Source organism: Ceratotherium simum, chromosome 10, assembly GCF_057802395.1.
Source record: "Ceratotherium simum simum isolate JZ-2026a chromosome 10, ASM5780239v1, whole genome shotgun sequence".
Lineage (NCBI taxonomy): Eukaryota > Metazoa > Chordata > Mammalia > Perissodactyla > Rhinocerotidae > Ceratotherium > Ceratotherium simum.
Genome location: NC_141909.1, coordinates 64606629 through 65183344, shown reverse-complemented (window position 1 = coordinate 65183344; position 576716 = coordinate 64606629). Strand labels below are relative to the sequence as shown.

The following is a 576716-nucleotide window of genomic DNA, read 5'->3' as shown; positions in this document are numbered from 1 at the left end:
GCTTCATATATAATCAAGAGAGGGTTATTTTTTGGAATACATAATAAATTCGTGATAATCAATAAGAAAAAAAGAGAAATGAGCAAATATATGAGCAAGAATTTCACAGAAACATAAAAAGCTTATAAATATGAAAAGATTCTTAATGTTATATATAATCAAGAATATGGAAATTAAAAAAATTAGATGTAATTTTGTGTTCACCAAATTAAGAAAAATTAAAGTTTGATGAGAACAAGTCTTTATAAGGATGTAAATACAAAGATTTCTTTCTTTCTTTCTTTCTTTTTTTTTTTTTTGTGAAGAAGATCAGCCCTGAACTAACATCCGTGCCAATCCTCCTCTTTTTGCCGAGGAAGACTGGCCCTGGACTAACATCTGTGGCCGTCTTCCTCTGCTTTATGTGGGACACTGCTACAGCATGGGCTGACAAGCGGTGCGTTGGTGCGTGCCCGGATCCGAACCCGGGCCGCCAGCAGTGGAGCGCGCGCACTTAACAGCTACGCCTCGGGGCCAGCCCCAAAGATTTGTTGTATGATCCTGGTAGTAATATCAATGGAAGTAAATCTTTTGGAAAACAGTTTGATGTTGGTTAGTAAAGTTTAACAAATATATATACTCTAGGCTAGACATTTTATTCCTAGGACTATAACACAAAGCAACTCTTGCATATGGGGACAAGACCTAGTAAGTGCACAGTGACATTGTTCGTGATGTAAATTGGAAACATTCAAATGTTAGTCAATAGTAGGAGAGAGAAACACTTCTCGTTTATATTTGAGTAATGAAAAGCTTTATATTAGTGAAACATCAGTGAACTGCAGCTATTCTTAACATCAGGCATGGCCTTCAAAAGCATGATATTGAATAAAAGAACTAATCCCGGAAGAAAACCTACCACATATTCCATTTATATAAAGTTCAAAAACTCAGCAATATATTATTAAAGGATAATCAAAGGGGTTAAAACACAGAGAATAATAACACAATAGTTAACTGAAATTCAGACTAGTGACTGTATGGGGAGGGAGAGGGAAGGAATTTATGAGAGCCAGAAAACTAGCATCCAAAGTACTGGTTATCTTTTATTTCTTAAGTTGGCTAGAGATTACGTGGATGTTTATTTTACTGTTACTCTTTAATATATACATAAGTTTATTCACTGTTTGGAATGTATCCTAAATTTTACAACTTAAAAGTTAAATGTTACTTAGATGGTGGCAATGGTGGTGGTATTCGAAAGGATGACTGTATTTTTGAGCTATGTGGTAGCCCCTCCTTTTGTGTCCCACAGGGTGTATTTGTAGATGCCCTCCTGGAGTTGCATTGTTGGGGACAGCTTCTCACACGCCTTACCCTAAGTGAACACCAGTGACCCTCGTGAGGGTTTAGCAGCTATTTCTTGATGGGGTTGGGGGAGGGGGTGAGTAGTAGGCCCAAGTAGAGAGGATACGGGTTTTGTGCTCCTGGCCCAGTTCCTATTTTTCTTGTAGCACAACTACAAAGTTTACTGTCTAGGCTTTTTGCCAAGAGTCCTATGTGGATGCTCCCCAGACCTCCTGCCTGCTCCCCCCATGGACCTCTCTCATTCCTTGCTCTCTGCTTTCCTCATCTCGTAAAGCACTCTTCCTTTAACCTTTTCTCCCCCCTGTGTCCCCCTCCTCTTTAACCAGGGTCTCCCTGATTCAATAGTCTCTTCTGTATTTAACAAACTTTGCCACCCCGGGGGTTGGATTTCAGTCATATTTTCCCTCCATCAATTACTGCTGCTGCATAAAGAGGTGTGGGTGGTTTCTGGCTGGACGTGCCTTCCTGGCCCTGGGAAAAACAGTAAAATGAGTTTTAGTCTTACAGAGGGCAGGAGGCCCAGGGGCTGCAAAGGGAAGGCTTTCACTCTGGCTGCAGCTACGGCTCTCCTACTGTATCCAAAGCCAAACGCATCTCATCACAGTGCAGATTGATTTCCTCCCCAAAACCTCACCTAGTGTGTGTAAAAATGCATATTCAGCTTACGATGTAACTTTGACCCCACCATTTTTTTTTGCCAATCGATACTGAATACTCAAGACGTATTATACTTAAAGATATGTTTGCCCGATTTTTGCCCCAAGTTGTACTACAAAACACTCTCTGCTAACTGACACTGGGTGGTAAGAACCAGGCCAGCTAAGGGGGTGATTGTGCTGCTTTTAGAATTAGATTGGGGTTGAATGCCATCTTCCCCCTTTCACAGCTGGCTAACCTTGGACAAGCGACCTATCCACCCTGGATCAACTTTCTCCACCCCATGGAAATAGCAACAGTCCTACCCCCATCAGTTAAGTGAAATAGTCTATGTAAAGTACCTGGCACGGGGCCAAGGTTCAATGTTAGTTATTATTATGTCATGCGCAAACCACATCTGTCTAATGATAGGGTTTTCCCTTGTGAATGGTGAGGTGTGTGGGTGGGGGTAGGGTACAGGAAGGCAGAGGAGAGGAGAGTCTTCGCGTTAATGTTGGATGTTTTTATCCTCAGTGGTATGGACTTCGGAAACACAGCATTCATTTCTCTGGTGGGACAGGTCGGTAGATGTAAAAACAGCGCACGACAATGACCAGGATGAAAATAAGAATATTTCTTGCACCTAAGTGGATCACTTTTAAAAAAATAATCAAACTTCTTACTTGCTTTTTAAAAATTTATGCCAGAAAGCCATTTGGACAGGTCTGCATTTAGGAACAGGCTTATAAATATGTCTTCATTCTAAATTTTCCTCTGAAGAGGAGAAACAGGGCAAATGAGTAGGAATAGTTGAGGGTTTCTTATTCTTTTTTTTTCTGTCAAGAAGACAAGACTGGCACTTGTTAAATTTCAAATTGGATTTGGAACACAGATTTTGGAAGAATTGAACTTTGGATTCTGTCAGATCTCAAAAGTTGAAGAGAACACTGGGAAGCAAATATGAATCAGATGGGGGGCATGCCAGTGCTGGCAGGGCCTGCCAACGGCTGCAGCTTTGATTTTCCTCTGCCTGCCAACATTTGGGGAGAAGGAACGGGCTGCTCCTTTAAACAGAAATAAACAATAGAAGCGGACAGGAAGCTTAGGGAAGGCAAAACCTCTGTGTATAATGGGGGTGCAGTGGATTATAACCATTCTAGAATTAGGAGGCTAGACCGCTCAGAGTCTTTTAGAACTTCAAATCTTAAAAAGATAGTTTAATACGTTGTTTGGAAAACACATCTCAAGCCAGTGCTTGTATTTTATATCTCCCTACTGATTCTACTAGTAGATTGTAATCTGAGAATTGTGGGGTAGTTTTAGGCTTGTTTTATTTAGCTTTTTAACTTCTTCCCTGAGGTAGTGCTTTGCAGTCTAAGGTGATAGTGAGATTGTTCTGGAAATCCATTTCCCTATCCCCATCCTATGGACATCTAGAAGTGTATGTGCACAGAAGACCCTGGCATACATTGTAAAAGGCATCCAGACAAAAGAAAGTCTTCCTCTGTCCGCTTTCAGAGGGTGTGCTGGCAAGGTGCCGGTCACTCTGAGATTGAGAGAAGTCACAGTGTCATCCTAACTTTGGGACACAAGATCAGGGTTGGTAAAAGACATCTGTGAATATAGCATAAAGCTCTGTTATCCTGAAGAACTTTCTGGCTGGAAATTGGATCTAAGTTTCTAAGCCTGAAAGAAATAAACTACCTTTCAGGGAAGCCAAGACATCAAACCCACACTTAAAAAGATCCTGCAATCGAGGACATAGCTTTCCTACACAATATTAAGAAAATGGGCCTCTGATTCTCAGAGAGAAGGAGGAGACTGTGATACATGTGGCATGGAGGTGGGAGTGGGGTGTGTTAGCAAAGCAACCATTGGTGGACCCACGCTGAGACCTCCAATAAAACAAGTTAGGGGTTCCAGCTAAACCTGTCTCTGATTATGACCAAGACCCTTGACTTCTGTGGCCAGTAGGGTCTGGAAGACATAGAAATATATAGGAATATATAGGAATATGTTGATCAGCATAACGTATGATCTCAGAGTCAACTCTGGGAATATTGTAAGCCAGAAACATCTTGGATTTAGAAAAGTATAAAAGGAATATTTAGTACTTAATATACCTGAGATAAAATCATTGAGATTTGCTCAGGAATACTAGGAATTAAAGAACAGATTCCATGTGTTTTCTCCATCTCTTCTATAGATTTGATGACATGTAAGTGGTTATTATGCAAACATACTATTCACTTATTTCTCCAAATCTTATTACCAGCATTCTGTACATTTTGCCTGTTTAGCCTGGCCCATTGCCTCTCCTCTTCCTGGGAATATGTCTTCATGAATAAAGTGGTACAAGTCCATTTTCACACCCTAAACCAAACTCACATACGCATTTACACGTGCAACCTGCAGGCACACATGAATACCCACTTATGCCCATCCCGACCCATGGTTATTTTGGAGGACAAAGGCTGGAAAGCAAGGAAAATGGATTCTGGTAGTGGCTTTCTCATAGTAAGTTGGAAGACTTAACCTGTTTGTGATTCAGTTTCTTCATAGTACGATGAGCAGAGTTGGAGTACCCAAAATTTTGTGTTTTTTCTTCCAAGAGCTTGTAGACAAAGAAAGTAGAGTGGGAGATTAGCGAATGAGTAAGCATTTAAGGCATTTCTAAGCAATAGAGTAAATGGAAATATAGACTACCCTTGGGAAACTTACACATAAAGACCCATACAGTAATTTTAGGTTGAATTACAGGCATACCTTGGAGATATTGGGAGTTCTGTTCTAGACCACTGCAATAAAGAGAAGATCACAACAAAGCGAGTCACATGAAATTTTTGGTTTCTCAGTGCATATAAAAGTTACGTTTACACTATATTGTAGTCTATTAAGTGAGCAATAGCATTCTGTCTAAAAAAACAATGTATATACCTTAATCAAGAAATACTTTATTGGTTAAGTGCGTGTGCTCCGTTTCGGCAGCCCAGGATTCGCAGGTTCGGATCCCGGGTGCGCACCGACGCACTGCTTGTGAAGCCATGCTGTGGCGGCGTCCCATATAAAGTGGAGGAAGATGGGCACGGATGTTAGCCCAGGGCCAATCTTTCTCAGCAAAAAGAGGAGGACTGGCATCACATGTTAGCTCAGAGCTAGTCTTCCTCACAAAAAAAAAACAACAAAAAACTTTGTTGCCAAAACATGCTAACCAGCATCTGAACCTTCAGTGAGTCGTAATCTTTTTGATGGTGGAGGGTCTTTCCTCAGTGTTGATGGCTGTGGACTGATCGGGGTGGTAGATGCTGAACGTTGAGAGGCTGTGGCAATTTGTTAAAATAAGACAACAATGAAGTTTGCTGCTTCGATTGACTTTTCCTGTCACAAACAATTTCCCTGAAGCATGTGGTGCTGTTTGATGTGAGAGAAGCAGGACTGGGCAGAGGGGGAATTTGAATGGTGATGCTGTTTTAACAGAGTCAGCCAGTTCTATAGGGAGTTCTTGAGCTCGGATGGTCCTTCAGAGTTGTCCCAAATTGTGACAAGGAGGCCAGGCCTTTGTACCCTGCAGCGACCATTCATCAGATGGGGACTGCCCTGGGAGGGAGTATAAACTTGGCTAGGGTGCTCTCTTTGTTGGAGAGCAACACCTAGGGAGGGATCCAGCTATGAAGCATTCAGTCAACACTCCTGGCAGCTGGACAAACTATTGCGTTGGTCTGAAGGGGGCAATCTGGGCAATGCACTGCAGTATCTACCCTTTGCACCGTTTGCTTCTTCAGTAAGTCCACCCCCATCTGGGACCAGCTTCTTTACGATTCTGATTGGTCTCATTTCCTGGGTAAACCCACAAGAGGAAGTTTAGTTGAATGAGCTACAGGCTCTACCACTCTAACTGGTTTTAAGATCACAGCTGATTCTCAGCATCTCTTTTTTTTTTTACTACCCATTCAATATTCTTTTCACCCTGGCTAGTAGCTCTGTTGGTCTGGGTGGCTTTCCTTATGGTGTGATACTTACCCTCATCCCTGAGGGGTTTGAACTCCCAGTCACCATCCCCTTTCCAAGCCATGACTGCTGAACTTGTCCGTTTACTGTTAAAATTGGACGAGTGTTCCAAGACACGCCCCTGAGAGCAAACCTATTCTTCCCTGATCCACTGGCGGGGGGGGTTGGAAGCACAAAGTCCCAAAGCAGGCATGTCGGTAAGCAAGCCCACTCCTACTTCCAACTTCCGTGGATCCTAGGCCCATATATTCTACCTGTTGAAGACACAGAACCATATACAGTCGTGCACTGCATAATGGCATTTCAGTCAACGACGGACCACATATATGACTATGGTCCCATAAGATTGGTATCATATGGCCTAGGTGTGTAGTAGCCTGTATCATCTAGGTTTGTGTCTGAAGGGGGCACTTTATAATGTTTGCACAACAATGAAATTGCCGAACGACACCGAACAACACATTTCTTAGACTGTATCCCTATTGTTAAGAGACACATGACTGTAATGGTTTTTTAACTTGATGTACATTCATCTTCCTGAAGACTGGCACCCTATTCTTGCCTGGTATCATCTTCAAATTGGTGCCTTAGCTCTATCTATAAAAGACCATTCCGTCATTCTTATCCACTTGACAGATTCTGGTGGTGTGGTATGTGATAGGATCAGTGGACCCTAGGTGCCTGCAGCTGCACCTCTTTTAGTGGAAAGTAGGTCTCTTGGTCTAAAGTGATGTTATGTATTATCCCATGTCAGAGGATCCAACTCTCTGTGAGATTTCAGGTGCTGGTGCTGACTGGGGCCCTGAGAGCAGGAAAGGCAGACTCATACATTGAGTATATCACTATTCCAGTCAAAATGAATCACTGCCCCTTCTAGGATAGAAGAGGTTCAGTGTAGTCAATTTGCCAAATGGTTGGTTTGTTCCTTCTAGGGAGAGTTCCTCCTAGGGAGAGGCTATCAGGGGTTCAGTATTGGTCTATATTTCTGGCAGTTTGGACGTTCAGAGTGGCAGAAACTTAGATCAACTTTATGTGTGTGAGCTCATGTTATTGGAACCATATAGAGCCTTCTTCTCTGACATCATGGTTATATTGTTGTGCCAAAACTGGGATGGCTGATGTCAGGGACTGGCTGACACCAACCAACTGAGCCATTCTGTCTACTTGGTTGTTTAGTGCCTCTTCCATGGTGAATGTGCTCAGGTGAGTGTTAACCTGTGATGCACAGGTCTTCACGCTTTGTGCACACTCCCATAGGTGCATCCACATGCCTCTTCCCAGATCTCTTTCTACCTGTCCTCCTTCTAGGTTCCTGACCAACAAGCCAAGCCATTCACCACAGCCTGTGAGTCTGTATATATTTAGAGCAGAGCATTTCTCTTTCCTCACAAAGTGAGTGACCAGGGATACTCCACCTATCTCTGGTAATTAGAAGGATTTCCACTTTCAACACCACCTGGGAATGGAGATATATGAGAGCAAAAGTTTATTTTTGGCTTGCACCTACCTACCAAGCCACCTCATTTTTACACCAAACTTGGCCTTTTTTCCTCCTCTGTCAGCCGAGGACCCACATATGCAGCAATAGACACGAGTTGAAAGAGAGGCAGTGATGTAATAGTAATGGATGACATAGAGGCCAGGGCCCCCTGACTTATACCCTCTGGCCCTGGCTCAGGTCCAGAAACTGGGTAAGGAATCATAGCTTTTTATTGACGCAGCTGCCTCAGCAATCTGAACTTTCTCCTTGATTTCTTTTGATTTTATAGCTTGAGCAGTACACTTTGTTGTCCATCTATCTTGTCCTTAGGGATTTCGTGTACTATTAACCATCTCCGTGGCTCTCTGTGGGTCAGGCTCCCCAGTTGCCACTTGACTCTGGCACTTTTATGACAATTTCATTCACTTGATTTTGGTTGTTAAGTACCACCAACTAGCCTCCGTAATTCCAATATCCTATCATCCTCATTGCTCTCAGGGACACAGTTCTGTAACAGCATCTCCTATCATCAGCCTGGCCTATAGAAAACAGACATCACTGAGCTTCTCAGTGAGGCTAGTTTCCTCTAAGCCCTTCCATGGTACATAGTCAGTTTTTGGGTTTTCCCTTCACATGTTGTATATTCTGTCTAGCATGCCCACTTCTCTGAGACTTTTGATTCCTTCCACTGCTATTTGCCAAAGCTGTTCTGGCATTTCTACTTCACTGAGTGGGGACCATCATTTTCCCAGGCTGTCAAGAGCCATCCTACTAGCATATTAGCATTGTCTCATGAGGTCTTTGCCAGGGTGTTACATTCTGTGTCCGGGGAGAGTACACCCACGTTGATAAACTCTCTCTTAGATGATTTGATATTCTGCCCTCCTTGATCCAGCACTCTCTGGATCCAGCCCCACAACAGTCTTCCAGCTCCTATGGTCTACATCCACTAGGTCCTAGAGCTTCTTCAGGGGATAGTCTCTTTCCTCTTATGAGGGTCAGCACTTATCTTGCTGGGTCAGTACTGCAAGGCAGATGCCTCTGTATCTCTGCATTGTCTTTAAAGGGTTAGGGGGTGTGCTACCCTTAAAAGGAAGGAGTGGGTCACTTCTGCAGGCCCAGATAGTTCAGGATCACCTGGGGTTTCAAGGTTCTTGAGTGCATTGACCCAGATGTCCCCATCCCAAATCTCAGCCTTCTCATCTTTCCTAATTAAGTACCTGGCCTTGGCATAGCAGACTTGCTGGGGTTGAGAATTTAGTAATCTCTGGAGTCCTGAGACTAACTCTCAGTTTTTTCTGTCCTCTAGCTGTAGAAGAGATGAGAGTCTTTTTGTACGCAATAAATGAGGCCCTCTGACTTTTACAAGTCACCTTATATTAGTGATTAATCACTCTGGTGGTTTTAAACATATCAGCAAATTTTGACATATTCACCAGCCTTTGTGACTCACTTCTAACAGATAGAATGCAGTGGAATTGATACTGCACGACCTCCGAGGCCAAGCCATAAAAAGCAATACAGCTCCCACCTGACTGTCTTTCCCCTCTTGGTACTTGTGCCTTGGGAACCCAGCTCCCATGCTGTGAGAAGGCCAAGCAGCTGTGGGGAAGAGCCACACGTAGGTGTTCCAGCTGAGAGTGAGCATCAACCACCAGATATATGATCAAACAAGCCTTCGGATGATTCCAGCCTCTAGCATTTCAGCCACTCCATCTGATGTGGAGAGGAAGAGAGATGAGCTCTCTTCTCTGGGCCCTGCCCAATCGTAGATTTGTGAACAAAATAAATGTCATTGTTTCCATTAAGTTTTGAGTGGGTTTGTTACAGAGCAATAGATAACCAGGACAATCACTCTCAACCTTCCATTGTCTTTCTGCAGTGCATAAGTAGCACTTAGTAACTGCTATCCAGTTTTGTAGTCTTTATAATTACTGCTTCCTTCATATCTTTCAAACACTTGAGATATTGTACTGGCTGGCATCTTTTCCGCTGGTATCCCTTCCCAGTGCTCCGTTGGTGAAAGCCTTAACAAATTGCACAGCCATAGCATACAGCATGCCAAGGTCTATGAGGGTTCCACCTACCACCAGTGAAGGGGTCCTCATTGTCATCTGGCCGGGATGAGGCAGCTCCAAAATCTCACTTTATTATTATTATTTTTTTGTGTGTGTGAGGAGATCAGCCCTGTGCTAACATCTGCCAATCCTCTTTTTTTGCTGATGAAGACTGGCCCTGGGCTAACATCCATGCCCGTCTTCCTCCACTTTATATGGGACGCTGCCACAGCACGGCTTGCCAAGCAGTGCGTCGGTGCACGCCCGGGGTCTGAACCAGCGAACCCCAGGCCGCCGCAGTGGAGCGCGCGCACTTAACCGCTTGCGCCACCGTGCGGCCCCGACCAAAATCTCACTTTAAATTCTGCTCTCTAGGATCATTCCACCAGTTTTTGTCACAAGTTCCTGGAGATGGGCTTTGTCTGAGAAGAAAATTTGTGTACAGGAAGTTTATTGGGGATTGCACTCAGATATAGCACCTGTAAAGAAATGATGGAGGGGGCCGGCCCTGTGGCATAGCGGTTAAGTGCGCACGCTCCATTGCTGGTGTCCCGGGTTCGGATCCCGGTGCACACTGATGCACCGCTTGTCAGGCCACGATGTGGCGGCGTCCCATATAAAGTGGAGGAAGATGGGCATGGATGTTAGCCCAGGGCCAGTCTTCCTCAGCAAAAAGAGGAGGATTGGCATGGATGTTAGCTCAGGGCCAATCTTCCTCACAAAAAAAAAAGAAAGAAATGATGGAATAAACATTGGGTAGAGGTAGAAGTTGAACCATGATATAGATTCAAATTAGACCTTGGCAAATATTATGTGGTAGACTGCAGCTGGAGGGCCATTTATAATTGTCCCAAACTCAGGATGGGAAGCGAGGCCTTTGACTCTTGCATCAATGCAAGCAGAGGACATAACTTTGAGTGAAGCATCTCCAAGAGGGCAACCCCCAGAAAGGGATGCAGGGGTAGCCCTCAGAAACCAGCACTCCTGGAAGCTGAGTGAATGAATCCCAGAATGACTCCTCTAGAGAGGATCTGGGTGATGTACAACAATTTCTGTTACAGAGTCTGGATGGCTCCGTGTTGAAGAAGGTGATGGGGTTGAAATTGTGACAATGAGAAGCTAAGGAATTTTCTGGGGAGGGTGAGAGGAGACAGTGAGTGGTTATGCATTCTTTATATGATCAGGTCATCCCAGATCATGGAACCCCGTGTGGCTAAATCAGAGATCAGAGATATGTGCTTCATTTTCTGCCAGCCAATGAACGCTCACGCACATGTATATGTAATCATTGCTTTAAATTATTCAGTCTTGTGCCCTGGTAATGCTCAGTTGCTCTCTGAGTATGTAAGCTCAAGAGTCGTTTCTCTCATCACAACTTGAGAATCAACTCTTTGAGGACATTTCCTTTAATATCTTTACTGACTTTCTTTTGGTTCAGCAACAGTCCATTAATTCCTTTTTCTCCTACCCCAAATGTCCCAAATATTTTCATATTGCCTTAAAATATTTATCTTGGACCAGTTTCCAATCTTGTTTGATTCATCTCATCTTGCTTCAGGGAGAAATTTCCTTTAATGTTAATAGTAAACTGCTTCCTTGAAAGGCTATATGTGGTTACTAAGAAGATAAAAAAGAAACTTGATCAGATCACTCAGCCAGGCTGTCAAGTTTTTTATTCTTTTAAACTGACCTCCAGTGAGTTCCTTTAGACTCTCTAACCTGTATGGATATGTTTTTCAATTTAGGGAGAGGGCAGTTTTTGGCTTTTCTGCCTCTTAAAAAAATTTTTTTTTCTTATCATGGAATGGTACTATGGTCCCAAATATCTGCATTAAAAATATTTATCCTAGGGCCGGCCCCGTGGCTTAGCGGTTAAGTTCACGAGCTCCGCTGCTGGCGGGCCGGGTTCGGATCCCGGGCGCGCACCAACGCACCGCTTCTCCGGCCATGCTGAGGCCGAGTCCCACATACAGCAACTAGAAGGAGGTGCAGCTATGACACACAGCTATCTACTGGGGCTTTGGGGGAATAAATAAATAAATAAAATTATAAAAAAAAAAAAAAAAAAAATTTATCCTAGGAGAATCTTCTTCCACGTCGCTTCCAATTCAGTGAAAAAGTAAGTGGTAGATTATGACTTTTGGCTATATTTGGATTTTTTTTTTTTTTTTTTTTTTTTTGTGAGGAGATCAGCTCTGTGCTAACATCTGCCAATCCTCCTCTTTTTTTGCTGAGGAAGCTGGCCCTGGGCTAACATCCGTGCCCATCTTCCTCCATTTTATATGGGACGCCACCACAGCATGGCTTGCCAAGCAGTGTGTTGGTGCGCACCCGGGATCCCAACCGGTGAACCCCAGGCCGCTGCACCGGAGCGCGCACACCCAACTGCCTGTGCCACCCGGCGGGCCCCTTGAAATATTTTTTATCTTTTTTTATTTTTAACAAATTTCTACTCATGCTTCAATACCTTTCGCAAATATCACTTTCTCTGGTAAAACCTTTCACTATTTCTCCAGGCAGAGTTAGTCACACTTTCTTCCGGACACCTACAGTAGTTCATTCACTCACTCATTTACTCATTCTGCAATCACTTACTGAAGTCTACTATATGTCAGGCACCGTACTAAATTCTGAAAATAGATATAAGAAAATCCTCTGCTTTCTTAGACCAGTGGAAGAGAGAAAAAACAGTGATTATAATATAGTACCATAACTTCTATGACAGAGGAGGCAGAGGACACTGTGGAAGCAGAATGGGGGTGTTCAATTTAGACTGAGTCTTAAAGGATGACTGAGGGTTTCCCAGTTGGAGGTGGGGCAGGGTGGACATTCTTTGGTAGGGAGGAAGCAGTCTGAGTAGAGGCAGGCCTCTTAGGAGAATTGCTGGCGGTTAGGAAAGACGAAATCACCACACACGTAGAGGGAACGACTATGTCGAGGATTGGAAAGGAAGACAAAGCCGTGCTGAGTCACTTGGGAAACCACTGAAGGTTTATCCCTAAGGGAGTACATGATCACATTTGCCTGTTATTTTATGATGAAGAATTAAATATAAAATAAAGTAATAATAAATTACCTAAAGGAAAAGAAAAAAATATTGAATAGGCAAGTAAAAACTGAGTAATATTTATAACAAATAAAATACATGGATTTGATTAATATATAAGTAGTTCCTAAAATCCGTTGAGAAAAGTGCTAGCATTTCAATAGTGGGCAAAGGACACACATTAACAATTCACAAAAGGAAACATTAACCATGGTTTTCTCTATATGGTGTAATTAATGGGTTATTTTTAATTTCTTTCTGTATCTATTTCTGTATTTTCCAAATTATCTAAAATGATTATATATTACTTTTAAAGTTTTTGGTTAATGGTAAAGGGAATAATTTAAAAGCTCCTCTGGTGATAATGTGGATGAATTTGAGAAGAGTCAGATGAAGGAGAATCATTTCGGGCTGCTATAACAGAATACCATAGACCAGGTGGATTAAACAACAGAAATTTATTTCCCACAGCTCTTGAGGCTGGAAGTCTGAGATCAGGGTGCCAGCATGGCTGGGTTGTTGGTAAGGGTGCCCTTCCTGGTTTGTAGATGGACGCCTTCTTGCTGTATCCTCACTTGGCTGAGAGAGATCATCTCTCTCTTGTCTCTTCATATAAGGCCACTATTCCCACGCATGAGGGCTCCACCCTCACGACCTAATTACCTCCCAAACGCCCCACCTCCTAACACCATCACATTGGGGATTAGGGCTTCAACATCTGAATTTGGGGGGACACAGACCTTTGGTCCATAGCAAGGAGTGAGTCATATTGTGAAGTCATGAGAGTCTAAAAAGAGGCAGTCACTAGAGGATGAAGAAGGAAAACCGAACTCAAGAAATATTTGGGAAGGAAATAGATAAAGCATGGTGATTAATAATATTCTGAAGTTGGATATATGGATTTGGAGTTTGGGAGAAAGATTAGGGATTTATCAGGACTGTTCTTTCCTAAATTATCTTACGATGATCTATCTGTATAGGAGACTCATCAAAATTCCAGAATATCATTCAGAGAACTCTGACTGGGAATCAAGTGATCACAGAAACTCACAACACTTGTCATTACTTCAGTGTTTCCTAAGAGGTGTTAATCAATGTTACAAGATGAAGGAGTTTGCTGGACAGGAAGTTTGGGAAACACTAGGTTATATAGGTTTATTTATGGGATAGAGTTTCTCAGAGCTTTTACTATGCTAAAGTGCACTATGAGTCACTAAGAGTGGCATATAGTGTGCAACATTTCCCAAACCTGTTTGACAATGGGCCACTTTTTTCAGAGTATCTCTGGGACAAATGTCCTGTGATACCAACTGGAAACCACAGATTAAACATTTGCAAAAGTATTTTAAATACAAAATGCACATTAGGACTAAAAAGCAAAAATAAATACATAAATAAAGATAGAAAGAAGTGAGTAACATCTACTCAGTGTACACGGCAGTTACAACTGTAAAGAAGATTTATATCAAGAGGAGCAGGATGGTCAGCAATAAAGCATAGAAAAATGGATAAAAGAAGATAATCTATAATAATTCTATCAGAGCAAAGAATGGGGTGGCCTCCCCCAAGTACTTGTCCTGTCTAATCTCTGGAAGGAATTTCTCTGCTGTGGGGATGGATGCATCCTCAGGCTAATCCCATTACTTACACTTTGGAGTCAGTGTGGAGGAATATTCCTCTTTATAAATGAATAAATTAGCATTCTGCTTATACTGCAGCATGAAGGATCCTGCATGATTAAGTCCACTTGAGCCTGATGAACTCCGGAGGATTAAAAATGGAGTTTCTTGGTTTACAAAACTGAGGGTCAAACAATAAAGCATGGTCAATATTCCAAGGTAATTCGACTCACTTTCCACTGCCAGCACCCTCTACTTCCCCACAGACTTTCTTTCAAACTGCAACACCTTTTGGGGTCAAGCTTTTTCATTTTGATATCACCACTTTGTAGAAAAGTGACAGACACGCAATTGGTATCAGAAGAACACAGCACTTCATTTTTCACGGAAAGGTGCAGCAAGAATAATGGCAGTTTTTTATTTTTGAGCCCTGTGATAAAGAGCCGAGTGACAGAGAGATCAAACTGTGAAGTATATAATTCCACGATTCCTTCCACCCACAGTATTTCTTGCCTAGCTCTACGAAGGCTCCTATTCCTGGGTCACACTTGAGTCACAGTATGGGTTCCAAGCAAACAATGAGGCTGTTCTTTGATGTTGAATTTGTCTTTGATTCACCTTCTAATATTTGTCGCTTTGTCCACAGATATATGCATCCAACCGCAGGAAGAAGGAAGTTACATTGGCAGTGCTCCCAGCCCTCGGTGTAGCCATTTTCTCAAGAAGGGATAATGAATGTGTCATTTTCTGTTCTTGTTGTAATCTTTGAAATAAGAGGTGATTTATGTTTTCTAGTTTGCATTCTTCTTGATTTCTCTGTCAGGAGAAATGGTGATTTGTTCTTTTCAAAATAAAACATGAATGGCTATATGCTTGTGAAGGGCTTATAAACAGGTGTATTCCACTTGGTAAATTTTCCTGCTTTGAGTGACTGTACATTCCATCTCATCCTCATTCAAGTAGCATGAGGAATGGGGGAAGCTAGGTGGGTTGGGAATGGACAGTGCATCAAATATTAAAAAGCAGAGGTCAAAGCATTACAGTTTATTACCATCATGTTTCAAAGAATATATGAGCCATTAAAATTCCAATACTCTACCATATTATTGTGATAAAGGTTGTAATGGGAACAAGGAATGACACCACATGAATCTGTTCTATTAGCACCGGTGATAACACAGTAAGAAAAGGCACAAACACAGCCCATTCCTTTTATAACATTAAAATGAGAATCTGATGCTCCTGCCCTGAAACCCAAGACTAGCATACATCAAAGTGAGCAAAAATAACATCAGAATGATTAATAATGTCGTATTTTAGCGGACAACTTGCAGGGAGGTAATTAATCATTCTTAATCCTACAACATGATAACCATTTTTAATCTGTTTTTGCTCGGTTTTAAATGTGCTTCTTCCTTTGCTTGTCTTCATGATGCAACAATAGTGAGAATGCACGCTGGCTGTACTAGAGCTGCTAAGAGCGCAGCCAGACGTTGGTGTCAGAAGGCCAGTTCTGCATTCATTAGCGGTACGATCCTTGTATTACTTACCTTTTCTGCATCTCATTTTTCTCATCTGTGAAACAAGAGAAAGAATATGCTTACCTCACAGGGTTGCTGCGAGATTAAATATAGAGCAGAGAGCATAGCACTCAAAAAACCAGCAGTTACTATTGTTAATAGTAGTCATAGTGTTATGGGGGATGGTTTCGCCACTTTCCCAGTTCAGTAGGCAATTTCAAGACAGTTTTATACAGATACACCTCGCTCAAAGGCAAGGTTTATCCTTCATGCCAACACAATCCAGTGTGGTGTCCTGATCTCCCACCCTCATTTGTGGAGTTTATAAGTATCTTGGCATGTCTGATGGGGATTGTCCATATGGGATGGACAGATGGGGTGCTGGACAAGCTTTCAGAGCTCAGTTAAGGATAATTCCAAAAGACGTGATGAACAGGCAATGTGGTGACCTCTGGAGCTTGGTGGTCTTAAGTGGGCAACAAGATCACCGTTCTGTTCCAGCTAGCACCTGCCCCTGTAATGCTGCTGGTGAGGGGAACTTACATCCCCAGCCAGGGCTCCTGGCCCCCTTGCTTGCTCTCCTGAGCAAGCCTCTCCCTCTTTTACAGTCCTTTCTGTCCTTTCACAGCCACTGTGAAGGTCATTTAGCTTCTTGGTGTGGAAAAACATCCCTACTAACGTATACAACCATGTATTTCTTTCCTTTAGGTCAGAAAGTGGTTTGTGGGTTTGGTTTGGTTTTTAAATGTTTTCTTCTGTTTGAAGCTTATCTTCTGGTTCTTCTCTGGATGACTTGAACAGACTGGGAGGAATGAAAATTTTTTAGCGAGCTCAGAGATGTGGAAAAAATATCTATATTAATATTTAAAATATGATCCCACCATAGTAGGGACTAAAGATTTATACCTTCAATCCAAATCGAAAAACAAGTAGTATTATCCTCTTCAAGAAATATTTGGTATTTCAAAATACTGACAGCTCCTTGTAACAGGATTTTAAAAGCACTTTTCCTCCCTAATTAGAAGAGTAGATAATAACAACAATAAACAAACACATAGGGACAGAGATTGGATTGGTGGTTACCAGAGGGGAAGGGAGGAGGGAGGAGGGTGAAAGGGATAATTTGGTACATGTGTGTGGTGATGGGTTGTAATTAGTATTTGGGTGGTGAACATGATGTAATCTATGCAGAAATAGAAGTACAATGATGTACACCTGAAATTTTTACAATGTTATAAACCAATGTTACTGCAATAAACAAAAAATTAAAAAAAAAAAATGATTGTAGCAAAAAAAATAAAAAAATAAAAAAGAAGAGTAATACATGTTCATTGTTTTCTCAATTTGAACCCCCCAAAAGCTGACCCTGATGCAAGGGTTGCGATGCAAGTTGTCACTTTGGGAAGTGATCCTAGGAAGTGGGAGTGATCCTGCAGGAGGGGGGGGAAGTAAGCCAGGGAAGTGGGGAAAGCCAAAAAAGAGTGTGTTGATCAAGCTGAAACTTCTCTAGGTATTTTACACAGAAAGAGTTTTAAAATAGGTGCTTACAAAATTATTGGAAGCGGGCAAAAAGTACACGCCGGGCTGGGCCTCCGGGAATAATTTCTAGGAAATCACCCATAGGTGGAGCTGCAACTTCTGCCTCAATCAAGAAAATGGGAAATTTGGAAGGCACCGCTGGAAGTTGAGAAATAAAGCTCGCTAGCAGCAATCCAGGGATTGTCTGTGAGTGGCAGCGCAACACGGTACCATCTGTACAGGGGAATCTGGCATATTTCACAACAATTAAGTATGCACTTCATTGACTCAGCAATTTTGCTTCCAGGAATCTATTCTACAAATGCACAGGTATGAAAAGACATATGTACAAGAATTTGCACCATGATGTTGTTTGATAACTGCATGTCCAGCAAAAGGACTAGTTTAATGAACAATCCATAGAATGAAAAATAATGCACCAGTTAAAAAAAATGAGGACATTTTCAATACACTTATTTGGGAAATCTCCAGAATACATTTTAAAAGAAAGAAGCATGACATTTAGGCAAAGTGTGTCTGGTGAGTCTGGAAAATCTAGTTGTGCCTGAAAGCACGACACCACTCAAAAACTAATGGAAACAGGTGAAATGGATATAGGATCAGGCCAACTTTGAAGCATCAAAGTTTGAGCATCAAAAAGGATAATGACGGTAATGGATTGTAACACATGTGGTTAAAAAATCCATGAGACAAAAATCATACTAAATTGAAAAGTGTATATGTAAGAGGAAGCTCTTCTTACTGAGAATTTCAGCTAATAAATGTATAAGGAATGATAGAAGTAGAAAACTACCATTTAGAATTCCCAATGCAATAACTGATCAGATAAGGACTATCAATGGATAGTAAGAATTATTGGGTAAAGAGTTACGGGCAACAGGATGTTCACAGGGCCTCAAGGGAAAAGTTTCCTTTACAATGGAGAAATTTGGTGAACAAACTTCAACCAAGTAATCAAACGTAGCACCATCAATAAAGGAAAAAAACTGAAATTCAGTGCCTTCTGATGTGATGCAGTGGGAAGGAACCAGCATTGCCTATATAGTCTTAAGAGAAAGGTTTGTCCTAAACGTACAAGAACACAAGCAGACAAATTCAGAGCGTGAGATAGGGTAAGGGCTGGGAGAATCAGGGGTGGGGAGGCGCAGGAGGAAAAGATTACAAAGGGGCATGAGGGACCTTGGGGGGCGATGGATATGTTTGTTATTTTGACTGGTGGCGGTTTCATGGGTATGTACACATGTCAAAATTCATCAAATTTAACACTTTAAATATTTGCAGGTTGTTTTATTTCAATTGTACTGCAATAAAGCTATTAAAAATAAAAATAAATTTTAAAAAATTACTGAACAAACCAACAATAAAAAAATCCCACTGTCCAAAATTCAGTGTTAAAAAGGATTTTTAAAATGCCTAAATTTATTTAGTTTGTATAAGGACCATGCAGAAGCCTCTGGGCATTTCTGATTACGTACTGACCGGTTAACATAGCTGGTTAAGCCTATTACTCAAGAGCTCATTGTCATGGAGTGTAAGGCTTGATAAAATGTTCGTAGCCAAGTGCTCTTGGGCTGGAGTGAAGTGGGCCTGAGTTTAGATCCTGACTTGCATTAACTGGGTGTGTGGCCTTGGTCGAGTCGCTCAACTGCTCTAAGTGTCAGCTTGCCTAGCTGTCACAGGTAAAATAATAACTCATGAGATTATTAAGAGCATAAATGAGAGAAAAAGCACCTGTTAGTACTATGCTATTGTTGTCAGAACTCTGTTGTTACACAGGAGTGAATCACCCCAAGGATAGTCAACAGAAACCACAACTCCCAACCATTCATACCCACTCAGATGCTGATGCATTCATTCAGCGGCACCCATCGCTTACGGAAATGTGTGTAGATGTGAAAGAAGGAACTGGGCCCAGGCACCTTCAAGTTCCATTTGCTCAAGGAGTTTTGCTCAGTGGAAGTTCTGCTCTCTTCCCATCCCCTGTTTGTTTAACTTCTAGAATTCCCTCAAGATGGCACTGAGCTTTCGGACTGGACTGGCTCGCCACATGTCTTTGGACAGCTGATCCAAAAATGCTTTGTGATCCCAAGAGGACCCACCATCCTTGCTCTCCCCCTGGGTTAGTCATCATATTCACCTGTAGTCCCTTCCACAGATGGTTAATTTAGCTCCAGAACCTGCCATCTTCAGTAACTCACAGTCACTCACAAACACGGCTGTGCACGGTAAGGCCATTGAAACGCACAGGACTGAGATTTTTTTCACTACAACACTAAACTCATCAAATATTTATTTTAATGTAGGTAATGTTTTTTTATTGATGTTTTAGTAGTTTATAACTGTGAAATTTGGGGTTGTACATTTTTATTTGTCCATCACCATATATATGTCTAGGACTGAGTTTTTTTTAAATTCACTATGGTGATAAGAGAAAATGCAGGGCAAACCCCCACTACTACAGGAAAACTAGTGCCAGTGGATTAATGTTAGTGGATAAACACCACCATAATCATATTCCAGCTACTTCTGGGAATACATCCTCCCCTCTCAAGGCCTGCCTCCTTTTCTTATTTTCCCGGTCTTAAGATCATTTAGTTCAGGGGTTGGCAAACTTTTTCTCTAACAGGCCAAGTAGTAAATATTTTAGCCTTTGCAGGCCAAGAGGCAAAATCAAAGATATTATGAAGGTACTTACGTAACCATTTTAAATGAAACCATTTAAAAATGTAAAAGATGCTCTTCGATCATGGACCATTAAAAACAAAAACAAAAACAAAAACAGGCAGGCAGGGGCTGAAATCAGCCCACTGGCAATAGTTGGCTCAGCCCTGATTCAGCCACATGTGATTTAGCTTCAGTAATTTAACATTCATTGAATCCAGTTTTTTGTGTGTGTGTGAGGAAGATTGGCCCTGAGCTAACATCTGTTGCCAATCTTCCTCTTTTTTTTCCCTCCCCAAAGCTGCAGTACACGGTTGTATATCATAGTTGTAGGTCCTTCTAGTTCTTCTATGTGGGACGCCGCCTCAGCATGGCTTGATGAGGGGTAAGTAGGTCTGCACCCAGGATCTGAACCCGCGAACCCTGGGCCTCTGAAGCGAGGCATGCAAACTTAACGGCTGCGCCACTGGGCCAGTCCCTGAATCCAGTTTTAAAGAGTCCTTTTTCTAAATTAATTAGAATATGATGGCCTTTTGTTATATCCTGGAGACTTATTTTAGGACGTGAGGGGGTTAAACCTCACACAAGTGTTCCCAAACTTATTCCAATGGAATTACTTGGAATTTGGACTCCCTCCACTGTTTCTCTTTGAATGTTTACCACTTCAATATTTTTGGGTTTCTTTCATAACCTGTTTAACAGAAAACACATTTTCATCAGTGCCTTTAGTATTTTCCATACTGGCATCCTTTGGATCTTGAAAAAGAACGACAGGCTAATTAATCAATATGCAGGCAGTCAGAAATCAGCATTCTTTTTTGTCATTACTATTGGTGGATGTTGGCCTAAATTATTAGAATTCTTTTAACATATTAATATTTCTTAGATGAGTAAATATTTCCTTGGAGAAATGCATTTCTGGAATCCAAACTTTTCTTGGGAGATAAACTTTCACAGAGCAACATATGCTTTTTATCTCTAAATATTTAAAGTGAGTGAGATTCCACTTGAGATCGTTTTATGTCCAGTCTTTTTCCACATTTGGATCTCAGCTCCAGCAGAAATGTCAACAGCCATGTAGAAGTCTCAGTCTGCCTGGGATTTGCCCCAAGAAATATGGCACATTTTCCCCACCCTCTCTAAGTCTACACCCCACCTCCGCATTCCTCATTCCTGGTAGATGACCTCCTTCGTTTTGAAGAGAACATATATCGGGGTCTTAGCATTTGTGCGTCTCCAACTCAAAATTTATTGGCGTCTTTGCTTGTCTTTTCTTGCTTTGTTCTTATTTCTGAGGAGAGCATGGTTTTTCTCCTTAACACACCCAAGTTCTCAGCTCCTTCCTGATCTCATAGACTGCTTCTCATTCCAGGATACTACTCAATTCATGAACTATTCATTGCCTTTTCCTTTCCACCATTCTTCTCTTTGGCCATAAGTATACTCATACATTTCCTATTGTTAAAAATAATAGCTCTTCCAGCCCCAATACTGCCTCAGCCACCACGCTTCTTCGCCTTCCTTTCACTGCTCTGTTTTAAACCAAGTAATCTGTTCTCACTCCCTCCACTTCCTTACTGTCCACTTGTTCCTTGCAATTTATCGTCTTGCTTTTTCTGTTCTGATGAAACGATTCTCTTGAAGGCCACATGTAATTTACAAACAAAAATCCAATGACTTTTTTCTTTTCTCCACACACATATATATACATTTTTTTCAATTTCTGCTAACTAAAGATATCTTCCTAAAAGTCTATTCTTAACCTAGAAATTTTCAGTGAGTCTCCACTGACTACTGGATTAAGCCCAACTTGAGATGTCTAGTATTTAAGGACTTCCACCTCATCACAAATAGCTTCTCTAACACTGCAGGTGCTTCACGTTCCAAACAATTTGGTCTGTTCACTATTGTTTCTTGAACACATTCAATTTTTTCCTATATTAGCGTCTCTTAAGCATTCTGGCTAATGGTTTTATCTAGAATAGCCACACCCACTAGTCATTAAATCTTCTATGATCTCAATGGAATGGCACTTTAATGCAATTAAATTTTTTTTTTATTTTGAAGGAGTTGAAAAAACACATAAAAATACTCAGTTAATGAGAATAATCCCAAGTATCCACCACAGAGAATTAACCAATTTATTTGTTTTCATTTTTAATTCAAATTTTAAGCTAAAAAGACTAAAACATTACAATAGGATTAAAGTCTTTGTTCTCTTACCCAGCTCTGCCTCTCCAGAGGCAGCCACAATCACAAATTTGGTAAATGTTCTCCCCATCCATGCATTTAAACCTCTAAAGCACATTTCTATATCCAGGAAACTGTAGCGTTATTTCTTGCTTTTAATTTACTATCTTGTAAAAAAATACACTTTATAATTTTAAAACTTGTTTTGTGCCTGTCATTTTAAGATCTATTTGTTTTGAGACAAATAAGTTTATGTGCTGTATAGATATATCATAGGTATATACCAAAGACCTAGATACACTTGGGTCTTTTTCTGGGCTCACTATTCTATCCTAATCATTTGTTTGTTTATTGCTACATAATGGTACATTGTCTTAAGTATGACACACACAGACACATACATATGTTCACGTATACATTAATATATAATATATCATATATTGATAATTCAAATATATTATTATTTTTTTTATTATATATTAATAAATCTTTGACATCTGTTAGGAGGCATCTCTATTTTTCATTTAAACAATTGTCTTGGCTATCATTGTTACTGCACCAGGTCCATTTTTGCCCACCTCCCAGAAAGCCAAACACTGAGATGATGAGATTGCAGCAGAGAAAGGGTTTAATCACAAGACAGCCAAGTGTGGAAACAGGAGAATGAATCTCGAATCCACTTCCCCAAAAATAATGACTCAGGGATATTTATGGGGAAGGGGGCAAGGTGGTCTGAAATGATTGGAGGTGAGGAGAGATGAGGTAATCCATGATCTTTGCAAGTGTAGTCAGGCTTTATGCCTCTTCATAGGACATATGTTCACAGAATGGCAGCATTAGCATGACCTGAGGGTTGAGTTCCAACCTCTTGCCACCAAAAGGTCACTTATGTGACACATGTCTGTGTGGCCCAGTTGATGGGGTGGTGGTCTCAATCTGGCCTGAAGTGGACAAGGGGTTCAGTTCCTGAAACAAATAGCTCCAATACCCATTACCATGGTGAACCCAGCTCCAGGGGAATGTTACCTATAGGAACCCAGTGGGAGTCAGATAGCATATTGCCTAAACAGCACAGTTAACAATGGGTAAGTTTATCATGCAGATTTATGTCCTTGCCTTCTGTTCTGATAAGTTTCTGGGTAAGGCCATCCCCTACTTCTTCCTGGTACAGGGAAGAAGATACCTTTACAGATGGAGATTTTCTTTACAAGTGTAAATGTCTCCTATAAAGGGTAACCAGAACTAAGAATGGGTTTAGCAGGGACTCACCCAGATACCGGAGATGTCTGTGGTAATGGCCTGTTCTGGGGGCAGGCCTCCCATCCCAAACTCTTTTGGTTAGTTAGTGGGGGTGGGGGCCAATTCTGATCCCCCTAGTTACTAGCTGCTTAATCATCAATGGCTAACTGTTTGCTGGTTTCATCATTGGGCTTTTATTCTTCCATGTGAATCTTAGAATATTTATTCAATTCCATGGAAAATCTATGTGGAGTTTTTATTGTAATGGCACTTATTTTGTCAATTAAGTTGGGGAGAATTATCTGTGTGATATCGAATCTTATTCATGAACGTGGAGCATTTTTCTACTTATTTAGGTTCACTTTATGCCCTTCAGTAATGTCTTGTAATTTTCTCCATAAAGTTTGTATATCTAGTGTTAAATTTATTCTTAGATATGTTTTTGTAACTATTTCCTATTACATTTTCTTATTGTTTATTGTTAGTGTATAGGGCTGTTAATTTTTAAGTTGACCATATATAAACTGGTTTTGATGAATCTTTCACTAGTTTTAATAGTTTGTAAATTCTCTTGGGTCTTCTATGTGCACAGATTGTTAGAAAAAATGTCAATTCGTCTTCCTCTTTCAAGTCTTACATAGCTTCTGTTTTTCCTGGAATTATCGAACTGGCTAGACCCTCGGACACAATGTTGAATAGCAGGGATGACAGTGGACATCCTTGTCTCATTCCTCATTTTAGTGAGCACTCACTTATTGTTTCATCATTAAGAATTATGTGTACTGTATATTTGGGTGAAATATACTTTATTAGGTAAATGAAGTTTCCTTTAATTCCAGATTACTGGAAGTTTTTAATAATAAAGGAATTTGGGATATCTTTGAAGTTTTTTCTACATCTAATGAAATGAACACGTTTTTCTCTGTTAATTTGTTACGTAGTTAATTAAAATAATAAATTTTCTGAACAACCATTGCTTAGCCTGGGATAAGCCCCAGGTGGTCCTTTTTGTCAGTTGTTTGGTTGGTTGATCAGTAAACAGCAGGAATTGCTGTGCCAGTTCATCAAGCCATTAAACTGGAAGTTCTGGCTGAGACTCTAAAATGACAGTTATCAGACACAGCCATGAACTTGCAACAGACTACCCAGTAGAATCGGAAAAGAGGTGACCAAAAGCTTGTTACATGATTATTAAACCTATCACCCATATCAAGGGTATAAGAGATTCTGGAGTCAGAGTTTTGGAAAGGGATTTAGAAGAGCATTTTTTCTGTCAAGAGTTATGATATGAGCCCTCCACCCACTATAATCCGAAGGGGTGGTGCTGGGACAGGGTCTTTGCATAAGTTTGTGCTTGTTGTCCAATGCATAAGGATGCATGGCAGAGGGAACATATAGGGCCCCAAATCCCTTGTGCACTGCTCACCAAGCGATTTGCCTATGTGTGCGGAAGCAGGAGGATCTTCATCTGGAGAAAGGATTGTGTTTTTCTAAAGCACACCAAGAAACTCTTTGGAATGAGTCTGCTCCTTTCCTTAAAACTGGTGGAAGGAGGTTCAACAGGACTGCTCTGCTATGTGTCATCTGAACCCAGAGGAATGAAGCAGACTGATGTCTGACTCCCACCTAAAAATTACAGAGGTTGAAGATGTGCTGGCTTGCTGCTGACAGCTGAGGCATTTGGGATCAGCCTCCCTCCCAGAGTTTGTCAGGGCAAAACGTGTCATATGCAAGAGTGAGTTGATGTAGACTTTAGGTCCTGCAAACTAGGACCAGCTGGAGGGGCACATGGATGTCAGCAGAAAAAAGCCATGGGTATCATGCGATTCTTAAAAGCTACTAAAGGAATAAGTGAGAAGCTGCAATGGAGATGTGTCTGTCTGTATCAAGAGATCACAAGCAAGAGGTCTCTAGCAATGAGTAGGGAAGGAAAAAAAAATACATGAAAAAAACTCCCAAGACAGAGCATTAGTTTTAAACATCTGTTAGGCCCAGGAAGCACAAGGCCAGATTACAACAGTGTTATGCGTGGAAGGAACTTTTCATCTCTGTTGACCTCTCTTTTCCTCCCTCCTTTCTCCTCATTCCCAGCCTCAGCGGGGCTGTCAGCAGCACTTAAGTAGGAAAGGAAGTGAGCAAGAAAAATGCAGCCAACTCTGTTCCCCTTCCACACACTGGGTTCCCACTAAATCTAGCTGTAGCCGGGGAGGAAAGATTTACTCTTAAATCAAGTTTTAAGTTTTGATATAGGACTTAACATTTGAATTTCTGAATTGAGATTGGGTTTGCCTTAGGATTTTTAATTACCTGGGAATAATCAGAAAAATCATGTGATTGCCTGAGTTTTCCTTCAAGAAAGGAGAAGTAGTCCATCTCTCCAAACACATTTTAAGGGAACACTGGGAAATAAAATGAAGGATAGGATGTTTCATAATTACATCCTATGACTCTTGCTTATTCACTGTACTGGTTATACTGGTACTGTATTTAGGATTTTTACATTTCTAGTCATTGACAATATTGATCTTCAGTTTTCCTTTCTGATACTATCTTTCTCTGATTTCTTATCAAAATTATAATAACCTTATAAGAGGAGTTGAGCAGCTTTTAATCTTTTATAAATGCTTTTTATTATATAAATAAGGCATTATCTGTTTCTTGAAGATTTATTAACATTTATTACTACAACCTTCGAGCATGGCATTTGTGGGGAGGAGGAGATTCTTGACTACTGATTCAGTTTTTCTAATAGTTTTGGTTATATTTAGGTCCTCTATTTCTTCTTGAGTCAGTTAGTTTTTCTTGAAAATTTTCCATTTCATATAAATATTTAAATGTATTATCACAAAGTTATTGATAATTTGAGTAGACATTACTAATACTTGTCTATATTTCTCATTTTCTTCTTCTCAGGAAGCACTCAGGGGGATTACATTTCCCCACTCCTTTGATGTCTGGCCTGGCCATCTGACTTGGTTTGTCCAGTGCAATGTGAGAAGAAGTGATATGTGTCACCTCCAGGTGCCAGTGTGTAGTTAATAGCTAGTGTAGGGTGATCATGGAAGCAAATATCAGAAGATCAAAGCAACCTGGAATGCTGAGCCACCTCCAGAAGGACCTTGGAGACTCACCTGGATATACTGAGGACCTTTGTGAGCATATATCAGCTTTTATTTTGTTACGCCACTGAATCTTTGTATTGGTTTTTACTGCAGCACAAACTAGTCTGGCCGGACAAATAAAGTATTTCATCTTTTTGCATTTAGTTTCTTTACAGTCCTAGTAGTGTGTTCTTCCTCTTTTTCTTTATACCTGTTTTTAGAGATTTACTCACTTTTTAATTGGTCTTTTCAAAGAATCAGCTTTTGTATGTTGGTTATGTTTAAATATTCTTTTTCATTATTTTCTAGTCCAATCTTTATTATTTCCTTTCTTTTCCTTTGTATTTCCTCTGCTTTTTTCTGCTCTAGCTTCTAGAGTTGGATATTTACCTTGTTTATATTTAATCTTTCTTGTTTTTTTATTACCTACCTTTATATTTATAAATTTTCTCTACTGTTCACCTATATCCTACCAGTTTTTAAAACTTTCTTTGGAAATTATTTTTAAGAAATTCATAATTTCCACTGTGATTTATTCATGAGCATCTTTCATTGCTGATGTTGAAGCTAATGGTGTTGTGGTCAGGAACATGGTTATAGGTTACCACCTGTATGGAAACTTATGGCCTAGAAAATGGTCAATTTTCACAACTGTTCCATCTGGAAAGGATGTATGTTCTGTATTACTAGTTCAGGATTTTATAGGCAGCTATTAGATCAACTTTGGGACTTATATATATATATATATATATTTTGTGAGGAAGATCAGCCCTGAGCTAACATCCATTCTAATCCTCCTCTTTTTGCTGAGGAAGACCAGCTCTGAGCTAACATCTATTGCCAAACCTCCTCCTTTTTTTCCCCAAAGCCCCAGTAGGTAGTTGTATGTCATAGTTGCACATCCTTCTAGTTGCTATATGTGGGACGCAGCCTCAGCATGGCCGGAGAAGTGGTGCGTCAGTGCTCACCCGGGATCCGAACCTGGGCTGCCAGTAGCAGAGCCGTGCGCACGTAACTGGTAAGCCACGGGGACGGCCCCGGGACTTGTATATTTCAAATCTCCAGTGTCCTGACTAAATTTCCCTTTTTGATCTCAATTCTCAGAGATATGTGTTTAAAGTTTCCCATATGACTATGGATTTATCAATTTCCAATTTGTTTGATTTTGCTTTATGCATCCAAGTTCATGATAATTAAATATTTTGGTGGATTGTTCCTTTCATCATTAGTAGTGTATTTCTTTATCTCTAGTAATAATTTTGCCTTCAATGGATTATTTTCTGATACTAGTGTATATAGGTTCCTTTAGCTACTTTCCTGATATATCTTTTATATAGCTATATTATCACTTTTATGTCTTATTTTTCCTTAAGTTTGATTCTTATAAAGTAGCATGAGCTGGATTTTAAAAATATCATCTGATAAGAATATTCCCTTTCCTATAGGATTGCTATTATGAAGTTTTTCTAACAAAAGTAGTGTAAAAAATCCCATAAACCCATCACCCAAATTCAACACTTATAGACATGCTTTCCATATTGTTTCAGCTATCCATTCCAGGTATCATTTTCTTCCTTGTTTTTCTTTTTCTCCTTCTTCTTCCTCTTCCTCCTCCTTCTTTTATAAAAATATTTTAAAGTAAATCCCCCAGCTAACTAAATGAGGATTTTTCCCCCCTCAAACATAACCACTATGCCATCATAAAATCTGAAAAAAAACAGTAACCTCTTAACAATATTTAATTATCAGTCTATGTTAAAAATTCCCTAATTGTCACGAAATGTCTTTTTGCAGTTGGTTTGTTCAAATCAGAATCCAAAGAAGATTCATTTGTTGCATTTTGTTGCCTTTTACAATCTCTTCTATTATACAACCATTTTCCCTGCTCTTCTCTTTTAATTCTGTCACTGATTTGTTGAATAAACCAGATTATTTTTCCTGTAGAATATCCCACGTTCTGAATCTGGCTGTTTGCTTCTCCACGGTGACATTTAACTTGTTTCTCTATCCCCTCTAATCCCTATAAACTGGTCATTCGATTTAGAGATTTAGTTAGATTCAGGTTTAATTTAATTTGGCAAGAATCATTCATAGGCGGTGCTGTACTTCCTCTTGCACCATATTATTAGGCACATAATGTCTTGTAGTCCCACTTCTTTTTATTCCTATGTTTTCTTCTAAGTTTTTTATAGATTTTATAGATTTAGCTGCTACATATAGATCTTTGAACCATTCTGAGTTAATTTTGTTTATGGTATGAAGCCAGGGTCCAACTTCATTCTATTCTATGTGGCCGTCCACTTGTTCCAGAACCGTTTGTTAAAATGATGATTCTTTCTCCATTGAATGGTGCTGTCATCCTTGTTAAAAATCAGTTGACCATAAATGCATGCTTTTGTTTTGGGGTTTTTCTATTCCATTGATCTATATGTCTATCCTGTGTCAGTACCACATTGTTCTGATTACTGTGGCTTTGTAGTATGTTTTGAAATCAGGAAGTTAAAATCCTCCTACTTTATTCTTCTTTTTGAGTATTGGTTCAGCTATTCTGAATTTGGAAAATTCTATATGAATTTTAAGATCAGCCTATCAGTTTCTACAAAGAAATCAGCTAGAACTATGATAGGGATTGTGTTGAATCTGTAAATCGATTTGGGGAATATTATCATCTTAACAATGTTAAGTCTTCTGATTCATGAAAATTGGAAATTTTTCTTTTTATGTAGATCTTCTTAATTCCTTTTAATAATATTTGATAATTTTCAGAGTTTAAAATTGCACTTTTTGTTAAATTTATTCCTAAATATTTTACTTTTTGATGTTATTGTAAACAGAATTTTCTTAATTTCATTTTCAGATTATTCATCTTAAGAATATAGAAATACAATTGAGTTTTTTTATATTGACCTTGTATCCTGAAATTTGCTGAAGTTAAGTAGTTCTAATAGTTTTTATTGGAGTTCTTAGAACTTTTCTAAATACAAGATCACATGAGTCGTGAATAGGGATAATTTTAGTTCTTCCTTTCTGGTTTGAATGCCTTTTGTTTCTTTTTATTACCTAATTGCCCTGGCTGGAACTTTAGTACAATGTTGAATAGAAGTAATGAGAGGAGACATCGTTGTCTTGTTCTTGATCTCACTTATATACAGTCCCACTTCTAATGGTGTTCCACTTGTTTCCTCCATTACAAAGTTTTCCATCAATATTTTATGTAATGATTTTAGCATCTGTTGATGATTTTTCCTAGACCTATTATTTTATTATGGCTCTGAATTGGTGGTTTTCTAATTCTATCATTTCTTCTGCATTTATTAGCTGTAATTTTACAAAGAAGAACTTTCCTATTAACTATTTGGTTACATAGCATTTCAGTTTGTTCTAGAACGGCAGAATAAAGGCTGTATTCTTCCTTTATATTTATCAATTTTCAAAGTAATGATTTTGTTCCCTAGAACCCTGTAATTGAGGTCAGTGAGGTTTCTTTTTTTCAGAATCACTATGATCTCGTGGATATTATATATTTGATATGATAATCTCTTAATAAACTGATGACTTTTGTTTAAATTTTTATGATTTCTTATGTTTTTGACTTATTTCTGCCACATTTCTTTATATTTTTCTATTTGTTATGTTTTTCTTTGCTCTCCCCTTTCTTCTTATTTATTAGATACACAGATTCTTCTTTTTTTTTTCCCTCTATTGATTTCTGGTTAGCTTTAATACTTTAACACATAAACACAATTTGACAAAGTATAAAGTTCCTCATTATTTAAAGTTCTTCATTATTCTTGCAAACGATACAAGGATCTTAGAACTTTTAACTGTGTTCTTACATTTCAAACTTCCATATTTTTGTTTCTTGTTTTAATTTTGCTTTTTAAAAATCCATATAAAATTTTTTTTTTTTTTTTTGTGAGGAAGATCAACCCTGAGCTAACATCTGATGCCAATCCTCCTCTTTTTTCTGAGGAAGACTGGCCCTGAGCTAACATCTGTGCCCATCTTCCTCTACATTATACGGGACGCTGCCACAGCATGGCTCAACAAGCAGTGCATTGGTGGGCCCCCAGGATCCGAACCCTCGAACCCCGGGCCACTGCAGAGGAGTGCGCGCACTTAACCACTTGCGCCACCGGGCCAGCCCCTAAAATTCTTATTTTTATTGTTTTATGTTTACAGCCAATACTTTCCATCTACCAGTGCATTTAAAGTGTTCTTAGCTTATTATTGCTTACTGCATTCCATTACTTTCTAGGTTTTCAATTGCCCTCTTCCTGAACCACATCCATTAGTAGTTACTTTGGTGAAAGCCTATGAAAAGGAATTTCTCTGGATATTGGTTTGTTTAAACACGTCTTTGTTTCACACTCACTCTTGAGTGATAGTAGCACTGGTTATATAAATCTGGGTTAATTATTTTCCTTCAACACTATTGAGATATTACTTCACTTCTTGGGGGTATCTATTGTTGCTGATGAGAAGATTTCTGTCAGCTGAGTTGTCATTCTTTATAGGTAAATATCTTTAGGAAATAAAAGGTTGAAGGATTGGAAAATAAAAAAAAAAGAATGATAACAATTGTCTAATATAAAAGCCAATATAATCTACAGCATAACTATTTGAAATAATATTTAAGAATATTTATTAATATTAAGAGAAGATTATTTTATGAAAATTAACAGTATTTATATGCATCAGCTATAACCAATTTCTTTGGCAAAGAGAACAGCATGTATGAAGGAAGAGAACTAAGAGAAAATGAAGTTCATCATGGCTAGAGTTCATGGAACGTGGTAGAGAGGGGTAGCTGACTGGGTTGGAGAGAAAGATAGGTGATAGACTGTAAAAGAACCATCTGTCATACCAAGGAGTGTAAATGTAGTACTAAAAACAATCAGATTCATTGAAGGGTATTAAGGAAAAGCAAATAATCGTATTTATCATTTTAGAAAAGTCCACTAGGTTGAGAGAGAGAGAAAAGATTAGAGGGGGCAAGACTAAAGATAAGGAGAGTTATGCAAAGTTAGGTGAGAAATGATGTGGTCTTAAAGTGGATTGTGGGAGTGAGGCCAAAGAGGAGGGGACGTATTGGTAAATTGTGTAGGAGGTAGAATTGATTGGATACAGAGTGAAGTAAGGGAGGAATCACAAGCAAGGACCAGGTATCTGACACAGGCAACGGAGCGAATGATGGTGAGAAAGATCAGAATCCAGTTTGGCATACATTGAATTAGAGCACCTTATAGGACTTCTATTGGGAAGTGCTATAGAAAATGCTATGAAAATGCTAGAAATTGGGAAATGCTAGAGAAAAGCTTGCCATATAGACTGAAAGCTCAGAAGAGAGATGTGGGTCCCCAAACCATACTGGAAATAACTGTACAGATGGTAATTGAAGTCATGGAAGTGAATGAGATCACCATAGTAGACAGAAAAGGGGCCTGGGAGAGACTAAGAAATAGTTTCAAGAAATGGACATTTGCAAGATGGGCATTGAAAGAGCTGTCAGTAAAAGACATAAAAAATGGGAACTCACATTCTACTGGATCTATATCTATATCTGTCTATCTATCTATCTATCTATCTATCTATCTACACACAATGGAATATTATTCAGCCATAAAAAGAAAGGAAATTCTGCCATTTGCAACAACATGGATGGACCTTGAGGGCATTATACTAAGTGAAATAAGTCAGACAGAGAACGATAAACACTGTCTCAATTATATGTGCAATCTAAAAAAGCTGAGCTCATAGAAACGGAGAGTAAAATGGTAGTTTCTAGGGGCTGGGAGGTGGAGGAAATTGGCAGATGTTGGTAAAAGGGTACAAACTTCCATTTATAAGATGAGTAACTTCTGGGGATCTAGTATTCAGCATGGCAATTGTAGTTAACAATACTGTATGATTATATTTGATTATATACTTGAAAGTTGCTAAGAGAGTAAATCTTAAATGTTTTCGCACCCCGCCCCTGCAAAAAGGTTATTATGAGAGGTGATGGAGATGTTAACTAACTTTATTATGGTAATTATTTAGCAATACATATGTGCATCAAATCATCATACTGTATACCTTACACTTAAATTTACACAATGTTACATGTCAATTATATCCCAACAAAGCTGGGGGGTAAAAACTTTGTTTTCTCCAATACTGTATCCTCAGCACATAAAACCATGCTTGTCACTTAGTAGGTGAGCAAGATATACTTGTTGAATAAATGAATCGAGAAAGGACTCATTAATATTTTTGGAGGCTTCTTAGAGGCCAAGTAAGATAAGGACTAAGAAATGTACATTGAATTCTCTAGTAAGAATGTAGTTGGTGACTTTGGTAAGAATCAGTCCTGTGGAAGGATGGGTGTGGAAACCAGAGCTGCAGTCTGTTGAGGGATAGTGAATAGGGCCGTGGTGAAGATGAAAAGTCTAGAAAACTCTTTCAGTGGCAGAAAAGATGAGAAGAGCAATACCTGGAAGATATTGCATGGTCAAAGCTTTCTTGATTTGTTTTTTAAGATCTGAGAGACTTGACTATTTTTAAGTGCTGGTGGGAAAGATCTTGTGAGCTCAGAATGCCAAGGACCTAGAGGATGAAGCTCGAAGATACAGGGACGAGAAGGGTAGTCCTTCAACAGGGTAGTCCTAAGATGATTGGGGGTATGGAGTCCAGAGCACAAGGGGAGGATCAGCCTTAGACAACGGAGGGGCACTTGATCCCCTCCAGGTAGATGCAAGGCAGTGTGCAGATATGGTGCAAGGAAGCCAAGGAAATTTCTATTTGATGATACCTAATTTTTCTGTAAAGGAGAGAACAAGAGCATTTGCTGGGAATTAGGGAAAATAATTAATTTCCTAGGCTGCCTGGAAGTTCTTAATTTATATTTCTATGGAACATATGTCATACCCTTAGGACCTCCCCAGGAACTGTTAGTAATTAAGGCTTTTTAATAGGCCAACTGTAAGTGCTGATTTTCATCATTTATTTCCTAATTTATGCTGTTCTACAGCAAGAAAATTGTCATGTTATTTGGTAAAGCTAAACGTCCATCCCTCTCCTCACAATCATTGACTATGAGGTTCCTAAATTCTTTACCATCAGGAATTCCTTTCATAACATTTTCCCACTAGCCCTTATGTATTTGAAAGACACTGTCTGGCAATCAAACTGCATTTGTAAAGTAATAAATAGATTTCTATTTTTTATTAATTTGATGTAACATTTGCTCTTAGCCAAAGAAAATTAACTGGTCAGCATGAGTACCAAAGAAAATTAACTGGTCAGCATGAGTAATCATGTTTGATTAATCTAATTCCAATCAAAATCAAAGGAATATGACATTTTAGTTATCCTGTGCAGTCTTACTGAGGATAAATGTATGATGCTTTTTGGGTTTTTTTAAATATTGAAAACAATTTTTGGACTCCCGTTATTTCTTAGTAGACTCTTAGGGGAAACACAAGTGGTATATTGTGACCACTTGAGCCTTGATTTTCACTGTGGTTTAACTTTTAATCTTGGGTACCCAATATTAAAGTGTTTTCTTTCCCAAACCAAAGAAGTGAACCCCAATTGCCCTCCAAGTACGTTAGCCTTTTAGTGGAAATTTTAAGAGGCATCAACCCTGGAAGTAAATAGGTGACTCAGTACCTCTTTGGAAACCAGACCATTATTTACCAAATTACTTTGTTCTTGAAAGAGATATTTCAACAATCCTAATACCCTGAAGTAATTGAGAGTTTTTCAGTTTCTCTTTGAGAATAATGGTGAGGGATAACTTTATAGTAAAGCTATCAAGGATGATTTTATCTATTTCGATTCTGAAGTTTTAAAATATGTTATTAAGATTATGTAGAAAAAAAATCTATTCATTCAACAACTATATCTTGAGCTCCCTCTTATAGCTAAATAACATTCTGGGATACAGATGTGGCTATAACAGACACACACCCTGTTCTTGCGTATATGACGAAACAAACAATAATACAAATAACTGTAGTATTATAAATTGCTATAATATGTAGGAAAACGATAACAAATTGAAACATGAAGAGAAAATATAGTGTGCAATAAGGGATTCTAACAAGACAGCCTGCTTTAAATAGAGATTGGAAGGCTTCTCCAAGGAAGTGCCATTTAAGCAGAAGCTTTAAGTGTGAGTAGGTTTTAGCTGGAGATGGGCAGGGGTGGGAGGGATTTCCAGGCAGAAGAAATAGAACCTTTGAGTGCTGTGTGGTGGAAACAAGCTATCTTTACCCCTCAGTGCCCTAACCTAGGGCACAAGAGCCAGATGGGCACTTATAGGTGCTCAGGGGGTATGAAACAATTACAATGAATATATTTCTGTTGGGGTTGTATTTATGGACTGTGAGTTCATTTGACAAAATGATTTCAGCAAAGAGTGACTCATTTACAGTAAACATTTTCCTTTTGACAGTATCTTAAATTAAGTTCTGAAGAAGAAGGTGACAAAGAAGACTGAGTGACCTGCTTGGCCACAGAGAATGCTCCAAATCCTTAGTGCATACTGTGTTACAAAAACGTAATCCATTAGCTTCAGGAAAAACCGACATGATAAGAAAATTAAAACAGTAATATTTCTACCCCATAAATATTACTGGTGAGCCACACAGGTGATCACTTTCAAATCTTCACAACCAGAAAGAGCTAATGATTCATTTGTGTGTTCATTCCCTTTCCTCACCTTGACTAAGGAAATGAGATGACAACCTTTGGTTGTCAACTTCGTTCTATCTAATCACTGCCCAGGGGGAACTTTGGTGATGGCATAGTTTCTTCAGCAGCACTTAATAAAGAGGAAGGACATGACCCTAATTATAAATGTCATGTCTTCAACTTAAAGGTTAAATTATAGAGATCTGTGCTTTATTTGTAAAAGAAAAGCAGCACAAAGTTAATGCATGTAATATTTCCAGTATATGGTATTTAAAAGACCTTTCCCTATCCCTAGAAACCTTAACAGACTTTATTGCTCTATACTTGAGCCAGTCACAGGGCACTGTTCACCTTCTAAAGGATGAGTAAATCTTATAAACCACAGAGACATCTCCTGGTTAATAAATGGTTTACTAAAGAGACCTTTCTGAAAGGTGTATTTGTTCTCTAATAGGATTCAGCCTTATCAGCTCTCATCATTTCGTTTTGGACAGTTACTCTACCTCGTTTTAGACAAATATGTTGCCAGATACATTTAACGCTGGGATCCTAAGACCTTATAAGGTACACAAAAACCCACTAGGCTAGTACTTCTCAACCATTGCTACACAGCCCCTGGGGAGTGCATAAGGTAATTGCAAAGAATCTACAAATATAATATGTACAAAGCATACATTTCACACACAGACATGTACTATTATTTTTCAAATATGTGTAGGCCACTGTGATAAATTGCATTGCCATTTTAGAGCACTAATGAATTCATTTTTGTTCATTATATTTTTTCAATCAATAAGTAGAAGAAAAATTATCATTATAAAATTAAAAATATATTATGAGGTGCCAAAAATTTAGGAACTACTACTACATGTTGAGTTGATTAATTAAAGCAGCAGTTTTTCAACTACTTTTTTTTTTTTTGGTGAGGAAGATTTGCTCCACGTTAACATCTGTTGCCAATCTTCCTCTTTTTGCTGAGGAAGATTTGCCCTGAGCTAACGTCTGTGCCAACGTTCCTCTAATTGTTTGTGGGTCACAGCCACAGCATGGCTGACGAGTGGTGTAGGTCTGTGCCTGGGATCCAAACCCGTGAACCCAGGTTGCCAAAGGGGAGCATGTTGAACTTAACCACTAAGCCACGGGGCTGGCCCTGGTTTTTCAACTTTTGACTACATATCACTATAAGTTAAAAAAAATATTGAATTCACACATTCCAATTAATGTTTATTTATTTATAAGCAGTATGCATGTACTGCTATGCTAATACGTTTATATACTTTATACAAGTCTGTAAAAGAAAATTTAAAACAATCACCAAAAAATAAATACGTATTAAAAATTTCTTCCAGCACCCCTGGAATCTGGTATCCCCATTTTGGAAGACCACTGACTAGAAAAAGGGAAAGATATTAAGGATTGTTTGTAGAAATAATAAGAATTAAGTTAGTTTATTTGGGGGGAAACTGTACAGGTCAGTTAGACCTTGTGGAGAGAACTTCTGGGTACTGCTGACTTATTGAATTTTCTACTGACTCTGACCGGCAGTATAGCAATAAATCACAAAGGCACATATCCACATTGTCTCACCTGTTTTACATGTCAGAACTGCTGTTTGGAAAGAATTATATGCTAGAAAAGGCAAAAACTCCCTGCCCTGGTGCCCCATATAAACTGACCTTTATTTGGAGCAATCTTGACAGCCTGCTGTGTCCTTTGATTGCTGTCCACATTTTACCATAACCCAGAGGGCTGGGTCTGTTAACAACGTGGCAGAGTGACCAGTGTGTTTGAACTGGTCTCTATGGGGACTCACTGGGGCCTGGCATGATCTCATAGAATGAAATTTCTTACAAGGATGCTGAATCCAGGTGAGTATACATTTGATTTATATATTTCCAAGTTTGGAAGTGGGGGAGCTATTTCACATCCTTCAAAAAAACTTGGTTGTGGTGGGAGGAGATGGTCCTGTTTGTGGAACCCAAGGAGCTCTCACTAAACAAGCAGAAAAGGCTGAAAAATAAGGGAACCAGAACAAGGGAAGCCTGCTACAGAGGACAGCCACAGAGTCAGCCAGGAAGATGAAAGTTTTTAAAGTTGGATCACCAGGACAAGGGAACTCTTCTGAAGAGTTCCACCACCCAGCGGTGGCCTAGAGGAGGAAAAAGACTTAGGAGTAGGAGTCTTGGGATAAGAGGGTTCTTCCATTTGCTTTTGCCGTAGTAAAAGTCAAAATAGTCGGGGAATGAGAACGGATACACAAGTGAGATCTCTAGCTAGTCTCTTCTGAGTGAGAGGAAAACACAGTGGCCAACCAAGCTCGGTTGGTCAACCAAGCTTATGCCAGGCTTGCAAAGAAGCTTGGGAGGACAGGAAGTGGAAAGGCATTCTCATCTCTGTCTAACACAGAATGGGGATGGTAACTGCTAATGTTATGGGAATTGCAATAACTGGGGGAGAGGATGGGAAATACCTCCTCATTTGAGGGTCACAACCACTTCCACGTGCAACCGGCCTCAGATTCAGGGGTGATAAACTGGGTTTGTCAAGAGAGGCCAAGAGCATCTCTGCCAGAAAGATAATTTACATGCCTGCAGATTAGGATTTCTGAGAGATTACCTGGGTTCTGTTTCATTTTCTGGGCACTCTTCCTTGACTTCAAAGGTCAAAGAGAAAGATGAGATTAAGGAAGATAGAAGGACTTATTTGGAAATGGCCTCGCACTTCAGAAAGGATTCTTCCCTCAACGAGAAGTGAGAAAATCTCTCTGCGTAGACAGAAATGTAGGGACCACCCAACGGGGGAGAAATGACAATGTTTAGGACAATAAAACAACACATATCAAGACAAAACTGGCAGTCAAATAATAGTCTAAATACTTCCAAATTAAGCAGACGTGGATTTTTTTAAAAATCACTGGTTTTCATAAATCAGGGTTTAGTCTCAGTTAATAAACAGAAAGGGATTTAATTGAAGGAATTAGATGCTTAAAAAACTGTTGCAAGCTGAGTCTGAAGGATTAACTCCAAGAATAATACCATAAAACCAGCCCACCAAGATAACTGCTACCTCTACCGTCATAAGGAAGAGGGAGAATTAGCAAGTTACAAGAACGACTGATGACTGCAGGGCCACACAGTATCTTAGCCACAATCCAGGGGTCAGAGACCTAACACCAAAGGTGTTGGCTCCAGAGCCACTCTGAGCCTGCTAGGTCTGTACCAGAAAAATGGATGCCTTGCGTGCCTCTTTCTCCTCCTTTGACTTAATTTGAGTCCTGAACATGTACATCTGAATGGGGGAAGTTAAATCATTCTGGTAACTTCAGTGTTATAGCCTCTGCAGTATAGGAAGTCACATTAGAAAGACATAGAAATAGACGGTGACTTAGCCAATCTACCAAAACCTTGGAAAAAACAAAGTAGAGCATTTAATATTTTGCCTACTTTAGTAGGGAAAATTATATAATAACAGTATCATTATTCTTCTGGTAGTGTTATATTGAAGAGATAGAGTTTTATATTAAAGAGATAGAAGCAGAGTGTGCAGGAATGTTGAGTGAGAAGTATCGAGTAGGGGGATGATCTATTTTATTTATTTATTTATTTATTTATTTATTTATTTATTTATTTATTTATTTATTTATTTATTTTTGTGAGGAAGATTGGCCCTGAGCTAACATCTGCCAAGCCTCCTCTTTTTTAGCTGAGGAAGACTGGCTCTGGGCTAACACCCGTGCCCATCTTCCTCTACTTTATATGGGACGCCGCCACAGCATGGCTGGACAAGCGGTGCGTGGGTGCGTGCTGGCATCCCAACCGGCGAACCCCAGGGCCGCCGCAGCGGGAGCACGAGCACTTAACCGCTTGCGCCACCGGGCCAGCCTGGGGATGATCTATTTTATAGGAGGGAAAGTTTAACTAGTGCCAAGAGAGGATTTAAGTTAAAAAATGCAAGAGAAGCAGTACCAGTTGGTTCGCATTGTGAAGGGGATGTCTGGGTCTCGCTAACAGGTTTCCTCTCCCACTGACCCAGGGCAAAGCACTGTAGGCGACAGGTTCTGTGGTCACATATTTGTGTCCTCTCTCCTGCTTCATTCATCAGATTGCAGGCCGAAAGGAAGCACAGAATGGAAAGAGGCAAAAACCCGCCCTGCTGGTGTTGTATATCTTTATATTCTATCCCTCAGTTTAAAGCCCCAGGCAGTACAAGAGTTTTGGGTATGCCCAGAAGGGGAATAAAATAAACTCAATAAGGAATGCTTGCCATGTGTAGAGGATGCTAGGATACGCCCCCAAATCCTCCCTTCTGGATCAAGACGCTCATTTCTCCAGTGGCTAGGAGTATTGACTAGTGAATCTCTCGTGGGCAATTGTCCTCCAATGAAGGCAGCGGCCTTGCCCAAGGTTATGCCCTTCTTGGAGTGGGGTGGGGGAATGATTGGCAGCCCACATAGAATTCAGGACTACAAAGACCCGGGCTCCTTACCTCAATTCTGGACCAGTCTGAAGGGCCATCCCAGCTCCAGAGCTCCCCATGGGATTGGCTATAGTCCCTGTTGCACCCATATTGCAGTTCAACTTTTCCCCTTGCTTCCCTCACAATTTTGCTTTCTCACTTCCTCACAAATATTCCCAAGATCTCTCCCCAGTATCTACTGGCACTCCAATCTTTGCCTCAGACTATGTTTCCCTGAGAATCTCATAAAGACATTAGTAGTGCCAAGGCTTCAAATGGGCAAAACAGGAATCCCAGCACATGGTTCTAAGTAGTGTGTCTTTATTCAATTGAGAATGTCTGATCATATCTGAAGGGCTGGCAGGGTTGTCCTGCCAGGGTATGTTTGCACAAGAAACTCAGAGTTTAGGGGAAAGGAATATGACTGAACACCTAGAGGTTGAATGCTAGCCTCAGGTTAAGAGACCACAATTGTTAAAAAACAAGAACTATCCTCCCATTCATTTTCATTTTTCTATGCCCCTTTCCGCTGTTCTGAGCTCTACCAGATGGAGAAGGGACTTACCCAGATGGAAGAGAGACCCAGGGTACATGAAATTGGTCAAGGTGACAACATGTGATTCCAGCAGAGAATCTGCTAGAAGCATCACCTGGAGGCTAGATTCTGACAGAGGAACAGCCTGGTTCATCAGGGCTAATGTCAGAAGCCTAAATGAGGGGGAGAATAATTGAAAGTAGTTAAATAAAAGCTCTACTACCCATTAAAGTTTTTCTGGGAAACTCAGAGAATGAGGAAGCTTGTGACTTAACCCAGAGATTAGTTCTAGTATTTTTCACCTTTGATGTTGCTTCTGAAATTGTTGTAATGGACAGAAGCTACTAGGAAAAAGTGACTCCTACCTTAGTGCCACTGGCAGTAACAGCAATGCTTCCCCTCCATTGGGAGCATCAGCACCAGTGGACACCAAGAATATTAGGAGTAGATTAGTTTCACCACAGGATCCAGAGCCCTGGATGGATTTATATGGGCCTGGGGTTCCAGTCATCTAGCTAGTTGATGTGAAACAGGAAGAAACTGATGAGTGCTTATGTTTTATTCTATTGCATCATTAAACTCTGGGACTGTCTGGTGACACCATTTTATACCTGATAAGAGAATCTTAGAGGCTCATCTCTAACTCTCCTGCCTGACCCACCCCCAAACTTTTAGAGGCTTAATTAGTGTGGACGTGAGACAAAGAAAGATGATTGCTCACAGGCCCAAGTTTCCTCTAACGCTATTATCAACATGACAGTTTACTCCACCCCCAAAATTCCAACTGCTCAAGTGGTGATTCAGAGGCTGAAGCTAGAATTAAATTTATGGATTATATATTGTTGCTGGATGGCTACACTCTGGATGGATAACATCAATAAGTAAACAAATAAAACAATACATTAAAATAATAATAAAAAAGACCAGCCAGTTTTTACAATCCTGAAGAACAGTGGAAATGAACCAAAAAATAAGAAAGTCTTATAAATAACATTTTTGTTACTTAAAAAAATAAATGATCAAATTCCAAACTCATAGGCGATGAGTTACAGAAGCCCTGTCGAATTAGACGTTTGGTGTCACAGTCTCTGGGACTATTACAGAACTTCATTATTGTGAATACATCCACCTGATTGCACCCTGCTTTCTAGAGCATACAGACACAGCTTCCTGGAAGAGAAGAATAAACACTTGTTACTGCGCAAAGGGCACGATCTGCTCACCACAAGACAAAAGCCAATCCATCAAGAGGCGAGATGTTGATAGAGGAAGGACCTTTATTAAGGAATGAGCTAGTTAATCGGAAGATGGTGGACTAGCATCCTAAAGAACCATACATACAGAATCTTAAAGCAGCTATATAGGGCTGGTGGCCTGTGGAGGAGGGGTCAGGAATGTGGACCATCTGGCACTGTAGACTGGGAGTCGCCATACCAGACCTTTCAGCTGTCATCGAGGATGGATACCAGTATAGAATCTCTGTCCAGGGATTGTTAGATTCCTAAGGAACTCAAAAGAACCAAGTTATCGTCTTATGGCAGCTGGGAAGTAGATACATAAGCAGGGGTCATAGAATCGTGATGCATGCAGTTTTCTTTGTGTTCCAGTTATTTATTATCTAGCCTACGTGCAAGCCAGAGTGTGTCCAGCTGGGTTAGTCACTTGGAGGTTACCCACAGTTACAATATGGCTTCCTTTCTACAGTATGGCTTCCCATATTTCAAACTTGTGTCAAGCTGGTATCACACTCACAAACGAAAGGAGGGCAGAAACAGAACCAAGAGGAAACATGAAGCCTCCTGAGAAGGACAGGAGCCCACCTACCTGTCTGGGTGCCACTGCTACTCTCCCCGGCATCCTTCCTGGGATGAACTGAGTGGGACTGATCTCACTCCTTCCCCGTGGGCCTGGTTAACACACCAAAGATGACACATTGCTCCCTAATTCCTCTGACCTTCTTACCGCCCATTTCTTCATGTCTTCTGGGTGCTTTCCTGGAGCGCTCAGGATGTCTCATTAGAGTTTTACTCTGGGCTTGTGGTTGTCAGTCCCCCGCTGACAGTGACCCACCTAGGTCTGGTAGTGTAGGCCACAGTTTGCCAGCTCCTGGTGCCACAGGTTGAGAGTAAAACAAGAAGTGTTGTACGGAAGTGAGAGATGGGCACTGTTTTAACAGGAGAAACTGCTAATAGTTTGCCTCTGCCACTAATTAGCTGGGCAGCTCAAACAGCACCCTCTAACCTCTCTGAGCCTCAATTTCCTCCTATATAAGATGAAAAGGGGGATCTTTTAGGAGGCTCTTTAATGCTAACATTCTATGACCGAAGGCTGCTTTTAAACAAAATCTGAGATGTCAGATGAAGACCAAAAATAACCGAAGGGAGACATGCAGAAGCATATCAAAGAGAATGAGAAACCTGAGGCGCATTGTCTGTTCCCAGGAACGGTTAAGCCAATGATGGTGGAGAGATGAAGCCCAACAACACGCAGGCTTAAACAGCTTGAGGTGTAGACGGTCCACCCCCCTCCCCTTCTTCATTGCTTGTGGGTGCCGTCCTTTACTGATTCAGTGATCCACTTCCACCCTCATTTTAAAAAGTGCTCAGTACAAAGCAGCCCCATGACCTGCCACTTTCCTGAGGAAGCCTATTTCTGTCTCCTAAAACAGATAGCTGTGGGTTCCAATTACTACCCAGCACTCCTGTCCCCGCCAGAGGAGAGCGAGCCCCTGCAGTGTGCTGAAAGCTTGGGCCTGATTGTCTCCTCTTCCTCAGGTCCTGCTTTAACTCTTCGAAGCAGATGGACAAGCGCCCACAGGAACCACAAACCATTTTGATAGTGAGGAATTGAACCATGCTTCCCTAGAACAAGCCCAGATGATGTCTTTGCATATATTAATCGTTGTCTGCAGCCCACACCTGAAGAAACACCCATCCTAGTCACATCTCCACCATAGTTCATTCTCTCTTACTTCCTTTCTGTCCTCTCACAATCTCCTTACCCACTAATCAGTCAAAAAGAATTACATCAAAAAGATATCTTTTCAAAGAACTTTTCTCTCTCTCTCTCCCTCTTCAGGCTACCCTGCAAACTGGAAGCTTTCGTCAATACTTAATAAAGTAATTTATATTGAGCCTTCAACCAAAGCACTCAAAGGACTTTGTGAGCACTAGACCATAAATCTTTACCCAAGAATATTATTGTGGTATCAAAGATGGAAAAACTAAGACACAAACTTGTTAAAAATGTCTCAAGGTCCTATGGTGAAAGACACACCAAAATGCTTGAGTACGCTCTGCACCCTTAAGCCATTAAAGCAAAGGAGAGAGTGTCTGGTATTGTCCCATTAAATGTGACCTGATGCTGGCCTGTCTCTCACCACTCAGAGCCAGCATCTCTGGGGAAAATAAGGCCTCCCTGGGAAACTGCTCGCTCGTTGGAATTCCCTATCGACAGATAATGGTATCCCCAATCACACTGGGAGTTTCCTCAACCTCTCTCTTCTCTCTTCCTCTATGTCACCTACTCATATTAATCCTACCTCAAAAATCTCTCTCAAAATCCCTTCCCCTTCAACTGTTACTGACTATAGTAAATCCCTTATTATCTTTCATGTGGACTTTTCCATAAATCTTGCAAGTGATTTTCTGCTATTGCTCCCCTCTCTGAGGCATCTTTTTTTTGTGTGTGAGGAAGATCAGCCCTGAGCTAACATCCATTGCCAATCCTCCTCCTTTTTTCCCTCTTCTCCCCAAAGCCCCAGTAGATAGTTGTATGCCATAGTTGCACATCCTTCTAGTTGCTGTATGTGGGACGCTGCCACTGAGGCATCTTTTATTCTACCTCTTAGAGTGACACTTCTAAAATGTAAATCTGAGCTTGTCACTCCCCCTCTCATAAAAAGATATAATCTACCTGTAACCATAGCAATCCATTGAATTATTGAAGTTGCATCAAAAATATGCACCCAAATTTTATAAGCTTAAAAAGCTCCTTCCTCTTCTCATTTTTCAGAGTCTCTGGGGTGTTACATTATACGCATGTGTCTTGTGGTTCACTTCTTGTGCTACTGCCTACAGCACCAGTCTTCTTCACAACCATCCCTACCTCTGCCTCAGCCCCACCTGTGCCCAGGCCACTGTCTGGGCACTGTTCCATCATTATGCTTGTCCACTTGCTGCCATCACTTGCTCAGGATAACTTGTGCATTTTTTTTGGATGCTATGAACTGGGAAATGAATTCCCATGATGTATGTTCGGCTCTTTCATAGTGCCTATAGTAGGTTGCTTGTTTTCTGATTCCTTAGCATTCTTGTGGCTTTTCATGAATATTCTCTCTCCTCCATCTCTCACCTCTAGAGGGCATGTACACCCCTTTACAGTGTCCAGATCAGGTACACATTTTACAATGTACCTGGAACCTTTTCTCTCTCAGTGTCTCATTCTATGGTCAGTTGGACTCAGAGAACCAAATTCTCTCTTCCCTTGGGGTAAATTCTCTCTCAGGTGACCCTGTTATATTATTCAGATCCCTATTATGTTTTGATTTCCCTAAAATATCTGCAGGATAAAATGTAAACTTCTTGGCATAACATACAGTCCTTTAAAATACAGCTTCTCCTATCATTCCAGTTTTGTCTCATCATTCATCACCATTGTTCTGACTCCCCAGCAACCTGAACCTCTGAGTGTTTCTCCACTAGCTCTGGCCCCTCCTGGATGCAGAGCCTCTGTTTGTGTTCTTCTTCTACCTGGAGTGACTTTTCCAAAACCCCTATCCATCAAACTCTCACTCCAGCTTCAAGACCCAACTCAAATGTTACCTCCTTGTGAAGGCTTCCCAGACTCCTCCAGGAGGAGATCGTTGCTTTTCCCTCTGTGTCCCCATAGACTAATGTGTATCCTAATAGGGTGTCAGTATAACCCTGCCATATGTCTCGCCCAGCAACTGCGAGCTCCTTGAGCACAGAGAAAGAATTCACTTCTGAGATTCCGACTCTTAGCTCAGTGCCTGCCAAGTGATCATTTTGAAAAAATAAATGAGTGAATGATAAAAGTTAAGCAGTTTAGACACACAGCAGATTCTCAACTCATAGGCGAAGATTTTGCTAACGTAGTATATGGAATGGAAAGAAGGCTCTTCAGACCCATGGATCTTAGTTGATGTCTGCACAAGCCAAGGAAGGAGTATTTCAGTTAACCTAAGCCAATAGTATTTTCTCCACCATGTGTTCATAAGCTAGAAAAGACAACCTAAATGATATAGAAAACATGCTGCATTCGGGCATGTTTTCATGTCTGTGCATAGTTGAGTATTTTGTTCATTAAGATTTTCTTCATAAATGTTAAGAAAATCATATTTAACCTTAGAAGTAATCACATTTCCAGAATGTGCTGGGATTCATCATGTCATAGTTTGTTTTTAATTAGATTTGCAAATAAATTAATTCATATAGAAAGGCTACTATGGCACGATGACTCTGTAATATGGGCGTTTATCCTTCCCCTTGGGTCCAGTTTTCTGGCACTGGGTGATCAGGTAGGTGACAGTGCCACCAACTGAGGTGTTGAAAAGAGAAGAAAAATAGATTTGGGGAAAATATTCAAATTTAGTTTTGAATATTGTGATAGTCATTCATGCTATTTTCTAAATATATTCAATTTTCCAGGCACAAAGAGGGATTGTATTCACTTATGGTTGAATGGGGCCAGGTGACTAGTTCTGGCTAATAAGTTGTAAAAAAACTGTGTCGCTTAACTGCCAGGTTAGGATCCTCAGAGCTCTCTCTCCCTCTGCCTTGACAACTGGTAATTCTCTAGACAGTAGTGCTTTGTCAGCTTAGTTCGCTGAGTGAGACCAGTGTGGAGCAGAACCCCCAGCCAACCCATGACGAACGTGTAGCATGGGAGAGAATTATAGCTCTTTTTAAGACATTGAGCATAACTTAGGTTAACCTGAGTGATACAGAAATGTCAAATGCCCGTGGAATATTCAAGTAGAGCAGTCCAATAGGCAGGTGGATATATAAGTCTAAAATGGAGGCTACAAAAATAGAGTGCCAGTTGTTAGTGTATATGCAGAAGTTCAAACTACCAGAATGTATGAACTTATCCAATGAGCATGAGATGGCTGTTGTCCTGTCTTAAATGAGCTAATGCATGGCCCACAGGAAACGCTCAATAATGTCAGTTGCTGTGGGCCACGGATCAAACCCTGGGAAACATCAGCATTTACAGAAAATTGAGAAAGAATAGTCAGAGAAATAATAGGGGAACCACAGAAATTCACCACCTAAGTCCTTTGTGGAACAAGGCAGGTATAAGGAAATGAAATATGTCCTATAAAGGTGCTTTGAAAAACATTAAAAGCAGGTTTGAGAATCAGCTGCAATTTCTTTTAGCACTATTAGTAAAAAGATCAATTTTACATAGATGCAAGTAATGGATTAGCAAACAACAGCAAAAAGCCCATTGGTGATGGAATATAACATCTTCAGGATGGAAGGAAACTGTCCGTGATGATAATTTCTCTCTAAAGACAAATCACATGGAGCAGTCATTTCTCTCCTTGCACACAGACACAGGATTAGAACAGTTAAGTAATTACACTGCCTTCATCTTCAAACTGAGAAAACCCACTACTACCCAAGGATTCTTGGCGATTCCGCAATAGAATAACAGAAAAAGGGCTGGTGGGGCTGCCTTGAGACCTCAGTGTGAGAGACCATCCCCAGAAAAACCAAGAAAGATTTTGTGGGAGGTGGGGAACGACTTGTTTTACTCAAAGCCAGAGAAAGTTTCTGGCCAGATTAAGTAGAGCTTTTCAAAGTGAAAGAAAAAGGAGAAAGGTGTGAATCGTTTTATATCTTAATCTAAAATTTTTCATCCCCCTAAATAGTGATGTCACTTCTAATTTATTGCTATGCTGTGCTATGCTCTAAAAAGTCCTATTTTGTATGAATGGGAAAGCGTGTTTTGCCAGTGCTTGGTTATTTGCTTCTCTGTGAAAACCACCACTGAACCATAAGGCCAACAGCCCAGGAGTCACCAGGATCTGTTGGAAACGTCACATCTCAGGCACAAGGCTTAGAAGTGATTGTAAGAATGTACTACTTCTGTGTCCAGTCCTGGTGAACCCAAAGATCTCTACTCTGTAAATTCTTTTTACTCTCTAAAAGCCAAGCCTAAGCAATCAGCTTTATGTTTACTCCTTTCCCCTGAAACCTCAGTCCTCCAAGAGCATGGTCATCTTCCAAACAGAAAGCAAACGCAACCCAGTTTTACATCCCAGCCTAGAGACAAAAGAGATCCTAACGGAATAGAAAAACTTGAGTCCTCAGCTCCTCTCTTAAAAACTCTCTCCCTAGACGAATGGCCCTACATGTCTCCTTTATGCCTCTATTTGGCCCTTAATTATCCCCAGGGTTGGATAGCACTAATGGTGGTGGTGGCCCTAGTGGTGATAGATAACCACTTGTTAAGACCCAATTATGTGCCAGGTATTATGTTAGGCATTTCACCAACAATATCTCTAATCCTTGAACAGCACTGCAAAGTAGATTTCATTATCTCTACTTAATATAACCCAGTTCTCTGTACTTTGTATATACATATTGTCTCCATTAAATTCTCACAACAATTGAGGCTAGGCATTGCTATTTTTATTTTATAGGTAAAAATAATTGAGTTTCATTGAAGAGAAATACTCACCTTGGCTCATTTAGGTATTAAGGAGCAAAACTGGAATTCACACTTAGGTCTCTCTAATTAAGTTTTTGATGATCTGTTCCTAAAAACTCAAATCTATAAAGAGTGACCTCATCACTGTATATCTGAATATATGTCCTTATCCTTCCTTCTAAATTCTGAAACCCTTCAATATAATTGGAAATAGATAAGACTGAGTTAGGAATATTTTTGTTGATGAATGAATTCTAATAGTGGCAAAACAATCAATTGTCACTATGGCTATGTCTAATTATCAAAGCTGTTAATTAATTCTGAGTTAGTTAATAGTAAAAATATTAAAAGATCAATATTAAGTACAAGAAAAGATATCATTCAACATTTTTATAATTTAGACAAAAATAACAGATATCTTGTTATTTTTGTTATTCTACACTGCAGATGTCTGATGTGCCAGGCTGTCTCACCCCTCACTGTGTCCCTGCTTAGTCTTTTCTGTGCTTGAATGTCTTTATCCACTGCCAACACACGGAGCTTGGACTGTGAGTGGGAATAGCTCCTGTCTGATTTTATACCTGTGTTTAGCTTCAAGCTTTACCTGTTTCTCATGTGTCTTGCTTGGCTTCTGTCTCCAGTCTTCCCTGGTTTGGTTCAGGGCCACTAATAACTTAGTTCCTCATTTCGTCATCAGCAGATGTAGAAATTTTCTATGACTGCTGTAGCAAATTCCCAGGAACTTAGTTGCTTAAGCAATACAAATTTATTACCTTTCAGTACTGGAGGTCAGAAATCCAAAATGAGTTTCATTAGGCTAAAATTAAGGTATAAAAAAGTCTGTGTTCCTTTTTTGGATGCTCTAGGAGAGTGTATTAGTAAGGATTCTGCAGAGAAACAGAACCAATAGTATATTAGAGAGAGAGAGAGAGAGAGAGACCTGCTCTCTATATAAAGACAGAGAGAGAGAGAAAGAGAAATTTGTTATGAGGATTATTGTGGATTACACAATTATGGAGGCTGAGAAGTCTCACAGGAGACCCAGGAAATCTGTTGGTGTAATTCAGTCCCAATCTGAAGACCTGAGCATCAGGGGAGCCAAGGGTGTCAAAGAAGTCCACCCACATTGAGGAGAACCATCTACTTTACTCAGCCCATGGATTCAAATGCTAATCTCATCTGGAAACACCTTCATAGACACACCCAGAAATAATGTTTAATCTGGGCACTCCTTGGCCCAGTCAAGTTGACTCATAAAATTATCCTTCACAGAAAGAATACATTTCCTTGCCTTTTCCAGTTTCTCAAGGCTGCCTGAATTCCTTGGCTTGTGACCTCTCACTCTTTCTTCAAAGCCAGCAATAGCCAGTTGAGTCTTTCTCACATCAAATCACTCTGAGCTGCTTCTTCATCACATTTCCTTCTCTGACTCTGATTACTCTTCTGCCTCCTTCTTCCTTGTGATCACGTTAGACCCACCCTGATAACCCAGGATAACCTCCCTATCTCAAGGTCAGCTGAATAGCAGCCTTATTTCCATCTGCAACCTTAATTCCCCTTTGCCACATAATATATTGTATTCTGGGAGTTTGAATGTGGACATCTTTGGACATCCATTATTCTTCCTACCATAGCAGGGCACGAACATGGTCCTGTAGATGGACAAAGTCACAGTGGTAGCGGGATAAGAATGGAGAGTACAGCATCTTGACTGAGCATGTGGCCCCTGCACTCTGGCAGAACTGAGTTCAGATCTCAGCCTCAGCACTTGCAGCCACACGACATTCAGCAGGTCACTTCACATCCATGAGCTCAGCCCCATCATCTGTAAAGTGTGGATTAAAGTACCTTAAAAAACTACCTTAGCACAGAGCCTGAAACATAAGAATAACAATTATAATATCTACTATTTTTGAGCTCTTACTACAGGCTCAATAAAATTGCAGCTATGATGATGATGATGATAATGATGGAGCTGAGAGCCTGAGCTGAAGTCTGGTGAGTCAACAGCCTAACAACAGGGGCTGAAATCAAAAGATCAATATAGCGAAGCTCTGGAGGCTGTGGTGATCTTAGTAATAATCATTCCAAAATGGCCAGAGGACATTTGCTCCAGTTAAAGCCCAGGAAAATTTGCCCACTCTGCTAAATTATCTGCTGCCTCTCGCCCTACTCTCCCTGCCCCTTAGGACTTCAAAGGCCATGGTTAACATCTTACCCGACTCTTCAAGGTCACTGTCCCCTGGCAGCATCTCAAGATGCATAAAGAAGTTCAAAAGCAAATCCAAATTATCAGGCCTTAGGACCTGTGTCTCAGATGTCTCCTTGTCACCTACATGGTTGGGTAGAGGCCACAGCCTTGAAGTGCTTAAAAAGAATATCCCATGTAAAATACGCCCTCTTCATCTTAGGAAGAACATCCTTGTGAAACAGTTCAGCTAATGGCACATTAACTGACACAAGCAATTTAGCAACTGTCATCATATAACAAAATAATGACATCCTGGGTTTCAGGGAGAGGCTGACTTACTAGGGGAGAAAATCTCAAAACTACTTAGACAAAGCGACAACTATATACTTAAATCAGGTGACAATTAAATATGAATATCATTAAATAGCTAAAAACACTTGCATATATTTCCTATTTTGTTTTTGATAACATTAAATCGATTTCTTATTTTAAAATTTGTCCTGTGGGCTAAACTATTTGCTGTGTTTCACCCTAGTATCCCTGCCTCCTAGGCTGTTTAAAATATTTCAGCATGATTATAAAATCTAAGTATCTAAAGCAGAGATGATCACAGTTGGCACTCATGCTGTCCCTCTGCTCCTCACGCCCCCTAACCCTATAACAAGCAGCACGGAGGCATCAGCAGAAGAATCTCGGTCAATTCTGCTCTACAGGGAGACACTACCAATCTTGTGGAATGGCCAACAAGAGGAAACCAAGCAGACCTCCCTAAGCTACCGCATTTCAGTTACATGCGTGGAAGGTTGCTGAACTCTGCAGTTATTCCCACCAATGAACAAAGAGCTGCTACATCTCATGGAAGCAAAACCGGCAGCCGAGGTCATACAATGAAGTAGAATATTCATTTTAAAAATCAATTTTTTAATTAGTTAAGTACATAGGTAGTTAAAATATTTTGCAAAAGGTTAAAAATCTCTTTAGCCACAACTGTAATCTCAGTAGCTTCTTATTTTTCTGGATCTTTTTCTGTGTATCTAAATACATACATTTATACACAAAGAAATATACATTATGATGATGCATTACTTGGAGTCCTAAAAATCAGATTGTAACTCTGAAAGGTTAATGAAAGAAGCATATGAACATAAGTCATAAACTAAGAAATACCAATGACCAATAAACGTATGAAAAATATCCTACTTTTTAAAGACAAAGAAATGTAAATTAAAATGAGTTACTGGTTTTGGCATCAGATTGTCACAAGTCTGTGATACCTGTATTGGCAGGGGTACAGTGAGGTGGGCATTCCCATAGCACTGAGGGACTAGCAAGTGGGTCTAACTTTTCTAAAAGGCATGCTACAATACACACCAAGGAACTGAACAAATATTTAAATCTCAGATGTAGTAATTTTATTGTAAATATTTATTAGATGCAGTTTAAAATATAGGTACATAAATATTCATCTCATTGCTTTTAATAATAAAGAATTATACATCATATATACAGTATTTATAATGGACTCTTTATATAAGTAATGTGATTGTTATGGGACATGTAATCATGAAAAAAAGAGGCCTTTGAAGAATTTTAAGTAATATGGGTAAAAAAAAGAAAGAGTATCATACAAGTATATATACACTGTGATCTCCATTATGTAAAACATACACATACGTGAAGAAAACTAAAACTAAAATGATATAAAATAATAATAGCGATTATCTTCTGGAGGTGAGATTGCTGTTGATTTTTATTTTCTTCTTTGTGCTTTACTAAATTTTGCACATTTTCTCCAGTGGATAGGTCTTGCTTTTATAACACAAAATATTTATAAAACTAGTTAAGAGACCTCACCACATTTGGAGTAAGCAAAGATTTCTTAAACAGGACACAAAACACACTAAACATAATATAAAAAATATTGATACAATGGAAAACATTAAAACTAAGCTAAGAACTTGTGTTTATAAAAATGTAATAATGAAGAGACAATAAAAACTACAGAGTGGGAAAAGTAAGAAAAAGTCAAAGAATAAAATCTTAAAATGGTAAAAGGCTTGAACAGACAACTCACACAAAAGGATATCCAAATGATCAATAAATATAGCCAAAGATACTCACAATCTTTGGCTCCAGAAATATGTAAATAAAATGTGCGTGGGTGCCGCAATACACCCACCAGCATAGTTAAAATGAAAAAATCAAAAATGTCAAAACTGTGTGTGGAGTAACTGGAACCCTCATACACTGCTGGTAGGATTATAAATCAGCACAGTGACTTTGCAAAGGTATTTGGCAGTTTCTGTTAAAGATGAATGTATACACATCCTATGACCTGGCAAGTCTACCATTAGATGTGTTGTCTACAGAAATGCATATGTGCCTTCACTGAATGAGAAGTATTAGAATGCTCCTCCCAGTACTGCCCCAACATCCATCAACCATAGAATAGATAAATTAATTGTGGAATATTAATGCAGAGGAATTCAGGCAATGAGAATAAAAAATCACCCACACCAAGGATGAATCTCACAAACATAATGTTGATTGAAAGAAACCAGTCTCAAAAATATATTGTATGATTCTATTTACGTAAAGTACAAAAACAGGCAAAAGAAATCTATGGTGGGGTAGTGATTGGAAAAGGACCTGGGAGGTTTCTGTGCTGCTGGTGACGTTATTTCATGAGCTGAGTGAAGATAGACGGGTCTTTTCAGACTAGGAAAGTTTATGGAGCCCGTGTTTGCCTCGTGGCTCCAAATCTGGAAAGGGGATTAGTCTTGTTGTTCACATTAGCTATTCTCAAGCAACTCACAGAGGCTTTTCACTCCCACTGAGACATATCACTCGATTCCATTTTACATTTGTTTCTTAAGATATGTGCAGGTATTTTCTGTCTTAATATAAAGCCCTTTGAATTTACAGGATTCTAAGATGTAAATTTATTTTCTATATGCTGATAACTTTGAACATGATGAAATTTTACATTTTCTTATACATTTTTAGGGCCATACAACTCTTCCATCTTTAAAAGATTCAACAACTGAATTTAGATAGCTCCAACATTTTGCACAACTGTGGTGACAACTTATGGTGTCATTCTACTGCATGAGACCAAACCTGTGCCAGAAGTAATTTTGTTTAAGGTAAGTTTTATTAGCCAAAAAAAATGCAATGCAAAATATTTTTAAATTAAATTATTTTGATTTTTTTAGAATAATATATAGTAGTTGAGGCTCAAGCTTAAATACAGACATAGATTCAGATCCAAGGTCTACTATTCTATAGCTTTTCTCTTTCTTAACTTGCAGCAAGATTCATCTGTTAAATTGGAATAATAATATCATTTTATTTTATATAACTGTCTTGAGGATTAAATGAATAGTGTGATATTGGCCCATTATGAAATTTTAATAAATTTTAGCTGTTATCATTATGATATTCTCATTATAAAAGACTGATAAAGAAAAAAAATCACCTATAGTTCCATGACCATAGGTCAGCACAGATACAGCTTCATGATCCTTTGTCCAAGATGACAGAGACCATTTTCAAGACCCATCCATGAGTTTTGCTCTCCTTCTTTGTACCCTTGGCTGTATTGCTTCTCCTCCATCTCATAGCTGCAGCCTCCAATGTGCTGTTGAGAGGTGACTTCAGGATGGAAACCCTGGTCCGGAAGCCCAAGGTACTTCAGCTAAGAACAAGTCTAAAGTTAACCAAGTCATTCATAGTCTTGGAATCTCTTCCAGTTCTGACATTCTGTTATTCTATCTCCTCATTCATCAATAACTTGGCAGTAAAAATATCAACTTATGTTCTGTCACGTTGGTTCCTTGGCATCTGCAGATTAAACATGCCCTTGATGGATGGACTCTCTCTGCATGATACGAGACACCTGGCTACAAGCACTTCACATCTATTTGTTTTGGCTTCCTGTATGCACTGCCTGGATTAGTCACTTTTTAAATCTTTTGTTGAGGCATTATAAAGGGATATATCTGAATGACTAAAAAGACAAGGGTTTTTAGATCTTTATCTCTTATTTTCAACAAAATGTTTAGCACTTTGGCCTGTTTTTCTGGAGATTGGGACTCTTAGATATTAAACATAGTAATAAATAACTATACCTTAATTTATGTTCTGTAAGGAAATGTTCCTTTTCATTCCTTTATGCAGCTATCCTCTTGTTACATACTCTTTTGGTAACCTGAATATCTGCTTCCTAACACTTCATTAGTTTAAGTAATTTCTTGTGTAAAATTTTGGAATTTGGTCTTGTCACTAAACTCTGGTTCCAGGAGAATGGTAACTGTGTCTGTCTTTTCATTTTGTTATCTTCAGAGCATACTATAGTACCTGGCACATAGTACAGAGCCAATAAATATTGCCCTTTCAATAATATTTATAGTCCCCTGTGGGAGACTCACACATTCTCACTCATACAAAGATGAATAAGAAACAGTACCTGCCCTCGAGGAACTCAGAGTATAGTGGAGAAAACTGAGAAGTGTGTTGATAGACACATCCACAGAGTACTACAGGAACATGGAGGCGGGGCACCGGAGGCCGACAGGTGGAGGCTTAAAGAGATGCCAGGAATGGCTTCACGGAGGCAGTGAAATCTGAGTTAACTGTTGCAAATTGAACTAAATCACTTTAGTCATGCACAACTCGTAGGTTCTTTTTGGTAGACTAATATAGCTGCCCAAAAAGTCTGAGATGGTGAGGGTCAGCCACTCCCTCACAACCTTGCTAACAGGCTATAAAGAAAGAAAGCCTCAGACCAAATTCAACCGCATTCATTAAACAAAGCACTCATTAGCAAAGCAGATACGAAGTATTCATCCAAATGTTCTGTAAGGTCAGTGAAGTTCTGAAAGTTTTGTTTCGGAAAGACAGGACAACCGTCTGAAGCAGGGTTCTCTGCCTTTTTGTCTGCGCCGTGCAGTCAAACCCCATCCTAAACTAATGGCGGAGTAGAGGACCATTAAGGAGTGGGTCTAGGGCACCACAATTAGGAGGATAGGTTAGAAACTTAGCTGCATCCTTATAGGCTCTGCAGACTGGAGCAGAGAGTGGCTCTAAACCCTTTTAGCAAATCTACTTATCGTCAATACTTTTAATTTCAGCAATGAGAGCTCTAACAGTCATCGTCATAATAGGTCACTAGTTCGTCCTGACACTGAGTGTGCTAAAGCAGTGTCATAGAGATGGAGATACAGTTAGCAGAGAGTGTGTAGTAGCTTCCCTGGAGGAGAGTGCTGCAGACCACCTTCCCCAGACTGGGTGTTCTTGAAGGCACGTTCGTGCACCAGTCCCCAGGTAAGCAGAAACTGACAGGCATGTACATAATATCACTTTGATAAAATGAAGCGTTTTAAAGTGAACTAGTGATACTGCAACAATCTGTCAATGCTAGTGTTAAAAAAAAAAAAAGGAGGCGCTCCCTGCGCTGGGTGCAGGAAGTGTCTTCTAGGAAGAGCCAACAGTTTGCAGCACCTCAGATCCTCCAAACCTGTTCCCGCCTCAGAGCCTTTGCAATTACCCTCCCTCTGCTTGGAAGCTTTTCCTTCCATGTTCTCATGGATCCCTCTCTCATCTCACTCAGCTTTCTGCTCAAAAGAAAAGGCTCCCACAGAGAAACTTTTTCTGACCAATGAATCTAAAATTTCTCCTATCATCACTCTCTATTCTCTTAGCAATTTTCATTTTTCTTCACAGCATTTTTTCTATCTGAATATTTTTAGGATTTGCCTTGTTTTGTTTTTTTGCTAGCTCCCTTTTCAGAACAAGCTCTATGAAGGGAAGGATTTTGTCTTGATCCTCTGTATCCTCAGGGCTTAGAACAGTTCCTAACTGTTCCTAACAGGGCACACAGTAAGTGCTCAAGAGGAAGAAACAATACATCGATCTTTCCCTCTGAGTATGTGCAGAGAGGTGTCTGGTATGGTGTTCGTCTACTGTTAACGCTTATTTTGGAACCGGAGCATTTAGAGTGAGTTTTTCCTTTCTTTTTTTTTAAATAAAATCTCTCTTTATTGGTTAAATCCTTTAAAAGAATCATTGATCATTTTCACACACAAAAAATCATTAATTAAAAAAATAATCCCTACTGGTACGTGCAGTGTCGGAGAATGGTATCAACATTGGGCAGAGAAGCAGCCGACCTGGGTTCACTTCCCAACTGGCCACTTACTTAGGTAAGTTGCTTGACTTCTTCAAGCCCAGTTTCTTCATTTTTAAGTGGAAATGTTAGCACTAGCTCAGTGGAGTAGCTGTGAGGTGTTATTAAAATTTAATACATGTAAATGTGTGCCCCAGCATTGAATGCACACAAAATAGTTTTTTACGGTCAGATTTAGTTAGATATTTACCATTAATAAAATTCACCGTTTTCAAGTTCAATGAGTATAGCCATCACCACAATCAAGATCTAAAATATTTTTATCACTCTTAAAGTTTCTTCATACCTCTTGTCAGCCAATCTTCTCTCCCTATACCCAGCCCCTGGAAACCGTTGATTTGGAATTTTGTCTCTAATTTCCAAAATGTCATTTAAACTCAGTACGTAGCCTTTTGAAATAGTCTGGCCTCTTTCACCAAGCATAATGCTTTTGAGATTCATACATGTTGTTGGGAAAATTAGTAGTTTGTTCCTTTTTATTGCTGAGAAGTGTCCCATTGTATTGATTAATCATAATTAGTTTATTCACTCACCATCTGATTGGTTGTTTCTGGTTTTGGACCATTACAAACAAAGCTTCTATGATCATTTATGTGCAAGTCTTCATGTGGACGTGAATTTTCATTTCTACTGGCTAATGCTTAAGAATGGGATTGTTGGGTTGTGAATACTTTTTGTAATCTGGAAAAACTTTATTTTGAAAGTTTTGAGTGGTCTGTATTTCCTAAGTGGTGAATTTATAATTTATGAATTTATAAACTCTCCATTTGTTCCAAGGGAAAAAAATTAAGTGCCTACTTATTATTCTAGAGAATGTCCTAAATGCAGGAAAGTTAACAATGGTGAATCTTCAAGCTGAGATGTTAGGAACTATTTTTAGTGATATAAACTAGGTATATGTTTTTGCAGAACTAAATAATTTCCTTAAATGTGGAATTAGAATTCCTTAGATTCTTTAGAGTTCGGTGTATTCTCCAATGAGCATCCATTTGCAAGAATATAAATACACAATAGAGGGAACAGAATAAAGACATGTTGACTTTTTCTTGATGTTGTGCTGGAGAAAAAGACTGAACTCGCTCAAAATGGACTATTGACTCAGTTTTTTTAAAGATTAAATAACATAGACTTTGGAAAAGTACGTATGTAGGACTTTTATAAAGTTCAAAGAACTAAACCACATACCTGGGTGGGGTTTATTCTAAAATAATTTTAAAAATCTGAATATATCTGCAAATAAATATATCTGAAAATAACAACAAAAAAGGTATTCCTACTGCCTCTATTGTAAAGAGCAGGCTTTACATGAGGGTGGGGAAAAACCATGAGCTCTTCTCTCCAGAGCCATGGGGGAGAGATTTGCTGTAGACTCTGAGACATAGGGATGCTTCAACCAGTGATGAGACGAGGCTGGGCAGAAAGTGGGGAGCAGGTGGGAATAGAGCCCTGCCTCGTGAAGGCAGGCTGGAAGACATCCTGAAGTCAATTCGGGTCTGTGGGATCTAAGAGAAGACACTTTCAGTAGCAGTTGGAAATTGCCTTTTTTTGCCCCCCATTGGTAGAGTCCCTTTCTTTATCTGAGCACCTACCAAGTAAAGTTTAACTAAAAGATATAACTGTGTTTCAGCTGTGCTGTGGGGAATTAGGAACGGGTTCACCTCATGTTTTGGACACTATGGCAAAAGAGAGGTCCCCTTCCTCCCAAGGCCAAGGGTTTTAACAGTGTTCTCGCTGGCTGATGACAGCTGTGTCAGAAGAAACATGATATCTTGAGCATCATGGTGGTCAAAGCAAGCGTGATGGGCTTGACCAAGAGGACAGAGAAGATGAGGATGCAGGATTTGATCCTGATCACCCTCAAAACAGCTGCCTAGGAATGCTCAGAAATGGTGAGGGGAAAATTTGAGGGAAGATCATTTCTGGCTATGATAATTTGGGCATTGAAAAGAACAGTGACTTTATAATGTTCTCATGGGGTATTGAGGTTTGGAATATTTATGGTGTGCTTATCCTAAAGCCTGCATATTAGATATCATTAAATCACCAAATGTCCCAAAAATAGAAATTCAAGGGGCCAGCCCAGTGATGTAGTGGTTAAGTTCAGCGTGTTCCACTTCGGTGGCCCAGGTTTGCAGGTTCGGATCCAGGTGTGGACCTACACCACTCATCAGCCACGCTGTGGCAGTCACCCACATATAAAGTAGTGGAAGATTGGCACAGGTGTTAGCTCAGGGCTAATCTTCCTCAGCAAATAAATAAATAAATAAATAGAAATTCAAATCTTGATTTCACTTCTGCAGAACAAAGCTTGACTCTTGAGAAATTAAATACACTCCTTCACCACTCCTACTTCCAAATCTTAGAGGTGTATGTTGTGTGAGATCTTGACCTGGATGTTTAGGAATGTTAAGACATATTTAGCAATTTATATGGGAGAATGGGTGTGACTTCTTAAATCAGTTCAAAGTTTAAATATAATATACTATTTAATGGGTTCTTACTATGTGCCACTGTAACCCCTCCACTATGACCACATACATGGGGTCTAGGAATTCAATCACATAAAACACAGAGATTAGTGGATTAGATTAGAGTTATCAAGAGGTTAGTGAGATGACCATCTCAACACACTGGTCCCAGGGATCCAGATGCAGGTTCCAAATCCACCCAGTCCTGCTGCAGCTTGGGGCTCCGGGTGGTTTTACACACAGGCTTCAATACAGATGAGGATTTTCTAGGTTCTGAAATGGCTGGGATTCTAGGATAGCAGCCATGATTCCAGGAATTTTTGGTTGGTTGACACCCATTTCATTGGCCCTCTCCTGGGATACTGGGCATGGAAAGCCCTGGAGATGCAGGGACATACCCTTCTCTTCCTCACCTCCTAAGATGGGGTTGCTTGCCATTTCTCCTTCCCACCTCACACTCCCTTTCTCCCTGGAGCCCTCGCCAGACCTCTCACAGGGAGGTGGGTGGAAGACAAGAGCCAAACTCGTTTTAAGCAAGATTGACTTCAAAGTTTTAGTTCATTATTTTATTTAATATATTTAAATATAATATAGTACATTGTTGAATGTAGTATATTTTAAAATGTCTATTTAGTCCCTTTTGTGGCTTTAAATTGCTATAAAATATGTTACTTTTCTGAGAGTGATATCTGAAGGCTAGGAAGTCACATACATTTTTATTATTTTAATGATATTTCTCATTCAACCATGTGGCTGTGCCTTGTCATTAATTAGACATTAACCAAAGAACTCATCACTTTCAAGCAAGAGCTATACTTAGCAAAAATCAATATTCTAAATCCTAGCCTCCAGCTCTTCAAATAGAAAGGTCTTGAAATGGAAGCTGCCTCATACTAGAAGGAAAATGAAAAAAAAAGCAGAACAGATCAGCTATGAAATTGTTGTTGCTACTCGTCAAAAGCTTTAACTTGATAATGATTCACTAAGCTGTCTCTACAATGTAGACCTCTAGGAAACTTGTAATATCGAACATAGACCCAGGTGGGCCTAGCTTAGAAACTCAGTAAGTTATTGTTGAATCAATGAAAGAAAAATGAATAAACTAATACATATAGTCCAGTCCAGTAAAATGAGTACATTTTATGGATAACAGAGACTAGGCTCAGAGATATCAAGTGCCTACCCAAAGTCACATAGCCAGAGAGTGACTAAAATGGTACTAGAATATGTATTATTTAGTTACCAATCAAAATTATTTCCTCCATCCTACAAACACTTTGGACTTGAATTTTAAAACCTCCAATTCAATTTTAAAATTCTAATTTAGTTTTTTTCCTAGAGATATTTTGCTTCTGTGATAGTTAATTATGTGTGTCAAATTTACTAGGCCATGGTGCCCAGTTGTTTGGTCAAACATCAGTCTAGATGTTGCTATGAAGGTATTTTTTTGATATGATTAAAATTTAAATCAGTAGACTTTGAGTAAAGATTATCCTCCATAATGTGAATGGGTCTCATCCAGTCAGTTGAAAGACTTAAGAGAAAAGACCGAGGAACCTCAAGCAGGAAGGAATTCTGCCTCCAGACTGCCTCTGGACTCAAGGCTGCAGCATGAGAAGTGAAATAAGTCAGACAGAAAAAGACAAATACTGTATGATATCACTTATTTGTGGAATCTAAAAAAAGTCAAGCTTAGAGAAACAGAGTAGAGTGATCGTTACCAAGAATTGGGGTGGGTAGGGGGGAATGGGGAGATGTTGGTCAAAGGGTACAAATTTCCAGTTATAAGATTAACAAATTCTGGGAATCTAATGTACAGCATGGTGATTATAGCTAACAATACTGTATCATATACTTGAATGTTGCTAAGAGAGTAGATCTTTTTTTTTTTTTTTTTTTTAAAGATTTTATTTATTCAGTTTTTTCCCCCCAAAGCCCCAGCAGATAGTTGTATGTCATAGGTTCACATCCTTCTAGTTGCTGTACGTGGGACTCGGCCTCACGTTGGAGGGAGAAGTGGTGCCTCGGGGCGCTCCCGGGATCCGAACCCGGGCCGCCAGCATCAGAGCGCGCACACTTAACCGCTAAGCCACGGAGCCGGCCCAAGAGAGTAGATCTTAAATGTTCTCACCACAAAAAAGGAAACGGTAACTATGTGACGGGATGGAGGTGTTAGCTAACGCTATAGTGATAATCATTTTGAAAGATATAAATGTATCAAATTAACACTTTGTACACCTTAAACTTACACAATGTTATGTGTCAATTATATCTCAATAAAACTAGGGGCAGAAAAAAGACTGCAGCATCAGCCCTTGCTGGAATTTCTAGCCTGCCAGCCTGCCCTACAAATTTAGGACTTGCTAGCCCACAATTGCATGAGCCAATTCCTTAAAATCTACCTACCTACCTACCTACCTGTCTCCTATTGGTTCTGTTTCTCTGGAGGACCCTGACTAATACAGCTCCCAATATAGGTAACAGATAAACAGAATTAAAAAGCTGTGTGTTGCTTAACAGGTGAAGCAGCATTCTGGGCTCTGGACAGCACGAAGACTGTAAGAGTCACCTTAAAGAGTTCTGAGGTGGAAAATGGACCATGAAGTTGCCTCATCTTGGGGTGGATTGCTCTGCATTTTATATGCTCAACTACCATGGTCCTGAAGAATGAAATAATCCATCCGGTTGCCTGGACTGGCAACCCCAGCTCTCAGACCTTCTGTCCTTGTCGAGGGTTCTGTAATCCTCATCTCTCACTAGACCTTCTTCACTCATCTTCTCAGGACTCTAGGCTCCCTCTTTCTTGATAGAAAATTTTCTATAATTTTCTCTAGGAACCATCTCAGCTGGAAATTATACCTAAAGATTTTCACTGAAATCCTTCCCTATCATTATATTAGGCAGTTTACACAGGTGAACTTAAGCTGCATGTATTCATTTTGATTAATACAAATAAATTCCTATTTAAATATTTTCATGAGTAACAATCCATACTGAATGAACTATGTTTTCACAGCACTCTAAAGCAAAGGTAAAAAAAAAAAAATGCAAGCAAAGCAAAAGAAGGGGCTCTGAAGAGTGAGGAGTTTTCTCTCAAATCCTCATTATTATGATATAGCAACAGTTCAACAAAAGGAAAAACTATTGAAAACCAGCCCATTGGCATAAGCTAAGACTTTCCCTATTCAGCTGGGTTTTCAGGTAGACAAAGGCTCTGTGAGTTCTGCCAACTCCCTCGCAAAACTAGCATTCCCCAAGCCTTAGATTTGATTCTCCCTAAGACTGTCACCGATCTCAAAGGCTCTCTGTTGTGAATTTTTGAAGCAAGTCCACTATAGTTCTCCATGCAGCGATCTTCCATTAGCATCCCTTTCCCAGAAGACCACCTATGCAAGTGCCCTGTTAGCCCAAATCAGCAAGCTTGGGCTGGGGATGCAGGAAGAAAAGGACAGAGAAATGATTTCCCTAAGAGAGGTAGCTTTCTCTCCTCATTACTCTAAGGATGTGGAAGTGACTAACAGCTGCTAAATCCTAGTCAGCAAGTAAACTTATATTGTTAAAGAGAAAACCACAGGCCCCAAATGTTGTCACTTGTAAAGCCCATGATACCAAACCTAGACTTAATACCTAGTCTAACTGCAGTTTTGATCTTCCCCAGAAATGCAGTCTTAATCAACCAGTCTGGAGTTTTCTGGTCAGTACCAATGAGGTAATCGGTCACGTGGGCCCTCTCCACCCCACAGAGGAAGAAGAGGCAATCTGCATAAAACCCTTGCCAGGTCCCTTCCCCACAAAAGGAAGATGTCCTGGCCCGAAGTAGCCTTTTCTTTTCTTTTGCTAATAACTTCCTAGCCTCACCCTCCTTCCTATAAAAACCTTCCATTTTGTATAACTCCTCGGAGTGTCTCTCTGCTCGCTAGATGAGATGCTGCCTGATTCATGAATTGCTTAATAAAGCCAATTAGATCTTGAAATTTACTCAGTTGAATTTTGTTTTTTAACGATCTCGAATCTTGAGGCTGCCACAGCTTGGATCATGGGGTTTACCTCCAGAGAGTAATTTTATTCCTTGATCACACTTCTGCTGCGATCTACAGACCCTCCACGCTCACAAAGATCCTCACTGTGATACCTCACGCTCCACCAGCAAGAGAGAAAAGGCTGCACTCCGGCACAGAAGAAAGATGAGGCTGAAGCAAGAGCTCACCGTTCTCGCTGGTCTCCGGTCCTGGGTCCTGTCCTGCATGCACTCCGCTAATCCTGCGCCTGTGCTCACTCACAGCGCGTGCACTGGCCTAGGGGTTTAGACACAGATATTTTTCCCCTAGATGTCAACTTCCAACACTGATGGCAGATGATTTGACTTCCAGTTTATTTTGTGCCTTTTTTGACATTGGTTCTTTAAAAATCTGTGTGGACGTTTTCTTCTGGAACAAGCCATTATTTATTCACAATGGGTATTAGGTGTTGTATGTGCTGCTCAGCAGGAGAGATATAATATAATATAATATAATATAATATAATATAATATAATATAATATAATATAATATAATGGACTGGAGAGCTCACCCGTTACACTGCAGAAAGCCCAGACAGGTTACGCTCTTGTACACACTCATGTAAGGGCCATTTGTCACACAGGGTTTAAAATTGAAGTTTTATTATTCTGGTTCATAAAACAAGGTTACTATTACTGAAAAATGGCCAATAGGTTGTCACCAAATAACTGCCTGACCTCTGGTATCAGTCAGGGTTCAACCAGAGAAGCAGAACCGTTAGGAGATATATATTAAGAGATTTACTACAAGACTTGTGCGGTTATGGGGTCCGGGAGGCAAGTCTGCAATCTAGGGCAGGCTGTCAGCAAGGGCAGGATGGAGGTCTCAGGCCTGGGGGCATGGCGGAAGCTGCTGTCCACAGGCATAATTTCATCTTCCTCAGGGAAGCCTCAACTTTGTTCCTAAAGCCTTTCAACTGATTGAATCAGGCCCACCTAGACTATCTAGGATAATCTCCTATCTCAAGGTCGCATGATTAGCAACCTTAATTCCGTCTGCAACCTTAACTCTCCCTTGACATGTAACATAACATATTGACAGATTGTGGGCATCTTTGGGGGCTATTATCCTGCCTACCACACCTCTCTAGTAATTTTCTTTTTTTGAGAGAATCTCACATCCAGGTCAACAAATACTACCTTCTGCCCCTAGCACCATTTCTCAAATGGTCCCTAATAATGTATCTAAACATGTTTTCTTTTCAAGGTCCTTACTGGGGTCTCACAAAGAACTCGCTGTCTCGGTGGCTAATGGTACTTGAATATGAGAAAATTTGTCAGAATTTTCTCTGCCCATACTCCCCATGTACAAGTTATTACTTCTAATCTCCCAAGGAAGTATTTTAAATTGCCATTCAATTTTGAAAGAAGACAACATTTTTTAAAAAATGGAGTGGATGTTGGTACAGGGTTGAGAAATCTACGTTGAGGTGGGAAGATATTAGTGACATTTGTTTATTTCAACAAGTGTGGGTTGTAGATCTTTCCATTCAAACTTCAAAATAATAATCTACCAAAGATGACGATTAAAGATTACTTATATAATGTGCATGAAAACACTTTTAAAAAGTTAAAAAACTATCACTACTTCATAAAAAAAGGATAGAATCCTGGAGCTTAAAAATAAATAGTGATCATCTAATTTAATTAAAGATATATTGGATTTGTTTTCTTACTCCTCAATACTTTTTTTAATGTAAAAATACATTGATCCTTCTCTCTGAATATGTGCAGAGAGGCGTCTGGAATTGTGTTCATCTAATTTTTTTTCTTTTTGTGAGGAAGACTGGCTCTGAGCTAACATCCATTACCAATCCTCCTCTTTTTTGCTGAGGAAGACTAGCCCTGAGCTAACATCTGTGCCCATCTTCCTCCATTTTGCATGTGGAATGCCGCCACAGCATGGCTTGATAAGTGGTGTGTAGGTCCACACTGGGGAATGTAAATTGGTGCAGCCACTATGGTAAACAGTAGGGAGATTCTTCAAAAAATTAAAAATAGAACTACTATATGATCCAGCTATTTGACTTCTGGGTATTTATCCAAAGAATACAAAAACACTAATTCAAACAGGTATATACACTCCTATGTTCATTGCAGCACTATTTACAATAGCCAAGACATGGAAACAACCTAAGTGCCCATCAACAGATGAATGGGTAAAGAAGATGTGGTGTATATATATATATACACACTGAGTATAAAATGGAATATATGCTCAGCCATAAAAAAAGACAAAATCTTTCCATTTGTGACAATGTGGATGGACCTTGAGGGTATTATGCTAAGTGAAACAGGTCAGACGGAGAAAGCCAAATACCATATGATTTCACTCATATTTGGAAGATAAACAAACACATAGATAAGGAGAACAGATTGGTAGTTACCAGAGGGGAAGGCAGATAGGGGACGGCAAAAGAGGTAACGGGAGACATTTGTATGGTGATGGATGGACTCTAGACTTTTGGTGGTGAACGCGATGTAGTGTATACAGAAGTCGAAATATTATGATGCACACCTGAAACTTGTATGTTATAAACCAATGTTACCTCAATAAAAAAAATGAAATAAATAAAATCCTTTGTGACTCCCATTTCCCTCAACTTAAATCTCAAACTCCTTAGGCAGCCCTGCAAAGTCTCACATGCTCTGGCTTCTGCTAACCACTCCATTGTTATCTTTTACATCCATTCATCACCCCAACACTACCCTATGCTACAGCCCCACAGTCCTACGGCCAAACCTCATTCTGTCCTGTTTCTTGGCTTTTGCACATCAAACCTCAATGCCTAGACTAGCCTTGCCCACCCTTTGATCACTTTCAATAATTGCCACCCCTCTTTAAAATGTCAGCTTAAATGTCTCCTCTTCCAAGAAGCATTCCCTGACCACTTTCAAGTAGGGTCAGCTTCATCTCCAGTGTGATCCCACAGCATTGTGCTCATGCCTTATCCAGCCCTTACCACAGTGTATGGACATTTCTTGTTTCCTTCTTTGTCTTCTCCAGGAAGACTGTCTGTCTTTCCATCTCCAGTACCCAGCTCAGTGCCTGGCAAATAGGAGGCCCTCAGTATGTATTGTTGAATATATGAATGAGTGAGGAGTTGAAAGAAGGAACCATGTGGCCTATCACTCACTCAGGCCCTGGACACAGTGTCCACTAAGTTGTCACTCCTTCACCTACCTCTCTTCTCCCTCTGAGGAATGTCTTGTTATCCTGGGGTCTTTGCAGATGTTCATTATCCAAGAACAGTGCTTCCAGAGGCCTGGAATTTGTGTGCACCTGTAGTTTGCAGGTGACTGTGCCTTAGAACTTTTGATATTAACTGTGACTCATAAGAAATGCTGAGACTATGACATGTAGAGTTAGACTCCAAGACACCTGGAAGCCTTATCGTAGCCTGGGAAGCAGGCAGAACACGAGTTTTAATTGTCACCATCTATAAAGCCCTGTGAGAAATCAACTTACATAAGGCTTTTTAATAAGCTTATACTGGGAGAGGAGAAAATCAGAATTCAGGTCATTATTTGAGAAAATCTTCTATAGCATCTTAGACGTATCTTCTTTTAAGCAAGCTATTGGCAAGAATTGCCATTATCTGACATAGAATTGCAGTGTTGAATAGCATTGCCCTGAAAACAGTCTTTTTATTGTCTTCCAAACCAGTGCCGGTCCTTGGTACTCTTTCCTTGTTAATCACATTCAGCCTCTTTGGTGGTGTGTCTAGCCAGGCTCATGGGAAAGACATTCTTCCTTTCCTTTCTTTTCATTCTTCCCTCTTGGGGTAGAAGAGAAGAAAATGTAGGAGGAGGAAATAGATTTGTTTTAGTTACTAATGTAAGAGAAAAATCACTCTCTCCCTAGCCTAATCTGACAGTTGACTTTTTTCATCCGTGACACTGATTCCTGTGGTAAACAAACATAATTGTTTACAGCTTTTGTTCTTGATTTTGGCATGCAGGCAACAGGAGAGTCCAAATAACAAATCCCAGAAAGGGAACTGGCTCTTTTAAGATTACAAAAGTTCAGTTGGTTACTATTTGACAAATATAAATCAGAAAATTTAATCTTCCTGTTTCCTTCCTTTCATTCTTCATATATCTGTTTGTGGAGGGGCCTTTAATGCATTCATGTTTTTAAAAACTGTTTACTGAGTGCCTGCTATATGTCTGACTCTGTGCTGGGTGCTGGTGATGCAACATCTTCACGGTTACCGCATGTATACTGTAGTGGTGGAAAGATACTTGAGTCACATAACAACCCAAATAAATGTAAAATTACAGCTGTTGCAAATACTACAAAGGAGAAATATTCTATCAGTAATTTCTGATAGCAAATAATGAAAAGCATCTCAGCACCAACGACCAATAACCATTTCTTTAGTTCTGTAGCTCAGCTAGGATTGGCTGATCTAAGATGGGCTTTATTGAGGCAGCTCTGTTTACATCCTCCTTTTGGACCCAGCGGGCAGCCTGCAAGTGTTCTGCTCATGGCAAGGACAGAGGCACAAGAAGATAAAACTAATTGTGCAAGCACTTTTCAAAATCCTTCTGTGTTATAGCTACTTTAATGCCATTGGCCAAACAGAGTCAATACCAAGCCCAGTATCAATGGGCAGGGAACTAGACTCCTCTGTTGGGAATGGGGAAGGGTATACTTCTGAACAAAAATTCACCCTACTGCAACGGTTCATGAAGAGTATGTTGTGGATGATTTGAGTAGGAATGAACCAAGTGAGGCAGAAAAGGAATAACTTCACTAAAAGCTCTGTGATGAGAAGGATCATGGTGGGTTTGAGACTCTGAGAGAAGGGCAGTGAGGTTGGAGCTCAGAGAGTAGGCAGCAACATGGAGCAAGCTGAGTCCAGAGAGAGAGAGAGAGACCACAGCACAGGGTGACCCACAGGCTGTGTTAGGACTCGACTCTTTATCCCAAAGATTCAACACTCAATCTTGGAAAGGTATTCTGTATGTCACGCTGTTCTCTTCTCTTCCTATACATTTGGAACAAAAAGGAAAACATATTTTTATGATTAAAATGAAAATATAAAAAGTAAATAATATGGATATGGTTTTCAACATATACTTTTCAAAAGTAATAATAAGACCTTTTGTCTTTTTTTTCCATTTTGGATTGTTTGTTCTACTTTATACTCCTTCATAAAGGTTAATTCTAATAAACTTATAATACACATGATTAAATTTAGCCAGAAAAATGATGTTAAAATGGTTCCCTTGAAATGGCCTGTCAATTGTATCTGAAATTGCATCACACATTATATTACTATTGAATATTTGTGCACTTTGCTAAGAAAATAAAGACTTTACCTGCTAGTACACCTAGTGAATATGGATACTCTGCCTTCAACTGTCATATTTCAACTATCCATATTTGCCAAGTGGACTGAAATCAAAGGTCTGGATTAAGCTTTCTCCTGCCTCATTTTCTCCTTATGGAATATTCTAATTTCCACTCAAAGGTATATTTTTTTAATTTCTTGGCAAAGAGCATTTTCCTAATGTGAAATATATCTAGTGTGGCCATATAATTTACTATCCAACCCAGGGTAATTATGAGAGTGAAATGAGGAACCATTAAGAATAATGTGTAAACCAGACTGTCCCGGGAAAACTGGACATCAGCTCACCCTAAGTATATGCAGGTAGAATTAAGCCCATTAAGACAAAATGTGGGGGCCGACCCGGTGACATAGCGGTTAAGTGCGCACGCTCTGCTACTGGTGGCCCGGGTTCGGATCCTGGGCACGCACTGACGCACCGCTTCTCCGGCCATGCTGAGGCCGCGTCCCACATCCAGCAACTAGAAGGATGTGCAACTGTGACATACAACTATCTACTGGGGCTTTGGGGGAAAAAAAAAAGGAGGAGGACTGGCAACAGTTGTTAGCTCAGAGCTGGTCTTCCTCAGTAAAAAAAGAGGAGGACTGGCATGGATGTTAGCTCAGGAAAGATCTTCCTCACACACACACACAAAAAGACAAAATGTGGTTCTTCTTCCCTGAATAGGCAGGAAGATGATAACCAATACAGGATCTTGTGCATGATACCTGGAGGTGTTTTCTAATGTGAGAATTCCAAAAGCTGACAAAAGATTGGTTGCTAATGACTGGAAAAATGAAGCATGTCTTCTGTGGAGAATTGTATGTTTCTAACAATGGAGGGGGCTGTGGCGTGCACAGAAGTGTACAGTCTCTGGTGTTAGATAGACCTGTGTGTGCAGTTCATTGTGTACTGTGGACACATCGTGCTACCATCCTATTCCTCAGTTTCCTCTTCGGCAACTCATAGGCTTGTGAGAATCTGGTGAAATAATACCGAATACATAGTAAACACTCAACAAAGGTTACTATATGCAGTAAACTAAAAAGGATATATAACGGATTACAGAACCAATGTCCACTTCCTCATTACTAAGAAACTGGTGATAACTCCTAAGTAAAGTGACCAAGAGACAATAGTCTTTAGTATGGTCCCCTGGGTGCCCCATTTTCCTTGTCCCCTGAGCCATCTGTTTTGGGACTTCTGCTTCTTGCTTCAGAGGCCTTATTATTCACTCCAGAAAGTGCCTTTTCTTTGTATTGCAATGTTATGAGTAGACACTGTTCATTGAATCTTCACGAATCGCCATCTCGAGAGGGCTTTTCTTCCCTCCCTCATGCTCTATGGAAGGCTGGCTCTCCATGCCACCCATGGATGGACACAGCTGTTCTCTCTGTTGAGGTCAGAATTTGATACAAGGTAGAAATGCAAAGAAGTTTTCAAATCTATTTGGGAGGAAAGAGATTTTAAGCTTAGAGTAACAGCTGAAAGTGGGTCCCCTTGTACGACTCCATGACACTTCCTGATAGCACATTAAATGTGCTCTAGTGACAATATGCTCAGAGATCATGCTGTTTAATCACTTTCTGCTTCTATCTTTAGGGCTAGATTATACCAACACCTAGAATTGTTATCTAGTCAGTCTCAAGGTGCTATCAGATACACCCACCGGGATTTTGGCTGGATTTCCATTGTTTTCTCTCTTTAGCAAAATTTCAAACTCATTTAAGAGGACACTTTCACAATGTGCCCACTTTCAAGGTCCGACGGGACTGGGAAATGCTGGGAACTCTGTCTCCTTCTTAGAGATTCATAATTCATTAGTGTATTAAAGACTGATATGTCCTACAGTAAAGAAATTGGTTTAACTTGGTTTGACTCAGCACAACACAAAAGTATTTGACCACAGTACCCTTAGGTCATTAACAACCGGGGCACTAGTATTTCAGGGATCATCCGTGGAAAATGCTGCTTTATAGGAAATAGTTCTATTTCTGTTCATTTCAGATATTCTTTTTAAAAACATCTGCTTTTGAAGGCACCATGCAGAGGTGACCTGCTTTATTCCTCTTGGAATGCATATGAGATCAATAAATTTAGCTCCTAGGTGGTCTACATGATTACATGATAAATCTGAAGCACATGCAAATTACCCTGGAGTCTGTATAGTATTAGACCTAACGTAAAAGAAATCAAGCTGTGGGTGAGCAATTAAGTAGTTTAATAAAATTTTGAAAATAAAATGGATAGCACAAGGCTACCACTCAGTATTTGATTCATCCATTATGCCCTCATTTCTATGCAACCGATACACATGGAGTAAATCTGGGGTTAAAAATATACGTCAGCCCTGTTACCACTGCAAGGATTTATAATTTAGAGATTGAAACTCTGAGGAGTCTGGGTTGGCAAACAGGTGAAGTTACGGTGGACTTTGCTCAAATTCTCAACTTTGCATGTTCAGAAACCTTGTTGTTGTTAGTGCTACTGAGTGGATTCTAACTCCTAGCGACCCTGTGTACAGCGGAGGGAACCCTGCCTGGTCTTTTCACCTTCCTGCGCTGTATCAGACAGTCCTCTGCTGCTATTCACAGGGTTTTTATGGCCAATAATTTTGGAAGTGAGCGGCCCGGTCCTTCTTCCTAGTCTCTCTGGAAGCTCCACTGAAACGTGTCCACCATGGGTGGCCTTACTGATATTTGAAATACCGGTGGCACAGCTTTCAGCATCACGGCAACACGCAGCCACCACAGTGTGACAACCAAGAGAGAGCTGTGTGGTTCCCCCACCAGGAAATGAACCCAGGCTGTGGCAGCGAGTCTTAACCACTAGAACACCAGGGCTGGCATTCAGAAACTTAACTTTATGAATTTCTCTAGGTGTAATTAAATTCTATGGGATTGATCCAAATTCATAAGTCTTAGAGTCATAAATATAAATCTAAATTCATTCATTCATAATTGGGGCTGTTACTTTTAAAGATAGGAAGTATTTTTTCTGTTATTAAGGTAAAATTTATATAGAGTGAAGGACACAGATCTTCAGTGTACTGTTTGATGAGTTTTGATAAATATATTCAGAACTAAGCCTAGATTGAGGCTTCCTCTCCTTTTCTTCCACCTCTTTCTTCCTGCTCCCATTCCTATCCTATCTGCCACATTTAGCTCTTCTCCAAGTCTACTATCAAGGAACAACCCCAAATAGTTTAGCATCCAAGGGGGGAAGAGTAAAGAGAACCTGTATTCTTTTTTTTTTTTTTTTAAAGATTTTATTTATGTATTTATTTTCCCCCCAAAGCCCCAGTAGATAGTTGTATGTCATAGCTGCACATCCTTCCAGTTGCTGTATGTGGGACGTGGCCTCAACATGGCCGCAGAAGCGGTGCGTGCCCGGGATCCGAACCCGAGCCACCAGCAGTGGAGCGCACACGCTTAACCGCTAAGCCACGAGGCCGGCCCGAGAACCTGTATTCTTATGAAATATTTTACCTTAACTATTGTAGAACCCAAGAAAATATCCCTTATCCACCTTTTTAATGACCAAAATGCTCTAATCTTCCAGATGCTATATGCACCTGTCTCTTAGTTGGAGCTGGAAAAATGTTAAAACTGCCTTCCTATGGCATTTTATTTTTCTAGACTCCATGCCAATAAACATCAGCCCCACCCCGTCCAACACGTTCTGTTGTTGCAATTTATGATTTAAGAAACACCCACTTTCATCAACGTTACACTTATGAATCATTTCAGAGGAAATGAAATGATTTTATTTCATTTTTTAAATTATTTTATTTCAAAAAATAAACCTTTCATTTATTTCTTTAATTGATTATTTTATCCTTTACACTGGCATCCAGCTCTCAGGATATATCCTGTTTAGGGCTTTAAGATCCTTACGCAGTGATTATATTAATATCTCTTTTATTAGTTAGAATATTCTCTTGCCAATAATGGATCCTAAATCAGTTAGGAATCTTAGTTTTGTTCAGATCATCTGATGTCTCTTTAGAAGAACTAAACATTTTTAAAAAATAATGGTTTGTTAGGAGATTCACTGGGACTGGAGGAATCTAAGTGGCTTGTTGAAAACCTAACTTCTTCTCAGTTCTTTGAAGAATCCAACACTCTGATATTATCTTTATTAAAAGAACAGATACCAGGGGGCCGGCCCGGTGGCGCAAGCGGTTAAGTGCGCGCGCTCCGCTGCGGCGGCCCAGGGTTCGCTGGTTCGGATCCCGGGCGCGCACCGACGCACTGCTTGGCAAGCCATGCTGTGGCGGCGTCCCATATAAAGTGGAGGAAGATGGGCACAGATGTTAGCCCAGGGCCGTCTTCCTCAGCAAAAAAAAAAAAAAAAAAAGAACAGATACCAGAAGTCAAGATGGTGGCATAGGTGGACTCTGAACTCACCTCCTCCCACAGACACAGCCAATTTACAACTACTCGTGGAAAAATTACCCCTGAGATAGAACTGAAAACAGGATGAGAGGAACTCCTGCAACAAAGGACAATCCTAATTGAGGTGGAAGAGGCAGAAACTCCCTTCTGGAGAGGAAAAACGCCGCCTTGACAAGCAGCAGCTCCTCACGGCCGCCCGGGAGCAGCCCAGAGGTCAGCAGCCCTCCCTGGAGGAGCGGGGCCCTGAGGCGGGGAGCGCCCCCATTTTGGGCATTTTGTGGGCCCAGCACAATCAAGACGAGTGGCATAGTATTTGACTTTGCCTGCTACTAAAACATTGGGGAGTACACCCAGAAAAGCTGGTTCACAAAGAAATTAAATCCGGCTCTTGAAGGTCCCACACGCAAACTCACCCGTTTCAGAAAGCAACCTAAAATCACCAGAAAGAAAGGTGCACAGTCCTTTGGTGAAAAGACACTCAACTAATAGGCTCTGAGTGCATCTTGGTGAGAGGTGAGACCTCTCCAAGGACTGGGACATTGGCGACGGCCATTGTTGTGGCCTGGTGTGGGCATGCTGACATAGATGTTGGCAGATGCCATTGGAGTTCTCCCTGGCATGCTAGCCCAGGGTCTGCCCCACTGATTAGAGAACCAATTTAATCCAGCTCAGCCAGGGTGGCCAGCCCACCCTAGGGACCGGTCCCACCCAATAACAAGCCCTTGGGCAACTTGTGGGCCTGCATAGATTGGTGACTGGATTCTCTGCAGCCTGGTGACTGGGTCCACCACTGTGTAGCAGGTCATGCGCAACGAGTGGGTGGAGAGCATTGGGCAGTGGTGGAGTGTGTGGGGCTCCGGCCTTGGAGTGACTGGGTCCACTTCAGGAGGTCGGGGCATGCACACAGGGCAGGACTATGTTGACTGTGTGTGTGGACCAGTGGGCGGTGGGGCTTGTCAGCTGCAGAAGGCTTGTGCTTCTCAAAGATCCACATGGGGATCAGCCCCAACTTCCAAAGCCTTAAACAATTGGGTGCTCCCATGCCTGAGGCCAGCTTCACCCAACTGCAATCCTCAGAGAGCTGACAAGAGACCTAAAGGCTGGAGGCTTATAGCAATTGTAAGCCCCTGAGCCTAACAACCTGCCGCGCTAGGGGCCTACTCACTTAATAGAAATATTGCAACAGGAATGTGCTATTAGAACTTGCAGCCAACTGTGCTAGGGCTCCCCAAACCCAATAAAGAGACTGAAGGGCCCACAACAACTACAAGCAGCTGAGCATTACAACAGCTGGCCAGGGGCATAGCTCAGCCTCCCTGGGCACCTACGGGAAGAGCAACCACGCCACAACAGAAGGACACAAGTAGCCCACATAGGGGTCACTCCTGGAACATTCAGAACTGAGGGAAGCACACTGCTTGGCCTCATAAGGCATCACTTATATAAGGTCACCTCTCCAAGAGCAGGAGATGTAACTGACCTACCTAATACACACACATAAGCACAGGGAAAGAAGCAAAATGAGGAGGCAAAGGAATACGTTCCAAGTAAGGGAACAGGACAAAACCCAAGAAAAGGAACTAAGTGAAATAGAAATGAGCAACCTACCCAACAGAGAGTTCACACAAAGAGTGTTAAAGATGCTCACTGATCTTGGGAAAAGAATGGATGAATTCAGTGAGAACGTCAACAAAGAAATGGAAGATATAAAAAAGAACCAATCAGAAATGAAGAATACAATACTGAAAATGAAAAATTCTCCTGAGGGACTCAAAAGGAGAGTAGAGGATATAGAAGAACAGATCTGCGAGCTGGATGAAAGACTAGAATAAATCACCCAAGCTGAACAGGTAAAAGAAAAAAGAATTAAAAAGAGTGAGGACAGTGTAAGGGACCTCTGGGACAACATCAAGTGCACTAACATCCATGTTATAGGTGTCCCAGAAGGAGAAGAGTGAGACAAAGGGGCAGAGAATTTACTTGAAGAAATAATAGATGAAAACTTCCCTAACCTAAGGAAGGAAACAGACATCCAGGTACAGGAAGCACAGAGAGCACCAAACGAGATAAGCCCACAGAGGCCCACACCAAGACACATCATAATTAAAATGTCCAGAATTAAAGATAAAGAGAGAATGCTAAAAGCCGCAAGAGAAAGACAACAAGTTACATACAAAGGAAACCCCATATGGCTATCAGCTGACTTCTCAGCAGAAACCTTACAGGCTAGAAGAGAGTGGCACGATATATTTAAAGTGTTAAAAGGAAAAAACCTACAGCCAAGAATACTGTATCTGGCAAGCTTATCGTTCAAAATGGAAGGAGAGATAAAAAGTTTTCCAGAAAGGCAAAAATTAAAGGAGTTTGTCACCCAGAAACCAGTACTACAAGAAATGCTAAAGGGACTTATTTAAGGGGAGAAGAGAAGAAGACAAATAGGAAAAATTATCTACTTCTACGATAAGAGGGTAATTATGATATCAAAAACATAAAATGTGGGAGGAGGGGAGTTAAAGAGTAGAGCTTTCAGACAGAGGTCAAACCAAAAAGACCATCAACTTAATATAGTTTGCTATATACATAGGTTACTGTATATGAATCCCATGGTAATCACAAACCAGAAAACTATAATAAATACACAAAAAACTAAGAGAAAGGAACCCAAACATAATATTAAAGAAAGCCAACAAACCACAATGGAAGAGAGCAAGAGAAGAAAGGAACAGAGAAGAACTACTAAAACACTGAGAAAAAAAAAGTTAAAAAATGGCAGTAAGTACATACTTATTAATAGCTACTTTAAACATCAATGGACTAAATGCTCCAATTAAAAGGCATAGGGTGACTGATTGACTAAAACAACAAGACCCATATATATGCTGCATACAAGAGACACACTTCAGAGCTAAAGACACTCACAAACTGAAAGTGAAGGGATGGAAAAAGATACTCCACGCAAATGGCAATGAAAAGAAAGCTGGGGTAGCAATACTCATATCAGACAAAATAGACTTTAAAACAAAAATTGTAAAAAGAGACAGAGAAGGGCACTGCATAATGATCAAGGGAACAATCTGACAAGAGGATATAACACGTGTAAATATCTATGCACCCAATGTAGGTGCACCTAAATATATAAAGCAATTATTAACAGACATAAAAAGAGAAATAGACAGTAACACAATACTAGTAGGGGACTTATACACTCCACTTACACCAATGGATAGATCATCCAAACAGAAGGTCAATAAGGAAACACTGGCCTTAAATGACACACTAGAACAGATGGACCTAGTAGATATATACAAAACATTCCATCCAGAAACTGAAGAATACATATTCTTTTCAAATGCACATGGAACATTCTCCAGGATTGATCACATATTAGGCCACAAAACAAGTCTCCATAAATTTAAGAAGATTGAAATAATACTAAGCATCTTTTCTAACCACAACAGTATGAAACTAGAAATCAACTATAGGAGGAAAACCAGGAAAGCCACAAACATGTGGAGATTAAATAAAATGCTACTGAACAACGACTGGGTCAACAAAGAAATCAAAGGAGAAATCAAAAAATACCTGGAGACAAATGAAAATGGAAATATGACATGCCAGAATTTATGGGATACAGCAAAAGCGGTTCTAAGAGGGAAGTTTATAGCAATACAGGTCTATCTCAACAAACAAGAAAAATCTCAAATAAACAATCTAACAATGCACCTAAAGGAAGTGGAAAAAGAAGAACAAAGCCCAAAATCAGTAGAAGAAGGGAAATAATAAAAATCAGAGCAGAAATAAATGAAATAGAGACTAAAAAAAAATAGAAAAAATTAATAAAACCAAGAGTTGGTTCTTTGAAAAGGTAAACAAAATTGACAAACCTTGAGCTAGACTCACCAAAAAAAAAGAGAGAAGGCTCAAATAAGTAAAATCAGAAATGAAAGAGGAGAAATTACAACAGACACCTCAGAAATACAAAAGATTATCAAAGAATACTATGAAAAGCTATATGCCAACAAAGTGGAGAATCTGGAAGAAATGGATAAATTCTTAGAATCATACAACCTTCCAAAACTGGATCAAGAAGAAATAGAGAATTTGAATAGACCAATCACCAGTAAGGAGATCAAAACAGTGATCAAAAACCTCCCCAAAAATAAAAATCCAGGACCAGACGGCTTCCCTGGTGAATTCTACCAAACATTCAAAGAAGACTTAATACCTATCCTTCTCAAACTCTTCGAAAAAATTGAGGAGAGGGAGAAGCTCCCTGACTCATTCTACAAGCCAACATTACCCTGATACCAAAACCAGACAAGGACAACACAAAAAAAGAAAATTACAAGCCAATATCACTGATGAGCATTGATGCAAAAATCCTCAACAAAATACTAGCAAATCGCATGCAACAATACATTAAAAAGATTATACACCAGGATCAGGTGAGATTTATTCCAGGGATGCAGGAATGGTTCAACATTCGCAAATCAATCAATGTGAAACACCATGTTAATAAAATGAAGAATAAGAATCACATGATCATCTCAATAGATGCAGAGAAAACATTTGACAAGATACAGCATCCATTCATGATAAAAACTCTGAATAAAATGGCTATAGAAGGAAAGTACCTCAACATAATAAAGGTCATATATGACAAACCCACAGCTGATATCACCCTCAATGGCGAAAAACTGAAAGCTATCCCTCTAAGAACAGGAACCAGACAAGGATGCCCACTCTCATCGCTCCTATTTAACATAGTATTGGAAGTCCTAGCCAGAGCAATCAGGCAAGAAAATGAAATAAAAGGGATCCAAATTGGAAAGGAAGAAGTGAAACTGTCACCCTTTGCAGATGACATGATTTTATACATAGAAAACCCTAAAGAATCCACCAAAAAACTTTTAGAAGTAATAAACGAATATGGTAAAGTTGCAGGATACAAAATCAACATACAAAAATCAGTTGCATTTCTATACACTAACAATGAAGTAGCAGAAAGAGAAATTAAGAATACAATCCCATTTACCATTGCAAGGAAAAGAATAAAATATGTAGGAATAAACTTAACCAAAGAGGTGAAACATCTGCACACTGAAAACTATAAAACATTGCTGAAAGAAATTGAAGAAGACACAAAGAAATGGAAAGATATTCCATGCTCTTGGATTGGAAGAATTAACATAGTTAAGATGTCCATACTTCCTAAAGCCATCTATAGATTCAATGCAATCCCTATCAAAGTTCCAACAACATTTTTCACAGAAATAGAACAAAGAATCCTAAAATTTATATGGAACAACAAAAGACCCCGAATAGCTAAAGGAATCCTGAGAAAAAAGAACAAAGCTGGAGGTATCATACTCCCTGATTTCAAAATACACTACAAAGCCATAGTAATCAAAACAGCATGGTACTGGCACAAAAACAGACACAGAGATCAATGGAATAGAATCAAACTCCAGAAATAAACCCACACATCTATGGACAGCTGATCTTTGACAAAGGAGCCAAGAACATACAATGGAGAAAGGAAAGTCTCTTCAACAAATGGTGTTGGGAAAACTGGACAGCCACATGCAAAAGAATGAAAGTAGACCATTACCTTACACCATACACAAAAATTAACTCAAAATGGATTAAAGACTTGAATGTAAGACCTGAAACAATGAACTTCTAGAAGAAAACATAGGCAGTATGCTTTTCCACATCGGTCTTAGCAACATATTTTCAAGCACCATGTCTGACTGGGCAAGAGAAACAGAAGAAAAAATAAACAAGTGGGACTACATCAAACTAAAAAGCTTCTGCACAGCAAAGGAAACCATCAACTAAACGAAAAGACAACCTAACAATTGGGAGAAGATATTTGCGAACCATACATCTGATAAGGGCTTAATCTCCAAAATATATAAAGAACTCATGCATCTTAACAACAAAAACACTAACAACCCAACTAAAAAAATGGGAAAAAGACCTGAACAGATATTTCTCCAAAGAAGATATACAGATGGCCAACAGGCACATGAAAAGATGTTCAACATCATTAACTATCAGGGAAATGCAAATCAAAACTACAATGAGATATCACCTCACACCCGTCAGAATGGCTATAATTAACAAGACAGGAAACAACAAGTGTTGGAGAGGATGTGGAGACAAGGGAACTCTCATACACTGCTGGTGGGAGTGCAAACTGGTGCAGCCACTATGGAAAACACTATGGAGATTCCTCAAAAAATCAAGGATAGAACTACCATATGATCCAGCTATTCCACTGCTGGGTATTTATCCAAAGAACTTGAAAACACCAATGCGTAAAGATATGTGCACCCCTGTGTTTATTGCAGCGTTATTCACAATAGCCAAGACTTAGAAGCAACCAACGGCCCATCAAGGGATGAATGGATAAAGAAGATGTGGTATTTATACACAATGGAATACTACTCAGCCATAAGAAACGATGAAATCCAGCCATTTGTGACAATGTGGATGGACATTGAGAGTATTATGCAAAGTGAAGTAAGTCAGAGGGAAAAGGTCAAGTACCATATGATCTCACTCACTAAGTAGTAGATAATAACAACAACAAACAAATACATAGAGACAAAGATTGGATTGGTGGTTACCAGAGGGGAACGAGGGAAGAGAGCGGGGCAAGAGGGATAGTTAGGCACATGTGTGTGGTGATGGATTGTAATTAGTATTTGGGTGGTGAACACGAAAACATGATGTAATCCATGCAGAAATAGAAGTATAATGTTGTATATCTGAAATTTATACAATGTTATAAACCAATGTTACCGCAACAAACAAAAAAATAAATTTAAATTTTAAAATTCTATTAAAAATGAAAAAAAAAGAACAGATACCATATTTCAACAATTAGCATCACAGACTTTAAATTCAATGACTAATATCGCAAAATTTAAGTAGAATTAATAACCAAGTGGTGATAGGAATTCATATGTGAAACAAGCAGAATTTTAAAACACTAGTAAATTTTAGGCATTAATTGGTTAATTAGTCTGAATTCTTTTATATGTGAAGAAGATTCTAAAGGCCTGCCATTAATGTAATTTATGTTATTTCTGGAAGTGAAATCATTTCAGGTCCCAATTTTGTTTAATGATTTGACAAAGGTTGACAGGGGATTTTTCCCAGTAAAATTTAAGGAGCACAGGGTTAACAAATAATCTTGACCCTGTGTTATTGATACTTGGCCCAAGGTTAAGAAATAACAGCTGTTTGCTCAGAAAAATTTTAGAAGTAAACATAGGAGTTGGGCAATCTCTAGCTTGCATTTGTTTATAATGTTACAGCTGTGTATTAGAACAAGAAATCCTCTGGTGGGAAGTTAGTTAAGGCTTTTCCAGAGGTAGTAATGACATTCGTCAAAATGAGAGAAAAGTTTCCCTTATTCTTTCGAGACGTATGAGAAGATAATTGCTGGAATCATGAGACAGAAAATGGCTTTACTTCATTAAAGTCTCTCTCAGTTCTCTATGGAACATTTAAAGGACATAACAGCTACCATCTCCGCCCTAAGTGGAAGGACACACAAAAAATAAAGTACCTGAGTCCAAAGAACATACTTAGCACTCTTAAAACCAAAACAGACAACAAAGCACTTTCACTGTGTACTGTTTTTAAAAACACATGAGTGGATTGCAGTTGGGAAGGCTCAAGCCATCAGCCCAAGCAAACCAGAACTTCTCCATCGGGAACCTAAACCCTCACACTGCGAGCGCATGTCTGAATTGAGGAGACATTCGAATTTCCTTTCCCAGAGCACAGGGATGAAGAGGTTTGGAGAAGCCAACTCAGGATAGGCTGCCTGACTTTGTTGTTTTATGATTTGTATTGACTATTGGGGTTAAACACAGGTGACCTGTTGAATCTGTCGAACCGGTTTAATTATTTCTGTCAAAAAGATTTCATTAAGTCCATAGACAGCATTTTTCTCTTCTTAATTGGCATGTCAGGGTAAGCAGGATCACACAACGATTCCTTAAACGTATGGAGTACTTTAAAGTCTAAGTGCGTTCACACTCTCATTCCTTTCCAATGGGTCAAAATATCCAGTAGCAGACACCAGCAGGAGAGTAATAATCAATTCTCGGCCCGATGTCATATTTTAGGCTTATAACGATCTGGCCTCTGCCCATCTTCCTAACTCCATCTCCATCTGCTCTTTGGCAGTGCCTGTGTTCCAGCGCTGCTATATCACATGTGGTTTCTTCTATGGGCCATGTTCTCTGTAATTTTCCTTCTGTGCCTCCCTGATCATAAGTATGGCATTAGTCTGGTTTACCATTATATCCCAATCCCTCGCACAGGGTCTTGCACGCAATAGGAGCCAGACAAGTATTTGTTGAAGAATTCAGTGAATAATTGCTTAGAATATACTTCCTCTCCTGGTCCTTCATTACTCAGCTGAGATATCAGCTCCTCTAAGACGTCTTTCCCGAATCTCCTTCACGTCTAAACAAGTACCCTGCTCTATGCATATATCTAGCATAACACTCAGGACACTGTGATGTCATTCCTGATTTATTTCTCTCTCTTTATCTCTAGACTGTGATCGCCTTGAGGGCAAATATTCTATCTCATTCACATTGAGTCTCCAGCTCTAAAGAGTGCCTGTTGAATAGATGCCTCCTGAACACAGGCTTTGAAAGGAATATGTGTCCCAACAAGTGGTCTCTGGTTTGTAACCCTCAACCAGTGAAATCACTGAAACTTCAGTCTCCTAAGTCCCCCAGTCTTTTCAGGGGTCCCAGAATGAGTCACAGGTGCCACTGGATGAATATTACTATTCTCCTCATCTCCTTTCAATGTCACTCGTTTCCCCTTTGCCCTGACATGCCCCATGGCCAAGCACTTCGTAACGTGCATCTTCTAACCCTGGCTCTGCTCCCAACAATTTTTCATGATATCACTGGTGCTTATTTTGTTTTAACCAGCTCTTTCCCATATTTCATTGCACAGACTTTGAAGCCCTCCTAATCTCACCAGTGTTACAAACAGCTTCCTTAGATCTCAATAATGGGGTTGCCGCCAAGGTAGAGTTCCTTCAGTTGTCTTGCTCTCAGCTTATTCCAACCTGTTCTCTCCAGGAACTTGGTGAACTTCCCGTGGGTGCTGGACTCCATGCATTACTTACTAAAATCCATGTGCCCACTCATATCCTGGTTCCCTAAACGTAGTGAGGGCAACTGCCTCTGGCTCCCCTGAGAGTACATTTCTTTTCCATAAAAGTTTGCTGCCCAAGAAGTTCAGTGGTAGCCCCTGTGCTCTTCTTGCTTGGGAATCTTAGCCCCGTGGACAATCCATGGATGAATCCAATCACTGCCTCTCCCATGAGACTCATCTGTCCTCAGGTAAATGGAGCCCCTGTCAATCTTCCGGCTGGTTGGCACAGACCTGCCTATACATCCCTGATTTCACAGCACATAGGCAGCTTAACTCCTCACACAAGGACCCTGAGTAAAAAAGCATGGAGATTTATATCCATGAATACTCAGCTAGTTATGATCATTAATTATGGCATTGATAAAATTTGGAAAAGCACTTGGAGGTTCTGGGACAATAGCTGTCATATATAGTTTTTTCCCCAGAAGTAATTATTTTACAGATATTCAAGTGGGTGATTGTCAGTTTTCAATATACATGCATAATAGCATGTGTGACATAGCTTTGAAATTAAGTTTTGTGTTCTCCTAGTGTGCTGCAGAATATAAGATGAATTAAGCCACTTACACCTGTCTTCATTTACAGCTTTCATCTTCTGAGTCTTTTCATCTTATTCTTCTCTCTTCCTTCCACTCTGTGTACTTTGAATATAAAATTATGTGTTTCCAAAGAAGTTCCTAACGTAACTGTGTGACTATGTGATAGTAAAAAAGCAAATATAAGTACATTTCCTAATGCAAGACATTACCAAAAGCATGCAAATAACAACACGATGTTAATGGGCAAGTCCTTTGGTGCAAACGTGGAGCTCACACGTATCAGTCTCTGTGTGAAGGTTAAATATTGCTTATTCCCATCTTTCCAGAAAGCACATTAGGCATCCTCATGCAGGTGTCTTTGTGAAGAGCAGCAAAGAACAGGACAGCAGAGTGCTGAAATGAGCCTCTAGGTCAGCCCCATACCAAGCCAGGCTCCCGGCTTCCCACTTCCCTTTTGAAATGGAGAAGACCTTGAGTCTCCCTTTCACCCCTAGCAACCACTACTACCTGTGCCACTAGATCTGATCAGCCAGTTGGGGTCAATGACCACAGTGTTATTTGCTCTGTAAACTTGCTAATAGTTCAGGCATAATTTGGAGAGGTAAGCAGAATCAGCAGCTGGATATAGTGCACAGAGTGCTGGTCAGGAAATCTGGAAACCCAAGTATTCTTATATTTTCAGTCAGTCATAATTATTGACTACCCTTTCCCTGATAGATTGGGGTTAGGAATAAACAAAAAAGAAAACACAGACCTTACCTATGAGGTTTTTCTAATAAAGTGCATTGATTGTCTGGAAAGATGTTAGGAGTCCTTCTAATCACTAAGTATGCTGTTCTCATAATGGAGGAATTGAGGTTAAGTTTCCGGAACGTACAAAGTATTCAATTGCTGTGATTGCAATAGAGGTATTTTATAAAAAGGAATTGCTTATTTTTGATATTCTTTTCCTGGGGGGAGAGGGACTGCTGTTGACATTTCATATCCAAAGGAACATTCGTTCATTGGCACTTTTTTCTGTTACATTCTATACACTTTACACACATTTATTTTTTAGTTAACATGTTTCCCCAAGGTAGAAACGAGAGGATATTGCAACTCATTTGACAGATACATCAATTTAGGCCCAGATATAGTAGGTGATGAACAAAATAGTCATTTGGTAGAAAACTTCACAGGTAGCTTGACAATACCAATTGCTGGCAAGGTTATGCAGCAATAGGAACTCTTGCTCATCATTGGTGGGGATACAAATAGTACAGCCACTTTGGAAGACAGTTGACAATTTATTATGAAGCTAAACGTAGTCTTACCATATGATCCAGCAATCACATTCCTAGGCGTTTATCCAATTGATTTGAAAATGTATGTCCATACAAAAATCTGCCTGCAAATGTTTATAGCAGCTGTATTTATAATTGCTAAAACATGGAAGCAACAAAAAAGTCCTTCAACACATGAACAGATAAATAAATTATGGTATATTCATACAATGTGATATTATTCAGTGATAAAAAACATAAACCATCAAGCCATAAAAAGATATGGATGTATGTTAAATTCATATTGCTAAGTGAAAGAAGCCCACTTGAAAAGGCTGCATACTGTATGATTTCAAACATATGACATTCTGGAAAAGGCAAAACTAGAGACAGTATAAAAGTCAGTGATTGCCAGAGGTTTGGGGAGAGGGAAGGAGGACTGAATGTGTGAAGCACAGAATATTTTTAGAGTGGTGAAATTATACTATATGAGAGTCTATATGATACTGTAGTGGTGGACATATATGACAGTATGCACTTATCAAAACCCAAAGAACTTCACAGCAAAAGAGTGAGTGAATTAATGTATAAAAAATTTTTAAAAATCATTTAGGAGGTCAGGGATTTCAGGAGAGAAAACAGAAAGTGCCAAAATAATCTAACTACATTGCAAATGTTTGAAACAACCTCACTGAAAGAGGTGGACGAAAACGATTCTGACCTAAGTATCTTTGACAAGGAGTGGAGACTGTAAGACTAAAGACAAAAGAACTATACGTAAGCACTGTACTCTAGTTGATAAAGTTGTTTCCCACAGGAGTCTGGTATAACAATTGTGATATACTATACATGTGTATTTAAAATGAACAATTAAGTAAATAGATGGCAGATGGTGGGAGCCAGTTTTCTAACTGTTGGAGTGGGAGGTTACAGAAACAAAAAGGGAAAGGCCTAGATTGATCCATGTAGTAATGGATTAGAGTTGCAGATATTAGTATGAACTCATGTTTAGCTTAATATAGATACAGATTGTTACATATAGAAATATTCACAGATACGTATATACACACACAGGTTAGTACACACAGGGCTGGTTGACACCCCAGTAGCAACCAGCACACCTGGCACACAGACCTTGGTTTCTAATGCCGTTCTCCAATGAAAGGAACCAGTGTTCGTTGGAGAAATGACTGATTCTAAGACCTGGGCAGGAGATATATAAGATGAGCCTGGAGCATCTTATAATGACAGAAAAGATAAAACAACAACCACAACAACAATAATGGGAGTGTGTCAAAAGGACACAAGAACCAACTGAAAGAGGTTCCAAAAGCCAAAGCAGGAATAATTTAAGTAACAAAAATAAATAAAATAGCATTAGATTAAAACTTAAAATATAAAATAAATATCCATGAGTCCATATTGATAAAATAAATGGGAAAGAAAAGACACATCTCCCAGGCAGAACAATCTCAAATAATGTATGTAGATATTCTGCCCTCGAGGAGGTGGAGCATGACTCCCCACTCCTTAAGTGTGGACAGCACATAGTGACTTCTCTCCAAAGAGTACAGTTTGGAAAGGAGAATAAAAAATCATCTTCACGGTTGAGCAACCTGACAAACACTACCTCGTCTGGTAATTAAGGTCAACATCAACAGTGATAAGTCATGTTGATGGTATGTACCTTGACATGATGTGATGAGAATGGCACTTGACCTCTGTTGTCTTCCTCCCCAAAACCCATAACCCCAGTCTAATCATGAGGAAAACATCAGAAAAATTCCAGTTGAGAGGCATTCTACAAAATATCTGACCAGTACTCCTGGAAACTGTCAAAATCATCAAAAACAATGAAAGTCTGACAAACTGGCACAGCCAAGAGGAGCCTAAGGAGACATGACAACTAAATGCAATGTGGCCTCCTAGGCAAGATCTTGGAAAAGAAAAAAAATTACATAAAAACTAAAGAAATCTGCGTAAAGTATGGACTTTGGTTAATAATAATGTAACAATATTAGTTCATTAATTGCGGGAAATGTATCATACTAATGAAAGACACTAATAGGGGAAGCTGGGTTAGTGGGGTATATGGGAACTCTCAGTACTATTGTCATAATTTTTCTGTAAATCTAAAGCTGTTCGAAATAAAAAGTTTATTTATGGCCAACAGGTACATGAAAAGATGCCCTACGTCATTAATCATCAGCGATTCAAATCAAAACCACAATGAGATATCATCTCACACCTATTAGAATAGCTATTATCAAAAAGACTAGAAATTGGGGGCTGGCCCAGTGGCACAAGTGGTGAAGTGTGTGCGCTCCTCTGTGGCAGCCCGGGTTTCGCGGGTTCGGATCCCGGGCGCACACCTGACGCACCATTTGTCAAGCCATGCTGTGGCAGCGTCCCATATAAAGTAGAGGAAGATGGGCACGGATGTTAGCCCAGGGCCAGTCTTCCTCAGCAAAAAAAAAAAAAAAAGGAGGATTGGCAGATGTTAGCTCAGGGCTGATCTTCCTCAAAAAAAAAAAGACTAGAAATTACAAGTGTTGGTGAGGATATAGAGAAAAAAAGAACACTTGTGCACTGTTGGTGTGAATATAAATTGGTGCAGCCCCTATGGAAACAGTATGGAGTTTCCTCAAAAAATTAAAAATAGAACTATCATATGACCCAGCAATTCCACTTCTGGGTATTCATCCAAAGAATATGAAAACACTAGTTCAAAAAGATATACACACCCCCCTGTTTATTGTAGCATTATTTACAATAGCCAAGATATGGAAACAACCTAAGTATTCATTGACAGGTGAATGGATAAAGAAGATGTGGTATATATATACACAATGGAATATTATTCAGCCATAAAAAAGAATAAAATCTTGCCATTTATGACAACACGGATGGTCCTTGGGGGCATTATGCTAAGTGAAATAAGTGAGACAGAGAAAGACAAATACCATATGATCTCTCTTATATGTGGAATCTAAATATATATACATACTAAGCTTATAGATACAGAGAACAGATTAGTGGTGGCCAGAGGCAGGAGGTGGGGAGGGGGGAGAAATGGGTGAGTTGTTTTTGTTTTTTCTTTAGCTTAAATAAATTGAATTTTTTAAAAAAGGAAAAAAATATATGTAGATTGCTTCTGGTGCCGTATGCAGTGTCAGAAAAAAATCACCAGTTCCTTGGATTTTTTTTTTTTAATGGGAAATCGAAAAGGGAGGTGCTTGTTTCATAATGAACATGAGTAGAAATTATAGAAATAGTCTCATGGCTGGCAAGAGGAACGATATGTACTAAGCGAAACATGCACACACACAGGCTTGGAAACCAAATTCAAGCATCGTATGCAATAAAGTAACGTAGCAGAGGGAAGTGAAGCGAATCTCCTCAAGTCCCCCAGTGCATGGCGTCTACGGCTGCTCCATGGGCTCCCGGACCTCGCCTGCATTGCCAGGGCAGCAAATGACAGATAATTTCAATTACCATGGAGCACTTTGGCAACATTCAAAGGGCCCAGAATTGCACTTTTTTAAAGTTAAGTTTTCCACTCAAATTCTTCTCATTAATCTCAGAGAAAAACTTGGATAATATTAATGCTTTCATAAAAATTAGACAGGATATTCAATTCTGATCAGCAGAGATTTGATGAATCTCCGCTTTCCTCATTTCTGTAACTTTAAGAGAAAAAAAAACAGAAAAACCACAGTGCCTTAGATGGCTTTAAAAATTACAACCCTAATTAGAGCAGAAATGTGTTACTGCATGAATGTATGTTGTATTATTAATGCCCACCTCTTTCCAGTGCTACTTTCAGGCCAAGATAGTGATGAGCTATCAGTGCAAATAACATCACGATGCTGTCCTGCTCCCTGCGGCTCACCCTTAGGCACACTGTTTCTCAAAGCTGGAATCCCAATCAGGGCATTCAAGCTAAATTTAAATAAGTTTGGGAGAACACTGTTTAACCCCACAAGCTCATTACTAAATATCTGTTATGCAATAGTAAAGACTGATCCACCCATGAATTCAGTTCAGCTTAGCAAACAGAAATGGGAGAGTCTTTCAAGGTCTTTTCCTAAGGCGTCTTGGTAAGTCCCTGAGCACTACTTCAACCCAAGCTGTACTGTCAACGTTTCATGCAACATCATCTGTCATATGCTGGAGAGACAGTAAAAACCCTGAGATGGGGTACCAGAAATCCTGAGGTCTGGCCCTGGCTCTGCCACTAACTCAGCTTATTTGGACCTCAGAATCTTCAACTGTAAAATAAGGGGTTTGTTCTAGATGGACTATCATTGCTCACAACTTCACCACCTAACAGGAACTCAACATTTATTCCCGGGGTCCTGGAACTTATTGTCAAAGGGACCCCTCAGAAAGTGGATAAAGTCTTTGTACATTTATTCCCGGGGTCCTGGAACTTATTGTCAAAGGGACCCCTCAGAAAGTGGATAAAGTCTTTGAATTCTTAGGTTTCATCTGAATATTTCATGTACCATATATGCTCTTCATAGTATGTATCCATATTTTTAATATAGAACGTTTTAAATTAATTACTATTAAATTACCATCATTAAATTACTTGCTGTTTTCCTTCTACATGACAGAATAAAATGATGCTCGTGGAAGATCCATGCCGTGCATATTCTGTGGCTCCTCAGACTCTCATGGTATTCCTACTCCAGTTTATGAATCAGATAGACCAAGGTCTCCTCTAGCTCATAATTCCCTATAAATTCTATAAGAAATTTCAGTGCTTTATTACATTAGGAAACCATAGCATATTCAGACTTGCACATTACACTGTACCAAAGGACAGACTAAGACGTCTCATATCCACCATCAGAGGAAGCGAGTCTCATAGCCTCTAAGCCCCTCCCCCGCTCTGAACACAATGGAACTTTTAATAGACCAGCGGTCAGAAGCATTACCAGTTTGATGGTTTAAATGGAGTTGACCAATTTATTTGAATCAGGTACAAGTTTGAATATTTTATGGTTATTGAAGGATTGGAGAGCTAAAGAGCCCAATTTATGCAGTAAAATATCTCATACAGGGCTGGCCCCGTGGCTTAGCCGTTAAGTGCGCGCGCTCCGCTGCTGGCGGCCCTGGTTCGGATCCCCGGTGCGCACCGACGCACTGCTTCTCCGGCCATGCTGAGGCCGCGTCCCACAAATAGCAACTAGAAGGATGTGCAGCTATGATATACAACTATCTGCTGGGGCTTTGGGGGAAAAATAAATAAATAAAATTTAAAAAAATATCTCATACAGTCCTATTTAGATAGGACATTAAATTTCAGAATTTATTATTCCTATTTTAAAAATAATAGTAAAAGGATGTCAATAAATAAGTGTTCAAAAGTTGTGAGGGTGCTTCCCACACAGATACTAGACTATTGTGCTCACATCCCCTGGTTCTTTGACTGGTAGTAATGATGAAACAATAATAACTATTCGTAAAAATTTAAAAGTATTGTTTAGAAGCTTTGTCTCCTCTAAACCTCACAATAGCCATAGATTGCAACATAAATTGCGTTGTCTTTTTTTTTCTTATTGTTTTGTAAAAGGTCTTTATATATTTGGGATGAGTCCTTTGAGGGATATATGTATTGCAAGTATGTTCTCCCAGTTATAGCTTGCCTATCCATTGTCTTAGTGGACTCATTCTCTTAATGTTCTCTTGATGATAGTTCATAATGTCAAGAAAGTCTAATATACCTATTTTTCTTTTATAATTAGTGCCTTTTTTGTGTTCTAAGAAATCGTTGTGTATCCCAAATTCATAAGGATGTTCTTCTATTTCTAGCTTTATCTTCTAGAAGCTTGATTGTTTTAACTTTTACATTTATGTCTATGACTCACGTTGAAGTTTTGGGTATGGTGTGAGATGGTGTCAATATTCATTTCTTTCCATATGGACATCCAGTTGATCCAGCACCCTTTATTGAAAATACTCTCTTTTCCCCATTGAATTACAATGAAGTTTTAGTAATTAATCAGTATATGTGTGTGTGTGTGTGTGTGTGTGTGTGTGTGTATAGACTCTTCCTTCTGTTCTGCTAGTCTATTTATCTATCCTTATGCCAATACCACAGGTCTTAGAGTAGATAATATGGTATATAATTTATAGCACATAGATTTTTAGTAATTCTTGATATCTGAAGTTTTCTCTTTTTTTTCCTTCAGTATTGCATTTCCTATTCTGGGTCCCTTTTTTTCTATAAAAATTTGAGAATTAGCTTGTCAATTTTTAGAAAAGAACCTATTGGGATTGTCACTGGGATTGCATTAAATCTATAAATCAAATTGTGAAGAATTGACACCTTAGCATTATGGAGACTTTCAATCACTGATTATGGTTATTTTCTGCATTTATTTATACTTTCCTGAATTTCTCTCGGTAGTAGTTTGTAGTTTTCCATATAGTGGTCTTTCACATCTTTAGTTAGATTTATTCTAGGCATTTGATATTTTCTGATGCTGGATGCATAGATTTTTAATTTCTCTTCCATAATTTGTTTTACCACTTCCATTATTATAACGCATTCAACCTGTTTCAAAATTTCCATTTTGTGGAGCTGGCCCAGTGGTGTAGTGGTTAAGTTTGCATGCTCCACTTCGGCACCCCAGTGTACACAGGTTCGAATCCCAGGCTCGGACCTATGGACCACTTTTCAAGCCATGCTGTGGCAGGTGTCCCACATATAAAGTAGAGGAAGATGGGCACAGATGTTAGCCCAGGGCTGATCTTCCTCAGCAAAAAGAGGAGGATTGGCAATGGATGTTAGCTCAGGGCTAATCTTCCTCACCAAAAAAATAAATAAATAAATAACTTTCATTTTGTGATTAATGCTATGGTGAACACTTTATAGTTGTGAAGTTGTAGAGAAAATATTTTTATGTTTCTGCACAGATGGAGGTTTCTGGACAAATTTTACTAAAACTTGGGACCTCAGCTAAAAGCAAGCCTTGGGGGGAATTTATGATTAATTAAATAGGGGAGAACTCTAGAAATATTTACCTTCCTGAGGAATGTGTGTGCATTTCGAGAGAGAGTGAGACCCGGAACTATGGAGACATCCCTGGATTCTGGCTTATCTTTTCCTGGAGAAATTTATTTTCATCCCACAAAATTAGAGTAAGAACTCAGGATCCTTCCTATTGTTTTTCCAAGGAGATTCTCTCAGAAGGGGAGTAGGGACAGCTGTCTCTCTTATTTCAACACCTAGATTATTTTTTTCAGGGCTCCTCACCTACAGCCCCCATCTGGTCCTCATCTCATCACTCCAGTGGTAAGAGTTGAGGCACAGGCGAACCCTGTAGTTGTCATTTCCTGTAAGTAAATAATGGTAATCTACTCAGCTCCAGAAAACCTAGTTTGTGCATTTAGGATAATATTTATAACTATGGATATTAAAAACAACAATAGTGTTTTTTCCCATAAGAACAAAGTATTTGTCTAGTTTTGACTGCCATGGTGTATTCCCTGGCATCTAGAACTGTCCCTAGCACATAGTATGAGCTTCATAAATGTTGCTGTGAACAAAGTACCCCCAAATTTAGGATATTAAAACAACAAACACCTATTATCTCATAGTTTCTATGGGTCAGAAATCCAGGAGCAGCTTAACTGGATGGTTCTGGCTCAGGGTCTCTCATGAAGCCCCTGTGTCTTCTGGGGGTCTAGATGTCTGAGGGTTGAAAGCTCTCTTTTTTCAGGCTCCTAGGAGTAGAGGGTAGAATTTGTCTTCCATTTCTTATTAGAATCCAACAATTCTGCATATAACAACAGCTTCCACAGTGTGTATAAGGTGACTTCCACTTTTCATAAATACCATATACCCAGTTCATGTCTTCAGTACCTCTTGCGAGTCATTCAATATTTTAAATACTAAGGCAATGCCATCAACAATTTGTTAAGTTCACACGCTCTGCTTTGGCAGCCAGGGGTTCACAAGTTCAGATCACTGGCGCAGATCTATGCACTGCTTATCAAGCCATGCTGTGGCAGCACCCCATATACAAAATAGAAGGAGATGGGCACAGATGTTAGCTCAGGGCTAATCTTCCTCAGCAAAAAGAGGAAGATTAGCAACAGCTGTTAGCTCAGGGTTGATCTTCCTCACCAAAAAAAAAAAAAAAAAAAGCAAGTTTCATTTACTACTACTGAATCACAACTCTGACGACCCTATTCTTGAATGGTGAACACTTGCAAAGGCTAAAAGGAATCCAAGCATTTTTTAAAGGGAAAAGAGAAATGGAAAAAACTTGGTAGAACTGTGCCGACATAGAGTAAACTCCAGGGTTGGACCACAATACTTACTAAGTGTCTGCTATGTGCTGGGCATTGTGCTGGATGCATAGAAAAAACAGTGTGCAAGACAGACATGATGTCTTCCCTCAAGGAAAGTAAAGTCTAGTAGGGGAAGATAGCCATCAATGAAATAATCTCACATATAGACACAGATCGTCAAATAACCACAAAGGGTACAAAGACAAAGTGCTCTCATAAGAATACAGAACTCTGCACGTTACTGCAGCCTCTCAAAATACGTGGAAATGATGTGTGTCTGTGTAGGCATGTGTGAGCACACACACCCATTTCAAGTAGTGTTGGGGCCAAGAGTGAGAGTAGAGACAAACATAATCCAAGGATTCTCTAAGAGATAAAACACTGGGGTCAGGTTCATCCCTAGGTTACTTCTTTAGTTGCTTCTCAGTGGTGTGAATAGAAATGCTGGGACCAGAAGCTAATTCAGCATATCCTTGCTTGGGCCTGGCGTGAGCTTGGAATGAAGGAAGTTTATAGTAAAATTACTTTTCAAAACAGGTATATTTGCTAAAAGTCTTGCCATTGAACCAATTTTTTTGAGCTCAATTACATTGTATTGAGTCAGGTGCTGCATGCAAGGCCCTGTTCTGAACACTGTGAGCAAATGCAGAGCTTTATAATATGCTCTCTGTCCTAAAGAAGCAATGATTTGAGACAGAACTGGCATCAGAGCGAATTACTATAAAGAAAAATTCACTCCTGCCAGTTTGTTTCAATAAATGTGTTTATCAAGTTTTTAATGGGGCCAAATGAAAAAGGATTGCATTACGTAGCATTGTGACATAATGGAAAATACAATTTCATAATGAGTTAATAATAAATGTGTATGGCTAAGCAAAAGCATAGTTAGTTTTTAAGACTAATTAAATGGAAGATTTGACTGTGCCTTTAAATTCAATGTGCACACACTCTTCCAAAATGAAATGGAGGTGAAAGCCTGTGATTTCATTGTTGGATCTACTCTTCTTGGGAAAGGTGCATAGAGTGTAACACTTGTGTCACTTTATTGCTTTACTCTTTGGAGAGTATTAAATTATTATTTTTAATATTTTTTTATCAAACAGAAACTTGGATTTAGGACAGAGTGATACTGGAAATGCTCCAGAGACTAGTTTATACATAAGCATATATGGCTGTCTCCAGGGTAGGGCAACTTAGGTTGTCACCATGGGCTCCATGCTCAGGATACAGGAGCCTCAAGGGACTATAACTTATGATTTAAATTTACAAAGTATATATTTTGCAAATTTTAATTATACAAATTAAATTTTACACATTTTTACCCAAACACACACATACTATTTTAGTTGTTCCAAGACCACACCTTTACAGGGACAGCACTGTGCATGTATACACTTGCAATTTTGAAACGAGTGAGAATTGCAAGGATACAAACTAACACAGAGGGTCACTGTTGCAGGTTGGGCTCTCTGGGAAGCAGAAAGTTTGGTGAGCGGAGTTGTTCATTAGGGAGTGCCCCTGGTATCCACACCTGTGGAAGGGAAGGGAAGGAGGCAGGTTGGGCAGAGGGAGAAGCTGAGCTGCAACGCAGTGCAAATGGGCCTCAGAGACCCCACGGGAACTCTGCTGGTAGAACAGCCCAGCAGAGTTTTGAGTTAGGCTGGAATGGCCAAGCCTTTATACTCCCATCTTGATTAGTCATTGAATGTGGGCCACCTGGAGAAAGAGTTTGACCTTGGGCGAGGGGGCTGTCTGCAGCCAGCTAAGACAATCCGTGAAGAGCCTTCAAGAGGAGACTGTCAGCTGGCAGCACTGCCAACAGGTGGGGGAGCTGGGCGAGGGTCAGAGCATCTGTCCACTGGAGACCCGCAGCAGATACTGCTACATAGCAAGCAATCTCCTGAGGACTTTCTCACAGATTTAGCAGGTTGATCCCAGCACTTGCGGCTGGCAATACAAACTCCAAAAATGGGGTCTCACATTCAAGGCCTTTTCTCATCTCTTAAGGAACAAAGTGCAACCTTGTAAAACTTCAAACATGTGCAACAAACAAAATTCAGCGCAGTGCCATGGAATTGGTAAATCTGAGGCAAATATGGTGTAACTCCTATGTTGTCCAAGCAATGATTCATGCATTGAGATCAAAACAGAAATTTCTTTTTCTCTCCCCTAGTCCTTTAAATGGTATTAGATAACCTTCCTGTGCCCCAACCTGAAAGCGCTGGCAGGCCTATCACTTGTCTGCAGCCTCAAATAAAATATAGTCATTTTTCATCACAAGTATCACCTTACTTTAGTAACTGAAATATCCAGTCCTGAGATTTACTTAGCTTAAAGTCTTCTCCCCTCAACTGGTTCTAGCCTGCTTCCTTCTAGAAGCCTGAACTGACAGAGTCATAGGCTAGCTCTGTGCTCCCTGGTCATGGCAGAGGTTTAAAGATCAGCCCTCATCTCCTAGTGATCCTTCTAGTGTTCCCTGATAGGCCTCTCTCGAAGTTTCCTGGATCTGTCAGTTTCTGGACGCTTTCTGTCTCTTTGTCTGAGGTCTCCTTATAACTCCAGGAACAAGGTCTACATCGACCCCACATTGTCTTTTTACTGCATGGTTCTCAAACTGGGAGGGCAGCCTGCTCCCAAGGGAGCAACTTCCCCAGGTCTACCACCTAAGCAGTCAGAGCTCTCTCACCCTCTAGGGGCCCTAGGTGACAGGCACTAAACCTTGGCCTCCAGTCAGCTTTAGTTTTCTCAGGCAAGAATCAGGCCTCAGGCCTCCGAGGTGGCTACCAGGGAGAACACATTTCAAAGCTCTCCAAGTGGATTTCCTAAAGCTCTCCTCACTAGGTTTGGGGCTGGACACAGTACCTGGTGTACAGAACAGCAAGGCCTCAGTTTTCTCCAAGGAATTCTCTTTATCAGTCTCCTCTCAGAATCCTCTCTCAGACCCTTCTTGTATCTCTGGTCTGGCCGAGACAGTCAAGAGTTGTGGAAAGGGGTCTTGAAACCATTTTCTTTGTGTATCTGAATATGCAGGAGGCCCATCTTAATCTGACTTTGGTATCCTGGTATCTGCCTTACGATGCCTTGGTGTCTCCTGAAGTAGGCAGAGCTGCCAGTAACATCCTTGTCTACACCACAGTGGGCAAAGCTGCCAACAGAGCCTGGTGGTCAGGGACTGGCTACCGCATGGGCTGAGAGCACACACGGGGATCCAGCCACACATGCAGAGTTGCTCCTCTACAGTCTCCTTTCTGAGTGTGTAAGTTCTTGGCTTCCATGAAAGCCAAATATCTTCTAAAGAATAATCCAACCAAATTATAAGAAATTGTCAGAGAAACTCATTGATTTTTTTAAAAAAATAGAATTATTATTTTTTAGAAGATTTGTTAGGCCATCTAACTATAGATCTTTTCTTTGTCAATGAGGACACTGGCCTCCTAAGAGAGTTTTAGATAGTCGTTCATTCATTCAACAATATCTATTTGATGTCTACTCTTTGCCAGGTATTACCAAAATCCTTGTGTTACAACAGTTAATAAGGCAACTTCATGGAATTTATTTTCTAGTGAGGGTGACAGTCACACAAATAGGCTGTTACAATACATTGCCATCAGAAAGTTCTTGTCTGAACCCAGCATAAGAGCCTGGATTCCTTACTAATGCAGAGTCTTCCTCCAGTCAACTTGCTGCAATGACTAGGAAGGCATTTTTTTTTCTGCTAGGAAGGATTCGCCCTGAGCTAACATCTGTTGCCAATCTTCCTCTTCCTCTCTTTTTTTTTTCCCTCCCCAGAGCCCCAGTACATAGTTGTATATTCTAGTTGTAAGTCCTTCTAGTTCTTCTACGTGAGCTGCTGCCACAGCATGGCTACTGACAGACAAGTGGTGTCGTTCTGTGCCCGGGAACCGCACCCTGGCTGCCGAAGAGGAGTGTGCTGAACTTTAACCACTAGGCCATCAGGGCTGGCTCTAGGAAGGCATTTTTGAATAGACTCTTTATTAGGTAAGGCCTTTGAAACTCAGGGCTTACTATTCATGAAGAGCGAATTCATCTCAACTGCAATCTCTTTGTCAATTGCTTTTTTTTTTTTTTTGAGGAAGATTGGCCCTGTGCTAACATCTGTTGCCAATCTTCCTCCTTTTCTTTTTTCTCCCCAAAGCCCCCGTACATAGTTGTGTATCATAGTTGTAGAGTTGTAGCTCTTCTATGTGGGAAGCTGCTTCAGCATGGCTTGATGAGCAGTGAGTAAGTCTGCATTCGGGATCCGAACTGGTGAACGCAGGGCTGCCAAAGCAAAACACATGAACTTAACCACTACACCACCGGGCCAGCCCTGTCAATTGCCTTTTAAATGTGAGTTACGTGAAAGAGTCATAACTTTTACCGAGTGATTTACAACTATTGAGAACTACTGTAATTTTACTTTAAACTTAAAGCACTTTTTGATAAACTTCTGTTTAGATCATAACAGGGTGTATCAGCTAGAAAAATTCCTGATTCCTTTTGACTTTTAGAAATACCTACAGCAGGATGCTGAATTTACAGACTAATAGCCACATTCCCCTTGACAAATAAAAACAGCTATGTAAATGCTAAGAGGAAATCATTTCTGAAAACTGGGCACTTTGCAAAAACTGTACATGCAAAAAGAGGTTACCTCTTGGTAATTTTGAAGAGAGGTCCCAAAATGTGGAGGCTAATCAATTATCTCCAAGCTAGAAATTTTGATAACTCTCAGCTTCAAGCCAGCAATTCCTTTTATTTGTTGAAAATTTCCAATTGAGAAAAATTCACCTTCAGTCTAGGACATAAAATCATTCTCAGCTGAATGCCACATTCCAGCCAGCACCAGAGAGAAAACTCTAAAACTCCTATAATATTGAAAAAACTACTAGTGGTATCAGAATCTCAGTGGTTACCTGAGATTCGCAAAATATTTTCTATTTAAGATACATTTTGAAATTTTTGGAAAAGACAAATCACCAGATTTCTACAAAATGCTGTTATTTACAAAGGCATCTGGGAGGGACTTTGTTAAAGTCTCCTGTTTCCCTCAGTGTTGTTAATATGAATTGAAACTCATTTCAGTAAAGTGCCAGTCATGATTATGTGTGAGACAAGCACGTACAAATAACACTTTATAAATAAACTTTGAAAATGTGATATTTTCCAGAGGCAGTAATGTCTCATTAAATCTATTTTTTCCTTCCTGAATATGTGGGTAACAAAATTTTCAATCTTTAAAACACAAATTTACAACTTCAGCAGATTTATTAGAGATGGAAATCTCAGGATGTTAGGTGAAAATAAAAAGAGGCAAATAATAATGGAAGCATCTTTGATTAACCGTCTCTCTTTGGGAAGGCTGTCTCATGACATCACTTACTGTTTTCTATACCACTGTTGCCATTTCTAATGCCTTTGTGCCCTCTTTGTTTCCACCTTAACTGTACCCTGCTTTAACAGAAAATGTAGCGGAATTAGGTAAAAGGAGGTTGAACCAAGATTAGATATAGTGTGAAACCACGGGTCAATTTTGTATTGAAGGGTGTAAGATGAATATTAAAATGCAATGGAGGTCCGCTGTTGTGTAGATAGGGTAATTACAATGTACCTAGTGGTGTTATCAGAGCCGCTGCACTGCGCAGATGATTATCATCCGCAGGAGACTGAGCGGAGCCCACGCGCCAAGGGCCCCCAGGCATGAAAAGCGTGCCCCCGCCGGGCGGAGAGCGTGGATCTCAGTCTCCCACACTTCACACATCACCTGTGTCTGCGGAGTCGGCAGTTCTAAGACACAGAAATTTCAACTTGCCTCTGCTGATCTTAGCACTAAAAATCCTCACTTATTTATAAGTCCACTTTGCACTTCTGTTTTCATCTGAGGATTCCAAATAGCTTTCTGGGGAAAGAGGCACGATTAATGCCACTTTACATGATTGGGTCAAGGTCTTACCAGAAGCCATGCGCATTTCCAAGTTAAATTTTTCTATACAGGGAGAGACACGTCAGAAAGAATTTTTCTTTACCGAGAATGCTGAGAATGAGCACCCAGAATCTCTTCCCTGCTTTTTCCCTGGTGAAGTTGCATTCATTCAATAGGACAAGTATAAATACCATACATTTTTGTGAACTGAACTCTGTCTGAAGTGCACTTTTTCGTTTATTCCCTGCATTGGTTGTTTAATACGTAAAATAGAGTATTCTGTGCTGGTTCTACACAATGCGTACTGAATTCATGAAATTGGGTGGCACTTCCTCTTTCTTTTTCAAAAGAGACTTATTTCAGCTGGCCAGAAGGGGAAAACTAAATGTATATATGCAAAATAGTCCACGTTTGCTCTTTTAAACAGATTACCTCAACGACTCTGACAGTCTGAAAGCAGACCCCTGTATTTGGAGATGCGCTCCAGAATGCGTGACTGGTTACCTTCCCTGCTTTGATGGGAGGACCTGATGCAAAAAGAATGGTCTAGGTCTGCACAAGCCCACTGACAGGCACTGGGGGGCGGAGTGTGTGTGTGTGTGAAGTGTGGGGGCTTCAGTAGAAGCTTCTTGACAATGACAAGAATAGAAAAGAGGATTTAGAGCCACCAAAATGTCTGGCCTCCTCTATTAAAAGTAAAAGATGATTACCACAGACAATAATATTTAGTGATATTTTAGTAAAAAATATCTATTTAAAACCTATTTAATTATTCATAAAATAGCTGACAAATGTGATTAAAATATACTGGGATAATATATTATTTTAATATATTTTATTAATAATAAAATATGAAAATGGATGAATATGTCATCTTAAATAAAGATGTGTCCATTGCTGGCAGAGGTTTCTTTATTCAACTTTGTGTGATTCAAAGTTTAAAAATAGAAGGCTGTGGGGCCGGCTCCGTGGCTTAGCGGTTAAGTGCGTGCGCTCTGATGCTGGCGGCCCGGGTTCGGATCCCGGGAGCGCCCCGAGGCACCACCTCTCCGTCCAACGCGAGGCCGAGTCCCACGTACAGCAACTAGAAGGATGTGAACCTATGACATACAACTATCTACTGGGGCTTTGGGGGGAAAAAACTGAATAAATAAAAAAAAAATCTTTAAAAATAGAAGGCTGTGGAAACAAAGAGAACAGAAGACTTTTATCACCAACTAAATTTAAGACTTTGGATGATAAGGGCTCTATGTGTCACAACACAATGCAATTTCACCTACCAAGTGGTAAAGTTAAATCGCCATTTATTTGAGGTCTTTGAGATAGCGTGTTTCATTTTCATTTTGTTTTATTTGATCTGTTTCCTCGGAGCAGGCTTGGTCCTACAGGGGGAAATATGAAAGCTGCCTCCATACTCTGATATGAAAACTGTGAACAGCCTTGCCTGGGAAAACTGACACTATTCACCAAGTTTATTGGGCAAGCATCTGTACCATTGCCTTAACTATGGCTAAACAAGAAAGCTCCAGCTTCAAGTCGGTTGATATTATCTGATGAAGAACTTTGGACCTTCTCCCCCTAGCACCTTAGGAGAAATTATCTTCCAGAGTTAAGATGTTGGTTTCTTGATGGGGGGACGGGAACAAGAAGAAAGATGAAGTCCAGTAGGAGGCAACGGCCCCCCAGTGAAGAAAAACCACTGAGGCCAACCAGATTTCTGTTAATATTGGCTAGGGCCAGGCCTGCAGGGAAGAAATTGGGTTTTAAAATTTTCTCTGCTGATCCAGATCCATCTCAGTTGCAGCAGACAAAACATGAAGGTGGGTAAAGAGGGACGGGGGAGTGGAAAATTCAAAGGCAAACCATGAATGCTGAACCTTCAAGATGCTACAAATCAGAAATTGTGTGAGGAGCTTCTGGAAGCTGCAGTTTCCTCTCCTATTTGGAGGAGAGAAGAAGAAAGCTTAGGAGAGATCAGAGTATTTTCTCATTTAAAACTGATATAGCACTTGCCAACTCTAAGATACTGCTGAGAAAATAATTTGCCTCAGAACCAGCCAAAGTGAGGTGGAATATTCCAACAGTAAGATCCCACACTGCTAACAAGTGTTGGGGAGGATGTGGAGACAAGGGAACCCTTGTGCACTGTTGATAGAAATGTAAATTGGTGCAGCCACTATAGAAAACAGTAATGGACATTCCTCCAAAAATTAAAAATAAGACTACCATATGATCCATCAGTTCTGTTTTTGGGTATTTATCGGAAGAAAATGCAAACACTAACTCATAAAGATATATGCAAACTCATGTTCATTGCAGCATTATTTACAATAACCAAGATGTGGAAACAACCCCAGTGTCCATAGATGGATGAATGGATATAGAAGATGTGGTATAAATATACAATGGAATATTATCCAGCCACAGAAAAGAACGAAATCTTGCCATTTACGACAACACAGATGGAACTCAAGCACAGTATGTTAAGTGAAATAAGTCATACACAGAAAGACAAATACCATATGATCTCTCTCATGTATGGAATCTAAAAAAAAAAACACCAAAAAACAAGCTTATAGATACAGAGAACAGATTGGTGGTTGCCAGAGGTGGGGAGTGGAGTGGGTGGGGAGTGGGAGAAATGGATGAAGGGGGTCAAAAGGTAAAAAGAAAGAAAAAGAAAGATCCCACACGGGTTTAGGTATATTACAGTTCCTACATTCTTTGAAATTTTATTTCACACAGTTTAAGCACCAATGCAATTGAACATATTGTTGTCTATTTAGAGAGCTCACTATTTTTCTGACTCCTCTTAAAACAGCAGAGTTAATGAATTTTTGCAAAGTAACTGCATTAAATAGCAGGAAGATCCTTGAACTTAGAACCAGAGGAGTTAGGCTTGGGTGATTGCTGCTAATTAGCTCTGTAACTTTTTGTAACTCATATAAACTGGCTGAGTCACTCATAATATGGAGAAAATTCATATATATGAAAGTATTTTATAAACTGTAAAGTACTAAACAATTTTTTATCCACATCAAAGTTTTTTTAATTAACATTAAATTGCACCTGGCATTGAGCTGAACATTTAATAAGTTAAGTATATGTATAAAAGTTGGGTGCTCCCTAGTTACAATGTAGCCTACAATAGGAAGAGGTAAGTCAGTCACTGATTCTGCCTTTAATCTACACTCCTTCTTAGAGTGTGGGACGACACTGGGAACATTGCTAATCCAGCCAGTTGTTTTAGAATAATAGCAGTGCTCATTTTCAAAAAACTAACTCTTTAGAATGGAAAATTTCAACACATAGAATCATTTGTTGGTGTCTTTGAGGTGGCATTTTCCCTCCACATCCTGTTCTGAAGAAATGAGTAATAAAAGGTAAGGCAGATGAAAATCAAAATATTACCTTTATAACTGAAATGAAGTTGGGAGAACATAATTTAGTTGGAGAGCCTAATATGTCTGCTAGCAGAATCCCAGAATTAGAAACACTTACCCACCCTGTCAAAAGAGTATTTCACTGGGCAGTCCTTGTATATATACCCAGCTTAATTCTTCACGCTTTACCAATAGAACAAATCACTACACCACTGCCATCTTGGGGTGAATTAAGTAAAAGGCAGAAAGAGGCCAGGAGTTACACTCAATTGTGTTCTCTTCACAGGAAGGAAACATCAAGAGTAGTGAAAAAACATTCCTCATAACATTTCCCATTTTAATCTCTTAACCCTTTGGGCTTAATATTCACTCTCCAGTGGAGAGGGGACCAGCAGTCTTTCGGGACATTTCTGTTCCCATCTTTTGGCCATTTTCCCAATAACAACAACTGCTCCTCCAATAATAAAATTTATAGGCATGAGTCAGTAATAAAATCTAACAACATTGATGTACTAGTTTGCTAGGGCTGCCATTACAAAGTATCACAGATTTTAAGCAACAAAAATGTATTTTCTCACAACTGTAGAGGCTAGAAGTCTGACATCAAAGTGTTATCAGGATTGGTTTCTTCTGAGATCTCTCTCCTTGACTTGCAAATGGCTCTCTTCTCCCATCTTCACGTGGCTTTCCCTCTGTACCTGTCTGTGTCCTAATCTCTTCTTCTTATAAGGACTCTAGTCGGATTGGATTAGGGCCCACCCTAATGACATCATCAACTTAATTACTTCTTTAAAGCCCCTATCTCCAAATACAGTCACATTCTGAGGTACTGGGAGTTAGGGCTTCATCATGTGAATTTTGAGAAGGACACAACTCAACCCATGACAATTGAGATACCCCAGATTTTAATAATTTCAATTTCAAATTTCCAAAGAGAATTGAATGTTAAATCCCATTGCAGGTTGAGGTCCAAAGACTTTACAGTCTAAAATTAAATTATCTTGCCCTGTGGACTTAGATATTTAAAGCCAAAAGTTCTTGTTAAATTAAAACCAAGGACTGTCCTCTTTCATGTCTTATTCTGCTTAGTCCCAGCCTATAGAGTTCTCAGCGCTTCAGTCAAGTTGGGGCTTATTCAGCGGCTGCTGAATCTTGGGCTTTCTCCAACTGGAATGTGTGCAATTTCTTCAGAGCCTTGGAAATTATAACATCAAGATAACATCTCATATCCTTTATTTTTTATAGAGTCCAAAGAGTTAATAAGACATGCAATTTTATCAGGTCCCAAATCTACCAAATTTAGAAAACAAAACAAACCACAGCCTCTAAAAGCAGGAAACAATTATGTATCCAGAGCCTAGAACTTAGCATTGTCTAAGGCCGTAGCAGACACTCAAGGGTCCTTGAGAGATAGAGAAAAAACAAATACATCCTCATTTTCAGCTTTGTCGGGATGCCAGTCAATGCCAGTTTTGCAGAATCCACAACCTGTAAGGCAAACGAATTGGGGAAAGTCTCCCAACAAGGAGTTGAACTTGGCCTTATGAATACAACCTCCACAATGTCCGTGGCTCAGTCCACCTGCAGGCTCGTACCTACGTGCCTTTGCTGAGGCTCAGAGCCCTTGTTTAAGGCCCAGTGAGTATCATCTCGAGAGAAAGTTCTACTTGCCTGTGGACAAAATCACCACAAGCTGCGGTTACGTGACAAATCCAAAATACTGTGAGGCCTAAACTTAAGCCTTTTGTGGATGAAGAAGTTAAACGCCAGCCCAATAAAAACCACCACACGCTCCCAACGTCTGAACTCTCTGCCCACACACTACAGTCTAAAAGCCCAAAGCCACCAGTTCTGGCACCACCAAAACCTCACCATGTGATACTTTTTGCCACAGACTTCCTCGAAAAATAAACTCACTCAACATATCTATCTGTATCATTGCCTAATATTTCAGTAACTTTTTATTTCAAACTTACAGAAAAGTTACAGGAATAGTACAAGGAACTCTCATTAAGTGTGTGTCTATTAAATATGAGATATATGCTATTGATATATGTATCTATATTATTGATATCATGTTTATACATACACCATACACACACTCACATACACACACACACATACATATCACAGATTCACCAGTTGTATTCATTTTACCCCATTTGTTCTACAGTTCTCTGTGTATGTGTCTGTGTGTGTTTTTATTCTTTTTTATTATTTATTTATAACTATTTATTGAGGTATAATTGACGTGTCACATTATATTAGTTTCAGATGTGCAACATAACGATTCGATATTTGTATATATTGTGAAATGATCACCCCAATAAGTCTAGTTACCATCTGTCACCATACATAGTTACAAAAATCTTTTTTCTTTTCTTTTTTTCCTGTGATGAGGACTTTTAAGATTTAATCTCTTAGCAACTTTCAAGTATGCAATACAGTATTATTAACTATGGTCACCATGATGTACTTTATATCTCCGTGACTTATTTATTTTATAACTGGAATTTTGTACCTTTTGACCCCCTTCACCCATTTCACTCACCCCCTACCACCCTCTCCTCTGGCGACCACTAATCTGTTCTCTGTATCTATGAGCTTGGTTTTTTGTTTGTTTGTTGTATATATTTATTCTTATCTGAACCAATTTAGAATAAGTGGAAACATTATGTCCTTTTACCCATAAGCACAGTGTTATTTAAGTCAAGAAATCTAAGCTTGATAAAATTCTATTATCTAGTTCAAATCCATATTCAACTTTTATCACCTGTACCTTTATATTTTTTATTCCCCTTGGTTCAGAATCAAATTCAAGGTCATAAATGTCTCTAATATCTCTTAATCTGAAAGGATTCCTCAGCTTTTCTTTGTCTTTTTTGCTTTTGATATTTTTGAAGAGTATAAACCAGTTATTTTCAGAATGTGTCTCAATTTTGGTTGTCTGATATTTCCTTATGATTAGATCTAGGTTATCACTTTTGACAGAAACACCCCTAAAATGATGTCTTGTCCTTTTTAGAGCATTTTATTAGAGAGTACATGATCATGACATTGGAGGTTGGTTTCTCCCAACATCAGTGATATTAAGCTCAATAACTTGATTAAGATAATATTCAACAGCTTTATCTTGTAAAATTACTATTTTCCTCTTTGTAATCAATAAGTAATTTGTGGGAGAGATATTTTATGACTATGTAAGTATCATGTAATTGTGAAACTTTTACTCACTACTTTTGTTATCCACTGAAGATTTTCTAACTCCCTTTTTCATTCTATTTTTATTAGTTGGACTTGATTATAAGGAAGAGTATTTTCTTTCTCCACATTTACTTATTTGTATCTAGATGGACTCATGAATACTTATTTTATTAAATGGGTTTTAATTCATTCCTCTCATTATTTATTTTGATCCTCAAATTGTCCCAGATTGGGCTGGTGGGAACCCCTTCAAACTGGTATCTGTGTCCTTTTGACATGAGTCTCTGAACACTTCTTTACTTGTAATGCAATAAGTTGTTCATTTTACACTTAACCTGCCCCATCTCTGGAATCAGCCATTTTTCCAAGAAGATCAGGTCACTTTTAATAGAAAATGGTATTTAGAAACCAAGATCTGAGCACTAAGTGTGCTCATTCCTATTGATGTGTCATTGCATGTAGCACTTTAAGCTGACAGACCTAGGCGATATGTTATATAAAACATATGTTTTATTTTTATATATGATCACACATATATAATACACACACATATCTATCTTTACTTTGCTATCTATCTATCTTAAAAAATCATTAGTTCATACTGATATCGCTAATTTCAATCTGACAACACAGGCTGTTTCCATATTTATAACTCCCCAAAGTGAGAAACCTGGCTCCCATTATCGGCAACATATTTACTCATTTGTTCAAGCCCAGAATACCCAGAAGGCAGTTTCAGAATTGCAAACCCATGCAAAGTGAAAAGCAAAACTGCTAACCAGAGTTCATATTTGTTTACATTGTTTTTAGATAAAGTCCACATCATTAAAATGCACAAATAACTCTTTTGTTTTTATATTCTAAATTGTCATAACCCAAATTAAAACTGTTATTTTTAAAAAGATATCAACTAATGGTATCCCTCTTTTCTGCTCCAATTCTGAGTAAATTGAGAAATAAAGCAAAGAGTAAGGCAGATGAGAGATCAAAATGAGAAAGCAGCTTAGTGATTGAGTCAAATGGGCTTGCCACCTGAAGCCCATTTGCCACCTGAAGTTGGGCAGTTCCTCCCCCAACCAGTGCCCTGCTGTAGCAGTCTTGATATCTCTTCTCCAACCTTGCAGGAGAGAATCTGCCCTGGGACAAGTAGAGGAGAATGCCTGCTCCCTGATAGCATTTTATCCCCAGGGAAGAAGAGCTGAATTGCGCTATGCTTGCAGACTAGTCTCCCCAAGTCTACCAGTCGGTAAATCTCTCAGCTCCACTCTGCACCTTGCCTTGAGGTGAGCAAATGGACAGAGAGAAACTAGAAATTGTATTATATGAGCTTCCCTCACAGAAAGAAAACATCAAACACTAGGGGAAAAAGTGTTCCCTCCCTCAACATTTTAATATTGTATTTATTTTGGAATTTTAAGTACCTGATTTTTTTTCAAATTACGATGGGAATTCATGCTTTTTTGAATTCAGTAAGTGAAAGAATATGATACAACATTTTACAAAGGCAAAGGTAATCAACGCCACTCCCTTACACCATTACAACCCTCCCTCGGATGACCAAACTCAATAGCCTTCCAATATGTATCCAATTGTTCTGATTTTCCTTTTTCTAAAATACTTTCCTTATTTTGTAAATAATGTTTCTCCCATCCCTAGGCAACAAATGTAGGCTCCTTATTTTCTTGCAAGAAATAACAACATTTATTATCTTACAGTTTCTGTAGGTCAGGAATCCAGGCACAGTTGAACTGAGTCCCCAGCTTCAGGAATTCTCACAGCTACAATCAAGGTGTTGGTCTGGGCTGCTGCCATCTCAAGGCTCAAGTACGGAAGGATCCACTTTCCAGTTCACTCAAGTAGTTGTTTGTAACAGTCAGATCTTTTTGAGTTGTTTGTTCTTCACTGGTTGTTGGCTAGAAGCCTCCCTCTGTTCCTTGCTGTGTGGGCCTCTCTGCAGGGTGGCTTCACACATGGCAGCTTACTTCATCAGAGGAAGCAAGGGAGAAGAGCCAGAGAGAGGAAGAGAGTGCTAGCAAGAGCCACCATCTTTTGTAACCTAATCTTGAAAGTGACAGCCCATCATCTTTGCCACATTCTATTCATTCAACTGAGTCTCTAGGGCCAGCCTACACTTAAGAGGAGGGAATTGCACAAGGGCATGAATTCCACGAGGCAGGGATCACGGGAGGCCATTTTAGAAGTCTGCCTACCATCCATCTCTAAAACATTGTTGCTTTATAGTGGTAATAATAGCAGGCATCCTTAACTGGCTCCTGATTTTAGTGTTTGGCCATTCAGAGTAATATTTGTTGTTTGTCTTTCATAAACAGTGTTTATCTATTCCCATATAACTTAGAGTTTTTTAATTAAGAATACCTGCTTCATTTCATTAAATAAATTTTCAGCATCTATTCATCTAATTATGTCTTCTCTTTTCATTTTAATGAATTGAATTAGGTGGACAGATTTCCTGATGTAAAAATAAGCCTTACATTCTTGGAATATACTCCACGTGGTCAAAGTGTATTAGTCTTTAGATACACTGTTGGATTTTATTTGCCAATATTTTATTTATAATTTTTTCACCTATATTTATTACAGATGCCTGTTTATAGCTTTCTTTTATGTACTATCATTATAAAATTTTGATATTAAACTTAAGCTGGATTTATCAAAGGAACCACTGAGTTTTCCATCTTTTTCTGGGGTTGAAAATAGTTTAACAAATGATAGAATCATCTGTTTTTTTAATGGTTAGATAAAATTCAGCTGTGAGCCCATCTGGTTCCAGCACCTTTTTAATGGAAGTTCTTTAATCACCTTTTCAATCTCTTCTATGGTAATTGGTCTAATCATGTTTTTTATGTCTCAATTTAATCTGGGTATTTTATATTTTTTCAGGAAATCCTTTATTTCTTCCACATTTTTCAAATTTGTTGCCTTGGAGTTTCAAGGTGTTGTTTTATAATTCTTATCCTTTCAAATTATCACATTCCTACCTGCTTTTCCATTCTTCCTATTACAATCATATTAGATGCTTAAATCTTTTGGGGAATAAAGTAGGAGATAAATATACACACACATACATAGATGTGTAAGTGCATTAATGAATCAACTGCAACACCCTGGTCCACGGCATCTAATTCCTAGCACTTGGGGGCAGCTGGTAATTATTGAATGAATAAATCACCTCATACCTGCTATATTGGTCAACTCAGGCTACAATAACAAAATACCGTAGATTGAGTGGCTTAAACAACAGGAATTTATTTCTCACAGTTCTGGAGGCTGGGGAGTCCAAGATCAAGGTGCTGGCCAGTTCAGTTCTCTGATGAGAGTTCTCTTCCCAGCTTGCAGGTGGCTGCCTTCTTGCTGTGTCCTCACATGGCAGAGAGAGAGAGGGCAAGCTCTCTGGTGTCTCTTCTTATAAGAGCACTGATCCCATCATGAAGTCCCCATGCTCATGACCTCATCTAAATCTAATTACTTCTCAAAGGACCCATCTCCAAACACCATTGCATTTAGGGTTAGGGCTTCAACATATGAATTTTGAGGGAACACAGTTCAGTCCATAGCACCTGCTATGGTAGTACCAAACACTCATGTTGTGGGTTTAAGTGTGTCCCCCAAATAGATGCATTCAAACTCTAACACCTGTGAATGTGACCTTATTCCGAAGTAGGCTATTTACAGATATAATCAAGTTAAGATGAGGTCATAGTAGACCAAGGTGGGCTCTAACCCAATGACTGGTGACTTTATCAGAAGAGGGAAATTTGGATACAGACACAGATGGGGAGAGAACACCATGTGGCCACAGAGGCAGAGATTGGAGTAATGTGTCCACAAGTCTAAGAATGCCAAGGATGGCCGGGAACTGCCAGAGCTAGGAGAGAAGAGAGAAGCATGGAACTGATTCTCCCTCAGAGCCTCCAGAAGGAAGCAGCTCTGCCAACACCTTGATTTTGGACTTCTAACCTCCAGAACTGTGAGATAATAAATTTGTGTTGTTTTAAACCATATAGTTTGTGGTACTTTGTTATGGCAGTCCTAGGAAAGTAATACACCTCATGTCTGTTGTCCTTAATTCTGGTTGTTTTATCCTTGACACATTCAGTTTAATTCTGACAGAAAAACCCTCCTTAAATATCACTCACATCATGTCACATCTTTGTTCAAAAAAAAATGACTGATAATACTCTACTTCCTCCAGTTATCACTAAAGGCTTGTTTATCTTGTTTTCAAGATCCCAAACAATCATATATTTTTTGGTCATGTTTTTCTCTTTCTAATCAGGTTGAACTCTTTACAGTCCGTAAACACTCCACGTTCTCTTTTGCTTTCCTGGTTTTTTCCCTTCATGCATTCTCTCTATCATCCTTCTACAGGAATCTCACATTTTCTTTAATGTCAAAACCAAAATGAAAATTAAGCTTTTCATTCATTAAACCAGCGTTTCTTATCTCCCTCTCCTCTGAATTTATAGAAAAGTTGGAATCCACATCACAGAATTTTGCTTCTTATTATGTATCAGCTGTTTTATCTGTGCTTATCTCGGCAGCGAGGACTCTTTGTGGTGAACACCATTTCACACTTCTGAGCCTCCCTCAGGCCTAGAGTGGTGATAAGATATGCAAGAAAGACTTTATAATTAATTTGTAACCACCACATGCATACTAATTGTGCCCACCACATGCATAATAAATACTGCATTTAAACATACATGCATAAATCCTGACCAAAGATGACACTGTTCTGACCTACTCCATTAATAGTGCCTCTGACACAAATTTTTCCCCACTTTAAGATAACTAAGAGGATAAGAGGCTTCATTTAGTCTAAATGCCAAATAAGATCTGGGGCAGGAGGATGATCCGGTGGGTCACTTTGCAAGTGCTCTGGTTTGAGGAAACATAGTGCTTTTTTCATAATTCAACACAATAATCCACTATAGTTGGAGAGCATGACAAGGAAACAGAATTTCTCTTCTGTCATTCATAGGAGTCATTTAGTGGTCACTTTGTCCTGAGAGCTACCTCATGGGAGATTTGAACTATATGCCTGTCCCAGTCTCTGCCTTTGACAATAGTGACTCATTATCTTGAGGAGTAATTCAGTATCTAGGCTTTTGCTTTCCCTCTCCCCATTGACAGTCCAATTACTGGCTGTCTCAAGTGAACTCCATGTGCCTGCCTATCTTAGTCCATTTGGGTTGCTGGAACAGAAATACCATAGACTGGGTGGCTTAAACAACAGAAATTTATTTCTCACGTTTCTAGAGGCTGGGAAGTCCAAGATAAGGTGCCGGCAGATTCAATTCTTGGTGTGGATCCTCTTTCTGGTTTACAGGTGGACGTCTTCTCACTGTATTCTCACATCATGAAGAGAGAGATCACCCCTCTCATGTCTCTTCTTCTAGGGACACCAATCCTATCATGAGGGCTGCACTTTCAGGACCTATTTACCTCCCAGAGGCCCCACCTCCAAATACTGTCCCATTGGGGTTAGGGCTTCAGTACATGAATCTGGGGGGACACAAGCATTCAGTCCAGAGCACTGCTCTCATTTAAGTTCACTGCATATACTACCACCACCTTCTTTCTGATTTTTCTCCCCAGATTCTCCCCTTGGCTCACACTGCTCTGGCCACGTGGCCAGCTTGCTGTTCCTCAAACGAGCCCAAGAACACAGGCAGTTCTCTCTGCGTGGAATGTTCTTTCTCCAGATATCCTCATGTGTCACTCCTTACTTCACCCAGGTCTCTCCTCAGATGTCACTCTCTCTGTTTTAAAATAAAGTATATTGATAGAAAATTTGAGCTATAGTGAGGCCAACAGATCATGAAACAATTGCCATTGAAAAGATAGTTTGCTGCTCACAGTTGCCAAGAGGGGGCATGCCACACCACGTTGGGCCACACGAGGAAACACTGGGGTCAGTCGGGAGGTGAGGGAGGGTACTGTGGGCAAGAGCCTATATTGTGGTTACCATGGGAAAGAACAGCAAGACAGGATAAGCAGGTTTAGGATTAGCTAGTTTGAATAATTTCAGTGCTCTGCCTAGCATAGAGGCTGTCCCTCAGTGTCTGGTATCTGGCCCTGGGGTGATCAGGGCAGGTAGATTGTGGCCCAGAGTGTGAAAGCCCAATAACGGAGATTGTTGAGGTGTGGGCTCTGGATTGGTTGGTTTAAATCTGAAACACGTCCTAATGAGAGAGCGGTTTCCTATCTCTAAGAGTTGGCTAACCCCAGAACCAGTAAGTCCCTACAGGGTCAGGAAGGCCCCAGATGTCAAAGCTTCAGAATACACAAAATAAAATAAATGGTTAACACAATCCTCAAAGAGGCCTTCTCTGACATCCAAAGGAAGCATCTCACTCTCCATCATCAGTCTCCACCCTCTTCCGCTTTATTTGTCTTCATAGAACTTCACAGAACACACCTGATAGATATTTGTGGCGTGTCTTCCCCCACTAGAATATAAACTCCATCAGAACGTATGTGCCGTAAGGTTACTGCTGTATCTCCAGCACATGAAAGGACTTAGATCTGTTCCCAGCCCACAGTACATGCTCGAGAAATACTTGCTGAATAAGTGCATAACTATTATAAGTACGTATAACTTGGGATACAATTTTCAGTGATAGTATCATATGTGGATTCTGTATCACCAAAAATTACATGGATGTAAAGAGCATATACTCTAGAAAAATGTGTTTGATGATTGAATGGCTCTAGTAACAACATAGATTGATATAAAAAGTATATGTAAAGCGTTTGAATACATTTTTTCAGGAAATATGAGAATGAAAAAGCAATATTTCTAAATTAAACAACGTATGACATACGTTATACAATTCTCTATGTGTTTATAATGCATATTAATTAAACTTATTTAATACATAATTGATATGTGTGTAACTAAATTAACACATTAAATATCATAAATTGAAATTTGACAATTTCATCTACATCTCTAAAAATGTGTATGTTCGAGTTGGCCAAAACATTATCCTTGGGAAAATTATCTTATATTTGGGGTTGCTTTATATCTAGGCATTAAAATATTCTTTGAGTCTACTTAATTCAGGATTATGTTAATGTCAAGGCATTGTTTTAAAGAATATTTGCTAGAGAGCATTAAAGGTAAGGAGAGAGGGCCGGCCCCGTGGCTTGGTGGTTGAGTGAGCGCGCTCCACTGCTGGCGACCCGGGTTCGGATCCCGGGCTCGCACCGACGCGCTGCTTCTCCGGCCATGCTGGGGCCGCGTCCCACATGCAGCAACTAGAGGGATGTGCAGCTATGACACACAACTATCTACTGGGGCTTTGGGGGGAAAAATAAATAAATAAAATCTTTAAAAAAAAAAAAAAAGGTAAGGAGAGAAAAATTACTTTTCGGAGTAAATTAATGTCAGTCATGGAAACATAACAGGTAAGTAACCAAAGCAATATCTCCTTTTCTGTTCTCACCCTGGAAGAAGAAAAGACCAATTCTCTTCATACAAAGAAGCTATAATGGAGGGCAGCCGAAGCACAGATCTGTCAGAGAATGAACTGAAGCTGCTAAGAAGAGAATTAACTTCCCTTCAGTAACACCTATGCGAGTGATTAAAGGCTCCTCCTTGAAAGCCCCAGAGGAAAAAAAAGGAGACCCTAAAATTTTGAGTCTCAGTGAAGCCTGAAAGAATGATGGCACCATCATTCTGAGAAAAGGAGAAAGGTTTGGGAGGTGGGGTGTCTGATAACTGGCTCATATATTTTGAGTTTGAAGTGACTGCAGAATATCCAAGAGGTCCTGAGAAAGAAATGAGTTGAGCTAGATTTAAGATTCTCAGATACGAAAGCACATTAGAATCATCTGCAGAACATTTAGTGGTAGCAATCTGTCCCTCCTCCCCAGAAATTCTAATTCAAGTGGTCTCGAGTGAGGCCAGGGCATTTTTTTAAGCGGTTGGGCTTAGAGTTGCAAATCTCCGAGATAGAGATAGAGGTCAGGTTCAGGATATTTTGGTGGAGTAATCATTCCCAGCTTAAGGCAGTGTGGTTGATTGAAAAGGCAATGAGAGAGGATCAGACTCAGGTTTACATCCCTGCTCTGCCACTTCCTGAGTCCTGGGACCTTCAACAAGGTCATTAACCTTTCTGAGATTCGCTTCCCTTTTTTGTATAATATAGATAATATCATCTCCCTATAAGACTGATATGAGAAGATGGAAGTCTGCTGATTTAGAGTATGTCCTCAAATGATTCTATTCTCCCTTCCTTCTTTTTTATATTGAAGTCTTGAAAATGGTTATTTTTTAAGCCATTCGGCTAGTTATTGATTTATAGTATGTGCTTTGCTTTAAAAAAAACTTATTGACCAAGTGTGTTCTTCTGTGCTGATCAAGTTGCATATTCTATTTACTGGGGGCGAAAGGGGCAGTGATAGCCTTAGTGCTGATTAATAGAGCCTTGTGTCAGATGGTATAAACTTCTAAGACAGACAGTAAATTGCTTGCACAAAACTCAAAAATACGCGTAAAAATCCGGATGGACCATGGAACTTACTTTTAAACATGCATGTATAACATACACTTGTATTAAACATGCAGACACATAATACTTCTGTGGCCTTCATCTCTATCTATGAAGACCCATGTGTCCTTCATTTCCTTAACAAATCTTCATTTCCTTTTATACATGATGGAACTCAAAACTCTACATCTTCCAACTCATACAGACTCTTTTGACAGGAGGGTAATAATGTCCAAACCAAAAAATAGAGTCTATGAGCCCTAGTGAGTAAGAAAAAAAAAAAAAAAGACCCAATGAATTGAACTGGAAAGAAAAATCTAGGGAGGCCTTTAAGGTAATTTGTGCTAATGATGCAGTTTGCAAAGTTAGCTGAATTAAACATTTAATCTGCATGTTCCCATTTGGAAATGTTTCCATTGACATTGCTTGCTTGGCAAACACTCATTTTCTCTCAATAGTTAGAATTTATCAACTACAGTGCCAGGAAAGAGAGCCAAACACATGTGGTCTTCAAAAATGCCGTCTCACTGTTATTCGACTTTAAATAATAATCAACAAAATTATATGATAGCATTCAGTAATTGCTATGGTCTGAATGTTTGTGTCCCCTCAAAATTCATATGTTGAAATCCTAATGCTCAATGTGATGGTATTAGGAGGTGAGCCTTTGGGAGGTGCTTAGGGCATGAGAGTGGAGCCCTCATGAATGGGATTAGTGCTCCCTAGCCCTTTCCACCATGTGAGGACACAGCAAGAAGACGGCTGTTTATGAACTGGGAAGCAGGCCCTCACCAGCCAGAGATCTGACCATGTGAGCACGCTGACTTTGGATTTTCAGCTTCCAGAACTGTGAGAAATACATTTCTGCTGTTTATAAGCTACTCAGTTGGTGGTATTTTGTCATAGCACTGCAAATAGACTGAGACAGTAATAGTCATAATCATTATGATTGTGGTTTTCAAACCTGACCTCCAGCTTTTCATTTTTTATTTTCAATGTCTTAAGTTTCAAAGAAAAAGAGCTAGAGACAAAGATTCATATAAAATTGGTTTACTAAGAGAATGCTTATTGGGAGGTACTTCTTTCTGGGTCTTTTATATTTCTGTATGTCTTATGAGCACAGGCACTGGTTGTCTTTGTTCTGAACTATCTTTTCAAGGTAATTTATGTAACAAAGAGCCTTGAGAGCTAGAGATAGTGTCTTCTTCCACAAGAAAAGATCAGTTGGTTTATGTCTAGTATAATAAAGATAACATTTCCTTCCAGGACAAAGTTCAGACAAGTTTGCTTACTGCCCAACATAAAAGATTGAGGTTCGCTAAGCTCAAAGTTTCTCTCCTGTAATGCAACCTACTGTGTGTACAAGTGTCACCTGGCTCTCTTCACATCACCCTGTGGGAATTGGCGTTTGAGGAACCAGTGCCAAAATGATGATACTCTGGCTACTCCTATTGCTATGTGTAATAAATTGTCTGTTATCTCTGACACAGAAGTCTCCTATCTTCTCCCAGCATCCATGAAGCACAAGTAGGATCCCAAATCTCAGACCCCTCACAGTTCTTGACAGTTTTAAAAATAAGGATGGGGTGCTGATAGGGACATGAGTTTTGAAAGAGGAAGAACAAGGATTTCTTGGGTCAATTAACAGGACTTGAAGGAAGTCCATGGGAACCTGTAGTGAATATCTTGACCAAATTGTATGCTCAACTAGGTGGTCCTCAATTTTATTGCCTATTAATGAGGATGAATTGGGAAGGTGGTTGCAGGCCAACTATTGGGAAGTAGGTTCCAACATAGCTGTGAGAATGGTGTCTCGATTGTTGCTAACTCTCCTCTGGGTGGAAGGCATGCCTTACCAATCTGGAGATCAGCCCCGCATCCACCCTATTGTAACAACCAGTGTGAAGGTGGGTGGCAGAAGTTTCTGACACTCTACAGAAAACAGTTACAAAGACACACACCTACATTGAGTGTGAATGGAGAAAAATTTGCAATCGCTAAGGGCAGAAACCAGGTGGATTCTTAGAACTTTGGCTACTTAACTTGACACACAAGTGGAACACATAACATTTGCTAAGGAAGAACAGGAACAGCCGGGCCATTGCGGCTCAGCCGTTTCTGCTGTTTATTATCCCACCGTTAGAGCTAGTCAGAGATGAGAAGTAAGAAGTCTCAGAGTTTTTTGCCATGCGTCTTGGCTGCCATAAAGGAACACTGACCCTCTTGGGGAGATTTCTCTGATAAAGGCAAACTCTCATGGAAAACTAAGGAAGAGGCATCGTCTAGCAATTGGGCTCCTACTGCTCAGGAATGGGTTTAGACTGCTGATGAAGGTAAACCACTGGCATATGAGAAAGCAACCTAAAGAATTCTAGATAACTTTTTGTGATCAGTCCTCATACCAGGAAAACTTCCTTGGCCTTATGTCAAAAGCTGGTGAAAAATTCAGAGATGTTTCAGAGGCAATGGCCAGCAAATATCTCGAATTAAGGTTGAGCCCTTTAAAAAGTTGCTGCTGGGTGAGTCAGGCCCAAGTCATCCAAAGGGTGCAAAGAGAGTGAACTCCGCAGCCCCAACCGGAAAACAACATGGCTGCGGCTGGTTATATCAATGGGCCCCCATAGCTGAAGTAGATGGCATCAGTGATAATGAACTTGTGGACTGATACAGGGCTTTAGTGGACCGAAAACATTGGAGGTTCATTTGGTTGAGCCTTGTGCATCCCATGTTGGCTGAAACCAAAGTAAACTCACCTTGCGTACTGGTGCAGAGCCACTCTCTCCTTTCACACTCTGTCCCATCCTTCCCTTTATCCCAACCTTAGCTGCTCAAAGGATGCCTTAAGGGTGACCAAAGGCCATATGTACATGTGTGAGTATATAGGGAAATTCAGGGAGGGGAAGGTCTGAAAATTTTGTGGCTCTGTTGGATACAGGCACCCAAATCACCATCCTACCCAATCTCTTGGTGAGGGGAGGACTTTCGGATTCAGCGAATGAATGGGCTTTGGGCAGGGTTCACAGTGGGAAGCCTTGTGGGAGGAGTCCTTTGGGCTGATTCAATGTACAGTTGTTGTGGCTGAATGTATACTTGGTACTAATGTTCTTCATGCTTGTACTATGAATGCTTGTAAGTGCCAGAGCAGACTCTCCTGATAGAGAAGAACCTGATAGAGGTAACATTCTATTGCCTTTGGGACTCACAACTTTAATGACTCCTCTGAGATACAAATCTTTGCAACTCGTGATTTTGATAATTTGAGTCTCTGGCAAAGGAAGGTGGTCTCCACCTGGAGATGCCCTTTAGGGTTTTGGACTTGTTGCCTCCCTGACATAGCTGCTATGTGGACCTTTTTTTTTTTTTTTTTTTTTTTTAATTTTTATTTATTTATTTTTCCCCCAAACCCCCAGTCGATAGTTGTATGTCATAGCTGCACATCCTTCTAGTTGCTGTATGTGGGACGCGGCCTCAGCATGACGGGATAAGCGGTGCGTCGGTGCACGCCCAGGATCCGAACCTGGGCCGCCTGTAGCGGAGCGCCCGCACTTAACCGCTAAGCCACGGGGCCGGCCCTATGTGGACCTTTTTCGAACAGCTAGGGAGTCTCCTCTCTTCTTCTCTCTTCTCTCAAGTCTCCTCTCTTCTTCTCTCTTCTCTCAAGTCTCCTCTCTTCTTCCAACATCCATAAAATTGTGGTAGGCTACCTTGTTGACTAGAGCAAGTCTCCAGCCCTCCACAGTTCTATACAGCGCTCTCAGGAGAAAGCTGCCGGGGAGTGAGGGAAGCCAAAAGGGGAAGGGGAGTAGTTAAGCACTGCAGTGGCTTCAGACGAAGTCTATGCTTACCTGCAACTAATGAGGGAACACCGGAGTTTAAAAGTTTAAATTAAACCTGAGTCTATCCCACTAGAGGTGAGAGTGGGTGTTTTGTATCCCCCCACCCCCACCCTAGTCAGCCATCGGCTCTGGGCACCCTGCCCTGATAATGGGGGAGGACATCTCACCCAGGCACCTCCTAACAAGGAAGCTCCGAACACACAAGGGCAATCCTCCAGAGCCCGCTGAAGTCTGGATTAGCAGCCACTCCCACTGCAGCCTGTGAATGGGACCCCTGGGACACCACTTGCGTATGCTACAGAGACATTAATTAAATGCCTCCAATATGGGTAGCAGCGTTCTAAGGTGTACTTCAAACCAAGGTTGCGCCATGAAAGGACGCAATTTTGGGTTAGTATGATGGCCTGAGACAAGTGCAACTTGATGGAGAAGCAGCGACCTAGTGGCTCCGGAAGCTGGGCAGCAGCCCACACAAAGACAGTCATATTGGCACAATGGCAAAACTAGAGAAATTTGAGGATCTGTCTTCCTGTCTATGCTTTCTTATCTTCCTTCTCTCTCCCTTTAGAGCTTAGTCCTTGCAAACCATCAAGGGGAAAATGTGGCCTCTCCAGACATTTGGAAGAGAGCCAAGAAATAACTTTGAAAAGAAATTTTTTTTAACTACATCAAATACTAATAAATTGCTAGAGGAGTGAACTGTAGGGTCACTTGTGCAGTGCTGTTTTGTTTGTAGAAGTTTAAAAATAAAAAGAAAGACATAAAGATAGAAAGGAATAAGTAGACATTCAGAGAGCTAGTTTTTTTTATAGCATCAGAGCTATTCTGGGCTAGCACTGCCCTAAATTGATAAATCAGCACCCCAAAATTAAAAAACATCATTGGATTACAGCAGCCACACATACCCAGTACTACATACCTTTGTCCAAAGAACTTTTGTCGAGCAAGAGGCTGCCCTTAGATCACACTGGTACCTAGTCACTCAAGTTAAGCAGCTACATGAGATAAAAATGAAAATGTCAATTGCAGATGGCTCTACTGCGGGCGCTTTCACAGTTGACCAGCTTGATAACACTGAGAGCCACTCCAGACTTTGGATCTGTTTGATGCAGCCCTGTGATCTTTGTCCATATTGGTCCAGCAAAATACAATCTAGAAGAGACTAGCCACTGTGGTAGAAATGAGCGAAGAGTGTGAACAGTTATAGCAACATCCAGAAAACTCTTCTTTCGTCTTATAAATCCTAAAGTAGATTGGATGGACATAACTGAGGGAGGTCTAGAGATATCTCCTCATTGACTTGCTTGCACTTAATAGGACCAACCTGAGTTGCAGAACGTTAGGCGACACTCTGAGCAATGACAAAGCTGATTTAGTCTTATTTATTGACTTAACTTCTTACAAAATTGCTTGGATAAAGCAATGAGTAAAGTTCTTGGCAAAATTTTGAGTGAATGAGATAAATTTTCAGAAATATCAAACATATTGATATGGCTGATAAATGGTGATAAGTGTGTTACCAATAGAGATCCCAGAATTGGAGTGGCTGATACAAAATAGCCTGCCAGATGCTATGTGCTTTGAATGGATCAAAAATATTTGCCTGCTCTCCTATTTGGCTCAAGAGTATATTTTATTTGAGTGTTTTATTGGCTTTACAGTGTTTTAAGCAGTTATTAAAGATATTTGCCATAAAAACGTGTCCATATTGTTTATAATAGGCCCTCTTTACTCATTTGTGTTATTTCCTGGACTCTGAGAGCAATTTGAGTTTCTCGTCCTTGCTTTTCAGTTTTTTTCAATATCAGAATCCGATAAACAGATCCTAATCAATCATCTCATCTGAGTAATGTCCAAATGTGCTGAACACTCTATGACCAAGATAGTGTGATAATTGACCTCAGTAATAAAAACATGATTTTGCAACAAAAATAATTATTATGGAAAAATAACTCATGTAATAATACATAAATTCTTCAGCAAGTCTTTTAGCATTTCCTTGCTTTGAAATATTGCATATAGGTGGAAAAGTACATATATCATACATTTTTAGCTTCACAAATATGCATAAAATAAAAATCCATGAAAACCCACTGAGGTCGTGAGAAAGAACATTGGCACTACCCCCTAAAGCTAAGCCCCTGCACCCCTTCAAATCCCAGTCACTACCTGCCCCACCCCCATGCATAATCACTCTTCTGAAGTTAGTGATAATGTCCTTACCTTCCTTTATAATTTACCATCTATATATGGCATTCGTAATATAATAGCTTAGTTTTGCATGTTTCTGAACCTTGTATGAGGGAAATCATACTGCACGTACACTTTCATGTCTTGTTTCTTTAATTTAGCATCATGTTTTTAGAATTCATCCATGTTTGTAGGGATAGCTCACTCATTTACATTGCTATAATCATTTTATGGCTACATCACAATTTATATATGCATATGTTGGTAGACACCTGTGTGGTTTTCAGTTTGGAAAGAATGCTACAGGTATTCCAGTGCATATTCATATGAGATTCTTCTGAATGGATTTGCTAGATCATAGCATGATTCTTCAAATTAGTTAATACCAAACTGTTTTCCAACACAGTTGTACAAATTGACATTCCCATCAGCAGTGAATGAGAATTTTTGTTCTACTTCTTCACGAGTACTGAGTTATGTCAGTCTTTTAAAGTTTTTTAATCGAAAAAAGCATATATATATACAAAAAAGTACAAATCATAAGTTTATAGCTCATGAATTATCAAAAGTAAACACAACTATGTAACTACCACAGAGGTCAAGAAATAGAACATTACCAGAACACCAGAGGCCCCCTCCCCGTCCCCCTCCCCAAACACTAGCCCTTTCTTCCTTCTTCTCAAGGGTATTCACTATCGGGACTTCTGACACTATAGGTTTGCCAGATTTTGGACTTCATATAAATGGAGTCCTCTAGTATGTCTGTGTTGTCTCTGGCTTTATTCACTCAATAGTATGTCTATCAGATTCTTCCTTGTTGCTGTATGTAACACTTGTTTAGTCTATTCTATTCTACAGTATTCCATTATTTGAATAAACCACAATCTATTTATCCAATCTGCTTTTGATTGATATTTGGATTATTTTCCACTTTTGTCTATTACAAAACATGCTGCAATAAACATTCTTGTGCATGTATTTGGGTGTATATTTTCATGTGTTTCTGTTGGGCACATACATACATAGTAGGTAGAAATGCTGGGCCCTAGGATATGTGTATGTTTAAACTCAATGGATAATTCCATAGAGGTTTTCAAAGTAGTTGTACCAACGTACATTCTCATCAGCAGAGAATGAGCGTTCCTGTTGCTTAACAGCTCATGTCTTATAGTCAGTCTTTTAATTATGGCCCTTCTGGTAGATATGCAGTACTGACTATTTATGCCTTTAATTTTCACTTCCATGATTGCAATTGTTTCAAAACTTTTCATAAATTTATTAGCCATTTAAATATTCCTTTGTGAAATATCTGTTCAGTTTTCTTGCCCATTTTTCTATCGGATTGTCTGTCTCTTTCTTACAGATCTCTAAAAGTTTTTATGTGTTCAGGACATGAACCCCTTTTATATATGGCTAACTTCATTTTGCTAATATTTTATTTAGGATTGTTTTATCTATGTTAATAAAGTTAGCCTGTAATTTTTCTTTCTTTTATAGTTCTTTCCAAGTTTTAGTATCAAAATTATGCTGGTCTCATAAAATAAGTTGGGATGTATTCCTTCTCCTTCCTCTCTCTGGAAAACTTTGTATAAAATTGGTGGTATTTCTTCTTTACATATTTGGAAGAATTCACATATGAAGCCAAATGTGCCTAGAGTGTTCTTTGTGGGAAGTTCTAAATTATGGATTCAACTTTTTTAATAGGTACAGGACTATACAGATTTTCTATTAATTCCTGTGTTCACTTTAATAAGCTGTATTTTCTAGGAATTTACATTTTATCTAAATTCCCAACTTTTGGGATACACTTGTTTATAATAAACTGTTTAAAATTTTTGGTGTCTGAAAAAGTCTGAAAAGATACTTTTTGCATTCCTGATTTTGGTTATTTGTGCCTTTTCTCATTTTTATTGAAAAACCTCAGTTGAAGTTTATCATTTTTATTATTTGTGTCATAACAAAATATGTTGATCCTCTCTATTCTATTCCTGTTTTTCTTTCCTCCTACTTTCTTTCGATTTAATTTTTCTTCCTTTACTAACTCCTTTATTTGTTTGCTTAGGTCATTTGACTTTCAGACTTTCTTTTTTTCTAATATATGCATTTAAGGTTATAAATTTCCTTCTGAATGCAGCAGTAATTATATCCTAGAAGAGTTGGGTTGATAAGTATTTTTCACTATAATTTAGATAAAATTATTTTCCACTTTTCATTCTTCCTTGGCCCATGGGCTCTTTAGAACTATATATCCTAATTTCTAAACATATGGGAATATTCTAATTAGCTTTATGTTATTAGCTGTTATCTTAATTGCACTATGGTCAGAGAACAGATAACACATTGTATTATTAAACTCTTTTTTCAAATTTGGTATGATTACCTTAATGGCTCATCATATTTTTATAAATGTTGTACATGTGTCTGAAAAGAATGTTTACTCTGAAGTTCTGGGTGCACTGTTTTATATCTGTCTATTTGGTCAAGTTTGTCAGTTGTCTTGTTTGTATCTTCTATATTCCTATCAAAATTTTAGGACTCCCTGTTTATTAGTTACTGAGACAGTTTTGTTAAATTCTCTCATTATGACATTAGATTTATCTATTTCTTCCCTTAGTTTGTTGAATTTTTGCTTTATATATTTTGAGGTTATGTATTAAATGGATATAGACTTAGAATTTTTATATCTTCCTGGTGAATTGACCATCATAAAATACCTTCTTTTATGTATAGGAATGACTCCCCGTACTTTGTTTGATGTTAATACACTTGCTGTTTTCAGTTAGTGTTGGCATGGGATATCTTTTTTCATACTTTTACTACCAAACTTTCTATATCTTTATATTTTAAATGTCAGATTGTGAGCAGGAAATAATGGGATTTTGTTTTTTAATCCACATGGCCATCTTTGTCTTTTAGTAGGAAGCTTTATCAATTTAAATTTAATGTAATTACTGATCTATTTGGGTTTAAAGATAGCTCCTTACTATCATTGAATTTAGTATCCTTACCATTCCCTCTACATTGGCAGTTGATAATGCTCTTCAAACCTTATTTGGATTTGATCTGTGGGCTGTGGGAGAAGAATCATCAGTAGGAAATGCAGAGCAGGAATTGAAGCCTAAGACTAGCAAAAAACAGTCTGATCTGGACAAATTCTGTCTCAGAATACTGAGATTATTTTTAAAAAGATACATAAAATGTTGTCAATGTTTTTTGAAGAACTATGGGGAAGGGAAGAAGTGCTAAAAGCACATGACCACATATGGTTTTGATTTTTCAAAAGAAGAAAGTAGATTATTTTGCCCTTGACAGCAGTCTTGAGGAAAATTCTAAAATTAATATCTTAGAAAGAGTGGTTTGTAAGGCAATCTTCAGAAGAAGAAATGGTGATTACCAAGCAAGAATGTGTTAATTTAAAGTGTCATATAAAATTATCTACGTTTTCTTTTTCTGAAAGGATTACTAGACCAGCAGAACAGAAAGTGATAGATATAATGGCTCTGGAATTCAACAAGCCATTTGACATAATATCCAGTGGACATGCTGGGGAAATTTGGGCTGGATATGATTACAACTGAGTACTTTCAAAACCAATTAATCAGTGGTTGCTAAATGTACTGATTGATTTCCTTGGCCCCATCTGGCTCATCATTTTAAACAATGGGATGCTTATAAAATTGGCGGGTGACATGAAGCTGTGAGAGGTGAAATATGTGTTGAATGACAGAATATAGTTCAAAAGGGTCCCTTAGGCCACACTTCATACTTAGAGTGGATTAATGTAAGGTCAGGAACTTGAATCCAAATATGAAATTGATGAGACCAGGCTTAACAGTAGCGTGTGTGAAAAGGGTTTTATAGCCCTTTTCAAAGTTGAGAATAAGTTCAACATGAGGCACCAGTGAAGTGGAGCTTCTAGAAAGTCTATTTGGCTGTTATCATAAAAGTATTATATTTCAAAGAGAAAATGGCACTGGTCAGATATACTTGGAATATCAAGTTTATCTCACCCTCCAGTAATTTCATAACACCCACTGAAATGTGGTATCTCATCAGAAATTCTAGGAACCAGAGTCTTTACAAGGCAATGGAAAATTGCAAAGGCAACAGAAATTCCAAAGCAAAGGAATGTAACTTGACAGTTTCCTTGATGAATGATGATGGTTTGGGTATCTGGAATACCATCATCAAACACCAGTTGTTGATATGCTTGGGCAAGATCAAATTTTACAAAGACCTCCCCGCTCCCCCCAGTGAAATCCACAGAAAGTTGCTGACCATAAGCAGTGGAAGGGGTAGGTATTGTGTAAGCGCTTCATGGACAGAGCACTTGAACTCCGTATGACTTCCTTTTGCATTAGGCACTATTGGCACATACGCACAAGGCTCAAGAGCATAGTTATATGTTTAATCCTTTGCAAAGTTTTCCTTTATTGTCTTCCCCACATCCCCCAGAGCAGTTTTTCTCAGAATGAGATCCATAGATCATTTGTTCCTCAAGAACCATGAAAATAGTGATCTGTGGTCAAATAAATGGGCACACTTAGTTAATAGCATTTTTTTTTTAATTTTTAAATTGAAGTTTTATTTGTTATCAAGTAACACAAGAATACAATTTTTAAAAGTCAGATGCTTCTATAGGCTTAAATAAAAATAGTGGTACCTCGTCCATTCTTCCTCATAGCCAATCTCCTTTATGTGATACCAAGTTTTTATTATTTTTTAACCTCTCTAGAAGCTTTTTTGTTTCCTGAATTTTGACACCGTGTTGCTGTGCTATAGTATGTTTTTTTCTCAACTAATATGCATTCTGCTTTACAGCTTCCAAAATTTTGATGCCATCTCTTGTCTGCTCTGTACTTCTTTCCTATTTACTATTTTCTTTGTCCTTGTGGCTTTCTTTTTTTTTTTTTTAATCCCCTTAACTGACATTTTTACAGCAGTTAATGAAGGAGCAGATATAAGTGTGTGTGTGTTTAATCTACTAGGTTATCCAAACGTTTTCTTCACTATAGGACTTCTCAGAACCTAAAGTATGCTCAAATTCTTTGTGAACATCTGAGAAGGGGTATATTGTGCAGTATTTTTATATTAGTTAACTTTCCTGCAGTAACAAACAACTACTCAATTTTCAGCAGCTTACAACACAAAAGTCTGTTTCTTATAATATGTATCACTAGCTGCAGGTCATCTCGGCTCTGATCTACATCTACTCATTCCAGGACTCAGGCTGAAAGAATAGCCTTGACCTAGAACATGCTAGTCTTGTAGCAGATATGAGAGCAAGAGGCTAGCAGAAACTTCCAAGACATCTTAGAGCTTCTGCTTAGATGTTCACATTCCATTGGCCAAAGCATGTCACGTACCGGGCCTAAAGGCTATGGGGAAAGGGATATCTATCTCTCCCACAGAAGGCACTGTGCATCACACAGAGATGGGCAGGGATGCATGATTCTCTTATAAGGAAGGAGAAAGTAGATAATTGAGAACAAGAGTACCATTGGTAATTGAGAACAAGAGTATCTACTAACATATCACAAACTTGTTTGACCATGGAACCCCCTTTTTAAATAATAGTTGCTAACATTTCATAGAATTCATGTTTCAGGGAACATGATTTTGGAAAATGTTTTCTATGAGCATGAAGTATATTGATAAGTAAGTAGAGTGATGTCAAGGGAGAACCCTCAGAGCTTGAAAGCCAATCTTTGTTTCAAATAATGGTTCTATCGCTTGCTTAATTACGTGGCTTTCAGAAAGTTAATCTCTCGGAGGCTCTTTTCCCATTTGCAAAATGGACATCATAATACATACTCTTCAGCTTTGATGAGATGATTAGATATAATCTATGTAAACGGTCTAGTATGTCCTAGTATGCCATTAATAAATACTTATTGAATGAACAGATGAATGAATTAATGACTGAATAAAAGATTTTAAGTAAAGTGGTATAGTGGCTGAGTTCCATTGAATTTCGGTTGGCTCTTGCATGTTAAGCTCCTGATATCTTGAGGAATTATCTGGGTAACCTGTTGATGAATCATAGTGACAGACTGTTTTAATGGTGTGAATGCTTTTAACACAATCTCTTTCCAAGAAACCTTTGCATTGTTCTTCTTGACAAATTTATATCTTAAGCTTGAATCCGCAAGCAGAGTATAAGTATGAACTGTTCCCTACATGATCAGAAGGAGATAGGTCTAAACTGATCCAAAGATACTGGGAGTCAGGAATTTGCTGTGTACCCATGTTGCACTGTTACCAAGTCTTCTCAGCTATATGCTATGGACACTTAGAAGCTGTTTCTTCAATTTTGAGCCATGTTGTGAAATAATTTTGCTAATTTTGGTTCATTTTATTGGACAGTTGTAAATAATAAATTTTCTCCATCAAGAAATAGCTTTGGAGAAATTCACCATGAACTCCAAATACAAAGATATATCTCATATTATATCAGCTAAAAAGTATTTTTACCTCAACAAAAAAATTGAGTGAGAAAGACAATCATGTAAATAATTAAATGAAATACAAATCAGGATGGAATGAGAACCAAAACAAAACAAAACAAACAAACAAAAAGTTACCAAAATGCCAATATGGAAACAGATTGTTTGGCTGCATAATGTAATTAGAACTGCCTTTATGAAATTGTTGATTCTTCTTATCGGATGTTTGATTCTGAATAGTTACCAATCAAGTTGGTGAGAAATGACCCTTTAATTACTTCAGAAGTCTTTCAAATGCCTGAGTTTTAGATGACAGACCAATGGTGAGACAGTGTGTTGTAGGAAAACTTTGTACTTCTCAAATCATCGCCAACACAGTGCATCTAGTTGAGAACCCTCTATTCTGTTTTCTTGCAGACAGAATGAGAGCCTTTGCTCTACATGGCTTATAGGAAGCTGACTAACTAACTCCACTTTCATCTGGATGCCCCATATGGTTATGTACGATACAAAGTCTGCTACGGTTCTCTGAAAGAAATCATATTAATTTACTTACTAGTAGTCTTTTTTTTCCTCAAAAAAATCTCATTCTGATTATGAGTTAAGATTTTCTTGGGTGAGAGGGAGGGGAAGATGGTCAGAGACAATAAGCGCTCAGTAAAAAAATTTCTTTGTTGTGGCATAATTATTCTGGCCTAACTTCACAAATCATTGAGGCATGCCACCCAGAAACTCAAAAGGACTGAGAAATGCCAATGTTAAATCACACATTTCTTAGTATATGTACATAATAGGTCCCTCCACCTTAAATGATTTGAAACAAAAAAAAAAATCTGAATGGAGTTTGCATTGATGAAAGAATTTTGAAGCACTCCTTATCACTTCATAGGGAAAAAAATTACCAGTGAAATGAAAATACTCCCAGAATCCAACACCAAGGTATCTGTTGTCTCATGGACTGCCTCTGAAAGCTCTTCTGTAATGGAAGAAAATGATGCAGAGTGATCCACTAAATTAATAGGTGGCAGAACTGGCTTTTTAAAAAAAAAAAAAATGTGAGGGAGACTTCACAGACTTTAAGGATACAGAGAGGTATTTTTCAGGGCAAGCTATCTGAAATTCTAAAATGGATGTTTCACTGGTAAATCAGCCATAAATGGAGCAATTTTCAAAGCTCTAAGGGGACAATCAATTGAATTCATTAGAATATTCCTTGGTATCCATTTGGAGATTCCACCCGCCTCTCATCAGCTGCCTAGCTCATCCTTCATTGCACGTTTTCATCAAATGGAGAAAATAATCTGGGATTACATCAAAGCCACGGGGCTGGAAGGACCTAAGTGGGAAATAATGATTTGTAGCCTCTCTTGCATCAGAGAACCTCAAATGCTTTTTATACATGATCTTTTTTTTTCATCTTTTCCCAAGTTCTCGCCTGGGTTAAGATAATAAGTACCTAATAGTTATGGAACTAGTGGTCCATGCTTGACCTAATTATCTGATGACTAGGAAACAGTTAACACACAGTGGAACAAATGTAGAATTATAATGTCATATGTAAGAGTAGAAACAGCCTTTGTTTTATGATAAACTTTTTTCCATTACTGTACAGGCATACCACGTTTTATTGCACTTCACTTTATTGCTCTTCGCAGATATTGTATTTTTTACAAATTGAAGATTTGTGGCAACTGCATCGAGCAAGTCTAACAGCGTCATTTTTCCAACAGCATTTGCGCACTTCGTGTCTCTGTGTCACATTTTGGTAAATCTTACAATATTTCAAACTTTTTCACTATCATTATATTTGTTATGGTGATCTGTGATCAGTGATCTTTGACATTACTATTGTAATTGTTTAGGGGTGCCACAAACTGTACCTATGTAACACAGTGAACTTAATCGATAAATGTTGTGTGTGTTCTGACTGCTCCACCAACCGGCTGTTCCCTCGGTCTCTTTCCCTCTCCTCAAGCCTCCCGATTCTGTGAGACACAACAATATTGAAATTAGGCCAGTTAACAACCCTACAATGGCCTCTAAGTGTTCAAGTGAAAGGAAGGGTCCCATGTCTCTCACTTTAAATCAAAAGCTAGAAATGATTAAGCTTAGTGAGGAAGGCATGTTGAAAGCTGAGATAGACTAAAAGCTAGGCCTCTTGTGCAGAATAGTTAGCCAAGTTGTGAATGCAAAGGAAAAGTTCTTGAAGGAAATTAAAAGTGCTCCTCCAGCGAACACATGAATGATAAGAAAGTGAAACAGCCTTATTGCTGATATGGAGAAAGTTTCAGTGGTCTGGATAGAAGATCAAACCAGCCACAATATTCCCTTAAGCCAAAGCCTAATTCAGAGGAAGGCCCTAACTCTCTTCAATTCTGTGAAGGCTGAGAGAGGTAAGGAAGCTGCAGAAGAAAAGTTTGAAGCTAGCTTGTTCATGAGGTTTAAGGAAAGAAGCTGTCTCCATAACATAAAAATGCAAGGTGAAGCAGCAAGTGCTGATATAGAAGCTGCAGCAAGTTCTCTAGAAGATCTAGCTAAGAAAATTAATGAAGGTGGCTACACTAAACAACAGATTTTCGATGTGGATGAAACAGCTTTATATTGGAAGCAGATGCCTTCTAGGACTTTCATAGCTAGAGAAAGGATGTCAATGCCTCGCTTCAAAGCTTCAAAGTACAAGCTGACTCTCTTGTTAGGGGCTAATGCAGCTGGTGACTTTAAGTTGAAGCCGATGCTCATTTACCATCCTTAAAATCCTAGGGTCCTTAAGAATTATGCTAAATCTACTCTGCCTGTGCTCTGTAAATGCAACACCAAAGCCTGGATGACAGCACATCTGTTTACAACATGGTTTACTGAATATTTTAAGCCCACTGTTGAGACCTACTGTTCAGAAAAAAAGATTCCTTTCAAAATATTACTGCTCATTGACAATGCACTTGGTCACCCGAGAGCTCTGATGGAGATGTACAATGAGATTAATGTTGTTTTCTTGCCTGCTAACACAACATCCTTTCTGCAGCGCGTGGATTAAGGAGTCATTTTGACTTTCAAGTCTTATTATTTAAGAAATATGTTTTGTAAGGTTGTAGCTGCCATGGATAGTGATTCCTCTGATGGATCTGGCAAAGCAAATTGAAAACCTGCCAGAAAAGATTCACCATTCTAGATGCTGTTAAGAACATTTGTGACTCATGGGAGGAGGTCAAAATATCAGTATTAGCAGGAGTTTGGAAAAAGTTGATTCCAACCCTCATGGATGACTTTGAAGTTCAGACTACAGTGGATGAAGTAACTGCAGATGTGGTGGAAATAGCAAGAGAGATAGAATTAGAAGTGGAGCCTGAAGATGTGACTGAATTGCTGCAACCTCATGACAAAATTTTAACAGATGAGGAGTTGCTTCTTATGGATGAGCAAAGAAAGTGATTTCTTGAGATGGAATCTACTCCTCGTGAAGATGCTGTGAAGATTGCTGAAATGACATCAAAGGATTTAGAATATTCCACAAAGTTAGTTGATACAGCAGCAGCAGGGTTTGAGAGGACTGACTTCGAATTTTGAAAGAAGTTCCACTGTGGGTAAAATGCTGTCAAACAGCATCACATGCTACCGAGAAATCATTCATGAAAGGAAGAGTCAATTGATGCAGTCAACTTCATTGTTGTCTTATTTTAAGAAATTCCCACACCACCTCAACTTTCAGCAACCACCACCCTGATCAGTCAGCAACCATCAAGATCAAGGCAAGACCCTCCACCAGCAAAAAGATTGCAATCACTGAAGGCTCAGATGATGGTTAGCATTTTTTAGCAATAAACTGTTTTTTAATTAAGGTATGTTCATTGTTTTTTAGACATAATGCTATTGCACACTTAATAAACTACAGTACAGTGTAAACATAACTTTTATACACACTGGGAAACCAAAAAATTCATGTGGCTCGCTTTTTTGCGATATTTGCTTTATTACGGTGGTTGGGAACTGAACCTGCAGTATCTCCGAGGTATGCCTGTACTTGATCTCCCTCTACTTTCATGAAAGTGATTTTTATAAGGGCTAAATATTGCAAGTGTACATGTTCAGTGTCCATCTCAGAGGATCCTCAGTGCTCATTTATGTTTAGAGTCTTTAAGAGAAATTGTTGTATGCTTATTTAGATGCCCATCTAAATGTTTCAGAGAAAATTATATGAAAATTGTAAATTTTAAATCTGTCTCCTATTAAAAAAACTCTTTGGGTCAGAGGTGATTACCCAAAATTTAGGCTTATGTAAAATTTGTTTTTAATGTATATATCTTAAGCTTCACATCTTTTTTTAGGCCCCATGTCCAAAACCTTAATAAAGGAATATTCTTTGGAAGTATATTTTGGACTTGTGCTTACGGGAACATACTCTCAAAAGCAGAGATACATTTGAGAAACTGAATATACAAATGGACAATGACTGGACCACATGTGAAAACAGAACTCTGACCCACAACCTGCAGAGACCTGCCCAGGAAACCAACCCCTTTATCTACAATAAATGGCCCAGGAAGCCAGCATGCTATATGTAAGACTTACAGAAAGCCAGAATGCCATCTCTAGTAATAATCCAGGAAGCTAAAGAATAACTTCTGTAACATTTGGCCCCAAATGGCCAGGACCTAATTAATACTTGACGGTTTCTCTAATTTTTGTCCCTGCTTCCAACTTAGGACCAACCAGAGAAAGCCAACAGGCACCCCTAATCAATCACATAGGGCGTCCCACATCTCGTTAGCCCAGCTCCAGCTTCCCCAGGCCCATAGCCTCCAACCAATCAAGGCACCCCTGGAGCCTTCCCTTTAGTCCACTCTAAAGCTTCCTCACTCCTCTGCCTGCTCTGAGTCTCTGCCAAATGCACGTGACAGAGGCTGACGACCTTGCTATAGCAAGCTCTGAATAAACAGCCTCTGCTTTTCTCATTTGGTTGATCTTCATTTATTTCTACACTTCTGACTTCTAAGAGGAGTATGACAACTTGTTTAAGATCTCTGGGGCTAATGAATGTGGTGAGAATGAAAAAGTCAAGGCAATATTGAAGCGTTCTGTTGCAAAAATTATCAAATATTTAGAGCTGATATTGCAAAAAATAACACTAACAACAAAAAAACTGACATTGCCTTTTCAAATGATTTGCTTTTCATCAACAAGTTTGATTGAATCAGGTCAAGGTAACACGGCATTGTCCAGAAGAGACGAGGTTGTGAGGATTTAAAACAGCAACACATGCATGCCATGGGAGACAGGCAACTGTGGCTTACTGTTTCCTCCAGGAATGTACAATTAAAAAAAAATCTATTGCTAGAACAAAACAGCTGGAATATGAACACAAGAGTTTTATATTTCGTGCTTAGGTCTATACTATTAGTAAATCAGGAAAGGGACAGGCGTACTCTGTATTACAGAGTACAGAGTCTCCATCTGTACATTTTACGTTGAATTGCCCGAACAAGGATTAAAGGACTGAGGTTACAATAATAAAAAGATGAGACAAATGAAAACCAAAAGATGTTTAAAATAATGACTATAAGTCTAATAATCTGAATGTATTTCTCTCATCAAGAGTCTGCTATTAGCTGTTGTATTTTAGGATGAGAGGTCACAGGGGAACTAGAAAGGCTATTATTATACAATAATTCAGGGAAGAAGATCATGAGACTATTTTACTTTGGGTCAAAATAATCATATTCTCCAGTTATTAATGAGGATGAATTAATTAGTGGAATCCATTTGTTCATAGCCAATCATAAAGGCCCACTATGTGCCAGCAATGTGGTGGGAGCTGGAGATGGAAACGAGCATGAGAACAAATACTTACAGATATAACGTGACATGTACAAGTGTCAGTGAGACAACGATTGTCAGCTCTCAATATATATTTGCTAAATGATTGAACAGCTGGAGAATAGAGGGAGTAAAGTCATGCCTGAAAGGATAAGAGAAGACTACTCAATTGTCCTGGGTCAAGGAGTCATTGTCAGTGAAGTGCCATAAGCCTACGTTTATACTGCTGCCTTTTAATCAAAATGGCCCCAACCCACTTTTTGGGGGTGGGCATATGCTGCCTTGATTTCTAATCCCTACTTTGTAAGTGAAATAAACCCCAATAGCCCATCAACAACTGATTGCACGAGGTACGTGTGCATGAGCTGAAGCATCCATATGTGAGTTGGGTACCAGATAAACAAACTACCTCTGAGAAGGCCTCTGTACTCATCTGCTATTGCTGCCATAATAAATTACCACAGCTTAAAACAATACCCACTTATTATCTCACAGCTTCTGAGGCAGAAGTCCCAGAACAGCGGGGCTAAGCTGGCTTTCTGCATAGGTCTCAGCGCTGAAATTGAGGTATGAGCAAGGCTGCATCCCACGTCCCTGTTTCTTTATTGGCTGTGGGCTGGAGTGTTCCCAGTGTGTAGGGCTGCTTACATTCCAAAGCTCATGGTCCCCTTCCTCCATCGTCAAAGCCAGCAAACATAGGTCAAGTCCTTCCCCTGCCTCCATATAGTTTCTGCTTTCTCTTCCTCCAGTGCATCTCTGATTGCCCTTCTGCCTCCCTCTTCCACTTTTAAGGGCCCATGTGATTACACTGGACCCAGCTGATAACCTAGGATGATCATTTTAAGATCTATAACCTTCATCTCATCTGCAAAGTCCCTTTTGCCATGCAAGGTAATGTATTTGAAGGTTCCAGGGATTGGTGTGTGGACATCTTTGGAGAGCTATTATTCTGTCTACCACAGCCCGCCTTGAAACCTCCACAATGTAGGTGTTCCGTGCCTACATAGAGTGGCAGAAAGCTACCGCCACTGAACCCTTTCTTTTAGGTGAACCAAGGTAAAGCACGTTCTTGGAGCTCTGACAGTTGTCCCTGAAAACACGGAGCTATTTTTCCAGTTCACCGTGAAGCTTCCTATATACGTTCCAGTCGGGGAAGAAATCAAACCCTGGGTGACTTTGCCTTCTATTCACATTCCCATATGTCTTTGCAAAAAATCTCCAATAATTCTGAGCATATCTGTGATCTGAGCCTATATCGATTTCTAGCAGGCCCAATGGACTGACTGATACAATGTAAAAGGTTACATTTGAGCTGGGTCTTAAAAAGAAAAATAAGAAGTTTGTGTGTGGGGGGATAACGTTATTGAGGCCCCTTCTATTTTATGAACAGTGCTGGTTGCCTCACATAAGTGATTTCACTTATTCCTCATAACAACCTGGTCAAGTAGGTACTGTGTGTCCATTTTACTAATGAGAAAAATGAGGCTGAGAGAGACCATGTTACAACTAATAAGTGGCGGCACCGAGATGCGAACTCTGACTCTAAAGCCAGCGCCCTTCTCATTTCACGTTGGAAGAAGACGGGGAAAAGAGGAGAAATAATTATTCCAGGAAGATAGCACAGGTTGTATAAAAACATGAAACTGATCAGGTTTATTTTACTTTTAGTCAAGGAAGGATACAGAAAAGATGGACCCTGGAGAGCTGGGCTTGACAACTGCAGAAGTGATAGAAATGGGAAAACCAGCAGTAGTTCTAAGTCTAGGTGCAGTGTGTGTGTGTGTCTGAGAATTTTAAATAAGTACAGGACTCAGAAAGGCCAAGTAAAAGATTTCTTGCGAAACTTATAAAGCTCCCAGAGTTGCAGAAATTCCACAGGCCCAGATCATCACATGTTTTTCCTTGTATTTCTTCTTTCATTCTCAGCATAAGCTGGAATGTCTGGAGTTTGGGAGGGGATCTCCTCCTCCTATTGGCCCTGTCTCCCTCTAACCACCAAAAGTAAATCTAACATCTCAGAACTTGTTCTAAAAGTAGTAAAATAATGTAGAAAATCCTTACTTGTTCCTGTCACAATTTGACAGAAGGGTAATATATTAGTTATGTTTTTCCAGAGAAACAGTATGTAGATGGATGATTGATAGATAGATAGAGAGAGAGAGAGAGAGGGAGAGGGAGAGGGGGAGAGAGAGAGAGATTTGTTTTAAGGAATTGGTTCATATGATTATGGGGGCCAGCAAGTCCAAAATCTGCAGGGTGGGCCAACAGGCTGGAGACCCAGGGAAAAACCGATGTCACAGTTCATATCTGAAAGCAGTCTGCTGGCAAAATTCCTCCTTGCTCGGGTGGGGATGGGGATGAGGAGTGAAGACCAGTCTTTTGTTCTATTCCGGCTTTCAACTGATTACTTGAAACCCATCCACGTTATGGAGGGCAATCTGCTTTACTCAAAGTCCACTGATTTAAATGTAAATCTCATCCAAAAACACTCATGGAAACGTCCAGAATACTGTTTGACCACATATCTGGGTACCACAGCCCAGCAAAGTTGACGCATAAAATTAACCATCACAGGCAAGTTAGCAACTATTCAGGTTTCATCAACTTCAAGGGCCACATCATATTTGTCTTTTTGCGATCTTTTTTTGATGGGTATTTGGTGAAGTGGGTGGAACTCACAATCGCCAATTAAACTTCTTGAAACGCCTTGTAGAGGAGAAATATTATGGCCTCTTTCCAATTGGCTGATTCAGTATGTCAGAGAATTCTGTAACCCTGGGGCACAATTAGGAAGCTCTGGAGCCTGTATGATTCAATTTTTACTTAGTCATAGTCAATGAACCTGCTACAAAGAATAGAGGATGAGATATAGGCGGCAAAAAGCTGAGAAAATTCATGTTTTCTGAGGCCAGAAAGGAATGTAGAGGAAAAAATATTAAATTACCTGAACACATTTAAATATTTTCTTATATACATTTCCTGTGCACACACACAAAATCACCCAAAATTTTTCAAACATTTCCTTAAATATATATTTATTTAAATACAGAAATGTTTCCAGGTGAGATATATATGGTATATATGTGTGTATACACATACACACATATTTATATATATATGTAATATGTATATTTATCTAAGTCTATACATTGAAATAGTTCCTTATTATATATTTCAAGTAAAAGCTGGCCTCATACTTAATGCTAAATAAGCTAGAAGCATTCTCATTGAGGTTAGAAGTAAGCTAAGGATGTCTACTATCTATTAACACTGTTACTTAACTTTTTTTTATTTTATGGGGGTAATAGACAAGGGAAGAGAAAAAAATTAAGAGAGAAAACATTTTAATAAATGAGTACAAAATTATCTTTCAGATGATATAATTGTACATCTAAAGAACTCAAGCAAATCAACTGAAAAATTATTTATAAACAATAAGAGATTTCTGTAAGGTGGCTGGGTTCAAAATGAATATATAAAAATCAATAGCCTTACTATATATAAAATGACTACCAACTAGAAAAAACAAAATGGAAGAAAAGAACCTATTTACAAGAGCAACCACAAACAAACAAACAAATAAAACCAATTAGGAATAAAACTAACAAGTAAGGAGTTAGATCCATAAGAAAAAATTTAAACACTTTAAAGAAGATGAATATAAGGCAAGGTATACTCTGTTCTTTGATAAGAAGACAATAATATAAGAATATCAATTCTTTCTAAATTAATCTATAAGTTGTATTTCATCCCACTATAAAATACAAATAGAAAAATTTTAAACTTATTTAATTCTAAAGTTCATGCGAAAAAATAAACTTCCAAGTATAGCTAGAACAATCCTAGAAAAGAAAAATAAGAAAACTAGATGTTAAAACATTTTAAAGCAAAAATAATTTAAATAATGTGGTACATAGAAAAAGATAGTTTAAAGAAAGAAAATACAGATATCAGAGATATACAAAACACTCATACATGAATTTACAATATGATAAAGGAAGCATTGCAGGTAGGTGGGGAGAAGAATTGTTCAATAAATAGAGTTTTGACAACTTGATAGCATTCTGGAAAAAAGAAGTCCACTTTTTACTCCAAAATTTCCAGGTAAATATAACATTAAAGTAAAAAAACAAGAAATTATAGAAGTACTAGAAGAAACCATGGGTGAATTGTTTTATACAATATTATACAATATTTCCAAAGCCCAAAAGGATTGACATCTTTGATTATATTAAAAAAGAAAAGACAAAATTGAGAATTTTCAATATGTATGTCTAGCAAAAGTCTAATTTCCTTAATATCCAAAGAACTATAAATCAAGAAGATAAACAGTCAATAATTACATAGAAAATTGGGCAAAAATCTTGACCAGTCCTCAGTAAACTAAGAAAACTACAACTTAAAACTCTAAGGAGAGAACATTTTTCACTTATCAAATTAACAAAAATCAAAATTTGATGAGACGTTGTATGTGGAGGGAATGGGAAACAGAATGAATGCTTTGCTGCTCTGAGTGCATATTATTACAACTTTACGGAGGTCAATTTGAAAACATCTAATAAAATGCAAGATTCATACTGCTTTGACTCAGCAATTCTGTTTCTTGGAAGTTATCCTACACACAGTCTCTCACATGTGCCCAAAACATATGTTGAAGGATATTTATTACAGCACTGCTTGCAAGAGCAAAATGTTTAAAAAGAACACAAACATACATCAATAAATATTTGTTAAGTCAACTACAGTCCACCCATACAATAAAATACCAGCAGATATTTTTTAAAGTCATCTTTATATGTACTAAAATAGGATCATTTCTAAAATACAATAACGAATGAAAAAAGTAAGATATGGAAAAGTGTGTACAGTATTCTACTGTGTGTGTAAATTAAAGGGGATGATAGGATAAATGATTGTCTGGTACAGGTGCAGCATGTCTATAGAAGGATGCTCAAAAAACTGGGTATAGCAATGAGAAACCAAGAACTGTGAGGTAAGATGGGAGGAAACAACTTTTCACTACTGTATATTATTTCATACCTTTAAAAATTGTGCACTATGTGTTTACATTACTTCTTCTAAATGAATAAATAAATTCAAAGTGATTGGAAACTTGGGGATAGCTAATTCACAAAATCAAATTGCAAAAAAAATGTTATTATAGCAATAGGAGGAAGCAATGATCATATTACATATTCTATTCATAGCATTCTTGGATAGTTAAAGACTGGATATAAGAAATCTTCATATGCATATATGTGTGTATATATTTGATATAAGAAAACGTGAGGAAAAAGGGTCAAGCAAAACATTGCAATTGCTGGACAAAGAAGTGTGGAAATGATTTATGATGCATTCATTCAAAAATGATTGAGCACAATTATATGCCAAGTAATAGAATGATAACATAAAGAAGAAAAAACTTGTTTCTTGCACTCAAGCTGCTTAAAACTTAATAGACTAAATGAGTCCAAAATAATAAGAAAGACAAAAAAATTAATGAGCAGCACAGGTTAAAATGAGTTGGGGTGGCTCAACTAACACTAAAAGATTATTGTAGAGAAGTCTTTCAGAAGGAAACAGATAATTAAAATCTTGACCCTCTCCGACTTTCAAGACCTTAATAACTCCCTTATAAAGAGCAAAATCTTCCAATTCCAAGAGCCGTTCTCATCTACCACCAATAAGTCTCTGCTACCCATGATTGCCCACATAGTTTCAGTTCGCTGGAAATATTCTGTTCTAACCTAGCACATAACATAGATGAGCGGCTGTCAAACAGCCAGCAACTCAGCCACAGGGGCCAAGAGATCTTGTCAGGCTGTTGTAGGGGGAATGAATTCTATAAATAGTGTACCAAATGCTTCATCAATTATTGGGTAATGCTTATCAAGAAAATCTCTTTACAACTCCAAATGATTAAAAAAAGTAACAATTGACAAAAGATATTCTGATGTGTAATGAAATTGTGGAGAAAAACTCCACTTTAGTTTATCTGTATGTGTAATCCACCTTCTTCTAGGATCTGTAACTTAGTAGATCAAAAAGAACCTCTAAAATAATGTTTCCAAACGTACATTTTTTTTGCTTCTTCTTACATTAATTTACACATTCCATTGACTTACACGTATTCTGTTGAGGCTTGACAATGAATAAAACTTTCAATTTCGGTTTAAAACTTGGATTATAAGGAAGTGCTACCAACAATTCATTTAAAATTTGAGTTCTTTCCCAAAAACTCAAAAAGATTCAAATACCATCACCTCAGCTATGTAGATCAAGAGGCAGCAAACTATGGCCTGTGAGCCCAATCTAGCCCACTGCCTGATTTTGTAGATGAAAAATTTTGGAACACAGCCACCATCATTTGCTTACATATTGCCTGTAAAAGTAATAAAAGAAATTGGAGTCAGGAAGGACTGTGCAGGGAGCTCTCACGCCCTAGCATATCTCATCAATTATCACTCCAAACATTTTGTGGTTAAGGGATGCAGGCAGGGCTCAGCTGAGTGAGTCTATTGTTCCATACGGTATTGAATGGATAGGCTCGTCTAGAGGTTTCAGATAGCTTCACTGCTGCGTGATATTGGGTGGCCAAAAAGATTGGGCTCAACTGGAGCACCCACATGTGGCCTCTCAAGTCTGGCAGTCCCGGGTTAGGTGGACTAATTAGAGGACAGCTCAGGGCTCCAGAGAGTGTTCCAGAGACAAAAGCAGAAGCAGCAAGACTTCTTATGACCTAGCCTTGGGAGTCACACAGTGTCACTTCCACCACACACAAGCAGGTCTCTGAGGCCAGACTTTACCTCTCACTAGAAGTCACTGAGAAGTTTTAGCCATCGTTAATCTACCAGGCCCTAGTTTACATACATAAAACAATTTCACTAAAATCAACCACCAAACCAATAAGATTTGAATTCAGACAAAGAATTGTGGGATTTAGGATTACATGAAGCTGGTTTACATTAATTTTCCACTTTTTTTCAAATTGTTGTGGCGGCATTTAAACACAATTTGTCCATTCTAATAACCAGAGGCTGGAATTCTCAATACCTCCATTTTCATTTAATAGAATTTATCAGATTAGCTGAGCCACCATTCCTATCACACCTATAAAATGAGCAAAAGAAAGCCGTTTTCCTCTTCCAAGGGAAACAGGTAACATGTACCTGAAAATATGAAGGATTTTAGCCACATTTGGGAAGTATTTTGAGCAATTTGGAATGGAAAGTGGTAGCCATCTATTATCTTTTTTCTTTCCTCAAGTGTGGAAATGTAATTTATATTTACATTTCAAATGCATTTTTATTCTAGATGTGTTGAGGGGGGAAAATCCCCATGCTGGTGAAGAATTCAGTAATATGTCATTGAGAAGATCCAAGTGGATGGTTCTACCAAGAAATGCAGTGAAACTAAATTGGAAAAGTGAAGTGGGATCAGTCCTCAGGTGCTGAACAGATGTTAGATCGGAAATACACATAAGGGCCCCAGGGCTTAGCTGAGGCAAAAGCTCTGTGGAACAAGCTAATGGCTTCACTTTCAGTGTCTTGCAAACAGTGAAAACTTCCAAATTGGGATGAAAGGAAAGATCTGAACTTTATGTATGAGAAAGAATATCATTCTCCAAATGAGAAAAACAACTGAAATTTATTTTGAAAATTCCTTTTGTGCAAATTTATTGAAACTGTCTTTGCAAAATTATGTTTTCCTTTTTTAAATGTCACTCTGATATACAAAATAAAGAGTTTTTTAATAGTGTTTATTGTATTTATGTCACTTTAATGGGCATAGCTGGGTGGCTGATGGGAGAATGGCCAGCAGAGTCTTGTGGTACACTAGGCCTAGACTCATGCTCAGTTATTTTAACACTAGTGTTTCGCTTGATGAGAAAATCAGGTCATCAATGGATACTTTAAGATTAGCAGCATTGTTTTCATTTCAAAACAGTGCTTTCTAAAAGAACATCCATAAATCAGATCAGCAGTTAATGCTTTTTCAGTTTAAATAAAACAAGTTCTTAGTTCCATTTTTTTTTCTTTAGGAATGCGACCCACTTGAGAATACACACACACTAAAGTCACTAAAACCTTAACAATTAATTACTTAATATTGTTAACATTTTAAACTGTAAAAATTGTTGAATTTATCATTTAAGATATAAAATAAACCCGAAATCAAATTCTGCTTCTTTGAATATAGGCTATTTAAGTAGAAATGTTTGGGTTCTGAGGTTGGTTCTCAGGGGAAGATCTAAACTGGGCACACAACATGTATCCTTACACTGAAGAATGCCATTCACAAAAGCCTAAACATCCAGGCAAAATGTCGTGACTTCTTAGAAGGGAATTGTTGTCCAGGAATCCCATCCATTGATAATGACCCATATTTATAGTACACAGGAGTTTACAAAATGCTTTTGCATCAATTGCCTCCTTTGAGCCTCACAAGCCTGTGAGTTACGTTTTACTAGGCACATTCTATAGTTAAAGAAACTGAGGATCTGAAAAGATAAGGGTTTTTTCTTTTTCCCCCCAATCTCTGACCCATCCTGAGCTAAGGCAGGACTCTGAATTGTATGCTTTCCATGACCACGTCCTCCCATCCTCCACACTGCTCACCCACATTGTCTATTCTGGTCACGCTGATTTTCTTCCTGTCTCCCATATAACGCATTCTCTCTCACCTCTGTTTGCTTGTTTGTTTTGTGCTGTTTGCTTAAATGCTGCTTCCTTTGCACTAATATCTTTAACCCGGAAAGACTTCCCTAAGCATGTCAGCCCACATCTCCCTCACCTTTTTACAATACCCCACACCTCTGAATATCTGAAATGCACCATGGTGTTTGATTGTGTTACTTCCCCTCTTCTCTGATATCTGCAAGGCTTAGGCATCCAAATGGCACATAAAGACCTTGAGTGCAGGGGCTGTGTCGCCTGTTTACTCCTCGTCCCCCAAGTGCCAAGCACAGTTCAGTGAACAGAGTAGGAGAGCACTTATTCAAAGGGACAATCTGAAAATCTCTGTTCTTGGGCCAGGTGCCTGGGTTTCATCCTCTGCCTGAAATGCCCTCTCTGCTTCCACCTTTCCAACTCCAATTATCCTGAAGACCCAGCTCACGTCACCTCCTTTGTGAACCTGTCCTGAATCATCACGGAAACTTGAGTCACTGTCTCCCAGCATTTGTCACACTCTATGGTGATTATTTACACGTCTGTCTCTCCCACCAAACAACTTAGAAAATACACGCAACAATCAATACCAGCCACGGTTTCAAATACCTCCCATAAACGTCTCTAATTGTTAATAGAAGGAATTCTTAACCCCAACTAGATCATAAACTCCTTTAGAGTAGAGGCTATGTCTTGATAGATATTTGTGGCGTGAAAGCAGTCTTTGGAAAAAGATCAGCTCTAAACCAGCGAAATCATCTCCAGTGAAATGCATTCATCCCTAAAGAGGAATAAACGAACTCCACAAAGCCTTTTTGAAAAGCACCCAAACACTTTTCAGAGGAAGTCAGTATATTTATCTGACTTTTTTTGTCATAAACAAATCATATTCACAACACACCTGGTACAATCCTATTGGAAGAAAACTGACGGTAAGCAAAGAAAGCTGTCAAAAAAGAATCGTTTTTTACAAAGAAAACGTCTGACGCAAATATTTCTCACAACTCTAGGATGAGCATATTTATGTGCTCCATAAAGATTTCATCTAATTTCTAAAATATATGGAATTTGGCTCTCGATGGCATATTTTACATTCAGGATAATGAAAAGTAATGAACTGAATATAGACTATTATATCAAAGTGAAGAGGATGAACATTATTCATCCTGAACATTAGAATCTGTTTTCATTACATCTTAGTGAATTTTGTGGCATGAACATGTATTTAGAGTTCTTGATCTGGAATGGCAATACCGCGTATACAAGACTGGCCTTATTTAGGAATGAACATAGAAACCAGAGCTCAAACTGCAGTTTCAGGATCATCTGGGAAACTTGTTAAACACACAGATGCCCTGGCTTCAGCCACAAAGATCTGAATCAGCCCCTGCACTTTTAATAACAGCGATAGTGATTCACACCAAATTTTGGGAGCAGCTGGACTAGGGGGATAAACTCAGTGGCATGCTGAAGCCGGCTCCTACTGGCTTTCAAGAGCTGATTGTGCCCATCTCTTCCCAATTCTGCGTTCAGCGATGACACGTTGCTAACTAAGTCAGCCATGGTGGCAGTATTTACACCACGGAAATTGGCAACTACTATGTTGTTCAACGTTTACCAGCACTCCACTGGATTAGAAATCAGAGCTTTTGTTTCTGTAAGAGAATTTTTTGGATAAACTTTGGTCCTGCTGAGACTCTCTCATAAACATTCTGTTACGGATTAGGAAGGAGCATAGTAGAAACTCAACGTTCCCAAGTGGTCAGATTTAGCACTTTCCCTTAATGAAGTGGAAATTAGAAGACTCAAGGAAGTCAGTTAACAGTCATTTAAAAAGCGAGGAAGACTAAAATTTCTTATGATGGTGAAATTTTTAAGGATTTATGGCCCAGATTTTACTCTGGATAAAGTGATTCAGGGGAAGATGTAGGGTGGGGTAACCTACAGATCTGCTTTGCCAACTTTTCATATTTAATCAGGTCCAACTGCCCTGCTGTTTTCCAAGTCCAAGCCAACACTGACTCAAATATGGGGACCTTATAGGGGATATTCAATAGCATACACTCTCCCACTCCTCCTGGACGGGTGGTAGGCATTTATGCTCACTTGTTCACCTAAAAACAAACCAGAACTAGATAGGGATGGTGCTAATTTAATATTTGATCAGATAACACAGGAAACTCAGAGACTTGGCTTGAGATTTGTAGTCTTGTTCCACTCCGGCATTACATGTGAATTTTGGAATGACAGAGTCAGCAACGAGTCCCATGACTCTGAGACATATTCATACTCTAGAGGCTTGTGTGCAATGTCTCAGGGTGAGAAAGCTACAGTTTTGAAGGAGAAAAAAAAATTTCTTGCAGCTTCACTCATTGAGTGAAGTGAATTGAATGATAAAAGCCTTCTTTAAAAATAACTGAGACAGAGTGGACTAGGTCTTGATTCACAAGAGAATTATACAGGATTGAATCCTTTAAAAGAGTAAAGAAATATACCAAAAATATTCTTAGGTATGATTCTGCAATCTAAACACCATGTGAGATCACATATACTGACCCTTTATGCCAGCTTTCCTGGTACAGTTATGATTTTATAAAATTCTCTTTTCTCCAATAAAAGATTTCCATTACTAATTAAATGAGATTAATGTATAGCTCATAAAGATTTAGTAACTTCACAAATCAGAAAAAAAATCCTTTAGCCAGATGATGTGTCCCAATTTGACATTTGGAGAATATGATCACTATGTTTATAGAATTTATGATAGATTCCTTATAGCTAGACTATTTGTCCAAAAGTAGACTCTGTGTTTTAAAATTTAGAGCATGTACATGGACACTGCCAGCATCTTAGTGTAAGTGTGAGGCTTATTTCTCAGCCCCTGCCCTCCCCTGAATCAGACCCTCTGCTTCTCTAAGGAGGAAAGTCTGTTGAACTGGACAAAGGCCAGCAGCCTCAAATGTCACAAGGAAGATTAATCGATGCTTCTGGGGCTAGCGGTTGATCTGTGGAACTAAATGAAAAAAGGAAAAGAAAGGTGTAAATAACAAAAGCGTTGTCGGAGAACTAGAGTGTTTTCCTAAATGCTCAACTTACTGCCATTCTCCCAGTCCCTCCTAAACGAGAGTCGTTAAGTGGAGGAGTGGGTCTCTTAGGAGAGGGGCTCTGAGAACTGTGGAGGTATAACTAAGGAAAAACTACTATTATATCTTATTATGAGCCAAGGAAGTTGGACTCTGGGTGGTCCCTGCCTGAACTGTGTGGTTGTGTGGTGCCTAAATGACACAGGTGCCTAAATGACACACTATCCCATGCAGAAATTGCTCCCCTGCATCTGATTTCCCATAAGAAACTTTGCATAACATTTTCCTCCTTAGATGGACAACTTATGGTAACATTAGATCCCAATGTTCTTGAATCAACCTTGCCTACTCCCACGGAACATTTTGAATTATCATGTTTTTAAAAAAATAACATTCTAACTTAGATATTTAAAAGATTTATCTGGAAAAGGGATAGGAAAAAGATTAAAGAATAAAAAGTGGTCTATATTTGCAGTTTCTAGAGTATATTCTATTTCTGGAAAAATGTGTTTTACACTCTCTAATTTCAAATAATATTGTACTTGAGCATAATAAAGGCCTGAGATATCCTGCAGTTAAAACAAACATTCTTAGATTTCTTATCTTTTTTTTTATTGTGTTAAAATATACAACATAGGGGGCCGGACCAATGGTGTAGCAGTTAAGTTCGCATACTCCACTTCAGTGGCCCAGGGTTCACTGGTTCGGATCCTGGGCATGGACCTACATACCACTCATCAAGCCATTCTGAGATGGCGTCCCACATAGAGCAACTAGAAGGATGTACAACTATGACATACAACTGTCTACTGGGGCTTTGGGGAGAAAAAAGGAAAAAAGGAGGAAGATTGGCAACAGATGTTAGCTCAGTGCCAATCTTCCTCAAAAAAAAAAATGCTTTCATTTAAAAAAATACACAACATAAAATTTACTATCTTAACCATTTTTAAGTGTACAGTACAGTGGTATTAAATACACTCACATTGTTGCTCAGCCATCACCATCATCCATCTCCATAACTCTTTTCATCTTATAAAACTGAAACTCTGTGCCTATTAAACAATAACTCTGCATTATCCTCTCCCTCCAGCCCCTGGCATCCACCACTCTACTTTCTGTCTCTATGAAATTGACTACTAAGTATCTCATATAAGTGGAATCATACAATATTTGTCTTTTTGTAACTGGATTACTTCACTCAACATAATGTCCTCAAGGTTCATTAATGTTGTAGCATGTGTCAGAATTTCCTCCTTGTTTATTGCTGAATAATATTCCACTGTGGGGTATAGCACATTTTGTTTATCCATCCATCAGTCAATGGACACTTGAGTTGCTTCCATGTTTTAGCTATTGTGAATAATGCTGTTATAAACATGGGTGTACAAATATCTCTTTGAGACCTTGTTATAAATTTTTGGGGGTGTACACCCAGAAGTGGATAGATTCATTTTCAATTCAACATTTCCCAAACTTGTTAACTGCAGAAGCCTGTTTATATTGAACTGCTCTTAACATCACAAGAAACTCATGTTCTATAGCCTTCTAGTTGGAATGCCAGTCAGCTACGTCACTTTTTTCAGGAAAAAAAAAAACCCTGAAAGAGGCTCTTTCCTTTGTTTACAGCTTTATACATACGGATACTTCACCAGACCAACCCACTTCTGAAGTAATCAGCTGCTTAGTGAGAGCTGGGCCACAGGAATAGAATTGGACCCTCGAGATCACCAGAGCAAAGCATTCCTGCTCAGAAGGGAAGGAAGCCAAGCTTCCATTTCTGGAACTGAAGAGTTCACACTGCAGGGATGGCACTTCTGCTCAGGATCCACTATGACAATTCATAATTAAAGGCATCAATTTCCTTTTCTGGGGGTTTTACTATCTACCACATGTGCGCTATCTTTGTTGTGCATTTGCTGTTCAATTATACTCCATAACTTTTTCTTGCCAAATTATTTCTAAAACATAAATTCTCAGTCAGTTAACACTTCACCCCAAATCCTCTGCAGCAATATGCAGAACATGTGGGTGCTGCAACTCTCAGTAATAAAGGAGAGCTGCCAATGTAGACATAGCATATATTTTAAAGAAGCAGATGGATCGTAACCTCAATTCTGCAGCAAGTGGGGTGTGCTGACTTTCATGGTTTTCTTGCCGGGGTTTCTAGATTCAGATGTTACTTACGACCAGCAAACAGATCTCTTTCACTCCCTTTGTATCCTGAGGTTCTCCTAAGTTCCCCGGAATTTAAGATGAGCTTCTCCCAGTGTTTCTTCAGTGTCCACCCAGCAAATGCCAAGCGAAAGAAACACTAGAAAAGGGGAGGAGTAGAAAGGTCTATGTTGCAGCTCAGGAGGGACCTCTGTGAAAGGCGGGCACAGATGTCATAATAAACTGAAGGACATTTGCATTAGTTGGGGGTGGTCCAAAGGGGGTCTGGTGTTTACGAAAAGGAAGCCCTTGGATAGTTGTCAGGGCCTGAGTCAGAAGAGTGGACTCCTGCCCACAAGGGAGGCATGTCATCCCTGTAACTATACAGGACACAAAGGCCTCAGGCCGGCTAGAGAAATGGATCATGGAGAAACTGCCCTCTCTAAAGCATGGTTCTTTCTGCCACAACATGGTCACCTCCAGACATCCAGGGCCCTGCCCTGAGTCCCTTCGATTGGAGTGCTCTGCTCCCGCCGTCCTCCAGCCATGCCTCTCTATGGGGGACATTTCCAAGGCACCAAGCTCATGCCACTCTCCTCTTCTACACCACACTCCAGGTACCCAGGATCAAGGAATTCCCCATCCAAGGGCTCAAGCTGATGCCAGCCTGCAAGGAGCTCTGCCCTGGGTCTATCCTCTGGAGGGCCCATCCTTAGAACTGGGAGGTGGCAGAGGAGTGGCTATTTGCAGGACAGGAGGGAGGCGGATTTGGCCAGAGCTTAGACATGCGGGCTGGGGTATCACACACATGTGTGAGTGAGGTAACTTGTAGTGAGGAACAGAGCTGAAAGTGGGAAGAAAGTGGGAGTGGGTGTACATTTGTGCTCTTGCCCCCAAGCCCTGCAAATGATGGAGGAAGACCTGCTGAATCTGTCCTATTAGGCCTCACATGACAGTGGCCAGGAGACATCTCCATACACCAAAAAAAAGGCCTCTTGCTTTGCTGGGTGTGGTCAATAATCACCATTATAAAAGCTACCAGCCCTTAATGTACCAGACTCTGTGCTAAGAAGTTTACATGCATTACCTCATTTAATTAATTATAATATGTAAGAAATAACATCATTCCCATTTTGCAGATGAAGACATCGAGGCTGAGAGAGGTTAAGTAATTTGTCCAAGCTAACACAGGTAATAAGTGATGGGATACTGTTCAAACTCCAGAATGAGACCTCTAAACCTGTGCGAATGAAGGGAGGCAGAGAAGGCTGAACAGATGCAGGTGAGGGCTTTGTTTCCTGAGATGGAGAGAAATCTGTAGACATCTAGGAAGGGGGTGGGAAAGAAGCAGAAACACTCAAGGAAAATGAAATGGCAAGTCGGAGGCCAAGGGCAATGCACAGAGCTGGAGGCCTTGTGGGGGCTGGATGACAATTCCAGCTTCTCCTCTGAGTAGAGCCCAACTCCACCCACGGGTCGTCTTAAAGCAAATCACTCAGTTAATCACACAGCACACCTCACACACACCAGCTGGACCAAAAACCAATTCGAAAGATTTACATTGTAGACATAAGTAAACAGCTGGCTCTAAGTGTTCTAGTTCAAAGGAGGAGTTGGCTTTTTTTTGTTGTTACTAAAATATAACTGGAAAATCTATGAAAGGCCATTGTCACGGGCTCCTTCCCACAGTTCCTACAGTTGAAGTGTGTTTTTGCTTGTTGTCTGGCAGCCCAGGGCTGAGTTTCTGGATGAGAACTTACAGCAGCCAGGTCAGTCAGAACAGGGCAGCTAGGCATAAAAGTTCTGGAGGAGAATTATTTAATGAAAAGTATGTTTCTCATTAAGGTCCATTTAAAGTCAGCTTGTTGAGTTTGGGGAGAAATTAAACGTAATAAAGAAAAGTGGCCCAATTAATTTAAATGTGTCTTCTATCATAATTATGGAAAAGCTTTATAAAATATCTGTATATAAGTAAACAAAGAACACTTCATCATTTTCCAAACATACAAATTTTAGGACAATGAATGAGGAGAATAAAAATAAGTGGTATCAGTGCTGTGCGTAATAAAAATAAAGTAGAGTACATCATAGTGTCTCATTACTTTGCAATTTTGGTCCCCGCCTGGTCTCCATTAATGAGATCTCTATCAAAAACTTCACTTTTAGGGGCCGGACTGGTGGCACAGTGGTTAAGTTCACACTCTCCTCTTCTGCAGCCTGGGGTTCATGGGTTCGGATCCTGGGTGTGGACCTACACAGAGCTCACCAAGTCATGCTGTGGCAGTGTCCCACATACAAAATAGAGGAAGATTGGCACAGATGTTAGCTCAGCCACAATCTTCTTTACCAAAAAAACAAACAAACAAAAAAAACAGTCACTCTTCCTTCTGTGACTGGATAGTCTGACATTTCCCCTCCTGGTAGTTGCCCAAAAGTAACAATTCATATCCACAAGAGAAAAATAACTCTTTTCAGAACAAGAAATGAACACAGCAGGAATGAAGGAGCACTAATGGAGGATTCTAGCAGGCCTGCTGGCACCTGCCCCACTGACGATCAAGATTCTAAATTTGTCAGGGGCCAGCCAGTGGTGCAAGCAGTTAAGTGCACGCGCTCTGCTTCAGTGGCCCGGAGTTCGCCGGTTCGGATCCCGGGTGAGCGCCAACGCACTGCTTGTCAAGCCGTGCTGTGGCGGCCTCCCATATAAAGTGGAGGAAGATGGGCCAGTCTTCCTCAGGAAAAAAAAGAGGAGGATTGGCAGATGTTAGCTCAGGGCCGACCTTCCTCACAAAAAAATAAAATAAATCTGTCTGTCTTTTGGAGCACTGATCTGCTCACCAGAGGCACTTTATATATATTATTATTTTGTAAGCCTCGCAACACTTCACTTGGATTACTACCCCCATTGTATAGATAAGGAAACGAAGACTCATTGGTGAATGTATTTTTACTTCATTTGAACTTTTTCTTAATTTTCTTAAACTTTCATTTTTATTATTACCATTAATAACTTTTTAAATGTACTAACGACTCAAAATTAGTTCATTAGGGTGTAAAAATAGTGACAGAAACAGAAACACTAGTACTCCAACTCAGAATAACTTCATAATAAAGAATAGTGAAGAGATCCTAGAGTAAATAAGGAATTTGACTCTGCATGTGTTGGGATGGTGAATCTATAAATGAAGATTTTTCCCAAGCATCCAAGGAAAGACAAGTATTTGAAAATTGAATTTCATTGGATTACCTTTTGTTTGACCTGAGTTCTTAGTGTGTTTTAAGAAACCTTGTCATATTACAGCACTAACCACTGACGCTGTTGCATCATTTTTCCAATGAAGAAAAGCTGCTTTTATGATAAACCAACTGAGTTTCTCCAGAGCTCGCCAGTGCAAAGGTGATATTTTTGCTGCGACAAGTGGCACAGTCTCAGGGGTAGGGACACCGGCCCGTGTGTAGATCCCAGCTCTGCCACTTACTAGTTTTGTGACTTTAGGCAGGTTACTGTGGACAAAATGTCTTTTTGTCCCACTTTCCTTATGAGTAAAGTGGGGATAACAACAGTATCTAATCTTATAAATGTTTTTTGAGGATGGAATGCACATACAGTTCTGAGAACAATGCCATGAAAATAGCAAAGACTCAATAAGCACCAATAATTATTAAAGACAAGGAAGAGTCCAAATCCATCAAGTGCTCTCGGCATTGCACTCGTCATGTATACATAGGTACAAATGATAGTAATCTCAAGATCAAAGAAATAGCTTAGTAACAGATTGGCAGAAGCCCTTATCAAATGGAGCCACGGATACTGTATATTATAAACAGCATACCAGGAGGAAGGGCAGTGACTAATACATATGCTGCTGGCATAGACTTCACAACTGGATGAAGATGTATGTTGTATAATAAAGGATTTGTCTGGTCTTTGTTCCAGGTTCCTGGGATAGAGCTTCTAAACCCTTGGAATTTCCTGAGTGATAAGAGTGTTTTTGTTATTCACGGTGGAATTCATGGGTAAACCCCTCTGAGTTTGTGCTAACGAGAGGACTTATGGTAGTCCTCTAGATAGTTTCAGGGTGGGGGCTGGCCACACAGGAAAGACCAACTGTGAGATTAGAGGGTTGGAGCTTTGAGTCACATATTAGACCTACCTCCTGGGAGGTGATGGAGGGCTGTAGATTGAGTTCAGTCACATGGCCAATGATCTAATCAGTCATGCCTATGCGATGAAATCTCAATAAAAACTCTAAACATTGAACTTAGTTGAGCTTCCTGGTTGGTGAACACTTCAGTGTGCCAGGAGGGTGATGACAGGGAGAGAACAAGGAAACTCCACATTTAGGACTGTCTCAGACCTTTCCCAGACTTCTTTTGGCTGGTTGTGATTTGTATCCTTTATAAGAAAACTGCAATCATAAGTACAGAGCTTTCCTGAGTTCCATGAGTCATTCTAGCAAATTATCAAACCAAATTTTGATAATCAAAATTATCAAAACTTTAGTTCTCATGACCCCTACTCCTGAATTTGTAGCCAGTTGGTCAGAAGTACAGGTGGGGGCCGGCCCTGTGGCTTGGTGGTTAAGTGCGCGCGCTGCGATGCTGGTGGCCCGGGTTCGGATCCCGGGTGCGCATCGAGGCACCACTTCTCCGTTCATCCTGAGGCCGAGTCCCGCATACAGCAACTAGAAGGATGTGCAGCTACGACATACAACTATCCACTGGGGCTTTGGGGGGAAAAAATAAAAAAAATTAAAAAAAAAAAAAAAAAGAAGTACAGGTGGCCTGGGAATTCCCAAACTTGCAGCTGGCATCTGAAGGGAGACAGTCTTGTTGGGGACTTTGCGCATAACCTGCGGAGTATGCACTAACTCTGAGTAGCTATTGTCAGAATTAAATTGTGATATTGTGTGAATTGGTCTTGACATATGCGTACTAAGTGTATAGAGTAAATGGGCTTGATGACATTTTGACCAATTCAACACTGAAAGCATGCTTTAGTAAAAAGAAAACTTTTTTTTTTTAAGTTAAGGATTCTTTTATGAGCCATGGTGTAAACTGGAAAATGTGTTGACATTAATACTGACACAGTGTGAGCTTAGGGCTCAGCAAGGAGGGGTCTCTGCCACCATCCATTGAGCACTTTCCTCAGAGACAGCTGTCAGTCAGCAAATGACTCCTCATCTTAAGTTATGCTGAGAGAGACAATTGTGATGCAATCAAATTGAGCCCACAGAATAAATGTATTTTCAGCCTACTGTACAAATAAATTGACAGTATAAGCCTGCTTTTTCACTCCCAAGTTCCCTGACTGTCAAAGGAGAAGATGCTCATGTCAGCCTTTGAAATTAAAATTATGATAAAACCAGCTCCTCATGATACTTATAAGGCCACTAAAAACCATTTCTATGATTTCATGAAGCTTAGTCAAGTGTCATTGCTCAACAATATATCTAGAACTCTGAGTAGCCTAAACCTGTCACTTCAGGCGTGAAATTTCAAGATGTCTGAGGATATGATATCAGGATTTTATAGGAAAGCTAAGATATGACAGATTGATTGCTGAGTTTGACTCTCTCCAAAAAGTGTGTGAAATACTTCATTAAGAGTATTACAGAGGAATTAGTGGACTTCATATTATTTGGTTATATTTTAAAACCACCTCCACATGATGCAATGGAAATGGAAACAAAAGATTACTTTCCAGAGTGGAATGTAATCAAAGAGTAGATTAGGAAACCATAAGCTGCTTTATCCCAAGCTGAAGCACTCGGAAGCCTGTTGACTTTACACCTAACAGAGTGCCAGATTCGTCTTCAGTGACAGAGCACCCCAGGAAGTCTGAGTCCTTGCCTTGCCCTGAAAAATAGTTAACAAAGTCACCAATCACTTGTTTCCTTTTTTACTTAGCAGTTTCTAATTTAGTGAAAAATAAAGACTAAGAAAAGAAACATACTGAACACTGAACCTGACTTAAGGCTAATGTTATGTGCCATCAAACTGGATACAGTAACTTGGCAAAATATTATCCACTTTTTTAACTGATATGGATTTATTATTGTAAAATTATTTTCATTAACAATAGCAATAACATTTATTTTACATTTATGTAAAATTCACAGTCTACTTGCTAGATGCCTATTAACTGAGACTCAAAGTTAAAAACCCTGCCTGATGGGGGCAGGACTTCTAGAAGGGTGATGTGAGGATCTAGAGGAGTGCTCTCCCCAGAAAAATGACCATTTAACTAGTGGACATTATAAAAATAGAAACAGAAACAGCCATTTAAAGTCTCTGGAAATTCCCCTAAGGATGTGTAGCAAATAGAGAGATATTTACTCAAATTATGCTAAATCTTGATTAAAATAGAGAAAATCTTTAGCATTTGAGTCAGGACCTGCTCCCATCACCCCACCTCCACCCTAGCTCCATGTGATCAAAGAACCACTCCCTGTGGTGCAGGCAAAAAGACGAGTTGTCCTGCTCCACTTAGCCTCTAGTCCAGGTTTATGATTCACCCTGGAAAGAGCAAGCCACTAGGATCTCTCATCCTCCACAGTCTCATGCTGTGAAAGCACTGTTCAAAGCAGGCATGGCTGAGAGAAATGGGACTCCCTTCCCTCACCCAGGTCATTCATAAAGTAAGGGCTCTGCTCCAGGTACCACAAGCTGAGAATATTAGGGCCTGATTGTCTCCACTACAGCTTGCTCAAAGGGAGGAGTTTCCACACCAGCACTGCAAGCCAAGAAGACAAAAGGCTACCATCCCTCAGCACTGCTTATATTGCAGGGATGTCACTCTGGGAGAAGTGGGCTGCTGTCCCCATCCCCAGCTGTGGTGCAGTGGTTTTGAGGTTCTTCCCTGGTGGAGGGACAGTATGTAAGACTGGAGAACTCTACAGCTCTGCCTGAGGGAATAACTTTGGACTAGAGCGTGGAGAAGTTCATGCCTAAAGGTGTTGCTGAAAACAATGGAGATATTGGTGGCCAGCAATTGAGAGGGGGCTGGTAGCTCTATAATACTAGTAGCAAAAAGAGAAATGTCAGAACAGACAGAAGACTAATAGAATCAGGGAAAGATTCAGCCAAGAAGAGTCCTGAGAAATCAAAATTGTCCCTGGAGTTCCAGAAGGCTATGCACATGCTCTAGGCTGCACTCAGGGGCAATCAAAGTGGGATGTGGGGCAGACTTGAAAGCTTGCCCCAAGCCATATACTGATCCATCGGTGAAGGTACTTAAGCTTTATGGCTCAAAGGGCTTAAGCACAACTTCTCAAAAAACACTGGCTGAACAATAAGCTAATCTGACCTGGGGGCAACACCTATAAAGCTAGGCTTAAAAATAAAATCGCTCCCATCCCTGGTGGACTGGAAGACTGTGCGCATGTCCAAGGCTGCACCCTCTTAACAGGGACTGGAGGGAGCACCTCTGACCTACTAGTCCCTGACTGAACATGGGGCAAAATTGTAAACTCCTCAAAATGTGAAAGTAATCTCCAAGCCACACTCACAAGATAGTTGTGAAAATAAGATGAAAATATAACTGGATAATGGGGGCTTAAACATAACTTTTGATTAATAACCAGTTTATGCAGACCTAAGGGAGCTTCTAGGAAGCCAGAGTAAAAGGTAAAAACAAGCGAAAAAATCTAAGTGGGGATACCAGATGCTCCACACTGGGGGGGAAATAGGCTTCACAGAATTAGTCCAGCCAAGTCATTAAACAAATAACCAAATTAAAAGAAAAAAAAAAACTCAGAAATGGGAGGGGGAACAAAATCTAGAGTTGCTACAATATATTCTTTAAGATGTCCTATTTACAACAAAAAATTAGGAGACATGCAAAGAAATAGGATAGTGTAACCCCTACACAGGAAAAATAGCAAGCAACAGAAACTGCCTTTGAGAGGGACCAGTTTGGATTTAGCAGACAAAGATTTTAAAGCAGCTATTATAAATATGTTCTAAGAACTAAAGAAAATCATGTTTAAAGAATCCAAGGAAGGTATAATGACGATTCATCAAATACAGAATATTAATAAAAAGATAGTAATTATTTTTTAAGTGGAAATTGAAAAGTTGAAAAGTATACAAAACATATGAAAAATCATTTAAGGGGATAAACAGTAAATTTGAGCTGGCAGAATAAAGAATCAGCAAACTGGAAGAAAGATCAGTAGAAATTATGCAATCTGAAGAACAGAGAGGAAAAAAATAAAGAAAAATAAATAGCTGCACAGATATGTGGAACACCATTAAGCACATTCACATACATATAGTGGGAGTACCAGAAAGAAAGGAAGGAGAGAAAAGAACAGAAAAAATATTCAAGAAATAATGGCTGAAAACTTTCCAGATTTGATGGAAAACACTAATCTACACATCCAGGAAGCTCAATAAATTCTGAGTAGGATAAACTCAAAGAGATCAAGTCCAGGCACTTAGCTGTGAAAATGTTGAAATCCAAAAATAATCTTGAAAGCAGCAAGAGAAAATGAGTCATGACGTAGAAAAGAATCACAATACTATTAACAACTGATTTCTTATCAGAAATAACGGAAGCCAAATGCAGTGAGAAGATATATTCCAAATGATGAAAGAAAAAGTTTTAAACAAGAATCCTATATCCACAAAAGCTATCTTTAAAAAATGAGGGTGAAATACAGACATTCCCAGATAAACGAAAACAGAGAATTCATTGCCAGAAGACCTGCCTTCAAGAAATGTTAAAGGAAGTTCTTCAGGCTGAAAGGAGGTGACACCAGACAGTAATTTGAATCCATGTAAAGGAAAATTATGTAAGTAACAATAAAAGAGTAAAAATACATATTTCTTCTTCTTTCTTCTCTTAACTGATTTAAAAAGCAATTGCTGAAAACAATTATTCATAAAATTGTATTATTGGTTCTATAATATATAGAAATGTAATGTATTTGACAATAACAACACAAAGAAGGGTATTATTGTATATTGCATATTGTAGTATATTGAGAAATACCGTAGTAAATAAATGACAGCAAATGGTAACTCAACTCCCAAGAAGAAATGTAGAGGATAAAAAATAGTAAATAAGAAGATTAATAATAAAACTACCCATATAAATATATTTGTGTCCTCCTTCCTTCTCTTAGCTTCTTTAAAATATATAAGATTATGTAAAGCAATAATTATAACAATCTATTGTTGGGTTTGTAACGTATATTGATGTAATATGTATAACAACAGTAACAAAAACCAGGGGAGGAATAGAGGCATACAGGAGTACAGTTTCCATATCCTACTGTAATTAACTTAGTATAATCTGAAGTAGATTATAAATTAAGGTATATGTTGTAAACCCTAGAGCAACCACTAAGAAAATAACTTACAAACATGTAGTTAAAAATCAATAAAGGAACAACAATGACATACCACTACACATCTACTAGAATGGCTAAAATACAAAAATCTGACAACATCAATTGCTGGTAAGGATGCAGAGCAACAGGTATGCTCACTCATTGACTGAGGGAATACAATCAATGGTACAGCCATTGTTTGGTTGTATGGTACAACCACTTTAGAAGACAGTTTGGCAGTTTTCTTGCAAAGCTAAACATTTTATTACCATATGATCCAGCAGTCATGTTCCTAGGTATTTATCCAACTGGTTTGTGAACTTAGGTTCACACAACACCAGGAAGTAATTGTTAATTGATTCAAAATTGCCAAAAACTGGAAACGATCAACATATCCTTCAATAGGTGAATGAATAAACAAACTGTGGTATATCCATACAATCAAATACTATTCATAATAAAAAGGAAGGAGTATCAAGCCGTACAGAGACATGGATGAATGCCAAATCTGTATTACAAAGTAAAAGAAGCCGGTCTGAAAAGGCTACATACTATATGATTCCATTTATATGATATTCTGGAAAAGGCTAAACTATAGAGACAGTAAAAAAAACAGCAGCTGCTAGGGGATGTGGGGAGGGAGGTTTGAAAAGGTGAAACACAGGACATTTTTTAGGGCAGTGAAACTATTCTATATATTATATTGGTGACTATGTGACACTATGCATTTGCCAAAACCCATAGCACGTTACAGCACAAAGATTGGACATTAATGTATGTCTGAAAAATTTTAAAACATCATGTAGGAAATCAAGGGATCCCAGGATGGAATAAAGAATGTGAAAAAATAATCTAACTGAAACAAAACAGATGGAATTGAAGGAAAAGACAGAGAAGTCAACAATAATAGTTGGGGACTTCACTATCCCACTTTTGATAATGGATAGAACGACTAGGCAGAAAATCAATAAAGATATAAAAAACTTGTAGAACTATAACCCAACTAGACCTAACAGACATCTATAGAACCCTTTACCCAACAACAGTGGAATACACAGTTTCCTCAAGTACACATGGAACATTCTCCAGACCATATGCTAGACCACAAAAACTGGCCTACAGATTAATAGTCTAAATTCTTGGGCATTACGGGCAAGATCCTGGATTTATTCATTAAATTCAATTAATATTGATTGAACATCCTTTAAGTGACAACCACTGATCTGGAGGCTGGGGTAACAATAACCAACAAGAAAGACGAGTCTCTGCCTTTGAGAAAATTGCATTCAGGGAAGGCAGACACACAAGTAAACAAAAAGTCAGCAAGATAATTCCAGACTGTTGTTATTAGTCTGGAGGAAATAAACAAAGTGACAGCATAGGTCTTGGGCAGTGGGGGTGGATAGGGGGCAGCTATATAAACTACTTTAAGGAATGAGATCATGAAAAACCACTCTACTTGAACTGAGATCTGAAAGATAAGGAGGGGGTAGACATTCGAATACTTAGAAGCCTGATGTGTAGCAGAGAGAATGAACAGCAAATGCAGAGGCCCTGAGGATGAAGTAAAGAAGGCAGGTGTGACTGCAGAGTGACCAAGGGAACGTGGACAAGATGAGGTCACAGAAGCAGGCAAGAGGCAAATCCCATAGCCCCTCTGGACCTTAGTCAGGGATTCGGTTTTATTCTGAGTGTGATGAAAAGCCAGTCAAGGGTACAAGTTAGGGAAGTGGCGTGATCAGACATATTTTTGTAAAAAGACAATTCTTACTAAAATACAAGAGATTTTAGAGGCTTGGATTAGAGTAGTAGTTGTGGTGGCGAAGGAGAAAAATAGGCAGATTTAAGATTTGTTTTGGATGTGGGCTTGGGTGTGAAAATGAAGAATGAAGGATGACTTTTTAATTTTCAGCTTCACTAACTGTGGGTACCGTTACCACTGATACAGATGAATAAAACCGGAGGAGGGGGCCGGCCTAGGGGCATAGCTGTTAAGTTCACGCCCTCCGCTTTGGCGGCCCGGAGTTCACAGGTTCAGATCCTAGGCGTGGACCAACGCACCGCTTGTCAAGCCATGCTGTGGTGGCGTCTCATATAAAGTAGAGGAAGATGGGCACGGATGTTAGCCAAGGGCCGATCTTCCTCAGCAAAAAGAGGAGGATTGGCATCGGATGTTAGCTTAGGCCTAATCTTCCTCAAAAAAAAAAAAAAACCTGGAGGAGAAAATAAGTACAAGAGAGAAAGTCAAGGGTTCTGTTTTGGACACACTTAGCTTGGAAGTTGTTTGATATCTACATGGAAGCAGCCAGGCAGCAACTGGACGTTTGGCTCTGGTGCCCAGTAAGACAGGAGCATCAGGACTGGAGATGCAAACGTGGCTGTCATTGGCAATTAAGCGGCAGAGTAGGCTCTTGTCCCACTCACCAGCCCCACTCTTTTCTGGCCCTACCATCCCACCATAATGAACCCCTGCCATTTCCCCATGGTATCCAACTATCCTTTGTCTTCTTGCCTTTGCCCACGCTGCCCTTGCTTCCTGGAAGCTCTCTTGCACCACATCCATCTGGTGAATCTCTATCCATTTTCTATCACTGGGAAATAATTTGCAGGTAATATTCACTATCTATGTTACTAACAATTTTGCAAGTTATCACCCTAGTGTGGACCTAATCTTTGCCTATCTAACAATTCTCAAAAAAAAAAAGACTCAAAAAAAAAATTCTCAAGAAACAAAACAACATAACAACTTAACTCACAGAAACTGAATATGTATGCCCTAAACTGAACCAAAGCTGAGTCCTAAAGATCTGAGCACAAAGACTGAGGCCAATCTGTTAAGCATCCTTGCTGAGCATCCAGCCCTACGTTTTGGTAAACAACTTATTCTGCCTAAAAGTTCTATTTTAAGATTCTTGAGGAGCCTATTCCTTTACTGACTCTTGCATGTGTGTGTATACACATGACTCTAATAAAGTCTGACAAGTGCTGAATTCAGTTGCTGCTTTTTCTTTAACAAGAACAAAACTCAAGTGACAACTCCTCTATAGAGCTTTCCCTCAAGGGCAAGATAGAACAACCACTTCCTACTGTCTTCCTAATGGATCCTGTACAAACTTCTTGTAATTGTAGCTCCACGTATTAACATGTCTGTCTCCCCATTAGACTGCTTCTTGAGGGTAGGACCTCTCATATACAGCACAGTTCTTGTCACTTAAAAATGGAAGGTAGGAAGGAAGATTGGAGGAAGCCAGGAAGGAGGTGAGGAAGGAAATTTTATGTAGCATGTTTCAAAAGCAATGCTGTTCCTAATACTTTATTTAATGGGCATTCATAACTAATGTTTTCTTAGAAAAATTGACAGCCTCTATTTTTAAAAAACATATGCATTTAGCGAATATACTATACACAGAAATCATTAAAATACAACAATCTACTCAATCGCTTAACTAGGTCAAAATTGTTCCTTCTGTCTCTCTCCTCCCATACCGCCCAACACTTTCTTTAATAACCGAATAGCTCAAAACCACTTGCCAGGGGCAGAAAAAAAATCAAGTGACTGAAAATGTCTGCATCAGCGACCTGATACTCTCAGCAAAGCTCCTGGGAATCGCCCCTTGAGAGCCTAATCGTGTCTGGGAGCAGCCCCCAGTCCGTGGGAAAGCCTGCCTGCTAACAACTTCCAGCCGCAGAGGAGGGCAGGGTGGGCCCTGGAGAAATTCCCAAGATTCTGAGCTCGGGAAACAATGAAATAGTCGTCCTGGCCACCAGCTCCGGGGTCCCTGGGTTTGTGCTGAATGTTTCTTATTCGTATTTGTGAACATTTCGGGTGGTGTGGCAATCTCAGCTTTCTCTCTCTATTTCCCACAGTGCATCATGTTCACAACACGTCCTTTCACATTCCTCCTGCTGGCCGATCTCTTCCTCCAGTGCCTGGTTGGACGCACACAGTCTGAACTGTTACATCTCCATTTGGAAGATGTAATTTAAGGTAAACACCACATCCAATGCGATGAGTGTTGCGAGCTGTTATTAAAAATAGCAGTCCTTGGGAGAGCTGTGCGGAGTCCTTCTTCATTAGATGATGGTCTGATCAAATTCATCTTCAGTGCCTGCGACAGCACGGCTAGAGACCACTTCCTAGGCTTTCCAATGTTCTCCAAGGAAGCTAATTGTCAGAGAACTAGTGCAGCTGTGGACAGAAAGTTTCCAATTCAGAGTCAGATGCAGACTCAACTTGGTGTAAAAGAGGTTCTTGTAAATTTCTTAAGCTGTAACAGAGCACCCAACTTCAAAATGTGAGAAAATTAAGAGTGAAAGTAACAATGACACTATGAATGACAATAACAATGAGCACTCACTATTTGCCAGGCACTGTGTTGTGAGTTTCCCATTAGGTAAATACTGTTATCACCTCCGGTTAACAGATGAGGAAACAGAGGTTTAGAGATCACGGCACTTGTCCAGCTAGTAAGTGGTGGAAATGGGTCTCCAACGCAGGCCTGTTTTACACTGCGGTATACTATTACTATTGCATGGCTTTAAACTCCAAGCATAGCTTGAGATTAAAACAAAAAATAAAATGATTTAATCCAAAATAGAACCAAAGAAGCAAAACCATAAAACAGCAAAGGTCAAAGCAATTGTATCCAGGACCCTGAGAGTGAGCAAGCAGGACTCCTATTGAGTCAAAGATGAATGGTCTGGAGAAAGCTGCCTAGCCTGCCCCAGTCTGGTGTCCATCCAGACCCACAGAGGAGAAAACACATTGGCAACAGTTGGTACATGCTCAGGAAGAAAGATCAACTGCCCTGTGTCAGACACTCAGAATTCTATGTCATCATTTTGCCCTTGTGACTACAATTGTCCTAATAAAATCAGAATTTTATTCCCAAATCCTTCTTGTTTAACTCTTGCCTCTAGAAAATCAATTATGGAGAGATTGAAGGTTTCCAATATGTAAAGGAAGAACTAGCCACCCCCACTGGACCCATTTCAATACTGTCCATTCCTGTTCCTAACCCATATTCTTCTCCTTAGGCTAGATTCTACCAAAAAGTTAACAAACCCCTTCCATTTCTAATTCACAACACACTACCAAAATGTATTCATTTTTCAAATAGCAGCTCCTTCCAAGGATCATCAACTGAGCAACTTTTTGTTCCTTTTATTTGAAAATAGATTAACAAGGGTATCTTTCTTTGGAAAGAAGGTGTGTTCCTGTTTTAAGTCAGAATATTGTAGATACATTCATATATTAAATGTTACAGGAGCATGCCATTTAAATTATTAGCCATCATTTATCTGTTGTGGAAGTTTGGATTTTTCAAATAAAGAGATACGAGGAAGCCACACCTGTGTTAGTAAATATTGTCGTATTGTAATATTTATATAATATATAATAATTTATAATTATTAAAATAATAATAATAACAATTTATGTATATAATAATATTGCCATATTGTAAATATTGCTGAAAAAAACATGTAGACTGCTCCTTGGAGAAAAAAACAATAGCTACCTGTTTTCTGTTCTGCATTTATAATAATATTCACTTCCATTTCAAACTCAAGGTACCCCATTTCCTGGGTAGGCTATCCACTGTCTCCAAAGTCACCATTCTTTCCAGTGGTGAGGATTGTAACAGGATGGAACTCTCCACAACAGAGGAAAGCCATGAACCAAATCTGTGTGTGTGAATAGGGTTAATATGGGTGTTAGCTGTATCCTTCCTTATGGCTTTCTCTATCTTTTAATGTCTCAACTTATTTTTTAAGTGCAAATTACTGGGCCCAAGACCATACTTCCTGAATAATAATCTCTGAGAGTTAGGCCCAAGCATCTGCATTTTTAATAAGCAGTACAATAGAGGGAAAATTGTGTGATCATTTTAATGCCTGAAATGTCATTGGCAATCTTTTAATGCATAAATTATCTCTTGCACTGCCTCCAAGACACCACAGAATGCCATAAAAGAAACCCAATACTTGCAATATAAACAAATAGATTTCTAATCTGTGTTTACTTGAGCAACGCAGACAAATGGATTTTGCACTTTGTAGGATTTCCCCATATGGAGTTAATTCACAGCACACTTTCCAAACTAGTTTGCTGGGAAACTTTCTTTGGCTTTTGTTTTTAAGGCCTTTCTGTGCCCCACCTTTGACCCCTGCTACTCTTTGTGCAGAAGACCCTGAGGAACAGTGATGGAGAAACTCCTTCCAGATGGGGTGTGCAATTATTTGTAATCATTCTTGTCCTAAATGTTGTTTTTCTTCTCAAAGACCTTTAGGAGCCATCAGATAAGGAGGATTTCGGATTTAGATTTCAAAGGACATCAAATTTATACCTTCTCTGTGTATCTATTTCAGTAATTAATGTGTCATATCGTTTTCCAAAGAATCTCACCGAAAAGTCTATGTCAGTTGATGTTCCCAGACATAACTACAAATAAACCCATGTTCCAATGGGAAGCACAGTGTAAGCAAGTGTGTGGCTGAGGTTCCTCAGATACACTAGAGCTGTTAATTTCACTCAGTTGAACAGCAAATATTTATCAAATACTAACAATGAGACAAAGGCAGTGCTGAGTAAGAAAGACACAAACCTTGTCCCTGTAGTGACGACAGTCAAGTGACAGACATCAGACAATTAATTCATTGCAGCTTTGGTCATAGGAGGGCCTACGAGGAGGCTCATCTCAACTGAGGTGGGAAGAGTTGGCAATGGCTTCCTTTAAGTTGCGGCCTCAATTATGTATAGGGTTTAGTTAGGCTGAGAGAGGTAGAAAATGATGTTCTAGGCAGGGAGGACAGAAGTGCAAAGGCTACAGGAACTTGATGTCTTAGCCAACTGAAGCCAACAGACAGGAGGACGATGTAGCCAGGCACAATAGGTAAGGAGAAGGGTGACAAAAGAGAGGGTGGGAAGCTGCATACAGACTGGTAAAACAAGAGAAGCGAGAAGTCATTGAGGCAGGGGAATGATCAGATGTGATTTTACACATTAATTATTTCACCAGTGTGGAAAATGGGTTTAGAGAAGAGTAAGTGAGGACATAGGAAGATGAGTCAGGAGTATACAGATAAGAAGGGATATATTGTCTGCAATGTAGTTTTTCCTTTGATCTAGATTTTTTTTTTTATTATTGAAGTATAGTTGGCATACAATAGTACATTAGTTTCAGGTGTACAACATAGTGATTTGACATTTATGTACATTATGAAATGATCACCATGATAGGTCTAGTAACCATCACCATACAAAGTTATTACAATATTATTGATTGTATTTCCTAGGCTGTATACTACATCCCTGTAACTTATTTAATTTACAACTGTAATTTTGTACTTTTTAATCCCCTTCACCTATTTTGCTCAACCCCCCTCCCCTCTGGCAACTACAAGTTCTCTGTATCTATGAGTCTGTTTCTGTTTAATTTGTTTGTTTTGTTTTTTAGATTCCACATATAAGCGAAATCATATGGTTTTGTATTTCTCTGTCTGATTTATTTCATTTAGCATAATACCCTCTAGCTTCATCCACGTTGTTGCAAATGGCAAGATTTCATTCTTTTTTGTCGCTAATATTCCATTGTATATATATACCGTATCTTCTTCATCCATTCATCTATTGATGTACTTTTAAAATGTGATGTATACACATATATGTGTGTATAATATTATATAACGTATAATAATATGTAAATACATGCAGAAATATGTAAATTCTTTTTAATCTCCACCCCTAGAGGTGGCTACTTAACATTCAATCTACCCTCATCAGACATCCATTCACCAGAAGCAGCTACAACAAATATCTTCAAATATCATTATTGAACCTTCACCAAAGAGATCTTTCATTGGCATAGGAATGCTAGAGAGAATATTCCATTCGCGAAAAGAGTGACATTCAAAATTTATGCATTGACTCTGGTCAATTATACAACCACTTGTACCTGGGCATGAACAGTGTTCTGAGAATCTGGAGGGCCCAGCAGCCTCTCTCACTGTTAGGAGTGGTAACCTAGGCCTTGGTAACCAGACACTTAATTCTGTGTCCCATTAATTAACAGAGGATTCTGATTCAAAAGGAGGTGAGCTGAATCCTGCTGCTAGAATATTGACACATCTGCTCAAGTGAACCTTTCACGCTGGGTACTTTTCAAAGTGCCTAAAGTACAAATAAGTGGAACAGATTGTATGACAGTTTCTGTGCTTACCTGCAAACAAATGTTTATATTTGTGGCAGAATCTGGTCAGAGTTTCGCTTTAATTGCAACATCCCATCTGGTGGTAAACTTGTGGAGGAGGATACTTACAGCTCTCACTAATCTCCAAACATCCTAAACTAGCGATATTTGCAACAGGAATGTGTAAGTGGGATGGGCTAAATTGGCTCAGGTCAGTTAGCAATAACCGGATTAAGAGAGTATCAGTGGAGATGCAGAAAAGTGGATCTACCTATGGGGTAGACTTGATGTGGATGAGGCGGAGTGAAGTATCAAGAATGACTAAGGTTTCTGGCATGAGCAACTTGGTTCGTGGTGGTATGATATACAGAGACAAGGATCACTGGTTACAGAACTGGTTTAGGAGAATGATTGTAAATTCAGTTTTGGACGGTTGGGTTTGAAATATTTGTGAGTTTGCTAAACGGAGCTGTTGCATATGCAGTTGGTTTTAAGAGATCTGGGATTGAAGACGTACCTGTGGGAGCCTTTGATAAATAGATGTAGTTGAAGGCATGGGAGTACATGAGATTGCCCAGCAGATAATGGTTTAGAAGGATAAAGGCCCTGAAGAACTCCAATATTTAAAGTTTGAGTACTGGAGCACATAAATCAATAATGATTTTCGTGTTGTTACTCTAGCAAATATGTGGCATTGTACATAATTTTGTAACTGTTAGCACAATTCTTTTCAGGTAAGACTCGCTTTTATTTGGAAAAATACTCTGATGAGCCAACTGAGGTAGAGACCACTGAAGTATGCTTCAGTGGCACACTTAAGCAATGAACTAGAACACAGAACCACTATGCAGGAGAGAAAAAGAATTTATTTTGCTTTTTACAGAAAGAAAGAGGATAGAGGAGGCAGTTCAATGAAGAGACCAGGCTGGTAGGGTTATTGGAACTTCACAGCGGGAGGGCAGCTAAAGGAAGGTAGTCTTCTGTTCCACTTATAGTTGTTTACGATGCTCCATTGTACACGCCTCCTCCATCTTCATCTGCCCAATCTTCATTAAAACCTAGAAAACTCATAAAATGTTTACTGCGAGTAATTATTATTATTATTTTTTAGAAATCAATGAGTTTCATGTCAGGGTCAAAGGAATAAGGGATAAAGGTAGCATGTGGATACATAAGAGGTAGCTTCTGAAAACATCCCCCCCGGAATTTGTAGGCTGGCTTTGAACTCTAATGTGCTGTGGAATTGAAGGATTTATTTTCCATAGATTTTGAGGGACAGGCATATCTGTCATCTATATCTGGGTTATACATTTTTAAATGATCTCTTTGTATTATTTTAAAATTATTTTTGAATAGGTAATATAGTCATAAGTTTAACAATAAAAAGAGCACTTATAGTAAGTCTCCCTCCCACCCTTGTCTCTTATCCAGAAGCAAACATTACCATCTGTTTCTTATTTATCTTTCCAGAGACATTCCATTTGTATAAAACAAATACATGTATATTCTTTAAAAATGGTCTCAGAAATTTTAGCATACTATGTACACTCTTCTGCATCTTGCTCTTCTCTCTTACTAGACCCTGAAGATCTATATCAGTACAGAAATGCTGCCTTTTAAATGGCCGTGTAGTTTTCTACATATGAATTTCCCATAATTTATTTAAGGAGTTCCCTACTGATAGTCATTTCAGTTGTCTTCAGACTTTTGTTATTATTGAAAATGCCTCTATAAAAACCTTGTCCATACATCTTTTCGCACGTGTGCAAACTGAAATGATTCTTCTTGCCAAAAGAGTTTGAAAGCTCCCTTCTCATCAGGACAAGAGGCAGAACAGAGTGGGCAGGTGCCAAGGAGCATGCAGATAAAGGTTCAGAGAGCTCAGCGTAGAATCTCAGAGAGCTGCAGCAGCAAAGTCTCAGCCAGCATGTTTCAGGGCAATTGGTAGAAAGCAAAACGGTGCAGGGAAATAAACTAATAAAGACTTAGAACTAGAGATCTGTGTTTTGGAAGAAGACATTCTAAAACTTATCAGACTTCACAGGACAAAGCAATGTGGATCACACAAAAGACAAACTAAACTAGCAAGAACCGTCCCCTGAGCTTCCATGGAAAAGGGTGATCAGCAGTTCTTCAGGAGCAACTGAAGACAGGGATCAGAAACTGTATTTTGTGTCTAATTATTATCATCAACTATTGATACAGCATTTGTAACAAATCATTTTGCATGCTTTATAAAATCTGGAGTTCTTTCACTCCTCTTGATATTGTTACAGTCATATACTTGGAATGGGTGGACTCTCTTTTATTATTAATCAAAATTCCAGGGCCCAGAGTGAAAGGAACCAAAAAATAATATGATGTGTTGAGTGCTTACCACATGTTGAGAACTACAAAGAGCTTTCCATGGATTACCTTGTGTGATCCTCATAAAACTCTATTAAGAAGATAAGATTATTGTTCAGATTCTACAATGAGGAAACTAAGGGTGAGACACTTAGCCAAGTTCACACAACTAATACATGATGAATTCAAGATTCAAACTCGGGCACCCCGAGTCGGAATCTCTTAACCACTGATGTATGCATGAAGTTTTAGCCAAACAGCAGGATCTAAGTCCATTGTTGATAACTAATCCTAACCTACCCATTTCTTTATGTTAGCTTTTTCCTTAATCCCAAGTCTTCCTTAAAGAGCTGGTGTTTTTCAGTAAAGTGGCTTGGAAACTAACCACTTAACTTGCCTCGAGCAAATAATAATTCATTCCAGATAAGTGCAGAAAAACAGACAGCCCTTATAAAATGTCTCTGCTAATGAAGCTTATTTCTGTGTGTGCTATAAGTTAAACATTCATTTTTTAAAAAGTTATGATTATTGGTATTATGGTCTAAAATATGCTTATGAATTGTAACAAAGAGTACTTGTTTTTTTTTTTTTTTTTTTAAAGATTTTATTTATTTTATTTTTCCCCCCAAAGCCCCAGTGGATAGTTGTGTGTCGTAGCTGCACATCCTTCTAGTTGCTGTATGTGGGACTCGGCCTCAGGATGGACGGAGAAGTGGTGCCTCGATGCGCACCCGGGATCCGAACCCGGGCCACCAGCATCGCAGCGCGCGCACTTCACCACCAAGCCACAGGGCCGGCCCCAGAGTACTTGTTTTAAAGAATCTAAATAATAGAAAAATTTAAAGACCACAGTAAAAGGTAAAATATGTCAACGGTATGTCCTATCACAGTATGATGCATAATAAGTGATATATAATAAGTGATCAGTAAACACTTTTTAAATGAATCAATATAATTAAAAGAAAAATACAAGGATATCAGAAAGCATTCTGGATGAGCCAAACTAAACATCTCAGGCAATCATACATGGAAGGCACAGCATAGTCTTCAGAATAGGACAAACAACAGTTCCTCCCCATATTCCAAAGAAATGGCAATTGTGAAAGTTGTTAAGAAAAAAATAGAAGAGGAAGAGTTTTCAGATCCAATTGCTGGTGGAAGTAATTTAGGTTCGGTGTGGCCACAGATGGCCGCACAGCATGACGTTCTCTCCTGCTCTTGTTCATATTGAAAACATTCTCATTTTTCATTACTGCCGAACATTTATTTCAGATATGCATATTTACTTTAACCACCACTTGAGCACACAAAACTAGGGCAGGCAGTAAGAATACAGAACTAAAGAAGACCTGGGTCATGAGAAGATCATCCTCTTTCTATAATAGGTGAATTCCTACAGGGAAAAATCAATTATTTTCTCATTGACCTCCATTTGTACAGTGTTAGTGCAGTGATCCAGTTCATGGCATCCTCTTGCCTTGATCTAGGGAATTAGTCCAAATCTGTTCCCTCAAAAATTGCTCTTGAGATAACAGACAATTTCTTCTAGGTCCTGTGGGCTTGCTGGAACCTGGTGTAACGATCTAATGGTCTCATTTCCAAGCAGGCTTTCTTGAGATACCCACTCTACTTTATGAGAGAGCCTGAATCAAAGAGGTGTGCATGAACATTGGATGTTCTGACAAATTCACTCCAGTCACTAAGGATTGCAAAAACAGTTTTTATAAAGACCATTTTGCTGTTAAAAAAAATGCAGAATGAATTCCATCCCTCTCCTTCCATTTACAGCTAGGTTTCTTTTTCTTTTTACAAGTTAATGAGGTATAAATGATACACAAAAAAACTGCACATATTTAATGTAAACAATTTGATGAATTTGGACATATGCATACACCCATGATACCTTCACCACAATCAAGGTAATAAACATATCATCGCTTCCAAAAGTTTCCTTGTGTCCATTTTTGTGTGTGTGCTAAGAACACTTAACATGAGATCCACCATATTAACACATTTTTAAGCACAGAATACCATATTGTTAACTATAGGCACTATGCTGTACAGCAGATCTCTAGAACTTACTCACCTTGTATAACTGTAACTTTACACCTGCTGAACAGAAACTCCCCATTGTCTCCTCCCTCCCACAGCAAGTTTCTTGAAACATTGCTCTATAATTGTCTCTTCTGTATCTCTTATTCATTCTTCTACCCCTAACAATTTCATTTCCACCCCCACCACTCTACTAAAACTGCTCTTCTCTGAGGTCATTATTAACCTTCTAGTTACAAAATCAAATAAATATAACTTGACTCCCCATAAACACAAGAGAGAACCCCTCCCTCTTGAAATTCTCTTCTCTTCCATTGGTGTCTGTGACAGTATCTTCTTTTGAATTTTCTCCTGTTTCTGATTGCTCCTTCAACGGGAATCCTTTCAGTGTTCCTATCCTTTAAATGATGATGTTCCCTAAGGTTCCTTCTGCCTTCATTTCTTATTAATGCCTGAGTATTCACTGATATCGCCCACATCTGTTAATTGTAGACCACAAATTTTTCCTGTGCCTAAGGCCTTAATGTTCAACTACCCAGTAGTCCTCTCCACCTGGATATCTCATAAGCACGTCACACATAAGTCCTTAATTACACTCATTCTTCTTTCATATCCTATCTCTGTGTGGAGACATGTTCATCCATCCAACTGCCCACGTGAGAAACCTGGACCACCTCTACTCTCGTCCTCCCCACTCTCTATATCCCAGGGATCCATTGATTCTATCCTCCTTTTCTAATTGGTCCCATCCTCTCCACTTCCACTAACTTTGCCTAGTTTGGGGCCCTATCATTTCTCTCCTGGATGACATCTCCCTATTTGTTCGCCTCATTTTCCCAAGCACTTAGCCCACAGTAGGTGTTCAACAGCTCTTTGGTGGTGGAATGAATACATTGTAACAATTCCTCTCCCCACCTCTGCCACCCAGTGACTCACCATACTTGCTCCAGGGATCTTTCTAAAACACACAAGGAGTCATGCCACATCTCCTCCAACTTCAAATCCTCCCACTGCCCCCAGGATCAATTTTAATCCTCTTAGTATGGTACACAAAGTACGTCTTGCCCTTCTCCAGCCTCATCTCTAGTCTCATCTCCCACCATGCCCCAAAGGACTCTCACTGCAGTCCTGTGAGACAATTCACAGCACCAGTACCCTTTAAAACCCTTTTCTCCTCTCTTTTTATTAAGGTAAAATTAACATACAGTAAAGGGCAGACTGTAAGTGCACATATTGAGGGATTCTGGCAAGTGTATGCATCCATGTAACCACCACCCTAACCAATATTTGGAACATCTCCACCATCCCAGGAAGTTCTCTATGCCCTCACCAGTCAATCATCTCAGATTAATCACTGTTCTGATTTCTATCACCATATATTAATTTTGCCTGTGTGTCTCACTTCTTTTGTTCAACATAATGTCTGTGAGATTCATCTATGTTGTTGTGTATACCAGAATTTCATTCTTTTTTATTGCTGAGTAGTATTCCATTGTTTAAATATACCACAATTTCTTTATGTGTGGTGGCCATTTGAGCTGTTCCCAGTTTAGAGTTATTATGTGTAAAACTAAAACGAACATTCTTATGTAATCTTTTTGTGGACATAGGTTTTTTTGGTGTAAATATCTAGGAGGGGAACTACTATGGTTAATTTAATAAGAAATTGCCTAATGGTCTTCCAACCATGCATCCCTATCTTCGGTATTTATATATCCTCTTGGTGTTAACATTTTTATTTCCATCATTCTAGTGTACGTTAAGTGGTGTTTCATTGTGGCTCTAAGTTTCGTTTTCTTCTTGACTAATGATGTTGAGCACCTTTTCAATGTGATTATTGGCATTTATATATCCTTTTTTGTAAAATATCTCATCCAAGTTTTTACCCATTTAAAAAACTGAGTTGTTTGTCTTTTTATTATTCATTTGAGGGAGTTCTTTATGTGTTCTGAATATAAGTTATTTGCCAGATACATAACTTTTCCAGTCTTTCACTTAACTTTTCATTTTCTTAATGATATTTTTTGAAGAGCAGAAAATTGTAATTTATTATCTTTCTTTTCTTTATGCCTTTTTAATTTGTCTATGCAGGATTTTTTTTTTTTTTTTTTACCTGGGAGAACCTCCCTGTCTTTGAGAGTCAGTTGACATCACAGGATATGGTAATCATTGATGGTCTTGTTCCTTTTCCCCCACAAGCTGGGGACCAACTTGAGAGCAGTGTGTTTTATTAAGTGCTTTATATCTAGTAGAATGCCTAGCAAGCAGCAGGTGCTCAGAACTATTTATTACACAAATGAATACACTGAAAATTGAAAGAGTCAATTCAATTTCATCAGTTAACTTCTTTGCATATCATTTTCTCTTTCTGAAAACAAGTAAAACTCCTCACTTACCTAATAAGCATGTGCAAACAATGAAAGCTTTATGGTTGTGAAAATGGAGGTTTTTTTGCCCTTTAAGTGTATATCAGTAAGCAGCTTGTGAATACGTACTTTTCACAGATTTTTATTGTTGTTTTGTTGTTATTATTTCATGAATCCTCATTTGCATTTGAAAAACAGTATTTGTAATCCTTAATAAATCAGACGCTTCTCATGAAATGCTGGGACATCTTGAACCAAAAAAAACACATGACTAGTCAGAACTTGAGACGCGCGAGTTTGCTACTTGACTTCATCATGTCAGAGTGACCAGCTTTCTGTTCTAGTGAGGTTCACCAATGTCTAAAATCATATGGATGACATACAAACAACGTCATCATTAAATTTGTCCAAGAAATTAGACCTTAATGAATTCCATAGAGAACTCCAACTTGATAATGGGAGCTAAGAAGTCATAATACTATTCTGACAGGAAAGTCCAGCAAAAAAAAAAAAAAAAGGGAAAAGGGCCAGCAGTACATGAAAATGACGAGCTAATTGAGGAAGCAAAGTGCAATCTTCTCCTCTCCGCAGGAAACCACAGAGTGGAGAAGCCCCTGCTCAGTGGACAATGAAACACAATCAAATGACATTCAGCACATTATGAATTAAGTATTTGAGAGCAGAGTGACTTTTTCCATAGCAACAAAGCCTCAAAAAGTCCAGAATTTTATTGGCCAGATTCTTGTATTGTTCCAGGGCAGCATGACTCCTCACCCTGGGTGATTAAAAGTACCAGAAGCAAGCAGGATATTCAGATATTCAATTAAATTGATAAATATATATAGAGAGAATAGAAAATATACTTACATGTATAAGTAGCCAGAATATTTAATTTCCAAAAATGAAAAGTATATAATTTAGAAACTAATTGACACTGAAGTTCATGGATTTGATGCAATAACTCAGCCTTGCCTAATAAAAGAATCTATCCATTACCCAGTATGTAATCTTTGCTCCTGAAAGACCTGGTTCCGTTAGGGGGTCATGAAAGGGTCCAAATCTTTCTCTTTAGTCAAGGCTTTATGCTGGGAGCAGGAGTGTAAGATAATCTTTCTCAAATGGCCAAGATCCCTGAAAGAGAGTGGTGTGAAATTGCCCATGGCACAGAAGTGCTGAAGAAATGCAGCACGTTGCAGAAAGTGGAGGGGCAGCAAGTCACTGGCAGCTTGCGATGCCTCTGTCATCATCCGGGAGACTGCCGGCCCCGACACTTCCTGAACCATGGCTCTTGTTGCCCTAAGCCACGTCTGAATATTGCCCATATTCTCAAACTTAATACAAAACAGACTTGAAATTCACTCATAAGAATTTGGTCATGATTGAAGTGCAATGAACAGGAAGTTAGAATTCTGGTCTTAAAGAATTCAAGTTGAAAGCAGGAACTATGTCTTACTCACCTTTGATACCTCGTGTGCCTAGAACAATGCCTGGTTGGATGATTATCAAGTGAATCAATGGGAGGCCTTAACAAGAAAAGGGAAATTCACAGGACTGTTGGAGTTGAAAGGCTATATTTAGGAATTTAAAGAAGCAAACCCAATAACTGAACGAACATTCTATGACTCATTTAGCTATTGATCAAAGAGAGAATTTATTCACAGAGCTTTTCAAATACAAACAAAATAGCACTTTTTTTATTTTTTACAAAATGAATATTGAAATAAATGTGGCACAGCACAGTACAATAATGGGCAAAAGAAAACAAGATCTAATGAATGGAAAATGTCTCCCATCACTCACATATCTTCAACTGAATTCTCCCCTACACTGGACAGAAATTTGATCCTTTACTTCGTAAGAATATCATAGCAGAAGCTACTCAGAGAAATAGTGCATATTTTTGAATAATATTGAAATACAAAGGCTTAACTCTAAAGCTCTGCATAAACACTGAAAACACGTTGAGGGCATAAAGAGTTTATGCAGGATATATAAAATACTGATAAAGTGGCTTATTGGTCCATTTATTAGGTTTAATGTATACTTTATAAAGTGATAATACTGTGTTTTAAATGTATATTAAAAAGAAAACAGAGGAGTAATGCACCGCTAAACCTCTCATACAGTCTGTGCAACAACTCATATGTTTGTGCATGGGCCTATGTGTGGATGTGTATGTCTGTATGTGCTCGTGTGCTTCCAGAAGCATCATGACCTACAGGGAACATCTGCGGGTTACCCTGCTTCCCAACATAATACTGTTTCTACTAGCCCTTTGATTCTGAGTCCTCATCTTTAAAAAAAACCCAAAACCCTTGTTTGCATATATAAATTTGTTTTGTGTGTGTTTGTGTTCTACATTAACAATACTCTGTGGAATAGAAACACCCAACACCCTGCAATATTTTTAGCCTTTGGTCCATTTTTCTCTATCATTCCACGCTCTCTATTTCTTTCACAAATCGTGCACAACCCTTCCATAGTATATAAGGTTTCTGATTCCATTGGGATTCATTTCATTAGCATTGTATGGATTAGAACCACTATTCCACCTTTTGAAAGTAGCTGGATGCTTCGGTACCTCCAAGCCCCTTCGGCCCATCTTCTCCTCTGTTTGCTCTTGGTGGCCCCATCTCAGTATGGGTATTGCTTCTGTTTCTTGCCAGAGAAGCAAGCCAGCCCTGTGCACAGCAGCATGGCGGCGGCAGCACCTGCTCCTGTGCAGTAGTAGGCCCAGCCGATTTCACACTTACCTAGGGACACAAGAAAGGGAGAGAAAGCAGGCACAGATCAGGATGACTTTGCAGGAGGCTCTGCTATTTCTCCCAGTGTATGTGTTTCTGGTATACAGAAGTGAAAATGAAATACCCATTAGCAATGTGGTGCACTTAATCGAAGGGAATGATAATACGTGCTGAAAGCTATCTTGAGACTGAAGAAAGCCAGAATGGTTGTGTGCATTTCAGAAGGACCTCAACTCCTACGCTGCCTGCTAGCTGAGAGAGAAACCTATTCTCCTCCACCAACGTCCACAGCCCTAGCTGAAGAAAAGGAGGAAGGGCAGCAATCAGGATAGAAGAGATGAAGGTATTAATTCTAATTTAAATCACCCCAACTCATGCATCATGAGGTACCTTAGGAAAAATTCCAAATAAATACAGTCTGTCTGCAAAGGGTCACTCTAAGAAAGAAACCCATTTGAAGAATAACACTAAAGTGAATACTACTATTTATATGGAATTGCCAAATGACTCACACTCTACCATTTGAACCGAAGAAGAAAAACTCCCAGATTCTCCTGGGATCAGCACTCATCTTTAAGTTAAAGCATCATATAAACAAGAACATAATGACAAGAGTCCAAATGGATCCTAATCTCTCAGAGTTGGATTAGTATTAGTAGTAACACTAACACACCCACAATACTAAAAATATAATTAATAAAAGAAAGCAAGAGTAGCTATATTAATTTCAGAGAGTGCAGACTTCAAAGCAAGAAGTTATCAGAGATAACAAAGGGTATTACATTATGATAAAGGAGTCAATTCTCCAAGAAGACATAATAATCCTTAGTGTGTGTGTGCCTAAAAACAAAGCATCAAACTACATGAGGCAAAAACTGACAGACTTCAAGGAGAAATAGATGAATCCATTATCATAGAGGGAGACTCCAACACCCCTCTATCAGAAAGCACAGACCTGGCATGCAGAAAAAATCTGTAAGGACACAGTTGAACTCAACACCACCATCAATCAACTGAATATAATTTACATCTATAGACAACTTCATCCAACAACAATAGAATACACATTCTTCTCAAGATCAGATGAAACATTCATCAAGATTCTGGGCCATAAACACACCTCACTGCATTTAAAAGAATAGAAATTATACAATGTCTGCTCTTAGACCACAATGGAATTAAACTAGAAATCAATAACAGAAAGATGACTGGAAAATCCCCAAATTTGTGGAGATTAAACAACACACTTCTAAATAACACATCAGCCAAAGAAGAAATCTCAAGAGAAATTTAAAAATATTTTGAATTAAATGAAAATGAAAACACAACTTATCAAAATTTGTGGGATGTAGCAAAAACAGTGCTTAGAGGGAAATTTATAGCACTGAATGCATATATTAGAAAATAAAAAAGATCTAAAATTAATAAGTTTTTACCTTAGAAACCTAGAAAAAGAAGAGCAAATTAAACTCAAAGTAAGCAGAAGAAAAGAAATAATAAGAATTAGAGCAGAAACCAATGACATTCTATGAGGCCAGCATTACCTGAATACCAAAGCCAGACAAAGGCATCACAAGAAAACAAAACTCAGACCAGTACCTCTCTGGTTCAACATTCAAAAATCAATTAATATAATTCCTCATGTCAATAGATTAAAAAAGAAAAATAACATGATCATATCAATAGATACTATTTGTCAAATAGAAAAGTATTTGACAAAATCCAACACCTCTTCATGATAAAAACTCTCAGTAAACTAGGAATAGAGGGTAACTTTCTCAACTTGATAAAGAATAGCTATAAAAATCCTACAGCTAATATCATACTTAATGGTAAGAAACTCAGAACCTTCCCACTAAGATCAGGGGCAAGGCACGGATGTCCCCTCTCACCACTCCTTTTTACCATCATACTGGAGGCCTTAGCTAATGCAAGAAGGCAGGAAAAGGAAATAAAAGGTATAGAGGTTGGGAAGGAAGAAATAAACCTGTCTGTGTTTGTAGATGACATGATCATCTATGTAGAAAATGTGAAACAATCCACAAAAATACTCCTGTAACCAATAAGCAATTATAGCAAGGTTGCAGGATACAAGATTAATATACAAAAGTCAATTGCTTCTTATATACCAGGAATGAACAAGTGGAATACGAAATTAAAAACTCAATACCATTTACACGATCACCCCCCAAAATTAAATAATTAAGTATAAATCTAACAAAATACATACAGGATCTATATGAGGAAAACTACAAAACTTGGATGATTGAAATAAAAAAAACTAAATAAATGGAGACATATTCTATGTTCATGGATAGGAAGACTCAATATTGTCAAGAAGTCAGTTCCTCCCAATTTGATCTACAGACTCAATGCAATCCCAATCAAAATCCCAGCAAGTTATTTTGTGGCTACTGATAAACTGATTCTAAAGTTTATATGGAGAGGAAAAAGACCCAGAATAACTAACATAGTATTGTAGGAGAAGAACAAAGTTAGAGGATTGACACTACCTGACATCAAGACTTACCATAAATTGCCAGTAATCAAGACGGTGGTGTTGGTGAAAGAACAGACAGATAGATCAAGAGAACAGAATAGAGCACTCAGAAATAGACCCGCATAAATGCAGTCAACTGATCTTTGACAAAAGAGCAAAGGTAATAAATGGAGCAAAGATAGTCTCTTCAGCAAATGGTGCCGGAACAACTGGACATCCATGAGAAAAAAAGAAAGAAAGAAACTACACACAGACCTTACCCCCTTCAAAAAATTAACTTAAAATGGATCACAGACCTAAACATAAAACATAAAACTATAAAACTCCTAGAAGATAACTTAAGAAAAAAATCTAGATGACCTTGGCTTTGGTGATGACTCTAGATACAACACCAAAGACACAATCCATGAAAGTACTAATTGATAAGTTAGACTTCATTAAAATTAAAAAACTGAAAGACAGGGTCAAGAGAATGAGAAGATAAGCCACAGACTGGGAGAAAATATTTGCAGAAGCCACAGACTGGGAGAAAATATTTGCAGAAGACATGTCTGCTAAAAGGCTGTTATCCAAAATATACAAAAAAACTCTTAAAACTCAACAATAAGAAAACAAACAACTTCATGGAAAAATAGACCAAAAACCTTAACAGACACCTCACAAAGAAGATTTACAGATGGCAAATAAGTATATGAAAAGATGCTCCATATCATATGTCATCAGGGAAGTGCAAATTAAAACAAGAATGAGATACCACTACACATTCATTAGAATGGCCAAAATCTGGAACACTGACACCACCAAATGCTGGTGAGGATGTGGAACAACAGGAACTTTCATACACTGGTGGTGAAAATGCAAAATGTTACAGTCACTTTGGAAGACAGTTTGGCAGTTTCTTACAAAACTAAACATACATTTACCATACAATCCTGCAATCGCACTCCTTGATATTTACCAAAAGGAGCTGAGATCTTATGTCCACACAAAAATCTGCACACAATGTCTATAGCAGCTTTATCCATAATCGCCAAAACTTTGAAGTAACCAAGACGTCCTTTAGAGCCAGAATTTAAACCTGGGTTCCAGGTTCTACGAATAAGAAGTCATTGACCCCAAATATCCTATCTGAGTTAGTGGAATGGGTTTCTGCATTCATTAATCCTTTTTTTTTTTTTTAACAGCATCCAAGTTATTCTTTTTGCATGCACGTTAAGAAAGGTTTCTATCTCTCTCACTGAATTTTGTCTTTTCTGCTCCAATTTTAATCCCTCTTTTAGTCTTGTGATCTGATCGGAAAATGCTCCAACAGCAACTATATTCCCCCACTTGGCTTTTGTTCTTGTTTACACATTACATTAGACACAAACACGTACACCAAGATACTTGGATTTCACAGTCATTGAACATATAAACTATAGATTGAAAACCATATCCCGTTTTTTTTTTATAAATCAGTCATTTTTACCTTGCTCATTAATAACTTCTCTATTGAAAAACACAAAGACTGTTAGGTATAGCATGCAATTTGACCATATCGTCACTGAAATTTATTGGGGGAGTAGTTGGCATGTGCCCTATTTACAGATAAGAAGGTGAGGTGAGGCAAAGTTAAATGAGTCATCGGCTTGTCAGTCAACGGTGGCAAAATTAGATCAAGGGCTTCCACATCTCCAAAGTACTCTAGGACATTACCTATGCACACAGACAACGGGCTATGTTGTTCAGGGCTCAACCTCAGTGTCATCTTTGATTTCTCCCTTTCCACATCCAATAATAATAAGTTAAAAATAGCAATTCATTGATTGATTTATGTATTGATTATTGTTTGCTCCGAATTGTTAGAAAAGTGTAATTTACATGGTGTAAATTCTAATGCATTTAATCCTCATAAGAACATAATGTGGTAGGCACATGAGTATCATCCCATCATTCAGATGGGAAAACTAAGGCCAAGGAAAGTTCAATCACCTGCCCAAGGACTTATTGTTAGTAAGAGGCAAGTCCTTTGCCTCTCTCTCCAAAATGTACCCTGTGTACTACCACGCCTGCAGCACCCCCAAGCAGTCTTACCTGCTGTCATTGCTTTCCTGTCTCCCTGCTTCTATCACCAACAACAAAGTAGGCAGCTATCTTTTTAAAAATAAATCATGTTAAGTCACTCTGTTACTTAAAATCCTCTAATGAATTCTCAAAATCCCAGTCTCCTTCCAAAGGCCTATGAGGCCTTGAAAGAGCAGGCATCTGCCTACCTCTCAGACCTCATGACCATCTTCCCTCTTCTTTCTGGCCACACTGGCTGCCTTCTTTGGACCACATCAGCCTTGTTGCTGCCTTGGGTGCTTCACACTCAGTATTCCTTCCGCCCAGAAAGTTCTACTTCCAGATCCTTAGAGAGCTGGCTCCTTCTCAAATGGCACCTCTGTTAAGATATCTCCTCCCACCGCCCACCTGCCTCATCAAAGTCACTCTATCCCTTTACCTCACTTGATTACCTTTGTAGCACTTAACCATGGTTTGTAAATACCGTGTGTATATGTGTGTGTGTGGTGTGTGTAATTTCATTCTCTCACTAGAATGAAAGCTTCAATTAGGTAAGACCTTTGTATATTTTGTTCCCCATTGTACCCCTACAACAGTGCTGGGCTCCTAGTAGGCACTCAACAAAAAAATGTGGAATGAAAGGCAAAGGAAAAGAAAAAACAGAAAGAAAAGAAGCAAAGTAGGCAGCCAGCCAGTCCCCAAAAAGCTGAGTAAATGTGGGGTTTTATTTTAAGAATAACTCTAGTTCTATTTTCCACAGGACTTTTGGAGAGAAGTTCCCAAACCAACTATATATTTATAGCCTCACAGAATGTGTTATATTTAACAGGATAATAGATCCTGAAAGATCACATCTCCAACTCAGGGTAGGTCTCACTGGCATAATGACCTCCATTCATACTGATAGATAAGCATTTTTCAAGGGTAACAGAGTCATGGACCAGATTTGCTGATAACCACAGGCTAATGTGGCTGTGAGTCTTGGGATTAATCTCCATTTTGAACTTTCTTTAGCTGGATTAAATAAATCCAGAAGGCAGAATAAATAGGTAGCTAAGAGATGGCACAAGTGGTTTAGAACCTTTCAAAAAGTCAGCAAAATTTATGGTCCATTCAGCACAGGGCTCATAACACAGAACACAACCAACTGTTCACGAATAACACGGTATTGGCCGACACACAGTTCCATGACCTAACACGAAAAGCAGAGTCTATAATTCTGTATTAATTATTGGACACTTACTCAAGAAAAAGTAGTTGGCGAGGCTAATTCTTTAAGAATAGTATATGTGACAGTAGCCACGTGTGGTAAATAAAGATGGAAAAAAAAGTTGCTAAAAGGTTGACTATCAGAGGACCCAGGAGAGAGAGTATAATTTTTTCTTCTCCAGGGAAGTCAATAAAATAGCAGAAGTTTAAACTTTAGAGGCTCTTAACTGGCAGGGTTGCTGTAGCAGATGGTGTAGATGCTCTACCCAATTGCTTTGGATCCCTTTGCTGGGTCTGGGCTCTCATCTCAGCTTCTGATTCTTCTTTGCTCCTAACAGTAACCCTCTTCAGAGGGCCCATGAGCACGGAGCCACTTTGCCCCAACTCTCAGAATGCTGAAGTGCCCCATGGCATGACCTGTAGCCAATGGTGGACTGCAGCAGGACTATGAAAGCCTGCTTTCTTGCCTCCGGGTGGGACAAACTCTGCAGTGTGATGAATGTTCCAGAGCTGCTGTGAGTTCAGGCTGAGGCTGGGACCTCACCTGAAATTGCATACTTGCTTCATATTTCCTCTTTCACTACCTTGCTTTCCCACTTCCTTACTGGTTTCTCCTTGGCACATTTCCTTGATCACTTGAACACGAACCCTCATCTCAGGATCTGCTCTGGGGAACCCAATTTAAGATAAGAGCAAATGAACAAAAGTCTTTCTTGCTTTTCTTTATCATAATAAGGGTCTGTGAAGTTTCTTCAGTTGTCAGAGGCTTAACCACCCCACCCACCCAAGCCCTGCCCCATCCCCTGAAAGACCCAGAGCCAGGGTAGCGCCTTCAGCACCAGCTGTCTCACCCTCTCCCTGCCTTACCATCTTCCTGGGGCAAATCCAACTCCCTGTCTTGTTAAGTGTGTGTGTGTCATTTCTAATAATTGTTATGTTTCTGGAGCCTTTCTTGTTTGTGTCATAAAACATGTAGTCACCTCATTAGACCAACTGCTAATTAGATGAAAATGAAACTAAATAAAGGTACTTAAAAAGTGTACCGTTGTAGAAGAAAATGTTTGAGGATGTCACAAAATGTTGTCACTAATTATACATATATGCAAGTTTTTGTGTGTGATTTATATATTTTGTGGTTTAAAATCAACAACTGGCTAAGATCCAACATGAGCAACTAATGTTTAGTGTGATTTAAAGAAAAATATTCTGGGGGCTGGCCTGGTGGCGCAAGCGGTTAAGTGCGTGCGCTCCACTGTGGCGGCCCGGGGTTCGCCAGTCCGGATCCTGAGCGCACACAGACGCACGGCTTGTCAAGCCATGCTGTGGCGGTGTTCCATATAAAGTGGAGGAAGATGGGCATGGATGTTAGTCCAGGGCCAGTCTTCCTCAGCAAAAAGAGGAGGATTGGCAGATGTTAGCTCAGATGTCAGCCGATCTTCCTCACACAAAAAAAATAAATTAAAAAATAAAATAAAATAAAAATATTCCTCTATTTCAGGTATGAAGATCCCGGGCACGCACTGATGCACCGCTTCTCCAGCCATGCTGAGGCCGCATCCCACATACAGCAACTAGAAGGATGTGCAGCTGTGACATACAACTATCTACTGGGACTTTGGGGGGAAAAATAAATAAATAAAATCTTTAAAAAAATAAATAAATAAATTTGCTTGATGAATTCAGACAATTGATTCTTCCCAGGTGAGAACCCAGCTATGGACATGCCCTCTCAACTGGGTGTTTTTGAGCCGCCCCTGACTCTCTGAGCCGCGCTGATGAAGGGCTCCAGGTCTTGGGCACACTCTAGCTCCCCTCTTAGGCCATCTGCCTGTGAACCCTCAGCAGTTTGGCTGGAACCACCATGCCGTCCTCACTCCTACCCAGAGACTGCCACAGCACTGCCCACTGTGTACAGTGTTGCACTGTTAAGCACAGCACAAAATGTGGTAACTCAGGTAGTCCTGTCCTCTGCCTGGTGCCTCTAACACAAACCTGCATGTGTGCCTAGCCTTCCTGTGCTCTGCATTTGAACCTGAGCCCCATCGGTTCCCAGCCTACCTCACTCCTCATGAGGTCACTACTGAGTTCCAAGTCTTGTGGCCACAAGTGCCCGAGTCCAGATATAATAAGTCAACTGGCTTCATTTACCAAGACAGAATGTCTTTCATCTGTGATATCCTTAAATTTCCAACATGTTAAGATATAAATGCAAAGTTTGTGTAGAGAAGCAGCAGGGATATTAAATTCATCCTTTTTGCTGTACAACTAATAAAGGCAGAAAGGTAGAAGGATCAGGGGAGAGAGAAAAACTTTTGTACTCTTAAATACCATGGACAAAAGTTTGATAGGTCTTTCTCCTCTTGAATAAATTCCTTCATGCCTCTTCATATTCAGACCATCTTGTCTGCATATGCGTGAAAACCAAGAACAAAAAGAATCTGTCATGGGACCAATTCCATTTGTTCTTTTGTGAAGTTACCGAACAAAGGTGTCGCTAGTAAATAAGAAACAGGTTTTAAACCTTTGACCTAAAACATACAAAAGCTTTAATTCAAACTTTTAATGGAACAAGTAGTCAAAATGATACCTCATGTGTCTGAAAAGAGAAGAGAAGAACATCCAGATTTGGTTGGTGGGCAAAAAATGTAGACGTAAAAAGGCTGAGGGAAGAAAGTTTGTGAGGAGTGGCTCTGTTTCAAGCTCCTTTGTTGGTTTCTGTCTGTTTATTACTAGAAGTAAAAACTCACATTGCTGAACAGGGCCGCCCTGTACACAGCTTCAGGGCCCCATTTATATTGTATTCTATGTACCCCTAGCGGGGTGCTCCAGGAGGTGCTGTCCTCAAGCAGATCTCGGGAATGCCTCCCCCCTCCCCCATTAGTAGTACTTCCTGAAAGAGTAGGTAGTGCAGAGGTATGTGTAATGGTAGAACCCCCCAAATCCTAAGCACGGAGTCTGTGAACAGCATGTTTCAGCAAGCGTTGGCCATCTTCATGCCTCCTTAGCTTCTGGAGCAGGACTACAGTGGATGGACCCAGCATTTCTCCTCAAGAACTGCAGCTCTTGACTCTAATGAACTAGGCTGACTATCTCTTTCTACCTCTCCTGCCCCTTCATTCCCAGATTTGGAGATTGAACGGCAGGATTTGAACTCTCCTGGGAGTTGAATGGTACCTTTTCCCCAAAACACACCGTATGCCTCAGTGTATGATGTTGTAGCTTGGAGCACTGGAGCCACTTCAACAAAAAAGAGGAGGCATGAAATTTCTTAAAAGATCCTCCCAGCTTCTTTGTTTGCCCTACGTTCTCCACAGAGGTAACGAGGATGTAAAGAGTCAGAAGATAAAATGCGGACATGTCCATTGTTAAGGACAGACACACTCAAGCTATGGCATTAGTAGTATTCTCCAAGACCATGCACGTCACAGGGTGCAGGGATTTATTCTCTGGAAAAGATAAGATATGGATCTGCAAAGAGCTCATAATGGCACTATGTCTAAGGAGATATGCTACAGTGCATTTTGATAGGAAAATATAGATCAGCCTTATAAATTTCATCCAGTGCAGCTACGTTGACTCCGTAGTGGAGCGGGAGTGAGGAGCGGGCTACAGAGGAGTACAGGAGGGGCAGGACCGCTGGGCAAGCACCATCCTCAAATATAAGTGCATGTTCTATGGGGCTCAGATCGTAGGGGAAAAGACTTTCCGGAATTACAAACTAATTCTATTCTATTCAAAGGTGTAAATGTGTCTTCTGGATTCCCACAAAAATTCTGCTAAAGAGCCATAATTTTAATTTGCTCTGTTGTTTCTTTCTTGCCCCCATAGAAATGTTTTGGCTCCACCTTTAGGATGAGGAGCTGAAGGAAAGAGAAAAGAAGAGTTTTGCCCAAGTACTATTGACTGTCCCCCAAGGACAGTGCTCACCATCATCAATATAGGGATTTACCAGAAAGTACCTGTCCGAGGTCTCACACTTGCACGGCTGCTCAGATTCATGAAAGGGAGGACGCCCAGGACCGTAGCCGGACTTGACATAAGGTTCAGTAGTATATCAGGGAGAAAAGATGTTGCTGCTTATTATTATTACTATTATTATTAATGCTTTCTTTCCTAGAATCTCAATAAGTTCTAACATCAGAGTGTAAATTTGGACTTTTTTTTTTTTTTAATTTTGAGCATCTGGAGATTTTAAATACTACTTTGTGTTTGTTATTTTCTGCAAATAGAAAACCATAAAGCAGAAATAAAGTCCTGAACGAGCAATACCCAGCACGAGAAAAACACATAAATGCCATCTCTCTGATGCCTAATTCTATACTTAAAATATATCAATGTAAGGTCTGTAGATTAGATGAAAGTATTGTATCAATGATAATTTCCTGATTTTGGTAATTGTGCTGCTATGTAAAAGAATGTTATTTTAAGGAATTAAGGAATGACAAAGCAAATATGATGAAATTTAACATTAAGGGAATCTGGGTAAAGAGTATACGAGAACTCTTTGTACTATTTTTGCAACTTTTCTATAAATCTGAAATCATTTCAAAATCAAAATTAAACAAACGTAAAAATTTAACTATATATATACACACACATACACATATATAAAATCAGTGGGCGACTTCTATACTTGTAAGTATAAAGAGCAAGAACTCAATAAATATGTTGGTACTATATGGTATCCAAAATGAGAAATCTGCATAATGGCAATTTTTATTCTGTAATTTTCCCCATGAAAATATTCATTCATGCTCTTCCACTCCATTTGCATGTGCAGCTCTGCTGAGCCCAGCACACAGCGAGGTATCTGAAGTCCCTGCCCTCTGGCTGCATCCCGTCTAATATAAAACCTCACCCCATTCCCACCAACCACAGCCAACCACCGACAATGAAGCAAAGAGCCTACAAATTAAATCCACTGTGGGAGGTCAGAATTGGCCACCACAAAATATGTCTTTTTACCTTGGTTATTTTATCGATAGACTAGGAGGGTCCTTGCTAAGACCAAACATTTACATTTGTAAGAGTACAAATCTTATACAAATACAAATCTCCATTTGTAAAGGTACCTCCCTCTCTGTACCAGAAAGAAGGGGGGATGACTTTATTTCTAGAAACTCTTATCAGTGCGGAAGGCGAGGACTTAAATCTGCACACTCTTGATTACTGTGCTTTCTGTTAATCTCCCATAGCTGACTCCCCCACCCCCAACATCCTCCTTTGTCTACCTGAATATGCTATTTAAAGTGAAAACCTCCACCATTTGTTGAGAAACTCAGTTTCCCTGGTCCCTCCCATGTATACATGTTATAAAGCTTTGTTTGATTTTCTCCTGCTATTCGGTCTCATGTCAATTTAACTTGTAGCCCAGATAGAAAAGACCCAGAGTGGGTAGATGCTAGTCTTCTTCCCCTTCACAACCTAATAAAGAAGAAATTCTAGCATTAATCATAAAATAGTGTGAGACAGTAAGTGAGGGGGATACATGTGCAGGACACGTGTGCCCAGGTGGGGAGGAAATGGAGCATGGACTCCATCTTCAGGATGCTTGGAGCAGAGGACCAGGGTAGCAAATGAGCACAGAGGGTCAATTTTCCTCTATACAATTTCTCCAGCCCAGCAAGGTGAAGTGGTGATACACTCTATGGGGAAACAACATTTCCCACTGAAGGAAGGAGGTTTTTCCAGCTGATACCTAGAAGGATTTTACACAAACAAAGCATGTGCTCCATAAGAGAAAGACTACAGGATTTTTATGCAATCAAAGTTGTCCCCAGACAGCTCCAGCTGTGGGCACTTGCAGCAAGACAGGAAAGCAGGAGGAATGCAGAGTCAGAGATTACAGTAAAGGGATTAAACCTGACAGGACAGAAGCTTTTCTACATTCAAGCCTTGTCAACAACCAGTGTATCACACTCCATTTCTGTGTCCTTTTGACTTTATCCTTTCCTTGCTCCTCTTCCTGCCACCTAGCATATCACAGCATCACAGATTTTAGAGCCAAAGGGACACTGGAGAAGAATCATCTAGGTCAAGGGTTGCTCATCTTTTTCTGAAAAGGGCCAGAGAGTAAATATTTTAGGTTAAAAGCAGCCATAGACACTGAGTAAACACAGGAGTACAGCTGTGTTCCAATGAAACTTTATTTAAAAAAAACAGGCAGGACAGATTTGTCCCATAATTTGCTGACCCTCCATCTAGGTCATCTCCTATATTTCACTGATGAGGATACTGTGGCCCAGGAGACTTAAGTCACTTTCCCAGATCTCTTGAATGTGTTCTCTTCAGTATGAGAGTCTTTCTCTTTGTTTATAATTTAAAATTTCCCAGTTCCCCATCTAAAGCAGGGTGTCGAGGCTGGGTTATTCTTAACCAAAAATCTAATCCTGACTATTTGGGTGATAAGTACATATACCTCATAATTACCTGCCTGCACTTTTAAAGTTAATTTCACATAGCCAAAGCAAATAATTATAAAGTTGTAGACAAAAAAAAACCCCAGCAACCTCTTGTACTAACAGACCAGTACATTTGGACATACGTACTTCGTGTCAATATAAGTAAATCACTAGTATGAAAACAGCTCTAGATAAAAAAATGAGCAGGGTTAGATGAATGGACAAACAAAATGTGGTTTATCCATATAATAGAATGTTATTCAGACATAAAAAGGAACGACATCCTGACACAGGCTACAACATGGATGAACCTTGAAGACATTATGCTAAGTGAAATAAGCCAAGACACAAAAGGACAAATATTGTATGAGTCCACTTATATAGGCACCTAGTATAGGCAAATTCATAGAGACAGAAAGTAGAATAGTGGATACCAGGGGCGGGGGTAGGCGACAACGGAGAATTATTGTTTAATGGATACAGATGCTACCTGGGATAATGAAAAAGTTCTGGAAATAGACAGTGGTGATGGTTGCATAACATTATGAATGTACTTAATGCCATTAAATTGTTCACTTAAAAATAGTTAAAATGGTAAATTTTATATGTGTTTTACCACAATTTAACAAAAAAGGAGCAGTGTTATGTGGGGCAAAGAACACAGTAGAGATGGGTCAGTCAGAGAACCTGGAAGATCTAAGAACCAGACATCCAGGGGATTTTGCTGGGTGTGGCTGCAAAGGAACCAGTGCTTCTTCACTCCCTCTCACACATAGGCTCCCAAGGATTTTCCCTTTTGTACCACACCAAACCTGCTGTCTCTTTTTTTTTTTTTTTTTTAATTTTATTTATTTTTTTCCCCCAAAGCCCCAGTAGATAGTTGTATGTCATAGCTGCACATCCTTCTAGTTGCTGTATGTGGGACGCGGCCTCAGCATGGCCAGAGAAGCGGTGCATCGGTCGGCGCCCGGGATCCAAACCTGGGCTGCCAGCAGCAGAGCGTGTGCACTTAACCGCTAAGCCACGGGGCCGGCCCCCTGCTGTCTCTTCTTCACGTTAGATCCACCCAGGGTCCTTCCTCTCAAACTCTACACTGACTCAAGGCCCTGCATCACCCCAACCTGAATGCCAGGAAGAATCACAGGGCCATGAAAAGGGTGGCAAACATGCTTTGCCCACACAGCATTCCCACAACACAAAGGAATGGCAAGAGAAATAAAAATACCCTGGTGCTTCCAGAGACGTATTTAAATTTCAGTATTAAGTGTCAGAAAAGAAAGGTAGGATGAGTGGAGCAGCATCTGAATTCTTAGGATCACACCAATCAAATGGACCTCTGTCCTGTGGCCCTGTGGATAGTTTTGTTAATATAACACATTTGTACCATTTACACATAAAAAACGGTTTCCCTTTGTCCTGTCTGGCCCGCTGAGTCTCTGCTAACACAGTGTTATTAATCCTCGCCCCTTAGCACCGAATCCATCCTAAAAGTTTCACTAGAGATAACGCACTGTTAAGATGATAAGGCACACACATTGGCTCTATACACAAGATGTACGCTGGTGGCCTTTGTGTCCATGCTGTGAACGGACACAGAATCCGATCTCCATGTGGGGGTGGCTAAGATAACCAGTGGGGCTTTATTCAGTGTATGGCAGTAAAGATCATCCTTTAGTTTCTGTCTATAGCTGCTATTTATAAAGGCTGGAACTACCTGAAATTCAGCTCCTTTGACTCACAGATGGCCCCAAAGAGAGCGTGAAAGGACCCAGACTGGCTCTAATTGCTGCTCCCCAGTGTGATCTGTGGCTGCAGCCAATTTCCCGACAAACCCATGTGAAGAGATGCTGCGTTCCATCCTGATGGCATTTTATCTACCCTCCCCCGTTTGCACCCCTCACACTTCTATCAGCCACTGAGCAGCCACTGAATATACTCTGTATGCTGTTAAACGGAAATGGGCTGCAGCGAGCGCTGCTTTGATCTTGGTTAGCTGCCCTCAGTCCAAGGTGTTTCCTGAATGATCCCTCCTTGATTCTAAGGTAGCTCTTGGGAGCGAACCTAATCCAGTTTGGTCAAGCACAACCTTGAAACTCTGGTAAATGACAATACCCACTGAAAAAGTGTGAGGGATGGTAGGGGCAGCTACTCTCCTCAAACCTCATTTCCAAGTTGTAATGAAAGCAAGTCGCAGACCAAACCCTGCTACACATACAGACACTTGTTAAACACATAGTTATCAAAAAGCAGGCACAAACCAGCTCATCAACCTGTTCTGGGAGCTAGTTAAATCCCAGCTCTCTATCTTTTTAAGTGTTTGGGCTCCCACCTTGCATGAAAGAACCAGTGGAGGCAAATGCAGCAAGCTTCCAGGGCAGGATTCTGTTCCCTTTGTCAACAAACGACCAGAAATCCTCCAACCCAAAGGCTAGAAACTGAGCCCTTTAGGGATGATCAAGCCTTGGCTGCCATTCCTAAGGACAGAATGGGTACAGCTGGAATACTTCAGTAAAGCTGCACTGGTTGTTAAAAATACTAAAATATGTACTTCTGTACTGGTTGGTAAACAGCCACTGCCCCAGGTTCCCCAAATGTCCTATTGTCCCTTCCCTCCTCTGAGAACCCTAGAGAATCCTAGTCTCATGTCCCAGAAACCAAAGAGTTAGTGCTTAGCAGAGCAGGGCCCCTCAGGAGCCTGCTGCAGCACTGGGGCCACTATTTGTTTTAGTTCAGATTGGTCATGGCCAATGACATATTGGTTGTTAAATATTTTGACTATCACTTGGGCTTAGAACAATGGCTATGTGCCTGGAAGGATGCTTAAATCCTTTCATGCAAAGATAGGGAGTGTCTCTAAATCTTTCAGCCAATCCACAATCTTGAATACCTTTAATTTCACCGATGAGAGTCCATTTTTAACATTCATCATGCTAATTAATAAGACACTAATTCCACCAATAAAAATCCATTTCTGGGGGCCAGCCCAGTGGCATAGTGGTTAAGTTCTCAGGCTCCACTTCGGCGGCCCAGGGTTTGTGGGTTTGGATCCTGGGCGCAGACCTACGCACTACTCATCAAGCCATGCTGTGGTGGTGACCCACATATAAAGAAGAGGAAGATGGGCACAGATGTTAGCTCAGCGCCAATCTTCCTGAGTAAAAAGAGAAAGACTGGTAACAGATGTTAGCTCAGGCCTAATCTTCCTCACCGAAAAAAAAAAAATCCATTTCTGACCATTGTTTTACTAATAGTAAAGCTTCTGGAGTTGGTTGAGACAAGGATAACGGAACACTTGGACTAGAAGTCTTGAGTATCCACTCTAGAGCATGCGCCTGAATTGTGACTTCCTCTAACTGATGCATACATCTCCCTCTGTGAACACTGAAGTATTTTAAAATGAATTACAGGCTTTGTAACAGTGGTGTCAAGAACTGAAGGGTCTGAGCTTTTATTCTACTTGCAAGCTGACAAGTTGCACTGCCACAGTTTCACGGATGCTGGCAAAAGATAGGAGCTCCTGGGTCAGAGATAGAGAACTGTATTACTCACGGCACAGCAAGCAGCATGAGCTTCATGTCTGCATCCACCCCTTTGCCTCCCACATCCCACAGAGGCTGAAGTGGCAAACTCAGCAGGTTTGTGTCACAGTCTAGAAATCCCAAGCTTAGGGAACCCCAATTTTTTACTATAGGCTGCAAGCAAATCTGCCCAAACTTAGCCCCAGAGGGAGACATTATCTTTATTATACTAAACAATAAATAAACCTGTCCTCTTTTCCAGCAGGATTCATTATCTTCCAAGGCTGTTCACTATACAAACGTCTTTGAAAAGACAGTTAGGAATAAAGTGCTCTTGAGACATGCTGGAGAATTGTCTTCTGGTAGCAGCACTAACGAAATTGGTTAGGATTCTAAGTGGAAGCATATTCAACTCACTAGGAGGGTTGAACACTCATTTTCACAGATATGATTTCAAATTAGAGCTGGTGTATGGCAGTACTTATTTGCAATAATGCTTACTCTAAGTATAGATGTTTTCCCCTATAGCATCCCTCTGACAAACACTTTCATAGATAAGGAAGTCAAGTCAAAGGGGTTCAATGGCTTCACAGCTTCCTGGGGAGATTTGTGGCTTGCTGGGAGGTTACATCTAGAGTTCAAGTCTCTAAGCTTTCTAATGTCAGACTTCCAAATGTTGTTTACCAGAGGTTCTAACTCTTCAGATGTCAGGAATGCATTTGAATAATAAACAAAAGCTATGAACACTCTCTCCAGAAAAAAGCACATACCCATAAGCATATAAAATTTGCACACAATTTCAGTGGGATCACAAATTCCTGATGCCTATTGATGGATTTTGGGCCCCTTGAATGGTCTGGAGACCTCAAGAAAAAACCCACCCCTGGAACAGGGGTTACTATAACATTGAAATCATTTACCAGCATCATCAAACCATCAAACTTACTAATCCAAAGTACCTTACGTATCCAGATATCATGTTGCTGACATCCTCAGCTATCCGAAGCATGACCCCAAATTAGGAAGTCAAAAAAAACTGTCCAGAGCTACAAAATTCAGTGCTTCAAAGACCCACAGTGCACAGAAACAGAGCTAAACTGTGCTCTTTTAAAGCACGATTCTAAGATGATTTATGATGATTTGATTAGAAAGGACACAAATTAGAAGTGAGGCAATGAAGAGAGAAAGGCATAATTAATAACTGCAATGAATAATCGCTGACAATGTGACATAAAAATGTAGTAAAGCAACAACAACAAAAATAGAAAGAACTCAAAGTGTTTTTCAGTCTTGGTTATTTAGTGAAAGGACAAGTCACTCTATAAATGTCCACGGCTCTCAGGAATGACTCCATATGATAGCATAACCACTAATGATTAAAAACAAGGCTGGTTTATGTTTTTTATATGTTTTATATATATTCTGGCTCAAATGACGGAAAAGTATATAACACACCCTAAAACTATTTCAACATGATCACAATAGGAAACATGTTGGTGTTTAAGGTAGAAAGGAGGGACTAATATTTATAGTATGTCTTCCAAGTGCAAAGCACCTTCCACAATCACATTTAATCCTTTTAACAGGCCTGTGAAGTAGGTACTGTCATTCCCTTTTAAAGACTCAAGAACTGAAGTTTCGAGAGCTCAAATAACTTGCCCAGAATCAAACAGTTGCTGGGGAGTCAAATTGAGATTCAAATCCAATCTGTAATTCCATTAACTATTCGTTTAAGGGGAAAATTCATTTATCTGGAATAATTCATTCATATGGAAATTTCTGATACATGAGTTCTTCTCTACAAATTCTCTATATTTATTAGTTTTTGTCAACATTCTACCAGGTTAAAAGTCAGGTTAGAAGTCAGATCAGCATTAATTACTTTGTTATATTTTTGGTTTTATTCTAAAAACACTTTTGATAGGTTTATTAATCAATAATGCTTACAAATAGTCCTTTCCTAGCAGGAGACCTGTTAAGAGGAAGTGGCTACTTTCTATCTTCTATTACAGAACAAAAGCAATAACGACACAGTAAGGTCACACAGGAGTTAGCACACTCACGATTTCTCCATTCTGGGGCAGAAATATTTCTCCTGGGATTAAGCATCATAACATAAACATTTGAAAGAACTCTCTTCTAATGTTCATATAGACAAATCTCCCAACAACATCAGTGAATGGTCTTTCCTCAGTGTTACTATTTTGAACGAAGATATAATTAGATAGAGGATGGTCTAAGATAAATCTGTGATAAAGCTCTCAGCTGGAATCTCCTTGAGGGCAGGGAGCAGGTAGGAGACTTCCCAACAGGGTTGCATTACATTATCCGAAGAAGTCAGCTTGGGATGGGTGGGGGAGGAGGGCAGGTTCTTCTTCTTAATTAATAGATTAGCTTCACATCCTTAACTACCAGAAAATTTTAATAAAATCTACAGACTTATTCAAGATGATGTTCATATAGCCCATTTGTCTTAACTGTCCTTTCTTTCTTGTTTATTTATGTACTTATATTTTATTTATGTATTTATTTTTTGTGAGGAAGATCAGCCCTGTGCTAACATCTGCCAATCCTCCTCTTTTTGCTGAGGAAGACTGGCCCTGGGCTAACATCCGTGCCCATCTTCCTCCACTTTATATGGGACACCGCCACAGCATGGCTCGACAAGCGGTGCGTCGGTACGCGCCCGGGATCCGAACCGGCGAACCCCGGGCCGCCACAGTGGAGTGCACGCACTTAACCGCTTGCGCCACTGGGCCGGCCCCTGTCCTTTCTTTCTTATAGATATTGTTGATATAGTCAATTGAACAAAGTTCATCCCTGAGACGATCTAAAACATCACAAACAGTTAAACTTAAAATGAATGCATTTCTACTCTCAGATTAACATTCAAGTGAAACATACTAGGAAATAGTTAAGAGCTCATAATACAAAAGAATAATTAGAATTAAATAGTTCAATTTTCTAAAGTCGCTTAAGTAAACTATATCTAAAAAGGTACATAACAGGTATATTTATTTTTTGTTTTTACAAAAGGATCACATTGAAAAAAATGAAGAATCTTTAAAAGAGAGATTAGCCTTTAAAAGAGAGATTAGCATATTTTTTTCCAATAGTTTGGTTGGCCATATCTTGAGGAATACTATTTCCCACAGGTTTTCTAAGAGAATTTCATTTTTTCTGCAATCACTGAATTTCACTGCTGCAGATCACTACAAGCCACTGAATTAGGTTTTAAAAAGGCATTCTTACAAGAATGGGAATGATCCTGCTCTGAAAAAACCAAACCAAAAAAGACTTTCGGAAGGAAAGATTTACAGCAATTTCTTTTTTCATCTATCAGGGCATTTGGTTCTTTAAACTATGACCCTGAACTTGATTTTTTTCTGAGAGATGGTTAAGCGATTGTCCCTTAGAGAGTAATGCTATGATTCTCACCAGGATATCAGTGGCCAAGCATATACAGAAACATGATGGCAAAAATTAGCGATAAGGTTTCTCCCTCTTTTTTCCTCTCCTCCTTCTTTCCCTCTCATCCTCCCTTTCTCCCTCCCTCCCTTCCTTTAACTATTCAGTAGATGGCAGATATGTGACATGCAGGTAAGGATCATGTCTACCTTATTTATAATTTCATCCTAAGTATGTGGCACAATTTTTGGTACCTAGAATGTGCTTAATCAATATTTGTTGAATAAATAAATCTATTGAATACTGCTGTGGGCTAAACACTGAGATACACACTGAAGTTGCAAAAATCCCGTCCCATAGGTTCACCTGGAACCTGCAAAGATGTATTTAGGGAAGCAGATAGAATTGGATCTATGATTATACAGAATATAGGACTAGAAGCATTTAGGAAGCTGTAACTTAAAGTGGAAATGTTCAGGCTCTAATGTTGTTATCATGATCCCACTGGAATGGGCAGGTTGAATTCATGCCCCTCAAATGAATTGGTTCTTCTCCCCACTTCCTGGGATGAACGCAGAAAATGCTTCATCTCATGAAAAGAGGTCTCAAAGAAGGCTGAGTGACCAGAAAAGCTGATTGTTTTTTCCTTAGAGGTACCTGGACACTTTGCTCCATCACTTCATCACTAACCAAGTTGGCTTCCTCTGCCTGTGGCAGTTTCCCAGCATCATGTCTAGCATCACATTCCAGAGTGTCCCCTGAGCCTACTCAGTTTGAGCCCTGGTTTAACTCACAGCAGCTTCCTGGCTTTCCTCTGTCATCCTCCTGCACTAGAGCTCTGTAGGAGGGAACACAGGCTCCTGCTGAACTTTCTGAATGACTCCCAGCAACTTGGACTTCAGTGTCAAAAGTCTGGAACAGATCCAGTTAATAGCCATGGAGGCGGGGCATTATGGCTGCTTTGAAGACTTTAAATTTGTCTAAATCTCAATGCATATTCAACGCCTTATTGCTAACCAGTGTCTCAAACAGCAACCTCAGAATGGAATCATAAATTTACTTTAAGCAATGACAAGAAACTCATCAAGGGCTAGGAGTCTCTTCCCGAACTGAGGGACAGATACTATCTGGGGCTCTCCACAGGCACCTGGTGGGCAAGCCCTGCGCCAGCACCAACTCAGCTGCCCGAAGCCGTGGGGCAGAGCCACAGCTGCCTGAGCACGAAGCCGCCTCAAAAGTCCACCGAAGCAACAGAAGCCTTCTAACTTCTGGCCAAAGCGAGGCTTATTTTATTAAATGCTACAGAAGCGGACAGCAGCTTCCCCTGTTGTTATCTGCAGAAATAGAGGCCTCTGTGTAGCCATCAGAAAAACTGGGTCACTCAGTTTAAGAAGCACTCACTAACACCAAGCTTGAAAAAGCTCAGAAAACCAATTTTCTATTTTTGTTCCCATTTTTGCCCACTGACCTCCCCAGAACTCGCAAAAAATTGTTTTTTCTCAAGTGCGAATAGATTTGAGAGAAGAGAAAATGTGAGTCAGGAGTCAAAGAGTTAAAGCAGATGTGTCCAAAGAGATGTGGGATGGTCCCTGCTCAGATTAGATAGAAGAGATTTCTTCACTGAACTGAAAATTTGGAAGAAACAGACTCTCATCTTTTCCAACCCTGAGAGGCTTTGAGTTTTCCGAGTTCCTGGTACTGTTCTTGAGAAGCCAAGAGCACAATTTCAAGAACAGGAAACATGATGGCTTCTTAATCAAATTAAATAGCAAAATGAAAGCAATAATTACTCAAATTTACTTGGCAAATTAGCAAGACAAATTAATTGAAACACTACTTTTGATCATAAGGATATAATTATAAAAGTCTTTGGTGGATGAAAATATCTCTGAGGCATGAATTAAATCAATTGGACAACCTGATTATAAAGACCTTATGCTTAATGTGTAAATCTAGACCTACTGTTATGGAATGTAAAAGGAAGAATAAAAATCGATCAACAATATTCATTAAAAATGGTCCTGTATAAATAATGTGAATAATAATAGCAAAAATCTACTGGGCTTTTATTATGTGAAGATGCTGTGCTACACTACACATTATTCTTACCACTTGTACTGTTTTGTTCTTTTAAAAAGTAATAAATAAAATCACATTGTTATCACTTACACATCACAAACCATTACTGACCCTTTGTCCACAATCACAGACTTCACGATGGAAGGAGCACAGGGCATCGAAGTCCAACAAAAGAAAGACAGATGAGATGCCTTTTCTTTTTTTTTTTTTTTGTGAGGAGATCAGCCCTGTGCTAACATCTGCCAATCCTCCTCTTTTTTTGCTGAGGAAGACGGCCCTGGGCTAACATCTGTGCCCATCTTCCTCCACTTTATATGGGACGCCACCACAGCATGGCTTGCCAAGCAGTGCGTTGGTGCGCGCCCGGGATCCGAACCAGCGAACTCCGGGCCGCCGCAGCGGAGCGCGCGCACTTAACCACTTGCGCCACCGGGCCGGCCCCAGCCTTTTCTCTTCTTAGCCTCATCTTCCACTTACAAATACCACTACTTCTCAGTAAAATCTGGTTCTACAAAACTCTGAACACATCCAAGCTGGACCATAAGAAGCCAATTAGTACACGGTCTCCCCTGGTGGCAGTTCTTCATTCAAGAGTGGACACATGACAAAGTTGGCCCAACTAGACTGAGGAAAGAGACTGTTATTCATTATTTGGGGGAGAAGCTCGCCCTCTCCTATCTGACATGAACAAGGATGCTTAGAGCCCCAAGTGCCAAATGCAATCATCTTATGACCGAGAGAACTAGCCTCAGGATGAAGCCAGCTTTGGGATGGACAACATCTTTGAGCCCCTGGATCAGTCAAATCTGCAGCTCACCTTAGCTCTGACCTTGTAATAAGAGATCTTAAATGTCTTCTTTGTTTGTTTAAGCCAGTTTGAGTCAGATTTTTGTAACCTAAAGCTAGAGCATCCTAATTTATATAAAACAAAATGAATATTTCTTAAACTAAATTCTAGAAAAGTACAAAAAATTAATTTTTTTATATAAATTAGGGCTGTTTTTTTGAAAGTATGGTTGCTGACCACTTGCAACAGAATTACCTGGGGTGCCTGTTTAAAATACAAACGAGAGAATCATAATTTTGGGGGCATAGAAACTAAAAATCTACATTCTCAACAAGTCTACCTCTGATTCTAATGCTAAAGGTTGAGAGCTACCGTCAAGGCAAGCTATACAATTTCAGTGGGAGAATTTAGAAATTCATTAGGTAGCCTGTTTGGACTCTTGTTTCTCTATTTTAAAAATGTGTGTATTCAGATCCGCTCCTTGCTTCTTCATAGATAAGTATGATCCAAAGGTAAGCAGAGGAACAATCTTCGATTTGTAAAAGTCGGTATTTTTGCAAAACCGCTTCAAGGTTCTACACTTGATAAAATATTAAGATGCTTGAGAAATAATTAATAGTTTTATAAAATTGTTTTCAAGGCATAGAAAAAAATTCTCCCCAAATCTCCTTTCTGAAGAAAGGAGGCAGTTTTAAAAGTAGATTCTATCAGACTCCTACCACATTACATTACAACCACAAGTGTGAACTTTTTATGAAGTCCCTTCCTTACCTAACTACTATGTAAATTTTTGGACTCAGTTTAAAGGTTCTTTCCCTGGGGGGCTCTTTCTACCCCTCCAAGTATTCCTACCCCCTCCAGTGTACCTACTCAGGCTCCTTCCTGGCTCTTCTTCCTGCCCTGTAACCTACCTTCATGCCCCCCCAAAACACACTCACACTCACTCTTTATCTACCTAAATCCTCTTCAGCCTTGAGGGCTCAGCTGAAAATAATACTTCCTTAGAGAGCCCCCAGATGAGGTCAGGTCCCCTCGAATGGTGATATAGCAACTAAACAAAATACCAGTCAGGCTGCTTTCAGCTGCAAGTAAGAGAAAGCATGCCTCAAACTTGACCCAACATAGAAATGAATTACTGTGTGCCAGCAAGGCTGGAAATTCCTAGGGAAGGCCTGCTTCAGGGATGACTGAACCACAGGCTGGTTTCTCTGCCCACCTCTGGCCCCACAGGCTGCTTGCTCCTGCCATTCTACCCGGTCAGAGGTGGCTGCCAGAGAGAGGGAGAGCACGGCTTCCGGTGCCTCTCCCTGAGATCCCTTCTTCCCTTCTTCCTCAGAAACCTCTGGAAACATCTCCTTCAGTCTCACTGGCCCAAATGGGTTTAAGCCTTCCCATCCCATCTGGTGTTAAGAGGTGGGATGACCAAGCTTAATTTACAGTGCTTGCCACCTTATTTCACAACGCCACAAAACAAGAAAATTGTAATATTTATATGGCATAGTAGGATAATTGGATGGGGCTGCTCAGAGCAGAGTCTTGGACTGCCCTAGGTCCTGAGCAGCCGCCCTGGGGGCTGAAGGGATCAATAAATGAGCACATCTGGAATGAAGATATTTCTGACATGTCAGGGGTGTGCTTTGATTGAGATCAGGGATCTTTAAACCACAGGTCCGCCATCTGTTTTTGTAAATAAAGTTTTATTGGGACACAGTCACACCCATTCATATATGAATCGTCTTTCATGCTACAACTGCAGAGCTGAATAGTTGCAATAGAGATCAGATGGCTCACAAAGCTGAAAATAGTCACTATCTGGCTCTTTACAGAGATGTTTGCCAACCTCTGGCTCAGATTCACCAACAAGAGTGGAATAATATTGGCAAGGCAACCATGATGCCCACTGCAGTGCCTGACACTTTGTCCTTTCTAACACACTTCCCATGTATATCATCTTTTTGAATATCTGCCTCTCCTGCTAGTTTTGATGTTCCCTGAGGGCGACGAATAGTGTCTGTTTAAATTCCTTGCTTATACCATATCGCCAGCACCTAGCACAGGGCCTGGCACATTGTAACCATCGCATAAATATTTGTTGGCTGAATAATTGAATGAAGGCACTCAAGCAATCTTCCATGTGGGAACAAAAGCAATTATTTCTTCCAGGATGTCCTCTAGAGAGAATAACAACATTTCAATAACAGCATGCCAAGAAAGTGACCCATATTCCACAATAAGGAGGGCATGAACCTTAATAACATTAATATGTCCTAATCCTTGGAAGGAGGATGTGTCCACACACTGTCTCCACTGAGAGGAGGCAGAAATAAGCTGGATTTTCAGAAGTGGCAGAGGCAGGGTGTGGCTGCAGCAAGCAGCGTGTATGCCACTAAACCTGGGCCCCAGAGTCATCCTTACTGAGAATGCTACCCTCACATGCATACTATGGCTCCCAGCCCCAGTCCTAGGTTCTCTCCCAAGTTTGCTCCATAATCTGTGACTTCACTCATTCACTGAAGTTCTTCAGCCTTCATCAGTGTTCAGGGGAATAGTAATAATTTTATAAAGACAGAAAACACAGGAAGTTAGGTGGGTCAGGCATAGTGATATCTCTGTGCCTCAGTTTCTCTTTAGGTCTTTTGAAAGAAAAGATCACGGAGTCTGCAAATATAATAGTAACTGGAGAAACCGAACTTGATACATCCAAACCACTTATTCAGGGGAACTAGAACCATTTTAAGATGATACCGGTTTTGATTTTCCCTCTCATCATCCAATCTAAGAGAAATTTAAAAATATAAAGGCAGAAATTAAAACAACACTACAGTTTTTCAAATTGCTAAAATGGCTTTAGTGAGTTTAATAACATAAGAAATTATTATCACTAGTAAAGAGGCAAGTGTTTTTTTTTTTAAGTTTAAATTTGACATTCAAATTTTTAATTCACAATGCTGAGAAGCTATTAAATACTGGGGTGCAGTAATGAAAATTGCAAAAACAAGATCTGAGTTTCATTATAACCTGCTAATTAATACAGCAACACACAATAGCAAGAGATCAGCGAGAACAGTATTCTAATCAAGTCGAGGCCTGTATGAAACAGCCAAAAACGCCTCAAACACCAGAGAAAGAAAAATACCAAACACTGTATTAAAATATCTCCCCTGGAAACAATTTGCCTTCCAAAAAAAACAAAAGCTGACCATCAACTTTGTGCCAGCATTTTTCCCGTCTCTGCATTTATGGCCATCACAAACTAATCCAGACTTAAGAAAGCTTCGTCAACAAGGAGGGAAAAATGGGCAGTGGAAAATCTCTTATTTTTTATCCATGCAAATTAGGTGGTATTTAGAGCATGGTCTTCTCTACCAAAAGAGCCAGTATTATTTTGAGGGAAGCAAGGTGTTTGCCATCCATTGGGTCAAACAAAAATTGCTTCATTTTCAAATTCACAGACTTTTGATCTGGTGTCATATCTGTCCATTCTTCTCAGTACCTAACAGAAAATTTTTTTCCATAGAAGTTCTAACAAGTTTTTTAAATGATTTGGGATATAGTAATACTGCCATTGGAATTTTTCTCCTTAAAGTGAAATATTTAATGTGAAAAGTGGATGTTTAAGTCAGTAACTCACTATGCACTAATTGTCAAAAACTTAGCCTATCCATATAGTAGGGGGAAATATATTTGCTGTCATTTGGCAATAAGTGTTTTATGGGTTCATAGTCTTTGGTCCAGTAACACCAATTCTAGAAAAACAACCTAAGAAAATAATTCAGTTAAGAAAAGACTTATATTCATTAAACTACTCATTATGATATGTCTTAAAATAACAGAAACCGGAATAGACTAAATGCCCAACTAGAAAGAAAGAAGTGGTTAAGTAAATGTAGGTTTATCAACCCAGTGAAATATTATCTAATCATTACAAACTATAATGGTGCAAACCATGTAGTACTATGCAAAAAATTTTTATAGAATGCTAAATAAGTAGGTAATACTATACGTACAAGTAAAAAAATCCAAAATTTTCTGATTAGTACACAGAAAAACTCATGAGGCCTTCATCAACGTGTGAACTCGCACCTATTTAATCACATCTCTCCTGCTTCTCACTCTGCTCAGTTCTATGGTCTGCTGATGAGCTTCTCCCATTCCTCCCTTGTGCCTCTGCTATACTGTAATCCTGGCCTGCAAGATGCTTCTGTCTACGGCCAGATAATCCACGTGCATCCTTCTGTTCAAGACCCAGCTCAATGCTCATCCTTTTCACAAAGTTATTTATTACCCTGGAGTGAAATTGCTTTGGGTTCCTTAACCTTTACTGTCATTTCCTTGATCATTTTGTTTGCTTTATCTTCTCAGATAGACTGTGAATTCCACAGAGCTATTTTTAGCACATGCAATGAGTAATAAATACATGATTTTGAATGAATTAATCAATGAATATAAACTCTTCAGAGCAGGGCGATCTCTTTTCTTTGTATTTACAATACATCCCATAGTGCAGGTAAACAGTAGATTATCAATAACTCTACACTGAATAAATGGATAAATGAATGTACACCTATTATTACACATGACTGCTGGTTGCAATACCAGGATGTGTTTGTCTTCTCCATCCCTTTTCCATCTTCTGCTTCTATGAAAGATGAGATAACGTTCTTTTCTAAAAGGAGTGCCATTGATGACGACAACTTACCCAGGTCAAACTGGCCAGAAATGTAGCCACAAGTCTGCCGGACTTCCTCACTGTCCCAGCCCAAGGGGTAGAGGGCACAGCCAGCACCGATCAACAAGCCTGCAAAGAGATAAGATGAGAGGGCTTTACCAGTGCCTCTCTGCATCCCTAGGTAAAGGTGGTGGGGGGATCAGTATTAGCACTATAACAAAGGAGCATGGTGTCTGCTTTTTGGAAAGCACCAGCCACAGCTCCCTTTAGCAATCAAAGATCAATTTGATTCCAAGAACAATTTCAAGTCTGCTTAACAGGGGGAAAAAAAACCTTGACAGACAGCTCAGTTTGGTTCCAACTTTGCCTTTTAAAGCATTAAAAGCCTTGCAAATCCTGTTTAGGAAATACAACCCAGAAGCCCTTTTAATCACTCTTGTAAAAAGCCAACCAATTCCACTATGAATCCATGTAAACAAGTAATTCAAAATCAAGCAAAAGCGCCTAATAGGTCATGCTTCATCATTCATTAGATTGTTTTTTACAGTTTAAGAATCAAAATAGACTGTTTCAGCATCACCAAATTTTACTGGGGCAGGAAGAACACAGAGATTTTCAGGACCCACTTTGGCACACTGATTGAACCTGTGAACTGTACTACGAGTTGTTAGGCTCTGTTGAGAAGACGAGAATCTGGGAGCATCCACTCATCTCAAGAAAAACCCTAGAAGACACACACTTATTGTAATCTAAGTCCTCCTCACAGCTAAGACCAAAAGGTGTAATGATTAAACTGAAGAAAGTGACCGTTTTATTTTAATATAAATTAAGTTATCACGGCAGCACACTCTGAGCTGACAGCTTTTGATGGGTGAGTCTTTAGTTTTGTGTCTAAGCCTAACACGGTTTTACAAGAAGCTGAATGAGACTCACCATGTGAATGTGCGGGCTAATCTGAAAGTCACATCTTGTCATGTCAATCATTGAGTATTATGGGTATTATCATCACCCGTTAGTCCCACCAGTGTGCTGAGCCAGTAGGACCAATGCATACGCAGTCTGATTGGTGAGAACACCAGCCTGTCTGAGGGAATGTGAGTTATAAGGCACTAAATGAGGGAGTCCCCTAAATGAGAAAAGTCCATTAGTATGGTAATGTAGAGGCGGAATGACAGGGTCCCAAATGCATCTAGAAGAGGAGACTGTCAATATTTCTGGACTGAGCCCTTTCCTGTCCCTCTGTGGTCCTTCTCCCCACGCCTGGTGGGTGATCTGAGTAGCTGTAACCCATACAAATAGCCTGTTTCCTCACAGGCATCCAAGGAGCAGCTGTTTTCCATCCCCCTCCCCCAACCTCCATGCTGAGCTGTAAGGAGAGACATCCTCCACGAACTGACACACACTTCCCACCCTGGTGACCCTCCCTCCAATGTACCCCTTGGTCAACATTAAAGTGACCATCTAGGGTCGGCCCCCTGGCTTAGCAGTTAAGTGCGCGTGCTCCGCTACTGGGGCCCCGGGTTCGGATCCCGGGCACGCACCGACGCACCGCTTCTCCAGCCACACTGAGGCTGTGTCCCACATACAGCAACTAGAAGGATGTGCAGCTATGACATACAACTATCTACTGGGGCTTTGGGGAAAAAAAGGAGGAGGATTGGCAATAGATGTTAGCTCAGGGCCGGTCTTCCTGGGCAAAAAAAGGAGGATTGGCATGGATGTTAGCTCAGGGCTGATCTTCCTCACAAAAAAATAAATAAATAAAATAAAGTGACCATCTAATGCAGAGGGGCTGTGATCCAAGGTAACATCTACAATCACTGGAACTGCAAATCACTAACCCCACGATGTCCTACATGCAATTGTATAAATATGAATTGTGTTGAGGCCAAAGAATAATCCAGAAAGCAGGAGTATGAAGTTTTGCTCACTAAGCATATGCCCTAGTGACCGGTTTCCTTAGGCTTTTCCCCTTGGGATAGAATTTATAGAATTCGGAAAACAGCTTCAAACTAGTTTTACCACCATCAGGTAAAGAGATAATTAACGAGGATGCCAAAGTTTGTGTAAATTGAATTCCATGAATGTTTAAAAAATAATGTGGTATCCTTTCCAAGATACTCAGTTCCTGAATTAATAATTAATAAGTAACACCACTTTCTGAGATCTTGTGACCAGTTGTTTAAGGATGACAAATGCAGAAAGGCAGTTAGAAAATGTTCAAGTGTGAGAAAAATGAAAAATAGTAACATTCAAACCATCAGTTTTCTCTTTATCTAATAGGCAAATAAATAATAAAGAGTTTCATTTGCTAATGTTCTTTTCAGTACAGCTGAAAAATATGTGTCATGCATTCACAAAATCACCTCCTTTCGTCCAGTATTAGACTGGGCACTTTGGGAGACTCAATAGAGAGGAGCTTGTAAATGCCTATATATAGAGCAAGTAGGCTTGTGGTTCTCCAAATGGTAGAACACGTGGCAGTCACGGATTTTTTTTTTTTTTTGGTTGAGGAAGATTAGCCCTGAGCTAACAGCTGTGCCAATCTTCCTCCACTTTTTTTATATGTGGGTCCCCGCCACAGTGTGGCTGACAAGTGGTATAGGTCCGTGCCCAGGATCCGAACCCATGAACCCAGGCCTCCAAAGCGGAACGTGCAGAACTTAACCACTATGCCACGGGGCAACCCCTAGTCAGGGTTCTTTTTTGTAGAATACTGGTCTGTCTTTGTGACATTATGAAATGTAGATTCAACCATATAAATTAGGAACAATTTTATGCAAGGAAATTTGTATTACGTGTTTGAATTTTTAAAAAATACCATGAGCATATGCTCACACTAGGAAAAAGTTCACTGGAGGGCAACTACCTTATCTGGATTTTTATATTAATATTTATGTAGTCTTTGTTTTGTCATCTGCTAATGTTTGCTAACAGCAAAGATACTGCAGATTCTGAAAGTCTGAGAAACATTTCTGGGAGAAAAGTGTATGTTGCAAACTGATCAGGCTAAATTGGCTGTCGCATTATTAGGTTCTGTCAGTAAACACCAGGAGCCTCCTCACCACCTTGCTATCATTGTAGGTTAAGGTGAAAGCAAGTCTTAGACCAAATTCGGCCACATATACAACAAATGTTTTTGTTCATTAGCAAGCTGGCGCAAAAAGCAGTCAGACAGCCAGTACTATAAGCTCAGCGAAACCCTCCCCCCAACTCCATGAGACAGTCATTCTAACAAGTACCTTCAATACACGATAAATACAACAAATATTCAAATGGCATGATGAGGGGCACTTCAGGTCAGAGCAGGCAATAGCTTCTGTTTAATAGAATGGGAAGACAACCCTGGTGGTCTAGTGGTTAAGAGCCGGCGCTCTCACTGCCGGGGCCCAATTTTGTTTCCCCGTCAGGGAACCACACCATCTGTCTGTCGGTTGTCATAATGTGGCAGCTGTGTTGCTGTGATGCTGAAAGCTATGCCACCTGTATTTCAAATACACCCATGGTGGACAGGTTTCAGTGGAGCTTCCAGACTAAGACAGACTAGGAAGAAGGACCTGGCCACCCACTCCAGAAAAAAACTAACCATGAAAACCCTGTGAACAGCAGCGGAGCATTGTCTGATACAGCACGGGTAGGTGAGAGGACGAGGCAAAAAGACCAGGCAGGGTTCCACTCTGCTGTACACAGGGGTCGCTAGGAGTCGGAATCGACTCCATGACACTAACAACAAAATGGAATGGGAGAGGGGGCCCAGGAGCAAAGAGTTCTAGACCTGCATTGCCCAATGCAGTAGCCATGAGCTACATGTAGCTATTTAAATTTAAGTTAATTAAAACTAAAAATTCAATTCTTCAGTTGCACTAGCCACATTTCAAGTGGCCACATGGCGTTTGTGGCTACCATATTGGACAGTGCAAATATAGACCATTTTCATAATTGCAGAAAGTGCTGTTCTAGATCTAAGACATCGCTTCAAAGGGATGCTGCTCTGGTCAGATATGTACATCCTATGCCTGATACTGCTTGTTAACAATCAAAATCATCCCTGCTCTTCTAGATTCTCCCTTTCTAGATGGGGCTAAAGGCCAGGAAGCTACATTTCAAAAACTCCCTTGCTAGCAGGAGTTCTGGTTTATATTCCGTCAATGAGAAGCCCTCAAGTGAGATTTAGAAGGTAAAAGAGAGGGATAAACCATGTTCCCCATTAGCAGCTGCAGCCAGGGGTATGCATTTCTGCAAAGAGTACACATGAGATTTTGGGAGTGGCTTTCCGGTACCTCCCTCAGCATCACCCACTAAGGGCAGATCATTAGCTGCCCTTAATTTCCTGATTTCCTGAATTCTTCAAAGCAGCTTCTCTGACCTTCACTTCCCCAGAGCTCCCAATAGGTCTGTGTAACTTTAAATCCCTGGGCTACATCCCTTCCTACTTGAAATATCTAGAGTGGTTTCTTTCACTGGCCAAACCCTGGCTGGCACACGCCCATGTCCACGTGCAAGGACAGAGGGACTGATACACATCTTTCTATCCTACCCTCTGCGTGAACATCATCCATTTTCTCAATTAAAAATCATCTCTAGGGGCCAGCCCAGTGGTGCAAGTGGTTAAGTGTGCGCGCTCCACTGCAGTGGCCCGGGGTTCACCAGTTTGGATCCTGGGCGCGCACCGACCCACCACTTGTCAGGCCATGCTGTGGTGGCATCCCATATAGTAGAGGAAGATGAGCATGGATGTTAGCCCAGGGCCAGGCTTCCTCAGCAAAAAGAGGAGGATTGGCAGATGTTAGCTCAGGGTCGATCTTCCTCACCAAACAAACAAACAAAAATCATCTCTAATACAGCTTATGCTAATTATCAAACCTTGGGGTAAGTAGAGATAGTGATATTAGAAGGCTTTGTGTTAACCACCTCTGTGGTATGAACTCTGGTTAGGGAATTTGACATGCTAATTAACCTCTCCTGCAGTGTTCAGTTTTAGCGGTGTTAAACCCTAGACCATGTTGTGGAAATCAATGTTTGATGGAAGCATAGTTTGAAAGTCCCTGAATTAGATAACACTTAGATATCATACTGTATACTGAAATGGGGCTCAGAGAATATTCCGGAATTTGAGGTGGTTGCCCAAATGATATCCTAGTGACCTAATGGGTTTTCATAGCTCTACTTGCCAAATTTGCTCCTGGGAAGAAAATGTGTCAAGTAGACTCACTGGCTCACAAACTTTTATATTATTTACATGGATTTTCTTTATTAGATATATAAACCTTGTGGTTACCACATGGGCTTAATTATGTGGTATTTTAACCAAATTCCTGGGTTGTTGCCATAAAAGACATCATTAAAATAAGTCACATTATCACACTTTTTTGAGTAAAAGTGAGAAAAGACTGTGAATTGAGGAAACAACCTGAAGAAGGTGGTTACAGAGGTGGGGTGGTTGGAGGAGGTGTGAAATTATTTGCAATTACAGGCTCATTTGCAATTAAGAAGAAATCTATTTTTGCAATCCTAAAGACTGCAACTTTTAAGGGGTCAGGAGTAAGTCACAAATTAGTGTAAATTAGTTCAATCTTTAAGTTTTCACCCAGCACCTAGCTGAAATCAGCTATCTGGAGGCAATAGACCATAAGGAAGCTCATTTTGTAGGAGGTCTTAGAAATTTAGAGTCTGCCTCCTAAAAAGGAAAAAAATATAATCCAACAAATGACTCAATAATTCTTAAATTAGAAAAAATTCATTTGAATAATGCATTGACTATTAGGCCATTCCAATCTAAGTACCCTAGGGTTTTCGCCTCATCCTGTTCAAGGCAATTAAAATATTTTCAGAGCCAGGTCAGTGGAATGACCTCTCAGGGGAAGCCAATGTTAATGGAGAAGAGAACGCACAGATAAATGCAAATGGTGGGGGGCCCTTGGGAGCTGTGCAATGATGCTGTGTTATCCCCAAATGGGCTCCTGTGCCTGAACCTTGGCCAGATACACCGCCTGCCCGTAAAGCAGCTACGAGAGAGAATCCCTAGTGGAAACTCTATTCCTTTCGCACAATTCTGGAAATATCTGCCATGATACTAATTATTTCTTAGAATTTGAGTGTGAAGTCTGAAGTTTGTAAAGAACTCAGTGGTCAGAGTAAGAACCCGATGCTGGGAATTTTCCCTTCTGCAAAACTGGCTCTATTCCAAGTCAGTACTTAACACTCAGCCAGCGGAATATTAACATAACAATTCGGCTCCTGCCAAGAAGGCAAAACAAACCTCTAGTCAGCCAATGCCAATTACCCTCCACAGGTGGTAAGAATAGAATCCTCATGCTAAACTCATAAAGCCTTATTTTTTCCAGGCCACTCTTGCAAGTTTTTATGTGATCTCACTTTTTTTTCCATGACTATTGCTCCATTCTTTTTCCACATTTTACTTTATTTTTTTACAGTGTGACTTTTTCCACCTCTCGCCCCTTCAGTGATCACACCAGCATTTCCCATCAATTCATCTTTTATGTTTTTTGGATACTTTTATCCGTCCTCCAGTTCCTTTATCTTCGTTTCTGTGGCAAGCACCAAGGGAAATTGTTTTCTTTACTTTTCTCATGAAAGCTGCTCAGTCTTGTAGCCTGTTATCTGGACTTCTCTTTGGAAGATGTTGGCACGTTTCCATCTCCAAGTCTCCATATGCTAATTTACGTACACGATATTCATCCATTTTCAGCCGTAGATAATGGTCCCTTTACAGAATGTAACAACAAAATAAATCCAGAGTGGGGAGGCAACAAGAGCAAGGGCCAGTATTATAACTCTTCAGGCTTATAAACCACACCTCCTTTCAAAATGCTTTCTGGAAACTAAGGCACAGATGACAGAAGGACACAGAGCCCAGATCAATCCCAGAGCTCCCGGGTCCCAGTCCAGGGCTTTTTTCCACCTATCATGATCCCAGTACTTGGATATATGTCCACTCCAAGGTCACACGCTCACCACCCACAACCTGAGTTCAGCCACAGACATGTTGGATTTGACCAACATCATGTTTTACTAAGTGGAACTTTTCACCTGCAAGTCCAGATTTCTTGTGTCTCTTGAATGACTGAAGGATGTGCCAACACTGAGTCTGCACACAGCTGGCTAGAGCTGAGTCATGGCAGTCTCATTAAACAGCTCGGGAGCCCTGGCCAGTCTTGAAGGCATGTCTGAATGGGGATCCCTGGCTTACTTCATCCATTACTGGTTCTTTGAATATGTCTTGAACTTTCTCATCTCTGAAAGTTGAATCTCTTCTCTCTCCTTACCTTATGCTCAGACTCTGCCATGAAAATACTAGCTGTTAAGGCCTAGAAACCTCAATATGCAGCCTGCCCTGGCCACCCCAGCAGTGAGCTACAGGTTTTACCCCTTCCCATGAACTCCTACTAGGATGCACTCCGTACCATTTATTTGGGGCTTACCACCTTGCATGGTAGTTCTTTGTAAGTATTACATCTCTTGGAAGGCCAGAAACTCGACCATATGTTCCCTTGCTTCCAACATACCGGTTCATGAAATTTGTTAAATATTAAGTAATATTGTTTATTCAGTATTTATAAGAGCCTCAGAATAATTATATGATAGTTATACAATAGATAATATAAAACATATAACTGCCCTCATTTGGCAGAGGAGGAAACTGAAGCTTAGAGAAGCAGCCTTGTGTTCATGAAGCTACTAAGTGGTAGATCCAGGGACTTACTTCCAGTCTGAGCCCTAAGCCAGTACTCCTAACCTTTACCTTCTAAAGCCTCCCAAATCCCCACGTGTTCACGGTCCCAGCTCTGGGCAGACTTCCCACGTCCATGCGTGTACTGAACTCTATATAAACGGAGAAGGAGAAACGAGGCAGAAGATGAAGAGAGATTTCAAGTCACCATTTCTCCAGGATTGACTCTACTGCTGCATATAACCAAAGCCAAGGGCCCTTGGCAACCCCACAGACCCCCCTTTCCCTGAGTGCCAGCCAGGTGGATCCTGGACATGAGCCCTAAGACACAAAGCTCTGTCCACAAAGAGCACATGGAGACGTAAAGATGAGCAATGGATTCCTTATCATCAGAAGTTTAGCCAAGGAAAGCATATCTTATCCTAATGCTACAATATAAAATAGATATATGGTCATTTCTGAACTATCAAAAATATTTTTACAATCACAAGACTATTTCTTTGCTGCAAACATCCTGCAGAAGAGAATATACTTTAGGTTTTCTTAAAATGTTTTCCAAAATAGCTCCTTGATTCTCATTTCTTCTCCTTCTCCAGTTCATGCATCAGAAGACACGAAAGACATACACAGGGTGTTAGGTGCCCGAATACCCGCTCCTTAGCTCAGAGCAAAAACTTCCCGAGCTAATTTCATGAGTGACTTGTCATCTTTGCTCTTTCTAGAGTCCTAGGCAATCACTGCTAGAAAAAGATAAACTTGTTTGAAACAATGAAACTTTCGGGGAGATTTTGTAATTTTTATGTGACAGTTTTCTGGTAAATTACATTCACTTGAAAGCAACTAGTAGTTAAGAGCGCCTCAATTCCACCATTTCACTTCTTTAGGTCTCAGTTTTCTTTATCTGCGAAATGGGGGAAAGACCTATCTCTCAAGGTTGTCGTGAGGATTAAATCAGGAGTAAGTGAGGAGTAACTAGTTGGGCACAGTAACTCAAAGTAGTTCAGTGAATGGTCTCTACTGTTAAGCTTTTTTTGTGTGTGAGAGGAAGATCAGCCCTGAGCTAACATCCGTGCTAATCCTCCTCTTTTTGCTGAGGAAGACCGGCTCTGAGCTAACATGTATTGCCAATCCTCCGCCTTTTATTTTCCCCCAAAGCCCCAGTAGATAGCTGTATGTCATAGCTGCACATCCTTCTAGTTGCTGTCCGTGGGACGCCGCCTCAGCATGGCTGGAGAAGCGGTGCCTCAGTGAGCACCCAGATCCGAACCCAGGTCGCCAGTAGTGGAGCGCACGCACTTAACCACTAAGCCACAGGGCCGGCCCTCTACTGTTAAGCTTTATACTTTGTGCTTCGGGTGGTGGAGGGGTGGGCGTGGCATTGGCTCAAGCCAATGTGTGTTTGTACACACTTGCCTGAAATTGAGTCCTCCTCTCTCAAAGAAGATCCTCTTCTTAGATGGAATGCAGGGAGGGTTTTAGTAAAGACATTCCTGGAAGCAACCGTGAGCAGTGAACACTTGCCCCACAGTGGTATCAGCCATGCAAACAAACCTTAGTAGGTGCAAACGAAACAGCCACAGCCTGACGACCCTCAATGGATTCGTACACTAATACAAGGATAGTTAACACTTTCATCTGGGCCATTTTTTGTTTTGTTTTTTGCTTTTTCTTTTAAAGGCACTTTTGGCCTTTTCATGAGGTAGGTAGAGCCAGAACTGATGTTCCCACTTGGTAGAAGAAGGAATAGAGTCACAGACAGGTAGGGAGATCAGAGTGTCATCATGTGGATAACCAGAGGCAGAGCTGGGACACAGACTGAGGGTCCCGAACTCCTTTCTCTGTGCTTTGGTTCACTGGCTTCGCTCTGAGACTGCTGAGAAGGAGGCTAACAATGCTCAGCACCACAGCTAGACCTCGGAAACAAAACAAACGCTAGTCTGCACTGACCCTAAAGTGTCCCATGTTACAGTGGGAGAAAAATAAAGACACCGTCCCACATTTCCAGAGTAGCGTGGTCCAGTAAGGTGCTTCTCAGACTGATGTGCGCACAGGACAGCTGGGGGCTTGTTAAAATGCAGATCCCGGTTCTGTAGTCCTGGGGTGGGGCTGGACCTCCTGCATTTGGAACCAGCTCCTGGTGAGACTGAGGCTGCTGTCCAGACCACACTTAGAGCAGCGAGATTCTAGTGGAAATAGTACAGACTTTGATGTCGATCAAAACCTAACCAGGTGTGTGACCTGGAGCAGCATGCTTTTGACTTCTCTGAGCTCAGATTTTCACCCATAAAGTAGACCTAATGGTGTCCATATCCTTAGCATTGTTATTGGAAATAAATGAAAGTCTTCATAAACGTGCCCAGGGCCTGGGATAAGATAGAGTCTCACTAAACGGTAGTTGTTGGTGTCAATATTAATAGTGATATTGTACCACTGGAGCCGCTGCCTTAGAAATGCAAACATGTTATTCTATTATACCTGCCAGTTTCAGATTCCTCACTAGCAGCGACCGGTGCTCACCAGTCTAAAACAAACGAATAGACAAAAACACGACCTAATCAAAAGCAGAGGCCTCTGCCTTATTGCTCGCTCCCATCTTCACCACAAATATATTTTCTGGAACTGACCACATCTCTACAGCTAAAAATGATCACGTTTCTTCCCCCCACGCCCCCCACCCAACATTATATTACGAAAATTTTCAAACTTACAGAAAAGTTGGAAGAATTATATAGTAAACACCCATACACCCACTGTCTAAGTTCTATGAATGACAGGTTTTTAAAATGTGCTTTATCATCTCTCTATCCATTTTCCCATTCCTCTATTGATCCACCAATCCACCTTTTTTGGGGATGAGAGAGATGCTTGTCACAGTAGGTTTCAAGCATCAGTACATATGAAATTTCTTTTCATAATTCATACCCCACCCTCTATCGTCCTTTGGCCCAGTAGTCTGCGCAGACCTATGAGGAAGACATAAAGGCTAGACCCAGAAGCCGTAAGTGACACAGCATTGCATCCCTACGGCCTCAGGGCACTAAATTGGGACCCATCAACCTGGAAGTGATTTATATACAAATCTAGAGCAATGCATACCTTTAAGCTTTTCATATTTCTACAACAACCATCCTACAACCTAAAATAGGATCAGCTTGCTTCAGCTGCCTGACCCAGAAATACCTGAAAGAACCTCACGAGACATTTCACAAGGCCCAGAATGACAACACCACAAACAGTTCAGCACAGCCTGGCCACTCAGCTCAGAGTTTTCAGTGGACGTATTTTCTCTTAAGGATCACTGCTATTTTGTACAAAATAAATCACTCTTGATACCCTCTAAACAAGAAAAAAAGAACTAACATAATCATCACCTCAACACGAAAACTTTCTGGGGCAGGACTAGGCTCCAAAATATCCTATTAGAAAAGTTCTGACCAGAAAATGAAAAACAAATAACAAGCAAACAAAAAAAACCCCAGCTATAAGAACATCTACACTGCAAACTCGGAACCCATCTCATCTCACCCCTGCTTTGAAAATGCATCGTCAATTCCAAACCAAACTCTGGTCAGTGTGTGTTGCCAAACTGTGGTTATCCGCACTCAGGTAAACATTCAGGTGGTAAACTATTAGAAACAAAGAAAGGCTTTGGAGTCAGAGTCCTGTATTCAAATACTGGGTTGCTACTTACTAGATACTGACTGAGCAAGTGTCTTCAACTTGAGCCCCAAGAGTTTCATTCATAAAATGGACATAGCAGTGCCTCTCCACAGAGTTGCTGAAGGGGTTAGATAAAATGTCCCAGAACCGCATAGAGCATACACAACTAGCTTCCCTCTTATGAAATAATGAGGAAAAAGAAAATAAAGCTACCACTCTAAACACTTATTTTTATTTACACAACAGTAGCTTTATGAAAGCAAAGAGTACCACTACCCGGATGCCTTGCTTTGTGGGACCAGTTTGCAGAACTTCTGCAGGGATTATAGGGCAGACAACACCATGCGTCTGCAGTCTCACAGGAACACGTCATAATACATCACATCAGAAACTAGAATCCCGTCCCCAGACACCTCCGAGCCTCTCCCTGACATGCCTAAGATCTTTGCCTCGATTCCTGCTAAAGCACTAACTCCCAGTTCCCTTTCGCCTCCAGCCTGTAGAGGGATTTGTCCTGGGAGTGGGCTATAACATCACACACGCCCCAATGCACTCATCCCGAAGGCTCTGGGTAAGCTGACCCCAGAGACACTGTGATGGGATTCACTGTCTCCTGTAAGAATTGGAGAGGATTTGGGGGTTGTGTCCTGTTTGAATGGAGACAACAGTGGAAATGAGCTGCCCCGGTTCTGTGCAGACCATGTGAGAAACAACGGTGATTATTACACAGATACACAGCGGACCTACGGATCCAGGGTTTTACTTCAGCTTCCCTATGATGTAAGTTCTATTCTAGCAACCTGTTTCAGTTCTAACATAACATATTTAGGAGGCAGAGTAAAACCTCTCTCCCAACTAGTGCCCTTAATCAGTACATCAAGTGCCCAAGAATGGACAGAGTCCTTGCTTCCAAACCCTATTTATTCATTTCTACCGGACTTAGAAAAAAGTGTCAGGGTAAGAAATGATTTATCTTCCTATTTATTTTATTTATTTATTTTTTGAGGAAGATTAACTATGAGCTAACATCCGTTGCCAATCCTCCTCTTTTTTGCTGAGGAAGATTGGCCCTGGGCTAACATCCGTGTCCATCTTCCTCTACTATATATGGGATGCTGCCACAGCATGGCTTGACAAGCAGTGCGTAGGTCCGTGCCCGGGATCCGAACCTGCAAACCCCGGGCCGCTGAAGTAGAGTGTGGGAACATAACCACTACGCCACCGGGCTGGCCCCTTCCTATTTATTTTTAAGGTCCTTAAATACTTCACTCAGGGGCCCCATGACAACAATAAAGTAGGATGCCAGGCATATTTTTAAAAAGTAGTAAAATCTACATGTGATAAAATAAATAGTTAGTGAAAGATCCTCTACAAATTGACATAGATGAGGCATCTGTGCAGTCTGCAACCTGCCACAGTGAGCCACATGAAGCCTCGAAGCTTAGGCAAATGGGAAGAGTATTTAAAATGCTTTTGAAAAGGTAGTGCAGAGAGTATCAAGTGAAAATTCTATGTAGTAATGAAAATAAGCCTATCATGCAGTGATAGGGCACTTTTTCTTTAAGTTCTAGATATTCTGACGGTAGATATTACTTACATCTAGCTTCTAAACAAAAAAATTAAAGCCTGAAGTTGTCTGGATTTTTTTGTGGTGACAAACTACTGTAGCAGAGGCTAGAAACACCACCCACATTCCACAAACACTGTGACAATGCTGTGGGGGGGGCCTCTGCACACAGCCTTGGAAGTATGACACATCCCCTCAGGCTCTGGAATACTGGGTAACTTTCTCGCCTTTCGCTTGGGCACGTTTCCTCACCAGTAAAATAGGAATAAAATCCATATCATACAGCTGCTATAAGGATTATTTTATATATATACACACAAGCATACATGCATACATATGTGTGTGCATATGCACACATACACACAAACTATATATATAATTATATACATAGCTTATATTATTATCTGAATATAATATATACAAATTATATGTGCACATATATATTTTTTGACTAGACTATATAAGACATTTGTAACAGGCTTCTAACTTTCCAGCTTAGGGTATATATTATTTTCACCACTTATATACTCAAAAAGCACCTTTTTCACACTAAAAAATTAGAGAGTATAAATATACCGTAAGATCACAGATGGGTGCCATCAATGAGGTGGTACAGGCGGCCAATGTATTTAAAATAGACAGTTCTTGAAAGATATTTTTTTCCTTCATCTACCTTCTGGGACATCAGGAAAGAAAAACCTCATCCATTTTCCTCAGGTCTTTTTAAAACACCATCAATTCCACTAAAAAACAGTAAAGCCATCTGGAATAGCTGACAGACAACAATTTGGAAGCAATTTTTTTCAAGACAGCTATAATGATTTTCCTTTTCTGTTTTCTTTCTCTCTTGAAATGTCAAGGATAACTGAAACTTTTTACTTTTCCATCTGTGATTTACTGATCAGTCCCAAACAAGTTTTATAAGTTCTTGAGAATTTGTTTCCAGTCAGTCCAAAGCTGTTTTTTCAATTTTAATTCAATTTTTAAAGTATGACATTGTCTTAAATTGTTTTGATATTTAAAAATATAAAATATTTAAACACATACATTGAAATATGATTACAAACTATTTCACAATATGAAAAAATACTCTAAGTATTTAAAGATTTTATTTATTTATTTTTCCCCAAAGCCCCAGTAGATAGTTGTGTGTCATAGCTGCACATCCTTCTAGTTGCTGTATGTGGGACGCGGCCTCAGCATGGCCGGAGAAGCAGTGCGTCGGTGCGAGCCCGGGATCCGAACCCGGGTCGCCAGCAGTGGAGCGCGCTCACTTAACCACCAAGCCACGGGGCCGGCCCTCTAAGTATTTAAAATACTATCATAAGTATTCACAATGAAATCACTCATATCTTTTTCAAACAGATTATCCTAAGAAGCATATTAAAATAAATGTAAAAACAGACCCTCAAATGGGTAAATGCTGCATCTCATATAGCAGAATTAGCAGAAGACAGACAGGAATTCTCATTCTTAGCCTGATGATCTAGTTATCTGAACAGGAATTTTATACAAACAAAGACCTCAACACCGGATATATACCTAGGGTTTAAACCATGAGATATATTAAATATATATATGTATATAATATTTGGTAGAGAAAACAATACTAATTGATCTCTGCTTTATGAATTAAGCTGGTGGGCTTTTGGGTCTGTGCAAAGTGCGGTGCTTTTCACTGTGGAGGAATTAAAAAACTGAAGAAGGTCCATGCACTTTAGCATCTGAGACGAAGAAAAGTAACAGAAACAATCACATTTCAGGCTTGGACTTGTGCCATGTTAGCGGCAAAACCAATAATTACCACAGAGATCAGTTCATTTTCAGCTAGAAATAAGGGAAAGTGGCCCTCGAAGGATGAATGGGGTTTTGATAAGTAGATGCAGTCCTCTCAGGTGAAGAAAAGAGGCCTGGGGATGCGCAGGTGCAAGGCAAATTTGGGGAAAATGAAACGAGAATAAGTTGGGAGTCAAGGGAGTAGAGGAGAGCAGTGGCCAAATGTTGGGGTGGGGTCAGTGACCCTGCAGAAGGTCATTAATTCTGGGCCAAGGAAGTTGGTCTTTATTTAGTGGGCAAAGGGGACTTAAGGTTTGTGAATTGAGTTCCCCCAAAAGGGACCCTCAGGGTGATCTAACCTGGTGCTTCCCAAACTGTGCCATCAAAATATTCCCAAGAAGAGCGAACTTCATACCTCACGAGTCAGGGGTCGTATCTTCTTCAGTCACTCCTCCTCTGAAACGGGTCTTCCTTACTTCTACCTAAAAAATTATCGTGGGATTTTCCATTCTCCTCCACAGATAGCCTTATTTTTTGTATAAAAATTCTTTCTCCAAAATGTTGGAGTAAAATCGATGCACCAGTAAGCTATTTGGAGTTTGTCCTGTGGCTTCACATATGTGTACACACCACCCTGTTCCCTTTTAGTACACGTGGAGCTCAGTTTCAGAAGGACGAATCTAGGCCACAGCTCAAGAAGATTAAGCGGCATGCTTCAAGTCCTAGTCAGTAAAGGAATCAGAAATGCAACGATACCTCTTGTCCCTCTGTCTGAAGCTTTTTCTGCACCATCACATTATCACACAGAAAAGAAAGTACCTGATCCGACTGGGGCAGGGCACATCACATTCAAAAAGGTTCCGAGGTCACCCAGCACTACCCCAGGAGTGAGACACAGACATCCCCAGGTGGCCCATGGACCCCACCACGCCAGCCGCTGCCCCACAACAGGGCTGCAAACAGAGCTGTCTCGAGCAATGTGAAAGAGATGGCTTAGACCAGGCTTCCTGCAGAGGGCCTATCCCCAACATCGAAATTTCTAGCTTATTTACGAAGGAAGAACAGAGCCTCAGATAAATGCCTCCTTTCCCAAGTGGAACTGAGCAGCTGCTAATCATGGGAGGCATAAAAAGAAAGATCCCAACACCATGTTTATCTCCCTTTCATTGCTGGTTCTGGCAACAGTATTACAGTCAGGCAGGCTGAGCCAAAACAATTTTCTAAAAATATGGATCAGCTGAGACCATGGAAAGCCTCCTTTTATGGAGTTAAGGTTAGGACTTTCCCCTTGGGCTGTTTTGTGTCTTCTTTCCCAGAGGCTGCTCTTCCAATAGCATCTGGCCATCTAAAAAATACAGTTCTTTCTCCTTGCCAGGGTGATCACAGCCTCCCAAAGACTGATAAGCAAGACCGCATTCTTCCCAGGAGCCTGGCAACTCTTCCCAAGGGCTCCATGGTTCAGAGAGGGATGCAGCATGCGCCTGTGTCAGAGGTTCTCTTGGGGACTAATTGGCTTTGTTGGTGGACCTGGTGCCGCCCCGCAGGTGGGACTGGCTGGGAATCAGTCTGTTTCAATCCTTCCAAGGATGAGTTTCTAATTTCCCAATTTTTATGAAATGAGAGAGAGAGATTCTAGAGAGTAAACTGTATACCACGATTTTATACGGATATTCAAATTTAGGGGGAAAGAAAATAAACCCCTCATTTGTGTTAAGCTTTTCACCCAACTCTGTTTCAACAATGGCTGCTGGTGACAAAGCTAAGGTGATACTGGAGGAGGTCTGCTTCCAGGAAATTCTATTTCCTTTATATTAAAAACAATAAACAAAGGAAATGCAACTGCTCTCAAACAAGCTTTGTAAACAGACTATTTTCAGAATTGAGGCTCCTTAAAGCTGCTCCTATAAAGGAATGGGATTTAACTTGAGAAAGGAACCCAGTGGAACATCTAGTTCCACAGTTTTTCCTGCTGTGCTCCTCGAAGCCTTGGGGGGATCCTAGTGATGTCTAAAGAGCTCCCACACAGATGGAAAGGAGCCAGAAGACCTGGACGGGTGAAGAGCAGAAAGGCCCTGGACTCTACTGCTGCCCCCACCAGCACAGTGCTGCTCTTATCTGCTCTCATATTGGGCTTCCACGAGATGTTTTATATGAGGGAAAGATTTGGCTCCTAAATATCTTTGAAACTACCCTAACCCGGTACTATTGGTTGACTTGTGTCCCTCCTCCTCCAAAGAGATATGTTGAGGTCCTAACCCTAGTGCCTCAGAATGTGATCTTTTTTGTGTGTGTGTGAGGAAGATCGGCCCTGAGCTAACATCTGCCAATCCTCCTCTTTTTGCTGAGGAAGACTGGCCCTGGGCTAACATCCATGCCCATCTTCCTCCACTTTATATGGGACGCCGCCACAGCATGGCTTGACAAGCGATGCATCGGTGCACGCCCGGATCCGAACCAGCGAACCCTGGGCCGCTGCAGCAGAGCGCGTGCACTTAACCGCTTGCGCCACTGGGCCCGCCCTGAGAATGTGATCTTATTTGGAAATAGGGTCACTGCAGATGTCATTAGTTAAGATGAGGCCATGCAGGAGTCGAGTTGGCCCCTAATCCAGTATCACTGGTGTCCTTATAAGAAGACAGCCATGTGAAGACAGACACAGAGTGAAGATGGCCATGGGACAATGGCAGCAGAGTTTGGGTTTACGCTGCCACAAGCCAAGGACTGCCTGGGGCCACCAGAAGCAAGGAAGAAGCAAGGCAGGACTCTTCTATAGAACCTTCAGAGGGGTCATAGCCCAGTCAACACCTTGATTTCAGACTTCCAGCCTCCAGAACTGCAAGAGAATAAATTTCTGTTGTTTTAAGCCACCCAGTTTGTGGTCCTTCCTTACAGCAGCCCTGGGAAACTAATGTATCTGATTAAAAATATTTTCTTCTCTTACTGTTTAATTTTTTTACCCTCTTAGGTAATAAGTTGATAAAGGAAAGTACATTAAAAGAAAAAAGCAGAAAGTTATTTTCTCAGTTTACTAACCAACTCCTGCCCCTCAGCCCCACTCCCACTCCACATGTCTCTTAAAACGCTTCCAAGAAGAGACATACACAGAGGCTCCGGTTTCTCCAACAACAACGCTGAGGTTCAAAGAGGGGGTCTGCACTCAGATGCCACACATCACACTGTAAATCTCTGCCTTACCACTGGGTCAAAGAACGAAGGTCGATCAGGGATCCTCATCTTTATAACCTGGAGGAAGCATAACTTACACATCAGACACAGTTAACCATGCGTGCTTGACACGTGAGATGCAAGCTGTGTGATCATAATTTATATTTAAATAGCTTCTTTCTCCAAAGGGCTTGAAGAAATTTACAGACTTTTACTTAATTAATCCTTGCAAGCCATCCATGAAAAAGGTAAAGTAAGGTCATATATCCCCCTTTCCTCTGGCATCTCAAGGTTGCCCACGTGTTCTCCTCTTCATTCTTGTTTTCAGGATTGCTGAGTTTCTCTTCTCCCAATATACGGACTTGTATTTTGAAGCTGATGTTCATATTTCCACATAACTCTGTGTCTGGGAGCTCCTGGTTAGTAAAGAAAATTATCCCCATCCTCCCTCCCTGCCCCCCTTTTTGGGAGGTTGCTCAGAAAGGGCCAATCTATTCCGAAATTACATTTAAAGCTTTAACTCCTGAATTTTCTTGAGTCTAGGAGACTCAGTGTGCATGAGTGTGTATGCGTGTTTGTGTGTGTGTGTGTAGAGAGAGAAAAAGAGAAGCGATAGCCTTGCCAAGTGGCAATAGAATGCCATAAAAAGTGTTTTAGGAGTGGAGGCAGGATCTCAGCATCTCAGCAGACACCTCATCATCACACACATCTTTCGTAACTCTTTTGGTCAGTGTTCAGATTGTGTTCCATTGGAACTCCTCCCAGGATTGCTGCGGCCAGGAGATGTGGAGGAGAAATCATCAAGGAAACTGAAGAAGGAAGGACTTCAGCTCCAACCCCTATTTTAAACAGGGCTGCTTCTCCTTTGCCTGTTTTCCTATTGAGCTTCTGAGTAAGCAATTCTATCTCCTGAGCACCTTACTGGATGGTGGGCAAAGATTCAAGAAAGATCAGCAAATTTCTTTGAGCTCTTTGGAGAAAGATGTTATTAAAAAGAAAAAAAAGTGCCATGTAGCATTGGGTTCTCTGGACCTACCCCTGCAGCTCTGCCTTTAATTTATCACAAGGAGAAATGTTAACATCTCTATTTCTCAATTCGCTAACGGTTAAAGCTCTTCTGCATAGCGTGGAGCAAAAGTAAGCCACTTCAATCTTCACTACCCACCCCTGTTTTTTTTTGCTGAGGAAGATTTGCCCTGAGCTAACATCTGTGCCAATCTTCCTCTACTTTGTATGTGGGTTGCTGCCACAGCACAGCAGATGAGTGGTGTAGGTCCACGCCTGGGATCCGTATCTGCCAACCCAGGCCGCTGAAGCGGAGCCTGCCAAACTTAACCACTAGACCACGGAGCCACTCCCTTTACTAGCCCATTTGAGGTGAGGTGACGTTTTACCAACCTGGAAGCCCTGTAGGTACTAGTTTGCTTTCCTGGATATTATGGATTGATGGGATTTAGCCAAGTACCACCAGCCTCTATACAGCAGAGCACTTTTTACATCATTTGATATGTATGTGGCCAACCCATTCTATAACTCGAAGTCTTTCCTTGAGCCAATAATTAGTGCAAGAATTCAAGTGTTTAAAACCCTATGGTTTTTCAGATGCTGTAAAAATTCCAACCAAGGGCTTTCAAAGTTTCAACACAAGTGTTTTCAAGCCAAAAGAGCTTAACACTCAATCTGGTTTATTCTGCTGCTTATATTAAAATCTGTAACTAACCATATTTCTATAGTATTTGCAACCATCTTGTCGTGAAAGACAGTATGGAAATCACAGCCTAAAGTGGTTTGGATATATTCATTTCCGCTCAAACTGATCTGAAGGATTCAGAGGAAAAACTAAGTTTAGCCTCTTTGAGCAGAAGGATGTTAAAACAGAAGGTTCTAAACCAGCAAGAAAAGTATATTAATTAGCATTTATTAGAAGAGAAAAATGACCACTAGAAAAGAGACAAAACTGGAAGGGGGTCCACAAGTTCTTTCTAAACTCTTATCAAAAACATTTATGTAGGTATATCGTGATTGGAAGCTTAGGATAGCAGAATTGGGAAAGCAAGACAGGAATTACTAACTCTTATTCGTGGAAGGGAAGAAGCATGGGGGCTCGAAAGGATAGTGTTTTATAAAGATCACACTGGAAAAGAAAGAAATTCCTTGAGAGGTCAAAATGTTATGGCTAATATTGCCTAATGCTGCCTTCTGCATCTTGGGCAAGATGAATTCCATCATTATCAGCACCCGAATGGAGTTGCAGGGGCTATGAAGATCAGAGGACTTTGACTGCCAGAATTAAAGCCTTTTTTTTTAAAAGATTTTATTTATTTATTTATTTTCCCCCCCAAAGCCCCAGCAGATTGTTGTATGTCATAGCTGCACATCCTTCTAGTTGCTGTATGTGGGACGCGGCCTCAGCATGGCTGGAGAAGCGGTGCGTCCGTGTGTGCCTGGGATCCGAACCCAGGCCGCCAGCAGCGGAGCACGCGCACTTAACCGCTGAGCCACGGGGCCGGCCCTCACTGCCAGAATTAAAATAAAGAAATACATAAAAGAAAATCTGTTCCAGGAAAGCAAACCCAAAGTGAAGTGGAAAGTAATACTAGGCAAATTAAAATGGAAGATGGCAATAACGCGCACCTCAGCATGCTATCTTTTGCTTCAATTGTTATTTTCTGTTAATGTTAACTTGTAACAAAAAAAAAAAAACAGACCTGAGTTCAATCAGTTTCTCAGTCACACAAGCCATATTTCATATCTTCAATAGCCACACATGGCTAGTGGTTACTGTATTGGACAGCACAGATGTAAGACATGTGACATGTTCATCATTTGCAGACAGTTCTATTGAACAGCACTGCTTTAGAGGGAAGACCTTTCAGACCTTTCAGACTATTATAAAGATGGCTGATATTAGTAAGATCCTTCTCTGTCTTCCCAGCACCAAAATGCCTGTTGGCATCATCCATTGTGTTTATTCTAAACTTTCTTCATTCATTCCCTTTCATTATTATGTCCCAGTTTCACCAATTTTCAAGCTTAACCACTAATGAGATAAACAAGGAAGAAATATTATTGAAAAAGATAATTGAAACATACAGCATGACATCCTATAATTAATACATAGAAAACTAATTTGGATTATTCCTTTATAGAGCCTATGTGACATTAATTTCTGTTCTCACAACTATGTTGAGTGTAATTACAAATATCCAAAGCAGACACACTGAGTATTCTAAGTACAATTATGAAGCCCACAAAGTCCTTTCAAATGTGGGTAATTTTACAACATTTATTTGGACTTTTAAAAAAGTGCACACAAGAGCCAGCCCTGTTGGCCTAGTTGTTCAAGTTTGGCTCTCACTGCTTTGGTGGCCAGGGGTTTCGTTCCTGGGCGTGGAACCACACCACCCATCTGTCAGTTGCCATGCTGTGGTAGTGGCTCACGTAGAAGAACTAGAAGGACTTACAACTAGAATATATAACTATGTACTGGGGCTTTGGGGAGGGGAAACAAAAAAAAAAGAGGAAGACTGGCAACAGATGTTAGCTCAGGGTGAATCATTCCCAGCAAAAAAAAAAAAAAGTGCACACAAGTGCCAAAGTCATTTGCATGAACCTTCTTATATAAATAACAATACAAGTAGAAATCAGAAAAGAAGAAAATAAGTACTGTTTGCTCCCCATTCTCTGTTTCTCTTGTTTAAAACTGAGAACTTCACTGTTTTCACTGAAGAGGGGAAATTCATCAGCTTCAGGATGATATAAATAAAGGAGACTTGGAGACAACAGGGGAAACGATGACCTTACTGTCTCATGCTGTCAGATTCAATAAGGTGTGGAGAGGTGGACATTCTCCATCGGTGCCTGTTCTTCCCAGTAGTTATTAATAGACTGATGCTAAAGCAGAATGATTAGCAGTATGAATGTCTCTGAGCTTTTTGGTGATATACATGCTCAGCCTTTTCAGATTTTTAAAAATTTAGGTTTCACAAAAGTTTCGTAAGCTCTACTGCTCAATCATTCTCATACCTTTCCTGATTTGCCAATACTCTACCACCGTGAGCCATCAGTCTGCTTTCTGTCACTTTTATATTGTTGTGAACAATTAACCAAAATGGGTAGGACATGGGACTACAGACTTTAGGTCACATGTTAGAACTGGATAGGGCCAGTTAGCTCCCTCCAGTAATACCCTTAACCCTGTCATCCTAAAAATAGGGGAAATAGGGAAGGATCTGGGCATATGCTTTAAAAAAACTTAATCCAAATGATAAGCTGAATGGGAAATGAATTATTTAGATAATAAGTTTCTTAGTAATATTATATAGACTTCTGCTGTCCAATATGGTAGCTACTAGCTACACGCGGCTATTGACCACTTGAAATGTGGCTAGTCCAAATTGAGATATGCTGAAAGTGTAAAATACACACTAATTACAAAAGACAGTATGAAAAAAAAAGTAAAATATCTCATTAATAATTTTTATATTGATTACATGTTGAAATGACAATATTTTGATATATTGGGTTATAAAAAGTACATTATTAAATTTAATTTCATGCTCTTTTTGCTTCTTAAAATATAGCTCCTAGAAAATTTTAAATGACATATGTGGCCCGTATTATATTTCTATTGATGACACGGACCATCATCACAGGCTCTATCTGTAATATAAAAGAGCTTAGAAAATGCTGACTCATGAAAAGCACTCTAAAAATTATCTGCTATGAAGGCAAAAGAATCCTCGGGCAACAGAAGTAGAAGAGTAGCTGGAACTGGAGAAGGCATCGTCAATACCTCTATTATTGAGAGCAACATAAAGGCCTAGCCAGCAGCTGAAGCTATGTAATCTATTAGTATCAAAAAGAAATCAAGCACAGATTTCAAAATCCCTGCCCTGTCTTTTGAACTGACTGTGGGAAAATAGTGCTCACAGTTGCTAGAGGTTGGGGCTGTGACTCAGAGGGACTTAAATCCTTACTTTGATTTTCTCTTGATCAAAGATGGCACCTCATTACTGAAAAGGAGTCAAAGGCTCCTAGAAGGAATTCTCCAGCAGGGTATACAATGACCCAGGGAGACAGCAAGATAATTTGATAATTACATCTGAGAGTTTTCTGAATAATATTTAAATCCCCAGATATTGAGATATAATGAAAAATAAGGATCAATACATTGTATGAGACCTGGGAGAAGCAATGCTTTTATCTAGCAGCAATTCAAGTCCTTCACAAAGCTAGATAATGAAGGCATTTGCCATTTAGAAAAGGGAACAATCAAACAGCTATTTCTTCCTTTATTTCCAAGTTTATGTCCTTGCGCTGTATAAGCTCTTGTGTTCTATAAATAGGCAGGAAGGGAAGTTAATCAGAGTCAGCTTTCTCATCCAAGAGGAATTTTATCCCTGCCTCCTCTCTAATCTGTCCAGGCTTAGAGATGACCATTACTCCCTAGTTACAAAATCTGTAATTTATTTTCAATTATTTCATTATAATCAGTGTGATATTGTGCATATACCAGTTGGTTTAAACTCCCATGCCCAGGAGTCATCAGGTGACATGCTATGAAGAATGCCCAGGCCAAGGGGGTGAGGTAACATCTGATCAGAAGGAGCCACAGTCTAGAGGCAGCTACTACAGGCCTTGCTGTTATCTGTCTATCAGTCAAGAGCAGAAACTTTGCCAATAGTAAATAAATATCAACAATGGGCTTTTATTCATGAAAGTAATGTTTTGTTAATTAGCATGATGGATATAATAAGAGGATCTCACTAGGTGACATTTTAGGTATTCGACGTATGTGCATGAGCAAAAATAAGTTAGCGATACCCCCACAGGTTGCATGAGGGTCTAAGAATCCCTCGGAGCCTGTATCCTGTATCCCTCAGGCCTGACTCTTGCACCTCTTGGAGGAGTGGTGCCTGTGGCTTGATTCCTAGTTGGATCTGTGCCCAGCTATTGGTTTAGAAGGATTTCTGATTTATGATGCCAAGTAGAAGCCCTGGAATCCTGCCTTGTAAATGCTGTTGTTTTTATCTCAAGTAAACCTTACCTACAAGGTAAAGTCAGCACACCTAGAAATAGAGAATTGAGATCTTATGGGGCTTAAGAAACAAAGGGTATGAACTGTTTTGAGCCTGCTTTGCTGAAGTCTGTTTATTAAATAAATGTGTGATAGAATTTTGCTTGAAATTTACATGTTTTATAACCTGGTAGCCAGGTGATAAGGGAGTGGCTTTCTTGCACCTACTTGAAACGTCTCGGTTGCCACTATGATCTAACAAAATTAACCTGGGTGTGGTGCATGGTCAAACTGGCTTAGGTCAGTAGGCAACAGCCCCTTTTCTCGTCCTGATCCAACAAACAAGCCTTCCCTCAGTTCTTGGGTGTACAATCCTTCCTGCCTCCAGTGGACAGTGAAGTCCGCTAGGCATTCTTCACCTGGTCAATTCTGATTCACCCTTCAGGTCTTGACATAAATCACTGGTTCCCAGACTTTCCTGCACGTTAGAATCACCCAGACAGCTTCTAAAAAATCCCACAGCCCAGGTCCCACTCCATACAAATTAAATCAGAACATCTGAGGAGGCAGGAGCCAGGCATCAATATTTTTTTAAAGATTCCCTAGAAGATCCCATTGTGCAGCCATTTCGGAACCACTGGCTTCAGTCTTATTTTTCTCAGTGAAGACTTCAATGATTGCTCCACCTAATTTAGGTTCCTCTGTAATTGAGCTTCCTCTGTACGTTTTCTTATTTTATAATTAGCTGTGTGATTTTTGTTTTGGTGCTGTCTGCCTCCTAGACAGTATGTTCTATGAGGGCCAAGACCGTGGCTATTTTTCTCATGTCAGCATCTGAAACAGCCAGTACAGTGCCTGGTACATAGGAGGTGCTCAATATACTTGTGCAAAATAAATTCAATATTTACCTCTTCACTGATACTTTCTCCCCCAATTAAAACTAGCCAACTAACCAAATATTTGAGTGCTAACTGTGTGATCAGTTTTCTAAAGGTACTTTGGAATGACAGGAGGGATTTTATAATCTATTTGTAAGCAGGATTAATGCATTTGAAATCATAAGAGAACTAGAGGAGGCAGAACATATAAAAAGCAAGGGCTTACCTAAAGAGACAGTGTGTGCAAGGTGATGAGTAACACATATGTATGGACATTTGTCCTCCAAGATTTATCTGAGTGAACTTGGGCATAGACAGGCAAATTTAGAAATCATACAGTGCAGGCTGTCTCATCCATCTCAACATTGTATTCTTTCTCTCAGATTTTTGAATTCCACTACCCAGTAAGTCTTCCTGGTGTTCATGTGGCATTCACCTAAATCAGCAGCCTTTTGCTTATCTGAACCAGAAAGCTAGATTCACTCACAAATTTGAAAGAAATATCACCACCTTGGAAACTGTCATCTTCACTTAATTCTGATCAAGCACTTGGGATAATATTGAAATGATCAGCCTGTTGAATCACGGAACTGTGTTAGAAGAAACAGATTTGTTTATGTGCTCTAAATTATTTATTCTCCTCGCATTCTTATCTTCCACTCAAATCCTTGATGATGTAAACATTTTCTGGGCTGTCTCTACAAACCACAATTTCTGCATCGGGCAGGAACAGATAACTTCTGAGCAGGAACCCGGACTGGGGGCAGGGGGCAATAAATGTTCTTGCTAATTTCAAGAAGTCAACACCTAAACAAACAGACCCAAAGAAACTCTCCAGCCCTTTTGCCTCATAACACAAGCAGGTGCTGCAAATTAAGGTAGTGTTCACAGGCCACATCAGAGAGAGAGGATGAATAAATTCTAGGGAGCTCCAGGGTGAAAGAAGGCATGTGGTAAAAATCCTAATGAAGGACACGCAAGATTAGTCCAAGCTGCTTGGGGGCAGCGACAACCCATCTCCTAGGCTAAATCGGAGTTAATGGCAGGACTCATCCTATTAAACCAAAGGATGGAATTTGTCCAAACTAGTTTTGCAGTGGGTAACATTAAAGGGGGCCCGTGGATGTGACCGACATTAATTTATTATTCCGTATTGTAACTGAGCTCCCCAGAGTTCAGGATGAATGGGAAATGACAATAAGGTGTTCAGTACGGTTTCCCTCCATGGTCCGGCTCAGTCTCGTGTCTTGGAAGGCAGCAGATACTCTCCCAATCAAGGCTTGAGATTGTTGTGTAAAATGTTGTCCAGCTGGGTGCCTTTTCCTTTCAATAAACAACACACCACTTGAGGAAGAATTCTGTCAGGATAGTATCAATGAGTGACTTTTTAGTATTCCCCAGGGTGGTGTTTGTGCATGGTTAAGATTACCTAGAAGTTATTTTTAAAAAATAAATGTCCTTGAAGTTTCTAAATCCAATTTGTAAAATCATTTTATTCTCTTTTGAAATTTAGCAAATGTTAACAGTTTCTTTTAAGTGATCTGTGATCAACTACTAGAACCATTTATTAATTTAATCAAACCCCTTAAACATTTTAAACTACATTTATAAATTTACTATGTTTAACTTCCTTAATTGCTTCAATTGTTTTGAGTACAAACTCTATCACACACATAAGTTCTTGTAAATATAACAAATTAAACCTTAAATATAGTGAATCTTATCTCAAATGGCTCAATATTGTTTATGAACTTATTAATATTTCAACTTAAAACCACAAGTCTGAATAAAATAGTCAATTATCCATTTTTAACTTAATCACAGGGCTCAGTGAAGACACGCAAACACTTAAGATGCCATATACATTCAGATTTCTTTATACAAAAACATTGAATATTATGGGGTGATTTTCTTAAACATTGTACATTTAATTTTGTCTTTTTATGAAAACAACCAAATCACCTCAAACAATTTTGTGGTCATGCTGATAAGCAGGTGTTTGAAACTACATTCTCCACTGGAAGTGACTGAACATCAACTGCAGGCCTTAGCCTAGAGGTAAACTCAGGAACTGCAAGAGATCCAGGGTAATTTTTCCCAGTACCATCATCAACATGCCAAGGTAATTCTGTTTTGACAGTCATTAGACCAACATGGATCTCAAGACCATGCACTCCAAACAGGGTGGTCTCTTAGCCCAGGTCTCTAGATTAAAGTCATATCATTATTTAATTTTCCTCTACTAATAGAATTTTGCAACCCACATTAAGTTTGGAGCTAATATATTTCATCGTTTCAACTGTATTTATTTGGGTTTTATAGATATTTAATTTCTTCATTGGATTCCATGAATCCCTTCCCCTTTTTAAAAACAATTCTACACTGACCAACTAGTTAATGATTTTCCCAGTCTCTCTAATACTGTTGTAGATCTCTTGCCTGAGAATTTCTAGGGTAAAATCTGGTTCTTTCAGACCAAGTCCCTGAGGACCCCATATTTTGAATATAGCTCAGCATGAAGTTCACTGTGATGCAGGCCAAGGCATTACTCTACAGAATGCAAGTTTTCCTTTTTCCAGACCTTTAGCTACAAGCATCTTCACTAACTTTACTTGATGCTTCCCAGGTGCCAAATGGAGCATAGGCCAAAGAGCTCAGAAACTGACAAATGGAAGAATTAGGTCATGTCATCAAAACTTGGTATTTGCTGAGGAAAATGACTGGGAAAAGCTTTAGAAAATATCTGCTTGTGTCTGAAAAAAAGATCTGAGTTGCAAATAGGAATTAAATGTAATGAGCTATGAAAATGATACTTTTCTACATAACAAATATTTGTTCAAAAGGGTGTTTCACCTTAATATTCACTGATCCATTTGTATACATAAGTACACAGAACATATACCTTTGCACATGATTTTTTTTTTTTTTGGCGAGGAAGATCAGCCCTGAGCTAACATCCGTGCTAATCCTCCTCATTTTACTGAGGAAGACCGCCTCTGAGCTAACATCTGTTGCCAATCCTCCTCCTTTTTTTCCTGCCCCCCCAAAGCCCCAGTAGATAGTTGTACGTCATAGTTGCACACCCTTCTAGTTGCTGTATGTGGGACGCGGCCTCAGCATGGCCGGAGAAGTGGTGCGTCGGTGCAGGCCCGGGATCCGAACCCGGGCCGCCAGTAGCGGAGCGCGCGCACTTAACTGCTAAGCCACGGGGCCAGCCCTGCACATGATTATTAATAACTGATTTATGACCTATCAATTTTATTTTCTTCAAGAACCACTTTATAAAAGTTGACTTATTTAATTAGCCATTAATGACTATATAAAACAAACCAATTATTAGAGTCAGATAAGCAGCACTGAATTCTCTTGGAAAGAAACAGGGGCATTTCCTTTCTGAGAACTAATGGCAGGTGGCAGACGCCTGTCTGGGGCACAGTGTCCAGCACTCGGCTTTCCTTCTGTATAATAACCTAGGAGTGGAAATGGATGCCAGAGACCACTTATTTATCTTCGTACCTGCCACAGTATAAAGCAGGATGTTTATACTTAGCTATCTCAAATCCTTTTTGAAATATAATGGAAATTAAATAAACAAAACAGTATATATGCAATCTTAAAAATGTCAAAAACTATTGAATAAACTATTCAATTATGCTGAGAAATAGCTGAGTTTTAGGTAAACTTATTAATGTCAGTTACATAAACTGAAATTGCTGTTTTATATATGACAGTATCTTGGTGGTCTAACTATAGGCTAAACTAAACTGCCCAAATGCAGGCAGTAATCTTACTCTAGACTATCAGACCGAAAGGACAGGGAATTATTCCACAGTAATGAAGATATCTTTTCATCCTCAAATTAAAAACAATGTTACAAAGTTCCTGATATAATCACTTTAATTAAGTGTAATTTATTTGATCCTTATATAGATCTTCCAGGATTACTGCTTGCATATAGCCAATTATAAGTACTCAGAGACTTTCCAGTTCTCATTACAGGAGACTAAAATGCTTTAACAAATGATGCATCCTTCCACAATTTGGGCCCATTCTTTTTTTGTTATGGTGCTTTCCTATATTTTGCACCAAACCCACAGTAAACACTTATTCTTTACCTTTAACCCTACGCCCAGATTGAACTGCTGCAGCTTGAATCATCAAAAAGTAAAAATCAAGTTCAAATAGAAGTGGACCGTGACAGACAACCAGTTGGTGTCCTGTCACAATGACACCCTGCCTGTCAACTTCAACAACAGGAAGCAGGTCCAGTTCCGAGCTTCCAGAAGCATGACCAGAAATGTAATTTAAAGAAATATTTTTAATAGTAATGAAAGGGATGAGAAGTTTCTGTTGTTATTACTTTTTGAATTGGGTAAATTGGTTGTCTTTAAGAAAATAAGGACTTCTCATTTGGCTTAATTCACCCCAAACAACCTGAACGCTTTGTAAAGAGCCATCACAACAACAAAAGTAGTTGTAGGTTAGTATACTGTAGTGGGAAAGTGGCTTAGTGTACGGTAAGATATGAGGAATTTGTGGTCTAAAGCAGGTAACTTTGACAACATCACCTAGATCTATGGGCCAAAACGGCTTTTGATTCATAATTCTAAGTGGGTTTTCTCTTCAAGACATAACTCCTTGGTTCATCTGACCTGACATCTAAATATTTTACAGTGCAAATTGAGATGCACCGAGATACTAGACCTGACTGGCATCGATAGGCAATTTTTGTCATCATAGTGTTCTAGCACTGATGAGCTTTAGTCATATATGTCTCTAGGCCAAGCGGTCATTGTTGAGTTAAATGCCTGCCTTCCACGGCACACAATATGAATGACAGTTCAACACACAATAACTCTTTACATTTCCTAAAGTAACCATTGAGTTATTTGGATAAAACTTACCAGAATAGTCTTTAGGTAATGGTATTTAAAAGTGGTACTTGGTGAGGGATGATAATGTGACAAAAAAACAAAACAAAACAAAATCAATCCAAAATAAGTTGTTCTATAACAATAGGCTCCTTTTGGCCTCAGTCATCTTCTAGAAAAAGAATAATTCAATATTGTTCAATGCTGTTCAATACTACGGCAAGATCTCTAAGCCAGGCTCTAGAGAGTTTATCATTTTTGTTCCAGACACAATAATCTGGTGCTGGAGCACGCTCAGCACCAAAGGTCGGACAAATGTTTAAAAGGGGAGCTTTTATGTAAGATAAAAATTTTTAAAAATATAGACTGGAAAGCATTGCTCAGATACCCAAGTATTTTATTTATAACTTTTATGTGCTAAAATTGTCTACCTATCTGAATCATACATCACATTTTGGATAACAAGACTAACATCTGAAGAAAAAATTGTCTAACTTTGAATTAAAAAAAAGCCAAGAAACAAAAAGTCTTTCACAACAGTTCAAAAATCCTGAGGCCAAATTTATTCATTCCTTTGGCTTTCAGCAGGCAACTGTTTTGTCCCCAGCAGTATTATGCAAGTTTACTTAAGAATGCAGAAGAGTTCAGAGAGCTGGAAATTCTATTCCCATTGCCATGGTGAAGACCACAGCGTATGAAGATAGCAGCCCCCCAGCACAAGTAGGGTGGTCTCCAATATTCCTTTGGAACACCACCACTGAACTTAAAAGCAAATAGTACAACTTAGAAACGAACCCTCTGTCCAGGATCTAGAAAAAAATCACCTCAAATATCATTTCAGGGAAACGGATCCTCTTTCCCTCATCCCACCAATAAGAGTGATACAAAACTAACAAAAGACTCTCATGAAAGACAAAAATTTTCCCGTATCTGAAAAAACTGTATGAAGAACATTAACAACAGACACTTCCCACACCCTAGGGAGGTGCAGTTCCTTGTAGCACAACCTAAACACAAGTATTTTGTACAAAACCACCCAGAGGACACCCCCACTGAGATGATCAATCAGCACACAGTGGCTTTGGGATGTTTTCCAAAAGCCAAGTCTCCGAAGAATGTGAACATTTCATTGCTTCCTTCTTTTCTAAAGGTTATTGAATCAGGAAGTCATTGTCCTCTATTAATCTTTGAAGGGAAAACAATAATGGCAGGAATCTACAACAGCTTCCTCAGCACAGCACAGCTGCTTGGCTTCCAATCAACATTCCATATTTCAAATAAGTATTACACGTTAAACCATAGAATTATAAATAAGTGGTTTACTATAGGGAAGCCTTCCCAGGTGAATGTCTCTGTCAGAGGGATATTTGAATAAAAGGCTAAATTTACTTTTCATAACGGTATGTTGCCTGTAATAAACATATTTCTGCATGGGTAGTACGACATGTAAGTGTGAGTAATCTGTTCACTCTGTACCCTAGAGGCGATCAGTTGCTCTAACGAGGAAGATACGCTTCAACTGTAGTTAGCTAGTGTTTCATCAAAAGCCGTATTCCAGGGTACCTGCTCTAGATTTGGTTTAATTAATTTTGTCCACACTAACCTTAGCAGTTTCCATAATCGGCAAAATGGATTTAAGAGGTGGGGGTTTTGGTTAGTGAAATTATTGGTGCTTAAGATGTGTGGATTGGCTAGAATATAGAGACATTCTTCACTCTTATGTGTACATACTAGAAAAATCTAGAAGAATCTAGTGAGCTATGGAGGCTGTATTCTCTGAAATGGCTCCTGAGACTTGAATCCAAAATAGTGCTGCATCCAGGCATGATTCATAGGACTTTGGTTGCCTGATTCCATCTCTTAGGTTAACTGAAGTCCTGCCCCTGAAAGAGTGTTGTGTTTATCTCAAGGGGACTCTTTCATGTCAGCTGTGGGTGAAGCACCTAAAAGGACAGAGAGCTGGGATTCTGATGAGCTTCAGAAAAGATACTTTCATTGTTAGGGCCTGATTGCTAATAAATATGTGTGGAAAATTTTGTTCTGAGTATGCTTCTATATTTGTAGTGGGATGGTCAGGGAGGGGAGCTGTAATCCTCACCTGCCTCTAAATACTGCCAAACACCGCTACCTGTTCCCAAAATTCAATTTCTTCTTCTGGGGCACACATTTAAACTACATTTACCACCCTCTCTTCAACTGGATGTGAGCATTAACTGAAGTCTAGCCAAAAGGAATAAGAGAACAAGTGATGTATGCCATTTCGCATGATGGTTTTTAGGAAGTAAATGCAGCACCTCCATGCTCTTTTCCCTCTTCCATGAGCTAGACACAGGTACAGACAAGGCTTAGGGAATGGTATACCTGTAGAAGGAGGCTGAGTCCTTGAATCATCATATGGAAGCTGACTAGTAATATCTACTCGAACTATAATGTGAGCTAGAAATAAACTTTATTGTGTTTCAGCAGTTACACATTCTTGGGTCTATTTATTACCATAGTCTAGTCTAACTAATTGAATCAGGAAACCACCAATATTTACCAAAAAGAACCTAATAATTGTGTATGACCAGACTGACAGAACAGTTTGAATACATTTAACTACAAGGGATCAACACATTGTGTTTGAAGAATATCTGAGAGAAAAGTTGTATTTGGGAATTAGCAGACAGGGTCTTTACCAAACAGTTCTGTATTTTATATTCGACTTTTTGATTGACCACTACTCCTAGGTCTTTTTAGTTTTTTTCTTTTTTTTTTCTCATTCAGAACCTCATTAGGAATCACAGTGATACTATACTAAAAATAGCAGCTAACAATTATTGAGCACTTACTATGTGTCTAGAGCTGTTCTCAGAACTTGATGCATCTCATTCATTTAATCTTTAAAACAACCCTAACAGACAGGTGCCACAACTGTCCCCATTTTATAAATAAGGAACTTAAGTACAGAGAGGTAAAGTGTTTACCCAAAGTTACACAATTTATAAGGGGCAGAGAGGGGACTTGAACCCATGTCATCTGGCACCAGTGTGCCTGCTCTTAACCTCATCACTATATTGCCTGTCTCCAGATTATCACAGGAGATTCAAAGATGAATGAGATTTGATCCTGCCCCAAGGAGTTTATAAAATTAAGTATAATACAAGGTAGCATATGCATCACTAATGGGAACACAAAATATTGTGGAGTTTCAAAGAAGGGAGAGAGAATATCTAATCAAAGAAATTTGGAATATTTTATGGAGGAAAATAGCATTTGTTATTTGTTTTAATTCAATTCAACATATTTTGATTGAGCACCATTTTATGCCAACTTTTCAAAGAGTACCTACTCAAATAATAACTACAAAATGTATCCACACTAATATTCACTCAGGAAAACAGTCTACCGTTTAAAGTAAGACAAAAGATTTGAATATTCACAAAATTTGTTTCTATTTAAACTTCAGATCCTGAGCTACTTTGGTTTTTTTTTTTTAAACACTTGCTTTTATTTATTTATTTTTTAAATTTTTTTGTGAGGAAGATCAGCCCTGAGCTAACATCCATGCCAATCCTCCTCTTTTTGCTGAGGAAGACCGGCTCTGAGCTAACATCTATTGCCAATCCTCCTCCTTTTTTCCCCCCAGCAAAGCCCCAGTAGATAGCCGTACGTCATAGTTGCACATCCTTCTAGTCGCTGTATGTGGGACGCGGCCTCAGCATGGCCGGACAAGCGGTGCGTGGGTGCGCGCCCGGGATCCGAACCGGGGCCGCCAGTAGCAGAGCGTGTGCACTTAACCACTAAGCCACAGGGCAGGCCCAAAGTAAGCATATCTTAAATGAGTTTTTATGCTGTGTTACTGTCTTTAATGAGTGAACATGTGTTTGCATTTGCACAAGTATACTGAAATCTCACATGCATATTGAAAAGTGCACATATAAGGGCACAGCTCAAAGAATTTTCATAAACTGAATACACCATGTAACCTTTACTCAGATTAAAAACCATGATGGGACCGGCACCCCAGAAGCCTTCCTTCTGCTCCTTTTTAATCACCACCCTATCCCAAGGGTAACCATTATCCTATCTTCTAACAGACTAGATTGGTTTTGCCTGTCTTTATACTTTCATAAGTGGAATCATAAATCATGTACTCTTTTGTTACGATTTCTTTCACTCAACTTTGTTTGTGAGACGTTTATGTCATCCATATTGCTGAGTGTCATAATAATTGTTTTATTGTCATTGCTGCATAACTTTCCGTTGTGTGAATATACCATAATTTATCCACTCTACTGTTGTAGGCATTTTGATAGTTTCCAGTTTTTGTTTGCTATAACAAATGCTTCTAGGAACATTCTCACGTATATCTTTTCATCCACATATCTACATATTGCTGTTTGGAATATACCTAGGAGTAAAATTGCTAGATTATAGGGTATGTTGGCAGTTCAAAGATCTTTCCTACCTGGAAATTCAGGTCAGTAAATAATGTGATGTGTTATTAAGGGCAGAAATCAAATCAGAAAGCCATAATAAAATAAGCATTGGTTGTGAGAAGTGTCAACGTCCATACAACACATGCTTCCTAATTACTCTATTTTTAGAGTCAGATTTTAGCCACAATTCATTGGTAGCCTATCAAAGCGACTGACTCTAGTTGTCATTTTCCAAGAAATTGCTTTTAACATCTCACACTGAGCTTTACGCATGTGCTTCAGGACACCTCAAAACGTCCTCGTGATCGGCTTTGGCTGGAGAGCAGGCAGAGCAAGGCCTCCTGCTTTTGGCGTTATGGGGCTCTGGGGAATCTCTCTCAGGGCAATTTTTTCACTTGTTCTTCTTATTCTAGTGCAATCAAGGGAATTTCACATATAATGCTTCAAGTTCCTATTCCTGCGGGCTCATTTTTTGCCATTTGTGTTAAAACATGCTGTGAAATTTTTGCTTATGAAACTCTGATAGAGGGCATAATAATGCCAATTATTTGTCTTATCTCCACCCAAACACCTAAACGGCACAATCCCTTGGCAGTTAAGAATTTTTTCCATGCCTATTGGCGTTTAGACCCTTCAAGTGTTAGACAGGCTGGGGTAAATGAAATTGAAAGAAAACAGCATGTTAATTTATTTCAAAACATAAATAATTTACTAGAACCAGGCCGAATTAATGTCTTTGTGAAGACACTGGGCATGGTATTTTTCTTAAAAATACTTATAATTCAAGGGATCACTCAAATTTTAAAGTCTGAGTTTCTCCCTCTTCCTAACCCTTACGTTGCACATGACCACGTTATTTGGTGAAGAGCACATTCCTCAGCCCCCGGGACAGAACAACTTGGCCTAGTTTAACTTGTGCTCTTTTGTTATTACGGAAACATCTGGAAAAATACCATGACTGAGCTGGTGGGATCAAAGACCAAAGTGAAATGGTCTATTGTTAATTTCCAGGAACTGACACAGAGTGCAGAATGAAATAATTCAGTTGGGCATGGTTCCCGTCGGATTTCTGCAAGGCTTGTATATCACTGTATTGCCGCACCAGATAGTTGAAGGAAAAGTAGTTCAGCAAAGTTGAGGAAAAATAAATCTTTGTGCTTGTGTGTATGCGTGTGCATGCTGCATGCACATATGCCAAACAAGTCAAATCTGTAATCAATATGTTCATGGTATATTCCTCTGATGGCAGAGACAACTTGCCATAAAAATATCAAAAAAACACAAAAGCCAGCCGAAGAAACACTTAAGTCCTTCAGGACTTGAAGTTAAGAATTGTGTTTGCAAAGAAGCATCCTGGTCTCTCACCAGACTGAATTCCAGAGGGCAACGGCTGCCTGATTTATCCTTGCTCTCCTTAGTGGCTGGGGCAGGGTCTGGCACATAGTTTGCAGTAACCAAAAGTCTACTTGGTGAAAATAAATGAATGAATAGGTGAATGGGAGAATTAAAACAACAAGCAGCCAAACTTCATAGTCTAAGCGCCGAATTTGACTCTTCTCAAGCCATTCCCATTTGCAGTCAAGTTATCACCTTGACCTTTGATAAATACATTAAGAAATGAGAAGAGGAAAGAAAACAACACATATCTAGCTTGAGTGGATATTTGATACTTAGGTATTCACACACAATAAGGACTAGAAATACCTTCAGATATCACCTTTCTCTATTTCTGTGCCCATGGGAAGCGTGTAATGAGAAACAGAATGGATGTAGGTTGAGCAAGTGTCCAATGGATGAGATTATGCAGTCTCCCTGGGTAACATCTAAAACTGGAGCATGAGCAACTATGAATCGCAATGGGAATGGTAAATAAAGTGAACTGAAGTCTTTGAGAGGATTAAGAATATTGAGAAGATTTAAGGAAAAAACCTGAACATTTAGAATCAAGTTCTATGGCTCAGACCAAGATTCCGCCCTAGAATATAAACCCCAAGAGGGCTGGTATCTTCATCTGTTTTGTTCATTAATGTATCCCAAGGGTCTAGAACAATGGCTGGCACATTACACATGCCCAGCACATGTTTGTTTAATGAATGAATAAACCTTAAAATGTTAAAAAGAAAAAAAAAAGGGGAAGGAGCCATTAAATGGTATTATATTAGGGGCATTAGTTGGCCAGTTCGTTCTCTACATCTTCTCAAGTGAATGCAGAAGATAACAGTACTGTTCAACTGTGATGCTACAGAATGACACTTATGATTGTACAGTTGAAAGGATAAAAAGAGAGAGGATAAAAGGTTTTCTCTCTTCCCCCCACCTCGGGCTCCTTTTCCTCACAATCTCTTAATATTTGGGCAATACAGTCAAAAGTTTGAAGCTGGAAAACAGCAGAACTGGATTCATCTACTTGATGTACGATGCATTATTTCTTTGCAAGAGAGAGGAGGAAGTGCCAGCTTTCTCTCTTTTACAATGTGTGTAAACATAAATCAAATATAGGGAAGTTGTAAAGTCACTGTGCAGTTTTTTAAACTTTTATAACTCTGGTGCCAGAGGTGGTAGAAAGCATTTGTAAAGAGCATGCAAATCCAATTTTCCTCCTCAAGTTCTGAGAGCCTCAGTTCTGCTTTTCCCAGCACTTATCTTTATCTCGTTGCCTACAACAGGCATATAAACGTTTGTCAAAGGAATTTAAAGGATGAATACATTTTGGATAATCACATAAGAGTGTTTTCGTCAACGTGAACACATTTTTGTTTTAAAATGCCATTTGTGGATTTTTTCTGTCCTGCCTATACATTTAGGTTATCACAAAGTTAGAAGAGCCCAAGGGCATATGGAGACTCCTTCTAACTCCAGGAAGTAACAGGCCGAGTAGCTTTTATGACACTTCCTATCAGTGTCTTTTCTCTCCCTTGAAATTACCCTGGTTTACTCATATACCTCTTGAGAGAGAACAAGACTGGAGTTTACCATCAAGACTAACTACCCAGCCTTTCTCTCAAAGGCACTGTCTGTTGGCAGCCATAGTGCTGAGGCATCTGTGGGAAGCCCTCAAATCGCTGGCTCTTGTACCGCGGATTGACAAGGCTCAATTAGGTCAAAGCAGCTGCATAATATTAAGCGAGGCAAGGACTGCACGAGCAAATCCACGGGAGGCTTCCCTTCCTAAAAGCAGGAATTGGAAGCAGAAGTGGGAGTGTCACCAACTAGGTGCCTTGAGAAACTCAAAGGTGGGTTTGGAAGCAATTAACTGTTTTTCCAAATTGTTTCTTTTCCTTTTGTATGTTAAGGAGATGTAACCACCAGCCATCCTGAAACTGACCAAGGGAGGCACTCAAGGGAGATGTAACCACTAGCCATCCTGAAACTGACCAAGCCTCACCACAAGAGCTATGCCCATGACCTTTGCCTTATTTTTAATGCAAAGATCTCTCCAGGAGGAGCTTAGGCCTCATTATGTGGAAGTGTGTTCTCCAACTGAGCCTGTGCAAGCCAATACGCCTCTCCCTTTTGAATATTCATTCTCCAGCCAAATAAAAGTTCCTGCTTTCCTTTGTTTGGGGACGCTATGACTTTGGAAATGATTCCTCATGGCCTCCTATTTGCTGCAAATACACTTTACTTTGTGAGACAACTTCCACTGGTGTAGAGTCTTATTTAACTCGCCAGGATGCAAGCCCAGGTATCAGGAGTTTTTGTTTTGCTTTTTTAAAATACATCTTTCTGTCCTCCTCTGTCGTTTAACCAACAACTCCTCTAACTTTCCTCCTCCTCAAAATGGCAAAGAGAAGGGGGGAAAGAGTCACATCCACGACCGAGTTTCCTTCCACAAAATTCTTCCTTGTGAGCCATTCTGCACAAGTTCATTAGCTGAATAAACCATTCTCCACAGACCTCATCTTTATTCCTAGCTCCTTTCCTCTCTCCACTCCTTTCTTCTTAACCTTTCAGCGCAGAATTAAGTCTTTGTGATATTCAGCACATCAATGAACTCTTGCCCAGCCCCGGGGAGTGGACCAGGGCAGGGGCGGCTCTGTGGGCTGCATTCCAATTCAGTGAGGTGGGGCTGAGGAAATCCAGCCTCAGCCTTTGAATGGGCCCTGGGTCTGAGGATGATTCATAACACAAACATGTTTAGAAAGCAAAAGAAAGGAAGAAAAGGGCATGGGATTTGGAGTCATTGAGTCAGTATTGTTGGAAGACTTAGAGCATTATGGAGGGAAAGAAAGAGAAATTATTCTTGTGTCCCAGCACCCAATCCACAGGCAGATCTGCTTCAAAAGAAGGCCAATGACATGATACGACATCTCCTAAAATAAATTCAAATTAAAACTAAACAAAACAAAACCTACAGCTACTCTTACCATGCCACCATCCCACTTCTGCTGTGTCTTGGCAAAATAAACATATGAATGAATAAATGAATGAACAAAATAAACAAGTCCCTTTCGACTATGGCAGGTATTGTCTATAATTTTTTTTTCTTATGAATAATGTAGGGATAAAAGCTGAATTAGTTGCTAATTCTTTTTTATGAGATTTGGGGGAAAAGTGCTGCAGGGATATTTAAATATTCAGTGAACTTAAAGAACAAATTAATTAAGTTGTCCTCATTTATCCACCTGGAGTGTAATAGATTCAAAATTAACTAATTGGCTACAAATATACTCTGATTTCTAAAATAAAATTTTAAAGATTTTATTTATTTATTTTTTCCCCCAAAGCCCCAGTAGATAGTTGTATGTCATAGATGCACATCCTTCCAGTTGCTGTATGTGGGACTCGGCCTCAGGATGGACGGAGAAGTGGTGCCTCGGTGCGCGCCCGGGATCCGAACCCGGGCCACCAGCATCAGAGCGCGCGCACTTAACCACCAAGCCACGGGGCCGGCCCTCTAAAATAAAATTTTAAAGAAAAGAGTAAAGCTTTTGTTTTTTTAAGGATGCAATGGAGCTAGTATTGGAGTCAAAAGAACTGGCTATGTCTTATTTTTGTATTACCCGCTGATTTTTAATAGATATATGTATATTTTACATATTATCCAGCAATCTCCTTATAATGCACGTGGTAGAAGTAATATCAGTTCAAATGTGTGCAGCCGCTGATGATTATCATACAAGTTAAATGATAGACATCTGCAAGATGCTCGTTAAGGCAGAATTCCTTAAAAGCTCCAAATAGCAGCTGTGTATTTCTTTAGTTATCCAAATAAAATATCTGATTTGGTCACAGAAATTGCACAATATTGTCTTATTTTCCGGAAATCAAACAGCTTCGCCTTGGGCCGGCCCTGTGGCTTAGCAGTTGAGTGCGCGCGCTCTGATGCTGGTGGCCCGGGTTCGGATCCCGGGAGCGCCCCGAGGCACCACTTCTCCGTCCAACGCGAGGCCGAGTCCCGCGTACAGCAACTAGAAGGATGTGAACCTGTGACGTACAACTATCTACTGGGGCTTTGGGGGGAAAAACTGAATAAATAAAATCTTTAAAAATAAAAAAAAAAAAAAAAACAGCTTCGCCTTTCCTATTTCATACTCTCATAATCTCTGGCATTAACATAAAATATCCACTGTGGCCAACCAGCCCTGCGGACTTTATGGCATATAAACAGTTACATTCATCCTGAGCTGCCTAGGAGAGTCAAGGTGGAAAATTGATTCGATATTTAATGATATATAAGGCACCGGCCAATGATCAGAACAAGGATTCAACAGATTCACTTTTTCTGAAATGTTTCTGCAATGTTACTTCCCTCTCCTTTTTTTAAAAAAAAGAATAATAGGGGGTGGATTATGTCCAATTTGTCAACAGGTGAATCAGTCTACATTGCAAAGGTTGGGGGTGCTAATCCATACACTTAGTCTACCAAAACAGTCCCACAAAACCCAGGGCAGTCTGCGCTCCCTTCTGTACTGACCATCTTGCTTACACAAGAGAACACTTTTAAATGTGAAAAAAATGATAAATGATAGCAGGTTATTTCTCTACTCTGGGACTGCTGCTGCTTGTAAAATACAAGCACAATTTCATCTCCTCTGGGCAGTAAGTTTAAACTGATGTCATTGGTGGGACCACAGGGGTCTAAGGTCAAAGTCTTTTACATATCGGTGAACAAAGGAGAGCAACATTTTCAAGCAGTTTAGGATGAAACAGTTTCAATACGTATTTGGTATTCTCACCCTCTTCTCTGGAAAAAAATGTAAAATAAATTATTATAATTTTTAAATAAACATAATTTTATTCCATTAAAAAAATCCTAAGTAAAACGTTTACAACCAATGAATTCTTCATTCACTGTATGTGACATAAAAGTTGAGTTAGTCTTTTTTTTTTTTTTTTTTAAAGATTTTATTTATTTAGGGCCGGCTCCGTGGCTTGGCGGTTAAGTGCGCGCGCTCTAATGCTGGCGGCCCGGGTTCGGATCCCGCCCGCGCCCCGAGGCACCACTTCTCCGTCCAACCCGGGGCCGAGTCCCACGTACAGCAACTAGAAGGATGCGGACCTATGACGTACAACTATCTACTGGGGCTTTGGGGGGAAAAAATGAATAAATAAAATCTTTAAAAAAAAAAAAAAAAAGATTTTATTTATTTATTTTTTCCCCCCAAAGCCCCAGTAGATAGTTGTGTGTCATAGCTGCACATCCTTCTAGTTGCTGTATGTGGGACGTGGCCTCAGCATGGCCGGAGAAGCGGCGCGTCGGTGCGAGCCCGGGATCCGAACCCGGGTCGCCAGCAGTGGAGCGCGCTCACTTAACCACCAAGCCACGGGGCCGGCCCTGAGTTAGTCTTCTGAAATGAATTAAAACGTTTTAACTTCTACTAAAGTTGTGATATTCATCACTGTTTGGGCGAAGTGGTTGAAGTTCCTAATTCCTTCTAAATCCTAATTTTTATTGAAATTTTTAATCATTATGAGTTCTGGTCATACCAGTCCCAAATTAAAAATAAGATCCTGTTCCCATGCCTGCAAAGAGTTTGGAAACTATTTTTCCTTTTTTCTTGAGGGTCTTTTCCCAATTTGAGGCTGAATGATATAGCTTAGAATTAACTAAAACTTTTTCTTGAGATACTTAAAAAATCCAAGTACTTTTTATAACTGTTAATAAGATACATTATTCTTTTACAGAAATAAAAATAGAAGGAGTGATGATTTTCAATAAGGTGACCAAAGGCAAAAAAAATGTTTCATACAAAACACACAGCTTAATAGCCTGTGCGTTCCTGGAAGTTCTGGACCACCAGCTGCGTTTGCACCTGCTCAGCTGCCCCTGGCCTTTATATTATCAGGCAAGCCTCCTTCAAATTAGGCTTTCTAGAATCTGTACCCACTGTTCTCACACAGTTCCCTTCTTAATTGATGCAAACCATACCCTCAGAAATAAGGATTAGTTCCCAAAGACTCCTTTGGAGAGTCTCAAGATTATGGTCTGGGTTATTATGTAATCCATACAGAGACTATGGAATATCACTTTGCCTATGAAAGTGTAATCCATACCTCAACTTGAACCTCTTAGGCAGGTTTGATTACTGGACCATTCACACTTTGTGTCTTCTTTCTATAAGTAGCAATTAATGTTGCTAGCATTATGGGGGGAAAAATAAGACTTTGCCATTTAAAAGAATTATTCTCATAGCCAGAAACTGAGACCTACCACACCAGTTTTCTTACCACATCAAAATTACAGGATTTCTTCCATACATAAGTATAGCCCAAGGCACCTCCAAGAATTGGCTTGTGAATATCAAGGGAGGAGAGCTTTGTGACATTTGGGTAGGAAAGATAACACCTTAAAACTTTCAGTAGGGAAGGGGAAGGTGGACTTTGTCAAAAGTTAGAAAACTTTCAAAAGGCTATTTGAAAGGCTTGAAAGAACTGTTTTCACTTTCACTGTAAGAGCTACTTGAGGGAGATGAACATGGGGAGAGGCGGGAAAGTGGACCTTTTGGTATACTGCTGCAGACAGCTGTTAAGTCAGATAAAAACTGCTAGGAATTCCGTGGTCTGTATTTGCTCAGCAGTTTCTCAATTTGTTCCAGTGGTCCTGAAGTTATTTGTCCTGGAAAGAACTCCCCTTGTTCTTTCCTCCAGTGCAGTTCTTATAAACAGCAATATCTTGGCTTTAAATTCTGAGTCTGGGTTATTTTTTTTCTCAAAACTAGGAAAGAGTTTGGTAACAGAATTGAAAAGGAGTTGTGCTTTATCATTTCTGTTTTACCAGGAGGGCATTCTTACTCCTGGTGGTAGCAATGTCTAATATCTGTCTGTTAGATCACAAAAAACTAACTCACAAGTGTGGATGCCCATTTACTTTCCTATTAAGTCCCCAACAGACAGGCTGTCAATCATGGAGAAAAGCCAAAAGATTGAAACCAAAACTTCAAAATGCACATCAAAAAGTGATGCTTGTATATCATATTTGCTTATTGGTTTAAGTTTCCTCAATTTTAAAAATGTTTTAAAAAATATTTTGCAAAATATAGTTAATAATTTAAAATTACTCCTACAGATGTTACTGAATGTTGAATTCATAAACCTTTAAGCCTAAATTCATAACATATCAATCACACGCATGCTATGATGAAATAGATTCCAGCTTTATGACTGATCCTACATGTTGAAAGAATTTAAAACCATTCTCAATGTCATTTAGATGACTTCATGGGGTGAATGATAGTCCACTGTTCCACTTTTTGTTTTACAAGGTATGAAATCAGATGTTTCATTCTAATAATTATTATTTCCAAATGAACATTCACTTGGCGACATCCCTTGTTAATGGACTGACAAATTCAAGGTTCCAAGTGCATTCCCACTGGTAAACAATGGAGAAATTAGTGGAGCCATTTTGGAAACTCACAGCTGTCATCTGTTTCTACTTACCCAAAGCAGTCCAATAAAAGGACCTTGGGGGGAGGATGGAGAAAGATTGACCAGTGGTTTCAGAATGCTATAATTTGAAGGCTGGCTATATGAACAAAGCCTTTTATATAACATATTTGAATTCTGGTCCCTTACCTGGCAAAATACTCATGCACAAAATCAACCTGAGGAATCTGACCGCCCATAGGGGACAATCAGGTAGACTGGCTGTCTTAACACTTGGGTAGCACAGTAATATAAAGGATGGAGTAAGCATGAATACTTGGTTTGGGGTTTTTATTATTATTATGATCTGTTTGTTTTTGCTTAAATCTTCAGGAGATGACTTTGTCTCATATCCTTTTTAGCAGAGTTTGTCAGATATTATCATGGCTCAGTAACCTGGGGGCAGTACCCGGAAATGGCAAGCTATGAAAGAAGTTATGCTGCTATCATCTTGATCTTCTATACAAAATGGCAGCAGACTACCTGGTATGTTTAATGTTAGGTATTATTAATTCTGAAAAAGTGATGCTGGTGTATTTCCCTTCAGGTAGAAAATACAGTGGGTGATAGCCGCAAGTTCCTTATAAAAATATACTCTTTTATCTGGAAAGCTCTTATTCTAGTTCCTTTCCCTCAGCAACTTATTTTGGGTCAGGAGTCTCATCTGTGTGGCTTTTACTGGAGCCAAGAACCAATGAAAGGATGCTACACATGCATAATTCTCAATAGGTCTCTTGCAGTTCTCAGATTATCTCACAGAAATTTACCTGGTTGGAATAACAATACTTCCATATGCCAAATAACTATAGTTTAGACTTATTTCAGGAATATTTGAAGTTACAAACTTTTCAAACATACAATGCAATGAAATCTTCAAAGTTATATGGAGTATATAGGGCATAAAGTTCAGCCTCTATGGGATTTCAAAGATACCAGTTTCTATAGCTGAGAATTATACCAGCAAAAAACTTTCATTTCTCTTCTTTATTTTCTTTCATTTATTCCATGTTCTGGTGGTAACCACAGAATCACCTGCAGTCTCATGGACAAGGCAGAAACTCTTAGTGTCTAATTCATTGTCAGAGTATCAGGGGTCAAAATTCCTGTCCTCTCATTGTCTGACAACTCATCCACTTCCTTGTCCAGCATTGCTATGTGAAAACTATATTCTTAGATCATTAATGTGTACATTTGGTTTACAATATGTGTCAATGTGCACATATAACCACTACCCTCTATATCTGTACAGATTAATCATGGCTAAATGTGGTCGAGTTAGAAGAGACAGGCCTTTGGAGGCCAAGCTACAACCAAGTCGGAGGATCCTTAGGACACAGGCTAATCCAGACTTCAGGTTAATATCAGATATTCTTCAGGACATTCATACAGGTGAAACAAACTCTACAAAAAATTCCCCCCCGGACAGCACCTACAGTTATTACATTCAGAATGGTGTTTTAAACTTTTGATACTCTCATTAAAGCAGTGTTTAGGCCGGCCCTGTGGCTTGGTGGTTAAGTGCGCGCGCTGCGATGCTGGCAGCCCGGGTTCGGATCCCGGGTGCACATCGAGGCACCACTTCTCTGTCCATCCTGAGGCCGAGTCCCACATACAGCAACTAGAAGGGTGTGCAGCTGTGACATACAACTATCTACTGGGGCTTTGGGGGCAAAAAATAAATAAATAAAATCTTAAAAAAAAAAAAAAAAAAAAAGCAGTGTTTAACACGTGTATAATTGGAGTACTGCTTTGATTTTGGTTATTTTGTATTTTTTTAGTCACAATACAAAATGGGGCTTAATATGGACTAGGGAAACACAACATTGACACAAATAGCTAGTTAAGTGAAACTTAGAGTATTATGAAATGAGAAAACACCATTTTTCAAAAAAGATAAAGCAAGAAACAGCTTTTAAATATAAAAAAAAATTTTAATCAAGGCTACATTGACCAGTATCTTTAAAATTCAAAAGCAAGTTTTAAAGATATGCTTTTTCCTTATTAATATGGATTAATTCTCTAAGTATTACTAGCAAATTAAAACTTGAGAGGAAAATAGTAATTTGAGACAATTGATTCAAGTGCCGGCAACTCTCTGACATACAGAAGCTCCATGATATATATTTGTCTAAAGAAATTATGTGACCTGAGCTGTTTACCTTGAACTCATTTTGTCTTGCATTTCTCAATGACTGTCTCTCTTTGTCTTCCATTTTCCATCTCAAACTTCAAAATGAATTGGTTATAATATAAGACTGAATGTACGTAATTTTACTCATAATAGAATTTTAGATTGAATTTATTCACATCTCTACATATTTTTTATGGTGGTAAAATATACATAATATTTACCATTTTCATCATTTTTAAGTGTGCAGTTCAGTGGCATTGAGTACATTTACATTGTTGTGCAACCATCACCACTATTCCTCTCCAGAACTTTTGCATCATTGCAAAGTGAAACTCTGTCCCCATTAAACAATAACTCCCCATTCCTCCCTCTTCCCAGCCCCTGGTAACCACTATTCTGCTTTCTGTCTCTGTGAATTTGACTATTCTAGGTATGTCATGTAAGCGAAATTAAATTGGCTTACATTTAAAAGGCAAAAGTAGAATAATATTTATCTCAAGAAATAAACACATCAAGCTAATTAAGTTGGCTTTTATTTACACGTAGACTTCCTTCTGTTGGCTTGGGAATCTTTACTTCTGAATAGAAAAAAAAGTCCTTACTTTTTGCTCTAAAATGATCAGAAATGCATTTAGTTTATTACGTGTGCCTTTCCTTTTCAAGTTAATTCATCTGTCATTGGGCTCCTATCACATACCAGATACAATGCTAGGCAGGCCTTGAGGATAAAATGGTGATCAAGACACAGTCCCCAACTTCATACAGCTTATGGTACAGTGGGAGAAACAGACAGTCCACAGAGAATTTGAACACTCTAGTAAAGGTTCTGATAGGAGGAATGCAGGGTGCTTCAAGATGCACAAAGGAGGCGTCAAACCCAGCTTGGGAAAAGGAAGGCTTCTGGGGAAAAGTAATGTATAAACTTAGACATGAAAGATAAGCAAGAATTAGGAGGTGGGACAGAGTAATCCCAGGCACAGTAAAGAGTATCTGTGAAAAAGACCCGAAAGAATTTCAATGAAGAATGAGTCAAGTATGACAAAGGGAATAGAGAGAGGTGAGATAAAGTGGTGCCAGGGCACACTGGTCCTATGTAAGTCACACTGAGTAGTCTGCGTTCTTTTTCCAAAGCAATGGGGAGTTGTAGAAGGAATCTATGCAGTACTGTGACATGATTATATTTTAGAACGCTCACTCTGGCTGGAATTGGATAAGAAGTAGGAGAAACTGGACTCGGGAAAACAGTCGGGAGATTAGAGCAGTAATCCTGGAAGGATAGTGGCGAGAACTACAGTAAAGGCAGTGGGAGAGGAAAGAAATCTCCTCTGTATTGAATTCCTGTAAACTAGCATAAATATACATATTTTTAAAAGAGCATGTACAAAATAATTATATAAAATCATGGTTTTTCCTAAAGTGGCTCATGCATTAAAATGAAAATATAACCCAAATTATGTGAAATTGGGTAATAAAATGAAACGACTTTTAAAAATAGTTTGACCTTGGGGCGCAGGCCTGGTGGCATAGTGGTTAAGTTCTCGTGCTCTGCTTTGGTGGCCTGGGGTTTGAAGGTTTGGACCCGGGGCCGGGACCAATGCACCACTAGTCAAGCCATGCTGTGGCGGTGTCCCATATAAAGCAGAGGAAGATGGGCACGGATGTTAGCCCAGGGCCAGTCTTCCTCAGCACAAAAGGGGAGGTTGGCAACAGATGTTACCTTAGGGCTAATCTTCACACACACAAAAATATAGTTTGACCTTATATTTGGAAATTTGATAAAAATTAGAAAAAGTAGATTTCCATCTTAGACTCTCTTCCTACAATTTAGGAGAATAAAGTTTTAAGAAAGCTGAAATAAGTGAAAGTTGTGAAAATGAGAAACACCAAGGAGTAATGGACAGACTGCCAAATAAAGCTGTCAACAATTGCACCATGAGCTCAGCCGCATCATACTGATAATAATAATGTGGGCTGTGAAGGAAACATCCATATTGTGCGAATGTGAAGTACAAGGGCACATGAGTAAAGAAATTGCAAAGTGGAGCTACAGAAAAATTTAGCACTTGTTTATGTGCCAGTTGACATTCACATAAATAGGTAGTGAGATAACATCCAATTGAAAATTATGGGGATTTTTACAAAGTTAAAAAAATGTTATTGCAGTTTTTCAAAAGGATGAAAATGCCCTGGTATAATTTCAGCGATCTGGACTCTATGTGGCTATCATATCACATTTCTATCTCTAATAAATTAATATGAAACTTAGACAAAAGGCACCATACATTCCTAAAATATTTCCCAGAACTCTTAAAATAGGGCAAAGTATCTTAGCATTTTTTGACTATTGAAGTTACAGTTTTATTTTGTACCCTTAAATTGTTTTAGACAGATTTATTTGGTATAAGTGACATACAATAAACTTCATATATTTAAAATGTACAATCTGATAAACTTAGGCAAGTATATACCCATGAAACCATGACCACAATCAAGATAAAACCCCACCCTCAAATTTCCTTCTGTCCCTTTGTGACCCCTCTCTCTTACCCTTGCCAGCATCTCTCCCCCATCAGGCACCCACTGATTGGCTTTGTCATTACAGGTTAGCTAGCATTCTCTACAGTCTTATTTAATGGAATAATACAGTATGTACTCTTTGTCCGACTTCTTTCACTCGGTATAATTATTTTGAGATTTATGCATGCTTTAGCATATATCGGCAGTTCATTCCTTTTTATTGTTGAGTAATCGTCCAATGTATGGATATACCTCTATTTGCTTATCTATTCACCTGTTGATAACATTTGTGTTGTTTCCATTTTTTACTATTACAAACAAAGCTGCTATACACATTTGTATACAAGTCTATGTACACACATATATTTCCTTTTCTTATGGGAAAAAGAGTGGAATGGCCGCATCATATGATGGGTGCATGTCTAACTTTTTAAGTAACTGCCAAAATGTTTTCCAAGGTGGCTTTACCATTTTACTTTTCTGCCAGCAGTGTATGAGAGTTCCAGTTCATCCACATCCTTGCCCACACTTTGTATGGTCCCTCTTTCTAATTTTAGCCATTCTAATAACTGTGTAGTAGCATCTCATTGTGGTTTTGATTTGCATTCCCATAATACCTAATGATGTGGAGCACCTTATCATGTGCTTAATTGCCGTCCATATATTGTCTTTGGTGAAGTAAATACTTCAAATCTTTTCCCCATTTTTGTTAATGCATTGTTTTCTTATTTTTTTTTCTTATTATTGAGTTTTGAGAGTTCTTTATATATTCTGACACAAGTCCTTTATCAATATATTATACAGAAATATTTTCTCCCTGGCTATGACTTGTCTTTTCATTCTCTTAACAGTCTTTTTTTTTTTTTTTTTTTTTTGGTGAGGAGATCAGCCCTGTGCTAACATCCGCCAATCCTCCTCTTTTTTTTTGCTGAGGAAGACGGCCCTGGGCTAACATCTGTGCCCATCTTCCTCCACTTTATATGGGACACCGCCACAGCACGGCTTGCCAAGCAGTGCGTCGGTGCGCGCCCGGGATCCGAACCAGCGAACCCCGGGCCGCCGCAGCAGAGCGCGCGCACTTAACCGCTTGCGCCACTGGGCCGGCCCCTAACAGTCTTTTTTTTAATTTTTACTTTTATTGTGGTAAAATATATATAATAAAATTATCTACTTTAACCACTTTTTAAGTATACAATTTGGTGGCATTAGTTGGATTCACAATGTTATGCAACTATCACCACTATTTCCAAAACTTTTTCATCACCTCAAACAGAAACTCTGTAACCATTAAGCAATAACTCCCCACTCTCCATTCCCCTCGGCCTGTGGTAACCTCTAGTTTACTTTCTGTCTCTATGAACTTCCCTATTCTAGACATTTCAGGTAAGTGGAATCATATAGTATTCGTCTTTTTTGTCTGGCTTATTTCACTTAGCATATTTTCAAGGTTGATCCATGTCATACCATGTATCAGAACTTCATTCCTTTTTATACTGAATAATATTTCATTGTATGTATATGCCACATATTTTTCCCTTAACAGTCTTTCAATGGACAGAAATTTTTACTTTGATGAAGTCTAATTATGAATCTAATCAATGTGTTCTTTTTATTGATCACGTATTTGGTGTTGTACCTAAGAAGTTTTGGACTAACTGAAGATCACAAAGATTTTCTCCTATGTTTGCCTATACATTTTTATAGTATTAGGTTTTATATTAAGGTCTTGGCCCATTTTGAGTTAATTTTTTGTATATAGTGAGGTATGGACTGAAGTTCATTTTATTGCATATGAATACACAATTGTGCCACCTCTTTTTATTGAAAAAACTATTCTTTCTCCACTGAATTGCCTTTGCACCTTTGTCAAAAATCAGTTGTCCATGTATGTGCTTATTACTAATATGTAAAAATATAATTGATTTTTGTATAGTGATCTTATATTCTGAAACTTTACTAAATTCATTTATTAGTTCAAGAAGTTTCTTTGGGGATTGCCTCTGATTTTCTATATGGACGTACATGATATCTGAGAATAAAGACAGTTTTCCTTCTTCCTTTCTAATCTAGATGCTTTGTATTTCTTTTTCTTACTTTATTGCACTGGTTAGAACCTCCAGTTCAGTGTTGAATGAAAGGAGGAAAGAGGACATTCCTGCCTTGTTCCTGATCTTCAGGAACAGCATTCAGTCTTTTACCATTAAGAATAACGTTAACTATAGGTTTTCCATAGATGCCCTTTATTAGGCTATGGAAGTTCCATTCGATTCCTGGTCTGCTGACAGCGTTTATCAGGTGTGGATGTTGGATTTGTCAAGTGCTTTTACTGTTTCTATTGAAATGATCATATGCTTTAATTTTTTAAAGTTTTAAAAATATAGTGATTTACATTGGCTGATTTTACAATGATAAACCAGCCCTGGATTACTAGAATAAATTCTACTTGGTCTTGATACATTATTCTTTTTACATATTGTTGGATATGGTTTGCTAAAATTTTTAAAGAACTTTGGCACTTACGTTCATGAGTGATAGTGAACTGTATTCTTTTCTTGTAGTGTCTTTCTCAGGCATCATAGATAATACTGGTCTTATAGAATGAGCTGAGAAGTATTCTCTCCTCTCCAGTTTTCTGGAAGAGATTTATAGAATTAATATTATTTCTTCCTAAATGTTTGGTGGAATTCACCAGTGACATCAACTGGGCCTGGAGTTTTCTTGCAGGGAAGGTATTTAACTACAAATTCATTTAAAGAATAGGTACAGGGCATGTTATAAACCAATGTTACTGCAATAAACAAGACATAATCAGGCATAAAAAAAAAAAAAAATAAAGAATAGGTACAGGGCTATTCATCTTTTTTATTCCTCCTCTGGTTGTTTGTGTTTTTAAGGAATTTTCCATTTCATCTAAGTTGTCAAATTTATTGGCATGCAGTAATTCATAATATTCCCTTATTATTCTTTTAATAGCTATAGAATCTTTAGGGATATCACCTCTCACTCTTGATATTTGTAATTCGTGTCTTCTCTCCATTTTGTCCTGATCAGCCTGGTTAGAGCTTTATTAGTTTTATTGATCTTCTCAAGGAACCAGCTTTTGGTTTCAGCAATTTTCTCTATCATTTTTCTGTTTTGTATTTCATTGATTTCCACTCTGATATTTATTATTTCCTTTCTTTACTTTGGATTTCATTTACTCTCTTTTTCTGGTTTTTAAAGTGGAAGTGGAGGTCACTGATTTGAAATATTTCTATTCTAACAGAATAATACTCTACTAGGTAAATTTCCCTCCAAATACTGCTCTAGCAGCATCCCACCAATTTTGATATATTTGTCTTTATTTTCATTCAGTTCAAAATGCTTTCTAATTTCCCTTTTTATTTCTTCTTGACTCATGGGTTATAAGAAATGTCTTATTTATATTCCAAATAATTGCTAATTTTTAGACATCTTTATATTATTTATTTCTAAGTTAATTCCACTATGGTCAAACAACATATATGTTATATAACATGAATCTTTTTAAATTTATTGATATTTATTTTATAGTCTGGAATATGGTCTATCTTGGTAAATGTTCTTTTTGCACTTGAAGAAAAGGTATATTCTGCTGTTGTTGGGTGGAGTATTCTGAAAATGTCAGTTAGGTGAAGTTGGTTGACAGTGTTGTTCAAGTCTTCCATATCCTTACTGATTTTCTTTGTAATTGTTCTATCAATTATTGAGAGGGAGGTATTGAAATCTCTTACTATAATTGTGAATATGTCCATTTCTCCTTGCAGTTCTACCATTTTTTGGCTCATGTATTTTGAAGTTCTATTATCAGGTGCATAAGTATTTAGAACTGTTAGGTCGTCCTGACTCCTCTATCATTAGGAAATGATTTTGTTCCCTGATAACATTCTTTGCTCTGAAATCTACTTGTCTGCTAGTAAATAGCCACTCTAGCTTTCTTTTGATTAGTGTTAGAATGGTATATCTCTTTCCATCCTTTTGTTTTTAACCTATTTGTGTCTTAATATTTTAAGTGCATTTCTTTTTTGTGTGTGTGTGAGAAAGATTAGCCCTGAGCTAACATCTGTTGCCAATCTCCTCTTTTTGCTGAAGAAGATTGGCCCTGGGCTAACATCCATGCCCATCTTCCTCTACTTTATATGGGACGCCGTCACAGCATGGCCTGACAAGTGGTGCATCAGTGCGTGCCCCAGCATCCGAACCTGGGCCGCCAGCAGCGAGCGCACGCACTTAACCACTATGCCACGGGGCCAGCCCCACATTCATTTCTTTAGTGATCTCATCCTTCTCATCAATTTAAATATTACCTGCCAGGGATGTTGGGTGTACTACTCAGATCCCCTGCACTTTAGGACTGAAGCACTCATTTCCCCCACTGCTGAGAGTACTCATGGTTGATATCTCAAAGCTTATTCCCCATCTCCACCAAGAGGATTGCCCTTAGCTAAGAGAACTGACTCACACAAGGTCACACTCTTGGGCATCTAGTGACTGGTTAATGTAGGGAATATAAATTACGACAGGGTCATTCCAACTCTAGAGCTCTCTTTAGGACTGGTGGAAGCATTTATATATGATCTTATTGCAGCGTAACTTTTCCCTCTGCACAATCCTGCTTCCTTTACTCCTCACAGTTATCGATCTCAAGAGTACTTGCCAATAAACTTCCAGTGCAAATCTTCATCTCAGTGTCTGCTTCCTAGGACAGCTGACCTATGACATCATCCATATGATGACACCTATAAACATATTTCCAGCACAAGCTTTTGTCTGAGCCTCAAGACTGAAGTAGCCATCTTTCTTCTCAACTTTTCATCTTTTCTTAACACTTTGATGTCTAATGGAAATCTCAAATTTAATGTCTAAATCTGAATACTTGATCTAAACCACCTTCCTCACACAACTCTAAACCTATCCCACACATAGTCTTCCCCATTTAAACTGATGGAAACTCCAACCTCCTAGTTACTTACTACATAAGCCAAAAGACCCGGAGACATTTGTGGTTGCTTCCTCTCATATTCCACATCAAATTTGTCAGCAAACCTGCTGCTTATTTTCAAAATATTTAACCATTTCTCACCCCTTCCAAGCTATCATTCTGGCCCAAGCCACCCTTCTCTCTCACCCGAATTAACTCCAATGCCTCCCAATTTATTTTCTTGTGTCTGTCCTTGCCCTCTACAGTTTATTTTCAACCCAGCAGCAAAAGTGATCCTAGTGAGACATAAGATCACTTTACTCTTTGCTCAAACTTTCTAATGGCTTTGCTCTTCATCTATCCTCTCCCACTCCAACCCTCAGCCCCCTCTCTGAACTCATATCCTATACTTGCTACCCTCCTTGCTGTCCCTCCCCAGAGCCTTTGCATTGTCTAGTCCCTCTGCCTGAAATGCTCTCCTCCCAGATATCTGTAGTGCTTACTCTCTTTCCCACATCAAGTCTTTCCCACATTAGGTCTTCCTCAACCATCCCATTAAAATTGCAACCCACCCCCACTCCTACTACTTCCTATTTCCTTTCCTGGTTTTATTACTTTTTTCCCTCCTTAGCACTCCACTCCCAGAATTTAAACCCCACAATTTCAGGAATTGTGGGTTTTTTTTTTTTTTGAGGAAGATTGGCTCTGCGCTATCATCTGTGGCCAATCTTCCTCTTTTTCTTTTTTTTTCTCCCCAAAGCCCCAGTACATAGTTGTGGATCATAGTTATAGAGTTGTAGCTCTTCTATGTGGGATGCCGCCTCAACATGGCTTAATGAGTGGTGAATAGGTCTGCGCCCAGGATCCAAACTGGCAAACCCCGGGCTGCCGAAGCAGAACTTGCGAACCCAACTGTTATGCCACCGGGCCAGCTCCAATTTCAGGGATTCTTATCAGTTTTATTTATTGCTGCTTCTGGTCTTGACCACAGCCTGGCACATGATATGTCAATATATGGTTGTTGAATCAAGTAATTAATCAATCAATCAACCAATCGACTGATACTGACTGATGTATTTTGTTAATAAACAAACCTATACCCAAACAAAAGTAAATTCTTTTCAATTTATCCTCCCATGAGGTGAAGGAACACATTTGCAAAAATCCATTTGAGCTATCTAGTCATTAAGATGTTGCCTTCTGACGCTGAGATCGACAGATATAAGGTCTAGTTTGTAACTCGCACACTGTCATTTTTCCAGTGACTGGAGTTTTTCTCATCTATAGTATTAGGGAACCGGTCATCTAAGCTCTCTTACCTCTAAATTACCATAATGCTGTGATAATTAAGTTTCAGAAACAACTAATTTGGTGAGTAATCCTCTTCCCTCCAAATGGCAGCTAATTTGCACCATGAAGTATATTTAACTCTAGCTAACAAGATAAACAATGAACTAAAAAATTAAACAAAAGAAACCTTAACAAAGCTAAGCACCAGAAGTAACTGGCATTTCTTGTAATTAAGAATTTTATAACTTTATATGATAGATGTGCATGCACAATTGTGTCTTTAATGCACTTTATAAAAAGAGCATGGACTAGGCATATTCCTTTGATGATCCATCATGTTGAGGACTGCTTAATAAATATCAAAAAGCAGCAATGAGGCCAGGGGAAACTCCTGACAAGGTTGTAGACATCTGGACATGTGCATCTGTTCAAAAGTCAGTGATCTGTACAGAAGACCCTAGAGAAAGGATTAGTGTCAATCTCATATTCAGTGATAAACGATTATGACCCCAAATCCAATATGACACTAGGGATAATAACAAAACTGGCAAGTTAAGTGCAAACTGAGTGACCTCAGATTTTATGAAAATGTGAAGCCCTTGATTGCTGCTCAAAGCTGGCATGTTGGCAAGAAAATTCCTATTCAGCCTAAAAGTATAGGAATTCTGATTTGTTTCACTCTGGCCCTACAAACAAGCTCCCTCCACCACAGAGCTCGAATCATCCAGCAGCCACCAGGGGCCTCCTTTGGTCTAAACCTTGTTTCTTCTATTTATTTCAACACACTGATTTCCAACCCCATTTCCCTGGCTCTCCGGACCCATTTCTGACCCTCTTTCTGTTCCGGTGACTCTTATCGACTCTGCATCAGGCTTTTTGATGTCTGTGGCTCTTCCCAGCTTCTGCCACCACATCTACCAATGGGTTCTTTGATTTGCACTCTCGGAGGCAGCTATGGGTTTAGCTAATAGACCTCTCAGCCTCAGCCCTGGAATCAGGAAAAGGTTTCTCACATTATTAATAAGAATATAACTGCTTCCACTTACCAAACACCTACTATATGGCGGGTACTATATTGGGCACTTTCCACACGTAGTCTCATTTAACCCCTACAACATCTTTGTGAGAAAATTCATTATTGACATTTTATAGATGAAAGATCTGAGAAGTTAAATGACTCATCTAAAGTCATATAGCTAATATATATACACAGAAGGCACCAGGATTCCAACTTCAGACTCCAAGCTTTCTGCTTTCTACTCTGTCTCCACTAAGCATTTACAGCATGAGTGATTCCAATGTCATTTTCCCCTTTGCATATATTATATAGTAGTCAAATGGACACAAATGTTTTAATCATTTTGGTGTCAAGTCAAATATTTTCTAAGCGTGGAAGCTGTGTACCTTTATTGAAAGGCCATATGAAAATAAAGCACACAATTATATTGCTGATGCATATGCATAACTTTCTAAAGGACAATTTGGCAATATGCCTCAAAAGTTTTGAAAAGTGTTTATTTGTTTTAATACAGCAATTCCACTTCTAGAAACATACCAAGAAAATTTTCTTTACAATTCTAGAAGTAACTAGAATGCCCCCAAAGCAGGAGATTGATGGAATTCATTTTGAAATTTCGGTGTATTACAGTGGCTTTCTAAGTGTGGTCTGTGGGTTGCCGGCAGGGGTTCATGAGGTTGAAATCTACTTTCCTAATAACACTAAGATATTATGAGCCATCTTCACTGTGCTGACATTTGCACTGACAGTGCAAAAGCAACAGTGGCTAAAATTGCAGGCAGCTTAGCACAAGTCAAGGTTGCGGGACCAAACGATACTAACAGGCACACCAAAGTGTACTAGCAGCCACACAGTCTTCACCACCACATAATTGCAGTTGAAGAAAAGTGCCAGTGTTACTTAAGAATATCCTTGACGAACAAGTAAAAAATATTAATTTTATTAAGTATCAACCCTTGAGTGCATGTCTTTTTAATATTCTGTGTAACAAAATGGGAAGTTTGCACACAGAAATATGATGGTGGTCTTGAGGTAAAGCACTGTGTAATTGATTGTTTTGAGTTTCAAGCTGAACTAGCCTCATTGTTCAAGAAACATCATTTTTACTTGAAACAATAATTGACAAAGTATTGTTCTAACTTGAGTATTTGGCAGACATTTTCTTTACAATGAGGAAAGAGAACCCAGCACTGACAGTATTTTGTGCCAATGATAAAATTTGAGCTTTCAAGCAAAAATAAGAATTTTGGGGGCCGGCCCTGTGGTGTAGCGATTAAGTGCGTGCGCTCCACTGCTGGCGGCCTGGGTTCGGATCCTGGGTGCACACCGATGCGCAGCTTGTCAGGCCATGGTGTGGTGGTGTCCCATATAGACTAGAGGAAGATGGGCACGGATGTTGGCCTGGGGCCAGTCTTCCTCAGCAAAAAGAGGAGGATTGGCAGGGATGTTAGCTCAGGGCTGATCCTCCTCACAAAAAAAAAAAACAATTTTGGAAAATTGGTTTCCATCACAGTATGATTGACATCTTCTCAATACTTCAAGACCTTTCAGGTGAAGTCATTAGTGATATTAATAAATATAATTTTTTATATATTGTAAAGTGAAATGTATCAATATTTGGAAGATCTGCATAACTTAGTAAATCAATTTTTCAGATAACGAATGTATGATGTTACAAAATTATGCATGGGTAAAGGCTCCATTCAAAATGCAAGATAGGACAATGAATTTTAATGTAACAAAATATAAAGAGTTCAAGGATTCCATATTTCAACAACTTTTAAGAAATCTCCACTTGTCAAGTTTTGATGTGGCTCCAAAGGAGAATTTCCATAATTATCTGAAAATGCTAATAAAATATTGTTCTCTTTTACAACTACATATCTGTGTCAGCATGAATTTTCTTCATATACTCAATCAAAACAATATATTGCAACAGATTGAATGCAGAAATAGATATTAGAATTTAGCTGTCTTCTATTAAACCAGATGTTAAAGAAATTTACAAAAATGTGAAACAATGCCACTCTTCTTAACTATTTTTTATTTGGGAAAATATATTTATAGTAACATGTATTGGGTTTAATATTTTTAAATTAATTAATAAATATGTTAATCTTTTCTCAGTTTTAATTTCTACTAGGTAAATATCAATAGCTATAACTCATATAAACCAGAGTTTTTTGGAGTCTTCAATAATTTTTAAGATGCAAAGAGGTCATTAACACCAAATCATTTGAGAACCAGTGATATAAGAGAATTCTATGTAGCCACTGAATATTTCAGAAGATTAGGTCGAGAAAGATAAAATATAACACGAATAAAAAAAATAACTGAAGGGAGATGTACTTCAATGTTAACAGTATCTGTAAGCTGTGAAATTGTAATGTTTTTTACTTTTAATGTTTTGTTAAAATTTTTATAAAATGAGTTTAGCTTACATACAAAGCTAACGAATTGTTAACAAACAAATGAATACCTGAATTAAGTCATACATGATAATAGTTTTACTCTAGGAAACAAACTTCTTTCTTTACTGCCCTCCTTATTTTAATTCAATCCCCTCCTTTCTTTCTGCCCAGCTATAGATTCCTGATATGCACATTACTTCTTCAATACCTTATCTTATAAAACAACCTTTCCTCTCATCTGAAGGTTGTATTTGTAAAGTCATTGTTTTCTACAATCATTTATTATAAAGCCCAGTGATACTATGTTTTGGACAATCATACCTGCTGCAGGTTGCACATCAAATTATGTTGATCACTGCAATTTCTTCAGCCAGTCTCACTTTCCAGCATCCCACTGCACACCTAACAATAGTCTACAACAGAGCTACGGTCATAACAATGGCAGAGGGGGTGAGAAGAATGACCTGCATGTTGGGTCCAGTTAGTTACTTGATGGCTCAGTGGTTAAGCCACTGGAGTCCAACAGAACTGAAAGAAAATCCACAGTTCTGAACCCCTGCATATATATATATTTGTGTGTGTGTGTGTGTGTGTGTGAGGAAGATCAGCCCTGTGCTAACATCTGCCAGTCCTCCTCTTCTTTCGCTGAGGAAGACTGGCCCTGGGCTAACATCCGTGCCCATCTTCCTCCACTTTATATGGGACGCCGCCACAGCATGGCTTGACAAACAGTGCGTCGGTGCGCGCCCGGGATCTGAACCAGCAAACCCTGGGCCGCCGCAGCGGAGCACGTGCACTTAACCGCTTGCGCCACCGGGCTGGCCCCTGAACCCCTGCATGTATTTTATAACCTCTCTTAGTCTCAATTTCCTCATCCAAAAAGTGGATGTGAGGAGCTTTACAGAGTTATTATAATATAAAATGTCTCACATATTCTGGTAGATGGTAAGTCCCCCAAAATGCTAGCCACTGTGCTTTTGCTATATTATTAGTATTATTGTTATTGATGTGATTCTAGACCTTAACTCCCCATTTAGTCCTGCTTTCCTCAGACATCATTATAATGGGTAACAGTGGTTACTTTCTTTTCTAGTCCAACTTCATTAACTACTCTTCCATGTTGGGGAAGAGAAGTGAGTCATTTTTTTAAAAATGAAATAATTGGAAAGTTTGAATATTTCTATAAGTATACTGTTAAATTGTTTAAAATGTTATATCACAAAATCTCTTTATTTCCTATTAGGAAACACATCTCTAAATATTAAGAGATAATGGGTAAGTTCTAAGTGTAAGAAGCTCTTGGGCAAACTTGAAGAAAAAGACACAATGTTTCTGTGTGGAGAGAAACTTTCTGGAAAGATTCAAATTGATGTTTAAAATATCACTCTGTCGGAGGGAGAGTATAAAGAGATCAAAGACAAATACCGTTGATTTCACTCATAAGTGGAAGCTAAACAAACAAACACATAGATAAGAGGAATAGATTAGTGGTTACCAGAGGGAAAGATGGGTGGAGGGTGGCGAAAGGGGTTAAGGGGCACACATGAACGGTGACAGATAAAAACTAGACTATTGGTGGTGAACACGATGCAGTCTACACAGAAACTGAAATGTAGTGATGTACACCTGAAATTTACACAATATTGTAAGCCAATACGACCTCAATAAAATAATTTTTTAAAAAATCACATCAGAGTTAGAGGCAGGAAATTGGATCCATTCTGCATAAAGACAATTGTGTTCTGAGTTACACACCAAAACTCACAGATGCTGGTTTTGTTTCTTTAAGCAATGCAAGACTTCCATGATTTTTTAAAGAAATCATTATCATTTCCTGTCTATGACAAATTACCACAGAGGTATTGTTCATTTTTTTTCAATGCAATTGAAATTGTACATGGTAGGAAAGTTTTTAATTAGTTTATTCCAAGCAAGAACCGTGTGTGCTCACTGAAGTAGGAGCTTAATAAATTACTTCATAATCTCAAAAAATAAAATAAAATATTACTCTAATCAAAACTTTGGAAATGCTAAAGGGTCTGTGTGGGCATCGACTGGCGGCAAAGGCAAAGGAAGGCAGTAAAGCCGCAGAAGCCCTGGGCTGGGAATCAGGAGACGGAACTGATCCAGGCTCTACTGCTGATTAGTTGTGTGGCTTCGCCCAAGTGCCATTATCTTTCCTGACCTCAGTGTCTCAGTATGTGTATAACATTGGGAGGGTTGGACTTAAACATCTCAGAAGTTTCTCTGAGCTCTGAAATTCTGTTCTTCATTTCAATTCTTGTATTGTGAATTTTTGCCTTGCCGCTCTCCTGGACCTTTCTGCATCATCGGCACTACTGACAACAGTTTCCAGAAAACTCCTTCTTCGGCTTTCATTGTGAGGGCAACTCAGGGTCTCATTCTATAGACTTCTGTCCTTAATTGTGGTGGGCCCTCATGGCTCAGTTCCTGATCAGCCACTCTCTCTTTCTCTCCTTTTTCAAATAGCTGACAATTTCTAGTGTCTTCCGCTGGTACCTCTGTATCAATAACTTACAAATTTCTATCTCTAGGCCTAATGATGTCACATCACATAATGGAAATGGGCTATGGGAATGGCTTTGGGAATTTAACAATACTTAGAAATGCTCTTTAACTCAGGACTTTGTAAGGACCTGTTATTTGAAAATAACTTTTACAATTTTATAAATTAAAAAAAACATAGGATGAGAGAGGTCAGATTAATTACCCACCCAGCTACTAAGTTGGACCTTAACAGTAGAGTGCCCAGTCCTAGTGCAGAGCAAATTTCAGTAAACTTTTGTTTTTGTTAAGGCATTCTTTGGAATCCCTGCCAGTGGGGTATTAAAAGCGACAAATATTCTGAATAAGTCCTCAGGGGTTGGTAGTTACCTAGCACTTGCTTTTCATAATTTACTTGACAGCCCTTTCCAAATAGTTATTCAATTGTCCATTAAGTGCATATTTGATACAGCCCACATATTTACTGCAGAATAAAAAAACAAAAAGTGGTACAGTCAGAATAACCTGGGCCCTTCGAAAGGCAGCTCAGAGTCCTTCAGGAAGACCTGCTACCTTAGAGGACATCAAAGTTTGTTGGAAAGAGAAACAGCCTCTCCAAAACGGGTCTTCAAAGATGGCAAAGTACTGCAGCACAGCTTTAAATTTAGGCTTCTTTCTATGGTACTTTAAGTATAACAGATGGATCTTCATAATTAGCATCACATTTGCATTTTTCTCTCCACAAAAAAAGAGCTAATAATCTTAGCAGGAGAATTAAAAAGCATCATTCCATCATATTTTTATTGATCTTATTTATAATTTGTATGCCGAATCTTCTTTATGGTCCCTATTACTTCCAATCCTCTCCTAGGAGATGAACAAATTTGCAAATGAGGAAACGAGCAGAGTAGTTACTCAGGAGCACAAACTTGACAATGACTTTAGGACTAGAACTAACTGGAAGGCCCTGATAAAGTAGAAGAAATATGGAGATTCAGATACAGCTTTAAGCCCATCGATGTAATTTCCTCCAACAGAATAGGCCTATTTATCTTTTGTGTACATTTCTGCAAGATTCCCACCTTCTCCTTGTGCTATATAACTGCCACCACGCAGAACCACTTAGTTTAAAGGTGCTATTAAATAAATGAAATCACTGAACAAATTGCCCTCACAGGCAAGCTCTCCTGGTGGATGGCTCAAGACAGAAGTTGCCTGAACCAGGGCGGTGCTGGGGGTTTGAGCAGATGCATCAGCAGCAGCAGAGCATGGAGGAGTGGGAAGAGGCTCTGGGACATTGAGCACATGAGAAAGCCACACCCTAGGGGAGCTGGGCCAGGGTAAACAAGGATCATATTCCATCTTGTGTATAACAGCTAACGTCCTGATAATCCTTACAACTGCCCCATGAGGCTGATATCATCCTCATTTTGTGCATAGAGGAATTAAGACTTAGAGAAGTGAAACCACTTGCTCAAAGTAGTCTAGTAAAGTGGCAAAGCCGAGATTTTCATTTAGGTCCCGGCCAACCACAAACTTCATGATCATAACCAGCATGCCATTTTGACCTGTCAACCACATGCAATAATTTTGCTCTAGTAATGGCTTTGCTTTGATTCATTCATACCCAGTCCTCCGTAATCAATAACATAACTTTGCAAGTCACTTGAAGAGGGATTAGGAGTGTAATCAATGACCATGAAACAGAGAAGATAAACTGGTCCACAGGGAAACTAGACCCTTGACCTCAAGCTCTTGAGGGCTGATTTCTAACCAAGGCAGTTAATTAGCCACAGACTATTAGGTGGAAAAGTTAGGGTGCAGATCCTTTCAAATAAAAAATCTGAGCTGACTCTTTATAGGAGCACAGAGTTAATATGCACTGATTTTGTGGGTGTCCCCATTTAGCACATCGCAGACCCTCTGAGTATCCCAAAACAAGTGAAACTATAAGGGAAAATTATAATCTTATTTTAGTGTTCTCTTGCAGTAATAATGCCTAAGCTTTGCTACATCTTTTTTTACTTTGAAAACGATATATCTAATCTAGGAATGAGGGTCTTTAAAAGAGTCATGCTCAAAGTGCCTATTTTTCATCTGATTCATTAAACTCCACCCCAAAGGCAAAACCAGACCTCGAATTCTTGGGTTGGAGAGTATCCCATGAGAGATCCCATAGTGCCTCCTAAATGAAAAGCAATCGCACCACCCACATAACTGATAAGATCTTGAAGTCCAGAAAGCCTGACAAAGGACTCTCTTTCCCTTGGACTTCAGGCCTCTTCAACAGCACACTGAGCATGTGCTCCACACAAGGCTCAGTCCTCTCCACCCACTTCTCACATGAATGAAAGTCACTTAAGGGCTGGGATCTTGCAGAGCAGGAGAGGAAAAGAGAACGAAGCAAGAAGAGGGAGCCACATCCTCCACCTAGTATAGTATGTGGGCCATTGCTCTTCTGCACCCTCCATAAACTCTTGATAATTTTGAAAAGACTGGAAAGTGAGAAACAGAAAGGATAAGGGGAAGGAAGGAAGAAAGTGGGAGAAGGAATTCCTCTGGGACTACTCTTCCATTCCTTCTCCCTTAGTCCAAACCCCCTGACATCTTCTTTCCTTTCTTCATTGTAATTCCTTGAATCATCCTATTCCCAAACTCCTAATCTTCTCCCTTGTAGCCAGGCCCTGGGCCATGGCAATCACACATTCAGACTCGTGGGAGTCTCCTCCCACTTCTCGGGAGTGGTAGGAAGGCATAGATCTCAAAGCTACAGAGTTTCAGTGAGAGGAGATTTGTTGGTTGCATTTAATTTAGAAGTCTGTCTTTTCATAGAAATAATGTTCTCCAAGATAACTAAGTTTGATAGAACTGTTATTCAGCGCACATTTTGAGTTAAATAGGTTTTCATGAGCCGGCCTTAGATCTTAAACATCATAACACAACATTCTGAGTTCCAATGCTTCTATGTAGGAGACTTGCCAGTAGTGCATTGTGCTCATTTATTTATCAAGCAAAAAAAAAAATATGAGGAAGAGTGCAAAATAGAGAAGTTTACTTTGAAGAGGGAAGTGCAATGTGAGCTAAAGAATCTGGCACATAGGACAAATTTTGCAATCATGAAAAGTAAGACCAGGCATCACATACACTAGAAATTCATCATTTGCTCCAATATCTCTATTTTTATTTTCTGTAAACAATGTACAACTTTATGTACAAAATTACTATCATTCTGTCTGGTGGTCACTGTAGATTTACATACGGAAAAGCCTCATTAAGAGAAATCTTAATGATTCTTTTTAATGGAATTTTGGGTTGTTCAAACCATCATTCAGGGCCGTTGCCGTGGCTTAGCGGTTAAGTGCGCGTGCTCCGCTGCTGGCGGCCTGGGTTTGGATCCCGGGTGCGCACCGATGCACCACTTGTCCGGCCATGCTGAGGCGGCGTCCCACATACAGCAACTAGAAGGATGTGCAACTATGACATACAACTATCTACTGGGGCTTTGGGGAATAAAAGGAGGAGGATTGGCAATAGATGTTGGCTCAGAACCGGTCTTCCTCAGCAAAAAGAGGAGGATTGGCATGGATGTTAGCTCAGGGCTGATCTTCCTTACACACACACACAAAACCCCATCATTCATGAGAGAGCTCTAAATTTAGAAAGGCGATGGATTTTAATTTACTGATGTTAATCCAACAAGATCATTTGGAAATATTTAAACTGCCTAACAAAAATCATTTACTGGAAGAAGATAATAAATTCCTTAATGAGTTTATTTCAGGACAAAAAAGAAGAGTAATGCTCTGTTTTTCAAAGGGAAAAAAACTAATAGGATTAGATTTGCAATGAAAGAGCTTGAGAGGAACTTGGCCAACTGGCGCTGGCAAAACCATGTGAGCAGATGCATTAGGAATCGTCTGATCTGGAAACACGGATCCCAATGCAGTCATACCTCCTAAAACTGCCTCAACCGTGTGGATGCAAAAATGGAAGCTTATTTCTAGTTTGCAGCTTTAGTAGAACCAAAGAAGATGCTACTTACCTCAGAGTCAGAGGGAGAAGCTTTCCAGTGGCATATGATGCCTCTGCTTCTCACAGAAACAGAAGTCCAGGTCAACTGGAAAGGGACCCTCTGGACTGAATGACCAATGATACTTCTTACCATATTTCATGATAATTATATTTAAATATGCACTAAACTCATATATGTTTGAAATGTACTTTAATGGCAAACCCAAGAAATTAACACCTAATTCTAAATCAGATAAGTTAACAAGGAAACTTTTAATTATATAAAAGGCTAGACTTACAATCAATATTTCCCAATTTGTCATAGTCAAGAGTGTAAATGGACATGGTATTAGGGATTATGGAAAAGGAAAAGTAATGTTGATAGGAAAAGCACTTTTTCAAGGTTATAAGCACTATGATTTTTCTCCAATATTATTTACAAAGTTAATTTACAGTTTTGCCGTCTAAAAAAATATCATGACTATGAAATATTTAACAATCACTTCAAAGTTTAAAATTAAAAATGAGAATGAATTTATGCAACACACTTGCCCTACCTTTAATTTAGATGATGGAGCTTGTTTTCAAGATAGAATATACAGATACTGAGCCAGATATCCAAGCAGCTAAGCTTTCATTCCTATAGACACCATTAGAAGCTACCATTGAAAACTAAATGTCATCATGCCAACAAAGAGGTAATAACTATATCTATGATTGAACTGCCAAGTCCGCCCAAGGCTAATGGTTAAGAGTTCAATGATTCCAGGGCCGGCCCCGTGGCTTAGCGGTTAAGTGCACGTGCTCCGCTGCTGGCGGCCCGGGTTCGGATCCTGGGCGCGCACCGACATACCGCTTCTCTGGCCATGCTGAGGCCACGTCCCACATACAGCAACTAGAAGGTTGTGCAGCTATGACATACAACTATCTACCGGGGCTTTGGGGGGAAAAATAAATAAATAAAATCTTTAAAAAAAAAAAAAAGAGTTCAATGATTCTGAAGTGAAAGAAACAAAAGGAATTTCAAATTAAAATTGAATAATTTGGTAATTTCTATCAGCTCTGCATAGATTTACCATCCTTGGTTCCTTACTGTGACATCTTCTTTATCCACAAATATTTATCTGGAAATCTCACATATTGGAACATAATTGAGACTCAGAATCAAGTCACAAAATTCAAGCAACAGAACTTTCCACTATGTCTTGGAGGAAAGACTCTTACACCATCGACATCACAGATTATTTGCTTTTACGCTTTACCTAAAAATATGACAAGCTTGGTAACCTATTTTCTAAATCCAAAGAGTATTAGAAGTCATAAGTAAGTGGGGTTAGGACTTGCTATAGGTTCTATGAGAGCAGAGAGAAATGATGGCCTCAATAGTAGAGAAAGTAGAAAATCTATTAAAACTGACAAAAGCTTAAAAAACACATTATTCTGGGGAGAAAGAAACAAGACCTAATACAACTCAATAGGTCCCACTGGCATCATGGTATTCTATGCATGGCAGAAGAACTGATGGTCATTCTGATGTCTGATTCATTCAGAAAAGTTTATATTTTGTTTACTTAGTCCATTTAACAAGTCATAAAAGTACTAATTCATTTTAGAAAAGTATACATTTAAAAGGCTCAAAACAATATCTATGTGTATGTGTGTATACGTGCGTGTGTAGGTGGGTGGGTATCTATCTATCTATCTATCTATCTATCTATCTATCTATCTATCTCCCTCCCTCCCTCCCTATGTACCTACCTACCTACCTATCTTGAGAGAGCGTGAGAGAGAGAGAGAGAGAGAGAGAGAGAGCGAGAGAGAGATGCTTGGATTCTAAGAATTTCAAGCTGATTTTGCCTGAATTCAATTTCCTATTAGCCACATACCTCTATATTAGCATAGTGACTGGAATATAGAAATAATAATACAACAAATCTTATTTATTAGTTTTGTATTAAGCCCCAAGTAGCATGCTAGGCTTTTTTCACACATTATTTCTAATTCTCAAAATAGGAGAGAAAGGTAGGTCTTCTTGTCTCCATTTTATCAATGGGAAGGCTGCGCTCTGGAAAGGTTGATAATTTGGCCCAAGTGTAAAGTTACAGGGCCAGAGTCTGGGCAGAAACACAGGATTGATTTACTCCAAAGTCCATGCTCTTCTCACTGTACTAATCTTTGCCCTGGAAGCACTCAGTGAGGAGTTTCTGGTTTTTATGACTTATTTACTTATAACTGAAAGTCTACCTTTTGACCCTCTTTACCCCCTTCACCACACATTTCACTTCACCAACGGTGGTTTCTTGATTTGAACCATTAAATAGTGGGGTTTTGGTAGCTCTGATCTAAGTGAATGCCATTTTTGCAGGTGAAAAGTAGTCAAATATTGGCAATTTCACATGGCTGTACCTAACAGTACACATTTCAAAGCATCATGGACCATTTTGTGATCTGTTCATCTTCTCCATATTATGTTTTACTTAGGCCAATTACAAAATTAAATTAGATTATATGTATACAGTAACCAGATAGTGGGGACCCTAGAATGAAAAATATGGTTAATGTTTTAATGGAAATCATGACGATGAAAAAAAAAGTTGATATCTGAGGGCCGGCCCGGTGGCTTAGCGGTTAAGTGCACGCGCTCCGCTGCTGGTGGCCCGGGTTCGGATCCCGGGCGTGCACCGACGCACCGCTTCTCTGGCCATGCTGGGGCCGCGTCCCACATGCAGCAACTGGAGGGATGTGCAGCTGTGACATGCAACTATCTGCTGTGGCTTTGGGGGAAAAAATAAATAAATAAAATCTTTAAAAAAAAAAAAAAGTTGATATCTGAAAGGTCCTATATTAGGACCCTCAGCTACCACAAATTCACCACGAAGAATTTAATTTTAACTCACACTAGTATTGGTGGTATTTTATTCCTCCTACCCAGAAGATAGCTCATTGTTGGCTTATGATCAGCCAGGAAATCTGCACGAAGGCTGAAGTGGAAGTCATCAGGCTCTTCTCTGAATCATGAGCTCCATTTTGTTTGTTTATTTATTTAGCAAAGGGGCAGGGTAATTACAAATAGTTTGCAGAGCCAATGGAAGAAATTATTAAATTTGCTCCTATCTCTAGTAAAACAAAAGCCAAAAAAAACACTTTTGTTTTATTCTGCAGCAAATAAGATATTGGGGGATTAGCAATAGAAAAAAGAAAAACATCAAATGGCTTTATGGTTTTATTATAAGTAATTTTCTTTCCAAGCTGGGTGCATGCTTTTGATTTAAGAAGATCAAGATTTATAATAATTGATAATCTTTCCTGAAAAACAAGCGGCATTCAACCTATTATATATTCTAGCCAAAGAGAGAAAACTGTTCACAAGAAGCCACTATACCAATCACTTGCGCTATTTGTAGACTATTAAACGAGTTTGTTTTGTACTAAAGTGTACATTATCCAGAAGATTAAAGTAGTACATTTTGAAAGTACATAAACCTGTTTATAACCAAACATGTTATTATAATGGTACTTTAATTCTTTACATGTTCTATCAGCATATGTCTCTACGGCTAATGTTCTGTTTCCACTAAGTCTCATAAAGTAGAGTTAAGCCACATAGGTTTTGTTTTCCTGTTTGTTTTTAGCTTTATCAAGTTACACCCGTCATTAATATTCCTAAAGATTCAAGTATATTCAAACATTCCTACTAACTTTTGGGAGAAAAATCTTATCTAAGTATAGTAATAAAACTACTAAAGCAGAAGCATAAAACTATACAAAATACGTGTGTGTGTGTGTGTGTGTGAGTGTGTGTGTGTGTGTGTGTGTATTGCTGTCTTTTGAGAATAGATGGGCTTAAGAAATATTTTTGGATCAGGACCATGAACTGAGTGGATGTGGATTTCATGGAGCCCCAAGAGGACCCCTGCAGATTAAAGGAACAAAAGCTTTGTACAGAAAATTCATTAGGTACACCTACATTGTATTTAAAAAAAAAGAGTGTAAAACAGAAAGCGTAAAAGAGGTCAACAGAATTACACCAGCTGGTCCCACTCCCCACCAGGCTGCGGCGGGAAGTGAGGCAATCCACAGGATACCTGAGGTTTAATCCAGACAAAGCTTCACAGAAAAAGAAAATCAACATAGCGAGTTGCGCTGAAAAACAATCTTCGGCCAGCCCAGGTTATGGAGTGCTGATAGAACTTAATATTTTAAATGTTTGCCCTTCAAAGAGAAACTTTTACATACTAAGCCAGTTAGCCCAGGTTTTGATATGAATCACCAAATTTAGAAATACAGCCTTCAGTTTAAAGAAGAAGAAGGGAGTCCTACATTTTGGTTAGGGCAAATGTGAAACCACAACTGCCAATATTACAATTATATCTAAAAATCTAACGTCAAGTGGTGAGGGAGATGCTCCTCTATTTCTTTACAAACACCAGGGTGGTCTCACACGTCTGTTGGAGTGTGGGGTGACAGGGGGACATTGTACAGGGCTTTGATATGGCCCATTACGACGATACCCAGACGCTGGATGTCTCACACACATTCCTCTTCTGCCGCCTCTTCAAGTCTCTCCCCCTTCAAACACTGGAGTTAAGATGTTAAAGACTGTAATTCAAGCTACACGAACAACAGCAGGAAGATTGGCCAGTGCATAAATGTAGAAGTTAAAAACAGAGATATCCATTGATTCTTTTAATTGCAAACGCCATTCAGTTATAATACAGGACATCCTTGTCCTTTTCTCTTCATAATGCCCACTCCTTGCCTAGCTGGCCCCGTCCTCTATCATTCTGATCCACCCTCTGGCTTTGTCCGTCTGCCCCAGTTTTCTCCCCCAGAGAGTGTAACCTTATTGCTACTCTGCAGAAAGGCAAAAATGCATGTGCCAAGGGCAGCCTGGGAAAAACCGAGATATCAGCAACAAAGAAGTCTCTCTGGAATCCTGACCTTTCGAAAGCTTTCTATGGACACTTAGGATGCAGAGAAGCCTGCTGACTTCACTCACCTGCATACACTGCGCAGAGGAACATACCAGGCTGTTCTTTTTTTGGCTTTACCCTGGGAATTGGGTCATTCTCCCATCTAAGAGAATACATTTTCACTGGCTTCACTTGAAGAAGTACATTTAAGTGATGACATTGTGGTTATGACTTAAGACAGGCTAGTTCAATTATTCAAATAAAATATCTAAGCAACATGTCATTGAATGTACATGAGTGCAGTAAAAAGGAAGCATCAGGCTAATTAAGAAAGATTAATTAAGCTACATCAATTTTAGGCTTATGTAGTATTTTTATCGGAAGCTTTGAAGTCTATCACGATGTGCATTTAAACTTGTGCAGTGCCTTTCATCTAAAAATACAGAACGCGTTATCTTGAAAAGCAAATAAAACCTTTTATATATTATGTTTTTTATAGTGCTGGAATTTTAAAGAAAATCTTATGCTAATGATTTCATTTAATTTTCATTAAAACACATGGCATTGGCAAGATAAGTATTATTATCCCCTGTTAAGAAGTACAAATTGATGTACAAAGAAGCTAAATGAAAACCAAGCCACATGATTGGTAATAGAGTGGTAATAGAGTGTTTTTACTTCTGCCTGACCACTGGCGACCTGATCTGAAGTGAGTCCCTAGCCTTCCCTGTAGTGGCAGTCAATTCACTCACTCTTTAATTCAATACCAAGGGTACAGGTTGGACAAGACAGATGGACTACTGCACAGTCTTCACCGTGACTGGAGAAAGAACTTCACAAGCAGGTCATGTGTGTGATATATTTAAAGAAAAGCAGAATCTAACCTTCTCTGCAATATACTAGACCATCAACTACCAGAGAGAACTGAGAAAGGCCAAAGTCAAGGCCAGGAACAGAGGTTTTGAGTGTCTACATGTGCAAACCTGGATGTAGTTCAACTGAGCCCTTGTACTGCATCCCCCGGGCAAATGCAATTAATTTTGGAACTATCTTTGAATGGTCCAACCCAGCTTCCCTCCATCCCTGTGGATAATAAAAAACTGATGTAAAATTGAGAATTTCAGGAACATTAGATCTCAAACTACCAGTATAACCTTCTAATCTTTCTCCTTTGTAAATTATTATACCTCTGCGTGACAAGTTAAGAGCCCAGAATAATGAAACCAAGATTACTGAAACCTATAGTTATACTTTAAAACATAATCCAACACCGTTTGGTCTTCTGGGCTGGTGACACTGTTTTCTTCTCTCTATAATGTGTCCTTAAGAGTTGTAATCAAGGGGTGCCCGGGCAAGAGCTCAGTGCACTTTAAAGATAAGACTGAAGTTCTTCCTATACTCCATCTTAGCACCGCCTGATTAACATTAATGCTTTGAAGAGCTGCTTTTTGTGGACAGAATGAATTTATTATTATACATATTCATCACTTGTGGTTTCCTAGTGATATTGTTTACAGAACAGAGATACAATATTTTCATCCAAAAGGTCACAATGCATATAATTGCTGGCATTTTAACTCATTTGGAAAAATAAATGTTATCATTGTATCACTGTAGGGTGCCCTTCACTTTTTTCTTCTTATTATTGTCACTTTGGAGATTCTGTTAGTAAAAGTCAAGCAGTTTTCAGTTTTTTAATGTCTAAATCATTTAATAAAATTCAGTGAGCAGCCAGAGTACACAGAACTCTCCACCCGCAGCTGCCACAAACTGGTGGCAGGAGCAGCCCCTAACCAGATCTGGGTTAGTCACTGAAGGATACAGGAAGTAGGAAAGTTGGAGTTTCCAAAACAGCATGCTCTGAAATAACTGAATATAAAGATACACTCTTCTCTCCTCAAAGAAGAAAACATGTCCCTTTGTTGTCACATACCATCGATATTTTCAATGTAAAACTAATTAGATCATTTGGATAATAAACCCCATTTTCCATTTTGTTAAAAATAATGACCGTTATTCTAAATTTCCAAGAGTTTCATTAGTTCCAGAGAGAGCAGACATGCTAGTCACAGCAGCAATGACTCCTGCTCAAAAGCCTAGAAGAGAAATGGTTGATGAGAACGATAACCTGATTTTATTTCACTAGGGAATACGGCTTTCAAATCTCTTGCTACTTCTCACAATGGATGTAACATTTAGCAAATGTTATGAAGCATTTACTTCATCTGCTCTAGCCATCACTGGCAAATAACATTACCATATGAGAGAGCAGAGAAAAAGAAGTTGTTTTTTCTAACCACATTAAAATCACACAACCAACGTTGCTGTTTAAATAAACAAAACCCGGGCCAGCCCCATGGCTTAGCGGTTGGGTGCGCGCGCTCCGCTGCTGGCGGCCCGGGTTTGGATCCCGGGCGCGCAGCGAGGCACCACTTCTCCGGCCATGCTGAGGCTGCTTCCCACGTGCAGCAACTAGAAGGATGTGCAGCTATGACATACAACTATCTACTGGGGCTTTGGGGGGAAAAAAAATAAAGAAAGTAAATAAACAAAACTCGTGAAAAATAAAATGATCATAGAAACTTGATTAAATTTATGATGAGCCATATTGTGTGTGTGCACACATGAATGACTCTGAAATCCACAGTAGGGTGAAAATCATCATCTCCTAAACGTTCTACAAAGGATACAAATATATTCTGGGCGATTGGTAATTCTTAGAGTTTCAACTGCCAGAGGCTGAGCATGGTGAAAGCTATAATGCGTTACTCAGCATGGTTAACAAGGAACAGTCTACTAGCAAGCAAGAGAAAGGCACAAGCCTCCTAAGGACAAAGGTGTTGGTAACACATTTGGACTCACATCTAGACAAGTGTCAGTTTCTTGAAGGTGCTTATTAACCAACCTGAGCCAAACCTTCCTGTGGATAACTTGCGAACTGGCAGAAAATTGAGCCTTTTTGGAGATATATTTACTTTTCCAAACTTCAGAGGACTGTTTAGAAAATGGCTACTCAAGGATTTGACTTTACTCCCAAATATGTAAAAAGTTGATCTCAGATAGCAAAAATACAAATTTTCACTTTTGATAAATTCGGAAAATCAAGGAATTAATGTATTTCCCTACACGACACTATTTGACCTAAGAATCTTGAACAAGCCCAGAGATATAAAAGGTTACAGGATGTATGTGAATATCTACATTCAATATATCATTCTCTGGGTTTATCTTTGCATTTTGAAAACAAATACAGAAATAATGCCAATCCTAACCAACTCCTTCAGAAATAGAGGGAAAGGGAACACATCCCAATTCATTTTCTGAGACTAGAAATAACCTGATGCCATATAAGACAAAGACATCACAAGAAAAGAGAACTAAAGACCAATCAACACAAAGACCAATGAAAAAAAATTCTTCACAAAATATTAAAAAATTGAATCCAAAAATATATAATTAGGACAATATATCATGACCAAGTGGGGTTTATATCAGGAATGCAAGGCAATTAATATAATTCACAAAGGTAAGTCAATGGCAGAAAAGAGACTTTCAGCAAATCGTACTGTATCAACTGGATATCTGTATGGAAAAAAGCAAAAGAACTTGACTCTTAACCTCTACATTCAAAAATTAAGTCTAAACAGTTCATGGACCTAAATATAAGAGGTAAAATTTTAGGAGAAAATATTTGTGACATGAGGTTAGGTAAATATTTCTTAAACACAAATTTCTTAAGCACAAATTATGAAAGAAAGAATTGCTAAAATAAACTTCATCAAGGCTAAAAACTTTATTATTTGAAAGATACAGTTAAGAAAAAATACAAGCAGGGCCGGGACCGTGGCTTAGCGGTTAAGTGCGCACGCTCCGCTGCTGGCGGCTCAGGTTCGGATCCCGGGCACGCACCGATGCACCGCTTCTCTGGCCATGCTGAGGCTGCGTCCCACATACAGCAACTAGAAGGATGTGCAGCTATGACATACAACTATCTACTGGGGCTTTGGGGGGAAAAACATAAATAAATAAAATCTTAAAAAAAGAAAAAATACAAGCAATACACTGTGAGAAAATATTTGCAAAACATGTCCACCAAATAGCTTATATCCAGAATATATAAAGAAGTCTTACAATTCAAGAAGACAGACAATCCAACTAAAGGTGAGCAAAATATTTGAACAGACACTTCACAAAGGAAGGTATACAAATGGGTAATAAGAACATGAAAATACTTTCAACATCACTAGTCATTAGGAAAATGTAAATTAAAACCAGAATGAGATATGACTACACACCTACTAGACTAGCTATAGCTGAAAAAACTGACAAAATTATTAAGTGCTGGAAAGGATGTGGAGAAATTGGAACTCTCATATGTTGCTGGTGAGAACGAAAAATGGTACCAATGCTTTGGAAAAGAGTATGGCAATATTTTATAAAATTCAATTTTATATTTACCATATGACCTAGCACTTCCATTCCTAGGAATTTATCCAAGAGAAATGAAAACTTAAGTCTGCACAAAGGCAAAACCACCGTGACAAGAAGCTGATCTGTGGTAGAGTGTGATGCTCAGCTGTACGGGGCACAAAGAAACTTTCCAGCTGAGGGAATTAATTGTTCCATATCTCCTTAGTGGTGGCGGTGAAACAACTGTGTACATTACAGAAATTCATCAAGCCATACCCTCAAAATGGGTGAGTTTTATTGTATGAAATACCTTAATAAATAAAATTTTAAATTACATAAATATTTCTCTTTATCCATCGCCTTTGGTAAAGAAAATGACACAGTACCAAAGAAAACTATCACAGAATAACAGTGAAGATGAGATTTTGAGAAGAGAGTGATCAGAAATCCAGATCCTAAAATGTCAAGTCCAGCTGAAGCAACTACCTTCCAACACTATGAATATCATCCAGTAGCATTTCATTTTGTGGAAAAATGTTCATCATGGAAATGTTCATCATGTGGAAAAAACACAGTATGAACAGCTGTTTCTGGGTACGCTAAATTACATAATGCAGAATGCAGAGCTCAGTCCTACAAGAGATTTTCCAATGACAGTCTGCCATTAGTAAACCTTGGAGAACGGAAGAGGAAAGAGTGGGTGGGAGAAGATGGAAGAAGGAGAGTTAAAGAGAGAAAGGGAGAGATCAGTGCCAACCAGGAGGAGGAACAGCTGGCAAATGGACCAGCATAAAAAGACCAGGTGAAAAGAGGTTAAGGGAAAAGCCGAGAAAGAACTGAATGATGTCAAAGGAAAAGCACAGAGAAAAATAAGAGATGTGAGAACGAACATCAAGGGAAATGAAAGCAAGCCGAGTCAGAAACCGAGCAGAACAGGTGAGGAGAGAAAAGGAAAATATGGACACCACAAATGAGGAAAGAAAAAAATGAGGTTAAAGAGGGTTAAGAAGTCCAAATTTGGATGGGAATGTGAGCTATGAGACTGCCAGTGTATTCTTTTTTTTATAAAATTAAAATATTTTAGGGAACTATCAGAGAAATAACTTGAAAAATTTCTTTTCAGATGTTCTCAACATATTTTTTTTTTCCTTCTGTGAAATGTAACCTTCCTGGGGCCTGTCAAAATTTTATTTGGCTCCCTTAAACTTAAATAATTCAATTTAAGTCATGGTTTCTCTTCCAAGGACATTTTAATTTGTACCTTATTTTTACAATTCTTTTCAAAGATCTGAAAGTGCTCATGAAACAATTTCCTACTGTGAAGCAGAGGGCCAAGAAGCAGATATATTATAAACACATACCTGTATTCTGGTTCCAGGTCTGTCAGCAACTGTGTGGGTTGGACAAGTCCCTTATTTTGTGTGTGTGTGTGTGTGTGTGTGTGTGTGTTTGTGTACTTTAACAAAACAAACTCTCTTCCAGTTCCATTTATTTACTCTTCTTTCTCCCTTAGCCCTTCCTTTTCCCTTTCTTCCCTCAATCCTTTTCTCAAGCTCTCTCCTTTCTCCCTCTTTCCTTCCCTTCTTTTGCTCTCTGCCAACAAATATTGAGAGCGTACGCTGTACTGAGCACTGTGCCAGCTACTGAGGACACAAAGCCACAAGGGTTCTCCTCAGGATTTGGAGGCGTGGAGATCACTAACTTATCAGTAACTTTCAGTGTTTTAACATTAAGGAGAAGCAACTATTGACTGTTCTATCCTCCAACATTAATCCTTTTCAGTATAAAAGCAACACGTTCTTTCCCATGAGAATTTAAGCCCTTTTGGATAATTTTCGAGTTATGCGCAATTATTTATCTCCCCATTTCCTAAATGTCATGTCTTCGCAATTCAGTTTGGAATTTTAAAACTCAGTCTGACAAGGTAGCCTGAGGGTCCTTCAGAGTTGAGGCTGTAAAGACGATCAAATGAATTTCAGGATAAGCATTTGTGGCAATAACAAAAGCTCCAGCAACCTAAAACAGAACAACTTTCACAAAAATGGGCCTCATTTTAGCAAAGAATTTGACGTGCAAGAAATCACTTAAAGTAGGTTTGAAAATATGCTAACTGGTGTTGGCATATCAGCACACCTTTCAACTCTTTTAGATTCCCACAATTATCAGAAAGAATGTGGTATAAGAGGATCTTTTTTTATTTTATTTTATTTTTTTTTTAAAGATTTTATTTATTCAGTTTTTTTCCCCCCAAAGCCCCAGCAGACAGTTGTATGTCATAGGTTCACATCCTTTTAGTTGCTGTACGTGGGACTCGGCCTCACGTTGGGCGGAGAAGTGGTGCCTCGGGGCGCTCCCGGGATCCGAACCCAGGCCGCCAGCATCAGAGCGCGCGCACTTAACCGCTAAGCCACGGAGCCGGCCCGAGGATCTTTTTTTAAAAGATAATATACCTTTATATATCTTAATCCTTCCTCTTCTTAATTTACTTTATGCTATTCAATAAATCCCTTGAGTACCTACTGAAATTTCTCTTTACATGCTATGACTAATTGCTCTCTGCAAACTAGTAGGTGGTTCACATGGGATGCTTGGTAGTTTACTTGATACAACACTGGATGATATATGACAGGTTCAAGAAAGAGCAAGGCTTACATCTAGCTTTATACAAGTCAAGGCTCCAGAATCCAATGGCTGATTATCTAAAGTAACATTATGAAAAGCCCTCAGATCAAATCGATAAGAAACTTCAACTCTTTCCTTTGGGAGAAAGATCATATCCATGCTTGTCTCAGAGCTTCTTTCTCTCTCGTTTTTCCTAGTGATTTCCAAAGATTGCTCAAAAGGAGACACTTCAACAAGAACCATGGTGCAAATATTAAAATTGCAGGCTTGGAAGACATCATGCATGCTGATTTCAATTTGCAGGAGAAGAGAAAACAAAACACGAACAAGCAGCAATTCTAAATTATGATTTTTCAAAGAGCAATAGCTGGTTCTTTTCAGTTACTTGGTACAGGACCCAGAACATCATTTGTAGGCACTTAATAAAACAGTATTTGATGGCAAAACAAATACAAACAGTATTGGTTATTTTGAGAGTTGTCCTCCTAAGTGATTTAAACTCCTAACAGATGCTCTACGTAGGAGTTAGCTCCCTTGGAGTAGACATTTAGTTTGCTCTTTGGAAATATTAATGGGGAGAAAAGACTCTCTCTGTGGTCCTGCCGGTGCTTTAAAACCAAATGTCCTCATCTGTGCGTGTTTACGGCTACTGGTGCAAGGGCAAGTAGGGGGGAGCATAACTCCACAGTCAACAGCCTGTCTGGAGAACCTGAACATCATCACAAGTCACTGTCCCCTAGGCAAGTTTTTCCTTACAGCTGAGGTTTGGATTCAGAGATGCTAAGGCTAGTCTACGGCCAGAAGGAAAAAGTATACGACTCTTAGCTAGATACACCTGGGAAAGGGAAGAGAGGCGGGTGGAGGCGGAGGGATAGTTGCAAAAGCCAAGATAAAAATCCACCTGCACACTTGCTGCTGAAGGATGTGTATTTAAAAAGTCTGAAACTAGCAAACAATGGTACATCAAATTGGAATTTCTTCTTCCCTTAATAAGAGCTTACTATAGGCATTCGTCCTATCATCAACTATTACTATTTTTTCAATCTCTGAATTTTTTAGAGAGTTAGTTAGAAACTTCTCAAAACAACAGAGAGAGGAGCTGACAAGGATTTGTAGAAAAGAGCCCTGTGGCTGAGTCTGTCATCTGCGGATTATGCGAAGTCAGTCCCCCATCTCAGTACTCAGCAGAGATGAGGCTGACACTATTGGGTTTCCTGCCTCAGAAGCTCAGGGAACTTGCAGACCTGTGGCCAGTCCTCTCTCACTGAACTAACTGTGCATCCTGTAACTCTCTGTGGATGGAGCAGACACTCAGCAGCAGATCCCTTTTCCCTCATTATCTCCCTCTGCAGAAAGCCTGGGCATGACACTGTGAACACTACCTTGAGAGGAAGGAGAAGAGACGGCTCAACTCGCAGAAACATTCCCCCAAGGATTTATTCATCAAAATGTCACTACAAAGCAGTGCTCCCTGAATAGAGTTTCTTTCGGACTACAGCTAAAATTCCTTCGCTTTGGTTGCCTTTTCTTTTTTTTCCCTAACATGTGTCCCATTATATCTCATGCACTGTGTCTTTGGCAGTTTAATGAGTTGAAAACATCTGGCTTTTGCTCTCACCCACATAACTGTCAATATGTTTAAAGTCATTCTTCTCCACAAATATTTCCAAATTCTACCATCCTATCTCTATAAAGTTGTATGTCATTCAAGGACTTTTAGAGAAAGGAAAAAAACCTATATTAAGCAAAAAATAAATGCCTCCCACTAGGCTATGCACTTCCCATTACTGTCTCACTCTATGAAGTGGGGAGTGGATATTACTGTCACCATTTTATAGATCAGGAACAAATTCAGGTAAGTCTCACAAGGGCTACATGATGAAGGCAAGAATTAAACCCAAGTCTGTGTGATTCTAAGTTCCACTGGTGTCCTTTCCTTTGCTTATCGTGACCCGCAGAACACCTCAGGAATTGAAGCTTTGTGAGACAAGGTGCGAGTCCCCTCTGACAGGCTTAGGATCATTCTTCAGGTTAGGGCTGGGGGTGTTATCATGGTTATCCTCAAGGAAAGGCTAAGCCAAACCAGGCTGTAATGATGTAAGCTACTATTGGCTAATTCCCTCTGGTTCTCCAAGAAGGGTCCCAAGAGCATGTTCAGGAAGGGAAGTAGCTCCCAAGGGAACGTCACATCCTACATGAGTGCCTTCTTCCTCCACTTCACCCACAAAGCCATCTAAGGCAGCACAGGAAACGGGGTAGCATCACTATCGTCAACTCAGATTGAGAGATGCTATCAAGAGTGATGGATTGAAAAGATTCTGGGCCATGACAAGAGTACAGAATCAATTAGCAAAGGCTCACTATCCTCCTTCCATTTATGCTCCTGGTATGAGTCTGGCCAAATGATTTCAACCTCATATGTCTTCAATCTCCCCTACCATCATCCCTACAACTTCTCCCCAACCATAAAACGATTTTGTTCATTGGTAATTCGTACATTGTCAAAACTGGGTAGGGTAGATCTAAGATCGACAGTGGATCCTACTATGTGTACTCCACTGGGTTGGTGTAATTAGTGGAACTTGATCAGAGGTAGCCTTGGAGGGGTACTTATAGTGATCACAAAACTATTTAATGTAACAAAAAAGTATCCAATATAAAATGATCTAATCTATCCAGAATTTCCTATTAACATATCTTGCATACAAATATTAATGTGGAGTGGGGTAAAGGTCATAGTACCTTAATCTCTAGGTGGATGCCTGTGATAGTCCATGAGTTCCCTTGAAGGTATGGGACTCTCTACAATTGGAGGAGAAAGGTCTGAAGATTTCAGCCACAGACTTTCAATTAGGCAAGTTAGGAGAGAGAAGGGCAGGAAGGCGAGGAACCTTGTGATATTGTGATTTATAAGAAGAAATATATATTTGGTCTTCTACCCTGTTCCCGGCACAGTTCCTAAAACTCTTGGAATTTCCTAAGTGATATGAGAGGTAAAAGGTGTCTTTTGTTACGTTAATAAGGTGATATTTGGAAAACCCCTAGGTAAACCTAGGGATGGAGGTTGGTTGCCAGGGGAGCCAACCATGTGATTAGAGGGTTGGAACTTTCAGTCTTGTCCACCCTCTCCCCCCCAACAGATTGAGTTTAATGCCAATGGCCAATGATTTAATCAATCATGATTATGTCATGAAGTCTCCATAAAAAGCCAAAAGGACTGGGTTTGGAGAGTATCAGGGTTGGTGAACACATGGAGATGCAGGGAGAATGGCACACCTGGAGAGGGCATGGAAGCTCTGCACCCTTTCCCCATACCTTGCCCTATGCATCTCTTCCATCTGGCTGTTCCTGAGTTATATCTTTTTATAATAAACTGGTAATCTAGTAAGTAAAATGTTTCTCTGAGTTCTATGAGCTGCTTTAGCAAATTAATCAAACCCAAGGAGGGGGTTATTGGAATGTCCAATTTATAGCCAGCGGGTCAGAAGCACAGGTGATAACCTGGGCTTGCAAATGGCGCCTGAAGTGGGGGCATGGGGGTGCAGTCTTGTGGAACTGAGCCCTTAACCTGTGGAATCGGATGCCACCTCCACGTAGAGAGTATTGAGTCGAATCATAGGACACTCAGCAGGTGTTGGAGAATTGCTTGGATGTGTGGGCAAAAAACCCACGCACTGGTCTTGGTACTAGATCAGGATAAACCTCATAGTTCTTATTTTTTGTAGTGGAGAATTCTCTTGCAGTAATTGGTCTCCTGACAGGTTCTGTTGTACCACTCTCATGCTATATAAACAAACCCCGATGCACGGACTCCAGATATAAGTGCACACTGCAGGTAGTTTGCTACTCCCGCCCATCTGACTATAAGATTTCTAGATATGCAAATTGAGCAACCCTAATATGCCGATGCTGAATGGACATGCAGGCCCGCACTGTGATGAGGAAGCCCTCCTGCATTGTTGTTGACAAGGTTAGGGCCAGAATTGAGATTTGGAGTCATAATTCACATAGTCACAAACTCTACACAAGTAAAATATGCCAGGCACAAAGGGAATTATGAACTAGTGAGATGCTCAAAAAAGGTGAGTTTTCAAGTAGGTCAGTAATTTACATTTCTTTCTTATAAGTTCAGCAATGAAGAAGTTCATGAATTAGGACTCAAAGAAGTGAGGCATTAAGAAATCTCCTGTAGAGCACAGAAACACCAGTGAGAATTGGTGGATTATATCAAGCTAGAAGGGATATTTTGGGGCCAATTAAATCTTTCTGGTGGGAATTTTTATACAATTCAATGAATTGAGGGACTGATGCTAGCAAACATAACGTATATAAAAGAGCAAAGGACAGTCAACGTTTCACATTTGACCCAGACCAACAAAGCGAAAATAGCTAACTCAACAGAGATGCAAGTCAAATGAAACTGAAGATAAATTCATAACTTAAATAGTTGCTAAAGACTGTTAAAATTGAGTTTGGGTGAACTGTAGGAATTGACTCCATATGAAAGAATGCATGTAAAAACACATGTTTTAATAACTGCTACCAAAAAAAGTAAAGAAGCCCAAATCTGCAGTTCTTTTATTCTATTCAACAAAGTCTATGAACTAAAGATGTACCTAAGTATGATTTTATTTTTGTAACATTTGTAAGATTCAACGTAAATAAATTCAAATACCAAGGGGAAAAAACAAGGTCTTTGTCAGACCTGATGTCTTGATTTGGGTTTTAAATATTTGGTCACTACAGAAATAAAATATATGACCTATTTCCAGTAAACTGGGAATTGTGTGTGTTTCTCTCCTGATCAATAACACACAATGGGGGAAAACATGGCCTTAACTGATCTTCAAACTAATTATCCTGGAATGAGATCTCTGACTCACCCACTGAAGGAGTCCTTCAGATAATTCAGTGTTTATTATATCTGGGAATACTGTCTTCTAATAGGGGCACTTATTAGCTAAAGAAGAACAAAGAGCCAGTAATCCTCAGGGATAGCTGCTGTCAAGCAAAATAAATCAGGGACCACGACTGATTAACTAATTTGAGTAGTAAAGACAGATTGGTTGCTATGGCAATAAGGGAAGGGGTGAAGATTTGATCACCTGAGAGATTCCTTATTCTCATGGGATTTCACAGAAATCAGAAACCATAAAGAGAAAACATCCACTAGGTTACTAACTGTGGCCATAAAAAAATAATACTTTGTGATCACTTCTCTTCTGAAGTGTTTAAATGGCTTTACCAACACTAATTTTTAGAATGACCTGAGACAGCTGGAGGCATGCCAATCTATCATTAACAAGACGTTCAGGAAGGCGATCCCTGGATACCACCTGAGTGAGAGCTCAAAAATTCTAGGCTCTTCCTGTCTCTGTGGCCTCTGAAGAACTCACTCCCCTAATTTAGAAACTACTTTCCCAACATATTCAAGGGTTTCAAATGGCCATTACTCAACACAATTTTAGGTTAAAGAAAATGAGAGTCCCACTGTCCTCAGATCAGATTCCCCCATATGTTTGTCCCCCATCCTGGCATCCAATTCCAGGAGGAATGGTTAGGAGTTGAGCATATCATGTTACTAGGGATGCTCATGTGGAAAAGAAAAACTGGGAAAGTACTTCTTAATCCTTTTCTGAAAATATTTGAAATGTTCATCTGTAGAAAAAAAAGATCACACCTAGCCTACCTAGCTGCTCTCTGGAGCACTGCCTTCTATGCTCTTTGAAAAAGTATTCCCTCTCAAATGCCAGCCTTTAGATCAAGCTGGGCTCTCTCTTCTGGAGAAAGGCTACTTCTCTCCATTTTCCAGCTCTGTACCTTTCACTAGGAAGAGAGATTTGGAGACATTATTTAGGAAGTCTTACAAAGCTCAGCTAAAATATTTGTATCTGAGTTTGTTTGATTCATTGATTTTTCTAAGGTTCTCTCAATATTGTCACTTAATTCTAGACACTCCCAGATTGAGAAAAATAGAACATTCAGTCACCAAGACTAAGGAAGAGGGGAAAAAAGGAAGATCTCCTGATTCAGATTCAGCTCCACCTGATGCTGGCATAGATTCAAGTCAGCAAATGTTAATGATACACTGGGCACGTGCAAAGAACTGCTGTGAGAAAAGCAGAGATGAACATTTCTCTGTATGTATACCTTAGCATCTGGCACAGAAGATTTGAAGCACCTATGAGTCTGCTTAATACGTAGTGCCTGACTTCACAAAGTTCACAAGTAAGATGAGAGTACTTCAAGTGTCCTCCCTTATATGGTGCTTATTCTGAGAAGTAATCTAATTAGTAGTTTGGATCCCAGGCTTCAGAATCAGATGGCCTGGGCTGAAATAAGACTTAGTCAATGACAAATTGTGTGACCTTAGGTAATTTGGAATATCTTCTTATTATATAGTATTTACAAAAGTAAATACTATAAAAAGTGCTCTTCATGCACATCTCTATGTAAAATAAATAATAAATAAGGTTATAGAAGAGTCCACAGTTCATCAGCAAACACTTTTTCTGACGAAACCTCTCAAGCATTTATCATATGATGACACTACAGAATAAATTAGCTTTGTCGTTCTTAGTAGGTTTTTCTAAGTAACTTTTAGGTAACCATATATAAATATTGAAAGGCTAAACATAGAAATTCTGCACCATCTTGAATTCACCTATTTGCTTTATTCTGTAAGGCCTCCATTACGTTTTATAAACTGATCTTTGTTACTTTAGTGACAAAGAGATGAAGACAACATAGAGGTCTGCCAGACTAAAAGAACAAAAGGTGAGTTCTGATAAAATTGGGCAAAAGGCTAGAGTACTTATGATTTTTCTTCCCAGAGGGAGCCAGGGTTTATTCTTCTCCATCTCCTTTGTGTCCCCCTGTGGAGCACCTCTCCCCCTTTATTGCCTTTATTTGCCTATGATTCCTGTATTTCTTCTAGATCCTGAGTTCCCTGAGTTTGGGTGCCATGCCTTACTGGTGTTGTTATTCCTCATGTCTAGTACAATGCCTGACATATGGAAGGCATCCCATAAACAGGTGTTGAATGAGTGAGTTAATGAGTCTCCTCCCAACAATTTTCAACGTTCATCTCTCATAATTTTTGAAGGGTGTGTCCATGTCCACAGGGCTAAGGACTCCTTTTGCCTGTCATGTTAATACAAAACTCATTCCTCTTGGTTCCATATTCCTTAATTCAATGTCACTTTCCCATGCACTACCATCCTTGAAATTCTTGAAATGGCACCATATTGCTGTTTTTTTTCACCAATCTACATAAACCCAAGTCTTCATAGTTATCTTCCCTAATGCAAAATTCTTGATTGGTATCAGCAGATCTGTGCAAGCCTCTGTATTTCTGACATTCCTTTATCACCTTTCTCTTACTGCCTTTCTGAAAATTCTTTATTCCTTAATTCATTCCTCTTATGCTTTCACTTTTCCATAATAGAGAATGATCATTATCAGTTCCCTTTATAGCTGCTGTAGGGTAATCATGCATTTCTGCCTGGCCTTAATCATTTGATTTCAAACAGTGAGCTGGTGAGGGCAGCAGGGACCGGGGCTTAGCTCCTGTGCTCCAATCATCAATCTGGCAGATCATCTAGTATTCAGTCCTTCCCGAAAAACAAATTGCTGGCTGATTTCTTGAACTGGGCCAAGATTCATGAAATATCTTGACATTTCTGTCATCAGCATAATGCCTCCATGATGTATCTCTTCATCTTTGGCCATGACCTAAATATAATGTCATGATTTGCACTCTGAAGTTCATGAGGATTATTCATAGTCCTCAGGAAATTATCTGAATACATCTTCTTGATCAAAAATATCCAACATTATCCTTTTACATTCTCATTACCAACTACTTAGGACTTCCCTACACATGATAAAAATTCTCAGAGGAAGCCAAGTCTTAGTTTTTTTTTTTGCTCATCAAAAACTCAAGCTTGAAAGACAAACACTGCATGATTTCACTCATATGTGGAAGATAAACCAACACACGGACAGAGAGAACTGTTTGGTGGTTACCAGGGGTAAGTGGGGTGGAGGGTGGGCACAAGGGGTGAAGGGATGCATTTATATGGTGACTGACAAACAATAATGTACAACAAAAATTTCACAATAAAGAAAACAAAAACAAAAAACAACTCAATCTTGATTTCCTACAGGAATGAATGTTATGATTAGCATCCTCTTTCCACCATTTGTACATTTGGAAGATGCCAAAATGTAAGAATAAAAACCTATAACAGGTTCAAAATTCAACATTCTCTTCAAGTAAACGCCAAAGCATTGTTTGCTACTCTAGGAACGTTTTAACTAAGTTTGTATGCCTCAGGCTAGCATAACTGTGGAAGGCCTAGGACAGCAGTAGCTATTCTAGGAGAAAAATCATATTCCTAAAGATTTCAACTGTAAGTTACCAATCACCACAGCATGACATTTCTTAACTCTCTTGCCAGTAGAGCTGTCCTCAAATTGCTTCAAGTCAGATTCTGCCTTTTGTCTCCCAGCCTCCCTGACAGCTTCTTTCCCTTTCCTCTCCCCCTCTCTCTCACATCCTCCACCCTACAACACACACCTGATGCTACGAGCAGGCGGGAAGTAACCTAATGTTGAAGATACTCCTGAGGTTCAGATTCTTGTGGTTATTCAGTTCACAGCTCTGGACGGGCCCACTTCTCTATCATATGCATATGCCGTCTACCACTCTCTCTCCCTCTTTGTCAAGATGGTTCATGGTCCTCTAGCTCTTTCTTTCCTCCTCCAAGGCAGTTCATGTGCTTTTTCACTGTGTTTCATTCCTATAAAATATGGGACATATGAGGCTCCCAGGATGCTTGTCTACATCTGGCAATAACCCCCAAATCCTCCCTACAATGGCCCTGCTTCCTTGCTAGCCTTAAGAGCAAGCAAACGGGTAAGTGCCCAGGGCCAAAAATAATAAAGAGAAAGTCTTCAAAAGAAGATAATAAGCCCTGTCTTTGGAAGACCAAATAGGCTAATGGAGTGACCTTGTAGTAGACATTTGTGGTTTTGACTGAATTACATCTATCTCCTCACCAAAGTGAAACACAACCAAAGTATAATTAAAGTAATTTTACAAAGCATTTGCTAAATATCTGCTGTGTGCTAGGCACTAGGGAAACCAAAGATGACAATGCCACGCATTGTCTCTTTCTACAAGGCTCTTACAACCAGTTGCAGTCTCAGACACACTTACACTGTGATGGCATCATATCTACAGTAGAAACACATGCAAAGTGCTAGGAGAGCACAAATCACCAGCATTAATTATGGCTCAGGGAAGAGTCAAAGGAAGGTTAGCAAAGTCCTGTAAGGCGCTCTAGTTCCTTCCAGAACTTAAAGTGAAATGGCATTTGGGGTTGAATAATCAAGCTAACCATTTCATCTTTCTGCTCACTTTTAAAATATATATAATCAAAGTGAAAATAGTCAGCTAAAATGAAAAATTCCTATGGTAAAATTTTGCTAAACTAAATAGGAAAGATGAACTCTTCCTCAAAATCTCACAGATCAGATATAAGATTTTGTGCTGGGTGTGTTCAAAGAAGGCAAAGGGAAACCATCTAATATGTTTAATTTGTTAAGAAAGCTGCTGTCAAATTTAGAGAATAACGAGCTTCAATTTCAATTTAATATTTAGCAACTTATTCTTAGTTTATATTCTGTTTTTTTCACACTGTCAACTTTTAAATCACCATTGTGTGTCAGTTTTTCCATATGATAATTAAACATTGGCTTCTAAGAACTAAACTGAAAAGGAAACTTCTTTTAATTACAAACAGAAATTTAAAAAATCTCAATAAATCAAAATGAAAATTTCTTTTCTTTTGGGATTTAATGAATTGCATTTCAGCTACATACATGTGCTTCTAACTTACTAAATGGAGGAATGTGAACTCCTATAAATTCATGCTCCATGATATAATGAAAGATTTTATCATCTTTCTGTCAAATACACAGAAAAGCCTGATTCTTGGTCCACCAATCTTCTAACTTGGAAGTTAATTTTAAAAAGAATTTGAGTGAAGAAATACTGATTTCAAAATAAGTTGAATAATAGGCTTTAGATAATGCTTTTCAATTTATAAAATGTTATTACGTAATAACAGTAAACATTTCAATGAGTGGTCCAAACCAGAAATCTGACCATCATTCCACATGCTCCCTTCTCCCTCACTCTCCACTTCAACTAAGGTAAACATGATTATCATTCCCTTTCACAGTTATTCTAGAAAAATCCAAATTTATTTTCAATAAAAAAGGTACTTATGCTCAAATTTTTTCACCAACTCATCACCAAATGATTCTTGTCCCTTCCAGAAGATGGTGTGGATGGGATATATGGGATGCATTTATTCTCTTCCACCTGGTATCACAGGAAGGGAATAAACACTCCAGACAGGTGAGGCGGTATTCCCAAAACCACACAGCAAATTGGTACCAGAGCTGAGACTGAAACCTGGGACTCTCAGGTCTTCTAGTTCTCACTCCATTTTTCCTTCCCCTCATCTTGCTAGCCCTAAATTTTTAGTAGTTTATAAACATGCCTGCTCCCTGTGGCTGAGTGTATCCTTTCCCAAATATGTACTATTCAGTCATTTGCACAAGAGAAAAGAATCAGATAATAACAATTAAAATCACCAATTAGTTTAATCCAATTTAAAATGCCTTCCCCTTCATAGTTATTAGCATCCTTTCAACTCCCTCTTCCATTGGCTTTCTGAAGGCTCTTCCCCCCGTTAGGTGTGTGTAAGGAGACCACTGCCCCCTTTCTCATTTTCCTGGTGTCTTCATTGTTACAGGACTCGTGCTTCAAAGTCTGATAAACGATCCACCGCTTCCGTTTGTTTTACATCCTGGGGAAAATGGCAAGGCTCAGCAGTGAGAGCACGAACATTTTTTTTCTCTTAATGAACTTGAAAGGTTTCTTCCCTTCTTTATTAACAGGAGTCCTCTGCACGGGTACAGCTCTTTCTGTAACTGCAGCTAAAATCCCTTGAAGGTATTTGGGCTGTGGTGAGACTTTGCTTTATGGGAGTGGTAATTACAGAGGGAAGGGGACAGCTGGAGCACAGCCAAGGGGTGCATCTCCAGATAATGAGCACTCACTCCTGGAGCCGTCATACCACCAGGTACGCAGATATGTGGGCTGGGGCGGAGGGTGGGGATGCAGAGTGGAGAACAGAGGTTTTCATGGAGCTTGCGTCTCAAACAAGAGTCCTCAAGATGGCCCAGGTCCTGTCTCTATCTGCACCAGCCGGGCCTGAATGCCACCTCACCTGCCCCCTTGGAACAGATGTGTTTGAAGAACCAAAGGTCTCCAGGGAAATACCAAGTCTTCCAGAATAAGCACAGGAAGATACAAGAACATACACACACACACACACACACACACACAAATTAAACACAAGTACATTTTGTGTTTACCCATCCAATATGCCACACTGAGAAATATATTATAAAACTCACAGGCAGTCACTGAGTTCCTTCGAGACTCCAGAGTGAAAGAATGAAAGCCGATGACAGTTCAGGTGAAGGAGGTGGCATTTTTGTTCCCCCACAATGCTATTCAAACTTAATTTCTTCCAATATAAATGTGTCCAATTTCACTTTTTCTATGACGTTAATCTATGAGATTTTATATAGCTGAGGCCACTGAAGTCTTCCTCTCAGGCACATCACAGCAGTCCCCCTCCACCCCACCTGTAGACGTCCTTCTGGAGTCACTTCAGGTGACCACGTCATACACCAATATTCAGTATGAAATAACCTTTCAGTGGACAGCAGTAGAGTTAAAACACAAAACAATTGTATTACCTAGTATTATGACAACCAAATATTATTTCCACCTATAAAGTGAACACCATTGACATTACACCACAACTAGAAATTGTTCACAAGTGCCAGTGGTCTGCAAAAACGACACTTCAAATGGCTAAGAGATCCAAATACAGGCATTCATGTCACCGACTAGGTGCCTCAAGAAACTCAAAGGTGGATTTGGAAGCAATTAACTGTTTTTCCAAGTTGTTTCTTTTCCTTTTGTCTGTTAAGGAGATGTAACCACCAGCCATCCTGAAACTGACCAAGCCTCACCACAAGAGCTGTGCCCATGACCTTTGCCTTATTTTTAACGCAAAGATCTCTCCAGGAGGAGCTTGGACTTCATTATGTGGAAGCATGTTCTCCAGCTAAGCCTCTGCAAGGAATACCTGCCTCTCTCTAATAAAAGTTCCTGCTTCTCTTTGTTCGGGGACACCATGACTTTGGAAATGATTCCTCATGGCCTCCTATTTGCTGCAAATACACTTTACTTTGTGAGACAACTTCCACTGGTGTAGAGTCTTATTTAACTCACCAGGAGGCGAGCCCACTTGGTTCGGTAACATTCATACTGAATCAAGAGGATGGTTCCAAACAGGAATGCTATTTACATAAGGATGTATATATATCAACAGGGAACTACTTGGTCTGTTGCTGTACCAATACAAATTCTCACAGAGACAAGTTTATAATTAAAGTCCAACTTAGCACCTTGGCAAAGAGCAACTTTAAAGCTGAATAAAACCATCAATGCTACTTTTGAATCTCCTTTGAATTCTTTTTGTATGACTAAGGAACATGTTAAGTCCAATTTCTTTCTTTCTCTGCTCCTCTAGAGAGATAAAAAGAATTGAAGGGAAAAAACTTCCCAGAACTAGATGACTATCTAGTAAATTTCCAATTACACAAAATGTCTTCAGTATGTGAGGACAGAATTTGGAGAAAGGGTAACTAACTATTCAATACACAGTCATTGATTCGAGGGCAATGCTGGATAGTTTACCTTCCCGAACAACATTGCAATTGCATCACCAGAAGAATTCTGCCACAGAGCCTCTGCTTACAGATATTTTATGGGTATGCCTTTTTTATGACCCTGTATTAAACATTCTGTATCTTGTGGTCTGTGAAAATGTAATAAAAAAGGTTTAAGTAATATCGCTTTAGAAATAAAAGGAACAAATTGTCTACTTGTTCCTGCAATACAGCTTTTCTATTTTATGCGTTTGTTTAAAATAACAATATAAATTATTTTTCATTTTCATGAAGAGAATTTCACTTGTCTTTATTTTTCCATTTTTCCTGATCTATGTTCCAATTTTCACATAAGAAGAAACTTGTCAAGACAAACTGGTAACAACCTTTTAGTCATACTTGGTTTTTATATATACTTTAAAATGTAATATTATTCTTTTCCCCTCACTTGTTTAAACAGGATCTCTTTAAAAAAGAGGAAGAAAATAATGCTTTGTCACCTTCTTTCTTAGCCTTCTAGGGTCAAACTAACAAGTCAGTGTGACTTTAATTTGAATACTCTGAGAGTAATTTAATGCCATGGCACGCTAATCCAGAGTTGGCAGTGAACAAATAAATAAGCATTTATTAAACTCTGCTTATGCTAAGTACTCAATAAAGGGAGCTGTCAGATGATGTCCCAGCCCATGAGGAGCTTGCAGACCAGTGGCAGAAACAGGCAAATAGAGCAGGCAGTAACGTATTGCACATGACACACAATGCCAGAGGAGCAGGTGGAGAGAAGAGACCCTTGCCATGAGATCACAGACAGGAGAGACCCTGACAAGCAAGGGAGGGCCTCCTAGATGGACAACTGTGGAACCGATTCTTCCAAGAAGGAATTCATTTTGTAGATCAGTGGTTCTCACATTTTAGGTTGAACTTGTTAAAAATAGAGTCCAACTCTGCTCTCCCAGAGAATCATATGCAATATATCTCAGATGTGACCCAGAAATCTGTTTTTAATAAGCTTCCCATTTGATCTTGATTTAAGTGGTCCCAGGAGCACCCTTGGAGCACCACAAAGCAGACAGATGGGGGTAGGGGGTAGAGCAGGGGTGGCACATCAGGCAGGAGGAGCCATCTGTGAGATGACAGTAGGGGAGTGTGCACGGGCACAGGGTGACTGAGAAGCTGGAGAGCAAAGATATCAGAGATGTAGGTAGCTGCTTGATCACGAAGGCCTTGCTTTCCACGTGTAGGACCTTGAACTTGATCCTAAATATGATGGAGAATCCATTTCAGTGTAATAAAAATGAGAAATAAGATCAGATGTGCTTAATAACTTTTCATGATAGTAACAAAGTTGAGGGTCAATCCTTTCAATTTGATTAGTTAATCCATTTTTTTAAAATAAAGCCATGAAGAAATGAGAAATACTTTTTTTTTTGGTATTTTTAATGCAGACACAAATGTCAGGATACAATGCTTTAAAATGCACCCCAAAATTGTGGGGTACTGTGGTGGCAGCACATCTCCTAACAGATGATGCCAGGTGGCCCATGCATACGGCAGACACCGTCTACAGCCACACAAAAGGGGGCTTCCGGAACAGCATCCACTTTCTCATTGGCTCCAAGAAGTGTCCAGAGACAGCCCTGCATCCCAGGTGAGACCACCAACCACTAGGAGATGTCAGTTAACCTCACAGGGAAGCCCCCACATGAAGCAGCAGCAACAGGGGACCGTGATGAGAATATAAATGAAGGGACACCAGTTATCAGTCCTAGTAAAAATGTCAGAGGATCACTACCCTCCATCCCACACCACCTAGGGTAGCGCAGACAAAGACACGCAGCCTTGACACCAAGAATGAAGGGCTGAGTCCGTGGCTCCCCTGAGGGGAAGAGCTACCTCACAGCAAAGGGTTCCACAACGCAGGAGAGGAACAATCACGTGAGTGACGGTGTGTGCTTCTATCTGTGTCCTGGCTATATATTACCAGTGATATTTTTGTTATTTCATCCAAACTAGAAAGATTAATTACCTTTTTCCAAAAACTGAGTATTTACTATTTCTCTTAAGGAATTATAGCAAAAACACACGATCAATATTGTATTTAACCTAATGGAGCATATATCCGGGTTTTTTAGTCTTTATGAGAACATCTAGTTTTATTTAAACGTGGATTAATTAAATTAAAAACAAAAATTTGAACTCCAAAATAAAAAATAAGTTCTATTTTAAATTCAATTAGATAGATATTATTTGAATAAAGGCTTGCACCTAAAATAAGAGACCACGTGCCAAAGAGTTATTTGGTCCTTGGCATAACTTCTAAATTCTTACTAAAGATCTAGTAAGAATTTGGCAGAGTAGCTGAGCCTAAAGAGATTCTGCTGAAGGTAACTAAAAGTTTTAATAAAAACCGAATTGAGGGCAAAGTGCTTTCTTATTGTATTTCCTCCAGCCTCCAATATAATTTATATCAACTGTAGCATTGCTAGGAACGTAAGTTTGGTAAAAAACATACTGCAGGTCTGACGAATTTGTAAATCGTATACGCAAAGGGACACCTGCAATAATATTTAATAATGTATATACTCAATATTCCAGAACCTGTGAGGAGCCTCTTCTCTTCAAGATGACAGCAAAGACTCTCAGGCTTAAAGGTAGTGTCTGAGTTTAATGAAATATGCAGTCTTTGAGCCTCATTAAATGTGAGGCCCATTGCTCCAGTGCAAAGGAGGGTATCCTGTATTGTTTTTGTGGTTACATAATGGGAATCTTTGATAAGTTGTTGATAATATTTGCAAATAGTAACACATCAAACATGGGTAGTAAAAGAGAGGTTGTGACACGTTAACAACTCAATCTCATGTCCTTTTGCTCCCTAGCATGCATTCTATCTTTCAGAACCTGGTCTTCTCACTGTCCAGCTGACCCAACCCTCCCCCATCTCCCCTGACTTCACCATCACCAGCCATCAGCCACAGTCCCTGCATCAGAGCTGATGGGGCTCTTCAGGACCAGATTCCTTCCCCATGACTCTGAAGCCTTTCCTAACTATTCCATCTTGGATGGGTTCTCTCCTTTCCCTAAACCACTTTGTACAGTCAGCACTACACTGCTTAGTTTATGATAGGACTTCACGTGCTTCTGCTTCTCTGAGTAGGTTTCATGGGATGGGACTTATTCATAAGTATTCTTAGAATTCTATTTGCATCTCTAGCATGGGAACTATGGAATATCGTGTTTAGCAGTAGAACTTGATCTGCAAACAAACTCTTTGTCCCAGGAGGATTTGTGAAGGGGAACATGACCCTGTTAATGCATCCCCCAGGTACCTTGTCTTAGGATTCTGTCAAGAAGGAAATAGTATTCTGTATGTTAACCAAGGGTCACTTTCATAGCACATGAGATTTCATCCCTAGATAAAACATGTCTTCATTTACTGATGTATCTGCTCCCTAGGTAAGTGGGAAGAAAGTCTGACTTTCGAGAAGAAAAAACATCAAATGAATTTTTGACTCTAGTCCTAGCTCTTCTCATGGTTTACAAGAATCACTTTAGTAGAGTGTCATGGAGTCAACAGGTAGCTAATAAGTAATGATGGTCTTACTGGAAATCATCTGTATATTGATTTCCCTAAAAGTCAATCATGGATAAATTCATCCAAAAAGAATATTGATGTAATTATGAAGATACAAGACAATCAATGCCAATTTAACAGTATCGACCTGGAAATTAATGTCCAGTTTTGAGAGGAAATAAACTAAGAAAATGTTCCAAAATGAGGACAGTCCTCCCATTTACCAAATCAAACTGAAGCATGATCAGTGTTTACTGAGCACTTACTATACATGCAGCACCATTCTACGGAGGAAGGGGACAGAGACACGTTTCTAAGAAGGTTTCAAGGAGTGGGCATGTTCAACCCGGTGATTAATGGAAGATCTGAGAAGTGGTATCTAAATGGAATTTAGAATGTCTACAGAAGGCTTTGTGGCGTCAATTAAATATTTATTGAATTTTTCTTTAGGAAACCGGAACTAAGCTGTAAACATTTTTTGAGCCTCTGTGGAGTGCCAGGCACTGTGCTAAATGCTGGAAATATAATAATAAATAAAATAACAGTTGAAAGAACTCACAGACTAGCCCTATGAACACACAAGCATTACTATATAACTTGCATACTAATAGCACAGTAAATGTACTTTGTGGGGCTATTTTGTCTTTTTTAGAATCTAGCTCAATTACCTAGGTTTTAAAATTAACCCACCGATTGTGGTCATGAACAGAGTAACAGCAAGATGACACAAATGCCTTTTTAGAGTGAGGGATAGGAAGTAATTGTGAAAACATCTTCTGAGTACTGGGGAAACCCTAGGCGGAAGTTGACCCAGAAGCACTTTATCTAAATTCATCCAGGAGGTCTCTGATCCCTTCCCCAGAGGACCTCACCAGCCACAGGTAAGGCAGGGACTGCAGAGCTTTCCAGAGTTGTCTCAGGATCACTGCAAAGCTACTGCATGATAACGCTTTGGAATAGAAAAACAGCGACAGAAACGAAAAGAAAGGGTGAAATAGGAATGGGTAATAGAAACGCCATCAACATTAATCAGCACTCTGCGTAGTGGGCCAGAAAACATATTTTAAGGGCAGGTGGACACTGACAATCCCCTGCAAGCGACATGACCTCACTTTGACACACAAGTGCCAGGGCGAGGCGGACTACCAAAGAGCCAGAAACCCATTAGCGTGGATCCAAGCATATTTATGTTGTGCATGGATCCAAGCATATTTATGTTGTATTTCACAGCCCAATTTTTTTTCTTTGCGAGGAAGATGGGCCCCTGGGCTAACATCCGTGCCCATCTTCCTCTACTCTGTATGAGGAATGCCTGCCACAGCAGGGCGAACCCTGGGCCGCCAAAGCCAGCGCACAAACTTAACCACTACACCACGGGGCCGGCCCCATCATAGCCCAATGTTTTTAACTTACAGTGTAAAATAGCATTTTCCCATGTTATTGGAAACTCTGCAAACAAGTTAATTTGACACACTGGAAAATACAGATAAATAAAAATAAGGGGAAACTCCACCCATAATTCCACAAGCATAGAAAACCCCCATTAATATTTTGGCACAAATTCTGCCAAAGGTGCCAACTTGAGAAAGACAAGAGTATTTAAAAAGTATAAGAAGAAAAAAGTCTGAAATTGGACCTAGACTATGAGATATGTAATGTTAATCTCCTGTGTAAAGGTTTTTATCTATATTTAAGTGAAATTACTACCCAAAACGTGATAGTTACATCTGAATTTTATCCTATCATCTTGATATATGCTACAGCTATATATTCATATATTTACACAGCCACATATATAGCCATATATTTTTATATATATAGATGTATAGTTCAGACAGAGCATCTATTTATTATAATTCTTCTCAACTGGCCCTGTCATTTGTCCACTGATGTCCCAAGATAAAGGGTCCCTTCTGGTATTGTTAAAGAGGATACCAAGGCAAATCCCTTGAGATGAAGGCCATTTACTGTTACCCCAAAAGGATTTGTCTTAATTGGTAGCTTGTGAATAGGTCTTAGAGAAAATGCCACAACAGGAATATCTGTGTGGGCCACTCAAGTCCTTCCCTCTCATAGGGACTCCTTGGTTTAAAATGTCACCTTTCCCCACTCAAGAAAAATCCCTATAGAAAGACACACTTGGAGGTAGTAAGGCAAAGCAGAATTAGGCAACTATGATATCGTGTTATGATTATTAACATGAAGTAAACACAACAAGACTACAAGCTTATCTCTTACCAATATTATTAAAAGAACAAATCTTAGAATCATAAAATTTGAAATTACTTTTAAAGATCAAAAAGAGGTGCATATTGCAATGTTATTTTAGTATTGAAAACCTGGAAATAACTAATATTCATAGAATAATGAATGAGTTATGACACAGCCATAGGGACAAAGCACTATTTAGCTATTAAAAATTGTATTTATTAAGCATGAATAATTTAATATAATGTATTATATATTTATATGTCTATATGTGAATGGATATGCGGCAAATTATTAACGAGAAGTGTGGGTCAGTTTTCCCTCTTATTTTAGTTTACCTATACTTTTAAGTTTGCCCAACTAACTTGTATTAGTTTTGTAATTAAAAAATTTGTAAAAAATGTCTGACAACACAGGAAAATGCTAATTATGTGATGGTAATTGAAAAAAAATCAGGCAATGAAAAACTATGTAAGACATGATTAAAATAAAGTGTTGCAGTTCACAGTAAAAAAGGACTAGAGGAAATTACTTCAAAATATTTGTTCAATAATCATTCAACCCATATTTATTAATCACCTACTTCATACCAAGCACTGCTTATCCCTGAGTATAAAGTGGTAAAGAAGACAGACAAGGTTGCTGCTTTCCTGGAACTTACATTATAAATGAATAAAATACAATGGTCAAATACTTAAAGAAGCAAGATCTTTTCCGATGCTGGTAAATCCTGTGAAGAAAATATAACAGGCATACATGATGGAAGGTAAGTGGGTAGGACGGGGCTACTTTAGACCATGCAATTAGGGGTTGCTGCTTTGAGGAAAGGTATCTGGGATGGAACTTAAATAGTAGGGGAAAGCACCAGCATATGATGATGTAAGGACAGGGAAGAATAAGTAATAACAAGGACAAAGACCCCTAAATTAAATGAGCTTGTTGGGGCTGGCACACAGGGAGCAAGAAGGTGGGGAGATGTACAAGAGGCATTCAGAGAAACAGTCAAGGGTCAGATCCTGCAAGCCCAGGGTAATGAATCTGCCTTTTATTTTAGTTAATTAGCATTCATAATAAGATTTTAAACAGGGGTGTGACATCATCTGAATACTTGTTGATGGAGTAGAGGTGAAGTTTGGGGGGAAGAAGAGACATCAAGCGTGACTCCAAAGTTTAGAGCTATAGCTAGATGATGGTGCCATCCTGTGATGACCACTAAGAGGGGGACGCATTTTGGAGTGCCAGAGTGTGGATCTAGAGAAACAAAAGTTCCATCTGGCCATGTTTTGTTGGACATACCATGTGAAGTGCCTAGTACACAGCTGGCTATCTGAAGCTCAGTGGAAAGGATGGGATTGGTGAAAATGTTAAGGATTATGGGCATAGTTCTGGATGGAATCACATAAAAAGTAAGTGCAAATAGAGAATATTTGAGAAAAACCAATCCTGTCCAAACTAACAAGCCAAGCAGAGAAAGATAAGAAGAATAGCTGGTGAGTAATAAAGAAGTAATGACATCTTGGAAGATGGGCCCAAAGACTATTTCAAGAAGGAGAACTAATCAACGTATCAAATGCTGCACAGAGGTTTAGCAAAATGAGACAGAGAATTAACCACTGGATTTGCAACACTGAGGTCACGGGTGACCCGGAAAATGGCAGTTTTGGTAGAGTGTTGGAGAAGGAAGATGCATTGGAGCAGGATGAGGAAAGAATAGGAGAGGAGGAAGCAAAGATAGCAAATATAGAAAATTCAATTGTATAAAAAGCTAGCAAAGTAGTAGCAGTTGGAAGGGAACATAGTTTCATTAAAGGAGGGAGGTAACAAAGCTGACTGAAAGGGAAGGGATTAGATACAGGGCTCAGGTGGACCAGTGGCTCTTCATCCATTGTAACAAAAGGGAAGCCAGAGAATATGGGACAGATGCAGGCAGCCTGGTAAACACTGCAGAGGTGGGGGTGGGGGAGCTGCCATTGTTTATCTTTCCAATTTTAACAGTAGTTATCTCTGATGGGTTGGATTATTGGTGAATTTTATTTTCGTGTTAGATCACATTTTTTGCATTTTCCAAAGTTTCTATAATGAACATACATTACATTCATAACAAAGAAAAATATTATATAAACCAAATATTGAAGGAAACAACTGGTACAAACTGGAAACATTTCAAAACTTTAAAAATTGTAATGTTACACAAGAGATCTATTTGAACATACATTAAAAAGAGGGGAAATTTTTTTTTTTTTTTTGGTTTTCTGTTTTTTATTTTATTTATTTATTTTTCTGGTGAGGAAGATCAGCCCTGAGCTAACATCCACGCCAATCCTCCCGTTTTTGCTGAGGAAGACTGGCCCTGGGCTAACATCTGTGCCCATCTTCCTCCACTTTATATGGGACACGGCCACAGTATGGCCTGACAAGCGGTGCCTTGGTGCACGCCCAGGATCCGAACCCAGGCCGCGAGCAGCAGAGCACGAGCACTTAACCGTTACGCCACAGGGCCGGCCAAAAAGGGGGGAAATTTTTGCAGCATAATCTCTGCCCTGTTCCAGCTCTCCAGCTGTCAAATACGCTTCTCTCCTTGTCAATTTCTTTCTAAGGGTTGGGTTTGGGGCAAGGGCTTGAGAAACTGCACTAATACTATGATTTTGGAACTCAACCAGTTCTTTGCCCCTAACTCAAGTCTAACTTAAAAATGTTGCATATACAAAAACAATAGGTCTAAATTATCCCAAACTCCTATCTGCCTGGTCACGATTTTTTAACAAAACCACATCCTGCTGCTTTTCATCCAATTCTGCCTCAGGCAAAGAAAGGCATTTTATGATGTCATGAAATACACAGCTTATTGGTATAGATTCTATTTCCTTTTAAATTTTTTTGGATGAAATACTGATGCAGTTTTCTTCATTGGTTTCAGAACCCAAGTAGACTTAATTTAGGATTTTACAAAAGCACCAAAAATCAATGCAGAGAGGAAGAAGATGAAACCACCAATGTAAATAGCTTATTGACTGAGAAACAGGAAGTAGCTAAAGATATGCAGCCATCACTCACGAGTATCTGTCTCTCTATTCCTGCCATGGAGGAGAACAGCTTGAGACTCACTGAGCTCAGTTTGCCTTTTAACATTTATAAGAGGGCTGGCCCCGTGGCTTAGTGGTTAAGTGCGTGAGCTCTGCTGCTGGCGGCCCGGGTTCGGATCCCGGGCGCGCACCGACGCACGGCTTCTCCGGCCATGCTGAGTCTGCGTCCCACATACAGCAACTAGAAGGATGTGCAGCTACGACATACAACTATCTACTGGGGCTTTGAGAGAAAAAAATAAATAAAATAAAAATTAACATTTATAAGAGGCTTTAGATGTTTAAGGTAGTTTAAAATCTGGCATTCCATAGGGCAGAAGGATATTACTGATCATAGCCACAGAATTATTAGTTCTTATCTTAGTTGAATCATAAGTTATATTTCTCAATTTAAAAAGATTCACTTGGGGGCCTGCCCGGTGGCATAGCAGTTAAGTATGCTCTGCTGCGGCAGCCCCGGGTTCACAGGTTCGGATCCTGGCACGGACCGACGCACTGCTTGTCAAGCCATGCCGGCAGCATCCCATATAATGTAGAGGAAGATGGGCATGGACATTAGCCCAGGGCCAATCTTCCTCAGCAAAAAGAGGAGGATTGGCATCGGATGTTAGCTCAGGGCTAATCTTCCTCACAAATAAATATATAAATAAGTAAAAATAAAAAGATTCACTTGGAGGAGTACAATTACCCAGATACTTTTTAGTTCTACTTTCCAAAGACAGTTTTGTAAATTTTGCTTTAGTTTGCTGCATTGTAAGAAAATTTATTGAGAGGAAACCCTGGCTGGTCAGACAAATCATTTCTTCAACAAACACAGGATCCTGAATTAGAAACCGGGTGGATCCTCCTGGGGAAAATCAGCCACTGACAGAAAATTGGCAGCTCCTCCCCCTCTCTTTTCTTGCCTCTCTTTCACTCATTTCCTCTCTCCCTTCATGTACTGGGATGAATTTATTTTTCTTTTTGAATTCTTTTCCATGAACGTGAACTTCCTCAAGAAGAACCATGAATCACAGTAGGAGGCTGTAGTCAGTTATGAGAGTTTTAATACCAGCCTTCACCTCATCCATATTTGCAATAAACCACTCCCGGGAATATCTCTCAATATATGCAGAAGTTCTCACTGGGGGGTGAATATCAAAATGAGGGCGTGCAGGCCTGTTCCCTAGAGTTTTTTTTTTTTTTAATAAATTTATTTATTTATTTTTTCCCCCAAAGCCCCAGTAGATAGTTGTATGTCATAGCTGCACATCCTTCTAGTTGCTGTATGTGGGACGCGGCCTCAGCATGGCCAGAGAAGCAGCAGGTTGGTGCGCGCCCGGGGTCTGAACCCCGGCCGCCAGCAGTGGAGCGTGTGCACTTAACCGCTAAGCCACGGGGCCGGCCCTGTTCCCTTGAGTTTTGTATATGTGACTGACCACCATCGCCCTCACCCTTCCCTTCCTCGCATAGCAAGAGAGAACTTAACTGATATTCACAGTAATGAGAACAAATGACCAAACATGGCCGTTTTCATCTAGAGTCAATTCACAATCATCCCCTTGGAAGCCTGTGGATGTTCCAGGGCCAATTTTCAATTCCAGAAGGTTTCTACTGACACCTCCTATCCCTTAGGGTCACTTCCCCTCATTAGTCAGTTACTGCTCGGGGAATACCAACAACATTTAATATTAGATTAAGCAAAATATGAAAGAATATAAATCAGCAGGAAAAATTATATTGCATACAAAGCACAAATAGGAATGTTTCTGGTATAGCTCATAGTTTATATTATCAACACCACCACTTTCTAACTGCACAATGCCTTAGAGGCATTTTAATGCTATCTGAAAATTTTAATTGTATATCAGATTCAGAGAAATGGGTTCAGCTGTTTCTTGAGTAGTCTACAATTAATTATCTAATTTATAAATGATTCAAGGGAAATCTGGTCTTTTCCCACCTGATAGCCATCTTTTATTCGTTTCACAAGTCATCAGCAGCCTCTGGGACAGTGGGAAAGCACTCCAGAAAGGAAGACAGAAACCAGTTCACTTTGCTGCTTATTATGTTTCTGGAAGAATTCTGGTCCATGCAAGACTGGACCAGAAAGTAGACTGAAATAAGATTTCCCCACGTTCTACCTTGGAATTTCAATTATTTATGCGTTCCTTGCTTCCACCACTGTGAATAATCAAGAGCTAGCTACTACGAAGGCAGCTATGAAAATCAGTACATTTTCAGGGAACAAAAGCAATCAGGATGGAACTAAAGGAAAATGACAAATGAGCTACATTTTTTAAAATCTAGAAATTGTAATGAAAGAAATTTAATTTGCTTTACCCTCTACAGCATTTATACTTGTATCACCAATTTGGCACTTAGCACACACTGGCTTGTGCTATTATTGTTAGTAAGGATAACAGCTGACATTTATTGATCTTTTACTAAGTTCTAGGCTATGTTAGGGACCTTACAACAACCCTCCAAGATAAGTATTATCATTCCCATTTTACTGACAAGAAAACAAAGGCTCAGGGTAAGTGACCTGCTCAAGGCCACAAAGTCCCTTAGGTCAGTTGGTCAAGTAAGAGTTGGACCCAAGACTGGCTGACCCCCCAACCCTCTGCACACAGCTGTCTCAGTGTCGGGGTAACCGTATACAGGTCTTATTCTCTTTCCTAAAGAGACTGTAAGCATCCAATGGAGGGTGGGGGTGGAATCCTTAGTGGGACAAGGACCAAGAAGTTCCACATCTTTGCATCACTCATTGTCTCCTGTGCAGTGCTCAATAAGTACTATGGATTGTGTCTCCATTTTGGTAGGGGATTTTGGTTTGTTTTAGCGTCATTTTTGTTTCTACAGAAAGGCCAGCTGCAGCAATGCAGTTGCTGTGTGTGTGTGGATAGGAGTGCTTTTGCTATCAACAGTATAGATTGTGTCAGCTAATGTAATATTTTAAAAAATGTATCGCAGCCCTGTGCTCTCACTTATAAATGCGTAGTACACACACAAATCTATCCCAGCGGGCCACTGGAGCAGACGCCGGGATATAAACTGTGTCATCCCAAGCGGTCACTGAGTATTACTGCCAATGCAATGACGGCGGTCAGGGTGTCTTGTTCCACTCTAAAGATAGATTTGTCAGGAAGAGAGGCATTGCAATCTGTCACTACAAGTGGAAGTACAATCTCGCCAGCTTGAAAAGCAGGGGTCACTTTGAGCCCCTTTCATAGAAGAGAAAGAAATGCTAACATATCAGGATATCTAATTTCAAAAGAGAAAACAGCTTAGCTCCTCGCTGGATTACTCTGCCTCAATAATTTAGAACAAGCGGACAGTCCTAAAGAAAAAGATTGAAATTGTGTCTTTGCTTATAAAAAATTACTGAGTTGTTTGAATATTCTTGTTAATTCATTCAGTGGTACTTAATCAGCACACAGCACAGACTTTAATACAAATGCTGCTATCTTCTGAGCAGCCACAGCTTACGAAAGGGTCAACACTCAACGTAATGAATGCATATTTACTCTTTTAATGCAAAGAAAGATACGCAGTTGACTCACTGATAAATGAAATGCAGGCTGTTTCTCAGAAACTAAGCGTATAATCTTGGAAGCTTTTGGAAAACTATCACACAGACGAAACGGGCCACCCTGGAAAGCCTTTCTTTCAAAAATTATTAAAAATGATAAATGGACCAATTTGGGCAATACTATATGCCCCCCTGACATTATTCAAGAAACAAATGGAAATGGCATAGAGATTCCTCAATTCTCAAAACCTTTATGGTGGCTTTTTGGCTTGATTTTTAGTAGACAAAAGAGCGATCTCCTCATTTTTAGTAGACAAAGCATCCGATCGTGCTTCAGCCTGGTGCGCTCCTGTCCTGCTCCGGCTGCACAACTGCTTTCCTAAGTGACCTCGGGTAAAGCACTTAACCTTCTTGCATTTTAGTGTCCAACTGTGAAATAAGAAAGATAACAACAATAATAAGGCGCAGCACCTACATACCTCACTGAAGTGTTTTATGAATTAATCACACTGGGCCTTGAAAGTGCTTTTACGCTTTAAAAGCATTTGAAAACAGTTAGCAAATTCCCACATTAATGTCGTATGTTTGGTCCACAGAATTATGGCAGAGGCTTTGCAGGGTAAAGTGCACGCAGGTTACTTTGTGGCAAGGCTTTAGGTAACGTTAAAAGAAATATCTCCTTTAATTGTTTTTGCTATTTACCCCAGGGAGGAAGAGGGAGAAAAGCAATTTCAAAATATCATCTCCAGTTAGTGAGAATTATAAAAGTATCCAAGTAAAAGATCAGCCTTTGACAGTGGCAATGTGAGCTCTGAGCGCGGGTAATGGACAGCTGGTGAGGTGATCCTCCCTTTTATCTCAGCAGTTTGTGCCTTTTCCCAATCCCGCCCTTAACACTATCACGATGACCTCCTCTCTCACTCTCCGCCGCATCACAGCCATCTCTCCCATCAAAGGTGCAACTTCTAAGGCAGATTTTTCAGGTCAGATAAACCCTGTTTCTATCACTCTAGCCACATCGAGAAAAGCTTAACCATCAAATGAAGCTGTAATTATGTTCTGTTAGATCATGTCATATACATTGTTAATTGTAGTGAACTTGATGCCAACATATGACTCCTGTAAAACTGTCAGCATCTAGGTGCCAGGCCCTGGGCTCCCACGTCCTGAAGGGTAACATGAGCGAGTACAGTGCTCTCAGTTCCATGGCCAGGCAAGGAATGGTGCTGATTGATTAGTTCTAAAATAGACTTCAGATATTTATCACAGTGCAAAAGTTTCAAAAATAAACTGTCACCAATACCCACCACAGTCGTGCTGCAGAAGGACGTTTCAGTCAACGATGGATCTCACGTACGACGGTGATCCCATAAGATTAGTACCATATAGCCGAGGTGTGTAGTGGGCTGTACCATCTAGGTTTGTGTAAGTACAATCTAGGATGTTCACACAACGATGAAATCGCCTAACGACGCATTTCTCATAACGTACCCCCATCGTTAAGCAACGCACGACTGTACTTGGACTGAACACATGTGACTTTGTAGCTATTGCTTCAGATTCTATGTCCTTCATCATGAATTTGGAAGACGGAAACAAAAACTTCATTAATGGAAACTTGCTCAGTTTATGTTGCTCCTATGCCTTCCTTTATCTGTTGGCTTTACTTTCCTTTTGCCCCATCTCTCATGCATGATCTGCCCAATATCATTTAAAGACTCCCATCTCTCCTTTCTCACAAAAACAGATCTGCCAGGAAATTATTCAGTCCTGATACGTTCTTTGCTGTGGAGGGTTCTGTGTCATCTCATGAAGTGATTGTGGTTGATGCCCACACCATAACTGGTGGGCAAAGTCACTGAACAATGGCATTAGAACCTAAACGCTTGCCATTGGGGGGTCTAGGATGCTACTGTACGACCCTGAGGAATTGCTTTGCAAAGCTGATAGTTTCTTCTATTTCCAAAGCTAAAGAATCTCGTTGATGGAGCACTGACCTGGAAGTCAGGGGACCTGCGCTCTAGGCCCAGTACTGCCCTTGAGCAGGAGCAGACTCGCAGATGAGGTACACAAGTTCCCTAAGCTGACGTTTCTTCAAAAGGGTTGAAACCTGATGATCTCTCAGCTCCCTATTAATCTTAAAATATATATAATAAGATGATTTCATGACTTTTCATAATCATGTTTATTTAAAAGATATAGTAAAGGAATGGAGAAATCTGATAACCTGCTATGGGTTTTTTTTTTTTTTTTTTGCTGAGGAAGATTAGTTCTGACCTAACATCTGTTGCCAATCTTCCCCTACTTTATATGTGGGTTGCTGCCACAGCGTGGCTGACGAGGGGGTAAGGTCCACACCTGGGATTCAAACCTGTGAACCCAGGCCGCCAAAGTGGAACACGCCGAACTCAAACACTATGCCACGGGGTCAGTCCCTTGGCTATGGTTTTTTGACTGACGGATTTTGATTTTATACGCAACCTTGGGAGAGCTGGAATAAAGTATAAACTTCTATTCAGAGATCTCCCCAAAAAACAGTCCACATAAACAAAGAAAGGTAACAAATATGAAATTAAAAGCAAGCACCAATTTAAATAAAATCCAAACTGCTATTCCTATGCCAGAAGTTGGAAAGCTGGAGACAACAAATAAAGGAATAATAGCTAACAAATAAAATAATGAAATAAAGAGGATCCTGTTGGGGACTCAGCCTCTCCTTCCTATTCATTGATCCCAAAAGATGCAGGAATTGTTTAGGCATTTTTTATGCCCTGAATGGAGAGAATAGAACCGCATACAAGTCCAAACCAAGAGGGGAATAAGTCCATAAAAGCCTGATAGGGGAACAAAGCAGGGTGGACAAAATCCTAGTCTCTAAGTGGGTGCATGGATGAATAAGCCTTCTAGGATGCCCACGAGAGAGACAGTCCTAGTCTCGCCAGTGGTAGAGCATTTTTCAGGTGTGTGTCTCTGCTAACACCATCTCCACTCTGAAAAAAACGATGCTGGATGCAACGAATGCTGATTTGCTGGAGCATTCAGGGAAAGGATATGGTGGCTGCGAGTAAGTAGTCACCAAGGCTGGAATTACAGCTACATCTGCGGCCATGTAATTAGCTGTAAAGCTAAGCATCTGCCACAAAATCGCAACTCCGATATACGAACTGATAACACCAACAGTTAAAACAATAACACCACAAAGCCTCAAGGAAGCTTTAATTATTCATTTAATTTGGAAAGTAAAGCTGGCAAAGACAGCTGCTCAAGCTACAGCTTTTCTTTACTCACTTCTACTTATTTGGCTTTAGAAATTTTTCTATTGTTAATGTGATTCTCTTTTGTATTTAATGAACCCTGATTTTCCTGGAAGTCCTACAAAAAGATCAGTGTTAAATCCCAGTACTTCCAATTACATCAGGCACGTGAGCAAAATATTAGCTGTCTAAAATGGACAATCAACTCGAACTTCACTAGAATAAAGCCCACTCTGGTATTTAATGCACTCAAATGGTGCAATTAAAATAAAGACAGTGACTGCTGTGTGCCTCTAAATTTAGTCAACAAAAATTTGTGAGTCCTACCGCGTGGCACATTTAAACTACTCTAACACTTTACAGTCCAGAAGAGGAAAAGGGGGATGAGCAAGAAATACAACACAACCTGTATGCAATAATGCCACGTGGGTGTTACAAATTTAAGCCATAAACAAGAGGGGGAAGTGGTGACTTCTGATTGGGGATCAAAGAAAGACTTATGACAGAGGTGGCATTTGAATGACTCCTAGTCTGGGCAAAGAGGGAAAATGACATTTCTGACAGCTGGCTTGTAGCATGAAGGGTAACTCAAAGGCAAGAGGGAGCTTGGGAGATGGGGAGTGGTTGCAACTAGCCTGAAGTCATAGATGAGGCCTAAAAGGGGGATGGAGGATGGGTTATAGAAGCCTTGCCTAAAGAGTCTCGATTTTACTTGTAAGTCAAGAGATAAGTTGACAAACACGTTTTAATTGGGGAGCTGCAGTTCTTCCTGGTTCTTTGAGGATTATGCATCTGATGAGGATGGGCAGGATCAACTGCAATGGAAATCTCTGGAGTCCACTTGAGGGGCTACAGTGAAAGTCTCAGAAGGACTTGGTGAGGAGGTGGAGTGGGGCTGGCGGGAAAGGAGAGTGATACACTTCCTCCTAGGGCAGGGCTGTCCACACAACTTTCTGCAATGATGGAGATATCCAAACCTGCACTGTCCAATATGCTAGCCACCAGCCACACATGCTCAATAAGTTCTTGAAATGTGGCTAGTGTGGCAGAGAAACTGAATTTTAAATTTTATTTAATTTTAATTAATTTAAATTTAAATAGCTACACGTGTCTAGTGACTACTGTATTGGACAGCACAGTTTTCAAACAATAAATATTGCACAGGTAAGATGTCAGAGAAATCAAGAGAAATAATATTAAAAATGTGTTTAAGCAACAGAAGGCAGAAATTCACATTACTTTTGGTAACTTCCCCAAAATTTTGGCATGCATCAAGTGCCTGTTAAAGTACATTAAGCTGTGACCTTCTAGAAGGCAGGCATTGTTTTTCATTCATCTTTCTGTCTCCTAGTCCCTAGAACAGTCCTAGGCACTGTAAGTTCTCAATAAACAAGCCTGAGTGAACACACGGATGAGTTAATGAATGAACACATTATGTGTATGCAATTTAGAGCTCACCATTTAGAGGGCTGAATTTAGGCAAATGTCTTAATGGGTGAAGGTAGCAACTCTAGGCTAGCTTCATTCCCTGATTGCTCCAAAAATCAAGACACTAGAGTATAGAACCAAACTGCTGGAAGAATTGAAGTTCCAATTTCACTAAGAAAATGATAGCGTTATTTTTCTCAAGAGCTTTAAAAAAGCCAAAAGGATTCATACAAATGGTAGAGCCTTAACACCATCATACATTTAGTTTAATGCTCTTAGGAAGCAATTTTCTGATTGTTAAAGCCATACATATTTCCTATAAAAGCTTTGAAATGTATTTAAATAACAAAGTAGAAAATAAAAGTTATCTATAATTCTATAACCAAAGATGTTCACTGTTGAGATATATTTCCTTTACGTCTATTTTCTGTACAAAATATATATATAAACTTTTCCTCCAAATAAGGGAAATCTTTACACCATGAGCAATGTCAGCATTCTTCTAAAACAATTTTTATAGCTGTGTAATATTCCATCATGTGAAAATGCCATAATTTATATACTCATATCCCCAATTTTTGTCATCAACATTGTTTCCAATCTTTTGGAATGCCATTTGGCAATGTGTATCAAGAGACTTAAAATATTGATAGCCTTGACTAGTAACCCCACTTCTAGGACAATATCTCAAGGAAATAAGTCTCAATGTGCATCAAAGAATTATTTATAATAGTGTAAGACTGCTAATGGGCTTTAACGTCAAATAACAAAAGAAGGGTAAATTACGTTACAATGAATATTATAAAACCTATAAAAGTTGTTTATGGAAAATTTGAAATAAGATAGAAAATACAAAAACAAGTAAAAAAACACATAATATCAAATTACATAGGTAGTATAATCACCAGTTTTTTTTTTTATTGATGTTTTAATAGTTTTTAACATTGTGAAATTTTGGGTTGTCCATTTTTGTTTGTCCATCACCATATATGTGTCTCCCTTCACCCCTTGTGCCCACCTTCCCACCCCCATTGCCCCTGGTAACCACAGTACAGTTTTCTCTGTCCATGTGTTGGTTTATATTCCACATGAGTGAGATCATACAGTGTTTGTCTTTCTCTTTCTGGCTTATTTCACTTAACATAATACCCTCCAGGCCCATCCATGTTGTTGCAAATGGGACGATTTTGTCTTTTTTTATGGTTAAGTAGTATTCCATTGTATATATATACCACATCTTCTTGATCCAGTCGTCAGTTGGGGGACACTTGGGTTGCTTCTACTTCTTGGCTATGGTGAATAATGTTGCAATGAACATAGGGGTGCATAAGCCTCTTTGGACTGTTGATTTCAGGTTTGTTGGATAGATTCCCAGTAGTGGGATGGCTGGATCATAGGGTATTTCTATTTTTAATTCTTTGAGGAATCTCCATACCATTTTCCATAGAGGCTGCACCAGTTTGCATTCCCACCAGCTGTGTATGAGGGTTCCTGTTTCTCTATATCCTCTCCAACATTTGTTGTTTTTTTGTCTTGGTGATTATAGCCATTCTAACGGGCATGAGGTGATATCTTAGTGTTGTTTTGATTTGCATTTCCCTGATGATTAATGATGTTGAACATCTTTTCATGTGCCTATTGGCCATCTGTATATCTTCTTTGGAGAAGTGTCTGTTCATTTCCTCTGCCCATTTTTTGATCGGGTTGTTTGTTTTTTTGTTGTTCAGTTGTGTGAGTTCTTTATATATTATGGAGATCAACCCCTTGTCAGATGTATGTTTTGTAAATATTCTCTCCCAGTCTGTTCATCTTGATTCTGGTTTCATTTGTCTTGTAGAAGCTCTTTTTTTTTTTTTTTTTTTTTAAAGATTTTTTATTTATTTTACTTTTTCCCCCCAAAGCCCCAGTAGATAGTTGTATGTCATAGCTGCACATCCTTCTAGTTGCTATATGTAGGACTCGGCCTCAGGATGGACGGAGAAGTGGTGCCTCAATGCACACCCGGGATCCGAACCCCGGGCCACCAGCATTGCAGCGCGCGCACTTAACCACCAAGCCACAGGGCCGGCCCGAGTAGAAGCTCTTTAATCTGATAAAGTCCCACTTGTTAATTTTTTCTCTTGTTTCCCTAGTCTGGGTAGGCATGTTATCCGAAAAGATTCCTTTATGACCAATGTCAAATAGTGTGTTGCCTATATTTTCTTCTATGAGTTTTATAGTTTCAGGTCTCACCTTCAGGTCTTTGATCCATTTTGAGTTAATTTTTGTGAATGGGGATAGCAGATGGTCCACTTTCATTCTTTTGCATGTGGCTGTCCAGTTTTCCCAACACCATTTATTGAAGCGACTTTCCTTTCTCCATTGTATGTTCTTAGCTCCTTTGTCGAAAATTAGCTGTCCATATATGTGTGGTTTTATTTCTGGGCTTTCAATTCTGTTCCATTGATCTGCGTGTCTGTTTTTGTACCAGTACCATGCTGTTTTGATTACTATTGCTTTGTAGCATGTTTTGAAGTCAGGGATTCTGACTTCAAAGCCTCCTGCTTTGTTCTTTTTTCTTAGGATTGCTTTAGCTATTTGGGGTCTTTTGTTGCCCCATATGAATTTTAGTATTCTTTTTTCTATTTCCATGAAGAATGTCATTGGGATTCTGATTGGGTTTGCATTGAATCTGTAGATTGCTTTAGGTAATATAGACATTTTAACTATGTTTATTCTTCCAATCCACGTGCATGGGATATCTTTCCATTTCTTTATGTCATCATTGATTTCTTTCAATAATGTCTTGTAGTTCTCATTGTATAGGTCTTTTCACCTCCATGGTAAGTATAATCACCAGTTTTTAAGTCAAAACCAAAATCTATACATAGAGAGGGGAAAAAAGAAAAAAGCCTGGGAAACATATAGTAAAATATTAGCAATGGTTGTCCTTGGCTGAGAGACTACAAAGTAACTATATTGTTTCCATCTCCAGTCTTTCCACATATTAAAAGTTCTATAATAGACACAATTTTCTGTTAAGAGGTTCACAGAGTGTTGTAGTTAAGACCACAGGCTGCTCTGATGTTACTCAGAGAAGATAGTATGGCCCATGGTGACATCCAAGAACAACTTTTAAGTTGTTTATGACACTGTGTGACAAATTTCTCTATATTCCTACATAAAAAAGCAAGCGGGCATGATTTCTAAACAAAGACTTCACAGGGCATTTGAACACAGCGCACGTTCTCGTCCCTCTTCTGAGAGGGGTCAAGGACTTGGTGACCTTGCTTAAAACCTTAGACAACAGTCATTGAATGTTAACTTCATCTACTTCCCCTTAGAAAGAAAAATCACTACATTACCGTGTCAGAGAGTCTCAGGTCTCCTGTAGGGGATTCTGCCGAGGGTCCCCGTAACACCATTCAAAAACACTGGGCAGGCGGTGTTTGTTTATAGTCATGATCACAGTGTTGAAACAACTGCCCACGTGAAAAGGCATATAAGTATGGCTAACACTCACTGGCCTTGACGCTGTTGTCACCACTCGCAGGACTGTAACTAGTGCCAGCTGTCTTTGAGTGCTGCCATAAGGAAGACACTATGCTAAGCTGTTCACATTATGTTTCACCATTTTCCCCTTCGGCAGATGAGGACATATTAATTAAGAGCTTGTTAATATCCCCATTTTACATATGGGAAAACTGAAGGGCAGAGAGGATAAGTAAGTTGCCTGAGGTCCCTTAGTTAAGAACCACCAGATGTGGGATTTCAGGCCAGGCAGTTAGTTGGCTCCACAGCCGGACTCCTCTCCTTCCTCTCTCCTCCCCATGCAGCCCCACTATGCTCTTCACCTCTGCTCCGAGCATTATTTACATAATCAGAAGGAAGTTTATGTACTTATTTATATGTAAACCATTTCTAGCTAATGGGAACAATTATCCCAATAACATCAGAGCGAAAGAAAAATAATTCCAAGAAACCCCTTTCTATAGATCTAGGTCACAAAACTACAGATTCACTAGCGTACTCAATTTGAAATTAGGTTCCATAGTCATTTAAGATTTAATCTGAATAAAATTTGCCAAACTTACTGTACTGGAGTACTCACAGGAGTATACAACCGTCCAGTGCCAAAATAAATGTTTCTCCGACTGAGATTATGGACATTCCTTTTCTAATTAATTAGTTCAGAATTTTCCATTTTTATTAACCAACTGTTTGTACCACTGACCACATGAGCTGGAAGCAGTAAGTGACTATGTGATTATGTGACTATGAACTGTCTGTACCTTCAGGTCACTATATTCCATACGTCATCCTTAGGCATTTAGTCAGAACATGAAATGACTGCACCCCATTCTCCTATCCCAAATTTTCCTCACTTTCCACATTTATATATGCTAGTAGAAGGGAGCAATGGAAAACAGTTGAACTCAATTAACTTTCAAACTTAAAAGAAAAATAGGCCTTCAGAAACAGACATTGTGGATCAAATAGGGAAAAGTCTATCTTCCAAGAACAATCACTCTGTATTGCCTGAAGACCTTGTAACACATTTTATTAACATAAAAATAGACCTCAAATTAATGCATCTATTCAGATTTCAGGGTGTGGGTCTCCCAGAATCCCTTTACTAAGCCATATTCCCAGTTTACAACCTCGTGCACTCTGACCTGTGATTTCATTTAATAGGATTCAGTGAATGTAGTCAACCACGTCTGGAATTTCTCTTATAATTTGTCCGATGATACTAATACCTTTCATTTGTATTGTACTTTATAATTCTCAGAGCATTCATTGATCATAACATTTCAGTTATAGGCATAAAAAGAAATTATGCCCATTTTAGAGGCGGGGAGTGAAGAGATAAGAGCTGTGGTGCTATATGGGGCAAGGACATACCTCCTTTCAACAACCATATCGGGATTTGCCTATAACTATTTGGTCACTCCATGACTCAGATATTATAGATTTTTTTAAAAATTTTATTTATTTTTCCCTCAAAGCCCCAGTGGATAGTTGTATGTCATATCTACACACCCTTCTAGTTGCTGTATGTGGGACGCGGCCTCAGCATGGCGGGACAAGCGGTGCGTCGGTGCGCGCCTGGGATCCGAACCCGGGCCGCCAGTAGCGGAGCGCGCACACCTAACCGCTAAGCCACGGGGCCGGCCCGCAGACATTGTAGATTGATTACTACCTGCCCCAAACTGTTGGGCATCAAATTAATATTCGTAGGGGCCGGCCCGGTGGCATAGTGGTTAAGTCTGTGCACTCCACTTTGGCAGCCTGGGGTTCGCAGGTTCAGATCCTGGGCACAGACCTACGCACCACTTACCAAGCCACGCTGTGGCAGCATCCCTTTTAAAGTAGAAGATGGGCGTGGATGTTAGCCCAGGGCCAACCTTTCTCAGCCAAAAAGAGGATTGGCAACAGACGTTAGCTCAGGGCTAATCTTCCTAAAACACACTAAAAATTAATATTTGTAATGTGCCTACTAAGTGCCAGGCATGAAGCTTGGGCTGAGGATATGAGAAGCTTGGGATGTAACTCCAGGGTATTTTGTACCTCACCAGTTTACCCAAGTGTCCTGGAATTAAAATCCTGGCTCAATCGCTACCTGCTAGGTGACCTTGGGAGTCATTTTACTTTTCTGAGCTTCAGTTTCTTCATCTAGAGCCAATGAAAACAACCTCTCAGGGCAAATGTATAGGTAAAATAAGATAATGGCTATAAAGTGTCTGGCACATGGTAAGTATTCTATTAACAGTAACTCTGCAGAAAGGAGATTAGATGGAAAGAAAAAGAGAGAGCTCAGCCAAGTCAATCCTTTGATACCTTGATGAGACCAGTGTTGTGAGATGTGATAGAACAGAATCCAGCATGTCACAAAACGCACGCATGCAGTGGTATTCACACCTCCCAAAGGCAGAGAAGGACCAAGTGTCTCGGTGCCAAAGAAAGACTTCTCCCCTGCACAGGGCAGACGCGGTAGCTCACCAGTAGAGAGCTACAGAAAAGAGCGCGCAGTTTCATGAGTGGCTAGACCGACAACAGTCACCACAGGAAGGCAGGCAATCCGTTCTTAGTGAAAAGGCTAATTACATCTCATCTTAGAAAACGTTTGCTCTGCTGGCCACCTCAGAGATCGAGGGGTCACTCGTGCCACAGGCATTTCCAGTGACCGGCCAGGTGTGAAGCCAGTCACTACTTTCCAAGAAACCTCGGGTGTAGCTCAGTCCCCAGGAGCAAAGACCACAGCATTCGCAGTATCTCTGGTGTACAGGCTGCAGGGGGCTGCACGAAGCCTCTGTACTTATCTCAGTTGGTACAGGGTAACACTCTTTAATCCAAAATGCAAAAGCCCGTCCCAAATCTAAGTGCTGCCTGTAAATTGTGGAGCCAGAAAAATACAATCGAACAATTATACTAGAGAGTATGGATTTAGTGATAGATCATTTCATTCACCATCTTGAGCAAGTAAACTACTTTCCAAATCTACTAATGGGCTTGAAGCCAAACCCCCACTTACTGCAGTCTCCGCAAGAGGCAGACGGGGCACGATGTCGGGTTTTATGGTAACGCTAAGCAAAAGTGAGGTAGGAAATTGGATGATCACTAAACCACAAGGGCTTTCGTTACTGGCACTGACTGCAAACACTATGGGAGGGAAAAGTCAAGGGGACAGAGCTGATTTTATCCCTGATTCACAGGCTCTACTACTTCACTAAGTTTGCTGTGAACGTGGGGAGAGAAATAAGGAGAGAACATGCCTATCTACAGGAACTCTACCAAATTCCCAGTAGGAATTTCGTGTCATCCCTAGAGATGCTCTCATGCTACAGAGGCATGAGGAACAAACCCCTTAGAAGAGCAAAGTGTGCATTTTTTAACACTTGGCTTAAATTAATAGCGGAATTTACTTGTCTCACGTAATAAGATGTTCTCTTCTCACTTTTTATAGCCATGAGAAAGATTAGTTCGGGACTAATGAACTTTTAATATTAGCATAGGAATCAATTAGTGATAAACCTTCCTGCTTTGCCTTCATATTTAACCTTCTGGTCTTATGACAGCCATCCCAGAGATGGGGGAGAAGCACACAGCTGTTTAACTTAGGGTTTTTCTCCACTCTCTTTAGTGTAGTATTGAGGGTACCACAGATGACGGTAATAGCATGATCTGATTTGATTTGAGTGGCAATCTTTTCCATTTAATAACTCTGATGTCAGCTTCTCTGTCACGTTGCCAAGTTTAATTCCCACTGCTAACACGATTAATACTCTAATGAAGACACTGTCTGATTGTGTGCTAGTACACACTCATAAAGTATCGCTCTTCTTAGCTGCAATGGAAGCTTCTGCCATGAACCACAATAAGTCAACCCTCCCCCCAGAGTCCCTATTAGTTGTAAGACTAAAAACCACTGAACATTGCCATTTTGCCCTAAAACTTGATTACCGTATGGCATATTTAACATTTTAGTATCACTTTATTTTCCAAGTGTTTGGCTCTGTTTTTGGTGATTCTTCCCAAATGGCTCCACAAAAGGTAAGTGGTCTGGTTCCTCGTTAAGACCTACAGAGGACAAGTGGCTCTTGTCCAGATCAGAGTTATCTAATGCCCAATTAAGAATTAACTGAAAATTTTGTTTCCTCGTCAACTGCGCCATTAAGGGAAAGAGCATTTATCCAGCACCTACTCTGTGCAGCGCTGGGCTGCAGCTGGCTAACAGGAGCTAATCATGTTCCATTTGTGAAAGTGCTTCCAATATTTTGCACATTTTCCACCTACATATAGAACAAGGGGGATCAGGATACTTTCTAATTTTAGAAAGTCATATTAGTCACTTTTCCTCCTGAGATTATTTCAAAGGTTAAAATTGGGGAGAGAAAGTCAGTAGAGACTGAAAGTCTGAGTAATTAGTGTGTGCAGCTGTGGTTAGGAAGTCCAGAACATAGCCAGCTCTTAACGCTCACAGCTACATTGGGAGGGGGCACACAAGCCCCTAAATATCTAGTTTGACAAAGGAAGCAAAAAGGCACATATGCCCTGCCAGTCTCTGTGCTAATGATTCAAAGAAGAAGGATGCAGAGGGTGAGCATCCACCGTGTACATCTCTGGCCACAGTGCAGACAGTGCCTCTTGGATCTCCCACCAGTAACTACAAAACCTCCCCTGGTGAGACTGCGAGGCTTTGCCGTTTCTCCAAACTTCTTCACTTCATTATGACTATTAAGAGCACCAACTAATCTCTTTCCTACACCAGGCATGATAATGAGGTGTTTTTCTTTTATTGTGCTGTTAAAAGTCACGGTGATTATTTCTTTACAGTGATGGTCAAAGTCTGTTCAATGTTTTTTTGTGTGTGTGAGGAAGATGGGCCCTGAGGTAACACCTGTTGCCAATCCTCCTCTTTTTGCTTGAGGAAAATTAGCCCTGAGGTAACATCTGTTGCCAATCCTCCTCTTTTTGCTGAGGAAGATTCACCCTGAGCACATCTATGCTAATCTTCCTCTGTTTTGTATGTAGGTCACCACCACAGCATGCCTGATGAGTGGTGTAGGTCTGCACCTGGGAACCGAACCCAGGCAGCCAAAGTGGAGCACGCCAAACTTAACCATTAGGGCATGGGACTGGCCCCCAGAATCCTCCTTTTTTCGTTCAGCCACTTTGAATTGGGTTTCTGTCACTTGTAGCTGAAATAATCCTGGCTGATACAATAATACACACCCCTGACACAACATTCTTACTCAAGAACTCCTCTAATGTGCTCTTTTGCTCAGGATTCTAGCAGTTTCTTATGAAATCCAAACCAGTCCATTTTTCTTTCCAAACTTCTCTCTCTTTCCAATATGGTTCCTTTACTTCCAGACATGCCAGTTTCTCTCTGCCTTGACCCTCCAGATCCTGGCTCAGTGCTTTCCTCAAACCCCTTTATTATCTCCCTTTCTAAATAAAAGTCCTTTGCATCTTTCAATGCTATTCTCAAAACTCATCTGAATTCTTCATTCTACCTCCTGTCAGCACTTGTTCATTTCCTGTACTCCAGTAGTATGCACCTGATGATAGATCAATGGAGACGTTGTTCCCTCAATTAAAAGTTCCTTAAGGACCACGAATTGTATAATGAGTGTTCTCGAACCTTTTAAAATCTGTGCTGCCACTTTTGATAAGTAAACATTCCACATCTCTTTTAATATCATCTGAAATTTCAAAACAAATTAAATAAGGTGACCAAAGCAAAGCTCAATACTTGGTATAATATCAAATATGCATTTTTAAACTCAACTTGGACAAGAAATTTGGATTGTATCCACAAGAACAGTGGTTCTCAAACTTGAGTAAAAAACAGCATCACCTGGAAAGCTTAGGAAAACACAGACGGCTGGTTCCTCGCCTGGTTTGCTTTCCAGTAGGTCTGGGGTAGGGCGTGAGAATGTGCACTTCCAACATGTTCTCAAGTGATGCTTTTGCTTGGGTTTGAGGACCACAGTTTGGGAACCATTGTCCTGGAGGCATGTTCCTTCTTCACTCCATCCCATTTTAGAGAAGAGCATAGTCTTTGAGGTCTAGATCCAGAATGTCATCCCTGCCTCTCGATGACCGTGAGAAGTTATGATCTGAGGCAACAGAGCTCAGGGTTCTGAGTCTGAACTCCATGGTCACACAGAATAGACTACCATCCAGATCTGCCTTGTTGTTGGGTGAATTGATTAGGCAAATTCTCACTCTCTCTAAGCTTCCATTTCCCAATGTGTAGCATGAGGCAATTATAGTACTTCCCTACTTATCTCACAGACATGGGGTAGAAGTGAAATGCTTCTCACAAGGTTCAGCACATAGTACATCCTCGATAAATTCTGACTGTAATTACTGGTGGGGTTATTATTGCTGTTAGCAACAGGAAGTTGATGGTTTTCTGATTCCCAGTCCAGGACTCCTTTAACTCAACCATATCTCTTTCAGAAATTTTTTTACCTTTCAATATCTCTTATGTGACTATACCTTGCATTACAGTACCAGCCTCTAATATCATCCTTTCTCAATCTCATTCTATTACAATATTTGAAATCATCTTTCTTTGAATAGCCCAGAATTTTTTCCTTAAATCACAGAATATACTTTTTCCTTCAGCCTAATTCAATTAAAATTCAATTTTTAGGAAGTCTGTGTATTAAAAGAAATTAGATACTGTGCCTAAAATAGCCCCGCTTCCTCTCCCCCTGACAATTACTAACAGTTTTTCTACAAAATAGACTGAGGCTTCCCATTGGCTCTATCTATGGAATTCTCAACCCTGTTACCACCGTGGAGAATGGTTATTTATGATATTTAACGAAAACAAGACTCATTGTTTCCTGATCTCTTTCATTTACCCATGAAGAGTGCAGGCTAGAATCTTGCTCTCAGTGTGGTCACAGAATTTCTGAAGAGGCATCAACCACGTGTTTAAAAGCTCGACAAGGGGCTGGCCCAGAGTGGGCCAGGCAGAGAAGCATGATGCTAAGGAAAACAGGAGCCAAGAGTCAAGCAATTAACATTTTTTTCATGCTTCACTATAATTAGCCAGATCAAAGGGGGCCTGGGCTCACAGATTTCACCAGGCCCACATGACATCTCTGAGAACAGTTAGCAAACAGCTCTGTAGACCTTCAGGATGACTAATTGTTCACAGGCAGAACTCATTTTCTTGTAAATCACTCCCTTGTGAATCCTTTACCAGTTATTCCCAGTCTGAAGTGCTGCACTTGAGGAAATTCACAGGACTTAGATAGTCCCCGTTACCTGAGTGTTTACTGCGAGGTGCAGATTGCTCATGAACACCTCAAAATAACCCTGCAAGGTCGGCGTTGTGGCTCCAGGTTACACCACTTGACCGATGCCTCACTGCTAGAAAGGGGCAGGAATTGAACTCAGATCTTTCAAAAAAGTCAGTGATTTGCAAACGATCCTGATCATAAAAGAATCACTTGAGCTGCTTAATAAAAATACACATTTTCCTCTAGTAGGTCTGGAGTGAGGCGGGGAAATAGGATCTTTAAAAAGCTCCGAATGAGTCCTATTGTCACTGAGGTTGGGTAAACTAATTGCAAAATTTAAGAGACCATCTATGGAACTTTCTATTTACTGCCAACATATCAAAAACAGAAACTCCATTTTATGGGAGTTGTACAATTTCATGACACGTCAGTCTCTTCTAGTCTTTTCTTTAGAGACTCAGAGCAATAAACTCATTTCTATCACAATCCATACATCGTCAGTCCTCTGCCCAGAACCCTGAGTGGTTCCCAATTTCACTCAGAATAACAGCCAAAATCATTACTGTGGCCTATAAGCACTATATGATCTAGCCCACTCTTACTTCTTGGACACCATCACTCCCTCACTCATTCCTCTCCAGACACGCAGCCCCTCACTATTCCACAAACACTCCAGGAATTCCTGTCTTTGTGCCTTTACACTTGCTGTTCCCTCTGCCTAGGACACTTTTCCCCCAGATGTCGACATGGCCAACTCCCTCACCTCCTGTAAGTTTCTGCTTAACAACAGCTCAATAAGGACCACCTAGATCATCCTATTTAAAACTGCAACCATCCCCCATTCCTGTAACTCCTAATACCTCTTACCACTTTGTGCTCTAGACTATCACCTTCTAACATTTCATGTAATTTACTTATGCTTATTATTTATTAGCTATCTTCTGCTGCAGAGTAAGCACCATGAGGTCAGGGATCCTTGTCTGTTTGTCTATCGATGTATCTCCAGCACCTAGAACAGTACCTGGTATGTAGTAGATGCTCAATAAATATATGTTGAATTAATGAATATAATTGAAACAAAACTTCACATGACAATAAACTTTACTACAGCAATATACTCTGATATGGTCGATCCAATTCTATTCTAATTTATTTTACTCAACTGTTGGCTATAAGTCACTACTTGGTTAGTGAAAAGCACTGACATAATTAAAATTCTGTTGCTTGTTTGCCAATAACTTGCTGGGTGCCTATTTAAGTCATCAGACCAATTTCTCACAATGTGCCACCTGACCAGTCAAATACAAAAAGCTTCCTCCACAGGTTATCAACTATACCTGATGGTGGCTAACAACTACACATGATGATAGACCATGTGCAAATAAGAAAGACGATAAAATGATAAATTAGAAGTTTTGGCATATGATTCCTTTGGCAAAATGCTAACTTAGCTTTGAGGGTACACAGCAAAGTTGTAATAAATACGTGAGTATGGTAAGCAGTGCATCAATGAGTCATCAGCAGGAATACTAACATGCTTCAAATTATACTAATTAAGTTACAGCAAAGAATAATGTTTTAAAACATATAGTTTTTTAATCACCATGTTTTGTGAATTTTCCTTTCAAAACTGTTAAAAGGAAAGGTCTGGTTTTATTTCAGATGAACAAGATTAGTAGACCAAATGTTATCACCAAGGACCAATTATTCATAGTTATATCTTATGGGCTCTTAAGTATTCTTTAATCTTAGTTTGGCTTCATGTTTCAGACTTTACACTGTAAGCATTTCCCCACTGCTTTAGTTTGCTAGACCTGCCATAACCAAGTACCACAGACTGCGTGGCTTAAACAACAGCAATTTATTTTCTCACAGTTTTGGAGGCGGGAAGTCTGAGATCAAGGTGTTGGCAGGATTGGTTTCTTCAGAGGCCTCTCTCTTTGGCTTGCAGATTGCCATCTTCTCCCTGTCTCCTCACATGGTCTTCCCTCTGTGTGTGTCTGTGTCCTAATTCCTCTTCCTATAAGGACACCACTCATATTGGATTAGGGCCCACTCTGATGTCCTCATTTTAACTTAATTATCTCTTTAAAGATCCCATCTCCAAACGCAGTCACATTCTGAAGTACTAGGAGTTAGGGTTTAAACATACAAATTTTGGGGGACACAATGCAGCTCATAACACCCACATTCCTAATTCTAATACTTAAAACATCCTCAGGAATAAGCAAATTATTTTACATCTTTACCTGCTGTCATAAATGCCACCAAAAGCTAAAAGAAAAACACACCATTTCATATTCAATGTATGTGATCTCCCTAAAGTAAACAGAAATGAACTGGCTAATAATATAAATGAATGAATTAAAATTAATTTAACTACAGCTAAGATTTCTAGTTTTTCTCATCAACTAGGGAAAGTAAAACAGCTTATATTTTCCTCAAAGCTCAAGCTTTCTTCCCAGATATTTTATTTTACATTGGTTTACACAGGCATGCCTTTTTCTACTAAACATTCTTCTCTGGGCATTGGTGCAAATTAAAAATAGAAAGGAACATCCACCCCAGGGAGGATCAGTCAACCCGTCCAGGAAGAAACATGAGATTAAATTAATGGTTTAAAATCAACCATGTATAGACGTTATCAACATCAAAACATCCTAGGAATCACTGCTATTTCCACATTATATAGAGTGGAATCTGAGTGGAATACAGTTGTCAGTGGACTCTCACTGGAATTCAGAACAAAATTGGTGTCAGAATTTTGTCAAGTCAAACCCTCCTTGAGGGTCTACTATGTTTGGGGAATTGTGTAAGACCCCAGGGGAGATTCAGTGAGAAACTATTGAAAGGGGCCGGCCCGGTGGCGCAGCAGTTAAGTGCGCGCGCTCCGCTGCGGCGGCCCGGGGTTCGCAGGTTCGGATCCCAGGGGCGCACCAATGCACCGCTTGTCAAGCCATGCTGTGGCGGCGTCCCATATAAAGTGGAGGAAGACGGACACAGGTGTTAGCCCAGGGCCAGTCTTCCTCAGCAAAAAGAGGAGGATTGGCATGGATGTTAGCTCAGGGCTGATCTTCTTCACAAAAAAAGAAAAAAGAAAAAGAAACTACTGAAAGAAGTGAGGAGTTTTTTAGTTGGTGAATGAAAGATGTGGAGACAGGAAAGCTGTCCAAAAAACTTGACGGCTCTCAGGCAGAAGAAGGAGGATTCAATTTATTCTAAGAGGCTCCAGAATGCAGAGTTTGATCAACTGGTCCAAACCCTGAGAAGCTGATTTTGGCTAAAAGAAAGACGGTTGTCTCACAGAACTATCCAGTAACACTGGGGTTGGCAGTTCCCTCTCACTGAATATATTCAAAACAAGGCGTGGGGGTGCTCTGGAGAGATTCACGTGTCAGGTAGAAAATAAGTAACTTCCTTGGTTCCTTCCAAATCTGAGACTCTCCCATCAGGTTCATTCTCTCTACAGGTTTCCAGTAATAGAGTGAATGACAATATTTATTTTTATGCATTGTCTAAATAATATTTTGTCTACAGTATAAATTAAAATATTATCATCCATTCAATGATAACTTACTCTACTATCCCAAAGGAATTATCCAAAATTTCTTCAGTCCTCACCAGTCATTGTAAAGGATCTGTGACACATCTCTCCCTCTATCCTCTGCCACTAAACTCAGATCAAGCCATCAATCAAAACTGCCCACCTTGTCACGCAGGTGACCCAGCAAGAACCATCTCTCTTTACAGACAAAATAATCCCAAGTATATCCCAGCAGGAAATAGAATTAAAATAACACAGCTTCATTCTACATGGTGATCTTCCGCATTATCTTCATTACAATACAACTTTCTAGGGAACAACGTGACCGTTTCCAATATTCAGCACTGGCTTCATGGACTTAATATTACTATTCTGTGTCCAACAGTGCAGTTAATTGTTTTGATTAGGGAAAAAAAAGAGGCTACCATACAGTATATATGAAAGAGGACTTGTTGTTACTGCTGCTAATACCTTTCGCCAAGTTTTTCAAAGAGGGGTGAGGATCCTAATGTTCAGTGGTGAACACTGTGACCGACTGTGAGAAAAGACCTCAGGGGAACAGGAACAGCGTAGGAGCACCGAATGGAAGCGAGTAAATATCTGTCAAAGTTAAATTCCATCTGATTTCACGCTCTGCTGCGCAGTGGAAACCAAAATCACCTAATTTTCTACCCAGTCAGGCTAGGATGATGATCCACAGTGAGAAACATTTCACACTCGTCATTTATTTTAGTTTAGTTTAGTTTTTGCTTGTCACCCCTAAATTAATAAGGGCCACCACCCTTCAGCAGCTTAATCAACAGAGCTCCGTCATTCTGTCAGCTCCTTAAGAAGCAGGAAGCGGAAGGTTGTGGGGTGGGGGAGGGTGGCATGGCAGAGAAGGAAGGAGCTGGGGTAGGGCTTGAGAGAAAGAAAGGTGTGGAAAAGTAATGTGAGATCTCACATACAGTCTGACGCTGAGGCAGCCATGTAATTATAAAGCCAGCTTTTCTTTCACTTGACAGCATAAGAAAAGGAGGTGAAGAGAAGCTTTTAAATCAAACATGACATTCCCTTATTAAAGTCTGATTTAGATTTTAAATGGCTTAGAGCTTTGCATCTATTTCCACACTCGGGGCTATCCAAGGAGTAGACGTTTCACGGAAAGAGAAAGTCCATTTTTTTGAACAGTATATGCATGTATCTAAACTAACAACTTCTTTATAAACATTTTCATGTTATCCAAACAATAGCTGGCCATCTTTTGGTAAGTATAGATGTATTCCAGCTCACTGGGAAAACGCGTGGTATGTCTTTTGTTTAAAAATAACGTGATGCATAATGTGTGATGCATTACGAATTTATTGCCCGTTTCTGCTTCAGTTCCTCTCTACTGGGGGTAGCCCACAGGAACTGCACGTCCTTACAGGCAGTGCTCTGCGGCCCACATTAAATTGGAGCACTGCATGCTGGGGCCTGTAGACCCCAAACGGGAGGGCAGCCACAGAACATTTCCTGTGCGATAAGCAGTCTAACAAGTTTCAGGTTTTATTTTCCATCTCACAGCGAAAGATGAACTTCCCTGCTTCTTTTCTCCTCCCCACACCCGCTTTAATATCCCTCCCACCCCAAAGGACTCCAACCATTTCCTCCCAAAGTGGGTGGCAAATGCCCCAAACTGTTGCAGTTTGCATCTGCTTGATAAATATTATCAATAATATTCATATTAATGTCTAATATTTATTGAAAATTTTGCATATTGCAAAATATTTTTACATACATTATCTATGTATGAGATGGATATTATTAACCTCATTTTATAGAAAAGAAAACTGAGGCTCAAAGAGTGCAATTTACCCACAGGTACATAGCAAGTAAATGACAGATTCAAGATCCCAGCCCAGGTCTCTGACTTTAACTCCAGGCTTTTTCCTCCTTCCCTCTTCCTCTTTCTTCCTCCCTCCTTCCCTCCCTCCCTCCTTCATTCCTTCCTTCCCCTTCCTCCCTCCTTCTTTCCTTCCTTCCTCTTTTCTTTCTTTCATACCCTTTATCCTTTCCTTTCCCTTCCTTTATTTTTAACAGCTTCACGGAGGTATAATTGATATACAGTAAGCTGATCCTAAAGTGTACAATTTGATACATTTGGATGTGTATATAACAGTAGAAACATCACTATAATGAAGAAAATAAACATATCCATCACCCCATCAAGTTTCCTCATGATCCTCTTCCTCCCTGCCCCATTCCATACTCCCCCATTCCAGGCAACCACTAATCTGCTTTCTTTCACTACAGATGTTTGAATTTTCGAGAATTCTGTATAAGTGGAATCACACAGTATGTACTCTTTTTTTGTCTAGCTTCTTTCACTCAGCATAATTATTTTGAGATTCAGCCATGTTGTCACATGTATCATAAATTCTTTCTATGAAATCCTTTTCATTGCTGAATAATATTCAGTGAATGGATATACCACAATTTGTTTATCCATTCACCTGTTGATGAACGTCTGGATTGTGTCCAGTTTGGGCTATTACAAATACAGCTGCCATTAACATTCACATACAAGTCTTTGTACAAATATATGCATTCATTTCTCTTTGGTAAATACCTAGGAGTGGAATGGCTGGGTAATATGGTATATGTATGGTAATATGGTATGTGTATGTTTAACTTTTTAAAGAAGCTGCCAAATTGTTTTCCAAAGTGCTTGTACCATTTTTCATTGCCACCAGCAGTGTGTGACAGTTCTAGTTCATCCACATCCTCACTGACACTTTAGTATGGTTAGTCTTTTCAACTTTAATCACTCTAACAGGTGCTGAATGGTATCTCATTGTGGTTCTAATTTGCATTTCCATAATGACAGATGATGTCGAACATCTTTTCATGTGGTTATTTGCATCCATATATATTCTTTGTTCAAACATTTTGCCTGTGTTTAACTACACTGTTTTCTTATTATTGATCTTTAGTGTTTTTATATGTTTGGGACAAGTCCTCTATCAGATACATGATTCGCAAATATTTTCTCCCAGTTTTTCAAAGAACAGATGTTCTTAATTTTGACAAAGTCAGATTTAGTCATTTTTTCTTTTATGGCTCATGCCTTTAAATATCGTATCTAAGAAATCTTAGCCTAACACAAGGTCACAAATATTTCTTCCTTTGTTTTCTCCTAGAGGTTTTATAGTTTTAGGTATTACATTTAAAAATATAATGTTTGGGATGAATTTTGAATATGGTGTGAGGTATGGGCTGAAGTTCTTTTTTTGCATATGTATATTTTTTGATTTGATTATTTTTTATTTCACTATTCTATATTTGACTATTTTAAAATTTTTTATTTTTGACTGTTTTAAAACTTCCTTCTATTCCAGTGTTATCAATGCTTTTTCTTTAGGAATGCCAAGATGATCAATAAAGAAGGATAAGTGGTATAAACCAGACAATATTAAAGGAACAACTGACAGGTTCTAAGAAATAGAACAGGCTTCAGGAGAGGAACTCACTGTGCTCAAAGAGAATCCTGACGGAAGGCTGAATCCTACTTAATTGCCCATCTGCTGGTGGTTACTGATTGCTCTGTAGATGGTAACAATAAGGTAATACAGCACTGTTCTGGGGTCCTATACAGTCAGCCCTCGTATTTGTGGGTTCCGCATTTGGGGATTCAAGCAACCCCGGATGGAAAGGCCTATGATGGTTGCACCCGTACTGAATGTGTACATACTTTTTTTTCTTGTCATTGTTCCCTAAACAATACAGTATAAGAACTATTTACATAGCATTTACACTATATTAAGTATTATAAGCAATCTAGTGATTTAAAGTATACGGGAGGGTGTGCGTAGGTGATATGCAAATACTATACCATTTTAGATAAGGGACTTGAGCATCTGTGGATTTTTCTATCTGTGGGGGTCCTGGAACCAATCCCCGCTGCCCTCGCCCGAAACAGTGGGACGACTGTACAATCAAGGCCCCTCACTGGAGATTAAAAAACTAATTAAAGATAACATCACCCATTAAAGGCAGAGTTAAGTCTGTCAAATTATACATTCTGAGCAGCATGGTTTATCAGTAACACTTCTCAAGTTTCCTTTATCTTTATCTTCTTTTTTTTTCCCAATTATAAAACCCCTGTTCACACGACACTGTTTTCCAGAAGGGCCACTTTTGCCCTGGGGCAAACTGGGTGGAGTTGTCTGTAGTAACATCAAGAGCACCACTTTGTCCCTCTCCAGGGGTAGGTCGCTAGAAACTGAACATCCAGAAGCAACTGCTTCTCCTGCTCTCCTGCTCTCCAGGATTTTTACTTTTAGCATTGGGAGGCAGGAATGGGGCATCTGGGAAACTTGTATTATTTACATCAGTCTGAAATCACCGGATTTAAAACTTAAATTCTTCACCAAACCCTACAATAATCAAGAGATCAGGGGACCAGCCCTGGTGGCCTAGTGGTTAAGTTCTGCACACTCCCGCTTCGGCAGCCCCAGCCTGGTTCCCGGGAGTGGACCTACACCGCTTGTCTGTCAGTGGCCATGCTGTGGTGGTGGCTCATAGACAAAGTAGAGGAAGACTGGCAACAGATGTTAGCTCAGGGCAAATCTTCCTGAGGAAAAAAAAAAGTTGAAGACTGGCATCAGACATTAGCTCAGTGTGAAGCTTCCTCAGCCAAAAGAATAATAGTAATTAAAAAAAAAAAAGAAAAAAAGAGATCAGCATGCATCTTTCCAGAAAAAGAGAAATAAAAGAAAGAATGGGGAATAAGGTAACAAGTTAGGAGTCACAGGAATGAACTGCAAGTATTCTTTACAGACATGAACAGCTTTGCTTCCTGGCTAGAAAAGTTAAGTAAAATAAAACAAAACAAAAAAAACAGTTGAAGAGGAAAACCATAATTTGAAATACGCAACTTAAACCTGAAATTAAATTACTGGAACTGGTATCCTTGATTATTATTTTTAAAATATTTTCTCATAAAGTATTTCAAATATACAGAAAGTCATGGGTTAATATAATGAACACTGCTGTATCCACTTCCCAATTTATTAAATCTTAACAGTTTACCAAATTTGTTTATTTCTCAAAATAATACAGTACTATACATACAGTCATTCTTGATTAAAAATTTACAAGAAGAGGGGCTGGCCTGGTGGTGTAGTGGTTAAGTTCACGTGCGCCACTTCGGCAGCCCAGGGTTCACGGGTGTGGATCCCAGGCGTGGACATATGCACCGCTTATCAAGCCATGCTGTGGCGGCGTCCCACATATAAAGTGGAGGAGGATGGGCACAGATGTTAGCCCAGGCCAATCTTTGTCAGCAAAAAGAGGAGGATTGGCAACAGATCTTAGCTGAGGGCTTCTCTTCCTCACCAAAAAAATAAATAAATAAAAATTTACAAGTAAGAATGAACTGCAAGGCATGAAAAATAGACTTAACATACCTCCTCCCACCTTCCACAGGCATTAGTAATCAATCATGGCTTCTTTGTTCCTAACCTCTATCAATTGATTAAAATCGGTTCGAAAACAAAAGAAAAAATGTAATTATCATCCCTGATAAATGCATAAGAGAAGTAAACAAAGAGTTCAACTTAAAGATGGGGGAAAATTGAGCTTTCTACACCGATTAGCTTGACTTTATGAATAATTACATAAATCTTGCTTTATGAAAAATGAATAGCCTCAGGTCATATTATTTTCTTTCTGTGAAAAACCTCAAGTATTTAAAGAAAGGGCAAAGGTTAGGAAGATATTGAAAGACTATTTTTTTCTCTAAATTTTAGTAATATTTTGAAATCGATCACCAATTTAAAGTCTGGTTTTCTCTGGATTGAGAGTTATACTGAAAAGGTATTTGCTGTGTATTTTTCTGGTGCCCCATAGTAAGATTTTGCCTGCTGTTAGGTATCTGCTTCATGGAACAAAAACAGGTGCAGAGCTGTCCTTTGGAAATGCTTCTCGATAATAACAACGACATAGGGTCCCTTCCTGCACCCTCCATTGTAACTTCCTATCATCCACTCAGTATTTTCCAGCACTTTCTGGAGTATCTACCTGTTCCATTTCTCACCCAACCCAGCCAATGCCTGTGAGTTCTCTGAAAGTTGCCTTCTCTTGACAAGTGGTTCACAAGACTCACCCTGAGTCCATCTATTAACACCTACTGTTTTCTGCTTCTGAAGTGGGATGAGTGGTTAAAATGTTTTTTATGGGCCGGCCCCATGGCTTAGCAGTTAAGTGTGCGCGCTCCGCTGCTGGCGGCCCGGGTTTGGATCCCAGGCCCGCACTGACGCATTGCTTCTCCGGCCATGCTGAGGCCTCGTCCTACACACAGCAACTAGAAGGATGTACAGCTATGACATACAACTATCTACTGGGGCTTGGGGGGGGGGGGATAAATAAATAAAATCTTTAAAATGTTTTTTTATTTGAAGACAATAAATATAAAGATCATATAAAGTTTTAAATATTTACCTACAATGTCAACAACTTCCCAATCCTTACCTCTCCTTCATACTTAATGCTCTGTCTTCACGTTATCTCTCATCTCACCCTGACTCTACAGCTGTCTGTGTGGCATCTGTTTCCTTGACTGAAAACCAAGTAATATCTTTCATTCCTTCCTTTCATTGTATGTAAAATATATAAGAAATAAAACCAAATTTCTCTCTCTGTCATCAGTTACAAAATGATTGAGCCAATCTTGTTCTCTTTTTTTTTTTATCTTACTCTGTGTAGTTGTTTTGGAAAATTTTCATATCTTCAGACTGCTCTTCAATTCTAAAAACAGTCAGGGCAGCTTGACTGGGCATGGGATGTTTGGAATCTGGAAGAAGACAAGATAAGAATCCAGGATCTTCCTGCCAGTTTTGTTCTAAGGACCATCCCTTCTCCTTGGAGGGTTTAGATGGCTGGCAGGGGTTAGAAAGGCCCACCCAGTCATGCCTACATTGCTCTGCCTTTCATTTCTCTGCTCTTGGCCACCAGGGAAACCACATTTATCAAGACTTATGGCCAAGATGTGCTGGGTGTTGCTAGAAAAGAAATATCCTCACCATTTGCTGGCTTTGCCCTCCCTGACCTCCATTTCTCTTCCCTTGTAAGTTCAAAAGGCATTTTTTGAATAATAGTGAATAAATTAAAAAATTTACTAACTGGAAATTCTGGTTGTGAGAGTGTTTGTCCTAAGTTAGGTTCAATCATTTTAGATTATATCAAATAACTTCCAGTTGGCAGTAGAAGGGAATGACTCTTCTTATGGCGTTCATGGAATTCTGACCTAAAGCAATTCTTTTATTCTAATCATCAAGGTAAAATTTTCTCAGCTCTCATCTCTTATACTCCCAAATTTGTTTCATCTTCTACACTCAGTCTTGCTTCTGGGTTATATTTCCATTCTACATCTTCCAGTGGTCTTCTTTATTTGAATCTCTCAAAATAGTCTTTGGAAGTGTTAAGGGCTAAAACTAATAAAGATAGAAAGTTCTGAGAGTGAAGAAATAAGTATATATGTTCTATAGAATGCTTAGAAAGCTAGCTGATGAGGAAATGTGAACATAAGGAAAGTAAATTGTACTTTATTGAGCATGCACTGTGTGCCAGGCACTGTAGTAGAAGCTTTCATATCAACATATTTATTCTTCACCATAACTCTATAAAGTAAGTATTATTTCCACTTTACAGGTAGGAAACTGAACTTCAGAGAGAATAAACTTCATTGTCCAAGGTCACACATCTTCTAAGTCCTTTATGATCCTGACCTTCACGATCACAACACGTATATGACCCTCATTAGTTCACATAATGCCTTTCTCCAACTACACTCAGGAAGTATTTATTGAGTATGCATTATATGATCTCTACTATACTAGTATACTGTGGGATAAATAATATATACAATTTAGCCCCTGTCCTCAACAGCTTTAGTATGAATATATTCCATTTCTTCCAAGTAAGAGCAGAGAGAGAAATACAATCAATATGTTAGAAAAGGAAGATCTTGATGGACTGATAGAGACATGGGAAACCTCATGGAAGAGGGCTAATTACACTAAGCCTTAATGGAGCTTAAGATTTTATCTACACTCACCTTGTGCTTGCACCTCTTTCATAGAAGATTGCATGTTAGAGCGGGAGAGACCTCCAATAGCAACTGTAGCTCAATCCTATCATTACACAGATGAGGACCCTCAAGCCTAAAGAATAAGCAACTCAGCAAAGTTTACCCAGCTAAAGAGGATCAGATTTGGACTTTGGACTTGTCCCTTGTCCAATTTTATGCTTCTTCCACATGCTATAGTGCCAAAGCATTCTTGACAGTCACTCATTCATTCATCCATTCATTCTTCAAGAAAAATTAAGTCCCAAGTGTGTTCCAGAGACTGTGACAGATGCTAGGGAAATATTACAGAACATGCCTGGTGTGGCCCCTGCCCTGCAGAGCTTCTAGTTGGGTACAGATTCTCATGACTCCCCTAATATAGCTAATAATAAAGACACAGACTAGAGCTCAGAACATTTGTTTCTCCTTCTCGAAGTTTAAGTGATAATTAGTTACTGGTGAATATTAGTCTATTCTCATCCAAATGTTCCCTTTTAACCTAGTTCTATGACTACTGTCTATGCCAGAGGAAAGCCAAAAAGAGTTGCTTAGATCAGTGGTTCTCAAACTTTAGCGTGCATTAGAGTCACTTGGAAGACTCATTAAAACACAGACTGCTAGACTCTACCCAAGAGTTTGTGAGACAGAAGAGGTCAGGGATGGGGCCCAAGGATTTGCATTTCTGACAAGTCTCCAGGTGACCCTGATGCTGGTGTGGGGACCATACTTTGAGAACCACTGGTTTAGATCAGCCTCAGAATGATCAGCCTCATACACAAGAAACTTAGGACAGAGTGGATGGCTCGTATCATCTCCCACCTGTGGTGATGAGGACTATTTTCTGACGTTACCCGCGAGGAGGCTGAAGTAAGTGGCAAAGCAATGGCTTGCCCAGGAACAGCTATGTGTCTCCTGACTAATAATGAATGCGAGAGGTCAGATTTCTCCAAGCAAAATAAAAAAGCTGTTACAGAGACTAATACTCAGATCTTTATGGAATTTTCAAGAATGCTCCCCTCTTTCCAACTCTGAGAACCTGTCAAAAAAGCTGATGAGCCCACTCTTTCCAACCTGCTTTGTGAAATCCCATGATTAATCTCTGTAATCCCTACTCCTAGTCGTTACACTCATCTCGATGAGAAGCTGAGCGATTAGTGAAGAATGTTTTAGACTGAGGGTCAGGAGACTCACATTCCTACCCAGTCTTAGGCACTGATTATTGAAACTGGCCCAATTAAAGTAACTGGGGTCACTTCCTTCATCTGTGAACTGAATGACTAGAAAGACGACTTCTAAAGTCCCCTCAAGCTCTAGCCTTTTGCATTCCCTCTTATTTCCCTGGTTATGACTGGACTAAAAACTGGACTAAAAGGAGGACTGGAGGCACAGCGACGAAGCTCTCAGTGCAAGGTCTCTTCTGAAAGCACAGACAGAGCCTCAGCCTCTCTCTGCACTGTGGCTCAGCAGTGTTCAGTGTATGACTGAAAGTGTTCTCCTGAAGCCTGATTAGTCTGCTCACTGTTCACATTGATAAAGGAAAAGTGGTCTGGCATCAACACTGGTCCCCTGGCTCCACATTCGCATCTGTTCTGGAAAGCAGGTTACAAATGGCGACCACAATAATCTAAGTAGGAACACCATGCTACATGTGAAAACAAAATTTACCAAAGAAATGTGAGCCACAAAACCCGCCGGAGTAGCTCATTATTATTCCGCTGAAGTTAACTGAGTGCCAAGGGATGGGAGGAGGGAAAGGCATGCCTCCTGTCAACTCAGCAGAGCTCCAAATCCAGGCGCAGGGACGGAGCAGCAGAGCACCGACTTAAATGTAAATGCACTTCTGCTCTTACAGGGAAAAGAAAGAACTGAATATTCCCAAAGCTGAAGAGCCAACCAAGGACACAACTGACTGATGTAAAATTTTTCATTCCAGCCAGCCAAAAACCAAAAGAAAAATAGTGAAGTGCTAAAGGATAAGGATTCCTAGCCCCCAAGAAACGCCCCATATCAGAAACAGGCTCGAAGAATGTGTAAGATGAACATGTGAGTTTTCTAGGCATTTGCAGGAATAGATCAAATCAATAAATAACCACCAAAACAGTCCTACGCGTTGCTTTTAGGGCCGTCTGAGGCACTGCTGTTGAATTTCACTTGATCCTGATGAGACCTGAATCCCCTTTAAACAGAGTGGTTGCACCTCTAACAAGTCTACCCACTTCACCTGCAAAGAATCGTATTCTGCTTTACACCTTATGGTTTTTCTGACAAAATACTGTCCCTGCCCTTTTGCTCCACTCACAAAGCCATCCAAACCAGGGATGTGCCCTGCTGCCTTCCAGAAGTGATGCGCCTCAAAACGTCTGCAGCCACTTCAGGCTGTGCCCACTTTTCCATCGGGGGTCCAGGATTTTTCAGACAGCAAAACAAAGCTCGAAGCACGCAAAGCTATAAATCAGCGTCAGGAAACAAGGTCGTGCATTTCACAGCATATGATGCAAACATTTGCTGTGCCAAATTGGACTTTAGTCACTTGAACTGACGTAAAATGTGCCTGGGCCGACACTTTATTTTTACCATTTGCCCTTATTGTGAGATAAAGTCTGTCGCCATATCCTTTCTGGGAATTTCCCTCCAGCTTAACAGCTTCCTAAATGCTTGCCTTTGTTTGATAATCATTTGTAGGCACTGCTTTAAATCATCTTTCTCCCTTTCTAATTTATCTCTGCCTGACAGCAAAGCAGCTCCCGAGCTATCTGTGCTGAGGTAGGTGATTAACTGGCTTAGGGACTGGCCCTACATTAACATCATTGTCTTCCGAGCCACAAGGACACGTGAGTGGTGATAAAGGAAGGAAGGGAGAGACACAAATTGAAGGAACTGCTTAAGTAAAAGCATTATTAACTGAGAAGGGAGACCAATAATAAAAAACATTTGCTTTCATAAAAAAATAAATTACTATGGGAATACAGTTTCACAGGAAAGAAAAAACTAGCTTGAGTATAGTTTTAGATGAACTCATACCTTAAAAGTTATACATAATTACAGTATACCTTTCTCTTTATTCATGCTATTCACTTAAATTAAATTTCAACCAAGGAATTTTTCAAAGTGTTTTACATGCTAGCATATCCTAGAAGGCTCAAGACTATGGAGCCTAATCACGGGTTCCTATTGTCTAATCCTTCTGGAATAGTCTCCTAGCTGGATTCCTGTGAGCTTCATATTTGGTATCTGGGCAGACAAAGCCCTTCAGCAGCAGCAACAAAAATTTAACAGCTATGCCACACTTCCAAGCAGCCTCCAGGAAATGAATGCAAAACATTTCTCTCCCGGCAAAGGCTTCGTGCCCCTGAAATGAAGTAATTTATCTACAGGCCATCCTGCCTTCTGCCATGCCAGCTTCAAATACCAGACAGCCCATGACATATCTCCCACCCCACACAGGCATCCTGGTGGTGAGCCTGAGCGGCCCACAGCTAGATTCTGCTGGCGAGGGGTAACAAATCCCTAGAGAGCTGCATCTACCGTGCAGGAGATTATCATAATTGATCCCTATATGTTTCTCGTTTGCAGATAAAAGATAACGCATGAGTGTGCAGACTTCCCATAAACTTCCCATAAAGGGTGCTGAGGGCTTTTAAACACAGCCAGTTCATCAGGAGAGCAACAAGGATGAGTTGGATGTTAATTAACAGATTGATGAATGAATAATACAGGAATCCACAGGGACTAAAAGAAAACTCATCTGAGCTAAGACATTGACATGCTAGACGACCTTGGCCAAGGCATTTGACCTCTGTAAGCCTCGATTAGCTGAACAGTAAAACTGAATAAAACAAAAACCTTGATGAAAATTAGATGTTGAATTTAATTTACTCTGATGAGCTTTCCGGAGTAATTTACAATCCCAAAGACAATAGTCAAAACACAAAGCAAACATCAAAAGTGCCAGCACAGGAGGGAGCTATATCACATCATCTGTCCAACATTTTACACAGTCTCTTAAATCAGCCTGCGTATCATTCTATTGACGGAAAGCACACTACATGACGGCAATTTACATTTTTCATATTGGAAATATTAGTGTGCTATGTAGTTTTAAGGAGAGAAGGAGGTTAAAAAAAAAAACACATTCTGATGTCCCCACGGGATCCAAAAATAATACCTTTTCCTAGAAATTGCTTTAAAGAAACCCTACCATGGTGTTAAAGGGAAAGGCTTGCCAAGTGCTCCGAGGGTTCCAAAGAAAAATACTGCAGACTGTGGGGGGGTAATGAGAACTTTTACACTTCTAAATTACATAATTAGTTCCTGAGTACCCCAGACTATTTAAAATGCAATTTGCTGATTGGAAAGGAAAAAAAATAATGTAGTACAAAGAGGATAATGAAGATACCACATGTTAAGCCAGTGAATGTTCACGAGACGGGAGGGGGAAAAAAGCAACCCGATCTGCTCATGCTCTAAGCATTCAAGATTTTCAGAGGATCAGATGAAAAAATGCTTTTTTTTTGCTCTGATTTTACCAATAGATACAAAGTCCTTGGCTTCCTTTTCTTTACGCAAAGTCTGAAATAACCTCAAGAATCCAGGCATCAACTTTTATCACTATTGTTTATACTGAAGATCCCAAATACATCCTTCCAGCCCAGACATTTTCCAGATCCAAATTTCTGTCCAACTTACTGCCCTCAGCTTCTTGAAGGTCCCTAGAGCTTGTCGCCTTTCTCCTCACAAAGGTACCGATATATGTTTGTCTAGGACAGTTCCAGTTGATGCCTGTTGTCCTAGGGTAATTATTAACAGTGCTTCCTTTCACGTTCACAATGGTCCAGATTGGAAGGATAAATTATATGGTCACCATATCTATTCCCCACCTCCTCCACCCAACCCACCCTAGCTTTAGGTAGGCCTATATCATCATCTCTAGCTCAGACTGCTGAAATAATCTATTAACTAGGCTTCCAATCTCCATGGTGCCCTTCCCTTCCTCCAATTCACCCAGCATAGGTAGATCTTTCCCAAGTGAGAATCTAATCAGGTCACCGTCTTGCTTCATTGGCTTTGCCTACTTGCAGAATACAGTTTAGGGGCCGGCTGGGTGGCACAGTGGTTAAGTTCGCACTTTTTGCTTCGGTGGCCCGGGGTTCACCAGTTCAGATCCTGGGTGCAGACCTACTCACCACTCACCAAGCCATGCTGAGGTGGTGTCCCATATAGAAGGGCTATAACTCTACAACTGTGATACACAATCACGTACTGGGGCTTTGGGGAGAAAAAAGAAAAAGAGGAAGAATGGTAATAGATGTTAGAGCAGGGCCAATCTTCCTCAAAAAAGAAAAGAAAGAATATAGTTTAAATGCTTTGCAGTAGTAAAGTTCAAAGGCTTCCATGATTTGACTTAATCATTCAGTAACATCAACACTGTCTTTCTTTCTTTTTTTTTTTTGTGAGGAAGATCAGCCCTGAGCTAACATCTGATGCCAATCCTCCTCTTTTTTCCGAGGAAGATTGGCCCTGAGCTAACAGCCGTGCCCATCTTCCTCTGCTTTATATGGGACGCCACCACAGCATGGCTCGACAAGCAGTGCCTGGGATCCGAACCAGCGAACCCCGGGCCGCTGCAGCAGAGCGCCCGCACTTAACCACTTGCACCACTGGGCCGGCCCCTCAACACTGCCTTTCTAGACATACTAACATGTAAGTGGTGACAAGGAAGGAAAGGAGAGATGCAAATTGAATAAACTGCTTAAATAAAAAGCATTGTTAACTGAGAGGACAGGCCAATAATAAAAAACATTTGCATGTTTGTTACATTTTTGTTGAAAAATGTATTACATGTTTGTTGATTTTAACTTTATGGGACCCTCTTTATTAATAACAATAATGTAAAACTTTGAGTTAGTTTTCCCAGATCCTGGAGTATTGAAAAGTCAACATTTCAGGTCCTGAACAACTTCTTTTCTGGTAAAAGACAAGAGATCTGGGAAATCTGGCTACTGTTCCCAGTAGCTGTGTTTCAAAAAACTATATGTCAGTCTTTTCACATTTTTTTAACAATTTACATTTATATTATGAATGTACTAGAGGAGCTTTCTATTTGAAATAGCCCTGTAGAAAATCCTTCTGAATGATAGAGGATTCTTTTATAAAGTATATTTTTCTGTTTGTTCACTTCTTATCTTCACAAGTTTTCTAAATCTTTCTAAAACTTTCTGATACCTCACACTGGACCAACCTATAAGAAATCTCAGGACTGGGAAAGTCTCTAAAGGCCACACCTCTCTGGTGTTTATTTGAGCCCTTCTAAGATAGAGTTTCTTACCTTTGGGGTACATTAGAATCACCTGGAGAGCTTTTCAAAAACGCAGATGCTCACGCACCCACCTGTGATTTAATGAATCAGGATCTCTGGAGATAAGGCCCAAACAGGTGTATGTGCTGATGCTCCCTGAAGATGGACAATGATGAAGAGCATCCAGTCCATGATGGAACACCCAGAGAACCGATGAACCAGCAGAACCAAAACTTATTTGGTTTCAACGTGACAACGAATTAATAAAACAGGTGTTAAGCAAAGTCGATGCTTGGAAAATCAGAGCCCAAGTATGCGAGAAACTATTTAAAATATGTAAATATTTTAAAACTGGGGTTTATTTCTAATAATCTTGCTTCATACCATCCAAACGAGTCAAATTTTATATAATCCTAAAACTATGTCTACACATGCTAAGAGCATAGTGGAGGTAAGTTATGTTATCAATTTGTGTACACAAAAACCTGTTAAGAGAAAACGGATGTGGAGTTCAAACTGGATTTCTATCTTGATGATAAAAGTTTCCACATGATGCATACAGTTTTATTTATTATATTGATCGTGATACAACTGGTCGAGGGTGAATTTGAAAGACATATTCATGTTCACTAGCAATGTTAATTGTGAGCCAATATACATAACTAAGAAAGCTAGAAGGGCAGGCAAAAGTGCATTTGCTATACAATATTATCCTGATATTTCTATTTTCTTTAGGGCTAAGAATTAAATTCAAAATAGTAAACTATATAAGAGCTCAAAAATGTAATTTAGAATTATCTGTCAGTACCTATAAAGAGAGGTTTCTCAGAAGCACTTCTTTCTTACCAAAAGTAAAAGCAGCTATCACAAAACAAAACACCACTGAAGACTATTTAATTTACAAAATAAAGAAGGGCCGGCCCCGTGGCTTAGCGGTTAAGTGCGCGTGCTCTGCTGCTGGCGGCCCGGGTTCAGATCCCCGGCGCGCACCGACGCACCGCTTCTCCCGCCATGCTGAGGCCGTGTCCCACATACAGCAACTAGAAGGATGTGCAGCTATGAGATACAACTACCTACTGGGGCTTTGGGGGAAATAAATAAATAAAATTATTAAAAAATAAATAAAGGAAAAGAAGTCAGATACCCCTGCCTTGCATCAGCTTTCAGCAAATCCCAAATCCCCACCCCTACAACTCATGACTTCCACAAGCTGATCCAACTAGGTTTCTCTCCTTGGGGTCACAGTTCAACTTGCCTGTCAAAAGATTTGCCAAATCAGTACATATCACTATAAAGTGAGGCTTTCACTCAGAAAGGGTCAAGTGACAGACAAATAGTACTCAAAGCTATTTAGTGACTTTTTTGAATACTATAACATAACCAGGTTCTGGTTAATTCCCTTTAAACCCACAACAATAACAAAAACCAAACCTCCCATAAAAACCACTTACTTTAGGGCCGGTCCCCTGGCTTACCGGTTAAGTGCGCACACTCCGCTACTGGTGGCCCGGGTTCGGATCCCGGCGCACACCAACGCACCGCTTCTCTGGCCATGCTGAGGCAGGGTCCCACATACAACAACTAGAAGGATGTGCAACTATGAAGTACAACTATCTACTGGGGCTTTGGGGGGAGAGAAAAAAAAGGAGGAGGATTGGCAACAGATGTTAGCTCAGAGGCAGTCTTCCTCCGTAAAATGAGGAGGATTAGCACGGATGTTAGCTCAGGGCTGATCTTCCTCACAAAAAAAAAAAAAAACCCACTTACTTTAAAACAATCAAATCTGGGAAGATCAGCAACATTCTACCAAAATGTAAATAATTACATTAAAATAAGTCTTTCTACCATGTTGCCTCAAAACCACAGATTACAAACATGTCTATAGAAATGTTACATACATAGAATTATAAATTTTACAAGTCCAATTCAAATATAAATATATTTGAGGAGTTTGCTAACTATAGAAATTCTACAATAAATTCTCTTCTAAAGAGTCACAAATTTAATGCCTTAAATTTGGCTTTTGAATATATAAATTTTTCAGTGGAGCCAGCAGGGACTTTTTCCTCAAATTACTGATTAGATCAGCATCAAAGACCCAGAACACTCTGAATATTGAAAGAGTTACCAAAAATTAGTTTTTCTTCTTCTACATCTCCCCCTCCATCTGCAACTGATGTCAGATCAATTAGACCAGGGGAATTTCCTCAAGTCGTGGTTTTTACAGCAAACAAAATCCTTACTTACTGAACACTAATAGGTAATTTTTTTCTAAGCATTTTTGCCAGCTAAAATTGTGACACTAAGCATGATATAAGAGAAATATACCTCAAGGCTGAGAATAGAAGCTCTCATCCATTCCTACTCTTCCTGTGATTTTTAAGGGAGCACCATACTTTTTCCTTCTATGTCAATAAGAGAGTGAGCATCTACAAATCCTCATACCTAGACTTCTGGAGGAAAGATAGGACATACATGAAGCACTCTGGGTATTATTAAAAAAGAAAAAAACACTTAAATGAGGTTGAATCTACCCAAAGCAAATCTCTAACATTCAAGCCACTGCCTACAGACCTATGGTGCCACTAGGTCATGCACTAACCACTGGACTCACCAAATGGAGAGATTCATAGGAATGGCCCACGCAAGAAAGGCTTCCTAGCCTTGTAAATCAGTGATCTCAATGTAAAATAGGATGTATCAGAATCCTCCAAAGGTTCAAATCCACCCTCCCTGTCCAGGAGCACAATGCCCAGCAGCCTGGTCCTCAAAATGGGTTCATTTGAATTAATATCTTTCATCATCTAAAGGGCCTTGTAGTATTCAATGACCTATAGTTAGAGGAGAGGGAAGGAGATCTGAAGGGGCCCAAATCAAGAACTCGACCCAGCTTCTCAGCTGGAACAAACAGGGAAAAACAAGATAAGACCTACCCTCAAGTGCAGTGGGTCAAATCAACCAAGCACAAAGCTACTTGAGAACATGGCAGCCGGTGGTTGTGCTGACCAGCCCTCATATCAAGGACACCCAACAGAGGCAAAAGTGTGTCCTGGGAGAGAGAATACTGAAAGGACGAACTCAGGAATAGTGCTATATAGACACCTAGTTAGCACCAAGGAATTCTAGTGGCAATTCACCAAGCCGGGCTCCAATCCTCCATGGGCGAAACATAAAACAAAAAATAAAGAGTTCCGGTCGGTCTTCCAGAGACTGTGATGAACTGGGCAGATTAACAAGTTGCAAACTCAGCCACAGGGAAAGAAAGCTGGACTTCTGTCACCAGAAGTGGGTCAAAGGAGATTGGGTCTTTGATGCTGGTAGAGAAACCAGCCTCAAAAACTGTAGCCATGTCAAGGCCAGACAACAGCAACAGCTATGGCAATACTGAGCCAGTGTTCACCTCCATCTCCTTAGATGCCTCCTGCCAGAGGTGTAGATGGTCTCTAGAGCAGAGATTCTCAACCCTGACTGCCCATGAGAACCACTGATGCCTATGTAGTCACATGAGACTCTCTGGGTGTGGGGCCTGGGCATTGGTATTCTTTAGTGCTCAAGGTGGTTTCTTTGTGCAGCTAGGGTTGAGAATGACTTCAGGACTGGGGGAGGACAACCGGTGGGCCAGCAGTGCTCATTGTGGAGAAAATGCAACTGGAGATATTGGACCCAGGTGCGACCTGAAAATACAGGCCCAGAATCAAATTCTACATAATCCTAAAACTGTGTCTCCAGACACCCATTCTGTTCCTTTCTTTTAATAACTGTCTTGCCTTCATAGGTGTGAGTGAGCATACGGTGCCTGCAGCCTTTTAGACAGATCATTTAGACAAATCCAGAGACAGAAACAAAGGCCATTGCTCAGAGCTTCAATCAATACTGCTTCCAAGTTTGAAGTAAAGACTCCCTATTTTTAAACTACCTCACTCTCAGGGCTGTGCCTTGCAATACGTATGTGCTCCTTTTATCTTGAATTGAATCTTAGAAAGCAGAACTTCAGAGTGCCCTGAAATACCAAATATCACACACAGCCAGGTTCTACTGTTAACCTACCATTTGCTGGATGTGTATTTCAGGTACATTTCATGTGATGAAAAGGAGATTAGAGGTTAAAAATGAGAATCACATTTCCTTGACTCTACACGAAGAACTTCGGGCTTGATTATCAGGCTCACATCCTTTGGTCAGTCGCAGACACAGGATTTTACATACAACAGGACCGCTGAGCAGATATGCCGCGTGCTGGGGCCTTTTGTGTGTGTCTGTTGTCTTATTAACCACAGCGACACAGAGAGCAGCAAACTGGATGCTTCCCTCAAATTACAGAAGTAAAATGTAGTCATGACGAAAGTCATCAGCTATCCAAATATCGACATGTCTTACTGTGCCTGCCACAGAGCAGCTGGAAGATTCTTGACTGCTGACTTGCTTTGCTGATAACTTCTTTCCTCAGAGGGTGGAAAAGAAAAAAAAGGGAGCTCATGCACTGAGACTTAATGCTGACCAAGCAACAAGGATAGGCCCATTAATGGAGGGAAAATGAATGGAATACCGAATGAAAGTGGCCCCGGCGCTATTCTCTTTTAGATCCTCCCTCATTATCTCTTCTCTATTCCACTGGCTTTCTAACGGCTTTCACTACAACCTCCGCCTCACCCCAGTCTCCCGTACACACACTGCCTCTCACGTGTCCAGCATTCTCACTGCCCCTCAGAGTGAGCATTTTGCCATTCGACTTTTGTCATCTCACTTTCCTCCTCCAAAGACAAAATCTCTCTTCTCTTTAACAAGCAGTTAGCGCCTACCATTTGGGAGGCATGGTGTAAGTGCTTAACAAATATTCACTACGTCAATCCTCACAAAAACCTTAAAGGGTAGCTGATACTTTAACTTCATTTTGCAGATGGGTAAACCGAGGCACAGAAGGTGTTAGTAATTTACCTGAGGTTACACAGCTAATAGGTAGCACAGCAGGATTCCAGCCTGGGCAGTCTGGCTCCAGAGTCCGTGCTCCCCACTGGTACACGGTTGTCCGCATGGCCAAGTGCAAGCTCCTTACAAAAGTCCTCCGTGTCAGTCCATGACCAAACTCTCCAACATGATTGCATACTGCTCTCCCCCCAAGCACCCCATGCTCCACAAGTCAGAGCAGGTGACTTACTGTTCCACCCGCTTGCCTGCCCCCGTCCATCTCACACGTACAGGTGATGTTCTCTTAGCCCGCACAGGCCTCTACACCCCTTTTCAGGTCGGGGGGCATACTACCAACCAGATGTAGCCTTTTCTATCCCCCTCAAGCAAGATCTACTCTCTTCCATTTCAAATTTCTCTAGGTCTTTATATATCTGGAGAAAATTCATCATGTTTACATATAAGTACCTGTGTACTTGTTGGTTTTCTTCTCCCAGCAACCACAAAAAGACTGTGTTTTGTTTTGTTTGTCATTTGCACAGGATCTAATGTGGTGCCTCACTCTTGTTGATTTCAGTTGCATTAGATTATTCCTGTGGACAATGCAGAAATATGGACTAAATAATAGTATGGTTAAATGGAACCATAGCTTGTTAATCAATTCTATCCAAAATGTGGTGATGAACGGACAGTCACCCCGACAGGAAGCTTCTGGCGGTGGGCAACTCTCTTATGTTCTTGGTCCTGTCTCGACAAGCACTTTTTGTCAATAACTTTCAGGCAGACAGAGAAGGAATATTTATCAGGTCATTGGAGGATGCAAAAATATGAGAGGAATAGAAAGTAGCATGACAAAATCAGCCTCAAAGAATGGGTTGAAACCGCCCTAATTAGAATATCATATGAATACATAAAAAGACCTGAAATGAGCAGCATTAGAATGTAGGATGAGAGAAATACAACTTCACAAGTCTTCGCAGGGAAGAACAAACAAACAAACAAAACCTGCCTTGATCCTTACTAATCACAAGGCCTTGGACAATTTACATAGCCACTTAGAGCCTTTATTTCATCCTCTATATAATCTTATGCTTTAGAACTGATACACCTGTTATACAGTAAAGCATCTGTTATATAAAATGTATGCAGTTTCATGTAACTATTATTGTCATTACTATTACAAGCGGTTTAGGTTTCTGAAAACTCAATACTAGCCAACGATGTGACATGATTACTAACAAGTTAGTGCAGACTTAAGCTGCATTAACAGAAATGAAGATCCAGATCATAGGAGGAATGAGCCAATTGGACTCTTCATCGGTCAAGGAACTTTGCAATGGTACTGGATTCTGGAGAACATTCCAGAGTGATATCAAAAAGAAAATGTAAAAGGCCTGAGAGAGAAATCCTAGACGTAGAATTTACTTTTTTATCATTTTCTACCACAGCTGCTCTGCTCTCTAAGTAAGTGTATCAATACAAGGCCCATTTATTTCACAAAAGATGCAAAAGTAAGTAAAAGTTCCAGAATTAAGGCTGGTGTTAGAATAAATGAGAGAAGAGGGACAGAAAGGACCTTAATGGAGTAGAGCCTTAAGAGTAAAAACAGATTCCACAAATATGCTGGGTGAACTTCAAAGGAGCGTTAACATTACCTTAACACTGAAAAGAAAGGTCTGTTTGAATCGTCCTATTAGGGAATGACAGGAGAAGATGGCATGCGTACAAATAAAAGATAATAAAAGCAAGGGCGATGACAGGATGGTTGAAATACAAACAGGTCATACTTTAAAGATGTAAAGAACATACTGATGGTAGGAAATATGAAACAGAAGCTTAGATAAAGGGAAGAAAGAGGCTAAGGGACGTGGGAAAGCCGCTGCACCCTTGAGAATTAAATACTCAGTTTTGTATAGATTGAATTTTCATCCAAACAAGCATGATTTAATCAACAGTTTTTTAGGAAAGCAATTCATAGGCAAGGCCTGGAAAAAAGGTGGAGGGAGAGATTCTAAGTGGGTCCATCAAAACCACATTTATTAATACACCTTTCAAAATTCTTTGCACATAATGAATTACACAAAATTTATATCACATAATTTGCAGGAAATGAATCTATTTGGAGATGGTACCATTGCGTGACTCAAAGGTTCACTAAAACAAAAGAACAAAACCTTGACCCAACCCTCTGGAGCATTTTGCAGTTACCCGTTTTGATCTGTAGACGGTACATTGTGCAAAAGGAGAAAGGTACCTGGGCTGTTAGAAAATCCCTGTCTTCTTTTACTAAAAGCATTTTGAAGGAGGGGCATAAATAGCAGCCATATTTGATTGCCTTTCTCCACAACAGGGGATTTAGCGAGAGACGAGACAAATGGGTCTCCAAGCCATCATGGAGCTTAGAGGCCCCCGGAGAGGTGGACCTTAACACAACTAGGTACAGGAATAATGAAATACTTTCATGGGAAATGTTGTAGGTAAGTAGAAAAGGTTGCTAAAGTAGCACATAACTGGGGGTTCTGTCCAACTCGGGGATATATGGAGCGATGATCTATGGATAAGATAGCAAAGGAAACAAAACTTCGTGAATAATTACATTATCTGCCAGGAGGGGCAACTTTGCTATGTTGCTAATGAAATAATGGCTAGAAAATAAGCCCAGCTGACAGAAATGAAAGAGAACATGACTGGCAGAAAAAGAAAAACACATTTGCAGACCTCCTGCAGTCAATGCTCAGGACATCTGAATTCTGCACAAAGGAGCCGGAGAAGAGCCACGGTCCCTGGGCAGAGGGCGGCTGAAGGAGCTGTCGACTGCTTTCTTTCCAATTTGATGCAACCCTTTGAGTGACCTGGGTTTTTTTTTTTTTTTTTTTTTTTTAATTTTTTTGGATGTGAATTATATTTCTACCTCTCAGATCCTTTTAAAAGTCATTTTCATTGCAGATCCTCATTATGGGTTTATTTCTGAGGTTACTGCCTGAGAAAGGATATTGTCTTTTTTACACTTGGGTTTCAAAAGCGAAAAGCATTGTGACATAATTCTCCTTCTGACTTAAAATTTATATGAAAGAAGATAATAAAATAACTAATTTCCATATGAACATCTTTTGTCATAGTGTTGTATTTCTGGAAGGATATCATCCAATTCGGTAATGAATTTCTCTGCATTTAATATTATCTGAAGCCTTCATGTCCAGCCGTAATAAGTTTAATGTTATTCACTAATTCCAGATGAACCACTCAAGGGTTAATTTAAATAGCATTGAGCCACTGGAAAGGGAGTGTGACTGGTAAATGGTACTTAAGTGCCTACATAACCTTGCATCTTCTTTATGCACTCTGACATTGAAGAACAATGACAATAAAAAATAAGGATGGCCAGGCCAAAGACATGTACCCAAAAGTCATATCATGTATTCAAGAGGCTTTATCTCTTTTTAAGCTGATGCATTTGGAAACATTCATAACTGTATTATAGAAACCAGTGCACCATTCGCGCAAAAGGCATTTATTATCACCAACATGGTAAAAGCATACTCCTTGTAAAAAATCTCAAGGTTACTAATATGTAATGACAATTTTTCCTCGTTTTACTTAAAACTCAGTGGATATAGGAAGGTTTAAAGAAATGCTTCTGACCAGTCACAGACAGTGTTATCTAATAGGCACTAACCCTTACCAAAAGCAGCATCAAGCAGCATCCTGGAGAGAACCAAGTCCTGCCAGTTAAAATGACGGCTCTCATCTTCCTCTACTAACACTGTTTCATAGTATTGTCTTTGTATTGGTTAGGAATAAATACATGCATAATCCTGTCAACAAACAGACAGAAACTTAAAAATAATCTTGTTAAACAGGCAACACCCCTATATTGACTGATGAAAGCTTCAAGAGCTTATTTACAATTGTATCCCAAGTCCCTAGTATAGGAACTAGCATATAGTCGTACTCAATAAGTGCTGGTACTTATATGGCTCAGTGTTTTTTGATACACTAAAAAGTATAAATATCTAGAAATTAGCATTCTGGGTTAAAAGCTTTTATATTTTCTTCTGTCCCATCGTACAGATTTCTTAGTAAACAATGCTGTATGGTGTTTGCACTCTCCCCAATGTCTTCCTTCCCTCAGCTGATCCCCAACCCACCAACCTTTCACGTCCACTCCTAGCAAAGAGGCCTTTGACATTCATACTATTGCCTGAAGTGGTCTACTTTCAACCAAAGCCACATATAATATCATGCAATAAGCAAGGGAACTTTGTGGGATACAAGGATAATACTTACGGAAGGGGCTATAAATAAATTTGGTTGGGGCTAACTTCATGTTAACAAGAGACTTCTATCTCCTGTCCATCTTTGAACTATGGACAATATGGCTCATCTGCTGTCAAAGAAAAAAAAAAGTGTATATTCTACAATCTAATGAAACCTAAATTCCACCTCTTTGAGCAGTCGACAACACATCCGGGATTGTTTCTTCTTTCTTTCTTGTGACAGATTTGTGCTGCTAGATTTGGACCATTCCAAAGCTGAGAGATCAATTCCACAGGATGACACTGTGCTCCCAGGAGCAGAAACCATTTAATGCTCTGTGGTCAGAACACACTAAGTCAGGTTTCAAGTTTTGCACTGAACCCAAGAACTTCTTGATGTTGGTATCAAACTGAGGGCTGCTTCTAGTTACGTAGTGGTTATTTTCCTGGTTCCTTGTTACTTAGCTTTAAGAGTTGCTTTTAGCCTCCTCAAATAAATTATAAAATCAGTAGAACAGGGACCTACTCTCACACTTCTGTTTACTTACACCCCAGAAACTTCCCTGCGCACGCCAGGGGTTCCATCAAGTTGTCAGAATTACAGATTTATGAACTCCTAGTTACTTCTGTTAGAAATCAGATTTACAGTCATAAAAATTTAAGCTAGAAAATATAAGTTTTATATCTGACCTGTCTCCTATTTTGTACAGACTCTGTAGCTCATGGTCTAGTTCTACATCATACAGAATCTCATCTCCTTCCACTTGAGATGACCCTACAAAAAGAGAAGTCACCATTTGGCATTTGTTGAGGGTAAGAAGAAGAATCTAGTGTGGTCCACACTAAGAATCAAGCCAGAACTCAAACAGAAAGAGGATTTGGCACACTCCCCACTCTGGTGCTCAGAACCCAGGCCAGCTCTACACTTACTAATACCCTCTGGTCCTATCTTGTCCCCGCAAACCAGGCTGAATCTGCTTCTCAACGGAGATGCTTACCGCCCACCCATCAACTTACAAACCCTTCCTCTCCTCTCTGATTGGAAAGAACTAGCCATCTGAATATTGTGCAAGCTGACTTAGGGAAATTAAAGGACTTCTAATCAGGTCCCATAGTCACCTCCTAGTGCCTTTAACAGCAGCATGGAGACTCCAAAGAGGAACAGTAATGACAGGCACAGCAGCATCCAAAGGAGCCTGAGTGCCAGGCTGTAGGGCATCCTGCTCTCCCAGAAGCCCACCACTAAAACAGACAAGTGTCCTTGTGAATATTGATTCACCACAGTGTTACCTACCCAAATAAAAGTGGAATTTTCCCATCTCTCTCTCTGATATTAAAAATTATTTCCATTTTAGGGAAAGTGGCAGGCAAGATAAAACATAGTGAGAAATAGAATTTATGAGCTGCTTCCCGTACATCTGGGCTACAATTCTTGCACCTGTCACCCCTGTTGACAAGCTTAAAATAAAACCATGATTTTTATTTTTAGGTCCTCAGATATTCTTCCAAGAATTCCCTTTAAATTCATTTCTCACATCTGGCAAGAACAATTAATACAGAATGAATAATAATTTTATTTATTGTGTTGCTTAGACTTTTCGGAAGGATAAAAATGTATATGAATAGATTTTCAAATAATTACTCTCTTTGTCAAAAGACAGAAAGCTGGCTAAGGCTGAGCCAGTTAGCTGCTGTTTAAGACAGCTGGAGATCAAGGCCACTGTTATCCAGTAGCCGATTAGCAGAGATGCTACTGCCAAGATATAATACACAAAAAGCATGCCAATTCCCTCATTCATCGCTAAACACATTTAATGATAGAAACCTGTGTGCTTTGTCCATTTATGCAATAGGCATCCATGAGTTCCTGCTATGTTCAAAGTCACAGGAAAGGGGAAGAAGAGAATTATAATGAGTAGACACCTCAGTATACTCATTTTCAGTGTGGAAGGCACTGTACTGGAAATGTATAAACATGTTCTCATTGAAAGCCTAAGGACACAGTAAAAACAAATAAACCTCCTTGAATTGATTTAATTTGATGTTCTTATCTACAATAAACAATTGGGGAATCCAGGATTTAGAAAAGTTAATTAACTTGCCCGGCTAGTAAGAGGTGGAGTTGGAATTCAAACAGTCTATTCTACTCTAATTTTTGCTCTTTCCAATCTTCTGAGCTATTTGTTGGGAAACAAATAAAAAACAAGATCTTGTACTCAAAGTACTCAAAGCACTTATAATCCAGAGGGCTAAAATACACAGATAAATTAAGCAACCATAACACAAGGTAAATGAACAAAATGATCATTTAAAAGAAGTTTTGCCCCAAGTGCCAAGAAGGAGAAAGTTTTCTAAAAGAGGTGATTTTATGCTGAGGCTTCTCCAAGGATTAATTTATCCAATTCAAGACTATAATTGAGCACTTTCTATGTGCTTAGCATAAGGCATGGTGCATAGTATGTACTCAATAAATAATGGTTGGATTATTGAACGAATGAGTAGGGTTCCTTTAGGCGAACCTAAAGTGGGAAAAGCATTACTAAAGAAGACAGTATGTAAGGTCCTGGAGATCTCCAGAAAGCCCAGCTCCCCTTCTGGGAACTGTAAGAAGGTGGGGAGATTTGTAGGAAGAGAGGTGCTTGGAGAGACAGGCAGGGGCAGACTGTGGAGCATCATACCTGCCTGTGTTTAAGAACCTGAACTTAATCCCACTGTGGAGGAGGGCACATTCTGTCACTGGAAAGTTTCCAATGTGGGTAATCAAGATCAGTGTCATCACATTCCACAAATCCAAAGGGCACCATCCACTTTCTATTTTATGTGAATAGTGCCCCCCGGAATTGGGCAAATGGAAGTCCTGACCGGGTAAAAGAATGATCCTGCATACCTGTGACTGAATCTAGGGAAGCAGCATATGAAAAAGAGCCTAAAAGTCACAGTGAGAGTTCAAGCTCCCAAGCACATCACATCAGAGACAAAGAAGGCTCCTTAAAGGACATCTTGTCAAAACTGCAGTGCTGGGTAGAGAATCAATCAGAAACTGAAACCACTGCCTCCTGCTTGCTATAGGCAGGAAGACATTCAGTGAATTAAAACTTATAGCAAGGGTGGCATTCATGAGGTATCTACAGTATTAAAAGCAACATATACTTAATTGCCTCAGCTTTCCACAGAGTAATTATTTGCAAGTTAACTCATGCCAGGATCGTGTATGACAGCTAATAAACAAACGACAGCTTTTTCCAATGATCTGTGTGAGGAAAGTTTACTGGCATAACTTAAGAGCAAGTATTAAAAGCAATCTAGACATGGACCATACCCTAGTGACATACTATTAGGAAACATCCTTTTTTTCCTGGATAAATTGCATCTAGTTTGCAACAGAAAATGAGACCATACTGGTAGAAATGGCTTTTATGCAGACGAGAATTAATGAACCTCATTGTCTCTGTGTAGACAGCTGTGCTTATATTTTGTTCTCCTTTGGACATATAAAAATTTAAAAATGAAGAAAAAATTGGAACACATCTATATAAAATGGAAGAGGTTATTTTAAATTAACAAAATGTGCCTTGAGGCTCTGTTCAGATTCCAGACAACTCAAGTCAAAACATTATTGGGGGACTGAGGCAAGCATATATGCTTAGAAATAAAAGTGCACCACCCGGAAGTACCAAATTTAAATGAGGAATTCACAAACTCTGAGCTTTAGGTGGCAAAAGCTAGTTGGACTTCTTGTAGATTCCTTACAAGTAGTACAGCCCTCCATCAACCACAAACACTGGAAATGTGTGACCGGGAGGCTTTGCAAATCCCCTAACAAAAGTTCAACCACCACATTAAGTGCATGGGAAATTCAACTAAAGAGTAAATAACTTGTGCTGAACAAATAACTCTTTACAGAATGTAATTTCATGATTCAAGCCTTCTGGCACAAATATGCTCAAGGAAGGAGAATTATAGGACAAAAGGTCACATGACATAAGCTAAGACTGTGAAGAATCATTTGACACACTTCATCAACAGCTGTCAAAAGGCAACCAGGAAACAGGCCTTTTATATTTTCAAGTGTAGTCATGTGCTTCTACTTTTTAATCTTTTATTATTGATTTGAGTTTCTAAAAGCCCACACGTCAGCTCAAGACAAAATATAATGCCAAAAGTAGGATTGTGAAATAGAAATTCTGAAAATTACTCCTGAACCATGTTCCCTTCATCCCTCTCCCCTGGATGGGTTACAGTGGCCTTCTGCCTGACAATCTAGCCTCCCTCTAGCATTTGCCCACCCCAAACCATTGTTTGTTCTGATGTCAGATTACTCTTCTTAAAGAACAACGCTGGGGGCTGGCCCCGTGGCTTAGCGGTTAAGTGCGCGTGCTCTGCTACTGGCGGTCTGGGTTTGGATCCCAGGCGCGCACCGACGCACTGCTTGTCAGGCCATGTTGTGGCGGCGTCCCACATACAGCAACTGGCAGGATGTGCAAGTATGACGTACAACTATCTACTGGGGTTTTGGGGAAAAAAAGGAAGAGGATTGGCAATAGATGTTAGCTCAGAGCCGGTCTTCCTCAGCAAAAAGAGGAGGATTGGCATGGATGTTAGCTCAGGGCTGATCTTCCTCACACATACACAAAAAAGAACAACACTAATCCTACTCCTGCCCTGTTCAGAAACCTTCAGTGACTCCCCAGTGCCTAACAAATTAAGTGTAAATTCACACTCTCTATGATACAGCCCCAGCTGATGTTATCCAACCAAACAATCACCACAGCTCTAGTAACACCAACAATGATTTTTCACCTTATTTTTGTTGCAGCATCGCCATTTTTGCCAATAAAATATTACAATTGATCCAAGTAATATAAAGCAGATAGAATGGTTTCTTATTAGAATATACTTATTTAATATATTAAAATTTATATAATTTTCTTTTTATGAAGACAAATAATATTTTTTACTTGTACCATGTTTATACCCCAGGGGACTGAATATGAAGAACTCCTCTAGACTTTGGATATAAGGTAAAATACGGTTGCCTCTGAGAGCTTAAGTTTTGATCAACCCAAAATGGATGAGACACATAGTCATCTTTAACAGAGACAGATGGTTTATAGACCAGGAAAATACAAGACAGTTGTACCTCTGCAACACTAAAATTGCAGCTATGTTTCAGAAGAACCCTAGTTCCACAAAACATTAGTAAGTGTCCCAAAGAAAGAGATCCATAGTCAAATAATATTGGAAAACACTGCACACTATATCCTCTCCCTGGCAGATTAGTGGTATTGTATAGGCTCTGAAGAAACTGGTCAAAATTATTTGACCCACTATTTTTCACACTTACTATCTTCAAATCATCCCCCACACGTTTTTTGGAGGAACACCTATGTGATATCGTGATTTATAATAAATACATATTTTGGTATTCATCCACAGCTCCACTCCCAAAACCCTTGGAATTTCCTGAGTGATAAAAGCAAGGGGAGCATCTTTTGTTATAATATTTGGTCTCTTGTCCTCAGTTCCTGAAATCTCTTCAGAGCCATAAAGGTGAAATGAGTGTCTTATTATTCATAACAATACCCTTTCCACCACAACTGGGTTTATGTTAATCAAGTGACTTTTGGGAAAAAACTAAGGATGAGGGCTGGTTGCCAGGAAAACCAACCATGAATAGTGGGTTGGAACTTTCAGTCCCACCCACTGATTTCCAGGGATGGAGAGGGGCTGGAGATGGAATCAATCACCAATGGCCAACGAGTGAATCATTCACGCCTTTGTAATGAAGCCTCCATAAAAACCCAGAAAGAGGGGGTCCAGAGAGCTTCCAGGCTGGGAACCAGAATGCCTCCACATGCTACTGTGCCGGGCCCCAACCCCACAAGGACAGAAGCTCCTTTGTTTGGGACCTCACCCTATGTATCTCTTCATCTGGCTGTTGATTCGTATCCTTTAATATCCTTTGTAATTATCCGGTAATCTAGTGAGTAAACAGGTTTTCTGAGTTTACTCTAGCAAATTAATCAAACCCAAGAAGGGGTGATGGGAACCTCTGATTTATAGTTAGTTGGTCAGAAGTACAGGTAACAACTTGGACTTGCGATTGGCATCTGAAGTGGAGGGCAGTCTTGTGGGACTGAGCCCTTGTGGGACTGTGGAATCTGATGTTATCTCTGGGTAGATAGTGTCAGAATTGAGTTGAATTGTAGGACACCCAGCTGGTGTCAAAGAATTGTTTGTTGGTGTGGGGGACCCCCCTCCCACCCCCGCCACATTGGAATTGGGTATAGAATCCTTAACCCACTAATACAACTTTCCTGAAAAGCAGTTTGGAAAATATGGCTATAACCAACTTGATACTAACTGGTCTCATTTCATATCATAGACATTTCTAAAACACAAAATTAAAGAAAGAAAAGAAAATTGTTGTCTTGGAATCTAGGCAGCTCTGAGACTCGTAATTTGCATGTTAACATTTGATTCTAGAAGGTGGTTAAAAGACGTGGGTGGCCAGTTTCCCTATCAATATCTGGGCATATGAGTGTATCAGTTAGGACACAATCTAAGCTGCTGAAACAAAGAGCACCTGCAAAATACAGGAACTTTAATGAGACAGTGGTTTATTGCTCCCTTGAGGAATATTCCATGGTGGTAGGTTGGCTCTGCCATCCTTAACACATTGCTTCCCTCTTGATTCCAAGGTGGCAGCTCCAGTTTCCACCATCACACGTGTATCTGAACAGCAGGAAAGGAAACAGAAAAGGCATACACACCCATTTCTTTCTAGGGCCTAACCTGGAAGTAACCCCCCACACATCACTTCCATCCACATCTCATTGACCAGAACTTGGTTACCTGCCACACTTAGCTGAAAAGGAGGCTGGTATAAACTCCCTAGCTGGGATGCTGATGGAAAACCATCAGTCTCTGCCACCACATAGCTCTGGCAAAGATATATCCAATTAAAACAGACGGAGTCCTCCCTGCTGTTGGAGTCTATGCCAAGAGGGGAGGTCTTTTGGTATAGTTTCAGAAGTACTGGTATATTTACCCTACTTCTACAGCAGATTAGATGTCATGTGATCTTTTACATTTCCATGCCTGAAGCAGGACGGTAATGCCACAGATACTACCCCACTTCTTTGTAGCCATAGACAACATTCCATGTCCTTCCAATTCCCAGCTGTCAAGTTTCCTTCCAATGGAAAATCCATATTTGAACGTGGGTGGTAGTAACAGTCATAGTAATTTTAGGGTGGCATGCTGGGTTGCACATGTAATTGGCTCACATCCTCAGTATAAAATACTATGTACCCTCGTTTTGATCCTAGTTAAGAATGTTCAGGAAAATCAAAACTGGGCTCTGCTTTGCTGATCATAAGTTTTGTACAAAGAAATATTAGATTTGTAGCACCAAAGAAACAATGTTTTTTTAGTAATGACAAGTAAAAGACAAGAGATAAGGATTTAACGTAAAATTAACCTTGAGGCAGTTTGGCAGTAATCAGGACTACCTATAAAAATTTCCATTTTTTATTCTTTTCAGGATCCTGCAGCACAAATGGAACTTGATTCTGTTCCAAAAGTAAACATTTCTTTTATGTTCTTTAGGCCAAGGAACTTGAAGCTTTCTTGTTAATCCTCTTGCTCCTACTCCAAGAAAAAGTTAAATAAATTATGTAAACCACTCTGCACAGTGCCCAGCACATGGTAGTTTTCAAAAAATGGTAGTATTAAGCATTCCGTACATGCTTGTGTGGTACACTAATAATAGCAACGGGAATAGCAACAAAAACAATTATTGGGTTTCATAAACAAAGAATTCTTATATAAGTCAAATTTAAATTTTCCTTATTACAAAGTAGCTCTACGAGTGTTCATATGCAAAGATCTCCAAGATATACTGTAAATGAAAAACTCAGGGTTCAAAACGTGTAAAGAGCACGCTGCCATTTGTTGAGAAGCCAGCAGAAGCCAGCCCTGTTGGTCTAGTGGTTAAGATAGGGCATCCTCACCGCCACAGCCCGAGTTCATTTCCTGGGCAGGGAACCACACCACCCATTACCATCCGTCTGTCACTGTCATACTGTGGCAGCTGCGCATTGCTATGTCACTAGTATTTCAAATACCAGCAGGGTCACCCACGGTGGACAGGTTTTAGCGGAGCTTCCAGAGAAAGCTCTCTTCCTAAGACAGACTAGGAAGAAAGACCTGGCCACCTACTTCAGAAAAAATTGGCCATGAAAACCCTATGAATAGCAGTAGAGCATTGTCTGATGTAGCACTGGAAGACGAGAGGATGGCGCAAAAAGACTAGGCAGGGTTCCACTCTGCTGTACACAGGGTCACTAGGACTCAGAATCGACTCGACGACCCTAACAACAAAATTTGTTGAGAGAGTTTGGGAAAGGAAAAGAAATATTCTTCCATGCTTGTAAATGCATTACATACTTGTTGAATGATATCCAAGAAAATGGTAACAGTGGATCTCCTCTGCAGGAGACATGGGTAGGTGGGGGAAATGTAGCAAGAGATGCCTTTACTATATATCCTTTTATACCTTTATAACTGTGGACCATATCCATGCATCACCAATTTAAACAAACTAAAATTAATGATTATATATTTTTTCTCATTGATAACTTGTGCAATCTTCACTCTCTTACCATTTAAAATGCTACTTATATCATTTTTATAGGGCTGTCATAACAAAAGTACTGTCTTAAACTGGGTGTCTTAAAACAACAAAAATTAGTCTCTCACAGTTCTGGAGACTAGAATTCTAAAATCGAGGTGTTGGCAGGGCTACGCTCTCTGCCAAGCCTCTAGGGGAGGATCTTTCCTTGCCTCTTCCAGCTTCTGGTAGCCCCAGGCTTTCTTTGGTTTGTGGCAGCTTAACTGTAATTCTGTCTCCATGGTCACATGGCGCTCTCTCTGACTCTGTCCAAATTTCCCTCCTTCTTATAAGTACATCAGTCATACTGGATTAGAGCCCACCAGTATGAACTCATCTTGATTACATTTGTAGAGACCCTATTTCCAAATGAGGTCACATTCACAGGTACCTGGGGTTATGACTTCAACATATTTTGGGGGGACACAATTCAACCCATAATCCACAGCGTCACTCACTACCTTCTTTAGACCTTGTTTCTCTCCCTTCTTTTTGATTTGAGCTCAACACAAGAGAGTGGCTTGGTGACCCCAATGATCACTCGTCTTCCTTTAAAGATTTGACTGGCATCGTAAAAATGAAAACGCATCTCTTGGTGGAAGAAACTTAAATAAAAATTTAAAAGAACAGAAGGATGGATATTTTTTAGCTTTACTAGTAGGGAAGTAAGGTCATTATATATCACTAAATGGGAATTTCAGGCACTAGATCAGGTTGCTGTCTGAATTCAGGGATAGTGTGTACACAATTCCGTTTTACTAGCTATCAATTTTTATCTGGTTGAAGTTGACCTACATAGACATGTGCGCTGTTAAATTTTATAGCTATATTAAAGCAAATAAGAAAACTGAAGATTTGTGATTTTACCTCTTCCTTTGAGGGTCATAATCACCTGTTCTTAGTTATCACAGTGAATAAACAATCAAGCTCGAGGCATAAGAAAGAAGGGCATAAGTTTAAGATCATCAGCATTCTAAACAAATAACTCTAATAAATAACTCTAAATAAATAACTAATAAGTAAGTAGAAATCAGAATAAACTCATTCAACCATTCATGAAGCATTAATTGATTAGCTACTTCAGCTCTCTACTTGATACTACGTAGGAAAGGAAAAATGAGATACAGTAATCTCACCACTTTCTTTATGCATTAAGTGCCTTTTTCATTATCTAGTTGGCCAAAGATCTACCTGTTTGTCAGGTCACAGCCCTAAGTTCACAAGCAGCAAGTAGTCAACTTGCATTATCAAAACATAGGAGCAAACTCTAAAATGTTAAAGAAATGTACATTGCATAGTGTCCTTCTCCATGTTAAATTTAATTATACAAGCAAGTGATTGCTACAACGGCATGGAAACCAAGAAGAAAGAGAGGTAGGAGTGACAGAGGTTGCTTTTGTAGACAATCTTGGCTGTGGCAGCCATGGCGTTGCCCAAGTCAGATCTCCCTTCGTGGGGAGAGCAGGGTCAACAGACTGGACACCGGTCACCAGATCTTCAGGCCCTCTGCACTAGTGCCAAAGCCATGCCTCCCTCAAGGTTCTCCCAGCCAGTGATTGAGCACAGGGAAGGTACTTCTAGATCTAGCCATTCTTGCCCAATTCAGGACTCTTTAATGGGTCATTTGTGCTCAGGGACTCCCTATCAGCCTGGCTGAGAGCTTCTCAGAACTGCACTGAAGTCTGAAGCTCTTTCCAGTCAGTAATGAACCAAGTTCTGATTTACCTTTTGTCTACTTAAGACATCACAGGCAGGTGATAGGCAGTTTCTTTTAGGCAGTCACTTTTCCTCAAACAGTGAAGCATGATTCTTTATTTTTCAACTGTTGAATCCTAGCTCTCTCCTCTCTGTACTGACTCGAATACATCCAATATCCAAGAGAAGCTCAGACATTTCCCCGAGGTCATTACAAGGCTATTCAGCATGCTCCCTCTGACAGGCTTGTACCTCTGCACCTGTCATTTTGATTAACTGTCTTCCTACTGATGGGAGCCCTCTCAGCCTTGCGGGAATTTTTAAAGTTCATTCACTGTTCTCTGTTTGCAGTGTCTTCCCGCCTCTCGCTCTATCCCTCCTCTTGCGAGGGCCATAAATGCATTCCTGCCTGAATGTCATGAGACAGGTTAGGTCTCTGGCAGCAGTAAGTTCGCAGTCCTAAACATACACACCAAATAACGCTACATGATTTTAGCTAAGACACATACAAAGTAGACCTTGGCTGTAAAACACAAGTTCATGAACCAAAGAAATAATAGTTATAAGGCAAAATGGAAAACTTAGACTAACATGATTAAAGTCTGTCTTCAAAGGTCACAAGTTCCAGCGTGTCTGCCTCAGGCAGATTTATCCTTACACACCCAGTTTATTTCATGCCAGAGGAGGAGCCTTTACACCCTTTCCTCTAGGAAATTTAAATCCTTTAAAACTACATTCAAATTTTTAAATGGTTATAATTACCTAAATGCAATTATTAACTTACAGCTTAGGGTTCTCTATTTACTTAAGTATCAATCACAACTCCTTTTAATTTCCTTCACATTTCATTATCAATCTTTACAATCTTTAATCATTTTGTTGCTTTTCTCTGATATTCCTTCACTTAAAAACAAAGAAATACAACAAAGCAAAACTCTCAACAACTCAGAACCCAAACCAGGCACAATTATCAGGCAAATAGGCCACTAAACCAATACTACAGAACTTCATTGAGTAAATATGATCCAGGGACAAAACCACTTAAGAAAGCAATGGAGAGTCAACGTCAGGTTACACGCTGAGGGCCAGCCTGGACCAGTACCGAGAGCAGGAAATCAATGTCAGGCTGCAGGTTCCATTTCTAACTCTACTTCCTGTACTACGTTTTTACTTCTTAGATGCCATTTTTCCTAGTTTTAAAATAACTCATTGATTAAACTGATAATCAATCTTAGTGTCACCAATGGTGACACAAATCTTCAGATTTGATGCAGATTTGAGGATCACTTCTCATAATTTCTGGACAACCATGTTTAACCTGAATTCAGTTGAGATCCAACTTCTGATTTACGGTAAATCCAAGGAGGAGAGGAGTATACTAGTTAACACCCCTCAAAAACAGTCACGTATATTACAGAAGGGGAGACATTCTACAGGACAAACGGCATGGCCTTTTCAGGAAGTCAATGTCATGAAAAAAGGGACATATCTTGAGTAAAGGAGACTTGAGAGACACAAACAGCAGATGCAAGGCATAGTCCCGGATTGGCTCCTGGCATGGACAAACCAGTTGTAAATTATATTTTAGAAATAATTCAGAAATTTTTACATGAACCAGTATCAAATTATATTAAGGAATTACTATTAGTTTTGTTATATATAATAATTTTAATTTGGCTATACAGAAAATATTTTTTTAAGATATCTACTTAAGAAATTAGAGGTTGAATGTGAGGATATCTCTAATTTACATTAACATATCTCTACATAAAATGTGACATTCATCTACCATAGGGTTATACATCTACCTCGTGATTGGCAAACTTTTTCCATAAAGGGCAAGATAGTAAATATTTTAGGCTTTGTGGACCATACAGACTCTGTTGCATTTACTCAACTTGACTGTTGTAGCATGAAAGCAACCACAGACAATACATAAGTCAAGGTGCGTGGCGGTGTTTCAATAAAACTTCATTTACAAAAACAGTGGCCTACAGGCCGTATTTGCCAACTCCTGATCTACCCCTTCATTTAAAAATAGATGCTGGGCTCATAACAAATATAATCCTTGGCCACAAGATACAACATGGCATTACTTTAGCCTTTTAGTTCTTGTTTCCTTTGCATTTGGAACAGCAGCAGCCTATGGTTCCTATTCACTTTGAGATCCATAATATCTGCCAACTGTTTTCCTACACAGCTAGTCTTTTCTTCAGCGTGTGACTCAGAGATTTCATTTAAAAAAAACAAAATCAATGCGCCTATAAAGTGAAATAATCTTATCAGAAGGAATTCAACTCTGTGAAGGCTCTTCTGTCCCATATGCACCAGGGATTTCTGGTTCCGGAACTGATCAGCCCTTGACAACCTTCCGAAGACAATTGGAAGTCACTGGACTCTTCACCTTACCATACCACTGGAACCCAGCTCACTCTCTTAGGCCCTCGGGACACTGCCTACTCAGCAAATCAGTATTTTCCTGCACAATACGCCGCACATGCCCAGCGGGTCTGGTAGAGTAAACACAGGTTCCTAATGGGTCTGAGTAAACTACCTTCAGTGGACAAGCCACTGGGAAAATTGGACTCAATTAACCCACACACGTCATAGGTGAGGTCAGCACCTCTTACCAAGTAGGTACAGGTTCAATTAAAATAGATGTGTCTGTCCGGATGCTCATAAACGATCAATCCTGCAAAAATAATCCCCATAAACTCAGATTTCTCTTTGAGATGACATTAGAAACAGAGAAGTCAGGATAAAATATGTAGAGGGTTAATTAAGCTGCACCACTGGTTCAGATTGCCTATTAAAAGTTTACCTATAATGGAAAGCTTTAGTCTATTCGGTTTTGTGGTCTGCCATTAAAATTGCGTGTAATAAACTTTTATAGAATATGGCATGGCATGAAATTTTAATAGACTAAAAAGAGTTTCATAGAGATGATAAGTAAAAACTGAGGGAAAATTCATGTTATATAGATTCGCTATTAATAAAAAGAAACCTAAATCATGATTCGAACTTTTAGGGAAAAAAAAAGAACTAGAGAGTTAAGGTAGCCTATAAATTCTTTGGAAATGGGAGGAGAAAGGTGGAGGAGTAGCACCCCTGCCAAGTTTCAAGGTCATAAAAGTAATGGAAATAAAATACAAAGCTGTATATAGGACCACGTTTTTCATGGTAATATACTTTATGGTTCAAACTGGGCAGTAAAGCAGGAGACTCATGAAAAAATACCACATTAGAGTCTTTCTAATTAATTCTAGGTACTAATTTGAGATTCTTAATTTAAATTGACCAGAAACGATATATGAAAGAAATTACTACTGTTAAGTCTTATTAGAAAGTTGTTTATAAAAACATGTTATTTATTTTTAAAATATCTGCTTTTAAGTATTGTAATCACCCAGGACATAATACACACATTATTAGAAATACTATTGTATTTCTACAGTAATTTGCGTTCTGAAACTTATGTAAATTTGTGGAGAGGAGGGGAGATTTATCTCTGCCCTAACCTAGCAGAAAGGACTTTTTGATGAGAAATAAGATCACCAGGGATATATGAAATCTACTTAATATAATAAGTTTTCAACGCATTGTGGGAGTTTTGGAGGTTAGTAATTAATATCATAATTATAAAATAGTTGTATCCTTCTGTAAAATAAGCTTTCATTGGACAATCCTAAAGTTGAAAAAATTGTTTTAATGGGGAAATAATAAAATTACACTCCTTTTGAAGGATTTTAAATTGTCAAATCTCTGTTTAGCTAATTTGGGATTTCCTCTTTCCTTATTAACTTGGATAAAGGACAGTTTACCAGAGAGCAGAAACAAATGCATTTACAATTTTTTTCTCTTAAACATGAGAACGCAAATGAACCAGGAGGGAAACTAAATTACACATTTCTGTTTTGACTATAAAGTTTAACGTGAAACAAGAATGGCTAAGGCTTAGCAGGTACTGTCACTAAGAAACAGTTATACTGGGGCCGGCCCCGTGGCTTAGCGGTTGAGTGCGCGCGCTCCGCTGCTGGCGGCCCGGGTTCGGATCCCGGGTGCGCACCGACGCGCTGCTTCTCCGGCCATGCTGAGGCCGCGTCCCACATGCAGCAACTGGAGGGATGTGCAGCTATGACACACAACTATCTACTGGGGCTTTGGGGGGAAAAAAATAAATAAATAAAATCTTTTAAAAAAAATTTAAAAAAAAACAACAGTTATACTAGATGTATACAAGATGAGGCAGTCTGACAAGATTAGTAAAGGTTATTTCTCCTGTAATTTAGCAGGGTTCACAGCACGGGAACCTAAGCTGCCTCTGGACAACCCAATATTGCTCCTAAGAGCACCCTCCATCTCTGCACTCCAGCGGGGCCGTTGCTGAGGAAATGGATCACGTGGATAACCACACTGAGGAGAGTTTGGTTTGGGGGGCTGTAAAAATAAAGCTTGAACACAAGTCAAATCCTGCCATTCTTCCACATTTGCTCTTCATGAAAAATTTCAAAGAGAAAAAAAATTAAATTCAATTCTGCAGGCATGTTTCATCATTCTGGGGCTCAAGACTCTCTACAAGCTGTCCCCTACCTGTGTGACATTACATCATCAATCATGTAGTCTTGCAGGATTTTTTTTTTTTTTTTTTTTTTTGTGAGGAGATCAGCCCTGTGCTAACATCCGCCAATCCTCCTCTTTTTTTGCTGAGGAAGATTGGCCCTGGGCTAACATCTGTGCCCATCTTCCTCCACTTTATATGGGACGCCGCCAAAGCATGGCTTGCCAAGCAGTGCGTCGGTGCACGCCCGGGATCCGAACCGGCGAACCCCGGGCCGCCGTAGCAGAGCGCACCCACTTAACCACTTGCGCCACGGGGCCGGCCCCCCCGTCTTGCAGGATTTTATACCCTCCATAACCTGCTGCCGCATTTACTCCTGCCTCTGATCTTCAACTCCTGGTGCTCTCCTTACCTGGAGAGCCTCTAACTTGCCTCACCAAATCCTACCTAGTATCCTTCAAGGTCAGACTTAACTCTCACCCCTAATGCACAGCCTTTCTAACTATAGTCCTGAGTCCCTTAACAACAGGGTATGTTCTGAGAAGTGCATCGTTAGGGGATTTTATTGTTGTGCAAACATCATAGCCTGTACTTAAACAAACCTAAATGATATAGCCTACTACACACCTAGACTATATGGTACTAATCTTATGGGACCACCATCATACATGTGGTCCATTGTTGACTGAAACGTCACTACGCAGTACATGACTGTACTCCAGCTCATATGGATTATCTTCCTTTATTCTCACTGCCCTTTCTACATACATCTATTGGAGTAGCTATCACATTATATGTTTATGTGTTTATTTCCATCTTGGAGCTCTGATCTGCTAGAGAGAGGGATCACCGTATACATCTTTGCATCTGCTCCAGTGCCTACAGTGGTGCCTGACACACAGTAGATGCTCATTTAAAATGCCTAGAAGGGCAGGCCCGGTGGCATAGCGGTTGGGTTGCGAGCTCTGCTTCGGTGGCCCGGGGTTCGCAGGTTTGGATCCTGGGCACGGACACGACGTACCACTTGTCAAGCCATGCCGTGGTGGCGTCCCATATAAAGTAGAGGAAGATGGGCATGGATGTTAGCCCAGGGCCGATATTCCTCAGCAAAAAGAAGAGGATTGGCAACGGATGTTAGCTCAGGGCTAATCTTCCTCTCTCACACACACACACACAAATGCATGGAACAGGTTACCATGGGGGGTAGGGGAAGGCTGACTGGAAAGGGGGATTGGGGAGCCCCCTGGGGTGCGGGAATATTCTGTATCTTTACCTGGATGGTAGTTATGTGGTCTTTACATAGTAAAAATTTACTGAGCTGTAAATGTATATACATATCGTAGAAGAAATGAAAGAATGAACTAGTAGCAGAAAATATCCAATCTAATACAGACGCTTTCCTCTGAAAACATGGCTATAATGCCCACGCATGCACGCACACACACACACACGCACTACAGAAAGTCTCTCCTGCTTGGCTCGTCACTCCACTGTGCTTCCTCTGCACCAGCCGGGAACCCGATATTCCAAGAAGGCTCCACCCCTGACTGTGTAACAAGCCATTCACTGTCAGGATGCCAGACCTCCAGGAAGCCCTCTTCCCACTGAAGGAATCCATCACGCCTCCATGAGCTGAATCCCCGCTTCTCTGTAACATGATGTATTATCACAACTTTCTCTTCTGCTCCTTCTTTGCACTTGGTGCAATTAAGTTCAAAAAATACTTGAGCCTGCCATGTGCCAAGTGCTAGGGAATGGGTTATAATGATAAATAAGACATGCCCCCAAGTTTTTGTCTATGTGTGTGGTAAAATATACCTAACAAAATTCACCATTTTAGCCATTTTTATGTCTACAATTCAGTGGCATTAAGTACATCTACAGTGTTGTGCAACCATCACCACTATCCATTTCCAGACGTTTTTCATCATCCCGAACAGAAACTCTGTACTCACTGCACAATAACTTCCCATCCCCTTGCCCCTCCCAGCCCCTGGCAACATGTGTTCTACTTTCTGTCTCTATGAATCTATTCCAGGTACCTCATAAAAGTGGAATCATACAATATTTGTCCTTCTAAGTCTGGCTTAGCATAATGTTTTCAAGATTCATCTATGCAGTAGCATGTATCAGAATTTCATTTCTTTTTAAGACTGAAAAATACCCCCATTGTACGTAGATACCACATTTTGTTTATCCATTCAACACCTCCTGTTTTTGAAGAGTTTATTGTCTAGTAGGGAAAGTGTGCTAGTTATTGCCTACACTCTGCTGATCTTTGTCCACTATTTGTTCTCTCAACCTAGAACCTTCTATATATTGGGATAGAACCTTCTATATATTGGGTTTTTGCACAGACACACGTGCCTCTTCCACCTCTTTATCCTGTTGTCTCTCATGGTGCCAGTACATAATATGCACTCGACTAATAGTTGCTTACTAATGAATGGAATACTTTCTCTTGGGTCTCCTGAGGAGATTCTTTCTGAAGTTTCTTTTACTTAACTGTAGTCTCCACCTTTGGTACCCTCATTTTCCTCTACGTAAGACAAGTGACAGCTGGTCCCTATGGACACAAATAGTTACTGAACTCCTCTCTTCAACCTAGAGAAAAGGGGATCTACAAGAAATTATAAGTACAAATGGTGCTGGATTGGGAGACAAGGAATGTGAGTTTTAGCTCCAGCTTTGCATGACATAACTATGCCCAGTCACGTGCTCTTTGGGTCTCAGTAAACTGTGGTTATAGCCTAAAATAATGTTGAACTGATTGTGTTCAGTTCTAAAATTGTATGATGACAATTAGCATAAAGCAGAAAAGCAATATCTTGACAAAATGCCTCAGATATATCTGTATAATATCAAAAAAGACTCTTAAAAATTCTTGTGATCTACAAAAGCAGTTTATTTACAGCTTTCTTTAGCAATTCTACTGCATCGTTTCTTTTGTATTTCAACCACTTAGAAAACTATCCCAGACGTTTACTTCAGTGGCAAGAGAGGTATCATTTCTAGCTAGACTAGACTACTTAGCTATCATCATTGGAAAGGAGAAGGAAATGAGAGGAAATAATGTTCATTTTGCCTAGAAACTTGATTAAGTGAAGATATTAACAAAAGAGGGAAAAAATAACAAGTAAAATTCGTGGAAAAATGGTTTCAGCTCTCTCACTGACAAAGAATTTATTTTTCAGTCAGCTTTGGCTAGTACATTTTGTCACCATATGATCTTTCCTGATTCTAGAAACTTCTCTGAATGCATGAGCAGGGAATTAGATCATTAGACATCTTTCCAGCTCATGCAAGTTTAAGTTGTTTTGGCTATTTGCTGGTGACAGAAATGAACTGGTGAAATCTAAAAGGAGGAACCAAAAACCAGAGGGCTAATAAGTGGAGGGTGACCACAGAGAAGAGAGAATCTAATGATACAGACTTACTGCTTTTCTTCACGAAGCTCTTCCTTAAGAATCTGAGGAGCTCCAAGTGATCCTTCTGGGAGCGCACTTGGTCTCTTCATTGGGCGATAGTTGGGGGATAATCATTGAGCACAAAAAAAGTAGCACAAAAATGAACAGGAACCCTCTCAGGCTACATTGAATGGGAATGACCCTTTCCTTATAAAATAATAAGCTAGCATTAATAATTCACATGCAAAGGATGAAGATTACAAGAAGATGGTAAAAGGAGTGATACTAAAATGAGACTATTGATGCAAAAACTCCTAAGGAATGACCTGTATGGCAAAAATTGTTAGAGAACAAAAAGTTTCAAGTATTGTTTCATTACTAACTTTGCATTATTCATCTAACTAATTACCTGAAAGGTTATTTAATAAATAACACCAATAGATCTATTACAGATATGTAAATTAATGCCCAACTTAATTTTCATAAATCAAAATTACTAAAAATGAATAAAAAGCAACCACAAGTAAATGGTCAAAACTCTTAACAGAGTAACAACAGAGAGAAGGGATCCTATCTGGTACTGGGCCCCTCCCTCCAGCCATACCATATTCTTTCAGTTCCTAAAGGGCACCACTCTTATGCCCTCGCGAACTGTACGCCATGCAGACAGTAAGTGACTCTGGAGTTGTGTGATCATAGATAGATATGAACCTACTTACAAGCTCTGGGATCTTGGGCAAGATACTAATCTCTCTCAGTTCCATCACCTCAACAATGGGAATAATAATAGTACCTACTTTATAAAGTTTGGCAAACCTTTAATAAAATAATATACTGTAAAGTGATCAGAGAGTGCCTAACCCATAGTAAGCCCACACTAAATATTAGCTATTAGACTGTGAAATCTCATGATGAGATTACAGATAAGAAAACTGAGGCCAGATGACCCAGCTGGTAATCCACCCCAGACTGCCTCCAGATATCGCCCTTAATCCAGACCAGTGATTCTTAAAAAGTGGCCTGTGGTCTCACCAACATTAGAAATCATTTCTGGTCCTTATTAAAAATGTAGATTCCTTGGCTGACCCCTAGAGATTGGAACTCAGTTAGTCTTAAGGCACAGGAACCTGCATTTTTAAGAAGCACCTGAGCAGATTCTGACATATATTTTAATTTGAGAACTAGTAATGTGTTGGTTCTCAAGATTGCATCACCTGAGAACTTGTTAGAAATGCCAATTCCTGGGCCTAACCAATCTAGTAAATCAGAACCTCTGGAGTAAGCCAGCCATCTATGTTTTATAACCCTCCAGCTCATTTTGATGGACACTAAAGTTTGAGAACCATAACACTAATCTGTACCTCCTCATCCAGATACAGCCAGAGATCCAAGTGTCAGAACGGGAAACCTGGGGTCACTCTTGACTCCACCCCATCTCTCTTTCTCACCTGTGACATCCAATCAACCACCAAGTATGGCCTATTTTATTTTGCCTCTTTCCATCCCTACCTCTACTCTCTATTCCACATCTTTGTCCTGCTCCTTGACTTCCATAGAGGCCTCCTACCAAATCTCTGGCTTCTAATCTTGTTACTTTCAAATCCAGTGCTGCATCTAAATTGCAAATCTGACAATGCCACTCCCCTGCTTGGCACCCTTCAGCAGCTTCCCATTGCTTTTAACGACAAAAATCCTTAACATAGTTTACAAATCCTTTCATACTTTGCCTCTGCCGACCAATCCAGTTTCATCTAATACCGCCCCCTGCCTCCAATTTTCTGCCCTAACAGCACCAAGCCACTTAGAAGCTCCTCCACAAATTCTATTTTCCACCTCTCAACCTTAGCTCCTGCTGCTCCGCTCCAACACATTCCACTCTCCCCACTCCACTACCCTAGCTAACTCCTATTAGTTCTTCTAACTTTAATTTCCTTGTTTTCTGGAAAATATTTCCAAGCCCTTGTTACCCTTCTCCCAAGGCTGAGTTAAATTCCATTTAGTGGTTTCCAACATGTTGCCTCTGTCTTCGGTCGTCTCTCTCCTTATGTCTGTTTCACCCACTCATTCTCCACTCATCTTTCTATCCCCAATACCTAGCAAGGTGCTTTGACACAGAGAGAGATCAAAATCTCTTTGGTGAACCATTTAATCCACCAATAACAAGCATTTACTAAGTTGATGGCTGAGATTGGGGGTGTGGTCTGTGGCCAGGTAATTTTCTGTGAAGAGAGTCTGTCCAAGGAACAGGTCTTAAATTCATTCCCACTATGTTCAAATTAACTAAATTAGTGAACACAGATATTATATCCTGAACATTTTGCAAAACAGTGAGATAATGCAGCAAGCCTGACCAGGTCCAGCTACTGAGAAATGAAGCTTCTTTGTTGGATGCTGCTAAACCTGAAACAAATCCATGGACATGAAGGTTCAGCAAATTTCGAAATCATAAATTTTTTACAAATCAAAGAACATATCTAATGTTTCCAAGCTCTTTTTTCAATATTTATTCCTTCCTTTGTTTTCTAACATTGTTAAGAATGAAGTAGCATTCTGCTATAAATTACTTATTTCAATTATCAGAAGCAATAGGTTAAGTGAAGCCAAAATGCCCCAAACTGGGGAATACTGTACAATGCTATCTATACCTTAGATGCAAACTTAACTTTCTTTTTTTTTTTTTAAGAAAACAGGTCTACACATACCCACCCTCACCCCACTCCACCCTACCCCTGGAAATTCAACAAAATTTAAAGGTCTTCCCTCACAGATAAAACAATTACTGGGACAAGGTAAGAAGGGCTAGGAGATATCGACAAAGTATCATGAAAGACTGCTTCCAAAGAATACATCTAGGTCATTAAATTAAATTAAATTAAACAATATTATGGAAACATTACCTGGGAAACTACTCACTTCAAAAGATTGAACAATAGAGTATACATTGGGAATTTGAAGCAGACACTCCTCTTCAACGACAAACCAATGTAGGAATCAGACACTGTGCCCCTTATGATTTGTTTGATTGATAGTCTGCCAGTGTGAGGTGAAAATCTTTGAGAAACAACAGATTCCACAAGTAGTAGTAGAATCTCAAAGGACCATTTGAATGTTTTTAAAATATAGAAAGAACTAGTCATCTTTTCTGTGGTATTCCCACTGTTTGGATGAATACACATCTCCCACGGTTAGCAACTGAGGAAGATTAGTTATGGGACATATTATGATCAGTCTTAAGACAACTCACAGTCACTGACAAGCTTTCTTCTTTCCTTATTATTTCTTGGTTGGAAAAGTCATAGTGATTAACTTCAGAACAAAATTCATGCCAAAAAGTATTATACAGAATTACTCACAAATCTATGATGTGTGCTGGGGAGGAAAGAGATAAAAAGTAATTATCAAAATTCTGCCTCCCTAATACCATGCCTCAGTAAAAGAAACCAGGGCTGGTCTGGAGACATGGCTGATTCCAGGGTGGGTGGGGAAAGTACAAAGTGAGACTCCAGACATCTTGTTATACCAGAAAATGGGGAAATGCTTGAAAAAAAGATGAGTGTATGTCACAAGGATGCAGGAGCCAGCTGTGAAAGCATCAAAAACACAATCCATAAAGGTAGAAATTGATAAATTAGACTTCATCAAAATCTAAAACTTCTGCTCTTTGAAAAACACAGTTCAGAAGAAAATGAAAAGACAGGTCACAGACTGAGAAAATATTTGCAAAATACTTATCTGATAAAGGTCACCTATCCAGGATATATATGAAACTCTCCAAAACTTAATCCTACTAAAAGAATCCTATTGTAAAATGAACAAAGACTTTGAAGAGATGCTTTATCAAAAAAGTTACATAGATGGCAAACAGGCATATGAAATAATACTCACTGATCATTAGGAAAATGCAAAATTGAAATTGCATATATGGTCAATTGATTTTCCAACCAAAGTGCAAAAGCAATTCAATGGAGAATGGACAGTCTTTACAACAAATGATGTTGGAATGATTTTACATCCATATGGGGAAAAGAAAACTTTGACTTTCACCATATACAAAAAATAGACCTAAGTACAAAATCTAAAACAATTAAACTTCTAGAAGAAAACATGGAAGAAATCTTTGTGACCTTGGGTTAGGCAAAGATTTCTTAGATACAACACAAAAACCACAATTAGATACCACTATGCACACATAAGAATAGCTAAAATGAGAGAGACAGACCATACAAAGTGTTGGCAAGGATGCAGAGCAATTGGAACTCTCATACACTGCTGGTGGGAATGCAAAATGGTACTGTCATTTTGGAAAACAGTTTGGCTTATAAAGTTAGGCACACATATACCATACAATGCAGCAATCTGATTCCTAGTCATTTATCCAAGAGAAAAGAAAACTTACGTCCACACAAAACTTTTAGGAAAATGTTTATAGCAGTTTTATTCATAATCACTAAAAACTGAAAAGAAAAGAAAACAAAACAAACATCTTTCAACTGGCATATATACCAAAATGTGACACATGCATACAATGGTATAGTCCTCAGCAATAAAAAGAAACAAAGTATTGTTATATGCAACAACATAAATCTCAAATGCATTACGTCAAGTGAAAGAAGCCAGACTCAAAAGGCTGCATTAGCCACAGAAAGTACATTAGTGCTTCCCTAGGGCTAGGAAGGTTGTGGGGAGACAGGGAGTGACTATTAATGGCTAATGGGATTCTTTTTGGAGTTATGAAAATGTTCTAAAATTGATTGTGATAATAGTTGCACAACTTTGTGAATATACTAAAAACCATTGAATTGTACACTTTAAATGGTTAAATTGTATGGTATGTGAATTTTATTTCATTAAAACTTTTTTTTTTTTTTAAAGTTTAAATAGTGTATGATTCCATTTATGTGACATTCTCCAAAGGCAAAACTACAGGGACAGGAAACAGATCACTGGCTGTTGGGGGCTAGGGGTGTGTGGAGGGGTTGACTACAAAGGGCTTGCGAGGACTTTTGGGTTTGATGGAACTCCTGTGCATCTTGATTGTGGTGGAGGTTACACAACTGTATGCATTTGTCAAAACTCATGCAGCGCTTAACTAAGCAGGATGAATTTTCCTGCAAGTAAATAATACCTCAGTAAATGTGACATTAAACATAAAAAATAACTATACTTCCTATCAGAAAAAATAGCCATTAGTTTTATGGTTTTTAATTTGTATTGGGTAATAGCACTATTCCCCTATCCCAAATACTGTATTATCAGTGGTCTGTCACAATCATAAGACCTCCGAATATATGGTTTGTCATTACATTTTTATAACTGAAGTGGTTTTATTCTACTTTTTAAACATTTAAAACAATAAATATAAGAAGTAATGCAGTAATATGCATTTCTAGCCACAATTATAAAGCTATTAACTAGCTCTGAGTCTATTTATTATGGTTTTATGAATAAGATAAATTCAGTTTACATGTGCTTACTATGTAAACAACAGGCTTTTCATTCTTGAAAAGCATTTACAGAGGGAAATTTAATTGCCTATTTCAGAGAAATGTTCCAAAATTGAATTATTTAATTCTTGGATACTTTCTTAAAGTATGTTAGATTTTTCTACTAGGAAAGTAGAATTTTTTTAAATGTCAAACATATAGAAAATTTGAAAGAAAAATAATAGTACAAAGACGATCCATATACCACTTACCCACTTCACCTATTGTTGACATTTCACCCTATCTGTTGTCATTTTCTCTCTCTCATATATATATATATATGGGTATAGTTCTGGGCTCTCTAGTCTATTCCATTGGTCTATGCATCTATTCTCTCATCAATACCACACTGCCTTGATTAATGCAGCTTTCCGGTAAAGTTTGAAATCAGATAGCGTCAGTCTGCCAACTTTGTTCTTCCTTTTCAAAATTGTTTTGGCTATTTTAGTTCCATTACCTTCCCACTTAAATTTCTGAATCAACTTGTCAATATCTACAAAAAGTCCAGCTGGGATTTTGATTAGGAATGCACTGAATCTATAGATTAATTGGGGGAGAATTGACATCTTAACAATATTGACTCTTCCAATGCAAGGACACATTATATCTCTCTCCATTTATTTAGGTTTTGTTTGATTTTTTTCTAAAGGGAAATTTAGTTTTTATTTCTGGCATGTTCTTTTTCATCTCTGCCTATCCCTTCCTCCATTCCTTGAAGTCAAGTTTTGACCCATTACAGAATATGCTTAAGACATATAAAAAGTAATATTTTTATATTTTTAAAATTTCAGTTATCAGTATAACGATAGCGCTCCACACCTAAAAGTTTCCACTTCAGAATTACTCAGAATATCTTGGCTAACTCCCTTAATTATGTGTGAATAAGGTGAACACGGTTGGCCAGTGCTTTTTATTGGACAAGGGCAATATTCAAACATTAGAAAAAAATCATGGGAACATAAAATTTCAAAAATCAGTACCCTCTGTGCCAGGTACCATTCCCTTCATGGATTAGAAACTGGTTGCAATTATCTCATTCACAAGGGTTTTTGATCAAAATACATTGTTCACAGGGGTAACCTAACCCCAATGTCAACAGGCCAGCTTAAATATGTGCCCTTCAAGCCGGCAGCAGAGGTAGGGGGAAACATTAACATAAGGAGAATCCATTAACTCAGAGGAACACACACGACCACACTCAAAGACTATGATTATGACAGTAATTGGTAAACTGAATATTTTTCAAAAAGCCCCTTTGTTCTTAATGGCATCAAAGCTATTGTTGGGCTATACCACTGTCACCAACATGAACAGCAGTAGTGACTATTGGTGCATGCCGAGGATCAAAAGCTGTGATGAAAGGGCCTGTAATTAATGATAATTGCTTCCCAAGTGTCTATTTTACATAAAGATTCCACTTCATAAGGGATACATTCAAGTCCACTGGATAGGCTTAATATTTTCACTGTGGGTGGTCCTTTCTGAGAAAGTTATTCAAAGGCTCTACATGGGGCTAGCAAAACATCATTAATAAGAATGATACAGCAGAATTATCAAGACAAAGCACACCTTGCCAACCGTGACATCTTACAAAGCAGCCCAGGCAGTTTCGAAGCATATGAAATGAAGGATCCCAGAGACAATGAGGGCACAGTTACTTATTTATTGGAGTCTTTTCATTTAATGGGTGCTTTTTTGGAGGCGGTGATTGCGAGCAGGGTTGACACTTGCAGGCTTGGTTGTCTACTTAACTATTACTTTTCTGTGGGTAATTTTAAAAGGAAAATGTCATCAATGCTTTTGAAAGGAGTTAAATAAAGAAATGTAAAGTAGCAAGAACCAAGTAAATGGAAACCAGAATAATATTCCTGTAACTCCAACAAAATGAGAGAAATTTAAACAAATACCAACACTTTTATGCTCATATTAGAAAATCATTCATTTTAATCTTCACTGGGAAGCAGAATTAATGGAATACAATTTTTAAATTATTTTGATAATCACCTAGTAATTATGAATCACTGCAGTAGACTGATTAAAAGAATACTTTTATTGATTAAAATAATAGCCCCATTCTTTACCGCTCCCTATACTCATACTCCTTGAAATGAAAATTTGCTGCTTCACCCCTTGACGTTGGACTTGCCTTGTGACTGGCTTTGGCCAAAAGAATGCAGTGGAACTGATATCATGCCAGTACAGAGACTAGATCTCAAAAAGTCAAACATGCCTTGGAATCCTGCCCTGCTGTCATGAAAACAGCCTGAGCTAACCTGCTGGATGATGAGAAACAGACAAAAGCGAGCCATCCCAGCTGAGGCCATCCTAGACCAGCCAGCCACTAGCCAACCTGTCTGCAGTCTGCAGAGACATGAGGGAGAGCAGGTGAGATGATAAACCATCCTGCTGACACATACACTCATGAGCATAATGAATACCTGGTTGTTGTTTTGCCATGAAATTTGGGGGTCATTTCCTACACAGTATAAGCTAACTGATATGATCACCTACCTTTCCAAGCTGCTCCTTAGATTTCATTCTATACCCTTTTCTTTTCCTGCCCTTGTGTTTTCTCAGTTACCAATATCACCATTACTAGTCCTATGACTCCTGATGATTCAATCCGTTTTGACCTTTGCCTCTCCCATAATCAGTCACTTAGTTTTCTAGCTTCTATACAGAAGCAGGTCTCAAATCTTTCTGAATTTCTCCATTCTTTCTGTACTCCACTAGTAAAGGTTTTCATCATTTGTCTTCTAAATTGTCTCCTTTCTTCACTCTTTTGTTTCTTTATACATTCTTTAGTCACTAAAGTAGAGTAATTTCTTACTAAATCAAAATCATTATTTTACTAAAATGCACATTAGGACATATCATTCCCCATCTCAGATACTTGAATAGCTCCTAGGAGCCTACCGAATGTTCTGAACAGCTTAGCCTGGGATTCAAGATGCTCTGCCATCTGATCCCAATCTTTCCTTTTAGTCATTTCCTACTGCATCTCTCCACACTTCTCCAGTCACATCAAGCTAGAATTATCACCCAAATGGACCGTGCTCTTCCACACCTCGGGGCCTCTGAATTGTTATTTTCTTTCCATCTTCCCTGTCTATCGACTCCCAACCGATTCAACTACTGACAACTCTATGACCCTCTTCTCCAATAGGTACGCAGCCCTCCCCTCCACGCACACCTCGTTCCTAATGTCCTTTCCCCTGAACATCTCGCATGTGCCGCTATTATGGTAATTTTTTCCATTACAGTTTAATCTGTACTTAGCTGAATGCTGGAAGACTGTAAATTCTTTGACAGCATGGCATATGAATCTTTGCATCCCTCATATGTCCAGCACAATGCTTAATATGTTAAATGTAATATGCTATGGATCCTGCAGTCCCAAAGAGGAGACTGTTCAGAGGGAATTTAGTTTTCTGGCCAATGGCCAAATCCAGATGTGGGGCAAATCAATACCTTTGCACGATCAGAAATGGAAAGTTATGCACAGCAGAAAGCTAACTTTTGATTCCTTCAAAACTCTAAACTTAAATATCACAATACAGCATCAGCTACTTCACTCCTATTCAGGAAGTTGACAGCTAAGACTATGTTAAATTCATTTAGAATCAGGACCCAGAAGTGTTATATTCCCTTTCTGTTCTCACCCTTGTCTGTCTGGCATATTTGGCAGAATCAAATAAGTGAAAGGCAATTTCTGAACACAGTAAAACCTGAAAAACAGAGCTCTCTGTTAAGAAAACCATTTTTTTTTAATTCCGCTGTAAAGAGAAGAAAGAAAATAAGCTGATATCAGGACTCATGCAATAGCTACTTGCAGGCATATATTATATTCAGAAGAGAGTTCTGTAATCACATGTACATATTTTACCTCTAAAAACAAGCACAGGGACCCTGAGCAAAGCCTCTTAATGCCTCTGGGTCCCTATTTCCTCATCTGTAAAATGAGTGGCTGAGAGTAACTTAGCACTAAACTTTAGTAAGCTTTTTAAACACCGGTTTATAGAAACTGATGTTCACAATAATAAATGTAAGGAAATGCAGGATTTTCAGTAACAAAAACTTTAACTATTAAATTATGCATAATATACTTACAAAGATAGCAAAAGACACCAATATAATTTTGAAAGATTTTTAACAAAGGTGAGAAATAGAGTATTTTCATGGCTTTCAATTAGTTAGAAATTTCAATTAATAAGCATGATCTCTACCTATCACAGAGTCAAGTTAATCAAGGTACTATTGTGAGTATTAAAATACTGGTCTTATAGAGAGTGGACAAACCACAGGTTTTGCAGATGAGCTGTGGAGCTTTCGACAAGTTACTTAACCTTCATTTCATTATCTGAAAAATAGGGATAATAATTCCCGCCTCAATGAAGGTTGTAAAGATTGTATGAGATAATGTCCAGGCAATGACTAGAAGATACCAGATACTAATGTTAATTTCCCTTTCTCCACCATCCCCAAGAAAGTTCAAGAGCACTTTAACAATGCATGATTGCAAGTTACCTCTCAGCTATACAATGCTCTTATTTTTTTTCATCATTCAATATTCTCTCATAATGCTGAAATATTTTATTTTCACAGATAGCACATGCTTCAAAGTCAGTTACCTCCTCTGTTTACTAGAAGGCAGGATGATGAAGCCATAAGAAGAGTCACAATAGATTTATTCATAAAAACAGCTCTGACACAAGTTTTGGTTTAAGTCGTATGCTGGCATATGAAATAAAGTCACGGAAGATCTGGCAATAACTTTGGTTAGTAGAAATACTATAGAGGGCAGAATCCTTTGATCTACCTCTCTCCCCAATACGAGGCAACATCCTATTTTAGGAAGGGAAGAATCTCTCATTTTCTTAAATGATGTTTTCTAATTTCCAAATGCCACCGTCTTTGCATATATTTAAGCAAAGTTGATCTTTTAAAAATCCTTATTGGAAATGAAGAACATTCTATGAAACATTCCATTCTATGAAATTCCTGTTCATTTAATGTAATCATGCTTTTGGTCTTGGTCCACTCAAGTTTAATCGGACAAAACAGACTAGGAGAGGCCAGAGCCTGGAGCCAGAGCTCCTCGTTAGAGAGGTGCTCAGAGACAGGTTCTGCTGCCAGTGCAGAGACGAGGCCCAGTCTATTAGACCAAACACAGCATCCAGGGAGACGACAACAGGCAGGTGCCAGAAGTCTTAGCGACACTTAGAGGCAAGGGAGATATCAGGTTGAAGGTCAAGGGAGCACCCAGTGCCTCTCCTCCAGCGACAGGTGGATATGTCCTCCCAGGAAGGCCACATCCAACACGCACAGTAGAAACCCCCTGGCTCCTTTCCCCAGGCTGGGATTCAGAGATAGCGTCTGGTTTCTGGGAATGGGAGTTATGGAGGAAACAAGGTCTTTAATCTAGTGTGATTGGCCTAATGAACAGGAAACAAGATGTAGATGCAGATAGGGTTCAAGAGGGGCACTTGCATCTCAAAACCAATACCAAAATAGGGCACAGAGTCAGAATTGGACTAATTGAAGAGGACACTGCAGATCCCCAGAGCAATGGGATGGAGCTCCTTAAGCCCCACCTCCTCCAGTGTCATTCCCTTCTAGTGAGGATAATATGTCTCACAGAATAATCGTGAAGATGACAGCATTTACTGAAAGCCAACTTTTTCTCCCTGCTCCAGGCAGTGGGAAATCAAAGATGAGGAAGACAAGTGTCTCTGACATGAGAAGCTCAGAGTCTAGCAGAGGAGGCAAAATGAGATGGGTCCTGTGTTGCAGATGGCCACTGCAGGCTGCAGAACACAGAGAAAGCCATCTAACTTGGATCCAGTTGCATCAGGAAAACCTTCTCAAATATGGTCAATAGGTTCTGTTGAACTAAATCCTTGCGCCGCTACTAGGGCAATCCCTCATCTTCTCCCTAGAGAGAAAACATTTCTTTGACTTCCTTCTTTTTAAACATTTAAGAAAACCCTTCCTACTCTTTACCGAACACCCTCTAAATTCTCTCACAGCATTATCCAATCAGACATCCTGCAAGACCACCCACAAGACCACCTGAGTTTCTGGTCTGAGAAGGCATCAGAATGCCACACAGGAGAAAAGGCCCTCAGCATGGCAACTGTCCGAGTCACTAAGTTATTTCCTAGGCAAGAGTTTATATGAGCGCAAAATCAACATTGTTAATAGTTATAAGTTAGCAAACACCTCCTGTTGGCACCAAACTGCATGCTTTGCCAAAAAATGGTGTTTCAATGAATTAAATAAACAATTCATCTTCACAATTATCCTATGAGATAGTATTTAGTACCTCCACTCTATAGATGAGAAAACTGAGATTCAGTAAGTAAATAAATTTTCTCAAGGTTACAAAGCTAGAAAATAAAATCCTTCTAGTGAGGCCAGAATTCAATTCCTGCTGTTTGTCTCCAAAGCCCGTGGAAATCTAGAAACCTGACTCTCATCTACAGTCTTATTCTTTTCTTTTTTTTTTTTTAAAGATTTTATTTATTTTATTTTTTCCCCCCAAAGCCCCAGTAGATAGTTGTATGTCATAGCTGCACATCCTTCTAGTTGCTGTATGTGGGACTCGGCCTCAGGATGGACGGAGAAGTGGTGCCTCGATGCACACCCGGGATCCGAACCCGGGCCACCAGCATCGCAGTGCGCGCACTTAACCACCAAGCCACAGGGCCAGCCCTTTTTTTTTTTTTTTTTAAAGATTTTATTTATTTTATTTTTTGCCCCCAAAGCCCCAGTAGATAGTTGTATGCCATAGCTGCACACCCTTCTAGTTGCTGTATGTGGGACTCGGCCTCAGGATGGACAGAGAAGTGGTGCCTCGATGCACGCCCGGGATCCGAACCCGGGCCGCCAGCATCGCAGCGCGTGCACTTAACCACCAAGCCACAGGGCCGGCCCCTTATTCTTTTCATTTACCACCTGGGAATATTCCAGGACAATCTACTTTAAGTTATGGAAATTACCTAACATGATACAGCATTTGGCTATTTTCAAAGCAATTTTACAATTATCACGTAATGGCTCTGCTAAACCTTGTGACCCTGTGTTGGCTGCAGCATTGAGCCTAAGGTCTTAGCCTGGCAAACAGGGCTGACTCTTCACCCACTGGCCCCAGGTGAGCAGTCTAGCCTCCTCTCTCGCTATCCTTTCTCTTCCTCCGCTTTCCTAACTCTCTATGCTGGAGCCAGCCCATGCCCACGTCCATGTGGTTGCCTCTGACCTAAGGCCTGTCCTACTTTTCTGCCTGGTAAATTGACCCAGCTCTTCAGGAACCAGATGACCCACTTCTAGTAAGCTTTGCCTGCCTCGTCCCCTCTGCCCAGCACTAGTTGATTGTTTCCTCTATGCTCTCTCATATTTTCAGAATGCCAGGAATGCAGCACTTAGACCTGCATTAATACTTGTTTGCCAACCTCTCCCTAAAGCCTTACTAGTCAAGCTGTAGTCTGTGGACTTGCAGCACTGACATCTCCTGGGGATCTCAGATGCTCCCTAAACTTGCAGCTCAGAATCGACACTGCTAACAAGATCTCCTTGACTCTGGTGCACTTTAGACTTTGAGAAGAACTTCTCTCACAGACTATGAATTTCAGGATAAGAGGGATGGAGTTTTATTTATCCTCAGAACTTAGCAAAGGGCTCAGCACTGAGTGAATACTCCATAAATGTTGCTTGAATCAAAAGTGAGAATGTGACATCATTGGATTCTCACAACAGCCCTCCAAGATAGGAACTACTCCCTCTGTTACAGATGAGAAAACTGAAGCTAAAGACTTGAAGAAAATTTCTTAAAACTCACACAGCCAGTGACTGGCAGGACAAGGTCCAAATCTTCTAACTTCAAATTCTGTATTCTTTTCATTTCCCTATACTATATCCCATGCATTATAAATAAGAACAAATATTTATCCAATAATTCACATGATATTTATTTTAGCATTACAATATTGCCAAGGTAGAGATAGCAGACACTTTACTTTCTGGTTCATGCACTCATTCATTCCTTTATGTAGTAAAATCTTATTGAGCATCCACCATGAACATGGTACTCAGAACTGAAGATGCAGAGTAGGACTAACCAGGTCCGTTCCTGCCCTCGTGGGGATACCACCAAATACAGAGCAGTCCTCACCCAGTGTGAGAAGTGCCAGGCTGGGAGTCCAGGGTGTGATGGAAGCACAGGGGAGAGACCTGGAACTCAGACAAAGAGTCAGGCTCTCTATGAAAAAAAAAAATGAATCACATGTTAGAACTTAGTTTATTTCATGTAGCTCTTAATGTTCTAAGACCACACTTGTGAGTGCATGCACGTGTGTGTGTGTGTGTGTACACCATTTGCATACAATAAAGAGGAAACTACAAGGAAAGGCACTTTAAACAACCTATAGCACGTGCTGCCAAACAAAATCTGGTAAGGTAAGATAGAGAAAAAGACCCACCTGGGCGCCACTCAGTTTTCAACGCATCAAAGATTTACACACTTGTCCCATTATCATTAATGGCTGTTATGAACGTAATTTGTCCCCACGCACCAAGGAGAGAATAAATTCCTCACAGAGGGGAAATAGAGGGTATTGAAAGAAAAAATATTTTATGCAGAAAGCTGATGACTGCTAACTGGTAATGAATGCAGTAGGAGTAATAATAATTTTTTTAATTCCTCATTAAATGAGTCATAAAGGGCACAGGGCAATACTAGAAATACACACACACACACACACACACACACACACAGCACCTCTGAATTACCCAGTGAAGCAACAATGACAAAAAAGGGCTTTTTTAAATGCCAGGCTAAATATTAAAAATAAAAATCAGGATGCAATAAAAATAGAAGGGAGCTGAAATTCCAATAACTTTAAATTATAAAGATCATGTAAAAAACAAAAAAGCAGAAGGATGGATCAAATAAGAAAATCCCTTCTGTGCTAGTCCATTCTCCCTGAAGTCACTAAATCTGCTGATGACAGAAACAAAATACAGAAAGATATCTTTGTGCACAGGTAAAAAGCAAACACATTCCTAAGTGACTAGAATAAATGAGCCCAGTGGGTTGATAAGTGACTTATACAGTTCAATAAAGATGTTAGATAATGAGACAAGGGACCAAAAATATTCATAGAAGGTAAAAGCTTACAAGTCAGCAGTAGAGAGGCATTCTCAAGAGCAGCATTGTTGTATATTTTAATGCCTTCTTGGCTAATGAGAATAAAACTGACAAGAGAAGTACAGATATGGGACTTGGAACATCATTTCTACTTTCCTGGGAGCAGCATTTCTTAAGGTGATAGGGAGGTTGTTGCTCCTCATCAGATCTTTATTAATCCATTGTCATGTCTCTATCTTTTATTATTCCTGCCAGGGTAACAGATTATAGCCACAATTTCAGGTCATAAAGTATCACAGCTAACTCAGGGAATCGGAAACACAATTAAGAATAAAGAATGGCATGTTCCTTTACTTCTCAGAGCGTCTGCTTCTTCCCCTGTAAAATGAGGTTAATAGACACTATGCCCCAGGGCTGTCGAGTAAGAGAACACACACGTTGTATATTCCCCAAAGGAAACCAAAACTGTGTAATATGTATGTAAGTTTCCTAGTACCTTGCCAGGCCCATGGTGAGCACTCAGTGAATGTGGGCTGCTGTTATCACTGCATTGGAAGGCTTCTTGCCATTGAGAGTCATTAAATCCAGGAAACTCTGAGCTGCTTTCCTCTGGAGAGTTTGGTTTTTTTGAAAGAAATACAGCACAGGTTTAGCCAAATCAGCAGATAAATTGCCAAGGCCAGGGATAAACTCTATTTAGTATACTCTGAATATAGCACCTAGCACACCATTATAAATATAGAGTGCTTAATGAGGAGTACTGGATAAAAATGGTAAAGTCTACTGCCAAGAGTAAATGAGGTGACCTCTCTGGATTCCTTCCAAATGGAGGCAGTAAAGGAAAAAGTGAATATTAAATATCTACCTATTTATACCCAATCCATCTAGACTGTGTTATCAAGACTGGGCCAGAGCAACAAGAATCTGTGCATCTTCATATTTCTAAACTGCAGTAAGCAGCCCCTGCAGTACAAAACTCAAGAACACTAAATAATGGTCCTCCATTCTGCTTGTAATACATCACCTGTAACTACTCCACCTAGAGGTGAACTGTATATCAAAAAGAATTACTGTAGGACCAAATGAGACTTCCATACAATTGCACTGTCATATTATAATATTTTGGCTGCCTTTGGGAAATATACAAGGCAAAAGCATCTAACCATGGGCAAGCGAACTCAGTTTGAACCTTAGGAAATAGAAACGTTGATGAAAGATTAGATTTGCTTATTTAAATATAAAGCCTTTGTGATTAAAGTGTTAAGAATACCACTTCCATACTCTGCCAGTGAACAATTCTCATCTGGAATTTGGGGGAGGATACTAAGTCTAATGTGACAAAATTAAAAAATGCTGATGGGGCAAGATTCTCTACAACCTGCCTATATACCTCATTTTATCTTGATATTGTATAGCTAGTATCCCTCAATAATAAGTGTAATAAATACAAAGGGCAATAAATTAAACATTGTATTCTCAGAGAGAAACCACTCTGGGTGAGTGGCAATCCCAAGACATAAACACTTCTTCCACATTCCAATGTTCTAAGAATCCTACAAAGACCAGAACGATCAACGCTGTTTAAAGATACCATTTGCTTAGAATAAAGAGCAAACTGTCCTGAAATAAGCTTGCCATCAGCTCATCGCATATCCAGAGGGAAGATAAGGCGAGAAAGGAAAAACAGAGGGGAGCAACTAAATTAAATTATATCCCATCATAGAGTGATAAAGTATTCTTTTAAGGAAACAATCCAGTTTATGTCAAAGAGAGTATCATTTCTAAACACTGTGGTCAAAATGAAAGTTTTTTTGTTTTTTAATTTTTTTGAGTTCAAGTTTACTGCAAATTACATACGACAATACAGTTTTTAAATAGAGCAAAATGAAGCTCCAACTATAATTTTGGTGTTGTGGTTTTTATATTTGTGTAGTTGTTAAAATAAGATCGCACGCTGGCACAACTATCACAGAGCAGAAAACGAGCCACTGAATGAAAAGGAAAGGACCAAAAATCACAGTAGGGAAATGACAGGTATTTTGAAAGGGATTTGCGTGGGAATGGTGACTTTTTTTCAGTCTGCATTAATTGGATTATTTCTAAATGAACATTTGATTATTATAAAAGAACATTCTGTGTAATCGAGTAAAATTTTGTAAATTCCTGACAGAGTCAATTCGAAAGTATGAGGCTGACAAGCCCTTCTTTCGAAAATCTGAGAATTATTTGCATGAGAATTATCACTCTGAAGAGAGCAAATTCCAGTCCTGTTGACTCACTGCCTCTAACACCTACACTGGGGCTTCCAGGCCAAATGAGTCCCAGCCCACTGCATGCGGGCGATTCCAGAACCAGGCCAGCTCAAGGGAGTCAAGTGGGAACAACAAAGGTGATGAGAGAGCTCGCTGCCGAATGAACAAGAGCCAAATCAATAGAAAAGCCACAAGGCCATTTTGTTTCTGTTTTAACTCAATTTTTAACTATTAAACCCAAAAATACATCTGAAACACAAACTCAAATGTAGAAAGAGTACTGAAAAAATGTTAACTAGTATTACTTTTTGGCTAACATTGAAGAATATTTCAATTATTGAAAAGGTCTTAGCATTGACAGAGCATGCTCTGCCCCAAATAAAGGCCAGAAGACTCAAAATTTCAGGCACAGAATTAAGGAGGAATACATAATTGTGCTTTATATTCCCAGTGAAGAACATTTTCAAGAGAATAATTTACATTCTAAAAATTTCCTGTAAAATCTTAAATTTTAAAAGAATGAAGTGACCAAAGAAAACTACCAGCATGATTTTTTCTGATACCCAAGATATTACTAAAACTTTAAGTTCTACATTTTATCTGACTAATAAGCTTTCTCGCTCCATATTACTGAGACTTTAACCGTAGGAAAATAGAAAATGAGCACAAAATCAAATCCATAACGTGCAATTATCAAGGAAGAAGTAAGCAATCTTTTAGAGCAAGGGTCAACAGGCGTTTTCCATAAAAGTCCAAACAGTAAATATTTTAAACTTTGTGGACCACATAAGGTCTCTGTCATTCTCCTTCTCTTTCTCCTCCCCATTCCTTTCCCCTCCCGCTCTCCCTTCTTCTTCTACTTGTTTTTAGCAACGTTTTAAAAACTTCTTAGCTCTATGGCTACACAAAAACAGGTCTCAGGCCAGATTTGGCCCAAGGGCTATAGTTTTCCAACTCCTGTTCTAGAGCAGGGCTCAGCAAACAACACAGCAGAGGCCAAATCCTGCCTGCAGCCTGTTTTTGTAAATAAAGTTTTATTGGAAGACAGCTACTCCCATTCATTTACAAATTGTTTATGGCTGCTTTCCCACCCCCAAAAATGGAGTTGAGTAGTTTTAACAGAGACTTTATGGCCCACAAGCCAAAAATATTTACCATCTGGCTCTTTACAGGAAAATGTTTGCCAATCTCTATTACTCTATCTAGAGTAATAAGAATGCTTATTAATATAACTTTTCTCTATCCCTTTCCACTATGGGAAGGACTAGAACAAATGGCCTTAGTTACTTCATTGAGAATTTTTTTTTTTTTGGCCACTGTTAAACACCATAAAAGCCAAAACATAATACACTTTGTACACAAAACTAGTGTGGGGTGGAGAAAACTTCTGGACATCCCTTTGTTTCTTTAAATGGGTGGCATGTATTTTCATAGTTTTTGTAACAACAGAGAATGGGAAATACTGCCTCTTATGAAATGTTGAAAGAAAGCAATATGAAGCTGAACTAGCTGATCCAAAAGCCCAGAATAGGATATACAACATAAACTTAGGCAGGAGAAACACCCTTTTGCGGTATAGGAACGTTGGGTGAGTTTGCATGGTGCTTTAGAACACAGTTGATCAGTTTACTCAGGACAATGACCTGCTTGGCTCTGAAAATGTTGCTTCTGATACTGAATCAAAGTGGGTTCGTTTCCTGGTGAGTCAAAATTAGACTTTCCACCAGAAGTAGTTGTCACACCACGTAGAGCTTATTTGCAGCAAATAGGAGACCACGCAGAATGATTTCCAAAGTCGTGGCTCTCCTGGAGCACAGGACAGCAGGGGGCTTTTATTTTGGATGGGGAATGAATATTCAAAAGGGAGAGGTGGGTATGCACTTGTGCAGGCTCAGCTGGCTCATCTGCGCAGGGGCAGCAGCTCTTGTGGTGGGGCTCAGTCTGGTTCAGGGTGGTTGGTGATTGCATCTCTTAATGTAACAAAACAGAAAAAAAAAAATTTGGAGAAACAGTTAAACGCTTCGGAAACCTCCCTTGAGCTCCTCAGGGCAATTAGTTAGTGACACTTCTACCTATCAATTTCAATTTAGCCTAGAAAAAAATATAAAACTACGTAAATAGAGCAAAGCACCATACATATCTGCCTATATAAATAGAAAAATCTAACCCAAATCAAATCATTTCCAAAAGCTACATATTTCAACTAGCCAACTTGCTCTCTATTCTGTAAACAGAACATTTTATGCCAGAAATTAAATTTGGAAAGGACTATGAAATTGTATTCATATTTTGTATTTCACTTTTTCTCTGCATGATACCATAAGTCAAAATTCCTTCCTGCCCATCTCAGAAGCTCCAGACTCTGGCTGCCCCTCAACCACCACCACTGTTCGCCCTGTCCGGTTTAGGTAGAGGCCGACACAGGGAAGGACTCTTGCTTTGCGGCCCAACAGCAGACCAGAAATTAATCTTATCCAGTGACCTCAGTTTTAGAGACTGGGGAATGACAGAGGAGTCAACCAACAGAGACAGTTTTCTCTTGAAACTCTCATCCATTTTCCTTAATCATCCTTCCTCAACCTGAGCAGTTAACTGTTTTCACTGGTGCTTGAAACCATTTTCCATACTGATTTTCATTACTGCTTGAAAATTGAAAACCCCAGTAGAGTAAGATACATGAGAGCAAAGACATGTCTGCTTTCTATCTTTAGCCCTTATATGTCTTTAGCCCTTAGCTCAGTGCCTGGCATAGGATAAATATAAATAAAGTAAATATTGCTGGATGAATGGATGGATGATGGATTGATGGATGGATGGATGGATGAAAATTCTAAACATTGGAATGGTGCTTGGTTTTTAAACTATGCAGTGCTTATCTACAAATGTCTTTGCAAATATATTTGAATAATTGTTGAACATGGTGATTTAGCAGTTTATAAATATAAGGGATCTATTAGCAATGAATTGATCACAAGGATATCAGCAAGCATAGTCTAGATGACCAGATCTTGGAACCCTTCAAACTATTGCTCTCATTTTCAAAAGGGAAAATGTTTTGAAATTTTAGCTTTTGGAAACAAAGATCAATAATTTTATATTGAAAACCCCCCCAAAATGAAGATTTAATTATTAACCAAGTGGTCTAAAAGATTTACTCAAGAGAAAGGAGATTATCAGGAAGCAGCGCTATATCACTTAGAATAAAGTGTATTAAATTCTCCTCATTGTTTCGGTAAGTCAAGAAAATGCTACAGGCATAATGTGTCCTGATTTTTGCAAGATATTTGACAATGTTAATGTTCTTTATGGTCAAAATGAAAAAATGTAGATTGGATGACAGGACAGTAAGGGAGATTCAAAACTTATTGAAAAATGATTAATAAAGAGTGTTATTAATAAATCAATCTCTTAATCTTCTTGTATATACAGAGGGTCCAACTAGAAACAACAGAAGTTAGAGGCAAGAAAGCACAGGCTTAAATAATGAAATAATGAAAATGCTAACAATTAGAAAGGCTGTAAAATGGATGAAACAATTTCCAGAAGTCTTAAGCACCTGTTCAAGCAGAGAGTAGTTCAGACAGTCTAAAAGGGATGACTTGGAATGATGAGAGATCAGTAAACTATTATGTGCCTTTCCCTTTAAAATTCTATAAGCCTATGAAATATCTATGTAGAAGGAGAACGATGGCGTGATGAAAAACCACATGTGCAGGTTCTGGCTGCAATTTAGCTCTTCAAGCTTAACCTTTCTTTACTCTTTTTGTATTTCTCACTCCAGCAAAATTACACTATGTTAGTTTCCCAAACACACCCCACAATTTCCCACCTTTACAGACTCTTTTCTCTTTTCCTGGATGATATCTTTAACATTTTATATTAATTATATTAATATTTTAATTTTCTCCCACTATTAAAATTCTCCTCATCCTCAAACGCCCATCACAGATGCCATCTTTAAACTTTTCTTCATCCCATCCCCTCTCTAAAAAATATTTTTTATCTTGACCTTTCCTGGACTCTTGTAATATCATGTTTGTAAGTCTTACAAGGCATATCTTATTCGGCATATACTATGCTTAGTGGTCTACTGGCTTCTACACGCTTAATCATAATTATCTCATTCACTCTCATAGCTTTAACATCACCATATACTGACAAGTACAAAATTTATGTCTTGCCACTATCTCCTTCGAACGTGACCATCACATATCCAACTGCTTGCAAGACAGCCCTGTTGCAAACTCAATAGTATTGAAAATTGAAATCATCGATATCCCTCAGTACACCTTTACCCCCTGAACTCTTTGTTTTAATTGGTGACATGACCACAGACTCGTTCACAATACCAGGTCCTGATGATTTCACCTCCAAATAGATTCAAATCTAAGTTCTCTTCTCCACTTCAACTGCTGCTTTAGTTTACACCCTTATCTTTTCTCATCCAGATGGGATGTGAGTCTCCTAATGATCCTCTGCCCTAAATCATATCTCTTTATAAATCTATTCTACAGAAAGTGGTCTACCTAAAACACAAACAACAATAACTTTGCACTGCTTACATCCTTCAATGTCTCCCCATCACATCAAGTTACAGTCCAAGTTTCTCAAACCAGGCTTAAAGTTAAGCTCACAAGGTCAAACAGTAGAGAGTAAGGATTAAAACCTAAAGGCACGCTGACTCCAATGTCCCCCTTAACCAAACTTCCATGTTGCTGTGTTTGCCAACTCTTGTTTAGAACACAGGAAGCCAGAGTTATATCAGGATCTATCAGCAATAAACACAAGCAAATCTTTCTTCATTTTGCCTTTCCAGTTCCTCACATGTTCTTGGAAGGCTCTGGTGACTTGAAGCAAGGGAAACTTGTACTTCTCTCAATGACTTCCTTGACATTCCAAACCACAAACTCACAAAATCTAGATAACTGAAATCTTACTTCATCCCTGAGAAGATTTATGTAATTTTAAATTATCCAGCAGGGTTCATAAAAAACATGGCAAGAAAAGAGGAGGTGGGGGTGGAACCTTACATGATAGAATGGTAATCAAAGAGCCAAGCAAGAAAATGGCCACACAATTAGCATTTGCAGGCAACAACGGTTTAATCATGATTAAAGCCATGGCAACTATCAGGTGGTTTCATTTTAAGTAATATCAACTGTCAATCTGGTAACAAGAGTGTGTGTGTGTGTGTGTCTGTGAGTGAGTGAGTGTGTGTATGTGGTGTTGCTGTTGTTGTTTTCTTTTAAATGTTTAAGGAAATAGCTTAAAATAAATGAGACTATCTCTGGAAGAGGAATGTTCAAAGTAGAAAGAACCCTATAATTTCTTTTACCCAACATTTACATTCTTTATCTCCTCATCCAATCAGATTCAGTGTAAGAATCCTTAATTCCCATTAGTACAATCATATCCCCATTGGAATGAAAGTATAAACAACAACAAAAACTAAACATTTTGCGTAGTCCAAATTGTAGCCAAGCTTATTCTTTTTAGGAAATCTCAAGAGATGCCTCATACTACAAATCAGGCTGAAGAGTCAATGTTTGGGACCACATATGGAAAAGATCATAAATGTAATCATTAAATCAGGGGGGAAAGACATAAGCTGGACAATGATAATATACCACAGCATGAGGAATTCCTAGAACAGCATTTGTATTCTACATAAGTAACAACCAGCCAGCAAAACAGTAAGCTTTCATAGGAATACTTGCAAGTCACCTAAAATTGAATACAATCAAATATAAAATAAAACATTTAAGACACAGAACAATCTAAAGAGTCACTTATCTAAGGCTCAGAGTTGCAGTAGTGGTTTGATTTTTTCAAAACTTTGTGTGTTTTAAAAAGTCCCCACTGGGAATCAGATGAAAGTCTGAGACCTCTTTCCAGATATGGATACACCTGCACCAATGCAGGGCCCAGACGTAGACCTTCTATGAATGTATGAAATAAGAAGTCCTAATTTAGAGAGAGGCTCAAGTCCTGTGGTCAGTAAACAATATGATACAGTATGGGTACCTCCTGTTACACAAAAACCTCTTTTTAAGAAGTGAAAGCTATATAACTAATTTTTGTAGCCTTTGAAAAGGCAAACACATCACAGTCCAATTTTCTACCCAAGGTGGGCTTGGCCACTTGTTTTCCTTCCTGTCGTTTCTGTAATATTTTGGCTGTCCCGTGTCACCTTCATCCCTTCTGTCTTCCTGTCCTATCTGTCCTCTGTTGGTTTTGATCATCACCTTCTGCTTTAAGCCTCAGCTATTGCACAAATAGCCAAACCTTAACCTTGTGAGCTTGCGTACCTGAGCTATCAAAAACCGGTGGGAAAACCTATCTTTCTCCTAAGTAGGAGGATTAGTCAGAGGCGTCAGTTAGTGACCATTAGCTTCTGCTCCTCTAAGTCAGCCACAGTCACGTGGTTTTTGAGCCACTAGGTCATAAAGCCACAGACAAAGGGATCAGAATTCACAGGAAAGTAATGAATGATGATATTGAAGTTAAAGGCGAGGTACACAAACTAATGTCTGATGATGGCAAATTTCCTAGTTTATACTCCCATAAAGAAAAAAGAACCAGGGTTGAAACTAAATGTATTGCATGCATACCCTTTTTACCTAACCAAAGCCATGTCTATTGTTTTTTGTTTCTAAAAATGTACAGTATACAGCTCTAAATACAACAAAATTTGGGGTACAAAATAAATTTAAAAGAGATGTTCCCCTGTGAAAATAGAGAATAAAGATTTGTTCTTGCTTAAATATTCCTATATGTATTAAGGAGAAAAAAATAAAAAACTAGATGAAACAAATTAATTCCTGGAGTAGATTATTTTACTATTTTAATATGAATATATGTCAATAGGACTTAGCCTTCAAAAGGAAAGCAACTTTTTTTATGCATGTTTTAAAAAAAGAATTGCTCACATGGAGTTTGTTCTGGGCTTAAGAAATACTTAGAAGATCTTAATAAAAATACAAAGAAGACCATTTTAAGGGGCCAATGATCATCAAAATAGATTACAATTTATGAATGAATGTCTGCATCTAAGGAAAAGCAACCACAGTCATGAGTAGAAAATTTCTGGGCTTGGAAGTCAGAACTTTATAAGTCCTTGTTTTACATAATATAATTTCTTACAAAATACTTTTCAATTTACAAGTTTTTTTTTTTTATTTTTTATTTTTTTGTGAGGAAGATCAGCTCTGAGCTAACATCTGCCAATCCTCCTCTTTTTGCTGAGGAAGACTGGCCCTGGGCTAACATCCATGCCCACCTTCCTCCACTTTATATGGCACGCTGCCACAGCATGGCTTGACAAGCGGTGTGTTGGTGCGCGCCCGGGGTCCGAACCAGTGAACCCCGGGCCGCCGCCGCGGAGCGCAGCACTTAACCTCTTGAGCCACTGGGCCGGCCCCTACAAGTTTTTAAATGACAATGTATCCTTGTTCTACTTTGCCCCACAAGAAAGTATTGGAAATAATCTTGCCTCTAGTAAATCCTTTCTAATATTAATATTTGAGTTAGCTAATAGTTAAATCTTTTGAAACTTGACAGCAAACACATATAAAATATATATTTTTAAAAGCCTGAAATATTTTTCCTCTATTTCCTAATTATTCAAACTATAGATGTTTCTAGGCCTAGTTCAAAACCTACATATGGGTCCATGGCACTTGCTATGATCATTCCAGAGAAAACTGAGTTGTCTCTTGACAGATGTCCAGTTTTACTACAATTCATCTGTTTCATAGAGAGGGAAGGAGCCTGTTATTATAGTGGAAGAGAAGCAGTGTTGGACTCACCTGATCCAGGTTTGAATTACAGCTCAGTCACTAGCCTGCTCCATGCTCTTGACCTCTCTAACCCTCAGCCTTCTCATCTGTAAAACAGGGCCAACCTTCCCGTACAGAAATGTGGTTAAGATTACAAACAAAAGTGTTCAGCCAACAGAATGTATATAATAGATCACATTTCATATTATTTAGATTATTCATCAATTTTTGTGTGCTTCAATCTAGTCCTCCCAGGACACTGCAGAGCAAGGTTCAGCATCACTAGGTAAACCAATGATGACATCCTGAGGTTCTTGCAAATTGAGACTGCTTCACAAGAGGCTGGAAGTGTGGGGCAAGGACTTGGGATGTGGTTCCTACCTTTATTAGGAAAGGAGCTGAGTCTAACAAGTTTTCGTTCTATTCCCTCTTCCCCCCTCTGCCTCATCAAATGAAAACACAATCATGACCCCATACGTGGGTGACCAGAGCTATATCACCTTTCCTAGGAGTAGCAGAGCACAGAGCATAGACGTGAAGGCAGAAAGGCAGAAAGATAATGTGTTAATAAACTCTGGTTTGGGATCCAGCTAACACCCACAGGACAGTCATTTGAGAAGCTGTTAGTACACTTTCTTGATTTCACACTTTAGCATATAGTTAGTTCAGTAATGATTTTTTTAAATACGTCTTTCCTAGTCTACTAGCATTTCATTATCTATACAAATTAAAACCTAATATAATGAAAATCCACAGATAGTCATAAATATCACCTCAGTAACATCTTCCCCTTTCTCTACCAAATGATGTCCAGGGACCAAAAAGTACAGATGGCCAGATTTATTTTTAGTTTCATTTTAATTCCAAATGGCCTACTTTTTAGTAATAAGTGAAATGCCATGAAGGCAGTCAACTAAAGGATAAGCAGCAGGAAAGGAGACTGGTAGCAATTTGGCATTTTAAAAGTTCAAAGTGGGCCGGCTCCGTGGCTTAGCGGTTAAGTGCACGCGCTCTGATGCTGGCGGCCCGGGGTTCGGATCCTGGGCGCGCCCCGAGGCACCACTTCTCCGTCCAACGCGAGGCCGAGTCCCACGTACAGCAACTAGAAGGATGTGAACCTATGACATACAGCTATCTACTGGGGCTTTGGGGGGAAAAAAATGAATAAATAAAATCTTTAAAAAAAAAAAAAAAAAAAGTTCAAAGTTCCGGGGTGAGCAGGACGTGGGGGCAGCAAGCGCCATCCTCCATGGGGTCTGGTTCCCTCTGCCCAGGATATGCACGTTTCTCCTTGTGGCTCATTTCTCGCCATTGGGCAGCCCAGGCGCAGACTGTAGGCTGCTCCAGATCTTCAGATTTACTCTCAGCACTGAAGGATAATCTGTGCTGACAAGTCTGATTAGAAATCACCAATTTACTTCTAAATCTGTGGAGACCGCAGAGGAGCCAACATTTACTTTCCATTCAGGTTTATGTACTGTGCAAGGGGCCCTGGAGGAGATATCTTTTCCTTCTGCTTTATTACAATTCAATTTCGCTTGTAAACTAAACCTACCCCAGGGGATTTCTTAATGTAAAGGTTTCTCTTACCTCTTCCTGGGACCAGTGACTCTTTGGCAATCCCATTTTGAACTTGTTCCTATGCCTCCAAAGCTAAAGTGGAAATAAGCTCATTTTTCACTGCTCTAATTTATACTCATTTTACCAGAGTTCACACAGACTAGATTTGGGTCAAAATGATTTACTAGTGCAACACAGTTAAAGTCAGTAAAATACCAGTGCTGTGGATGAGAATAGATTGCTCTGGTTGGTGGAGTTTACTGCTTTAAATTTTATGCTAAGAAAACTGGCACAGGCTGACTTCAAAGATGGTAAATTAAGCATTAGTTCACATTTGTGGTGTGACAGGTACCAGTATTAAGTACTTGTTCTCCCTATTTCATTGGGAATCCAAGAAGCAAAGCGTTCATACTATTAACTAGAAACGAAAGAATAAAATATGTTTAATTCACAAGCAAAAACAAGAAGGATGGGAATTCAAACCTCTGCCTCCTTTCTGCATTAGAGCAGGGAGGCTTCATGGTGTGCAACCTGTGCAACTGCATAAGGCCACAGTGGTCTCAATGCTCTGCTGTCACCACCTTGAAATTCTCAATAATTTTTGAACATGGGCCCTGAATTTTCCTTTTGCACTGAGCCCTGCAAATTATGTCGCCAGTCCTGAATGAGAGGTGTGAACATCATTAATCTATTGTCCTTACCTCCTTACTAACAGAATAGAATTCATTCAGTCATTTATTCATTCAATGGCTGTTTGTTGAGATCTACTGTGTGCTAAAGATGTGAGAAACTCTAATAAGAAAGACATATTCCTTATCCTCATGGAGTTAACAGGCTAAAGAAAAAAATAAAACAGGGAAAATTAACATTTAAATAAGAAAAATATTTAAGTGCTAAGCTGACCTTTAAAATTTGAACAAAAATTCCACATGACAGTTAAAAAGGATATATTCCTAAACTGAACAAATATATCCAACTTTGCTGCTCCTCTTGGTCTTCCAAAGCACCTTCCCTTTCTCTCCACCGTGCTGCACACCAAGTGACAGAGCAGAGCTCCTCCAAGCAGTACTCAAGTAGCCAACACTTGAGGGCCAATTGTAGTTCACGGTTTGCGGAAATCATTTCATAAATGTGGAAAGGTTAGCATTTTGGAAAGCAGCACGAGTACTTCCAAGTACAAGTTAAAGGAATGAAACTCAATGCACACACAATTAAGTGTTCCACTCATCTCAAAAGTGCCAGGTTCCACGTGCCCACATGAACTACTACTGTCCCATTAAGATGTACTGTGATCATCCACCAGAGGCAATCTGGCCTGGTGGCCCTAATGAACATCACAATATCTGCATTAATTGACGGCTTATAGGTCTCCTTCTACCAACCCCAATATTGACACTAGATTTTCTAATATTTTGAAATAGAAATGTTTGGGAACACAGAAGCCAGAATGTCCCCGCAGTTTGCCGGAAAAGACATATTCTCCATCAACAAAGGCTGAAGTTAAGAGAAGGTTTCTCAGTCTATTCACCGCCTTTAAAATACACTCTGGCAGCGTGTCTCAACCCATATCACTGACAATTCTCTTTTTCCTTCTCAGGAGAGGAGCAACCAAGTTACTTTTTATCTACAGTAAATGGCTGAATCAGTCATTGCGGAGTGACAGGACAAAAGCACCCTACTAAAGACCTCGGACAAAAATGACTAAATCAACATGAGGTAACAGCTGTGAACTATCTCACAGAAACATTTTCAATTGTTGACTATTTCACTGCTGTCTGCTGGTCTGAATGTAACTAAAATGGGTAAAAGAAGATCACCTTTTGAAATTAACTTGATCAGAAAGATTTACATTTAAACACATCTTTATTTTAAGCATAGGGCTATTGGCATCCAAAACAGAAAATTCGACGGAATCTGTATTTTACTATGAGGGATGAGAGTACCGGACACGAGAAGTGACCTAGCCAAAAGAAAGGGGCGGAGTTAAGTGTCACACAGAGAACACAGGCTAAGCATGTCATGGACCCCAGATTAGGATCTCGCTCAGGTGAATACCTGGATTTAAAAATTTCCTGAATCGTTTTAAGCAAATCATCAGTCAAATGAGTGTAAAAATTCTGATAAGTACGGAGTGTGCTGAGAGATTACAGCAGGGGGGCTGACAATTACACATGGTAGATAGTGCTTCCCCCAGGTTTCTACCCCCTCCAAAAATGTTGATAAAGTTCAAAGGAAGCTCAAGAAAGGCAGAGTTCCTTCAAGCTGTGGAATCAGAGAAGACTTTATGGAGAAGTCAACATTCAGATGAGGCCTTGAAAGGAAGAATTCAGGCCTGTGAAAAGGAGAAAAAAAAGGTGAAGGGAACAGTGTCAGCAAAGGCTCGCGAGTGGGACTGTGCAGAGAGCACACAAGAGACATTATAAAATTCAGTTTGGCCGAAGTGTAATGCACAGGAAGGATGTCAGTGGATGGCAATGTGACAAATGGAGGTTGGGGGCACTGTGGAAGGTACTTATCCTACAGGGAGCAACAGAGGTATTTAGAGCATGAAGGGCCATGATCACAGCCAAGAAGGTTACTGTGGAAGCAACCTGAGGATGGATGGGAGAGAGGCAGGCGTGCAGGAAGTCCAGGCAAATGACAGCACAGGTCTAGCACAGGTCTTCTGAGCCATTTGAAACAAATGTGATAGTACCCCATGACACTCAGTGAGAACAATAATTAATGTCAGGTGGCTTTTCAAGTGGGCATCCAGAGATCATGACTGTTGTAGTAGCTCGTTTAAATTACATATAGTTACATATTACATTAACTATCTCGTAGTATAATTTCAAGACAATAAATAAATAAATAAAAGTAGTACTTTCAAGACAATAAAATTTCTCGTCATTCTATGGGATTCAGCCTCTGATATCAAAGTAATTCACTGTTTTACAGCACATTATTCTATCCTATCTCTAACTTCAATTTCAAAGGACTTTTTACTTTTCTCCTATAATATACTTGGAACAGTTTTTAAAGAATTATACACAACCATCAAAGATATTATTTTCTTTTTATTTTCTTCAATTCCCCAGAGGATCAGAAATGAAAGCTCCAAAACCCCTGAATTGAGCTCTAATCTGAGAGAACATCACTTCAACATATACCTGCAAACGTCACTGGCAAGGTTCATTTTGTGAAGATAAAATAATGATCTAGCTATATAACACAATACTGAAGCTGCTGTGGGTAGAATAACAATTACATCTTTCGGAGGGGAAGAGTCTAGTGACCAAAACCATGAATTTACAAACTCCTTGAGGTCACAGCCCTGTATTATATTTACTTCTTTTATTTCTCATATCACCTCCCACAGTTTCAAGCACAAAGCTGTGCAGGATTTTAAGATTAAATGAGATAACATGTACAAAAGTGTTTGGTGTATTATAAAACGCTATATTAAAAGTGGCTGACATTAGTTGACTTAGAGCTCTAAAGAACTAATTTACTTTCAATTGGTCTCTGTGGTTATTCAAAAGGGATAAAAATATGGACAGGTAGCAATCAGGCTATAAATACATGGGGGGTATTGGAGGAGAGATGGAGGGTTTAAGGAAGGGACCTCACAGAATCTACAGATGATGTAAAAAAAATACCACCATGATGGAGAAAACCTACAATACAGGGCATATGCTAAAAAAACAAAAAGAAACCCATTTGTCTAGATGTTAAGGATATCTATACAGATATTATATACAGATATATAATATATATAGATATATATCTATACATATATATATACATATATTCTATCTACATCTACAGATAGATACTGATATCTATATTGCATCTCAAATTATGATCTGTGGAGGTCAAATTCAGCTAGTAACAAAGTGTTTTTACTAGGCTCTGATAATAAGTCACCTGCAGATAAGAATATGACTAGTTCAAAAATTGGTTGGGGAAATGCCATGGGGAGCAAGAGCAAATTAAAAGTAGATGAAAGTATAACCAAATGATGTTCTTTATTTATGGCTCTGTCTCTACAGTTCTTTCTTAGTCAGCTTCTATTCATTACTTTACCCCCAATATCTAGAATGTTGCTTAGCACAGAGCAAGATTCAATAAACATTTGTGTAATGAACGAGGGATGCTAACTATATTTTAAGCTAAACGAACTACGAGTAATAGCCACCATTTTATTGGCAATTTACTGTATCAGGCCTGAGATTACGTGACTTACATATATTTAAACTTCACGAAAACCCACTGAGTTAGTTTTACTATTAGTATTGCGTGAAGGAACCGAGGGGGACAGTCAGTAACTTGCCCGCGGCTGTGAGGCTGATGAGCGGCAGAATTCAGCCCTGTCTGTCCAGATCCTGTGTTCACTTGCTTTACATGACAACATGTGGCCACAGAACAATGTGAATACGTGAACAGAAGCCAGTACTTGAAGATTTGCTAATACAAGAAGGAAGTACTAACAATTCATTTTACTTACAGTCTTACAGAAACGGTTTTTTCTGGGATCTGAGTGCATGTAAAACTCTGACGCATCCCATGTGGGAAAAACTGTTGTTATCCTAATCTGATGCTGTAAGTAATGCTACAAAAACAATCTGCCACAATTTATAAGCCTAACAAGCTAAATAGGGAGAGTAGAGAGAAATAAAAACATTTCCTTCGTCCAATATTTTCCACCAAAATCTCATCAGATTCAGAGGTCCAGATCTGTTCTAACTGGACTGCAAACTTATTCTGGTAAAACCACTCCACACAACACACAATGGTCTGAAATTACAGTGAAGTCAAATGTATATAAAAAGGTGCCACACAGAGAAGAAAAGCTCACTGCTGTGTAATTTAATGAAATCTACTGAGCACCAAGGGCACAGGCCGCCAAATTGAATTTTAAATGGTGCCTACCAGGAGGCTATAATCAGGATAGCCACCAGTGGGTGGATGAGATAAATGAACTCACTGTCTTCCACCAAGCGATCAAAATAGAATGCCATCTTTATGCATGAGACCAAAAAGAAAGAAAAAAAAAAAGTTGTTAAAATACTCATCCTTAATACCTCTGCTTTTTCACTACGTGGTCATTTCTAGAATCTTCTTTCCCCAAGGTGCCTTTGTGTTAGTGAACATCACGCAGACTGATTTTTTCCCCTACCTTGAGTTTTCTTGCAATCTATTCCAGAAAAATAAAATCTGTTCCTACAACACGCAAACATCTCTGTAATCCTGGTCCACCAGCACAGTGGCTATTAAGCAGCTGGCATTATCCAAGGGGAGGCTTAGAACTGATGGTCAAGTTAGACATAGCTAGGAGCTTGCATTCCAACCATGACAGCCAAAGAGTAAAAGAAAATGTCAGGATTTAAAGGCCATGTGTTTTTAAAAGTAAATGAAGTAATATTCTCACACGAAGGTTTTCAAAGAAACTATTTTTATAAATCTATAATTTAACCCTGATCTTTCTCATGAGCTCTCTGCCCATGTTTCCAACCGCCCACTTCACCTTCCACCTTGAAGTCCTACCAGAATCTGAACCACAAACTGTCCAGAACTGAACTCATCACCTTGCCTTACAACCACGCCTCCTACACACAGCCCACTCTTCATAATGGCAGCCTCATTCGAGGAGGGACACAGAGGTGAAAACAGAGAGCTCATTCTCACCAAACACAATCAGCTGCCAAGTCATGTCGATTGTATTTTCATCCCATCTTTCAGATCTCTGTCTCTTACGTTTCCCTGAGTCCAGAGTCTCACTGTGTAGATCTCTAAGGAGAGGCAGCAAGGCCAAGCCAAGTGAAGTACAGTCCGGTGAGACTTTTATCTTAGTGGGGGACTTGCAGGGTTGGGAATATAAGGAAATTAAGACAGAGTCAATTCTGTAAAGCAGGGGAGGAGCAGAAGATCGCAATTCAATGATCATGTGCCTACCTAGGCTGACCGCCAACAAATGGGAAAGCATTTCACAAAGGAATTTGATCACTAGCAAAACATTCCCAAGCTCCTAACATACCCCTGCCTGGCCCTTTTTGGCTTTTTCAATGGGCAATGCTGAAGACTCAGGAGAAAGGCTAAAGAGTTTAGCTAAGGCTGGTAGAACCTGACCTGTTCCACAGCCTACTCAATATGTATATCTCACAGGATCTTGAGGACACCAATCAAATAAGATCTCTCTGAATCCTCTTAGCACTTGCATCACATCTATCTCTACAATTCCTCATCCTCGAGTCTGAGCCTCTTGAAGGCAGACACTGTCATACTCAAGTCAGTATTCAACACCAGGCCTAGCATGGGCCATTTTGCAAAGTAGAAATTTGATCAACAGCTGCAAAATTGAACTGGATTGAAAACACATATATAACAGCTTTCCAAAGAGACCATATTATCAAGTATCAGGCAGACAGAAAATTACTATTGCCTGCTCTGTCTCAGGCACTTTGCTAGGCTCTGGGAATAATGTGGTGAATACAACAAAGGAGGCCTCTGTCCTGAGAGTGATACATCAATCAGAGAAGAAAGACATTATACACATAATTGCAAAATTAAGTAAGTAATCACAAGTGTACAAAATTCTGTAAAGGAAAAGTATAGGGTGCAAAATTTTAACAGCTGCATCCCCTAATGAAATACCTAGATATCAATAATACTTAACTTACCCATTCAAACAATACACTAAAATTTCACAATGACTTTTTATATTTTCAAAATATAATAATAATTACCTCTACCTCAAAAGGACTGGTATAAGTACAAGAAGCCAGGTGCTTTCCAGCCAATTACCTCTCAACTTAACTCTTCAACAACTTGCCTGAAATGAACAAACTTCTCACGTGAGCAGGTACAGGGATAAGCAGCATCACCATGCTCAAACCTCTTCATCTCTTCACTGGCTTCTAATTTCACAAGTATCCTAACCAAATCCTTCTGGCCCCTGCCTCTCCAGCCTCATCTACCCATCCTCCCTCAGGCTTTTTGCTCTAGAGAGCCTCAAAGGCAACCTGCTTGCTCACTCTGAGGGCTTTGTCCCTGCTGTTCCCTTGCTGGGATGCTCTCCCCTTCTCCTCCTCCAAACTTCAGGTCTCCACTCAAACCTGATGTCCTCAGGAAAGCCTTCTTTGGCATCCCACCTAGATCACGACTGCCCAGGATGCACCTCTTCTTTCTAACTTTTTATCAGACTTATAATTTTACATTCATTTGGGGGAGTATATGATTAATGTTCGTCTCTCTTACTAAAATTCTAGGTAGACAAGAACGATACTTTCCAATCAGCATTGTATCTCCAGTGCCTAGAACAGAGGCTGACACATAGTAGGCACTTAAAAATCATTTGTTGAGTAAATGAATAAAAAAAAATACCACTCTACAGTAAATTTGTCTTCATGTAGTTGCATCCAGTATGTCTACACTTTCAAGCCTTGTAAGCACTGGGGTGACTTCTCTTAAGGCTGAAATTTATATTCTTCCTCAGAGTACTATTAGGAGAATTAATTCTTACTTAGAAGTGACTACAGAGACTATAAAGAAATTGCCTTAATACCTAAGAATTACAATTTTCCATTTAGACTAGGTAATGCAACCCCAATTGAGAAAAACAAACAGCAACAAAAATGATGTCCTACCATACACTAAACTGTAGAAAATAATTAGTCCATTGTAGTTCCTTACTAGACATGAGGAGAACAAGGAAAATCTTATATTTGCATCCAGGACAACTGTGCACACACAGTAAAGGAGGGGAAATGATATGGGGAGCCTGGATTGTTATGGGGAGCCAATTGTAGCCAGGAGTGAGAAAAGCTATTCCCACTTTGACCATGTACCTATGTTTTCCCCTTTCCAGCCACATGCATATTGGAATGCCATGGTCCTGTAAGGAGTCCAGGGCTTCCCGTGTGTGCTCATCCCATCCAACATCATCAGCTGCAATGTGCTACCAGTATGGGAGGTATGTTAGTGGACTGCTGAGAGGACGATCTGGGTAATCTCATCATAAGACAATTTCAGGGGTGTGTGTGTTTTTAAAGCTTCTGGATCTTAAAGGCAGAGATAAATGGAAACAGCTAAGAAAGTTATGCCTCATATAGTGACTCTCACCAAGAGGCACTACATCAAATGAGGATTAGATTTAATCACAGAATCATACTATTTTAGAGGTCAAAGGCATATTGCATTTTTTCAAAAATTTGATATGACAAATATATGGGAACTATAAATTATACCAGGATGACACAAGTACATTTCGTGTTTCATGGCCTTCAGTGCAATTGGCTCATGGGACATAACACTAACTCATTGATAATAATCAGAGGATAACTAGTCTCCTTTCTTGCTGTACCTTAATACGCAGCTGTAACGTGACTAACATACGCTATGACAGCAATCTACTAGGTTTCGAAACTAAAAGACGCATTTACTACAGGTGACAGCAATTTTCAATTACAAACGTTTATAATCACATTCATTTCTTTATAAATAAAAGTATAAGTAAAAAGTCAATGTTTTTTATGAAAATAAGACATATAAAAATCAGTCTTACACATCTACCTATTGTTTATGTATTTACACACTTACTATTTACTGCACTTCTGGGAGAGAAAAAGAAAACGTCTGCTCGTGAGAAGCCAGTGAAGTTCGACGCTGACAGCTACTTCAGCTGTTACCAAAATGCTCCTCTTAGAAGCCCCCAGGTGTGCTGAGCAGTCAGCAGCCCTCATCTTCACACAGATGAACATGCAAACAATTCTAAAATCAGAGACATCCACATTGTAAAGTTGTACAGTAGGTTACATCTACAAACCATGGTAACAATATTACTTATTACTTTTTAAAATGGTTTGCTCTATAAGCAAAAACAGAACTGCTGTAATTTAAGTCATATTTTCTTGTTTTGTTTTGTTTTAATTTTCTGAGGGACTAGGGAAAACAAAGAAAATGCCTGGTTTCTTTTATAAACAGATACATAAAATTACTGAGACATTCATTCATTCATCTATCCTTCTAAAAAGAGGAGTGGCAAGACCTGTTTGCCTCTACCTCAGAAATGTCTTCCAACTCCTTTTCTCTTTATTCCCACAGCCCCAATGAGATTCTCACCATCTCTGGCTGAGACAGCTATAACAGGCCTCTCACTACCTTTCCTGGTTTTTGTTGTTCCCCAAATCAATCTTTACTCCTCAGTGCTACTAGGTTATATAGTTCTAAGTCAATTTTACCCATAACCACTCAAAAGCTTTAGTTTAATTAACTATAGAATCCTGAGCATGGAATATAAACAGGGGCCATCACAACCTGACTCTTTCTGTCCTCTCCACTTTATCCTTTGTCACATCACCCCCACTCCATACCCTGTAGTATGTTGCCATTCCCTAAACTCACATCAGATCTTTTTACAACTACTTGGCTTTGAGAACTTGACGTTTCCCCTGCCCAAAGGCCCAGGGATTTTCCGCTCATCCTTCAGACCCAGCTCGACTAGTACCTCTGCTATGAAGCCTTCACAGACCCCTCCAGACAGGTCAGTGCCTCTCTTGTGCTCCTACAGCATTACGTTCACACTGTAATGGACCCTGGGCATTCCTAGATTAAACATTTGTGATTTTTGTCTATTCACCAAAAATCCCAAAAGTTCATAGTATGACATAATCCGCCACTTGGCTGAGGTAGGAATTTGAATCGTGTATTGTATTTTAGCCAGGGCCAGCCAGTGTTAAACAAAGTTAAGCTGGTGTCTTAGTCCATTCGGGTTGCTATAACAAAACACCATAGACTGAGTGGCTTATAAACAACAGAAACTTATTTCTCACGGTTCTGGAGGCTGAAAGTCAGAGATCAGGATGCCAGCCGGGTTGCAGACTTCTCACTGTATCCTCACATGGCAGAAGGAGCAAGGAAGCTCTCTGGGACTTCTCTTATATGGGCATTAATCTCATTCATGAGGGCTCCACCCTCATGACCTAATCATCTCCCAAAGGCCCTACCTCCCAATACTATCACATTGGGCACTAGGATTTCAACAAATGAATTTAGGGGAGGACACAAATATTCAGACCATAGCAGCTGGTTTCTTTATTGCAGAAAATAAACAAAGCTCATTCAGAGCTTTTAAAATGTGCTTGAAGAGATAGAGATGTAGTATTACGCAGTATCATTTCAACATATATGACTACAGAACACTTTTTTTCAAAGGACTAACATTATGCAGGGACATCAGTTAAGGGGACATTGCTTTAAACGTCTTCACATTTGTGGCATTATTTTATTTTGTCCTTGAAATATTCCTGTGAAGTAGAGAAGAACAAAGTCACATCTCACAGATAAACATCTTGCTAATAAATAATTAAAACTAAATAATATATCAAGTATTAACTGAATATATAAGATGTCATTTACTATTCTAACCACTATAAGGCTAGAAGAAAAATATACACCTTAGTTCCTGTTCTATTTGAAGGGATAAGACATATAAGAGAAACAGAACCATAGGATGGAACTTTCTTTTTATCTGAGAATATTTTTATACAGTCAGTCTCCAACTTACTATGGTTCAACTTAATGATTTTTCAACTTTACGATAGTGTGAAAGTGACAGACATTCAGTAGAAGCCATACTTCAAATTTTGAATTTTGATCTTTCCCCGGGCTAGCGATATGCAGTCCAATCCTCTCTCCCGATGTTGGGCAGCAGCAGTGAGCTGCAGCTCTCAGTCAGCCACGGGATCACAAGGGAAAACAACTGATATACTTACAACCATCCTGTACTCCTACAGCCATTCTATTTTTCATTTTCAGTACAGTATTCAACAAATTACATGAGATATTCAACACTTTATAATAACTAGGCTTTGGGTTAGATGACTTTGCCCAACTATAATGTTGGGCCAATGTAAGTGTTCTGAGCTTGTTTATCTGGGCTAGGCTAAGCTATGATGTGCAGTAGGTTAGGGTGTATTAAATGCAGTTTTGACTTCACGATATTTTCAACTTACAATGGGTTTATTGGGGCATAACCCCAGCGTAAGTTGAAGAAGATCTGTACATGTTTTAGTACATCAAGATATCTGGTGTTATCTGATTACTGAAAATATGAGACTCATGCAAGGCAAACTATCTACTGAAGTTATAAGCAGGTCAGTTCTGGAGCTTACATTACAATTTGAGCTTCATGAATTCTAAGAGCAAATCTCTAAAGCACTAACTGGTATGACATCTACCATATAAAGAAAAGAAGGGAAAACTAGATCCCCCAATCATTAGTTAGCAATATCAATGCACCAGAACTGGGGCAACGTTGAATCCAACCTCCTGAGCTTCTAAAAATGACCATTCCCAAGTCCCTGGGAAATCCCTAGACTCCTTTAGCGTGATTTAGCTAGAATGCCATTTGTTTCTATCATAATATTTTATTTATCAAGATTGACAAAGTAGAACATCATCCTTCATTTCTAAAGAGAGACATGAGGTCCTTGGTTTTGTTATTTAAGAAGTATGTCCTCTGGAATTAACATTATCTTCGACCTGAACAAAGGATCATTACAAGGCCTTCTAACAATGGGATACTTACACTGGAAAACTTGGCCAGCATGTCATAATGAAAGATAAAGTTCTTCTGTTAAACAATTTTTAAAAGACAGAATGTTTGCTTTGGTCGGATGTTTTGACATTCTCTCCTAATGGCCTCTCTACTACATATTACATTATTGACATTAACCTGTAACATATATTTTTGAGAACTGGCAAAAAGTTGCTGTATCGTAATACTACAAGTGGTTCTACCCTACTACAAGCATAAACTAAGGACCAAAGAAACAATAAAAATATTCACCTATGTTAGGAAACTTACTATCCATCATGGTCAGAAATTCTGAATTCTACATATAATTTGAGGTGGAATTTCAATAACACTTTAATATTATGGTGACAGCATTCACAGGTCAACCAATAACTGATGGGATAACTTGGGGTGTCACTCTCTAATATTCCGCGTTCTCAGCTGTAAAAAAGAATAATTACGTGCCTGAGTGGGGTGAAATGAGAACTGAATTTGTTCCACAGATCACCAGTCCCTTTAGGGTGCTGGGCCCAGATAAGTTAGGAAAACACTTAATTCTACACTTAATACTATACCTTCTCCATTACCCCCAGGAGACTGGTAATAGGCATCAACATACTAAAGGCTCTGTGAGTTCTGCTGTAAGGAAATCTATTAACTTTCCATAACCAAGCGTTTCTCAAATCTACTTGTTCCCAAAACTATTTTGCTTTTCCTGTTAACACTCATTGGTACACCCAAGAATCAGAGCTCCTCAGAACACACTTGAGGGTGATACCTTTGGAGGACAAAAAGATGAATTTTAACGACATCCAAGAATAAAAGTTTTGAACCTGATGCTGTTATTCCTTCTAACTATAACCAACACATACATAAGACACTCTTGCCAAGCTGGCAGTAGCTGGCTAATTCAAGTACTAACAGTGCAACAACGATGACTTTGTGTGGAGTGCAAATTTTATGCATCTTGTGATACTATATAGTACAATGTAAAGCTCTCTTGAGTGTGTGTTTTGAATTTTTTAAACAGAAATAGTTAAGAATTCACATTCCTCAGTTGGTTTTCTTTGTGAATAACAACATGTTTTTACAAGACAGCTAACCAATTTGCAATCTACATTTTAGCAAGGCTAACTAACCCATACTGACCCCAGCCTCAGTAGTATCTGGCTACAGCTGTGTTAGCTGGTGGTAACAAAGGGAAGTAAGTTAAAATCAAATCACTCTCTTAGAAAGACTCTACTCCACATAAAGTAAATGAAGATTTGGACCATGTCAAAAAAACCAATCTAAATAATTCTAGGCAAAAAGTCTTGCATAGTTGCTAATATGATAGGCCCAAGTGCAATGGATAACTCCTTACTCCACCATTTCTAAGAATTATTATCATTATTATTTTTTACTTCAGAGAGACAATCTTAGGAAGCAAAAACCAGTAACTCAAAATAGGGAAAAACTGAATACACCTGGCAGAAAAGAATCCAGGGATTTGAGCACACCCTAACTGAACATGAACCAGCAGCAGCATACCGTCGCAGGGTGAAGGACGCAAAACATAGCGCTGGGAATGACAGCGGGTTTGTGATTTGCAGCTGGAGTCACAAATCGAAACAGAGTCTTCATCTAAGCATAGCATGGACAAGATCTGGTTCTTCTGCTTTGTGAGTGTAGACACAGGTCTGACCGTCACCAGTAACACCTAAGGTCAGTAATATAATATAAAGGAGAACACAGTTTATAACCTGCTCTGTTCCTACACTAATTCTGATATTTGCTGCTTATATTACATTGTCCCCAAATAACAACTACAGATGGAAAGAGATTGATAATCCATACTTAGCTTAACACTTGATATAAGTGTATGCCCCCATACGAGTAACATATAAGCTTTTAAGTGAATTAAATTGGTTCAGGTTTCTCAAAATTCGGTCTGTGGATCTTCTGTGTCTAGAATCCCTGGGGAGTTTGTTAAAAGTGCTTCACCTGGGCTCCACCCAGATCTACCGAATCAGACTCACTGGGGCAGGGCTTGGGACTTTCGCATGGAATAAACTCTCAGGTGATTTTTAGGCCCACTAGAGAACTAAAAGAATATCGTATTGAATTCTGATGTCAACTATTGACATGGGGAACTTGGAAGCATCATAAGAAAGTGTGAAAACAATGAAAAACTTTCCAAATTAAGGCTTAAAAAACAAGTTCCTCTGGAGAAAAAATAAGTATGTGAAAAAATAAAGCTGTTAACAATGACTACTTGAAAATATAATTTTAAAACATTATTAGATACAAACAGAAAATCTGGTGTCTTCGATTTTATAAAAGATTAGTTAATTCATCAGCATCCCTACCTTTAACCGGATTTAAACAAATCCAGAGCTCGGAGTAGATGCTATCCCTGGGGTTCGTCTGGGTTGTCTACACTGCATCTCCCTTTCACTCCTTCCTGGCTGGCAAAGCCCGGCTCACACTGTTGCACTGTCTGCGCCTCCATCTCAAGCTTGTTCCTCTTTATTATCAATGTATGTGGAATGTCTGGCTGTGATGAAAGGCGTGGTCCGTGGCCCTAGAAAGTACTATTACTCAGCAAGAGTGCATCTTCTTCTTCCCTAGAGATGTTTAAGACCAGGTGACCTTCTTCATCGAAGCTGATTTAAGTACCATCCTGCCTGGCAGCAGAAGCTCAGACTGGCTGGTTCCTGCGTGCCCTCCTGGCCTAATCATTCTGCTTTCCCAAGATATACATGGCTTTACGGAGTTGGCTAAGGGCTGTCTTGGCCCCTCTCTGTGGTCTGCAGTATGGTCTTCATGTCTTTCAATTAGCAATTCCTTACTGAAAATCCACTGCGTGAAAACTACAGAGGGTGTATTAAGGTCTTATTTTGAGTTCTCCATCTATAAAATCTTGTTTCCGGTATAGGACAATGGTAAATGAAAGAATATATATAATATATATGGATATATTCTACAATATATGTAGTATAATGTGAAAATTAATAAAAGGAACTTCATTTCAAATGGAGTCAGGAGATGGGAAGGGGGAGCTCCCATGCAGTACCACTGGAGGTCAACTGCAGGAAAGACAGTCAATTACAGACCCCAACAGAAAGAAGTCAACAGGAAAGAATCCTCAATTATAGAAAGAAATATACATTTCGTCCCAAACAGAAATCAACTACCCCAGCAACTCAGCGCATGAGAAACCAAACTCCTGCTTTTTTCCAATGCACTTTCAGTCAACACAACCCCTCCCAATTTCCTCCTTTTCCTCTATAAAATAACATTTCTCTCCCTTGTTTGTTGGATTTGTCTGTGGTCCACCATAGCATCATATCCTGAGTTGCAATTCTTTGGCTATTCCCAAATAAACTCATTTTGCTGGTAAAATAACTGGCTGTTTTATGTTTAAGGTTGACAATAATTATAACATGTATACAATACATATTAAGAGAGAGAACTCCAAGAGAACAATTTTCTGTGACAAAAACAAGAAGAGACGGAACAAAGATGTGCTAAGCTAATACCAAACTACAGAGGTGGGGGTCTTTTTATGGTCCAATTAGAGAGATTTATATCAGATCATGATACAACTAAACAGTATGTAAATTCTGAAAGTAAACCATCTACCAGAAGTCACATTTTTAAAAATATGAAATAATTAATTTACGACAGGGTTCTCAAGGTGTGGTCTCAGAATGAGCATCATCTGGGAACTTGTTAGAAACACAAATTATCAGCGCCCCCCAGCCCCTCAAACCTACTGAATTAGAAATTCCTGAGTGGGCTGCAAAAATGTTTTAAAAAGTCCTGCAGGTGATTTTGATGCATGCTCAAGTTTGAGAACCTTGGCTCAGAACTCAAGACAACTCACCTGGACCTTCTATCATAGGTCAGAGGGAGCTGAACGGAACAGGAGTAGTTTGTAACCTACAAGGTGTAATTTAAAGAGGAGCAAAAAGAGCACTGCCTGCTCCCCCAACTGACCCAAGAAATGCCTGGACTTTGTAAAATTAGAGCAACTTCTTTCAGTTAAGACACTGTCACTAAAAAGCCACTATGCCCATTAATATGCCAACACGCCATTTATCTTATTCCTCAGTTGTCACTTGAGAGCAAGCCTGGATATGAAGGAAAGCATAATATGGCATATCATACGACAGGTCAGGTTTAAAGTGGAGCAAGGGGAGGAGAGTCCCAAGCTCTCATCCCCAAGGGATGAAAGACAGGCACAGGTAGGACCCTACAGTGAGGGAGCCCTGGAAAGGTAATGATGCTTTCAACACACAGAGACAGAGATGCTCAAAGAGACACTTGGTCATCATTACCATCTTGAGCAGCATTTAGCTATCAATTAGTTGAGGAGCTGGTCTCCCCTGGCTTCTTGGAACAGAACAGTGTCTAAACTGGAAAGGTAGTTGTTTGCCACTGATTAGCATTCTACACCCATTTGATACATATATGTGACTCACATTCAAACTAATGAATTAGGGGACTCTCTTCGATATCCCCTCCTTACAGCACCAGCAGTTTCCTAAGATGAAATCTACAAATTCAGATCCTGACATCTGTAAGCACCAGTTCCCAGAACTTACAGATAGACTTAACATGTCTTTACAACGTTCTTATATGTTTCACTTACACAGCATTTAAGATATTTTACTAACACATATATCAAAAGTTTGATATTAATTTTTTAAAGCCTTGTTAAGTACTTAATGACTACAGCAGTATTATAAAGCACATAATTTTATATTTAACAAACAAAAACAACATTAAAACCTCTATTTTCTCATAGACACCATTACCATACTATATGCATGTTAACATTTTTATTACATGTTATATTTCTCAAAGGCTTTCTACATGCCTTTTAAAAACTCAGTTGAGGGTAAAACTCAACCCAGATTGGTTTTTAAAAATATGACAGGGCCGGCCCCGTGGCTTAGCGGTTAAGTGCGCGCGCTCCGCTGCTGGCGGCCCGGGGTTCGGATCCCAGGCGCGCACTGATGCACCGCTTCTCCGGCCATGCTGAGGCCGCGTCCCACATACAGCAACTAGAAGGATGTGCAACTACGACATACAACTATCTACTGGGGCTTTAGGGGGTAAAAAAAAAAGGAGGAGGATTGGCAATAGATGTTAGCTCAGGGCCGGTCTTCCTCAGCAAAAAGAGGAGGATTGGCACGGATGTTAGTTCAGGGCTGATCTTCCTCACACACACACACAAAAAAAGCATAAATGTAAAAAAAAAATTAGCACAAAAACATGACTTAAGATATAAGATGGAGATGGTGGCAATTAAAGTTTATGTACGAGTGACCACAGGAAACGCACAAGTCATTGATTCCTTGAAGTATTCCTCCTATAGGTAGCAAATGTCCATGTACAACAGTCCCATATTGTGCAGTTCTATCAGCTGACAGGTGACATTTTAACCTCTAACCAACCATAGCAAGACGATTCAAAATTAAGGTTGACACTTGGTCCTTTAACTCGATCCAAAGTACTGCAGGGGTTTTGCGGCCTGATGTTACACCATATGTGCAAACTCTAGACACAGCAGGCAGGGTTACACAGGATGCCTCTGTACTCTGCCATTCTCCTGCTTCCTGTTGTTTTTGGAGCAACCCTAACTTTAGCTAAACATAACCTTTCTGGGTGAATCATTTTTAGTAAGAGAATCCGCCTCATAGCAGAGTCCTCTGTATGTAGACTATATTTCTGAAGCATTGCCAGCTATGGAATTCATAGAACTCACTGGTTTGGTATTTTGCAGTCTTTATGAAACCCACCCATTTTAGGAAAAATTTTATAAAATAAAAATACTTACCACTTAACTTTTTATGAATAAAAACCCAAACAATTATGGAATGAACAACAGGAGGAATTCTTTTTGAAGCATTTGTCCAGTGGTCTACCATTAAAAGATAGCGATTAATGGCAGATTTTTTAAAACCTTTTCCATAATTCAAGTTATTTTTTATTCAAAATTTACTATTATCTTGGGTAAGGGGATGTATTTACTTACTTGTGCCTTCAAGAGGTTTGAATCAGAAAAACCCTCTTAGGTTTTACATTCAGAGTTATTTTTTTGACAGATATGAGAAATATATATGAGAAATGAAAGACTACCAACTGCTAGTAATAAATTATACCCTTAGCTTAATGTCAGTAACTCTTACCAACGCAGAGATCATGAAAAGCATATACAAAGAAAAAAACAGTCCTTTGAAAAACATATAACTTCCCCAATGGTCTTTCCCCTTGAGTTTTCCATAAAGTGGAACACTTAGCTCTATATAATTCAAAAAAATCTATACATGGCTTAGAGAGGGAAGCATAAATCTCATGGGTCTCAGATTCACTTCCTGTTGCCTTCCTTCATCATACATTTAAAGATAATCAATAAAAACTGATTTCTCTTTGTAAGCATTTTCCTGTTCTGCCAGAAATAACAGCAGTCCCTGCCCTAAAATGAAAAAAAAAAAAAAAAAAGTGGAAAGTAACATTTACCATAAGGGGAGAAAAAGAAACTGCCTAAGCATTTTTCCTGAGCCAAGTGAAACACCAATAGCAAATCAAGTTTACTCGTCAAGAAAAAAATTTTAAATACTCCTGGCATTAGCTCTATTCTTAAAATCTGTGGTAGCAACAAGTTTTCCAACTCTGGATTTACATTTGAACTTTCAACAACCTCTTTATGTGTCCTAATAGTTTTACTGTATTTCTGTATGCATATCCATATCACGTGCAAGACGGTTGCTCAATGTTGAACACTGAAGCAGTACTAAGAGGACAGTTAAGTCTCCTAAATTGCCTCCTAGGGCAGAGATGCAAAACCACAGGGAAAAAACAGACGAGAACAAAGTTACATCCAGTAAGGAAATAAAGAACTGCAGACCTCTACCTCCTGTTTCAAAACACAAAATATTTTGCCACTTGAGTTTTCAATACAAGAATTTTCTTACTTAAGACATTGCTTGAAAGTTTTATACTAAATACTCTGAAATAATCTTTTGGGGTTTCTCTAATAGGTAGACTCTATCTCAGACCTATCCATTTTTTATTTTTTTTCTTCTGGATTTTTCACAAGACTGTATGAAGACACAAAATGGAAGAGTAACAGACTTTTACTTTGTAAGGAAGTTACAAATACATTTTATACATTTTCCTGGCTTCCTATTTCCCTTCACTCTATACTATCAATGAAGGTTGTCATATGTCACCAGGGCAGATTATAAATCAGACAAGTTCAGCCCGTCAGGTTGAAAAATGGAGGTGAAAGGCGCAGTGGAAAATATATAAAGTATAATTAAAACCATATGACCAGAGATATTGAAGCAATACTTGTTGGAGGAAACCCAAGTAAAAATCAAACTTCTCCTGGTGTTACTGAGACTATCCAGTCCATTTGGGCTAAGCACACATCATTTGCTAAATATTCTTTTTTTTCCTTCACAGCAAGAGCACTGAGGGAACTTAAACCCTAACCAGGTAATTAAGCCTTCAGCTATCTTTGTAGTGTAGAGAAATTCATAATTGTTAATGTAAAACTGATCTCTCATTTAAAACAGTTATCACTTACTTAGAAATATAGTTTAAGATTGGGCAAGGGTCAATTTTGCATCCACCAGAGTATTAAAGACTTATGATGACAATGTTGAATCAAAAACCTTTTCTACTTTTCTATGAAAAAGTGTGCAACTCTAAAGACCTGCGGATTACAGTAAGACACACATAATCTAATTGCTTACTGTTGAACGTAAAGAGCAAGAAGCTATGAAATGCAAACTGTCTCCCCTACTACACTAAAAACAACCTAGATGTTACTGCCTCACACAGGTGGTACTTAGCAGGCCAATGATGTATATACCTCTAAAGATGTGCAGGAATTAAGAGCTCTTGAAGTTGTAAAGCAATTCTGGTAAAAATCTTTAACTTTGGCAAGCTATCACCAAAGCCATTCCATGTCTATTTCTCCTGAACATTCCAAGTGTCAATTATAATAATCTCAGTAGACAACTGGAACATAATTTCAATATTGCTTTGAGATTCTGGTAAACAACTCAAGTTTAGCAAGTCACTTACCCCCCAGAAACTGAATTCCTCCAGCCACTCTTCCCACTGTCCTGGAGATGAGCTCCGACACACAGCAACCCATGAGGGCAGTGAGAGCCACCAGGAGGAGGAGGCCACAACCCAGGCCTGTCACGATGGTACAGATCCTCCATTCTGCGCTGGGGATGCCCTGGAAGGAGGCATAGCGCCCACACTCCTCCACCATCACCATCATCTGCCGACTCTCATCATGCACAGGATATGAGCACCTCCGGAAAGTACCGAAGGACACAGGCTTGCCCAGCTGTGATCCCCAGAGCCAGTAAGGCATAAAGAACCCAACGCAGGAAGTGGCAGCACAAAGAAACGAGAGCAAAGCCCAGATCACTCCGGTACAAGTCAGGCTGGATGCCATCTTTCACCAGATAGGGCAATGAGGACCCAAAGTAACTGTTCTGGGACTGCAGGAGTGAGGGAAGGTGCGAAACCACCAGGGAACCACAGGTAAGCCACAGTTCCGTAACAGGGAGTGTCTATTAACAGAACAGGTCTTCAGTCTCACTGGGCATCAACTTCCCATCCTCTGTAGTAAGGACGATGGTCCCTGGTAAAACAATAAGAAATATGAAAAGTTAAATGGTTTTAGAGATGTGATAACACCAATTTAGTTGGTCTACAACTTTCAATTAATAAACATTCAAACTTGCCTCAACACTTCAAAAGTGGGAAGAACTAATTCTCTCTATAAACTTCTCTATAATTCAAGTTTTGTCAAACTAGCTCAAAGTGGTTTCATTTCTTTATCTCCTATAAATGCTCCCAAATTAACTCTGACAGCTATTTACTTAAAGAAATGCAAGACTTCTACTTGCCATGCCAGTGAATTCATTTCATATACTCACATTAAGGGTAATGTAGCATTTTTACTGGCAGCAAACATAATACTGACTATTACAATAAAACAAACCATACCCTGGTTTATTTGGCTTGGAAGTTCATGCTCATAACTTGCAGCAACTTTTCCGTGTCTCTTTAGGTGCAGTAACTCTCTGCATGAGCCCAAACAAAATAATTAGGATAATTTTCCCAATTGCAGAGCACCATAAATTCAACAAACATTATATACTGTCTAGGCACATAGAATGGATGGAACTCTTAGGCACTTTCAATACTCATTCAGTAGCATTTGTGAATTCCTTCAGTCTTAACTGTCTTCTCCTAGTGTAAATGAAAGAAAGACTGTGTATGACTTATTCTCATATCTGCAATTTTGATTCAGTGGTTCCAATAAAATTAATGGAACCATCTCTCCTGCCGAATGATTGTCACTGTCTAATCTGAAAAGCAATCCATACTTCCCAGTATTCTACATAGAACTCCAGTCATTCAAATGGTTCCACGTGCATAGACTTCCATCCCTCCCTCCCTTTCAAAAAGAGTTCCAGAACCATTTCCCACACTTTCCATAGAGAAATGAACACAGAAGCACAGCGCCCATGCACCCTACAGTTGCATCCCCAGAATTCTTAACTCCAGCTTTCTGAGTCCACAGTAAATTCCGTCTTCCCTCATCTCGCCCCTTTCCCAACCCTCACCCCTACCGTTTCCTTTCCACCCACTGTCCCATTTCTAGCCCAATATGACACTCCAGGGGAGCTCCAGCTACTTTTTTTTTTTTTTTTTAATCTTGTCAACTGCGGTCAGCGTCAGCGTTAATGGCTGAAGTTGGTCTGTCTGGGCCATGAGGCTGGGGAAGACGAGTAGGGGGTGGCACGGGGGGAGGAGGGACCTCATCTCCAGCTGGGGTAAGGCAGCTCGCCAAGACAAGCCCATAGTCACCCCCTGCCACGGCCTCGCCCACCGCCCCCTCCCCGCCAAAACACAATGATCCCTCAATCCAAAAAGATGGAGAGGGGCATTTTCCAGCCGGCCCCCTCGCGAAGGGAGGGGATAAGGATGGGAAAGCAGCACCCCCCGGAGGCAGACGCCAACAGTGGACGCGGGAGGCAGGGAGAGCCGAGCGAGCAGCCAAGCTCAGGAAGTCCGGAGCCCGGGAGCAGCCCAACTCCGGCGTCCGGGGAAGAGGGGGGCACCGCGAGAAAGGCGCGGAGCCCACGCCGCGGGGCGGCGAGCGCTTTACTCACATGGCTGGCGGGCGGCGGCCGCCTTCTCTCCCGAGTCCGGGCCGCACACACAACTTGCTGTCTTTCCCGGGCGGAACATCCACGGCGAAGAAGACTGTCCTTCCTTCTTCGCCGCTGTCCCTAACAGCCGCAGAGACCCCGGGCCCGACTTGGGAGAGACAGCGGGGCCGGGAGGAGGCGGAGGGTCCGCAGAAGAACAGGCTGCGCGGCGGCCAGTGGAGACCCCGCTCCCCGCGTGTCTCCGGCGCGCTCGGGCGGAGCGCTGTGGCCGCGGGGCGCCGGGCTCGCACGCAGCTGAGCAGATCTCCCTTTGGCAGGCGAGGCACGCACCGCCTCCTCCCCTCGGCTGCCGAGCCCTCCTCTTTCTCCTGTCCCCTCCCCTCGCGCCCGGCGGGACCCAGAGCAGACAGTCCGAGGACACGGCGCGGCCGGCGAGACCTTCCCAGTGCGCCGGGAGGGGAGGGGGCGCGCCCCGCCGCCCACGGGGTCCCAGCGCACCCCTGGGAGGACAGCTTTCGCGGCTTTCCAGATCCGAGCCCCCTCGTGCCCTCCTCTCATTGAGACCCCTCCAAAAAGAGAGGAGGAGGCAGACAGACTGAGAAGTAGGGGAGAAAGTTGCTTGTCTCTCTGGTGCTCCCGATGGGCCGTGGAAGATGGGACACGTTCCCTGGTTGCTTTTCTGGGTCTGGTATTTGGGGTTTAAGCTCCGGTTTCCTACCGGAGATGTAGATGGGAAGAAGGGCCTTACGGAATAGGTAAAGTGACTGGTTTTGAGTTTTCAGGAGGCTCTTGGGATTTGGTCACTTTGGAAGGGGGCGAACAAGGCCCATGTGGGCGTGGGAATGAGAGACGACGAGAGCGGAGAGCCCAAGGCCCTGGAATTCCGTCAGGCGGCCGCCTTTCCAGACAAGCCAGGGAGAAGGCAGGCGGAGACTTCCAGCGAGCCTCTCCTAAGAGACACCCTTTGGGAACCTCTTTCAAGGCATTGCGCGCCCTCTCCACCCCCCTCCCTTCCCTTCTCCTCCCTCCCTCCCTCTCCTCTCCCTTCCCCTTCTCCCCCTCCCTTCCTTCCCTTCATCCCTCCTCCAATCAATCTTGCAATCAATACCACCATTGAATTGCTTTTCTGAGAAACAACTGATTTTGATTTCCCCTCTGGACTTGAGGTCTTTTTTTGCTTGTCATTAGCGCTAACACCTTTGGAAGTTTAGAGCTACTTTCAGTAGATGACTATGGGAGTCTCACTGAAGATGGTATTTTAAGAATCGTACCATCTGGGAATAGCGGTTTGTGAAGTACTTCCCCAGATACAGTTTGTGAAGTGCTTTTTCAAAGTAGTTGAAAGTAATAAATGGGTAGGTATATATTTCAGAGTAGATTTTCAAATTGCACCATTTTAATTAGCCATGATGGTGCACATTTTCCCCACAACTACCGCTGGAGATGTGCGTTCTTTCGTTATTATTTTGAAAGGCTTTGAGTAATTGGTTTCAACTCTTTTGAGGTCATAGACCTTTTTAAAATATGAGGAAACTGATGAGGATCCCAGAAAAAAAAATGTACATACATATTAAGCTTTATCACAGTGGTTCTCAAGGGGGAGAAGGAAGAGTATGCCCCCCAGGGAACGTTGGCAAGGTCTGGAGATGTTTTTGATTTTCACGACCAGGGAGGTGCTACTAGCATCTAGTGGGTAGAGGCCAGGGATGCTGCTAAACAGCGTACAATGAACTGGACAGCCCCCTAGAATTATCCAGTCGGAAATATCAATAGTGCCAAGATTGAGAAAACCCATTTCGGTGAAATGTCAGATGATTTCCTGTTTCCCTGAAGCCCATCCATGAAGCCCAGATTCAGAATCCCTGATTTAAGTCATCTTCTACAAATCACTGGTTATTGAGTTCAGTGACAACATAATAATGATTGGTCTGACTTCCAGTTATGTACCACACTCTTAGTTATTACACAGAGCCTTCATATCTCTGTAAGTTAGAAGATACGACTGTATAAAGACAAAATAATGGTAGGAGATTCTGACTCACCCTCCACGCAACCTGCTGGAGAAATTTGTCTCGGACACTTTCTCAAGCTTGGAGGAGTTACAAGCACTGAGATGGATGGCTGCTGTTAAGTCCTTGATGTGTGTCAGTCACCACACTAACTTTTCTTTTAGATTACTTTTTCTATTCTCAAAAAAGAAACTACGAAGGTGCAATTATTATTTTACAGAGAGGTTAAGTAATTTTCCCAAGACCTTACAGCTAACAAGTGAATTTTAAAAAATCTCGTTATCTGTATTCTATTAAACAGAGTAAATGCTGTTGGAGAGATTCTGCCTAAGACAAAAAAGAAGATAGAGGAAGAGGCTGGATTTTTAAAAAATCTATCAGGATGCAATACCAATTATTTGGGAAAGTGTAGTGTGTTATATACTAGGACTTGAATTTCTAACTAAGATGAGTGAATTTGGACAAATGGCGACCTTTCTGAACCTAAGTTACCTCATTTGTAAAAAGAAGTTGGAATAGATGATTTTTAATACTCTTCTAGCTCATGACTTCTAGCATCATGATTATATAGGTACTCTTAGATTTGAGGAGTTTTGGGGTCATCTAATTTTGTTCAAGTACGTGATTTTACAGATGAGGATGCAGAGGCTCAGAATCCTTCCAGAGTCTTACACAAAGCTGAGCCTAGAATCCATATATCTTAATTTCTCTTTTCATTCCACCATGTAATTATCTTCCCAAATTATAAAATCTTCTGAATTACTCCTTGGGTTCTTGTATGCATACTTTATAGGCAGAATGCATTATAATATCTTTATAACCCTTGCATTAAATTTATACCTTCAAAGGATCTTTAAATTACTTCCCAGGCAGAAGTTCCCCCATAGCAGATGCCACTGATACCTCTTATTTCAGGTTTGAGTTTCTAGTATGTTTGGATAGTAGTCCCATTGAGTCATGAGATGAGATCATGAATGTAAAAGTATGTGGAATGCTGTAAAGCATCTATGGTAACACTCTTGGTTGGCTACTCAATATTAATTCCCAACCCCCACTCCCTTGTTCACTAGATACTTTTCTAACCTCCCTTAAAGCTAGTGGTGGTCATGTGACTCTGTTCTAGCCAATGAGTCTGCTGAGAAGTTTTCTGGGGAAGATTGTATTCTCTGGTAAAAGGAGGAGGCATGAGAGAACAGTTCTCTCAGCATCCTGGCTGCCTTTGGGAACATTTTTGAAGGATGAGATGTTTGGAGCTATGGCAGTCTTCTTGTAACCATGAGGGGAATCACAGAGATGTAATCCCAGCACCCTAACATTGTGGAGCTATACACCTCATTTTGAATTTTTTAAAAGTTAATTATAGATTGTTAATATGATTTGTCATTGTTATTTGAATTTTATGGTTTTAGTATCTGAAACCATTCCTAATTGATAAAGCAGTGTACAGATAAGACATATGCTCAATGACAGGAAACATACATTAGTCAACATTGTATCCAAGTGTTTTACAACAGGAGATAGCTACACAATAACTGAACAGTAACTGAAAGAATTAATGAACAAATCAATATCATTGTGATTACTATCCTTGTTTTAGTGCAGCCCACAGAGTGGGTATTTAACTTTTAAACAAATGGAGTGTGCTGTGTGAAATTAGGGAAGGAGTATGATAGTGAAAAATAGGAAACACTATGGAATCAATCACATTTGACCATTGGGGAGAGGTTGGAAAGGGACTTCTTCAGTTGACATTTGTGGCAAACACTATAATTTGGCTGATACAATTGTCCATTTCCAACCCTTTTCTTCCATATCTTTCTCTCCAATTGAGGCAGTGAAAGCTAAAATCTCCATTTCCCAGCCTCCTTTGAAGTTTGAGTGGCCGTGTGATGGTGCCCGCCAATGAGATGAAAGTGGAGGGGCGCTGGTACCATCACATCCACTTCCTCTTTCTTCCACCCTAGAAAACCAACATGATTGCTCCTTGTAACACAGCAGCCATCTTTCAACCATGAGGTGACATGCATGAGGACAAAATCCAGCACACTAAGAATGATGGAGTAAAATGGTAGAGAATGGATCCTTGGTATCTTCATTAGGCTGCCGTATTACCCTAAGACTTCTCTTGGATGAGGCCAATAACCCTTAGCTGGTTAAGTCACTGTTATCAGCAATAAATCCATACCTGCTAGACTATTCAAACTAACTGTTCTCTTGCAGTCCAAGAGCCAGCACCACAGTAAAGTGGATTAGACACAGAGCATGGAGACACTAAAGAGAGCAGAGGGGACAGAACGCTGCCAAGGGAGAATTCATTCTCCAGCAAAGGATGGTGGCCATGGGCATTTGTTGTCAATAGCATGTATTACAGAAGATGGACCCTGCTTAAAATCTGGCAACAGAAGGGGCTGGCCCGGCCTCGTGGCCTAGTGGTTAAGCTTAGCGTGCTCCACTTTGGCAGCCTGGGTTCGGTTCCTGGGCATGGACATGTACCTCTTGTCAGCAGCCATGCTGTGGCAGTGACTCACATACAAAATAGAGGAAGATTGGTACAGGTGTTAGCTCAGGACGAATCTTCCTCAAGCAAAAAGAGGAAGATTGGCAACAGATGTTAGCTCAGGGTGAATCTTCCTCAGGAAAAAAAAATATGGCAATAGAAATAGGAATAGTTACGAAGAAAGTTTTCAAAATGTCTCCCCTTAAAGTATTAACATTGAGAAATTTAAAAAGACAGAAATTCTCAGCATTATAAAATGGCCTGAGGGCCGGCCCCGTGGCTTGGTGGTTAAGTGAGCGCGCTCCACTGCTGGCGACCCGAGTTCGGATCCCGGGCTCCCACCGGCGCGCTGCTTCTCTGGCCATGCTGAGGCCGCGTCCCACATACAGCAACTAGAAGGATGTGCAGCTGTGACACACAACTATCTACTGGGGCTTTGGGGGGAAAAAATAAATAAATAAAATCTTTAAAATGGCCTGAGACATTTCCTCAAATTTCCCTCAGATACAGACCAGCAAGAGACAGAGGCAGGAAGGTGCAGGGTGCAAAAGAGAACTAGCGGATGACAAAAGAGAGGCTCTAAATAGAGCCAGGGAAGAGAGATTGTCCTTCACTGCTCCCGGCTGTGGAGCTCATCAGTTCATTACCAGAATATATCATTTCTTTCTCAACAGATGCTGGGAGATGCCCCAAGAAATGCTCCACTAGCTGAAAAACTATAATCACGGTTTTCAGAACAGAAGCAGTAAACAGGGGTTCAAATAGCTAGTTTGAGATCATGGTGAATTCCTCCTTTTTGCCATTTCCTTCCTTCCTTCCTTCCTAAAGTTCCTTTTCCCTTCATGAATCCCTTCTGAAGACAACTCTAGTCGGGTATTGCTATGGTATTTTACTGTATTGTGTCCATCTTACATATACAGAAAAAATCTCACGAGGCAAGTGACCCCTCAGGTTTCCTGGTCTCCGTTTCACCTAGTCTCTGAGTGAGTGGCGTATTGCTTTTAGAATGCTTGTTCTCACATTTTTATACATACATGTGCCATAGCTATCCCAACACCCTATTATAGTAGGATATTACCTATTTCATTTTCTATGCACTTTCTTTCATGTGTTTGATAGACTCAAGACCCCTCTTCCTGTAGAAATTGCATATGTCTAGTGATGTACAATTTCTAAACATGGTGATTCATGTGACTATATTCCTCAGGAACTCTCATGGAAATAAGTAACATAACAGTCCAGGGCCTACTCCCAGGGGTGCTGTCTGCATTATTCCTTTAAAATTTGCGAATGACTTTGGAAATATAAAGTGCCAAATAATTTCTCTATATTATTCTTTTATGAATTAAAGTAGCATACAAATTTTAAATCAATAACTTATTCATAAGAAGAAAAAAATGTGAAGTGTTAAACCACATTTAACATAGCAAATACTTCACGTTAAACCATCAAAATGGAAAATGTCTGTAATATATTATATATATTTTTGCTACATGACCCAGTACGCATTTTAAAACAGCACATAATTATGTTTAATACTGAATCAGTGTCATGCTTTTACTACTTTTATATTCTTCTTTTTCTTCCAGCCTCAAAAATCATCTCAGGCTTTTTCAGCGTTACAACTATCTTTTCTGTTTTTTAAAAAATTTTCCCAGAATATGTGGAAAAAATGAGTATAATGAGTTCTATAGAAAGAGATAAGAATTATTTTTGTGTGGATAATAGTATTTGCCACCAATCAGTCATAACTTCTGAGAGAACTCACAAAGATTTGTTTCTACAGTATTTTAAAATCTTAAATCATCCCTCCTTCACCAAAATAAGATGCATTGCAAGGACTGAATGTACTAATAAAATGATCCAACAGAAGAAAGCCAGAATTTAAACACTTAATTTGGTATTATAATATGAAGAGGGTTTAACAAACACAGAGTTTTCTAAAGTAAATAAGTTCATATTACAGCCATTGTGAAATGGTGGAGGAGAAATGCTTCTTCCCAGTTCTCTGGTTTTCCTCAGGAGGATGTTTTCTTAGACGTACCTGGCCTCTCTCCACTCATCCGAGCACTTGGGGCAGGTGGACACTCCGGGAGGAACCCGCCCTGCGTGCTTCCTTAGCTCTGCACTTCATTTGTGGGTGAATCTCCACACAGGGCAGGAGGGCCTCTGCAACGCCAGAGAGGCCTGCCCTCATCCACATTGCTGAGACGGAGAGAGCGGGCAACTCTGCCGAGCTCTGGGGCTCTTAGCTGGCCCTTTGCCCCTCAATAAGCTCTGTCCTCCATGTTAGCCCTTATCAGTAATAATCGTGATATTTTGGTCTCCATCTGCCACTTTTTCCCCTCAATTTGTTCAGATTGCAGCTGGGAAGAGAGGTGATGTTTATTGGCCTCCATCAGAGACCCTAATATAAACTATCACAAACTGAATGTAAGCATGTTTAAATATTAAGTTTTACTATTTTGTCACCAATAAGCCAGCAACACTAGGTCTGTACTAATGGGGTCAAGGAGAAAAGAGGGGAACTAATTTTCAGCAGTTAGCATTGAGTTGAACTGCCGAAGACTGTGTCTTAAATACTGTGCTAGGTTCACTTGCCAACAAGAGTGAATGTGTGGATGAAAAGAGGATGCTATTTGGCTAGTTATGTCTTTGAAAGATCAATGTCTCTGTGTGTTAAAAGCTAAAGAGCACGGGCGAGGCGACAAGAAGCAGAAGATACAAGAATAAAAATAGAATTAAGAGCAGTATACGACATCAACCATGTCAGCAGATAGGCATTAGAAGTGGTGATGGGGATGATAAACAGCAAGGTGGGGAGGAGGAGAGAAAGGGAAAGGGAGGAGAAGAGGGAGGGAGAGAGAGAGGGAGACAGTGACAGAGACAGAGGAAGGGAGAGAGAGGGGGAGGATACAGACAGAGAGAGAGACAGAGAGAGAAGACAACTGTTGTTTTTGAGTTTTGGTTCTGTTTTGCTTTGTTTCCAGGGAGAGAGGGGTAAATAGCAATGCTGTGTCTTCTCGCTTGAAAGCATAGATATAGAGTGCTTACCATGTCTAGTGAGGGATGGGAAAAATAGGGATCCAATGACTCGATTGCTACTGCATGGGTATTAGTGTGCCGGAGAAAGACATTGGCATTGCGTTAGCAGTCAAAGGGACGTTCACTATATGCAAAGAGACGATAAGCTATGTTTCCCAACCCTTTGTCAGCTTCTATAGTAACAACCCAGGATAATAAGTGATGTTTGATATTACGCCTTTTCCAACTGTCTCAGGCAATTAGCCAGTCTTTCCTCTATGCTTCCAATCAATTTATACCTACTTCCACTATAGAGCTTATGACACGCATTTTAATTACTTGGTTGTGAGTGTGTATCCCAAACTTGATTGTTAGCTCTTCAGGAACTACCTTACTCATCCTGCTAGGCACACAGCAGGTGCTTGCATTGTGAGCGCTAAAATTTCACGGGCTGCCTTGACATCTTTGAGCCTCTCAGGGCCCCAAAGCCCTAGCTGTGAGTTTCCCTGCTCTTGCCCAATATGCCCCCCACCCAGAAAGAAAGGCTACCCACTCGACTGGTCCCCCAACAGCCAGATCACCTGCACCCCACTTGGTCCTCAACCTAATGGGTTTCATCTCCCTCCCAGCTCACAAAATTATTCAAACAAGTCAATCACATCCTCCTGTGGGAACCAGGGGACACTTCACCCTCTTGTTACTACAAAGCGTGTCTCCCACAGCCCCTGCTGGTTCACTCTGCTCACAAGTGCAAGCCAAGTGTGGCCCTGAGTGACATGCAGGATGCTCCTTCCCCAGCTGTGAGTAAATGTGACAAATAAACTGCTGTCATCTCATCTGTCAGTGTCTTAGGTTTAGCCATCTCACACTATTCAGAGTGGTGGACATCTCTCTCATCAATGAAGTGAATAGGAGGTGATCAGAACAGTGCCGAATAAATACTTGATAAAAAAAAATTAATGTCTAAACCCATATCATCGTATCATCAAAAAACACTACATTATATATGTCTATGTTTTTCTTTTTTTTCGTTTTGTGAGGAAGATCAGCCCTGTGCTAACATCTGCCAATCCTGCTCTTTTTTTTTTGCTGAGGAGGACTGGCCCTGGGCTAACATCCGTGCCCATCCTCCTCCACTTTATATGGGATACCGCCACAGCATGGCCTGCCAAGTGGTGCGTCGGTGCGCACCCGGGATCCAAACAGGCGAACCCCAGGGCCACTGCAGCGGTGGAGCGCGCGCAGTTAACCGCTTGTGCCACCGGGCCAGACCCTGTATGTTTTTCTTAAAGGCACAAAACTATACATATGTTTGAAAATTTTCCCATACAGCAAAAATTAAAAGTTTGGAATGTGAAATCCTTAGATATCTAGAAATATATTAACCAAATCAGCCACTCCTTGATTGGTGTGGGTAAAAATTTTACAATGTAATTGAAATAAGCAATTACTTACAAATTATTAAAATTAAAGTTTGGTAAGATTGAGGAATTTTTTTTTCTTTTGTCTTATCTGTATGTCCTAATCTTTCCTCAAATAACCTGGATTACTTATATAATTAAAATGTTTAATTAGCAGTAGAAGCCAATTATCAATTGAATGAGCTCTCTGAAACACAGAATGACTAAATCTAACCAACCGCACAGAACAATTTATGAAGAAGCATATATCAGGTCGGAGTGAGAAGGGTAGGAGTTGGCCCCACATGGAACATGCATTTCAAAGACCTGAACTCCAACACAGTAAGTGTCCACTCAAAGTGCAGATCTGTTTGTCAGCAATGGTGTAGAAAACAAGCCAGATCTGGTCTGAAGTTCTACCAGATTCTTTTCTGTTCCCTTCTATTCTTCTGGGGCCAACTTTCTCTTTAACACTCCTATAATAGCTCAAACCCATATCCAAAGAGGCCTCTACATTTATGCAAATTGCTTGAAGAAACTCTAGTCTCTTCTCACTAAGCTGTGGGTCTCACATCTGTCTCACCCCAGGTTCTCACATCAAACCCCAAGGGGTAAAAGACCTCTTTGTCTTTATCTCCAAAGTAAGACTCAAAAGTTTCTTTAAAGACTTTGAGGAGGGACAGGGAGGGGTTGCATTTTAGCACTGCAAAACTATCCAGCTAAAATGGAATACCAGGCCCCCAATCCCCCAGCCCCTGCTGTGAGGAGTTTCACAGGGGTTGCTATCTCTTACTGCCTGCTGTCATTTTTCACAGCAGCCTGGTGGGTCCCTCTTCCTGGACCCTCCTTCCTCAACTTCCCCTTCCTGCTTCCCTAACTTTTTCTGAACCCCTTCACACCTCTCTCCTAGGCTGCTCTTAGAAACTTAAGGCCCTGTTCTCTGTATTCTTTGAGCATCTCAGCTTTCCCCCTTTGACTCTGTTCATCCTCTGGGGGTGATCACGGCCAAAGACACTGTAATAATCTCCCCTTCCCCAACCCAATTAAAAAAATGTTCTCTCACTAAAGGGATTTAGATTTGTGCCTTCCTCAGGTGTGAACTGGCTCAAACATCAATCTGCTTTTTAAAATTATAAAATAAACTTATTTAAAATATATTATTAGACTATGTTCCAAAGGACACTTCTTCAGAAACAACAACTTTTCATCTATTTAGCATGAGTTCCATATCATCTTAGAGACCCTTTCAGTCAAATATTAAAATAAAAAGCCCACATTATTACTGGTTTAAGAAATAATATATAAAATACACCACTACGCTGCCTTCAAAAAAAATTTATCTGTTCCAAGAGGAGTCAGAGCCAGCTTCTGACCATCGTAATCAAAACCCACAGTGTGTTCAGCTGTGGAAAGAGCACTGCATGAGGAATCAGACCTGAGTTCAGATTTAAAATCTGGATTTGACCATAACTATGACTCAGATATCAATTCTGTTATAACCCGTTTACACAAGGCCTCATCTTCACCTGATAAGGTTATTCACCATCTGACCACTTGCCTGAGGTGAAATGAATCAATTAATTTATTTATATTAGTTAGTGTTAGAGTTTGAATTAATGCTACTGCTTGGATTAGAATGTGATTTTCCTGAATGTTAATCATTTCTTTGTGCTAGAAGTCACCTAGTGGCAGAAATGCAGCAAAAAGGAGATTGGAACTTCAGTAATTTTTCTTCCAGGTCTAAGGGTGAATTAGATTTCAGCCCAACCTTGTCTGACTTCACTGTTAATAATTGATTAGCATCCCAATGTCTCTACTCCTAATACATCAACATGAGAATAGACTTGAGTTAGTATGCGTATATGGAAAATGGCATTAGGCCGAGAGAAGCACAAGTTCTATCTTTGCTGTAAACTCCTTGTCAATTATTTTCTTTTTCTTCTTATTTTGTTTTTGTTTTTACACATATGGCTGTTATTTCTTTCATGGTCATGATGCTCAATCAAAAATGTGTATAATGTAATTACCGCTAAATTTTAAGTCTTTATTTACCACCTGCTTTTGATCCAAAGTATCACAAGTCTTGTTTGAGCTTGGATGTTGCTTAGAAAACAAATAAATATAGTGTAGTGAAGAGAGGGAAGACCTGGATTCCTTAATTCAAAGGAGCCTTTGAGTCTGGTTAAACAGAAAAGACAGAATAAACATCTGGTTTTTGACTGACGCTCTCTAACCTTCATTTTTGTTTGCAAAGAAGCGGAAAAGGGGAAGGCACGCAAAGGAGCTGCAATAGGAGATCTAAACACGGGGGCAGAAGTCGGGAACACCCAGGGCTGGGCTTGGTTTAGCTGCTCAATTGTTGCTTGACCTTGGAGATGAGGTAACAGTGTAAAATGAGGGATCTGGTCATCCCATTGTTCTCTCCTCCAAAAAAAGAGCTGCAGAGTTCTATCATGAGACATAACATGATTACCAAGAGCCCATCAGGCCAGTGCAGGAAATTCCCCACTGTAGTGTGTTAGCTAAAATTATATGAGATGAACTTCTCAAGGGTTCAAGAAACCCCAGCAGGGATATAGGTGAAAAGATGCACTATTTTGCAACAGGTTAACATTTTCCCTATTTCTTATTTCTATGCTTCTTAGATAAAAATAACACCCGAAAGCCTTAATAACAATTCTATTGTACTAATCAGCGCTGGAGAAGGATAGAACCACCTGACATCAAGCTTCCCAATGTAATGAATTAATCCAAACAATCAATTTTGAATTGTTTATTTTCCCTAGTCAGCTTCTGCAGAATCCCTCTACTATCATTTTAGAATTCATTTAGTAACAAAGAATCCAACATGTTCAAACCTACAATAAAAGTGTGACCTACTCTTTTAAGATGAATTTCAGGGTGCTATTATTTTGCCAAGAGCATGCAAAGATCAAGACTCTTTAAGGGGTCAGAACATAATATAATGAACCTAAATCCTATTGCTTTTCTTGTTTTATATGAAGGAGGAAAGTTTTGTTTTGTTTTTTGGTCTGGATATTTGCCAGAGTGTCTTGGATTAAGTGTTGATGTATAATAAAAGTAAATAGAAGTATAAGATATAGCATAATGACTTGCTGCCACCAAGACAGGATTGATCTGCATTTGAGTTACCCATAGAATTACCTCCTACAGGACGAAGGCCTGTTATGGTTTCAAGCAGGCAGATTCTGGACTCAGCCACTTACTGGTTTTCTTATCTTGAGTAAGTAAGTTATTTAGCCTGTCTAAAACTCAATTTGCTCATCTGTAAAGTGGAGATAATAATATCTTCCCGTACTGTTATTCTAAAGACTAAATGAGATAACAGATGTAAAGTACTTACTACAGTGCCAGGCACATAGTAACTGCTCAATAAATGATAGCTATTATTTTAGTAAGATTTCTCTTCTACTGTCTTAGAATTCATTTAGTCACAAATAATCCAACACTTTCAAACCTACAAAAAGGTCTGATCTACCCTTTAAGATGAATTGCTATATAAAATTAAAGTGAGCTTTCTTTTCAAAAATGATTATTCAATATGCGATCTATGTTTTCTACAATTTCTTTTAAGAGAGAAGACAAATTCTGACCAAATTTTCCATATAAATAAAAAATGTATGCCGATTTTGACGTCTTATTCAGTATGCTATATTACACACAAATGGTAGCCACGAAAAGTTTTCCTATGGAAATAGTTTTTTGGCATTTTAATACATCAAATTAATGAAAATTGAACATTAGAAAAGTGGCAGAAATACACATTTACTTTGAGCTCAAAAAATGTGAGGGTGAAGCCCCCAAAAGCTAGAGTCTGTGAGTCTTTTTTTCTTTCCTCTGGTCAAGTCCAACTCTACACCATGCCCCTCCCTTCCTTCTTTCCTTTTCCTGTTCCTCTCTCTGAATCTACCTTGACAACCCAGATTAGCAGGGACATATATATGAAAGCACTTTGGCCTCTATAGGGAAGTCACATTAATACAGTCCCAAAGTCCTTATTAAATAACATCGTAAGTGGTATAGCCCTCACTGAGTTATATAAATTCTAGCTAATAATAATTAATAACCTGTGTAGATAAAACACAAAACACACTAGTCTGAAAAATTATCAATAATCTAATTCTTCACATTATTGACCATTGTGAGGATGGAGATACGCCTTTGAGTACAAACACATGAAGTTGTTCCTACTAAAACGGACTTCAGACTTTAGAATTGATGTATAACCCCCCCAGACGTCATTGTACCCAAATTAGTTTTCTGAAACTAAATAAATTTTGTTTTGATTATTAAAATTTAAAAATATCCTTCCAAGGCAGAATTAAAATAATGGGAATATCACGTTGCTTCTTCAGTCTATAGCAAGTTTAGTATTTAGAGAAAGACCCTGTGGGCTAGAAACGACATGGCTGTTACTCAATAGCGACATCTACCGATAACCCAGGAGTATGGTTATAGTCACATTAGGGAGCGTGGCTCTTTGGCGGTGACTTGCTGTAATCATACACAGTTAACTCTTAGGCATGAAAAGACTTATTTTCTAGTTTGTGGGTTTTGTAGGTCTCTAGTGACTCTTCATTCTCCCGCCCATTCCCTGCCAGTTGGCTGAAAGGCTAATCCTTGCATTCTCACCAGAGGTTAAGTAAGCAGGGAATAAAAAAGGAACCTCATATCATCAATATTGTTTCCGTTATTTGATGGTTTAAAAAATATGAAGTTTCCTTACAGAAGAATTCCAGATAATATATGTAGACACCCCCCACCCCGACCCAGGAGATGGAATTTTTCCTCTCCTCCACTCCCTTGAGGGTGGACTGAACTCAGTAACTCACAAAGAATAGAGTATGGAAAGGAAAAAACAGTAACTTGACAGTGGAGATAGCTGCAGACAACAGCTTAACCAGGTGACCAAGGTGAACATTACCAGTGATGTGTGGATACCAGGTACCCCTCATATGATGTGACAAAAGGGCACCCCACCTCCGTGGTATTCTTTTCAAAAACCCGTAACCCCAGTCTAATCACAACAGACTACCCCAGATTGGGGACATTCTGCAAAATACATGATCAGTACTCCTCAAAACTGTCCAGGTTATGAAAAACAGGGGAAGACTGAGAAACTGTCAGCGATCAGAGGAGACGGGAAACAGGACGACTAAATGCAATGCGGTATCCTGGATGGGGTCCTGAACAGAAAAAGGACAGTAGTGGAAAAACTGGTGAAATCCAAAGTCTGGGGTTTAGTTAATAGTAAGATGCCGATGTTGATTTCTTGGTTTTGACAAATGTACCACAGTAATGTAAGATGAAAACATTAGAGGAAACTGAAATTGGACGAGGGATATATGTGAATGCTCTGTACTATCTTTGCAAATTTTCTGTAAATTTCCAAATATTCCAAAATAAAAAGTTTAAAAAAGTATTAAGGACATGCTGTATGTCCATTTCAATACGGGACATTCTTGAGGATAATACCTCATATTTGAAGAACATGTCACACATTAAAACATGTTTTCATATGCTTCCATTTGAACTTGCATAACAGCCCTGTGAGGGAGGCAAAATGGGATTATGTCTATCTACAATGTATAGACAAGAAAGCAAAGACTCAGGGAAGTTTTGTCCTGCTCAAAGTCACTCAAGGAGTGAGAAGCAGATCCAGAACCCAACCACGGGACTCGTGGCTCTGCCTCCAGGACTCTTCCTACACCCTACAAGTCTCTCACCTTTAAATTCTAACAGAAGTGATTCTGTTGGGAGTGATTGACACAATCATGTTGGGAGTGACTGACATGAGATTGTTAGATTTAGTGTGTCATGTTATCCCATGTTATCCATGTTAAATCCTCTGAGTGAGGATTTAAGTGTGGAAAATAGTAATGAATGCCCTAAGAAAAAAATTGAAATGGAAAAAAATAAGTCAAAGTTCCAATATTTACTCCCAGACTTCATTATGAAATAGTAAAATTCTCTCTGCCAAGAAAAATCCCTCTCATCCTTTAAGGCTTGGCTCAAGAATTACTTTATGAGTCCTTCCTCCAGCCTCCCCTCTGCATACACAGAGCACACTCCTCCAACCTCTGTACTTCTGTAGCACTTTTCACTGCTTCCTTTGGGTATTTTTTTGGGGGGAGGCATAGATATTAGAAATATACATTCATATTTTTGCTATACGTAAAATGACTTTTCCATCTCTCCTTTTCTTACAACCTCTTTTTCTATCCAAATTTAATCCTCCAACATATTTTTTTCTAGCCGAGTGGCTCAGTGTGGATGGGCATGTTAAATTACTTATGTGAAAAGACTCAAACTCAAACAGTCCCAAACTCTACAGAGACCGGCAAAGGAGCATAAACGGGTAAAGTAGGCCCAAGAATAGGAAAAGTCAAGTGTTCTTCTCTGTCTCTTATTTTCCCACTTTTGGAAGACCCACAAAAACAGATATTTTTCTACTATAAGAAAAGCGGTCCTTGATGATAAATGGCAACTGACATTTGACCTCAGTATTTGTGAGAGAACAAAAGAGTGACGTGAATTGTGGCAAATTGGAAAGTGTATGGCCTGTGCACAGGGACAGAACTATTTTGTTTCAAACAACTGTTGCCTTGTGGAAATTCAAGGATAGTGTTGATAAACATCCTCTTTTATTTTTTTGTTTTTCAAGAGAAGCTGGAAATTTGAATTTTTATGTGAAACCATTTTTTAAGTTTTGGCTTAGATTTAGTTAAAATACTGTACTGGCCAAGTAAGATGTATGTGGCCCCGGTTTGGCCCATGTATATCAGTTTGCACCTCTGATTTAAATAATGTGTCAAGACTAGTATCAAAATAAAGTACTGCTTTTGAGAGGTTTCCAGAAGAGACTTTTGCCCTCCCAACCTGGGGCTGATCTGAGAAATTCCACTGCTGAACACCCTTCTTTTGAATCAAAAGGGTGTTCTCTAAGGGTGTTCTCTACTCAAAATGCAGTATCTTCTAGAAAGTAACACACTGAGTTATTAATTTTAATGTTCACGATAACATTAGATCCTTTTAAACTGTTGCATAGATAAGACATACAAATAGGAGAAAACTGAACAAAGCATAAAAGATTAGAGGAACGAGCTGCCCAGGATAGGACAGAGCCATGTGTGAGGGTCTAAAATTAAAACTTCTACTTTCATGATTTGACTTTGGGCAGTCCTGACCTCGACTTATAATGATAGTTCCAGTAAGCAACCATTGTTCTTTTCATAAATCTTGAAACAAAAAATGGAGACTTTCTCACTTTGGATGGAATGTTCTTTTCCTTGATTAGTTTACAGTTTCCAGGTGACAAAATGTGAGGAAGGAGCAAGGAGCACTTGTAGATGGATTTCATAGATGAAGCTCATACAAAAGCCCCACCATATATATTTCTTCTGAGAGCTGAAGTGCGGTATCTAGTCTCTTCCTTAGTTAGGCATAGAGTCCTAGTTAAAATGCCTCCAATGAGAAGCATGGTGTTAACTCATTAATATTTCAGCAGAGAGAATTTGAAAGAATGGGAAATGGCCACAAAGAATGGGAAATGGAAGGGGCTGGACTTTCCTGAGAAGTCTTGAGCACTGTAGGGGCAGACTTAACTCAGGATATTTAACGTTTTTATGAAAGGGCGGAAAAGAGAAGCCCCAAACTAGAAATGGAGAATTGGGAAGGTTAGAAAGCAGCATCCTGGGCCGGCCCTGTGGCTTGGTGGTTAAGTGCGCGCGCTGCGATGCTGGTGGCCCGGGTTCGGATCCCGGGTGCGCATCGAGGCACCACTTCTCCGTTCATCCTGAGGCCGAGTCCCACATACAACAACTGGAAGGATGTGCAGCTACGACACACAACTATCCACTGGGGCTTTGGGAAAAATAAAATAAATAATAAAAATCTTTAAAAAAAAAAAAAAAAAGAAAGCAGCATCCTTGTCACTGTTTTGCTTGTAGTCAGCCTTTTGAGTAGATATGACAGCGTCATTTCCTTTCCTGGAAATATTACCCTGTTTTCCCACCTCCCCTTACCTAGCTCCTTCTCTGTTGGATGTCTGACTGCTTACAAGAATCTCTAATTGCTTCTATTTGGTAGACTTAAGGAATAATCGAGGCAACATTTTCGTCTTTCAGAAGGGTCTTCCATAATTCTCAGAGCATTTCAAGTTATTCAAGCATTAACTTCATCATTGGAATATCCTGCTTTTCTGAATTTCCTTTACGGAACTCCTGTGCCCTGACAAGAAAAGATTAATTATTACAGTGCTGGTAACTCCCAGAGCAAAGATTTTTGGAGCCAAACAAGGAGGGAACTGACCATTGTCAAAGTATTTTGAGGAAAGAATTATGACTTTAGAAAGAAAGTTTTAAGTTTATGTATTGTTTGGATTACGTGATCTGGATATTTCTCTCGAGCAAAGTGTTTTTTCAGTATTGACTGAGATCAGTTTCTCCTCTCCTCCTCTTGGGTATTTTTTCAACTAACATCACTTCATTGCATTCAGCTGATTTCTTTATTGCCCAATTAAATTCTGTTTTCCTTTCATTATTCTTGTTGTCTAGATTTTAATGGGAATTCCTGTTTCCCCACATCTTTACCATACTCTATATTATCATTATTACCGTACTGGATATTATCATTATTTTGCCAATCTTATAAGTAAAGAATATATATCATATATATTTGCATTTCTTTATTTGCTAGTAAGGTTGATTTTTCAAAATGGTTTTCATCTCTAGTTTTTCTTTTGTGAATTACCTGTTCTTGAATTTTCCCCACTTTTCTTTGGGGGTGCTTTGGTTATTCATAGAATACATATCATAGAGGGCCAAGGGATGAGACTGGATAAATAAATTAGGACTGATTTAAGAGGCCTTAAAAGCCTGATTGAGAATTTGAACCTGATATAATAAACAATAAGACTTTACATCAATTATCTTTATTGAGGAAGGGCCAATCAATTTTGAATCTTTTTAAACTATAAAATATAATATGCTTATAGAAAATTGCATGAAAAATATAAGTTCAAATTAACAATTATAAAGCAACTCCAGGCCAAGAAATAGAATGTTATGGCATTCTAGAAATGCCCCCTTTGCCCTTTCTTTAATAGAGTTGTCTCCCTCATCTCTGTAGGCAACCACCAATCTAACTTGCTTTTACCACCTCTGTCAACAACATTATTTAGCTCTGCCTGGTGTTTTCTTTAAAACCTTATATAGTTTTGTTAAAACCTCATATAAAACCTCATTTAGTGTCATTCTTCTTTTGCTCAGTGTTATGTTTGTGAGATTAGTCTGTGTTGTTAGTATCTCTTGTGGTTTGTTCATGTTCATTGCTGTATAATGTTTCCTTGCATGAATATACCACAATTTATTCATGTATTCAGAAGTTGATGGATTTTCAGGTAGTTTTTAGTTTGATCCATTACAGATAATGCTACTACTAATATTCCTGTTCATGTATATTCTCTCTGAATGTTTGTGTGTGTGTGTGTGTGTGTGTGTGTGTGTGTGTGTGAGGAAGATTAGCCCTGAGCTAACATCTGTTGCCAATCCTCCCCTTTTTGCTGAGGAAGATGGGCCCTGGGCTAACATCCGTGCCCATCTTCCTCTACTTAATATGTGGGATGCCTGCCACAGCATGGCTTGACAAGCAGTGCGTATGTCCGTGCCTGGGATCTGAACCTGCGAACCCAGGGCTGCTGCAGCAGAGCGCCAGCACTTAACTGCTATGCCACCAGGCCGGCCACTCTCTGAATGTATTTTTTTTGTGTGTGATGAAGATCAGCCCTGTGCTAACATCTGCCAATCCTCCTTTTTTTTTGCTGAGGAAGACTGGCTCTGGGCTAACATCTGTGCCCGTCTTCCTCCACTTTATATGGGACGCCGCCACAGCATGGCTTGCCAAGCGGTGCGATGGTGCGCAGCGGGGATCCGAACTGGTGAGCGCCAGGGATCGGAACTGGTGAACCCCAGGCTGCCGCGGCGGAGCATGAGCACTTAACTGCTTTCGCCACCAGGCCAGCCCCTCTCTCTGAATCTATTTTAATAGAGGAATTATTCTATCAAGTTTTTCAAAATCTTTTCCAAAGTGGTTGTACTAATTTATACTCGACGAGCATAATGTGGCATTATGCTCCCCATCCTCACACACTCTTGGTTGTGTAGTAGAATTTCATTGTGGTTTTAATTTGCATTTTTCTGATTATTAATGACGTTGAGCACCTTTTCCTATGCTTATTGACAATCAGATATTCTCATTTGTGAATTACCTACCCAAATCCTTTGCACCACTTCTATTAAGTTACATAGAAGGGATTGAACAGATAGGTAGATATATTAGGGATAATGGAAGCCATGTTTCTTACTGTTTGAGAAGGAGTTACAGTCACAGAAAGGAAGAAAACTAAAATGAATCCTGTGGTGTTGATTGGAAATAGAGAGATTGACATAAACTCATGGTTTTCAATATGTGTAGGTAGACATGTAGATGTCTATGTAGGCAGGGAAAGTATGAGATGACCCTGGAATATGTTATTATGACAGAAAGAAAGCAAAAACTCAATGACGGAAACGTATCAAAAGGACGCAGAAGCCAGTTTGGATGGCCTCCCCACTGGTCAAGTCTAAGAATTTAATCATAAAAATAAACAATAGCAATAGATTATGACTCATTGAATAAAATAGGAAACTATAAGTCCTTAACAAACAAGTTTTAAAGTTTGATGAGAAATGGGATACATAGTTTCAACTTACTACCCATGAAACACTTATTAAACAGAAATGAGAAAGGCGTACTATTACAGTGAAGGATTCTGTTAGACACTACCTTAATCAAATGATCAAAATGAGTATCATCAGTAACCAGACAAATTAAAATTCTGCACCAGCTGGTCAGATGCAATAGGAACACCGCGTCAACTACCGTGCTTTTCGAAACTACCAATGATGCACGCTGAATCTTATTATGAGGTAACAGCAGAGAAAGCGAAATTGAGGAACATTCTATAAAATGACTGGCCTATAATCTTCACAAGTGTCCAAGTCATAAAAGTTGGGAAAGGTTAAGAACTGTCCCAGACTGAGGGAGAATAAAGAGACGTGGCAAATAAGGGCATCGTGTGATTCTGAACTACTTCTTTAGTGAAACTTGAATGGGCTCTGAGGATTTTTTTTTCCAAGTCCATCAAATAATTTACTGCCATTCGACCTGTGTCGGATGGGCTAGCAGAGGGCTGGGAGGAGAGTAAACAGCTGGGGTGCCGTGGCGTCTGGGACAGTTCATGACAGTCTGTGCAAAGCATCCATGGGAGGGTCTGCGGTCACCTCTATCCACCGTCTCTGGGCTGGCTGGGCTGTGACGGCCCTTCTTTCTTCCCTCCCTCCCTGCCTTCCCTCCATCTTCCTACATCTGTGCGTCCTCCCCGCATCCGGCGCCTCCACGGCCTGCGCCTGTGCCTGGGCGGGGCACAGAGGACCCAGAATGGACGCGGCGGCCGCGGCCGTCAGGAGGGCAGGCGCTTGCAGCTCGGGCAGTCGCGCATCAGAGTGTAGAAGGCTTGCTCCACGCCAGCGCCCGGAGCCGCTGGGTCACACGGGTCCCGGTTGCGGGGGGAGATGAGGGAGGCCCAGAGGCTCGTGAGCTGGAGCCAGAGCCAGAGCGGCTGTTCTGGGGCGCCTGCCCGACGTCTCCGTGTAGGGGATGCCATAACTGCTGTAGGTCCTGCGCCTGTCACCACTCGACGTGCGCGCACTTGTTCCCCGCCAGCACCTTGGACACGTCGTCCGAGTCCTTCACCCCCTTGATCTGCTGCCTGTATGATGAGTGTTCTCAAAGGGCTGGGCGGTATTGATGCTGAACACACAGAGCCAGGAAATTTACACAGCCATTAGATGTTCGATGTTAGTTTCCCGACTTTGATGTTTCTACTGTGGTTATGTTTGTGGGAAATACACACTCAAGTATTTGGTGTCATGGGTGTCAGGTTGGGATTCGATTTTACTTTATCACAACCTAATCGGTTAGCCTGTTACTATTTTGTGGACGCTGGCAGAAGACCTAAGATGCCCGGTCAGGGACAAGTATTTTATTACTTATGGCACAGGAAGCAGCATGAACATCACCATTTGCATCTGTCCTCCTTTCCCCCAAAGTCCCATGGGGACAACACTGAGGACCGAGGTGGTACCTGCACATGCAGTGGGTTGCAATACACGGAGAAACACTGAACTTGGGGGACCCACTGTTTTCTAGCAAACAGTAAGCTTGATCTTTGCCGAGAACATTCCCTCATCCCTCACTGCAAACAGACCCTAATATATACCCAACGGAATAGAGCATGTGTCCAGTCAAAACGTGTACCGGAATTTTTGTGGCAGTATTCATATTATTCCTACTATTTCAAGATTGTGAACAACTCAAATGCCCATCCATGGTAGAATATAAAGTGTATTCGTAAACTGAATAGTGTGTAGCAATGAAAAAGAATGAACTACTGTTACATAAAACAGCATGGATGAGTGTTACAAGCGTAAGGTTAAATGAACGAGTAGAAATACAAAAAAATATATAGTGTATTGTTTCACTTATATAAAGTTGAAAAGTGGGTGGAACTAGTTTATGGAGTTGGAGGGCAAAGAGGAAGGATCCTAGATGTAGTGACTAGAAGAGGCATGAGGGAGCCTTCTGAGATGCTAGTAATTTTTTTTTCTTCCTCTTTGCGGTGGTTAGGTGGTTGTGTTCATTTTGTGTTGGTTGAGCTGAATACTCATGATACATGCGGTTTTCTATGTTTTACTTCAACAGAAGATTTAAATGTGAAAAAATGCTAATGTGTGCCCATTGTATAAGTGAAACAGTACAAAGATTTGCAAAGCAAATGCTAATAACTTTGCCAGCTGCCTAGTCTGCTGGGGTGTCCTTTTTTTTTTTTTTTTTTTTTGGTGAGGAAGATTAGCCCTGAGCTAACATCTGATGCTAATCCTCCTTTTTGCTGAGGAAGACCAGCCCTGGGCTAACATCTGTGCCCATCTTCCTCTACTTTATATGGGATGCCGCCACAGCATGGCTTGACAAGCCGTGCGCAGGAACCTGTGAATGCTGGGCCGCTGAAGGGTAGAGCCACACTTAACCACTATGCCACTGGGCTGGCCCCATGAGGTGTCCATTTTTAATAGACCAGTATGCATTCGTCTATGTTTTCTTCTAGTTAAATAAGCAAATATAATCATTTGTACACGAATATCTCTAGTTTCTCTTTTCTGTTTCATTTTTTGCTCTTATTCATCATATGATACATTTTATATACTTTAAACTCTAATATTTTTATTTGACAATTTGTCATGGACTTTTCTATAAGTCAGTAGCTGTAGTTGAAACTTTTATGTCTAATTTTTCTACACACCCAATTATAATTTTACATAAATAAGAACATATACTGTTGTTTGTTTTTAGTGAAGCTTTTTTTTCCTATGTGTTCTCTCTTCCACCACGTGATTTCTCTCACTTCTGGAACAACCTGGTATTTTTTTCCCTACTTATATTATCATTTATAAATATATAATTTGTGTATATAATCATTTATGTATATAAAATGGAAATTTATATACAAATGTATAAAATATGTTCATATTAATATTCTCATCCTTATTTATTTTACTTAATATTTCTACTCTATCTTGTTCCCAAAATACATTTAATGTAGCACTTTTAGCCATTTAATAATCAAAGCTTCCTAACATTCACAGTGTTGTATAAATGTACATAGCTGTTGTAAATACAGCATTTTAAAGGTAGAAATAATGTAAATAGTTTTATTTTTCATCACACTTTGAATATTATATGAGGCATTTGGGGAAAAAGTACTTTCTCTGAATTAAACATAAGGCTTTATCAGGGCATATTGTTTGTACCTACTGGAAGCAAATGGAAATAGTAGGCTCAATCATATGCATTAACTTTTCTGCCAATATCTGCATTTTATTCTCCTTTCTCTGGTGGAGAAAAACCTCATTATTAAATCATTAATGTTATTGCTTATAAGGAGTTATAGCCAGTTAACTAGGTATTCTTTCATTATATTTAATTTAAATTATCTCTTACCGTTTGAAGGATATCATAATTTCAACAGATAGATGTTTGCTTTCTATTTTTTTTAAGAAAATTGCCCTGTAAATTGACATATATTTCTTCAGAAATCTAGGCTAATTCACATGTGAAATTAAAATGAACTCAGTGGCGTTTTATGGCATTTTCATATTTTTTAAGAAAAAAAGTGATATTAGCATTATTAGAGTTTCCAAAAATTTACCTTCCTTTAATAACATTGGGAATGAGGAACTGCAATTCAATGACATTAAAAGAAAGTCTCAATTTAAAAATTCATCATCATAAATTTGTGTCAAGCATGGCAAAATATGTACACATATAGTTTTTAAGTAATTTCTACTTTGATGTCGATTTCCTATCAGAGGAAGGTGATTTTTTTTTTTTTAAAGATTTTATTTATTCATTTTTTTCCCCCCAAAGCCCCAGTAGATAGTTGTATGTCATAGGTTCACATTCTTCTAGTTGCTGTACGTGGGACTCGGCCTCGGGTTGGACGGAGAAGTGGTGCCTTGGGGCGTGCCCGGGATCCGAACCCGGGCTGCCAGCATCAGAGCGCCCGCACTTAACCGCTAAGCCACGGAGCCGGCCCAGAGGAAGGTGATTTATAAGCCTATAAGATTTTTATTGTTAATAACAGAAGTAATAATAGTGTCTATCCTTTACCCTAAAAAATAGGAAATAAGCTTTAGAAATAGGACTCTGAGGAGCCAGCCTGGAGTTATACAAGAGAAAGAGGGAGGATTTCTCCTTGTATGTCGTCCCTCATCTGATATGTTTTCTAGGTCTGAGGTCCCAAAGAGAGATTGGGTCTGGTTTGGGGCCCCTGCCAGGGGTGACAGGATTTGGACACTTTTGTTCAAGACATTTCTGTTAATTAGGCTTTGGAATCATCACATCTTCATTAAAGAGCCTCCCCTTGAGAAAAACTGCTTTCTCTACTCTGAGATTATTAGAGCACACTGTCTTTGCTCTGTCAGATATAAAGTGTAGGCTGCACTCAATGATACGTGGTCCACATTTTATGAGGCCTCTGATCACACCTTTATCACACCAAGACGCCGGCACTTCATAAAAGTTGCTGTTCACCTATTGCCACTCTTTTCCCAAGCTTTTCTCTCTTCTCTCCCCTGATACAAAGCACCAGCTGGTTTTGGTGGCTCTGTTCCTTGGCCTTGTGATTGAATTTCTTGTTTAGAATGAACCACTCCATCTCTGACAATAGGCAGCTCTTTAAACAGACTGGCTGAAAACTGCAAACCAAATAACGCCAGGGGTCAGCTATCCATTATGAGGGATGTAATCATTCATAATCGCATGCCAATTGCTGGAGAGCAGTTCAAATTTTGCTAACCTGTCACTGTTGACAGCTTTTCTATCAAATCTCAGATGATAGAATCTCACCTGACTTAGGTCTTGCTGTTTCTGTGTAATTATTGCTTTAAGCTGACAAAAAATTGTATTGCATTAATATTTAAAATTAAAATCAATGATTACTCTAGCAGAGTGACAGAATGCTGCTGTTGAATGCCCTTGAATTTCTCATTCATATTAATTTGTAGTTTGTAGAGAAATGGTTTAACAACTGAACTACACACATATAATTCAAATATTGATTAACTGAGCCATAAATCTGTGATCATGAAAGAAATTGCTTTTAACCATCTGTGTTTGATTTTATGGTCTTTCTTAGCATTTTCAAAATTCATCATATTTCAGTAATAACGTGTAATGTACTTTTTCTAGTAGGTTAGTTATTAGCAAATATTTTCCAATATTCTGACCAGCATAAATTTGTTTTAGGTTGCCAGGAACGACATAAAACTTTCCAGTGAGATCTTTACCTAAAGGCACAATAACCTTGATCCCAATATTAACAGCATCAACCGTGATTCATTGAATATGTTTTAAGAACCTGGGACTGAACTAAGAATCTGATTTTCCTTAGTATAGGGAAATGATGCTATTGATCCAAAATTAGTAGAATCTTTAATGTGAATTGTTTTTCTTGATTGTGGTAATTAACTTCCACTATGTTTAAGCTATAAACGCATATCTCATGTTTGTAACATTAGATGAACATGTGCCTACAGAATAGTAATTAAAAATCCATCATTCTAACTGGATGAATTTGTAAATTCCAAGCAGAAAACTTACTTTTTGTAAGAGAACAGTTTATTTATTTGTTCATTAATGAATATTTATTGAATGTATAAGGCATTATAGTAAAACTAAATTATTTACTAATTTACTAATGTAATGTAAATTACTATTTACTAATTTACATTATACTGAAATTTTTGCTGGGAGTATATAGATGAATAACCCATATTCTTTAACTTCAAAATGTCTTATTATATGCTAGGAAATTGATGAGGCATGTATGCAATAACCATAATACAAATTCCACTTTTTGTGTATTTGTTTTTTTTCAACCTCACTAGGTTTGTGAGAACCAGAGACAGAGTAAACAAAATTATTGTAGAGATGAAGTTTCTTTTGTGGGCCTGTCATATTTGGAGATGCTTTCACTGAGAAGCACACATGCTAAAGGCAGAGCCACCGTTAGTGTGTATCAGAATCACCTGGAGGACTTGTGAAAACATACTGCTGGCCCCCACCCTTGAAGTTTCCCATTCAATGGGTCTAGGGTGGGGCCTGAGAATTTGCATTTCTAACAAGTTTCCAGCTGATGCTGAAGTTCCTGGTCCAGGACCACACTGAAAAACTGCTAGATTAGAGACTCCTCAAATTGGTTAGTAATAAAAACTACATAGGGAACATTTTCTGTTTTCCTTTTTTAACTTTTCCTTTCTTTCCTTCCTTCCTCTTTCCTTCCCTCCCTCTGTCCCTCCCTCCCTCCCTCTCTCTCTCTCTTCTCTCTCTTCTCTCTCTTTTCTCTTTTTCTCTCTCTCCCTCCCTCTCTCCCTCTTTCTCTTTCTTTTTCCTTCCTTCCTTCCTTCCTTCCTTCCTTCCTTCCTTCCTTCCTTCCTTCCTTCCTTCCTTCCTTCCTTCCTCCCTTCCTTCTTTCCTTCTTCCTTTTTCCTTTTTGATATGGATCTTCCTCCTCCTCACTCTTAAGAGATTCAGTGTGTCTGTGCCAAGGATCAAAAATCAACACTTTCAAAAAGCTGACACTATACGTGGCTAAATTGTGGGTTAGCTAGTTTTCCTTTCCGCTGTACTAGGGAAAATTAAATAGGGGAGAGGATTGAGTGCACATGGCACGTAAGCATAATATAAAGGGATTGGTTTAATAAAGTGGAGAATTTGTTTGTGCTCTTTGATTTGTGCTAAAACTTCCCTCCATAAAACACCCAGATGAGTGTCCTTAGGTCTCCAAAGGTGGCAGAGTTTAGAACATTCTAAAAGACCAGTTCTAATTGCTGATGGGCTGTGCACTCCCAGGGCTGGGGCTCATTAGGAGCTAAGGGTGGCACTCCATAGGGGCAGTTATGAGGAATGACTCTGAATTACTGTGACCTGTCCTCCACCTTCTCACATCATAGATGTTTTCCTATTTTTAAGCGACTTCAAGGTCCTATGTCATTTTTCACTCTCACTCTCCCTAATCCGGTAACAAATCTTTGTGTTTCCCAAACTGGACTATGAGAACACCACAAATAGGTGTGGGGCACCTTCTGGGAGCATCAGTTCTAATTAAAAAGTGCACTGCCACGCTATCTCTCAGAAAAGACTCTAATGCTGAGTATTTCAAGCACCATAGAAGTGTATGTGTGCATGCATGTGTGTGTGCATGTGTATGTGTGTGTTTTATACTTTTGTGCTGGTAGGATAGTAATGGTCCTTCTAGTCACAATGTTTGCAACTATTTTTTCTGATTGCTAAATAGTCAAAATGGGTGTGGAAGATGGTAAAACTAGCCCTGCAATAAATTATGTAATTTCCATTACCTAAATTGCCTTCATTATCTGTGCCTACACAACAGGGCTGGGTGATATCACACTGAATTAATAGATTTAATACTTCTTGTTACCAGTAGAACAGCCTGTCCTGTAAAATAAGCTTGTACATAATCAATTACTGAACTATTTAATATGTAAAAAGATGACCAAACCTATCAAAACCCGAATCATTTCTTGTTTTTAAAATGGTATCTTATGCATGTGTTAGTCAATAAATAAGACTAGAAGTGGTCAATATAATTGAGATATGGCAGATGATTTTAAATATAATAGCATTCTCCTTGGAAACTGCCCATAGAGATTTGGTATTTCTTTTTGCTCCAAATCATAGACTCATGCTATCGAAAGGAAATTCAATCTGATGTTCCACCAAATGGAGAAGTTTCTTCTGGACCTTCCTGAGGGTTTGTCAACTGGCTCCTGTGAGAGTGAACATATGACCATTCCCTTGTTGGACAGTTCTAAATGATAGAAGGCTCTTCCTTTCCAAAATTTTCATCAAAATGCTAATCCTTCTTCCATGAGACAAGTCTCTCCGATTCCAAAGCCCATATTGTTCTATAGTATCACGTGGCCTCTGAATGAATACCTACTATGTGGCAAGAAGTTTGCAAGATAATTGTTAGGAACAGGAAAATTAATGAAACCCAGAACCTCTTCTTAAGGCCTTTATAATCTACTCATAGAAGAGATAATACATGCACATAATTATTTATAATTAAAGTGCCAAAAAGAACCTTTAAGTTCTATGAAACTTTGTTCAAATGAGGTAAGAAGGATGATACCCAAATGCAAGGAGGTTTCATGAAGGAGAAACCTGGTAGGTAGAGATACAGAGGTAAAGTGGGGAGAGCATTCAAGGCAGAAGAAAGGGCATGTGCATAGTGGGGATGGGCACTGGGCATGTTTAGAAACAAGGGATGAAAATGCTTGGAGTGCAGCATAAAATAAACATAGGGCAGCACTGAGAGTGAAATGTAAGGATGTATTGTTCAGATGGGTTGGGGTCAAACGATAGAGCACTGGAAGCCAGAGACAGCAGTATGGATTTGATTCTCCACACTAGTGTTCGCCAAAGTGGGGCATAAACCCCAGGAGGTACATGAGAGAATGCATTGGGGGTGAGGAGATGTCCAAACTTCATTTACTTTTGATTTTTAATCTTAAAAAGGAAAGAAATTAAGCATTACTAAAATTTACTCTATTGATTGACTCTGGTTTCCCCTCTGTCCGTATTTCAAGGTCACATGTTGCATTTCATGTACAGTGTGGAAGTCATCCTGAGGGAAGAGTGGGAGCTCCGTAACGCTGAGGGATTAGGAGGGACCCTTCACTTTTTGCTAGTTTTCAATGAGTTTCACACTGGAAAATGCTACCTTTCAGTGAGTTTTCAGATTTGGTGGCCCAGTTAGGTGGATTTATAGACTACATCATCCAATTTTAACTAAACTCATCCTCACAAAGTATTAACCAAAATTTTCAAAATTAATGAAGCCTATACATATACCATAAATACGAATAAATGCATATAAGATCTATGAATATAAAATAATTAAGTAATATAATATCTATAAATTATATGCTATGTAAGTAAACATGTATGATATAATATTAAAGACAAAAATTTCGAGAGCTAAAAAGTTATTTGAAACATTAATGAATAAAATAATTATTCAAAATATGTTTATTTTCTCTTGACCCTTACCTTTTACATTTTTATGCCTGTTTCAGAATGTATCTAACATATTAGTACAGTCATAACTTAAATATATATTTATAAATGTGTGTGGGTCTATACACTGCACATTCTTAAAATGTTTAACCTGAGAGGGGGTGATAGTTTTTAAAAGTCTGAGGACTACCACTTTACATTTTGGAATAGGGATTCATTAAAGATTTTGATCCAAGCAGTGATACATCAACACATCAAGATATATCAAGAACTGTATTTAAGAAAAAAAAAGGTACCAATGTGCTATAAAACAGACTATTTATAATGAACTATAAGAGAGAAAGAGGAGAGATGGCTAATAAATTGTTGAGATAATTCAGGGCTGGAGTAAGGGAGACAGCGATGGAAATAGGAAGGAGAAACTAGATGTAGATACTGTGGAGGTAGGACCTATAGGATTTCAAAAAATGATTCATTACAGGGGAAAGTGGGAGGAGTAATGGAGACGAACCAGAGGGAACTATGAGTTTCTCCTCTGGATAACTGAATGAGGGGTGAGGACATTAATAAAAACAGAAATGCTATGTCTTCAGCTTGGTTTAGAATAGAATATTTACTTAAATTGGGTCATGGTTTATTTAAACAAATCAGTCTGTCCATTTGTTCATATTAATTTTTAAATTATTCAGCAAATACTTATTCAAGTCCTACTACATTTCAGAAACTGTGTATAGTACTAAGTATTCAAAGATGAATGGGATGGTCTAGCCCCAGGGAGCTCGCAGATTAGTGGGCGTAATAAAAACGTATTGATAATGATATACAGTGTGAGAAGTGCAATGAGAGAACCACCTGTAGGGTGATTTGAAAGCACGTGGAAGGGACACCTGGCCTGACTGGGAACATTTTGGGAGATGAGACTCCTGAGCGGTCTACAAGAATGAGTACGTGCTAGTCAAGGGAAGAGGAAGGGAATGTGTCAGGCAGAGGGGATAGGATGGCACAGCACAGTGTATGCGGCAAGCTCAAGCAGAAGAAGAGTTCCACAGAGATCAGATTCCCTGTGACAGCTGGACTGCTGAATTCTGCTCAGAGGCCATGAGCTCACATATTCTGAAAAAAAAAAACAAAAAAAGAAATCAACAGTAACAATTAAAAGCAGAAGGCTGTCAGGCCTAGGGTGACAGGGGGCAGCCAAACAGAAAGAAGGGGAAATATATAGCTTATATGCTAAAGCTGCAGTGCAGAAGTTGAACAATGAAAATACTAACTGTGGCTATTTGAATTGGAGACACTACTATCCAGTGATTAAACGCAGTATGTGTTAAATAAGAGAGGCCAGCTGGCAAACCCACAGATTGGGACCACAAGCACAGAGAAGTAAACACAATTAGAAGCTAGCTTCTGGACGATACGTGCAGCCACATAAGGAAAGAGGACACAGCCAGAGCTCTAGATGGTACATGAACGTTTACACCTTCCTATTAAACTATGTATTTATGTATATGCAGGTACATGTGTGCGCCAGATGAAACTTGAAGCTGAAAGGGGATAGGAAATGTGTGAAAATGTATATGCTTTATCTGAGAATGTGGAACGATTGCATGAGACATGGGTGAGAATGAAGGATTACTGTATAGTTCCACTGATGGTGGTGTGAAATAACTCAGCTTAATGTGGCAACTATGTGTTATTTTACAGATTATATAATACATTTTGCATGTATCTCATTTCATCCAATCCTCATTACTCATTAGCCCAGGTGGTATTATAGCATTTGCAGATTAGAAGATTAAGAATTGGAGGCAAAAGTTTCCCAGTGTTGTATGGTGGCAGGGCTGAGATTCAAAGCAGGTTTTCTGACTCCAAGACCAGGGTACCTACCACCTTACCAGTGGGTTTCACATGGGCTTCATGGAAGTCCAAGGGGTTTGCAGTTCTGTCTCAGGGGCAGCATGGTGGACATTGGTAACTTTTCAGCTGTCAAGCATCATTCTCCCTCCCCATTGTGACAACACATCGATATCCTTTTGGAGAATTATCATTTGATAACTGAGGGTTTTTTTTAATGTATAAAGATAGCTTTATACATTATAATGTATAAAGATAGCTTGACATCTGCATTCATTTTCATTAATAGTCAATACATTAAAATTTTAATAGTAAGTTGTAGATACAGTTTATATATTAAGTAAATCTACTTACAAATATAGTGATTGTTAATTAATACTCAATTCATTTCTAAATTTAAGATATTAAATCTCCCCAAGCATTTAAGTACAACTGATAAATTTAATTCATTTATTATTTTAAACATTTAATATTAGTCATACAAATTATATGTTCTCCTAAATATTTAAAAATCTTTATAAACGTGATTGATTTAATTATCTAAAACTTTTCAACTTGAAATAGATATGTAATATATCTAATTTTCAAAAGTACTTCAAACAGATAAGCAGGTGGAATTATAAGTCTAACACACAAAATATCCCTAAGTACTTAAATAATACTTATAAACCTCATAAAGATTTGATGACTTAGATTTATTTAAACTTACGAATTCTGTTAAAAACTTAAGTAATATTACACCTTTTTAAATTAAATTGACACAAAAATTTCAAATTGAAATTATTTAAGTTTAATAATCAGATTCAAAAACAAAACACATTTTTTAGATTATTGTATACTGTTCAAATTTTTCATTTTCTTTCACATTTATTTTCTGCAGTTGTGATCACCTAGATTTGCCCTTAACATTCTAAATTGGTACAAACTATTGATTCCAAGGAATTGATTTTATCATTATTTTCTCTATGCTTATTTTTACATGTTCCTAGAGTTGCTAAGTCATTTATCATTTCTTTGCTTAAAAAATTTCAGGCTGTGGTTAGAGACTATGGACAGGGACCTGGAACCTAGTGCCAATTTCCAGAATAATTCTACTCGAGCTGCCTGTTAATACATCAATCCTGTTCATACAGAGAGGAGGCTTTTTAAGTCCTTGCCTTTTCTTGCAAACTGTTTCATCTGGCTACTTCTTAGCCATTTTGTTTTTACTATAACTCTGACACACAGATCTTATTATAAGTCCTTTATAAATATAATTGCCGGGCCGGCCCCGTGGCTTAGTGGTTAAGTGCACGTGCTCCGCTACTGGCAGCCTGGGTTCGGATCCGAGGCGTGCACCGACGCACCGCTTCTCCGGCCATGCTGAGGCCGCGTCCCACATACAGCAACTAGAAGGATGTGCAACTATGACATACAACTATCTACTGGGGCTTTGGGGAAAAATAAATAAATAAATTAAATTAAAAAATATATATAATTGCCTAATTTGGGTATACGGCATCATATACCCACCCCACCTCCCACCCCACCCAGTTGCAATTGATCTCTCTGTCTGCTCAAAGTTAATTGAAATCTGCATGACTGCCCCTTCCATTCACCTGTGCTGGGGTTGTAATTAATCTCTTTACTATCTAGTTGGATTTTGCAACTTTTTAAATAAAGATTATTTCCTTATCTGTCTCACAGACCATATATTTACAGTTATTATGTTGACCAGAATTACCTCTCCAGTGTTGTGTGCTGTCAAGTTGGGACTGTAAATCATGGTGCCTTGACCAATGGATGGGCACGTGGCCAAAGTGGACTCGCTTCAGGACTTTGAGCAAAGGCAGAAAAAAGAACTATTGGTAGGGCCCTAAAAACGGCCAAATGGTTCCAGCCACTGAGATCCCCTGTTGCTGCTGGTTCCCAGCTGAGTCTTCAGCCTTTCCTTCACGTCTTTGGGCTACCTCCATAGCCCTTTGGGCTACCTCCAGTAAATTACCCTGTCTGTTACTTTGCAACCTCCAAAACTCCAACAGACACAGGCAGGCAAGGGGGAGCTGCACAGATGACAAAGTGAACTAAGTGGAGAAAGGGCCCCAGGGTTACCCCTGCTTCAGTCAGATCAGCAACACTCTTATCCTTTCTGCAGATTTCATTTGAAAAAGGTTTGAATTCATTTTATCGCTAAAATGGTTTGAAATCATTACATCCATGACTGCTAAGTTTTCAGTCATGAAACCTTAAAATCAAAGAATTTTAAGGAAAAATTGAAGGATGACAACTCTCGTAGGAAATATGTCTGAATAAAAAAGGAAACGAGAAACTTGAGGCAGCTTTCAAAATTCATGAGATATAGGAGAGAAGAGAGAAATTAGGATAGATTTCTGTGTGAGAAGACTCGATGCCTCAAGATTGAGGACTAAGGAGCAAAGGCAAATAATAGGAGGTACGTGACATCACTACTTCAAAGTTCCTGAGGGAAATACATGGCAAAGACAGTACACGTTACAAGGACTTCTACAGAGAAATTGATTTAACTAAAAATGAAAGCCAAAAATTTCATACTTGATTTCTCAACTTTTCCAGAAACTAGAACATGGGCATGTGCTTTAGATTCAGCCAACCAGGCACACAAAGATAGAAGCACAGTCCAAGGACACAAAGAAACTGGCGCTGTGGGGAATTTTTCCTAGAGGTAATGTTTGTAGCACATCAATTTGCAGCGATAGCAGGGCCAGTATGACCAGTCGGAGGCGCAATGTACAGAATCAGCCACAGAATCCAGGGTTCAGCTTGGAGGCCAGTGACATCCTCAACAAACTGGTCCTGGGGAGTTTCAACCATAGTTCTGGTAACATGGTTTCCTTTTGTTTCTGCTTATTTTCTGAGCTTGATTCTCCAGTTTTCACAGAGATTCTTTGATTTGTCCAATAGCAATTGCTCCTCGAGGAAATGATGGGGAAATCTAGTATTTGCTCTCTGTTCTGATTGGTGCTGAAGACAGTAAAACTAGCTAGTATTAAGGGATGGGATTTGGGTAGCCTATGGCATGCAATGACTAAAAAGTTCATCTAATTTTCACCTGTGGTCACTCTGGAATAATAGGTCTATTAATGGCAAGACTTTGGAGGACCATGTGGCCTCCACTTAGATGGACATTCTTAATAATCAGATGAACAAAATCAGCAGCACTGTGGATGTCAGTCATCCTTCTTTCTAACCACCCCCAAATTTGCTCATTGGGCCCAAGAACAAAGTAAAGTAATGACAGGGATGTAGACTCAACAATATGGATTTCCTTTCACCTGACTACCACCACTGCTGAGGGCTCAATTTGCCAGCTGCAGCCAAACTTGAGCCTCCAGTATATTAACATACCCCAGGAGGACTAGCAGCCATTGCATAGTTCGATTCTTTTCGTCATGTAGGGAGAAATATTTTGTTTTATTGAACTAGAATCATACTTGAATTTGCCTTCTTTTTCTACTAGCCATTGACTTATTGAATGCTTTATTTATTTATCTATTTTTTTCATGAGGAAGATCAGCCCTGAGCTAACATCCATGCTAATCCTCCTCTTTTTGCTGAGGGAGACCGGCTCTGAGCTAACATCTATTGCCAATCCTCCTCCTTTTTTTCCCCCCCCCAAAGCCCCAGCAGACAGTTGCATGTCACAGTTGCACATCCTTCCAGCCGCTGCATGCAGGACACGGCCCCAGCGTGGCCGGAGAAGAGGTGCCCTGGTGTGCGCCCGGGACCCGAACCGGGGCCGCCAGCAGCAGAGCGCGCGCACCCAACCGCCAAGCCACGGGGCCGGCCCTTGAATGCTTTATTTACCACCATAACTTTGCATGCAACATTGCTTCTCACTTGGAAAATCACTTTACAGTGAAAGAAGTATTGTAATATCCATGGAAATCATTAGTTTTATTGTGTATTCCATGATGGAGAAGCAACTACAAAATAGTGATAGGAGCTACTAATGATTGATTACTGCAACAGTGAGAAGATAACACCTCATAAGTTAGGCGCAGGCTATTTTCTAAAGTAGAGATTAGTATTTGTCCTGTTTCTCCCATAGCCTGAATATATGAACTAAGAACAAAGGGAGGTAGGTGGAAATGACACCTCTCACTGCATTACCCACTTGCAAATCTTGGTCTTTATCTCCAAAAGTATGATACCACTACTGATGCTGTCTCTGGAATTCTGTGCTGCTTAAACTTCTACTGCCACCTGATAGTATAAGAATAGATGCATGTAACTGCAGAGACTAGTACTTGTGATTAAAGGTGTTAGGGCCCTAGGAAAAAGAACTTGTACCAGGAGTAGCAACAGTTGTCCCATTGAACTGGATGATGAGACTCCTGGTGACACTGGGTGAACAGACAAAAAACAGGGTTATGTGGTTGTGCAGAGTGACTGATCCTAACCCTGAACAAGAGGGAGTTTGGGTTTTTGCTATATAGTAAGAGTATATAGCATAGTAAGAAAGGGGTAAGGACAGAACCTAGACAACCACCTGAGTACTTCCCAGGACTTCCATGTCTGGGGCAAACTTGAAAAGTATAGTAACTTAATACGGCCAGAATCAGCAAAGGCCCAGGCTCTTTGGGCATGACAGTTTGGGTCACCTCACCAGAAAAAGAACTTTGGTCAGCTGATGCGTTGGCTGAAAATAAAGAGATCATGGAAAGGAAAGAAATCATACATTCTAACAACAGCTTTGTGACAGTTGCAGAAATGAGAACCATGACATTTAACTCTGTTTTCTATTCTGTCTTTTCTTTCTTGAATAACACTTTATATAGGATGAGTTGTTGGTGGTTACTTTACAGTTTAGTCCATTTACACAGTTGTGTCCAAGTTACACAACACTGGGGAAAGAGTGTAACAAAACAGGAAAGATTTGGCTTTGAGCTGAACAGAAAAACAGATTAGATTTTGGGTTATTCCTTAGGGAAGAAGGTAAGTGAAATTTTGATTATGTGGTGAATACATGCACTATATTAGGCAAAAATATTTGTTAAGCCTAAGTGTAGGAAGAAGAGTATATGTTGATCTGGTCTAACTGAAGGGATCAACTGTGGTGGACATTGGCCATTTATTTATTCATCTATTTATTTATTCATCTACATTTATTTATTAGTGGGAGTGGGGTTGCATAGTATATGAATACTCTCTCTGTCCCTTGGTAGTGGGCACAAATCTGTTACCTAAGCTCTGCCAATGAGAAGCATCTGTCCTGGACTTTGAATCAAGAGAAAGGGACTCAAAAAGCATAGACAGTGGAGAATTCTTCAGGAGGTGGTAACGTTTTAAGCAACTCAGTCTCCAGAGACAGCCCTTGGCAGTTGTGCTGTGGAGGCATCCTATGTCTAGGGTCAGAAGTGTGGGTAGAGTGACCTGTCAATCCCAGGCTTCAGCAGTAATGACAATGGGGTCCACGATGAGTTGTTCTGTGGGGTGATTTTGGTGATGGTTGTGTGTGCCCAGCCTCCTTTTGTTACTGCCTCTCTTCTGAGCATGGTTCTTCATCTTTCATATTGATTCTGAAATTTACCCAATATCCTTTTGTTAAATAAACTTCTATTTAAATCATCCATAGTCAGCTCCTATTGATTGCAATTAAGAACTCCTAACTCATAAAGCCATAAAACTTCATTTCAATAGTTTTCATTCTATAAGCCTTTAGTAAGAACATATATTGTGCAAGACATTGTGGTGGAAACTAGGAAGGCAAAGATGAGTGACACAGTCCCCATCATCCAGGTACTTAGAATCTAGTGGGGAAATAAGAAATCCATAAATAAATTTTAAAAATAATGATATGACACAAGTTATAATAGGTGTTATATATTAAGTGCTATGGAATTTGCATGAGGGATCAATTAATTCTGACCAAGGACGGATGGGGAGCTTTGTGAAGGTACAGAGAAGAACTGACATTTGAGTGGAGCCAGAAGGCCAAATAGAATTTCACCAGTTTCACAGGAGCAGACATTCCTGGAAAAGTGGGTTGTATGAGCCAATGTATGGAGACTTAAAAGTCTGTAATGTGTTTGTAGCCCGGAAAACACAGGCGGCTTGAGTGTTGCAATCACGAGCATGTGCCTAGAAGTAACAAGCATGTGCCTAAAGCGATAATCTGAGATCTGATTATGAAAGCCTGTGTATACCATACTAAAAAGTTATTCTATTTAATGATTGCCATTATGGTTTTTAAAGCAAACAAGTGATAGGACCAAATCTATTTTAGAAAAACAATGCTGGTGTCAGCATGAAGGTAGTAAGAACCGTGTCAAGGCAACACCAACATAGAACACATTTGAAAGTTTAGCTTCAAAAGTTTTGGCCTACATTCCAAGTGAGAGGTGTACACAACTCAAAACCAAAACCAAGGAAGCAGTAAGAGAATTTGATAACTAACTGCTAACTCAGCTGGTAACTAGCTATGTGATCTGAGGTTAGCCATATATCCTTGAAAAGATTTCCTTAGCCTTGGATTACTCATCAATAACAGAGTACTAATTACGTGATAACATGATAATGATCCTTATGTTGCAGGGTAGTTATGAAGATAAGAATAGTGTATTAAAAGGATCTAGCACTGAGCCTGATTCTCAATAAATTTGGATGCTAAATAATAGAAGCTATTATTAATACAGTGAAAAATGTAGAGGGCTGAAAAGTCTAGTCTACAATTCACTAGACATGGCTTTAATAACGCCATATTATATTTTGATGAAGTCACAGTGGCCAATATAATGTGACTTCCACTTATTTCAGAAGCCAAAGAGCAAGATAGCTTAAATAAAGGAGAAGAGAAGTGAAGAGGGGGAAATTGAAGCCCTCCTTTCAACTGTTACTTGGAAGCTAAGAATCTCCACATTTTACTCTAAGCACGGTTCTTCTGTAGTTATGTAAAAATGCTTTACTCTTTTACATGCATGTATTTGTTCTCGCATTAAATTAACATATTTAGGTCAGAACTTGTCTTTTAATTGTTTTAGTGTTCTAGTACATTAAGGAGCTCAATATACAAAAATATCTTTTACATTTGCAATTTATCTTCAATAATATACATCTATATATATAACATAGGTCTCTGATGAGGCTTACCTGAATATTCATTTTAACTGTTGAAAAATATTGATTTTAAGCACTTATATAGTTAGCCTTATAAAATATGATAATTAAGTAAACATTAAAAAGTGTTTTTTACATACAAATGGCTCTAAATATTTTTAAATTTTACAATAATTTCCCTCTCTTCATACTACTACATATTGCTTATTACATGTTACATCCGTAACTTCAAATTATTTCGTTTCTTTTTTTTTACAATTGTAAATGCAGAGAAGTACAAATAAACAAAACAGTGGGCCTTAATTATTGTATCTTAATAAGCTCTGTTAATATGTTCAGTAACACAAGTAAGATTAGAAAATTTCAATCCATTTGGAAAGGTACAAAATAAAAAGGGGAAACTTCCCTTCCACAAGAATGCCATCCTGAAAAAACACTCTAAATTTACATGTCTCTATTTCACACGCACAAGTGATCACATCATACATGCTCTAATACACCTTGTTTTCCCACATACTGGATTTTGACATTCTTTCCACGTTAGCATTTAAATCTCCTTCATAGCAGGTAACAGTTGCATAGTATTCTACTGAGTGAGTGCACCATAACTGATTTCTTCAGCTCTTTATAGATGGACACTTTGGTTGTTTCCAGTTTCCCTTTCTCCCTCCCTCCGTGCCTCCCTCCCTCCCTTCCTCCTCAGTAGGGACATCAAAAACACCTCCAGACATTGCTAAATGTCCCCCAAGGCCAAAATTGTCCCAGGTTGAGAACTACTGTTCTAAGCCATGAACATATGAATTATCTAATGCTACATAAGAAATTACCCCAAAACTTAGCCTCTTAAGAGAACAATCATCCTAGTTTCCGTGGGTTAGGAATTCAAGAGGGGCTTGGCTAGGCAGTTCAGGCTCAGAGTTTCTCATGAGGTTGCAGTCAGATGTTAGCTAGGACTGCAGGCCCCTGAAAGCTTAATTGGTGCTGGGGGATCTACATCCAGGTGGCTGGCTCTCTCACAGACTGGCAAGTCAGTGCTGGTTGTTGGCAGGAGGCTCAGTCTCTCTTCAAATGGGCCTCTTCCTTCTTTTCTACTCCCTCTCGCTTTTTCTCTCTCCCTCCCTCTTTCCTTTCTTTCTCTCTCTCCTTCCTTCCCTTCCTCCTTCCCTCCTTCCTTCCTGTTTCTTTCCTATTACAAACCATGATGTGAGGAATGTCTTTGTCCATATACTCTGGCATATTTGCATTACATCCACAGTAAATTCCTAGCGGTGAGAGTGCCGTGTTGTGAGGACATACAAACAGCCCTGTGGAGAGTGTATGGCCTGTAAATTATATCTCAATAAAGTTTTTAAAAATCTAATATAAATTGAGGGACTAAGTCAAGATGGCGGCGTAGGCAGACTCTGAACTCACCTCCTCCCACGGACACAGCCAATTTACAACTACTCATGGAAAAATTACCCCTGAGAAAGAACTGAAAACTGGATAAGAGGAACTTCTGCAACAAAGCACAATCCTAATTGAGGTGGAAGAGGCAGAAATTCCCTTCTGGAGAGGAAAAACGCCGCCTTCATAAGCCGCAGCGCCTCATAGCCGCCTGGGAGCAGCTCACAGGTATGCAGCCCTCCTTGGAGGCATGGGGCCCTGAGTCGGGGAGCGCCCCCGGTGTGGGCATTTTGTGGACCCAGCACAATTGAGGCGAGTGGCAGAATATCTGACTTTGCCTGCTACCAAAACGTTGGGGAATACCCCCCCCGAAAAGCTGGTTCACAAGGAAATTAAAACCGGCTCTTAAAGGGCCCACGTGCAAACTCACCCGTTTCAGAAAGCAACCTAAAATCACCAGAAAGAAAGGTGCACAGTGCTTTGGTGAAACGAGACTCACCTAATAGGCCCTGTGTGCATCTCGGTGAGAGGTGAGACATCTCCAGGGACTGGGACATTGGCGGCAGCCACTGTTATGGCCTGGTGTGGGCTTGCTGACACAGACGCCATTGGAGTCCTCCCTGAGGTCGGCTAGCCCAGGGTCTGCCCCACCCACTAAAGCACCGATTTAATCCAGCTCAGCCAGGGCTGGCAGCCCACCCTAGAGACTGGCCCCACCCAACAACAAGCCCTCAGGCAACTGGTGGGCCTGCATAGATTGGTGAGTAGATTCCCTGCAGCCTGGCAACTGAGCCGACTTCAGTGGGGCAGGGCGTGCACAAGGAGTGGGTGGAGAGTGTGGCGTGGTGGTGGAGGGTGTGGGGCTCCCACGGTGGAGAGACTAGGTCAGCTTCAGGAGCTTGGGGCGCCCACACGGCGCAGGACTGTGTTGACTGTGTGTATGGACCTGTGGGCGGCAGGGCTTGTCAGCTGCAGAAGACTTGTGCTTCTCAAAGACCCACATAGGGGGTTTGACACACCTTCCAAAGCCTGAAACAATTGGGTGCTCCTGTGCCTGAGGCCAGCCCCACCCAGCTGCAATCCTCAGAGAGCTGAAAAGAGACCTAAATGCTGGAGGCTTATAGCAATTGTAAACCCCTGAGCCTAACAACCTGCCACACTGGGGGCCTACTCACTTAAAAGTAATACTGCAACACAAATGTGGTATTAGAACTTGCAGCCAACTGTGCTGGGGCTCCCCACACCTGATAAAGAGACTGAAGGGCCCACAACAACTACAAGCAGCTGAGCATTACAACAGCTGGCCAGGGGCATAGATCAGCCTCCCTGGGCACCTACAGAGAGAGCAAACAGGCCACAACAGAAGGACACACCTAGCCCACATAGGGGTCACCCCTGGAACGTTGAGAACTGAGGGAAGCACACGGCAGGCCTCCTAAGCCATCACTTACATAAGGTCACCTATCCAAGAGCAGGAGACATAGCTGACCTACCTAATACATAGACACAAGCACAGGGAAAGAGGCAAAATGAGGAGGTAAAGGAATACATTCCAAGTAAGGGAACAGGACAAAACCCCAGAAAAGGAACTAAGTGAAACAGAAATGAGCAACCTACCCGACAGAGAGGTCAAACAAAGAGTGTTAAGGATGCTCACTGATCTGGGAGAAGAATAGATGAACTCAGTGAGAATGTCAACAAAGAAATGGAAGATATAAAAAAGAACCAATCAGAAATGAAGAATACAATACTAGAAATGAAAAATTCACTAGAAGGACTCAAAAGCAGAGTAGAGAATACAGAAGAACGGATCTGCGAGCTGGATGAAAGACTAGAGGAAATTACCCAAGCTGAACAGGTAAAAGAGAAAAGAATTAAAAAGAGTGAGGACAGTCTAAGGGACCTCGGGGACAACATCAAGCACACTAACATCCGTGTTATAGGTGTCCTGGAAGGAGAAGAGCGAGATAAAGGGGCAGAGAATCTATTTCAAGAAATAATAGATGAAAACTTCCCTAACCTAAGGAAGGAAACAGACATCCAGGTACAGGAAGCACAGAGAGCCCCAAACAAGATAAACCCAAAGAGGCCCACACCAAGACACATCATAATCAAAATGTCCACAATTAAAGATAAAGAGAGAATCCTAAAAGCCACAAGAGAAAGACAATTTACATACAAAGGAAACCCCATAAGGTTATCAGCTGACTTCTCAGCAGAAACCTTACAGGCTAGAAGAGAGTGGCACGATATATTTAAAGTGCTAAAAGGAAAAAACTTACAGCCAAGAATACTCTACCCAGCAAGGTTATCATTCAAAACGGAAGGAGAGATAAAAAATTTCCCAGACAAGCAAAAATTAAAGGAGTTTGTCACCAAGAAACCAGTGTTACAAGAAATGTTAAAGGGACTTATTTAAGGGGAAAGGAGAAGACCACAAATAGGAAAAATTATCTATTTCCATGACAAGAACGTAATGGATACAAATGCACAAAAAAGAGGTTAGATATGATATCAAAAACATAAAAAGAGGGAGGAGGGGAGTTAAAGAGTAGAGCTTTCAGACAGAGGTCAAACTAAAGAGACCATCAATTCTGTATAGAAGAAGAAAGGAACAGAGAAGGATGACTAAAACACTGAGAAAAAAAAAGTTAAAAAATGGCAGTAAGTACATACTTATCAATAGCTACTTTAAACGTCAATGGACTAAATGCTCCAATTAAAAGGCATAGGGTGGCTGACTGGATAAAAAAACAAGACCCATATATATGCTGCATACAAGAGACACACTTCAGACCTAAAGACACTCACAAACTGAAAGTGAAGGGATGGAAAAAGACACTCCATGCAAATGGCAATGAAAAGAAAGCTGGGGTAGCAGTACTCATATCAGGCAAAATAGACTTTAAAACAAAAACTGTAAAAAGAGACAAAGAAGGGCATTACATAATGATCAAGGGAGCAATCCAACAAGAGGATATAACACTTGTAAATATCTATGCACGCAATGTAGGTGCACCTAAATATATAAAGCAATTATCAACAGACATAACAACAGAAATAGACAGTAACACAATAATAGTAGGGGACTTTAACACTCCACTTACACCAACGGATAGATCATCCAAACAGAAGATCAATAAGGAAACACTGGCCTTAAATGACACACTAGAACAGATGGACCTAGTAGATGTGTACAGAGATTCCATCCAAAAAGAAGAATACATGTTCTTTTCAAATGCACATGGAACATTCTCCAGGATTGATCACATATTAGGCCACAAAACAAGTCTCCATAAATTTAAGAAGATTGAAATAATACCAAGCATCTTTTCTGACCACAATGGTATGAAACTAGAAATCAACTATAGGAAGAAAATCAGAAAAGCCACAAATATGTGGAGATTAAACAAAATGCTACTGAACAATGACTGGGTCAACGAAGAAATCAAAGAAGATATCAAAAAATACCTGGAGACAAATGAAAATGAAAATACAACATGCCAGAATTTATGGGATACAGCGAAAGCAGTTCTAAGAGGGAAGTTTATAGCAATACAAGCCTATCTCAACAAACAAAAAAATCTCAAATAAACAATCTAATGATGCATCTAAAGGAACTGGAAAAAGAAGAACAAACAAAGCCCAAAATCAGTAGAAGAAGGGAAATAATAAAAATCAGAGAAGAAATAAATGAAATAGAGACTAAAAACAATAGAAAAAATTAATAAAACCAAGAACTGATTCTTTGAAAAGATAAACAAAGTTGACAAACCTTTAGCTAGACTCACCAAGAAAAAAAGAGAGAAGGCTCAAATAAGTAAAATCAGAAATGAAAAAGGAGAAATTACAACAGACACCTCAGAAATACAAAAGATTATCAGAGAATACTATGAAAAGCTATATGCCAACCAATTCGACAATCTGGAAGAAATGGATAAATTCTTAGAATAATACAACCTTCCAAAACTGGATCAAGAAGAAGTAGAGAATTTGAATACACCAATCACCAGCAAGGAGATCGAAACAGTAATCACAAACCTCCCCAAAAATAAAAGTCCAGGACCAGACGGCTTCCCTGGTGAATTCTACCAAACATTCAAAGAAGACTTAATACCTATCCTTCTCAAACTCTTCCAAAAAATTGAGGAGGGAGAGAAGCTCCCTAACTCATTCTACAAAGCCGACATTACCCTGATACCAAAACCAGACAAGGACAACACAAAAAAAGAAAATTACAGGCCAATATCACTGATGAACATCGATGCAAAAATCCTCAACAAAATACTAGCAAATCGCATACAACAATATTTAAAAAGATTATACACCATGATCAAGTGGGATTTATTCCAGGTATGCAAGGATGGTTCAACATTCGCAAATCAATCAACATAATACACCACATTAATAAAATGAAGAATAAATATCACATGATCATCTCAATAGATGCAGAGAAAGCATTTGACAAGATACAGCATCCCTTTCTGAGAAAAACTCTGAATAAAATGGGTATAGAAGGAAAGTACCTCAACATAATAAAGGCCATATATGAGAAACTCACAGCTAATATCATCCTCAATGGTGATAAACTGAAACCTAACCCTCTAAGAACAGGAACCAGACAAGGATGCCCACTCTCACCACTCCTATTTAACATAGTACTGGAAGTCCTAGCCAGAGCAATCAGGCAAGAAAAACAAATAAAAGGGATCCAAATTGGAAAAGAGGAAGTGAAACTGTCACTATTTGCAGATGACATGATCTTATATATGGAAAACCCTAAAGAATCTGCCAGAAAACTTTTAGAAGTAATAAACAAATATGGTAAAGTTGCAGGATACAAAATCAACGTACAAAAATCAGTTGCATTTCTATACACTAACAATGAAGTAGCAGAAAGAGAAATTAAGAATATCATCCCATTTACAATTGCAACAAAAAGAATAAAATACCTAGGAATAAACTTACCCAAAGAGGTGAAAGAGCTGTACACGGAAAACTATAAAACATTGCTGAAAGAAATTGAAGAAGACACAAAGAAATGGAAAGATATTCCGTGCTCTTGGATTGGAAGAATTAACATAGTTAAGATGTCCATACTTCCTAATGCCATCTATAGATTCGATGCAATCCCTATCAAAGTTCCAACAACATTTTTCACAGAAATAGAACAAAGAATCCTAAAATTTATATGGAACAACAAAAGACCCCGAATAGCTAAAGGAATCCTGAGAAAAAAGAACAAAGCTGGAGGTATCACACTCCCTGATTTCAAAATATACTACAAAGCTACAGTAACCAAAACAGCATGGTACTGGCACAAAAAAAGACACACAGATCAATGGAATAGAATTGAAAGCCCAGAACTAAACCCACACATCTATGGACAGCTAATCTTCGACAAAGGAGCCAAGAACATACAACAGAGAAAAGAAAGTCTCTTCAACTAATGGTGTTGGGAAAACTGGATAGCCACATGCAAAAAAATGGAAGTGACCCTTACCTTACACCATACACAAAAATTAACTCCAAATGGATTACAGACTTGAACGTAAGACCTGAAACTATGAAACTTCTAGAAGAAAACATAGGCAGTACGCTCTTCGATATCGGTCTTAGCAACATATTTTCAAGCACCATGTCTGACCGCGCAAGAGAAACAATAGAAAAAATAAACAAATGGGACTACATCAAACTAAAACCCTTCTGCACAGCAAAGGAAACCATCAACAAAACAAAAAGACAACTTAGCAATTGGGAGAAGATATTTGCAAACCATACATCTGATAAGGGCTTAATCTCCAAAATATATAAAGAACTCATGCATCTCAACAACAAAAAAACTAACAACCCAATTAAAAAATGGGCAAAAGACCTGAACAGACATTTCTCCAAAGAAGATATACAGATGGCCAACAGGCACGTGAAAAAATGTTCAACATCATTAACTATCAGGGAAATGCAAATCAAAACTACAATGAGATATCACCTCGTGCCCATCAGAATGGCTATAATTAACAAGACAGGAAACAACATATGTTGGAGAGGATGTGGAGAGAAGGGAACTCTCATACACTGCTGGTGGGAGTGCAAACTGGTGCAGCCACTATGGACAACAGTATGGAGATTCCTCAAAAAATCAAGGATAGAACTACCATATGATCCAGCTATTCCACTGCTGGGTATTTATCCAATGAACTTGAAAACACCAATGGGTAAAGATACACGCACCCCTGTGTTCATTGCAGCGTTATTCACAACAGCCAAGACTTGGAAGCAACCTAAGTGCCCATCAAGGGACGAATGGATAAAGAAGCCATGGTATATATACACAATGGAATACTACTCAGCCAGAAGAAACGATGAAATCCAGCCATTTGTGACAACATGGATGGACATTGAGGGTATAACGCAAAGTGAAATAAGTCAGAGGGAGAAGGTCAAATTCGGTATGATTTCCTTCATTAAGCAGTAGATAATAACAACAATAAACAAACACATAGACACAGAGATTGGATTGGTGGTTACCAGAGGGGAAGGGGGAAGGGAGGAGGACGAAAGAGATAATTTGACACATGTGTGCGATGATGGGTTGCAATTAGTATTTGGGTGGTGAACATGATGTAATCTATGCAGAAATAGAAGTATAATGACGTACACCTGAAATTTATACGTTATAAACCAATGTTACTGCAATATACAAACAAAAAAATCTAATATAAATTAATATTTTTATCACTTAAACACTTTTTCTATTTACTTCCCTTCTCACTTTTTTTAAAAACAACTTTGAGATATAATTCAAATAACATACAATTTACCCATTTAAAGTGTACAGTTCAGAGGTTTTTAGTATATTCACAGAGTGGTGCAACCATCACTGCAATGTAGGTTTAGAACATTTTCTTCATCCCCAAAACAAACCTGTATCCAGGAGCTGTCACTCCCTGTTCTCTCTTCCCAACAACCCCTTCCCCCAGAACCACTAATCTACTTTCTATCTCTATAGATTTACCTATTCTGGAGATTTCATATAAATGAAATCATACACTATGTGATCTTTTGTGACCCTCCTCACTTTGTGTCCTAGCATTGCCATTTATTTTAAATTATATATATTTTTAAGTTCCACATTATTGTTTTATGCAGACAAGATTTATTGAGATGTACATACTTATGCATGCCCTTGATAATTCAATTTTGGTCACATTGAATTTGAATTTATATATTAAAGAGGAATGGTATCTTTACAGTATTGTGTCTTTCTGTTAAAGAGTACAATGTATCTTTTCATTTATTTTAGTTTTACGTTTCCTCAGTAATGCTTTAAAGTTTTGTCTAGGGTCTGCGTATTTCTTATCGAAATCACACCTGGATATTGTGTTTTTTTGGTCTTTCCTTTTCTTTTTGCTAGTTGAGCCCTCTCTTCTTCACTTACCAAAATAGAGATGAGTGATTTTGTCAGAACTTTCTTGATATATAAAACAAGACAAATTAAGGACAAAAGCTAAATGGGTAGTGTTTCAGAAAAATATTTCACAAGAGGTTCAGAGATTTTATACTGATTTAAATTTTAAAAAGTGAGAAAAGAAAGAAAGAAAAAATAACGATGTTTGTCATCTAGACTTTCCTGAGATTTTATTTCTCACCTTGTCACTTCCTCGTCCTTACTCTACAGCTACACCGGCTATGGCCTGTCTGTGGAGCAGCCACGTTCCTTCTTGTCTTTGGGCCTTCCATTTACACTGTCTCCTACCTGGCAATGATTTCACCCCTTGTTTTAGATTCTCTCTCAAATCTCAGTTTAAACGCCAACTCCTTCCCAGACCCGGATCAAGTAGGCCCCTCCCTCCATTACCCTCTTTCACTTCACTTCCTTGCGAGCACGCAACACAACCAAATAATATTTAACTCCTTTGTTTCATACACATAATGTGGATCCCCCAATGCCTACCAGACTACCTGGCACATAACAAGCCTTCACTAAATACTTAAAAAAAATTAGGTAGAGTGAATTTAATTAGAATTAACTTTTACTGAACGTATATGCCAGGCACAGGTCTCAGTGTATCTTACTTATGCTTAGCTCAGACCTTCGCAGATTCAGGATTCCGAAGTTTTCTTAACCCTATGAATCTTAATCTCCAAACTCTAAATCTGACTTCAATTTCGCAGCACTTCACGAATTCTCGCACCAGACTGCTCCCCCCAACTCGAGGATCCTGCCCCACCTCCCGTCTCTTCACCCTCTACGCATCTAAGAGCGCCTGGCTGAGCTGAGTCGTCCTGGCAGAGCCTTCCGAGGGCGCATGCGCGGCACGCTGCGCACATGCGCACTACTCGCGCTGCCGGCGCCCGTCCTAGCCTGGGGTTGAGGTGGCGGCCGCCGAGCCGGGGCCGGGCGGGACGGGAGGTCCTATGGCCGAGGGCAGCGGGGAAGTAGTCGCAGTGCCCGCGTCCGGGGCTGCCAACGGCCTCAGCAATGGGGCAGGTGGGACGTCGGCGCAGAGCAACAACCCGCTGGCACGCAAGCTGCATAAGATCCTGGAGACGCGGCTGGACAACGACAAGGTAACCGGGGCTGGCGGGGCCGAGGCGGGCCCCGGGCGGTCTGTACCGCACTACCGCCATCTCCCTGGTCCCCGCCGCGGAGGGGACCCCAGAGCCTCGGGAGCCGCTGCTCTGCCGGCGCGGGGCGCGTGAGAAGGGGAGGCCGAGGAGCCCCTGGGAAAGCGAGGAGGTTTCCTGGGTGTTACCCCTGTTTAAAAGGTTCCTCGAAAACTCTGGATCCGGGAGGCAAGTGGTGGAGTCCCCCTATCCCGGAGGTGTTGGGAGGTCTGAGCAGGCAGGGAGGAGAGGAGAGCACGGGGCAGGATAAGGAACCGAGTGACAACACAACTAAAATGATTTGCGGCGCGAAAGAACTACCGGCTGCTCATGGCTCAAATGAAATAATATCTACTGGTTTGTGTGTTTAGCTAAGCACTGTCTATGGTGTGTGGGCAGCCTCATGCTGTGTTTCTTGACAAGAGAAACTGTCCGCGTGCTCTCCCACGTACCTCCTGAAACTTAGACTGGACTTGCCAGCTTCTGTCGTAGCTGGTTATCTCCTCTGTATCACTGAGTCGCCAGGTAAATTGGCCATGCCAACGAAGTGAGAACTTTATAGATAAATTTGTAGGTAACTGAAAATAAGCTGTCGATAAGAATTTGACTCCTATGTGTAAAAAATAACATTATACGGGCTCTGGGGCCACCACTTATTACAGAATTGTGCATTATAATGGTGCATTATGATTTGAGTAAGTTACTTAACTCCTGTAAGCTTATGTTTCATCATTTCTAAATTGGGAATACTGCTTGTAACTTTCTCAGGATAGTTGTGAGGGTTCAGTGAGAGAATGCAGGGGAAGTGCTCAGCACAGTGCCTGGCACTTACTGTTTCTTATTAAATATTAATTTTATTATACAATTTATTAAGTGTTTAAAGTAATATTGACATTTATTATCTCTTTAATGCAGCTACTAGATACTGTAATAAATTAATATGTCCTTTTTATCTATGAGAAAAATAAGGTATGGAGAACATGTTAAGTCATATAACTAGGAACTGGTGGAGTTGTTATTTGCACCCGAGTGTGTGATTTTTGTTCATTCAGCATTTACTGACTACTTCTTTGAGCCAGGCCCTAGAACATTTCAAGGCTGTAGTCAAAAGAAACAGCTTTATTTTATGGGGTTCTTTTTTTTGTTACATTAAATATTTGTAGCTGTAAAGGTATTTTTGCTCTCTCTTAAGTATTAAATTGAATTTAAGTAGTTTTACTATTTTTGTCAATCCAGCCAATATTTCAGAATAACATTGTAACCGAAATATGGAAGGGTAAACCTGTTAGAATATCCGTTAGTTCAGGTGTAAGAATTTCTATCTGTAGGATTTACGGTATTATTGTACATCTTGGGTGTGGTCCTCTGCCCTCTCTCCTCTATCCATATTCTCTCATAGGAGAACTCTCTTATTTTCATGGTTTTAAATAGCAAAAAGCATGATGATTCTTAAATTTATAACCCTGTCCTGACGTCTCTACTGAGCTCCAGATTTGTGCCATCAGTTGTCTGTATGACACCTCCAGTTGGATACCTGATTGCCATCATAAAAATTTAATATGGACGGAGCTCTTGATTTTTCTCCAAACTGGTTCTGCCCCCACTGTTAGTAAAGAACATCACCATAAACCATGCAAGCAAGAAGTGTAAAAGTAATTTTTTGTCCTGTCATTTTTTCACATCCCACTAACAAATCCTATAGGCTCTAACTAGAAAAACGTTTTTTGAAATGTCTCCTCTTCATTTCATCTGCGGTGCTACAGTCTTGGTCTAAGCCAGTATCAAATCTTGCTTGGCTTCTTTTAATTTGTTCCTACCTGCTTCCTTTCTTGTCCCCTTCCACCATCCATTCTCACAAAGTTGGAATAAACTTTTAAACATATAAAGCATATTACATTACTCCTTTGCTTAAAACCTCTAGTAGTTTCCCGTAGTGTTAGTCACACTGGCCTCTCTGCTGCTCTAGAGTCCTTGTACTCATTGTTTCGTCTGCCCGTGGAAGGCTTTCCCCCTGTGGATGCCTCTTTCCTACCATCCAGGCCTCAGTTCAAAAGTTGTTTTAGAGAGGGCTTCCTCTCTAAGATCCTTTAACTTCTGCTCCCAGTTGCTCAGTTCCTAGCTGGAGGCTACCAGTGGTATTTATTCCTTATATATATATTCTTCCAGAGATAGTTTATGGATTCACATAATGCGTGTATGTAAATACATAAAGATTTATGTGAGTACATAAAGAATTTCCACCTTCTTTTAAATGGATATATCAGAACTTCTTTAACCAGTCCCCTTTAGATGGACATTAAGGTTATCTCTAATCTTTACAGTTCCAGACAATTCCACAACGAATAACTGTATATATGCCACAGTGTACAAGTAAGTATATCCTTATTGTATTTCAGAAATAAGCTTACTGTTCAGTAACGTGAAGGTAATCCAGTATTTTTTTGCATCGTTTAATGGAAACAAATTATTTGAAAATGATTTCATTAAATTTTGACTTGAGATTAGGAAAACATTTGAAAATTGGTCTGAATAATTTTCTTCTATTATCATTTCTGTAGGAGATGTTGGAAGCTCTCAAGGCACTTTCAACCTTTTTTGTCGAAAATAGTTTGCGGACTCGAAGAAATTTACGTGGAGATATTGAACGCAGAAGTTTAGCCATCAATGAAGAATTCGTAAGCATTTTCAAGGAAGTGAAGGAAGTATGTAAACTCTTTTCATTTATCATTTATTGAGAATTTGCTATATGCCTGGCTCTGTGCTAAGTATTTTTATGAATTAGGTTGACATGTTTGCTATTCATGTACCAGGTTCAAATAGAAAATTTAACTACTTGCTCCAGAAGCATCTAGGTCTTTCTTTGGATTAGTGTGATTTCTGAATCTGTGACCTCCACTGATGCTACTTCTTAGAAAGTTGTAAAGTTTTTTCGAGGATATTCTGTTAGGAATTTTAGCTTTTTTAATAACAACAACAAATCATTTCTTTGAATGGTTTTCTGGTGGAAGTAATCCCCTCATTGAATAAACATCCATTGGATAACCACTTCTCCATTGGAGATTAATTAAAGTTGAGTTACTTTAATACATCCTAAATTATGAAATTTTCAGATTGATTAAGATCAATATTTTAATGCATAAATGATTCATCATATTTGAGTGAGCAATCTATTCACTATAGGGTAAAAATGAGTTTTATTTTTCATGTTATATTTTGGTTATTTATTATGTAATATATTGTTAACTGTTACATAGTAATATTAACATAGTTAATATTTCTGTGTGAGTTGTATGAAAGATTTATACATGGTTTCAGTGAGTCCTTAATAAAAACAGATTATTTTTAACAGTTTAATAGGATTTCATTGACTGAAGGCTAATAATCTGGAAGGTTGAAAGGAAAATTTAGCAGTGTTCGTAGAAACAGGAAGAGTGATAGTAGCCATGAGCACATCCAGATTGTGGTCTCTAAATACTGTTTTCCCACTGAAAGGAACAATCTTATCAGTAGCAGAAAGCAAGGAAGCTATCTAAGACTATTGGGAAAGACTAGCACTAACCTGAAGAGGCTTCTACTGGCCAAGTAGGATGATTTGAGCGTCAGTAAGAATAACTCAGTGGACTGAAACACAGTTTAAGTCTGTGAAGACATAATGATACTGAAAGCCAACAGAACCCTCATTAGTTATCTTTGGTGGATATAAAGGAACAAACTTACTATTGTGAAAACTGCTAAATAAAGAGTCAGGCATTTATCCTGTCTTTTGTACCAACTACATACAATAGCTGAGGGGAGGCTTTTCTTTATAGAAATATTCCATCTAATAAATTAAGAAGAAATGATAGAGTTAGAGGATTTTGCAACCGCTCTTGAATTTATGGATCTAGCTCAGGGTTTTTCAACCTTGACACTATTGACACTCTGGGCCAGATAAATGTTGGGGAGTGTCTTCTGCAATGTAGAATGTTTAGCAGCATCCCTAGCCTCTACCCACTAGATGCCAAGAGCACCAATTTTTCCCCAGTTGTTCCAACCAGAAATGTCTCCAGACATTGCCAGATGCCCCCCTAGGGGGCAAAATTGCCTGGTTGAGAACCACTGATCCAGCCATTGGTCCTCACTATCTGCTAATCTCACCAAAAGAGGAATAACCATATATGTGACTCTAATAAGGTATACAACACCACCTGTGAAGAATTCTTGCCAGAAAATTGAGTCAGAATATAATCAAGCTTCTAGATTTAACTGCCAGTTTATAGGAAATCCTGGGGACAGAGGAGTATGTTAACACCATGAGAATGCAGTCAGCAAAATCTGATGTTGAGAACTGTACAGCAAATGAACTGGTTTCTTCAACAAATAAATTGTTAGAAAAAGCAAAAGAGAAATAGGAGTGAGAATCTGTAGATTTAAAAAAGAAGAGAAATATCAACCAATTACCATTTGTGAATCATATTTGGTTCCTGACTTGAACAAGTTATAGAAGAATTGAGACAATTGGGGAAATTTGAACACTGACTAGATATTTGCTATTAAGAGATTATTGTTAAATATGTATAAATGGCATTATGGGTTTTTTTTTGAGTCCTCTTAGAAGTATATATTGATATGTTTATGAAGGAAATGATATGATATCTTGAATTCAAAATAATTCAGTTTGTTGGGGAGGGAGAAAATGGGAGGGGGGAGAGGTAGAAAGTGGATAGAGAGATGGAACAAGAGTGGTCATGAGTTTATAATTGTTGAAGCCAGGTGATATGTACACAGGCATTCCTATTTTCTCAACTTTTGGAAATTTTCCGTAATAAGTTTTTAAAAAGTTTATCCTACTCCAGTTATATTTCACAGTCTAGAATTTTATTTAATTGGTGAAAAAAAGAAGACAGTTTATTCTAAGTTCAAATGAAGACTTTACTTTAAAGGCCCTTGAATTACAATTTAGTAAATCTCTGCATTTAAGTCATATATTGAGATGTAATTTCTTTCTTTCTTTTTTTTTTTGTGAGGAAGATCAGCCCTGAGCTAACCTCCATGCCAATCCTCCTCTTTTTGCTGAGGAAGACCGGCTCTGAGCTAACATCTATTGCCAATCCTCCTCCTTTTTTTCCCCCAAGGCCCCAGTAGATAGTTGTATGTCATAGTTGCACATCCTTCTAGTTGCTGTATGTGGGACGCGGCCTCAGCATGGCCAGAGAAGCAGTGCATAGGTGCGCGCCCGGGATCTGAACCCCGGGCTACCAGTAGCGGAGTGCGCACACTTAACCGCTAAGCCACGGGGCCGGCCCGAGATGTAATTTCTATTATTTTACAAGTCAAATCCATTTAGTGTATTGTGGTAGCTAAAGTAAATATTAGGAGTAGTTATTGTTGACCAGGCTGGCTGATAATGCCATAGTACTTTTCTTATTAGGTTATACTGTGAGATTTAAGGGAAATGGTGAGATTAATTAGCTTACGTATCTGCTATTGCTGATGTTAATTGATATGTTGAAATCATGCTGCTTTTACTCTTCACCTCAAAGCAGTTTAGGACTTAGTTTAATAATTTATTTACATCCTGTTAAATCATCCTATTTATAGTAAAATATAGAGAATAACATTTGAAAATATCTGGTGCTATGATTTTTATAATTCAAAGTACTTTATAAACAGAAGGGAGAAAATCTTAATTCTAGAACTAAGATTTATGCTCATACTCTTATCTGTGATTTCCCAACTCTGGCTCATTTTCATATTTTGTTTATAGCCCTGCTTGGCTGCTTTCTTATCTCTTGCCCTGTGATTGGCTATCCCTTCATAAAATGTCATGTTTTTCTTTGAAGGTCTGAGCATTGTGTTGAAAGGGATTATAGTGAGACCCTGTCTACCATGCAAATTTTTCTTCCTTGCATATCTTTCTGTTGTGTGACACTGAAGTGAATTGGGAAAAAGAAGATACTAGTGCAATAGGAAGCTAAATGTGATTTTGTGATATCGTATTTGCGTATTAAGAGATTGGTTCAGTGAAGTCTAGAGCATGGTTTAGTAAAGAGTGTAGAGTCTGGGAGACCTGGTAGGAGACCTTTTTAAATCAATCCATGGAAGAGAGAGCAGGTTTTGCTTTGACCTGAACTAAAGTAGTAGCTGTTTGGGTAGTAAAAAAGAAGTGGATAAGACAAATACATTAGGGGTATAGGTGATAGGACTTAGTGACCAGTTAAATTCATGCATATGTGGAGGGGACTGGAGGTGGAAATACATAGGGAGAGAGTGTTACTGAGAAAATGATCAGATTTTTGGCATGATCTAATATGTGGTGACTTTCAACAAGATAGGAGGAGGCACTATTGTTAGTTTAGTGGGTTTTCAAATTTGCTTGTTTTTATTAATTAAAAGTTACAAATAAATCGTTATAGAAAAATTAGTAAGGTCAGAAATAGAACAATTACTTATGATCCTAGCACATATATATATATTTTTCTAAAAAATGGGGAGGTATTATATGTATTGTTTTATATCACTTTTTTTTTTACCTCATATAGACATCTTTCCATGCGAGTAAACATACATATATATACACACACACACCCACACACACATATATACACACACATTATCATTGTTAATGTATGCATAGATTTCCATTGTGTGGTTGGAAATGTTTCATATTTTCCATTTGTTTTAGGCCAGTGTGTGTTGATCATCCTTGTACGTATATTGTTGCACACTCATCTGATTAATTTCTTAGAATAAATTCTTAGTATTAGAATTTCTGAATAAAGAGGTATTAATATTTTTAAACCATTTGCCATTTCCTATTGTCACATCCTCTAAAAAGAATATATTAGTTTTTTTATGTCTTTTCTAACACTGGATGTTATTCTCTTTAATCATTTCCAGTCTTAAATATGGGGTCTTTTGTCATGCTTTGGCAAAAAAAATTCATGGGATGAAAATAAGGATTTGGCTAAGAGAAGAGAAATTTCTTTAACGATATATATAATGCTTGTTGTTACTTTTCTTTTCAGGAACTTGAAAGCATAAATGAAGACGTTCAAGCAATGAGCAACTGTTGTCAAGATATGACAAGTCGCCTACAGGTACTATATAATGGCTGGGTTTTAGCATAGTTCCTGGTACAAAGTAAGCTTTCAAAAGTTGTTAGGTAGGTCTATAAAATGTATAGATATCTAATACATCATGCCCTGTAGGAAGTTTGAATGTAAATATTATGCTTCTTATTTTTTTTAACTATCAATGTCTTTGTGTTTCTTTGGGTGATGGTTTGGGAATATTGTTCAGTTAACTCCAGAAGCCTTACTAGTTTGATCTAGCCAGGTCAAAGAGCTAACTGTATAGAATTTTGATAAACCTTTTAATCCTATAATATCTCTTAAGTCAAGCAGAAATGAATTCCTTGGTAGAAAGCCTTAGGAGTAAGTCTAAACTAAAGTTATGCCCGAAAAAGACCCAGCTTTATGATGATTCATGCTCAGTCTCAAAAAAGAAAAATCTCAGAAAACTGTGCATAATTTTACATCTGTTTATTCAAGCCTTTCTAAACCTCTAGTTTGGGTGCAGAGTTAGCATTTAGCCTATTACCCTCAGTCATATAATTTTGGAATAGTGAGTAGAATAGGTTCCTCCTTAAAGTCAATAATGCTGTCTACTACCTTCACATTTTTATTCCAAACTTTTACCTCTAAGATTCTCCTGGAACTGTTGACAGGAAGAATCATTAATCTATGCATATTCCACAAACTAATTGTAGTCTACTTGCATAATCTGTCTGCAGAACTAATCAATTTCCTGTTTCTCTAAAATTTTAACTTTCCTATCTTGTCTAAATTTTTATATTCTTACTAATATGTGAGATATTATTGGCATATTTATTTTCCAATCTTTATATCTTTGTTAAATATACAATACTTAAATCATCATATAATCTTTGTTAATTATTGTCATTTCACATTTTTTGCATGTATTACTTTTGTTGCTTAGTAACTGATTTTGACTGTTCTTTTTCTTTAACTTTTTCCATTTTTCTTTTTCTCATCTTCTAGCTTTTATGATTTAACACCTTTTCTCAGAGAAAACTATAGTTTATAAGGTTTTCTGTATTATATTCTTGTATTTATTTTGTAATATTAATTTTATATTTTGTGTTATTTTGGATTACTCAGTTTCCTCTGTTCTTAGTGGTAGTGCCTCTTGTTTTCTAATTCTTATCCTTAATTATATTTTTATTTTTTTAATCATACCTATTTTTTTAAAAAATTTTTTGTTTATTGCAGTAACATTGGTTTATAACATTATATAAAGTTCAGGTGTACATCATTATACTTCTGTTTCTGTGTGGATTACATCATGTTCTCATGTTCACCACCCAAATACTAATTACAATCTATCATCAAACACATGTGCCTAATTATCCCTTTTGCCCTCCTCCCTCCCCCCTTCCCCTCTGGTAACCACCAATCCAATCTCTGTCTCTATGTGTTTGTTTGTTGTTGTTATTGTCTATTACTTAATGAGTGAGATCATACGGTATTTGATCTTCTCCCTCTGACTTATTTCACTTTGCATAATACCCTCAGTGTCCATCCATGTTGTCACAAGTGGCTGGATTTCATCGTTTCTTATGGCTGAGTAGTAATCCATTGTGTGTATATACCACATCTTCTTTATCCATTCACCCCTTGATGGGCACTTAGGTTGCTTCCAAGTCTTGGCTATTGTGGATAATGCTACAATGAACACAGGGGTGCATGTATCTTTGTGCATTGGTGTTTTCAAGTTCTTTGGATAAATACCCAGCAGTGGAATAGCTGGATCGTGTGGTATTTCTATCCTTAATTTTTTGAGGAATCTCCATAGTGTTTTCCATAGTGGCTGCACCATTTTGCACTCCCACCAGCAGTGTATGAGTTCCCTTCTCTCCACATCCTCTCCAACATATGTTGTTTCCTGTCTTGTTAATGATAGCCATTCTGATGGGCGTGAGGTGATATCTCATTGTAGTTTTGATTTGCATTTCCCTGATAGTTAATGATGTTGAACAACTTTTCACATGCCTGTTGGCCATCTGTATATCTTCTTTGGAGAAATGTCTGTTCAGGTCTTTTGCCCATTTTTTAATTGGGTTGTTAGTTTTTCTGTTGTTGAGATGCATGAGTTATTTATATATTTTGGAGATTAAGCCCTTATCAGACGTATGGTTAGCAAATACCTTCTCCCAGTTGTTAGGTTGTCTTTTCGTTTTGTTGATGGTTTCCTTTGTTGTGCAGAAGCTTTTTAGTTTGATGTAGTCCCATTTGTTTATTTTTTCTATTGTTTCTCTTGCCCGGTCAGACATGGTGCTTGAAAATATGTTGCAAAGACCGACGTCGAAGAGTGTACTGCCTATGTTTTCTTGTAGAAGTTTCATAGTTTCAGGTCTTACATTCAAGTCTTTAATCCATTTGGAGTTAATTTTTGTGTATGGTGTAAGGTGAGGGTCTACTTCCATTTTTTTGCATGTGGCTATCCAGTTTTCCCAACACCATTTGTTGAAGAGAGTTTCTTTTCTCCATTTTATGTTCTTGGCTCCTTTATCAAAGATTAGCTGTCCATAGATGTGTGGGTTTAGTTCTGGGCTTTCGATTCTATTCCATTGATCTGTGTGTCTGTTTTTGTGCCAGTACCATGCTGTTTTGGTTTCTATAGCTTTGTAGTATATTTTGAAATCAGGGAGTGTGATAGCTCCAGCTTTGTTCTTTTTTCTCAGGATTCCTTTAGCTATTCGGGGTCTTTTGTCTTTCCATATAAATTTTAGGATTCTTCATTCTATTTCTGTGAAAAATGTTGGAACTTTGATAGGCATTGCATCGAATCTATAGATGGCATTAGGAAGTATGGACATCTTAACTATGTTAATTCTTCCAATCCAAGAGCATGGAATTTCCTTCCATTTCTTTGTGTCTTCTTTAATTTCTTTCAGAAATGTTTTATAGTTTTCCGTGTACAGCTCTTTCACCTCTTTGGTTAAGTTTATTCCTAGGTATTTTATTCTTTTTGTTGCAATTGTAAATGGGATGATATTCTTAATTTCTCTTTCTGCTACTTCGTTGTTAGTGTATAGAAATGCAACTGATTTTTGTATGTTGATTTTGTATCCTGCAACTTTACCATATTTGTTTATTACTTCTAAAAGTTTTCTGGTGGATTCTTGAGGGTTTTCTATATATAAGATCATGTCATCTGCAAATAGTGACAGTTTCACTTCTTCCTTTCCAATTTGGATCCCTTTTATTTCTTCTCTTGCCTGATTGCTCTGGCTAGGACTTCCAGTACTATGTTAAATAGGAGTGGTGAGAGTGGGCGTCCTTGTCTGGTTCCTGTTCTTAGAGGGATAGGTTTCAGTTTTTCACCATTGAGGATGATATTAGCTGTGAGTTTCTCATATATGGCCTTTATTATGTTGAGGTACTTTCCTTCTATACCCATTTTATTCAGAGTTTTTCTCATAAATGGATGCTGTATCTTGTCAAATGCTTTCTCTGCATCTATTGAGATGATCATGTGATTTTTATTCTTCATTTTATTAATGTGGTGTATTATGTTGATTGATTTGCGAATGTTGAACCATCCCTGCATACCTGGAATAAATCCCACTTGATCATGGTGTATAATCTTTTTAAATATTGTTGTATGCGATTTGCTAGTATTTTGTTGAGGATTTTTGCATTGATGTTCATCAGTGATATTGGCCTGTAATTTTCTTTTTTTGTGTTGTCCTTGTCTGGTTTTGGTATCAGGGTAATGTCGGCTTCGTAGAATGAGCTTCCCCACCTCCTCAATTTTTTGGAAGAGTTTGAGAAGGATAGGTATTAAGTCTTCTTTGAATGTTTGGTAGAATTCACCAGGGAAGCCGTCTGGTCCTGGACTTTTATTTTTGGGGAGGTTTGTGATTACTGTTTCGATCTCCTTGCTGGTGATTGGTGTATTCAAATTCTCTACTTCTTGATCCAGTTTTGGAAGGTTGTATGATTCTAAGAATTTATCCATTTCTTCCAGATTGTCGAATTGGTTGGCATATAGCTTTTCATAGTATTCTCTGATAATCTTTTGTATTTCTGAGGTGTCTGTTGTAATTTCTTCTCTTTCATTTCTGATTTTACTTATTTGAGCCTTCTCTCTTTTTTTCTTGGTGAGTCTAGCTAAAGGTTTGTCAATTTTGTTTATCTTTTCAAAGAACCAGCTCTTGGTTTTATTAATTTTTTCTATTGTTTTTATGGTCTCTATTTCATTTATTTCTTCTCTGATTTTTATTATTTCCCTTCTACTGATTTTGGGCTTTGTTTGTTCTTCTTTTTCCAGTTCCTTTAGGTGCTTTGTTAGATTGTTTATTTGAGATTTTTCTTGTTTGTCGAGATAGGCCTGTATTGCTATAAACTTCCCCCTTAGAACCGCTTTTGCTGTATCCCATAAATTCTGGCATGTCGTATTTTCATTTTCGTTTGTCTCCAGGTATTTTTTGATTTCTTCGTTGACCCAGTCCTTGTTCAGTAGCATTTTGTTTAATCTCCACGTGTTTGTGGCTTTTTTGATTTTCTTCCTATAGTTGATTTCTAGTTTCATACCATTGTGGTCAGAAAAGATGTTTGGTATTATTTCAGTCTTCTTAAATTTATGGAGACTTGTTGTGTGGCCTAATATGTGATCAATCCTGGAGAATGTTCCATGTGCATTTGAAAAGTACGTATATTCTTCGGTTTTTGGATGGAATGCTCTGTATATATCTACTAGATCCATCTGTTCTAGTGTATCATTTAAGGCCAGTGTTTCCTTATTGATCTTCTGTTTGGATGATCTATCTGTTGGTGTAAGTGGAGTGTTAAAAAAGTCCCCTACTATTATTGTGTTACTGTCTATTTCTCATTTTACGTCTGTTAATAATTGCTTTATATATTTAGGTGCACCTACATTGGGTGCGTAGATATTTACAAGTGTTATATCCTCTTGTTGGATTGCTCCCTTGATCATTATGTAATGCCCTTCTTTGTCTCTTTTTACAGTTTTTGATTTATAGTCTATTTTGTCTGATATGAGTACTGCTACCTCAGCTTTCTTTTCATTGCCATTTGCGTGGAGTGTCTTTTTCCATCCCTTCAACTTCAGTTTGTGAGTGTCTTTAGGTCTGAAGTGTTTCTCTTGTATGCAGCATATATATGGGTCTTGTTTTTTTATCCAGTCAGCCACCCTATGCCTTTTAATTGGAGCATTTAGTCCATTGACGTTTAAAGTAGCTATTGATAAGTATTTACTTACTGCCATTTTTTAACTTTTTTTTCCTCAGTGTTTTAGTCATCCTTCTCTGTTCCTTTCCTCTTCTATACAGAATTGATGGTCTTTTTAGTTTGACCTTTGTCTGAAAGCTCTACTCTTTAACTCCCCTCCTCCCTCCTTTTATGTTTTTGATATCATCTCTAACCTCTTTTTTGTGCATTTGTATCTGTTACCCTCTTGTCATGGAAATAAATAATTTTTCCTGTTTGTGGTCTTCTCTTTTCCCCTTAAATCAGTCCCTTTAACATTTCTTGTAGCCCTGGTTTCTTGGTGACAAACTCCTTTAATTTTTGCTTGTCTGGGAAATTTTTTATCTCTCCTTCCATTTTGAAGGATAACCTTGCTGGGTAGAGTATTCTTGGCTGTAAGTTTTTTCCTTTTAGCACTTTAAATATATCATACCATTCTCTTCTAGCCTGTAAGGTTTCTGCTGAGAAGTCAGCTGATAACCTTATGGGGTTTCCTTTGTATGTAACTTGACTTTCTCTTGCGGCTTTTAGGATTCTCTCTTTATCTTTAATTGTGGACATTTTGATTATGATGTGTCTTGGTGTGGGCCTCTTTGGGTTTATCTTGTTTGGGGCTCTCTGTGCTTCCTGTACCTGGATGTCTGTTTCCTTCCTTAGGTTAGGGAAGTTTTCATTTACTATTTCTTCAAATAGATTCTCTGCCCCTTTGTCTCGCTCTTCTCCTTTCAGGACACCTGTAACACGCATGTTAGTGCGCTTGATGTTGTCCCAGAGGTCCCTTACACTGTCCTCACTCTTTTTAATTCTTTTCTCTTTTACCTGTTCAGCTTGGGTAATTTCTTCTAGTCTTTCGTCCAGCTCACACATCCGTTCTTCTGTATCCTCTACTCTGCTTTTGAGTTCCTCTAGTGAATTTTTCATTTCCAGTATTGTATTCTTCATTTCTGATTGGTTCTTTTTTATATCTTCCATTTCTTTGTTGACATTCTCACTGAATTCATCTATTCTTCTCCCAGATCAGTGAGCATCCTTAACACTCTTTGACCTCTCTGTCGGGTAGGTTGCTCATTTCTGTTTCACTTAGTTCCTTTTCTGGGGTTTTGTCCTGTTCCCTTACTTGGAATGTATTCCTTTACCTCCTCATTTTGCCTTTCCCTGTGCTTGTGTCTACGTATTAGGTAGGTCAGCTACGTCTCCTGCTCTTGGATAGGTGACCTTATGTAAGTGATGGCTTAGGAGGCCTGCCGTGTGCTTCCCTCAGTTCTCAATGTTCCACGGGTGACCCCTATGTGGGCTACGTGTGTCCTTCTGTTGTGGCCTATTTGCTCTCTCTGTAGGCGCCCAGGGAGGCCGAGTTATGCTCCTGGCCAGCTGCTGTAATGCTCAGCTGCTTGTAGTTGTTGTGGGCCCTTCAGTCTCTTTATCAGGTGTGGGGAGCCCCAGCACAGTTGGCTGCAAGTTCTAATACCACATTTGTGTTGCAGTATTTCTTTTAAGTGAGTAGGCCCCCAGCATGGCAGCTTATTAGGCTCAGGGCTTTACAATTGCTATAAGCCTCCAGCCTTTAGCTCTCTTACCAGCTCTCTGAGGATTGCAGCTGGGTGGGCCTGGCCTCAGGCACAGGAGCACCCAATTGTTTCAGGCTTTGGAAGGTGTGTCAAACCCCCTATGTGGGTCTTTGAGAAGCACAAGTCTTCTGCAGCTGACAAGCCCTGCCGCCCACAGGTCCACACACACAGTCAACGCAGTCCTGCCCCATGTGCGCGCCCCGACCTCCCGAAGCGGACCCAGTCTTTTCCCGGCGGGAGTCCCACACACTCCACCACTGCCCCACACTCTCCACCCGCTCCTTGTGCACGCCCTGCCCCACTGAAGTCGGCTCAGTTGCCAGGCTGCAGAGAATCCAGTCTCCAATCTATGCAGGCCCACAAGTTGCCTGAGGGCTTGTTGTTGGGTGGGGCCAGTCTCTAGGGTGGGCTGCCTGCCCTAGCTGAGCTGGATTAAATTGGTTCTCTAGTAGGTAGGGCAGACTCTGGGCTAGCAGGCTTCAGGGAGAACTCCAGTGGCGTCTGTGTCACTACGCCCACACCAGGCCACAACAATGGCCGCCGCCAATGCCCCAGTCCCTGGAGAGGTCTCACCTCTCACCGAGATGCACACAGGGCCTATTAGGTGAGTCTCTTTTCACCAAAGCACTGTGCATCTTTCTTTCTGGTGATTTTGGTTGCTTTCTGAAACGGGTGAGTTTGCGCATGGGCCCTTTAAGAGCAGGCTTTACTTTCTTTGTGAACCAGCTTTTCTGCGGATACTCCCCAATGTTTTAGTAGCAGGCAAAGTCAGATATTCTGCCACTTGTCTCAGTTGTGCTGGGTCCACAAAATGCCCACAGTGGGGGCGCTCCCTGGCTCAGGGCCCCGTGCCTCCCGGGAGGGCTCTGTACCTGTGGGCTGCTCCAGGGCAGCCGTGAGGCGCTGTGGCTTGTGAAGGCAGTGTTTTTCCCCTGCAGAAGGGAGTTTCTGCCTCTTCTACCTCAGTTAGGATTGACGTTGTTGCAGGAGTTTCTCTTATCCAGTTTTCCGTTCCGTCTCAGGGATAATTTTTCCACGAGTAGTTGTAAATTGGCTGTGTCCGCGGGAGGAGGTGAGTTCAGAGTCTGCCTATGCCGCCATCTTGATTTCCTCTCTGTTTTAAATCATCAAGTGTTGTCCTCTGTGTTGTCCTTTGTGATTTCTTTGCACCCCCAATCCTGTTTTTTTCCTGTAATGGCATGGACCTTTTTTTTCTTTTTTTTTTTTGGATCAACTTTATTGAGGAATAATTTATGTACAATAATAAACTGCATCTGTTTGAAGTGTACAGTTAATGCATTTTGACAGTTTTATATACCTATGAAACAACCACCATAATCAAAGTGTATTACATTTTCATCACTTGCAAAAGATTCCCTCCTAGCTTCTTAGAATATTAAAAAATATTTTGTGCTACCTATTGTTTATATTCATTTTTGATTCTTACATTAGTAGGAATTAGATCCATGATTTTGTATAATTTTATTTATTTATTTATTTTCCCCCAAAGCCCCAGTAAATAGTTGTATGTCATAGTTGCACATTCTTCTAGTTGCTGTATGTGGGACGTGGCCTCAGCATGGCTGGAGAAGTGGTGCGTCGTGCGCACCCGGGATCCGAACTCAGGCCGCCAGCAGCATAGCGCGAGCACTTAACCACTAAGCCACGGGGCCAGCCCAGATCCATGATTTTGAAAGTTTGTTTGTCGCTGGCGCTAACTAATTTATTTGAATATAGTGTCATTGGACTCTTAACAGTACCCACTCCTGCTATCAACTCTAGAATAATTTATTTTCAATTTGTTCATTCATAAAGAAAAGTATTTCTTGGAATGCCCCCCCCTTCATTATAGGCTGTTATTATAAGGACTAATTTAATTAGTTAATATTTTCTAAAATACTTGGGATTTGGGACATTTTAGAAGTTATTATTATCAGATACATTTAGAAATTTAGAAATTTAACCAGTAATTTTTATATGCTATGGTTTATCCCTTTGTGGTGTTGCTTGAATAAATTACATTTAGAGGTATATATTTATTATTTAATGAGAAATAATCCTTAACATTTAAGATAAATTGACTGGAATTCTTTTAAAATAATAATCTTACTAAACATTGATATTAAACATTATTTCGGAATCAGTATCACGATTTATAAATGAAGAGTCGGGAAATATGCAAGAAATTCTTGTTATATAACATTGTACTCAAGTATCATATTTCAGTGGTTAATAGATGGTGTCATTTGTAAGATATACCCTTAATTTAATGATGACTGAGGCTAAAAAGAAGCTAGTAAATATTTTTTGATACTGATTTTGTGAAGCATTCTTTTTTCACAAATGTTAAAATGTAGATATCTTTTAGAATTGAGGAAATACTGTATCTAAAAAAATCGTACAAAACAAAAATAAGATGGAAGTGGATCTTTAAAGCAAAATGATATTAGGAAAGATAAGCATTTGAAGAAGTTATTGGATTTAAAGAGTAATAATTTTAGAAGAGTACCACGGGAGCCATCATGTTCCGCTCCATTCCTTAAAAGTTAGCAATCTGCTGAATTATCTACGTTCAAATTTATATTCTTAAGAATATCTGCTCTTTGCTAGACACATAATTTAGTTACAAGGAACACAGACTCAAAATAGCTTCACTAGAGATGGGTCCTGGGCTTTGTTAGTGACGGGATGCATATGAAGCAGTAAGACAGAAAATTTCATTGACAATCTGAGAGTTCGTAGAAGGGTTAGGCCTCTAAGAACCCAGAACCTAAGGGCACGGGTTCTAATGCAGCTCTAGAAACATTAGCAGCAGAAGCTTGGCTCTTTATTGTAGTGTTCCAGCATGAAAATGACTCAGTATCTTCATGTTTACTCTGGTATCCTTTGACAGACTGACCCTCCACTGTTTGTGTTCTTGTCTACCTTATAATTTCTGCTTACTAGTGGCTTTATTTATATATAATTCTGGCTTACTTAATGTGCCTTCAAGGCGTGGACCCTATGTCTCTGCCTCTCGCCCACTTGTTTCTCCTCTCATATGTTCAAGTCTTTGGGAGAGAAACTGATTGGCTATACTTGTCTTCTCTTTCAGTCCACTTTATAAATATTTGCCTCATCTTTGGATTTCATCAAGTTTTCACTCCTGATCCTTTCATTTCTGGCTTGGGGGAGGGAGGATTGCTTAGTGTGAAACTTGGTCAGGAACAGCCCTGTGTCCTTGAGACAGGGCGATCTCTAATCTTCATCAAAACCCTGTATGAGGGGTCATTTGTATATTCTAACTCTCAAATTTTTGTCTCCATCTTTGGCCATTTCTTTCGAGTTCCACACCAGCGTTTCAGTGACTTGAACTTACAACTCCATTTAGAGGTCTCATGGTATCTTAACATGTGCATAACTGAAGTCGTGTTCTTCATCCTTGACTTGCTCGTCCAGGGCTCTATTTTACTAAAAACCATCGTGAACTGTTAAATTCCTTAGTCAGCATCCTGATACCTTTTCCTTTCTTGTAAGCCTGAGCATTATGTGTATATTGAGAATTCTGAGTGAGTTCCTCTCAGGAAAGGTAGTGTATGAGCCTTGAAAATCTATTTCAATTACTTGGGCCTTTTTTAAACTTTTGACTTCTGGAATGTGATCTCATTTACAGTAAGTCTGAACTCTAGTAAGTGGTAGTATTAGTTTTCTGAAGTATAATAAAATTGAAATGTATTGATATTAGATATGTTTATAATTTTAGGCAGCAAAGGAACAGACTCAAGATTTAATAGTAAAAACCACTAAGCTTCAAGCTGAAAGGTAAGTTTTTCTTTATGTAGTCACCTCTTCATTGATTTGGGGATTAAATGCAAAGAAAATTATAGATAACTCCAAATCAAAGGTAAAACAAAATAATAAAAAACATGATTCAAAATACAAGGTTCTAAGCTGTTATCTGAGAGTAAAATAAACAAAACAATAGTTTAGGAACATTAATCTTAATATTGGGATTGAGGGATCAATCCCTCTTTGGAGGTAACGATGTGTTGTTTATTGTTTGCTGTGGCATTAAAAAATGATTGATTTTTAAAATGTAGATGTTTTCAGATTTTTAGTAATTTTTTTTTCACAATCATTGTCTCTTATTTTTTAACTATGATTAATCCTCTCTGGTATAATAAAGACTTAACCCTATAAATTCTTCTTGTAGTAGTTTACAGATAGGTATACTAATATTTGTTGACTGCATAAATGTGTGAATGAAGGTGAGTACAATATGGATTCATGTATTGTAGTGTGTGTTACAATCTCTTGTAATTAATTGTTGGTTTGATTGTCTCTTTTCCTTCTAAACTGTGAGCTCTTTGAGAACCATGACAATTTCTTATTCTCTTTTTGTGTCTCCAGGGCATACCACATTGTAGATTCAATAAATAGTTTTTGAGTGAATGAATGTGGAATGCAACTATTCTAACGTCAGGAAAGGAAAATAAAATAAAAACTTTTCCATAAGCATTGTACTGGAGCTGGTAACATATATGGGCCTCTGATTAATGTCTACAGGAGGCAGTGTTAGAACATTGTGCTTCTATTCATATATTCTCAAAACTATCTAAGCAGGGTTGTGTTCACTGTTTTAGTAAGCCTATGAGAGTGTTTTGGACTGGTATGCTTTGGGGAAGTGAAAATTTGTGACATCCTGGTATCCCAAGAGCTGTAGACAGAGATGATGTGCCAAGTGAACATTTGTGTGAATGTATTTTAGGAAAATTATATAGCAGAAATTGTGATAACAGATTCCTGGGAGCTGGCAGAGTGTTGTTTTTCCATTTTTAAATATTACCTTTTCTTTTTAGCAAGAAACTTTGTTAAACAGCAGTTAGCTTTAGAAGTAGAAATTCTATGGGCTTATTTGGATAACGATGCTTGTATTCAGATAAATGTATAAATGATAGGAATATTTTTCCAGCTGGGTTAGAAAGTCAGTCATTGTGACAGCTGATGCTCTAATAGGTGAAGTTTGATGTAGAATTGTCTTCACAGAACTGCAGCTTAGCATTTCCCCTTCGTATTTAGTTGATAGTCAGAAGATGGGTTTTACTGATGATCAGGAAAGGCTATATTCACGTGACCATACTAACATTTTTTAATACTATTGAAATCAACTATTCATTATATATATCATTGTCTCTTGTAAAGGCCCACCAGCCAAATTTCTCTCTGGACTCAGAAAAATAGACTCTGGTGAATGTTTATGTTTCTTTTTGGGGTGTCGTATGTTAAAGTGAAAAGAATGTAGGCTTTGAAGACAAAAACCTGAATTCTAATCTAAATCTTGAGTGAGAGCTCGTTAGATTTTTAATTTTGTACAAGTTATTTCTCAGCCCACTCAGCCTGTTTCCACATCTGAAAAAAGGGAGTAATAATCTATATCACAGGGTTGTTTTGGTGATTAAATGATTTACATAAGGTGCTGAACGCACTGCTTGACATCCATCAAGGAACGTTACCCCTCCATCCCCCTCCCCTTTTATTAGACGGAGAAAGCTGGGTAGGACGTCTTGTTTCTATATTGACTTTGATGGCTAGGAAGCTTAGGCTATTTTTTCCTAATTGCAATAGCTTTCCTCAGCTGTGTTATTTACTTTCTCATCCTTTCTCTTTATTTCTTACTATTTTACTTTTTAATAGTTTTAGTTGTATTTGTTATAAACTGTTTAAATTCGGGTTTTGACATTGATAACACATTACAATATAAAACCATTTATTTTGCACCAATATACAGGTAAAAAATGTGTTATAGAAGCATATGTGATGTATATTCTTTCATTGCCTAATAAGAGATGAGGAGGGGGCGGAGGAGCATCACATCTCCTTCTTCCATCCTCTCTCATTTATGTGTATAAAATTTCAAGAAGAAAATTAAAATCAGATATAACTTACCACCTAGACATGGCCACTATTAACATTTTGGTATATTTCTTTCCAGAGTGAATATGTGTGTGTAATTATATTTTACTTTGTTCAGTTAATATTTTATGTGCATTTTCCTATATCTTTTATTTAAAAAAAACATGGTTTTTAATGGTGGCATTATATTTTGTCTTGTGAATGAACCAACATATGTTTAAGCATTCTTAAATTGTTGAATATTGTATTTCCATTATTGAAAATAATGGTTCGGTAAATTTTTCTACAGCTTGCTTTGTGTACTTATAAAATAGCTTATAGGTCATTTTGTTAGTACATGTAAATCTATCTCATATTTTTTATCTGCTGCAATTATATTCCACAATATGTATTTGCCATATTTATTTATACATTATATAACATATAATATACAGTGATTACATGAACACATCTCAAATACTCTAGAAGTTGTAATTTATAATAACCATTTATATGTTTTATATTAACATTTATTTCATATAATTTTTATTTAGATAATTAAAAACCCTCCAAAAGATAGCATATTTCAATTGTGATGTAAGATGAGGGCAAGGTCTGCATCATATGTACCTTTTGTCACACCAGACCCTGGCTTAGGACCTTTACACATGGTAGGTCCCCACTAATGTTATTCGATTGCACAAATACTCCCAAACCAAATCATTTGACCATCTAACAGTAACTTTCTGCCAGAATGGTTGTGAAATTTTACCTGGGAAGAATATATATGGTGAAGCGAAAGAGTAATATGATTTTAAAAATAGATTAGAATTTATTCTGTCACTACTTTAGAAATTGTCATCTTGAGATACCAAACCCTTGCTTTAGCAGTGTGGGCTATTGTTAAACATATTTTTGGAGAAAATCTTTTGTAGATTTAGAACCTGTGGTTCAAAGTCTTTATTTCATGGATCAATTTTTGGATACAGTCTATTTGGAATGAATTTTAATGATTAAGGAATATGATCAAGATGGGTAATACTAGATTTGGTTAAAACAAAATGAAGCTAGAGGCCAGCCCCGTGGTGTAGTGGTTAAATTTGGCATGCTCTGCTTCAGCAGCCCGGGTTTGTGGGTTCAGATCCTGGGCGCAGACCTACACAACTCATTGGCGGCCATGCTGTGGTAGCTACCTGCATACAAGATAGAGAAAGATTAGCACAGATATTAGCTCAGGGTGAATCTTCCTCAGTGGGAAAAAAAAAAAAACACCCAACAAAATGAAGCTATAAACTAAACAATTTTCCTTTTTGCCTAACAAATTAACTCTAAAGATAGATCCAAAAGAAGCTCCAAGAAGGTTTTATTTGTATAGTCTCAAGGCATTTTATGAAGTTTTATAATTACTTTAAGTCCTATATGAGAACGATTGGAGCTCTATCTAAGAGTATAAAACAAAACCTGTTAAGGTTAACTTTTCATTATCAGTAATAAGATGATTAAGGACATAGGCTATTTGAATCTGTATAGATTTAATTAAGTGATTTATGTTATCATTTGAGATAAACGGAACATTACTGCCACCTGGAGGACTTTTCCTGTCTAACTTTCTATACTGTTTTCAGCAGGAGCTTTTGGCTTCGTGAATTTAAAATCTCACAATCCAAGAGTGCAAACAAAGATGGCAAACTCATTATACTGTCTATACAAGTACTGTTAATGTTTATCTTTGTTTACTCTTATTTGAATATTGTTAGATTGTAGAATATTACTGCCCTGTGAATACTAGTGAAACACTTATAATTTTATTTATATATTTTCACATCTAAGATAGGAGCCAGGAATGTTGAGTTTCTACTCAGGTAGTTCATATTCCTCACTTGTCTGTAGATGGTGAGCCTGCTCAGTCCTTCAAGTCCTTGCTGGTTGCATTCTAGGCTAGAGTGGCTTTCCCTAATGGTCAACTAGTCTAGATAAGTTGCATTCAGATATAACTTAAAAGACTTTTTTTATTACCATAGTATGCAGAAAAAGTGGGGAAGGCAAAAGTGACTTTGTGGATTTATGAGGAATTAGTAAATGAGTTCTTGACTTCTATTTCTAATGTGAAATAAAAAAACAATAGACCTGACTTTTGGTGGTTGTATACTTCATGTGAAAACATCAAAGGCTTAGTATTTTTTAGTGACTGAGAAGAAATTAGTTGAAAATGATCGTATTTCTCTCCTGTAAGATAACCTTGTTATTACAATGTGAACTATTCAAAGTACATGTAAGTGGCTGAGAATCTGTAAAGCAGGGACCATTTGTGAATTTATTTCTTCTTTGCATAGTCATTAACTCCTACTCTGTGCAAGTATCTGAGATAGAACAATATCAGCTAGTTTTATCACCTACATGCCTGATGAGTTTCCAATATTTGAGGCAGAAATGAGGTTTTTGAAGATGTTGGGAATCTTTCACATGTTTGTTTTAAAAAGTTATTATGTCAGAGATATAATTTGTTTTGAACTATGCAAATGAACAGTGTGCTTGATTTTTTCTTTTTTTTTCCCCTTTTCTCCCCAAAGCCCCAGTAGATAGTTGTACGTCATAGTTGCACATCCCTCTAGTTGCTGTATGTGGGACGCGGCCTCAGCACGTCCGGACAAGCGGTGCTCCGGTGTGCGCCCGGGATCCGAACCCGGGCTGCCAGTAGCAGAGCGCGTGCACTCAACTGCCAAGCCATGGTGCCGGCCACATTGTGTGCTTGATTTTTTTTTTTTTTTTTTTTTAATTTTTTGTTTATTGCAGTAACATTGGTTTATAACATTGTAAAAATTTCAGGTGTACATCATTGTACTTCTATTTCTGCATGGACTACATCATGTTCACCACCAAAATACTAATTACAACTCATCACCACACACATGTACCGAATTATCCCTTTCACCCTCCTCCCTCCCCCCTTCCCCTCTGGTAACCACCAATCCAATCTCTGTCCCTATGTTTGTTTATTGTTGTTATTATCTACTACTTAATGAAGGAAATCATACGGTATTTGACCTTCTGCCTCTGACTTATTTCACTTTGCATTATACCCTCAATGTCCATCCATGTTGTCACAAATGGCTGGATTTAAATCGTTTCTTATGGCTGAGTAGTATTCCATTGTGTATATATACCACAGCTTCTTTATCCATTCGTCCCTTGATGGGCACTTAGGTTGCTTCCAAGTCTTGGCTATCGTGAATAAGGCTGCAATGAACACAGGGGTGCATGTACCTTTGCAAATTGGTGTTTTCAAGTTCTTTGGATAAATACCCAACAGTGGAATAGCTGGATCATATGGTAGTTCTATCGTTGATTTTTTGAGGAATCTCCATACTGTTTTCCATAGTGTGCTTGATTTTTAATGCTTGTTTTTATTGTTATTGTAGTCAGAGATTAGAAATAAGAGCACAAGTTGCTGATGCCTTCTTATCCAAGTTCCAGCTGACTTCTGATGAAATGAGTCTTCTCCGAGGTACAAGAGAAGGACCTATTACTGAGGTATCTTGCTTTTGTTATAATCATTTAAAGCATAGGAGTTACAGATGTTATAGAGAAATCTTTTTTTAAGGTTTTATTTTCCCATCTGAAAAAAAAAGTTCGAAAACATTTTTAAATTTGAAAATTAAAACGCATATTTTAAATTATCTTTATTTTATTTTTTGTTTTTCAAAGCAATACATGTATTTGTTTTTTTTTAGAAGTCAAAGAGTACAATAAGGCTTATAAAGAAAGCCTACATCACCTCTTCCACTCTAAGTCCTTTGTCAAGCATTTTCAACTTTGTTGATTGCTTCTTTACAAGTCCGTATTCTGGATCTGTAGCTGAAAAGAATATGCTTTGATTATCTATGTTAACTCTTTTTTATTGATCTTCTATCCTGAAATATGAGGGTTTAGCCTCTTCCAGCCCTGCCCCTTCCCCTACGTGTATGCATGTTCTCTTTCCTTCATACCTCACAGTACAGTTATATGGCATTTTATGTCACAACAGGGAAAATTTTCCTTTTTTTTTTCCTTGAAGACACTCAGTTTTTCCAGAAAGGAATCTTTCAGTTTCCTAACTGGGAGAAGCTATAAACCCACACCTGCTGTCATCATTTTGGGATCTGAGGGCAGGAAAAGTGCTTGAGGTGGGGTGGAGTCTCTCTGAGTGGCTCTTGATAGATGTCACTGTTCTCTTACTGCCTAGGCTGGAATGGAACCAGTCACCTGGTTGTAGGGAGTTAAGTAGGTTAGCGAATTGGTAGGAACATACTCATCTGCCCTTGTAGTTTGAGGTACTTGGCATATTTGAAATATTTGACATCTCACCCTTTCTCCACTTGGCAGAAATAGTAAACGATATTAGAGATTTTTTTTTAATAATTTTATTCTCAAGAAGAATAACATTCATTATTTTCGTGGTTAGAACACTATTTGTGGTTATCTGGAAACTAAGGCTCCAATATATTTTTCTAAAGGGAAAAAAATCTTGGAGTTCAGCATCAGTCAACTCCTGCATATTTAATGAGCATCTTTTATGCATCCAACTTTGCATTCTCGTCTTGGATGAGGGGGCAAGGACAGGTACATAGAAGAATATATAAAACATCATCGTCAGTGATAAGAAAGCCATGCTTAGTTAAATCATAAGACATGTAATACATAGCACATTTTCTTCATGTAGTAATCATTAGGTTTGCATTTCTCTCTCACTAGACCATACACTTCTTAAGGACAGGGATTTTTGTCTTTATAAAAAATTTTGTATCCCTGGCAGCTAGCACACTATTTGGCATATGGTAGACATTGAATTAATATATATTTTAAAATGTGAGTAAATATGTTGCATTTTCTAAACAAATTTAGAGAAAGTTGAGACCAGCATAGGAAAGCTTTATTAGAGTAGGTGAAAGAATTTGTTTTTCCTTTGTAGTGATATTTCAATTTAGAGTAATATAATTTTACCTGAAAACATGGATATTTTAAAGTCACATTCTTAATTTTAAAGGACTTTTTCAAGGCATTGGGAAGAGTAAAACAGATTCATAATGATGTCAAAGTTCTCTTACGTACAAACCAGCAAACAGCAGGGTGAGTAACCTTTTCAATTCATAATTGCATTGCCTCTTATATTTCCAGAATTTTGAAAACATTCTTGTTCTTTTTGAAACTATCTGACATTTTATGAAATAGGAGTTTAATTTTTATCTTTGGATAAGGAGGGAGTTATATCCTGATGTGTTCAGAGTAAAACAGCAGTTGGACAACTAGGTGATGGTATTAAAATTTGACATTTATTTAATTATAGAAAATTGAAAAATCATTCCATAAAATGATAAAAAGCTAATACGCTGTAACCAAATCATTCTGTAATTAAACAAAATAATTAGGTGCTTAGATGTAGCTATTGGCTCCTAAGAGTTTAAATTATAATAAATCTTTAATTTTTTTTAGTTTAGAAATTATGGAACAAATGGCCTTGCTTCAAGAAACAGCTTATGAAAGACTTTATCGATGGGTTCAAAGTAAGTGGTTTCTTTCATGTGGTCTGGATTCATGAATATCAGTGTTACATTTTTTTATTTCACTTGGTCTTTATTTGATATCATTTTGATTTTAGTAATCAAAAAGTATTTTTAAAAAGAAAAACTACGGGGCCGGCCCCGTGGCTTAGCGGTTAAGTGCGTGCGCTGCGATGCAGGCTGCCCGGGTTCGGATCCCGGGCGCACACAGACGCACTGCTTCTCCGGCCATGCTGAGGCCGCGTCCCACATACAACAACTAGAAGAATGTGCAACTATGACTTACAACTATCGCTTGGGGCTTTAGGGGAAAAATAAATAAATTAAAAAAAAAAAAAAAAAAAAGAAAAACTACATTTGAACATAATGTCTGTGTTTGTATCATGAGCATCTACTATCAGTCAAGCAACATGCTTGATTAAGGATGGGAATAAAAAATAATGTCAATATTTCTACCCTAGATTATCTTAAAGTTGATTAGACATCTCATTTTTTATATCACTGTATTATAAATGGTGAATTAATTTTCTATTGCTGCTGTAACAAATTACCACAAACGTAATGGCTTATAACAACACAGATTTATTATCTTGTAGTTCTCTAGGTCAGAGATCAGACATGGTTCTCACCACAAAATTAAAGTGTTGGCAGGGCTGCATTCATTTCTGGAGGCTCTGAGGAGTAATCTGTTTTCTTGTGCATTCAGTTTGTTGGCATAATTTTGTTCCTTGAATGTGTAGGACTGAGGTCTAAGTTTCCTCTCTGGCTGTCACTGACGGCTTTTCCCAGTTTCTAGAGGCTGCCTGCATTCTTTTTCTTTTGGCCTCTTCCTCCTTCTTCAAAGCTAGCAGAGGAGAATGGAGTCACTCTCTCACTTTGAATCTTGCCTGCCTCTTCTTCTATTCTTTTTTTTTTAAGATTTTATTTATTTATTTTCCCCCCAAAGTCCCAGTAGATAGTTGCATGTCGTAGTTGCACATCCTTCTAGTTGCTGTTATGTGGGACGCGGCCTCAGAATGGCCGGAGAAGCGGTGCGTCGGTGCACGCCCGGGATCCGAACCCGGGCCGCCAGCAGCGGAGTGCGCGCACCCAACTGCTAAGCCACGGGGCCGGCCCTCTTCTTCTATTCTATATCCCTGACTAACTCTTCTGTCAGCCTCTTCCACTTTTAAGACCTATGTGATTTCCTTGGACCCACTTGGGTAATATGGGAAAATCTCCCTATTTTAAGGTCTGTTACCTAAATTCCATCTGCAGTCTCTTTTGCCATGTAAGATAACCTGTTCATGGGTTCTAGGGATTAGGAATCTTTGGAGGGCCATTATTTTGCTTACCATAAATGGTTTATTTGCTTTAGTTTTATTTTAAAAAGTTTCATTAGGCTGTTCACAAAATTAGCTGTTAAAACCAAGGAGACAAGGTTAAAACCAAGTTAAGACGGCAAGAATGGAACAGGAACACATGATATATATATATATTTTTTATTTATTTTTTCCCCCCAAAGCCCCAGTGGATAGTTGTACGTCAAAGCTGCACATCCTTCCAGCTGCTGTATGTGGGACGTGGCCTCCGCATGGCGGGAGAAGCGGTGCATCGGTGCGCGCCCGGGATCCGAACCCGGGCCGCCAGTAGTGGAGCGCGCGCACTTAACCGCTAAGCCACGGGCCGGCCCAACACATGATATTTTAATAGGTGTTGACAGCTGACTGTTGGACAGAGTTGGGATTAAATCCATTTAAGCAGTAACACTTGTACTAGACTGTGAAAACACCTAATTTTCTGGTTCAGATGATTTACTCTTTATCTCCAAAACGTGTTTCTTTTTCTACCTCTTGTTTGTACTGTTTTATCCTATTTGGAGTGTTGTCTGACTTTGTCTCTTTATATCCCAGACCTACCTTAATCTTCAAAGCTGAATTTAGGTTCTGCATCTTCCTGGAACTCTCCCTGACTACATTTAATCAAAAATCACTACAGTGATTTTTCACATCTCTGAACACTAACAGTTGGAAATATTTATTTGGCATTTAATGATTTACTACTCTATTATTACTTTTCATATATGTATATCTTAGCCCTCCAGTTAGATTTATTTCTCAAAGGCAAGGATATTGTCTCAAATTTCTTGGTCTTCCATGGCATCTAACATAGTGGTTCCAGATTGTGGGCCTCTTTCACCTATAGATTCTGGAGTCATTTTAAGACATCTCCAATTCCATACGTGTGTATGTTTTTCTGAGTCAGTGCATGCTGAAAATATACTGCTAGTGTGTGGTCCTCATATACCAAATGTTGGGAATTTCTGAACAAGTTTGAAGTTCTTTGAACATAGTGGACACTTTAAGCATTTTATGGATAAGATTAGAAGAGTAAAACAAAGAAAATGTTGATGTAGAGATTTTTCAAAGTTTAAAATCTAAACTTTTAGGGGCCGGCCCCGTGGCTTAGCGGTTAAGTGCGCGCGCTCACTGCTGGCGGCCCGGGTTCGGATCCCGGGCGCGCACTGACACACCGCTTCTCTGGCCATGCTGAGGCAGTGTCCCACATACAGCAACTAGAAGGATGTGCAGCTATGACATACAACTATCTACTGGGGCTTTGGGGGAAAAAACAAATAAATAAAAAAAGAAAAAAAAATAAAATCTAAACTTTTAAAATTATAGTCCTATTTACCATATATTAGTTATGCATATAAACATTTTTAGCAAACTGCTTGAAGATTGCTTCCAAGGGACGGAACTGGTAATATATTTTTAGTACTCCTCTCCTACCTTGAACATCGCCAGATGTTCAGTGAATATTTGTTTATCGATTGGTGTCTTCAGAACTGGTTTTTTAATAATAATGAAATAGAGGTTTGGGGTGTACTGGTCATTTAAAGTTATATAAGTACTTAAATTTTTAGTTTGGTTGACAGCATAAACTAATTTTTGATTGGCATATTTTCTAGGTTTTTCCACACATTTTTTTCATGTCATATTTGCTATAGAACTGAGACTCTGGGTGTACAGCAGACATAATAAAGACCTAACTTTAATTTAATAAGAATTATAATGTTAATTATTTTTCAGGTGAATGCAGAACATTGACACAAGAATCATGTGACATATCTCCAGTATTAACTCAAGCAATGGAAGCCCTGCAGGATAGACCTGTCTTATATAAGTTGGTGACTTGTTCCAAATTAAAAAACCCTACTTTTTCAATAATTTACATTAACTTTCAGTATTATCAAATTCATATACAATAGTTTAACATTTATAATAATTTACAATGATATTTTCATCTCATATTATATATGTATCAATGCTAGCATCAGCTTATTGCATGTTATGTGCTATAGAATGCAGGAGGGGGAAACCAAGGGGTCCCTGTGTCTAGACTGGCTCTTATTTATGGGGAGGTTGAGGGATTTTTCCCCAATCTGTCATCATTAACTACCTTGGAATTGTAAGTAAAACTCCAGTATCAATCCTGTCCTGGAGAGGTCAAATAGGAGACTGAGAAATATAATTACTCAGAGATGAAAAAAGAAAATTTAAAATCAGGATTCTGTTAGTAGGATTCAAGAAAAGAAAGTGGCCAGGTCTTTGATCTTGTAAGTTATGCCAGCCAGGAGTGATAATATGTGATAATATTTTGGATAAGAACCTTATGCATTATTAACTTGTTTACATATTTTTTATTATTCTGTATTTTAATTTTGTTATTTTATTTCTCACATAAAATAGAAGTCAATACTTTTTTATTTTTAATGCCTAGAATAGTATGAAAATAGGGAGACCAAGTGGGGAGTTATAATTCAGGAAACAGCCAGGGGACTCCTACATAGGCATTGAATCCTGCTCTGAATCATGCCTTTCAGATGCTATAACGTTTTTAGAGGATTTCCCTATTACTCTTCTTTTTGATTGCAGCATTACTTTAGTCTATAATAAGATTCTAGAGCACAAATGCTGGGACAGCTGTGTAACAAATAGCATTCCAGTGCGGCTTACTGAGTACTTATTTTGTGTTAAGCACAGTCCTAAGTGCTAGAGCCACAACATCAGTAAAACACTGCCTGCCCTCAAATTGCTTTATTTTATGGAGCCTGACATAAACACATCCGTTTTAATGAATATGTTAATTGCTGTTCTAGAGGTCATGTCTCAGGCGCTGTGTGGCTCAAGTATTTTGTGGTAGGGGAAAGGGATGAACATTAGGGAAAGTTTCCTCCGGGGAGTAGGCATAAATTGAGTTCTGAAGGTTGAATAGGCATTTTCCAGGAAGAAGAGGAAGGAGAGAACATTCTAGGTTGAGGGAACAGCAGGTGCAAAGATGTGCAGTGAGAAAGAGCATGCCCCTTGGGGAAACTGATTGCAAAAGCTTGCACTAGCTGTTGGGTTACTAGCAAGAGCCGGATCATAGTAGTCCTGAATGTTATACCTGTGCCTATATGATGAACTGATGTTTGCTATTGATCACCAGCTCAGCAGATTGTACCTACTTTGAAATTTCTTCTCCATCTTTTTCACTTTAAGGTATTGGTGTTTGATTATGAGAGTCTTTAGTACTTAAAACATTTAGTGTTTGATTTTAATAAAGTGTTACATTGTCCACGAATTCATATTGTTCCCAAGGTTAATATCTTTTTAAAAAATACCTTTGTTTTGAGCATCTGAAAAAGTCAGCTGACTTCTACCATGTAAATATATTTTTACTAAATTATGATTCTTGATTAATCCTTGGAAAAGAGCAATATTGCATAAAGATTTAGGAGGTGGGCTCTGAGTCAGATTTTTTGACAAGCCCCCTGAACCTTTCATAAGTTCGGTTTCCTTAACTGTAAAATGAGGATCAAAATAGTGCCTCTCTTACAGGGTTGTTGTGAAGATTAAATTGGGTTGTTCATATAAGGTGTTTAGCATAATGCTTTGCTCATCATTAAATATTAGCTATTTTTTTATTTTGAAAGGGGATAAACTGGAAAGTTGTCAACTAAAGAGGAATGTATTTAGGGCCTACATGACAGCTAGAGAAAAGCTTGAAAGACAATAGAGCTATAATAGAGAGGCGAAGATTTATCGCTGAAGGACATATGTCAGGGAATAGGGGGCAATTGTAGAATTTGGAAGATTGTCAGAGGCATAGGAAGGAAGAAAGATTTTAAGACGAGTTGATTACCTTAAGATGAATGCTAAAAAAGAGAAAACTGGCCTTTGATTAAGTAATCATCATTTTTCAAAGTGGAGTTTCTTTAAATTTAGGAAAAACCTAATAATAAATCATGTTAACCACCAGATGGCACTATATGAACTTTATTTAAGTAATATGTAAAAGCTTCACTCTTCATTATGGTGTCTCAAATGTGTAGATGTCATGTGTAAGAAAAATGTCAATTATTGAAGTCCTTGAAAGTTGCCATACTCAGTTTTTCTTAAGTGGTATATAACAGGAATGCTAATGCATTAACTTTTAATAAATAAAGTACAGAAGTTTCTTCAATAAGAATTTTATTGTAAGTGGAAAGGAAAAAAATTGATGTTTTCTTTCCTTTGGTAAACCTTCAGAATATAAATTATTAAAGAATGTAGTAATACGTACAATGCTGATTTTTCTTCATCCTTCATGTATGTTTCTTAGACTTTCACACTATTCTTTTGTTTTTTGTTTTTGACCAGAATTTTTCATCTTTTAATTTACTTTTTGACCAGATTTTTCTTTTTTTACTATAGCTAGACGTAAAAAGTGGGGATTTTAATTTTAACTAGAGTCATTTTAGAATATTTACATAATTTTAACATTTACTTTTGTAAAGGTGCATTTTGAATTTTTGATCTTTGTTTGAAAAGTATCTGTTTCTGGTCAAAGAAGTTTTCTTCTGTCTCTGGGAAAAGATGTTTGTTTCATGTCTATAGATATTACTGAAAGCTTATTGTAGCTCATGCTGTTCTTGCTTCAAATTATATCTGTTATTGCAGGAGGATTAATATTAAGGTTTACTGGTATTTCATAGTATTATGCAGATTAGATTCCACTGTTTGTCAGGCTTGGTACTTTTACCCCCATTTAAAATGCCAGTGGATTCACTGGTTTCTAATATAACTTGTAGTTACAGTGGACAGCCCTAGAAACAGAAGTTACATTGTTTCTGTTTATTGTGGTTGGTTGGGTCCTGAGAGTGAGGATTTATTTTACATATTTACAAAGTGGAAAGTTTGTGAATTTTGTACTAAGTAGTCATCTGATCTTAGTCATTTAAAGGAATGCATTCTTCACACTAAACATTTATAATTTAAGAGCATGAGGGGAAAAATAGAAATAAGCATTTTGGTTCTAATTTGTTTTAACAAATAGGTGAATGTGGGGCCGGCCTAGTGGCGTAGTAGTTACAAATAGTGAATGTGGCGCCGGCCTAGTGGCGTAGTAGTTAAGTTGGCGTGCTCTGCTTCGGTGGCCCGGGGTTCACAGGTTTGGATCCCGGGTGCGGATCTACGTACCACTTGTCAAGCCATGCTATGGTGGTGTCTCATATAAAGTAGAGGAAGGTGGGCATGGATGTTAGCCCAGGGCCATTCTTCCTCAGCAAAAAGAGGAGGATTGGCATTGGATGTTAGGTCAGGGCTAATCGTCCTCAGGGAAAAAAAAAAATAGTGAATGCAAGGCAATTGTGCAGTTTAGCAAAACTTAACCTTGATATTGCATTTTCATCTTGAAATATTGCTAGTATGTCACTGTAGGGAATTTCAAAACCATTTCCATTCAACTGAAAACACACACAAAGAACCATGATCTGGTTACTAGTAAACAGTCCTTATAAAAGGTTCAGATTCCTAAAAATTTATGGCTATTGACCACTTCACTACGCCTTCCCCATTATTTCAGAATATTCCCTCTTCCAACTTTCTTGTGTTTAAAACAACAGGAGTTTTTCATGATATCGGTAGCATATTAAAGAAAGCACTATAGCCTAAGAAATTAATTCTTTGGAAACCTTTGAGAAATTTTGGTAACTTGTTTTATATGTACAGTAATGAAATAATTCTTAGTATTTAGTCTGTTAGAATACTGTTTAGGGGTTTAAAAGTTAATAGGTCTAGAATCTGCTGATATTGGACTGAGAAAAAATATTTTGTTTTCTTGTGTACTTTTAACATAGAAAGCACTTTGAATTGGGTGACAGGTCTACCGAATGGTGGTGATAATGGGAAACAAAGGCTGATTTTAGTCGAAGAAATGGGCACTCTTGGGAACTCTAAGCCATCCTGTGATTTCACCCCAAATTGTCTGAAGCTCCAGTTCAAAACTTCCCTTCCCTAAAAATCCCTCACCTTATAAAGTCTTTTTTGTCCTTTTCAACCACAATGGATGACTTTATTAAATATGCATAAAAGAAAATATTTGCTCTGTATGCCTAGTTGGTCAGTAAATTTAAAAAACATACAGTATGGCTAATATTAAAGTCAAAATATATGGATAGTATGTTTTGGGCAAATTATGATGGTAAATTGCGATAAAATGTATAAAGGGGAATTTTTTAATGTAGGAGAAAAAGTCTTGTGTTTTGGATTGCAGAGTTGTCGCTGTAACTAGCCTCTGAGAACTGGATATTATGGCCTAATGTGAACAGTGGAGCATCCTGTCTGGGACTAGGAGGATACTGAAACCTGAAGAGTCCAGGATTTCCGCCTTAACCTTGATTTGTCCTTTTACCAAATCTAGTGCTATATCCGTTATTGCCACTGCCCTGTTATTGATCCCAAATCCCAGCATTCCTTCTTATGAGGAGTGAAGGATGTACCTTTAGATTGATTTATTAGGATAAAGTTATTTCATAAATATTTTTGTTGTTTAAGAACAGTATTGCTTGAGAAAATTGTATAAAGAAGGTTTAGATGTCTTGTTTATCTCAGAAATTGCATGAGTAGTTTGATATAACCATTAGGAAGAAAAACAACTGTTTTTCGTATAACTTGTTTCTTCTAGGTATACCTTAGATGAGTTTGGAACAGCCAGAAGAAGTACAGTTGTTCGTGGATTTATTGATGCTCTTACAAGAGGGGGCCCAGGAGGTACACCTAGACCCATTGAAATGCACTCCCATGACCCTTTGAGGTATAATGATCAGATAATTTTGGAGTATTTGATGTTCTTCTGAAGGAAATCTTTACTAACATGTACTTTTTTCATTAGGTATGTAGGAGATATGTTGGCTTGGCTCCATCAAGCTACTGCTTCTGAAAAAGAACACCTGGAAGCTCTGTTAAAGCACGTGACTACACAAGGTGGGTCCTCAGAATGTTATTGCTAATGCCTAACTATAGAAGGTAACACAAGACTTCTCTGTTTCTATTCTTATTGCTTACTTCTTCATGGAGATACACTCTTCACACCTAGATAGGACAATAAACATCCTAATTAATCTTCCTCTCAGAGTTTCCCCCTTTTGCTGCTAATAGACTTTCTCCTCCATCACTTTCATCCTGTCACACAACTGTTCACACTTTTATAGTGGACCCTTATTACCTTCCACATCAGGCCTGGGCTCTTGCTTCACTTTTAAGGCGTTTCTGGAGTGCCTAGCCTACGTTATCTCATCTCTTCCGTGCCACCACACTTTGAGAGCAAAAGGTGATGTTATCTTCATTTTATCTGAGTGATTTGCTTAAAGTCTTTAAGCTACTAATTCTTTCATTTCTACTACCCAACTCCTTTTTTCATTCTCATGTGACTGTTTTAAAGTTTTTTGAATAACTACCTGTGTACTAAATGTACTTAAAATCTTGGTCTTGATTTCAAGGAGAAAAACTACCATTTTTGAATTACTCATGTCTGTGGTTTACAGGATTTCAAATCTTCTTAGTTGTGACTCCCTTAAGATGCCTGTTGTAGAAGGTGTTAATGGATAATTAAGGTGTTCTGTTTTTGATAGGATGTGAAGAGAAATATTGTGACTGGTATCACTTGACTATTTTGTGTAGCTCAGCCCCACATCATTCTGGTTCAGCAGTAATCTGCAGGAGAGACCAGTGTACAAATTGGTGGCAAGACTTAACCTCTTAGTTTTTAACTCTTTGATATTGAGATTAGATTCAGCGTGTATATTAGATTGGCGCAAAGTCTGCACTTTTTTTGTGTGTGTGTGTGTGTGTGAGGAAGATCAGCCCTGAGCTAACATCCGTACTAATCCTCCTCTTTTTGCTGAGGGAGACTGGCTCTGAGCTAACATCTATTGCCAATCCTCCTCCTTTTTCTTTCCCCCGAAGCCCCAGTAGATAGTTGTATGTCATAGTTGCACATCCTACTAGTTGCTGTATGCGGGACGCGGCCTCAGCGTGGCTGGACAAGTGGTGTGTCGGTGTGCGCTCGGGATCCGAACCCGGGCTGCTAGTATCGGAGCGCATGCACTTAACTGCTAAGCTATGGGGCCAGCCCCAAAGTCTGCACTTTTTAAAGTTGTTTTCTCTTATGCTAATTACTCAGTTTAAAAGAATGTATTTCTTAAAAGATGTTTTAGTCGAGTATATATGAGAGGCAGCATTAAGAGATGGGAAGAAAATAGATTGGAGTTAGATGAAATAGGTTATTCTGAGGGAATGGCTTAATTCTTCTAAGCCTCAGTTTCTCCATCTGTAGAAATGAAGGTGGTTACAAGCAGTAAATGTCAAGGACCCAGTACAGAGCTCGATAAATAGTTGATATTTAGTAAATGTCAGTTTTTTCTTTAGATTGCAAGATGTTTTCCATCTTTATACTCTTAGCTTGTGTACTCAGCACCACTGCCTAGAATAAGGTGTTTGTATGACAAATGCTAATACATCTTCACATCACTTCCTTCAGTTAATATATTTCACAGTCTTTTTTTCTGTGACTCATAATTTATTCTTTTTCACAAAGAAATAATGTTCATTTTATTAATCAATAGTCGAATGAATGAACGGGTCTCTAGACTCAGATATTAACATAATTAGTAATGTCCTAAAAGATATTGAATTTAATAAAATATTGTTTTGGCTGTTTTAAATGTTTGTTATTAGTGCCATTAGTCATATGTATTATTGTTAGTTTCTTGAACTTCGGCGAAGTGAAGTGTAATATGGAAAAACATTTTCAGTTATGTTATAATTAATTGTAGGTGTTGAAGAAAATATTCAAGAAGTTGTTGGGCATATCACTGAGGGTGTGTGCAGGCCTCTAAAGGTAAAATATTTTGTTTTTATATATATTATATGGTATCTGGGTAAATTATTGCCTTATTCTTATGAGTTTAAAGAAACTGATAACAGCTTGAATTCAAGCTGTAAATTTGTCAAATTAACACATTAATATAGGATGATGAAATACATTTTAAAATAATCATTGTCAGTTTTCTAAGAAAGAAAATTTGAAATATTCTTAGTTTGCATATTTTGACTTATTTTTTACATATTATGTTTCCCATAGTAATATATGTTAATCAGTTGAGAAAAAGACTATTAAATTGAAATAACTAATCTGTGAACTCTTAACAGATTTTCTCAGAACGTATTTCATTTACTTTATTGCTTCAAACATAGGAAAATTGTTGGTGATCATAGCAAGAATTAATGATAAATCCAAGGATAAAATAATAATATGTGTGTTATTATCAATACTATTTATAGTACAAGGAACAGAATTTGAAGTCAAACTTGGGTTAGAATTCCCACTTTGCCACTTAATTGTGTTCACTTGTTCAAATTGCCTAACTCTTCTGTGCCTTAATTTGCTTGGGTAAACCTGTATATGAAAATACCTACCGTCAAGGGTTGTTGTAAGGATTTAGAGGAGAAAACTGTATAGACGAAGTACATAGTCCCTTGTACCTACTAGGCCTGCAACAGAAGTTATTTTTTGTTATTAATATTTCCAGAACACTTTGCAATTTTTGCTTTACTTTTCCTTGTTGACTGACTTCAGTTTGCTGTGTAGAAATTGAAACCCAGAAGTTTTATGATTTTCTTTTTAGCAAGAACTAAATTTTAAAACTAAATTTTTTTTGTTTCTAAGATTTTCTTTGGTATTCTGTCCCAGACAGGGAAGTCTCAGATGACACATGTGACAATTGATTATATTTACAAATTTAATTACTATTATAGCTTGATCATCTTAGGGCCCAATTGCCTATTCAGTAAAAAAATAGCAAAGTATTTTGAAATTATTTTATTTATTTCTCCCAAATGAAAAATTTACCTGCCCATAGTTTGATTTTCAGATATTTACACTCATATAAATATTGTTTGTTTTGTATATTAGCAGTTATTGGAAAGATAAAAGAAAAAAAGGGAGAACAAAGATAAGTTTCTTTGTGTATATTTTTCATACCTTTTTATAACTACATACAGCTAAATGAAACTCCTAGTTACTTTGGTGAATAAATTGTATTTTATCTGCCTTAACTTTTTCTACCCCTCTCTATTATGTTCCCTATTAGAGCTTTTCTTTCTTTTCTTTTCTTTTTTTTTCTTAAGTAAATCGTATAAAATGTAATTCTAGAATCTGAGGGTTAGAATGGACCTTAGAGTTTCCTGTCCTGGTCGGAGTAAGAAATGGTATTATGTTTAAAATGTTTAAAATAACACCTATTGCTTATATAAAGAAATTATGTACTGAAGTCTGCTTTTGTTTTAAAATGTACTTAGAAATTCTCATTTCATCTTCCTTAAATGCATATGCCTAGAAAGGTGTTTATAACAATTGTAGGACATTATTGTGACTCCCTGGGAAATTTTAACATAAGACATCAAAAGGTAAAGAAGAAAACTAGTAAGCAAGCAAAGATGTTTTTGTTGTAAAATGAAGAAACATCCCTTTAGTTTTTGAAGTGACAGAAACCTTAAGTCTTTCCATATGATAGTAATATTTATTGCACACCCAAGAGAATATTTAGCAGGTGTTCACAGTAGTTACACATCAGATTAGCTTGGTAGTGATATATCCAACAACTTTTCCCTTCATTTATGTACTCATAGACGGTCTTACATTATTTTAAGAATTTTCTTTCTATGTTACCTCATTTGAGTATCTAATATTCTCAGTGATCTAGTTGTTAGCTGAGAAAAAAAACTAACTTGAATAATTTTGTTTTGCAGTTATAATTTGGAATGTTTTTTCTTAGTGATCTATCTGCTTTTACATTCCATTAATATAAACTTTTGTCCTCCTAATTGATAAGCAGCTAACTTTATCATAATGGCATAAGACATTGGATATTTTGGCTAAATTTCTGTCCCTCAATCTTTTTTCTTTGTAGGAATGCATTTTTTTAGAGGGGGGAGATTTTGATTTTTAGAAGCATAAAGAAAAGGTTGTAATGGTAATGGGAGATATCCTTGCGAAACTATATATTTGTTTTACTCTACTCTGAATTTAACCTTTTCTTTGTGTTAATAAAGTGGGACTTCATAGGCAGTGGACTATACATTTGTACATGTATACATTAAGATATAGTCTCTGAAGTTATTTCCTGTCTTAAAAATTTGTGCTCTAAATTTAAAATTACATAAAGATAAAATTACATACATTGTGAAGAGGGTATCAGAAAATATCACTTGTATTGTTATCTAGAAAGAAATTGTAATATAATAATTATGGTTTTTAAAGTCAGATGCCATTCATGATTTATAATGTTGTGTTAGTTAGCTAGTCTTTACCTTATGCCAAAAGATGTATCAGTTTCATAAATATATTAATGTAAAGGTCAGTTAATTTCTATAATTCAAGAGGTTTTTGTATGGTCATATACATAGATTTATAAACTCTGATTTTAGCAAATCACATTTGTTCGTATTATGACATATTCCAAAATCTAAGTACAGGAAAACTTCAACTTTCAAAAGCATTTATTAAACATCTGTTGTGTATATACTGTTCTACCAGATGCTGCAGAGATGTGAAAGAAGCAGAAAACACAAAGTCTGTGTTTAGAATCTAGTTAGAAAACAAGACAACATAATGTAAGCAGCAGCTTAAGAGCAGATATAATATAATATGTAGGTAAGCACATATCAGTATGGTTTAGATTGTGGTTATTAACTAGGGAATATAAAGTAAGAGAATGATCAGTGAGGGATGGAATTTAATTAGAAAAGATTCCTAGTAGTTAATCTTGAGACAGATCAAGTTAATCTTGAAGTAGATCTGATATTGCCCTGGTAGTCTTATAATTAGACAAATATGTTGGTGCTAATTTAAGGTTTTTATGCTTGCCTATTCTCTAATTAATATAAAAAGAAACTTGGTGTAATAGTTTAAAGATAAGAAATATTTCATTTTTTTCTGCCTATTTGGTGAGAGAACAGTACATTTCCACTGAGAATCTGTTTTTAGGGATGTGACAGCTGCTTTGCGATTTAGTGCTCAACTAAATTCCATTATATACTGGTGGAAAAAAACCTCAAAATGATCTCATCATTGTATTGATTATTTTTGGTAACAGTTGCCTTGAGCCAAATTCTATAGATAATGGATCATTTTTTTGTAGAGTATATCTGTGTTAAAATGTTTCTATTTTAACATCGCCAATGACTTAATATTCAGAAACTCTTTGTTTAGAAGGAATTTTGTGATTTCTGTGATAATAAAATTTTATCTTTTTTTAATGCTGTTTATACGACATGTAATTGATGAAGAAAAGTTATACGTTTAAGAAAAGTTTAATTTTTTTCTCACATGTTTTAATAGGTTCGAATTGAACAAGTAATAGTTGCTGAACCTGGGGCAGTTTTATTATATAAAATTTCTAACCTCCTTAAATTTTACCATCATACAATCAGGTATGTGGAATGGTTAAATGTGCTTGTTAAATCCCATGTGATACCTCATTTTGGCTAGAACACAGTGGAAGATATTTTTTTGTTTTCACTGTTTGCATGACTCACAATAACTAGTAGAACCTCCACACCATACGAATTGTTGTATGCATATTATACTTGCTATACTATGAGATCTGTCATTTACTTTTACCTTTCTTGTCTAAATGTAACTACACACACACACATGCACACACACAACTGTATAGCAGTATAAGTCTAAAATGTAAGTATTTTTTTGAGTCCTCCTGCATTGGTAAAAGAGATCTGTGGCACCTAAAACGACTATATATTGTCAGAATAGGGCATAATAAGTGAAAGTTTTTATTCTGGATGTAAATAACATAAGTGCTTCTTGAACATTTAGTTTCTATTCGTGACAAAACAGAACCATAGCTTTATCATCTCTAAATAAAAGCTACTCTATCTGATTAGGAACCACTTGTCTTATTTAAAATATAATCTTTGACTCCAAAATTTGTATTCATTTTTGCTTTGCATATATCTGTTTATGGTATACACTTGAGCTTTATTATAAATGTCACTATAATACCATGTTATATGTGTACCTGTGTTAAAACAATATCTTTTCAAGCTATGTTTTTGATGGTTTCCATATTAGTCCATTAAAAAAAAGACTTAAAAAATTACTTTTTATCCAGTATAGACAGTATCAGGAACAGAAGGCCAATTATTAAAATCCTGGAGAGTTATTTTAACTAACAGATCCGGGAGAGGTGCAAGGATCACTTGTTCCCGAAGCACCAAAAGACTATGGCAGTGATGCTACCTACCTTCTAGTGGCTGAGATCAGCCACCCAAAACTTCACATCTGAGAGATGGATTTCACATCCTGTTGGTAAATTTTCAGGTAAAACCAGCAAGCCACAGGCGACCAAACTGATCAGAGATAGGATTTGGGCTAGTCTTCTAATATTTTAGATATAGATTTATTATCACCCCTTGCCATGACTCAAAAGCAATAAATTAGTTCCAGTTGTAATGTTATTGCATTCCTAAAATAAGAGAATGATACATACTTAGAAAACACAAGAGCAGCTGAAAGCAGCTAACACATAGCTAATGCTGTATTATGCAAAGATAGTGGTAAAATAATTTTTAAGTTATCTATTTACTAATGCCCATGATGGTACTGCATGAAATTTATTATTTGAAGATAGTGATAATTCAGTTTCTAATGTAGAGAATGCTAACAAAATCATTTGGATTCTGAAGGTGATAGGTAGGTTTTAGGCTCTGAGAATTATAATTTTTCTATGCTTTGAAGATGATAATTTTGAGGATTAAATTAAGATCTTTTGATACATTTTTACATGTACTTTTTCTGCTTGTTCACACATTTCCTCATTTAGTCAATTAAAAAGTTGACTCTAAATGTCGTTCTTCTAGGTGCTAAAGAAACGGCGATGCACAAAACTTAAACTTATATTCCAATAAGGGAGACAAACACACAAGTATAAAATAATAATTGTAGATAGTGATAAGGTCACTGAAGAGAATTAAAGCGGAAGAAAGGGAATACAAAGTATAGGGAGAGACCATATATGAGTAGGTGTATGTGCACGTGACTGTGTTTGAAGGCCTTTTGGTGGAGGTGATATTTGAATGGAGACCTGAATAATGTGAAGGAGTTGGATGTGAGAAGATCTTGGAGAAGAGTATCCTAGGGAAGGCCTTTCGGTGGAGGTGATATTTGAATGGAGACCTGAATAACGTGAAGGAGTTGGGTGTGAGAAGGTCTTGGAGAAGAGTATCCTAGGGAAGGCCTTTCGGTGGAGGTGATATTTGAATGGAGACCTGAATAACGTGAAGGAGTTCGGTGTGAGAAGATCTTGGAGAAGAGTATCCTAGTCAGAGGTACATTCTGGCCCGGATGCCAAGAATAGCTTGTGTTTTGGAGGTCCAAAAGAAAGGCCAGTGGTTGGAGTGGAGTGAATTGGAAGGTGTAGGGGGAGATAAAATCAGAGAGGTAGGCAGAGGCCAGATCATGTAGGACTGTAGGCCGTGGCGAGGATTTAGATTTTATACTGAGTGGATTGGAGAAGATGTGGGAGAGTTTTGAGTGACTTGAACTGATTTATGACATAAGAAGACTCTGGACATTATATAATGTAGTATAATGGGGGAAAAGGGGAACAAGGAAGGTATTTAGTAAATGGTTTGTGGTTCTGAGCAGAAATGATGGTGAATTAGACTAGGGTGATAGTCTTGGAGGTGGTGAAAAGTAGTTGGTTCTGGAGATTTTTTTATGTTTTAGCCAATAGGACATATATATGGACTAGGTGGGGTGAGATATGAAGAATCAAGGATGAATTCTTGGCTTTTGGTTTGAACAGCTAGATGCACGGTATTGTCATTTGCTAAGATGGGCAATTCTGGAGAGAAACAGGTTGATGGGAGTGGATGGGTATTGAAGAGCTCAGTTCAGTTTTGGCCATGTCAGATTTGATGTACCTGTCAACATACAGTAGGAAATGCTGAATGAGTAGATAACACAGAGAAATCAGGGCTGAAACTATAAATTTGGTAGTTTGCAGCATGTAGATAATATTAGAAGCTGTAGGACTAGGTAAGATCACTTAGGAAGTGAGTGTAGATAAAGAGTAGGGCCTAAGACTGCATCCTGGGAAGGTCCAATATTTAGAGGTTAAGAAGAGAAGAAATCCACAAAGGAAACTGGGAAGGAATAGCCAGTGAAGTTGGGAAAAAATTGGAGATGTGAAAGTTCTCAAAAAGTTTTGCCTCCTATACATTAAATTCCTAAGAGGATAGATTCTATCAAAAGGCAGTAGTAAACCAAAAAAGGAAGATGTGGAATCCAGGAAACAGAGAATCCAGCATACTTTGATTACATTTCTTTTCCTGTAAAACCGTTTGTCTCTCTAGTTACTGATGGCTTGGTTTTTGCACTTGTTTACTTTCCTATGCCCTTCTCACTATTTCAGACCCAAACTATTAAGTGGACTCTGCATGTTCTCACCATATAGTCAAGCACATGAAGTAATCCTTCCCAGCGTCTCTCCCTCTACCCTTCCCACGTCCCTCTTGGAGCCCTCACTCTCCTTCTTCAGCCTGGGCTGGTTACTTTAGGCCTGCTGCATGGATGTTGCACTGGGGTTTGTTTTCCTCACCAGCCTGCTCATTCCCTTGTGTTGGATTCCCTGATTTCTTGGCCAGCACCGCGTAGTATTTACATGCTTGTAATAATGTAAACATTGAATATTTATTTACCAGAACCCTGTGATATAACTATATTAGGAAGCCTGGGAAAGATGAAGTTTGAGTAGGGTGTGGTGGGGGAGGAGTATTGCATAAGAGAGTTTAACTCATCTTCTATATCAGGAAATTGGTATATAATACCTAAAATTGAAAAATCAAGTAATAAGAGTATAAGCATGTTGGGTAGAAATATGAAGTGAAATTAAAAAAAGCATCCACAAATGTGTAGCCCAGTTATTGGTACCTAGTGAGTACTCAGTAAACATGAGTACATTCTAGATCTGAGTAACTGCAAAATATGGCTGATAACTCCAAATTAAAAAAAAAAAAGAATGTAAATGTATCTTGATCTCTCTCCAGATTTTTCATTAAAATATCAGTTTCTATTTGTATTCCTTCAGTTTTCTTCCACTATTGTTTAATGTATTGTACTTTTATTCAGAGGCGTACTTATTTTTATTGTATGCATAGGCGTATGTGGGAATTCCTTCCAGTTTACTTTGGTGTTTAGCTTATAATATTTTTAACTAACTTCTATCTTTTTTTAAATACAAGTATTATGGCTGCCTGTTTAGAAATTTGCTTTTACTTTGCTGTTTGTTTTATATGTTTTTTTAACTGATAATTTGCTTTGTCTGCATTAACTGTATAAGAATTCATTCCAATTTATTTTAGTTTCGGAATGTATTGAAATATATAGTATTAGTATTTGCTTTTAAAACATATGTAGTATATCATTTGTCAGTACATTTGTTGTATTTTTTGCTTACTATCTACTGGTGTTTATTAATGCCATCATATTTATCTTCAGCAATCTAAATTTTTTTAGGTATAGTAAGATGTTATTGTGCCTTGAGAAATTATGATTTCCTACTGTATATTTTCTCATTAACAAAACCCTTTTCCCCTAAAAACACATTTTAAAATCACTTTCAGTACATGAATTAGGAGAATGAAATTGGGAATTGTTTTATATACATGCTTGTCTTACATCCTGGCAAAAATGGGAAACCCCATTGGATGGGTCTAAGAAATATCTTTGTAATAGATAGCAAATTGAGAATTACAGAATGTACTAGTAATTACTTCCAAATATTATCAGACTAATTTCATAATTAGTCTTAGTATACTGCTATTTAGGCAGCTGTATAAAAATTGAGAAACTTGATAGGTATGTTATTGATACGGTATAACAGTTTTAATTAAAAGAATAACTCAGTATTAAAATTTAAGTATTTTATTAATAGAGCTATTGATGGACTGGCTTTCTTAAAATTAAAATTAGATCATCTTGGATAATCAAGACATGCATTTACTGTAATTGAGGAAAAATAGATATAGGTTTGCATATTATGAGTATCTCTTCTAACCCACTGTTTTTCTAAACTATTGTGAAATATTGAAAACATAGTAGTTTGTTTTCATTTGTTCATCACCTGACTCAAAAGAAAAAAAAGCTGTCATTTGTATATGAAACTAGAGTAATTGTTGTATTCTACATAAAAACTTTTATTTAAATCTAGATTGTTTTTTAAAGAATTATACTCAAAGAACTGAATTATTTTAGCCTGTTTTGCAACCTGAAATATTCTTTGCTTTTAGTGGCCTCATTGGAAATAGTGCAACTACATTGTTGACTACAATTGAAGAAATGCATTTGCTAAGCAAAAAAATATTCTTCAATAGCTTGAGTCTTCATGCAAGTAAATTAATGGACAAGGTATGTTTGAAAAATGTAATACTTAAACTATGTGAATCTTTCATATTTAAAAATGTTTTACTGTTTTTATATTGGTGACAATTTTTTCCCATTCCATATCATGTTCTTTTGAGTTCTTCCTATGAACAACAAAATTCGTTTTGAGATGACTTACTGGATCTAGGTTTATAGTCTGTGTTCCTGGAATAGTATATCGTTGAGTCATAATTGGAGATAGAATCTCAAGCCTTAGTTTCACTACCATTTTTCTATAACCAAAAATTTATAGTTAAAACAAGTTTACTATATTTAGGTCAGGGCTAAAATGACATACAGATTAGAAAACTGGAGCTCTTACTAAATGTTTTTTCTAAACAGCTTTCTTATATTTTTACTCTCTAATTGCCCAGCTTTGTCCTTATGAAATTTATGTTCCTTTGAGTTATATACTATGAATAATTATGAAAACAAGATAACAACCTCCCCACAAAAACCAAATAAACAACAACAAAAAAATTGAGAGAGTCCTATGAGAGCTGATATTTTAAATTGAGCAGTGTATTGTGGCAGAACCTTAAGGAATGGGTTTACAATGATTAAATCCTTCTTTATTTTTGTTTCATTATTAAGGATTCAAGTTTTTTAAGGATGCATCACAATCACCATGCTGGCTTTCTTTTTTTTTTTTTTAATTATACAGCTCTATCTGATAGCCTGGTTATAGTAGGTACAGGTTTTGTAATATAGTGTAGAACAGTCAGTAACAATCCAATCCATGGTACCTGGTTAATTTTTACATTCCTCAGCTTAGAGAAGCCTTAATAGGAGTCTGCTTTCTGACCCCCATGCATGACTCAGATTCTTTTGGAAAAGCAACATGAATTTGTGGAATTTATCTTATATTTTTTCCATTTTTCATATTTCTATTTGCACCAGAATTTACTAACAATCAATTTTGGTTATATATATGCTTATGTCAGTTCTTATTTAGACATAACTTTTCTAAAATCATTCATACATGATACAGACGTTGAACGTGAGCAAATGTGCTAGCTGATGAGAGTACAAGGACAAACACAATCAAGATCTTTTGGGCTCAGGTTTCTTTTTCTTTAGTGGAAAAGAGTCTAATAAATCAGTGATTACAATAGAATCGCATGTTTTATGGAAGACTTGTGCCCAAGGTGCTATGCCTGCACAATAGGAGGAGAGGGAGCTTTCCAGGGAGGGAGATACAAGAATTGAACTTTGAAGGACATAGGGGATTTCGATAGGTGCAAAAAGGGTTGGGTAGAGGTCATCCTAAGTAGAGGAAACAAATAGAATATGCAAGAACACAAGCTATGAGTCACCAACAAATGAATTTTTCATTTATTAAAAAAGTCCCTTGGGAAGTGGTGTGGCATACAGAGATGAGAGAGGCCAGGTTGCAGACAGGAAAATTAGAGTATCGAAGTAGTTTTTATGAAAATGCATGATCTAAGGCAGAGACTCTGGGAAGAGCCATGAGGAGACAGATTCTTGAAGGGTAAAGGTAAATCTTCAAAACTTGCTGACTGACTGAATGTGGATAAATGAGAGAGAGGGAGGAGTCTAAATTAATTCCTAGGTTACCAACCTGAGAATATTGATATTAATCACAAGTATTTAGAACACAGAAAGAGGGTAAAATTTGGGAGATAAAGATGATGATATTGTCTAAGTCAGACAAGTAAGATAACTGTGGGATATCCCTCTGCAATTGATCTAATCTAGTAGGGAGCTATACATTTGGATTTAGAGAGTTTTGCATATAAAAGATAGTAGAATCCATCGGTTTGGATGAGGTTGCTAGAGATCATGTTTAATAAGAGTGGGGCTCCCAGGGCGCACAGTCTTGCAAAACACTGACATTTAAGAGAAGAAAAGAAGTCCACCCATGGTAGGAAGCTGAGAGAGGATGACTGGAGAGGCAGGAGAATAATGAGGAGAGGGTTTTATCAGAAAAGGCAAGAGAACAGAGTTTCAAAAAGGAGGGCGTGGTTAATGACAGATCCTGCATGAAGAGTTCTAGTAAACAAGGATAGCAGGTTTGTTATCTTTGTCAATATATAGATAATTCAAGAGAACAACTGTAGTCATGTGGTGGGGACAAGAGCCAGATGACAGTATGTGGAGAAGCACATGGATGAACATATTACCCAGAGCTTTACCAGTTGGAAAACATATGGGCTAAAGACTGAAAATAAAATGTAGGCATTCTTATGAAATTTGAAAGAGAATAATAAAACACAATGGTAAAAGGAAAGATGGAATTAAATTTCTAGGGTAAATTAGAAAACAGAAAAACAAAATTTATTTGTTGAAAAGAATCAACACAATTGGCAACCTTCTAGCAATTCTTTAACCAAGGAAAAAAGAAATTTAAAATTATAATATCAGAAATTAGAGATAATAACCAGAGATGAGGATTAAAACTTTAGAGAATACCATATTAAAATATATCAATCTTATGCTAAAATAATCTGAAAATCTGAATAAAAAGAATGATTTTAAGACAATATAAGTTGACAAAAATGGTTCCAAAAGAAGTGGAAGGGCCGACCCCGTGGCTTAGCGGTTAAGTGTGCACGCTCTGCTGCTGGCAGCCCAGGTTTGGATCCCAGGCGTGCACCGACGCACCGCTTCTCCGGCCATGCTGAGGCCGTGTCCCACATGCAGCAACTGGAAGGATGTGCAGCTATGACATACAACTGTCTACTGGGGCTTTGGGGAAAAAAAATAAATAAATAAAAATTATAAAAACAAAACAAAAAAAAAAGTGGAAAACTTGAATACACTTAGGGAGGGAAGAAAAATTATTAAAGAACATGCTGCTAGGCCTAGTTCTGGTTATATAGATAGCTTTTTTTTTTTTTTTAAGATTTTATTTATTTATTTTTCCCCCAAAGCCCCAGTACATAGTTGTCTGTCATAGCTGCACATCCTTCTAGTTGCTGTATGTGGGACGCGGCCTCAGCATGGCTGGAGGAGTGGTGCCTCGGTGCGCACCCGGGATCCGAACCCGGGCCGCCGGCAGCGGAGCGCACGCACTTAACCGCTAAGCCACGGGGCCGGCTCTAGATAGCTTTATTCACACCTACAAAGAACAGATAATTCTCCAGAGCACAAAAAAATATAGAAAGCGTCCCAGTTCCTTTTAGGTGGTGTAACACTGACATAAAAGCCTTTTAAAGACAATACAAAAATGAAAACCTTAAACTAGTCACTTTTTAAGTTTTAAAAAAGGTTAAAAAAAACCTAAAAATACCATTAGGTCAAATCCCCCATTATATTAAAACTAAGTATTGGTTAGTCCCAGGAATACAAGAATGTTTCAGTGTTAGGAAATATGTTAAATGTTTCAGTGTTAATTAAGAAAATTTTACATTCTCATAATATTTAATCAAATTGTTGGGGAAAAATTTTAGTAAATAAGAAAGTAAAAAGACTTCCTTAATCCTATAAAGATAGATAAAACTAACAGCCACCATCATGATTAGCATAGAAGCACTAGCGATATATTCTATTTAAGTCAAGAAAGAACAAGACAGGAATGCTTGCCAATAACACTTTTAAATAATAGAAAAATCAAATGAGAGAAATATTTAGAAGGAGGAGACATTAGATTATTTGTGGATGCTGTGATTGTCTACTTCAAAAATCCAAGAGAATTAATTGAAACATTATAGAACTAGTAAATGGATTTAGAAAGGTAATTGTTGACAAGATCAATATACAAAAATAAATAATTTTCGGGGCAGATGATGAAGTAGGAAGCACCAGGAATCTGTCTCCTCACCTAGACAACAGTTGCACTGGCAGAATTTGTCTGATGTAACTATTTTGGAACTCTGGAGTCTATTGAAGGCTTAGAATTGCTAGGGGAAGTCTTGGGCAGTAAATTGCAGTCAATTTTGGTCAGTTAGCACAGTAGCGCTTAGCACAGTAGCAACTACCCATCGTCCACCCCCAGCCCTGTGGCAGGCTGCTGTACACTTGTTCTTGGAGCACCTTGCACACAGCTTGTGGAGCCAGGGTGGACAAAAAGGACACTGTCCTCCAAACCTCAGGGGGATCTGTGCTCTGATCACAGAAGTGTGAAGAGGAGGGTGACCATTGTTTTTGCACCTCCTCCATTATTACAAACACCTCCTCTGGCTAAAGTGACTTCCTAGGGATTTCAAGGGCTAGTGCCTTTTTTTCACCCCCTTAGTTTTTCTCTTTTTCCCTTTTGTTAGCCAGACATTAAAGACTAGGATGTTTAAAAGCAGCCGCATATACGGGGAAGATTAGAAAGTAACTGCATATGTCCATTGAAAAAAGCAGGCTTAGAAAAGACCTGAGAAGACCTTAAGTTTATACCTTATGCTGATCCTTGCCACAGAGACAGCCTACAACAACTAAAAAACAAACATTAACAGAAAATGGCAAACCCTGGGGAAGGAGGAGAATCTGATTTCCAGAGTTACCAAATTATTACATATAAATGTTCAGTTTTCGACAAAAAAATTATGAGGCATACAAAGAAACAAGAATGTCATATTATGGCCCATTCAAAGGAAAAAAAAAAATAAATCAACAGAAACTGTTCTTGAAAAAGACCAGATGGCAGATCTAGTAGACAAAGACTTTAAAACAGTCGTGTTAAAGATGCTCAAAGAACTAAAGGAAGATGTAGAGACAGTCAAGAAAGCAATGTATGAACAGATGGAAATATCAATAAAGAGTTAGAAAACCTAAAAAGAAACAAGACAATTCTGGAGTTGAAATGTATAATAACTGAAATGAAAAATTCACTGGAGGGATTCAAGGCAGATTTTAGCAGGCAGAAGAAAGAATCAATGAAATTGAAGATAGAACAGTGGAAATTATCAAGTCTGAGTAATGAAAAGAAAAAAAGATTGAAGAAAAGTGAACAGAGCCTAAGGGAACTGTGGAATACCATTAAGTGGACCACATATGCATTGTCAGAGTCCCAGAAGGTGAAGAGAGAAAGGGGCAGAAAGACTATCTGAAGAAATAATAGCTGAAAAATTCCCAAATTTGATGAAAGATATGAATCTGAACATCCAAAAAGCTCAACAAACTCCAGGTATGGTGAACTCAGAGACCCACATCAAGACACGTTATTATCAGTATCACTTTATAATTTGAAAGCCAAAGATAAAGAATCTTGAAAGCAGCAATAGAGGAGTGACTGGTCGCTTAAGATTATCAGCAAATTTATCTTCAGAAACTTGAGAGGCCAGAAAGCAGTGGAAGATATATTCAAAGTGCTCAGAGGGGGGAAAAAAACCCATCAACCAAGAGTTCTGTATCTGGCAAAACTGTCCTTTAAGAGTGAGGGAGAAATTAAGACATTCCCAGGTAAAGAGAAGCTGAGGGAGTTTATTACCTGTAGGCCTGCCCTGCAAGAAATACTCAGGGGAGTCCTGCAGGGTGAAATGAAAGAATAGTAGATAGTAACTCAAACAGTATGACAAAATAAAGATCTCAATAGAGGTAAATACACAGACAATTAAAAGCTAATATTGTAACAAAGGTTTATAACTCCACTTTTTGTTTTCTACATGATTCAAGAGACTAATATATTTTTTAAAAATTATTAGTCTAAAAGCTGGTATTGTTTAAACTTTGGTTTATAATTCCATATTTTGTTTTATACATAATTTAAGAGACTAATGCATTTAAAAGAATTATTATTTTATATTTGGGGCCACAAAGTGTATAAAGATGTAATTTTGTGATATCAGTAACCAGCAACAGTGGGAACAGAGCTGTGAAGGATCAGAGTTTTTGTATGTTACTGAAGTTAGCTGGTATAAATTCAAATTAGAGTGTTATAACTTAAGGAGCTTAAATGTAACCCCATGATAACCACAAATAGCTAAAGAATACATAAAAGGAAACAAGAAAGGAATTTAAATGTTTCACTCACTACAAAAAATCAACCTAAAAGAAGACAGTAATGCAAGAAATGAGAGACAAAAAAGGCTATGAGGTATACAGAAAATAAATAGCAAAATGACCGAAGTAAGTCTCTCCTTATCAGTATTTGCTTTAAATGTAAGTGGATTAAACTCTCCAATCAAAAGACAGAAATTGGCAGCATGGGTAAAAACACATGATCCAACTAAATGCTGTCTCCAAGAGACTCACTTTAGATCTGGAGACACAAATAGATTGGAAGTGAACAAAAAGGAGAAAGATATTCCATGCAAATACTAACCAAAAGAGAGCAGAGGTGGCTATACTAATTTCACACAAAATAGATGTTAAGTCATAAAAGGTTACAGGAGATAAAGAAGGACATTAGATATGAATAAAAGGTTCAATACAGCAAGAGATATAACAGTTATAAACATTTACACATCTAATGACAGACCAGCAAAATATATGAAGCCAAAACTGATGGACTTGAAGGGAAAAATAGATCTACGGTAATAGTTGGAGACTTTCAGTACTGCATTTGCAATAATGGATCGAACAACCAGCCAGAAGATAAAGAAATAGAAGACTTAACATAACAAACCAACTAAATCTAACAGACAGAGAGAGAACACTGTACCCAACAACAACAGCATACACCTTCTCAAGTGCATGTGGGTCAATTTCCAGGAGAGACCAAATGTTAGGCCAAAATTAAATCACAGTAGATTTAAAAAGATGGCTGTCATACAAATTGTTTTCTCAGACCACAACAGGATGTAGTTTTTGAAATCAATAACAGAAGGAAACTGGAAATTCACAGATTTGTAGAAATTCAACAACACATTCTTAAGCAACCAGTGGCTCAAAGAAGTCACAATGGAAGTTAGAAACTGCTTAGAGGTGAATGAAAATGAAAACACACCAAGCCAAAACTTATGGAATGCATTAAAGGCAGTATCAAGGGGAAACTTTATAGCTATAAACACTTACATTAAAAAAAAAAATAAGGAAGTCTCAAATCAACATCCTAACTTTATAACTTAAGGAACTACAAAAAGAACACACTAAACCCCAATCTAGCAGAAAGAAGGAAATAATAAAGATTAGAACAGAGATAAATGAAATTGAGAATAGAAAAACAGTAGAGAAAATCAGTGAAACCAAAATATAGTTCTTTGAAAATATCAACAAAGTTGACAAACCTTTAGCTAGATGGAGTAAGAAAAAAAGAGAGAAGCCTCAAATTACTAAAATCAAACATGAAAGTGGAGACATTACTGCTAATTCTACAGAAATAAAAGGGATTTTAAGAGAGTATTATTGAACAACTGTATGCGAACAAATTGGATAACCTAGATAAAATGGACACATTCTGAGAAACACAAAAGCTACCAAGAATAAAGCATGAAGAATTAGAAGATTTGAATAGCCCTTTAACTAGTAGAGAGATTGAATCAGTAATCAAAATACCTAAAAGCCAAAGTAAAGGTCTTAGACCTGACGGCTTTACTGGTAAATTCTACCAAACATTTAAATAAAAACTAATATCAATCCTTCTCAAACTTTTTCAGAAAATTGAAGAGGAGGAGGGGCCGGCCGCGTGGCGTAGCGGTTGAGCGTGCGTGCTCCGCTGCTGGCGGCCCGGGTTCGGATCCCGGGTGCACACTGAGGCACCGCTTGTCAGGCCATGCTGTGGCAGCGTCCCATATAAAGTGGAGGAAGATGGGCACGGATGTCGGCCCAGGGCCAGCCTTCCTCGGCAAAAAGAGGAGGATTGGCATGGATGTTAGATCAGGGCTGATCTTTCTCACACACACACAAAAATAATAATAAAAGCTGTTAAAAGTGGGGGGTAAACTAAAAAAAAAAAAAAAGAAGAGGAGGGAACACTTCCTGACTCATTCTGTGAGGCCAGCATTACCCTGATACCAAAGCCAAAGACACTACAAAAAGAGGTGACTACAGACCAATATCCCTTATGAATATTGATGCAAAAGTCATGAACAAAATACTAACAAACCAAATTAAGAAGCATATAAAAGGATTATACACCATGACCAAGTGGGATTTATTCCTGGAATGCAAGGATAGTTCAGCATATGAAAATCAGTATAATTACCATATTAACAGAATGAAGGAAAAAAATCACATGATCATCTCAATTGATGCAGAAAAAGCATTTGACAAAATCAATACCCTTTCAGGATAAAAACACTCAACAAAATAGGAATAGAAGGAAACTACCTCAGCATAGTAAACACCATATATGAAAAACCCACAGCTAACATTATACTCAATATTGTAAGGTTGAAAACTTTTTTTTTAAGATTAGGAACAAGGCAAGGATGCACACTTTCACCACTTCTATTCAAGATAATACTGGAAGTTCTAGAGAGAGCAATTAGTTAAGAAAGAGACATAAATGGCATCCAAATTGGAAAGGAAAAAGTAAAATTATCTCTGTTTGCAGATGATATGAGAAAACCCTAAAGATTCCACCAAAGAAACCTGTTAGAACTAACAAATGAATTCAGCAAAGTAGCAGGGTACAAAGTCAACACAAAAATCAGTTGCATTTCTATACACTAATAGTGATCAATCCAAATAGGAAATTTAGAAAATAGCTCCATTTACAATAGCATCAAAAAGAATAAAAATACTATAGGAAGTAACTTAACCAAGGAGGTGAAAGACTTGTACAATGAAAACTGCAAAACATTACTGAAAGAAATTAAAGGAGACAAATAAATGGAAAGACATCCCATGTTCATGGATTGGTAGACTTAATATTGTTAAGAAGTCAGTACTACCTAAAACAATCTACAGATTCAATGTGATCCCTGTCAAAATCTCAATGACACTTTTTGCAAAAATAGAAAACCCATCCTACAGTTCATGTGGAATCTTAAGTGACTCCAAATAGCCAAAACAATCTTGAAAAAGAAGAAAGCCTGAAGACTGACACTTCCTGATTTCAGAACTTACTACAAAGCTATAGTAATGAAAACTGTGGTCGTAGCATAAAGACAGACATATAGAACAATGGAATAGAATAGACAGCCCAGGAATAAACCCTTGCATATATGGTCAAATAATTTTTGACAAGGATGCCAAGACCATTCAGTGGGGAAAGGACAATCTTTTTTCAACAGATGGTGCTGGGAAAACTGGATATCCACATATGAAAGAATGAAGTTGGACCTTTATCTAACACCGTAGACAAAAGTTAACTCAAATGGATCAAAGACTTGAATGTAGACCTAAAACTATAAGAATCTTAAAAGAAAACAGGGCAAAAGCTTTATAACATCAGATCTGGTAATGATTTCTTAGATATGACACCAAAGGCACAGGCAACAAAAGGAAAAATAGACAAATTGGACTTCATGAAAATTAAAAGATTTAGTACATTAAGGGGGCTAGCCCGGTGGCATAGTGGTTGAGTTTGTGCGCTCTGCTTTGGAGGCCTGGGGCTCGCAGGTTCAGATCCCAGGCATAGACCTACACCGCTCATCAAGCTGTGCTGTGGCAGTGGCATCCCACATACAAAATAGAGGAAGATTGGTACACATGTTAGCTCAGGGACAGTCTTCCTTAGGCAGAAAGAGGAAGATTGGCAACAGATGTTAGCTCAAGGCCAATCTTCCTCACCAAAAAAAAAAAAAAAAAAGATTTAGTACATTAAAAGAACTATCAACAGAGTAAAAAGGTAACTCACAAAATGGGAGAAAATATTTGCAAATCATATATCTGATAAGGGATTAATATCCAGAATATAAAGAGAACTCCTAAAACTCAACAACAAAGAAACAACCTGATTCAAAAATGGCCAAAGGACTTTAATAAACATTTCTCCAAAGAAGATATGCAAATGATCAATAAGCACATGGAAAGATGCTCCACATCACTAATCATTGGGGAAATGCAAATAAAAACTACAATAAGTTACTACCTCACTTAGTATCTTATTGGATAGGATGGCTACTATCAAAAAAACAAAATTACAAATGTTGGCAGGGTTGTGGAGAAATTGGAACCCTTGTACACTGTTGGTGGGAATGTAAAATAGTGTAGCTGCTGTGGAAAACAGTATGGTGATTCCTCAAAAAATTAAAAATAGAATTATCATCTGAGCCAGCAATTCCACTTCTGGGTGTATATCCGAAAGAATTGAAGGCAGGATCTCAAAGAGATATTTGTATAGCTATGTTCGTAGCAGCTTATTCACAAGAGCTAAAATGTGGAAGCAACCCAAGTGTCCATCAATGGATGAATGGATAAGCATACTGTGGTATATACGTGCAGTGGAATGTTATTCAGCCTTAAAAAGGAAGGAAATTCTGACATGTGCTATAACATGAATGAATCTTGAGGATATCATGCTAAGTGAAGTAAGCCAGTCACAAGAAGACAAATACTGTATGATTCCACCTATATGAGATACTTAGAATAGTCAAAATGGTTGAGACAGAAAATAAAAATGATGGTTGCCAGGGACTGGGAAGTGGGGGGGTGGGGAGTTATTGTTTAACGGATATAGAGTTTCAGTTTACAAAAAGAAAAGAGTTATGGTGATGGCTGGTGGTGATAGTTGCACAACATTATGAATGTATTTAGTACCACTGAACTGTACACTTAAAAATTATTAAGATGGTTAAATAAATAAATAAATTTCCTATATGCCAGCTCACAAGTTATACTAATGACTGATTCACTGCTTTTTCTGCTAGCCTGTGCTCTATCATTTTTTTGCTGTTATCTTTAAATCTCTTGCACTCTTGTCATTTTATCACACTCACTTTGCAAAACCACCCTGGATTCATAAAACTTTTCAGTTTCTCCTTTGTGTACTATGACTGCTGAGCACTGCTGAAGAAAATCATATAACCACGCAGACTAGAGTCACTAAAGTTCACTGTCTCCAGAATCAGTGAAGCCCTCCATGATGTCTAGCATTTCTGCATGTCCTTAGGCAGCCACTCATATTCACTTTCCTTTCACCTACTTCCTCAAATCTACCGTACTGCCTCCTACCAAAAGTGTCAACTTTTGCTAACATTGGATAATAGGCTCTTTAAAATGTCTTTGCCAATATGATGAGCAAAAAGTAGTATCTCGTTTTTTTATTTGGATTTCGGTGCTTCTAGTGAGAATGAACATTTTAAAATATGTTGTTGGTTGTTTCTGAATTGCTTATTCATGTCCTTTGCCATTTTCCTACTAGGTTGTGTCTTATTCTTGTTATTTTTTGATATTTTTTATACCTTAAGAATATTAACTCTCATATATATTACAAGTATTTTCTCCAGGTCATCATTTGCCTTTTAAATTTGCCTGTAGTATTTTCTGACACATCACTTTTAATTTTTACAAGTAAAACATAATGTTTCTTTCTTTATTGTTTCTCCCTTGGGAGCATGCCATACTTGAAAACTTCCCCACAAACATTTAGAATTTAATATATGCTGAAGTTAGCATCTATCAGTGGGAAAATGTTAGATTATTTAATAAATTCAGTTAAATGTATGTTGTTAGGTTGTTCTGTGTTTTCACTTTTCTATCAAATTTTTAATCTACCTGAAGTGTATTTTTATCCATGCTGGGAAGGAAGGATTTATTTATTTTTCCAAAGTGCCTATCCATTTATTTTATTTTATTTTTACTCAAAAAAACCTAAGTCCTTATATATTTTATTTCTCTTGTTAAGTTAAAATGAAAGTTGCAAGAAAGTAAGAAAATATAATGGATAATAAAAGGCAAGTTTTAAAGATGGCATCTTCCAATTAAAACCTAGAATAAAATAGGATGAAAACAGGAAAAGAAAGAAATTATAATTTGAATATATTTAGTGCCAATTAATACTGCAGCCTGTGTGAGTTTATAGCAGTGAATGAGTTTTGACTACTATTATTGTTTATTGTTGTCATTATGATAATGATATATATAATGATATATGATGATATAATGATATATATGGTAATGATGTGCCCTGAAACATTTTTCTCAGATATGAATTGGGCCATATTTAGGGATATTTTAACATTACATTGAGATTGGAATATGATACTGTTTACAAGTTATGTGTTGCTTAGATCTACAACCATTTCAGGTTTCTTTTGAGAATTATCTTCCTTTCATCAAATTTTAATGTTCCATACTTTATATTAATTATATCTTTCTCTTATTCTACATCTTGTAAACCATTTACTTGTTCTAAAAAGATTCTAGCCTTATGAAGAAAACAGCATTTACTGCAGAATAGTCTTCATTAGCAAAACCCTGAGTGGAAATTTTTGTTAATAGAATTTTAAGTGGATAGTAAAATTGTTAGGAAGAATAGATTTTAAAATAAAGGTATAGCCAAAGATGAACTCTTTTCATATGATTCCTTCTGTGCTTTAAAAAGACGTATTTGGGAACTAATTCTTTATGTAATATGAAAAAAAGAAAATTCAAGGACCTCATTTTATTGAAAGATGTACTTTTTCCCTAACAAAGCAGTTTAAAGCACTTGAGTATTCAAGTATGTGTACTCCCTTCCTTATCAGGCTCTCCTGAAACATTTATAACTGCAGATCTAGCAAAGTATAAAAGGAATATGTATCTGTACTGCAAAAGACACAATGCCATATCAATTTAAGCTAGACAAAAATTTTCTGAAATTCTTTTCACTCTAAAATAGTACAATTCTAGCTCAAGAGGATATGGTTTGTTATAAATGAAACCCAAACTGTCAAATTAACAATAGTCAGGATTAATTTGCACAGCGCTCTGAAAAAATCCTAAATGGTCCTCTAAATGTGGTTTAAATTCTAGGATGTGCTGTTCAGAATCTCTTTTTACTGTTCACAGTGTAGTACATGGACCAGCAGCTTGAGCAGCACCTAGCAGCTTCTAAGACATGCAGAAATCCGAGGCCCCCCCAAACCTACTGGATCAGAATATGCCTTTTAACAAGATTCCTTGGCCATTCGTATGCAGGTTCAAGTTTGGGACGTGCTGTTCTAGATGAATAATTTGAGTTTTACATTATTCCTTATAGGTCGTTCTACGAGGAAACAGAAACAAACAAAAGCAATGTTTTCAGTTAAAGTACTTTTAAAATTTTAAATAAAAGTATGTGAAATAAAAAGTTATAATTATTTGAACTTATTTCAAACAAATGTTAGTTTGTACTCTTAAATTTATCTTGGATAATTTTGTTGACAATTTTAATCCCATAAATAAATAAATTAAAGCAAGAGAAAACTTTTGGAGGTGATGGATATGTTTATGACATAGAATGTGGTGGTGGTTTCATGGATGTATACTTATCTTCAAACTCATCAATTATATACATTAAATATGTACAGTTTTTTGTATGTTAATCATACTTCACTAAAGTGGTTTAAAAAAAAACTTTAGTTCCATTTATTGTCAATTACTGGAACATATATGAATTTAGATAGAGCAAAAGGAGTCTATATAGAATGAAGAAATTAGTTTAAAAATATGAGGTGGTTTTTTTCGTTGATTGGTTTTGTTTTTATTTTTTTGAAAGCAAATGGGTGAGTGGCGGAAGAAGCTATAGAACAGAAAATTGGAGGACCTTAAATGGAAGATATTTAGAAGAATAAAACTAAAGTTGGCAGTGGAAAGAGGTTGTAAAAACAGCTTTTGGATTTTTTATGGTGCAGCCTTTTTATTTTCCTCTAATAAGGTCAGAGAACCTATCTACAAAAGGGATAAAAAGTGTCATAGTAAACAGTTACAGGAAGAAGGAGAACTCTGTTTAGTGTTATAGCTCTATACATTTAAAAATGCATAAAAAAAGAGAGCTTCTAGTATATGGAATATGAGGTTTTCAGTAGACTAAATGCTTTTAAATGTGAAATTTTTCTTTATACTTCAACTTTATCAATTGGAAGATGTACATAAAAATTATGAATATGTCTTTCACAAAGCTCTTTTGTGCATTAATTATTAACAATCACTTTGTTTAAGAATTTTGGATATTTTTATAAAACATTATTGATTCTCAATATTTACATAATGTGGATAAAAAGATCAAATGAAGTTTCTTTTTAAGTGGAGATAAAACTTACAGTACACAAATCTTAAATGTACAGTTCTTGGATTTTTGTGTTTGTATATGTTCATTAATCATCACCCAGATCAAGTTATAAAACATTTCCAGCATCTCAGAAAGCTGCTTCCTGCCCCTTCCCAGTCAATATCCCTCAAGGGAAAGCACTATCTGACTTCCATTTTCTGTTTTTGTGTACTACTTAAGTTCACGTAAATAGATTCTATACAGTTGGACTCTTTCAGGTCTGGCTTCTTTCATTTAACATTATATCTGTAAGATTCATCCATGTTGTATGTAGCAGTAGTTCCTTTTTTAATCATTGTGTAATCATTGCGTTATATAAATACACCACAATTTATTGATGGACATTTGGATTATTTCTGGTTCTTAGATATTGTAAATAAAGCTCCTATGAATATTCTAGTACATGTCTTTTGGTGGACATCAGTTTTCATTTCTCTCATGTGTATGCACAGGAATGGAATATCTGGGTGATAGGATTGATAGCTTTAGTAGGTACTGCCAAGCATTTTTGCCAAGTGATTGTACCAATTTACTCCACCAGGAATGTGTGGGAATTGCAGTTCCTCCACATCCTCTCCAGTACTTGATATTGTTAGGCTTTTTATTTTAGCTATTGTGGAAGTTGTGTGGTGATATTTCATTTGTGATTTGCACTTTTCTGAAGACTAATGATGTTGAACAGTTTTTCATATGTTTATTGGCTACTGGATATACTCTTTTGTGAAGTGTCTTTTAAAGTCTGTTACCCAATATTTTATTGGGTTATCTGTATTTTTCTTATTGATTTGTAAGAGTTTTTAAAAAATGTGTTCTGGATACAAGCCCATTATGGGATAATAAGCATTACAAATATTTTCTCTCGGGTAATAAGCATTACAATATTTTCTCCCAATTTTGACCCATGTTTCCACTCTCTTGATGGTGTATGTTGATGAATAGAAGTTTTTAATTTTAATTCAGTTCTGTATACTAATCTTTTATATCATAGTTATTCATTTAATTTTTTTCTATCACAAGGTCTTGAAATTGTTCTTCCATATTTCTTTTAAGAAGTTTGATTGTTTTAGCTTCCACATTTAGGTCTTTCTTTTTTTTTTTTTTGCTGAGGAAGATTCACCCTGAGCTAATATCTGTTGCCAGTCTTCCTCTTTGTTTGCTTGAGGAACATTAGCCTTGAGCTAACACCTGTGCCTTTTTTTCCTTAATTTGTATGTGGGTCACTGCCACAGCAAGGCTGACGAGTGGTATAAGTCCGCTCCCGGGATCCAAACCCGTGAACGTGGGCTGCTGAAGCGGAGCCCGGCAAACTTAACCACTACGCCACAGGCCAGCCCCCACATTTAGGTCTTTGATCTATCTCAAATAAACTTTTGAGTATGGTGTGAGACAGGGGTCAAGGTTAATTTTTTTTTTCCCTATAGATAGCTAATTGATCCAGCACCCTGTATTATAAAGACAATCTTTTCCCACTGAATTACACTGGAAACTTTGTTATAAATCACATGTGTATAGATTTGTTTTGTAACAGTTTTATTCTGTCCCCATTGGTTTGTTTGTCTGTCTTTGCACCAGTATCACACTATTTTAATCACTCTAAAACTTTATATTATGCTTTGATATATAGTATATCAAGGTTTTTTGGCCTTGAATATCTTTTGTTAGATTTACTCTTAGGTATTGGAGGGTTTTTTGATGCTATTTTTTAAAAAAATGTTTTGCTTTTTAAATGTTTTTATTTTGCTTTTTAAGGGTTATTTTCGGCATATTTGATGCTAGTATATAGCGTATAGTTGATTTGAAATGCTGGCTCTGTTTCCACACATCTTTAAGGCATTTGGTTTTTAAGTGCCAGGGTAAGCCATTGAATATGAATATTAAAGGGTTTAATGAGAGGGTCTGACCTCTTTGTTTATTTATTTGAAAAGAACATTGTGGCTGCTATGTGGTCAGTAGAAGGTTGAGTTAGGGGAACAAATTTCAAAGCGAGGAGACCACTTAGGAGATTCTTGGAGTGGACCAGGCAAAAGATGATAGTGGTAGCATGAGGGTGAGGAACAATTGTATTGCATTTGGAATGTATTTTAGTAGTATGGAGCTTGTTGGTAAATTGGATAAGGGAAGTGTGAAGAAGAAAAATCAATGCCTACTCCTGGATAGCATTAATGTATTTAAAGTACATATTAAGGTAAAGTTAAGCAAATATTCCCATTCATTTAATGTTCATAAAGCAAAAAGTGATAAATTAGCTGTTGTTCCTACCCCCTTTTACATATAATAGAGACTTAAAATTCTTTAGAAGTTTTTTTTTTTTTTTTTGAAACAGGGTGGTGAAGACATTAGCTTTGGTAGTAAAAATTTTGGCAAAACAAAAATTTTAATCTTACAATATAACACTAATTTCTCTCCTTTTAAAATCTTAATTTACAGTATAGTATATCTAAGTTTACTTGTGCTTAAGCTTATATTGGAGCCCATGAGTGGGCTTCTGTTAATCTTAAATGGTTTGTATAATTTTCCATGTGTTTATATTTTCCTTGGAAAACAAATGATACCTGCTATTAAATTCTTAAAGCTGTCTGCCTTCTCCCCCTTCCTCACATCCTCCTTACATATAAAAATCACTGGTTTGGAAAACTTAAGGCATGTAAGTCACAAGAATATAAAATTAGCTAGCAGAATTTCAACATTAACAGAAGATTTAGGCAGGAAGGATGCTTTATATAAACTTGGAGGAGCCTTCATCTTAGTTGTAAGATACTGGAGCCAGTAGCGTTGGTAGGGCTCAGTGTAGTGATGATCTTAAGAGCTTTTAACAACACTTTATCATAGATTCTGTAGGATCTCTACAATATCCTCTTTGAAGAAAATTAACTTTAGGGAATTCAAATAATATCACCTATGAAAATCAAAATAAACATAGTTTGGTGTAGCGGTTAAAAGCATGAATTTTAGGGTCAGACTGCTTGGGTAAGTAATCCAAGCTCTGGCCCTTCTAAGAACAGTGGGATCTTTGGCAAGTTATTTAATCTCTCTCTGGTTCAGTTTCCTCATTTGATAATTATATTACCTTCCTCATCATCATCAGTCAGATTCCTCTTTTGTAAAATGGGAATAGTATTTACCTTACGCTCATTAGGATTAAACAAAGGGTAACATATATAATATGCTTGGTACGGTTTTTAGATTTTTTTCCTTTTTCACTTGAGGATTCACCCCGAGCTTAACATCTGTGCCAGTCTTCCTCTATTTTGTATGTGAGGTGCTGCCACAGCATGGCCGATGAGTGGTATAGGTCTGCACCCAGGCTCCAAACCCGCGAACCCGGGCCGCTGAAGCAGAGTGCACCGAGCTTAACCACTAGGCCACAGAGCCAGCCCTAGATTTTTTTAATAGATTATAAAATAATCTGTTCATTTTGAAAATAGAAATATAAAGGAAAGTTAAAAAGAACTACTTAGAGGTAATATTCAATATATATATATATTTTGACGGAGATTAGCTGTAAGCTAACATCTGTTGCCAATCCTCCTCTTTTTGCTGAGGGAGATTGGCCCTGGGCTAATAACATCCATGCCCATCTTCCTCTACTTTATATGGGATGCTGCCACAGCATGGCTTGATACGCAGTGCGTAGATCTGCGCCTGGGATCTGAACCTGCAAACTCCAGGCTGCCAAGTGGAGCACATGAACTTAACTGCTATGCCACTGCGCCAGCCCCTAATATTCAGTGTTTTTAATATTTTGATCTTTTTTGTGAATGACACATGCTGTGCATATAATTTTGTATCCTGCATTTTCATTTAACGTGTTATGTGGGCTTAATAAATCTTAATTTTCTTTCTCGTATCTTTTTTTTTTTTTTTTATTGATGTTTTAATGGTTTCTAACATTGTGAAATTTTGGGTTGTACATTTTTGTTTGTCCATCACCACATATATGGCTCCCTTCACCCCTTGTGCCCACCCCCACTGCCCTGGTAACCACAGTCCAGTTTTCTCTGTCCATGTGTTGGTTTATATTCCACATATGAGTGAGATCATGCAGTGTTTGTCTTTCTCTTTCTGGCTTATTTCACTTAACATAATACGCTCCAGGCCCATCCATGTTGTTGCAAATGGGACGATTTTGTCTTTTTTTATGGCTGAGTAGTATTCCATTGTATATATATACCACATCTTCTTAATCCAATCGTCAGTCGAGGGACACTTAGGTTGCTTCCACTTCTTGGCTATGGTGAATAATGCTGCAATGAACATAGGGGTGCATAAGCCTCTTTGGATTGTTGATTTCAGGTGCGTTGGATAGATTCCCAGTAGTGGGATGGCTGGATCATAGGGCATCTCTATTTTTAATTCTTTGAGGAATCTCCATACCGTTTTCCATAGAGGCTGCACCAATTTGCATTCCCACCAGCTGTGTATGAGGGTTCCTGTTTCTCCACATCCTCTCCAACATTTGTTGTTTTTTGTCTTGGTGATTATAGCCATTCTAACGGGCGTGAGGTGGTATCTTAGTGTTGTTTTGATTTGCATTTCCCTGATGATTAGTGATGTTGAGCATCTTTTCATGTGCCTATTGGCCATCTGTATATCTTCCTTGGAGAAGTGTCTCTTCATTTCCTCTGCCCATTTTTTGATCGGGTTGTTTGTTTTTTTGTTGTTCAATTGTGTGAGTTCTTTATATATTATGGAGATCAACCCCTTGTCAGATGTATGTTTTGCAAATATTCTCTCCCAGCTGGTTGGTTGTTTCTTCATCTTGATTCTGGTTTCATTTGTCTTATAAAAGCTCTTTAATCTGATAAAGTCCCACTTGTTTATTTTTTCTTTAGTTTCCCTAGTCCGGGTAGGCATGTCATCCGAAAAGATTCCTTTAAAACCAATGTCAAATAGTGTGTTGCCTATATTTTCTTCTATGAGTTTTATAGTTTCAGTTCTCACCTTCAGGTCTTTGATCCATTTTGAGTTAATTTTTGTGAATGGCGATAGCACATGGTCCACTTTCAATCTTTTGCATGTGGCTGTCCAGTTTTCCCAACACCATTTATTGAAGAGACTTTCCTTTCTCCATTGCATGTTCTTAGCACCTTTGTCGAAAATTAGCTGTCCGTATATGTGTGGTTTTATTTCTGGGCTTTCAATTCTGTTCCATTGATCTGTGTGTCTGTTTTTGTACCAGTACCATGCTGTTTTGATTACTATTGCTTTGTAGTATGTTTTGAAGTCAGGAATTGTGATGCCTCCTGCTTTGTTCTTTTTCTTTAGGATTTCTTTAGCTATTCGGGATCTTTTGTTGCCCCATATAAATTTTAGTATTCTTTTTTCTATTTCTGTGAAGAATGTCATTGGGATTCTGATTGGGATTGCATTGAATCTGTAGATTGCTTTAGGTAATATAGACATTTTAACTATGTTTATTCTTCCAATCCACGTGCATGGGATATCTTTCCATTTCTTTATGTCGTCGTGGATTTCCCTCAGTAATGTCTTGTAGTTCTCATTGTATAGGTCCTTCACCTCCTTGGTAAGATTTATTCCTAGGTATTTTATTCTTTTTGATGCAATTGTAAATGGTATTATCTTTTTGAGCTCTCTTTCTGTTAGTTCATTATTAGCATATAGAAATGCAACTGATTTTTGTAGATTGATTTTGTACCCTGCAACTTTGCTGTAGTTGTTGATTGTTTCTAACAGTTTTCCAACAGATTCTTTAGGGTTTTCTATATATACAATCATGTCATCTGCAAATAGTGAGAGTTTCACTTCTTCGTTACCTATTTGGATTCCTTTTATTCCTTTTTCTTGCCTAATTGCTCTGGCCAAAACCTCCAGTACTATGTTGAACAGGAGTGGTGAGAGTGGGCAGCCCTGCCTCGTTCCTGTTCTCAGAGGAATGGCTTTCAGTCTTTCCCCGTTGAGTATGATGTTAGCTGTGGGTTTGTCATATATGGCCTTTATTATGTTGAGGTACTTTCCTTCTATTCCCATTTTATTGAGAGTTTTTATCATAAATGGATGTTGTATCTCGTCAAATGCCTTCTCTGCGTCTATTGAGACGATCATGTGGTTTTTATTCTTTGTTTTGTTGATGTGATGTATCACGTTGATTGATTTGCGGATGTTGAACCATCCCTGCGTCTCTGGTATAAATCCCACTTGATCATGGTGTATGATCTTTTTAATATATTGTTGTATTCGGTTTGCCAATATTTTGTTGAGGATTTTTGCATCAATGTTCATCAGCGATATTGGCCTGTAATTTTCCTTCTTTGTATTGTCTTTGTCTGGCTTTGGTATCAGGGTGATGTTGGCCTCGTAGAATGAGTTAGGAAGTGTTCCATGTTCCTCTATTTTTTGGAATAGTTTGAGGAGGATGGGTATTAAATCTTCTTTGAATGTTTGGTAAAATTCACTGGAGAAGCCATCTGGTCCTGGACTTTTATTTTTTGGGAGATTTTTGATTACTATTTCAATCTCTTTACTTGTTATTGGTCTATTCAGATTCTCCATTTCTTCTTGGTTCAATTTTGGGAGGTTGTATAAGTCTAAGAATTTATCCATTTCTTCTAGATTGTCCAATTTGTTGGCATATAATTTCTCATAGTATTCTCTTATAATCCTCTGTATTTCCATGGTATCTGTTGTAATTTCTCCTCTTTCATTTCTAATTTTATTTACTTGAGCCTTTTCTCTTTTTTTCTTAGTAAGCCTGGCTAAGGGTTTGTCTATTTTGTTTATCTTCTCGAAGAACCAACTCTTTGTTTCATTAATCCTTTCTACTGTTTTTTTGTTCTCAATATCATTTATTTCTGCTCTGATTTTTATTATTTCTCTCCTTCTGCTGGCTTTGGGCTTTGTTTGTTCTTCTTTTTCTAGTTCTGTTAGGTGTAATTTAAGGTTGCCTATTAGGGCTTTTTCTTGTTTGTTAAGGTGGGCTTGTATCGCTATGAGTTTCCCTCTCAGGACCGCTTTTGCTGCATCCCATATGGTTTGATATGGCATGTTATCATTTTCGTTTGTTTCCAGATAGTTTTGCTTTCTCCTTTAATTTCTTCATTGATCGCTTGGTTGTTCAGTAGCATGTTGTTTAATCTCCACATTTTTGTCACTTTCCCAGTTTTTTTTCCTGGTTCATTTCCAGTTTCATAGCCTTATGGTCTGAAAAGATGCTTGTTATGATTTCAATCTTCTTAAATTTATTGAGGCTTGCTTTGTTTCCCAACATATGGTCTATCCTAGAGAATGTTCCATGCGCGCTTGAGAGGAATGTGTAGTCAGCTGTTTTTGGGTGGAGTGCTCTGTATATGTCTACTAGGTCCATCTCGTCCAGTTTTTCATTTAAGTCTAATATTTCTTTATTAACTTTTTGTCTGGATGATCTATCATTGCTGTAAGTGGGGTGTTAAGATCCCCTACTATTATTGTGTTGTTGTTGATTTCTCCTTTTAGGTTTGTTAATAGTTGTTTTATGTACATTGGTGCTCCTATGTTGGGTGCATATATATTTATAAGTGATATGTCTTCTTGATGGAGTGTCCCTTTTATCATTATATATTTCCCTTCTTTGTCTTTCTTAACCTGTTTTATCTTGAAGTCTACTTTGTCTGATATGAGTATGGCAACACCTGCTTTCTTTTGTTTGCCATTATCTTGGAGTATTGTCTTCCATCCTTTCACTCTGAGCCTGTGCTTGTCTTTAGTGCTAAGATGTGTTTCTGAAGGCAGCATATTGTTGGGTCTTGCTTTTTAATCCATCCTGCCACTCTGTATCTTTTGATTGGAGAGTTCAATCCATTTACATTTAGGGTAATTATTGAAATATGAGGGCTGAATGTTGCTGTTTTGTCACTTATTTTCTGGTTCTTTTGCATTTCCTTTGTTTCTTGTCCCATTTGTTTTGGACTGCCAATTCAGTTTGGTTGTTCTGTCTTATGATTCTTCTAGTTTTCTCTTTGTTTATCATATGTGGTTTTGCTTTGATTATTTGTTTTGTGGTTACCTTGAGGTTTGGGCAAAAAATCTTGTGTATGAGATAGTCCATTATCTGATAGCCTCCTATTTCCTTATACTAAGTCAATTCAGTCACTTTCCTCTTCCCCTTCTAAGTTGCTCTTGTTATACCTTATTCTATCTTGTGTTGTGGCTGTGTGTTTACAGTGATGAGGTTAAATTTATTTTTGGTGAATTTCTTCCTTTGATCTTTGAGTTTAGTATTTAAGTGGTTGCTAACCTATTCCGGTAAAGATCTACTATTTCTCTGATTTTGTCTACCTACTTTTCTCCTTCCTCCAAGCTTTGTGTTCCCTTTCTCTTCTTTTTTTTCAGGCCTGAGGGCCTTCTTGAGTATTTCTTGTAGTGGGGGTCTCGTGGCCATGAACTCCCTTAGCTTTTGTTTATCTGGGAGAGTTACTATTTCTCCATCATATTTGAAGGATATTTTTGTTGGATAGAGTATTCTTGGCTGAAAGTTTTTGTCTTTTAGTATTTTGAATATATCATTCCAGTCTCTTCTAGCCTGAAAAGTTTCTGTTGAGAAATCCGCTGAGAGCCTGATGGGAGTTCCTTTGTACGTTATTTTTTGTTTTTGTCTAGCTGCCCTTAATATTGTTTCTTTGTCGTTGACCCTGGCTAGCCTTACCACTAGGTGTCATGGTGAAGGCCTTTGTCTGTTAATATATATAGGTGTCCTGTTGGCTTCGCTTACTGGTATTTCCTGCTCCTTCCCCAGATTTGGGAAATTTTCAGCTATTATTTCCTTGAATAGGCTCTCTGTTCCTCTTTCCCTCTCCTCTCCCTCAGGAATACCTATAATTCTTATGTTACATTTTCTAATAGAGTCAGATATTTCTCGGAGTCTTTCTTCATTTCTTTTTAGTCTTAGTTCTCTCTCTTCTTCCATCTGGAGTATATCTGTATTCCTATCCTCTAAAGTACTAATTCTTTCCTCCATATTGTCAGCTCTGTTCTTTAAAGATTCCAGATTCTCCTTTATCTCCTCCATTGTGTTCTTCATCTCCATCAGGACTGATTGGTTTTTCTTTATGATTTCAATCTCTTTTGTGAAGAAACTCCTAATCTCATTGAATTGTTTGTCTGTGTTGTCTTGTATTTCGTTGAGTGTTTTTATGATAGCTATTTTGAAATCTCTGTCATTTAGTTTATGGATTTCTGTGTCTTCGGGGTTGATTTCTGGGTGCTTGTCATTTTGTTTCTGGTCTGGTGATTTCATATATTTTTGCATTGTGGTTCCTGTGTTGGTTTTGATTTTCCTCATCCTGGAAGTCTCTGGTTGCAATTTCCACCTGCCGCCACTGTCTGGTGGTAAAGGGCTGTGTAGTCTAAGCCCCCTGCGCTCTGCCCCAGTTTTTCTGCTGCGATCCGCAGTTTTTTTTTTCCCGCTGTGATCCACGGGTCCAGTCCAGTTTGTTCAGGTCTGCCTCGGATTGCTAGATCGCTAGGTCTGGTTGGGCTGCAGACTCCGGGTTGCGGGGAGGGGGGAGCTCTCTCTTTTGCCCTCTGGGTCCCTGACGTGGGAGGCTTCTCGTTTGCCCCTCTTTATCCGCTCTCTGGGGTGCTCAGATGTTGATGGTAGCCCTGTGGCTCCTCTGAGTCCTCTGTGCGGGAGTTTCCCACTGGCTGAGAGAGCCCGAAGAGCCACAGTTTTCCCGCCGAGGGCTGCCCCTCCCCCCTCTCTGGGAGCCGCGTGGACCGGGATCGCTGATCTGATGGGGAGGGAGCGGAGTTCTCCTTACCTCTCCCCACTTCCTCCGTGGGCCCAGCACGTTCTGCTCTCAGATGTGCAGCAGTGTGGATCCCTCCGCTCTAGGTTTTCACTGTCTGGGATTCCGTTGTTGGTCTGTGGCTGTTGCTTTTGTTGTATCTTGTGGGGGAAGAATTCACGGGAAAGCTCACTCCGCCATGATGCTGACGTCACTCCTCTTTCTCGTATCTTTTTGAAGGTATCTTTAATACTGTACTCATGGATCCCATTCCTCCGTGCAGAAGCCAATTTTATATTAATTCTTTTGGTTTATTTTCCATATATAATAATATTAATAATGCCACAACATGCCCCGATGGTACTATTGGAACATGCTTATTGTCCAGTGGCTTATTAAGAAATGAGTTGTTGTTTAGTCCATTGACATTTCAAAACAATTTATTAGAATATTACTGTATAGTTGTATATGTACGTGTTTTATGTCTTAACTATGCTGCCAGGACGTAAAGCCCACTTAATTCTAGTATTTGGGCTCCACAGCCCTATATGTAGATAGAAAAGATACAAGGTCAGTATGAAGTAAGCACAGGAATGCGTTGGAGGGACTTCAAAAGAAATAGAGAGAGACTTGTCTTGTATTAAGTTTAACCATTAGAAATGAATTTCCCTTAATAGAATTAAATTGAAGTGATAGAAGGATGTTAATCAGACATTTCTCTTCTTTAGATTTCCTTTCTGTTATTTGTACTACAGATTTGTAAAGTCATATATCTTGTTTATCTGACAACTGCTGTAATTTTCACTTTGCTTTAGAAGTGTAATTCTGACCTATTGCTGATCTGATGGATGTGTGTAAAAGCATCTCTTAGAATGGCAGTTTCTTGAATGAAGTGAGTTCAAGTAGCACTCACTTGTGTCATTTACCATTGGCTCTAATTAGGGCAAGGTGTGACTTTTGCTTTAAATTTGCACAGCTTTTAAAGACCCTAATTCAAGGAGATAAAAAAGAGATTTCTCTTCAACTTTCTCTCATCAGTGCATAAGATTTCTATCACTGGTCTTCTCTTTGGATTGGCAATTGAAAAACTCGTGTGTGAATTCTTGAAAAATGTTCTTTAAGTTTTTTTGTTTCCAAAAGATGCTATACTGTAGTTTATAACTTAGAAAACTGCACATTAAACATTTAGGATCTTAATCATGCAGTGTGTGTAGTTATATTAAAAGTCTACTCCCCACCTAGCTTCCCTGGAGGATTTGTTAAACTTTTGGTTATTTTTTTTTGTTTGGTTTTTGTGAAAAGTATTGGGAAACTGAGACACATGTACGTGTTTCCTCAGGTTTATGTGGCTGCCTATTTCTATACTAAAGCTGTTAGATTGCTGGCCAATGTTATTGATTTGTACTTAGCTAAAGATGCCACTGAGTAATTTTTTATATGAATAGCTTCTATTCACCTTATATTACTTATGTATATGCATGCATGTATATATAATGCCTGTATATTTTAATTAAATTTCTAAAATTATGAATACACTTAGTAAATAAATATAAAATTTATTTTAAAACAGATGAAAACACAGAGAAGAAAACAATCATCTACACCTTGTCATCCTGATTAACTGTTATTAACAGATTGGCATGTTTCATTCAGTGTGGGGGACAGAGATTGTTCTATTATTTTTGTAAAATTGATATGCATATACTTATTATAAGAAATACAAACCATGCAGAAAAGCACAAGGGTGAAAGTTTTAAAAAATCCCTCCAATCAAAAAATAACATTAGTTAACCATCATTACCAAACATTCTAGATATCTTTTTAATTGGGTGAATGGATGGAAAATACTTTTATAAAGATAACTTCGTATTCTGGGGTTTTTCTTTAGTTCAAATTTATTTAATTTAATAGAAAAAAGGAAACAAAACTGAAGGAAGTGAAATAAGTACTTCTTCACCACTAGAGATATTTTCCCTTCAACTTTGTCAGTTTTGGCTTCATGTATTTTTGGGCTCTGTTGTTAGATGCACGTATGTTTATAATTATCATATCTTCTTGATAATAAACATTATAAAATGTCCTTCTTTGTTTCTAGTAGCAGTTTGTGTCTCAAAATCTGTTTTCTCTGAAATAAGTATAGCTACTCTAGCTCTCTTTTGGTTATTGTTTGCAGGATATATCTTTTTCCATCCTTTTACTTTGAACCTGTTTGTGTCCTTAAATCTAAAGTGTGTTTTTGAATACAGCATATAGTTGGGTCATGTTCTTTTTGTGTTTTTTTAATTTTAATCCATCTACCAGTCTCTGCTCTTTGGTTGGCATGTTTAATCCATTTACATTTAATTTAATTGCTGATTAAGTAGGATTTATGTCTGCCATTTTACTCTTTGTTCTTATGTCTTAAGTGCTTTTTGTTCCTCTGTCTCTTCATTACTGCCTTCTTTTATGTTAAGTAAATATTTTCTAGTACACTACTTTAATTCTTTTGTTTAAATATGTGTGTGTGTATATATATATATATAAAATATGTTATATATATGTTTAGTTATTTTCTTAGTTATCATCTCAGTTTATAACAATCTAGTTCAGAATAATACCACCTTACTTTCAGTAATATACAAAAGCTTTGCTCCTGTACAGCACCATTCTCCTCTTCCTTTATGCTATTATTATTACAAGTTATATCTTTCTACATTGTGTGCTCCTCAGCATAGGTTTATAATTTTTGCTTCATGCAATTGTCTTTTAAATAGGGGAAAAAAAAGGAGTTATAAACAGAAAGTACATTAATACTGTCTTTTATATTTACCTATGTGAGAACCTTTACTGGTGTTCTTTATTTCTTCCTGTGAATTTGAGTTGCTGTCTAGTGTCCCTTCATTTTAGCCTGAAGAATTTCCTTTACTATTTCTGGTAGAGCAAGTTTTCTAGTGAAGAATTTTTGTTTTTGTTTATTGGGAATGTCTTAATTTCTCCTTCATTCTTGAGTAATTTTGCTGAATATAGAATTCTTGGTTGACAGTCTATTTTTTTCAACCCTTGAACGTGTCATCCAGTGCCTTCAGGCCTCCATGTTTTCTTATGAGAAATCAGCTGTTAATCTTATTGAGAATCCTTTGTTCATAAGGAGTTACTTTTCTCATTACTTTCGGATTCTCTCTTTGTCTTTTGACAGTATGATTATGATGTGTCTCAGTGTGTATCTGTTAATTATTCTGCTTGGAGTTCATGAACTTCTTAATCAAATTTGTGAAATCTTCTGTTATTTTTTCAAATATTCTTTCTGCACCCCTCCTTCCAACATCCCCCATTGTACTTATGTTGTTGATGGTGTCCCACAGGTCTCTGAGGCTCTGTTAATTTTCTTTTGTTCTTTTTTCTTTCTGTTCCTCAGACTGGATAATCTTAATTGACATATCCTCAAGTTCACTGATTATTTATTCTGCCTGCTCAAATCTGCTATTGATTCCCTATAGTGAATTTTTCATTTCAGTTACTGTGCCTTTCAACTCCAGAGTTTCTGTTTGGGTATTTTTCATTATTTCTGTCTCTCTATTGATATTCTCTATTTGGTGAGATATTGTGCTCATACTTTCCTTTAGTTTATTAACATGGTTTCTTTTAGTTCTTTGACCATATTTAAAAATAGCTGATTTAAAGTCTTTGGCTAGTAATTCCAACATCTGAGCTTCCTCAGGGAACGTCCCTATTTTGTTTTTTTGTTTCTGTGCATGGACCATATTTTTTTGTTTGTTTGCATGTCTCATAATTTTTTGTATTCATTGCTTTTATGAGGGAGGGTGGGTTTTCAGAGGTCCATACTTTGCCATTTCTGCCGATGTCACTTATGTGTTAACTTTTATTCATAAAATATTCTTAATGTAAATCGTGATATTTAAAAAATTTTACATCTTTCTCTCTTCCTGACACAAGGCTATAGTCTCTTACATGGATTCTAAGTACCAGATTTTTTTTCATTTACAAAATCTGACTATATTAATATTATAAGTACTCTGAAAAATATTTTTGAAAAAATTCACTGACACCTGTTCTTGGATATCATGATGCCAGCAAGTAGGGATAATGAACTCGGCATACCTTCCAGTTAGTAAGTGCCAGGTACTCTACTCAGTAGTTTAGATGCAACAATTTCATTTAATCCTTGCAGAATCCCTCTGAAGCTCTGAGCAGTTAAATAACCTTTCCAAGGTCACACAACTAGTAAGTGGTAGATCCAAAATGAACATTAGTTTAACTCCAGAACCCAAGATTTTAGTGACAGTGTTACACAGTTTCGGTGAAATGTGTGGCCCATGGACTGGGTCTTCTGAAAATCGCCTGGGTTGCTTGTTTAAAGATAGATTCCTAACCTCCAAACCTATACATACTGACCAAAATATATGAGATTTGGGCCTGGGAGTGGGTGATGATTCTCAATTATATTATAGCTGGGGAAGTGCTAGTCTCTAGATTGCTTTTTTCTTATGACTTGGGCTAAAAAACAAAACAGGCCATTTCAAGTTCATATGAAAATATAATTCTACAACTCAAAGACCACTAAGTTTCCTCACAGTTTTTTAAATTTTAGAAGTACAAATTCTGTACTACTAATTGTGAAATATTAATTCCGAGATAATCTAACAAAAACTTTTGTGTCATTTTCTGTACTGGTTAATATAATATAAAATAAGCTATTGATAAATTATAGATTTTGTAATGTCAGCCAATGCTTTCCATCTTTTATATGTATTATTTTACTGTGAACTGGCATTTATTTATACATTAAAATTTAATAGAAAAATATAAGCAGTGGATAAACCATCCTGTATTTTAGGTTGAACTCCCACCACCTGATCTTGGGCCAAGTTCTGCATTAAATCAGACACTCATGTTGTTGCGTGAAGTTTTGGCATCTCATGATTCTTCAGTTGTACCACTAGATGCCCGTCAAGCTGATTTTGTGCAGGTATGTTGTAAATTCATTTTTAATGATTGCTTATTGCTCCTCTATTGTACATTCTGTTGAAATTCTGATATTTTATAACCCATATATTTTGATAATCCCTCTCATTGATTTTTTTTCCTTCAAATATTAAACCAGTTCTCTTTAATTTAAAAAGTATTTGTTCAGTGATGCTTGTTTTTAGAACTATTATGATAATTATACCATTTAATCTTTTTCCTCTGTACTTCTGTAAGTTGGCCCCCTTCCAGTTAGTTTGGCATTTATTCTGAAGTGCCATTAACCCAGGCCTGTATCACTGATTGGGAAATAAAGAATAAATTTTATTTTATTTTTTGTTCATAGGTTTTATCATGTGTCTTGGATCCTCTCCTCCAGATGTGTACTGTATCAGCCAGCAATTTAGGCACAGCTGACATGGCCACTTTCATGGTCAATTCACTATATATGATGAAGACAACATTAGCTCTGTTTGAATTCACTGACAGACGTCTGGAAATGCTGCAGTTTCAGGTTAATTTTGCTATAAAATGACTGCTCACTGTGATGGAATCTTTTTTCTATATATGGTCTCAGTTACTGGCTTTAGCCTAATTTCAATGACCCTATTCCTATAAGTCCCTTCTTATAGTCTGATGGAAGGCCACACACACACACTCAGTATTTCCGTTTTGTTTTAGAGAAGCCAGAATATGTGATGGGTGAGATATTTCATTTAAACCATAGTATGTGATGGTAGAATGAAGCTTTTCTGATTAATTTGAACAGTTATTCTGTATGCAGATTTCAGTTTCTGAACTGTGAATAACGTGCTATATTTTTCAAGCTGTGTAACTAGTACAGAGGGTGTTACAGAGGACAGATATATTTTTATCTATGTGCAGACCAGTGTTAGGCAAAACATTACAATTTGTTATACCAATCACTCTAGTTCTATAAACCAAACGATATCAGTTAAGAGTCTGTAAATGGCTAAAACAGAGCCATTTATAAAATCTACCAGATACTTGGCTTCTGATTTTGAAATAGTGATTTTTGGTAGATATAATGTTTAAAAAAAACCTCTGAATCTTCTGTGTTATCACAAGTATATAAACAATTTGGCAATGGCTATAGTAAAAATTCGTTTGTAAAGTTTTGGAGTTTTCTGAGGAATGAGTTTTGATACATCTAAATTTTTGATATTCTCTAATTTCTAATTCCTTTTTTTAAAACGAATATAAAGAATTATGATTGATTTTCCTTTCTTGCATAACTTTTTGTTTTATGTGGAATAATAAAATTCTTTTTTTTTTTTTTGGTGAGGAAGATTAGCTCTGAGCTAACATCTGTTGCCAATCCTCTTCTTTTTTTTTTTGTGAGGAAGATCAGCCCTGAGCTAACATCCGATGCCAATCCTCGTCTTTCTGCCAAGGAAGATTGACCCTAGGCTAACATCTGTGTCCATCTTCCCCTACTTTATATGGGACGCCACCACAGTGTGACAAGTGGTGTGTTGGTGCGTGCCAGGATCCGAACCTGCGAACCCCGGGCTGCCGAAGCATAGCGCGCGCACTTAACCTCTACGCCACCGGGCCAGCCCCCAATCCTCCTCTTTTGCTGAGGAAGATTGGCCCTGAGCTAACATCTCTGCCCATCTTCCTCTATTTTATGTGGGACGCCTGCCACAGCATGGTTTGATAAGCGGTGCGTAGGTCCGCACCTGGGATCCGAACCTGCGAACCCTGGACCGCCAAAGTGGAGTGTGCGAACTTAACCACTGTGCCACCAGGCTGGCCCCATAAAATTCTTTTTTAAAAAAAATTCATTGGTTGGGGCCGGCCCCGTGACTTAGCGGTTAAGTGCGTGCGCTTCGCTGCCGGCGGCCCGGGTTCGGATCCCGGGTGCGCAGCGGGGCACCGCTCCTCCGGCCATGCTGGGGCCGCGTCCCACATGCGGCAACTGGAAGGATGTGCAGCTATGACAGACAACTATGTACTGGGGCTTTGGGGGAAAAATAAATAAATAAAATCTTTAAAAAAAAAAAAAAAAAATTCATTGGTTTTTACTGTATTTATCACTAATTCAACCCCAAACTCTCTGCCATTTGTCTAAATCTTTTCTCAAGGTGATCAGATGTATCAGGTGTTCATCAATCTATTTTATCACCAATTATCTGCATTTCTTAAATATTCCATAGTCACTTTTTGCATTTTAGGAGGACAGGCCCCACTGTGGAAGTGCTTATTAGTCCTGTACTTGTATCATGCTTGCTGGTAGGCTATTGGCCAGTGCAGTTGCATGGACCAGCCCCTAGTCAGTGTGAGAGAGAATTAGACAAGGATGTGGATACTGGAGGCACAGTTTGTGCCCCCAAAGTAACAGTTTACCTTGTTGAGTAAAAGATACTTGATTGTCAGACCTTTTCTATCAATTATCTATCAATTTTCTTCCACTCCTACTTAGCTTCTTCCAGTGTTTCAAGTAAGAAATCCAGGCCAGTCTGATTCTCTCTTGTTTGTGGTAACCTATTCTTTCCATCTGGAGGCTTGTAGGGATTTTCCTTTGAGTTCAGATACTTCCTCAGGATATTGTTCGGTATGTCTCTTTTTCCATCATTTCCGTCTTGGACTTTGCAGAGCCATTTCAATCTGAAGAGTCAACCCTTTCTTTTGCTCAATAAAGCTTTCTGTTATCTTTAATTAATTATCACTCCTCCATCTGTTACTTTTTATATTCTGAATCTTCTGTCCTTAGTTTATCTCCTGAATCTGTCTTCTAATTTCTTTTTAAATCTCTTCACTTTAATCTATTTCTTTGATGTTTTCTCTATATTACGTTTCTTCTGTTTTTCTTTCGGATACTAATTTGGTTCCTAGCAGTAACTCTTTCATTCAATGTTTACATTTGCACATCTTGTTTTTCTTTGATTTCCAGTAAGTCTAGTAAGTAAGGGCTCTCATAGCCACTGCAAGGAACAAGTCCATGATGAAGAGCTAAGAGTCCAGGGTAGTCTGCTTGTACTCTCATTGGTGTTATTCTTCTTTTAAAATATTTTCTTTCTTTTGTGTTTTATTTTAGATTGAAGCACATTTGGACACACTTATAAATGAGCAAGCTTCTTATGTTTTAACTAGAGCAGGCTTGAGTTATATCTATAACACTGTGCAGCAACATAAACCTGAACAGGTAAGCACATGAATGTTCCTAATTAGAGAAAGACACCAGTTTAGAGTATGGGTTGTAGAGCTCAACTGTGGTTTGAATCTTGGCTCTGCCACTTAATGGCTGTTTTTCACTGGGAAAGTGACTTATCTCTCTGTGTCTATTTCCTCATTTGTGGATTGGGGGTAATAATATCTGTATCATAGAGTTGTTCTGAAGATTAAGTGAGATAATAATACATGTATAATTTTTAGATGACTAACTGAGATATAGTAGAGTGCCCTAAAATATTAACTATCCTTTTTACTACAGATAGTTTGGGTTAAAAGTAATGTAAATATATAAAAATTAGTACTATAAAATGTATCAAGGACAGTCATACTGGTAAATTTTGAGAGTCCTATATCACTATCAGTTAATTGAATGCATAGATTACTATATAAATAGCAGTCATTCCCTTTTTAATTTCGTAAATTGTCATCTGTTACTTTGGAAAGTAAATATTTCTGGGGCCAGCACATGATCTTGTTAAGTTATAGAACTCCGGTAGAAATAGATAATGGAGTGGTGGGAACCCTAATTATGTAAGCATCTTTCTTTAAAAAGCAAAGAACTCTTTTAAATGACATTGACATGAAGAATATTTTATAGCCCAGGAACTCTTAAATGAAGCTTTCAGAAATCACAAGTTCTGACTTAAAGCAGTAAGCAAATTTCTACCAGTAGTAACCAATTCTGCTGCCCTTTTTATACTATCAAAAATTGTCAGAGTGAAACTCAAAAGCCTCCATATCTCACTGCCGTTTTCTAAATGCTTCACTGCCTTTTTTTTCCTGCTTATAAGTAGTTCTGAGATATCCTGATATTTCCATCATGAGTAAACTTATGTGCTTCTCGCTCCCTCCAACAAATACTGGATGCTTTCATGCTGGTTATACAGATGAGCAAGTCAGAGTCCCTGCTCTAGTTGAGGTTGGAGAGATGACACTTGAGTTCTTTGGAAATAAGCTAGATTTCCAAATTTGAGCAGTCCACTGATGGACTAAATGTATATTTCGTAAGTGAACTGAAACATATAGCACCTTTTTTACATCTTGTTTTTGCCTTTTTTTTTTTAGGGCCCTTTAGCTAATTTGCCCAACCTAGATTCTGTGGCATTGAAGGCTGCAATGGTAAGTGCGTAATAAAGCATTTTAATATAAGTTTCCTTATGAAACATTATTCTTAATTTTTTTCTCTGTGATAATTTTGTCCTGGTTGGTAATTTATCTCTTGATATGCTGTATTCACATTGGGTCCGGTAATAATGATTGCACATGTATTCCTTTAACTAAGGAGGTCTGACCAAGACATACATTTGTAGTAATAGTCCACCATACCCTAATAGTTTCATCATTTCTGTTTAGGTTTTCTTCATTTTCAGAGTTTTACTCCTAACCTAATGGAGAAATAGGAATGACAGACATGAAGAACTTAGGCTATATATCATTATAGACTTCCTCCAGTCAGCAATCCTTGGCTTTTAGTTCTTGACTTCTTCCTGAGATGATAACCGAAATTGGATTCCAGTCTTAAAATAATATTTTACTCTTGAGTGTGAGACTCATTGAACCTCCGCTTTAATACCTTCTTTTCAGTTAAGAGCTTGCTTGCACGCCCCTTTTTGCATGAGCGCCACTTTTTGTAGCATGTTTCCATGTCTTATATATACTTTGCATGTTATGTATATCCATCAGGTGGATGACTCTCATTTAGCCCTCATAGGAATTTTCCTCTTTGGAAGCCTTATAATAATAACACTAGTAGTAGTAGTAATAACAACAATGAATAACAACAACAGCCATTAACAGTTATTGAGCATGCCAAGCGTTTTTCGTGTATTAACTCTTTAATCCTCCTAACAACCCCATTCAACCCAGTACTTATGTACTTAACTACTGTTCTGCCTATCCTAGGTGTTTAAATACTCACATATACTCACTACCACAATGGTTTGACTTCAATAAATAGTGATCTTGGATGACTTTTTGATGCCAGGGTTTTCTTATCCATCATCTTACAGAGCTACATTTAACTGAAAATAAAGGGATAGGCCCACAAGATACCTAACAAATGCAAAGAATGCAAAGCTGGTAATATTAATATTAGACAAGGTAGATTTTAAAAACACTAAATAGGGTAAATAAAGAACATTATGATAAAAGGCAATATATGTAGAAGTAACAGTCATAACTTCTATATATCAAACATAGCAGTGAAAACTACAGAAACACAAAGAAGATTTGATTCTAAAAAGTTCAACTAAAAACAAATGAAAATGAATAAATTTTAGATTTATTAAAAAAAAGTAAGCTGCTTAGAAAGTTAAATATACGTATATTCATCATACTACTCAGTACTTTCACTTCAAGGTGTTTACCACCCCCCCCCCCACCAAAATGAGGACATATGTCTACACAAAGATCAGTAACCTTAGTTAGTACTCAATAAATGTTTCCTCCCTCTGTTTCTCCTTCCCTGCTGACACACATCCAGTCCGTAATGTAAACCCACAAAATATATTTAAATCCCATTACAAATTCTTATATGCCTGGTCTTAAACTTTAAAAACGATTAAGTTAAGGGGCCAGCCTAGTGGTGTAGTGGTTAAGTTCGTGCGTTCTGCTTCGGCAGCCTGGGGTTTGCCGGTTTGGATCCTGGGCGCGGACCTACGCACCGCTCATGAAGCCGTGCCGAGGCAGTGTCCCACATAGAAGAGCGACAGCTCTGCAACTGTGATACACAACTACGTATTGGGGCTTTGAGGAGAAGAAAAAAAACGAGAAAAGAAAAAGAGGAAGATGGGCAACAGATGTTAGTGCAGGGCCAATCTTCCTCAAAAAAAAAAAGAGATTAAAAAAACAATTAAGTTGAATATCTTATGTCTCTCTAAAGAAACAAAATCTTGATTGAGTTTTGTGTGTGATCCATCATTTTATATATAACTGTCTGTTGCCTTTGTTTGGGTGCTTCAAAGGCGCTTCAATTCAGCATATCCAAAACTGAACTCTTCTGACTCTTCCGCACGCTCCCATCCCAGGTTCTCTTCCAAGTGTTCTTAACTCAGAAAGTGGTGATAGCATCTATCCATCTATTACTTTAACAATTATTAATTCAGTGTCTGCTATTTTCTAAGCATCATGCTAGGAATTGGGATGAGAATAGACATGATTTAGTAAGGGGCGAGGCTATTACACAACTAAATAAATGTATTAAGAATACAGTTATGAATTGTGATAATACTGTGAATTAAATTATACAGATCCAAAATCTGGGAGTCAACCCCTTCATCCCATCACTAAGCAAATCTTGATAATTTTACTCTCTTAAGTTTCTTCAACATCTCCTCTTCTGTCTACCTTTATTGCCCTTGTAGTCTAAGATGCTGCAGTAGCTACCTATTTGGTGTCCTTGCATCTGGTATTACAACCCTCCTTTCCATTCTTCTTGCTGTAGCCAGAGTTAGCTTCTTAAAACTTAAATCAGATTATTCTCCTACTTCAATGATTTCCTAATGCTTTTGCAATAAGAATTAAAATCTTTTGAAAAAGCGTACAAGTCCTACACTAACTGATCTCTATTAGCCGTTCCCTTTCTCACCTCAAGCCTTCATCCGTGCTGTCCCCACTCCCTGAGCCCCTACCACACACACATTTACTTAATGTCTGTTCATCTTTGAGTTCTCACTTCAAATGTCCTTTCCTCAGAGATGTTTTTGCCAAACACATAGACTAGGTCTGTCCTCCTGATTTATGCTTTTATAGTACCTTGGTTTTTTCCTTCATAGCATTTAACACAGTTTGCAATTATGTATTTATTTACATTATTATTTGTTTACTGGCTCTCTCAGTACCTTTCTAATAGTAGGTACTCGATAAATGTTAGTTGAATGAATAGTTGAATGAATAATTAACAAATACAGTGGATTTAAGGCTTGAAATCTGATAACTTCTTAATATTATTAGTCAGAAGTTTGGTGAGGAAGATTAAGATGAATGGTTTGGATTCAGAATTTTACAAGTAGGTATTGCTGATATTGATTACATTGAAAAGTTTGACACTTTTAGGGAGTTTTAGTTAGAATGTTTGAGAAATAACTCATTTTGATCACAAAGAACTCATTACTTGGAATATGGGCTTTTTCCTGAGATGTAACCCTTTAAAGAAATGGTTATATTTGAGATGCCTGTTAGCAAATATATGCACTTTATATGTTGCATTTCTCTGTTTCTTTTAGGTTCAGTTTGATCGTTATCTGTCAGCCCCAGACAACCTGTTAATGCCCCAGCTAAACTTTCTTCTGAGTGCCACAGTGAAGTAAGTATTTTTTGGTCCCAGATAGTTGGTTCACATATTTTTAAATACCAAGTAGATTTCCTAGAAAAAAATTTATTTTCAAGAATAGATTTACCATTGAAGATCTATAGTTCTCAATCTTTTTTTCTGCCTTAGTACCCCTAAGAGATCTGACTTTTACCATGTTCCTACTTATTCCTTGTATGTATGTAGCTCCAAAATCTCTATTTAGTGAATGATTTTTTAAATTAATATGAATGTAATTGGAGCTATATAGCTATAATACCAAATTCCCTTTTATTAACAAGCATGTCAGAATGACATTGAATATGTCATGGAAGAGCCATAATATATTCATTGTGCAGTGAGGATGGTCTGCTGTATAGACTATTTTGGACCTAAGCAGTTTCTGTAGATATGTTATAAAATCCAGAAGCACGTATTTATCAGGAATATATTCAAGGCAAAGAACTATACATTAAAATATTAGACTAGTACAATTAGAAGGAACTGAGAAATCGTATTGTCTGACTTTCTTAATTTTAAGAAAACATTGCAGAAATTAGAGAACATCTATACATTTTTTTTCTTTCCATTCAACCAGCTGTGTATTAGGTGCTTTCTATGTAACAGACACTGGGGATTAAGATTTAAAAGACATTTGCACTGTCTTCATGGATTATAGTCTGATGGGTCAATTAGACATGTGAACAAATATTTACATTAAAAAGTCCAGTAAGAGGGCTGGCCCAGTGGTGTAGTGGTTAAGTTCCCACGCTCCGCTTTGGTGGCCCAGGTTTGCAGGTTTGGATCCCTGGCACAGACCTACACCACTCCTTACACCATGCTGTGGCAGCATCTCATATACAAAATAGAGGAAGATTGACACAGATGTTAGCTCAGGGCCAAGCTTCCTCAGCAAAAAAAAAAAAAAAATGCAATAGGAAAAGAACTATCCAACTTGAAGAAAATACTTCAAAAATCTGAAAGAATGTAGTGGTACAGAGATGGTACACTTGTTTTCTGTTGTTCTGGAGAGTAGGCCCACAGCAATAAATAGAATAAGGAGGCAGCTTTTGGTTCAACATGCAGAAGAATTTGCTGTCAGTTAGAATTGGCTGGAAATGGGATGGACATTTTTCTCTCAGACATAGAGTTAGAGAATTCCCATACCAGGTATTGTTAGAGTAAATGATTTTAATATTTTTTTGACTTTTATATTTTATTCTAAAAGAATCTCATACTATCTACATAACCAGAATTCTAAAGACTCGAGAAATTATAAAACAAGCTCTATTATGCCATGGCTCAAATTGTGTGTGTATTTTTTAAATTATTTAATTTTTTAGCCAAATACCTGCAGTTCTTTTAGATTTAACCACTTTTCAATACTTAGTATTTGAATGTTGAGTTGTTTGGAATATTACTAATATAAAAAATACCATTATTCTTTTCATAATATAATGATTGAGGGGAAATTTTAATGTGTTTTAAAGGATGGCTTGTAGCCCAGATGCCACAATGGAAAAAAGTGGACAGATTTGGCTATATAACACTAAGTTTTTTTACAGAAAAATACAATATAAACTAAGTGAAAATATAAACAATAATTTGGAAAAATACTTACAAATTATGTAACAAATTATCCTTAATATATTATCCTTAACATAGAACGAGATTCCAGAAATCAGTACAAAACAGTAGAAAAACATGTAGCATTACATTATGTTTGGACAATTCACAGAAGAAATGAAAATGGCAAATAAATGTATAAGAAGATAATAATTATCTAAAAATACAAATTAAAACAGCAATGAGAATTTCTGCCTATCAGATTACTGACAATAAAAAGATTGTTATTATATGCTAATGGAAAGGGTCTGGGAAAATGGGCATTTTCATACTCTATTGCTGAGAGTATTAATTAGTACAGTCTTTTTAGAGGGCAATTTGGCAACATTTATCACAATTTTAAAAGTATATGTCCTTAGGCTTAGACATACTTCTAAATAGAATTTTCCCCTTAATCTCAGTAAGAGTTAAAAACAAAGTAATTGAACTAGCTGTGAAATTAAGCACTTTATGTGGATCTATATGAATTCTTTATTTCTGAGGACTTCTCAGTTTTTCTGAAGCTTAAGTGATGTTCAGATCAAATGTTTGTCTTCTATTACTGAAGAAACATTTTAGCTTTCCATTTATTTTTATTGTTTTAACAGTAGTAATTGTTTAACAGTAATAATGTAAATTTTATTTTATTAACAAAGTCAAGTGAGCATAGTTTTTGGTACATTATTTAAAAATCTAAACTTTTAAATTAGTATTTTGGTTTTATATTTTATTTATTTATTTTTTTTCTGAGAAAGATCAGCCCTGAGCTAACATCCATGCCAATCCTCCTCTTTTTGCTGGGGAAGACTGGCCCTAAGCTAACATCTATTGCCAATCCTCCTTTTTTTTTCCCTTTTTCTTCCCAAAGCCCCAGTAGATAGTTGTATGTCATAGTTGTACATCCTTCTAGTTGCTGTATGTGGGACGCCGCCTCAGCATGGCCGGACAAGCGGTGTGTCAGTGCGCGCCCGGGATCTGAACCCGGGCTGCCAGTAGCAGAGTGCGCACACTTAACCGCTTGCGCCACTGGGCTGACCTCTATATTATTATTTTTAAAGGAAGCTCAAGAATGTTAGGCATATGTGATAGATAACACTTAGATGAGATAGGTGGCTTCAATCTCATGTAAAATATGCTTTAATTTTACTGTGAGTGACAGAAAGCTGACCCAGGATAGCATGTTGACTTGACCCATTGTGATATCTTTGATGTTTGTATTGTGATAAAGAGAAATCAAAATGTACGTTCTTTAACCAATCTATTATTCATAAGTTTATTATCATCATCTTTCTTACTTTTTCAGGCTTAAATGCCTTCTTCTCTCCTATGGCGCATTTGATTACACTCTTAACTGTGGTGCTATAGTAAAGCTCAATTTTAGTGATCACAGAACCTGAATGTTGAGATAAGCTGTTTTTAGAAATGCTAGGTTTATGGTAATGATGAAAGTTGTATCATGTTGTTATGGCAACCAAAATCCTAAGGTACTGATTAATGACAAGCTCACTGATTCTGGAAGTAAGCAGTTCATTTCTTCTCACAGCTCAGTGCTTTAAATAATTATTTAAAATACACTTAATTTCAGTGAACATATTTTAACATGAAAATGATATCTCTATTTAGTTAAATGTTAATCTTTATTAGTATTTTTGAAATTTATAATACTAGATTTTTATGGCATTGTTACATTTATAACTGGATAAATTGAATTTCTTAATGTATGATATTCTGATGCATTAGCAACTGAAAAATGTTGCCCTTCTGTTAAATTGTCTAACAAGTTCATCCTCTCCTCCTTTAATTTTTTTCTTTTTTCTAGTAGTAAATTAACTACATGATTGTTATCTTTGATATATGATACACTGATATAGCAGATTACTTTCTAAAAGTAAGAAAGACTTTCCAAAACTTGGAAAATAAGGCAAATAGAGTCTGGGAGAACAGCATGTCCTTTCAGTTTCATACTGAAGCATTGTTAACAGGCCCATTAAAAATTACTTAATTATTTAGAGGAATGTACCATTGTTTGATTCTCTGTTTACTGTTGATGAAAGGTCCCGTGGTTTTCCATGTCCTCTGGTTTTTCTTGCTTCATGGGACATTAACCTGTTTTGTATCTAACCTATTTTATTCTAACCTTCCTATTCAAATGCCCATAAATGACCAGTTCCTTAACATGTTCTGTGAACCAGCTTTACCATCTTAGTAGTTTCCTCATTACTAAGTTATTCAGTTTGTGACATTCTTTCGTTCTTTCTTTGTATGAGTCATATTTTTAATCTTTTGAAAGTTATCCTTGCACTGGGAGAATTATTAAACTGTCCAAAGGCCAATAGGGCACCACTTAATAAATTACTACCTATAAGAATTTCATGATAGTAAAGAGACCAAGAAAGTTAATGGTCTAACTCTATAGATAGATGATCATGGCTTACATTCAAATAAAAGTTTTTCCCTCTCAACTGGCCTTTTTGCGTATCTTTTGGTCATGTGAAAAACAGGACTTATCTTTAGAATTTTAACTTACAGAAACCGTTCTAAAAGTACTCTCCATCCATCAGCTATGGGCCTGACTGTAATTGATCAAAATACAGCATGTAGGTACAATCTGAGGTGGACGCCCGTGCTAGAAGCAGCACTCAGCTCACACTACTAAAAAAAATACTGCTTCTCTTTACCTGTACACAGGTGATCAGTGGATAAGGATTTCCAAGTTTTCAGAAGCGCACGACTGGATTGAGATGATTTGTTGGTCATTTTGTATTTAGTTATAGAACACCTGAAACTTTTCCATTTCAAACATTGACTATTTGTCACTATAAGGAGTCATCATTATTTGAGATTCTATATTTCATACATGATATTAGTGAATAATTTGGCCCGAGCCACCAGGCAGGCAGACAGACAGATAAATATACAGATACATGCCTATACTTTCTAAGATAAAGGATGAACTTACATACTAATTACCACTATAAATAAAAAAGAAGGGATAGTAAAATGGCAAGAAAATGCAACTGTTTTAGCACTTCAAAAACACCATCCATTTATATACAAATAACTGATGTGCTTATTGTAAATCATTATTTAGGGATCCCAACTCCCTAAAATAATGTGTGTGTTCCTATGTGTGTATATATGTATGGATGTGTGTGTGTATGGGTGTGTGTGTGTATGGATGTGTATGTAGATTCTTTTTAACAGCAGTTCATTAAAATTCTCTTAATGGAATGGTATAATTTAAAATCTGAAAGTACTTATAAACATTATTGAGTCCATATTTTGTTTTACAGCAGTAAAAAGTTTAAATTGGAAAGGTTAAACTAGAAAGGTTAAATTACTTGTTCAAGACAACAGTAAGTGGCAGAGCTTCAACTAGAGTCAAGGTCTTCTGAAAGTAATGTCTTCCACTATACTATTTTATCTCTACCATATATAATTTGTTAGAAAAAAATTAATGAACATGAATGTATAGACTTAAACCTGGCTCTTTGGTAGTGACAGATTTGTCCAGATGTATGGAATCACTATCAGGCACAGTTCTTGCTCTTTACAGTTTGGATTTGACTCAGATTCACTTTGGAGAATCTCCCTTTCTGTTGTGTTTCTATCCTGTTGGCTTTAGCAACTAACTGACAGGCCAGGAGGAACAGTTCTTTGCCCTTCCCTTTTTCCTTCCTGCTACGTGAAAGACCTTTTTCTCCACGAGCTTTGGTGTCTCTCATCTTGTTCAGCACAGCCATGTTTATTTTTTAATTCCTTCCCTATCTCAGTGGCTTCTTAAACTGAGGAGCAGAATGAGAAAGCTCTGTACCATCAAACGCTAACTTTATTCTGGTTTTCTCCACGGCAGATTTATAATGATTTTTCAGCTACGTTGTGAGTTATGACATTTGTAAGCTGGTTTAGCTTATAAATAGAAATGTGCCCTGAGTTACAACGAAACTTTAGTAAATTTAAAAATTTTCATCATTTGGACTTGAAAATAAAAGTTAAAATTCATTACTTCAGAATTTTCAATACATTCTACATTTACCTTTTACTCCGGACTTTTAAAAATTGTATTTAATATTCATTATTTACTTTATTCTGATTTTAAACTCCTTGTGAGAAGGAATAGCCTTGTTTCTTTGTATTCCTTATATAGTATAAATGTACACTATGTTCAGATTGAGTGAGATGTGAGTAATGAATGCTTTATACACCCCCCAAAGTCTGTCTTACTGCTTTGAGTAAAGAACTTAAAATGCCATATCTAAAATCCATTGTTTGACTTGTCACAAAATGAGTATGAAACGTACATTATATTTAACAAATTTTAAAAATACCAGTTTGTGCTATTTTCCAGCTTTTTCATTTATGGAAGATAATTTTTGCGTGATTTTGGTGCATTCATTGTTAAGCTCAATTAATTATAGGAATGATCACAAATCAATACTTCAAAAATATCTGGAAGCCTCATCTGGCTAAGTAGATTTCCAAACAGTTTCTACCGTCCTCCCTTCCAGTGAGAAGATGGTACAGCCAGTAGCATTACTCTACTGTGCTCAGAGACTTTACTCGGCATATCTTCCTTCTACCCACTCTTATTTTGGAAACTTTAGCAATTTTTGGAAAATGTCAAGTTGCTTCAACTCACCAAGAGTTGAGACCCTGTCAGAACAGGGCGCTAGTGATTCAAGATCATAAGTGGACTTCCGTGATTCCATCTAACTAGTTTTGGGTTTTTTAAGACCACAGGTACATTTGTAGTACTGTGGAAATATGTATATTATTTTGGTTATGGACGTTCCAAAAATGGAGTAATTCTTTCTACCTCTGAAGATTAGGGAAGACTTCATGGATAAGAGTACATTTTCACTGAGAATTAAGGCATTTCAAGGTAGGTGAGAGAGAGACACTCTAGGCAAATGGAGGAACGTGAGCAAAGGAGTTGAGGTCAGCAAGAGCAGGACAGAGAGCAGTCAGGAGTTGCACTGGACTGCAGGATTAGGGTAGGGATAGAGAAGGTATTACAAAGGATTGAATGATAGGGTAAGGAATTCTGACTTCTCTGAAATCAGAAGAAGCCATTAAAGCTCCTTGAAGGAAAGCCCTGGGTAGGGGAGAGACATGATAAAAGGTTTGCTTTAGAAAGATTAATCTAACAGCAGTGCTTATGATAGGTTGGACGTGAAAGAGACTGAAGGGGAAAGACCAGACAGGAGTTTTTTATATGCTCAAGGCAAGAGTTCATTAGGGTGGAATGAGGTGATGGAATATGGCTATGCCATTGACAGAAATAGGAAACATAAGAAAGGAAGGTTTGGGAGTAAGGCTTGAAAGACACATTTTTAATTTAGTTGTAAAAATCAGCAGAAAATAGTGTTTTCATCCCTAGGTATAGTGACATGTAAATAGAAGTAGCTGGAGATGACAAGAAGTAAATGCCATTAAAACATGGAGAGAGTCTATGCAGATTTAAAGAATTCAGTGCTATTTTTTCTGGCAAGATATATGTATTTTAAACACTTGCTTCAGTTTATTTAAAACTGTTTCTGTTATTCTTTTATGTGCATATGTAGAAATGCATATTTGTGAAAGTGCTGTGATTTGTTGTAGGCCCGTGTCACATTATTTTAGTCTGGTAGTATAAATAGAGAAATGAGAAATCTGGGAGATGTGTTATTAGTGTAGGAGCTATAGGTGAAAGGGCGGTTTATTGTAAGTTATTCTGAGACTTGCAGTATTGATAAATTTGGATAATTGTGAGCCTCTTTCTTTAAGATTAATGTGTTACCAGCCGTGTTTGCAAAATCAGTACATTGATGGTGGGTCACAGTTTCTCTTTCTTGTTTAGTAATCCACTATATATCAGGCACTGTTCTAGCCCTAAAGATAGAGCAGAGAACAAAACAGTCTTGCCTTCCTGTAACCTACATACTAATGGGGAAGGTTTAATAAATAATAAATCTAAAAGTTTTATCCCAAAACCAAGATAAGTAACTGGTGTAGTTGTACAATAATTTTTTAATAGTATATATGTGATAATTATGAAAAGGAAATGCATTGGTTCAAATATGAAACTTTTGTATAATTCTTAGTATTTTATTTTCAGATTATGTGTTCTCATTTTGTTGTTTATCAATAGAGAGCAGATCATAAAACAGTCTACAGAATTAGTCTGCAGAGCCTATGGTGAAGTGTATGCGGCTGTGATGAATCCAGTCAATGAATACAAAGATCCAGAGAGCATTCTACACCGATCGCCGCAGCAAGTGCAGACACTTCTCTCCTGATTATCTTATTTGAATGTATTAGCAAAATATCGTATCCCTAAAACCCTGAAGGTTTTCTTGGTTTTTAGTCTGTTAATCTTTAGGTTGAAATTTGGTGGTTACAATTTTCTTTGTATCATAAGATTGTAGGTCCCGATAATTGCTTTGCTTTGGTCACAATAACGTGCAAGTAAGTTATGTTGACCTGACTTAGCATTGCTCTGTGTAGAGATGCTCTGCTCTCTACTAGCCACCTTTCCAGCTCTGCAGTTTCCCATCGATTCTGGGGTATAAATGTATGGGGAAAAAGTAGTGTGAGAGGTTGGAGGAATTTTTTTTGGCAAGATTGGTTCTAAATTAACCGTACATAAAAAAATTTATCTTAAGAATTAGCGTGAAGATATAACCTAATAAATGTCTCTTTACGTAAAGATTCATTTGCTTTCTTATTAGTTGTTAATGTGAGTAGGTATACTTAAACTGAGGAGCAGAAAGATACACTCAGCAAAAAGGGGAAAGAGAGAAAGAGAAGTAGTTTAAACAGGGTGGAGTCCAATCTGTGTGTGCTCTGGACTGAGTTCAGAGTGAAGTTCTCCACTTCGAATGGGTTTTAAGTGTGTCGGCATCCTGTGCCGCATATAAGTCTAGTGTTTAAAGATAGATATTTGTTACACAATGTGGACTCTAAATCCAACCAATTACAAATTTATCTGGTGTTCAAACCAAAGAAGTAGTGATCTACTTTAACACTGGAGAAAAATGCCAGAGTAGCAATTGCTAATTGAGGGCAGTCTACCCCATGGTGTCCCTCACAAAGAATGATCTGGGCTCTGACTTTAGAACTTCACCTGTGAGTAATAGTCAAAGTCACTGTGTTTTTTTAAAAAATAAATCTCAATGTATTTGATGTGACTTTACTTTGTTGGTTAGATTTTGAGGACAATTTTTAATAGCACAATATCTTAATCTTGGATAAATCTATAAAAAGAAGTAAGTCCCTAAATTATAAATGAGAAAACAGAGGCATAAGGAAAAAATTGACTAGGTTAAAATCTTTTGAAAAGTAGTAAGGTAAAATTAATGTTTATATGACAAATATCACAAATTTATGTGTATAGAACATGGCCTGTTCATCTATCTGAAATTTATAATTATTTATACTACTATGATTCTTTTGGAGCACGAGTGATTATATATCATCTCTTTTGGTATAAATCTGTATTTTTAGTCTTTTCCTTCAATGGGTATGTGTGATATATAAAGATAAAAAATAAAGTATATAAATCAAGAGCTTAAATTTTATATGATTTATTTCTACTGTGAAAAAAGATTGCTACCTTACCATTAGTGAATTCCTTTGTTTTCTAGGAAAAAAAGTGTATTTGGCTTTTTACCTAGTTTTCTCAAATAAAATATTAAGCTATTTCTAGAGCAGTGATCATTGCAGCATTTTTATACATCTCACCGACATGCTTTTAGAAAATGTACTAATAGAAAAGAAAGTACAATGGAGGGCCAAATTGAGATAACCAATGAAAGATTGATGAGCAGAATGTGGTGGCAATGTGATCTTGAGAACTAAGTCAAAATAAAAGGTTATAAATGTTAATCTATTAGCATAACACTTATATTTGCTATATGCTTCATAGTTTGCATTTTGAACCATTTTTATGGGGCATAATTATAACCTTAGATAATGCATGTCAGCTTTTCCTTCAGAGAGAAAAGGTGTTTTCCTGGCAAAAACCTTCTCTGATTGAACTTTTCCATTTCTTTCTCTGTGCCTGTACTTGAACAGGTGAATGTTACCTGTGAAAAATCACGCAAATGGACCAACTGACTTTTTAAATTCATGATCACAGTCTTCAAATGGCATTCAATATTGCTTTGTAGTTTTACTCTGTCTCTTTGGTAAACTCACCTCCCCACTTTTCAAGATGACTTTTCTGCCCCTACTCTTAGTTAACAACCTTCAAAATTCATTGAGAAAATAGACGCTGTTAGATTAATCTCCCTCATTTTCATACCCTCAAATATTGGACTCATCTTCTCCATCTTTTCTCCTTCTGTGTTAGAGACAGTGTCCCTCCTCCTATGGCAGACTGTTCCCTTCTTTTGTACTCTGGATTCCATTCTCTCACCTTTTCAGAGACTTTTCTCTCTGAATTATCCCTTCATTTTGCTTCAGCAACGTGCAGCCTCTCTGTAGGATTATTCTTGACAGCATACACAAAGCTCTAGTGTTGATAATATTTTTTAAAACTCTCTGCCTTCCAGATCCTAACACCACCATTTCTCTGCTTCTTTTTGTGGTTGTTTACACATGCTGTCTTCTACTTCTACTGCCATTCTGTCTTTAAAGTAGCTCAATATGGCTTAACCTCTCACGACTACTACAAAACTAACCCTGATGAGATCTCCATAGTGTTGTATGTTGTCAAATCCAGTGGATTCTTTTCTGCTCTTATTGTATTGAGCTCTCAATAGCATTCCACACGCTTCTGTTTGAAATACTGTCCTTTCCAGTCTTCCATGGCACCTATGTCTGCTAATTTTCCTTCCACTTCACTGGCCAAACCACTTTCGACCTCCTTCCTTGGTTCTTTTGCCTCTATGTAACTTCTAAAAGTTGACATACTCTAGGGCTTAATCCTGAATCTCTTTTTTCCTCCCTTAGGAGTTGTTTGTTACCTCAGCATAGCCCACCCTTTCCTGATTGCTATTAGCTCAGATGTCTTTAGATATATCCATATAATGGAATACTCTACAGTAGTTAAAAATGAGTGATTTCTGCATAATGTTGAACAAAAAAAGAAAAGCACAGAATAAGATTGAGTCCATTTATAGAATTTTTTTATAAAAGGTAAAACAAAATTATACATTATTCAGGGAGACACATGTGCTAAAGCTATAAGGAAAATATGGGAAATGATTAACACAGAAGTCTCCATATCTCTGGGGAGGGAAACACAAGATCTGTTGACGTCACTAATAATGTTCTATTCTTACACTGGATTGTTGGTATGTGAGTGTTCATTTGTTTAATCTTTAAAATTTACATATGTGTTAACATGAACTTTTGTCTGTATATTTCATGATTACAAAAAAGTTTAAAAACTTGCTTAGCACAGGGCGTGGGGTAAAATTATACCTCAATATATGTTAGCTAGTTTTTTAAATTTCTCTTGTTAAACACATTTATTAAGTACCTACCAGGGTCCAGGCTCTGTGTTAAGCACCTGAGTTTTAAAAGATCACTAAAATGTGCGTCTGTCATTGAGGAATTCCCTGTCTTGCTCAGAGATAGTCACTTGTATTATGAGTAAACATAATGCAATTTGATAGGGTGTTTGTGTAGGTAAGAGGAAAAAATGAGCTAACATTGTCCTTTATAACAGCCAAACGTAGGTACTTGATGTTGAAGAGGCTGAGAGCATGGAAAAGAAAGTTTTAAAACACAACTGTACATTTTTCATTCTGAGATGATCATAATGACTGGGTTAAATCAATTAGCTATTGGATTAAGATGTAAAATTCTATTATAAGATGGGGACATCAGCAAAAATGATGGATTAAGGAATTCCAAAATTCTGCCTCTCCATAAAAGCAACAATAAAACTCTCCCCAAAAAACTGTCAAAATAAACTTTTTCAGAATTCTAGAAACTGAAAGCTCACAGCACGTTGGATTATGCTTGTTTAAAAAAAAAAAATGCCGACTCTTGGTAAGAACAGCATACTTTGTGGTATTTTTAACTTCGACTAGTCCTATACCTTGCTTCCAAACTCAGCAGTAGCCTTGAAAGTCACATCCCACATTCCTGGTACTGGAGAGAGCAGAATGGACCTTTTTAGCAAAGATTGTCCTTATGTGACCTGTCTCATGACTCCCTGGAAGAGTTGTTTGGAAAGCTTCTCTTTATCTTGCCTAACTTGGAACTTGCCCAGTGCTAAAGCCACTACCAAGGGGGAAGGTTTAGTCAGAAGGGAGGGTATTTCTCTGCTGCCTGAAGCAATAAGTAACAGTTGGGACAAACAATAGACTAAGCAAAAAGCTTGGGAAGAAAGGTTAGAAATGAAATATCCCTAAGGGCTTTGAAAAACTCTGACATTCTTGGCAATCTAGAAATTGGCAATCTATGCACATGTCTAGAACTGTGTGCATGCTCAGGAAAGACCAGGGAGACCCTGAGCTCTGACCTCTGGCTGACCTTGAGGCTTTGTGTAAGCAGGAAGTGAAGGCTGAAGCAAAGTTAGAAGCTGCCTGGCTGAAGGTGGAAGGCATGTCTCAACACTCACACAGAACACCCCAACAAAGACCGGGAGATGTTTTTGGTTCTAGACATTTAAGTAAATCTCTGTCCAGTCATTAGTCAACAACTAAGCTAATAGATCACTTTAAGTGGTCACACGCCACAAAGAATATAGATTTTACAGAATTAGTTTAAAAAAGTCACAAAAAAACAAAATAGCTGCAAAAAGCAGCAACAACAGCAAACTCTGAGGGATCAGGTGGGATAATCTGATTTTCCAGCACATTATAATATTCAAAATGCCCACTCTTCGAGAAAAAGGTTGTCAAAGTACTAAAGCAAATTATGGCCAGTACACAGAAAAAACCAAAGCAGTCAATAGAAGCTGTCCCTGAGGAAGCCCAGATGTTGGTCTTATGAGACAGACTTTATTTTTTTTATTTTTTTATTTTTATTTTTTTTGTGAGGAAGATCAGCCCTGAGTTAACATCCATGCTCATCCTCCTCTTTTTTTTTTTTTTTGCTGAGTAAGACTGGCTCTGAGCTAACATCTATTGCCAGTCCTCCTCCTTTGTTTCCCCAAAGCCCTGGTAGATAGTTGTATGTCATAGTTGCACATCCTTCTAGTTGCTGTATGTGGGACGCGGCCTCAGCATGGCTGGAGAAACGGTGCGTTGGTGCGCGCCCGGGATCCAAACCCAGGGCCACCGGTAGTGGAGCGTGAGCACTTAACTACTAAGCCACGGGGCCGGCCCCAGAGACAAAGACTTTAAATCAGCTATTTTAAATATGTTCAAGGGCTGAAGGAAATACGAGAACAATGTCTCACCAAATAACATCAGTAAAAAAGTAGAAATTGCAAAAAGGATGTTTTTGTGAAGTTTAAATTTATAATTATAAAAATTATGAAGTTATAATTTTATAAAATTTATTTAAAAAACTTCTGGAGTTGAAAATTACAATAACTGAAATAAAAAATCACTGTAGGGGGGCTGGCCCCGTGGTGTAGTGGTTAAGTGTGTGCGCTCTGCTGCTGGCGGCCGGGGTTCGGATCCCGGGTGTGCACCGATGCACTGCTTGTCAAGCCATGCTGTGGCGGTGTCCCATATAAAGTGGAGGAAGATAGGCATGGATGTTAGCCCAGGGCCAGTCTTCCTCAGCAAAAAGTGGAGGATTGGCATGGATGTTAGCTCAGGGCTGACCTTCCTCACAAAAAAAAAAAAAAAAAAAAAAATCACTGTAGGAGTTCAACAGCAGATTTGAGCTGGCAGACAAAAGAATCAGCAAACTTAAAGATAGGTCAGTTGAGATTATCCAGTCTGAGGAACAGAAAGAAAAAATGAAAGAAAATGAACAAGCCTCAGAGACCTGTGGGATACTATCAACAATATTTGCACAGTGGGAGTCTCAGAAGGAAAAGAGAGGAAGAAAGGAGCCAAAAGAATATTTGAAGAAATATTGGCAGGAAACTTTCCAAATTTAATGGAAAAATGTATACACTCAAGAAGCTCACCAAGCTTCAAGTAAGATAAACTCAAAGAGATACACACCGAGACACATCACAATCAAACTATAAAAAGCCAAAGACTAGGAAGGACTCTCGAAGGCAGCAAGAGAGATGACTCATCCTGTACAAGTGAGCCTCAATAAGATTAACACCTGATTTCTCATCAGAAACCCTAGAGTCCAGAAAGCATTGGATGACATATTGAAAGAGCTAGAAGAACAAAACTGTTAACTTAGAATTCTATATCCAGCAAAACTGTGAAAATATAGGAGAAATTAAGACATTCCAATATAAACCAAAACTATCAGACCTGCCTTAAATGAATGTTAAAGGGAGTCCTTGAGGCTGCAGTGAAAGGGTACTAGACAGTAACTCAAACCAACAAAGAAAGAATAACAAGGAAGTAGAAAACTTCATCAACACTATAAACCAGCTGGATCTAATAGACATCTATGGAACACCACCCGACAACAGAGTACACGTTCCTCTGAAGTGCATATGCTGTGTTCTTCAAGACAGAACGTATGTTAGGCCACAATACAAGTATCAATGAATCTAAGAAGATTGAAGTCATACAATGTATGTTCTCCAACCACAATGACATGAAATTAGAAATCAATAACAAAAGGAAATTTTGAAAATGAATAAATATGTGGAAATTAAACAACATACTCTTAAATAACCAGTGAGTCAAAGAAGAAATTGCAAAGGAAATTAGAGAAAACTTGGAGATGAATGAAAATTGGGTATGAAATAGCATACCGATTCTTATGGGATTCAGCAAAAACAGTGCTCAGAGGGAAATTTATTGCCTACATAAAAGAAGAAATAAATTAATAACCTTAAAAAACTGGAAAAAGAAAAGCAAACTAAACTGAAAGCAAGAAGGAAATAAAGATTATAGCAGACAGAAAATATAGAATGGAAAAATTACAATGTTATTTCAGTGAATGGATATGTTGACCATTATGTAATGCCTGCAAACAAGCATTTAAAGACTCATATAATGAGTCTAGGATGTTTCTAGGAGAGATCCCTGCCCATCATTTTGAGAACAATGTTATTTCGGTTATTGGATGTGCTGACCATTCAGCATAACATGTAGAGAGGTGTTTAAATGTATACGTAAAATATGAAATAGAAAAATACAGAATAGAAAAGTTAATTCTTTGAAAAGAAAAAAATGTACTAACCTTTAGCTAGGTAGACCAAGAAAAAAGAAGAATCTAATTACTAAAATGGGGTATGAAAGAGGGGACATTACTACTGACCTTACAGAAATAAAAAGGATAACAGAATACTATGAATAATTATATGTCAACAATTAGATAACATAGATGAAAAGGACAAATACCTAGAAAAACACATCCTATCTAATCTGACCTAAGAAGAAATAGAAAATCTGAATAGACGTATAGCAAAAAGATTGAGTCAGTAATCAAAACACTTCCAATTTAAAAAAAGCCCAGGACCAGATGGCTTGCGTCACTGGTGTTTATACAAATGTTTAAAGATTTAACACTAATCTTTATCAAATTCTTCCAAAAAATGGAAGAGGAGAGAGCACATCCTAACTTGTTCGAATGTTCCAGTATTTGTTATTGGTATAACAAAGCCAGAAAAGGCATCACAAGAAAACCACAGACCACTATCCCTTATGAATATTAATACAAAATTATCGACAAAATACTAGCAAACAGAATCCAACAACATATTAAAGAATTAAATACTACAACTAAGCAGATTTACCCTTGGAATGTGAGATCAGCTTAACATATGAAAGTGGGTCAATATACTACACCATATTAACAGAGTAAATGAAAAAAAAATGCGTGATCATTTCAATAGATGTAGGAAAAGCCTTTGATAAAATCCAAGACCTTTTGATGATAAAATAAAGTAAAAAACATGCAACAAACTAGGAATAGAAGGGACTTCCTCAAACTGATAAAAGGATGTTTATGAAAACCACACAGCTAACATACTTAATAGTGAAAACCTGAAAACTTTCCCTCCTAAGATCATGAACAAGATAAGGATGTGCACTCTTGCCACTTCTTTTCCACGTTGTACTGTAAATTCTAGCCAGGGCAACTAGATAAGAAACAATAAAGAAAAGGCACTCGGATTGGAAAGGAAGAAGTAAAACCATGTCTATTTGCAGATAATATGGTCATACATATATATAATCCTAAAGAATAAAAAAAACCCCAAAACTATTAGAACTAATAAGCAAGTGTAGCAACATTGCAGTATACGAGATTGGTATGCAAAAATCTGTTGTATTTCTATACACTAACAGTGAGCAATCTGAAAATTAAATAAGAAAACAATTCCATTTACAGTAGCACCACAAAGAATAAAATACTTAAGAATAGATTTAACCAAGGAAATGAAATACTTTATTCACTGAAAACTACAAAACACTGTTGAAAGAAATTCAAGATGGCCTAAATAAATGAAACAACATTTCATGTTCATGGATTGGAAGAGTTAATATTATTAAGATGGCAATATTCCCCAAATTGATCCAGAGATTCAATGCAATCTCTATCAAAATTCTATCTGCCATTTTTTTTCCGGAAATGGACAAGCTGATCCTAAAATTCATATGAATATACAGAAGACCATAAATAGCCAAAACAATTTTGAATCTTCCCAATTTCAAAACTTGTTACAATGCCACAGTAATCAAAACAGTGTGCTACTGGCATAAAGATAGACATATAGTTCAATGGAATAGAATTTAGAGTCCAGAGAGAGAAACCCATCCATCCATCCTCAGTTGATTTTTCACAAGTCTCCCAAGACCATTCAAAGGGGGAAAGAATAGTCTTTTTAGCAAATGGCACTGGAACAACTGGAAATCCACATGCAAAAGATTGAAGTTGGACCCATATCTCATACCATATACAAAAATTAATTCAAAATGGATCAAATATCTAAATGTAAAAGCTAAAAACTATGAAACTCTCAGAGGGAAACATAGGTACAAATCTTTGTGTATTAGACAACAATTTTTCAATCTTTTATACAATATAGATTTTAAAATAAATATATAAGTAAAATGCAGAGTCACATAATGTTGAATACTTGCAGCAGGTCAGTTTATTTTTTCTATTTATATAAATATGCTGTTTAGATAATAATATTATAAATAGATTGGCGTACCTGGGCTATAGTTGTATTTAAGCATGACTATCTTAAAAATACATATTTATTTCTCTTCAGAGAGAATGTGCTTTTGGAGACAGATAATATAATTATGTATTTTTACAGATCCCAATATAAAATTACTATAAATAGGCTAAGAAATGAATATAATAATCATATTAATAACAGCATACTAGTCTCTCAAATTCGGCTAACATTAATTCCAGTGAAGGTTAAAAATAAAAACTTTCCTAGCACTGATAGTATAATAAGTAAAAAAAATGGTTCTAAGCTTATAAAAATGAGCTGAATTGGAGAAAAATGCTGATCGGGCCAAAAATACCCATATGAAATATTTGCTTGCTTTGAGGAGATATATCTTTTTTTGTGTGTGTGTAAGGAAGATTGGCCCTGAGCTAACATCTGTTGCCAATCTTCCTCCTTTTTTTTTTTTTTCACTTAAGGAAAATTGTCCCTGAGCTAACATCTGCTCCAATCTTCCTCTATTTTGTATGTGGGACACGGCCACAGCATGGCTTGATGAGCGGTGAGTAGGTCCGTGTCCGGGATCCGAACCTGTGAACCCCGGGCTGCTGAAGCAGAGCGTGCAAACTTAACCACTACACCACCGGGCCTGCCCCGATATATCATTTTTTGACAAGGTGTTTTGTCATTGTGTATCTTTAACAGTGAAAGTCCAAGTCAATCTAGGATTTTCAAAGTTTATAGCTTTGCCACTAGGAAGTTAATTTACTTGAATATTCTCTTTATTTCCATCAATGACAAGATCTGAAATTCCACTGGAGCAAGCATTAGTTTTTTGCCTACTAAATGCAAAATGACAAGAAACGAGTGATTTTTCTTGTGCAAGCCAGCATCAAAAGTTGGGTCTCCTGTGTTGAGATGCCATGAGCCTTTCCAGGGGCATCATCTGTATGAGCCTAGTTTGCCGGATTCAGACAAGAGCAGGCTGCTGTTTGCTAGGCACTCCTCAGATGGAATACAAAATGGTAATGGTGATTGAACTGAGGTAGGAAAATGCACTCGCCTTAGAAGCCAAGTCTTATAAAGGAAACCAAAGATTCGATTAGTAGTCCACAGACTTGCAATATATATTTAATAGCAGACCAGGAATTTTCCTTGCCTAAAAACTATTAGTTCCTTTTCATAAACAAAGATGTGAGCAAAGCAAGCGTTCAAAAACAAAAAAGCTTTTGAGCCAAAAAACAAAAATAAACAACAAAAACAAAAACACTATGTCAAGGTACCCTGCCTTTATTCTGAATCTTACAAAGAAGAAATTCACCTATCCACTGAGTACTAACAGGTTAACGTAATCAATCATACAATAATAAACCATAATGGAATTTGCAGAAACCCAAAATGTGCAAATACACTCTTGTGATTTACCGAGAGACTCTCTCTTGGCAAGTGGTAAATCATTAGCTATGGTGTTGTTCTTGGTGACCGCAGCTCTCAGGGGATGGTGCAGAATTAGCATTGCTTCCTACTTTCTGTGTGTGATAACGGTGGGGTGAGACTAGTGCCATCTCTGTCTTCAAATCCAATATCCATATATGTGGATACTTTCCTGCATCTTTTTTGCCTTGTAATCGGTTTATTTCATCCTGCACCAGTAACAAATATTTTAATTATTATAGCTTTATAGTAAGTCTAATATCTGGTAGGCTGTTTCATTTTCTTCACCTAGAGTGCCTCAGGCATTCTTGGCTTTTGCTGTTCCACTTAGATTTTAGAATCAACTTATATTTCTCAAACAGCAACTGGGAATATGGTTAGGATTACTTTTAATTTATATATCATCTGGATAGAATTAATATCTTTATGATATTAAATAATCCAAATCATGAACATGTTAAATTTTCTCTTTTTATTTATTTTTAATTTTTAATTTTTTTGTGAGGAAGATCGGCCCTGAGCTAACATCTGCCAGTCTTCCCCTTTTTGCTGAGGAAGACTGGCCATGGGCTAACATCCGTGTCCATCTTCCTTCACTTTATGTGGGATGCCGCCACAGCATGGCCTGACAATTGGTGCGTTGGTGCATGCCCGGGATCTGAACTGGCGAGCCCCAGGCTGCCACAGCAGTGGAGCGTGCGCACTGAACTGCTTGCGCCACTGGGCCGGCCCCAAATTTTCTTTTTTTTTCTTTGTTGATGTTTTAATAGTTTATAACATTGTGAAATTTTGGGTTGTCCATTTTTGTTTGTCCATCACCATATATATGTCTCCCTTCACCCCTTGTGCCCACTCCCTACCCCCATTGCCCCTGGTAACCACAATACAGTTTTCTCTGTCCATGTGTTGGTTTATATTCCACATATGAGTGAGATCATACAGTGTTTGTCTTTCTCCTTCTGGCTTACTTCATTTAACATAATACCCTCCAGGCTCATCCATGTTGTTGCAAATGGGACGATTTTGTCTTTTTTTATGGCTGAGTAGTATTCCATTGTATTTATATACACCACTTCTTCTTGATCCAATCATCAGTCAAGGGACACTTAGGTTGCTTCCACTTCTTGGCTATAGTGAATAATGCTGCAATGAACACAGGGGTGTATAAGCCTCTTTGGATTGTTGATTTCAGGTTTGTTGGATAGATTCCCAGTAGTGGGATGGCTGGATCATAGAGTATTTCTATTTTTAATTCTTTGAGGAATCTCCATACTGTTTTCCGCAGAGGCTGCACCAGTTTGCATTCCCACCAGCTGTGTCTGAGGGTTCGTGTTTCTCCACATCCTCTCCAACATTTGTTGTTTGTTGTCTTGGTGATTATAGCCATTCTAACGGGCATGAGGTGATATCTTAGTGTTGTTTTGATTTGCATTTCCCTGATGATTAGTGATGTTGAACATCTTTTCATGTGCCTATTGGCCATCTGTATGTCTTCTTTGGAGAAGTGTCTGTTCATTCCCTCTACCCATTTTTTTTTGTGAGGAGGACCAGCCCTGAGCTAACATCTGATGCCAATCCTCCCCTTTTTTCTTGAGGAAGATTGGCCCTGGGCTAACATCCGTGCCCATCCTCCTCTATTTTATATGGGATGCCACCACAGCATGGCTTAGCAAGTGGTGTGTTGGTGCACGCCCGGGATCCGAAGCTGCAAACCCCTGGCTGCCGCAGCAGAGTGTGCGCACTTAACCGCTGTGCCACAGGGCCAGCCCCCCTCTGCCCATTTTTTGATTGGGTTGTTTGTTTTTTTGTTGGTCAGTTGTGAGAGTTCTTTATATATTATGGAGATCAACGCCTTGTCAGATATATATTTTGCAAATATTCTCTCCCTCTGGTGGGTTGTCTGTTCATCTTGATTCTGGTTTCATTTGTCTTGTAGAAGCTCTTTAATCTGATAAAGTCCCACTTGCTTATTTTTTCTTTAGTTTCCCTAGTCTGAGTAGGCATGTCATCCGAAAAGATTCCTTTATGACCAGTGTGAAATAGTGTGTTGCCTATATTTTCTTCTATGAGTTTTATAGTTTCAGGTCTCACCTTCAGGTCTTTGATCCATTTTGAGTTAATTTTTGTGAATGGGGATAGCAGATGGTCCACTTTCATTCTTTTGCATGTGGCTGTCCAGTTTTCCCAACACCATTTATTGAAGAGACTTGCCTTTCTCCATTGTATGTTCTTAGCTCCTTTGTCAAAAATTAGCTGTCCGTGTATGTGTGGTTTTATTTCTGGGCTTTCAATTCTGTTCCATTGATCTGTGTGATTGTTTTTGTACCAGTACCATGCTGTTTTGATTACTATTGCTTTGTAGTATGTTTTGAAGTCAGGGATTGTGATGCCTCCAGCTTTGTTCTTTTTTCTTAGGATTGCTTTAGCTATTCAGGGTCTTTTGTTGCCCCATATGAATTTTAGTGTTCTTTTTTCTGTTTCCGTAAAGAATGTCATTGGGATTCTGATTGGGATTGCATTGAATCTGTAGATTGCTTTGGGTAATATAGACATTTTCACTATGTTTATTCTTCCAATCCATGTGTGTGCGATGTCTTTCCATTTCTTTATGTCATCATCGATTTCTTTCAATAATGTCTTGTAGTTTTCATTGTATAGGTCTTTCACCTCCTTGGTAAGATTTATTCCTAGATATTTTATTCTTTTTGATGCAGTTGTAAATGGTATTATCTTTTTGAGCTCTCTTTCTGTTAGTTCGTTATTAGCATACAGAAATGCAACTGATTTTTGTAGATTGATTTTGTACCCTGTGACTTTGCTGTAGTTGTTGATTATTTCTAATAGTTTTCCAATGGATTCTTTAGGGTTTTCTATATATAAAATCATGTCATGTGCAAATAGTGAGAGTTTCACTTCTTCGTTGCCTATTTGGATTCCTTTTTCTTGCCTAATTGCTCTGGCCAAAACCTCCAGTACTTTGTGGAATAAGAGTGGTGAGAGTGGGCAGCTGTGCCTCGTTCCTGTTCTCAGGGGAATGGCTTTCAGTCTTTCCCCGTTGAGTATGATGTTGGCTGTGAGTTTGTCATAAATAGCCTTTATTATGTTGAGGTACTTTCCTTCTATACCCATTTTGTTGAGAGTTTTTATCATAAATGGATGTTGTATCTTATCAAATGCCTTCTCTCTTGTCTATTGTGATGACCATGTGGTTTTTATTCTTTGTTGATGTGGTGTATCACATTGATTTGCAGATGTTGAACCATCCCTGCATCCCTGGTATAAATCCCACTTGATCATGGTGTATGATCTTTTTAATGTATTGCTGTATTCAGTTTGCCAATATTTTGTTGAGGATTTTTGCATCTATGTTCATCAGCGATATTGGCCTGTAATTTTCCTTCTTTGTATTGTCTTTGTCTGGCTTTGGTATCAGGGTGATGTTGGCCTCGTAGAATGAGTTAGGAAGTGTTCCATGTTCCTCTATTTTTTGGAATAGTTTGAGAAGGATGGGTATTAAATCTTCTTTGAATGTTTGGTAAAATTCACTGGAGAAGCCATCTGGTCCTGGACATTTATTTTTTGGGAGGTTTTTGATTACTATTTCAGTCTCTTTACTTGTGATTGGTCTATTCAGATTCTCCATTTCTTCTTGGTTCAGTTTTGGGAGGTTGTATGAGTCTAAGAATTTGTCTGTTTCTTCTAGATTGTTCAATTTGTTGGTATATAATTTCTCATAGTATTCTCTTATAATCCTTTCCATGGTATCCATTGTAATTTCTCCTCTTTCATTTCTAATTTTATTTAGTTGAGCCTTTTCTCTTTTTTTCTTAGTAAGTCTGGCTAAGGATTTGTCAATTTTGTTTATCTTCTCAAAGAACCAACTCTTTGTTTCATTAATCCTTCCTACTGTTTTTTTGGTCTCAATTTCATTTATTTCTGCTCTGATTTTTATTATTTCTCTCCTGCTGACTTTGGGCTTTGTTTGTTCTTCTTTTTCTAGTTCTGTTAGGTGTAATTTAAGGTTGCCTATTTGGGCTTTTTCTTGTTTGTTAAGGTGGGCTTGTATTGCTATGAGTTTCCCTCTCAGGACCGCTTTTGCTGCATCCCATATGATTTGGTAAGGCATATTTTCATTTTGGTTTGTTTCCAGATATTTTTTGATTTCTCCTTTAATTTCATCAATGATCCATTGGTTGTTCAGTAGCATGTTGTTTAATCTCCACATTTTTGTCACTTTCCCAGTTTTTTTTTGTGGTTGATTTCCAGTTTCATAGCATTATGGTCTGAAAAGATGCTTGTTATGATTTCAATCTTCTTAAATTTATTGAGGCTTGCTTTGTTTCCCAACATATGGTCTATCTTTGAGAATGTTCCATGTGTGCTTGAGAAGAATGTGTAGTCAGCTGTTTTTGGATGGAGTGCTCTGTATATGTCTACTAGTTCCGTCTCCTCCAGTTTTTCATTTAAGTCCATTGTTTCTTTATTGACTTTTTGTCTGGATGATCTATTCATGGATGTAAGTGGGATATTTAGATCCCCTAATATTATTGTGTTGTTGTTAATGTCTCCTTTTAGGTTTGTTAATAGTTGCTTTATGTACTTTGGTGCTCCTATGTTGGGTACATATATGTTTATAATTGATATGTCTTCTTGGTGGAGTGTCCCTTTTGTCATTATATATTTCCCTTCTTTGTCTCTCTTAACCTGTTTTATCTTGAAGTCTACTTTGTCTGATATGAGTATGGCAACACCTGCTTTCTTTTGTTTGCCTTTAGCTTGGAGTATTGTCTTCCATCCTTTCACTCCAAGCCTGTGCTTGTCTTTAGAGCAGAGATGTGTTTCCTGGAGGCAGCATATTGTTGAGTCTTGCTTTTTAATCCATCCTACCACTCTGTATCTTTTGATTGGAGAGTTCAATCCATTTACATTTAGGGTAATTATTGATATATGAGGGCTTAACGTTGCTGTTTTGTCATTTATTTTCTGGTTCTTTTGCATTTCCTTTGTTTCTTGTCCCATTTGTTTCGGACTGCCCATTCAGTTTGGTTGTTCTGTCTTATGACTCTTCTAGTTTTCTCTTTGTTTATCATATGTGGTTTTGTTTTGATTATTTGTTTAGTGGTTACCTTGAGGTTTGTATAAAAAATCTTGTGTATGAGATAGTCCATTATCTGATGGCCTCTTATTTCCTTATACTAAGTCAATTCAATCTCTTTCCTCTTCCCCTTCTAAGTCGTTCTTGTTATACCTTATTCTATCTTGTGTTGTGGGTGTGTGTTTACAGTAATGAGGTTATATTTATTTTTGGTGAATTCCTTCCTTTGATCTTTGATTTTGGTATTTAAGTGGTTGTTAACCTATTCCTGTAAAGATCTACTATTTTTCTGATTTTGTCTACCTATTTTTCTCCTTGCTCCAAGCTTTGTATTCCCTTTCTTTTCTTTTTTTCAAGCCTGAGGGCCTTCTTGAGTATTTCTTGTAGTGGGGGTCTCGTGGCCATGAACTCCCTTAGCTTTTGTTTATCTGGGAAAGTTACTGTTTCTCCATCATATTTGAAGGATATTTTCACTGGATAGAGTATTCTTTGCTGAAAGTTTTTGTCTTTCAGTATTTTGAATATATCATTCCAGTCTCTCCTAGCCTGTCAAGTTTCTGTTGAGAAATCCACTGAGAGCCTCATAGGAGTTCCTTTGTACATTATTTTTTGTTTTTGTCTAGCTGCCCTTAATATTGTTTCTTTGTCATTGACTTTAGCCAGCCTTACCACTATATGTTGTGGAGTGGGCCTTTGCCTGTTGATGTATTTAGGCGACCTGTTGGCTTCACTTACTGGTATTTCCTCCTCCTTCCCCAGATTAGGGAAGTTCTCAGCTATTATTTCCTTGAATGGCCTCTCTGTTCCTCTTTCCCTCTCTTCTCCTTCAGGAATACCTATAATTCTTATGTTACATTTCCTAATAGAGTCAGATATTTCTCGGAGACTTTCTTCATTTCTTTTTAGTCTTAGTTCTCTCTCCTCTTCCATCTGGAGCATATCTATATTCCTATCCTCTATAATGCTAATTCTTTCCTCCATATTGTCAGCTCTCTTCTTTCAAAATTCCAGATTCTCCTTTATCTCCTCCATTGTGTTCTTCATCTCCATCATTACTGATTGGTTTTTCTTTATGATTTCAATCTCTTTTGTGAATAAACTCCTAATCTCATTGAATTGTTTGTCTGTGTTATCTCGTATTTCGCTGAGTTTTTTTATCATAGCTATTTTGAAATCTCTGTGTTTTAGGTTATGGATTTCTGTGTCTTCAGGGTTGGTTTCCGGGTGCTTGTCATTTTCCTTCTGGTCTGGTTATTTCATGTACCTTTGCATTGTGGTTCCTGTATTTGCTTTGTTTTTCCTCATCCTGGAAATATCTGGTTGCAATTTCCACCCGCCGCCACTGAGTGGGGGTTAAGGGCTGTGTAATCTGAGCCCCCTGCACTCTGCCTTGGCTGCTCGCTGCAATTGGCTGGCTGCTTGGTCTGGTCTGGTTGGCTGAGCTGCAGTGTCTGGCATGTAGGGGGGCTCTCTTTTTTGCCCGCTGGGTCCCTGGCATGGGTGGCTTCTCACTTGCCCCTCGTTATCCACTCTCCTGGGGTGCTCAGATGTTGATGGTACCCCTGTAGCAGTTCTGAGTCCTCTGTGTGGGAGTTTCCCACTGGCTGAGAGAGCCCGAAGAGCTACGGTTTACCCGCAGAGGGCTGCCCCTCCCCCCTCTCTGGGAGCCACGTGGACCGGGATCGCTGATCTGATGGGGAGGGAGAGGAGTTCTCCTTACCTCTCCCCACTTCCTCCGGGGCCCTAGCAAGTTCCACTCTCAGATGTGCAGCAGTGTGCATCTTTCCGATCTTCCTTTTCTCTGTCTAGGAGTCCGTTGTTGGTCTGTGACTGTTCCTTTTATTGTATCTTATCGGGGGAAGAGTTTATGGGAAAGCTCACTCCGCCATGATGCTGACGTCACTCTCCAAATTTTCTCTTTTTAATTAGGGTAGTTTTAGTGTCCTCAAAAATTTTTTTATAATTTTCTCTGTATAAAGCTAAGAAAACTTTGATATATTTATTCTTAAGAAACTTATAGTTCTTGTCCCTGATGTAAATGGCATCTGTTTTTTAATTACTTTTGAAAATTATTTGTTGCTGTATATAGAAATGGAATTGATTTTTGTATGTTGATTACATTAGATCCAAGCACCTAACTTACTTATTATTTCTAATGATTTTGCTTTGAGTTTTCTGTTTAGATAATTTATATTATTTGAGACTAGGTAACAGTTTTGTTTCTTTCTTTGCAGTCTATATACCCCTTATTTCTTTTTCTTGTCTTAATATGCTGGGTAGGACCTCCAGCACAATGTTAACTAATAGCAATGGTAATGGACACTTTTCTTAATTCGGATTTTAAAGGTAATGTTCCCAACATCTCACCATTAAGAGTTATGTTTGTTGTAGGTTTCAATAGACTATCAGAGAGAATAGTCTTTTCAATTCTGATATGCTCTTAGTTATTAATTATGAATGTGTTGAATTTTATTAAATGACTTGCAGAATCTATTGAGATGATTGTGTGGTTTTTCTCTTTAACTTGTTAATTTGGTAAACGACATTTATAGTTTTTCTGATGATAAACCACTCTTGCATTCTTGGGCTAATCCTATATTGATCATATTATTTTGTCTTTTTTGTATAAACCACTGGATTTAGTTTTGTTTGTTTTTGTATGTTGACTAGTGACCTTGCTAAATTTACCAATTAATTCTAAACTTTATCTGTAGATTCTTTTGTAAACTTTATCTATAGAGTCAATCACATAGTCTGTGATTAATGACAGTTTTGTTTCTTCTTTTTATCTTTTCTGCCTTTATGGCACTGCATAATGTTCACCCAGTACAATGTTATAGTGTTGAATAGAAGGGGTGATAGTGGTCACCCTTGTCTTTTTCCAAAATGTGGGGAGGGAGGGAAAGCTTTCACTAAGTGGATATTCTGTAGATAAGCTTTATCAAATTAAGAAAGTTCCCTGCTGTTCCTGGTTTGTTATGATTAATTTAAATCGTGAATGAGTATTCAATTTTATTAAAATTTTTTGGTTATCTATTTGGATAACCATATGGTCCTCCTCCCCATTATTCACTTAATGTGGAGAATTTGAAATATCAAAACAACCTTGCATTCTTGAAATAAACTCAATGGTCATAATTTAATCTTTATTTATATATCTCTTCATTTGGTTTACTAATACTTTATTTAAAATTTTTGCATTTGTGAGAGAGATTGCCCTGTAACTTTCCTTTCTTTTAGTGCCTCTGTCAGGTTTAGGTAACAAGGTTATATTGAGCTCATGGGACATATTCTCTGTTTTTCGTTTGTCTGAATTCATGTAAGATTGTTGTTACTTCTTCCTTAAATGTTTAGAATTCCAAATGAAGCCAGCTCACCTGGTGATGTGTTTGTGGGAAGGTTTTAAATTACAGATTCAATTTTTAAAATAAGTATAGGACTATTCATATGCTTCATTTCTTCTTGTGTCAGTTTTGATGAATTCTATTTTTCAAGGGTTATGTCCATTTCATCTAAATTTATTGTCATAATGTTGTTCTCCTTACCATCTTCTTATTTTTTTTTTGATGTCTGTGGACCTGGTATTAGTAATTTGTCTTTTCCTTTTTTTTTCTTGGTTAGTCTTGCTGAGAGTTATGGACTTTGTTAGTCTTGTCAAAGAGCCTATTTTTGATATGATTGATTATTTCGTGTTAATTTTCTACTTCATTGATTTTTGCTCTATCTTTATTATTTCCTTCCTTTTACTTTCTTGATATTTTATTTGCTCTTCTTTTTCTACCTTCTTGAAATGGAAGCTTATATCATTGATTTTCAGACTTTCTTCTTTTGTGATTTATTCATTTAAATATGTTCATCTGTGGGCTGGCCCCATGACTTAGTGGTTAAGTGCACACGCTCCGCTACTGGCGGCCCGGGTTTGGACCCCGGGCGCGCACCGACACACCGCTTCTCTGGCCATGCTGAGGCAGCGTCCCACATACAGCAGCTAGAAGGATGTGCAACTATGACATACAACTATCTACTGGGGCTTTATTGGGAAAAAAAAAACGAGGAGGATTGGCAATAGATGTTAGCTCAGAGCCGGTCTTCCTCAGCAAAAAGAGGATTAACATGGATGTTAGCTCAGGGCTGATCTTCCTCACAAAATAAATAAATAAATAAATAAATAAATAAAACTGTTAAAATAAATAAATATATAAATAAATATATTCATCTGTATTTTCATCTAAATACAGACTTAGCTATATCAATGTTTTTATATGTCATATTTTCATTATCTTTTAATTCAAAGTATTTTCTAATTTCCATTGTGATTTCTTTGTTGACTCATGGATTATTTACAAATGTATTTCCAAACATATGAAGGTTTTTTAGTTATCTTTTTATTATTGATTTCAAGCTTACTTCCACTATAGCCAGAAAATATATATTATATATCAGTCCTTATATATTTGTTCATACTTGTTTTATGGTCCAGCATGTGATCTGTTTTAGTGAATGATGTCCTCTTTATACTTGAAAATGATGTGTTCTGTACTTATTGTGTGCAGTGCTCTGTGTATGTTAAGAGGATACGTATTGTTAATCTTATTCAAATCAACTATGTTCCTTCTGATTTTTGATCTGCATGTTGTATCAGCTACTGAGATATTTGTTAAAATTTTTAACTAAGATTGTGAATTTGCTTATATTTCTTTTTGGTTTTGTCAGTTTTTGCCTTACATGTTTTGAGGCTATTTCTAGATATTTAAATTTTATCCATTTTAATTTTTTCTTTGAACCATTAGTTACTTAGAAGTATGTTATTTGCATTTTTTACTATTATAGTTTTTAGCAAAGGAGTGAGACAATAAAATTTGTTTCTTAAAAATAGTAATTGATGATGAGGGTAGATTTCCTTCTGCCATGCCCTTTTGACATCCCTCTCTCTGTGTCCTACTCTGCGGTTATAAAAGTAAACTGTAGACTTACCCATTAAGCCAATCACTGATATATGAACTGCTGGCAACACCAGTTGCTTTGGTCTGCTGGTAAATTAAGCTAAATCCTCAGCGCGTTGAGGTACCATGCATAATGTTCACTTCTCTCTCAAACCCTTCTCTCTCAAACCCTTCTCTCTCAAACCCTGGGTGGGTGACTTGGATTCTGTTGGCTCTGACTGATGTTTGAATACTAGCATATGACTTTAATCTCTAAGAGGTCTTGGTATTTTATATGCTAGAGATAATCTGATTTCCTTGACTGAAATGACCTCATCTCAAAGTTGGTTATGGTACATAATCATGTTAACAAGTATAAGCAAGTATGTCACATTGATTTCCAGCTTCCAGTGTTTTGAGATCGTAAAATGTGAATCCTTTTTGTCAGTGAATGTTGCGACATTCCTTCTAGATAGTTTCTTGAACAAAATGAAGCAGTTTTGCTTCGTGGATATTCTGCTGTTTATAAAACCATCCATAATCTGAAGCATAAACTTAATATAAAACTATCCAATAGCTTCTGAGAAGTTTTCATGGAATTTTGGTGGTCGGCAAAGGAATTACTGGAATAAAAATATCACAGCTTCTGTGCTGTGTGCAGATACTTACTGAGCGTGATGAAGGAATTACTCTCTAACCGAGCACATATTCTGAGCAATTAGGCCAAGTGCCAAAACCATTAAGGCTCAAATGCCAAGTGCCTGGAGGGAGGATTCTGTTACAGGATTTAGCAACCAACCCTTGGCTCTCTTACCAGAGGGTGGCACTCCAGGCTTCCTGATAGCCATGCCAGCCTGGCTGAGACTCAGCAGCTGCCATCCGGCCACTGCTGGCTTCTCGATACTCTCCCCAATGCAGCCTCTGTCTCCACCTTTCTTGCCCATCTGCCCTCCATCTGCCTGCCACTTGAGCGGTGGGTGCAGTTGGGGACACCTTACAAGTTGAGTCATGACATCCAGCTGACACACTGCATTCACCTTTCCTATGCCTCCACCCCCTACAGCCCCTTCTCCACCTTGGCAGCTTCAAAGGAAAGGGTTGCCAATTCCTGTTTCATAACATTTCATGGGCTCCATTCTGAGACTTCTGGAGTATCCTGGCACTCAAGGAAACTGGGCATGGGAGTGGGATAGGGAGACCCATTCAGGAGATTATGGACATCCAGGCACCCCTGGCCTGCACCCAGAAAAACCTGAAGGAACAAGAGTAGCCTTTGTAACTCCAAAATTTTATCAAGAAGAGCTAAAATCTGGTTCTGTCATTTCGGTGTCCTACCCTGTCCCACAAACGCCCCCCCCCCAAAAAAAAAAACTCAGTACAGTGCAATATCTTAACAGTTTGACTTTTATCCAGAACTGAGGCTCTTTATTTCTCGGAGCTAAGCATTTGGTCCAAGATTTTCCAATTCTTTCTGTGGGAACTTGAATCAGCACCCCTCCTCCCCAAGCTCCCACAGAAGAAGCAGATGGGGATCTTGGCGAGGTTCAGAAGTCCAGGACTTGGCCAGGTTGAGAGTTCTATTTGCCAGGCTGAATTGCTTATAATTAAAAAGCTTATCCTCCTCCTTTTTTGCACTTCTGAACTTATCTGAGGAATCAAGAGAGTATTTAATCATGCATAGAAACAAATCTGTCCATATAAGTGAAAATCTGCATTTGAAATCAGGGGCTTACCAGCAGAGGTGAGTCATGCTGGCTGGTTGGGGCGATGGGCACGATCAGTGTTCTTTGCGCAGGTTAGGGCTGGGGTATGCAACCTTCTTCGCTCCTTCCTCCTCTATTCCTGTCTCCGTCTCCTTGTCTAAGTTGTGCCTATAATAAACACTCTTGGACTATGGGATTCTGAAGCAGGTTTCGGGTCTTGTTAGTGACACACACTGACACCAGATTGTTAACGTTTATCTGCTTTCTAATACTGAAAAGAAAATAACTCGTTAGTCTTGACATTTTAATGTGGGAGCGTTCTGAGACAAAATTTAACTTTGCTCCTTCCAGACAAAGTTGTGCTAATTGCCAGATTGAGCGCATGTTAGAAACTTGAGAACAAAGTGAAGCATGACCACTGTGGCTCCTGGGGTAATGAGAGCTCGGAGTTATTTTCAGAAATAAATGATTTTTCTTAAAAATTTTCCAAAGGAGGTGAGTAACTGGTGTTTTCTGCCTTTAGTAGTTCTTATATGGGGCATTGGCAATTCTAGGGGTGGAAATGGAGGCACAGTAACAGGAAGCATCGTGTTGGTGCACCACCTGCGAGGAAAGAAGAGCATTATTTTTCTGTGCGTTAATGGTGAGAGTGTTTACTGAACGTAACGAGAGCCTGGTCGTGTGCATACTTCCAGGGGAGGAGGGGAAGATGCCACTTGGATGGGCTCCCTGACAGGTTGGCAAGAACTTGTGCTGCTGCTTGGGAGTGCTTCCCCCTGTAGGCATTCTCTGATTCTTAGATTTCCCAGTCACACAAGCAGACAGCTCCAATTCCCACTTTGAATTCTGCCATGAATGCAACCAGGCATGACAAGTGTCAAGTGTACAGCTCGCGTGGGTAGCCATGCCGGGGTGAACTCTGGAGACAGCTAAGGGACAGAAAAGATCTTTCCTCACAAGACTAGAGCTTTATCGTCCAAAATGGAGACTCCCCAGCAGGAGATGAGACCTGGTTGCCATTAGTCAGTCTCAACTCTGAGCCATCATTGCACAAGAGCCGCCACAAGTGGCAGGTTTCACAAATCGTTCAGAAGGGTCCATTAAGTCGTCAGGGTCTCCTTCTGCCTAGGTGGCACAGTCAGGCGCTCTCAGATCACTCCCGCTCATGTTCATTTATGCAATTTCATTTTCTTGCAGTTAAACACACGTGTCCCTGTCTCTCTCTTTTACTCTCACACACAATGAGGTTTAGGAACCCATGTTAATGAGGCAATTATATTTTAAGTCTATTACGTGCAATTATCCACTCGCTTAAATTGCCTCAGCTGGAGTGCCTGGTGTTGCTGCCTCACTGGCACTCACTTGCTGGCCCCTGGGGGCAGCTGGGTGGCTGCGCCTGGAACACTGACACTCCTGCTGCCCCTGCTGCTCTCCACAGGTGGCTTAGTGCTGCCACAGGGCAGGGACAATTGCAATTTCTGGCCCACCCAGTGGAGCTCTTGATTGCTGTGTGGGTGGCCTAGATCTTTCTCATCTGCTTTGCTGTGCTGGCAGGGTTGTTTATCCGGGCCCCAGAGCCCCAGGTAGCCTTCTAGCTTGGAAGGGCCAGAAACACAAACTTGGGTAATCAGAGCCATGCACCTTGGTCTGATGTTTTTTCTTTTTAGTCATCTAGGCTTTAGGTGCCTGGGGATCGGGGTAGAAGGCGGAGGCGCCTGTACACCCATCCTACCTTTGCAGTTAAGTTCCAGTAGTAACTCTAAAAAAGAAGGCTTTAATTATGAGATATCTACTTCATTCAAAGTAATGTATTTAATTTATATGGTAGCACGAAGCATAACAAGGCAGTTACCTATGGACTTACCACCCAACTTAGTAACTAGAATATTCCCAATACTTTTGCATCTACCTGTGGTATTTATCCCACCCTTGCCTACCCTTGGAGGGAACACTTTGCTTGAATTTTGTCCTTATTTCACTTGATTTTTCTAGTTTTATCACAGATGTATGTATTCCTATTCATTATTTCTTAGTTTTGCTTGCTTTTATTGATGTGGTGTCATTCTATAGGTAGGCCTTTGTAATTAACTCTTCTCCGCTTAGTGTAATGTTAAAGATTCATCTCTGCAGCTGGGTAGAGCTGTGGTTCATTCATCTTCACTGCTGCATAATATTCCATTGTGGGACAAGTTATTTATCCTCCTCCTGTCAAATGAACTTTTTGGCTTTTCTAGATTTTTTGTTTTACATTATGAACAACACTGTCATACCATTTCTGTGTATGCATACTACTGCAAATGCATGAGAATTTCTCTACCTTGGGGTGGAATTTCTGGGTTGTAGAGTATGAGAATGTTCAAGATTATAAGAGAGTGCCAAATTGTTTTCCAAAGTGATTGAACCAACTCATAGGCCCTCTAGCCAGTCAGTATCTTTTGCAATTTTCCAGATTCCCATAGTGTTCTATGTCTAATGTGACATAATGGTTAAGAGCATTATGGGCATGAATTCCAGATGTTGGCTGTGAGACCTTGGAAAAGTTAGTTGCTCTCTCTAAACCTTAGTTTTCTCATTCATAAAGTGAGGGGAAATACTTGAGTATGTATAGTACCTGATACCTAGTGGTCACGTTGGCAAGCTCCTTGCCTTACGAAATGCAGCAGCCCCCAGCAACCCAGTGCCTTAATGTTGCCAAGTGTAGCTAACCAAAATTCCTTGTGCTGTTGTTTAGGATATTTGCTACTTAGCACCATTCACAATTTAAATCTGTCCTGCAAAGAAAATGAAAAATCACTAAGATATCAGGAGGCAGAAACGTTTTCTGGTTTATATCACGTGGTAATTAGGTAATTTACCTAATTAACACCCACCATGGCTGCCGTTACCTTGTACATATTAGATGGGTTTTCTCTTTGGGCTGTCAGAGGAACGCCATTGCCCTCAGAGCTGCATAAGACAGCATAAGCTGGGCCAGCCCTGTGGCTTAGCGGTTAAGTGCGTGCGCTCCGCTGCTGGCGGCCCGGGTTCGGATCCCGGGCGTGCACCAATGCACCGCTTCTCCGGCCATGCTGAGGCCGCGTCCCACGTACAGCAACTAGAAGGATGTGCAGCTATGTATGACATACAACTATCTACTGGGGCTTTGGGGGAAAAATAAATAAATAAAATTATAAGAGTGAGAATAATGGTTTCGCTCATTTAAAAAAAAACAAAAGACAGCATAAGCTACACCAAGGCTCCCTTACATTGATGGAGTTGTCCTTAGAGACAACCAACAGTGATGCTAAGAGCAGTAACATTAGTGAAGGGCTTTCACAAAGCATATTCCTGTATGGCCTGTCATTTGTCTCTCCACTGAGGTCCTCAAAGTTAAATGTTATTTCTATTCCCATTTGTACATATAAAGAAACTGAGTTAGAGACAATTAAGTGACTTGTGTTAGGTAAGCCCAGGTCTTCTGTCGCTGGATCCAGTGCTTTGTTTCCCACTGCTTCACCTGGTCTTACTGTATTATGCTGTATAGTATATGTTTATTAATTTTTCCTTTCTATGTTATTTAATATAATCCACCTGATTATGTTAAAAATAAAAAAAGTCCGTTTGTGCCTCCAGAAGTGGCAATAGCCGTTTGTCAGAACACTGAACAAAGTTCACTGTCAAATTTGCTTTAAAAGGAACGGTTCAAGAATTAATTGTGAAAGACTAATTCATAATGAAATAGACTTCAGATCACAGGCTTTAATTTCTCCCAATCAAGTTTTAATTACTGAAAAGTTTAGTAACAACTGACGCATGTAGTTACTACCCTCTTTATGGCTGGGAGGCTTTTTCACAAGAGCTTCTACGGCCTCGTTGTCTTCTCTTCTTGTTTCTACAAGACCTCACTTGATAATATTAATTGTCTTTGGAGTGTTCGCTTTCACTAAAAAAATTTCTGCATTCTCTGGGGCTCAAGCATTAGCTGCTCCTCGTTAACTGCTCCTCCTGTCATAAGTAGCAGCAGTTCAAATCAGTGCAGGCACAGGTGTGGCTGTGCTGCACGCCGCCCGCCACCACTCTCACAGTCAAGCAAGAAGGCACGGCTACCGCTTGGGCTCATTCTACACAAGGTTGACGGGTGAGAACCACCGGATTCCCAACAACTCATGGGCAGTCCTCTGAATATCACTCAGCAGTGAACAGATCCAACGGATCTGTTAGATCTTATTTCCCATGGATACTGAAAGACACTTGCCCCACTCAAGTCCCACTGCAAGATTTCCAAGCGCTTCTTTGTACACCGACTTCACGTGGACAAGATCAGCCAGGTATGTTTGTCCCAGAGGTACTCAGATGGAGTTATAATGTGGGGTGAGCCTCAGCCTTTCCCCAGGTCTCCCCAGTGAGACCCTGCCCTGCTGCTCAGTCCTGTCACTTGGTCATCATAGGAAGCTTGTGACTGGACCGAAGAGCATGGAGTTGCAGAGGTGTATGGGCACCAGTTTTGGTCTCTGCAGGAGGATAGTCATGCTTTCACCCTGGATTTGGGCTGCTCCCTTGGGGGAGCAAATTTAATCCCACTGGCCCTTTCTTTCCTTACAGACATAGTTTCTGCCCTCAGGGAGCTTGTAGCCTTTATTTCCTCAGCTCTCCATTGTTTGAGGGAGGAGCTGGGCCTTACTTGTCGTTCTTTGCAGGGACACTAGGCCCCGAATGTTAGTTGAACTGACTTGGTCGTTGAAATTCACAGGCATTCTCAATAAATGCCTGAAATAGACTTTCCTAAAGTTACTCCCTGGCCCTGTGGTGTCACATCATTTATCATCTGTCCTGGCTCAGGGACCCTCTGAGACTCCCCTTCCTGGCCTGGGAGCTCAGTTGTTGACCTCTTACAGATGGTTCAAGTAAACGAGCACTTGAATCACCAATGGTCTCTTTAAAAAACAGAAAAACACCCCTCTTCCAATGATCTTGGGCTCTTGTGTCGCTATTGAGGAACTGAAGGGTCTTCCTAAGCATCCAAATACTCCAGCTAGAGGCTCTAGTGGCAGAGCGGTTACCAGCTGGTAAGGACTGTGCTCCTGTTGCTGTCCCAAGGACTGTCTTCCTTCTATACACCTGCCATTTTGGATCACCAATTTGGGGCCAAGCACTTTGTATATTTTACGTCTCACCCTCACATCAACCCCACAAGGCAGACATCAGTATCACTGTTTTTCAGATGAGAATCAGAAGGGTCTGAGCGGTTGAGGGACTTTCCTCAGTGACAGAGCAGGGATCAAAGCCAGTTCTGTCCACCCTCTCCTCTTCTTACCCCTCCACTCTCTCTCCATCCTAATGTCAGGAAGGGAAAAATAAATATGTATCCAAGGCTACCAGAGGAAGGAGACTGGTCTTCTCAGGGTGCAGCTCATTTGGGATATTTACATACATTTGTTTCTTGAGAAGAGGTTTAGGCCTGGATTGAAGCAGCAATGAACACTTTCCAGATGGACCTCCCTGGCTGTTTGAAGGGAGAGCTCTTCATGTGATCTGGATTCCCATAACAGTGAGAGCCTTGAGCACTGGACGTTGTTTGTGAGGCTTCTGACAGACAAAGAGAAAGAGATTTTTATGCCATTTATACATTTTTCCATTAACAACCAAAGAGGCTGGGGACACTGTGACTTTTAGTCATTAGAAGCTGTTATCTGTTTCTACTTCTGCTTTGATTAGAACAGGAGGAAAACAAAACACAGCAAAAACTCTGAAGATTGTCTGATTTTAGATTGGCAGTGCCTGGTCAGTGAAAGAGCTGGGCCACTATCGCTTACCAGTTATCTGGAGTAGAGTAGTCATTGGAATGGAGAAATTCTGCACCAGCCTGACTTCAATCAGCATTCTTTTAAAGCTGGTAGTTTTCTGGAAATAGGTTAATTCTTTCCTATGACTTAAGTTCCATCCACCTAATAATCAACTACTTATTATTTGAAAGTGAATATAGTCCTTAGAATAAGAAATACTGTGTTAGCCTGTGTAAAACCTATCATGCTGTACTCTAATTAGTCCAGATGGAAACGGAAATTATAAATCTACTGACATTTTTGTTTGCTCCGTGATATCTAACTATTGGCTGAAATGAACCTAAAAATTAATCACACAAGGGAACATGAAGTTGTAAGAAGTTTGGGTAGATTAGTATAAAATGGCTGGGTGGAAACCCACCTGTGTGGTGTGTGCTGAGTGCCCAAGCTCCAGAGCGGTCCTCTAGTTCACAGAGTGGGATGGTCTAATTGTAGGGAAAGACCCAGCCAGTGGCTTCTCTGAGTATATTAATAGGGCAAATCAGAGTGTGCTATTTCTAGAATGACCACCAATGAGCCCCGAGTTCATATCTGCCAAAGGAGACCTTAGTTGTGACTTTCAGTCTTCTGTATTATCTATTCTCTCCCAAACTTCACATAATTTAAAAACTTTATAAATGTAATGTACATTTTGAAGGCTTCTTTTTGCTAGTAGAAAGTAATTTTTAACAAATTCTTAGGCCAATAGTTTCTGGTGTTTAGGACAGAATATAAGATCCTCATTAAATGTGGTTTTGAAAAAAATCTGAGAACTACATTTAGTGTTTGGTACACCTTACATTATGCTCAAAATCTCTTCTATTTGATCTATGGTTTTGAATATTAAGAAATTTCTTTTTATTTCTATAGATTTTTACACTGATTTCTTTGTAAATCTTGTCTATAATTATTTCACATTTATCAGTGGTTTGGGGCAAACTTTTCAATATTTTTACATCTAGGCAGTTTACAAAGAGGCAAAATTTGCAAAGTTCATATTTTCACATTATTGCAAAATCAATGTGATTATATTAAGAAGATTCCAAGGGAATCAGATTGCAAATTCATTGTAATGATTATATAAAATAGGGGTTACCAAAATGCAAAGCCACAATAATGACATTAAAATATCAACACTCAGACAGGGGAATATGCATTTCCATTGCTGTCCCAGCCCTGGAGCAACATGCTGAGAGGCCGTCAGGTGTAATGGGTGGGTGCATGGGCTCTGGAGCCGAGGCCTTGGTGTCCCATCCTATCTCTGTCATCCGTTACCTAAGGTGTGTTACCCTGGAAAAGTAATGTAGCCTTTTTCTTTTTTTTAAAGATTTTATTTATTTATTTATTTTCCCCCAAAGCCCCAGTAGATAGTTGTATGTCATAGCTGCACATCCTTCCAGTTGCTGTATGTGGGACACGGCCTCAGCATGGCCAGAGAAGCGAGGCCAGAGAAGCGGTGCGTCGGTGCGCGCCCGGGATCCGAACCCGGGCCGCCAGCAGCAGAGTGCGTGCACTTAACGGCTAAGCCACGGGGCCGGCCCTATGTAGCCTTTTTCTGCCTCAGTTTCCTCATTGGTAAGATGGAGATACTGGTTTTGTGACTCAATTAAACTAAGACAGATAAACATTGCAGAATAATGCAGAGCACAAAATTAGCGTTTATTGGATGTTAGCTGTTCTTATTTTCACTATAGTTACATTGCTGAAATTTAGATTGGAGAAAAAGAAAAAAAACACACACAACTCAATTGTCTCTACTCACTTGGTCCTAGGTATAAGCGAAAAAGTTCTAGATGGAGAAAGAAGACATCTGGGTTCTAGTCCTGGCTTTGAACTTGCACTAGCTTTGTGACCCTATAGTACGTCCAGAGACTTGGTTTCCTCATCACTAAAATGAGAGGGTTGTACTGGAGGCTCCCTGTTCCCATTCACCTCTAACATCCTAAGATCACGCTCAAGTGGCTCAAAAAATTCTAATAACTTAGTTATTTTTTAATGTAGTATTACATTTTAATATATCCATCTAAACAAAGCATCCAGATGCCAGCTAAAGTGAAAGCTAGAGATATTCTAAAATGATCTTTTCAGAGATACTTCTGAAAGATGTTTTTTAGGCAAAATTCTGAACAGCAAAGAGTTGGAAAAATATGACTATATTTAAAAGGCTAAAGAAAACAACTGCAAGATAATAGTAATATCAGCTCTTTTATTCTAGTGTCTGGCTTTGTTTCTAGGAACTGTTAGATGAAAAAAGGGGCAGAGAAAGAAAGAAGAAGAGGCAATGAGGGAGCAAGAGAAATAAAGTACAACTTGCGTGTCACGTGTAGTTGTTATTTTAAGAAATTATATTCTGACCAATTTTATTCAAAGAATAAATCAACAAACACCCAGTAGCAATCTGCCCCAAGATGTTTTTTTCCCCAATATAGACCTAATCAAAATAATCAGGTTGTGTCAAAAAAGTTTCCAGTAAAGTGGCGGTCTCTATTTTTTCCAATGTTATTGTTAAATATTAGCTACTCTGGGGTTGCATAGTCCTCTTGCTGGGTAATGTTAGCTAAGTAAACACTAATACTGTGCACTTTTTCCTCAGAAAACTGAAGGCGAACAAATGGGAAAAGATGTAACAAATGTTTTGCAGCCTTATTATAAATATTTTATGAATGAATCAGAGAAATTAAAGATGAAAAGCCCACTAACTCAGCCGGTACCCTGATGTCTACTGCTGTATACTTTTAAGTGGTTTGTCTGGTCTAGTTTTAGTGACTCAGGTTGTAGGGAATTTACCACTTCCCTCAAAGCTACTTGCCTAGTGGAGACACTCTGGCCTGCTAGGAAAGTTTGTCAAATTCCCCTTGCTATGTTTAATTTTCTCATTAATCTCATTTGATATACCTGATTTAATTGCTTATCTTTAGTGTCTTGAGATTCTTCATTGTTTTCTATGTGTGTTTTATATTTCTTTCTTTTCTTTTCATTCAGCCTTCCTCTCTTTAGCTGTTGCCAGGAAGAAAGCAAACAAATGTTTTTTGCTTATGGATAAGTGAGCAGTAACCATTGGTTCTATTCAACAAATTAACAACAGCAGCAACAAAAACGTGAGTCAATCACTTACTACGGTCAGGTGTTGTGTAAATACTTTGTGTACATTATCTTGTTTATTAAGCACCTACTATTTGCCAGATACCAGGAATGCAAAGTTAAATATGATCCTGCAATTGTTGTCAAAGAGCTTATAAGTTAGTTACCGGAGGAGACAAGCATTCAAACAGATAATGTCAACACAGCATACTCAGGGCGCGGGGCTGTCTTCAGAGTATTGTTGGAGCATGGAGGATGAGGATCCACTCCAGCAGTGAAGGGGAAGGGGCAAGGGCAGAGGTCAGGTGGAGTGGGAAGATGATATCCCAGGTGAGATGAACTCCACTCCGAATCCTTAAAGAGCTAGAAGAGGAGTGTGGAATTGGAAAGGATGATTGTTCAAGAAATTACATAGAATTCAATGTTATTAAGTTGAAAAACACGAGGATTGTTGGGAGATAAGGCAGGCCCGGGTCAGATTGTGGAAAGCTCTGTATTACCTGCTTGGAAACTTGGACTTAGTTCTGGATTTTAAGTAGAGGAGTGACATGACTGCCGTGTGGAAAACATACAGGAGTGGAGGAAGAGAGACTGTGACTGTGGCATCTGTCCTGATGAGAGGCGATGCATGTCGGGACTCCAGGGTCAGGTTAGCTCTTCTTGGTTGGAATATCTTTAAGGCTATCTGTCTCCCTTGACCTCAAGTAATTAGGAAGTTACTTACCTTCTCTGAATGGAAGTTCCAGGTACCTTGGTGCTGAAAAGTGAGTAGTGGAGAACACATGTTTGCTGCAGCCAGTGGGGTTATGTCAGTTGATGGTTATTTATTGACAACCATCTAACAACTTCTGAGGAAGACTGACTTTCTCTTAATAGCATATGTGGGGAGTGATGGGAGAGAGACAAGAACTACCACTTACTGAGCATCTGCTTTGTGCAAAGCCCAGGCTATGGGCATTGATATTTATTGTATCAACAAGGTGGCAGCAGAGAGTCAACCTTCTGAGAGTTCGGCATCCTCATCAATACATAGTGAGAAATAACCTCTTGCAGAAGTGATCCTATCTAAGAGATGAGTTGTTTGTATTTTCCTCCCAGCCTAAAAATAATGGATGATAAAAGAGGGCTAATACTTGAAGTTGATAGATTTGATACATATCCAATTTTGTTAAGGTGATTATGGTGTATCCTCAGGATAGAAATGGCACTAAAGGAAGCTGTAATTGGATTAATTATATTGTAACAGGCTTATCTGAAGTAATGTGCTAATAAAAAATAATGTCTGCCTGGAGTCTAGAAAAAGCAGGATAGGGCAAAAGACTTCTACCAACATTCCTTCAGAAAGTCCAAGGAAATGTGTGCTGATGTGTGTATCACCGTCATTGGATTTCTAAGTGTCTGGAAACACATCAAAATTTCCTGCAGCTTGGATGAAATAGTCCTCCCAATTATTGAACACTTTTTTTCAGAATCTGAGTTTATCAAATAATCTCCTTTGTATCAACAGAGCCAGAAGGGTATAGTGGTAAACTGTGGCTCTGCCTTCAGACCTCCTGGCTTGGTATCTTGGCTCTGACAGTTACAAGCTGTGTATATTAGTTATCTATTGATATATAACAAATTACTCCAAACCTAGTAGTTCAAAACAATAAACATTTATTGTCTCACAGTTTCTGTAGGTCAGAGATTTAGAAGTAGCTTAGCTGGGCAGTTCTGGCTCAGGGTCTATCATGTGGTTGTCATCTGAAGGCTTGACTGGGGCGGGAGGACCCACTTCCAGGGTGGCTTACTTACATGGGGGGCACATTGGTGCTGGTTGTTGGTCCTCCCAT

At 38.9% G+C, this 576716-nt stretch overlaps 2 protein-coding genes across 4 annotated transcripts; one reads left to right on the top strand and one right to left on the bottom strand.

The window, feature by feature from the left end:
* Positions 1 to 170880: 170880 nt before the first annotated feature.
* LHFPL6 (LHFPL tetraspan subfamily member 6) lies at positions 170881 to 447850 on the bottom strand. 3 transcript variants are annotated; one of them, XM_087436134.1, is made up of 5 exons: positions 408311 to 408585; positions 407139 to 407215; positions 406197 to 406770; positions 198637 to 198735; positions 170881 to 172001 (listed from the first exon to the last, which is right to left on the bottom strand). In XM_087436134.1, the coding sequence occupies exons 3-5, from the start codon at positions 406579 to 406581 to the stop codon at positions 171883 to 171885; spliced, it is 603 nt and encodes a 200-aa protein (XP_087292260.1). In that variant the 5' UTR covers positions 406582 to 406770; positions 407139 to 407215; positions 408311 to 408585; the 3' UTR covers positions 170881 to 171882. The 3 variants fall into 3 exon arrangements, with proteins under 3 accessions (XP_087292260.1, XP_087292261.1, XP_004443233.1); XM_087436135.1 differs by lacking the exons at positions 407139 to 407215; positions 408311 to 408585 and adding an exon at positions 447770 to 447850; XM_004443176.3 differs by lacking the exon at positions 407139 to 407215.
* Positions 447851 to 455632: 7782 nt separating this feature from the next.
* On the top strand, positions 455633 to 545380 carry COG6 (component of oligomeric golgi complex 6). Its single transcript, XM_004443177.3, has 19 exons — positions 455633 to 455841; positions 458436 to 458579; positions 462885 to 462956; positions 473463 to 473521; positions 479011 to 479122; positions 480615 to 480697; positions 481061 to 481131; positions 484200 to 484293; positions 489097 to 489225; positions 489304 to 489395; positions 491246 to 491310; positions 494812 to 494903; positions 499782 to 499899; positions 528476 to 528607; positions 528950 to 529117; positions 531665 to 531772; positions 532867 to 532920; positions 536025 to 536104; positions 543825 to 545380. Exons 1-19 carry the CDS (start codon positions 455689 to 455691, stop codon positions 543970 to 543972), a joined length of 1974 nt encoding a protein of 657 aa, XP_004443234.1. The 5' UTR covers positions 455633 to 455688; the 3' UTR covers positions 543973 to 545380.
* The last annotated feature ends 31336 nt before the right edge of the window (positions 545381 to 576716 follow it).

Excerpts from the sequence above, each read along its gene's own strand:
- LHFPL6 (XM_087436135.1), bottom strand. The coding sequence starts at position 406,581 with ATGGCATCCAGCCTGACTTGTACCGGAGTGATCTGGGCTTTGCTCTCG. Across the intron at positions 198,736-406,196 it reads AGGAATTCAGTTTCTGGGGG|GCTTGTTGATCGGTGCTGGC; the intron begins GTAAGTGACTTG and ends ATCTCTTTGCAG. Across the intron at positions 172,002-198,636 it reads TTCTGGCCAGTTTGACCTGG|GTAAGTGTGAAATCGGCTGG; the intron begins GTAAGTTGTCGT and ends TTGTGTCCCTAG.
- COG6 (XM_004443177.3), top strand. The coding sequence starts at position 455,689 with ATGGCCGAGGGCAGCGGGGAAGTAGTCGCAGTGCCCGCGTCCGGGGCT. Across the intron at positions 481,132-484,199 it reads ACTTTATCGATGGGTTCAAA|GTGAATGCAGAACATTGACA; the intron begins GTAAGTGGTTTC and ends ATTATTTTTCAG. Across the intron at positions 499,900-528,475 it reads CAAGTAAATTAATGGACAAG|GTTGAACTCCCACCACCTGA; the intron begins GTATGTTTGAAA and ends CCTGTATTTTAG.